At 38.4% G+C, this 576,716-nt stretch overlaps 1 protein-coding gene, 1 long non-coding RNA gene and 1 pseudogene across 3 annotated transcripts; all 3 read right to left on the bottom strand.

Annotated features, from left to right (window-relative positions):
* Positions 1–100,795: 100,795 nt before the first annotated feature.
* Positions 100,796–537,068, bottom strand: TMTC2 (transmembrane O-mannosyltransferase targeting cadherins 2). Of its 2 annotated transcripts, none has more exons than XM_069584133.1 (12): positions 536,276–537,068; positions 365,839–366,409; positions 324,552–325,380; positions 296,973–297,087; positions 260,437–260,522; positions 259,731–259,915; positions 258,549–258,627; positions 235,107–235,228; positions 208,404–208,485; positions 177,029–177,143; positions 164,581–164,644; positions 100,796–103,465 (listed from the first exon to the last, which is right to left on the bottom strand). In XM_069584133.1, exons 1-12 carry the CDS (start codon positions 536,356–536,358, stop codon positions 103,286–103,288), a joined length of 2,511 nt encoding a protein of 836 aa, XP_069440234.1. In that variant the 5' UTR covers positions 536,359–537,068; the 3' UTR covers positions 100,796–103,285. The 2 variants fall into 2 exon arrangements, with proteins under 2 accessions (XP_069440234.1, XP_069440235.1); XM_069584134.1 differs by lacking the exon at positions 100,796–103,465 and adding an exon at positions 116,852–117,060.
* On the bottom strand, positions 217,915–218,015 carry LOC138438427 (U6 spliceosomal RNA; annotated as a pseudogene).
* Positions 537,069–537,203: 135 nt separating the features above from the next.
* Positions 537,204–539,265, bottom strand: LOC138931498 (uncharacterized). Its single transcript, XR_011446586.1, has 3 exons — positions 539,096–539,265; positions 538,255–538,381; positions 537,204–537,436 (listed from the first exon to the last, which is right to left on the bottom strand). It is a non-coding gene; the product is annotated as an uncharacterized lncRNA (long non-coding RNA).
* Between the last annotated feature and the right edge of the window lie 37,451 nt (positions 539,266–576,716).

The raw sequence follows: 576,716 nt of genomic DNA, 5'->3' as shown, positions 1-576,716 counted from the left end.
TCAAACTCTGCTGCTGCTTTATAAACTAAGTTTATGTAATACGCTAGATCCTCTGGCATTTCAACAATCTTCACAGCATCTACACCAGGGGCAAATTCCATTTAGATAAACCACTTTCTTTGCAGACCCATCCATAAGAAGCACTCCCCAATGTGAATGCTTTATCACAAAGCTATAGTAATTCAGGCACATCTTTATAGTCTACTTTTAATTCTCTTGCTCTTTCTATGGCATCTGCAGTTACTTCCTCTTCCCAAGTCTTGAACCCCTCAGTTATTCATTAGAGTTGGAATCAACTCCCTTCAAACTCCTATTAATGTTGATATTTGATATTGTTTCCATAAACCATAAAAGTTATTAATGGCATCTAGAATAGTGAATACTTTCCAGAAGGTTTTAATTTACTTTGCCAGATCCATCAGAGGAGTCGCTACCTACAACAGCTACAGCCTTAGAAAATGTAATTCTTAAATAATAAAACTTGAAAGTTGAAATTAGTCCCTGATCCATGGGCTGCAGAATGCAGGCATGAAAACAACATGAATCTCATCATATATTTCCATCAGAGATCTTATGCAATGCAATCAGGTGCATTTTCAGTGAGCAGTAGAAATCTTTTCTAAACAGCAGGTCTCAATAGCGGCCTTAAAATATTCAAGAAACTGTATTATAAACAGATGTGCTACCATTCCAACTTTATTGTTCCATTTAGAGAACAATGAGTAGATTTATCAAAATTCTTAAAGGCCCTAGGATTGGGGGAATGGTGAATGAGCACTGGCCTCAACTTAAGGTCCCCAGCTGTCTTAGCCCCTAACAAAACAGTAAGCCTGTCCTTTGACGCTTTCAAGCCAGGCATTGACTTCTCCTCTCTGGCTATGAAAGTGTAGATGGCATCTTCTTCCAACATAAGTCATTTCATCTACACTGAAAGTCTGCTGTTTAGTGTAGCCACCGTCATTAATGATCGTCACTAGATCTTCTGGATAATCTGCTACAGCTTCTGCATTAGCACTTGCTGCTTCATCTTTACTTCGATGCTATGGAAACAGCTTCTTTCCTTAAACCTCATGAGTCAACCTCTGCTAGCTTCACACTTTTCTTCTGCAACTTTCTCACCTCTCTCGGCCTTCATGGAATTCAAGAGGGCTATGGCCTGGGCTCTGGATTAGGCTTTGGCTTAAGTGAATGTTGTGCTCAGTCTGATCTGCTATCCAGACCACTATAGCTCTCTCCATATCAACAACAATGCTGTTTTGTTTTCTTACTTGTGTGTTTACTGGAGTAGCACTTTTAATTTCCTTCAAGAACTTTTCCTTTGCATTCACAACTTAGCTAACTGTTTGATACAAGAGGATCAGCTTTTGGCCTGCCTCAGCTTTTGACATGCCTTCCTCATTAAGTGTAATCATTTCTAACTTTTGATTTAAAATGAGAGATGTACAACTTTCCTTTCACTTGAACACTTAGAAACCATTGTAAGGTTATCAAACTGGCCTACTATATTTATTGTATCTCAAGGAACAGAGAGAGCTGAAGAGAGGGAGAGAGATTGGGAAGGGCGAGTTGGTGAAGCAGTTGGAATTTATCAATTTATCTCACACATTTATCAATTAAGATCATCAATATATAGTATTGGAGAAGGAAATGGCAACCCACTCCAGTACTCTTGCCTGGGAAAATCCCATGGATGGAGGAGCCTGGTAGGCTGTAGTCCATGGAGTCGCTAAGGGTCGGACATGACTGAGCAACTTCACTTTCACTTTTTACTTTCCTGCATTGGAGAAGGAAATGGCAACCCACTCCAGTGTTCTTGCCTGGAGAATCCCAGGGACCAGGGAGCCTGGTGGGCTGCCGTCTATGGGGTCACACAGAGTTGAACACGACTGAAGCGACTTAGCAGCAGCAGCAGCAATATATAGCATAGTTCATGGTGCCCCAAGACAGTTACAATAACAACACAGATCAAAGATACCATAACAATATTATAATAATGAAAACGTTTGAAATAATGCAAGTCACCAAAATGTGACACAGACACAAAGTGAGCAAATGCTGTTGGAAAGCTGACACAGATAGCCTTGCTTGACGCAGAGTTGCCACAAACCTTCAGTTTGTTAAAACATGCAGCACCCATGAAGCACAGTAAAACAAAGCGCATTAAAATGAAGTATGCCTGTATCTTTGAAACATGCACACGTACCCCAATGTTCATCGCAGCACTGTTTATAATAGCCAGGACACGGAAACAACCTAGGTGTCCATCAGCAGATGAATGGATAAGAAAGCTGTGGTACATATACACAATGGAGTATTACTCAGCCATTAAAAAGAATACATTTTAATCAGTTCTAATGAGGTGGATGAAACTGGAGCCAATTATACAGAGTGAAGTAAGCCAGAAAGAAAAACTCCAATAGAGTATACTGACACATATATATGGAATTTAGAAAGATGGCAACGATGACCGTGTATGCAAGACAGCAAGAGAGACACAGATGTGTAGAACAGACTTTTGGACTCTGAGGGAGAGGGAGAGGGTGGGATGATTTGGGAGAATGGCATTGAAACATGTATACTATCATGTAAGAAACAAAGCGCCAGTCTATGTTCGATACAGGATACAGGATGCTTGGGGCTGGTGCACTGGGATGACCCAGAGAAATGATATGGGGTGGGAGGTGGGAGGGGGATTCAGGATTGGGAGCTCGTATACACCCGTGGCAGATTCATGTCAATGTATGGCAAAACCAATACAGTATTGTAAAGTAAAATAAAGTAAAAATAAAATTTAAAAAAAAACATAGATGGAAAACTATACCTTCATAAAACAGTAAATCGAACTGCCTCTTCCTGCTGAAGACCCTCAGTCCCCAGGTAGGACCCTCTGATTTCCCTGTTTCTGATCTTTGAGCCAAGACGCTCGATTTTCTAATCCAAAGTAGCTGGGTCTCAGTGCTAGGATCTGTAGTCCTAGAATCCACAGGTACTGATCTCTTAAGACTTCATAGACAAAAAGTTCCACAGAGAATAGCATGCAATGGCAGGGAGGCAGATGCCAGAAAGAAACAGAGATGGTAGTAATAAAAGCTATCAAGTGCCTCCCTGTATGGTACTATGCTGCACTCTTCACATATAGTATTTCCTGTAATCTGACAACTGTTTCCCACTTTACAAATGGGAAAGGTGAGGTTTAGAGTGAGCTCAGAACTAGCTAGACTGAGTATAATTTAGTCTGACTCTGAGACTTCTGCCCTTTCAGAATATTCCAGAAGCATAAATAGACCAGGAAAGAGAGGTTAAAAACAAAATCCAAAAAAATGTGCCTCTATGCTATTCCCCTAATGTATATCCCACGACAGCAGGAAATGAATCATTGTTGGTGTTCACAGCACCTTGCTAGGGACACTGTAGCCACTTTCTAGACAATTTTACATAAATGATAGTTTACTGGTATATTCTTCCTTCCATCTTTATATAGTGCCTTTTTGTTTATCATGGGCAAAAACCAACAAGTAAAATTAATATAAAATTATACACATACATGCAGGCTTGTACATTTATCACAATAAGAAATGTTGAACATTACAAAAGTAGATTGACTGGTTTGATTACAAAAGTAGTTTGACTGGATTGACTGGTTTGATCAAGCAAACTCCAGGAGATGGTAGAGGAGAGAGAAGCCTGGCACGCTGCAGTCCATAGGATCACAAAGAGTTGGACATAACTTAGCAAATGAACAACAACACAAAAGTAGATATAAGAAAATATGAGCTTGAACTAAATAACTATTAATTGTCCTTGGCTTCAAAATTGTCAGAGAAGGATCATGCATAAATATACAAAGAAGCAGAAAGAAACAAAGAGTGAGTGCCAATTATCTCAGATTCTACTCTTGGCTAATTTCACCAAAATCATGTACCAGTTGGGTTTATCATTTAGATAATTTTTTGCTTTAGAGAGGAATATATTTATTTTAGAAAGGGTGCTTATGACTTGCATTCTCTTCAAAAATGATCATCCCCTCATCATGTTATAATGGGGCAAAGATTATATTTAAACAGAAATCTGCACCTACTGAGGTTGAAGATGATTGTCATTTTTCCACTGGGACTACAAATTTCATTTCTTAGAACTAAACAGAACAGGTTCAAAATCCTAAGCTTTCTCATTAATGTGCACAGTAATATCAATCTCTAAGCATAAACAGGAATTGAACAACAGAATAGCAAACAATTGGTCTCTCAAACCTAAATAAAAACATCACAAAGTTGAATTATCTATATGATTTTATTGCCAAGTATGAATGGGTGTAGAAGAAAGGACATATGACAAGTAGAGAGCAGTAAAGAAAAGAAATAACTCCTCCACCCAAATATCCAGCTGTGTAGGAGGACTGCAGCAGCAACAGGTTCCTGATCCTCAGTGAAATGCCAGGGGTGCGGGCTAGTTCTTTGGCCTTCTTCTTGCTTCCTTCCTGTCTTTATCACAGGAACTTTGTTAGAGAATCTGGGCAATGTATTTAATGCTAACAAACAAACAAAAACTAAAAAACATGAAGTTCAGAAGTAATCCAACCAGGTCAATCCAGGCTCTATCACATAATACAAGTTGACTTGAGAAAAGCAATTTCTGCAAAATTCAATTTCTTATGCTCAAGATTGGAAATATCACTTGTTTACAGTTTGTTGAGAGAATTTGAAATAATGATTTTAAATGTTAAGCACTGGCATAAAGGAGATGCTTCTAAATTGATGGAAGCTGTGGCTGTGGTTTTTTTTTTTTTTTTTTTTTTAGTAATAATAACAGTGGTAGCAGTAATAGTAGTTAATAGAAGTAAACTACTTAGCCAGCAGTTTACTAGAGACTTCAGTGGTGCTGCTGAGTTAACTGTGTTCTTCTTTTTCCCAATCCTGTGTGTGGAAATTATAGCGTCAGAGCCTTTAGCTCATTTCTCTTAAACAATATCATGTTCCCTCAACATACGCTAAAAGTAATGGCCTAATCACACAGTCCAAGATCAATTCTAGTTACTCTGTCCCAGGTAATGTGATACTCAAACCAGTTTTTCCATTGGTGATAGATGTGCTGCTCCATGTTCAAACCTAGCTGGGGCCAGACTTCCCAGTAATTCATTCCTCAGCTGATAGAATGACAGTGATTATCAGTAAAATTTCAAAATCAGTTTTAATTCATAGCTTTCCTTAGACCAAGCCTCAATATTTAAATCTGCGGAAAATTAGAGCAAAAAATAAAACCAGGCATTGACAACCACTATTAAGTCTGCCCAGTTAGCTAAAGATGTAAAAATGGTAAATGATATATTGTGTTTAACAGAACCATGTGGGTGGATGGAGTAGGAAATGGCAACCCAATCTAGTATGCTTGCCTGGAAAATTCCATGGACAGAGGAACCTGATAAACTACAGTCCATGGGGTCACAAAGACTGGGACACAGCTGAGTGACTGAATGTGCACGCGCACGCACGCACACCGACACAACACACACACACACACACACAACCTGTGTGAGGAGATTTTGATTCGTTTCAACCTTCAAATTTAGAAAGGGATAGAATGAAATAAAATTCCCAATACATATTATTGCAAAAAGCTTCTTTTTTTTAACAGTTGGACAGCACATCAGGTAATTTAAAGTGTGTTCCTAACAAGCCTGTAAAGCTTGGAAACTCTTACTGGTCCTCTGTGTTTGCAAAACTGCAGTTCACAGCCCTTTCCACTAAATTAGAAACAGTTTGAATTGATGAAGCCATTATTACCTATTATTTTCTTTATAATATGTTCTTTCTGAATTAAATGATCAGATTGGAAGATCTCAAAGTCTCATCCCCCCCTACTTTCCAACTTATATAGTGAAAAATGATTATTAATAAATGTAATTGAGCTATCTTTTTTTTTTCAAAATATAAGATCAGTGGAGGAGTGAACAAGTGAAAGTGAAACTGACTACTGGTAAAGTTGATAACCACTGACATAGATCTTAGTTATCACAAGAGACTTTCATCGTACACGGAAAATAAATAGTATTTTTTCTGAAAAAATTAATATTCAAACTTTTTTTCTATGTTGAATTTCATGATAGTTTCACATAGTAGCTTATAACCTGTAGTTTCAAATTTTCTTATTTCCCTGCTCACTTTTTCACTAAATGTATGGGTCTCTTTATAGGACTTTCAAACTTGAAAGCATTTTGTCAGTTATGAGTAAGAAAATCATTTTCTTGACCCAAACGTTCACTTCTTCTATATCTCTCTTTCTTCCACTAAAGTTTTCAGGTGAAAACTCTCCTCTATCCTCCTACAGTTTGATTTTATTATTTCTCATCTACAAGAACCACGATGACCTAGGTCAACAACAATCTTTCTCTATAGTTTCCTTCCATCTCCACTTGCCATGATACATACGGCAGGCAAAGAGAAGTGAGAATGGGAAGGACCCTTGTGACCCATTTTTAACACTCACCCAAGTCCAGAAGCACTAGGCTGTTTCCAAGTTAGGATCTGTGTGATATCTTTTTGTCCCCAAAGCCTATCCTCATCCTACTCCTACTGAGACTTGGCTAAGTCTCTCTACTTTGTGTGAATTGTATTTCTGCAAAATTCTGAAATACATACTATTTTTCTTTCTGACATCCTATTCTCTAAACTATACAAGTGTTTGCTGCCTTTTAGAAGAGCAGGGTAGCCACCTCAGCCTCTTAGGAAGATGAAATTCTAGAAGGCCAGCAACTTTGGGAGACTCAGAATTAAGGTTTTTTGTTTTATTGTTTTTTAAAGATGACAACATCAAAACCACACCAATGTTGTGATTCCTAAAATTTAAAGACCTTGGGTAATAAATTTTCATTAAGTCATCTGATCAACTAGCTGAATGTAAATATGCCAGTGAGACAAGAGGGAACGGGGCAGGCACAGACTTTAAAAGAATGACAAGGCCACTGGGGAATACAACAAAAACTAGCAAGAACTCATTAGGCCTAAGACAACAGAAGATTCAACTTCCAGCAGACCTTGAGCCTCATTATATGCTTATTGTAAGACATTAGCCTATGCTAAGGGACACAACCAGAGGTGCCATGACAGTTTTGAGGCTGCCCACAAAAGGCCAAAAAGTGGGCAGTGCCCAATTTCTGGAAATCTCTGCTTCTTCTCTATAATAGTTGAAATAACCCTCCTAGTCATTAGCTTAGGAAGTCACCAGCCTATAAAAACTAATCACCCCATATTTCAGGGCCTCTTGCCTTCTAAGGTGGCCCACACTCTGTCTATGAAATCTGTTATCACCATAAATAAACCTACTTTCCCACTTAGCTCTTGGGGCAGAGCTCTCTTGCCTGCCTGTCTGTATCCTTTACGAGCATTCTATATTAATAAATCTACTTCTTGCCTATCTCTTTGCCTCACGATGAAATCCTTCTGCACTGAAACAAAGAACCTGAGTCTCATTAAGTCCCGGGACCAGGTGTGTGGTTTCTGCTGGGAGGTTGTGGGTTCAAGTCCCCTCCTAAGCCAGGGATGGTGTGTTGAAGTCCCAGTTGAGGTGTGATAGGGTTTGAGTCCCAATCCGAGTTGTGCAGTTCTGCCAGGACCCGGGGTAGGTCTAGTAAAATAAACACGATCATCTCTCAAGGGGCTCATATTCTGTTAGAGGAAACCCACAGGTAAGCCAATGTGTGCTAATACAATGTGATATATGGTATATAAGAGATAAACACAGAATGTTGTAATGTACACATATAATAAAAGCATAAAGGGACAGTAGCCAATCCTACAGGAGCTGGAAATCAGAAAGTTGGGAGAAAGGGAAACTGAAGTTGGGTCTTGAAATACTTGAGGCAGTAGTTTACCAAGCAAAGGGAAGAGTTCTCCCATTTATCCTTTCTCATTTCAAAAACAAGAACACATTAAAACTGGAAAACTTTTTTTGTAAGCAAAAGATAAAAGGAATATGCTCATAACATCTTCTATTCTATGCTATGCTAGTCCCTCAATCCCTGTGTAAGATGCAATTTACTTCCTAAGTAAATACTACGAGTGTCCTGGATCTCTCTATTTTCCGTTCAGCTCTTTATAGTCTTCCTCATTTCCTCCATTTTTTTTTCCTCTGGACCCTTTCTTGACAACTACTCTTCAATTATCCAGAGACATCTTCCTCCATTTCTAACCATGGAACTGCTGTCTCAGAATCAAGATGCCTGATTGCGTACAATTTGATCTCCAGAGTATTTTTGTCCAGAAGTCAGAGTAAATAAATTTAGTTTGGAGAAACTTTTATTCATTAGGCATTAATTCTACTTTCCTTTTAATCTAATGGGGTCCATAGAGAGGACCCAGCTTTCCAAGTGGATACTTTCTTTCTGCCTCAACACGTGACTGAGGAAATTTTCAGACAGGAGGAAGGCACAAAAGCCTTAGTCAAGACAACCTTACACTCAGAAAATAAGATTTTAAGTGAACAGCTCAGTTTAAATTTTGGTGTTTTTTTTTTTTAATAGCTCAGTTTAAATTATATTCCTTTATTCTATAAATATATTCAAAAGTCACTTGAGCTTCCTTTGAAACTTTCTGGAGTTAATCCTTTGCAGAGTCCCTCTGGTGCTTAAGTAAATAGTTAGCACTGTTTCCCACATTAGAGAAAATACTTGTCAAGGAAGAATTAACTAGATCTATAAAGTAGCTATTTTCTTATCTTGGACTCTTACCATCTCTAATTCCCACAAGGTCTTGACCCTGCTGCCTATGCAGCTGTGACATTTTTAGTATCCTTCCCTATAACACCCTCTGAAAAGAAGTTTATTTTATTTACAAATAATATATTTGTTAACTGTATTTTAGCAATAATAATCCTTTACTTTAAATATCATATGCATTTATACTATACACAAAACAAACCTAAGTTAAACTGAAATAACATATAATAGCTTCATGCTAAGTCGCTTCAGTCATGTCTGACTCTTTGCCACGCTGTGGACTATACAGCCAGCCAGGCTCCTCTGTCTATGGGATTCTCCAGGCAAAAATACTGGAATGGGTTGCCATGCCCTCCTCCAATAATAGCTTCAAAGAAATTAAAAGAATAATATATCCTAATCATGTTATCATTTTATAGATAAAGCAACTGATACCCAGAAACTTGGTAACTGATCAAAATTATATAACCTAATTGATATTAATAGCAGAATCAGTTTGAACTGGTATCAGAAACTCCTCACTTCTACTCCAATGCCTTGTCCACATTATACATTTTATAATTAACTTGTGGGTAGAGAGTAGAGATTATTAAATGATAAGATGCTTGTAAAGTCCAACACCCAAAATGTAAGAAATTATCGATAAATGTCAACATTTGTGCTTGCTATTGCTGTAGCTGTTTTTGTTGTTATTGCCACATGAATATTGTAACTACTATAATGATAGCTGCCAGAATTATTCAAGATCAAATCATTTCATCCAGCATCTTGCCAGTCAGGGATTCTTAGCTTGGGGTCAAAGAGCCTTAGGATTTCACAAAATATTTTAGGAGACTTATAAGTGTCCAGAAATTTGTGGTAAAGTTTTTGCCTGTGTATTTGGATATTTTTCCCCCCCTGGGGAGAGAAGTGATAGTTTTTATCGATTCTCAAGGTATGCTGTTGAGTGTATCAGTATTTCATTATTTTTGTTGCTGAATAATATTCTATTCCAGCTGGCATTTGAACTGCGTGGGCCCACTTAATGCAGGTATTTGTCAATAGTAAAAACTATAGCACTGAACAGTCTGTGGTTAGTTGAATCTGTGGATGCAGAGGAACCACCATATGGAGGAAAAACTGTAAGCGATACACAGATTGACTCTGCACTGCTCAAGGATCGACTATATATAGATATATCACATTATCTTCATTCATTCATCAGTTGAACATTTGGGTTTTTTGCACATTTTGCCTCTCATTTATAATACTGTGAATATTTGTGTGAATATTTGTTTGCAGCTCTTTTGGATAATTGCTGAGTCAAATGATAACTCTATGCTTAACTTTCTGAGGATTTGCCAAACTGTTTTCCAAAGGTACTACACTATTTTACATGCCCACCAAAAACGTATAAGGTTCCCATTTCTCTACATCTTTGCCAATATTTGTTATTTCCTTAAAAACAAACAAACAAACAAAACTATAGGCACCAAACCACCGGACAGTTACTCTCGTCTCCCATGCTGGTAAGGTTATGCTCAAAATCCTGCATGTGAGGCTTCAGCCTTACATGAACTGAGAATTTCCCAGACATCCGAGCTGGGTTTAAAAAAGGCAGGGGAACCAGAGATCAAATTGCCAATATTCGCTGGATCATGGAGAAAGTAAGGGAATTCCAGAAAAACATCAACCTCTGTTTCATTGACTATGCTGAAGCCTTTGACTGTGTGCATCATAACAAACTGTGGAAAACTCTGACAAAAGAGATGGGAATACCAAACCATCTTACCTGTCTCCTGAGAAACCTGTATGCTGTCAAGAAGCAGCGGTTAGAACTGAAAATGGAACAACAGGTTCAAGATTAAGAAAGAAGTACGACAAAGCTGTTTATTGTTACACTGCTATTTAACTTACACTCAAAGCTGTGCTATATGCTTTTGCTCAGTCGTGTTTGACTCTTTTCGATCACATGGACTGCAGCCTGCCAGGCTCTGTCCATGGAATATTCTAGGCAAGAATAATAGAATGAGTTGTCATGCCCTCCTCCAGGGGATCTTTCCAACCCACGGATCGAACCCAGGTCTCCCACACTGCAGGCAGCCTCTTTACCATCTAAGCCACCAGGAGATAGCTGGAGTGCATACTGGAGTGGATAGCTTATTCCTTCTCTAGGGAATCTTTCCAACCCACATCATGAGAAATGCCAAGCTGGGTGAGTTACAAGCTGGAATCAAGATTGCCAGAAATATCAACAACCTCAAATACGCCAATGATACCACTCTAATGGCAGATAGTGAAGAGGAACTAAAGAGCCTCTTGATGAGGGTGAAGAAGGAGAGTGAAAAAGCCAGCTTAAAAATAATATTTTTTAAAAAAATTAATATCACAGCATCTAGTCTCAACACTTCATGACAATAGATGAGGAAACAATGGAAACAGTGACAGACTTTATTTTCTTGGGCTCCAAAATCACTGAAGATGGTGACTGCAGCCATGAAATTAGAAAACAACTGTTTCTTGGTAGGAAAGCTATGACAAACCTAGACAGCATGTTAAAAAGCAGAGACATTACTTTGCTGACAAAGGTCTGTCTAGTCAAAACTATGATTTTCCCAGTAGTCATATATGGATGTGAGAGTCGAACCATCAAGAAAGCTGAGCACAGAAGAACTGATGCTTTTGAACTATGGTGTTCAAGAAGACTCTTGAGAGTTCCTTGGACTGCAACGACATCCAACCAGTCAATCCTAAAAGAAATCAGTCCTGAATATTCATTGGAAGGTCTGATGCTGAAGCTCCAATACTTTGGCCACCTGATGTGAAGAACTAACTCATTTGAAAAGACCCTGATGCTGGGAAAGATTGAAGGCAGGAGGAGAAGGGGATAACAGAGGATGAGATGGTTGGATGGCATCACCAATTCGATGGACATGACTTTGAGTACACTCTGGGAGTTGGTGATGGACAGGGAGGCCTGGCATGCTGCAGTCCATGGGGTTGCAAAGAGTTGGACACGACTGTTCTACTGAGCTGAACTGATGCTGAAGCTCCAATAATTTGGCTACCTGATGCAAACAGCTGACTCCCTGTAAAGACCCTGATGCTGGGAAAGACTGAAGGCGGAAGAGGGTGATAGAGGATGAGATGGTTAGATGGCACCACCAATGCAATGGACATGAACTTGGGCAAACTACTCGAGATGGGGACAGGGAGGCCTGGTGTGGTACAGTTCATGGGGTTGCAAAGAGTCAGACACAACTTGGTGACTAAACAAAACGTAACCATCTTAGTAGGTAAGAAGTGATATTTTATTGTGGTTTTGATAGACATTTCCTGGATAAGTAATGATATTGAGCATCTTTTCATATGCTTATTGGCCATTTGCATATTTTATTTTGGGGTAAAAAGGTCTATTTAGACAACTTATTTTTATTGTTTTTTTAATTTAGTAGTAAAAGTTTCAAATATTCTGAGTATAAGACTCATCAGATATGTGATTTGAAATTATTCCTCCTCATTCTGTGGGCTGTCTTTTCACTTTCTTAATGTCCCTTGAGGCACAAAAGTTTTTAATTTTTAGGAAATTTGATTTATCTATTTTTCAATTATTTATGCTTCTGCAGTCATATTTTATACTTGATCTTGGCCAGAAAGCCAAGAAGTGATTTAGCTGTATATTTTAAGAACCATTACCTAATCCAAGATGATAAAGATTTATACCTATTGCTTTACCAACAACTTTACAGTTTTTGCTTTTACACTTGAGTCTTTGCTGTTTTGAATTTATTTGTATATATATTACAAGATAGGAATTACCCTGTAGAATACTAAGGCAATATACTATGATATAGCTGAAGCAGATACCCAAATGATCTACATTATTATGTTTAAGATCTCTTCTAACCAAAGGTTTAGTATAATAACTTTCAGTTTTATATAAAGGAAAATGGAAAATATGCATATTGCAATTTTAAGTGTTAAACTTCAATTTAAAAAAAAATGATCTTAAAGGACATGTACACAGTAGAGCCACAGAGGAAGTGTCACATCATTAGCATTTCATTTAATTTGAGCAAATCACCTTTCAGATCATACAACCTAGAGCAGCTCACAGAGTATTCACAACAGAGAGAGCAGCTACAAAATAATCAAAATGAAGAAAGTAGTGAGAGAGCCAATTCCTTGGCAGCTTGATAAGAAGTCTGGGGCTCCCAAGGAGGAGAGAGAGGTCTGGGGCTCTTGAAGAGGAGACAGGGGTCTGGAATTCTCAAGGAGGAGGAAAGGACAAACATCTTTTTTTTTTTTTCCTTCTCTACATTCGTTAGTCTTAGTCACATAAAAGGTTTTTTTCTTTAAGCCCGGAACTGATGATTACACAACAAACAACCCAGTTTAAACTCTATAATCTAACGATTATATAACAACAATTTTTCCTGCTTGAGGACAGTTTCTCCTTCTTGAAAACCTCCTGACTAATCCTGTTACCTTAAAATGTAAATTGTGGAAGTGGATCTAGTAAGATCTTTACAGCCTTGAAACATTCTTCTGATTTATTGTAATAACCTGTTTAAAAAGTATATAACTCCCTTTTCTAAGACTAACAAGGGGGGCACTCTCTGTCCCCCTTCTGATGTCTACGTCAGAAGCTTTCTCTATCTCTTTTCACATTTTAATAAAACTTGGCTACACAAAAGCTCTTGAGTGATCAAGCCTAGTCCCTGGTCCCAAAGCTAAATCTTCTTCTTCAGAGATCACTAATCTGACGTCTTTTATTGTAAATTATCATCTTGGGGGCTCACCCAGGATCTTCTGGACAAGGTAAGAACACTCAAGCTCTAGCCTCTCTGCTATCACAGTATACATATTTTCTGCTTTACTTTACTAACTTTACGGTATGCTTGTGTGAATGAATGACACGCCCTGTGCGAAGCAAGTGTTGCGGTTTCAAGGCGATAATGACTGAAGGCAGCTCCCAAAAGTGGAACATTGTTGGGGGTTTATATCGACTTGCCAATGCCAAGAGACACCCAACATCCCTGCAAGGGGAGCAGCCAGAGATGGGCAAAGCGTGTGGCTGGAACTTTCCCTTCTCAGTCATCTTTTCCTGGTCTCTTTGACCATTTAATAATTGTGTGGGGAATTAGTACTACTAACCTAGTCTGTCAGATCATAGCCTTTCAAGGGAACTGTGCTCCATGCTGTTACTATGTATTTTCACTTAGACCCCAAGTATGGGAACACCTAGCCTTGCTAGGAGCTGAAATTTACAAAGTACATTTGGGAGTGAGGAGGAGCTCTAGCTCCAGGAATCTCTCTCAGGCTAGAGGTCACTCTCTTGGCTGCTTGACTCAGGGGCCAGAGTTCTAAAAGTGAGTCTTTGTCACGGCCGTGCCTCCCATCTGTGTGGACAGAAGCACTGCTGGTGACCACGAGGTTTTTGCGGACACAGATGGGGAACTGCAGGATCTGGTCAGATTGGAAGTACAGTGGGCTTCTTCCTTTGGTAGCGCTAGCTCTTAGTGGACCAGAGGAGGCTCTCATGTGGCTTTTGTCTCAACTTCCTAGATATTCCTTTTCTGGAATCTGTGGGAATGAACAGGAAGGACTAGCCCTAGCAGCTTGAGGACAAAAATCACTTTTTCCTGACTGGCCAACCCTCCACCACCTCTTCTGCTATACTGGTGTGGTGACACTCAGAAGGGACCCTGGCTGCTGTTCATCCCTTTATGACTCACATGTCTATTGCAGTCAGGACTGTACTCAGGAATGTGCTTGGGCACGCGTAAGGCGGATGCTTCCCCTAGCAGGACTAGCTTGGAAACATTCTGAAAAGCTACTCTGCTCCACCCAAGGCGGCATCAGAGAAAAGGGCAAATCAAACAAAGGTCTTGGTGGTATGGAACTAAATCAGTCTAGGATACCATCAGGTCTACCCCTTGTGAATCTGCACCCCGCCTCAGTGGTAGAACCAGGAGGGATGAGTAAGGTGCCAGTGTCAGTAAGGGACAGACTAAGTCTGACCAGGGAAGGGAAACTTTGTTGGAGAATCTGTCTACACTTCTATCTAGAACAGGGAAGGATGCTTCTGGTGGAAAGAAGCCATGGCTATGAATGCCACTTTTTTCTCCCTTACAGATGGGAGCTAGCAGTTCCAGAACCACACCTTTAAAATGTATTGGGGGGAAAAAGAGCTGGGACAAGTTTGATCCCCAGAATTTAAAAAAGACATGCCTCATCTTTTTCTGTGATATTGAATGGCCACAGTATCCTTTGGAAGATGGGGAACATTGAACTGTTATTGAAGTGAAGTCGCTCAGTCGTGTCCAACTTTGCAACCCCATGGACTGTAGCCCACAAGGCTCCTCTGTCCATGGAATTATCCAAGCAAGAATACTGGAGGGGGTTGCCATTTCCTTCTCCAGAGGATCTTCCCAACCCAGGGATTGAACCCAGGTCTCCCGCATTGTAGACAGATACTTTACCGTCTGAGCCACCAGGGAAGTCCCTATTGAAGGGTCTCGATTATAATACTGTTTCACAATTAGATTAGTCCTGTGGAAAACAAGGGAAATGGGTAGAAGTGACATATGTGTTGCTCTTTATCTCTCTGTGAGACATGCCAGACTTCTGTCCTAAGCATACAGATTTGGGTGTGAAAACTTCAGCTCTTAACTTTCTCTTACTTTGCCCCCATATCCGGGGATCCCAACTGAACAGGCTGAAAATTGGGGCACCCTTCCAGGAGGGGTTGTCTCAGTCTTGGTAGAAATTCAAACTGTCCTGATTGTGGTCAAGACTATTTTGAGGATCCAAAAAGTACATAGACGTCTTTATGGGGCTAATTTTACTTTATGATCTTACTTGGAGAGATATAATACATGTCTTGGGACAGATGGTGACTCCTGACTCGAGAGCTTAAGTTTTGGGGGAAGCTACTACTTTTGGAGATGAATGGCTTGAAGGCAGGGGAAAGAGGAAACACAAAAGAGCCCTCCTCCCTACTGGGAGCCAAGGAGTTCCTCTAGCAGAGCCACTTTGTCCAATGTATTCTTGTAGGGCTCAAGTGAGCACGTGCTAAAGACTTTAAAATTATGCTAAGTTGGCTGACATAGAACAGGGAGAGAAGGAAAGTCCTGATACACTTCTGGTAAATTCCTAGATAATTTTGGGAGGCTCCCTACAAGTTTACTGATGTTTATCTTGAAAGTTCAGAGGGAGAAATGATCTTAAAGGCTAGATTTCTTACTCAGTTGGCTCCAGATATCTGCTGAAAGTTACAAAAACAGGAGTTTGGACCAAATCAATCAATTAAAAACACTGTTGCAGCTGGCTCAGATGGTATATAATGGTAAAAAATACACAAAGGAAAATAGGAAGATAAAAGAACTTGCAAAAGACAGAAGCCCCAACAATGGCTGTTAGACCTGCTCTGAAACAGCCTGAGGGAAAAAATGCCCAGAGGAACCAAGATGAAAAGGGATGAGCTTGTTATTACTGTGGAAAGGAGGGGCATCTCAAGCAGGATTGCCTTCAGGCATCTAAGCCACCCACAGCTCCCTGTCTGGTCTGCAAAGGACCATACTGGAGAAGAGACTGGCCTCTGAGGTGTAGGCCCCAGGGGTTGGACTCTCAAGACAATCTGGACTGAAGGTGCCTGGGGGTCCCCACACAAGCTCTCATCCTAAATACACCTGAGGAAACCAGGGTATTAGTAACTGTGGGGGCCAATCAGTCAATTTTCCTTTGGACACTGGGGCAACTTTCTCTGTGCTCACTGGTCTGCTTTCCTCCAGATCCACTACCCTAATGGGACTGTCTGGACAAGCCAGATGCTGTTATTTCAGTCTTTCTTCAAGCTGAAACTGGGACTCTATGCTATTTTCTCAAGTTTCTAATTGTGCCAGAGTCTCCCTCACCCCTTCTGGGGAGAGGTATACTGAACAAGGTCCAAGCCTCTGTTTTCATAAATATGAAGACTGCTCTTTCTCTCCCATTAATTGAACAAAATATAAATCCTAAAGTGTGGGCTGATGGAAAAACTGTGAGTAGAGCACAAAATGCTGTTCCTGTCTTTATCGAACTCAAAGACCCTCACCTATTTTCACATCAAAAGCAGTATCCATTAAAGCCTGAGGTGTTAAGGAAAGGTTAAAACCTATCATTGAAAATTTAAAGGAACAGGGGCTACTAATTCCCTGTAACAGTCCATATAACACTCCTATTTTGGATGTAAAAAAGTCAAATGATAAGTGGAGACTAATTCAAGATATACAAATAAAAAGTGCCTAATCCTTATAACTTGTTGTCTGAAATTCCTGAACGAGCCAAATATTTTTCGGTCACTTATCTGAAGGTTGCTTTCTGGAATTAAACCTATATTAAATCACCTTCTACCTATGACTTTAAGACAACTGAAAGGATTCTTGAGCATTGCAGGCTATTGCTGCATTTGGATTCCAGGTTATAGGGAACTTGCCTGGCCTTTATATAAATTTATAACTGAAACTCAGCAGGCCCAAACCAACAAACTGGTTTGGTCCCCAGAGACTCAAAAGGCTTTTAAGTCTCCTCAAACTGCTCTCTTGCAGGTTCCCACTTTGAGTTTGCCCACAGGATCAGAGTTTACTTTGTTTGTTACTGAGAAAAGGCTATGGCACATTGCTTAAGGGTAATTGCTACTATTGTTTTGCTAATGCCCAAAGCTCATAAGTTTACCAGAGGACAAAATCTTACTGCATTGACTTCTCATGATGTAAGTGGGATCTTAAACTCTAAAGTTCAGAGCAACAATGGCTCCATCTTTAAAGCTGCTGTAACTCAAGGGGATCAAAAGCTCTAGGAATAGAATATCACTTACATTGTTCCTGGGGACCCCAATCTTCAGACAAAGTTAAAAGGTACATTATTAAGAGGTATCTGCATAAGATAACTCAGGAAACACAAGACTGTTGGTTTAAAGTTCTACCCACAGCTTTAATGTGGGCTTGAACTGCCCCTAAAAGGGAATGTCTCTATGACAGACTGTGCACACAGATATTGTCATAGATATTAAAGCCTTAGAACTAACTATTTGACTCAGCTTTCAGCTTTTCAACCTCCTCATCAATTGAAGGCTTCCCACGGTGGGTTTCTCCACTTCAAAAAAAGGATTCTCTTCAACTCTTAGAATACCATCACCAACAACAATCATATGTGATGCCTCTTCTTGATATGATGACATCTAGCAATCCTAAGGTGGACTGATAAAACTATGGACATAATGTAACTTTTAATTTTGATTATGTTTTTACTTGGTTTAATGACGGTTTTGCCTTACATTTGCAACTGTATAATGGGGTTTGTTCCTAACCATCTAAAATCTTTTAGGCTACAAATGGTTGTCCAGGCTCCTATGAGTGCCACAGCCTCTTCCAACTATTACTTGGGGCCCCTGGATCAGAGACCCTCAATATGAGGGTTAGGAGAATATGTTGTCTCAACAATTTAGGAACAGCCCCCTATCAAAGGAGAAGCAGCTATGGAATGAAAATGATGCCCCCTTCCCTTGGCAACATAATTCTCCTAAAAGAAAAGGGGGGAATGAGAGAGTCAATCCTAGGCAGGTTGATAAGGAGCCTGAGATTCCCAACAAAGAGAGAGGGATCTGGAATGCTCAAGGAGAAAGAAAGGACAAACTTTTTTTCATTCTCTACATAAAACATTATTTTCTTTAAGCCCAGAACTGATGATTACACAACAAACAACTCAGTTTAAATGCTATACTAAGAATTATATAGCAGCAATTTTTCCTGCTTGAGAACAGCTTCTCCTTCTTGAAAATCTCCTGACTAATCTTGTTATCTTAAAATGTAAATTGTGGGATTAGGTCTAGTAAGATCTTTACAACCTTGAAACATTCTTTTGATTTATTGTAATAACCAGTTTAAAAAGTATATAACTCCCTTTTCTAAGACTAGTGAAAGGGCACTTTCCATCCCCCTTCTGATGTCTACGTCAGAAGCTTTCTCTCTCCCTTTTCATAATTTAATAAAGCTCTGCTACACAAAAGCTCTTGAGTGATCAAGCCTAGTCCCTGGTCCCGAAGCTAAATCATCTTCTTCGGAGATCATGAATCTGACATCATTCACCTTAAGCTATCAGTAACCTCTTAAACACTTTGTTGTTGCTCAGTCGCTGAACAACATATTGTGTGAAGTGCGTCTAAGTATCAATGAAAATTAAACTTTGGGCAATTAAAATATCAAAGAAACTTTAATGTTTTTATAAGTAGTAATTCAATCTCAATTCAAGAAAGTAATATTCTAGCACAAATCAAACCAGGATACTCAAACCATCAGCAAATAGATAATTTCTCAAGAGAATGCTAGACTCATCTTCCATAATCATCTTAGTTACATCTAGATAGATACCTAGTCAGAGCAAACTCTCTCTAGACTGTTTTTTGTTACATTCTTGATTTCAGTTTAAATATTAGGCAAACAAGGTAAACAACCTCACAAAAGGCAGTTAACTGCAAGGAGGGGTGAAGACACCCACCTGTGTATGCAAAATGACCTATTGGGGTAACAGAAAAAAAAATTAAAATCTCTACTTACACTTTAAAAGAATGACAAAAAAATATTTATTGGTATTTAGCTATTAACATAATTTCATAGCGATGTCATCACTGTCTATCCAGATTCATATTTAGATAAATTCATGTTATATGGTATTGCTACACCAAAGAAACAGAAGTTCCACAATGGAAAGTTTGATATAGTGGTCCCAATCATATCTTTTTACTTTGCTGGAAAAGATTGAGGGCAGGAGGAGAAGAGGATGACAGAGGATGAGATGGTTGGATGGCATCACTGACTCAATGGGCATGAGTTTGGGTAAACTCTGGGAACTGGTGATGGACAGAGAGGCCTGGCGTGCTGCGATTCATGGGGTTGCAAAGAGTCGGACATGACTGAGTGACTGAACTGACTGTGTATGGTAAAAACATTTGAATTCTATTCTCTCAGTGACTTTCATGTATATAATATAGTATTATTAACTAGTTACCATGCTGTAGTTTAGATTCTCAGAACTTACTCATTTTATAAGTGGAAGTTCATATGCTATTTCTTCCATCTAAATGTCTTACTTCTATGATAGTTATCAAAACCAACAATCCAAATAACCTGAATTCAAAACCTGACTCTTACATCACTCTAAATAATATTTAAATCAAGATTTTCAAAAATAATAAAGCATATTAAAATATAACACATTCATTCTCTACAATATTAATAATAATGTTGGGTGAAAATAGAAAAGGATGCTTATATTAATAATAGTTAAATTATTTGAAAATATTATTACTCTACATTATTCTTTTCAATTTCTATTATGAAAATATATATACAGTACTTTAGTAAGTAATTTAAAAAAAATAATTTTAGATATTTTAAGAGTATCCTCAAAATTTTTCATTAGAGTGTATTATTGAAAAAGTTTGGAAATCACCTCCACAGAAAATGTTGCACAAATAGGTTTATCACTCTCTGAATGTGCCTAATGGTACACAATCATCTAATAAAATGGAAATAGCCCAGTATTGAGTGACCTAGATTCTAATCCCTTAAAAAGCTGTAAAACTCCAGGCAAGTCAACTTCCCTCTCGGGGACATTTTTGCCCATCTGTAAAATAAAATGGTAGGACTGGCTAATCTCTAATGACCCATCTAGCCCTGAAATTCTGCTTTCAATATGTTCTTCCTATGAGACTATGAATTTTCGGCTATGTATTATTCAATCATAATTACATGATAATTTATCATAGACTTTAATGATGACAAAGGACAAACAAAAAAGCAATGACTAATTTTGAGAAAATGAATAAAAATTCATATTAAATACTAGCTCTCAAGAGTATAATCACTCTGGTCATTTTTCAAGCACTGTTAGACATAGTGTTTTGCTTTTGGAGCGACACAAAGATAATATTATCCTTCTCAATTACATTCTACATAATACTTTATAAATAATAGCAGCACTGATAGAAAGCTCACATCTTTGGTTAATTCTCATTTTACAATGGAAATTATACCTTTTTTAAAAGTAGAGTTACAACATAATATTTAAAAGTAAGAAAATAAAACAACCTATGTAGATGATCCCAAATGCATCAGAGGGAGTTCTGGTTTCTGGGTAAAATCTAAAAGAAATTTCATATATTATTGATCTAGGCTTTGTTCCAAAATTTTCTATAACATATATATGTATATCACTTCTCAAATCATACTTTTAGTTAGAAAGAATTGTTTTTTTTTTTGGGGGGGGAGGCTCTTTAATGTTTGTAGTCTTTAATGTATACAGATGGAAAGAAGTGTCATTCAATCAAAAGATAATGTGCCTAATTTACTATAGTTTACGTATTATACTATAGTTAATTTACCGTACTATAATTTACTATATTTGTAAACTTACTCTAAAGTAAACATTAACCCCAAAATGCACATGCTTCTGACGTAGTTTTAGGGAAACAATCTTATCAGTTCAGTTCAGTTGCTCAGTCGTGTCCGACTCTCTGCGACCCCATGAACCGCAGCACGCCAGGCCTCCCTGTCCATCACAAACTCCCGGAGTTCACTCAGACTCACCTCCATCGAGTCAGTGATGCCATCCAGCCGTCTCATCCTCAGTCGTCCCCTTCTCCTCCTGTCCCCAATCCCTCCCAGGATCAGAGTCTTTTCCAATGAGTCAACTCTTCGCATGAGGTGGCCAAAGTACTGGAGTTTCAGCTTTAGCATCATTCCTCCCAAAGAAATCCCAGGGCTGATCTCCTTCAGAATGGACTGGCTGGATCTCCTTGCAGTCCAAGGGACTCTGAAGAGTCTTCTCCAACACCACAGTTCAAAAGCATCAATTCTTCAGCACTCAGCCGTCTTCACAGTCCAACTCTTATAGACATGATTGAAAAAGTCAGCTTAATATACAATAATGTTTTTTTAAAAAAATACCTGATTCACTGGAATTACCTTATTCGTTCAACAATTCAACAGATATTATCTAATGCCAACTCTGCATTGTGCATTATTGTAAATTTTGGCCATGTATTATGAACAAAACTCCTATTCGCTAGGAGTTTTCATTCTTGAGAGAGAAATAAAGTTATATGGCATTTTTGAGAAAGAAGTATTTATTTAATAAAAAAATAACTCTTAATAGTGATGAACAGGCTAAGGAAAAATATAGCTAGTTTCTAAAACTTATAGTGGCTGTAATGCTAATGAGAGAGAGAGGATTCTGATGAGGTGTTGGAAAGATTTTGTTATGGAAAAGACTGGAGAAGTTTGAAATTTCAGATGATATGAAAATCTATGGTCTGTCAACGTAATGAGTAGAAGAATATAGTTCACATGGTCTGGAGTGGAACTGCAAACTCTGAAGGCATCACATGGGTCTGGAATATTGAAATGAACCACAGGAAGGGATGAAAAGAGACATTTAAAGTTGCCCGAATTCTTGGTATATATGAGAGAATAACTGAAGTTAGAATAGAGTCTTGTTGAAAGTAGGGTTTCCAGGTGGTGCAGTGATAGGGAATCCACCTGCCAATGCAGGGGACGCAAGAGACATGGGTTCAATCCCAGGTCAGAAGATTCTCCTGGAGTAGGAAATGGCAACCCACTCCAGTATTCCTACCTGGGAAACTCCATGGACAAAGGAGTCTGGTGGGCTATAGTCTAGGGGGTCACAAAAGAGTCAGACACAACTTAGAGACTAAACAACAATAACTGAAGTTAGAAAGCTTTCATATTTAAAAGTAGGAGAGATAACTGGACTTCACTAGCCTGGAATAATGAAAGAGTTTCACAGAGAGATGAAATATGGTAATCTCTATAATTACTCAGAAAAAATTTAAAGAATGCTTAATTGATCTAAAAACCATATTAAATCTAAAAAAAAAAAACAAACAAAAAAAACAAACTGTGGGCATGTAGTAGAATGAGCATCATTTAGTTTAAATGACTATACAGACCAAGTGTCTTCAATAGACAAAGGAAATTACATCAAGAAGAAGAAAGGACATTAGAAGCATTCTGTGAGGAGGTAAGACAAGTATGAGAGCAATAGAAAGAGCTGAGAAGTCAGCAATGGAAGAATGAACCTTGGCTAGAGGAAAGCACAGACAGAATAAGAACTTAGCTACTAAAGAGGATAAGTAATGAGAGGGATTTATACTTTTACATCCTACTTTTATGGCACACATTAATGACAGAAATGTAAATAAGTAAAGAAATGCAAAAATATAAAGTCAATTCAAATTACTAGACACGGGACTTCTCTGGCGGTCTAGTGGCTAAGACTCTGCGCTCCCAAGGCAGGGTTCCTGTGTCTGATCCCTGGTCAGGGAACTATATTCCACATGCTACAACTAAAGACTTCTCACATTGCAACTAAAGATCCTGTGTGCTGCAACTAAGACCAAGTACAATCAAGTTAAAAAAAAAAAAAAAAAAACTACTAGACACTAGTAAACACATACATATAATATATAATGTAATGTATGTACTATAAAATGCAATACATGTCAGACCTATAGTAATACATACACATTTTTTCTTCATAAGATGTTTAAGAAGGCTTCACTCATTCATTGTTTTAATAACTATTTTCTGAGCATCTACATACTATTCAAAGGCATAGTCAGGAAAGGTCTGTTAAACATGAACACATAGAAACATTTGATAACCGCAGTTTTTAAGACAATTGTGCTAAAAAAATGAAGTTAGCATACATGTTAAAAACAGTAAAATGATTTGAGTTAATTCTCTAATCTGGCTCCCTTTACCACTACCTGATTCACGGAAATTTAACTATACAATTTTTCAAAGTCCTTAAGTTTAGAATCTTGGGCTTCCCAGGTGGTAGGTACAGTGGTAAAGAATCTGCCTACAATGCAGGAGAAATTGGGAAATGCAGGTTTGATCCTTGGGTTAGGAAGATCCCCTGCAGGAGGAAATGGCAACCCACTCCAATATGCTTGTCTGCACAATCCCATAGACAGAGGAGCCTGGTGGGCTAAAGTCCATGGGATCACAAAGATTTGGACATGACTTAGCACTCGTGCAAGTTTAGAATTTTATACTCATGGTAACACAAGCAGGATGGCATGTGAACTTATGTTGCAGCCAGTTCATTAACTTTACAATGATTTTCCGCCTTTTTCCATCATCTTTTTTGAGATCACAAGAATTCTTTCTGAGTGTCTGAATGGTATACAAATATAAATGATTATCCCATAGCCCAGATTAGTCACCGTGTGGCTAAAGTCTTTTAACATGGTATCTTCTATTCCCTGAGATATTCATTATTTAGCAAAATAATCTATTATTCAAAAAATTCTACGAAAGTATTTATAGCTAACATATCTTAGTAGAGGTGAAAATCAATTTGGAGCACTGGCTTCCCTGGTGGCTCAGAGGTTAAAGCGTCTGCCTGCAATGTGGGAGACCTGGGTTCAATCCCTGGGTTGGAAAGTTCCCCTGGAGAAGGAAATGGCAACCTACTCCAGTATTCTTGCCTGGAGAATCCCAAGGACAGAGGAGCCTGGTGGGCTTTAGTTCACGGGGTCCCAAAGAGTTGGACACAACTGAGCGACTATTCTTTCTTTCTTTCTTTCTTTAGAGGAGTAGACAGATTCTTATCACCAGTCCACCTAAAAATGCTTTCAAAATGATCAGGATAAAATCTGATCTATACGGAGTAAGAAAAGGCAGCAAAGAAATGCAGAAAACCAATCAGCAACAAAAACAAAAGAAAACTAGTCATTTGGTCATTTCAGCAAACAACCCATAGTGTCAGTAAAAGCATCTGAAAAGTGAAAGTCGCTCAGTCGTGTCCAACCCTTTGTGACCCCATGTACTGTAGTCCACCAGGCTCCTCTGTTCATGAAATTCTCTATACTGGAGTGGATAAACATACCCCTTTTCCATGGGATCTTCCCAACCCAGCCACCAAACCCAGGTCTCCTACATTGCAGGCAGATTCTTTACTGTATGAGATACAAGGGAAGCCCCCAAACTGTCTAACTGAGTCCATTTTTTTAGAGAGAATTCGTTTCTTTTCAGCCACTGTGACCAGAGTATCATTAACACTTTAAACCTGTGTCTATGCTAAAATTGTCTATACAATATTAGTGATAGATACTATAATGACTCCAAAAGGAAATTTCTAGATATTTAATATTTTTTATGGGGGGAGAGAGAGAGAGAAGCAGATTATTTACCACAACAAGTATTTGCCTTGTACATACTCCAGGTAAGCAGCTTAAAACTAGTTTAGTACAACAAAAGAAAAAAAGTTTTCATTCTCCTTTTTATCACTCAGTTTTCAATGAAAAATTTCCTAAGACATTCTTCAGTAAATATCTGAGTAAAATATGAACTCTTCAAGTCAACAGCATTATGCAGGCTATATAGGTTTTTGGGGTCATAAAGGAAATTTCACATCTTAAAATAATTCACTGGTAATTAAATCAATATTTAGGCTATTACTCAGGAACAAAGACAGCAAAATGGCAGAAAGACATTTCCTGACATCACTCTCTCTTCTGCAAGCAGTTTCCACCACTGTTAGCAGACATATCATTCTTTTGTTAACTGCAGATAAATTCTTGGTCTTCCTCCTTGCCTGTTTTTCACCCTTTAATTCTATCTGGAGGGCTGGGTTTGTTTTTCCTGACAGTATTTGAGATTTCTAAGCTCCCATAACGGTGCCAGCCCATACTGTGCACAGTAAGTGAAGAAGAAACAATCTGGCTGTTGCTTTAACACTTTGCAAATAGAAACTCATTTCTTCTGCTTGATTTTTGCCCCTGGATATCCCTGGATATCCGACAGAGCAATCATCAATCCACCGACTAAAAGGCAGGTTTCCCTTTCATCTTCCCCACATGTAAATTTGGCAATTTCAGATGGATATTTGCAATTCAAAGAAAAGTGTTGTTTTTTAATCAGGCATTGGCATTCTTTTATACAGTAAGAAAATCTGTTACCTTCCTCAATTTTTTTAAAACTAAATTCGAATAAATAACTCTTTAGAATTTATGCCAACTACACTACAATACCAAAGAACAAGACTGTTTTTTTTTTCTTTACATGGGTCCAAATGACAAGATTTTTCTTTAAATTAACTATGTTGCTAAACAATATAGCAAACCATCAAAGGATAAGAAAACTATTCTCACAGTTTGGGTGCGACAAAAGTACTTTGGGTGAGAAAGAGTACTTACTAAGTTTGTATATGAGAGCATAATTTACCAACAAAAAAATGTGTCTCTGTGGCATGATTAATTTAGGCTGATTATTTTTAAACAGAAAATTCAGAAACATTTCTTATTACTTCCTTCTTAACTGCCTAAAATAATTTAGATAAAAGGCCTGTTCCCAGAATAAAGCTATGACCAGAAATATCTGCGAAGAACATGGGCCAGACGTGGTGAGGGGCACTGGAGATCAGGGCACTCTCTGTCCCACTGTCTCTGCATGGCCCATCATACATTTGCTTACCAAACATTTGCTTTTTTACTTCCATGTGAATTTTCTTCCTCCCTTTTGAGTTCCCAATCCACGACCCACTCTCCTTTGCCCCTGGCTGAAGTTGGTAACTAAGGTGAGGGTTTCAGCCATTTTGACAAATTACTCAGTCTTCCTGGTCTCTCCCATGTAATTTTAAACTTTAAAGTTTTTTCTCCTGCTCATCTGTCTCGTGTCAATTTAATTCTTAAATCAGCCAGAAAGAGTTAAAAAAGCAGAGGAAAATTTCTGCCTTGCAAACAGTTGGTGTAGTTGGCAGGACTCAACTTCATAGGTTGGACACTTCCATAAGGCTGCTGCAGCAAAGTGGAGATCCCGAGACAAGTGAAGAAGCCCAATGGAAGGTAAGAATTCTTGCCATGTCAGTCTCTCTGATCTCCACCTTCAGGTTCTATTGGAAAGGAGGGTGGTAAGAATTTTTCCTGCTAAAATTAAGATTAGCAGGAGAAAATATGTATGGAAGTAATTCCTTGGACTTAACTCCAGTAAGTTTAACAGAATAACTCATGGCTTTATTGATCATTACTCTCCAAGAGATGGTAACTTTCCCTTTGTCTCTGTTGCATCTTTTGTCTTGTTCTATATCCTGAGAGTTTGACTTTATGACCAGTGAGGATATGCTTTCTGATCTCTGCCATCTGGAAGGTGTACATACTGGTGTGTATCTGGTGGTGAGTTGAATAGACTCTCTGTGACCCCATGACCCCATGGACAGAGCCTGCCAGGCCCCTCTGTCCATGAAATTCTCCAGGCAAGAATATTGAATTGAGTTGCCATTCCCTTCTCCAAGAGATCTTCCCAACCCAGGGATTGAACCCAGGTATCCTGCCTTGCAGAGAGATTCTTTACCATCTGAGCCACCAGGGAAGCCCTGAGTAGACTGGGATCAAAGAAGCTGTAGCCAGGTGATCAGAAGCAGGTAACACAGCAACTGGCGTCTATTCGTCCAGCCATGCTAGCTTCCCGGTGAGTTTGTCATAAGCGGTCCTTGTCCATAAGGGATATTTTTCATCTCAACTTTTATTGTTTTGTGACTAAACTTGTGCAACAAAGGCCTTTACTTTCTTAGAATATTCTTGGGAGGGGACTCTCTAGACCATCTGAGGACTTCGTCTTTTTGTACTCTCCTCTGGGAATGCTTCTTGCAACCACGATTAAGCCATAAAAGAACTTATCATTTGAGTCACTATTATGATTCTACTTACCAATGACCAGACAGTGAGTCCTTTAAATTGGAAAAACTTCTAAATTGGTAAATCTTTAGTGCACTTTCACAGCAAACAGTTACTTTCTTGGTACCCAGGAAGGATCAAATTAAAAGGTGGATAAACAGGAGCCTGGTAGGCTATAGTCTATGAGGTTGCGAAGCGTTGGACACGACTGAGCGAATTTATTTTCATTTTTCACTTTCATGCATTGGAGAAGGAAATGGCAACCCACTCCAGTGTTCTTGCCTTGAGAATCCCAGGGACGGGGGAGCCTGGTGGGCTGCCGTCTATGGGGTCGCACAGAGTCGGACACGACTGAAGCAACTTAGCAGCAGCAGTAGCAGCACACAGAAATAGAATAGCTAGTCTTAAGAACTCTCTTGATTAAAAAAAAAACAAAAAAACACAGCTCAAGAAGTCTCATCAAATTTGCCGGTCAGTCTCCCCCCTCCTGGGCTTTACAGATGCTACCAAAAAATTAGGTTATTTAACAAAAGAACTGGAAGAACCCAAGGGGAAACCAAGGGCCTCTTCCCAACAAGTTGGAAACTTTTGAAGGGTTTTTAAGAATTACAATTTATAAAGTGAAAGTCACTCAGTCGTGTCTGACTATTACTACAGAGCACTATTCAAAGAGCAGAAGAAAAAAGAATCAGAAAGGAAAGAATGATGGGACTCACCCCAGCAAGGTAAAAAATTTTATATGGTTATTAAGAAATGGGGTGAATAAAACCAACATTGAGGGGTTAAAACAAAAGTTTTAATATAGCACAACTGAAGAGTGAGTAGGCCAAAGGGATACCATGCTGGTCCCCTAACACTAAAGGGTCCAAAGAATCAAGTCCATTCTATTTACCTCAGTTTGGAGAAACTTAAAAATCCAGAAGGCAAAGTTTACAGTGAGAAACCTAACCAGCATTCACTTAGGGGTAGCAGTTAGGCTGATTAGTCAAATTAAAGACTGACAAAAAGGGTCCATTGGCTTGACCCCTCCTGGTGACCTAAGGCCTTTTATACAGAAGTGGGTAAAAGGGCTTGGGAATAAAAAGGAGACATTTCCTGGGATGACTTTTCTAGTTGTCCAGTGGTTAAGACTCTGCCTTCCAATGCAGGGGGTACAGGTTCAACCCCTGGTCAAATTATCAATAAATTAAAAAATTAATAAATAAAAGTTAAAAATAGAAGCTAACAGGGATCTTTGCTGTAGTTACCCCATGAGCTATGCTACCAAAATCATTGGTGGGACCCAGAAACAATTAGATTAAAAAATGCAAGGACTGATAGGATTATAAAGGCTGGAATGTTTAAATGGGTGTTATGTGAAGAGGTTATGTCAACATTATCTTAATGTATCATGGCAATGGATGCTGTGTCTGACCAGGAACATTTTCCCTACCCAGTACTGTAAGACCAAGACTTGTCAAAGGAGTCCTAGTGGAGGCAATGGTTAGAGGTATAAGAGTTCATGAAAATGAAGTGGAAGTATTTCAATGGACTTTACGTAATGTGGAGAAGGCAATGGCAACCCACTCCAGTACTCTTGCCTGGGAAATCCCATGGATGGATGAGTCGGATGACTGAGCGACTTCACTTTCACTTTTCACTTTCATGCATTGGAGAAGGAAATGGCAACCCATTCCAATGTTCTTGCCTGGAGAATCCCAGGGATCGGGGAGCCTGGTGAGCTGCCGTGTATGGGGTTGCACAGAGTTGGACACGACTGAAGCGACTTAACATAGCATAGCATGTAATGTGGCTGTCTACTTTTCGGATGACTGTGTTATAAGGATGGGTGTCCTGTCTCATCGAGGAACATTACCCCTCCCTGGTATTATAAAACAGGACATGTAAACCCCACCCCCCAACTTCAAGCATTGATAATCAAACATGCTAATGGGAGCCAGTAGGATAGTCTGAGATCACACAGTGTGAAGCAGAAGCAGTCAAGGCTTAAGAGAAGCAATGATTTTTGTCTTGCAAATCTATATGAAATCAGAAATGCAAACACAGCCCACAATCAAAAAGCTAGAAATAAAACTACCATAAGATCCAGCAATTCCACTCCTGGGTATCTACCCAGAGAAAATGAAAACACTAATTCAAAATGATACATGCAACCCAACACTAATTCAAAATGATACATGGACCTCAATATTCACAGCAGTCTTAGTTACAGTAGCCAAGATATGAAAGTCCGCCTACATATCCATAGACAGATGAACAAATAATAATATATATTAATAGTATATATATATAAAATCTTTATACATATATATCTCACACATACAGACAGTGTTGAACAATCAGTTCAGTTCAGTTCAGTCACTTAGTGATGTCCGACTCTGTGACCCCATGAATCGCAGCACGCCAGGCCTCCCTGTCCATCACAAACTCCCAGAGTTCACCCAAACTCATGTCCATAGAGTTGGTGATGCCATCCAGCCATCTCATCCTCTGTCATTGCCTTCTCCTCCTGCCCTTCCCAGCATCAGAGTCTTTTCCAATGAGTCAACTCTTCGCATCAGGTGGCCAAAGTATTAGAGTTTCAGCTTCAGCATCAGTCCTTCCAAAGAACACCCAGGACTGATCTCCTTTAGAATGGACTGGCTGGATATCCTTGCAGTCCAAGGGACTCTCAAGAGTCTTCTCCAACACCACAGTTCAAAAGCAATGATTCTTCAGCGTTCAGCTTTCTTCACAGTCCAACTCTCACATCCATACATGACCACTGGAAAAACCATAGACTTGACTAGATGGACTTTTGTTGGCAAAGTAATGTCTCTGCTTTTCAATATGCTATCTAGGTTGGTCATAGCTTTCCTTCCAAGGAGTAAGCATCTTTTAATTTCATGGCTGCAATCACCATCTGCAGTGATTTTGGAGCCCCAAAAATAAAGTCTGCCACTGTTTCCACTGTTTCCCCGTCTATTTGCCATGATCTTCATTTTCTGAATGTTGAGCTTTAAGCCAACTTTTTCACTCTCCTCTTTCACTTTCATCAAGAGGCTTTTGAGTTCCTCTTCACTTTCTGCCATAAGGGTGGTGTCATCTGCATATCTGAGGTTATTGATATTTCTCCCAGCAATCTTGATTCCAGCTGTGCTTCTTCCAGCCCAGTGTTTCTTGTGATGTACTCTACATAGAATTTAAATAAACAAGTTGACAATATACAGCCTTGATGTACTCCTTTTCCTATTTGGAACCAGTCTGTTGTTCCTTGTCCAGTTCTAACTGTTGCTTCCTGACCTGCATATAGTCAGCCATAAAAAAGAATGAAATCTTATAATTTGAAATAATATGGATGGACCTAGAGGGTACTATGCAAGTGAAATATGACAGAGAAAGACAAATACTGTATATTTTCACTTACATCTGGAATCTAAAAAAACAAATGAGCAAAACATAAAGAGACATATAGGTATAGAGAATAAACTGTTCCAAGGGGAGGAGGGGTTTGAGAGTGGGTGAAATAGGTGAATGGAATTAAGAGGAACCTACTAGCTATAAAATAATTCATAGGATATAATGTACAAAGGGAACAGAGTCAGTAATATTGAATTAACTTTCTGCGGTGTATAATCTACAAAATCATCACATCACTGTTGTATATCTGAAACTAATATAATACAACTACAATTTTTATAAAATTACATAAAAATAATCTCCAATGAATGAATACATGACAATGACTCAGGAAGTTTTCCTTGTTATATGCTTCTTAACTCTCTCAAAAGAATTTAGATAAAAGGCCTGTTCCATGTGAGGGGTGTCAGAGAGATACACACAAAATGGGTCAGGTATGGTAGGGAAATTTGATAAGGGCTAGGATCAAAGTCTACTCTGTCCCACTGTCTCTGCATGGCCCAACAAACAATTAGTTACCAAAAATTTGTTTTTCCATCTTAATATGATTTTCTCCCCTTTAAAGTCCCAAACCACTGTCCCAACATCCTCTTTAAGTTTAGCTGAAGATGGTATCTAAGGTGAGGGTTTTGGCCATTTTCAGGGGTTAGTTTTCCTAGGTCTCTCCCATGTATACATATTAAATGTTTTTCTCCTGTTAATCTGTCTCATGAAAATTTAATTTTTAGACCAGCCAGAACTTAGAAGGGAAAAAAAACATGTCTTCAGCAGTTGCAACTATACACAGGAACGGTTTAATAAGTGCTTAATAAAATAGCATCTCTGATGGAAATTGCTGATGTCAACTAGTATCAGCTCTTCAATAACGTTATGATTCTCAGTATTTGATGCATAAATTAATCACCTGATATTATTTAGAATTGGTATATTTGCATCAATACTAAAAATTTTATTTCAGTAAATATGTGATTTCAGAAACTGAATCTGTATTTGGTCACATGAGTTGAATATAGGTGACTCAAACAATTTGAAAAACACCCTCGCTACTCCCTGTTGACTTAGAACCAACTATGAGACACATAGTATTATGAAATGAATTGTTCCCCTCCTCTTCAAATTAATATGTTGAAGTCCTAACTCTCAGTATGGCTGTATTTGCAAATGGGCCCTCTGAGCAAACAATTAAGGTTAAATGAGGTCCTAAGTGTAGGGTCCTGCTCTGACAGGATTAATGTCTACAAGGAGAGACATCAGGGAATGTGCTCTCTCTCCATACATGCACTTAGGAAAGGCCATTTGGGGATATGGCTAAAAGGAGGCTGGTTGTAAGCCAGGAAGAAATTCCTCACCAAAAATTGAATCAACTGGAACCTTGATCTTGGACCTCTAGCCTCCAGAACTGAGAGACAATACATTTCTTTTTTGAAGCCATTGCCATCTACAAATTGGCACTTGCCATCTTCCTTTACAAGGATGAAATTATGAGCCTCACAGCTGCTGACCTTCAACACTCCCTTTAAGAAGTTCATGGAAGAGATCAGGAATGAGTCAAACTTGTACTCTGAGAAAAACTGGCAGAGCAGGTCTTCAGACAGATATTTTCAGGAGATGATTTTATGAATCCAATTCTTGCATCTTCTTGTATCTATATTGTTATAGCCACGTGTTCTGGGAAAGAAACTCACTCAGAAGGACAATGCAGATAGTGGAGTGAGGTGTATTACACCAGCGAGCCCAAGGCAGAGTCTCCTCTTAGCCTCCCAACCAGCATTTGTGAAAATCTTTTATACCCCATGTGTATGGGTCTGAACCCACCACTCCAAATTCCTTGAGACTTACATAAACCAAGGAAAATATAATCCCAATAACCCCATCATTCACGTGCTATGTACTCATGTGCTCAAACAGTCAAACAATTAGCCAATAATCAATAAACCTGAAGTTACACTCCGACAGATACAGAAAAATTTATGGCCTGTCTGGAGGAAGAGGTGATTAGTGTATGTTTTCTCTTAGGCGATGAGTAACCTAGATACGATCTTCAAGGTTCCCCTGTCTGGAGGGGGTCTTATCCTTCTGTTGTTTTTTTCCCATAAGCACTAAACACAGAGTTCAGAGTCCATTGGAAAGGTGGCCGAGCATGATCAGCATGAACAGGCCTAAGATGGAGTCCAGGCCCTATGAATTCCTTCTTCAATATAGGCACTAAAATCCTTCATGGTGAAATCTACTCCTTGTGACCAGCAGTAACCTTCTGCCAAAAAAAAAAAAATGCGCTTGATTGAATGAACTCCCCCTTCACCAAAATCACATATAAACTAGCCTCCCTGCTCTTTGGAACGCTACCTCTCAGAGCTACCAGATTACTGTCTCCCAGGCTACAGTCCTCATTTTGCCCCAAATAATAAAGCATACAACTCTCAAATGATACTTTTTTCTTTCAATTGACATCATCCAAGTTGTTGTAGCAAACTAATATACAGAGTTCTCGTCAGAAGTTGTTTATTCTAGATCTCAGGAAACTTCCCCACCTTCCTTCTCTTAGCTTCTCTCCTTAGACTTTCCCTGAATACTTTATTTCATCTAGGGTATCTAATACATGAGTACAGTTTTTAATACTTCAAATCTGAATAACATAATAGACAAAGCTATAGAAATACACAGAAAAAGTGGCAGAAACTACTCAAGTGCCTGAATCATTCACTCTTATTACAGCCTTCTTCCTTAAGACTTTCAAATTTGATTCAGTTGGTACTAAAATATTAGTGATTCTTAACCTGGGACCAATGCATACATTTCAAGAACAGTCAAACATTGTAAAATGTTCATAGAAATTTTTCTGGTGAAAGACTCTCAGTGGGATCCATTGACAAAGCTTCCCTCAAGATATAAAATTCTACCTATTTGAATTATAGGATCTGTTTTTCCAGATGTTAGATATATGAATAAAGAGTTTCCCTTTTCAACTTTTAACCTGGTAAAATAATCCTACTACAAAAGAAATAAGTTGCCCATAAAATGTTTAGCAGTTTGTGGCTTAGCAAAGAGAAGACAAAAGAAAAGTATAATAGATTATCTCAAGCCCTGTTGTCTCCTTGAATCTTTCCTGAACTCTCCAATTCAAGTGTAGTCATCCATTCCTCAAATCCTCTATCTTCCCCTGTCTATGCTGCCCATCTGTTGCTTACACTTTACATTCAGCTTTTGCCATTTAGCTTTCACCAGCAAACATTCCTTCACCTTCATAATAATTATAAGATGCAGGTTGGAAACCTTTTTGGAACTGTGAATAAAGTCAAAACAATGTCTAAGAGAAAACCTGCACAAGGGCCACAGAACAGGATTTCTTTTTTAAAAGCAAACATTACTTTAAACAGAAACAAGCCCCAAACTTTGCTAAGCTGACCTAGACTTACTGTAATATCCAACCCAAATTCAGTTTTAGCCTCTCCTAGGAATGGAATTTTAAGTCAGCAGTGTGGAATTTCCTGGTTGGCAATAATTAAGTAATCTGCATGATAAGATTCTTTGCGCTTCCCACTAAGGAAAGGTGACCTAGCCTGAAACAATTTTTGCTGTCCTTGTGTTGTTGTTGTTAATAATCTTGTCCCACCCTATTTCTAGAGAAGCCTTCCACGTCGTAAAACTTCCTGGAGCACCTGTCTGTTTACTATTAAAAGATGGGTTGCTATCAGATTCATGAATCATTTAATAAAGTCAATTTGATCTCAAATTTACTCAGTATAATTTGCTTAACTAATACATGTTCTCTTTTAATTGGACTGAAAGGTACTATTTATTAGCTGCAGTGTCTTATTCATGCAACAATCTATACTGTCATGGAAAGAAATAAGCAAAACAAAGGACTATTACCTGTCAAAATTCAAGACAGGAAAAATTTCAAAAAATAAAATAATTAAAAGGCAATAAAATAATTACCTTCTATAACTAAACTGACAATAGTATTGTTGCAGGAAGGGGTACCCCTTCCAGGGCCCGAAACTGGGCTCTTGTCTAACACTCAGAAATGAATTGTCTGAGGAGACACATGTGCTGACAAAGCAAGAGATTTTATTGGGAAAGGGCACCTGGGTGTAGAGCAGCAGGGTAAGGGAACCCAGGAGAACAGCTCTGCCACGTGGCTCACAGTCTCTGGTTTTATGGTGATGGTATTAGATTCCAGGTTGTCTTTGGCCAATCATTCTGACTCAGAGTCCTTCCTGGTGGTGCACGCCTTGTTCAGCCAAGATGGATGCCAGTGAGAAGGATTCTGTGAGGTGGATGGACATGTGGTGTCTCCTTTTGACCTTTCCCAAACTCTTCTGGTTGGTGGGTGGCTTATTCCATGTTACTTACCTGGACTTCCTGTCATAAAACAATTCATGCAAATAGTTACTATGGTGCCTGGCCAGGGTGGGTGGTTTCAGTCAGTGTGTTTCCCTTAACAGTATTAGAGTACACGTCGAAGGCAATAGCACCCCACTCCAGTACTCTTGCCTGGAAAATCCCATGGGCAGAGGAGCCTGGTTGGCTGCAGTCCATGGGGTCGCGAGTCAGACATGACTGAGCGACTTCACTTTCACTTTTCACTTTCATGCACTGGAGAAGGAAATGGTGACCCACTCCAGTATTCTTGCCTGGAGAATCCCAGGGACAGGGGAGCCTGATGAGCTGCCGTCTATGGGGTCGCACAGAGTCGGACACAACTGAAGCGACTTAGCAGCAGCAGCAGCATGAATTTAAGACTACAACAGGTAAGCTCAATTAAATTCATAAAATCAACTTTTCTTAGTAATTGGAAGAAAAGTGAAACATTTAAAGGAAGCAGTATAGAAAGAAAAAAATAATAATTTTGAACAAGGACTATCAACCTGTTCATTTGAAAGTCTGAAAGATAATTCGAGAAAAAGTTTGAAAAATTTTTAAGTCTACCTTATATAGTACTGATTCTACTGTTTAGCAAACATTTATGGTAGAGTTCCTGAAGTTAGTTTATAAAACCAGAAAGAAAACTGGGGCTAAAACAAATTTTTCAAATTGAAATTCTTTTAGAAATATAACAAAAACACAAGAGACTTTATCAGGACACTTTATCAAGACTAAAGCTAATTTCAATCTAAAATCCTCAGCTGAGCTCATCTGATGTTGCCTCTCAAAGTCTGCAAAAATTTTCAAAAGTAGCTTTAAACCTTTTTTTTTTTTGGAAAAGAAATTTAACACTATATGAGAATACATAGCCTTGATCAATAACAATGGAATCTAAATAAAATCAACCACGCCACAGTAACCATTTCTTTCAAAAAAATAGAAAATAATTTACAAGTAATTAAACATGACATTTGAATTAGTTCATGATCTATGACAGCTCACAATAGGATAATCTTGGATTGGACCACTTGATTCTTGATTCTTCAGTCTGTTTTTACCACAAGGGAACTTTATTTAGTTTTATTTTTTTTTAAAGGAAATGTTAATACTAACTATAAACTCAATATTTGATGTCATTTATATTAGTTTTAACTGGAATGTGGGTAATTATGAATTTACAGCTGACCCTTAAACAACATGGGCGTTAGGGATGCCAAACCTCTGAACAGTCGAAAATCTCATGATTTCTTATAGTCAGCACTGTATCCACAGTTCCTCCTTACCTTTGAATTCAACTAACTTGGGTCATATTTACTAAGAAAAAGAAAAAAAAAAATCAGCATATCAGTGGACTATGCAACTCAAACCCATGTTATTCAAGCATCAGCTTGTCTTGTGTTATCAAATTAGTTCTTCTTCCCCAGATTAAATGTCCCTGAAGGACATCTTGAAAGAACAATAATGAGAAAGATGACATAGTACTGACTAAAATGAAAACTAGATAACAGCAGTCTTTTGGAAACAATTCAAACAACTTAGTCTGGGAATAGCTTGGATTCTCACATAAAGTATAAAATTGAGAGAGGCAGTATGACTAGAAAGCAGTTATCTGGCAGCCCTAACATTTCAGATGTTTTCAAAATGAGGAAACCTCCCAGTTTCTTCTTCCATACAAGAAATCACAGTGTATGGCTATCAGTTGGGGCCAAAATAAACTAACAAAATGAGGTTGACTTTCAGTTTTAGCAATACGTCCGACTAGTTGTCCTAAGAAATCTTCCTGGTACAGAACACCTACAAAGAATGCATGAGTACTCATTAAAAACAAATAAAAACCCTTAACACAAATTCACTGATGAGCTGGCAGAAGAATAAGGGAAATTCTCTGAAGCCAGAATTGTCAAAGTACAAACCCATAAAGCACTGAAACACTAAAAATGGCATTCCCAAGGATGTGATTTTAACTGACCACAAGCCTCAGAGCCTAAGTGTTAAACAGAAAGCTTAGGTTCTCTGCAAGTTGGAAAGTCAGCATGGAGACTTTGACACAGTGCTAGACACCCGACCAGCTTTCAACATCACTGCATGAGGCAGAAACAATATTACATATTGACCATAATCCTTTCTCTTCCTGGGCACCAGAGAAGGACCACTTCCCAGCCTTCCTTGCCGCTTTTGGGGGACTGCATGACAGCATGCTGGCCAAGTAGGATGTGGGTGGGAATGATGTTCTCCATTCCCAGACCTGGCTTTCTAGAGGTAACATATTTCACATTGTAATGTTTAAAAATGTGGGAGGAAAGCTCCCTTCACATCAGACTTGGCATAAGGCATAAAATTTCATTCTGTTAAGCCATTGAAATTTGGGAGTTTATTTTTAACTACATTTAGCCTAATGATTTTGATTAAAATAATTCAACAAGAAAAAAACAAAGTTTGCTCCACAGAGACAAATAATTGGAATACCTGACCTCAATAGGATATAGCACTGAAATTAATATTCACAGGTGTTGTGGGGGAAAAAAGAAAAGTCCACGCAAAAAATTAGAATAGTCTCAAAGTTTTTGAGAGTCCCCAAGTACCTTGAGGATGAAACACAAATTCTCTCTCTACAAACAGACTTTAAATCTAGGATCAAATATTCTCAAAGATATAATTCCAGGATATTACAAGTAAAATAATAAAACATGTAAGGAGACAAACGACCATGCACAAGAGAGCAAAAACAATAAACTATAGAAGTAGAAAAGCAAAAGCTACCATTGTTAAAATTATCACGGGATAATATAAATGTTTCTGTTAAGAAAATACTATATTAAAATGAAACACTAAAATTATAATTAAACAGTAACAAAGTTTCTAAATTTGCAATGCAGATTTGGAAAGAACTCAATGTAACTTCTAGAAATAAAAATGCAATATTGAATTTAGAAACTCTGGATTAAACACTAATTACATTCTGAAGAGAGAATCAATGAATTGAAAGATATGAAACTAATATTTAGAATGTAGCTTAGGAAAAAACATATAAAATATAAAAGGGCTAAAATAAGATAGTCATGTGTTCTAAAATATGTTTATAAAATCTGACCTTAATAATTAAAAATAGTACCAGAATCTCTGGAGACTTAAATCTCTCTGAATCAATTAAACAGCAGAAACAGATATAGTTAAACAGAACTAGTAAGCTGGTAGGTAGGACAGAAGAAATTATCCCTAACAAAACTTAGGGGAAGAGATGCAAAATACAGATGAAAGTAAAAGATTTACAAGATGAAATGAAGCAATATGATAAACACTTCATTGGACTTCTAGGAGAGCTAGAGGGAAAAGGAGAAAGGGATATTCAGACATAATAATATTTTCCAGAATTGATTAAAGAATCCTAGATTCAGGAAGCTAAATACATCCTAAGCGCAATGAAATAAATAAATCTGCAGTCAGAGCCATCCAAGGAAACTGAAAAACACCATATATAAAAAGATTTAAAAGCCCAAAAGAAAAACAAAACCTGTACAAAGTGCTTACATTACACCACCAATTTATTTCTCAACAATGGAAGGCAAGAGAGAGTTGCATTGAATCTTAAAGAGAAAAAAAAAATAACATTCAGTGTATATCCAATTTAACCATATTTTAAGAATTGGGGTGAAAAAAGACACTTTTATGCAAACATTTACTAACATTATTACCATCAACAAATGCTTCTTAAAAGGAACTTCTAAAGAAAGGGCTTCAAGAAGAAAGAAACTGACCATAAAAAAAAATAACAACACTAGGTTGTAATAAATGAATCTAACTCAAATAAATCATTGAATGCTTGATCTTACCAAACCATAATATTAACAATGTATAATTAATGGAGTTAAAAACTAGTGACAAAGAGAGTTTTGTTTTAGAATAGGTCAAAACAAAAAAGCACATTTGCTTTAAAACTAGACAAAGTCAAATAAATTATAAATATAATATTTTAAAAGCATCAGGGAACTTCAGAAGCAACAGACTAAAATTCCAGAAAGAAGAAAAACTCTTTATTTTTTTTTTTTAACGAGGATTTTTCTCTTTCCCGTGCAGGCATTTTCTGATTCCAGGTGCTTATGGAGTCTCCAGCTTGGAAACTCTGGGACCAGGCTACAGAAAAGAGAAACTAGCAAAATTTCAGTGATTCTGCAGGACTAGTGTGATAAACTGGAGACCTGGGAGGTTTCAAACTCATAACCACTCTCCCCAAAGAACATTTGCTAAATTTTGTGCTAAACAGGAAGCTGAGAAACTAGATGGAAAGCTTCCTGAATGCAATGTGAAATTTCCAGATGGAAGTAACCTAACTCAATATACCACCAGTCTTACCTTCAAGGAAGAGGTCCTATTTTGAAGTAATGTAAGCAGGAAGACCAAAGAGCTGAGCTAAGGTCTCCGAAGGACATAGCTGAATTTTCTGCAGTCTTCCAAACTGGAGGAGACAGAGATATACCGACTTAGAATCAAAACTCTGCAGGCAGAGAAGGAGCACAGCAAACAGAAGCAGGGGTATTGCGGAGGTGGGCTGGGTCTACCCAAAACAGAAACCCAGCCCTGACTTTAATTAATGTCTGATTGGATTCAGGAGTTTTGATCCTCACTCTTTATCAATAAAGGAAGATAACATAATGTTAAAGCATATCGAGAGTTAAAGCACCAACATGAACTAAGAAAGTACTAGAAGTGTGAAGACAAGAAAATATGACCAACTCTCATGAGAAAAGGAGAAGTGAGCCAAATACTGGAGTTGGCAAACAAGGATTGTCAAACACCTCTGGGTAAATGTTAAAAAACATGGAGAAAAAGAGAGGCAAAGTAGATCAAAGAGTGGAGACTTTAACAGAGGATTAAAATCTATAAAAGAGAATCCAATGAACATTTCATAAATAAAAAAAAGAAAATACCTGATGCTAAGAAATTAATAGATGAGTTGAAACAGGAGACTGAAGGCAGCTGAAAAAAAGTGAAGTAGAACTAGGTGCTAGTGTTTTCAGTGAACTAGGAATGAGGTTTTTTAAAAACTGAAAACAAACCAAAAGGAATGGGAAAGTATACACATGAACATATAAAAGACCCTGGGACATTGTTTTTGTTCAGGTACCCCAGAGAAAACACTTTGAGGAAAAGATCTGCCTTCATGAGATTTAATAGTGATAGCTCTCTAGAAAAGCATTGTTAGCGAGTGAAGCATGATTGAGAGGGAGAGATTGAACTGAAATGCAATTGCAAGAGAGGGCTTTATCAATCTTGTACAAGTTCTGGAACTGGGATGGCCCTTCAGAGAGGTCCTGAATTGAGGCAAGGAAGCTGGCCACTTTTACTTCCATTCTGACCTGTCATTGAAGGCAGCTGCCTCTGAGAAGGCCCCATAAACTTAGGCAAAGCCCAGCTCTTTGGCTGACGGCCATGCCGAGATGGGCCTCAGCTGTGAGTTGTCAGGAATCAACAATCCCAGTGGCTAGGGGAATGATGCAGAACCTGGATTCGGGATGGTTCCCCACCGCCTCCACAAGCACCCACACTTGGAGCTACCCGCTTCATATAAGTTCCCCTACCTGGAAACAATTCCTCCTGGACTCCAGTTTATCTCTTCTATGTAAATTTGCCAGGGCAAAATTAGTGGACATATTACAGCCCTCACAGTTGCAACAGTTCCTAGAGATACAGTTGACATTCATTGTCTTCCCACTCTACTGACAATTCCCGACTCACTCTTGGCTACCACATCTACTGGTTTAGGTGCTTTTGGTGAGGGGTGACAAACACTTGTTCTAAGCATCATTCACTAAGCCCTCCTTCAGCTGCGGCTGCTGCTCGTATTCACTCACCATCAACACTGGGCAAAGAAATGACGAAGGACATACACCCGGATCATCCGAGCGGTAAATACATTCTTACCACCTTCAGTCTGTAGCAGAGAACTAGAGTCAATTACCCTTGCCAATATAGCGATTTCTTTTCTCATCTACTGGTCTCTTGGAATGAGGAATCCAAAGTGATTAGATGGCAACCATGGAATAAATGGAATAAATAAATTCTTAGGAATCTGTGTCCCCTGATGGAAACATGCCTTCCCTGGGAACCAGGCTCTCTATAAACTTAAGCGTTGGGGATTCAGTTAACATAAAATCTCCAAGTGGATCATGGAGAATGATGGTCTGTGAGTCCACTCCTATTTCCAGTATTTGGTTCTGGCTCCTTACACTGAGATTAATTAGGACTGAGCATTTTTCATCGTTGCTAGTTAGAGTGTATGCTGTGCCCTGGAGAAGGAGGCCTGTCCTTGCAGAGTATCATCCCTAAGATAACATTCAGGTTGCACCTTTACAATCCACTCCATTGCTCTATCAAGCCAGAAGTTTCTGAGTGGTTGCGTAGGTTATAGAAACATTGGATCTCAAGTCATGTGCTCATAGCTCCAGCTCCTTTGCATTAGAGGGATTCCTGGTATGAGGCATGTTAAATCACATATCAGTGAACCCAACAACAATAAACTCTTATAGAGGGGTGCTGGCTAAGGTTCTCTGAAGGCAAGTTAAACACGTAGGAAATATGTATCAGATCTAGACAAACACTGACTTCCAAGATGTAAGGAATCTGGTGTACTCAATTTCTTACCAATTAATTCTTTGGTCTCCTTGAGGGATGGGACCATTCTGAGGTACACCATGGGTCTCTTGCTGGCAAGCAAAACATTCCATGGTGGCAGCCCTGGTGAATGGGAGCCATGCAGACTTCATCCTGGCCACCATTGCTATTTCATGCCTGAGTCCACTGTGCTAGGAGCAGAGTGGTGGATGACAGAGGTTAGCTGGCATCAACTGACAGAGGCTTTCTGTCTCTCTTGCTAAACAGCAAAATGCCTATTGTGTCAATTTTCCTTGTATTTCCTCTCAGCTGTGAATGTCCCCTTCCGTATAGGCAGGGACAAATAGCAGTCTCGCTGAGGATTTTCTCCTTCAAAATGAGCTTGATGTGAAGCTTTCTCAGTACAGGGTGCTAAGGGAATCTTAAGGAAGGAAACAGTCCTGGGATATACAGTGTGGGCTAGGCATCAGCAGCCTGGAGGAGAGGACATCCAAAGAGCCTACCGCCATCATGGGCCTTGTGCATCTTCACTGCATAGCCTCAGAGCTATTTCAGCTGTAATATTCTCTACTGCAATCGGCCTGCAGAGAACTAGCTCACTTTCTTGTCCACCCCCCACCTCCCCACCACCCACCAGTTCACTGTCTTGTTGTCACCACACCAACCTGATCTGCTGAGCAGGATGTAACAAGCACTTTAGGAGGTTATCAGTACCAGAAGGAAATAAGCTCTGTATCATTTCTGCGGCCCAGCATCATGGTCAAATTTCTAGGGGTTAATTGGTCTATAGAGTGCCAGCAAAATCCCTTCAAAGAAAAACTGTCTGATATGGGAGAATGGCATTGAAACATATAAAATATCACATGTGAAATGAAAAAAAAAAGAAAAACACACAAAAAAAGAAAAACTGTCATACACAGCCTCACTTAGCACTGAAGAAGTCATAATATTTATCAGGCATTTTTGGATTCCAAAGGCAAAAGTCATATTTGAGTATTCTGTACTGATCCATTAAACAAGTAACTGTAAGTCTGAGAGTTATGGGGCTTAAAGTAAAAGAAAACGACATGAAGTCTAACTGTAGTGAAACTGAAACATGTTTATCAATTGGATTTTATGACCCAGCAAGTTCAAATGACACTTAAAGTGTCCAGGGCCAGAAGGGCTTTGTACAGAGCCTTTCAGTTCAGTTCAGTCGCTCAGTCGTGTCTGACTCTTTGTGACCCCATGAATCACAGCACGCCAGGTCTCCCTGTCCATCACCAACTCCCGGAATTCACTCAAACTCATATCTATGGAGTCGGTGATGCCATTCAACCATCTCATCCTCTGTCGCCCCCTTCTCCTCCTGCCCCCAATCCGTTCCAGCATCAGAGTCTTTTCCAATGAGTCAAATCTTCGCACAGAGCCTTTAGCCAAGCCAAATAGGAGAATCACACTGCTGACCCCCAAGAGATAGAAGTAAAACTGTATCCTGGTTTTACCCTTGTTACTGGGCCTAGAAAAAGATTGATTATCTGACCGGACAGCATCCAGAGATCTTGAAACATGTCATGGATTGTTTTTTTCAACTGATCTACCCAGTTTTAGTTCAGTCATGCAAAGCAGTAATTCAAAACCAAGTGAAAATGGTACAAATATGTCAAACTAAAGCAAGTCTACAAGCGCCCAAGTAAGCTGAATGAGCAGATGGTTTAAATGTCTACATAGCAGCACATCCTGCTGTATTGCCCCTGCTGCCTTAACCCACACTTACAGCCTTGTAAGATTTCTTTGTGATCAGCAGACAAAAAAAAGCATCCGCCAGATTTATAGATGATATTAAGAAGATACCACAAGATATTACAATCAACTGGTTTATGTTCATACAACAAATATTATTCAACAGTGAAACGAATAGTAACTACATGTATCAAATAGAATCATCAAGAAAATGTAATTCCATGAAATACTTTATGTAAAATAGTATATTCAGTATGGGAGAAGGAAATGGTAACCCGTTCCAGTTTTCTTGCCTAGAGAATCCTGTGGACAGAGGAGCCTAGAAGGCTGCTGTCCATGGGGTCGCACAGAGTCGGACACGACTAAAGCAACTTAGCGTGCATGCATGCATTGGAGAAGGAAATGGCAACCCATTCCAGTATTCTTGCCTGGGGAATCCCAGGGAAAGAGGAGTCTGGTGGGCTGCCATCTTTGGGGTTGCACAGTCAGACACGACTGAAGCGACTTAGCAGCACCAGTGGTATATTCAGTATGCATACATGCTAAGTCACTTTAGTCATGTCCAACTCTTTGCAACCCCATAGACTTTAGCCCACCAGGCTCCTCTGTCCAGGGATTCTCCAGGCAAGAATACTGGAGTGAGCCGCCGTGCCCTCCTCCAGGGGATGTTTCTAACCCAGTGATCAAAACCATGTCTCCTACATTGGCAGGTGGGTTCTTTACTACTAGTACCACTTGGGAAGCTTCATACTTAGTATAACTCCATTTATAAAAAGATCTAAGACCTAAAAGCTAAAAATTAAAATATTTGGAGATGCATGATAGAAAAGCAAAGAATGATTAATACAAAGTGAAGGATATATATGCCTTTGTGTATCTGGGCTGAGAAGCAGCAGTAATTCTGTTAGAGAAATGCAGAGGCCTTCAAAGGAATTGGTAATGTTATATATCCTAAGCTTGTGATGGATATATGAGTATTAATCTTATAGTCATTCTTTTGGCTAGTGGCTCTCAATCCAGGCTGTACTTTGGAATCATCTGAAGAGCTTTAAAAACCAAGAACAAGACACAAAACTTGATGCCCTGGCACTGATTGATTTATCCTGAGATGTTTGGGTTCGAATGTTTTCCAAGTGATTCTAACTTGTAATTAGATTTGAGAAACATTGTTTTACACTCTAAATATACTCTTTTGTATTTTTATACATTTGTTTTGTTTTGTTTTCTTTTTAGAAGACCAAAGACACCGGAAATGAAGCAATTTTCGACTTAGAGTTGTTGTGATATATTGACCCATTTTGCTTCTTGCTCCATGACAGCCAGGTCACATGGTAGTTTATTGGCCTTTAAGGACAAGCCACATAAACATTCTCATGAGGTAATAACTGCTCCCACCCTAACTCAGTCAACCCCATTTGCTCCTTCTCTTTAGTCACCACCTCATCCACCAATGAATTTTACCCTAACCTGGCACACTTTAGGCATCTGAAACACAGGCATTTTTCTTTGTGCTATTTATCCTCTAATTCTAATGTTTCTCTTTCTCTCTTATTATTTCACTTTTTCCTGCCCTTATGCCTTCAGGCCCTATTTTGGCTTTTTTCTTCCCTTCCTGACAATCCCATTTAGTGCTTTTCTTTCCACTACTTTTTCATCATGGAAATGTCTAAACACTGACTTAGGTCTCTTCCTAAATAAAAGAGATTATTTTATAAAGAAAAGAAGAATTAAAATGCACTAACTAAGGACCTGTCTTTTAAACTGGTAAAAGAAAAAAATAATTTAACAAGGATATTAACTCTGACAGCACTGCTTCAGGTTTTTCTCTATTTTTATAAGTTCCTAAAAATTATACAGGAGTGGAATCAAGTTCTTAAATGTCACTTCTTCAGTGTAGTGCTTTAATATCACAAAGAAACAGTATATTTTAAATATCCCTGAATCCAAATCAAAGATATCAAATGTGTAAAAATGAAAGGATGATCATTTAGGATGAAACTCAGGAAGCTGAGCCCAATAAAATCAATACTAGCTCTATTTTTATCATGTAAACAAACTATGAACATTCAAACTAATAACTAATAACACTAATTTAAGGCATGAATGTTTCAAATTCCCATTACTGAACATAAGATGCTTAAATGTTAATGGTATGCTGAGAATAAATGCATTTTTTCACCAGGACTTCCAAAAACTATACTTGGATATCTCAAACATTTTTCTTATGTAAATTATTGCAAATGAAATATTTTTCTAACACCTTTGAAGGGCCACTTTGTCATCCTAAATATTTAATAAAAATAGAAATAGAATAATTCCTTAAATAGTTCTAATTTTTCAGATTTTTTAATTTATTTTCAGACTGCAAGCATCTTGAAAAGAAGGAAATATACAAGGCTTATTCAAATGTTTATGACATTTTCCATCATATTTTCCCAAAATATTTGATAGAAACAAAGCTTAGAGATCATAGTTTTCCAAACATAGTAGCCCAAAAAGACAGATACCAGTTGCCAAGAAACTAGAATAATTACGTAAAAGTAGTTAACCTTTGAGATAAGACTGATTCATTTAAGCATATTTCAAAAGATTCCTAGCTTCCAGATAGGAAACTTGTATAGGTAAAAATAGTCCTTTTAGAAAAGAAATCAAGATTAGGCAATTAACCTTTTAACCCATTTAACAGTTCAAATTCCCTTCATTTCAAAGTTATACAGGCAACACAAAGATAATTGGTGGAGTAAAAGAGTGTTTATAAAAAAGAGAGATTATGGTGTATGTGTGTCTGAGTATAGAGGAATCTGATAATTAAAAGTGAAAAAGACAAGGCTATGTGAGCAGATGCTTATTCTATAAGGGTATTTTTTTTATGAAGTTTTAATTTGAGGTCATTCTTTTTATAACTCAATAATTTAAGGTGGTGATAAGTATTATAGCCTGGATTTTAAAAAAGATAATACATATATAACATTACACTTGGATAAACAAAAATACCTATGTAATTACCTAGTATTATCTGATCAATGCAAAGAAATAGAGGAAAACAACAGAATGGGAAAGACTAGAGATCTCTTCAAGAAAATTAGAGATACCAGGGAACATTTCATGCAAAGATGGGCTCGATAAAGGACAGAAATGGCATGGACCTAACAGAAGCAGAAGATATTAAGAAGAAGTGGCAAGAATACACGGAAGAACTGTACAAAAAAGATCTTCAAGACCAAGATACTCACGATAGTGTGATCACTCACCTAGAGCCAGACATCCTGGAATGTGAAGTCAAGTGGGCCTTAGAAAGCATCACTACGAACAAAGCTAGTGGAGGTGACAGAATACCAGTGGAGCTATTTCAAATCCTGAAAGGTGATGCTGTGAAAGTGCTGCACTCAATGTGCCAGGAAATTTGGAAAACGCAGCAGTGGCCACAGGACTAGAAATGTCAGTTTTCATTCCAATCCCAAAGAAAGCAATACCAAAGAATGCTCCAACTACCGCACATTTGCACCCATCTCTCACGCTAATAAAGTAATGCTCAAAGTTCTCCAAGCCGGGCTTCAGCAATATGTGAACCGTGAACTTCCAAATGTTCAAGCTGGTTTTAGAAAAGGCAGAGGAACCAGAGATCAAATTGCCAACAAATGCTAGATCATTGAAAAAGCAAGAGAGTTCCAGAAAAACATCTATTTCTGCTTTATTGACTATGCCAAAGCCTTTGACTGTGTGGATCACAAGAAACTTGGAAAATTCTGAAAGAGATGGGAATACCAGACCACCTGACCTGCCTCTTAAGAAACCTGTATGCAGTTCAGGAAGCAATAGTTAGAACTGGACATGGAACAGACTTGCTCCAAATAGGAAAAGGAGTACATCAAGGCTGTATATTGTCACCCTGCTTATTTAACTTATATGCAGAGTACATCATGAGGAACGCTGGGTTGGAAGAAGCACAAGCTGGAATCAAGATTGCCGGGAGAAATATCAATCACCTCAGATATGCAGATGACACCACCCTTACGGCAGAAAGTGGAGAGGAACTAAAAAGCCTCTTGATGGAAGTGAAAGAGGAGAGTAAAAAAGTTGGCTTAAAGCTCAACATTCAGAAAACGAATATCATGGCATCTGGTCCCATCACTTCATGGGGAATAGATGGGGAAACTGTGAAAACAGTGTCAGACTTTATCTTTTTGGACTCCAAAATCACTGCAGATGGTGATTGCAGCCAGGAAATTAAAAGACGCTTTCTCCTTGGAAGGAAAGTTATGACCAACCTAGATAGCATATTCAAAAGCAGAGACATTACTTTGCCGACTAAGGTCCGTCTAGTCAAGGCTATGGTTTTTCCTGTGGTTATGTATGGATGTGAGAGTTGGACTATGAAGAAAGCTGAGCGCTGAAGAATTGATGCTTTGGAACTGTGGTGTTGGAGAAGACTCTTGAGAGTCCCTTGGACTGCAAGGAGATCCAGCCAGTCCATTCTGAAGGAGATCAGCCCTGGGATTTCTTTTGAAGAAATGATGCTAAAGCTAAAACTCCAGTACTTTGGCCACCCCATGCGAAGAGTTGACTCATTGGAAAAGACTCTGATGCTGGGAGGGATTGGGGGCAGGAGGAGAAGGGGAAAACAGAGGATGATATGGCTGGATGGCATCACTGACTCAATGGACGTGAGTCTGAGTGAACTCTGGGAATTGGTGATGGACAGGGAGGCCTGGCGTGCTGCGATTTATGGGGTCACAAAGAGTCGGACATGACTGAGCGACTGAACTGAACTGAACTGATCCAGCGACTGAAGTGATACTGTAAGTATTCAAGATACTTTCAAAGATGACCTAGGGCAGAACAAAAGAACCCAGTATACTCTTGTAAGTGGATGTGAGAAGAAGGTGAATATATCAACTAGTGTCAGCCTGGAAGTACCAGGATTTGTATGCTTCTACCCAGTTGAGGTTATTTGCTTTTAGCTTAAGTAGACCTCTAACGGACTTCCCTGGTCACTCAGCAGTAAAGAGTCTGCCTGCAATGCCGGAGATGTAGGTTCAATCCCTGGGTCAGAAAGATCCCCTGGAGAAGGAAATGGCAACCTACTCTGGTATTCTTGCCTGGGAAATCCCATGGACAAGAGGAGCCTGGTGGGCTATAGTCCTTGGGGTCGGAAATAGTCAAACACAACTTCGTGACTAAATAACAACAGATGTCAAACAGGAAAATTTCAAACTAACCCAATTTTTAAATGTCCAACTTTTTCTGATAATCCAGAGGCTAAAATTAGCTTAAATAACTAGGATATTGACTATCTCACAGAACAAAGCATCCAGAGGAAAAGACTCCACATTGGTTGACTCAGCAGCTTACTTACATTTGTCAAGGACCGGTTTGGGATTCCTTTTTTCCTCAGTCTTTCTGTACTTCCATCCTTCATGTTGTCTTCATGCTGGCACATGAAATAAAGTGGCTGTGTAATTTCCAGGTCCTGGATTCAGATCCAGTAACAAGCCTACAAAGAAGGTTCTTTAAAGAGTAGAAATATCTTCACTAGAATCTTCTCGCACTTCTAACATTTCATGGAAGAGAATGGTCATATTCTTTTTGGAACAGGTCACTGACAAGGGGTAATTTAATACCATGTAGATAGACTATTCATTTGAGGTGAGAAAGTTGTGGAGAAAACTCTAGTATTAACAACATATTTCAGCTCATATGGCATTCATTATTTCATTTATTTAATAAATATTTTTAATCTTAGGTATCTATTATGTGCCACTAGACATATAGAAGGTAATGGCACCCCACTCTGGTACTCTTGCCTGGAGAATCCCATGGACGGAGAAGCCTGGTGGGCTGCAGTCCATGGGGTTGCTAAGAGTCAGACACGACTGAGCGACTTCACTTTCACTTTTCACTTTCATGCATTGGAGAAGGAAATGGCAGCCCACTCCAGTATTCTTGCCTGGAGAACCCCAAGGACAGGGGAGCCTGGTGGGCTGCCATCTGTGGGGTTGTGCAGAGTCGGACACAACTGAAGCAACTTAGCAGCAGCAGCAGACATATAGCAGTAAACAGGGCAGTCATTGGTTTTGATCTTATGCAGCTAACAGTCTATCTGGAAAGGTAGATAGTTTTTAAAATATTGGAAATAGCTCAATGACTAAATTTTTAAAAATACTATTAAATGTAATAAAATATGGATAAATCTATATATGTAAACTATCAAACTCTGATCAAAAAACTCAAAGAAGTAAATATAAATGGAGAAATATTCCATATTCTCACATAGGAAACTAAAGATGTCAGTTCTTCCCTACATGATCTATAAATGCAGTACAATACCAACCCAAATCTCAGTAAGTTATTTTGCAGGTATCAGGAAACTGATTCTAAAATATATATGGTGACATAAAAGACCTAAGTAGTCAGCACAATGTGAAAGGAGGAGAATAAATTACCTGACTTCAAGACTTACTATAGGGCTTTCCTGGTGGCTCAGTGGTAAAGAATTCACCTGCAATGCAGTAGACCTGGGTTGGATCCCTGGAAGATCTCACATGCCACATGGAGAAGGCAATGGCACCCCACTCTAGTACTCTTGCCTGGAAAATCCCATGGACGGAGGAGCCTGATAGGCTGCAGTCCATGGGGTGGCAAAGAGCTGGACACAACTGAGGCACTTCACTTTCACTTTCACTTTCATGCATTGGAGAAGGAAATGGCAACCCACTCCAGTGTTCTTGCCTGGAGAACCCCAGGGACAGGGGAGCCTGGTGGGCTGCCATCTATGGGGTCACACAGAATCGGACACAACTGAAGCGACGCAGCAGCAGCAGCAGCAGCAGGTGCCACGGAGCAACTAAACCCGTGCACCACAAATACTCAGCCTGTGCCCTAGAGCCCAGGAGGCATGACCACTGAGCCCATGTGCCACAGCGACTGAAGCCTGCGTGCCCGAGAGCCCATGCTCTGCAACAACATAGGCCACCACGATAAGAAGCCTGCAACGCAACAAGAGAGAAGCTCCCGCTCACCACAACTAGAGCAAGGCCTGCGCAGCAACGGAGACCCAGCACAGCCATAAATAAATTAATTAATTTTAAAAAGACTTACTGTAATTCTACATTAACTAAGACAGTGTGGTATTGGTGAAATAAAAGACAAATAGGTCAACGGAAGAGAATAAAAATCTCAGAAATAGATTTACATATCGTTAACTGATCTCTGACAAAGGAGCAAAGATAATACAATGGAATAAAGATTCACCTTCAACAAACGGTGCTAGAACACCGTTGACATCCCTATGCAAAAAAGTAAATTAAGACACAGACTTTATATCCTTCACAAAAATTAACTGAAAATAGGTTACTGACCTACCATAAAACACAAAACTATAAGATCCCCAGAAGATAATATAGGAGGAAATCTAGATGACCTTGAGTATGCCAATGACTTTGAGATACAACACCAAAGGTATGATCAAAGGAAGAAATAAATGATAACCTGGACTTCATTACAGTTTAAAAAAACTTTGCTCTGTAAAAGACAATTTCAAGAGAAAGAGCAGGTAAGCCACAGACTGGAAAAAATATTTTTGCAAAAGATATATCTGGTAAATGGCTATTATATAAGATATGCAAAGAATTCCTAAAGTCAGGAATAAGAAAACAAATATCCTATCTGAAAAATGCCAAAGACTTGCAGACACCTCACCAAGAAGATATGTAGAGGCAAATAAGCATTTGAAAAGATATTCCACATCATATGTCATAAGGGAAATTAAAATTAAAGCAATTAGATACCATTACACATGTATTAGAATGGCCAAATTCCAAAACACTGACAACATGAAAAACCAATGAGGATGTGGAGCAATGGGAAGTGAAATGTGAAATGAATGATACTGTAGAAGAGGGTTTGGCACTTCTTACAAAAGCTAAACATCTTACCATACAATCCAGCAATCAGGCATTTAACCAAATGAGTTGAAAACTATGTCCACACAAACACTTGAACACTGATATTTATAGCAGCTCTGCTCATAACTGCCCAAACTTGGAAGGAACCAAGATGTCCTTTAGGAGGTGAATGGATAAAGAGACCACAGTATATCCGGACAATAGAATATTATTCAGCACTAAAAACCAATGAGCTGTCAAGTCATGAAAAGACAGAGGAAACTTTATATGCATATTACTAAGTGAAAGAAGTCAATCTAAAAAGACTAGACGAAGTATGATTTCATCTATGTGACATCTGGAAAAGGTAAAACTATATACACAGTAAAAAATGAAGAAAAAGTGGTTCTAGGGGTTGTAGGAGAGGGAGGAATAAATAGTCAGAGCGCAGATGGTTTCTAAGGCAGTGAGGCTACTTTTTCCTAGATGATACTGAAATGAACTTTGGGTGAGTACAAGCAATATAGATTGTTCATAGACTATAATAAATGTACCACTCTGGTTCAAGATGTCAATGGTGGGGGAGGCTGTGCATATGCTGGGGCAGGGGGTATATGGGAACTTGCTTTAAAATTTCTCTAAAAAGTAAAGTTTATTTTCTGATCCTCTTGATTTCAATCAACTAAATCATGGATTCTATTGAATTTTGCCTCAATTCTATGCTGAATTCACTTTGCTAAAGCCCCTTCATGACTATGCATGTACCCTTGGCTTAAATATGTGAACTGTGAACTTCCAGATGTTCAAGCTGGTTTTAGAAAACACAGAGGGACCAGAGATCAAATTGCCAACATCCGCTGGATCATGGAAAAAGCAAGAGAGTTCCAGAAAAACATCTATTTCTGCTTTATTGACTATGCCAAAGCCTTTGACTGTGTGGATCACAACAAACTGTGGAAAATTCTGAAAAAGATAGGAATACCAGACCACCTGACCTGCCTACTGAGAAACCTGTATGCAGGTCAGGAAGCAACAGTTAGAACTGGACATGGAAGAACAGACTGGTTCCAAATAGGAGAAGGAGTACGTCAAGGCTGTATATTGTCACCCTCCTTATTTAACTTACATGCAGAGTACATCATGAGAAATGCTGGGCTGGAAGAAGCACAAGCTGGAATCAAGATTTATGGGAGAAATATCAATAGCCTCAGATATGCAGATTACACCATCCTTGAGCCTCTTGAGGAAAGTGAAAGAGGAAAGCGAAAGTTGGCTTAAAGCTCAACATTCAGAAAACGAAGATCATGGCATCCGGTCCCACCACTTCATTGCAAATAGAAAGTAACAGTGGAAACAGTGGTTGACTGTATTTTTCTGGGCTCCAAAATCACTGTAGATGGTGATTGCAGCCATGAAATTAAAAGACGCTTACTCCTTGGAAGGAAAGTTATGACCAACCTAGACAGCATATTAAAAAGCAGAGACATTACTTTGTCAACAAAGTTCCATCTAGTAAAAGCTACGGTTTTTCTGGTAGTCATGTATGGATGTGAGAGTTGGACTATAAAGAAAGCAGAGCACTAAAGAACTGATGCCTTTGAACTGTGGTGTTGGAGAAGACTCTTGAGAGTCCCTTGGACTGCAAGGAGATTCAACCAGTCCATCCTAAAGGAGATCAGTCCTGGGTGTTCATTGGAGGGACTGATGTTGAAGCTTAAACTCCAATACTTTGGCCACCTCATGCAAAGAGCTGACTCATTTGAAAAGACTCTGATGCTGGGAAAGATTGGGGGCAGGAGGAGAAGGGGACCACAGAGGATGAGGTGGTTGGATGGCATCACCAACTCAATGGACATGGGTTTGGGTGAACTCCAGGAGTTGGTGATGGACAGGGAGGCATGGCATGCTACGGTTCATGGGTTCGCAAAGAGTCGGACACGACTGGGCGACTGAACTGAACTGAACTGAACTTGACTTAAAACTTCTTCACTATTACTGTTCAGGGAGACACTGCTTTGGGAAAGATCCCTGGTGATCCCCTTACTTGCTGCAAGTAAGGATAAATCCTTTCTTCTCGTGAACTTTGATTTACTAGTGTCTACTGGTTCAACACCCACCAAGAATTGAGCCCAGTTTTCAGGTAAGAGCTAGGATAATGACGTCGTATCACATATGCTCAAGAAATGTTTAGAATGAATAAAATTCAAACATTATTCTACTTGCTACAAACAGAACAGTGATCAATATGAACACTACTTTCAGGGAGCTTACAATTGAGAAGGTAAATAAAAAATAGGAAGTTACCCCAAAATAAATATGGTAAGCTATATGATAAAGGGAATATAGTATGCAATGTTTTCTTTGTTTGTTTACTTTGCCAATTTTTTTCAGGAGCCAGAGAGGCAACTAGTTTCATCATTCTATGAATTAACAGTAATGACTATTGCAGTTGACTCCCAAATGTTTGAAGGTCAGTGTCATTAAATCACTTGTTGCCTTTCTTATTTGAGATTGGTCTCACCTCCACACTCTATGATGATGTTGTATAAACAACACTCAAGCCACACAAAACTTACACTTAACTTGTCTCTCCACTGGTTACATCCAGGCAATAACATTACTGCTGAGGTATTACAGAGACCAGTTATTGGAACAAAGTTAAGTCTGCGGTTGTTTCCTACATGAAGATTCAAATTCATTCAGTTGCTATTATCATTTTCATATCTTCAATTTGATTGTAAACTTATTCATCTCACTATGACTGATATATATATTAGTGGCCTAATTAATATTTGGTGAAGAGTTGGACTGAAGGTCTATTGGTACCACCCTGTAAATACCTCTCCCGGAAAGGTGAACTGGATTCACTTCTCTTCTGCTATTAAGCACTCCATCAATGAATAGTATATGCCCAAGTAGCAGAATTTGGCAAGTGTTTAATCCTACACTGTTGGCATAATACTTTGGCTGTGTTCAGCATTGTGTTCTTCAAGCAAGTTTAAAATCAATAATAGGGAGGTTGCTTCTGGAATCTTCTCAGTCCTTAAACTGAAACCAACTGATCTGTAATAAGAAAAGTCACCTTTGTCTACCTAATTATTTACCTTTTAGGACACAATGCTTGACAGTGTCTATTTCACATGTATAGTGTCTATAAAATTTACAACCAACTTTTCAAATGATAATGGTTTCTTGTAGAGCCATTCAATATTTTTCTTGCTTGCTTCTACAGAAAATCTGTACTCCAGGCTCAGGACATTTTTTTTTCTTTTTTCTCCCTTCATGACACTGTTTAGAACATGGAGGATGTTTGCAATGATAAGAGGATTCCAGCGAGGACTTGTCATAAGCAATTGCATGCAATTTTGTTGAGTATGAGGTTGTGGGTATGGATTTTGTGCTTGACATAATGTCTCTTCTAAATTACTGACAGCAGTTTGTGGTTGTTCTGACTGTTCAGGAATATCAAGCCCTGAAATATATTACACTCTTCTTTTTGATGTCTGGAGACAAACTATATACTTTCTAACGTATTCTTTCCCTTTCAGACTCATTTCCTGTCTCAAGTCATCTCTGTTACTTCCTGACTCATCTCTCTGTTTCTTATTCTCTGCCTTAGCTGTATATTCTTTCCCAAAAGAAAGGACATTTTCTAATAATAATATAAATAATAATTATAATTTATCTTTCACCTATAATTTTAACAGAAAGTATCTGATAATTAAGTAAACCTGCATAGTTTCTTTGAAATTTTAAATACAGTTTGTATCTTTCTTTGTTTAGTTTTAGGAGTAACTGGCCTTTGAACAATATTTGCATAACACTTTCCTAACTTTAGAGTCAGTTTTTGTAATATCTGCTAGAACAGTGTTTATCAAACCAAAACACACGTAAGAATTACCTGGGGATCTTGTTGAAATAGATTCTGATTCAGTAGGCTTGAGGAGGGCCTGAGATACTGGATTTATAACAAGCTTCTGGGGGATGCCTTGGAAAAGAAAGTGGCAGCCCACTCCAGTGTTCTTGCCTGGAGAATCCCAGGGACATAGGAGCCTGGTGGGCTGCCATCTATGGGGTCACACAGAGTCAGACACGACTGAAGCGACTTAGCAGCAGCCGCAGCAGCTGGGGGATTCCAGTGCTATAGTATGCCCTGCTCTTTCAATGGCAGAGTGCTAGATAGCAAAAGCTACAAAAAAGCAAAGACCTGCACATCCTTGCTCATCACTGCATCTGTTTTATCTACTGTAGTATCTATTACACACTTGGTTACAAATAAAAATTTATTAAGATAATAATTAGCTCCCTGAATCATCCATACAGCACTGTGACAGAGTACTGACAGACACTATGCTCCCACTTTGCAGAAGTTCCAAAAAGTACAGTGATTTGCCTAGGACTTCCCTCATGATCCAGTGGTTAAGAATCTGCTTCGCAGTGGAGGGTTCACCCCTGGTCGGAGAACTAAGATTCCACATGCCAAAGGGCAACTAAGCCTACGTGCTGCAATGAAGACCCAGTGCTGCCAAAATAAACATTAATTCATTAGAAAAAGAAGTACAGTGATTTGCCTGTAGATCGCAGAGTAGCAGAAACATAGCTTAATCTGATTGTCTAGTTCCTATTAACAACGGACAGTAACTGCTCAGCTTTCCAGTGTCTGCTCTCTTATTTTTCCTTAGAAGATGTCAGAGGTTTTCAGAGATTTTAGTAACTCCAAATTTGACTTCCAAGAGTAGCAGATGACTTTGTCTAGAAGGAAGCAGCTTTATCCTTGGATTGCTTTTATCTCCACTTACATGGCCATGTATAAGAGCCCTTGTAAAACTCTGTGTGAATTTTCCCAGAGACCAATTGGGCCTGTCTCTCTTTGAGTGGTAAAATTTGGGATATCATTTAGAAGGGAGGAAGATTTAGGATTCTAGTTAAAAAAATAAGAATTATTTTTGCATCACCAAATCACTCCACCTAAAAAAATTCACAAAGTAGAAAAATTCAAGGATATAATCACCTTGTTAAAACTGGAATTGCAAAAAACAATGTAATCTAGAAAGAACATGAAGCTCTCCTGTCAAGGTTGTGATTTAGAGCCTTCTATTAGTAGCTTCTGAAGTAGTGGGAGTAAATTATTTTCAAATGTTGGAAACCACTTAACTGCAATGAAATATAGTTGAATAACAATTAGTAATTCTACTTCAAAGCATAGTAATGGATGGAAAATAAACTTTCCAAAGAAGCACATTAATTGTGCAATTCTTTAAAAAAAAAACAAAAACACTTTCTCAGTTCGCTTTTGATTCAAGGTGTTCTAAACCATATTTTAGCAGGAATTCTGACAGCTGGAGAAAATCCACCTGCTGAGTTACTACCTTTTAATTACTCAATAAAGAACAAAGTAGAAAGCATGAAAACTTAAATAGAAAAAGCAGATTTAAAGTTAAGAGAGAGATTACTCAGGTATTCTAAGATTAACTTAGTTAGCCCATATACGAGAGAAGAAAACCATATTTATTATTTCCCTATGCTGTCTAAGGAGAACAGATCTTAGAGAAACTCATTTGCCCTTAGGGTGGCAAGCAAAGATAATTTTGAAGGATGCAAGGGAAACAGGAGACAAGAAGAAAAATAAACTATAGCTAAATTGCTCCAATGAAGAAAAGGAAGTGTGAATTTTATGAGAGGAAGGGTGGGGCAGCTTGAAGATTGGAGTTGTGGAAATAGGTATGACAGCTGCCAAGGACACAGAGCAGAGGTAATCCAAATGTTGAGGGGTTTTTTGGCTGTGCCATGCACCTGACGGGATCTTAGTTTCCTGACAAGGGACTGAATCCCAGCCCACAGCAGTGACAGCACTGACTTTAACCACTGGAGCACCGGGGAAGTCCCAAGATGGAATTTTAAGGAAGGCTTATAAGGTGATAGATTTATAAGCCCCTGTATCTCTCCAACCTAGGGTTTCTCAGCCTGAGCGTATTGCCATTTGGGGACCAGGTGGCTCCTCGTGGTGGGGACACTCCTATGCACTACTCAAGTGAGCAGCAGCGTTCTTCCTCTAATTGTGACAACCAACAAGTCTTCAGACATTGCTAAATGTCTCCTCGGGCAAAATCCCCCTCCACTGAGAACTTTTTGATAAAGGCCCACACAGGTTATCTGTGCTTTCGGGATTTGGCAGGCATACGTGGGTCATGTTTTATTACGTTACTGTTCTCCTTTGTTTGTTTCCCAGGATGTGCAAGTTGGTCTCAGTGCAGCCCAGCACAACAGCAGAGGTTTCCAAGTGAGTCCAGTTACATTCAGATTAACCCTTAAGTGTTTCTGTCTAGAATATTTGCCCTACAATTCAAGTACAGCTGCAACTCCGTTTGAATTATCACCTTAGAATGGAGGAAACATTGCATCCCTATAATGACTGTGACGGGCAAGTCGGCGGCTATCGAACTGACAAGAGGTATGGTGACAGACCTCATCAAATGCAGAATAAGAGGGTGGGGATCCCCCCTTAATCAAGCTTTCAGTTTTTCACAGATTAGAGAGTTAAGGAAGCATTCAAGACTGGCCCTTCCATTGAAAACATAGATGGACACAATGCTGTAAACCCTTAACTCTAATAAAATAATCCATGTACAATTCTAGACTGAAAATTTTAGATTAACCCAACCTTTCCCTATATGATATGTCTTAATAAATTACATTATTTCCTGGAAAAAAGAAAATCAAAGAAAGATCAGGTATCAGCAGATGTGTGTCCGCAAATGTGTCAACAAAAAAGAGCACTCCCAACACATTTGCCAATTTCTGTGGTATAGCTACGCCCACTGTGGCCAGCTTCAACACTGATACTGTCACTAACATAATGTCACTGAAGGCAGGGCTAGAAATTGCCTCTCTTGAGTCAATAGGTGCAGGGGTTACCACACTACTAGGTTTGAGGCAGCAATGTTTGAGCTGCTTCAGAGCCTTGCTATGCTTCACTTGCTCAAACGTGACCTCTGAAAGAGAAATGTCTGGAGGCTGTGGGGTATGTTACGAAGTAGGTTTTGAAAACACTGATCCACTAGTCGCTTTGCCATTTGAAAATATTCCCCTTTGGTGTCTCTTATCTTTCATTTTGTAGAATAAGCTGTGAGTGTGTGCATGCCCAGTAGTGTCTGACTCTGCAACTCCTATGGACTGTAGCCCGCCAGACTCCTCTGTCCATTGAATTCTCCAGGCAAGAATACTGGAGTGGGTTGCCATCTCCTCCTCCAGGGGATCTTCCCGACCCAGGGATCAAAGTGTCTCTTGAGTCTCCTGCATTGCAAGTGGATTCTTTACCACTAGCACCATCTGGGAAGCCACCCTTATGATTGAAATCTCTGGGGATATTACTTGGCACAGATTAACTAGAAACACTGGAGCATAAGGAAAAAAATTACTCGAAGCATGTAACATATTTACAGTTAGTATGTTATATGCCTAAAACACTGAAATCTGAAAATTCATGCATATGTGAGATGTTGTCTATGGAGTCATGATTAGAACATGCCTGAGTACTATACTATATATAAAGCCTCACACATAACAGAGATGACCTAGGAGTTTAGAGGACTCCAGTACTATAATTATATGAGAACTCAGTGTCTCAAAGCTCTGTGTGTGTAGAACAACATTGCACTTCATTCTAAAGAGCTTAAGAAAAGATGGAGAGATGTGTGAAGTCTTATATTTATAACCATATGTAAACATTTGAAAGAGACTTTTCCCTGAACATTTACAAAGAATGAAAAGATTCTGGTTGCAAAATTTGAAGAGTATGTGGAGGGCAGTTTAAAGAACTGGAAATGACTGGAACAAGGAAGAATCAACAATGCATCGACACATTGGCCCAGAGACTGAAAAAACTCACAGATCAGTGAAACCGAGTGAGAATGAACAGGGGAAAAGCAGACGGTGGTCACCCTGAGGAATAAGAAAGCTATGTGACACGCTTGTGCAGTGAGTTGGTGTGAGCCTTCCTGGAGGCCTGAGGTGGGCCTCTTGACCACCAAGGCCCCTGGGTAGAAAGGCTAATTTCCAACCCCAAAGGCTCCTCAGAGCCAGGCAGGGCCCTGGAATCTGCATTACATGTGGTGAAGTATGATGCAAGCAAGACCACCATGATCACCCAGGCACTGCTCACTGAGAACTGGACCGCAAGACTGGAGGGAAAAATTTGAGAAGGAACCCAATATTGCTTAACTCTTGGGAGAAGGAAATCTTCCCAGATTTCAGTGTCAAAAAGTAACTCTGCAAAAACACTATCTGATCCCTCTTAAAGACATAGGTGGAGCTAAGAGCTACAGTGGGCAGTTATTACACTCAGATCCATTGACGTTTAATACCAATGGATTTGCCTGAGTCCTTGGTCAGCCTATGCCATATATTAACTTCTCCAGAGGTTTCAATGATAAAAGGTGGCAGAGGGTGTTAGAATACTGCACTCAGTGTAAAGAAGATTAAGAAGTTGTTTTGGTTTGCTGTTTTTATTGTTGTTTTTACTAATGAGAATATGATGGAAATAAATATTTCACTGCATGTTTAAAATAAGAAATACATATTACTGCAACCTAGTACATACACACACAGAACTGTAGCAAAAGCCTTGCAAAATAAAACCTACTTGTTTTCTGATCTACTATATTAGAAGGAAAAAAGACTGATCTTACCCATTACCTTGATCTGAGGATTTGTTAATGGATAAATACCTACATTTTGGAAACTACGTTATATAAAACCTCCCATTTCAAGGTGAATTGATCCTATGGCTAAATGTTTCTACATAATAAAAGATTAGAGAGACACAAAGAGAAAGATTTTGAAAGGGCAAAGAGACTGGTGATCAACACTAGAAAGAGGCAGGAAAAAATGGTTAGAAGGAAAAGGGAGTGATGTAATATCTACCAGAATCAGAGGCATTTTGAGAAAAAAGGTGACATGATTAAAATGGACTTAAAAGAAAGTTTTACCATATTACTAGAACTTTAAAGCCATCCTTCTTCTGGAGGATAATATGAAACATTGTGTATTATTAATATGGATTAAAATTCTACATTATTCTCTGCTGGCTTTAAAAGAGGTATATTAGTAGCATAAAATCAATTTTTAGGTCTATCATCATCATTTAAAAAAACAGAATAGAAAATACCAGTGAGCACCGCATGTAATATTATTTTGTAAACATATTATTTTTAGTTATATGTGCACATCCACATTATGTGTATGTGTACTTCGTTACCATGTAAAACAATTTTTTACTGAGGGTTGGAGTCAAAACAGTTTAAAAGTCACTGCCCTTGAATATGCTTGAATATGTATCCTAAGAAACACAAACCTTGAAAGCAGCATTATTTATAACTTTAAAAATGGCAACTCTGCACATCCTTAGGCAGGAAAATGGGTAAATAGACTGTGGCATCTTTATATCATGGAATACTAGAAGCAACAAAAATGAATACACTACCACTTTACAACACAGCACCGAGATGTCTCAAAAAACATGTCAGATGAAAAAACTGTTCACAGAAGAGCATACACGGACTTACTCCACTTATATTAAGGTGCTAAAATAATCATGAAACAACAGACTGGTTCCAAATAGGAAAAGGAGTACGTCAAGGCTGTATATTGTCACCCTGCTTATTTAACTTCTATGCAGAGTACATCATGAGAAACACTGGGCTGGAAGAAGCACAAGCTGGAATCAAGATTGCCAGGAGAAATATCAATCACCTCAGATATGCAGATGACACCACCCTTATGGCAGAAAGTGAAGAGGAACTAAAAAGCCTCTTGATGAAAGTGAAAGAGGAGAGTGAAAATGTTGGCTTAAAGCTCAACATTCAGAAAACGAATATCATGGCATCTGGTCCCATCACTTCATGGGAAATAGATGGGGAAACAGTGGAAACAGTGGCAAACTTTATTTTTTGGGCTCCAAAATCACTGCAGATGATGACTGCAGCCATGAAATTCAAAGATGCTTACTCCTTGGAAGGAAAGTTATGACCAACCTAGATAGCAGATTGAAAAAAAGAGACATTACTTTGTCAACAAAGGTCCATCTAGTCAAGGATATGGTTTTTCCAGTGGTCATGTATGGATGTGAGAGTTGGACTGTGAAGAAAGCTGAGCGCCGAGGAATTGATGCTTTTGAACTGTGGTGTTGGAGAAGACTCTTGAGAGTCTCTTGGACTCCAAGGAGATCCAACCAGTCCATTCTGAAGGAGATCAGTCCTGGGTGTTCTTTGGAAGGACTGATGCTGAAGCTGAAATTCCAATACTTTGGCCACCCGATACGAAGAGTTGACTCATTGGAAAAGACCCTGATGCTGGGAGGGATTGGGGGCAGGAGGAGATGGGGACAACAGAGGATGAGATGGCTGGATGGCATCACCGACTCGATGATCACGAGTTTGAGTGAACTCCAGAAGTTAGTGATGGACAGGGAGGCCTGGTATGCTGCAATTCATGGGGTTGCAAAGAGTCAGACATGACTGAGCGACTGAACTGAACTGAAAATAATAAAAACAGAAGATACATGGCTTAGTTACCACCAAGTTCCACAGATGTGGAAAAATCATTTTTTTAAAAAGAGGAATAGTAAGTCAGAATTGTGATTACATCTTGGAGTTTGAAAGGACAGGAAGACATTCAGGGAAGTGTGCTTTTTCCATTTCTTAAGCTGATGTGGAGTGCAGATGTGTTTGCTTTTTTTTTGTTTGTTTTGTTTGCTTTGTTATACTTTTATATACAGGTTATAAGCAGGTACTCTTTTGTACATATATTTTAAAATACAAATTCCTACAATGAAATTACTGTTGCTGGAACAACATTCTTTTAGTGAATAATGGAAGAATGATTGCTTTGAATATTTTATATCTAAGATTTTAAAGAATACCTGAAAATTTTAAGAGCTTTTGTGTTAATTTTGGGTGGGATGTAGTTCTAATTGTACAGATATATCATCTACATATTATAATTCTTTTTCCTCCTTTTTGCTATACTTCTTTTTGCTATGGTTGTTTTATGTCAAATTGTTTTGTCTAGAAGTTCCAGAAAAATTAAAAGACATTTTTAATTAAAAAGTATTTTCTTTTATTCCACATGTAAAAAAACCCAATATTTCACAATAGAGTGTAAGGTAGACTATTCCTTTAGGAAAATGTTATTTATTATAAAGGATGATGTTATGAGCTAAAAAGTGTCCTTCAAAAATTCTTATGTTGAATTCTTAACCCCAAGTACTTCAGAATATGACTGTGTTTGGAAATAGGGCCTTTAAAGAGGAAATTAAGGCAAAATAAGGTTTGATTGGGCAGGCCCTAATCCAATGCGACTGGTGTTGTTAAAAGAAAAAGATATTAGAACACAGACAAGTATGCACAGAGGAAAGATCACATAAGGATACAGTGAAAAGGCAGCCCTCCGCAAGCCAAGGAGAGAGTCCTTGAAAGACACCAAACTTTGATCTTGAGCTTCCAGCCTCTAGAATTGTGAGACAATACATTTCTGTTGTTCAAGCCACCCAGTCTATGGTATTTTGTTATGGCAGCCAAACAAACCAATTCAGATTATATATCCTTATAATCAGAAAAATGGAAAAGGCAATGGCACCCCACTCCAGTACTCTTGCCTGGATAATCCCGTAGACGGAGGAGCCTGATAGGCTGCAGTCCATGGGGTCGCTAAGAGTCAGACACGACTGAGCGACTTCACTTTCACTTTTCACTTTCGTGCATTGGAGAAGGAAATGGCAACCCAATCCAGTGTTCTTGCCTGGAGAATCCCAGGGATGGCAGAGCCTGGTGGGCTGCCATCTATGGGGTCGCACAGAGTCGGACACAACTGAAGCGACTTAGCAGCAGCAGCAATTAGAAAAAAAAAAACTATGCTTAAAATCTGGTTTTAGCATAAACTAGCTATGTGACCTTGACTGCATTATTTGAAATCTCCAACTGTTTTAAGGGATGAATAATATTAATACCTACCAAAAGGGAGGTATGAGAAAATGTGCTTGAAGTATTCAAAGTAAATGTAGCTATTATTAAAAGTTGTCAAACAATTTTAATGCTATTTCCACACAACTCAAAATGCATAAAAATATCCCTATCATGAGATCCAGTCATTTTAACCAATAGGGAAAAAATGCAGACAAAGATTTACACCACAAGATATTAGTCACAGTGTGGTTTATATTATCATAGAGTGGAAATAATCCAGATATTTAAAAATAGCATGTGTGTGTTAGTTGTGTCCGATTCTTTTCGACCCCATGGACTGTAGCTCACCAAGCTCCTCTGTCCATGTAATTCTCCAGGCAAGAATACTGGATTGGGTTGCCATTTCCCTTTCCAGGGGATCTTCCTGACCCAGGAATTGAACCCAGGTCTCTCACATCACAGGCAGATTATTTACCATCTAGTAACTTAAAATATAACTACAAATTAAATATTTTGTAGTTGTTAAAAATCACTGTGATAATATTTATGCCACATTAAGTACAAACAACAAAACCTTATGTTATGGTATGACCTTAAAATATACATAGGAAAAAGACTAAAAAGAAAGAGAGCATGTTAAGATTATTAATAGTGGTTATTACATCTCCCTAAAAACACAACCTATGTGTATTCCTATCCAAAAACTAAATAAAATATAATTATAAATGACAAAAAAATTAGTGATCATCCTATCATTAAAATATACAATAGAATTCAGATCTAAATAATTCATGTGGCATAGAGCATAAGCTCTGTAGGACTTAATCTAGAAATATTTCACTTCAGGTCAACAAAATTTTATTAGGCACTTGTTAGGTGATAGGTTCTTATATACTAAGATTTCTAAAGATGTAGTGAGTCTTCAAAAGAGAGCTACAAATATTCTAGAAAATGAGAATAACACACAAAAAGAGACAATTCTGTATTAATAGATTCTAAGTAGCTTACTGTATTATCTACTATGGAAAATTAATTTCATTATAAAATTTGAACTGCCCACAGCCATATTTCTTAAATAACTTCATTTGTATCATTCACAAGTTTTTTATTAATTTCAAATGCATATAAGTTAAAAGTTACTTTATTATTTTTATATCTCCTTCTTTCTCTTTGTCAATCATTCATAAACATAAAATTATCATCACAATGTGACATTCAATCTTATGTAAAAAAAAAAAATCACAATGTAATAGGAAAGACCAAAAAAGTAAAAAAATTATTTTACACAAAAATTGCTGGCAATTTATTAGAACATTAGTACTTAGGCTTTTATGAGCGAAAATTAGTCAGAAGGGATCATATTATTTTGTTAGGAGTACAAAAGTAAAAGTTGAATGGTGTGAAAAATTGTTTGACAGTCATTAAGCACATTACTAATTAAAACTCTTCTGCAACTTGCTGTATGAATAAGTACTTAAATAGAATTGGACTTAGTTCAATTAAGAATTTATCTTTTTATGGTTCTTCATAGATGCATTGTTTCAAAAGATGAAGACTGTGATGCTACTATAAATTGCAAATTATTATTTTAATCATGTCAGTCTTTGCATAATTTGTAACTGTGAGACACATCATGGATATGTCTAATCTAAAAACATAAATATCAAATACCGTTTGTTGCCATTTCCTTGATATTTTCAAGTTGAAAAGCAGAAAAAGTCATAATTATTGGACTGATTTTTTTAAAGTAATATTTAATGATCAATACAATAAGGACTATGCTGGAGGCTAAGTGAATAGAACTGCCAAATTTCTTGCCCAAATGAAGATATCATTCTAGTGGGCAAGTTAAACAATAAACAAGGGAATAAAATTTTAATCAAATTAAATGCTGTCATAAGTGTGGTGAAAAAAAGAGCAGGTGGTAATAAAACAGAAAAAGAAGTAAGGATGTGCAATCTATTTAGATGGTAACAGAAATCATCTCTGAGGTGAAGATCTCTGCATTGAAAGCTGAAGAATGAGAGCTTGACTCAGAGTGGCTGAGCTTTCTGGTCAAGGGGTAAAAAGCCATGAGATCAGAGAAACAGAGAGGGGCAGATGATGTCAATTCTTGGATTTCATCTGAGATACAATAGGAAGTCAAAGGAGGCTCCAAGAATGAAAGTGCCATGTTTGAATATGTATTTCTAATACATTGTTTTGACTGCTTTTTGAGAATAAGTTGGAATGGGATGGGAATGGAAGTAAGGAGAGCAGTAAGGCGGTTCTTAGAGCAGTCCAGCTGAAGTATGATGGTTGCTTGGACCAGAGTGCTAGCCTTGGGAATTCAAAGTTCTGAGCATAAGTTGGTCAGGGTCTGCTGATGGGTTAGATGCAGAGATACTGAGGAAAAGTAGAAATCAGATAAGATGTTTAGATTTCTGACTTGAGCAAGCAGGTGAACGGTGATGTCATTTTACAAAAATCACAACGTGTATTTTGAGAACAGAGAGTGGGCTCAATTGTTCAGTCTGAGATGTGTGAAGTCTAAAGTGCTAAAGAGAGACAAGTAATGATACTACATAGGAGGTTAGATATACTAAGAAGAGAAGTTTGAGATGCAGACATTATCGCAGGATCACTTATCCGATTTATTCCAATAACTGCTGACATTTCCTATCATGCAATAATGTGAACTCCGGAGGACTGATACATTTCTTTTTCATAGTTGTTCGCCAAGTTTCTGGTTCTCATCATGGAATAAATGAATGAATACTATGAACTTAAATCTCAGGCTTGAATCTGTACATTTTTAATTGTACAATATAAGAATTGCGCCATATAAGGGCTTCCTTTGTAGCTCAGTTGGTAAAGCATCAGCCTGCAGTGTAAGAGACCTAGGTTCGATTCCTGGGTTGGGAAGATTCCCTGGAGAAGGAAACGGCAACCCACTTCAGTATTCTTGCCTGGAGCATCCCATGGACAGAGGAGCCTGGTAGGTTCCCAGTCCATGGGGTCACAAGAATCGGACACAACTTAGCAACTAAGCCATTACTGTTACATATAAGAATTAGAAGCATTAACAATGTTTAGCCTTTTTTACATGCTGCCTACCAGCTGTGTCAACTCCAAAGTTGAGATTAAGATCTGGAAAACATTTTAAGAATCACCTAATAAAACTCCTCCTTTCATAGGTCAAAAAGCTGGTGCTCAGACAGAGTGACTCAAGATTATATTTGTAGCAGAGTTAGAAGTGGAACCCAAGTTTTCTTATTCCACAACTGGTGATCATTCTACTCCTTTTCTGATCAAACTCATATAAAACCAATTTCCATGGCATAGAGATAACTAAAAGTTTCACAGAAGATCACAAACACTGCTTAAATTATAGACTTGCCTATGAAATAAATTTGCCTCAAAAATAAAAAAAATGTGGAATACTAACACACCACTTTTTAATTTACTTGCTCAAAGAACTTCATAAATTAAAGAGAAAAACACCCACACACACACATTAAATGACTAAATGTTCTTTGGTTTCCAAGGAATTCTCTCACCAGGCCTTAGAGTAGAGACATTTACGATGGAAGATGAAGTCACTTTTAAAAAGAAAACATTGGTTCTTTTGAATCTATGGAAAAGCAAATGAGTGTCATTATGCTGCTGACTCAATCAGACCACAGTAACCATATGAGAATATCCCACAGTGTTCCCTGACTTCTGAATATCTATGACATTTTCCCATATTAAGATGATGCCCAAATGACAACAACAAAAGTCTGCTCAATACAAACATGGCCACGCTTAAGGGGCACAGGGTTGATGAAACCTGTGCCACAGACTATGCAAATTTTTCATGAAAAATGGAAACTCTTGGTTCTCATGCTGTCATTCATAGAGAGCTTTAAATAAAACACCCAACACTTCTTTCAGGGCTTAAAATTACAATAAATTTGGAAGTGCATGAAAGCTTATGACATGCTTAGAGACGCTAAGCCTTCAAGTATTGCCTTCATATAGGGTTCTTGCGAATTTGCTGGATATAGTTTAAGAAAACAACACTGGCTCCTTGAAAGTGACCTATGCCTTATATTGACTGCAAATACATGTGTGGCACATCTGGAAGGGGAGTCTGTCTGTAGGAAGAAATGAGGAGACTCTTGTAAAAGAATTAATCCAAAGGGAGCAGAGCATAGATACATGAGCGTGGTCCAAGGACATTAGCACCACTGTGAATTCAAAATTTCCAACCTCAACTTGGAACTAAAAAGTGACAGAAACTCTCTGTTGTTTCCTGATTCAGAATCCATTCCAACCCTCCACAACAGCCACTGCAAACTCTGCTCTCCTAAAACCTGTAAATCCTACCCACTCCTTTTGCAAATGCTTTCACTTCCTGCCTCAGAGAGACAATAGAGGCAATCAGGTGTGAAAACCCTCAGCTCAACAATACCCAAATCAGGAAACCTTTTCACACCACAGCCTTTTTTTTTTTTTTTAATTTTATGATTTACAACTATTTCAGGATAAATGACATATTTTTCTCCTATTCATTTATCAATTAACTAAAGAATAAATCATTATAGAATGCTTTGAATTTCATCTTCTTTGGAGGGAAGTCACCTATTGGTTATCTTCTCTCTCTTTTTTTTAAACATCTTCCATCTCCCCCTCTTTACTGAATCCTTCCTTCCTGGCAGCATTTAAACACATTAATTTGCCTCATCTTAAAGAAATGAATGTACAAAAACAGAACAATTATTCCTTTCGCCCTAGCTTCCTACTTCCCTATTTCTTACCCATGGTTGTCCTTTCCTTCCCAGACAAAAGACTCCAACAAAGTGTCTCTACCTCTCATTTATCTCCATTTCCATTCCTCCATTTAGTTTTCAACTTACCCTAAATGGCTTTCAGCCCAACCTTCTTCCCAACGTGCTCACTGTTATACAACCAATGACTTCTATAGAGCAAAATCCAACAGATACTTCTCATCCCTTCTCTTGCTTGAAGTATCATCAGCATTCACAATTGTTGGCTGTCATCCTTTTTCTGCAAATAATTTGCTTCCTTAGCTTCTCTGATTGCATATTCTGTTCTCACCTGTTTTTTCATTGTATTTCTACGACCTGTTCCTCTTAGCCTCCAAAGACAACACTACATTTTAACACCCCTCAGAGCTCAGTCTTAGGTCATCTTTGCTTTTTTTCTGTATACTCCATCTAATCAATTCCGCCTCCTCTTACAAACTGAATGGCCTCCCAAGTATATGCTAATGACTCTCAAAGTTTATCTCCATCTCAGAATTCCCTATTGACTATCAGACCCATTTCCGATACATCCCCAACGTCTCTAGTTGAAGAAAGCAATTCACATTCATTTTGCAAACAATGTGTTTATTACCTCCACCCATTCCCAGAGCTGTCAGTACGATCCTTGCTCTTCCCTTCAGTAAACAGAAGCACAAGTGACAAGTAACTCTAGTAATTCTAGTAACACCAAGTAACTCTAGCCAGAAAACTGAAAGTCACTTGACTCCGTTTTACCCGTAACACCCTCACAGCCAAACTTGAATCCTAAAAATTATACTTTCTAATAGATCTGGAATCTATTTTTCCCCCTAATCAAAGTTTCAACTGTGGTTCAACTCCTCTATTATAGTAACTTCTTAACTGCTCTACTCTTGCGATTGCACTCTTAAATTGTAGCCAGACTGAGCTTATAAAATACAATTTCTACTATATATATCCTTGCTTAGAAGTTTCAATGCTTTTTACATTTTCACTACATATATTTGCTTCCATAAATAATATTGCTTTATTTATGTATTTAAATATTTTATACATGAACCATATATTCCTTTGGAACCAGCCTTTTTAACTAGACATCTTATTTTTTAATGTTTTCACCAACAATTCATAAGCTCCAAGGCGTTTCTTTTCAACTGATGAATCGGGTTCCACTGTATGATTAACCCAGGGTTTCTTTATTCATCCCTCTATTGAGAATGGTTATGTTAGTCCCACTTTTTCACTGCAATGAGTAATAAGTTTCTTGAAAATGTCTCTTGTTCATATATGTAAGGTCTCTTCAAAATACATACCTAGAAGACAACTTCCAAAGTCATGATGACTGTACTTTTTGAGCTTCATTAGAGACTGCCTCATTACACAGGACTGATACACTCCAACTTCAAGATAGTGGTTATCTGGAAAGAAAGGGATGGAGCAGGACCAGTGTTGGGGATTTTAGCTGAAGTGAAACATTTATTTCTTCAAAACCTGTGACGCAAATGCAAATATTAGGCTTGATGATGACTAGAGAGGTACCTAATGTATTCTTTTCACACTATTTTGTACTTTCAGACTATTTCATAATTTACATGTGTTAAACCAAGCTTTCAGTGTTTTTCATTATCTAAGAATAAAACGAAAGTCTTTTATTGTGACTTACAAGGCCCCCTTCATCTGGTTTCTTTGGTCTCTCCAGCCTCACGGAAGAAAGCACAGTGCTCTCATCCGACTGAAGATGGAGTTTGATCTCAGGAATGCAGCGTCTTAACAGACTTTCCTGATCCTAACTCACGGAGTTCACTGGATTCCCACATTTTAGCTAATTATTTTGCTTATTTAGTTAATTATTCCACTGCCAGAATATCATTTTCAAACATGGCTTGAGGTGCCACTGCTTTTCCTCCAGTTTTTCCTGCAGTCACCTACTTATTTAATTACTTCTCAGCTCTCAGGTCTCAGTCTAAATGGTATTTCCTCAAGAATCCTTCTCTGACCTTCTGAGGTTTTTTAAAATTTCCCTCATCATATCCTTTTATAACACTCTTTCCTTCCCATTTTGCCACATCCCTTACATTTGTAATCATTTCTTCAGTGTCTAAGCAATTTATTGATTTATTGATTGACTGATTGATTTACTGTCTTAAATCTATCATTCCCATTAGACTCTAAGCTCCTTTAGGAAAGAAACTGTGTCTGTCTTGTCCAAAATTCTATTTCCAGCACTCAGCATAATGCCTAGCACAAATGTGTTTAACCAATAGTCACTAAAGAATGAAAGTGTCAGAGAAACAATGCTGGGCAGAGTATGCTGGATCCTCGAGATCAGCTCCCAAAATCCAATAGAACTACAGAGATCTAGGGCAAGACCTATGAAATAAAATAAAAAATAAAAATCACATTGCACAGATTTATGAGCTACTAAGACGAAGCAGCAAGACCTTGAGCACCATATAAGTATAGGTGACTCGGGTTGATATGAACTCAACTTTCCACATCTGATGTGATAGTTGGTGTGGGGTGGATCAAGAATGGGACACACAATTGTTTGAGGCACAGGCAAGGCTAGCCAGATATGGAATTGTTAGGTAGTTAGAATAGGAAAATGGAGTTCAAAATGGTGGGAAGGGAAAAGCCTGAGAAAATAGACCAAAGGAAGGTCTGAGGACCACAGTGAGGACCTCAGATAGAACAAACAGCTCTCCTGGCTAGCCGAGTTTACACAGGGCAGGCCCAGAGGAGGAGGAGAATATATAAAAGGAGGAGGCAAAAGTGGGCCGGGAGCCTCTCTTCTCTGCGCCTTTTGGGTCACCATGCCCTCACACCTCGAGGATGCATCTTCCTTTACTTTCTAAATGAAACTGAGCTGTAACACAGAGCTGTAACACTGGTCCATCCAAGGGCTATAACACTGGTCCCTCGCTTCACATTTTTGTTGTGAGGAGACAGAATTGAACAAATTACAAACTCCCCAGATAGAATCAAACACTAGGCTTCTGAGGGACAGGAGACATCACTGAGAGAATCAGAGAAGTGACCAGAATGGCAGAATGGCATGTCTTCGTCTGAAGCTCTGCATTTACAAGCCCTTGTGAGAAGGTATCGATTTATCACAGAGTGGGTAGAGAGAGAATTATAGAAATAAAAAATTGTTACTCTTCAGTCAGTTCAGTTCAGTTGCAGAGTCATACCTGACTCTTTGCGACCCCATGGACTGCAGCATGCCAGGCCTCCTTGTCCATCACCAACTCCTGGAGTTTACTCAAACTCATGTCCACTGGGTTGGTGATGCCATCCAACCATCTCATCCTCTGTCGTTCCCTTCTTTTCCCACCTTCAATCTTTCCCAGCATCAGGGACTTTTCAAATGAGTCAGTTCTTTGTATCAGGTGGCCAAAGTACCGGAGTTTCAACTTCAGCACCAGTACTTCCAATGAATTTTCGGGACTGATTTCCTTTAGGATGGACTGGTTGGATCTCTTGCAGTCCAAGGGACTCTCAAGAGTCTTCTCCAACACCACAGTTGAAAAGTATCAATTATTTGGCACTCAGCTTTCTTTATAGTCCAACTCTCATGTACATACATGACTACTGGAAAAACCATAGCTTTGACAAAATGGACCTTTGTTGGCAATGTAATGTCTCTGCTTTTTAATATACGGTCTAGATTGGTTGTAACTTTTCTTCCAAGGAGTATCTTTTAATTTCATGGCTGCAGTCACAATCTGCAGTGATTTTGGAGCCCAAATTAATGAAGTCTGTCACTGTTTCCATTATTTACCCATCTATTTGCAGGAAGTGATGGGACCAGATGCCATGATCTTAGCTTTCTGAATGTTGAGCTTTAAGCCGACTTTTTCACTCTCCTCTTTCACTTTCATCAAGAGGCTCTTTAGTTCTTCTTCACTTTCTGCTATAAGGGTGGTGTCATCTGTATATCTGAGGTTATTGATATTTCTCCTGGAAACCTTGATTCCAGCTTGTGCTTCACCAGCCCAGCATTTCTCATGATGTACTCTGCATATAAGTTAAATAACAGCCTTGACATGCTCCTTTCCTGATTTGGAACCAATCTGTTTTTCCATGTCCAGTTCTAACTGTTGCTTCCTGACCTGCATGCATATTTCTCAAGAGGGATATTTCTCATTTAAAATACAGAAATAAAAAGTGTGCTACATCCTTAAATAAGGGCAGACTGAAGGCAAAGAGAGTTCATGTTTGCAATCTATGGCTTTCAATAAAAACGTCCACTTTCAACATTGTACCTGATCAGTTGCTGCAAATTGTTTACCTCTTAAGAAAATAGTTATGCTATGTATACACACAGGGATGAATAATGCATCCAAAAATATCTTTCCCCTCAAAAAATAATTTTTTAAAAAATGAGTTATTTTGTCTACCTGATACTAAGTCACTGAATTGACTGAATTCTCACATTTTACCTCATTGCCTTAGTTATTCTGTTAATTATTTCACTGCTAGACCATCATTTTTAACATAAACCTGGCATATATAATGAAAATATAAGCTGTCTGAAAAAGCAGCTCTTTAAATCCACCAGCTATCTCATACCTCTTACTGCTGCCTTAGTGCTGTTATAAAACATATCACTTTCCTGACCTCCAAAGACATTCGTTTGGGTCAATACTGTAGATCCCATAACTCACTCAAAAGCTAAAGCTATTGTCAAGGCAACAGTTATAGTCCGAAGAGTCTTGATAAATAATTCATTGAATACATTCTTTTCCAGAAGATCCCCCTGGTCATGAACTTGGTTCTTCTTTCTTCAAGACAGTGTAAATATTGCCTCAAAATTGCAGAGCTAGTTCAGCATGGACCAACTATAGGGCAAGCTGAGGTAGAAAGACAAATTTTAGTTTATAAACATGAAGTACATTGTAAATGCCTGTTGACTTGCAGTTATGTCGCTGTCTTCCAGAGCGGCATTTGCAACCATAGGGTAGAAGAGGCAGGGAGAGAATCCACAGACTGGGGAAAGGATAGAAATCTGTGGTTCCTACAAAGTTCCTGGTAATGGTCCAGGGAAGAAGCAAAAAACCCAGATAGCTGTGGCCTTTGGAGAGGCAAAGGTGATACAGAATCAGTATGTCACCTATTTCCTCCTCTCTGCTGCTGCCGCTGCTAAGTCACTTCAGTCGTGTCCGACTCTGTTCGACCCCATAGATGGCAGCCCACCAGGCTCCTCCGTCCCTGGGATTCTCCAGGCAAGAACACTGGAGTGGGTTGCCATTTCCTTCTCCAATGCATGAAAGTGAAAAGTGAAAGGGAAGTCGCTCAATCGTGTCCAACCCTCAGCAAACCCATGGACTGCAGCCTTCCAGGCTCCTCCGTCCATGGGATTTTCCAGGCAAGAGTACTGGAGTGGGATGCCATTGCCTTCTCCGCTAGCTAATGTGTATTCACTGTTTCTCTAGATAATCACACTAAAAGTGAAAGTAATAATCCTTGTAAACTGCCATTTAAACAAGCAGAATTGTATTCAGTTTAACATTGGTCATGTGAGACAAACTGCATCATTCTGCAAAAATAATTGTCATCTGTGTGGCTTTGGCGCACTGCCAGCATTTTCACCAGGCACTTTTGTCTTCTTGCCACTCCTGCCCATCATCTAAGCTCCAGCATTTGTCCAGCATTTGTCCTCTCTGGTCCAGAAACATAACCTGGACCAACCCATGTGGTGGTCTCTCAGAGACTTCTGCTCAGAGTCCCACTGGAATGTGGGAGCCTTTAGAAAGGTTAGGAGGCCACAATCCTAGATATTACATCCCTGGGAATGACATCCAAGGGAAATCTTTGCCTCTTTGCTGAACCTAACACAGTATCTGTCAAAAACACCTGATCAGTCATTCTTTTTCAATATTCTGTTTTTTCTATTTTGAATATATGCCACATGAGGGCAGAAATTGTATCTTTCTCGCTCACTATGTGCCTGGAACATGGTAGTGATTTAAGAAGTATTTGGTGAGTGAAGAAACGTTTAGGGGGTGAATAGATGGATGGATGGATGGATAGATGGATAAACAAATGGGTAAAGGCAAACACTTTCTTATAGGCCTTTCGGTTTTACAGAGTGCAAAATTATTGGAAATGAATCACCCTAATATCCCTACAAAATGGCATTAAAAAGAGAAAGAAAGCCTTATTAAAGACTCCACTAGGTACAATTAATGATAAAAAAGAAAAAAAAGGCCCTTTAGGACCTCTGTGTTTATTAATCTCACTAGGACTCCTAAACTGAATAATATTTTCATTGTGTGATCTTAACATTTTTAATTCTAGTAAATTAATATGTGAGCATGCTACTAGACTAGGAGAAACTATTTGCATTTTCCCTGGAATCCCCTTGTCAATCATACCTCTAAATACAACTACAATTAGTGTTTTAATCAATTTCCAGACCTCATGGTTCCACAGACTGTAAAGTGCAGTGAAGGCATTTCCTGAGTGAGACTGTTAGAAAGACTCAGAAATGATATCTTCCATGGTGGTGGGTGTATGCGTGAGGAAGGAGGGGGAGGTTCCCCTGATCTCAGGCCTTCACATTGTCAGGGGGCAGCAACACAATTAGAATGACATTTTTGAAAATCTAAAACATGAATTAGTTCTGTCCTAGGAGCCTTAATGTCCCTACTGTATTCGCTTTGTTGGCATTTGTAGGGAAAAGAACTTCTAAGGCATTTTATTTTCTGTGAACTTGGAGCCACATGTAAATACAAATTTTTTTCTTTTTTGATGAGGAGTCCCTGCTAATATTTAATAATGTGAATCTGTGCTATGAAAATAAGTTCTCTGGTTGGAGAATACAGCAGGCAACATTCCAGGGCAGGCAAGGCCAAAAAACTTATTATTATTATTATTTCACCTTCAATAATACTAGTCTGAGGCAACTAGCTTCATGAAAAATGTGTTTGGACTCAAACACATATGTTAAAACTGCCAGAAAATTGCAGAAACATTGAACATCTATTTAAGGACCAAAGAAGAAAACTGCTAGACTCATTAATAACATATCCTTTAGTGTCATTAACGACGTATCCTTGGTACTTAGGTGACCAGCTATTTCAATGTTTTGGTCTTCTTTTAATTATTAGGGGCTTTCCAGGTGGCACTAGTGGTAAAGAACCCCTCTGTCAATGCAGGAGACATAAGAGTCATGGGTTCAACCCCTGGGTTGGGAAGATCCCCTGGAGGAGGGCATGGCAACCCACTCCAGTATTCTTGCCTAGAGAATCTCATGAACAGAGAAGCCTGGTGGGCTACAGTTCATAGGGTCACAGAGTCAGACATGACTGAAGTGACTTAGTGTGCACACACACATTTATTAGAAGTTATGCTAAAGATTGTTGTGTCTGCATAGAGAAGGGCCAAGAAACCCATAAGAAACAACGAGTGATCTCACAAGACATGGTAAAAAAGAAAAATCTAGAAAACTGGTAGTTTGATGGAATTTGGTGACCATTTTTCCTAAAACGAAACAAAGAATTTTAAATGTGATGCTGCACTTTGAACTTAACCATGCCTAGAGTTTCAGTACACTCAAAAAAACTGTTCTAATTTTGATCTTCATCTTCAAGATTGCAGTAGCCTCCTAGGACTTTGTCTTATACATCAAGTTATTACCCCTTTTGTATCAGGTCTGCTATAATTGTTCATTATAATTACAGCTGCTTAATTTAGCAGATGGTTGGAACTGAACAATTCTTAGAGGAATCAAATATGGTTATGTCATTTCCCAAGTTGATTTAAAAGAAGTAATTTGAGATCAAGCAATGTTTCAGTTTCAGTGCTAGTTCAGAATCATGTTTTAGATGTTTAGTTTTAGATGTTTTCTTTTCTCCACTTCTATAATTTTGGATATCTAAAATGAACTAAGTCTATCTAGTCAAGGCTATGGTTTTTCCAGTGGTCATGTATGGATGTGAGAGTTGGACTATAAAGAAAGCTGAGTGCCACAGAATTGATGCTTTTGAACTGTGGTGTTGGAGAAGACTCTTGAGAGTCCCTTGGACTGCAAGGAGATCCAACCAGTCCATCCTAAAGGAGATCAGCTTTGGGATCTCTTTGGAAGGACTGCTGCTAAAGCTGAAACTCCAATAGCTTGGCCACCTGATGCAAAGCGCTGACTCATCTGAAAAGGCCCTGATGCTGGGAAAGATTGAAGGTGGGAGAAGATGACTGAGGATGAGATTGTTGGATGGCATCACTGACTCAATTGGCATGAGTGTGAATAAAATCCGGGAATTGGTGATGGACAGGGAGGCCTGGCATGCTGCAGTCCATGGAGTCACAAAGAGTTGGACATGACTGAACGACTAAACTGAAACTGAAAATGAACTGGGTTGGTGTTTCAATTTTTTAGGTTTCATGTTATTCAATAAAGATATAAAGATGAATAAATGATTGCACCCATATCCCACATTTTGCTTAATGATTGATTGATCCAGAGTTCCCAAAGGTATTTTCCTGTTGTGTTTGCACAGTATTGGCTCTCATCTTTTGTCAGCAAACAGAAGGTGGATAGAAATTATTTCTTACACCAAACTTCTGAAACAAGCTAATTCCACTTCCCGTGAATAGCCTGTATGGCTCTCAACATATCAGTAAAGTGAAAGTTAAATCTCTAAGGCATGTCCGACTCTTTGTCACCCCATGGACTGTAGCCTACCAGGTTTCTCCATCCATGAGAGAATTCTTTTCCAGGCAAGAATACTGGAGTGGGTTGACATTTCCCTCTCCAGGAGATCTTCCCAACCCTGGGATTGAACCCTGGGCAGACACTTTAACATCTGAGCCACCAAGGGAGTCCCAAGATATCAGTGATCAAATATAATCAGCACAAAACAGAGAGGCTTCATCTAAAAGAATAGGTCATCGTGTTTTTTGTTCAATGGATATTTAATTGGCCAAGAACTATTTAGCAGGATCACACATTTTCAAAGACAGGAAACTGAAAAGGTGTGATTGCTCATAATCCCCTATCTGTCTCTAAATAACAGGGTCCTTCTCTCCAGCCTGGTATCTCCTCCCAAAAAGGAAGTATTTTTAAACCAAGATTTCACCATTCATAAGGATTTATTCTTATATGTTATTCAATATCTTTGAATTTCCAATTTCTGTGCCCTGCAAGCCACCTACTGTTCCTGTTGATTTTTACTTTGGACACCAGAGGAAGCAAAGGAAGCTAATATTTAAGAGTGTGCGTAGATGGTAGATACAGTCAGGGGAGCTCATTACTGTGCCATTGTGTTTTGTACATAGATGCTTTCTTCTGAGGAAATAAAGGATCTTAACTTCAAATAGGAGGTCAGCTTTGCAATTCCCCTCTGAAACTGGCAAATTAAAACAAAAAGGCATCTTCTATTGAGTGTTGGGATTGTATTGGAAAGTAGTTAGGAGATCTGGGTTTGTGTTTCTGAATGCCACTTGCTATTACTTTGGATTTCAGATCTTTCTGTTTTAATATCTTCTTCATAAACACAAATTATGGCCATGAAGAATAGAATGATGTGTATGTATAATAGCATGTATGAGTATTATATATATATATTTTATGTTTATAATATTATATACATATAAAAATAATAAGAAAGCTGTGGTACATATACACAATGGAATGTTACTCAGCTATTAAAAAGAATCATTTGAATCAGTTCTAATGAGGTATATGAAACTGGAGCCTATTATACAGAGTGAAGTAAGTCAGAAAGAAAAACACCAATACAGTATATTAACGCATATATATGGAATTTAGAAAGATGGTAATGATGACCCTATATGTGAGACAGCAAAAGAGACACAGATGTAAAGAACAGGCTTTTGGACTCTGTGGGAGGAGAGGGAGGGATGATTTGAGAGAATAGCACTGAAACATGTATATTATCATATGTGAAATGGATCCCCAGTCCAGGTTCGATGCATGAGACAGGGTGCTCAGGGCTGGTGCACTGGGATGACCCTGAGGGATGGGATGCGGAGGGAAGTGGGAGGGGGGTTCAGGATGGGGGACACATGTACACCCGTGGTGGATTCATGTCATTGTATGGCAAAAACCACTACAATATTGTAAAGTAACTAGGCTCTAATTAAAATAAATTAATTTTAAAAATAATATGTACATAAATATTATATATGTTGTTATTTAGTTGCTAAGCCATGTCCAACTTTTTGTGACCTCATGGACTGCAGCACACCAGGCTCCTCTGTCCATGGGATTTCCCAGGCAAGAACACTGGAGTGGGCTGTCATTTCCTTCTCCAGGGGTTATTCCCCACCCGGAGACTGAACCCACATCTCCTGTATTGGCAGGCAGATTCTTTACCCTGAGCCACCAGGGAAGTCCTAAATTATATATGTGTGTGTGTGTGTGTGTGCGTGCGTATACACAAGTATATAAAAATGTGTATATAGTCCATATATATATATATATATATATATATATATATATAAGTTCTCTAGGAATGATAAAAATACTGTTTGTGTAACCAACCTAGATAGCATATTCAAAAGCAGAGACATTTGCCTACTAAGGTCCGTCTAGTCAAGGCTATGGTTTTTCCTGTGGTCATGTATGGATGTGAGAGTTGGACTGTGAAGAAGGCTGAGCGCTAAAGAATTGATGCTTTTGAACTGTGGCGTTGGAGAAGACTCTTGAGAGTCCCTTGGACTGCAAGGAGATCCAACCAGGCCATTCTGAAGGAGATCAGCTCTGGGATTTCTTTGGAAGGAATGATGCTAAAGCTAAAGCTCCAGTACTTTTGCCACCTCATGCGAAGAGCTGACTCATTGGAAAAGACCCTGATGCTGGGAGGGATTGGGGGCAGGAGGAGAAGGGGATGACTGAGGATGAGATGGCTGAATGGCATCACTGACTCAATGGACATGAATCTGAGTGAACTCCGGGAGATGGCGATGGACAGGGAGGCCTGGCGTGCTGCGATTCATGGGGTCGCAAAGAGTCGGACACAACTGAGTGACTGAACTGAACTGAACTGAACTGAAAGCCTTTTTTAACATTACTGTTGTCGGTAATCTCTCTGTAGAGGAGTTGAAAGGAGTGGTAAGAAGTCGTCCATGGGCATTCTTGTGCCCTGCTTCAGGCTGTTTTCACAACTGCTGCTTCGCTCCTCGGGATCCCTTCAGGAGACACCGGAACAGATGGTCACTCTTCCCTGGCTGGGTCAACTACGCACCTTGTATCCCAGTCTTGAAGATGGCAGTCACTGCAGTGGCGATAAATAGCAGTCCAGTCTGGCTGAAAACAGTCTGCCCAAGAGAAACCTTCTCTCAGCCTGGCAGAGGGGAAGCGGCCTAAGTTTTACAATCAGTCAAGTTCATTTTCTAATCATGGTTTATCACTTATCTACGAACAGTTGGATCCTGAGCAGTTACTCAATCCTAGTAAATCTTGTAATCTTGGTTTCCTCCTACTAAATTAAAAAGAGCTGAACTACCTTTTAACAATATTGTAAGGCTTAAGTGAGAAATTAAAGTGAAGCTTCTGGTACAATTTTGTTCACTTGGTAGGTCTGTAATATGTCTTCTTTATTTCATCCTCAATTCTTTTTCTGTTTTTCTGGCAGCATCCAAGGAGCTATCAAGACCATTCATTGTAGACTCCTTCTCTCTGAACCAGTACTCCTCAGCCTGTCCCCCGCAAAACCAGCACCTCCTCTAGAAAAAAAAAAAAAAAGTGTTCTGTTTTTCTTTCTACAAACCTCAATGACATCCACTGGAAAAGTTATTCTTCTGTGATAATTTCTTGTGATCCAAAGTAGCTTTCCAATTAATTCTTTACTATGATTATTTGCTGTATTTTGCAAAGCAGACATTGGGAGAAAGCACTGCAGATCTTTTATGTGCTCTTCCTCTACATCACAGCATTTTGGTTTATAAGTTTTTGTCTTATTTGAAACCAAGGAAAGCTTTTCATCTGCAGTCCGTTCTTTTATAAAGAGTTACAAACTTTTAGAGTTAGTTTTGCTGTCAGTTTGCATTTATTTCACTTGAGTTCCCTAGTGGCTATGCCAAGCATACAATCAGTTGGGTGATTCAAAGATAAATTCTTCTGGCAAACACCGATAAAACAGTAATGCTTATTAAAACCTCATATGATAAAGAGTCAGTTCAAAGAATCAAAAGATAGAACACTTTCAAATGTCATGGCATGCTCTACTAAATGTATCCCATATATTGTCTAAATTCCACATGATCTCCAGCCAATAGATGAAAATACTGAGTATCTGAAAGATTTAATAAATTTTCCAAGGTCATGTGTCAGAGAAAGATTTAGACACTTCTGATTCTTAACCATGGCTCTTTTCACTAAGCAGTTAATTATTGTTTTATGTGAGAGGGAACTGACACCAGGGGCTCTTCAGTGATTTGAAGGAGGAGACATCTTGTATCCGGAAGACCCAGGTACCTTTTCATTTTGACCTTATCACCCATTAAGATATTATGAGATGGGCCCCCTTCATATTTTTCTTGAGGGTTTTCATTTAATATTGAGGAATGAAACACAAACATGGTTCCCTGCTTTTTTACTTTGTCTCAGTTTTCCAGTTGTTTTCATGTTTTCTTTTTCATAATTCTTCACTTCTAGTTCTAATAAATGTATTATTTGTTTTCATCACATAGGGCCTTTTAAGTCATCTTCATTCCTTAAAGGATAGGTATGGAATGAATGAATGGAAGTATAAACAGCTCTGTAGAGAAGTGAAAAATGCATGATCATATGAAATAGTTTAGGGCTATAAAGTATGATGCTTTGAATATAAATGATGCTTCTTATCCTCTTTGCCCTATATTTCACTCTATTTTTTATGTTAAAACAGCATAGTCCACTGCATATCCCTAAGTATAGCCAGGCTGAAGCCCATGAGAAGTAACCAGGAACATTCTAGGAATTTTAACAATTGCAAAAACCACCTTGATTTGCCCTGTCCTTTTCACCCACCTCTTGGTTGGATCCAGGTTCTGATTTGGGGCTCTTTTCTCTGGCTTTTGACCCTCCAGTGCTTGGACTTAATGGCTATTTGAGTACATCTGACTCTGGGCTTGTATCTTCCCCGCTTTCGTAGGCCCTGCCTGAAATTCACCTCTAGAGTCTTCTGCTCCTTGCTCTTTCAGGATCCACTCCTCTCCTGACCTAGCCTCCAGGTCTCAAAATCATGCACTCTGCTTAATGGAAAACTGTTCAAGCCAAAACTGTTCTTCCCCAGCCATCATATACATTTTCCCAAGGCACTGATCAATTTATCCGTGTCTCCCCTGCCATCACATGATCTCCCCAGTGAGGTAAACATTAACACAATGCAAAAGACAGTCTTTTTAAAATCCAGGAGGTCGAGTAAATAACCCGTTACTATAAAGTAAAAGTCTTTACATAAGCGGCATATTTTTTCCTTTCTTATTCCCTTATCATGTAACATAAGATGTATTGACTTTATAGCATAGTATTTCAGGATTGTGAATTGGCATAAAAGAACTTGTTACTGGATATCAAGGAGAAGAGTTACCATCCCTCAAGGACTTCTCTTCTCTTCTGGGGAAGGGGGAAATAGTTGTATCATGTTTGGCAGAATTATGATCTTATTTCTGTCTTTATTTGGAGATTAAGTATGGTTAAGGAGATGTGAATGGGTGCCAAGCTGACAAGAGGTGGACTTGTGAGGGGTAATTTTACATGTCAGTTTGACTGGGCCATGAGGCATTCAGACATTTAGTTAAACATTATTCTGGATATGTCTGTGAGGGTGTTTCTGCATGAAATTAACATCTGAATTAGAGACTGAGTAAAACAAAGTGCTCTCCCATAGGCGAACCCCATCCCATCTGTTGAGTGTCTGAACAGAATAAAAGGCTGAATAAGGGAAAATGAGCTTTCTCTGCCTGTCTTTGAGCTGGGACATAACTCTTCGCCTGACTCTGGACACAGATTCAGACTCAAACTGGAACCTACACCTTTCACACTCATGGTTCTTGGACTTGAGCTCAGACTTGGACTGGAACTATACCCTCAGCTCACCGGGGCTCCAGCAGATCTTGGGACTTCTCAGCTTGCACACTCTTGTGAGCCAACTCTCCTCATGAGCCAATAATATACTACTCATTCTAGTTTTGTTTCTCTGGAGAACTCTTTTAATATACCTGTTCAACACTTAATCACTACTTGTCATTAAATAATTATTTATGAGATCATTTATGGTCCAACTACATATCCCCTGTGTGTGTCCATTTGCTCAGTCATGTCCAGTGCAGCCCGCCAGGCTCCTCTGTCCATGGGATTTCCCAGGCAAGAATACTGGAGTGGGTTACCATTTCCTCCTCCAGGGGATCTTCCCAACCCAGAGATAGAACCCACATTTCCTGCATTCCAGGCGGATTCCTTACTGCTGAGCCACCAGGGAATCCCACATATCCCCTGACTGTATTACAATATTAAAAACTATTGTTATTATTATAATTACAATGTAAATTACAAAACTATCCACTATAGCAACAATAATGACATCCAGTCCTTGTTTTATACTTTGAAAATGCTAGGTCCAGGTTTCAGTACTTTATATGCATTAATTCTTGCACTCTCTACAATAAGCCTGTGAGTTAGATATTATTATGATCCCAATTTGCTAATAAGAAAACTGAGACACAGAGAGATTAATTAATACACTGAAATACATCCACAGCCAGGACTAGAAACCTAGCAAGTTGGACCTAGCTCTCCATCATGCGAAATGTATCTGACATTATTTTGCTTTGGAATCCCATAATGGAGGGCAGTGGTTTTCTTCACACTGTATTCTCTACACCTAAATACATGAGAGAAGCAGCTTGAAAGTATAATAACAAGCAAGGAAGTTGTATCTTGGAGCTAGGCCCACTGGATATGAATCCCAGTCCTAACTCAATCACTGTGTGATTGGAGGCAAGTTACTTAACCTTCCTGTGCCTCAGGTTTTTCAGCAGCATTATTGTTAAGATTAAATAAATCGGTATTTGTAAAGTGCTTAGAATAGTATCTGGCATTTACTCTGGCAAGTACTCAGTAAATGCTAGCTTTTCTAACGATGCTGGTTTTACTCATTAATTTATTCCCATCGCCCATAAAAAGGCATATAGCAAGAGATTCAACAAATATCTGATAAATTAAAGAATGCATTTGTTGTAGTCCATGTTGCATTCTTTTACCTGACAGCTGGGCTGCTTATTTGCCTTCCCTTCACCCCTTCATCACCTGTAATGTATGAAGCACTGTGCTAGAGACTAGGGTGATGAAGCTGAGTAAGACACGATGTTGTTCCTGCAGCATTTGGAGCTATGCACATAGACTGACAAAAGACACAGAATATGGCATCATGAGTAGAATAACATTTTAATCTGAACATTAAGTCAGAACAGATGATGGAACATCTAACTTGGGAGTAGCAGGGAGGAGAAGGACCACAACCACCAGCAATATAGATGACCTTCTGCTGTGAGCTACCTGCAGTAACAAAGGGAAACAGACTATTCTCATAACCATTTCCCCAAATATCAAGATAATGCTGCTGACATCACTGGTTTGTTAGGAGGAGCAAACTTAGGTGTGACCTTAGCTGCAAAAAGATGAAATGGCTACCCATTTCTTATATACCAAACCTGTGCCAGAAAGGGTCTCCTGGCCCCTACAACTCTTCTTATACTACTGAGATGAAACGGGTTCTAGGCCTAAAGGAAAGAAAGAGGGCATGTCTGTGAGGAAGGTATTTTGCTTGCTAGCGTCTAAACGCCCAATGAAGACTACCTTCCAGATGGGGGTGACTTTTCTCAGGTAACAGGAAGTCTGGCAATAGGCAGGTAAGGGCCAGGAACTGAGGTTTAAGGTACTGGCTTCAGCTTTTATGTTCATCACCCCATAGTTGCAAGATAGAAGCTCTCGCCTTCAGATTTCACTTTCCTATTCAAGACCTGAAGCAGGAGGTAAGATGCCAGCCTTTTAGGAAGAATGCACAGCCTTTCCAGAACCCCCCTAGCAGACCTCTGCTTGCATTTCATCATCACATGGGCAATGCCAGCTGGACTCGGGCCTGGAAAAGCCAGAGACAAGTCTATCACAATTCACTTAAACAAAGGGTCATCTAACTTTTCTGTAACAGGCCAGATAGTAACTATTTTAGGCTTTGCAGGCCATACGGTCTGTGTAATCACTTCACCCTGCCATTCTAGCCTCCATAGACTATCTAGAAACAACCGAGTCCATAAGTATATGGACTCGGGAACTTGACATAACTCTCACAGATTATGAAATAGTATTCTTTGGATTTTTTTCAAACATACAAAACAACCTGAGGTCACAGCTGTATAAAAACAGATGGTAAGACCTGATTTGGCCTGGGAGACCATATTTTGCTGACCTCTGACTCAAACCAAGGACAATCCATCTACCGGATTGGGCCAAAAATCTATGACAAAGTTGGTGTTCTGATAGTTGATTCAGAGGGAGGAATGACTCCTGGAAAGGGAACTAACAACGCAGCAATAAAGGGTAGGTTTAATTTTCCATATGAAATAGGATATATAGAAAGCATTTAGCATATGATGAGGACACATTTTAATTCCTTTCATTTTCCTCCATTTTCATTTAAAATTCTTCTTCATAAAAGCCTTTTCTCTGCTCCATGAAAACAGCTGTTCTCCTGATTTTGATTTTTAAATATTAGGAAAGTTTTTGGGGGGAGGTATCTATCTTTCTATCAACATGGGACTAATTATTTCTTGTTGCCACATTTTAAGGGAAAGCTAAAGAGTCCTAAAATTATGAATTAGAAACGCTAAGTTTCATAAATGTTTCACAGTTTTCTTCCTGGCTTCCAATGGTGAGGGAGATGCAAATGAAAACTTAACATAGAAAAAGATACCCTGGGTTCTGCTTTGGCCCAATGTCATTCATTATACATTCTTCACTTACAAGAGAGGGAACTTAAAAAAAAAAAAAAAAAAGATTTGTAGCAAGCAGAAAATAGGCTCCCTCTTTATATATTTAATTACAAAGGCAATTTCCTTTATAGCCTACTTACAGGAATACCTCTTAACATGTTGCCAACAGTATCACAACTTGTTTATTCAAAGGTTATGCGTGAAGAAAAGCTTTTTGATATTAATCAAGTAATTTGCTAGCATTGCTGGGAAAAGGAAAATGTTAACTTTATCCTGAAAAATGAAACAGCTCATTAATCAAGTTCACTCTGTTGAAGACAATTATGGAGAGACAGAGGGCAAACAGGCCTTTCAGATAAGAAATTCCTATACTGATGATACTTTTAATAGGATTTGACATAGACTTCTGCATAGAAACTAATGAAGTAAACAACTTTAATCACCTTACAAATCTAATATATCAGGTATTTATGAATTCAAAAGTTACCATTTGTTATTAATTGAAAAAAATCCTAATGAATGAACCAAATTCAAGAGCAAAATTCTTGCACATGGATGATTTAGTCGGTGTTCATTTATTATCTCCAGTTAAAGTTAAGAGGTGAAACAGAATATGCCTGTTCTTAAACCATCTGTCTCATTTTTTGGTTCCCTCAGCAGCACACCATTGTAGGTTTGAGACTGGGTCTCCATCCATCAATATTAAATTCTGCAATAGGAGGCTTTTAAAACTATTTGTATAAATGTAGCTGAATGGATAAGGTTGCAACATAAATAAGATGAAAAATAACTCTGTTCTGAGGCAATATGGTACATTAGGAGGAGGTCTTTTTTCCTAGCATGATGAATTGCAAATATCTATTAGTCAAAAGCCAATGAAGAGTTAAGTTTTATAAGTCAGGAATATCTGAATAGTTAATAACATTAAGGCTATTGAGAGAAAAGAGGTTTCCATAATATTACCAATTATTCCCCCAATTCATTTGCAAACTTTATTGTTACTAAAATTAAAAATTTACTAAATTGTATGATGTTAGCCATTACAGAAATGCAAATTAATACCACAACGAAATACCACTTCCCATCCACTAACTAGGATTGTTACAATAATAATTTGAAAAGGAAGCTTCCCTGGTGGCTCAGGGGCAAAGAACCTGCCAGCCAATGCAGAAGACGAAGATCTGGTTCCTGATCTGTGAAGATCCCACGTGCCACAGAGCAGCTAAGCCCGTGCACCACAACTATTGAGCCTGTGCTCCAGACACCAGGCGATGCAACTGCCAAAGCCCATGCACCCTGGAGCCCACGCTCCCTAACAAAAGGAGCCCCCACAGTAAGGAGCTCAGGCGCCACAGCTAGAGAGCCGCCCCTGCTCATCGCAACCAGAGAAAGCCAGCACAAAAACAAAGACCTCGCACGGCCAAAAATAAATAAATAAAAATATTTTTAAAAAGAAAATATTAAGTGTTGGTGAGGATATGGAGATGTTAGAACTCTCATATACTGGGGATTGGAGTGTAAAATGGGGCAGGCACTGTGGAAGACAGTTTGGCAGTTGCTCAAAAAACTAAAATAGGATAATTCTATGACCCCACAATTCTACCCCTAAGTATCTATTCAAAAGAACTGAAAACAGGTGTTCACATAAGAGCCTGCAAATAAATGTTCACAGCAGCACTATTCATAATATTCCAAAAGTGGAAATAACTCATTTTTTTTAATGGTGTGACATAATTTCTAAACTAAAGAAATTATCAAATGTTTAAAAAAATTCTAGGTAAATCATCATCTTTGAACAGTTTGGGGTACATTTTTATAAGATCATGTAGTGGAGAAAAAAATATTGACAGCAGGTGTGAGAGTCACCTGGGAAGGAAAGAACTGCCTTTGATTAGAGCAGGAGTCTTGAACTCAAATGCCTCTAGAGGCCAAGCATAAGCAACGATGGTGGGGACCGTGACACACAGCAGAAAAGTCCTATCTGAAGGGAACAGCAACTGCCCGCGGAGATATGACCCCAGTTGCTAGATATTTGGTATTTCAAGGAAAGCCAGAAACCCAAGCTTTTGTTTTGTTTTTTGTTTTTAACTCTGGATTTCTAAATATTTGTTCACATTAAAAAAAAAAAATGTGCTGAGGCTAAATTCAGCCTGTAGGCTGCCAGTTTTCAAACTCTGTTTTAGGGAAAACACCTGGGTAATCAGCTTTCCTTCCAGTAGAATAGGTCTGGAGGCCTTTGCCTAAGCAGATGGCAGGAGTTTTGAGATTGGAGTGAGCACAGCAAAGAGGACTGCCTGAAAGGCGGCTGAAACCTACGGAGAGAAGCGACCAGTGAGAAACTCCACTCACCAGGGGCAGCTAGAGAAATGCAGAAAACCAGGATGTTCAATATTCAATTTTAAGGTTTTGATTAAATCCACTCCATCACTGAAATCTTTTAAACTGGCCACATACACAAATGCAAGTGGTTTTAGGGGAAACCAGAAAAGAAAGTGCTCTGAATGGCAGAGCAGTAAAAAGAAAAGGCCAGCAGAGAACAGTAAAAGCTGAGGCTGACAGCCTTGGGATTTAAGAGGATGGTATTCACGAGAACTAGGGAACAGCACTGAACTCCCCATAGAAGATGGGGAGGCCAGTCATCAGGCTGAGCTCAGCTGCCACCTGAACTGCAGGAGAAAGCTTCAGTCGGTACATTTTAATCAGAAGCAATCCATGCCAAACCCCCACTAGTGATAAGCAAAGAAAGATAATAAAGTGGTTGTGACTCAAGTATTCATACAGCTGAGTGATCCTCTCCTTTTCCTCCTACTTTCTGATCATGTATGGATGTAGTTGGAATTGGTCTTCAGTTCTGAATGAAATTCTTTCAAGCAGAAACACTCCTCAATCACATCTGATCCTCAAAGACTAAGGGGATCAGAAAGGGAAGCAGGACTCCTCTGGTGTATTGATTGTGTCTATATCCATCAATGTCTGCCCAGGATTTAAAGTCATCAGATTAGGAAAGAGAAAGATCTGCTTTTGTACTGAACATGATCTTGAACAAGTCGTATGGCCATTGTAAGATTCTGAATCCTCATCTGGAGTTTGGATATGAGGCTAATTATGATTCTCTTGTCTACTTTGCTAAATTGTTTTCAAGAAATAAGTATAAAAATCAAATGAAGCCTTTTGAAAACTGCAAAACATTTCGCATGCAAAAAGGACAATGACAACAGGAACACAATCTTGAGAGTGAAAAAATGAAATAATGTACTCTCTTTATTCAGATTTATATCTATGGGAAGGACCCCCACTGCCCTGCAATTTCAAGGAGCAAGTTGAATGCCTCTTATCCGATATAAAGTCATTGAGGGAGTTAAAGCCAATGGAGAGAGGTGATACAAGTGGGGCATTTGGGTGGTCACCTCATTTTCAGCACTGCTCAGAATTACTGTGTGTTTTGCTTCCAGTGTTAGAGAATTGTATTGCTTAATAATCTGGTTAATGTCTCCAAAATGAAATATGTTTAAAACTAAGACTTTTAAAGGTCAATTTCGCAATTTCTCTTATCCTAGAAATGGAGAGCTACAAATCTGCATTTGTTGGGTCTTCTCATTATCTAAGTGGTATTTCTTTTTTCAGAATGACAGGAAAGTACCCTAGATAAAGGAGTGATTCAGCTTGGCTGTTGACAGGCACAGAAAAGAGTGTGCAGAAATGTGCCAAGGTGTTTATAACAATATCTTAAGAAATGCCTGCTCCTATCTCCTTTTGACCCTTGATTGTCTGGATTTTAAAAAATTCACCTTTGGACAAAAGCTTTGATCTCACTTTACTTCCTCTGGTAATCAAAACATCTCAAAGTATATCTCATTCCTGATAATGACTTCCTCTCCCAGAGTATCAAATGAACGGACACTTATGTCTTGAGTCATGTTTACTTGTAGACTGTCCAGCCACATAGTGAGTTAGAGAGAGAGAGAGAGAGAGAGAGAGAGAGAGTGTGTGTGTGTGTGTGTGTGTAATGTGTGCAAGCACATGCATGTGTATTATAGAGCGGAGATGGAAAGGTTGGTTAAAGGGAATCACATAGATTAGTCAACGATCATAAGACTTGTAGCAAATCTATTTCCTGTTGCTACACTGTTGTAGAAAAATGGCATGCAATTCATATTTTATTCTCAAGTGGGACAGTGCTGAAGAATCTGCCTGTCAATGCAGGAGACACAGGTTCAGTCCCTGAGTCGGGAAGATCCCCTGAAGTAGAAAATGGCAACTCACTCTAGTATTCTTGCTGGGAAAATTCCATGGACAGAAGAGCCTGGTGCGCTACAGTCCCTGGGGTCTCAAAAGAGTCAGATACAATTGAGCAACTGAGCATGCATGCAAATTCATATTTTACAATTATTCTCTGATCTATAAAAGGCTTTCATCTAGATTACATAGTTCATCTAGCTAGTATACTCCAAAAGATTTACATAGAACAGCTTCAAGTAAAATAAAAGATAAAAAGCTAGCCAATTTCAACATGAAGGTTCATATCCAATTTGGTTATATCTACTGAAATCTTGCACATTGTGCTTGTTGAAATCACTAATGAGCTTTGGATCACAGATTCATCATGGCTAGATCAGAAGAAATAGCTGAGCAGTCATCAGATGGCAAGAACGGATCCCTGGAAATGGTTTAATCAACCCTAACACTCTTCTGTACCATTCACTCAGGTCAACTGTGTTTAGTGAGGCATGGTTGATAGATTTATACTAAAATGAAGAGTTCATGTCTTAAATCAGGGACCAACACTGAATTTAGTAATACCCTCATGTATGCCAGCCATATAAAATCCATGAGCAAACCTTCACCGGTATCAACCGTCTCCTCCAAAGAAGAAAGATGCTTCACAAACTCCAGATGGCTGGCATTGGGCCATGGAGGATGTAACCTACAGCTAGGACTCGACATTCTACCTGCTGTGTTTGATTGCTATGAATGTGTAGTCTAAGCTATGTCAATTGACTGCTCTAAGCTACAGAGAGCTACACTTTCATTTGAAAGTGCAGAGGTCAAATCTAATATTTGCTTTTGTTCCTGTTACAATTTCCATGAATATCATTTTGTGATCACTTGAGAAGTAGATAAGGCTGTGGCCCATGTGATCAGATTAGGTGGTTTTATGTGATTGAGGCTTACAGTCTGTCTGCCCTCTGATGGAGAAGGATAAGAGGCTTATGGAAGCTCCCTGATGGGAGAGACTGACTGAGGGGAAACAATAGAATGGGAAAGACTAGAGATCTCTTCAAATAAATTAGAGATACCAAGGGAACATTTCATGCAAAGATTGGCTCAATAAAGGACAGAAATGATATGGACCTAACAGAAGCAGAAGATATTAAGAGGTGGCAAGTATACACAGAAGAACTGTACAAAAAAGATCTTTACGACCTAGATAATCATGATGGTGTAATCACTCTCCTAGAGCCAGACATCCTGGAATGCGAAGTCAAGTGGGACTTAGGAAGCATCACTACAAACAAAGTTAGTGGAGGTAATAGAATTTCAGTTGAGCTATTTCAAATCCTAAAAGATGATGCTGTGAAAGTGCTGCACTCAATATGCCAGCAAATTTGGAAAACTCAGCAATGGCCACAGGATTGGAAAAGGTCAGTTTTCTTTCCATTCCCAAGAAAAGCAATACCAAAGAATGCTCAGACTACCACACAATTGCACTCATCTCACATGCTAGCAAAGTTGCTCTAAATTCTCAAAGCCAGGCTTCAACAGTACATGAACCGTGAACTTCCAATGTTCAAGTTGGATTTAGAAAAGGCAGAGGAACCAGAGATCAAATTGCCAACATCTGCTGGAACATCAAAAAAGCAAGAAAGTTCCAGAAAAACATCTATTTCTGCTTTATTGACTATGCCAACACCTTTGACTGTGTGGATCACAAAAAACTGTGGAAAATTCTGAAAGAGATGGGAATACCAGACCACCTGACCCACCTCTTGAGAAATTTGTATGCAGGTCAGGAAGCAACAGTTAGAACTGGACATGGAACAACAGACTGTTTCCAAATCAGGAAAGGAGTACATCAAGGCTGTATATTGCCACCCTGTTTAATTTATATGCAGAGTACATCATGAGAAATGCTGGGCTGGATGAAGCACAAGCTGGAATCAAGATTTCCAGGAGAAATATCAATAACCTAAGATATGCAGATGACACCACCCTTATGGCAGAAAGTGAAGAAGAACAAAAGAGCCTCTTAATGAAAGTGAAAGAGCAGAGTGAAAAAGCTGGCTTAAAACTCAGCATTCAAGAAAACTAAGATCATGGCATCTGGTCTCATCACTTCATGGCAAATAGATGAGGAAGCAATGGAAACAGTGTCAGACTTTATTTTGGGGGGCTCCAAAATCACTGCAGATGATGACACAGCATCCCATTTGATGAAATTAAAAGAAGTTTGCTCCTTGGAAGGAAAGTTATGACCAATCTAGACAGCATATTAAAAAGCAGAGACATTACATTGTCAACAAATGTCCATCTAGTCAAAGCTACGGTTTTTCCAGTAGTCATGTATGGATGTGAGAGCTGGACTATAAAGATAGCTGATCACTGAAGAATTGATGCTTTTGAACTATGGTATTCAAGAAGACTCTTGAGAGTCCCGTGGACTGCAAGGAGATCCAAGCAGTCCATCCTTAAGGAGATCAGTTCTGAATGTTCATTGAAATGACTGATGTTGAAGCTGAAACTCCAATACTTCAGCCACCTGATGTGAAGAGCTGAAAAGACCCTGATGCTGGGAAAGATTGACGGTGGGAGGAGAAGGGGATGACAGAGGATGCGATGGTTGGATGGCATCACCGACTCAAAGGGCATGAGTCTGAGTAAACTCCGGGAGTTGGTGATAGATAGGGAGGCCTGACGTGCTGCAGTCCGTGGGGTCACAAAGAGTCAGACACGACTGAGTGACTGAACTGAATTGAGAAGTAGTAGCAGGCTAACTAGTCTTCAGCATCACTCACAGAGAAAAATTTTGGAATGAATACAAGTCCAGACAAAAATTAGTGCTATAAAGAGAAGTGACAAAAACCAGATAATGTTCCTTGACCCACTTTACAGAAAGAGTGATACTTTGCCACTTTAAAACTAACATTAACAGGGTAATTAACAGGGTAATTAGGAAAATAGATCTGATGGGCTATGATGAAACCTAATATTGATGTACTCTTCCATATCATTTAATGCAAAATTATTCCATTGATGTTTATAGTAGAATACAACAGAGAAACACCTAAATCTTTGGTGATATAGGACCGATTTCTAAAAAGATACTTTAAAACATTATGATTTCATTGAAAGTTTCCCAACAGCCATCATCATAAAGTACAGGCAAAGGCACATTTACAGAATAATAGTCTATTGCAAAGGAAACATAAAATATATAAATGTGAAGTATAATTACATATTTAAAATAACACAAAAAGATTAAAAATGAAAGCCTATGGAGATTATTAATTGGCTTAATGTAATTTGACAAGTTGACGTCGAAAGAATTTAAAAGCTAATTATTGCTAGAGTCAATATGGTCATTACTTCTTAAGTGAGATCAGAAAAGGGCCTGCATTAAATCAAAGGTATTCACTTGTTTCTAATCCTCACACGTTCTGATTCTTGGTAACCGATGATCTAACACATAATACAAGGGGAGTGTCCAACTGACAAAAAGGCATTTTAATTATTTTATGACATTTTTAGTATTTTTGGAAAGCAATTAAATTGCTTGACTTCTCTCTCAATATGTTTTATAAACTTTAATTATAGTCTCTAGCTGCTCAAAGATGATGCCAAGAGAATGTTCTCAGAGGAGTTATTTCATTTTGAGTCTTCTGGGATAGAAAAGAAAGATACATGATAGAAAATTGTTTGAAAAAAGTATTTCTAGGAGTCTTGGGCTATTACTGAAATATAGAACTCTATTTTCTCCATCTGACTAGAGAGCAGCTGATAGCTTTGTCTTGAATGAGGGATATACCTGTCAAATCCAAAGGAGATAGGAGAGAAATTAAATATATTTTAGATCGGAATTGATGGAAAGTTCCAGTGGAAACTTCAAATGGGTTGAACATTTTTCCAGCCTCTTCGCTGGTTGTACTATCCAGGCTCTTCTTTGTTCAACTTTTTCTCCCCTACAATACAGTGGCTCAATCTTGGCAGCTTATTAAGCAACCAAAAAGGACAGTCTCAAACTCTTCCAATTAAATTCTCCTCCCTCTGCAACAGAAACTTAATTACTACTAATAGCAATGAACTGTTCATTCTCCACATGCCCATCCTTTCTCTTTCCAAAAAGAGAAAGGCTTTGGCTTTCTCAAAAAGGTAGATTGATGGTCAAATAGAGACACAGAGTGGTTAATGTATAACCAATAATAATAATTAATTTGTACTTGCAAAAAGTGTTGTTGATATCAGATTTACTGTGTTCAGAAAAGATGACATAGTTTTGGTCTTGTTTCATTGGTGAACTATAGCAAAGTCTTAAGATCCTAAGCCAGGCCAAATTCCCTACTTCATACTTTTTTTTTTTTTTTTTGGTAAAAACTGTCATATTCAGAAGACTCTGATTCTCTAGTTCTGATTATGAAGGAAAGCAGAACCCTATTTTGCTGAGAGACATGGGTATAGCACAATCAGGAGTGAGCTATAAGGAAATCTTGAGCTGTTGCTGAGTAGAACACAAAATACAGAAGACAAAGGTGAAAATCTGACAGATAAAACTTCAATTATCTTAAACTGTTAAAGTTAAACAGTTAAAACTGTTATATAACTTGACTATACATTGCCTTATTCCTTGACTATAGGAGAAAACTTAGCTTTAAGGATTTTATGTTATGCTAAACACCCTAAGGATGTATGAGGTTATGATCCAGCTTCAAGTTAAGGAAAGCAGGGCTCAGAGGTATGAAATAACCAGTCCATGTTCCAAAGCTAGCAGGTAGCAAGGCTGTTCCTGCCCTATGCTCACATGTCCTGTGTCACGAGAGAAGTCCGACAGTGAACCTGAGTCTGGAGGTGTTTCCTCCACCTGCTCTGGTACTTCTGGAGCTATTCCATATTCCACAAATCACATTCTCTACTTCTCTTACAACAGATGATCATGAGGATTAAAGGAGGTTGCTATGAATGTCTACATCCCACCAAAATTCACATGGTGAAAACCTAATGCCCACAGGTGATGGTATTAGGAGTTGTCTAGGTCATGAGGATAGATCCCCCAGGAATGGAACTAATACCTTTATAAAAGAGACTCAGATCTCTCTCATCCCTTCCACCATGGGCGGAGACATGAGAAGTCTGCAGCCTTCAAGAGGGCCCTCACCAACCATGCTGATACTCTAATAACAGACTTTCAGTTTTAGCTCTGTGAGAAGCAGATTTCTATTGTTTATAACAATGGTCCCCATCCCTTTTGGTATGGGGGACAGGTTTCATGGAAGACAATTTTTCCATGGACCAAGAGTGTAAGGCCCCCAAATTAAGTGATTTAACCAAGTTTCCAAAATTAGTGGCAGTTATTCCAATCCCAAAGAAAGGCAATGCCAAAGAATGCTCCAACTACCGCACAATTGCACTCATCTCACACGCTACTAAAGTAATGCTCAAAATTCTCCAAGCCAGGCTTCAGCAATATGTGAACTGTGAACTTCCAGATGTTCTAGCTGGTTTTAGAAAAGGCAGAGGAACCAGAGATCAAATTGTCAACATCTGCTGGATCATCGAAAAAGTAAGAAAGTTCCAGAAAAACATCTACTTCTGCTTTATTGACTATGCCAAAGCCTTTGACTCTGTGGATCACAATAAACCATGGAACATTCTGAAAGAGATGGGAATACCAGACCACCTGACCTGCCTCTTGAGAAATCTGTATGCAGGTGAGGAAGCAACAGTTAGAACTGGACATGAAACAACAGACTGGTTCCAAGTAGGAAAAGGAGTACATCAAGGCTGTATATTGTCACCCTGCTTATTTAACTTATATGCAGAGTACATCATGAGAAACACTGGGCTGGAAGAAGCAAAAGCTGGAATCAAGATTTCTGGAAGAAATATCAATAACCTCAGATATGCTGATGACACCACCCTTATAGCAGAAAGTGAAGAGGAACTGAAAAGCAACTTGATGAAATTGAAAGAGGAGAGTGAAAAAGTTGGCTTAAAGCTCAACATTCAGAAAACGAAGATCATGGCATCTGGTCCCATCACTTCATGGCACATAGATGGGGAAACAGTGGCTGTCTTTATTTTTCTGGGCTCCAAAATCACTGCAGATGGTGAATGTAGCCATGAAATTAAAAGAAGCTTACTCCTTGGAAGGAAAGTTATGACCAACCTAGATAGCATATTCAAAAGCAGAGACATTACTTTGCCAACAAAGGTCCATCTAGTCAAGGCTATGGTTTTTCCAGTGGTCATGTATGGATGTGAGAGTTGGACTGTGAAGAAAGCTGAGCACCAAAGAATTGTTGCTTTTGAACTGTGGTGTTGGAGAAGACTCTTGAGAGTCCCTTGGACTGCAAGGAGATCAAACCAGTCCATCCTAAAGGAGATCAGTCCTGAGAGGAATGATGCTAAAGCTGTAACTCCAGTACTTTGGCCACCTCATGCGAAGAGTTGACTCACTGGAAAAGACTTTGATGCTGGGTGGGATTGGGGGCAGGAGGAGAAGGCGATGACAGAGGATGAGATGGCTGGATGGCATCACTGACTCTATGGACGTGAGTTTGAGTGAACTCTGGGAGTTAGTGATGGACAGGGAGGCCTGGTGTGCTGCAATTCATGGGGTTGCAAAGAGTTGGACACAACTGAGTGACTGAACTGAACTGATACAACAGCTATAGAAATGTCAGATATTAAGAGGTCTTAGGATATGAAATCATTGCACAATTGACTCTATTTTAAGATAAAAGTAGTTTTAACCTGGATTGAGTAACTACGCTCTGAAACCAGTGAAGCCCATTTTTCTTTTCTGACATTGTCTTGCTAGGCTGGCACAGTGTCGAGAACATAAAATAGACCATAAATGAAAATTGCATTTATCATTTGCTCATCATCAACTTGGTATTTTTGAAAATCACTTTCTAAAAAGTTGAGATTTGGGTATCAAGTGACTTTTTATTTCATGTTTTCATCCTGCTGCTGCTGCTGCTAAGTCACTTCAGTAGTGTTCGACTCTGTGCAACCCCATAGACAGCAGCCAACCAGGCTCCTCCATCCCTGGGATTCTCCAGGCAAGAACACTGGAGTGGGTTGCCATTTCCTTCTCCAACGCATGAAAGTGAAATGTGAAAGTGAAGTCACTCACTCGTGTCCAACCCCTAGCAACACCATGGACTGCAGCCTATCAGGCTCCTCTGTCCATGGGATTTTCCAGGCAAGAGTACTGGAGTGGGTTGCCAGCGATCATACTTTTCCCAGAGTACACGTTTCCAGTACTAAGAAAGAAGAGGCATCTAAAGCTTGTTTATTCTCTTATGGGAAAAACTGGATTTCCATGGATAATTTAAGAACTGTAAAGGACTTCCTTAGAGGTCCAGTGGCTAAGTCTCTGTGCTCCCAAAACAGGGGGCCCAGGTTCAATCCCTGGTCAGGGAACTAGAGCCCACATGCTGCAACTAAGAGTTTCCATGTCACAACTAGAGTCCACATGCCACAACTAGAGTCCACATGCCACAACTAGAGTCCACATGTCACAACTAGAATCCACATGTTACAACTAGAGAGTCCACAGGCCACAACTAGAGAGTCTACATGTCACAACTAGAGTCCACATGCCACAACTAGAGTCCACATGTCACAACTGGAGTCCACAGGCCACAACTAGAGTCCACATGTCACAACTAGAGTCCACACGCCACAACTAGAGTCCACACGTCACAACTAGAGAGTCCACATGTCACAACTAGAGTCCACATGTCACAACTAGAGAGTCCACAGACCACAACTAGAGAGTCCACATGTCACAACTAGAGTCCACATGTCACAACTAGAGTCCACATGCCACAACTAGAGAGTCCACAACGAGAGTCCACATTCACAACTAGAGTCCACACGCCACAACTAGAGAGTCCACATGTCACAACTAGAGAGTCCACATGTCACAACTAGAGTCCACATGTCACAACTAGAGAGTCCACAACGAGAGTCCAGATTCACAACTAGAGTCCACACGCCACAACTAGAGTCCACATGTCACAACTAGAGAGTCCACATGCCACAACTAGAGTCCACACGCCACAACTAGAGTCCACATGTCACAACTAGAGTCCACAGACCACAACTAGAGAGTCCACATGTCACAACTAGAGTCCACATGTCACAACTAGAGTCCACATGTCACAACTAGAGAGTCCACAACGAGAGTCCACATGTCACAACTAGAGTCCACAGGTCACAACTAGAGTCCACATGTCACAACTAGAGAGTCCACATGTCACAACTAGAGTCCACATGTCACAACTAGAGAGTCCACATGTCACAACTAGAGTCCACATGCCACAACTAGAGTCCACACGCCACAACTAGAGTCCACAGACCACAACTAGAGAGTCCACATGTCACAACTAGAGTCCACATGTCACAACTAGAGAGTCCACATGCCACAACTAGAGAGTCCATAGGTCACAACTAGAGTGTCCACAGGTCACAACTAGAGTCCACGTCACAACTAGAGTCCACATGTCACAACTAGAGTCCACATGTAACAACTAGAGAGTCCACAGGTCACAACTAGAGTCCACATGTCACAACTAGAGTCCACATGCCACAACTAGAGAGTCCACATGTCACAACTAGAATCCACATGTCACAACTAGAGAGTCCACATGTCACAACTAGAGAGTCCACATGCTGCAACTAGAGAGTCCACATGTCACAACTAGAGAGTCCACATGTCACAACTAGAGTCCACATGCTGCAACTGAAGATCCCGCATGCTGCAATGAAGCTTGACGATCCTACGTGCCATCATTATAGCCTGGCACAGCCAAATAACTAAATAAAAGATACATATTTTAAAAGAATTATAATCATTTCATTTCTATGTATTTTTCACTTAAATATTATTTTCAATACCATAGAATTTGTTCCCGACTACTGAAGACTCAACTTAGCTTAATGAAGGAATATTGCTAGAAAATATTGCAGCATTGGAATTGCCACATGCTGCAAGCAGAGAAGAAAATGAAATGACAATGCAATTAGACGAACTCTGCTATGTTTAGTTTAGCAGTAGAGAAATGTGTGCATGTACCAGGGATTTAACCTTCTTGTTATGTGATTTGGGATGGTCTTCCTACAGGATGCAATCACAGAGGACTCTAAATTGGCTTTCATTCCCTCTGCCACTCCACCACACATTGACCTTTTGTTATTGTTATTCCATAGAAATTTGAGATCTATTTCTCTTTGGAGTACTGCTGAAATTTGAAGTTTCTTTTTCTTTTTTTTTGAAGTTTCTTATCCACTTGAAATTTCTGTAAAGTTTTCTCCCAAGTTTTCTAAAACATTCCTCCAACTTCTTACAACTGCTCTCTGATATTGCATTGGTTCATTGTTGGCTTCCAAAGAGTGCAGAGAAGAGCTTTTGTTTAGCAAGAAAATTTTGGATCAAATGAGAAAGTTCCAAATTAGTGACACCACTTGCTTGAGGTTATTAAAAAATAAACCTAAAGGAATCTACGCCAGTACCATACTGTCTTGATGACTGTGGCTTTGTAGTAGAGCCTGAAGTCAGGCAAGTTGATTCCTCCAGTTCCATTCTTCTTTCTCAAGATTGCTTTGGCTATTCGAGGTTTTTTGTATTTCCATACAAATCTTGAAATTATTTGTTCTAGTTCTGTGAAAAATGTGGCTGGTAGCTTGATAGGGATTGCATTGAATTTGTAAATTGCTTTGGGTAGTATACTCATTTTCACTATATTGATTCTTCCAATCCATGAACATGGTATATTTCTCCATCTATTAGTGTCCTCTTTGATTTCTTTCATCAGACAGACATATAGATCAATGGAACAAAATAGAAAGCCCAGAGATAAATCCACACACATATGGACACCTTATCTTTGACAAAGGAGGCAAGAATATACAATGGAGTAAAGACAATCTCTTTAACAAGTGGTGCTGGGAAAACTGGTCAACCACTTGTAAAAGAATGAAACTAGAACACTTTCTAACACCGCACACAAAAATAAACTCAAAATGGATTAAAGATCTAAATGTAAGATCAGAAACTATAAAACTCCTAGAGGAGAACATAGGCAAAACACTCTCCGACATAAATCACAACAGGATCCTCTATGATCCACCTCCCAGAATTCTGGAAATAAAAGCAAAAATAAACAAATGGGATCTAATTAAAATTAAAAGCTTCTGCACAACAAAGGAAAATATAAGCAAGGTGAAAAGACAGCCTTCTGAATGGGAGAAAATAATAGCAAATGAAGCAACTGACAAACAACTAATCTCAAAAATATACAAGCAACTTATGCAGCTCAACTCCAGAAAAATAAACGACCCAATCAAAAAATGGGCCAAAGAACTAAATAGACATTTCTCCAAAGAAGACATACGAATGGCTAACAAACACATGAAAAGATGCTCAACATCACTCATTATTAGCGAAATGCAAATCAAAACCACAATGAGGAACCACTTCACACCAGTCAGAATGGCTGTGATCCAAAAATCTGCAAGCAATAAATGCTGGAGAGGGTGTGGAGAAAAGGGAACCCTCCTACACTGTTGGTGGGAATGCAAACTAGTACAGCCACTATGGAGAACAGTGTGGAGATTCCTTAAAAAATTGCAAATAGAACTACCTTATGACCCAGCAATCCCACTGCTGGGCATACACACTGAGGAAACAAGAATTGAAAGAGACACATGTACCCCAATGTTCATCGCAGCACTGTTTATAATAGCCAGGACATGGAAACAACCTAGATGTCCATCAGCAGATGAATGGATAAGAAAGCTGTGGTACATATACACAATGGAGTATTACTCAGCCGTTAAAAAGAATTCATTTGAATCAGTTCTGATGAGATGGATGAAACTGGAGCCGATTATACAGAGTGAAGTAAGCCAGAAAGAAAAACACCAATACAGTATACTAACACATATATATGGAATTTAGGAAGATGGCAATGACGACCCTGTATGCAAGACAGGGAAAGAGACACAGATGTGTATAACGGACTTTTGGACTCAGAGGGAGAGGGAGAGGGTGGGATGATTTGGGAGAATGACATTCTAACATGTATACTATCATGTGAATTGAATCCCCAGTCTATGTCTGACGCAGGATGCAGCATGCTTGGGGCTGGTGCATGGGGATGACCCAGAAAGATGTTATGGGGAGGGAGGTGGGAGGGGGGTTCATGTTTGGGAATGCATGTAAGAATTAAAGATTTTAAAATTTAAAAAATAAAAAACTAAAAAAAAAAATAAAAAAAATAAAAACAAAGATAAAAAAAAAATAAAGAGCTAATTAAAAAGCAAATTCAAGAAGCCAAAAAAAAAAAAAAAAAAAGGAATCTACGAAGTTAATATTCAAAATGGTGTTTGCAAAAAGTTTCCAGAGATTCCCAAATTTTTCCTAGGTCTGTTAAAATCCAAGAGAATGTAAGTGTTACACCTGTAGAAGATTTTTAAAAAGGCTTATAAACATATTTGTTATCAATGCTTTATTGTTGAAAACAAAAATCAAAATTCTCTGGCACATAAAACAATTATTTCTACAAAAGGAAAGCCTACAAAACTTGATAATTTATACAAATAACAGTTTCTCAAAAAAATAAAATTTTAATTTAGTAAACTTGTCTTGTGCTCTATAGTTTTAGCACTGTCTGCAATAATCCACCATAAATCCCTGAGCGGAGACATTTTTTTGACCATGTTCTGTAGACCTCCCCCAACCCTCCCCCCAAGTTGGTCAGTTACTAAGTCCAGCCCTGTAGTGAAAGGTGTCAGGGACATTTAGTTATTAATGATCCATGCATTTTATGACACAGGTCCAATTATTATGCTACTTGGGAACTGGGTCAACATGAAGTGCCTCTACTGTGCAATCAGTGAAACTATCAAGAACCAAGTGTGTGAAAGGAAGAATAATAACAATTTAAAGACACAAAATGTTAAGACAAGGAAGCCATCATACGTCAATAACTATTTAAATAAATAAAAATGTTAGACATTGAATTCACCTCTATATCCTTATATTAAATTCCTTTTTTTCTTTTTCCTTTGCAATTGCCAATGCACTAGAAGATGAAAAATATACCTCAACCCATGCTTTTGGTTTGACCATGGGTTTGCTTTTGTTAAACATTAAATATCATTCTGAAAACACAGTGATTTAGTTATAATTTAACTTTTGGCCCTTCAATGAAATGCTTACCAATAAAATGTTACATATTTGGAGGGCCTTCTTTTAATGCCATTAACAAATCTCTCCCACTACATTATCTCTTTCACCAAAACACTAATGCCACAGAAGCACTACTTTAAATTCTTTACCCCACCATATTCAGATATGCAGCAAAACATACAAAATATGAAGAAACATATTATGATCTATTTGTACATGTAGCTTCCCTTAAGTGGGGATGCTGACCATATACATGTGGAGTATGAAAGGACAAGAAAAAAAGCTAACTTTAAGTTGCAAAGAACTGGTTTAATGAATCAAGTTTTGTTATTTTGCTATGGCAGAATAATAAATAAATAAATATGTAGAGTACTGTATAGCTACCTTCTCTAGGAAGAAGTGGAGAGTGGATTGCTGTTTTTACAAAGTTAATTTTTAGTAGCAAAGTTTGACTGCAAGTCAAAAAATGTTCAATAAATGTTTCTCTCTACTTCATTTATAGTCTTTTACTTGTGAAATGATCACTGAAGTGGTTACTAATAGGCAATGAAATAAAATGCCAAATTTACTAGTGAAAAATAGTTTTCAACAGTGAAAAGCACTTGGCAGGAAACCTAGAAACACGTGGACTAATGCTATAGTCTACTGCAGCTTAAAATAAGTCATTTTTTTAATGTCTTTTGGGAAGAACAAGTATGATTAAAAATAATTTCTCAAAAACTTATCAGCACTGCTGTTCGGGTACCTATTAGAAAGTGATTAACATTTCATACCAATTCTTTCCAAAATATAAAATTGTCGGTAACACGGTCACGCAGACTTGATTTTTAACCCAGCAACATCTGGAAGGCACAAAGCATCTTCCCTTTTGGACTAGCTGCTGGTTAGGTATTGGAACTAGAACACTTTTTAAAGTTCTTCTTGATTTACTTCCTTATATAAGCATGGGCATTAGCTAGGAATAGCCATTTCACAAGGCAATTTCAAAAGCCTAAGATTTAAATCAATGAATTCTCCTAGGCAGTTTTGGGAAAAGTTGGTGACGTCAAAGTAAAAAAATGCCTGCCTGGCACACATGGGCCTCTCCCCTCCCCTCCAAGGACATCAGTGAGAAACGTGGTTTGCTTTCTCTTGCACATCCATTACAGAACATGAAAAGCAAAGGATGCCCACACGACAGTGACATCTAAATCATAAAATGTTGTGTGTACCAGTCAGGAAACAAATATAGACTCTGACAGGTCCTGACACAGTATTAGAAAAAGAAAAGTTTTCTAGGTTTTGGAAACTGATAAGTAGGCTGTCCCAAAGAGGGAAGGCAGCAACGTTAAGACAAATGGCCAGCTGACCAGAATTCACACCACACTCGAATCACCGCCCATGAACTTGACCTTAATGGTTTACCATGGTTGAAAAGACACCCTTAACTTTCTCTCACAGTGTTTAAGGAACAGTATAATTTCTAAATTAGCTTTCATAAATGAACCACATTTGAAACTTACACCCCTTCCCCCTTTTAGAATGCCAAAAGATCCTGTTAAGTGCTTGGGTTTACAGTTTTATGGGTAACGATTATATCCTTCAGGAAGTTTCCAACATTCGCCCCTTTTTTGGTGTCGATGGCTGTGTCCATAGCAAAGTGGATAATCCCAGAAGTGGCGGTGGCCTCAGGGACCTCTGCTCCTGGTCTCCACGTCTGAACTAGCTCTTGTCATAGCACTGCTGGGAAGCTCTGCTCCTTCATGAGTCCGGGTTTCACGTATGGAGGAGGGTGCGGTCCAGCTTTCCTGTGTCAGGTCTTGGAAGTCTTTAGGCCTTGCTTCTCCATGATGTTCCAGAGTTTTCGGAGATTGGACTGTGTGATGATGTCATCCGGCTTGAGCTGTAGTGCCCGCAGGTAGTTGGCCTCAGCCTTCTGGAGCCGGCCATTGAGGTGCAGGATGGCTCCCAAGTTCATCAGAGCAGCCGGATACTGGAACCAGAAAGAGGAAGGAAAACGATTAACAGACCGTGGTAAGCTTTCCCCCATGGAAGACAAAAATCTTCATCCATTTATGCAAATGATTCCCTTATGTCTGGAGGCATTTTATGGAAGCAATTTAGCAATTTATACCAATAGATAAGGATACCAAGAAGAGGGAAAAAAAAAAAAGCTTTCAAACAGCTGCTGTGTACTTCGTGCTTTAAAGAGAGTAGGCAGTTAGGGAAATAGTTGTTCCTTTAATGAGAAAGTATAGGTTACATATGAAGACCTAGTAACCTAGTCAGACTGTCCTTTCATTAGAAAAAAGGTTAAAAGAGATACAATTTTTGATGGAAAGAATTGAACTTTTCAACTCAATGCCAAGAAAGAAAAAAAAAAGAACTAAGTGGGAAAAGGTGACAAATAGTGCCTTTACTGACCTTTTTAGGGTGAAAACCCTGAAAAAAATTCAAATGCAACCACTAAAATCCTTTCTAAATTTAACTCAATAGTTTAATGAGATAAAGTTTTTACCATTTAAACTCATAATGATCAATGTTTACAATAAATAGAGCAACATAGTATGTAGCATGGCTTCCCAGGTGGCGCTAGTGGTAAAGAACTCACCGGCTAATGCAGGAGACCTGAGAGACATGGGTCCCATCCCTGGGTTGGGACGATCTCCTGGAGGAGGCCATGGAAGCCCACTCCAGTATTCTTTCCTGGAGAATCCCCATGGACAGAGTAGTCTGGCAGGCTACAGTCCATAGGGTCGCAAAAAACTGGACACAGCTGAAGTGACTTAGCACGTACAGTAGTAGTACTAGTTTAATACAATGGTTGCCATACCCAAATTCTCAAACATTAGTTAATGATAAATAACAAGACCCTCTCAAAGGGGGAAAAAAAAAAACCAAACACTTTGCTTGCTTTCTATGAGTAAGTGCTTTTCTGTTCTTGTCTTGTCCCTGGAACTTTCTAGCTAACAAAGTACAGTTAGTATCTTGGCAGTTACATAAATGCATACTTCAAACATCAGACAAAACTAAAATTGTTTATGCTAAGATTATGTTTTCATGTTACAGCTGGTGTCAACTATTAATTGTCCTGGCAACTCTATGATGCAGCCTAAAATAATCACAATTATTTTTACAATTTAGTGTTTTTACAATGCAAGCATTTTTTTCAGCTGAATTCATATGACTCTGTCTACTCTTTACTGTAAATACAATTACTTCTAAATCAAAAACCATGCTGGGGGTGGGTATGGTTGAATAGCTCAGAGTAAATCAACTGGGAAAAGATGATCAGATTTGGATTTGAAGAGATCTGGATTTGAATTCTTGCCTAACCACCGGCTGTGACCTTGGTGAGGTCCCCTAACATATCTGTGCCCCAATTCTTCCATTTATGAAATACTGAAATAACATCAATTTTTTTTATGTTGTAAGAAAGATAAAGTGAGAAAATAAACATAGCATAGTACATGCACATAATAAACACTCTACAAATGTCAAGTTCACCTTTTCTTTTCTCATTTTGCTTGAGGTCTAAAGCATGCATGTTTATGATTTTTATGTTGTTACACATACTTTATAATTTCTACTTCAATGGCTGCCTAACATGTCTCTGGATGCATACCAAAGTTCTTTTAAGTCAACTTCTGGGCACTATTTTCCAACTTTTTTGTATCCTTTTTCCTTTCCAAAAATAATGTGGCAAATATAAACTATTCCTGACCTTCAAAAACCTTTTGGTCAGGATGACTCCACACTTATCAAGAAAAATACAGATGGTCAACTTCTAATTTTAAACACCAAGCCAAATAAACATAGCTCTAAATTACATGTGCAGTGAATAGCTCCACATTGGGAACCTAAAATAACACCACCTACTCTGTCTTCCTAGAAGAACTTTATCACACTATACATTATTATACTGAGTTTCTTGGTGCTGCAACACATTTCTGAATTATGTTCACTCCCATAGCTTAGCACAACTGACAATAAACAGCTAGTAAATTGATGGTGAAGAATGTTCACAGCCTGGCTTACTGGATATGCAAAGTAGATAAAATGTTTAGACTTTCTCCTATCCAGAGTGGGAAGAAAGGAAACAGGGAGGGAGAACCATGGTTGGAGGCCATTCTTAACTAACCAGAAATAGAAAAGGCGCAGTGATGGGGCTGAGAGAAACCAGATGGCTCTGTGGGGTGGTGGTTATTTCTTGAACCACTTTATTATCAGAGTCTGTACCTAACTATAATTGCAACTCAAGGGGATTATTAAAAACACTTAGAGGTTACAGAGTCACACTGCCTAGGTTCCAATGCCAATTATGCCCCTGAAGCAGAGTGAGCATGGAGACTTCAGTTTCTTCTGGAAATGGGATAACAGAACCTGCTTCATAGGCCTGTTGATATTATATGATCATGTAAAAGTGTCAATTCCTCTTTTCTGTCTACTCGTCATCTCAAACACACAAAACAGAATCTGTCAATGTGCCTAAATGACCACTGAGTCCAAACGCTGAGGATTTGTGAAATGGCTCTGCCTATACTAGGTTTGAAGCCTTTCTTAGGTTAAACCTGGAAAAGCCAGCTGGGAACACAGCTGGTGAAGTACATACTAGGTCACATAAACAGGCTCTATTATTGTTACTAAATTGTGGCCTTGGGTCCTTAGACTACTTCGAAGTAACCTTTCTGCTATCACGTGATGAAAAAAAATTAATATTTTCTAAGAAAACACAACTAGGAAGTTAAATCTGTTATCAAAATAAGTTTGGAATGTTAATTTATAATGATGTTTTGAAATAATTGTAATTTTGTATTATCCATGCTAATACTCATTAAGCAAAAGTAATAAAAGATTGACATTATGAAGTTAATGTGGGATAATCAATCTCTTGAAAGCTCACTTATACTCATTGTGTTCTCTAAAGAATAAAAATCCTAATAAACTAAAAATGTGCATACTTAAGAATATCATTGAATATTGTTAAGCAGTTATATATTTCCATGTTCAGATGAGACATTTTGGTTTAAATATGTCTACTTTAATAGAGTCTTTAAAAGTTCTCAAAAAATTTAAAAATTCTATGGTCATATATAATGCTTAAAGCATCACTACAGCTTCTTACTTGAGTAAACAGAAACTGATGAAATTTATATACTGGTGTGCTCACATGTGACGTGAGCATCACTGCTTTAGGTAACTACTTTAATAGTCAACCATTATTTTGATAAACAGGTTCATGTTTTCGTTAAAAATTTACAAATAAAAGTACATATAGACTTTCTTCTTACACAGTTGTTTTCTCTCTTCAAAGACAAGGGCTTTACCTTTTAGGCCTGTTCTATGTCCCTTCCACAGCACTGACTAGGGTAGCTTAGTGGATGTGCACTGGACTAAATGCTTTCAGGTCTTCTAGCCTTGCTACAAAAAGCACCAGCATTACCTGGGAGCTTGACAGAAACTCAGGATTTCAGGTGGCATGTACTGAATCAGAATCTAAATTTTAGCAAGATCTCCCTGATGCTTTGTATGCTTATTAAAATTGGAGAAGTACGGTTCTAGAGATCATTTCCAGATTCTAGATTATGTGCTTTTAGGTCTTCTGAGATGAAGTTTCCTATAAAAGGATGAAGTTCCTATAGAACAAAGTATGTCAGATCATATTTCTATCCTTTCATAAAGTAGGATTCTTCTCTTGGCCATGTAATTATTTTAGGGATTAAATGTTCCAAAGAGACTTTATTAACAGAAGCCATAAATGACTAAATATTGTTAGACAGAAGGAGAGGGAATGAGAAGAATTTTCATAACCAAAGAAGAGCAAGCAAGTTTTCTAAACGCTTTTAAAGAGTACCTCACTGTATAACTGAAAGGCAAGAAGTCCAGGTGACTGGATGTCTGATTACACAGTGGTGTCACTGCTCTCCGCCAGCTGTGACTCATGGGTTGGGGAACAGAAACCCAACCACAACTGCTGATGTCTTCCCTCACACACATCCTCCTTTATTAAAGACAGCCGATGAAATGTTCAGGATGTTAACCAAGGCAGTCAGGCAGCTTGCAATTCAGGAACATTGGGCTTGCACTCATCACAGCAAATGACACCAGCTCCTACTTCACAGACTAGAAAGGAGAACCAGCTCTTTCTTGTTTCCTTGAAGAGGACAGATGCTTTACATCAAAGGGGTTGACTAGGAGCCATACTGAGGCAACAAATGACGTCTTTTCCAAGTCTCTAGGGAATTATGCTTTTATCATTACTTTACTGTGGTCTTTGGCTTCTTGAGCACTGGAGAAAATAAGCAAAATTAAAATAATAGATGTATATTGGGATGGGGTAGAGCAAAGGCAAAATTATGAAAGTCTGATTCTAATCTAAAGCCCTTGAGGCTCCCAAGGAACCCAGCTGTACTCACAGGGTATCCTGATCACACAGGGATGGAAAACAAAGTCATCTTCCTTGCCTTGCCTACTACATGCTCTGGAGGGATAGTGAGATCACAAGGGGATCTAGGACTGGAAATTCATCTTTCTACTGGGAACAGGATTGAAATATAGAATTTTAAACAGAGGACAGTCTTTTCCTAGAAAAAAAGGAAAAGAAGGACTTGGTTGAAATGTTGTAGAGTTGAAAACCCACACAGTAACTGGTCTCTCTGTACTCCATTAGTCCCTGAGACCACTTCCTTTTTATGAAAATAAACCAATAGGCAAGAGAAGCTACGAAAAAGATGAAACCAGAGATAACAGTCTAGTTTTATATATCTATTTTCACTCCAAGTGTTGCTGAAATTACCCATATAGTTGTATGTTTACTGTTATAAGAATGAAATAAATTTTAAGACAAACTGCCTCAAGTTAGCCTTACCTAACTATCACTCAGTTAATACATTATACATCTTGGGAATGTTTTTTCAAGATAACCACCTTTAACCTCCTTTCTGAATTTGCAAACTTAAATGACTTAAGACTTTACACAGTCTTAAGTTTTTAATGGATTATTACTCTTTTTCAAGTATTTATACATGTCAACTTAATGAAGGTTGCCTATTGCTGTTGAACTGGATTCAGCTGAAATTGCTTACCCAGTTTAATTTACTGAAGCAGTAACTATATCACGATGCTTAAAAATTAATGCTATAAACTTTTAAGAAACATATTCATGAAAAAAGTATTTTGCATACATTAAAGGATCTCTTTATATTTACTGTGCCTTGTACATGGCAAATATTTAATAAATAATTATGGAATTTAAAGTTTTTAAGATTATCAGGCTTCTGGAAAAAAAGTGTAACATGGACTGAGACAAAAGTAGACATCTTATTCCCCTCAGTTCCAACATCAATCCTTCTTGGTCCCATCGGCATGGTTAATGGTCTAATGCCAAGCTAGAAACCTAAATGCCCGTCATTCACTGTGTTCTTCCACATGCACACATACACATTCATCTAATCGTCTTTTGGCAGCTTCATCTTCAAATCTCCCTTACACTCTCTTTTAATCATACTAGTTTCCTTTTCCCCAACTTGATTTAAGTCATGATCATTTTTTCAGATTGTTTAAATACAATTATTTTGACAGAAAAGAAGAATAAATCAATGGGTAGCTGAAAAGACCAAAGGTAAAAGATTAAATGAATGAACACAAAGGTAAAGCCATATGTAGAGTTTTTTCTTTATTATGAATTTTTTAGAGCATACAAAATTTCAGAGAATACTATAAAAACTGTTACTTGCCTAGCAAATAACTTGATAAAGACAAATGAAGAGAGGTGAAAGACTTCGACAGCTAGTCTAGGTACCGGGCCTAGGTCGCCGGGAATCAGGAGTGCGGCAGCAGTCATGACGGAGGGCATGTGTCTGCGTCAAAGAGGGGGACCCTATAAGACAGAGCCGGCCACAGACCTCATTCGCTGGTGGCTCAGCAATAAGATTGGGAGGTAGACATGGACCTGCTTTCAAGAAGATGATGATCCTGGCCAAGAGCAGTCTGGCCTGGAAGCTCACCTCTTGGGACTGGATACAAAGAGTTTCTTTAAGGACTTACCAAAAGCGCACACAGCCTGCAAGGGGGCTCTGAATGGGGTGACATTTTACGCTGCATTGCAGGCTGAGGATGGGCACTCATCAAGAAACAAAGGGAGAAAAATCAAATCAATAAAATTAGAAATGAAAATGGAGAGATCACAACAGACAACACACAAATACAAAGGATCATAAGAGACTACTATCAGCAACTATATGCCAATAAAATGGACAATGTGGAAGACATGGACAAATTCTTAGAAAAGTACAACTTTCCAAAACTGAACCAGGGAGAAATAGAAAATCCTAACAGATACATCACAAGCATGGAAATTGAAACTGTAACCAGAAATCTTCCAGCAAACAAAACCCAGGTCCAGGCGGCTTCACAGCTGAATTCTACCAAAAATTTCGAGAAGAGGTTAACACCTATCCTACTCAAACTCTTCCAGAAAATTGCAGAGGAAGGTAAACTTCCAAACTCATTCTAGGAGGCCACCATCACCCTAATACCAAAACCTGACAAAGAGGCCACAAAAAAAGAAAACTACAGGCCAATATCACTGATGAACATAGACGCAAAAATCCTTAACAAAGTTCTAGCAATCAGAATCCAACAACACATTAAAAAGATCATACACCATGACCAAGTGGGCTTTATCTCAGGGATGCAAGGATTCTTCAATATCTGCAAATCAATCAATGTAATTCACCACATTAACAAATTGAAAAATAAAAGCCATATGATTATCTCAATAGATGCAGAGAAGGCCTTTGACAAAATTCAACATCCATTTATGATAAAACTCTCCAGAAAGCAGGAATAGAAGGAACATACCTCAACATAGTAAAAGCTATATATGACAAACCTACAGCAAACATTATTCTCAATTGTGAAAAATTGAAAGCATTTTCCCTAAAGTCAGGAACAAGACAAGAGTGCCCACTTTCACCACTACTATTCCACATAGTTCTGGAAGTTTTGGCCACAGCAATCAGAGCAGAAAAAGAAATAAAAGGAATCCAAATTGGAAAAGAAGAAGTAAAACTCTCACTGTTTGCAGATGACATGATCCTCTACATAGAAAACCCTAAAGACTCCACCAGAAAATTACTAGAGCTAACCAATGAATATAGTAAAGTTGCAGGATATAAAATAAACACACAGAAATCCCTTGCATTCCTATACACTAATAATGAGAAAATAGAAAGAGAAATTAAGGAAACAATTCCATTCACCATTGCAACGAAAATAATAAAATACTTAAGAATGTATCTACCTAAAGAAACTAAAGACCTATATATAGAAAACTATAAAACACTAGTGAAAGAAATCAAAGAGGACATTAATAGATGGAGAAAAATACTGTGTTCATGGATTGGAAGAATCAGTATAGTGAAAATGAGTATACTACCCAAAGCAATCTACAGATTCAATGCAATCCCTATCAAGCTACCAGTGGTATTTTTCAAAGAGCTAGAACAAATAATTTCAAGATGTGTATGGAAATACAAAAAACCTCGAATAGCCAAAGCAATCTTGAGAAAGAAGAATGGAACTGGAGGAATCAACTTGCCTGACTTCAGGCTCTACTACAAAGCCACAGTCATCAAGACAGTATGGTACTGGCACTAAGACAGAAATATAGATCAATGGAACAAAATAGAAAGCCCAGAGATAATTCCACACACCTATGGATACCTTATCTTCGACAAAGGAGGCAAGAATATACAATGGATTAAAGACAATCTCTTTAACAAGTGGTGCTGGGAAAACTGGTCAACCACCTGTAAAAGAATGAAACTAGAACACTTTCTAACACCGCACACAAAAATAAACTCAAAATGGATTAAAGATCTAAATGTAAGACCAGAAACTATAAAACTCCTAGAGGAGAACATAGGCAAAACACTCTCTGACATAAATCACAGCAGGATCCTCTATGACCCACCGCCCAGAATATTGGAAATAAAAGTAAAAATAAACAAATGGGACCTAATTCAAAGTAAAAGCTTCTGCACAACAAAAGAAACTATAAGCAAGGTGCAAAGACAGCCTTCAGAATGGGAGAAAATAATAGCAAATGAAGCAACTGAGAAACAACTAATCTCAAAAATATACAAGCAACTCCTGTAGCTCAATTACAGAAAAATAAACGACCCAATCAAAAAAAGGGCCAAAGAACATTTCACCAAAGAAGACATACAGATGGCTAACGAACACATGAAAAGATGCTCAACATCACTCATTATCAGAGAAATGCAAATCAAAACCACAATGAGGTACCGTTTCATGCCAGTCAGAATGGCTGCGATCCAAAAGTCTACAAGCAATAAATGCTGGAGAGGGTGTGGAGAAAAGGGAACCCTCTTACACTTTTGGTGGGAATGCAAACTAGTACAGCGACTATGGAGAACAGTGTGGAGATTCCTTAAAAAACTGGAAATAGAACTGCCTGATGACCCAGCAATCCCACCGCTGGGCATACACATCAAGAAAACCAGAAGTGAAAGAGAAACGTGTACCCCAATGTTCATCGCAGCACTGTTTATAATAGCCAGGACATGGAAGCAACCAAGATGTCCATCAGCAGATGAATGGTAAGAAAGCTGTGGTACATATACACAATGGAGTATTACTCAAACATTAAAAAGAATACATTTGAATCCATTCTAATGAGGTGGATGAAACTGGAGCCTATCATACAGAGTGAAATAAGCCAGAAAGAAAAACACCAATACAGTATACTAACGCATATATAAGGAATTTAGAAAGATGGTAATGATAACCCTGTATGCGAGACAGCAAAAAAGACACAGATGTATAGAACAGTCTTTTGGACTCTGAGGAAGAGGGAAAGGGTGGGATGATTTGCACAAATGGCACTGAAACATGTATAATATCATATAAGAAATGAATCACCAGTCTAGGTTTGATGCAGGATACAGGATGCTTGGGGCTGGTGCACTGGGATGAACCAGAGGGATGGTATGGGGAACGAGGTGGGAGGGGGGTTCAGGATTGGGAACACATGTGCACCCATGGCGGATTCATGTTGATGTGTGGCAAAATCAATACAATATTGTAAAGTAAAAAAAAAAATATATATATATATGTATATATATATATATATGAAGTCGCTTCAGTCATGTCTGACTGTGTGCAACCCCATGGACAGCAGCCCACCAGGCTCCTCTATCCATGAATTCTCTAGGCAAGAGTACTGGAGTGGGTTGCCATTTCCTTCTCCTATATAAACAAGGGCTGTGTGGGTCACAATAAACTGTGGAAAATTCTGAAAGAGATGGGCATACCAGACCACATGACCTGCCTCTTGAGAAATTTGTATGCAGGTCAGGAAGCAACAGTTAGAATTGGACATGGAACGACAGACTGGTTCCAAATAGGAAAAGGAGTACGTCAAGGCTGTATATTGTCACCCTGCTTATTTAACTTATATGCAGAGTACATCATGAGAAATGCTGGACTGGAAGAAACACAAGCTGGAATCAAGATTGCCAGGAGAAATATCAATAACCTCAGATATGCAGATGGCACCACCGTTATGGCAGAAAGTGAAGAGGAACTAAAAAGCCTCTTGATGAAAGTAAAAGAGCAGAGTGAAAAAGTTGGCTTAAAGCTCAACATTCAGAAAACGAAGATCATGGCATCTGGTCCCATCACTCCATGGGAAATAGATGGAGAAACAGTGGAAACAGTGTCAGACTTTATTTTTTTGGGCTCCAAAATCACTGCAGATGGTGACTGCAGCCATGAAATTAAAAGATGCTTACTCCTTGGAAGAAAAGTTATGACCAACCTAGATAGCATGTTGAAAAGCAGAGACATGACTTTGCTGACTAAGGTCCTTCTAGTCAAGGCTATGGTTTTTCCAGTAGTCATGCATGGGTGTGAGAGTTGGACTGTGAAGAAGGCTGAGCGCCGAAGAATTGATGCTTTTGAACTGTGGTGTTGGAGAAGACTCTTGAGAGTCCCTTGGACTGCAAGGAGATCCAACCAGTCCATTCTGAAGGAGATCAACCCTGGGATTACTTTGGAAGGAATGATACTAAAGCTGAAGCTCCAGTACTTTGGCCACCTCATGCGAAGAGTTAACTCACTGGAAAAGACTCTGATACTGGGAGAGATTGGGGGCAGGAGGAGAAGGGGACGACAGAGGGTGAGATGGCTGGATGGCATCACTGACTCGATGGACGCGAGTCTGAGTGAACTCCGGGGGATGGTGATGGACAGGGAGGCCTGGCGTGCTGCGATTCATGGGGTCGCAAAGAGTCGGACATGACTGAACGACCGAACTGAACTGAACTGAACTGTATAGCACAGGGAATTGTATTCAATATCTTGTGATAAACCATAATGAAAAAGAATATGAAAAAAATGTATGTATAAGTATAACTGAGTCACTTTGCTGTACAGTAGAAATTAATATTGTCAATCAACTATCCTTCAATAAAGTAAATTAAAAAATAAAAAAGAAAGACAATTGAAGCCCCCAATATCTTTCACTGAACTCTCCCCTTCCTCCAAATAAAACCATTATCCTGAAGTTGGTATTTATTGTTCCAATGTATGTTTCACAGTTTTATTTTTTATGTGTCCATAGCAAATGTATGACCTTGTATATAAATTTTAATTTTATACATTTGTCACTATCCATCATGGGATGCCAACCTGCCAAGCACTCACTTGGAACTTGAAATTTCTGCTTTTCATTTTATCTATCTTTGTTGATACATGTGAGGTTTAGCTCTTTCACATAAATTCTGTTGAATGACTATACATTTTCTGAAGGATGGGCATATAGACTCTTTTAAAGGATGCTGCAACTATAATTTAAAAAGCTACATGCATCTCTATGTTCACAGCAGCACTATTCACAATAGTGAAGACATGGAAACAAACTAAATGCCCAACAGATGAATGAATGAAGAAGACGTGGTACACACAGACAATGGAACACTACTCAGCCAAAGACAAGAACGAAGTAATGCCATTTGCAGCAACATGGCTACAACTAGAGATTATCATACTAAGTGAAGTAAGAAAGACAAATATTATATGATCACTCATATGTGGAATTTAATATAAGACACAAATGAACCTGCCTATGAAACAGAAACAGACCCACAGACATAAAAAGCAGACTTGTGGTTGCCAAGAAGGGCGAGAGGTAAGGAAGCAATGGATTGGGGGATTTGGGTTAGCAGATGCAAACTGTTACATACAGAATGGATAAACAACAGGGTCCCACCACACAGCACAGGGAATTACATTTGATATCCTGTGATAAACCATAATAAAAAAGAATATAAAAAGAATGTGTATTTATACGAATAACTGAATCACTTTGCTGTATAGCAGGGGTTTACATAACACTGTAAATCAGCTATACTTCAATTTAAAAAAACTCTCATCTTAAAAAAAGAGGCTGCCATCAATATTCTTGTGAATATCTCTATACGAACTTATGGGAGAGTTTCTAAGAGTGGAATTGCTGGACATGGGGGATCTTCAATTTTGCCTGATGTCACCAAATTACTCTTCTGTGTGGTTGTAGCAAAATGCTTTAGCATCAGGAGCCTTTATTTCATATCCTTAATAACACTTGGTACTGTCTAGTTTTTAAATTTTTCAAATTGAGAGTTGTAAAACAGTATCTTATCCTGTGCTTAACTTTTCCCCTGATTACTAGAGAGGTTAATACTATTTTTAGAAGTTTATTAGCTTTTTACCTTTCCTTTTCAGTGATCTACCTGTTCTTTAATTTTTGGACAGAGTAAGTTCTGGTAAGATTGTCAACTACATGGTGATGTCTGAAAGGGAATTACTCAGAGCTCCCATCATCTCAAAACAGCTGGTAAATAAGACGATCTTGCTTGGTGTCTTCTTGGTCAGAGTCCCTTTCTCAAGACTGGCAACCGGATAAGCACTTTTTCTAAGGTGGAGAATCTGTTATACACAGAACAGAAAATCCTTGATAGAGGTGCACTTTCAATATGGTGAGAGGATGACGACGGAAATCTGGGCAGCAAGAGGTGTAGCCAGCAAAGTGTGCCACAGTAACCATGGGTATCACGGACCACTGTATGTGGGAGAAGGATGGCAGCGCCTAGCTGGTGCCTCCAGCACTCACACCAGACTTTGCTTTATGGCCTGCTTTTCTGTCTATTCAGATTCCTTGCTTTCTGGCTTCTTCTTAGTTCCTGTTCTCAGGTGCAACAAGGAAATTTAAGATGAACATGTTTCATATTATTCCTCTCTTTACCACCCTCCATTTCTACTGGCCCTACCTGGGTTAACATCTTATACCATTCCTAAATGCTATCAGTCCCCTAATCTCCCCAACTTCAGCTTCTTCCTTATTCCAATACCTTTGACCGGACCATTGGTCTTTCTTAAATACAATGGGGCTTTAGAGGATCAACCTGTGCTGACAGAATTCACCCTTCATATCAGTATTAAGAAACCCTTTACAACTTGGTGCCCCACAGAAGCCCTCCGTCTACATTCTGCATGAGACACATGGAACTTCTCTTTCTGCCAGGTGCTATTTGGACCATCCATTTCTCATCAAACTCCTCTTCGGACAAAGCTTTTCTTCCACTCTATTTCTGACAAACTTCTGATCATTTAAAAAATGACCATATTCCTATATGACTCCTCTAAGTTTCCATAGTACTGTCTATATACATTGATTGCAACACTTACCACAATGGATGATATCTGCTTATTGTGTCTATCTTCTATGCTGGAGGGTAAGATAGTGAATTTACTTTAATTGTTTTTATAGTGCTACTGCCAAGCTCTGGCATGTGAAAGAAGCTCTCGAAGAATGCCTTCTGAAAGAAGAAAATTTGTATGGCTTAGCAAAAAGAGGTGACCTAGGAGAGGTAAATTCTAGTCTAATCTCAGCATAGTTTAACAGACATTTATTAAGGACTTACTATATGTCAAGGTTGCTGCCAGATACTCTAAGTGATGAAAAGGAACAATATATATTTTCAGTCTGCATGTGGCCTGAGATAACTTTAATTGTACACTTGTCATTTGTTGCAAACTATTAGGAGGTGTACATTCTATTACATATCATTTATGCTCCTGAAATTTATGAGGTAGACGAAACTGATATCCATGCATCATTTTGAGAACTACAGGGGACTGAACAGAAGGTTTCACTGCTCTCAAGGATTTGCAATCCAGGGCTTGACTACATATTCTTCTATGCCAAAGGAGAATCAGACACTTCTAATGGAGATATGAAGACAGAGCTATGGGGTGAAAGGAGATTCCCTCCTCATGGGTGTGAGGCTCTTGGACAAGACAGATGATCAGGTTGTTTCAAGTTCTTTATTCTTCCAAAATGAGAATGATATATAAACCTTTGAGATGAATGTGTCATATCAAAAGCAGTTTGTTATTTTTTAAAGCAAACTGCAGAGAGCAGAGACAGCAATGGAGAGAAGCCTGTATAGAGCTGGGTTATGCAGTTCAATTAGACTGGAGATTCAGATGTCAGTAGAGACGGTCACGATGTTAAACTTTCTGAGATTAAAACAAAGTGGAAAGAAAACTGTTATTAAAAATGAATATTAATACAATTCAACTATCTTTCACAAAATTTTAGGAACCAAAAACCCCACAACCAGTGCAATGCTCCCAAGTCAGAAATAACAGTTCTTTGAAAGTCATATTTTGGCTACAGATATATTTTGAATAAAGCATCTCTGAAAAAAGATTTACCAAAGTGTACAACCAGCAAGGGGAAACAACACAGGGAGTCTAGCAATGGCAAGGCAAATTCTGACAGATAATAGAAATGATTTATTCTGATTCTCAGTTTCAACACAGTATTTGTGTTTTAGAAACAGCTTTGAATAAAACAAAACAGATATAGGTGACAAGCAAGACACCACTCTGTATTAAGGGAGTAGTTTCAATTTGTCAGTGAGATATTTTATCCTGTGTGCTCAATCCTTCTCTCTTACATCTGTCCCATCACAGCAGGTATTACAAGACTGTTCATTTAACTGTTATGATGGGTGGGATTGCCACAATGTGGGGTGCTATTCATTTCTATGGCAATCAAAATGCCAACAGCTGTGGTTTGGGGGATAACAAACAGTGACTGTAACGGAATTACTTCAAAGGTAGTGGTGATTTCTAACAGATTCTAAAGTGCATCTACTAAATTAAGGATAAGACCTCAGAAATTATTCTTCAAGGATGATTCTATTTCAGAGACAGGTTTTCCTGATGCCCTTAATTTCACAGGAAGTCTCTCACATGATCCAAATGGAAAATCTTGATCCCAGGCTACTTAGGTCTCCCTCACTGCTTTTTGCCTTAATTTTACTTCTTCTTCTTTTTTTTTTTTTTAACTTTTTAAATGGAATGATTCTTTAAATTCTATAATGCTTTACAGTTTTCAAAAGTTTCACACACATTTCATATAATCCCATAATAATCCTTTTCTCCCCCATCTCTCACTCACAGCTTTTTAAAATGCAATCAGCACACTGTTTATCTTGATTTGCAGCAAGCATGTAGCTCATCATGCATGCTTACATGCTGAGTTGCTTCAGTGCTGTTGAACTCTGTGCAACTCTATGGACTGTAGCCTGCCAGGCTTCTTTGTCCAAGGACTCTCCAGGCGAGTATCCTGGTGTGGGTAGCCATGCCCTCCTCCAGGGGATTTTCCTGTCCCAGGAATCAAACCCACGAAGATCCTTTACCACTGAGCCACGGCGGAAGCCCCACACAGCTCATCATTTCAAAGAAACTGCCAAATAAAAGTTCTACCTATGTGAGAAAATACATGACGACTTAAAGTGCATGTAATTAGAACAGTGGAAATAAGAAGAATGTATTGAAGGTTTAAAACACTGAAGGAAAGAAGTTTAGAAAAAGATCTGCACACTAAGCAAACATATATCTCAAACACCAAAAGCTGCCTTCTCTGACTAATCTAGACAGCTGCTACAAAATCCATAGCATCTTCTCCTTTTCTTTGAACCAAATTTCTTGTCTGTTTCTAGTCCAAATATGATTTAAGCGATACAATTCACTCTACACTTGACTCGTTTCTTTTCAGCATGAAGGGGAGGGAGGAGCGCGTGCCTGCTTCCTCAATCACAGCCACGTTGCACAGAAGGGTTTCCAGCTGTACAGGCCATCCAAACGTGTATGTGTGACGCATGAGCGTGAGTATGTCTAATACAATGGCTGCTCACTCCAAGGAGCTGAAACGTGTCACTGGAATAATCATGTTGTTATTAAAATGTATTTTCAGAGATATGCTGGAAGCTGAGATCTGGACTTTTACTACTTAAGAACTCAGCTGCCATGGAAGATGGAAACAGAGAGCTAATCCTTATTTTTCCCAGAGGGAGGAGGAGGGCTGGGTTTCTTTTTCCTTTTTTTTTTTTTTTTTTGCTTGTTAATTGATCTGATTTTTAAAAATGCAATAAAGCAAGAGGCATGGACATACCATCCTGACAGAGTCAAAGTTATACTTGAATAAAGGCTTGACAGATGGCATGATAATCAAATTCAGGAGATTACTTTTAACCAAAATACCTCACTTTTCTAATTGATTTCTATGTTTGCCAATGAATAGCTTTGATCTGATGGAGGTCAACTGAGAGACACTAGTTTGCATGTTGTGGAAATGATAGATTTGTTCCTGTATGGGACTAATTGAAAATATTCATTTTTTTAATGGAGATGAGCATGTCAGAGACCTGAAAACAGTGGACTGATGTGAAATTTGGGTTAGGCATACACTCTCTAACACATTTTTCCCCCTCTCATAAAGCAGGTGGGGATCCTGGTGTCAATAAGCAGGATTAATGCAAAGGTGACAACGCCATTCAGCGCAATCATACTTCAGCGTGACATTAGAAGGCAGCAACTGTCCACCCACAGAATGAATAGGAAGAAACACATACCCCTGGGAGAATGCACCAGAAACTTCATGCACACAGCAAGTGGAGAGTTTTCCAAATGCTCTGAGTTAGGATGATCAGATCAAATGTAACAAGCAGGAGCAAAGTAATTCCTCTAGAAACTATAAATCTTTCAAGGTACTAAAAATAAAATGTAAACATACTGTCTGCTGCATGGTATTCTATTTGCACTTCCCTAGGACCAAGACTCTGTTGATATATACTTGGAAAAATAATGATGCAAGGTCTGCACACATCATTTCAGAAAATATTCCATCAGGACACACTGATCAAGGTGAAACCATGCTGTACTCCAAGCCATTACACTTGCCAAAATGTCACACCTGCTGAAAATGTAAAAATAAACATGACTTTTGTGTATCAACACTCATGGCAAATCAAGGGAGGCTAAATGGCGGAAGTTTTGCAACTCATAGTCTCACATTCACGCTCAAGATCTCTGAAATGATTCAGAAACCCTCAAGATTTCTGAAATGTTCACATTCAATTGCACACTTGACCTTTATTTCTGAAATGTTCATATCTGAATGTTGTCACATTCAGACTGCTCCTTCTAACGTAAAATCTGTAGAGCCAGCATATTAGAGGAAGACATTAAAGACTGGCTTGATGACATTTTTCTGCATAGTACTTTCAAAATTGTAAATAAAACAGATTTGGTATTGCAGACTGGTTCCAAATAGGAAAAGAAGTACATCAAGGCTGTATACTGTCATCCTGCTCATTTAACTTCTATGCAGAGGACATCATGAGAAATGCTGGGCTGGAAGAAGCACAAGCTGGAATCAAGATTGCCAGGAGAAATATCAATATCCTCAGACATGCAGATGACACCACTCTTATGGCAGAAAGTGAAGAGGAAAGCCTCTTGATGAAAGTGAAAGAGGAGAGTGAAAAAGTTGACTTAAAGCTCAACATCCAGAAAACAAAAATCATGGCATCTGGTCCCATTACTTCATGGGAAATAGATGGGGAAACAGTGGAAACAGTGGCAGACTTTTATTTTTGGGGGGCTCCAAAATCACTGCAGATGGTGATTGCAGCCATGAAATTAAAAGATGCTTACTCCTTGGAAGGAAAGTTATGACCAACCTAGATAGCATATTGAAAAGAAGAGACATTTCTTTGCCAACAAAGGTCCATCTAGTCAAGGCTATGGTTTTTCCAGTGGTCGTGTATGGCTGTGAGAGTTGGACTGTGAAGAAGGCTGAGCGCTGAAGAATTGATGCTTTTGAACTGTGGTGTTGGGGAAGACTCTTGTGAGTCCCTTGGACTGCAAGGAGATCCAACCAGTTCATTCTAAAGGAGATCAGTCCTGGGTGTTCTTTGGGAGGACTGATGTTGAAGCTGAAACTCCAATACTTTGGCCACCTCATGCGAAGAGTTGACTCACTGGAAAAGACTCTGATGCTGGGAGGGATTGGGGGCAGGAGGAGATGGGAACGACAGAGGATGGGAAGGCTGGATAGCATCACTGACTCGATGGACATGAGTCTGCATGAACTCTGGGAGTTGCTGATGGACAGAGAGGCCTGGCATGCTGCAATTCATGGGGTTGCAAAGAGTCGGAATGACTGAGCGACTGAACTGAACTAACCTATTCTTATCTCTTCTCTGAGTAGCTATATTTTTGAAAATGCTATATATACACTTTTTTACCTTCCTCCTTTGGTCTACCCTATTAATATAAAACAAGCAAGCAAGCAAGCAAGCAAGTAATAAGCAATCAATGAAGCAACTGCACAGACCAAGAGTCTAAGCAACTGTGAATTTCAAATATATTTACTGAAAAGTTTTTCACCCATACTGGCAAATAACAACCAAAATAAGACTTGAAAAGGAAGGTAGAACAAAATGAATTATTCCAATGGTTAATTCTCACACGCCAACTTTGATTTCTTTTAGACTCATCTTCAACGCTGTGTTAAAGAACCATAATGATTATGTGATGCATGTCAAATATGTTTATAGAATCACAAAGTAGTATGTTTCACCCACTCAAAAAACATAACTTTGTACTGACAATGCAACAACCTTGAATAGTGATTTGATACCAGACCACAGAAAAAAATTGGCTATATTTCACCTCTACATGATTTGTATCTGAACAAGCAAAAGAGAAAGAGCTTCTTTAGAAGTACAAGGAAGGTACATCTCAATTCTTTCACCTAAGAAACTGGAAGCAAGATCCTTTTACTTCTATTACACATTGACTATTCTGAAAACAAAGTATCTTATGAATACTTCAATAAGTATCTAATTAAACTACAGGTCATTTGTCTCACAAATGTTTAATGTCCATTATATATAATAACTAAATCCAATTTCAGTATCTTGAAATGGCTCACAGATATTAAGCAATGCTCTAATGCTTATAATTTAACACTTTCATTTACTTCTGTCAAAGAAAGAACGTTGTGAAATTCTTTGGCTCATCCAAGAGAAGAAGAAATTGAGCGGTAATTATAAAGGCAATATTCTTAGAAAATTATGTCCTGGATAATAAGTGAATGTGACCACTTACAGTGGTCATATGAGAGGGCAGCCTTCAGCAGAGAAGCAAGAGGGCATGTGGTAAATGAGCAGGTCCATTCAGCTCCAGAACTTGAAGAACCTGTGAGCTAAAATGCTGTCTGCCATATCGGTAAATGAAGGATGTTGCAGTCATCAAGCCATCACATTACAGCTGCCTGCACAAAAAGCCCTAGGGAAAATGAGGATGCAGACAAAGAAGCTGCCTACTGCCAAGCCCATCTTGAAGTCAGCTGCTTCAGCCACCCCTGACAATGCACCCTGAGACAACTCAGGATGAGAAAACACAGGATACTGGCCCTAGTTAGCTAAAGTGTATATCAAAGAAATGATTTCAGTCAGCCCTGACTCTTGAATCTTTCTATACATCATGTGAGCATGCTCAGTTGCATGCGACCCTGTGGCCTACAGCCCACCAGGCTCCTCTGTCCACAGAATTCTCCACACAAGAATGCTGGAGTGGGTTGTCATTTCCTACTCCAAGGGATCTTCCTGACCCAGGGATCAAATTCACATCTCTTGCTTCTCCTGTATTGGTAGATGGATTCTTTACCATTGAGCCACTAGGGAAGTCCCTTCCTATGCATGAAAAGAAAGTGAAAGTGAAGTCACTCATTCGTATCCCACTCTTTGCGACCCCATGGACTGTAGCCTACCAGGCTCCTCCGTCCATGGGATTTTCCAGGCAAGAGTACTGGAGTGGGTTGCCATTGCCTTCTCCAGAGGATCTTCTGGACCCACGGATCGAACCTGGGTCTCCTGCATTGTAGGCAGATGCTTTACTGTCTGAACCACCAGGGGAGTCCCATGCACGGAAAAGTGCTAACTTCCTTAACTTGAAGTATCTGGTTTTGTTTTATTAACAGTAATGTTTTGATGTTCAGACTATCTGGTTTTTTGTTGAAAAAACTCAAATATATCCTGGCTACCAGCCCTGGCCTCTCTGGGAATAGTTTCTCAGCATTATCGGAGATGCTGTGTTTTGGGATTGAAATCCTCAGAATGTTCCCCAGATAAGACATAACTCTCAACTTTTAGATTGTGTAATTTTTTACAAGCCACAGCAGGACAGGAAGCAAGACCATCCCCAAAACTGGTACATCAATGTGATGTGTTTCTTACTAAATAAATGGGATTTAGGGAGGATGAAAAAAATCTATAACAATGAAATAATAAAAATTTCAAGCAGAAAGTCACTAAAGGAACATTTTGTAGGTTGCAAATGGTTAACACATGTCTTCTGTAGTTCTATGACTAGAATTTCTAAAATATTGGGTTGGCCAAAAAGTTCATCTGGGTTTTTTTGTAAGATGTTATAGAAAAAACTGAATAAACTTTTTGGTCAACTCAATAAATACATTTGCGTTCAGCAGTGATCTCATCCATTATAGCCAAATTTCTTTCCTTTCTTTTCTAATAAAATTTATTCACATTTTCATTCATCTAATTATTGAGCACCTATGTTAGGGATTTAGTAGTACACAAAACAATTCAAAACCCCAGGCCTTATGGAGCTTAAATTCTACTTGAAAGATACACATGAAAAAAATAAGTAAATATATAGCATATCGTATTGTGATATGGGCTTCCTTGGTGGCTCAGAGATAAAGAATCTGTCTGTAGTGTAGGAGACACAGAGACACAGGTTCAATCCCTGGGTCAGGAAGATCCCCTGGAGGAAGAAATGGCAACCCACTCCAGTAATCTTGCCCAGAAAATCCTATGGACAGAGGAGCCTGATGGCTTATATTTTTAAATGGTTGAAAACCCTCAAAAGAAAGAGGAATACATGAAAGTTACATGAAATTTTCAAGATACATGAAAATTACATAAAATTCAAATTTCAATGCCCATAAATAAAATGTCTTTGGAACAAAGCCACCTTCAATCATGTACTGTCTATGGCTGCTTGCATGCTACAAGGGCATGCAAAGAGCTGAGTAGTTGCAACAGACACATCATAACTGCAACGCCCAAAATATTTTCTGTCTGGTCTGCTACAACAAAAGTTTGTCAATATCAAATAGGGAGATTAGGAAAGGTCTTAAGAGAAGATGCTATCTGAGTGAAGAATTGGAAGGAGTTGAAAGAGTAAGCTTCTCAGGGAGTCACATGATCTGACTTATGCTTCAAATGCTGTGTTGAAGTCGATGAATAAAGGAGTCAACTGAAGTATTATAGGTCAGTAGTGATATTGACATCTTTGACAAGGATAGTTGCAGAGGAAGTTGGCTTATGCAGCTAGGAGAATGAAATGCTTTATTGCAGGGCGAAGGGCAATGTGAGAAAGTGTGGGAAGATCAGGAGCTCAGTTCTAGATTAGTTGCTTGAAGGGACCCCTGCAAGTGAAGATACTAATTGGGCACTAAATAGATTAGTCTGGAATCCAAAGAAGAGATACTAGTCTGAAATACAAATTTAGGAATTACTTGGGGAGTCTTTTTGTTTCTGAATTTTTGGAGGCATAAAAATGGTGATGAGAAAAATCTGTAGAGGGAAAAAAAAGTTAATATGAGAGTCAGTGATACAGAAACAGAAAAACAAGAGGGAGGGAGGAGAGATAGAGAAAGAGGGAGGGGTATCATCCTTAGTCAAGATAAAATCATTTAGCAAAGAAATGAAGGGTTTGGGTCTAGCTAGAAGTATGGACAGTTTATCCATAATAATAGGAGGAAAGGTAGCATTAAAGGCACAGATGCTAACAGATGGTTAAATTTGCTGATGGGATACTATGGAAGTTCCCTCTGATTACTTCTATGTTCTCAGTGAAAGAGGAAGCAAGGCCATCAGTTGAGTGCATGATGGAAGAAGGGCTGTGAATATTTTAGGTGAGACAGTTAAGTGTGAACAGTCATCCAGAAAAACGTCAGACAGACTAGAAAATTGTAGTAGGTTTGCCCTGAAATGGTGTCTTCTCAAGCTACATTTTGCTTCAACATGCAGACAAGGAGTCAGCCGAGATGGATTCAACCAGGTGTTGACTGGGCCCCAAAGACATGATGGGACAAAAAGAAGCAAAGGAGCTGAGATTACATGCAGGAAGTGATCATGACTGACTTTGTAAGGTAATCTCAATAAAGAGTAAAGTGAGGTTTGATGATCAAAAACGCTGAAACACTCATGATCTCCGTGGACTGGAGATTCTAGTTGTGACTGAAGCATTTGGGAAGCTGGTGCCAGAGACAGAGACGGCAGGCAAGTAGGCTGTGTGAAATGAGGTCATGGAGGCAGAGAAGAGCAACTGGTTAAGAGGGCTGTCTTGACAGAACATAGTTAATAAAACATTTCAAGAGTTGGGCAGTGAATGATGGGCAATGCAGGCAGAGGAGAGAAATACAGACTCTTAAGGGGATTAGATTCTGGGGAAGAGGTATGACTTATGAGAACTAGGTCTTCTGGGGTGATTTTTGTGAACAGGGATAGAAAACATGACTCAGATTAGTTCTGATGGCACCACAGGAAAAAATAACACAACAGTTTCATTAACAAACACTATCAAGGAGGGGTGTGAGGATAACTTTTTAGTATATTTTTCCCCCCAAGATAATCATTACTTGCTAACACCTAACTTGAAGTTCTAAAGTAGCCTCTGGAACTTTTATCAAAAAATAAGCATGGCACCAACATCATGTCTTAAGATGTTTCTAATGACTGATGAACACATTTCTTAACTGTATTATCAGATTGCTCTAGCAGTCTTCTAGTTCATGTTACTAGCCTTAATTTTCCATGTACTTCAGTAGCTAAAAATAGTATTCTCTAGGGAGGATTTGTGTCTGTCACTGCAAACAGCCAGAGAAAGCTACCAACCTCAAACCATATCTCACCTGGAGGGTCTTGACTCCATTGCAGGCTCTGCGTGGTAAATAGCACAAAGGCTCATTAATAGGAAAGCAGGGCTGTTAGTGGACTCCATGCTGAAGGGAATCCTGCTTCTCTAGGGGACTCACCACTTAGAATCTTCAACTCCAGTTTGAAGGTGTTTTACCCCTTGCCTTCAGAAGAGTGGTTCTCATCTCCCCCTTAAAAGTACAACAGCATTTCAGAAGAAAAACATGATCCTATCCTCTATCAGAAGACAGAACCTCTGTGTTCTTCTCCACTGACCAAAGTAGATGTCTCTGTGATTATAAAAGTCATTGAAATTTGAAGATGACATATTAAAGAGGAGTTAGTTAACAACAATTACGGAGCCTGCGTCTTGTGCAGAAGACCATTCAAAGTAATGGGGGAGTTAAAAGGAAAATGGACTTTGCTCTCAAAACGTTTTCAAACTCAAGGGAAGTGAAGAAGTGGCAAATATACAGATAAGCAACATAAACAAATACAAGCACACAGACAGCTAATGAAACACACTGACATCTTCCTAGAACGTTATCCACTTTTGGCAGTACTCCACTTTGTTTAGCTTACCATTGAGAACCACTACACAGCCCACAGTTCATTTATTGGCAGTTATATGATCCTTTTCCTATAATGCACATGGATTGATTTTCATTTTGACACAACCCTTCTCTTATATTTCAGTCTGATATCATGCTGTAAGCAGGGGAATAATACTTCTTGCCAAAATAAAGTCTAATTTCATCCCTATAAAAGAGAAGAAACGAATTTGCTTGTCTTCATCTATTCTCTCTCTTTATCATTAAGCAGCCAATCAGACTAGTGACCAAATATATTTGGTTCCTTTCTTCATTTACAGAAAGAGTAAAAAGTGGCATACTTTTCCTGCTGCCAGGATTGATTTTCCCAGGATGGATGAAGGATTGGTGTGTCTACTTTTATCGTTGTCTATCCAAAATCATGCTTTTCCTCATGTGGGTGCAAACTCACTTACCAGAATATCTGCACTCTAATGTCACTACGTAAGCTGGTCACACATGCACTGCTGTCACCTGCAGTATTTGAACTATCCTTATCATCTCAATTTGCTACCTGCTTTCTACACACAGTTTCCCTGGTGAAAACAACATTAGCCCGCTGTTAACCTTAAACATGACAAATCATTTTCATTCTCAGCGCAATTATTTGTTTGATAGGCATTGTATACAAAGCCCCTAGATCTTTTATAACCCTTAGTGTCTTAATGGGTCTGAAAGCCTGTCTTCCATTATTTATACTACAGGTATCTTACTTTTTTTTTTGCTATTTAAAATTTTTTCAAAGCACATACACTTATATGATCCCAGATCCTGAAGGATTAAGTTGTTCAAAGTAACAAAGCCAGTGGTCAGTATTGCTGAGTCCAAACCCAATTCTTTCCACACTATTTCCATTTCTCTTTCTACTCTATTCTTCCAACTCATTGTGATGGTAATACAGCGATTGTTTCATCATGGTAAACACTGGCAGTGATTCACAATGTTTGTCAGAAACATTTGGAGAGACTGCATTGACAATATCCTGCATCCTTAAGGGCATAAGGCTAACTGGAAGATGGAGAGAATGACAGGCAGAGGTATTGAGAGATACAGAGAATCTATCTGCGCCAACATGAATTTTCTATGATTTTTCTAAAACACTATACAAAGTATCTGGGGTTGATGAAGCTATTCTTAATTTAGCCTTTATTTCTTGCTTCATGTATTTTAAGAGTGAAAATAAATCAATAACTACTTGAAGAAACATGAAATTAATTTGTATCTTTATAATTGGTTTACTGCTTACGAACAACAGGATTAAGATTCGAATGCTTTGATATTTAAAAACAAAACACTGGTGTCCAAGATTAACCACACGAAATTTCTATTGAGGCTTTTAGTCTTTGAAGGCACACTCATGTCACAATCAATTATGCTAAATACCTGTTATTTTAATTTATTTAATAAATATATTTTTCATTTATGAAGTTCTGAGTGGAGAATGATTAAAAACATGGTTAATATTGTTTTCAGCTATCCACCACAGTATAAGGAAAACTAAGATTATAAAACATGAATTGCCAGGCAATTAAAGTAATAAAATAATTTTTAATCAATTAGAAGCATCAAGGAGGTGCTAGTAGCACACTTCTTTTCTGGAAGAAAGTTCCAGAAACTTTGTAACACTTACTTCAGTGATTATTAGGTACTAGAAGTGGAAAAATCATCTTAACTATAGCCATTCTTGCTAGTATTTGTTAATGGGAAAAAATAGTGTTCCAGATAAGCAAAATATAGAATTATCATCACATATATTATCTCAGTTAAAGAGCATTACAATGGGGGTTTCTCCAAGCTATCCGATCAACATAATTATATTTTGTTCAGACAGATCATTCCTGCCGAATAACAAAAAGACCTCAGATTTTAAAGGTGTTGATAAACTTATTCTTCAAAAAGGAGGAAATGTTTTAGACAAATATAGTGAAACAGTATATGTATGTGTATGTATGTGTGCGTGTGTGTGTATATACATGTATATACACACAAACACACACACACATATATATATATACCTCCAAAATGGCAAGTGGGAACAATTCTAGATTAACAGTAGGAAGATCCAAATTTTAATTTTTACTTTAGCATTTCCTACCTATATGACTTAGGAAAAATCATCCAACACTGTCAAATCAGTTTCTTAAATGAAAAAAAAGTAAATAAACTTACTAAAATAACCTTTGTCTTCTTCATTAGATAGTATGAGGAATAATAAAGTAGGTATACAAACATTTGGCAAATGTATAAAACACTACAGGAATGTTAGATATCATTTTACAGCATGTTACCAAAAGAAGAGCCATATTTTAGTGGTAATGTACAAACTTCCAGATGACAGTACTGTCTTAGTAGAAAAAACTATAGCAAGGGTGAAAATACATTATGTATTTCATTGGAAAAGACTCTGATGCTGGGAGGGATTGGGGGCAGGAGGAGAAGGGGACGACAGAGGATGAGATGGCTGGATGGCATCACTGACTCAATGGACGTGAGTCTGAGTGAACTGTGGGAGTTGGTGATGGACAGGGAGGCCTGGTGTGCTGCGATTCACGTGGTCGCAAAGAGTTGGACACGACTGAGCAACTGCACTGAACTGAACTGAAGGTAATCAACCCCAAAGTGAAAGAAAATTAACATTTTTCATTCTTTAATTTGTGGGGGTAAATTCTGTTTTGTAAATTCTTCAGTTGAAGAATAACAACAATAAGCCTTAGAGAATCTCCTAATCTGGCTTATTCTCAAGAGGCATCTGAAGAGACATAAATATTTGTGAAAAGAGCATAGACGCAAATGCTGGAGGGATTCTGACTCTGGCAAAAACTAAAATATATTAACAGAGCACGAGGAAATTCACAACAGCATATGGTTAAAACTTCAGCTCGGAGTCACAGGAGTATCCACTGTGAGAAGACTGAACGTTGTGCACAGAAAGAATTTTATTAGAGAAAAAAATTAAACTGAACTCATCTGGTTACCTATGGGGCTGTTGCTATTTAGTTTGGAAAATTTCATTACTGTTATAAATCTTCAACATAAATGCTAAAGACTAACACCTACCGTGCAAGAAAAAAGAACAAAATTAAGGTTTTTAATCAAGAAATTAAGAGCTCCCTGGGAAACATTCAGGGAAATGTATCATATTTCATCCTTTTGCAAAAAAAGAAAGCCTGAAAAAAAAAAATTAGACCTTTCAGCAGGAATGGGCATTAAGGACTTCTCAGATGGTGCTAGTGGTAAAGAACCCACCTGCCAATGCAAGAGACAAGAGATGTGGGTTTGATCCCTGGGTTGGGAAAATTCTTTGGAGGAAGGTATGGCAGCCCACTCCAGTGTTCTTGCCTGGAGAATCCCATGAACAGATGAGCCTGGCGGGTCACAAAGAACCAGACATGACTGAAGTAGTTTAGTGTGCACTGGTATTTAGACACTCATGATTATGGAGAAAAATCACTCAGCAATGGAAATAGATTTCTCTCTTAGTATAGCATACTCATTAAAAGTGAAAAGTGAAGTCGCTCAGCCATGTCCAACTCTTTAGGACCCCATGGACTGTAGCCTACCAGGCTCCTTCATCCATGGAATTTTCCAGGCAAGAGTACTGGAGTGGGTTGCCATTTCCTTCTCCAGGGGATCTTCCTTACCCAGGGATCAAACCCAGGTCTCCCGCATTGCAGGCAGACATTTTACCGTCTGAGCCACCAAGGAAGCAGCCTATATTCATTAAAATAATTCATTAAAAAAATATGACATACTCTTACCTAAAATCCTTAAAAGAGTGTAACATACCCTAATCTATTTACCAAGTCTTCTCAGTGGGTATTTAGCTTGTTTCTACTTTCTTTGTTGTTAGAAACAATGATGTGGAACACAGAGATGGTATTTGATACTGATTTTCAAGGATGGATTCATGGGGCCAGGGAGAAGAATAGGACAGGACGTGTGGGCAGGAGAAGGATTTCAGCAGAATAGAAGGGTAAAGTTGCATGAAATTTCACAGCACGAAGAGTTCGTGGATGGTGGTGGTGCTGGTGATCAGGAGATAGTAACAGTTAGTGCCTTGTATGGTTGCATGCACTGGGTAGGGGCACCTTTGCTCAGGTGAACTCAGCTTTTACATCTTTGGTTTCTGATAAAACTTCTGTTAGAAAAATGATTCCATTTCTGTCCATGACATGTGGGAAAATGTTATTATCAGTACTAGAAGTCAAAGACTATTTATATTTGTTATTTCAAAGAAACACGTGTGCACTGGAAGCCACTTTAGTTGGCAAAGAGTTTAGTTAAACTCTTTGCAATCCTATGGACTGTAGCCCACCAGGCTCCTCTGTCCAGGGGATTCTCAAGGCAAGAATGCTGGAGTGGGTTGCCATGCCCTCCTCCAGGGGATCTTCCCAGCACAGAGATCGGACCATGTCTCTTTAAGTCTCCTGCATTGGAGGCAGATTCTTTACCACTAGTGCCACCTGGGAATCCTAGAACAAACATGTTGAGATATAATTCTCATGGCTAAATTAGAGGATCAGATTGAGGAACCTGAGATTTGAGGCAGAGAAAGCAGTGACTTGAATTAGAATCTTGGTTCTGCCTCTAGTTAGGTATGTGACTGCAGGCAGATCACCCATCTTCTTCTGTTTATTCGACAGCTATTTGCTAAGCATTCACTATGGAAAGACAATGTGCTGGTGTATAAAAGGAACATACACTCTGCCCTCACGGAGCCTACAGTCTTGTGATGGGAATGAATATCAAATCATCACAAAACTAAACGAAGATCAACTATGATACAAACTATAAATATGAAGCAAACTATAGGAAGAAAATGCAGCTCAGAGTTTTCTCTCGATGATGATTGCCAAGTTGAGATCAGAAGGATGAGCAGAAATTCACAGAAAAGGGAGGTACAAGTTCAAATTCTGGAGTTGGGACAAAGAAGTGCATGTATAAGGCCCTGATAAAAAAAAAGTAGGCTAACAAGTGCTTGCTCAGGAAGCAAAGGAGAGACATGACTACTCACTCAAGACTCTATCAGAACTTAGTGAATGAAGGGCCCCCACACACTTCCTTTCCCAGGTAGCTTCTCCCACTGAAAACACCACACATACTTTGGTGTAAGTATTGCAAACTTCCTGAATGTGACAGAAAATTTACTATCCCAAACAGTGGCTCTAAAACTATCCCATAGACTCTTTTAGAAACACAAAGGGCATATTTGAACAATCTGTAAAGTACCTGTAAATTCAACTGAATAAAAGCAACTTGGTTTGTGTTGGCTCAAAGGGATGCATCTGCAATACTTGCAAGATTTTTCTTTCAATCATATACATGTCAAATTTTTATAGTAAGAAGAAATCATCAGATACAGAGCAGTCTTCCTCATCTGAATGTAAAATTCCATTTCTAATACTTAAGAAGAAAGAGCTTGTTAAGCAAATTAATATTGTAGAGAGGGTTTCCTGAAGACATATTTAACCTATGTGCAAGGCCAACTACTTTATAACACATGGCCAATATGCAAATGAGAAGCTACTAAATGTAAATTAGTTTGTTCATTACAATGGTCTAGTAAGGCTTAGAAACGCATTATCATTAGTGAAGTCACTGTGATAAAGTTATAAAGCTGCATTTTCTATTAAAACACCTTCATTCTCTATTCCTTTCACTCATTCACTCACTCACTCACTAAATCTGCTCCTTGGGGAGTCTTCCCTATCTCAGGATACGGCAATTCTATTCCTCTGAAAGTTTCCCAAGTAAAAAACCATGGGATCGTCTCAACTTTCTCCCTCACACCCTACATCAAATCCATCATCAAATATGTAGGTTCTGCCTGAACATACGCACACACAGACAGACACTCACATATACACCCATGATCGTCATATCTCTGCAAGAGTTTTTTCTTAGTCATCTTTGTAGTTTCACTCTTTTTTTTTCCTGCTTTTTTTTAACCACCCTCCAGCACACCCCAGATTTCACTCTTAACTGGCCCTAACATATCAATATTAGGCATCACAAAGCCTTTTGATATCTTTCCACAAACTTTGGGTTAAAAACGCTTATTCTTTGTGTTCTGTCTTTTTTTTTTAATTGCTTTACATTATTTTGCTGTTTTCTGTCAAACCTCAACATGAATCAGCCCTAGGTATACACATATCTCCTCCCTCCAAAATCTCCCTCCCATCTCCTGTCCCCTTGCACCCCTCTAGATTGACAGAGAGCCCCTGTTTGAGTTTCCTGAGCCATACAGCAAATTCCCATTGGCCATCCATTTTACACATGGTAATGTAAATTTCTATGTTACTCTTTCCATACATCTCACTCTCTCCTCCCCACTCCCCAGGTCCACAGCTCTGTTCTCTATGTCTGTTTTTCCATTGCTGCCCTGTAAATAAATTCTTCAGTACCATCTTTCTAGATTCTGCTTATATGCATTAGAATACAATATTTATCTTTCTCTTTCTGACTCACTTCACTCTGTATAATAGGTTCTAGATTCATTCACCTCATCAGAACTGACTCAAATGCGTTCCTTTTTTTTTATGACTGAGTAATATTCCGTTGTGTACACAATGACCAGAACTTCTTTATCCATTCATCTGTTGATGGACATCTAGGTTGCTTCCATGTTCTAGCTATAGTAAATAGTGCTGCAATGAACAATGGGTTACATATGTCTTTTCCAATTTTGGTTTCCTCAGGGTATATGCCTAGGAGTGGGATTGCTGGGTCATATGGTGGTTTTATTCCTAGTTTTTTTTTAGAAATCTCTATACTGTCTTCCATAGGTTTTTAAAGTAACTTCCAAACCTGCATCTCTACCTCCCCTAATTTTCAGGCTTGTATTCAGTTGTCTGATCTGCATTGAAAGACATCCAGCAGTCAACGTCAATGCGTTGTCTTGCCTATGAGAATGTTCATCTTTTAAGATTCCCTATTTAAATAACAAGTGGCAGAATTCACTTGATCACCCAAACTACAGACTCCTTCCTCTGCCTTACTTCCTTGCCCCTACTAAAGAATCACCAAATGCTGCCCATTTGATCTCCTAAGTACTTCTCAAATATGCCTCTTCTCCCTCTCCCACTTAGCACTGTCCTCGTCTAAGGGAGCTTATTAGTATTCTCTTCATTTGAGACCTCAGTTTATCTCCTCCTCTGTTCAGACAAGGGCAGGAGAAAAGGTTCCTCTGTAGAGAGGTAATAGGCACAAGCTGAGTATAAACTCATCTGCTACTATCCCTTGCTACCTTCTTAGACTCTCACAAAAACAAGCCCAACAACACGCTGACAACTTTATTTGATACACAGGAAAAAAAGTCAGAACAAGAGTTATAAAAAATATTTTACTGCCCTTTCTTCCCTGTTTTATATGATACCTTTGGGAATTCATTGGAGGTCCTTTCTCATTCACTGAGCTTGGCAGCTACAACTCTCAGACACAAAGAAAAAGGAGAAGTCTGGAGACAGTCTAGAGGGCTGTCTTTTCCTTTTTCCTTTTCTTTGCTTTTTTTGGTTAAGTTCAGTCAGGGCAGAAAATATTAAAATATGCAAAATATCACTTGACCACAAGAAATGTAGCTGTGCACCTTAAGTTTGCAAGGATTTTCTTCTCTAATGCTGCATTACTGACTATTTTGCTGAGCTACTCCGCAGGATAAGGTAAAATGGACTCTGATAGCGGAATGTGTACACACATACAGATATACACACAGGGTAACACTGTGAATAGCCAACAGATTTCCTCATATGCTGCCAAGAGACAGAACAGGGATCTCTGAAGCATAAATAGTACTTCAATACTGAATACACCATATCTTAAAAATGTTCCGTATTACCACAATTACATTTCAAACCTGTGTGCAAACAGCTGTTTACATAACTATAGGGGGAATGATGCGTTACGCTTTTCTTTAACTTTGCACGCATCTATTTCTCAAAAAAGGAGCATCTGAGCTTTGCTTGTCTCTTTTTGGTTGTAGTAAATACAACTTGATACTGCTTCATAGAGGGATCCCTGATAGGGAACCTATATTAAAAGGTTGGTTTTTAATCATGGGGATAGCAAGAACATAGATGCTATATTTATTTAACTGAACTATACAAAATAACCTATTATAAATAGAAACATGTATTTAGAAAAGTAAGGGTAAATGATGAAAATGATACAAATAATATGGTAAAGTCTGCTGATTGCTCCCCTAGTACAATCTGGTTTTCCCTTCTTCCTGAGTAAAGGGCTACCCACTAGATACAATATTCCCCACTTTGTCCTGTGGCCAGGCTTGGTCATGTAATTAAGTTCTCGCCACTGAAATGCAAGCAGAATGGATATGTGTAACTTGTGTAAAAGAAAATTCTTACCCTGAACTTCCTTTCTGTTTTCTCCAACAGATCAGGACAGAGCCATGCCTATAATCATTTATGACCATGCAGAAGAGGCTAATACTCTCTGGGGTGGCAGAATGTGAGGAGGAGTCCCTTAGATTCTCCTGGGGGCTCGGAACAGTCAGGCCTGCCTTCTGTCACATTATGTTCAGGTTTGGGGGTATCTGGGTTATATGTGATACGACTGAATGTATATATTGATCTACCAATGTTTCAATGAGGTACAGCACTGGAGGAGCTCTTGGAGTGTTGAGTGTAAGAGGAACCTAATGAGTGTGAACTTCATTAGTAAAGTATTAGGAACAGATTTACATTTTAGAAATATCACCTGGCAGCTACCGGGAAATGGATCTAAGAAGGAAACAGACGATTCATGCAATAGTAGGATCATCCTGAGGTGGGTACAAGAGTAATGTGGGAAGAGAGAGAAAGTGAGGGAAGACAGATTTGAGAAGAGAGGGAGCACCTAACAAAAGGGCAAACTTGGAGCTGTGTCTCTGTCTCTTGCTCAGTGCCAGGGCAGAGGATGGCACCATTCATAAACCCTGGGAATTCGATAAATGCTAATCTCAGAAAACCACCTTATCCAAAGAGGTTAACTTTCCGCAGACACTTGTGATATGTCAGCTGCATGACTCAATGCATAACAGTAGAAATAGAACCTTCAATATTAAATTACAGCAAATGACTTTTCTCCCTAAAGGGCATAGATGTGTCACTTTGAGCAGGATATGATGTTAGAATAAAGTACTTTCGTGATTATATTTCATTTGATTTCCCCAACTATAATTGGTTTCTTTCTTTTCTCCTTCGCTCAGCACGTAGATTTCAGTAATTTTTTTCCAAGGCAGACAAAATCTAAGAAAATACATCTATATCTAACCTTTCTCCTCTAAGGCTTCTGAAAATCAGGTATTTTAATGCCACACTTCAAACATCTAAACCGTGGTAACAATCTTACAGAATATGACTGTGCCTAGTCTTTCCAACCAACTTATTAAGAATTTGATGTGAAAAGGAAGGCATAAAAAAAATGGTAAATACGGGGACAGGAAGATGCTTTTTCTCTCCGTGTGCTCTATCACAATTAAAATTTGAGTTCATGAGCCCATATTAACTGTAATCCTAGGATATATGCATTGAATTCTGCAAAATGAAGCAAGCAGAAAGCACATGCATAGAAACACAAAAAAGACCATAAAAATCTGCCTTTTTGTTTTTACGCTATCAAGCCAATCCCTTGTTCCGCCTTTATTAAGATGCAACACTAAAAACCCCTGGAGGCAACTCTGCCTAAGAAAGAGCCTGACCTAGCAGAGGTCAGCATTTAGAGCTGAAAGGAGTTTCTTTTGCTCACTACCATGCCATACTTCAAACTGAGATTCTCACGATGAGCCTGTAAAGATTTTAAGGTTTTAAAATTTAAGGATGTTGTAGCTTATGCTTTTGTTCTTATACTTCTAACATAGGCATCATGCTGGCTAGAGAGCAGGCTATAGCAATTTGTTTGATTTAGTTTGAGAGTGCTTATTGGGCCCAAGTGATTATTTAGTTTGGTTAAATGCACATAAAAAATACAAACATGTGTGTGCTGTATTGTGAATTAGTTATCTTCTGAAACACTTCAGTTAATAATAGCAAGTACCAAAGAGTTAATTTAAAACAATAACAATTATAGTGACATTCATTGAATGCTCATGATGTGCCCTTCAATTTTTTTCAATTCTCACATCAGCCCAACACAAAAAAAGAAATTCAAGTTAATTTGAATGCAATGCAACATGTAAGTGGCTGAACCAGAATAAAAGGAGACCTTGTACTCAGTTTTATAATATAGCAAAAGCACTAGTGAGCAGATGTTCCAGAAGAGCCCAAGTTAGGAAGTATACAGAAGGAAGCAATCCAAAGCTCACTATTATCACTCTGATTTTAAAATCAGGTGATAATGCTGATGACAGCTAACCTTTGTGGTACACTTCCCTGGTGGACTGGACAGAAAGGAATCTGCTTGCCGTGCAGGAAACCCACGTTCGATCCCTGAGTCTGGACGATCCCCTGGGAGAAGGAATGGCAACCCACTCCAGTGTTCTTGCCTGGAGAATCCATGGACAGAGGAGCCTGGCAGGTTACAGTCCCCTGGGTCTCAAAGAGTTAGACATGACTGAAAGACTAACATATATCATATATACTATGTTTCAGGCACTATTTAAAATGCTTAAAATCTATGAACTTCTTTGATTCTCAAGATGATGTTATGATTTAAGTACTACTAACAATCCTTCCCTGGTGGCTCAGAGGTTAAAGCGTCTGCCTGGAATGTGGGAGACCAGGGTTCGATCCCTGGGTTGGGAAGATCCCCTGGAGAAGGCAATGGCAACCCACTCCAGTACTCTTGCCCGGAGAATCCCATGGAGGGAGGAGCCTGCTAGTCCATGGGGTCGCAAAGAGTTGGACACGACTGAGTGGCTTTGATGACCTTTGATGATGATGAATAATCCATTTAACAGAAGAGGAAATTGAAAGACCGGGGGGGGGGGGTGCGGTGGGTGGAGGGGGTTAAGGAATAAACTCAAAATCACAAAGTAAATGGTTTGGCTGAAACTGGTTGATGTGGGAAAAGCCAATCAAGAAAGAATGCTGGCTGTTAAACTGTGAATGTGTGTGTGCCAAATCGCTTCAGTCACGTCCGACTCTTTTGTGACCCTATGGACTGTAGCCCTCCAGGTTCCTCTGTCCACGGGGTTCTTCAGGCAATACTGGAGTGGGTTGCCATGTCCTCCTACAGGGGATCTTTCCGACCCAGGGATCGAACCTGCACCTTGCACATCTCCTGCATTGGCAAGCAGGTTCTGCACCACTAGCGCCACCTGAGAAGTCTAGCTGTTAAACTAGGGACCCACAGTCTCATGGCACATTAGAATCAACTGGGGAGATTTAATACCTAGGGTGATGGGTTCTGTATTTGACCAATTAAAGTCAGGGTGTCTGGTGAGACTTAGAGCTCACAGTGTTGGGAAAGCTCCCAGGTGATTCTAATACAGCTAGGGATGAGAATCACTGTACAGAACAAAGTCAAGACTACTCTTTCTATTCTTGGAAAACTAACACTTGGGCTCAATACCAATGGCAGGAGGTAGATTAAAAAGTCAGCAGTAAATAAGAGAGCTATTACTTTTGTTGTGATAGAAGATATTTTAGCATTGATTGTAAACAAAATCATTACAGATGACCTAAAACAGAATCCCAGAGTGAATGTAGGATCCTGGGCTTATTTAGCGACTATCAAAGCTGACTTTCTTATTGGTTTTAACCAGACAGTAAATTTACCCTATTGTTTCCAGAAACAGTCTAGGAAAACTAGATCTTTTCTCAAAGCCATAGTTTTATATATATATATATATATATACATACATATATATATACACATACACACACACACACACACACACATATATATATATGTGCATTCCTTGGTTTTCCACCCTTGTTCTGCTTTTCCTCAACTGATGGAACTCACAGAAGAAGTAATAGCAAGTGTAAGTTGGGGAATGGGCTCAAATTGAGTGCTCTCTTCCAATGATAAAGTGTTGATTCCACAACTCCATTAAAACCAGAACATCACCACCAAACCCCAACATAGAAGGTACAGTTAACAGTCTGGCCTCCTGCTTCCTGACCCAAAGAATCACTACCAGGCTAGACACAGTGATGGCAGGAAGAGTCTGAGGGGGAAAAACTCTCCCTGGAAAACACAAATACTAGTTTAGCCGATTTGTACCTTTTGTCTTTAAAATTCTTAACCACAATCAGGTTTCTTAAAATGTAGGCAGTTTTTCTTTCTTTCTTTTTTTTTTTATTTTTACTTTATTTTACTTTACAGTACTGTATTGGTAGAGACTATACCCTTTTGTTCATTCTTATGGTTGACATAAAACCCTAAATTCCCAGGGCTATGGCTATAGCTTGTCATATTAGGTCTTTGGCACACTTGCCCTCTCCATATAGGTGCCACACCTTTTTTTGGGGGTCATTTCCCTCTTCACTGGTGTTTTTGTCCTATTATGGCTTCAAATTTCAAAATAGGTCATTCATAGACAATAGCACAGGGAAATAAACCACAAAATCTAATCCTATTTCATTTCTACATAAAATTGACTAATGGGGAGGAAAACTTTTTGGGTTATTATTACAAATTTTTTTTCACATACTGTTATTTTTAACATTGACATATTTGTTACTAGTTTTATTATTATTTATTTTAATTGCAGGCTAATTACAATTTTGTGGTGCCTTTTGCCATACATTGACATGAATCAGCCATGGGTGTACATGTGTCCCCATCCTGAACCTCCCTCACACCTCCCCCCGCCCCATCCCATCCCTCTGGGTTGTCCCAGCACACTAGCTTGGAGTGCCCTATTTTATGCATCGAAATTGGACTGATCATCTGTTTCACATATGGTAATATACATGTTTCAATGCTAATCTCTCAAATCATTCCACCCTTGCCTTCTCCCACAGAGTCTGTGTCTCTTGTGCTGTCTCATGTAAAGGGTTGTCATTACCATCTTTCTAAATTCCATATACATGGGTTAATATACTGTGTTGATGTTTTTCTTTTTGACTTACTTCACTCTGTATAACACACTCCAGTTTCATCCACCTCACTAGAACTGATTCAAATGAGTTATTTTTAACAGCTGAGTAATACTCCATAGTGTATATATACCACATTTCTTATCCATTCGTCTGTCAATGGACATCTAGGTTGCTTCCAAGTCCTAGCTACTGTAAGCAGTGCTGCAATGAACACGAGGGTACATGTGTCTCTTTCAATTCTGCTTTCCTTGGTGCGTCACTAGTTTTTTTAAAAAAGGAAATCTAATATAGGGTAAATCACCTGTGGAGAGGGAGAAATGCCTTTTAGGGGCAATTTTTAAAAAATATTTGGCAAGTTTTCAATAAAGTCTGAATGGATTTGTAAAATCAGTGTGTACCTTATTATTTAGTTTGTGTTTTGTAGAGAAAATTGAGGTCTCTAAAGCAGTCAAACCATTGGGTTAAGCAAAGAAGTTTAAGATTTAATATCACTTTTCTAGGTAATGATAAATATACCTTATTTGGATTATATAGCTGTATAGCAGCTGGTCCTAAAGTTTACAGGTACTCATTCTAATAGATTTGTTATAACTTCTACCACAGGCTGAGTTTCAGAAACTGAATATATGAACACTTATTAAATGACCCAACAATCTGAATGATTCTGAATTTCCTGAGAGTATGAATTCATTTAAAATTTGAGAGAGCACCCAGTTCATTAGAATCACTGTCTCCTGAGAATCAGGTGAAGAGACCCAAGAGACCCAGCGTGTGTGTAGGTCAGGAGCATCAAGAAAATATTTCAATATTCTCCATTCAGTGAGAGTTAAAAGATCAACATTATTCCTGAAAATCTTTTTTAAAAACTCACTCACATGGCTCGTGATGCTTCAGTAAACTACAGTACAGCCTCTCAATGTGTTCTTGGCAGCCAGTCTCGTGTTTGATTTTATTTCCAGCATTGTAAAAGATCATCATGTTTTGTGCTGAGCAGCCCATGTTGTGGTTGGCTTGCATTTAGAGGCTGAGTTTTATTGGGGGAGGGACATGTTTAACACAACATGTTTCAAATATAAGAACTACACTCAGTGCTGCAAGATGTCCATACTAGGAAAGGACAGGAAGCCAACACAGACCGAGAGGACAGAAGCTTCCTGGGAATCCCTTCACAATATTGACCGAGCACCTACTGTAGTCCAGGCACCACTGTGTGTGCCGGGGAGAGCGAATACAGAAAACAAAGGCCTTGCCATCACGGAGCTCATGTCCTGGAGAGCGGATGCAGTTAATGCAAAGATGTAAGAAAATATGTAGACTGTATATGCTGATAAAACCAAAGAGAAAAAGTACAACAGGACAGGATAAAAGAGGAAGGTACTGGTACAGCAGTGTTTCCTGTGGGGCAGAGTGGGAAATCTTACTGACACAAGTTGCTATTAACGTTTGAGCAGAGAGTTTAGAAAGTGCCAGAGCTAGCCATGCTGCTATCTGGAGGAAAAGCATGGCAGCCAGAGGAAAGAATATGACTGTAAGTGCCTGGAGGAAGGAACATGCTTGAGTCTGAGATGGGTAACACCAATCTGTTCACTGTTTATGTAACCTGTCAAGTGGAATTGATTTCTTTATTTATGAATTATTCTATGTGAAAAATATATAGACAAATCCCTGCAATGTAAATAATTTAGCACTGGCTGTGGACCAACAAGTATTTTAAGTGCTCTCTACATACTGTTTAATTCCCATAACAAACTCTCTGAGGTAGTTATTATTACCTCCATTTACAGAGTGAGCAAATGAAGCTTAGGGATGTAAGCAACATATCCAAGATCTCAGAGTGAGAGGAGGTGAAGCCCTGTTGTACACCCAACCCATCTGATTACAGGGCCTATACTGCTAAGGTATGTTGCCTGCCAGGGCCTGTGAAAACAGCATGATTCCATTGGGAGAACACTGTAGAGACTGTTCTTCCCAAACCAGTAAAGTCATTGAAGAATGCTGTTTATAGCAGCACCCAGGAAATAGACAAAGTCTATATGGTGCCTCAGATGGTAAAGCGTCTGCCTACAATTCAGGAAACCTGGGTTCAATCCCTGGGTTGGGAAGATCCCCTGGAGAAGGAAATGGCAACCCACTCCAGTACTCTTGCCTGGAGAATCCCATGGATGGAGGAGCCTGGTAGGCTACAGTCCATGGGGTCGCAAAGAGTTGGACGTGACTGAGCGACTTCACGTCACATCACATCACATGTACTACACATGTCTGTGCACAACCCAGAAAGCAAAACCCAAAGTTTCTTTGTGAAATATCAGGTTGGAAGTATGATATTGAAAGTATGAAAAAAGTATCTTTTCATTGATGCCATATGAGTGGAATATAGTTTTCCCTAAACATTAAAAAGGTTTTGCTGCCATTAAGGCACATAAAATATGATTCATGACGAAGTGATGGACTGTGATGGATATAGATTCCTAAAAACATGTAAAAATAAAAACTTGATTTTTAAAACACATTAAAATACATCTGAAGGGGTTTCACTATATCGAGGACCATTTAGCACTATATACTGTAATTTCATGAAAACAGTTCAAAATAAGACATTAAAAACTTGCAGTAATGAACTGCCCTTTAACTTTCAAGCTTTACTGATGGTGTATATCATGTTTTATCATCATTCCTGCCTTCACTAGGAATTCTAACTTGTTCTGAGGCTACTGCCAGCACCCATCTGGCAGAACTTTGGTTATTACCAGAGCCTAGCACTGAAGTGACTTAGCAGCAGCAGCAGCATGTTCTAGTCGCAGAAGGCAGTGGCACCCCACTCCAGTACTCTTGCCTGGAAAATCCCATGGACGGAGGAGCCTGGTGGGCTGCAGTCCATGGGGTTGCACAGAGTCGGACATGACTGAAGCGACTTAGCAGCACACTTTAAGTAGCACATACATATTTGAGGAGGTAATAAGTTTCCATTAAGTCAGAGTTAAAAATTCAAGTTTTAAAAGGAGTTGAGTCATATAATACCTTCATCCTATGGTTCCTTTCAAATAAACATCTTCACCATATCCAGCAACTTCAGTTTAGACATATTAGACATATGGAGAAGAAAATGGCAACCCACTCCAGTGTTCTTGCCTGGAGAATCCCAGAGACAGAGGAGCCTAGTGGACTGCCGTCTATGGGGTCGCACAGAGTCAGACACGACTGAAGTGACTTAGCAGCAGCAGCAGCAGGACTGAATAAATTAAGGACTATAAGATCAATTCTAAATTACTCAATAAAAGCTTCTTGCTGTAATACTCAATTAATGACACTTCATTAAATAGATTAAAAATATACAATCAATTTAGCATATTTCCAAGTAGCTTTTTTTTTCCTTTCCAGGAATTTTTAAAAGGAGAATGTTAATATTACTTTATTTATATGTAGGAGAATTTTAGCTTCTTGTGTATTGAAACATTCAGTTCAGTCGCTCAGTCGTGTACAACTCTTTGTGTCTCCATGGACTGCAGCATGTCAGGCTTCCCTCTCCATCACCAACTCCCAGAGCTTGCTCAAACTCATGGCATCACCAACTTGATGGACATGAGTTTGAGCAAGCTCTGGGAGTTGATGATGGACAGGGAAGCCTGGTGTGGTGCAGTCTATGGGGTTGTACCAGAAATCAAAATAACCTTAATATATGAACATACATATTATACATCTCAAATACATCTTTTGACCATAATAAACATATGGTAGGATAAAATAAGATCTGCTATGATACATCTATATCATTCTACCATAACTTGCATTTAAAGAACACAAATTAACAGCTAAACTTTACAAAGAAACCACCAGGTAAGTAAGAGTCTACTGTCCAAATCCTAAACCAACATTTTACAACATCATTTTGCTTGCTTCAGCTTATTAAAGAAAAGGAAATAAATTGTTTCCATGAGAAAATAAGAAGCATATTTACTGTGGTTGCATAAGTCAGCCCAAGACAACCAATACATCTCAAGCAATATGAAACTAGTAATCTGTTTGCTATGTTTCTTAAAGTCCCTAAATAGTCCTTGAAGACAACATAGTGAGTTCATGCATTTTTAGGCATTGTATAAGCTGTGGAAAATGCAAACTTTCAAAACTCATAAACTACATAAACTACTCATAAAAAAAAACCCCTAAGAAACAATTAAATCCTAAGCCTGCATCAGCTATAGCTCTGATACAGCAGAAATCACATTCTTGCTTCTCATTATATCCCTGGTACTTATATTAGAACCTGACATATAACAGGCACTCTGCTTGGCTGGATCTGTATTCTGACTCTACCACTAGCTGTGAGATCCTGGAAAACTTACCCTGACTCTGTCTCTCCATCTGTAAATAAAAATGAGGTAGAATTGAACTTTTAATGTTTAACTAGTGTAGATGTTATTAGGCTGAGACTTCCTAATTAAAAAAAAAATTTTGTCTAATCCCAACATTATGTTTATTCTTCTACAAGTTATAGAGATATTGTTTGGCAATAATTCATAATACAAGCAGAAATACAGACCTATAATAGTTGTTTACCAACTTTTACGTCACTCAATATTATCACTTACATTTAGGTGAATGCTCTCTTTTATTTACCTCATTAAGTGTGCGAGAAAAAGGTTCCTAAGTTTGAAGCACGGAGACACAGTTTATACAAATGCGAATGTAAACAATGGGTTTAAAGCAATCATATGGTACTCCAGCGCTTATGGAATAACCCATCATCTGCTCGCCACACAAGTTCCTCACAAGAAGAAAGTGTCTAGAAGTTACTGTGTCAATCAGCATACCGGAAAATAAAATGATAATGATATATTACTCAATGAAAGGAAAACTGAGCACATGCGCATGTATCCAGTAAAGATTTCCAAGACTAATCAAAGTACATAATCTTCTCTGGGCAGCAAAATCATTCCCTCTTCAAGACCTGTGGAATCTAGTGCTCTCAGCGCGAGCCTAAGAATACTATAGCAAAGAGAAGATATTAAAGTGAAGAACAGTAAATAAATATAAGTGAAAAATTATAACTGCTACATAGAAATCTCTTTCTAGACAAGTGAATTCATAAGCAAACACAGTTGTCCATGTATTTGAGATTTGTTAAGAACAGCGACCTATATAGAAATGCATTTTTAAAGCCCTTTGTTCTTTCATTATTTTCATATTGACATTTTTTAAAATATGTCACAATTTTAAAATTTTTCACAATTTCTGGTATCATTTTAATAATATATCTAATCATGGATATCAATGCATAGTAAAGATATAGTTATTATAGTAGCATTCATTTGCTGACTGCCGTTAGTCACAAAGCTGTGTCTGACTATTTGCAGCCCCACTAGCCGCAGGATGCCAGATTTCCGTCATTCATTATCTCCTGGACTTTGCTTAAATTAATGTCCATTTCGTTAGTGATGCTATCTAACCATCTCATCCTCTGCCTCCCACTTCTCCTTTTGCCTTCAAACTTCTCTAGCATCAGAGTCTTTTCCAATGAGTCGGCTCTTCGCATCAGGTGGCCAAAGTACTAGAGCTTCAGCATCAGTCCTTCCAATGAATATTCAGGGGTGATTTCCTTTAGGATTGCCTGGTTTGATATCCTTGCTGCCCAAGGGACTCTCTAGAATCTTCTCCACTACTACAATCTGAAAGCATCAGTTCTTCAGTGCTCAGCCTTCATCATGGTCCAACTCTCACATCTGCACATGACTACTGGAAAGATCATAGCTTTGACTATACAAACCTTTGTCGACAAAGTGATGTCTCTGCTTCTTAACACAATGTCTAGGTTTGTCATAGTTTTTATTCCAAGGAGCAAGTGTCTCTTATTTTCATAGCTGCAGTCAATTACCATCAGCACTGATTTTGCAGCCGAAGAAAATAAAATCCATCACTGCTTCCTCTTTTTCCCCTTCTATTTGCCATAAAGTTATGGAATCAGATGCCATGATCTTAGTTTTTTGGATTCTGAGTTTTAAGCCAGCTTTTTCACTCTCCTCTCTTACCCTCATCAAGAGGTTTTTTAGTTCCTCTTCATTTTCTGTCATTAGATTTATGTAAACTAGCATACTTGTAATTATAAATAAAAGTTCAGCCAGCTGAAACAGACGAAAGCTGCTGCTGCTGCTAAGTCGTTTCAGTTGTGTCCGACTCTATGCGACCCCATAGACGGCAGCCCACCAGGCTCCTCCATCCATGGGATTTTCCAGGCAAGAGTACTGGAGTGGGGTGCCATTGTCTTCTCCAAGATGAAAGCTATGATTATAAAAATTTAACAGGGACATCCTGGGTGGTCCAGTGGGTAAGAATCCTCCTGTCAATGCAGGGGACACAGGTTTGATCACTGGTCCTGGAAGATCTCACATGCTGCAGAGCAACTAAGTCCATGCAACATGACTCCTGAGCCTGAGTGACCTGGAGCCTGTGCCCTGCACTGCATGAGAAGCCTGTGCACGACAACAAAGAGCAGCCCAGCTCGCTGCAAGCAGAGAGCGCCCGTGTGCAACAGCGGAGACCGGTGTAGCCCACCACCGCAAAAGGTACAACCACGGAGACCAGTGTAGCCCCCCACCCCAAAAGCTACAACAACGAAGACCCGATGTAGCCCACCACCACACAAGCTACAACAAGGGAGACCGGTGTAGCCCCCACCGCAAAAGGTACAACAACGGAGGCTGGTGTAGCCCCCAGCCCAAAAGCTATAACAACGAAGGCCAGTGTAGCCCCCATCCCAAAAGCTACAACAACGAAGGCCGGTGTAGCCCCCACCCCAAAAGCGACAACAACGGAGGCCGGTGTAGCCCCCACCCCAAGAGCAACAACAACGAAGACCGGTGTAGCCCCCACCCCAAAGGCGACAACAACGGATACCGGTGTAGCCCACCACAAAAGCTACAACAATGGAGACCCGTATAGCCCCCACCTCAAAAGCGACAACAACAAAGAACGGTGTAGCCCACCACAAAAGCTACAACAATGGAGACCCGTATAGCCCCCACTGCAAAAGCTACAACAACGAAGGCCGGTGTAGCCCACCACTGCAAAAGCTACAACAACGAAGACCGGTATAGCCCACCACCCCAAAAGCTACAACAACAAAGACCCGATGTAGTCCCCACCTCAAAAGCTACAACAACGAAGACCCGATGTAGTCCCCACCCCAAAAGTTATAACAGCAAAGACCCGATGTAGCCCCCACCCCAAAAGCTACAACAACGAAGACCCGATGTAGCCCCACCACAAAAGCTACAACAACGAAGACCGGTGTAGTCCCCCACTCCAGAAGTTACAACAACAAAGACCCGATGTAGCCCCCACCCCAAAGTTAACAAATAGTATCATTCTTTGGGAAAAGATAGCTGAACTTTATTAAGAAAAGAGAAAACCACCATTGCTGTCTCTAATGGTAGTGGGAAATGGATTATATATTTAAGAAAAATAATTTTTCTTGCAGGAAAACTAAATATGTGTCGAGGATTTTTATTCATTTCTTTTAGTAGCTTTTATTAGGATTCCTATTTAACAACCAATGAATATTACAAGTAGAACCAAGAAATAAATCAGTACAAATATAGATTCTTTGGGGAATATCCAGCTGTCTTTTATATGATTATACAGGTTAAGTAGATAAGAATAGAGTAACTTATATTGGAGAATAAGAAAAAAAAAAGTGTGTGAAAGCTGTAGCAGTAATGTTCTACGTCTAGCCATTCCTAAGCTTGCTGAGATCTATCATATCACACTTTCAAAAATACATTTGATTCTTTCTGCATGTAATTTAAGCAATTATTTTCTTTAGTTATAAACTGTTGGAAGTATTATGTGGATATATACATATGTATAAATATATAAATTACTTGGTAAATCATCCTAACAAATCTTTTCAAAATTACTTCTCTCTTGAACTTTTAGCATTCCTAAGCTGAAGAAGTTACTTTTAAAATAAAACAAATTCAGTGAATTGAGCATTTCAAGCTCTTGACACAAGATCTTTAACGGCAGCACATTTGCCCTCTTTAAGTTGCCACGTAGTTTTCGAGAGGGCGATGTGTCGTACTATGCTGCAGTGCGTCTTAGAGCTGCCTTCCTGAGAATTATTTCGCTAGAGATCTCATTTAATAAAGTGACATAACAACAACAACAAAACAGAGATGAAAACCTCACAGAAATAATGAGAGTAAGTCAAATATAAAAGCTCTGTGAAATTTAGTCCTCTATAGTGTTACTTTTTTGCTGCTATCGCAACACAGGTTCTGGACAACTGATAAAACTCTGGATACCACACCACAGTGGCCATTTGTTGGCACTTGGTATATGAGAAAGTAACAGTTGATTATAAGGAAAAGATTGAAAAAATCTGTAGCATACACATTCCCCCCGACCCCCCCTTTTCTTAAAGATGTCATTCTTTCCAGCTCTCTTATAGGGTCTGTCAGCAAAATCCTGAAGCAAATTCTTTTCAAGTTCATAAAGGAAACTCTTGATTCTGACCTTATCTAGTGACAAGAATTTTAACATTATAACAACTTAGCTTGGGAAAAATAATGTCATTCAGGATGACACAGATTCTCCTTGACCAAAGGAGACACTCTTCTGAATCCTCTTTTTGAGGAGGCCTCATCTCTAGGCCTTCTCTTAGGCCTGCCTAGCCCAGCTGTAAAGAATTCTGCTAAGTTAATTAAGTGAGAATCTCCTCATCCTCGCTATCTGATCATACTGGCTTGTCTTCCACAAGGATTCTGTTAAGTTGGTTTACCAAGAATCCTCTTACCCTTGAGGTCTCAGTAATTTGCCATCCACTGAACACCCCTTGCTGCTTCTGCTGTAATTGGTCTCCCCTCCTTCCATAGTCATGACACTGATCTCAGTAGTCCTGAATAAAGTCTTCCTATCTATCTTCAAAAGCACAGAAAAATCTTATTTTCTCTAGCAAACACACAGGACTTTCAAGAAGAAATTAATCCATCAGTCTATTCATTTCTCAGGATCTGCCCAACTTTTGTCTTTAGGGTAAAGTATAATACTATTTTATCTGTAGATGCAAGAGTTCAGACAGATAACAAGGAGTTAGGAGTAGTGTGAAAATAAGGAAACAAACAAAAAAGGAAGTGGAATGTTGCAGTAAAATCAGAAGACAAATGGGATAAGAACTGTATATAAACATGGCTTTTTGTTAACTTTTCAGGGTATCTCTAGAAAAACATGGCCCCATAAGACCAATAGAGGATCAGAAATATAGATGTCTGAAAGGTTAATAGAAATGAGAGAGAAAATTTATATAGAGTGGAATACTACTCAGCCATAAAAAGAAAGAAATAATGCCATTTGCAACAACATGGATGGATCTAGTGGTTATTATACTAAGTGAAGTAAGTCAGACAGAGAGAGAAAAATATCATATGATATCACTTATATGTGGAATCTAAAATATGACACAAATGAATTTACCTACAAACAGAAACAGACTCACAGATGCACAGAACAGGCTTATGGTCACCAAGGCAGAGAGTGGGTGGGGAAGGGGTGGACTGGGAGTTTGGGATTAGCAGATGCAAACTAATGACTGTGTATAGAACCGATAAACAACAAGGCACTCTGGGAACTATATTCAGTATCCTGTGATAAACTATAACAGAAGAGAATATAAAAAAGGATGCATATAGGTACGTGTCTGTGTGTAGATACATATATATGTAGACATATATATATAAGTGAATCATTTTTCTGTACAGCAGAAATTAATACAACACTGTAAATCAACTATACTGCAATTAAAAAAAAAAAAAAGACGTGGGGAAGACCAGCTGCGGAAATAACCAAAGGAAATTATGAAGAACGTAGTAACTGGGGGTGCGAGGTCACATCCTTCTGACGGTGGCAGCTACCAGTCCACCCTAGCTGATATTTCCAGGAAGGAACACGGGCCAGTGTGGTTACCTTAGCCGAGTTAAAAGCAAAGCAAATCCTGAATCTAGTTTCTCTGGAGAAGAGACTAAATGTAATTTTAGTGTGTGGTCACACAGTTCAAACACTTACAGCTATATATCCACACAAAGGATACCCCCACAAAGAAATATGAGTAAAAATAAACATGCTTGGAATCAGAGAACATAATTAAGTGGAATTCCCCAAAGGTTTTGATGTTCTTCAACCTCAAAGTACTCAAGCTGATTTTCTTTAGAACCAATCGCCACATAAGTTTCTGCTCATGCCTTACATCCCCTCAGCCTTTTCTGGTTGTGAATCTTAAACACACACACACCACATACACACATTTTCAAAAAAGTGCTCAAAAAAAATGATTGCATGTGGATTGTGATGAATAACAATACCCCAAGGATGGAAAAACTTTAAATGCAGCTTAGTTCAGCCCAAATACCTGACCCCACTCTAGGCGCAACTAGCCCACACCAATAGCTAGTAAACAAGTGGATTGTACTCAGCATACTTGTCTTCCAACCATGAAGAATTATACAAGATGATAAACAAAAGCAGTAACCACAACAGAAAATCATTTTTTTCTGGTTTATCTAACATTTCGAAACAGAAGGATAACAAAAAGTAACAACATTACAAGCAGAAAGAAATGAATGCACCAAAAACTCAACTTTGTAACTTGTTAGAAGAAAAGCAACATCCAAATAATTTGGAAAGATCTACAGTAGAAAGAGGTTTGAAGACAGATAGGGATGTGGTGGAACTAAAACTGATCCTGGCATCATTGAAGCTCTCAGGATAGAGGGCATTTATCTTGCTAAACTTAGACATGAAGAATTAGAAATTTTATTTCTCTGGCTCTGTGCATAAATGTACATAACATCAATCGGATTAAGCCTATTCATGAACTGAGGTAGAATTTAGATCTGTTGATTTAAATGGGTATGTGTGAATAACCACTGTTTTTATTTCAGTGACATCTCTGGGCCCTTTTAAGAAAACCATGTAAAGTGTAGGGTTTGGGAAACTAATGGCAATTTCTCTCTTGATGGAAATGTATTTATTCTGGGTTTGTCAACTTACTTCATTTTAAAAATCTTTTTTATTAAAAAATAAATTTTGGCCACTCTGAGCAGCATGTGGGATCTTAGCTCCCTGATGAGGGATGGAACCCAAGCCGTCTGCAATGGAAGTACAGTCTTAACCACCAGACCATCAGAGAAGTCCGTTAACTTACTCCATTTCTGTCTATAAAATATATAGATATATTTGTAACTGAAATGACTAGTCAGAGTGGGAAATACATTTGCAATATTAAAACACATTTTACTCATAAACTCAAACTGCTGATTCTAGGATCCATATATTATTAATGCCTAAAAGTCAAGAGACACATGGTATGTGATTTTCCCACATCACAGAACCTTGTGGAAAGTTTTGGAAAAGGCCATATGGTTTTTCCTCTATTTACAAGCAGAAATGTGGTTTAACTGCTTCCCAGACACATTATTATTAACTCTGTCATTTTTTTTTCCCTAAGGAGATGGCAATCTCAGTAATTTTCCCCCACCAAAATCCCCTATATGGTCAAATCTGAATCTGTCCTTCTGTCCTGCTTAACTTAATTTCATGGTCTCTTGTTCTAATTAGGGTTGAGGAATATCTTTCCACCAGAACACAACTATAACTCAGAATATCTTCTGTCTCTTCTACCAGACAGTAATTCTTCCATGAGAGTTAATTTTTAACCTTTCTTCCCCAGATTTCTTCCATGGTTATTTCTACTGCTTGGCCATCTCTCCCTTCCCTACCCCACTACCATATTTACCATTAAAGGGTAGTCCAAACTGAGTAACAGATTGCAGAATCTATGTACTAGCTCAAAACACAGCTCCACTCTCTTACAGTAAGCTCATTTCTTTGAATCTCATTTCTCATTTGATCTTTTGACATATAATCATTGCTAAAGAGCCCAAATGGATAACATCACTTTGATTTTATAGAAACACTCTGAAATAATTTATGTTCTAAGTGCCCAGGAAAGGTATAATGGATACACATAATTTTCTATTGGACAGTCCAATCCTTGGAACACATTCCCCTTTAAATCATACATAGTGAATGCACATTGGAAAAAAATTTATAAAATATTACACATATTGGAAATATAAAGGATGAATGAAACAATTATTGTAAAAGTGAGAGAACTGAATCAAAGCTAGAAGTAATCTACCAGTGATTTCAGAACTTTATTTAGAATTATCACAAAATGACAAAGGGCTTGATGTCAGCATCTCTACTGGCTTTTTTTTTTTATCATGTATAAATAGTATAAGCCTATATCAAATGTTATCTACTGCATGGCCCAGAATATCCAGCTTCCCACAAGCCTCTGACTTCATATTCTATCCCTTTTGCCACAGGATCAACAGAGAGTCAAAACAATACAACAGTATTAAGTCAAAACTTAATACCTAAGTTGGAGAAGACTCTTGAGAGTCCCTTGGACTGCAAGGAGATCCAACCAGTCCATTCTAAAGGAGATCAGTCCTGGGTGTTCATTGGAAAGACTGATGCTGAAGCTGAAACTCCAGTACTTTGGCCACTCATGCAAAGAGTTGACTCATTGGAAAAGACTCTGATGCTGGGATGGATTGGGGGCAGGAGGAGAAGGGGACGACAGAGGATGAGATGGCTGGATGGCATCACCGACTTGATGGACATGAGATCGAGTGAACTCCGGGAGTTGGTGATGGACAGGGAGGCCTGGCATGCTGCGATTCATGGGGTCGCAAAGAGTCGGACACGACTGAGCGACTGAACTAAACTGAACTGAAGCTCCCTCTATTTCTAATGTTTCCCCCCTTGTATAGTCTACTTTTTCTTCTTCAGTCACTGGGGAGGAAATACTCCTTTAGGATCTTCAATACTTTCTTTGCTCTCCCCTCTACTTGGACACATTTAAAATCTCAAATGGGGAGGGAGGTGAGAGGAGGGTTCAGGATGGGAAACACACGTACACCTGTGGCAGATTCATGTCAATGTATGGCAAAACCAATACAATATTGTAAAGTAATTAGCCTCCAATTAAAACAAATATATATTAAAAAATAAAAACTTTCACACATGCATATTCCCTTGAAAACATATTTTTAACATTTAATAAGCACACACTTAATATTTCTTTGGTATTGCCTCTTCATTTATCTCCACACTTATTTACAGATTAAATCTAAATGCTCTGCTCCCAAGTCTCCATTTTCTTCACATTAAAAAACTTCTGCTCACGTCACTGAACTCATGAATGTAACCAATGTCATCTTTTCCCCTGAAATCAAAGGACTTTCTCAGTCCTTGTTTTCCTTTATTGTTTGGCAGTAGTGGAGACTGTTCTCCAAAGTTGATATGTATGGTGGTACTTTTTCTTCCTTAGTGACCTTATCCTCCTCTTTGGTACTATCTCATTTCTGCAAATGACTCCCACATCTCTACGCCTAATGGTGGTCTTCCCACCAAGCACTTGATCAGAACATCCCATAGAAGATCAGAACATCCCATAGAAAATCAGAACATCCCACTTCTCACTTGAAATCTGCTTGGTCGAAACTTAACACTTCCTTCTTGAAATAACTCTTCTGTCCTATTTCTGTTGCTGTTGTTGTTGTTTTTAACCCAAGTTACCGAAGTTCAAAAATTTGGAATGCTCGTTGAGTCAATTTTCCTACTTATATCCTATTAAATAATCTACTTGCTTTCTCTGAATGTTCTTTCCCATTCCACAGTGTTTCTGTACTTTAGGATCTATTATGTCTGTGCCTATCCTATTCAAAGGACCTTTTATTTGGTTTTCTCAAAGCTGTATCTCTACTTTCCCAGTGCAACTCACATTCTTCATCATATCAGATAAATGTGATCACTTTCATTATGTCATCCTACTTAACACAATTCTGGAATATAAACTCCTCATTCTCAGTAAGGTATTCAATGCCTTTCACTTGGTTTTATATTATTTTTCAGTTCTATCTTCCCCTACTCTTCCTCTCTGCCCTGCCACCACTGGCAATATTAACCAGTTGCTTATTGTTCCTTTGGCAAAGCTTATGCTTTCTGAAACAGAAAATTCTAGCTAGCATTTTGAAGTGATGGACAATGGATTTCTGCTTGCTTATATAGGAAGCATTTGACAGAGAAGGGTGTCAATACTATCATATGCATCTGGTAAAACCTAAATTTTGGGTCATTTTGTCTCTGTGGCTTATACAAAAGGTGTTTGTTGAGTACTCATGGAGAAAAATCACAGACTGCCCTGGTGAGTGTACTAGGGCTTCACAGTCTCTGCAGGAGTCCCTGCAGGAGTTGTCAGGTCTGCAGAGCAATTTCTTCATTCCCCATACAGGCTATTTTAAACATTTTTACTTTCTTTCTTTAAACTTAAGAAACAAAGTATTCTCCACAGATGGTTTTCCTACTTCGTGAGAAAACAGAAGCCATGAAAAGGAGATCCCTTAAATTTCTGTTACTTGACTCATTAGTTATCTCTTCTGTATCATTTGTTCTTTCTTTTCCTTCTGTTTCAGTGGATGAGATGTCCATCATTATGTCTCAGCTTGATTCTCCAGAGTGCTTTGAATCTCTTTCTCTCCTTCCTGCTGATTAACTCTGTTTTGTCTTTTAATCTTTTTCCCCCCCTTTCTCTTAATTCTGATTCTTTCTTATCTTGCTAAACTTCTACTATCTCATCTTAGTTCAGTTCAGTTGCTCAGTCGTGTTTGACTGTGACCCCATAGATTGCAGCATGCCAGGCTTCCATCACCAACTCCTGGAGCTTGCTCAAACTCATGCCCATCGAGTTGGTGATGCCATCCAACCATCTCATCCTCTGAAGTCCCCTTCTCCTGCCTTCAATCAGAGTCTTTTCCAATGTGCTTAACATTTATTGAATACTGCCTTTTCTTGGCTTCTGTGACAGTTATTCAGAGTATCTCTTAACTCTTTCATCTCAAACTCGTTTGCTGTCTCTTCTCCCTCTCTGAATGAGAACCCTTTCCCTCTTTTAATGTATTCTTTTCTTTTTAAGCTTGTATCAGTTTTAGGACATTCTTTATCATCTGTATGTTGATGACTTTCATTTTTCCACATGAGACTTGCCTCTCGGCTTCAGCCTCACACTTCCACCCAGTTACTAGGCAGCTCCACTCGGATACCATGGACTCTTCAAGAGCTACATGTCTGCAGCTGTATTCTCTCTTGCCCTCATATGTTCATTTTCTCTACTCAGGGATCAATGACTGTTTCCACTCTCCTAGCTTGGATAAAGCCAGAAATTTGGGTGACTGCATCCTTAGTCTGACATCCAGTCAGTCACCAGGTCCTGTCAGTGTTATCTCCTACAAAGCAGCCATGTCTCTCATCCTACTGCTGCTTTCTTACTGCAAGTGGTCATGGTTTTTCTAGACTGTTATGGTATTTTCTCCCTTGGTGTTCTTCCCTCCCATGTTTCTAAGCCTTCTTTTTCTACTCTCCAGCCAACTATGTATTATAAGATGAAAGTCTAATCATATTATCCCAAATTAATTACTAAAATGACTGATTGCCCATTTATTCAGGGAAAAGTTCAAAATGCTCATTATTTCTTACTTGATTGCTATGATCTCACTTCTGCTGACTTCTTCAGCCTTATTTCTTTTCACTTACTTCTCTTCCTCCTAGATCTACCATTTCATTTGAAATGGCTTCCTTCCCATCTCCAAGGTTTTTCTCTTAAATATGCAGATACTTTTACATAGGAAAAAATGCTGACTCTGGAAATATTACTGATATGCTGCATGTGGAAACACTTCTGCGTTAGTTTGGTTTGAACTCTGATTCTAAATGGAGAGGACAAGTTTGTATTTACAGTGATATTTTTTCAGAAAGTGACCTAGTTGTGTTAATTGTTATGTACGGTTGGCTTACAGAACTCAAAAGAGAATTTCCTTAAGAGAAGTATTCCAGGTGGAGGTTGCTAATGTGAACTCATACTTCTTATGAGCATTTCTATCATAAGAAGTATATATAAAACACTGCTCATGGAAAGTGATAATAAAAATGCTGACATGAATTTCCTTTAGACTATAGAAAATAGGTGAGTGAGTTCTTGATGATAAAAACTTGAAACAGCATATTGAATAGAGGCTTTTAAAAATCGTGTATCATTAAGATTATTGTCAGCAATAATGATGATAATGTTAACTATAGTGAACAGTAATAATAGTAACAATAATATTAGCAAGACATATTTTTCCTGTGTGCCAAGTACTGTTTTGAAGTGCTTTTCTAATTTGTTAGCATTCTGTTTCATTTTTTCAGGAGCATCAAAATGACATGTTCTTTAAAAATGTTGTCTTCATAACATAAACAGATGGAGAGATGTTCCATGTTCCTGGGTAGAAAGAATCAATACTCTGAAAGTGACTGTATGACCAAATGCAGTCTACAAATTCAATGTGATCCCTATCAAATTACCAATGGCATTTTTCACAGAACTAGAACAAAAAATTTCACAATTCATATGGAAACAGAAAAGACCCCAAACAGCCAAAGCAGTCTTGTGAAAGAAGGATGGAACTGGAGGAATCAACCTTCCTGACTTCAGATTATACTACAAAGCTGCAGTCATCAAGACAGTATGGTACTGGCACAAAAACAGAAATATAGACCAATGGAACAAGGTAGAAAGCCCAGAAATAAACCCATGCACCAATGGGTACCTTATTTTTGGCAGAGGAGGCAAGAACATATAATGGGGCAAAGACAGTCTCTTCAATAAATGGTGCTGGGAAAACTGGACAGCTACATGTAAAAGAATGAAATTGGAACACTCCCTAACACCATACACAAAGGTAAAACTCAAAATGGATTAAAGACCTAAATGTAAGACCAGAAACTATAAATAAACTCTTAAAGGAAAACATAGGCAGAATACTCGATGACGTAAAGCAAGATCCTCTATGACCCACCTCCTAGAGTAATGGAAATAAAAACATAAGTGAACAAATGGGACCTGATTAACTTAAAAGCTTTTGCACAGCAAAGGAAACTTTAAGCAAGGTGAAACGACAACCCTCAGAATGGGAGAAAATAATAGCAAATGAAAATGACTGACAAAGGATTAATTTCCAAAATATACAAGTAGCTCATACAGGTCAATACCAGAAAAACAAACAACCCAATCAAAAAGTGGGAAAAGACCTAAACAGACTTTTCTCCAAAGAAGACGTACAGATGGCTGACAAACACATGAAAAGATGCTCAACATCTCTCATTATCGGAGAAATGCAAATCAAAACTACAATGAGATACTACCTCACACTCGTCAGAATGGCCATCATCAAAAAGTCTACAAAGAATAAATGCTGGAGAGGGTGTAGAGAAAAGGGAACCCTCTTGCACTGTTGGTGGGAATGGAAGATGATATGGAGATTCCTTAAAAAACTAGAAATAAAACCACCATATGACCCAGCAGTCCCACTCCTAGGCATATACCCTGAGGAAACCAAAACTGCAAAAGACACATGTACCCAATTGTTCATTGCAGCACTATTTACAATAGAACATCAAAGCAACCTAGATGTCCTTTGACAGATGAATGCATAAAGAAGTTGTGGTATGCATACACAATGGGCTATTACTCAGCCATAAAAAGGAACACTTTTGAGTCAATTCTAACGAGGTGGATGAACCTAGAGCCTATTACACAGAGTGAAGTAAGTCAGAAAGAGAAAGAGAAATATTGTAAACATGTGTGCAGAATCTAGAAAGATGGTGCCGAAGAATTTATTTGCAGGGCAGCAATGGAGAAACAGGCATAGAAAACAGACTTATGGACACGAGGAGAGTAGAGGAGAGGGTGAGATGTACAGAGAGAATGCCATGGAAACTTAGGTTACCGTATGTAAAATAGACAGCCAACGGGAATTTGCTGTATGTCTCAGGAAATTCAAACAGGGGCTCTATAACAATCTAGAGGGGTGGGATGGGGAGGGAGATGGGAGGGAGGTTCAAGAGGGAGGGAAAATATGTATACCTATGGCTGATTCATGTTGATGTTTGACAGAAAACAAAATTCTATAAAGCAATTATCCTTCAATTAAAAAATAAATTAAAAAAAAAAGAAAAAAAATGTCTTCAGGAATACTTATAAATTCAAATATGGTTTCAGATATTTCTAAAAAATTATGACCCTTCTAGGTAGAACAGAGTTAGTTGCCTACTTTTTGCAAACATAATGAAAATCTGTTACCTATCTGTATTAAAGTCAAAAAGTCAGGGTAGCATACTATCTATTAGTATAATCTCACCAGTTCTTTCAGTAAAGGTTTTACTTATTCTGTAGCTAAAAGATTTAGTGGTTTTTAGATATAATATTTACTGAGCACCTTTGTATGATGTCTCATTTGAGGTAACAATCTGTGAAATACGTGGGCAGACGATGTTATTCATATTTTCTGGAGTAGTGAGGAAGCAAATATGGAGAGGTTTACGTAATTTTAATTTGTTCAAAGAAATGCAGCTACTAAACGGTAGAGCTGGAAAAGAATCTGTTTTTAGAGTTCGGAGGTAATGTTCTTAAGTAAAACTTAAAGCTCTGTATAAGAAATTGGTAGCTGTTATTTTTAGACAAGCTGGATATCTAAAAAAATAATATTAATGTTAAATGTCTTAACATTAAAAGGATTTAAAATGTCAGAATATTTAAAAATCAGTGATGGTTAACTTACCCTAAAGTCCCCTTTGGTTTGGGTTGATCTTTTTCAAAAGAGTACTCAGTTTGGTTTTTTGTCTGTAAGTGGAGAGCACACTTAATTCTGTATGATCCACACTTCCTGGAGGGCTACAATAGGATGGATAATTCCAGAACAGTGAATTATCTAGTGATCACTTGTTATTTATACACCTTTTAAAGGTTTTCTGGAACACTTGAATATGGATATGTGTGGAATTCTGCATATTAATAAATCTTAAGATTGCAAAGGATTACTGTAAGGAGGACTACTGTTACTCTAATTGGTTTGCTGTCAGACTTCAGGGTCCTAAGTGTTGTATTTCAATTGAGATAGCCTTAAATTCTCTATTATAGATCTGACTGGGATACAGATGAAAATGGTCATGATGTTTTTAAAGGAGGTGATTGAAGTGTCTTTTATTTATGTTTGGATAGCAAAATTAAGGAGAAGTGATAATGATTAAGAAATTACAATATTTTCAAAACCTGCTAGTGTTGTTAGTGTAGATACTGTCACCTGACCATTTGATCAAGATAGGGAGGAAATGGAATGCACAGCTCAGGAGAGAGGAGAGGAGCTCTTCACAACTGTGGTATCCTATACTGATAAAATTAGCAGTTTAAAAGTTTTTTTCTATCCCATATAAGATACTGTTTCAGACACAGACCAGGTAATTCCCAAGAAGTTACAGAGTATTATTTGTGAAGATAAAGCTTATTGTCCAATGGAAAGTTAAATGATCATTTGAAGAACAGTAAATGCAATAATATAAAATAGTGCCTTACTTGCTATTTTGAACAGCAAACAGTGAACACCATGAATTTAGAAAAGGTAGCAGTCACTGGCGGAGAAGGCAATGGCAACCCACTCCAGTACTCTTGCCTGGAAAATCCCATGGACGGAGGAGCCTGGTAGGCTGAAGTCCACGGGGTCGCTAAGAGTCAGGAATGACTGAGCAACTTTACTTTCACTTTTCATTTTCATGCATTGGAGAAGGAAATGGCAACCCACTCCACTGTTCTTGCCTGGAGAATCCCAGGGACGGAGGAGCCTGGGGGGCTGCTGTCTATGGGGTCGCACAGAGTCAGACATGACTGAAGTGACTTAGCAGCAGCACGCTTTCTGAGACTATGTCCTTGTTAATATATATGCTTCTACCTGCCAGGTTTCCCCCTTTTCTGTTCATCCTCTTAAAAACTTCACCTATACATGTCCAATCATTTCAAGATTCTTCAGTTTGTCAACTCTGACTCAGTGTCTTCTAGGATCAGTCCAACTGAAAGTAACTTTTTCCTTCTGTACACTTTTCCAGCACCTAGCTTCCACAACTCACAGAACCCTTATTATGTAGCATCATTTACTGCCCTGAACTATAAGGATTTGAGTCCATGCATTCTCTCCCTCACTCTCCACCCACATTAGATAGTACATTTCTCAAAGTCAGGGTTAACTTTTCACAACTTGGAAATTCTACTGCACTTGGCATAGGGTTTTACACAATGTTGGAACTTAATTTAAAAATTAAGTTGAATGAATTCAGACCAAAAACAACTACATGCATAAAAACACAAAGTATATATAAACATAATTCCTCATCATTAGAAATTACTCTCTTCAACTCTGGAATTGACTAAAAGCCAAACAGAACTGGGTGACTTTGTACTACACAAGTTCCCCATTATTCATATTTTAAAGAAAATTTTAAAACCCATAAATTAATGCAGAATTTGGCTTACTTCCCACAGGAGGAACAAAACAGTTTCATTTTAATGTTCCCTCTGGTCCTTAAGAGTCAGCAGTTTTTGATGTGCGTAAGTGGGAGAGAAGACAGAAAAGCATTGTCTTTTTAAAGTACTCTCTACCGAAAGATCAATTTTATCTATAAAAATGAAAAACTGAAAGTGGAAAAACCTAAAATGCCAATGTTGGTAGTTTTCCCACTATGAAAACATGTTTTCATATAATAAGTTTGATTTTAGAGCAATCACTCCCAACAAAATAAAAATTAGGTATCAATTTTGTAATAGACATATTTCTTTAGTTCAATAAATGCCTATGTATTAAATACCCCTGATGAAAAAATAATATCAGAATCTAACATTTAAAATTATAGGTACCTGCTAATTTAGATTTCCTCAGTACTCTTGTCTGGAAAAATCCCATGGACAGAGGAGCATGGTAGGTTCCTACAGTCCATGGGGTCGCAAAGAATTGGACACGACTGAGTGACTTCACTCACTCACTCACTCACTATTTTAGCATTTGGATCACTGGAATTTTTTGAGTATTAATACTCCTGAAAGTCAATCAATAATTTTAAAGCAAGCTGTATAGAAAAATAAGTCTTTTGTAGAAGAGAAAACATAAAACAATTCAGCATGGAACATCATGAAGAAATGGAATAGGTATTTTACTAAGAAGGAAATCCACCCCGCAGATAATGAACAATCTTCTTATAACAAGTGGGTAGTACATGAGGGTTAAAATTAAAAATGTTACTTTGCATAGTTATGATCTGATACAAACACTCTTAGAAAATTCACAGAGTTCCCCACATACAGCTACAGATTGTTGTAGTTGAAACTAAACAGAAAAAAATGCTTTATGAAAAGTGAGAGTAAGATTAGATTACCATATAGACAAGGAAAATAGAAGAGACACTGAAAGCACTTAAATAGGAAATAAGAGTTGAGGTCTGTTTACCAAGTTCTTGTATAAACAGGTAACTGAAATTTATTAAGTACAATCTAATCACACTAGGACCACAGGGAGGCCTGGTGTGCTGCGATTCATGGGGTTGCAGAGAGTCGGACATGACTGAGCGACTGAACTGAACTGAACAAAGAATGTTTCTACAGCAAAAGGAATAAACAGCTATGAGCAAGATAGATGTCAGATGGATGTTTTAATTTAGATCACATGCTAAATGTTAATAATTCAAGGCATGGGGCAGTTGTTTACATCGGTGTCTTCATTTCAGAATAGAAACCTGTATTATTGTCAAGGTCTGTATTTTATCAGTCTTGTCTTAGTGGCATCTTACTCGATTATGTACAGGAAACCAAATACAACTTGTACAATAGATTAGAGAAAGATCACATATGTTGATCCATAAACTGTAACATCATTTACTATCGCTAAATATAAACCTCATATCCTATCCAAGTCTATAAACTACTTAATTTATTGTTACCAGATAAGGGAAATATCATTTGAATAAACGCATTTTTTTCAAAAGCAATTTGCAGCATGTTTATGAAGAAACTGTCTGGGATTTCACAAATGTGACTTTGAGTTAAATACTGATTTTATGATTTGGCCAGTCATTTAAAATAAATAATCTCATAAGTCAGGTTTAAATCATGTGGTGCCCCATGGTCTTTTTCATTTTTGAGGTATGGTCAGAGAGTTCAGATAGCCCTTTTCTCACTAACCCAGTACAACGTGCTGAAAACACCCAACCACTTAACAAAAATAAAAGTGACAGTCAAGGGACTGCAACTGGATGAATAAAGGTGGAACGTACTATCATTTAGTGCGTGTCTTGAGAGCTTGGGGCTGGTGCACTGAGACGACCCAAAAGGGTGGTACAGGGAGGGAGGAGGGAGGGGGGTTCAGGATGGGGAACACATGTATACCTGTGGTGGATTCATGTTGATGTATGGCAAAACCAATACAATATTGTAAAGTAATTAACCTCCAAATAAAATAAATAAATTTATATTACAAAAAAGAGTATTATATCATTCTATTATTGATTCTATCAATCAATCCTATTAATCAAAGAAAAGAAGGAAGTCAAAAAAATCCTGATTCCTGTCTTCAGTGCACTTATAGTAATAAGTTTAAGGTCTTAAGTCCAACCCTTTTCTTAGCAATGTTACACCAAGATGCTCAACTTGGGCATATACAAAACTGTGCCTCCTGCATATGTATGGCCCCTTGCAACTCCCAATTCCCTTTTCCTGCTCCGTTTTTCTTCAAAGCACTTACTGCTGTCAGACATATTATATACTTTATTTATCTGCTTCTGCTCTGTCTCCTCACTTGTAGACTATAAACCCCTAAGAAGCACAGACTCTTTTCAGTGTTCACTTCTGTGTATCCAGTGTCTGGCACTTAACAGGTGCTCTCTAAATATTTAATAAATAAATGAGACCATCATTTTTTTTGTTTTTCTAGATTTCTGGTGCATTTTCTAAGACACAATTGCATTTTTTTCCATCAAGCTTTGTTCTTAAACACACAGCAGCCTGGGCTACAATGTGATTCCACTTACTAGCTGTGATAATGGGTGAGTTATTCATTTCTCTGAACTTCAGCAGAACAAGGATCACAGAAGTATCTGTGGGTTGTTGCACGAGATGAATGACAGAATTCACATGATGTACTTAACTTGGTGCTTGACACACAGCAAGTGTTTACTACATTTTAGTGCTACTTGTTACAACTATTAAATTATTTTCTTCTGTTGCAAACAGCTTACTGATTCTTAAATCACCTTATACTTAATGATACTGGGGACATTTCGATTCAAGAGCTAAGGTTACATGCAGCTGAGTCTCCTGGAAAAAAGCTACTTCCTGTGTGCGCTGCTTTCAGGAAGCATTAATCCTTCTCTTGTTCCATACTGTATTTTAATTAATTTATTATGTTCAGTGTTCTCTGCTGCACTGTCTGGTTTTTTAGAGTATAAAATCTCTGTATTCTATCACAAAGCAGGCACTCTATAGATGTTTGTCCAGTGGATGAGTTACTGTAAAGAAATGATTCCATTACTTGTAGTCACATCAATCATATCACATGTGCACTATCATTACTTCTTGAAAATTACATTTCTCAATAGACGGTAGAGATCCAGAGAGCAGAGTGGAGGTTTTAGTGTTGGAGAGTGATGCAGAGCAGTGTGGATGGGAATAAAAGCAACGGCATTCAGTGATGTACTGTGAACAAAAAGTGCTCAGAAGATCAATACAAAACCAGTTCTTATGCTCTCATAAATGGTTACTCTATTTCAATAGTAACGATCTAATTTCCATCCATCTTACTTTACAGAAGTGTGACTACTCAGGGAGAAATTCTAATTTAAAAAATACTTGATAAAGTTGAAAAGAACAGTTATTTGAAATGAGGACTATGGAATAGGGACATGGCACATCAAGGCTGTATATTGTCACCCTGCTTATTTAACTTATATGTAGGGTACATGATGAGAAATGCTGGGCTGGATGAAGCACAAGCTGGAATCAAGATTTCTGGGAAAAATATTAATAATCTTAGACATTCAGAGGACACCACCCTTATGGCAGAAAGTGAAGAGGAACTAAAGAGCCTCTTGATGAATGTGAAAGCGGAGAGTGAAAAAGTTGGCTTAAAACTCAACATTCAGAAAACTAAGATCATGGCATCTGGTCCCATCACTTCATAACAAACAGATGGGGAAACAGTGGCAGACTTTATTTTACGGGGCTCCAAAATCACTGCAGACGGTGACTGCAGCCATAAAATTAAAAGACACTTGCTCCTTGGAAGAAAAGCTATGACTAACCTAGACAGCATATTATAAAGCAAAGACATCACTTTGCCAACAAAGGTCTGTCTAATCAAAGCTGTGGTTTTTCCAGTAGTCATGTATGGAAGTGAGAGCTGGATTATAAAGAAAGCTGAGCACTGAAGAACTGATGCTTTTGAACTGTGGTGTTGGAGAAGACTCTTGAGAGTCCCTTGGATTGCAAGGAGATCCAGCCAGTCCATCCTAAAGGAAATCAGTCCTGGGTGTTCATTGGAAGGACTGATGTTGAAGCTGAAACTCCAGTACTTTGGCCACCTTACACAAAGAGCTGACTGACTGGAAAAGACCCTGATGCTAGGAGATTGAAGGCGGGAGGAGAAGGAGACGACAGAGGATGAGATGGTTGAATGGCATCACCAACTCAATGGACATGAATTTGAGTAGCTCTGGGAGCTGATGATGGACAGGGAGGCCTGGCGTGCTGCAGACCATGGGGTCGCAAAGAGTCGGACACAACTGAGACTGAGCGACTGAACTGAACTGAACACAGCTTGAGGTTTGACCACATGCAAGAATCAGTGAGAGGTTAGGAAATCCAGAGGTAGGTAACATCACAGCAAAAATACTTTCAAAGAACTTATGTTAATAGTCATCTAAACGCAGAATATTTAATAGTGCTAAAACCTGTATTCAAATGATAAAAATATACAGTGCTTTACATAGGCTAGTAAACAGTGAAATGTGTACCTCTGGAAACAGAAAGAAACTTGAGACTAGCAGATTTTATGGTTAAATCAGCCATTTAGCACGTATTCAAAATAAGAGATCAGAAAGAAAATACCCCAGTATCACAAGGCTCCTATGTCTATAACTCTCACATATTGTGAGTCTGTCTCTTTGAGTAATGCTTCTCATTAGGAAGGTACTTACATTAGGCCGCAGTCTGGCTGCCAGATCATAATACTTCTCAGCTGCTTCATTGAGGCTAGCTTGTCTGTTAGAGAGAATAACATCAAACCATATTAGTTATTTCAAAATTTCAGACTGATGAACAGACTCATTATAACCCCAAATAATATTAACTTAAAAAAAAAATCACAAAGTGAAAGTGCAAGTCACTCAGTCGTGTCCGACTCTTTGTGACCCCATGGACTTTACAGTCCGGGCCAGAATACTGGTGTCGGTAGCCTTTCCTTTCTCCAGGGGATTTTCCCAACCCAGGGATCAAACCTAGGTCTCCTACATTGCAGGCAGATTCTTTACCAGCTGAGCCACAAGCCATATCAATCAAATAATAAGCTGACTAAGCACAAAAAGATAATTAAAAATTGAATGCATGCAATGTACATCTGGAGCTTCCAGGGTAGCTCAGCAGTAGAAGAATCTGCCTGCAATTCAGGAGATGCGAGTTCAATCTCTGGATTGGGAAGTTCCTTCAAGAAGGAAGTGGAAACCCACTCCAGTATTCTTTCCTGGGAAATCCCAAGGACAGAGGATCCTGAAGGGCTACAGTCCATGCGGTCACAGAAAGAGCCAGATATGACTCAGAGACAACAAATAATGTACTTTGTCATGATCTTTTTAGGCATTGTAAATAATATCTCAGTATCTCAGCCTAATCCTATTCAACAGATATTACTGTAAATCTACACATTAGAAATTAGAAATGTCTTTTATCTTTTCCAAGACAAACAAGATAATATGTTACAGGGTTGAGATTCTCCTGCTTCAATATGATGTCCCAGAAAAACTCTTACTTTTAAAAATAAATTGTCAAGATTACTATCTAGCTGTTTTTGTTTTATGAAAATTATAAATGCTTGCAGTTTTTTTTTAATCTGTATCTATCTATAAAGTTACTTTCTTTTCAATTCAGGAGAAGAAACTTTCAATATCTGTAGTCTACCAAAAAAAAAAAAAGTCAGCCTCTCCCTCTCTTTGCTCTCTGGCCACAAGGGTAGGCAAGTGATGCAGCCTCAGCTAAAGGGACATTCTTGCTTAGGACCTCGATTCCTGAGCAAATGGCTGTAAGATGAAGAAACAGTTAGAATTGCTTACAATGGTGCAGGCAACAGGGCCATGTCCTTTCAGACTCTTCCTATAAAGATTTGTTATTGGATGTCCCGCTTCTTTCCAGGAAGAGCCTGGGGCTACCTTATTTCCTGCTGATTCAGGCTTCCAGCCTGTCTTGAATTCTGCAGTTTCCACAGCCTTCAAATAGCAACAGCCAGTTTTTCTTAATTACCACAAAATACCATGACTGTCACAGTTGACTGACACAAATAAGATGTACATTAAACTTTATAGGTAAGTTGTGCATTGTCTATCCTAGCAATTCACAGCAAACTCATTGCTTCAGCCAAATGGTTAACAGAAGAAATCAAATGTCTTGAGTTTCCAGGAAGTCCAGTCAATAAGCCATCAAAACGTGGTATGTTTGGGATTTCCCTGGCAGTCCAGTGTTTAAGACTCTGCACTTCGAAGCAGGGCACATGGGTTCAATCCCTGGTACAGGGACCTAAGAGATCACATCCCACATGGTGCAGTCAAATAAATATATAAAATATTAAAAACAAACAAACAGAAAACAATATGTTTTATGATCATGCCATGCTGCTTTCAGAAAACCTTCCAGAATAGAAGATAATAAGAGTTAGAAGCCCTTGCAGGTTGCACTGCAGTCTGGTGAGCATATTTATGGGGTAGAAAAGAAACGCTATAGAAAAAAGACAAATTCAGCTTTAGATATACGTACAGCAGCTATAACATGAACAATAGTAGTTAATGCCTTGAGTCCTGCAATTAAATGGTGTTCTGTTGAAACTGTGACATGAAGAAGCTTTTGAGATAAGAAGATTGCAAAGAGGCCAGGAATAAAGAAAAGAAACAAAAATTAACCTTTTCAACTAGAAAGCTACCACTCTCTTCAAAAGAGAAGGCATACTGGGCATACCTATAAAATTGAATTTGCACTTTGGTCAGGCCACATAAAAACTATAAAGACCTATACCATGCAACCATAAAAATTATGGGAATAAGTGAGGACAACATTTCTCCAGAGAGCAGGACATATTTTTCTAATTTTTAAAGGAAAAATAATTAGAAACATTGCTATTTTTAATGGGGTTATGAGAAAGTAAAAACCCTTGACTTAAGACTCTACTGGACTCATGACATGTTACAACGTGCTGCTGCAATTTATATTCTCATAAACATTGAAGTTCAATTTCAATATGTCACGAACAGTGCTTCAGTCTGGTATGAAACTGTAAAAATTCTCTCACTAGGGTATTTAATGAAGGTACCCTCTACCAAATTATAAGATCACTTTGGTTCAGATTCATTTGGAAATTTGAACCACAATTCATTAGGTCATGCCCTGGAAAGGTTTTCTCCAGAGCAAAATAAATGGCATGGAAGTAGGAAATTAGAGTAACTTAATACTACAAAGAAAGTAGGTCACTTTGAAGCAAGATAAACCAGTGTATGTCAAATATAGAAAGTATGGCTATCATTAATATTCATCTTATGGACATTCAAAGTCATGAGGTAGATAAGGATCAAAAGAGGAACTAAGGAATTCTCTGGGTAAAATGCCTTTAAAATAATAATCAATGCAACTTAAAAAAGATTTCTCCCCCTAAAAGGGTTATCAGTCTATCAAGCCTTCCCTGTCTTCAGTCTTTTGAATTCGCAAAGGAAAAATCTAGTTTAGATGCTTAGTCTATTAAGCCAGAAGTAGAATTAATGATATTCCATTTAATAAAAAATATAAGTAGTAGAGATTATTATATTTGCTATATAATTGTGAAAATTAATTTTGACTCTTGGACTTTGCTTCTAATATTAAATGGCTTTTACTGACTACTTATCAGGCATTTATAGCAACACGTGTAAAACTGTGGGAAAAACAGCTGTATCATCTCTACCTACTCAATCTTCATGTATATGCTTGTTATACTCTCTACAAAGAAAACTCATGAGGAGCTGTCCAATGTCTACTTTATGGTGTAAGCTATACTGCATACTCCCCTCTGCAAGAAGCATCTGGGGAGTACTTAATAAATCTTAATTGCTAAATGACTGAATCATTAATCAATATTTGAAAATTGAGGAAATTAGCAATATTCTGCTAATAGCTTAGGGGATCCTAGTAAATACTGTCTAGAAACTTAACCACTGTTGTTGAAGACTGATTACAGGACTCAGGTTCCCAGGATTACTGGGATCAAACTATTTAAAGAAGCTGACAAAATATATTTTTCCTGTATACCCATATTTATTCTTTGTTCACGCTTTCTTTTCTGGGACACTAAATTCTCTATCATTTATAAAATTCCATGAATTGATTACTGCATTTGCCAGTTACATCAGTACCATGAACTGACTGCTATTATTAACCACATTTCAAAGAGGATTAAAATTAGGTTTAGAGAAGTTGTCATCCCCCAAGTTAACACAGCTGGTAAATGGCTGAGCTCGAAATCAAGGACTCTAAAGCAAAATATCTGAACCACAAGATCTGGCAGATATCTCTGTAAGCATCAGATGTATCAGAAGGACATGTGATGCATTGTTCTGTGGCCGATGACCTCACTAGTTCCCACATCAAATACTAAGAAAGGAATAAAACATGTTATTTGATTATTATGATTTAAAAGCAATGACTTAAATGTGAGAAATGAGATTCGAAACAGTGAAAATATGGAGAACATTTGCAATGACAGGTTCTACTTCCTGCGTGACCCGAGCTCTCAAATTACCAGGCCCAGCTGAGCAAAGGACAGTTTGAGAAGGGTGAAATGCATGATACGATGTTTTGCACTATGAACCTCACCCTCTCCCAAAAATGGGGGAGGCAAGGAACTAGGGAATGAGAAAAAGCAAGAACAGTGTTTGGATACTCACTTTCTTAACCCCACGATCTCCTACTTTTGGCGGCCGGGGTGTGTGAGATCACAATTAGACAGAAAACGGAACCCTAAGTTTCCCACTATGTCCAAGTAGAAGACTCAGAATGTGTAACAGGGAAAGCAGTTAGCTCTGCCAAGAGATCTCCCAGGCTGTATGCAGACAACCTTGTATTCTGGCCACAGTACATTTTGCAAGTCAGGAAGGAGATAGTGAGGAAGAAAAATTCCTCTTACCCAGAAAGTACACCAAGTCCAGATGGGTGACTGTCCTCATCTAACATGTCACCTTGAGTCAGCATTATGTCCCCTGTGCGTGGGTGCTCAGATTTGTCCAACTCTTTGTGACCCCATGGACAGCAGCCCACCAAACTCTTCTGTCCATGGAATTTTTCAGGCAAGAATACTAGAGTGAGTTGTCATTTCCTCCTCCAAGGGATATTCCCCACCCAGGGACTGAACCCCTGTCTCCTGAGTCTCCTGCATTGGCAGGTGGATTCTTTACCATCGAGCCACCAAGAAAGTACATTATGCCCCTTATCTAGAGAATAAAGAGTTAATCACTATGCCAACAATAGACATCAACTCATACAGAGGCTCCTTTCTTATTATTAACTCCTGCCCATCATATATGTAAGGCCCTCTTTCTCTGACCTGTGGTCTCTTGGGGCCAGAAAAGATAGTAGGTAGAAAAAGCCAGATGGTATTTGTAAACTTGACTATGAAGTAAACCTTTACTTTTGAAGAAATCACTGGATTGGGCTAATTGTATTTTTGGTCTTTAGATTCAGTTTTTCTGCCATCAGTGAAAAGACTTGGAGTTGAAACAGTAACAAAAGTCACAAACAAATGTCATCATTTGATTACTATGGAATTCTATTTTTGCACAAGGGACTATGAAGCTTATACGTTAAAAATAAATAAATAAATTTCATATGACTAATTCTTTTCTCTCATATTATTTTATGACATAAAAGTGTCTTTTAGAACACAGGTTTAGGACTCAATATTCTGACAAGATATGTATAAAAGAAATCTGGGGATCGATTACATTATGAAACAACAACTTGACATATACAGTAAAATGTTTGAGGAGAATCTAATTAAGGAATTATTTACAATTACCTACATTTTTATGTATTCTGTGAAAGTTAGTAAATGTAAAATGACTTCTTTGAGAATACAGAAAATAAAAACTCAAGTAGCATTTAGAAGACTCCTTTAACTACAATTATTAATGCTTGTGAATGGCCAATTTTGAATTGAAATTATTTAATGTGGATAATAATCACTCTTTGACTCATATAAAAGACAATATTTTATTAAAGTCTTGGTGATCATGTTCAAGAATAAATTATGAGCATTTTTTGTTTTAAACTAGAGAGCTGTTTGCTCCCTGTATCATGAAAGTAGAGTGAAACAGAAGCTGAGGTTTCCTGGGTTTGTGCCAACTTGCTAAACTTACATTTAGCTTTAGGTTACTCAAAGCAGAGCCACATTTTAATTCTCGTTGATCACTGTATGGTAGGAATAGATGTAGAACTGAAATAAAACAAGGATATAAAAATGTATGGAAAATCTTAAAATAGCAAAATCAGAGTCACATATATGTAAAAATAATGGAGCAGAAAAAAATCCTTGCAATGAAACTCCTGGAATTAACTGTTAATGACCATCAAGGATTCTCAAATGAAAACTCTCAGTCAAGAAACCAAAAGCGGCCTCATGGTCTGTAGGCATCCATCTCAATGCTAAACGTCAAGGAGAGAGAGGCAAAGTGGAAATGTAGCAGTAACAGAAGAAAAGACTGTTGATGTTTTAGTTTTACAAAATAATTCCTTAAAGTTAGACATTTCTTGATGTCCCATAAGAGTGTCAGCCCATTCTTTAATGGGCTCAAATCTTTCATGGCTGCTAAGGACATGTTAAGCCTGTATCTGTAAAGATTACATCATAAAAAGAGAGGAAATGAGGAAATGTGTATTGATAATGTCCACTATAACATTTCCATAGATACTTATATTTAAGGTGTAATGCTTGGGTGAAAAGACTGGGTTGAGAGGGATGACAAAAGGACAGGTAAGCTAGAACTTCCTTATAGGAGAGGTCCAAGAACCAACATCATAAGCATCTCTTGGGACTTTCTTTCTGGAAGGGTAAAACCTCAGGTGCCACCTACACATCCTAACTAGAACATGCGATCTCTGGTGATTCATGATTTACACATACTTTAATGTCTGAAAGGCAAGGAGCAGGAAGATGCCTACCTTCCTTCAACCTCATCTGCCATGCCTCTTTTAACAGTTTTTTTTTTTTTTTTTTTTCCCCTTGGCCCTATTTACTTATCACTTTTTGGCTGTGAGGCATGTGTGATCTCAGTTCCCTGATCATGGGTTGAACCTGTGAACTCTGTGATGGAAGCATGAAGTCTTAACCACTGGACCAGCAGGGCAGTCCCTGCCATGCCCCTTTACTTTAAAGGCCTTACAACCCATTACAACTTAGTTGAAACAAGCCCCTCTTGACCAAAATTGGTCAGAAAAGTACAATTTATAAATGGAAAACCCAGTAACTTTTCAAGTGGTCTTTGATAATTTGCTAAGGTATTAAAGAAGAAAGCATATGACCCAGAGGGCCTTGGAGATATTTCCAACATCCAACATATGTGTGCATGTATGTGTGCATATTTATTCATAATCTGCTCTGACAAAATAATCTGACTTTGTTCCTTTATCCCTTAAGAACTTCAATTTTATGTCACTTCCAATAAAACGATTTGAGAATGAAAACCAAAACAATTTTTTTCTCAAATATTCACCTTGCTCTCTAAAAATTAGGGAACCATTGGGAACCCGTTGGTACAGTGTAGTTCTGCTTTTCTTACTACCTTAGGAAGCAGTGACAACTTGGACCCTTAGACCTGGAAAAAAGGAAACTGCACTTATCTCAGCAGTATGACACTATCCTAAAATAAGTCTAAAAACTTAACATCTCTAAGTACAAACTTGGAGTTCACTCTCCTGTGACTATAAATCTATTTTATAAAATGTATCATAAAGGGTAATTTAATAATATTGGAAGGATCTTACTATTTAGGATTTATATATTTGAAAATCTGTTACTCCCTGTAAATCCTTTTCCATCAGTAAATTCAAGAGTCACAGCTTCTAGGTAATTGCTCAGTTATGAAGATGTAAGGGAGCCAAAGGGATAGTGAAAATAGTATTAAACCTGGCCAGAATATGCTAAGCATAAATCCCAGCTTTACCAACCGTGAGAAATAACAACTAACATTGAGCTTCAGCATCTTCATCTGTAAAACGGGAATATAAATCTTTTCTTCATACATGTGCAGTTATAATTAAGAAAGTGACACATAAACTGTAAAATAGAGTCAGGGAGACAGGAGGTATTTAAATAAATGCTACTTTTGTTCCTTCATTTCCCTATAAGTGGATTAAAAAAAAAAAAGAAAAAAACCTTTTCATCACAGCCCATGGATGCTGGGAATAAGTTAAATTTGTTTTCAGCATCTCAATACTTCCTCTCAGGTGTCAAATATCCTTGTGTGCTTTCAATCTTCTAGTTCTGGAAGAACACTGAATAAATCCATTCATACAAAATGCTTCTAACAGAATAATTAATTCAATACTTTCCTTTCACAACTCTATAGACATAGCTCTACTGAGTTTTAGTATTTTAAATTCCTTTGATATTTTCCTTTGATGATAATCAATCTGCTTTTTTTTTTTTTAATGCTCTCATCTGGAAACATCCAGTACTTTTTCCTTTTCCATTTTATTTGAAGTACTAAAAATGTCAACACATGTAGTCAATGTTCTAATATGTGAGGCCTTCAACATCTGTGACCACTCTTCCTGGAAACATATTTAGTAATTAGCCAAAATGTGGATCCTGTCTTCCCAAACAAGGCAAAAGCCAGAAATTCCCTCATCTTCCAGCTTTCTTCCAGGCAAATTATCAGCACAAAACTCAAGTTCCATCAATCAGATGCAACCTCATGAGAGTCAAACCCAATAGTAAGCATAATGGGCTGGGGGTGCGGGGGTTGGGGGAGGGCAGCTGCACCCAGAAGAATCATCTCATGAATGTGGTGCTTGCTCTTCTGGGTTCCTTGTGGGTGATGGTGACAGAGCTCTGGATTCTAAAATCTGCTGTGCTGCAAGGAAAGTTAGGTGGTAGAAATTATTTCTGGTTATGCAGAGTACTCTCAATCCTGTCAGAAGAGCCTGTGGATATAGCATTCTCTACAATAAATCCTGTTTCTGTTTAAACTGGCAAGAGTGTATTCTTTAGTGAGCAACTAAAAACAGTGACTCAAAAAAGAAGATAAGTTTAGGAGTAGATCTCTTTTCATTAATTTGACTTTTAATGTGATGATTAAAGACCTTCATCCTATCTTGGAAATATTCTCTATCTGTTGATAATTGTTTATCTGCTCTAGGTTCTCCTTCAAAAATTTTCTATTTACATTAACATCTATATAACAAATACAATTATATGTGTATATATGACATATATGGGCTTCTTTGGTCCCTCAGATGATAAAATATCTGCCTGCAATGCAGAAGCCCCAGGTTCAGTGCCTGGGGTGGAAATATCCCCTGGAGAAAGGAATGGTTATCCACTCTGGTATTTTTGACTGGAGAATTCTGTGAACCGAGGACCCTGGGGGGGCTACAATCTATGGAGCTACAAAGAGTTGGACACAACTGAGAGACTAGCACTTCACTTTTTCATGTTTGTGCCTCATATAATAGCATATAATTATATACACATATTTATATATACAGACAAATGTATCACATGTTACATGTGTACATGTATCCATATTACATGTATATAGGTAGTATATAAACACTACCTATATACATGTATATATAACCATATGTACACAGTTGTATGCTATATGTAATTACACAAATATATATATATGTATATAACTACTGCATATATATCATTCTCATTCTATCCTCCAATCTTTTATCCTTTCAGTCATCATTTTCATATCTTCAGCGTTTTTCATTAAGTTCTGGGAAAATATAATTTCTATTTAAATTATCTATGAATTTTACATTGCCTCCACTGTAGTTATAAATTCAGAGAGCCTATTAATCGCTGAGTAAATTTTTCTGATGTTATATGACCCCTCTTTTCAACGTCCTATCTTATTTTCACAGATACATTCATTTCGGACAGGTTAGATTACACTTCAATAATAGACACATCTTAAATCTCAGTGAAGGGACAAAATTTATTTTGCACTCATTCAACCTATCTAATGCAGGTGAGAAGGGAGGTTTGTCGCCCATTGATTATTTCAGGATGTATTTCCACTGACTCCTACATTGGCTTCAAAGTAACACACATCACATTCACACACTGAGTGACCCAGAAAGACCCAGGGAGGCCTTCAACTGGGAGAAGTCAGCAAAGTGCAGTCCTGTTATGTTTCTTGAAGTCAGAAGGCCAAATATATTTGGTGAGCAGCATTAATACTTCCGCACCACATAGCGCTCTTGTGAATCATCTTGACAATAGAAATTGGAGGTGGTGGTTGAGTTACTAACCTATGTCCAACTCTTGCAACCCCATGGACTGTAGCCTGCCAGGCTCCTCTGTCCATGGGATTCTCCAGGCAAGAATACTGGAGTGGGTTAATTAGAAATGTTCTAATTCCATAGAAAAAGATCTTCATCTATTATTGAGAATTAAAATGAGTCTGTTAGACATTTTGCAAATTTCTAGCCTCTTGAAGGTCTGAATAAGATAAAGATTTTCCCCTTAATGGGCTCTTCGAATCTAGTTTCTTCTGGGGGAATAATTTTTTTTTTTCTTTCTCTTTTCCTTTTTGGCTTTTGTGATGAGCAGCTTTTTGTCTATTAATAGATTCCTTGGGTCAACTTACTGGGAGTTAGCCTAGGAAAGGGAAGTTAAATGAGGATGCTTCAAATCATGTCTTGAACTCTAACATTTCTTAAATTGCTGATTTTGGATCTTAGGTCAACCATTAATTCAAGACACAGCCAGGGAGATTTCTGCCCTTTCCCTCACATCGAACTCATCACCAAACCTTGCCAATTCTGTCTCCTAAATATCTTATGAAAGAACAGTGTTCTTGAGGAAAAATTAACATCAAACTCAGTTTACCAAAATGTGGCATCACCAAGGGAAATATTAGATGCAACACTGAATAAGCAAAATCTTGACAGCTAACCATTTTGATAAGACTGCATTCAAGGGGAAACCAATAGCCTTTCTTATTATTTTTCCAAAAACCCCTAAATGTTCTTGATTAAAAAGTTGGGAAGAGGCCGGTGTTCAGCTTGTACAGTAAGCATTCAAGAAATACTTGAATTTGACAGAGCTGAAAAAATAAGCAAACACATTCACAGGAGCTGCCACCAAGTTGAACAGGATATGGGCAGGCTGTGGTGGTCATACTCAATCACGATAGGAAGGCACTGACTGAATGCAACTTGATAAGCAATGCATATTGCAGAAAGCTAGAGGGAAGGTTTTGAAAAATAAACCCTAAGAATTTTCACGCTGCCAACGTATAACAAAACTTTCCACTGGTTTCTAGCACTACATTAACTAAGGAAAAATTACAAGTGATATATTTAACAAGGACCTTTTTTGTAATTGTTCTTATAACGAACATTGGTAGACCTTGAATTTCAGATTTAATATGTAACAAAATGCCTTGTTGATAAAAGTATCTATTATGATTAAGATGAATTAGCATCTAGAAACTTGTGCATGCACATTCTTGTAAATGGTTTATTGTGATTAAAAGCATAGTGTTTTATTCATGAAGAACGAAAAGTCCCCTTCCCATCACAGCACCTGACCTTGTCATGCATATTAAACTTGTCTTTTAAAAAAATTATCTTTCCACTGAAGGTTCTTGCAAACTGGTTACAATATATTTTTAAAATATACCAATAGTTTATTGAATCCTGATTTCTCTTTGAAAGTACCTGCTTTAGGAATGCTAAGCATTAATGTGAAATGAGAGTATTCAACTGAAACCTCACAGTATTCTTTTTCCTCTCAGACTTTGAATTTCTTATTAAAAATTTATTAAAAGCCAAGGAGTAAATCACTAAGATATAGTTACATTAATAATCTCAAATTATAAATAAAATCTCAAAGTACTTTAAAAAACTTGCTTTAAATATTGGTTCCTGGTGGGTATGTGATTATAAAAGGACAGGATGCTTGTGGTGATGCAAATTGTCTGTATTTTGACTGGAATGATGGATACACAAACTGATATGTGTAATGAAAGTGCACAAAACTAAATACATGCAGATACACACAATGGTATAAGTAAAATTGGGGAAACCAGTAGATTAGTATCAATGTCAAAATACCGGTTTTGATACTGTATGGTAGTTCTATGAGATATCACCATTGGGGAAAGTAGATAAATTGTATAGGGATTGCTCTGTGTTGTTTCTTAACTGCATGCAAATCTACAATCATCTCAAAAAATTTTTATTTTTAAATGTTCCTCTATTTTTCTCAAAAGTCCATGTTTTAAAATCATCCAAATGTGGACCAATTCTCTGTTATTCTTCTTCCCAGGTAAGAGTGATCTACGTAATCAGAAACTTCCCAGAAGCCAGGCTCTCAGCCATAGCGGCAATGTTACCTAAGGAAGCATCTGCATGGAGACTTTTGGAGTGGATTTCAAGGAACCGCATGTGAGAAGGGGTGTACATATGGCTAATAGAATAAATAATGCTTTTTGAATAACTGTATAAATCATTCGAGTTTCTTAAAAACATCCTCCTTTAATGCATTCACTTTCATTTTATATTGACACAAAAAAACTGTTCATATGCCTATTAATTGTTTTGAATTATTGTAATTAGTCTTCAAAAGAATATTTCTGAAAAGAGATGCATAAATAGGTCTAAAACATACTACTTCAATATATAACAACAGTGTTAATTATAGGGTCATTTGAGAATTTGATAGGCCTTCAATATATTTATATTTGATAATCCTCTCTACTATCAAGCGTAATAATGCAGTCATGTGCCACATTCAAAATAATTAATAAAAAAATACAAATACTGAGATGCAGTTGACTAATTGACACAATGTTCTATCTTGGAGACATTTAATTAGACAATTATTCATTTCAATTTTGCAGTTTTCCTTTTGTATTTTATGAATAATAATTTTTTAATGGAAGAGTCTCAATTTTCAGAGAATCCTAAACTCTCATATACCCTATATACTGGGAACATAAATCATAATGAATTAAATAGACCCAACTGATTTTAACATGGTTAAGCAGCATAATTCATTTTGGAATGTAGTGTAAGGTGGTACTTACAAAACGGGAAATTAGCATAACTGAATAAATTATATTAATTTAATAGGTTTAAAGCTATAGTGTAGTCTTTTCAGGCACAGTAGCAGAAACTAACCTGAGCATGTGGGCGGCATTGAAGACAACATCAAACTCTGTGCTGTCCAGCTCAGCTGCTTTTTTTGCCATCTCAGCTGCTTCTATGAGGCGGGCTTCTTCCAGAAGAAACTGACCTGCAAAGCATGAAGTCAAGTGAGCAGAAACCTAGAAAATAATAATCATGTGAAACAACTAAAGCTGCTATAGAGAAAAATCTAAGAACTGTGGTAAAGGTGACACAGAGCTAAGATTTATGGGTGCTGCACATCCACATGCTGATTATTCAGGCATATTTTATATGCCTTTCCCTTAACTGCAGAATACTGCAGTGTCCCAAATCTGTTACATTAACACATTTTTTTTTTCTTAAAAATCCTCCATAGATTATTGAAGCAAGAAATAAAATGAAAAAAATTAAAGGTATGTTACAAATATGTAAATATATATATATATTTTTAAGTATAACAAAACAAAAAAATTTCTGGAGAGATTTTAGTTTTCTGATGGTCAAAGTGGGGATTAAGGCACTATGTTAGTTGTGCTAAATCTATAGCTCAGGTGCATATTTCAGTAAGCCACTTATCAACTGGTTTAAACATTAGTTGTTTCACCTATGTAAGTCACTATAATCATTATGTTGTATCACTAGTGTAAAATTTAATTATTAGCTATAAACCTCTGAGACTCTAAGGTGAGAGTTGCTTTGTAGGAAAAAAAGATATATGACAATAAGTTGAGTTGATTTTAATTATTGGTGCTTTGAAGCAGCTTTTGTCTCTGATGCGTATGCATAGTGCTACCCATATTAAGATACATTTATTTCCTTATCTAAGTAACACTAAAATTATTGAATAGAAAGAAAGGTTGGCTTAGGATTATCTTATAGATTGACTACTAAACATGCAAGAATATTCACAAATTCAGATTTTTGAGATTACTTTCAGGTCATCTCTGCAAGGTTAAAATTATTGCAGATAGAGCCACACAATTCTTCAAAACACTCTCTCAAGAACTGTTGGATGATGCTACCCCAAAATCATATTGTAAAGGTAAAGAAAGGTGAAAAAAATTGGGAGCAGTTTTAAGGCTGTAAATACGCATAGAGAGAACAGGCTGCTTTCTATAGGTAAGGATTTACTAGCAGCAAAAGTAATGATGGTAAGCCTTATCTGATACAGATAATCAAATGAAAATCAAATCAAGGGAGGACAGAGGTATACAGAAACTTCCCAGGCAATTGACAGGCTTATAGAGTTGTTTAATTTTATTATTTTTGTTTGTTTTGAGATTCCTGTTTTCTTACAGTTCAAGACTTCAACACTATGAAATATTGCTGGAAAAATGACTCACACGTCCTAAGGCATACAAAGAAATGGAAAAACTTTAAAAATGGTAAATCCTTTGTTTACTGCTTATCTAGTAAATATTACAACTTATCTTCTGACGTAAAACGCAGTTCTTAAAATACAGGGGAAACTTTCTACTTTAAGGTTTTATAATCAAACACAGCAACTTCTTGTACTTAAGAGCGGCTTCTAAACTTCAACTGGTAAAGAGTGGTGAGTAAAGCCAGGCCTAGGCTTTTAATCCTACTTTTTGACAGGAGTTGGAGGTCCTTTAGTTGTTCCTACAAAATGTTTTATATCACTTTCTTAGTTTTTCATATAACATTTGGCACCTTTCTCATCTCCCAAAACAAACATAATTTTGGGATCAGAAAATGATTAAGAAAACAGAGTTGTAAGTAGTTATGTTGATACATAGAAAAATGTGTTACTTAAGGAATTCATGCAGACATTAACTCTACAGACCTGTTGAAATGAGATTCAATTTAAAGTATATGAGGTTTTAATAAAGTAGGACAATAAATAGACAATCTGCAGCATACCGAATATTAATATCTCTGCACATATGCCTTGGTACAGGATACCAGGCTAAACTCATTTTTCAGTTAGTTATGCTTCTTACAGATTAAAAATTAGAACATAATATTAATTGCTACCTATCTTCAAGGCCTATTTACCTAGCTAAATGTATTAATAAATATACTAATTACTTATGTGATATTTAAACATACAGGAATTTATTAATTATTCTTTTACCTTTCCCAGACAGTTATTAATTCTGAAAATGTATTCTGTATTAATAGAAGGGAAATACAACAATTAATGGAGTAATGAAGGTTATTTTATTATTCCAGATGGTAAAAGGAAAAGGAGATGTATTAGTTCTGGGGGAAAAAAATGAAATCTATACTGTCCATGCAGAAACAGAGGGACAAAAGTGACAAGAAGTCTAGGTGACGAAGACAATGATACTCAATGGCCTAAAAGGACAGTTGATATGCAATGACCAGGGCAAGTCTTTCAGGTTCTACTAATGTTGAACATATCTGATGTTCATCAACAACAAAAAAAGAGTTAACTATCTAGTTGTGTAAAATCAAATAGGCAATTTTAAAATATTTAAAAACATTTCCTTACAATTTAGGTAAGCTTTGCTACAGAGCACAGACTTTGTAGCAGCTTTCAATATCCAAAACCTGCATGAAACACATAATTTTTAGTACTGTAAATGGTGATCAAAAAAAAAAAATTCCTATATGATAATTTTCTAACAGGAGGATTCATTCATCATATTAACATGCAGAAAAACAATAATACAACATATGAGTAAAGTATCTGCCTAATTCCCTCCGTTCTGTTCACAATAACTCATAGATCTCAGTAGTCCAGTTAGTGTTCTCCTATGATAAAGCTATAAAACATCAGGCAATGTGAATCATGTGGTGTTTTTAAGTGAATTTGAAAATCTGAACCAAGGTCGAAAATATTGATACATTATTATTATACCGTGTTATACAGTAATCAATTGTTTGAAATAGAGCTCACAATTGATGGAAAATAGAGCAAACCCCATTTCAAATACACAGAACCAACATAAATAAAGAAATAAAGACATGTGGGGCTTCTTCTACATAATTATCCAAAGATCCTAAATTGATTTGTTATTGGGGAATAACAAAATTTGCTCTTACTCCTAAATGACTACCTTCATTGCTCCTCTTCTACTAGCTTCCTCTATTATTGCTCTTACCATACCCTGGCTCCATACTCTGAATTATCCTGCTTCCCTTAGTGTAATCTGCTGCTTCACATCCTTATCTGGCCCTCAGCTCTTTAGCCTCTACGGTTTCTCTGCCTTGTCCTGCCCCAGTCTCCAGGCTGCCTGTCTTGCCCCCCTAGCATAATAGGACATGTTTCATTTCCTTCCTAAACACTCCTTCCTTCCTAATTACTTCCTTCTGAAACATTTCCTTTTTGGTGAAGCCTTCTTTGACCACTTTCCAGTAGTGTTAGAATTGCTTACTGTTTAAGTTCACTGTAATATAACTTACCAGTCTAAACTGCAGCATTTACAAGAGTAAAAGAGAATGGTGTTGTTAATTGTACTGGAACAGGGGCGATAAACCAGAATTTTTCCACCATGATTGCCCCACTTACAGCATATGTGACAGGGGGGCGATCTCAACCCTCTTGTCTTCATTACTATTGGGAGATGAACTGTTTTACACAATAAAGCACTGAGTCAGTGTTAGGAGAAGAGATCAATACCAGCAAGTGAGCTAGAAGTACTCTTCACTGAAGAATACAAAGGTTGACCATTGAGCCCACCAAGACTGAGCCAGATCCTGAAGCTTGGTGAGTTGGATCTGCTACTGGGGCTCTGAGATTGAGGCTTCCCTGGTGGCTCAGATGGTAAAGAATCTGCCTGCAGTGCCGGAGACCCAGGATCAAATCCCTGGGTTGGGAAGATCCTCTGGAGAAGGGAATGCTACCCACTCCAGTATTCCTGCCTGGAGAATCCCATGGACGGAGGAGCCTGGTGGGCTACAGTCCATGGACTCTCAGAGTCTGACACAACTGAACAACTAACACTTTCACTTTCATTTTGAGACAAGATTGAGTCAGGACACTGCAGGGAGTGAAGGGTGCTAGAAAGGAAAGGAAGAAAACTTGAGGAGGGCAGGCTCTCTGAGGAGTCCATCCACACTGGTAGATCTGTAAGACCTGAAAGATTGCCTTTCTCTGTGGTTCTCCAGTTTTAGGACGTATCACAATCACTTTGAGGACTTGATAAAACAGAAAGCTAAGTCCTGTTCCTAAAATTTCAGATGCAGTGGGTCTAGGGCAGAGCCTATTATTTGCATTTTTAAGGAGTTCCTACAGAAAACTGATGCTGCCAGTACATGGCCCACAGCTTAAGAGCCAGCTGTCTTATGGGAACAAGAAAATGAATGTTTTGCACCATACCCTGGACTCCTGTATGCAATTAGCTACCAGTAAGACTGGAAATCAACCGCATGTGACATGCCCTCCCTCACATCACAGGCATAATGACCAGGTTCTACATACATGTACAGCTAGAAATACATATGTATATGAATAAGAAATACTAATACAAGTTTACTCTCTCAAACTCAAAATGAGGAGATTTAAGAGTTCTATTCCTTACTAACAAGCTAGATCTCTGAGAAATCACTTCTCTTTCACATACAGTAGACAAACACATTCTTTGCATTTAATAATTGAGTAGAATTTCAAATAAAGAAACCACAAAAATTTAAGTAAAATACATTTTGTTCTCTGGGTGTACTGTGCTACCATACCTTACCATTATTTTTTTGGTTTGTAATTTGTCTTACCCAAGTTAATTACAATCATCTTATTTCCTTGTATCCAATCAAAGGGAGAAAGAAAAAAAAAAGATGAAGAGTTATAAAACAAAAAATACATTTGAGTGGGGAAAGGCAGAAGAGAAAAAGAGAATGATTTCTCTAGAGACCCAGATACAGAGCATAAGTAGCCTCACAGGGGAAAGGGGGAAAGCAGTTGAGAGTTTTGAATTCAACTATTTCAGCATTAGAGGTGCACTGCTTCTTCTCTGGACAACTGTCTCACTGAACAATTTAACTACTTGGTCAATTTTTACCAACATATCAATATGAGAAGCCTGCGAAGATCAATCTTTCATTAATTCCTGGATTTAAAAAGCTGTCTGAAAGGTAGAAACCCATAAAATTTTAAGCTGGCCTTAAGCTGTAGGTTCAAACACTGCTTTCCAGATGTTCTGCATATCAACTCCCAAGATTAGTTGGGACTGTCATTTCTCACTAAATTATTATGAAAAACTCAATCTTATGATCAATGCAACTAAATTAAGGAACTAAAACAATTAGTAGTAAGTGCTATGATAATCCAATTCTCTTGAGGAAAAATCACTTATACACAGCCTTTAAAAATGGTTAAAGGCAAATGAAAATCTTAAACTAGAACAGAGAATTTTTGTTAAAACAGTTCCCCTTAGAGAGGACATCAGGTTATCAAAATATATCTAGAACTGTCTTACCTCCGATACTACCCTGTCTCAAACCATCCTCTCCCCCTGGATAACAGCAGTAACTTCCTAATGGGTCTCTACACTTCTGCCCCTGATTCCACAGGCTACTCTCAACGTCAGGGATCCTGTCATTCTACAGTTGCCTCAGGGAAGTTGAAAGTCATTACACTGGACTATCCTGCCTGATATGACTAACACGGAGTTCTACCCTCAACCTTTACGTCAGTTCTCTGACCTCATCTCCTTTGTTTTCTACTACTCTCCCTCTTGTTCACTGAATCTATATTAGGCTCCTGCTGTTCATCTAACACACCAGAGTAACAAAGACCCCTTCACCAGGGTCTTTTTCCATTCTCTCCGCCTAGAACGCTCTACCCAAGATATTACAGTGGCTCACTATCTTAATTCCTGGCACACAGTGGGGATTTACTAAAGACATATTCAATGGCAGGACTGAATTAACCTAGTCATAGCTCTATGTGGCTAACTGCTTCATCTTCCAGACCAGGTTAGAACCTAGCTAGCCCAGGTCATCAGGCGCTTGCCTATTCATAGCCTCTCACCTCACAGTGATTTTATGCAAGGCTGCAGTGAATGGTCACATGTGCAAAATACACAAGGGTGCCATTCACAATGATGTCTCTGTGAATGTGCCTCTTGTACTTGAGCAACACAGTGGCCCTGACTTTAGACCTTTGAATTCCCCTTGCAATATAAGTGATCCAGACATCAATTACATTAATACCTTCAAAGATATTTAATTTCAGAAAGTTCAAACTATTTAAGGTGTCTAAAATTTATTATATTCTATTGCACTGTGAAATAATTCCAACCATTTGTGAAAATAACAAGCTGAAGGTTAAAGTATCCAACCCAACATATGGGGATATGAAGATAAATGCATCATTTAATTTTGGAACAATTTCCATCTAGCAGAGGAAAAGGAAGATTATGAAGATAGTTTCACTATAAAATGAATATAAATTTGAAAAGGGAGCTGTGCAAGGTACCACAAGCAAACTGCATCATTTCTGGATGGAGGTGAATTGCTTGGTGCTGTTCACCTTATAATCAAATTTAAATATACATAAAGGGCACAAGGTAGGTGTTCAGTTCAGTCGCTCAGTTGTGTCCGATTCTCTGCGACCCCATGGACCGCAACACGCCAGGCCTCCATGTCCATCACCAACTCCCAGAGTTTACTCAAGCTCATGTCCATTGAGTCAGGGATGCCACACAACCATATCATCCTCCATCATCCCCTTCTCCTTCTGCTTTCAATCTTTCCCAGCATCAGGGTCTTTTCCAATGAGTCAGTTCTTTGCATTAGGTGACCAAAGTATTAGAGCTTCAGCTTCAACATCAGTCCTTCCAATGAACACTCAGGACTGATCTCCTTTAGGATGAGCTGGTTGGATCTCCTTGAAGTCCAAGGGACTCTCAAGAGTCTTTTCCAACACCACAGTTCAAAAGCACCAATTCTATGGCACTCAGCTTTCTTTATAGTCCATACATGACTAATGAAAAAACTATAGTACACCCGTGGTGGATTAATGTCAATGTATGGCAAAACCAATACAGTATTGTAAAGTAAAATAAAGTAAAAATAAAAATTAAAAAAAAAAACAAACTATAGCATTGATTAGATGGACCTTTGTTGGCAAGGTAATGTCTCTGCTTTTTAATATGTTGCCTAGGTTGGTCATAACTTTTCTTCCAAGTAGTAAGTGTCTTTTAATTTCATGGCTGCAATCACCATCTGCAGTGATTTTGGAGCCCCCAAAAATATAGTCTGTCACTGTTTCCACTGTTTCCCCATCTATTTGCCATGAAGTGATGGGACCGGATGCCATGATCCTAAGATCATCGTGACATGATGACCAAACTCTGAATGTCGAGCTTTAAGCCAACTTTTTCACTCTCCTCTTTCACTTTCATCAAGAGGCTCTTTCCTTAGTTCTTCTTCGCTTTCTGCCAAATAAGGTTGGTGTCATCTGCATATGAGGTTATTGATATTTCTCTTGGCAATCTTGATTCCAGCTTGTGCTTCTTCCAGCCCAGGGTTTCTCATGATGTACTCTGCATAGAAGTTAAATAAGCAGGGTGACAAAATACAGCCTTGACATACTCTTTTCCCTATTTGGAACCAGTCTGTTGTTCCACGTCCAGTTCTAACTGTTGCTTCCTGACCTGCATACAGATTTCTCAAGAGTCAGGTCAGGTGGTCTGATATTCCCATCTCTTGAAGAATTTTCCAGTTTGTTGTGGTCCACACAGTCAAAAGTTTTGGCATAGTCAATAAAGCAGAAGTAGATGTTTTTCTGGAGCTCACTTGCTTTTCTGATGATCCAACGTACATTGGCAATTTGATCTCTAGTTCCTCTGCCTTTTCTAAATCCAGCTTGAACATCTGGAAGTTTATGATTCATGTACTGTTGAAGCCTAGCTTGGAGAATTTTGAGCATTACACACTACTAGTGTGTGAGATGAGTGCAACTGTGCGGTAGTGTGAGCATTCTTTGGCATTGCCTTTCTTTGGGATTGGAATGAAAATTGACCTTTTCCAGTCCTGTGGCCACTGCTGAGTTTTCCAAATTTGCTGGCATATTGAGTGCAGCACTTTCACAGCATCATCTTTTAGGATTTGAAATAGCTCCACTGGAATTCCATCACCTCCACTAGCTTTGTTCGTAGTGATGCTTCCTAAGGCCCACTTGACTTCACATTCCAGGACGTCTGGCTCTAGGTGAGTGATCACACCATCGTGATTATCTGGGTCAGGAAGATCATTTTTGTATAGTTTTTCTGTGTATTCATGTCACTTCATCTTAATATCTTCTGCTTCCACTAGGTCCATACCATTTCTGTCCTTTATTGTCTATTACTAGCATCCAGAAGCAATTATCTATACCTGAGGGCTCTTCCCAAAGAGTTTTGACTTGTAATAATGGCTATGACACCTAATTATAACAAGAAGAGTCAGTGAAATTGATCCGAGGTGAGTGATCCCTTTCTGTGCTGTTTCTCACTGGGGAGGTGAGTAGTGAAGTTCTGTTAAGATGGGTGGGTAATACCCAAATGCACAAGATTTAGACTAGCTTTTGGAAGGAGATTCTACTGAAGAGAGGCTACTTGTTGACATGTGCTCATTACGCCTGGGACGATTAAAATTAGAGAGGAGAATCTTCTCTTCTGCTTCTCTGAAGTGAGGTTTGCTAAATTTCTGAGTGAGGTTTGCTCTCAGTCTTCACACCAATCTCTCTCTCCCTTCCCTTCTAGTTTTGCTGCTTCATGTTTTTGTGCTTTGGCAGTCTGAGTTAATAAAAGCTCTGGTTTACTGAGACAGACCCAGAGTGCTGTGCCACAGTTACTGGCTAAGAAAACAGGTGGGCCAAGAAAACAAGGAAAAGGACATCCAGGAGATCAATCTGGACAGTTCAGTTTGAGGCTGGAAGGCCCTGGATGTGTTCCTACACGACCAAGAGGCCAAGAATCTGGCCTGAATTGGACAGGTGGCACAAAAGGTGTCCAGGGCAAAGGAGATTAGCAGATTAGCAGGCCAGGGCTCTGTGCTCATCCAGAGAGGAGGCCAGGAAGGCCAGGACTGCTCTACTGCACTATTTCTCCTCTGACTCTCTTCAGAAGGGCTATGAAATCAAGGGAGTTATGAGGACTATCAGATGGAGAGTGGGAATTAGAGAGGGCAAAGAAGGAAAAGAGGGGGGCCCAGGGAGGAACCAAAGAGATCAGAGAAAGGGGAGGAGTGGTATGGGGGCATAGAGTGGGGAAGCAACCCAATCCCATGAATAGATGTAAGTAATTAAGAGATTCAATAGAGATCAAGTATGCTCCATCAAGGACAAGACAACCATGATAAGACTTCAAAAAGTCTGAGTTTCATCACCTAAAGATGAGGACAAAGCCACAACTAGATGAAGGATACAACCTAATTAAAGACAGCAGGCAGTAGTCACATTTTGTTCTAGGATGTTGTGTAATCTGAGACAAGGGAGCTGTAAGGAAAGAGATGAGACAGATGCAGGACTCGAAGGCAGACACTGAAGTCGCTACAGAAAGGAACATGCCTCTGAGACTAAGTTAAGGTGGGTGGTAATGAGACTGGAGAGAGGTGGTCAGGAAGCTTACATCCTCTGCTTAAAAAGAGCTCAGTCTTTTCACTGTGCTCCACAAAATTCCTGAGGGCTTTTGGCGGATATGCACTTACAAATGCGTCCACAGGGGCACAGAGGAGTCAATGACAGGATACACAAACTTTGGGAACAACTGTTTTACGTAGTCAGAGGCAGATTGCAAACAACCTCCCAAGTACATTCAGTCACTGAATGAAATAGCTAAGACTGGAAAGACAGCCTCCCTCCCTCCTTCTCTCTCTCTCTCGTCCCCAACTCTTCTCTTGTTCCTAATTGCTTGTTACTTTTAATCCTTCTTCTTCTTACAAGCAATTATTCCCTTTCTCTCTGGTCTTTCTGGCTGCATGATGACAGGTAAGGATTTCTTCTTTTTCTTAATTCCTACATCTTTATTCTATCTCCCTTTCCCCTAATTTCTGTCCCTCATTTTTATACTTTATTCAAAAATCGTTCTATACAATTCATTCATTCTCCAGGATATTAGTATGGTTTTCACTAAAATTTTAAAATCATTATAATTGGAAGTAATAGAAGATGGCGGAGGAATAGGATGGGAAGACCACTTTCTCCCTCACAAATTCCTCAAAAGAACATTTCAACGCTGAGCAAACTCCACAAAACAACTTCTGTAGGCTGGCAGAGGACATCAGGCAACCAGAAAAGCTGACCATTGTCTTCAAAAACAGGTAGGATAAAATATAAAAGACGAAAAAGGAGACAAAGGAGGTGGGGAGGGAGCTCCGTCCCGGGAAGGGAAGCCCGTCCCGGGAAGGGAATTTTAAGAAGAGAAGTTTCCAAACACCAGGAAACACTCTCCCTGCCGAGTCTGTGGCGAGCCTTGGAAACACAGAGGGCAACATAACAGGAAGGGAAAAATAAATAAATAATCAAAACCAACAGATTACAAGCCCACCAGTAACTCCCCCAGCGGAAAAGCAGCACAGACGCCTGCATCCGCCATTGGGAAGTCGGGGCAGGGCAGGGACGCGCGGGAGGCGCGGGCTGCAGAGCTTTGCAAGAATCGGGCAGGAACGCCCCACGCGCAACCAGAACGATCTAACTGGGGCTAGCAAACCAGACTGTGGGATAGATACCACACGAAAAGCTCGAACATTAGACTCCACCAGGACCGAGCACAGAACAAAGGACGAACGGAAAAAGCCGGCTACAGACCATCCCCCGCCGGGGACAGGCAGCCAGAGCCGTAAGGGTTGGAAAGGGGCAATTGCAGACCCAGAGAGACTTTACTTACCAAACTGCAAACAGGCTTCTTTGCTAAGAATTCTGGGGGTGCTGGACAGTCATCATCTGCCTCACAAGGGGCGCCAGCTGTCCACCCAGAAAACTGAGCAGCAGAGGCAGAAAAGGCGACAAGTCGCAGTGATCGCGCTCGCCAAACTCCTGAGCTACTCGGACCTGAGAAGGGCACAAAACGCAGTCCCAACCGAATCTGTGCCTCTGAGGGCTACCGGAGCGCCGAACCTGAGCGGCTTAGACCGGGGAAGTGCACACAGCCTAGGGCCGGCCCCAGACGGTTCCCGGCTGAGCATCGTAGAGCCGGACCGGTTTGTACGCCGCGAGAAGGGACAGGTCCAGGGGGGCTGAGACACTGTGTGCACACGACAGCGCTATTTGTTTGCAGCATCCCCCCTCCCCACAGCGCGACTGAACTAGTGAGCCTAAAAAACCTAGCATAAAGAAGAAGTTAAACAGAGGGAACCGCCTTGGAAGTGACCCCACACTGCCCATAACATCAGAGAAGGGCCAGATATATTTTTACTATTTTTAAAATCATCCCTTTTATTTTTCCACTTTTTTAAAAAAAGTCTTCTATTTCTCCTCTAATTTTTATTTCCATAACCTATTATTACTATTCAAAAAAAACGACTTTTTTTTTTTTTTAAAGGCAAACACCATATATAGTCTTTGGGTGGTTATTGGTGTTTTCTTTTTTAATAATTCTTGTGGCTTTTCTTTTCTTTCCTTTTCTTTTTTTTTCTTTTTTCCTTTTTCCTTCTGCTTCTTTAATATTGTATTTTTGAATATCCAACCTCTACTCTAGATTTTTAATCTTTGCTCTTTGGTTTTTGTGGTCAATTTTGTACATTTAAAAACCCAAAGTTCACTACCCAATTTTACCTTGACAGCGAGATTACTGGCTTGACCACTGTCTCCTCCTTTGGACTCTCCTTTTTCTCCACCAGGTGGCCTCTGTCTCTTTTCTCCCCCATCTCTTCTCTGTCCAACTCTGTGAATCTCTGTGTGTTCCAGACGGTGGAGAACACCTAAGGAACTGGTTACTGGCAGGATTTGTCTCTCTCCTTCTCATTCCTCTCTCTTATCCTCCTGGCCACCTCTGTCTACTTCCTCCCTCTCCTCTTCCCTGTATAACTCCGTAAATACCTCTGAGCGGTCCAGACTATGGAACGCACATAAGGAAGTGACTACTGGCTAGCTTGCTCTCTCCTCTTTTGATCTCACCGCATCTCATTCCAGTCACCTCTAACTACCCCCTCCCTCTTCACTTCTCCTTGTAACTCAGTGAACCTCTCTGAGTGTCCCTCAATGTGGAGAAACTTTTCATCTTTAACCTAGATGTTTTATCATTGGTGCTGTATAGATGGAGAAGTCTAGAGGCTACTGTAAAAATAAAACTGAAAATCAGAAGCAGGAGGCTTAAGTCCAAAGCCTGAAAACATCAGAGAACTCCTGAATTCAGGGAACATTAAACAATAGGAGCTCATCAAATGCCTCCATACCTACACCAAAACCAAGCTCCACCCAAGGACCAACAAGTTCCAGAACAAGACATACCATGCAAATTCTCCAGCAACACAGGAACACACCCCTGAGCTTCAATATATAGGCAGCTCAAAGTTACTCCAAAACCTGTGATGTCTCAGAACCCATTACTGGTCACTCCACTGCACTCCAGAGAGAAGAAACCCAGCTCCACCCACCAGAACTCCAACACAAGCCTCCCTAACCAGGAAACCTAGACAAGCCACTGATACAACCCCACCCACAGTGAGGAAGCTCCATAATAAAGAGAACTCCACAAATTACCAGAATATAAAAGGCCACCCCAAATGCAGCAATATAATCAAGATGAAGAGACAGAGGAATACTCAGCAGGTAAAGGAACACGAGAGTTGCCCACCAAACCAAACAAAAGAGGAAGAGGTAGGGAATCTACCTGAGAAAGAATTCCGAATATTGATAGTGAAAATGATCCAAAATCTTGAAATCAAAATGGAATCACAGATAAATAGCCTAGAGACAAGGATTGAGAAGTAGCAAGAAAGGTTTAACAAGGACCTAGAAGAAATAAAAAACAGTCAATATATAATGAATAACGCAATAAATGAGATCAGAAACACTCTGGAGGCAACAAATAGCAAAATAACAGAGGCAGAAGATAGGATTAGTGAAATAGAAGATAGAATGTTAGAAATAAATGAATCAGAGAGGAAACAAGAAAAACCAATTAAAAGAAATGAGGACAATCTCAGAGACCTCCAGGACGGTATGAAACGCTCCAACATTCGAATTATAGGAGTCCCAGAAGAAGAAGAAGACAAAAAGAAAGACCATGAGAAAATCCTTGAGGAGATAATAGTTGAAAACTTCCCTAAAATGGGGGAGGAAATAATCACCCAAGTCCAAGAAACACAGAGAGTTCCAAATAGGATAAACCCAAGGCAAAACACCCCAAGACACATATTAATCAAATTAACAAAGATCAAACGCAAAGAACAAATATTAAAAGCAGCAAGGGAAAAACAACAAATAACACACAAGGGGATTCCCATAAGGATAACAGCTGATCTCTCAATAGATACTCTTCAGGCCAGGAGGGAATGGCAAGACATACTTAAAGTGATGAAAGACAATAACCTACAGCCCAGATTACTGTACCCAGCAAGGATCTCATTCAAATACGAAGGAGAAATCAAAAGCTTTACAGACAAGCAAAAGCTGAGAGAATTCAGCACCACCAAACCAGCTCTCCAACAAATGCTGAAGGATATTCTCTAGACAGGAAACACAAAAAGGGTGTATAAACCCGAACCCAAAACAATAAAGTAAATGGTAACGGGATCATACTTATCAATAATTACCTTAAACGTAAATGGGTTGAACGCCCCAACCAAAAGACAAAGACTGGCCGAATGGATACAAAAACAAGACCCCTCTATATGCTGCTTACAAGAGACCCACCTCAAAACAAGGGACACATACAGACTGAAAGTGAAGGGCTGGAAAAAGATATACCATGCAAATAGAGACCAAAAGAAAGCAGGAGTGGCAATACTCATATCCGATAAAATAGACTTTAAAACAAAGGCTGTGAAAAGAGACAAAGAAGGCCTCTAGATAATGATCAAAGGATCAATCCAAGAAGAATATATAACAATTATAAATATATATGCACCCAATATAGGAGCACCACAATATCTAAGACAAATGCTAACAAGTATGAAAGGGGAAATCAACAATAACACAATAATAGTGGGAGACTTTAATACCCCACTCACACCTATGGACAGATCAACTAAACAGAAAATCAACAAAGAAATGCAAACTTTAAATGATACATTAGACCAGTTAGACCTAATTGATATGTATAGGACATTTCACCCCAAAACAATGAATTTCACCTTTTTCTCAAGTGCTCATGGAACATTCTCCAGGATAGATCACATCCTGGGCCATAAATCTAAACTTGATAAATTCAAAAAAATCGAAATCATTCCAAGCATCGTTTCTGACCATAATGCATTAAGATTAGATCTCAATCACACAAGAAAAACTATTAAAAATTCCAACATATGGAGGTTGAACAACACATTTTTGAATAACCAGCAAGTAACAGAAGAAATCAAAAAAGAAATCAAAATATGCATAGAAACTAATGAAAATGAAAACACAACAACCCAAAACCTGTGGGACACTATAAAAGCAGTGCTAAGAGGAAAGTTCATAGCAATACAGGCATACCTCAAGAAACAAGAAAAAAGTCAAATAAATAACCTAACTCTACACCTAAAGCAACTAGAAAAGGAAGAACTGGAGAACCCCAAAGTTAGTAGAAGGAAAAAAATCTTAAAAATTAGGGCAGAAATAAATGCAAAAGAAACAAAAGAGACTGTAGCAAAAATCAACAAAGCCAAATGCTGGTTCTTTGAAGGGATAAATAAAATTGACAAACCATTAGCCAGACTCATCAAGAAACAAAGAGAGAAAAATAAAATCAATAAAATTAGAAATGAAAATGGAGAGATCACAACAGACAACACAGAAATACAAAGGCTCATAAGAGACTACTATCAGCAGTTATATGCCAATAAAATGGACAACGTGGAAGAAATGGACAAATTCTTAGAAAAGTACAATTTTCCAAAACTGAACCAGGAAGAAATAGAAAATCTTAACAGACCCATCACAAGCATGGAAATTGATACTGTAATCAGAAATCTTCCAGCAAACAAAAGCCCAGGTCCAGACAGCTTCACAGCTGAATTCTACCAAAAATTTCGAGAAGAGCTAACACCTATCCTACTCAAACTCTTGCAGAAAATTGCAGAGGAAGGTAAACTTCCAAACTCATTCGATGAGGCCAACATCACCCTAATACCAAAACCTGACAAAGACGCCACAAAAAAAGAAAACTACAGGCCAATATCACTGATGAACATAGATGCAAAAATCCTCAACAAAATTTTAGCAATCAGAATCCAATAACACATTAAAAAGATCATACACCATGACCAAGTGGGCTTTATCTCAGGGATGCAAGGATTCTTCAATATCCACAAATCAATCAATGTAATTCACCACATTAACAAATTGAAAAATAAAAACCATATGATTATCTCAATAGATGCAGAGAAGGCCTTTGACAAAATTCAACATCCATTTATGATAAAAACTCTCCAGAAAGTAGGAATAGAAGGAACATACCTCAACATAATAAAAGCTATATATGACAAACCCACAGCAAACATTATCCTCAATGGTGAAAAATTGAAAGCATTTCCCCTAAAGTCAAGAACAAGTCAAGGGTGCCCACTTTCACCGCTACTATTCAACATAGTTCTGGAAGTTTTGGCCATAGCAATCAGAGCAGAAAAAGAAATAAAAGGAATCCAAATTGGAAAAGAAGAAGTAAAACTTTCACTGTTTGCAGATGACATGATCCTCTACATGGAAAACCCTAAAGACTCCACCAGAAAATTACTAGAGCTAATCAATGAATATAGTAAAGTTGCAGGATATAAAATCAACACACAGAAATTCCTTGCATTCCTATACACTAATAATGAGAAGTAGAAAAAGAAATTAAGGAAACAATTCCATTCACCATTGCAACGAAACGAATAAAATACTTAGGAATATATCTACCTAGAGAAACTAAAGACCTATATATAGAAAACTATAAAACACTGATGAAAGAAATCAAAGAGGACACTAATAGATGGAGAAAAATAACATGTTCATGGATCGGAAGAATCAATATAGTGAAAATGAATATACCACCCATATCAATTTACAAATTCAATGCAATCCCTATTAAGCTACCAGCCATATTTTTCACAGAACTAGAACAAATAATTTCAAGATTTGTATGGAAATACAAAAAACCTCGAATAGCCAAAGCAATCTTGAGAAAGAAGAATGGAACTGGAGGAATCAACCTGCCTGACTTCAGGCTCTACTACAAAGCCACAGTCATCAAGACAGTATGGTACTGGCACAAAGACAGACATATAGATCAATGGAACAAAATAGAAAGCCCAGAGATAAATCCACACATATGGACACCTTATCTTTGACAAAGGAGGCAAGAATATACAATGGAGTAAAGACAATCTCTTTAACAAGTGGTGCTGGGAAAACTGGTCAACCACTTGTAAAAGAATGAAACTAGAACACTTTCTAACACCACACACAAAAATAAACTCAAAATGGATTAAAGATCTAAATGTAAGACCAAGAACTATAAAACTCCTAGAGGAGAACATAGGCAAAACACTCTCAGACATAAATCACAGCAGGATCCTCTATGATCCACCTCCCAGAATTCTGGAAATAAAAGCAAAAATAAACAAATGGGATCTAATTAAAATTGAAAGCATCTGCACAACAAAGGAAAATATAAGCAAAGTGAAAAGACAGCCTTCTGAATGGGAGAAAATAATAGCAAATGAAGCATCTGACAAACAACTAATCTCAAAAATTCAAGCAAACTCCTGTAGCTCAATTCGAGAAAAATGAATGACCCAATCAAAAAATGGGCCAAAGAACTAAATAGACATTTCTCCAAAGAAGACATACGGATGGCTAACAAACACATGAAAAGATGCTCAACATCACTCATTATTAGAGAAATGCAAATCAAAACCACAATGAGGTACCACTTCACACCAGTCAGAATGGCTGCGATCCTAAAATCTGCAAGCAATAAATGCTAGAGAGGGTGTGGAGAAAAGGGAACCCTCCTACACTTTTGGTGGGAATGAAAACTAGTACAGCCACTTTGGAGAACAGTGTGGAGATTCCTTTAAAAATTGCAAATAGAACTACCTTATGACCCAGCAATCCCACTTCTGGGCATACACACCGAGGAAACCAGAATTGAAAGAGACACATGTACCCCAATGTTCATTGCAGCACTGTTTATCATAGCCAGGACATGGAAACAACCTAGATGTCCATCAGCAGATGAATGGATAAGAAAGCAGTGGTACATATACACAATGGAGTATTACTCAGCTGTTAAAAAGAGTACATTTGAATCAGTTCTGATGAGATGGATGAAACCGGAGCCGATTATACAGAGTGAAGTAAGCCAGAAAGAAAAACACCAATACAGTATACTAACATATATATGGAATTTACAAAGATGGCAATGTCGACCCTGTATGCAAGACAGCAAAAAAGACACAGACGTGTATAACGGACTTTTGGACTCAGAGGGAGAGGGAGAGGGTGGGATGATTTGGGAGAATGGCATTGCAACATGTATACTATCATGTAAGAATCAAATCGCCAGTCTATGTCCGATGCAGGATACAGCATGCTTGGGGCTGGTGCACGGTGATGACCCAGAGAGATGTTATGGGGAGGGAAGTGGGGAGGGGGGTTCATGTTTGGGAACGCATGTACACCCGTGTTGGATTCATGTCAATGTATGGCAAAACCAATACAGTATTGTAAAATAAAATAAAGTAAAAATAAAAATTAAAAAAAAATAAAATAAAATCATTATAATTTACTCAGCATTTAACTTATATGCAAAATACATTATGTGAAATGCTTGGCTGGATGAAGCACAAGGTAGCATCGAGGTTGTAGGGAGAAATATTAATAATCTCAGATACGCAGACAACATCATGCTTATGGCAGAAAGCAAACAGGAACTAAAGAGCCTCTTGAAGGTGAAAGAGGAGGAAAAAGCTGACTTAAAACTCAACATTCAAAAAACTAAGATCATGGCATCTGGTCCCATCTCTTCATGGCAAATAGAAGGGGAAACAACGGAAGCAGAGACAGACTTCATTTTCTTGAGTTCCAAAATCACTGCAGATGGTGACTGAAGCCATGAAATTAAAAGAAGCTTGCTCCCTGGAAGAAAAGCTGTGACAAACCAAGACAGTGTAATAGAAAGCAGAGATACTACTTTGCTGACAAAGGTCCATGTAGTCAAATTTGTGGTCTTCCCAGCAATCATGTACGGGTGTGAAAGTTGGACCGTAAAGAAGGCTGAGTGCCAAAGAATTGATGCTTTTGAACTGTGGTGTTGGAGAAGACTTTTGAGAGACCGTTGGACAGCAAAGAGATCAAACCAGTCAATCCCAAAGGAAATCAACCCTGAATATTCATTGGAAGGACGGATGCTAAAGCTGAAACTCCAATACTTTGGCCACCTGATGGGAAGAGCTGACTGGTTGGAAAAGACCCTGATGCTAGGAAAGATTGAAGGCAGGAGGAGAAGAGGACGACAGTGGATGAGATGGTTGGATGGCATCACTGACTCAATAGACATGAGTTTGAGCAGACTCCAGGAGATGGTGAAGGACAGAGAAATCTGGTGGGCTGCAGCCCATGAGACTGCAAAGAGTTGGCTGGACATAACTGAGCAGCCAAACAACAAATGAGCATTTATTACATGCTAGTTATTTTATGAAATTATAAATGAATTCTGATTTGAGGCAGTAAAAATCATCTCCAGATTAAGAATCTGAGGGGCAAAGAGGCTAACAGAAGGCATGATTAAGGAGGTAATCTATAGTAGGGCTGGGTATGCCTCATTCCAAAATCCTTGATCCACCATCCAAAATCCAATGCACTTTCTATGTCCTAATCCAAAACTTCAGTTCTCAACTTCTTGCTTTCATGACTTTTTGAGTCATATATAAAATCTTCAAAAGAATATATGTAAATTGTTGCTATGGTCTGAAAGTCTATGCCTTCCTCCCTTTCATATGTTGAAAGCCTAACCCCTAAAGTGATGCTATGCAGAGGTACGGTCTTTAAGAGGAGCTTACATCATAAATGTGGGGTCCTCAAGAATGGGAGTAGTGCCTCATAAAGGAGACCCCAGAGAGCTCCGTTGTCCCTTGTCTCATAGGAGAACTAGACAGAACATGGCCATAAACAAGGAAGTGGGCCCCAGAAGCTGAGTGAATCTGAGTATGGTCTTGGGACTTTTGGCTCCCAGAACTGTGAGGAATAAATTTGTGTTGTTTGTAAGCACAGTATTGTGTTATAGTAGTCTTAACGTACTAAGGCATGAACTTAGTCCACTTTCTTTTAGCAAAACAAGATCTAGTCAAAAATTATTTTTAAAAAAGTAGATTCTCTCTGTTCTCTGCTAAATGACATCAGTCGTGTCTGACTCTGTGTGACCCCATAGACAGTGTGCACCAGGCTGCCCCATCCCTGGGATTCTCCAGGCAAGAATACTGGAGTGGGTTGCCATTTCCTTTTATCTCCATGCAAAAACTGGAAGCAGAGATAAGAAAAGGAAAGAATAAAACCAACAGAAACCAGTCTATCCTTCTTTCGTCATTCTTGTGTTGAAATACTGACTGGCCACCTTCTTCGTATGAGGTACTATTTTCAGTGCTGGAGAAAGGGCACCTGGTTATATTCAAGATTCTCTGGTTTTGAGTCTCGGGTTCCTCACTGTTTTAACAGGGATAATCTGTGTTATCAGAAGGAATAAATGACATAGCATGAATAAAACTGCATAGGGTCGGGGCTGGTGCCTTTCCTCCTGTCTTTTCTCTTCACTCTCCTCTACATGAGTCCCTTCCCTCCATCTGCTCCTTTCTGGCTCTTTCACTCTCTTGATGACTGAGCTGCCCTTCCTGAGGTTTTCGAGTAGGTGATTATGAGAGCTCCATGGGTATCTCCACCAAAATCTCAGCATTCTGGGTCTGTGTCACCTTTGTGGACCCAAGAGACTTACATTTAGTTAGAGCGAATTTTTTAAAGCATAAGCCCATAAACATATCATGGGCTGGAGATCAGACAAGGTTCAGACCCTTACTAGGCATAGGGCCTTTAATACATCACTTACATTCTTGATACCTTAAATTCTGCATCTGTAAAACAGGCATAATGTTATTTTTTGCCCAGTGTTAAGATTCCTGGAGTGACAAAACATACATAAAAGCACCTACAACTGGGTCAAAAATGCAAATGTTTGAGACTGAACCTCAATAATAAGAGTACTAGCATTAATGGATAGTAGCCTGGCATGTGCCTGGCTGACACCAAGTAGGTTCCTTTATGTATAGTCTCCAAACTTTGGAGTCTGGCCATGCCATAATACTTGAGTTTATTTAATTATCCTAATACTGTGAAGCATCTTATCGTCCTTGTATATCTTTTAACAGTAGTATTAATTTCCTTTTAGAAACATAATGAAATATAACACCCCTTGGGTGCAATGGTCTGAATATTGTAATCCTAACCCCCAAGGTGTTAGTAGGTAGCACCTTTGTATGGTCATTAGGTCATGAATGCTCTGAGACTTGTGTCCTCATGAAAGATGGCTCAAAGAGCTTCCTCATTTCTTCCACCAAACAATTTTACAAGGGGAGGTCTGCAACCCAGAGGAGGGCCCTCAGCAGACAACGCTGGCACCCTGATCTCAGAATCCCAGAACTGTCAGAAATTCATTTCTGTTGTTTATAAGCTACTCAGTCTGTGGTATTTTGTTATAGCAACCTGAATGGACTAAGACAGTGAGTCAGACCTGATGTCATTTTGGAATCGCAGAAATACGGTGTTAGGAGCATCTTCCATATGAGAAATGGGGGCACTGAGAGGTTTAGACATTTGCTTACAGTTGTATGACTAACAAGTGGCCATTTGTATGACAGTGAGGTCAGGCTGGGTGACATCAGATTGCTGTTAACACAATAAATTGGTTTTTAAATGTGTTTTATGAAAAAAGGCTTATAAGACTCAACTATACAATATGGAGAAGGCAATGGCACCCCACTCCAGTACTCTTGCCTGGAAAATCCCATGGACAGAGAAGCCTGGAAGGCTGCAGTCCATGGCGTCGCTGAGGGTCGGAAGCGACTGAGCGACTTCACTTTCACTTTCATGCATTGGAGAAGGAAATGGCAACCCACTCCAGTGTTCTTGCCTGGAGAATCCCAGGGATGGGGGAGCCTGGTAGGCTGCCATCTATAGAGTTGCACAGAGTTGGCCACAACTGAAGTGACTTAGCAGGATACAATGCATAAGAATCATATATTGATTATACTTAATATAATAAGAGTTTTAGTTTTAGTGTTTATATTTTAAGGAGTATTTTATATTATTTCCATAAAAAGTAATTTGAAATGACATTTAAAAGGCCAGTAAGTAGTGGATTCAAAGTGGTAAATATTGTATGTATATAACATTCTTACTTATTCTCTTTCCTCAAAAGAAATTTCAGACAGAACCAAGAATGGAATGCTGATAATAAATGTATGAATTTCATAAAGATTTCTCTCTTATTTTTAAGTCTTTTATGGCTTCAGAGTAAAAGGTAAAAAATAACAGATGAACAAAGACTGTCTCATCATTCACTGAAGCTTGGACCTTAAATAAGTTGTCCATGTTTGACAAGATAAATAGAAATAGTCTTCTCTCTCTTAATACCCCCGTAACAATAAAAGGTGAGTGATTCCCGGCTTTTAGTGTATTTGACACATGTGGAATCACCCACCAATAAAGCATCCATAGATGTAAACTATCTGTATTTATCCCTTACACTGACATAGAGATGATGACAGTGCAACGTTGTAGTCAGGTGTGTTTCAGTTCAGATGCTGCCTCTACATTAAATAGCATTGAAATCCTAGGTAATCTGCCTTATAGCCTGATGACCTCACCTTCCTCATTGCAATTGGAGACAGGTAACCTCACCACTTAGCTCTTTTATGGGTATTAAAAGAGATGCTACATGTGAATTCCTTAGGATATAAAAGCACTTAGTAAATGTTTGTACTATTATTATACTTAATGAATTCACGGAAATACAGTATTTAAGAGAAATCAGACAAGATGCCTGTCTCTACTTTTTATTCCTTTATCACATAATTTTTAATGTCTTAAACTTTATATATTGAGTTCTATTAAATTATTTTTGGATAATTATTTGGCTCTTATAATATTTTTCCTATCTTTTCTACAGACTGAGCAATAGATTAAGATGCTTATTCTTTCACATTTTGCCAAGGTATCAATTACTTCAAAAACTAATATGTTTATTAAAGAAAGCAAAATTAAAAATATTAAGCCTGCCCTCCCAAATTAACTGCAGAAGCCCAAAAAGCTAAAATTATTGACAGTTTTCCTCATTTTAATTTACTTTTTTAGATGATATATTTTGTATAATTTATGATTCTTCATGTACCATAATGTATAATAGATAGTTGCCTCTGTTATTATTATTCTTTATAAATTTAACCTAGGATTTATAATATTTCCTCAAAAGGGAATAACCATAGTTTATTTAATTATTTTTCTTTTTGGGACATTTAGATATTTAAAAATTTTTTTTCCTCTAATAGCAATGCTGTGCTCCAATTACTTTGTTGATAACCTTAAACATAGAAAAAAATTAGTATTTTTCTAAGCTATATTACCAAGAGAATAATTATGGAGAATACGTGCTAGAGCAACTGAAGGAATTCATTGTTACTTGAATTTGATTTCTAATGAAATTGTATGTTTACCTATCTTTTTAATTTAAATTTATTTATTTTAATTGGAGGCTAATTACTTTACAATATTGTATTGGTTTTGCCATACATCAACATGAATCCACCACAGGTATACACGTGTTCCCCATCCTGAACCCCCCTCCCTCTCCTCTCCCCGTACCATCCCTCTGGGTCATCCCAGTGAACCAGCCCCAAGCATCCTGTATCCTGCATTGAACCTGGATTGGTGATTCGTTTCATATATGATATTATACATGTTTCAATGCCATTCTCCCAAATCATCCCACCCTCTCCCTCTCCCACAGAGTCCAAAATACTGTTCTATTAATCTGTGTCTCTTTTGCTGTCTCGCATACAAGGTTACCGTTACCATCTTTCTAAATTCCATATATATGCGTTAGTATACTGTATTGGTGTTTTTCTTTCTGGCTTACTTCACTCTGTATAATGGGCTCCAGTTTCATCCACCTCATTAGAACGGATTCAAATGTATTCTTTTGAATGGCTGAGTAATACTCCATTGTGTATATGTACCTATCTTTTAAAACTTGTTATATTTCTTCTTTTGAGAATTATTTGTTATTCTTACTATACCCCTTAGTCTTTCTGTTCTGTTTCACTCATAGTTCTATAGAGTTTCTCACATCTTAAGTAGCCCTATCTTTCACCTTTTGCTTCTAAATAAACTATTTCCTACCATGTAACTGTCCTTTAACTGTCTTCTTTTTTTTGAAACACATAAATCACATAATTTCCCCTTTATTTTTGGTTTGTAAGCTTAGCTAATTCCTTCCTTATTTCTTCATATTTTACTCCTGGGAAAGTTTTAATTCTACAAGTCTCTGGAGAGTATCTCACATAAAATGTACACTGGTATGAAGATTAAATTATATTAAACTACTAAACATATTGCTATAAAAGTGAATTTAAAAATAAAAAAATCTTAGGCAAGAAGTAAATTGCTTGGAACAACATTTAGAAAAATCCTGTTCTAATTGCACACCTGTGAACTGCCTGTACTGTCCTTGAGCAATAAAGACACACAAAACACTGATATTTTAGCAAAATATTTTAGTCTGAAGCACTGAACATAATTGGAATCTCCATGTAATTTTTGCAAAGGCTAAAAACGTATATTCATTTTTAATCAAGAAAATACCATCATTTAGTTCCTTATTTAATTTTTAAAATTACTCATAATTTCTGAAGTGATTAAAAATGAAATGCTACAACACAACCAATTTCAGTTCACTGTCATATTCTATATTAATTATGAATAGTAAAAGCAACCACATGCCTCTCACCAATTCAACCCATTAAATAGTTTTCAGGCTTCTTTAAGTGTTCACTGATGAGAAATCAAAGCCAATGTTTTAATTACTTCTACCTTTAACTATTTAAAAAAGTGACTACTTTTTAAAATGAAATTTAATATATATAAATTATTCTGAAGAAAAATAGTCTATGATGGTAACAGTAGAAAGTTATGGACTTAAAAAGAGCTGGATTTTCAAGTTCTTCTCCCACCATGGACATATGTTGAAAATTTCTGATCTGAGAGTCACTTGAAAATTCTGAACTTCTACTGTCTTAGCCAAATGTAATTGCAATCCATTCCTACCTCACAGAGGTTAAATAATGACCAAACAAGATCAGGGTCAGAAAACACTGGGTAAGATCAGAAAATGTTAAGACAAATGTAATAAGTTCTCAGAATTCTAAATAGAATAGATTTAGAATAGATTCTAAATAGATTCTACTATTCTATTGATAGTAATGATTAAAAAAAAAAAACATAATTCTAGCCTTAAAAATACATCACACTTTTCTGTAGGCCCAAGATGAAAAACGATCCGCTCTCATAATCTGGATATACTTCAGTTTGGATGTATATTCCCTGTGTTTCTTAGCATCTAACTACGGTTCTAGTTCTATCCTTGAACTATTCCCAGACATATGCTATGCCTTCTGCCTCAAGCATTTTCTCTGGTTTAATGTTCTTCATTGCATCCTCTCTCTTCTACACTTTTGTCTAGAGAACTCCTACTCATCATTTACATGCATCAGGCATAGCTCTCCTGCACCCTAGCCACCCAGGTCAAGTCCCCCTAGTTGACAGTGTGTCTCCTTTCAAAAACTAATTGTAATTATAATTAAACCATTATTTTTATAATTTGTGCCTCCCTTTCCAGTTTTCAGTCTACAGTGGAGCCTGTCTTATTCCCCGTTGTACCTTTATGACACTGGGGAGAATCCTGCTGCCCCTCCCAACCCCCACCCAAGCACAAGGATCTCTCCATCTCCCTTGCCTCTTGTTTGTAGAAAAGTTCAAGTTTCTCAAGTTTCCTGAGTCACAAAAGAGCAAGCTCAAGTAGTTAATGATCAGGACAATAGAGTCACAGAATCTTTCCCTTTCTGATACACATTTTTGAGTTGTTTTACAGATATTATAACTAATTGCCCACTGAATTCTCCAGGCAAGAATACTGGAATGGGTAGCCATTCCCTTCTGCAAGGGATCTTCCCAACTTAGGGATTGAACCTAGGTCTCTCCTACACTGCTGGCAGATTCCTTACTGTCTGAGCCATAAGAAAAGCCCCAACTATAACTACTACCAGAGGGGAAAGCTAACTGAATGATGACCAGACCACAGCCATGGCATAGGCTGCTCTATCTTGAGCAGAACTAGCCTCGAGAGAAAGGAATTAACACTACTGTTCATAATAATTGATAACTCTGTGGGTGTCAGAATAATTGTAGCTTGCTCTGCTCATATATGTAAGCAGGCAACTAAGATTGTCAGCAAAGACATGTTATAGAGCCATGTCAACATCTCCTACTCAGAGAATATGGTGCCCTTATGTCAGCATGAAATTTCAGAAGACAGACTTCCACCCCTAATCTCATAGAGACAGAATAGTGTCTGAACACACGGGGATTTGTAAGACTCTTTTGCCCCTTTCCTGTTTGTTTATTTCTTTTCTGCTTAAACCTTATAGAAATGAGATCACTAGAACATTTAACCTAATTCCTGACTTATGCTCTACTGAATGCCCACAATACATTGCCTAACCTGTTGATTCTTTCCTAAGATTAAAAGAAGAATAAATGATTAAATAGTTAAAGAATGACTAGCTTTCTATGCCCAGCAGCCCCCTTAGCAATTCTGCAGGCAGACAACACAGGCAAGAGAACACTTGAAGAGATCATGAGGAGTCAGCTAGCCTGCACGCAATGGAAAAAGATGCAGAGCTTGACCTCTTGCCTTGATGATTCTCAGAGACCCTTTCCCCCTTTTGCCCAGAGAGGGTGGGATGATATGGGAGAATGGCATTGAAACATGTATAATATCGTATAAGAAACGATTCCTTGTGGGATACAAGATGCTCGGGGCTGGAGCATTGGGATGACCCAGAGAGATGGTATGGGGAGGGAGGTGGGGGGTGGTTCAGGAATGGGAACATGTGTACACCCGTGGCGGATTCATGTTGATGTATGGCAAAACCAATACAGTATTGTAAAGTAAAATAAAGTAAAATTTAAAAATAAATAAATAAATAAAAACTATCATAGCTAAGCAGAATCTTCTGAGCTGCCTTCAGGACATGAGTCTGCCTTCTCCCCAGATAGTCAGCCTTCTGATTAAAGCAGCTTTTCCTTTCTACCAGTACATGCCTCTGGAGTATTGGTTTTTGAGCAGCAAGCAGTCAGACCTGAGTCTGGTAACATTTATGGTGCCTGATAAATATTGAGTCGGAGGAAGAGGATCAGGATGAGTCACTATAGGGACTTCCCTAGTGGTCCCATGGCTAAGACTCTGGTCCCAACACAGGGGCCCCAGGGTTTGATCCCTGGTCAGGAAACTAGATCCCACATGCCACAACTAAGAGTTCATAAGCAGCAACTAAAGATCCCACATGCAGCAATGAAGATCAAAGGTCCTGAATGCCACAACTAAGGCCCAACACAGCCAAATAGGTAAATAAAATAAAATATTAAAATCTTAAAAAGGACTCATCATTATATAGCTGAATCCTTGGAAATGAACATCACCGAGAGAAAGGATCAATAATAAAGAAAAGGAGGCTATAGTCTTTGCTCCTAGAACATACGGTTAAGAGACAGATAGGAAAAGAAGAACCACCCAAGATCTACATAAAAAAGTACTTCTCATTAGAATTTGTCACAATCTGGTCCCTTTTAATTTTTTATGCTTTGATGCTTAATATCTAATGACTTGATATCTGTCCCAGATTTATGCATAGTAGGTACCTTAGACATACTGATTTTAGTTTTTCAGTCTACATCAAATTTACTAGTATGTATTGTAAAAAATATATATATTACAAAATATTCTTTCTGACAAAATGGTTTTCCAGTAATCCTTTAAAACACAAAACAAGACCAAGAAACAAGGAGGGACTTGTCTTGACTTTCATTCTTTCGGCAGAAGCTTCCTGTTGGAGCCAAAAGAAAATTTATGGAGAATCCCTTCACTAACAGGCACAGAAGAGACATCCAGGCACCAAATGCTCACTTATTAATAAATTAAATTCTCTAAAGACCAGATATGATTTATTTTAAGCGGACATGGAAGTTCACTGTAAGCTTGAAGAGATATGAATACATTATACTAGTACCAATAGCATAGTTTGAAACATATTTCTTTTACATTCCTTAAAATTTCTGATGAAAGACCGACCAGTGAGAAATTAAGTATATATTAGTAACAACGTGAAATATGAGTTGGCAAACACTTTGGAAGCCCATATCAATATTTCCACTTTACAGATGAATCTTAACCCCAGAGACTATACGTACCACATAGGCTACATTTAACTAACTTATTAAACCAGTTTTATAGATCTTCTTAGCTTTCTTTCCTGAAAGTCAACAAGATGAAAAAATGGCAATCTCCAATGCATATGCCTCCAATCACCCAAGGCATAAAACTAGTGGGTTCAAAACACAAATAACATTATAATAACACTTTTAAATACTGCCTTCTAATTGCCATTGCAGTCACTATAAATTCCTATAATATCCTCTGTCTAGTCCCAACTGGATAGCATACTCCAAGTCACCTGTACCATTAATAAGCTAAAAACAAACAAACAAACAAAAAAAAAAACCCGCAATCACCAGGCAGAGCAAATTTCCAGTAGAACAAAACTCACCCACTCTGGCATGTTCATTACCATTTGCAAAAGCATTAAAAGACTCAAAACAACATTTAACATTTCATTTATGTTATACAAATATTCATTTAACATTAATATTTCATTTAAACTTTTATTTTTAAGCTGAAATGTCATTATTCATTCAATCCATGGGCATAAATACCCTTAAGAATATTCATAACCAGTAAGTGGGAAAAAAAGTGATATAAAAACCATAGCATGTATTCTCTTGGACAAGGAGTAATACAAAATTTAACATAACAAATTTTCAGTCAGTTTTGGAACCTGTGTCCAAATCTAAAGTTAACTGAGCTCAGCATTTATTGTGCATTATTGTGATATGGTAATATGCTGGATATTGATGGTACAAAAATGAAAAATAGGTCCTTCCTGTTAATTACCTCAGAATTTTCTAAGGACGGTAAATACATAATTTCATTATAAATATTTACGTCCCCACAACCGCTCTCCAGCAGCCTAAGCCACCATCATTCTCGCCTATGAGACTGTAATCCAGTTCTCTTTGCGCTACTCTGATCCTTCTCTAATCCTGTCTCACCACATGGTTCCTTCTGTTGCTCTTAAAATAAAAAGTGAACTCCTTAGCTTGGTTACAAAAGCCTCCTGGGCTTGGGGGCTCTAGCTCTGCCTCCTCTCCAGTCTCATCTCCTCCCACCTTTCTATCAGGTTTAATAAGCTCTGGTCATAGTAGCCTCTTTCTTTGCTGTGAACACAAGCTTGTTCTTGCCTGTGACCTTTAAACTTTGTTTCTTTGTCTGAAATGCTCCTTTCTGACTCTTCAAAGAGTTGCAAAATTTAAAATATCAGCTTGGATTTCAAATATCACCTCCTCAAATATGTTTCACCTATTTGGTTTCAAGAATTCTTGTATTCAAGAATTCTTGGTTTCAAGAATTCTACTTCCTATCATATCACTTTCTGAAAAGGACATCATCCTATTTATTACACCTACCTAGCACAACTTCCGTTCTGAAAATAGAACAGTGCTTTGCATCTTATACAAATTAAAATTAATAAAAACTCTTCGCTAAGAATTTTAAGTTGTGATTTATATGAATTTGACATTCTAAAACTGCACAAAAGGGCTGACAAATCCAAAATACCCATCTACCTACCCAGCCACCTTGTGTCTGCCCACAATAGATGCTTAGGGTCTATCTAATTGTGTCTATTTACAATGTTGTCAAAAGAAATGGAATATGTATTATAGGAGAAAAGCAATGACAGTTATCAAGGGATGCAAAATTTAGTTCCTTACAACTAACCTGGGCAAAAACTTCATCTCTCTAGGTTTCAATCTACTGATTTGTACATCAGAGGTTACATTAGATAAATTTAAAAGAACTTTTCAGTTCTAAATTTTACTCATTTGCAGAAGACTTCTTCTAAATAAAAACTTTAATATTCCCTTAAATGTACATTTTAAAATAACTTGAGCACAGTGAGAAGGGAATATCAGGCTCTCAGTTATGGGTCCTGTCCGTTTGTAGTTATTTTGCCTTAACTACTCTTTTTTGATGCCTCATTTTTTGACTCCTTTCCATTTCCTATTCCAGAGTGGGGAAAAATACTGAAACTATCCATAAAAGCATATTTAATTATACAGTCATCCCTCCCTTAGAAAACAAATGTACTTCTAATAATGGCTATATGCCAAAAAATTTTTAAAAACCAGAGTACTAAGAAGAATTAGTTTTACACATTCATCTACAGAACATTTATCACTATTTTTCTAATAACTTACACAATAAGGAATCTATTACATTTTCTGTTAAACTAAATCAAAAAATTTCTCCTGCAAGTAATACTCCCTATTAACACTCCAGGAAAAAAAAAATCAGAATATTGAAACATACAAAATAAATTAAAAGATTAGTAGTAGGTAAAGACAGAAAAGTCTGAATAAGGGAGCTAATTCTTAAAATTAATTAATAGTATTTTTTTTTCTAGTGGCATTTCAAATGAAGCAACGATGAAGGAATTAGTTGTGAAAAATCTAAAGTATATAATAAAATTATGGGAAAGAAGCTTAGACGATGCAGTAAGTAGAATTAGTTTGAGGTACAGAAAATGCAAGCAGAAAGATAGGATTAAAAAAAAAAAAACTATTTCATAAAATGACAAGAGGTCCCTCAGCACACCAAGAAAATAATCAGGGAATTACTTTAGCTCGGTAGGGGTACCCAAAATAGTATGCATGTGAAAATCCTAATTTAAAACACTTCATATAAGATAACTTGAAAAAATAAATTCTGCAGTAAACTTAAATTAGTTGACTACCATCTTAACATGGCAATAAAATTGCATTGTGAAAGAAAGTCAGGGGTGGTGATGCAGTTAGTTGCATGAAATTACATGCTGTGCTATGCTGAAAAGATAAAGTATCATCACAACCCTACATTTATAAACATATACACACAATATAAATAAACAAATGAACTGATAGTTAATTAAGTGTATCCTCCATTTAAAATTTTTCATTTTCCACACTCATAGCCCATCACTGATTCATTTTTACTAGCTGGAAAATGGGAGAAGGAATTTAATATCATACAAATATATTAGTTTTATTTCCTCAAGATATTTCATTCCCATTCATCTTTAAGTTTACTACCTGATAATAACTTAACACATCAAAGTCAATAGTGGTAAAAAAATTCTTTTTCCAAGGGATCAGCAAAAGTAAATGCTTCTCAGCTCCTTGAAAGCTATTGTAAATGTAAATAAGGTAGAAATCAGTACATCTTACCCAACACCAAACCAGCTGTATACACTGCCTCACGGAACACATGACTCACAACTAAGGACAATGTGGAGTGTCACAGATTTGTTACATAAGCTCATTCTGGACTGGTTAAGATAAACTGAGGGTAAACCCAGTGACAGACACATCCTTTATAGTCTACAGTTTTTATCCTTGACCCCAATCTCAGGCCTTTAGAGGCTGGGGTACTTCCAAATCTTCCAGAAAGTAAGATCTTGTGGCCAAAATATAAGCCTCTAAAACTTCAAAATATTACATTCAGTGAGCAATATATTGTCATTTAGAATGAAAAGAGAACTAATATTAATATTTTAATTATATACCATGCATCAGGGAAGGAGTGAGATGATTTGCTGATGAGATCTCATTTAAACTCCAAACTGAACTGGGGGGGGGGGCGGTGGGGAGGGACTGAAAATACCTTTCACCACTGAAGTCCTATGAAAATAACTAAAACATAAGTCATAGCCCTTGTTATCATGACTGCTTTGAACAAGAAGGCAAGAATACAGCTCAAGGCTATATCTGCAATGGCGAAGTCAATGTTCTCTCAAAGTGTTCTTTACCAGTGCAACCTGAATCTCATATCAGCATTCACTGTAATTGTGGGGGACATGGAAAAAACTATCAACCACTCACCATAATGCATGTAACAGTTTCCTTTGGTGGGGTCCAGCTCAATAGCCTTCAAGAAGAACTTTTCAGCCTCACTCTTACGACCCTTGAAAAACAGAGAAAATGGATGATTCAGCAGCACATCGAGAGGGATTCTTCACCTCCTGAGCCCATATGAGGTAGACTAATGTCTACCTGGTATGCATCATCAAAAAGCAGTGCTTTGTTTTTATCTAAAAGGGATGATTGAGCAGAATGTGTTGAGAGAGAAGACTGAAGTCAGAATCCTAGAAAACGTCAAGGTCAGAAGAGACAGAGTGAGTTCATCAAAGATGTCACAGACAAGAACCAGGAGAGCAGGAGAAGAAAAAAGGGAAAAAATGGTTTCACGGAAACCAAAAGGATGAGAGAGTTTTCAGGAATGGTGGGAAACGTGTTTTCATTTTCTATTTTATTTTTTCCCTTCAATTTACATTGTCGACATTCATTCATTCATTCTTCCTCGTAAAGAATGATGATCATTTTAGCTTTTGAGATGATTTTGTCCTAATGTTTACTTTATATAGGAAGAAACTAAGTCATAATTTGTTGAATCTCAAGCAAATCCTTGCTGCTGTCAGTCAGGACTACAACATACATAAATCAGGATTTAGTCTAAAGCTAGATCTTCTCCCTAGCTACAGTTTTAAGTAAACATTAGCATCAATATCAGAAGAAAATAAGCAAAAAGTAGGAGCATAGGCTTATATGTAATAAACTGATTTTTCATGAATTAATAGCATAATCCAGGCAGATTCTAAAACTAGACATTCTTTGCTGTGTTGTAGTTTCTGAACCAAAACTGCCTACAGGGTAACAAAAAAGGGGTGACTCAAGGTAAGAGAAAAGTCCAAAGAAGACCCTTCCTAAAAAAGCCCTGCCCTGTATGGCAAGGGCAAAATGAAGATCTACGTTAACTGGGTAGAAGCAAGTCACGGGTGGTGCCCAGAAGCTGTGGGTCTAAACAAAAGACAAACCATCTCATCTGATCGTTCCTTCTAATTCATACACTGTCTACCACATTAGCTTCATGTGATGTTTTTCTTTCCTCTTCACATATTAAACCACTGTTAAGGAGATAATTATTCCAAAGATAGAGGTATATGATTAACCTAATATTCTACATTTTATGCAACTTTGACTCATGTCTCCAAAAGACCGCTCCTTTTTGTTTATTCATTTTGCTTAAAAAGCTCATTCCGTTGCTCTTTTACTCGCCCATTATTCCAGCAGCTAGTGATAACTACACGATCAGATCACTGACTTTCTCTTTCATTTTACTAGCGATCCTAATGTCAATAACTCCTCTTTAATTTATAAGAAACATTTTGCCAAATATCCAATAATTAAACATTAAAAATTCTCCTGTGATATTTCTCAGTGTTTTAACTTCAAAGGAAAGCAAAAGCAAAATACTTGCTACACATATTACCCTTTTTTGAAGTTAGTAAGAATTAGCAAGAATCTTACCAAGATAGGATCCCCTACATGATTAAATAATTGTAGTGATGTAGGCAGTCTACAATATGAGTTAAGAGCACAGATTTCAGGAGGCAGAGCAGCTCTCACACTTTTGTAGCTAAATGACCCCTGGAGAATAATTTCATCTATAACTTTCTTTATTACAAAAAAAGAAAGCAGGTAGAGCAGAGAAGATTTTTTAAGGCAATGAAACTATTCTGTATAGTACTGTAATGACAGATAACAGGTCATTCTACATTTGTCAAAAACATACAGAATACACAGCACAAAGAGTGAACCCTAATGTATACTATGGCCTTTAATTAATAATAATGTATCAGTACTGGCTCATCAGTTGTAACATGTACAAGACAAATTCAAGTTAACACAACCAGAGAAGTGTAGGAAGATAAGAGATTATATACCAATTCTACTTTTGTAAACCTAAAACTGCTCTAAAACGAGCATTTATTATTTTTTAATATGATAATAAAATCTATTTCATGTCATTACAGAATTATCTGAAAGGATACACATGAAGTATTGTTACAGTAGATAGGCATATTCTATGCTTATAATAAATGTTAACTTATTTTATTTGTAGAGTGTTGTTATTGTTCAGTTCCTAAGTTGTGTCCAATTCTGTGACCCCATGGACAGGCTTCTCTGTCCTTCACTATCTCTTGGAGTTTGCTCAAATTCATATTCATTGAGTTTGTGATGCCATCCAACCATCCCATCTTCTGTTGCCCTCTTCTCCTCCTGCCCTCAAACTTTCCCAGCATCAGGGTCTTTTCCATTGAGTTGGCTCTTTGCATCAGATTATCAAAGTATTGGAACTTAAGCTTTCACACTGGTCCTTCCATTAAATATTCAGATTTGATTTCCTTTAGGATTGACTGGTTTGATCTCCTTGCTGTCCAAGAGACTCTCAAGAGTCTTCTCCAACACCACAGTTCAAAAGCATTAGTTCTTCAGTGCTCAGCCTTCTTTAGTGTCCAATACTCACATTCATTCATGACTACTGGAAAAACAATAGCTTTGAATATATCGACCTTCATCTGCAAAAGTGATGACTCTGTTTTTCAATATGCTGTCTAGGTTTGTCATAGCTTTTCTTCCAAGGAGCAAGCATCTTTTAATTTTATAGCTGCAGTCACCATCTGCAGAGATTTTGGAGTCCAAAAAAATAAAACGTCACTGCTTCCACTTTTCCCCCTTCTATTTGCTATGAAGTGATGGGACGGGTGCCATGATCTCAGTTTTTTGAATACTGAGTTTTAAGCCAGCTTTTTCATTCTCATCAAGAGGCTCTTCAGTTCCTCTTCACTTTCTGCCATTAGAGTGGCATCATGTGCATATCTGAACCTGTTGATATTTCTCCCAGCAACCTCGACTCCAGCTCCTGATTCATCCAGCCTGCTATTTCACATGATGTACTCTGCATACACATACATACATAGTATACAATAAAATACAGAGTTCTGAATGACAAAGACTATATCTTGCTTTATTCAGAGCCTCAAAACACATGGTCAGTCCTTAAACCATCACTGGAAAATAATATACTAAGAACTTGCACAAGATAATAAAAGAAAGATACAAGATAAAAACTATCATTGGTAAAGAGCCTGGACAAATGTTTTATACAAAAATATAAAGGTGTCTGTGAACTTTATTCCACTTAAGTTTTAAGGACAGAAGAGAAGAGAGTGGCTCACTTATCACTGCCACAGTAAAGAGTGTAGTAAAATCCTTATGTGTACAATCCACTGGCAAAGCAGCAGTGGTGGTGGTTTAGTTGCTACGTCATGACCGACTCTTGTGACCCCATGGACTGTAGCTCACCAGGCTCCTCTGTCCATGGGATCTTCCAGGCAAGAATACTGGAGTGGGTTGCCATTTCCTTCTCCAGAGGATCTTCCAGAGCCAGGGACTGAACTCAGGTCTCCTGCATTGCAGGAAGATTCTTTACTGACTGAGCTAAAGCAGCAGTATATAGCTTTAAAAAATAAATCAAAACTCAACGGCTAGTCATCTCAGGTTACTCAAATGAAGCAGGTTATTAAAAGACAGTGAGCCCTACCACCTCCTAGATGCAAAACAAATATATCGAAGGCCAGAACATTCTTTTTGTGTGGGAAGTAGCAAACCACGACTGAAGCAACTTAGCAGCAGCAGCAGCAGCAGCAGCAGCAGCAAACCACCAAGTAAAAACCCATCTTTCTACTTTGATCACTATTTAGTCAAGTGACAAATTATGTGGAAAATAAAAGTCTCAGGAGAGTATATAAAATTTAAGATTCAAGCAGACGCATAAGCCAACCAAACACACATATCACTGGATCATAGGAAGGGTAGTAGGGAGGTAACACTGAGTTTAATCAAGTTTACTCTTTTCACTATTACTGTTTTAGAGGGACTTCGGTTTAAAAAGCAGAGAAGAAGAAAAAAATCATGTCTCAGCAGGTTTTTTCTTGGCATCGTTTAGGTTACATCAGCACTTCTACAAGCAAGCATTACGGAGTAGCCTCTGGTTATGCAAAACCCCTCATATCAACCATCCTTACTCATCGCGTGTATTGTTTGGGGTGTTTGAGAAAACCAAGAGAAAGGGACTGTGGTCGGTATGACAAATAAGGGAAATGTGAGTGGAGTGGCTCGGTTTCCACTGCGAGGTCTATGACTTATTGGCATATTCATTTGTTTTTTTAAGTTAAAATTTTACTGAATTCCTTGTGCTGTACTAAGTAGTACGGATACTCAACTGAACCACACAGAGTGTCCCTTCCAAGTCTGAGTTGCAGGAAGTACATAGAAAACAAGTAACCCAATAAGCAAGGGAGTCAGCTAGAGAACTGAGCGCTCACGACTTTCTCTGACTCTCACTGAGGGATCTGACCTGGAGCTGAACCAACCTCTGTTTGAATCTTGCTGCCTCTATTTATTTATCTGTGTGACTCTGAGTATCTTTTGTAACATCTCTGAACCTCTTTTACCTCACTTGGAAAAATGAACATAATACCAATTTTGAGGGGTTGCTAAAAATCGTTAAGTCAAGTGGAAATTACTGCTTTCAGCAATTTTATATAATCGTCTGAGATTTTTATTTTCCTCATAATTTGGCACTTGAGTAAACAGTGATCAAAGGAGGAAGATGGGTTTTTACTTGGTGGCATAAAAAGCTCTGACATTCTTTGATTTTTCTCCTATCTCCTCAAAAAAAAAAAAAATCATTATTTCCACCTTGAAGGCCACTATCTGGTTCCTAATTACCAAAATTCAAAAATACTTTGTAGAACTTTATGTCATGGTAGAAACTAAACTTCACAATTTTCCTATAAAATATCACCCATTCCTATCACTTTCCCCTTCCTCCAATAAAAGACTCTTCCAGCTCACATCTTTAATGTTACTATAGATTTCAGATTTCCTGACTTACTTGTCAACTTTGCAGCACTTTACTGAGTATGAAAAACACAGACTCAAGATTAGTGTCATTTAAATTCATGAAGAAAAGTATTCTCAGTCAGAACTAGTCTTGGCCAGGTCCTCTTCTGATTGGCAGCAGTGAAATATACACATTAACGTAAATATTCAGTAAAGTTTAGATAGCCTGTTCTATAGCATATGATTAGTTCGCAGCAAATTTATTTTGCTTTCTAATTAAACTGGATGCTACCTTCCCTGCTCAGAAACAGGCGCCCACCTGAGCAGGTATACAAGATAAACAGTATCTCTTTCGACAGCTGATCAATGCTTTTTCCAACTACAAAATAAAGGAATATAAAAATAGATACTTACATAGTAATATTTACACATATACAATTCCTCCCAAACCTGGAGTTAAGGACAAAGTAGGACTTCAGGAAGCACTCAGGAATATTAAACATGAGAGAACTATATATTATTAATGGCTTCAGCTTGAACTGTCTCATTTTTAAAAGTTAACCATACACCAATTTTTTTTACTTATTTTTAGTAGCAAATCACTCATTACATCTACCACCCTACACACAAGTGTGTTTTGATGCCACAGCTTAGAAGTGTTATTTTACTGAATGACCTGAAAATATCAAGATTCTACATTCTTGCATGTATATATTTGTAATGTAAGTAGCAAACTAATCTTGTCCTCTAAACTAGAATACTCCCTTAAGACTTTACTTTTTCATCTATAGCCATCCAAATATTCTATAAATATAATTATCAGTCAACAGATGAACAGGCCATCACTATTTTCTCGTACATAACTTAATAGCATATAGTAACTCTTTAGTTATTCACGTGGTCACATTTTCAGTAAACTACAGAGCTATGAATAAAGCAGTAATTTCTCCACTTTACATGTGGAAACTGTCACACGAGCCAAAGTCTGTGCTGTCCTGTGCTTAGTCGCTCAGTTGTGTCCGACTCTTTGCAACCCCATGGACTGTAGCCTGCCAGGCACCACTGTCCATGGGGATTCTCCAGGCAGGAATACTGGAGTGGGTTGCTGTGCCCTCCTCCAGGGAATCTTTCCAACTCAGGGATTGAACCCAAGCCTCCTGATAAACCATAAAAAGTGGTCCTCAGACTAGCCTGATTCTCATCCAAATATACATATCGCAATAAGGGATTACTTGTGCCTTCAGCATTGGTAGGAACACCAGTTGCAGCCATGGGTGTTCAGTCAGATCCAACTTTTTTGCAATCCCATGGACTATACAGCCTTCCAGGCTCCTCTGTCTATGGGATACTCCAGGCAAGATTAAGTGGGTTGCCATTTCCTTCTCCAAGGACCTTCCTGACCCAGGGATCAAACCCCTGTCTTCTGCATCTCCTGCATTGGCAGGCAGATTCTTTACCACTGAGTCAACTAGGCAACCCAGTAACATCAGTTGGAATAACACAAAAATTAAACCAGAGGATTTTCCTTAGGTTGCCCTACTCCTATTTAGACGCTGCTTTAAGTTTACTATAGATGAGTCTCTTTCTGCAATTGTGATCCAGCAGTCACTTTCATACATTTTGTGTTTATTTTGAGGGAATGTCTGACGATGATAATGGTTGGTCATTCATTCAAATGTGTATCTACATAGACAAGAAATAACAAAGGGAAACAGCCAATAAAATGGATCTAAAAGCTTATATGGGCTTCCCTGGTAGTAAAGAATCTGCCTGCATGGCAGAAGACCTGGGTTCTCCCCTGGAGAAGGGAACGGCAACCCACTCCAGTATTCTTGCCTGAAGAATTCCATAGCCAGAGGAATCTTTTTCTAGTGGACTATAGTCCATGGGGTCACAAAGAGTTGGACACGACTGAGCACGCAAAAGCATATATGCAACTTAGTGTGTGCATGCTCAATCCCAAGCTCCTCTGTCCATGTAATTTTCCAGGCAAGAATACTGGAGCGGGTTGCCATTTCCCAGTCCAGGGGATCTTACCCACCCAAGGATTGAACCCACGTCTCTGTGTCTCCTTCATTGTCAGGTGGATTCTTTACCACTGTGCCACCTATGAAGCCCGAAAGCTTGTATCTAGTTTGGTAAATGTGTTGTTTACAGCTGCATTATAGTTTGAGTGCAAAAGGAAAAGCAATAAAACAGCCTTGAAAAAATAATCTGTGAAGGTCCTCATTTAACAAACAGAAGAAGCATTGTTTGATAGTACATCTTAACATCAGTGTTTATATGTGAAGTGTCTTCAGGATATAAAAGGTTTTCTCCTCACATGAAATAGATCATTTTAAAAAAATCTAACAATTGAATTAAATCTTACTAAGGAAGATGATTTACATCAAACCACTTAGTTCTAAAGTCCCTCTCTAAGTCATTATGCATAATCAGTCAGAGATAACCCTAATTAAAGGCAAAGTCAAGGGGCAAGGGCAACGATAACCTTCAGGATGAAATGCTTTATTATTATACTACTGCAATATTTACCATCAAATTATCAGGGACCCAAAATTTGAGGATGACATTCATTTTTTTAGGGGCAGAATACTATTTCTTCTAAAAAAGTTTTAAAAGTAGTAGAATAATGCTACAAACAAACAAAAATGAATGTGGCTAAATAGCTTAATGGTAATAGTTTGTGTTTCTCACTGAACTGTCCCTCAAGTTTCAACTTCTATAATTGTCAGGTCTTTGGTGATCTCTTTTCCCAAACGTCCCAAAGCAGAAGCCACTTCACAGACACCTGAAATATACTGTCATTAAGCCTACAACATACGTCAAATTAAGGGCAGCCAGTGGTGACAGGGAGTGACCTCACAGTGTCCAGGGGTAGCATCCAGAACAAGTGCTGAGACCTCAGCAGGGTGGTATGGCTCTGGGGCATGCCTGGGCAAGGCTGGAGCCCAGAACCACAATTCCAAAGACCAGAAAAAAGCTTCCCTGAAACCCACCCCAGGTCCCACTGCAGAGCCATCAGATTTCAGGGTGAGGAATTAGCTCAGACCCGGTTGATTCCAGCAGCTTCCTTCCTAGCTTTTTGAATATCAATAAGCCTTCAGATTTAGGTGAACCTTTGGATGGGAGGAGGCCACAAAATTGGTTGAAATGAAATGGCAAAGTGGGATAAAAGACTTCAGCAGACTGAATTTCATTTGAAGAAGTTAAAGTCCATCAGCCGTATGAAGCTGGTATTCTGGCTTCAGTGTCAAACGTGTTACATCAGCAACAGGCACAAATCAGCAGCTTGTTAATACCAAAATATAAGGGTCAATATCCCTAAAAAAGATATGTTACATTTACTCAATATCCAATTTACCTAAAAGGTAAATTAAAACATTGAGATGTTATTATTCATCTATTAGCAATGTTGCTCGCAAATTATAGAACTCAGTATTCCTGATGGCTATTAGAAACTGCACTCAGCTAACACATAGCTAAAGTATAGAAAAAGATAGTAAGATATTCCTGGAAGTAATTTGACATGCCTCAAAACTTTTAAGTCACAGATACACTTGCTAAACAATTTTATCTCTAGTTATTTGTCCTAAGGAAATACCTGTAAATTCCAAAAGGTAGCTATTTATTTTCATTACAGCATTGTTTATACAAATTCAGTGTCTATCAGCACAGACTTGGTTAACCACACACCATTTCAAGGAAATATGTATCTATTAAAATGATTTCGTAGAAAGTATTTAAACCACCAGATATTTCATGATCCATTGCTAAATGAAATAAGCGGGTTGCAAGATGCTGCTTATGTTCTGATTAACTTTTTTTTTTAAATGAAAGAATATTTTAAAGAGGAGGCTAGCACTACCTCTATCACTGGCTCATTTCACTGCTGGATTTCAAAGGCGAATGAGAGGGTTGGTTCTCTGGTATCTTAAGACTGATGCAGAGGGAAGTACACACCTAAAGTAAACTATTAAAAAAATACTGCTGCGTTAGTGTCAAACTAAGTGTCCTGAGAACACAGAACAACTTCATCCACTGGAAAGGGAATCCTTCAGAGATGTGACATTTCACTACACAGAAATGAACTAAGCTCCTGCTGTGTACCATGCTGTGTTATAGTCCTGGTAATCAAGATGAAGCTCCTGGCCTCCTGCAGTTCACACTCTAGTGGTGGAATGGTAGGTTCACACAGGAGCAGTGACGCTGTCGGTCTAATGTAGTTTGGTAAAAAATAAATAAACAAATAACACAGGCTAATGTGAGAGAGCAACACACACTGGCGGTGGGATGGAGTTTGAGAAAGTCCTCAAGAAAAGTCTCTGCTGACGCTGGAAAAGCAACCTAAGTAAAGGAAGGGAGAGAACCATGCAAAGACATGGCATGTTTGGAATGTCAGAGCCTAACAAAAACCAATATGGCAGCAGGGGAGTAAACTCCACAAAGAATCACAGGAAATGAGTGTGAGAGACTGGAGTGATCAGGTTGTGTAGGGCAAAGTGGTCACTGTAAGGAGTCTGGAGTTAACTTTTTTTGGTAGTAGAAGTCACAGTTTCAATACTGGGTGTCACATGTTGCTTTGACTCGTAGCATTTCCTTGGTGTTAACCAGCAAAGCCACCGCACAGCCTCTGGGAACTACACAAAATATGGAACACTTCATGAATACATGTCATCCTTGTGTGAGGGCCATAATAATCCTCTCTGCATCATTTCAATGTTAGGGTATATGCTGTGGAAGCAAGCCCTGGAATTTCTCTTAACTAGAACAGAACACCATGGAGGATTTTAGATAGAAGCAAAAGATGATCTCACATATTTTTACAAAAAAAACCTGAGATCTTGACCGGAAAACTGACTGCATCAGGCACAGAAAAAAAGGAGACCACTGAGGAGGTTAATACTCCACGGCAAAGACTAGGGTAAAAGCAGTGGAGCCAGTGAGATGTGGTTAGATGTGGAGTATTTTGTAGACGTATGACTGATAAGATTGGATACAGGTATAACATACAAACAGGAGTCAAAGATGACTCCATAGCTTTGGCTTGTGGCACCTAGGTGAATGCAGGCATCATTTACATGCATGAAAAAGATTTCTTGAGAGCAAGTGTAGGTAGGAAGGTACATGTGTAGTGGAGCAATCAATTCCTATTTGATTGAGATGCTACAGCAGGAGAATATGGAGGACTAATTCAGAAAGCCTGACCAGAGAGGAAGTCACAGATCAAGCTTTGGCAAAAACACCAGCTATCTGGTAGCTCCCCTGAGAAGAAGTTAAAAGAAAACTTGCAAGAATGCCAAGAGGAAAGCAAAACCAGAAAAAAGGTAAAAAAACAAAAACAAAAGAAGCCTTTATTTAAAGCATGGTTTCAGTAAAAGAGAAGAAAAATATATTAAATTACTGTTTAAAATAAGTAGCTTGACTTTCACAAATATTTTAAATATTTTATTAGTAAAAAAATATATGGTACTTTCTATACAGCTTTGCCATTTATGAGTTAAAAAATTAAGATTTTAAGGTATTAATACAAATAGCCAATTTCTAAAATATTACATAATGAAAGATGTTTAGCTTTATTCAGATATCCTGTTATATAACAAACTTTTACTTCCTTTCTACTTCTGTTCAATTGCATATTTTCCCTTCAAGCTTAAAGACATCATCCACACATACTACAATAATATTTCAGTAGGAGATAATTAATCTGATAGGATACAACCACATTTTAAGCTCTATCTGGGCAAATTGCTTAGGGTGTTTTGCACTGCTACTCTAAACTCAGTTAAAACTCTTCTCCGTCTATAATATAAATTTATGAGAATATTTTATTATTAAAATGTCTGAGGATGTTGGGGTGAAGTAGAAATTTTCTTTAGTTTACAATTAAACTGAAGATACAGATATCCTAAAATTTTACTTTGTAATTATGAAATCATGTTTAAATATCAAAATCAGCTATTTTTAGACTTCAGAATAGTACACAGAATTTCTCTTTGACTCATAAATTCAATAGAAAAATATGTGTTTGTAATTAAAACAATAAACTTTCAGCAATCCATTAACTTTACTCATTGATTTGCTTAATCCAACAAATATTTACTGGGAGTCAGACATGACTGAAGTGACTTAGCAGCAGTAGCAGCAGCAGTGTTAAGCACTGGGATGAGAATGGTGAATTAGGGCCAACCTTCACCTTCATGAAGAGTCCAAAACTGTAGGTGTCATGCGTACAACATAATATTCTAAGTGAATTTCACTTAGAATTAGTTGAAGTACTTGGGAAAGTCTTCCAAAGGAAGTGCTGCTTGCTCTAAAAAATCTGAGAGCTGTGTGATTAACTAGTTGAAGGGAGACAAAAATACATGAAGTAGAGACACAGCAAAGGTAAAATCTCTGTGGCAAAAACACTGCATGAACCCACCGTGAGGGAGCCAGAGAGAAGGAATAGAGGTGGGCTATTCGGAAAGGTTGAAGGTAGAGCCCACCTTCAGATAGATTACATGCAGGAATTTGTCCTTATCTGTTTTGTCAATATCACTCTGAGGGTTGTGTGGATAATGGTTGTAATGGGAACAGAAGGGATGCAGGCAGATTAATCCAGGCTTTTAAAAGAGAGTGATGGGCTGATAATGGAGAGGAAGACTAGTGGACTGACAGGACGGATATTTAGGTAATACAGATAGGATTACAAGATGGATAGGAGAGGGAGAGGGTGTGAGATGGAGGTCACAAAGATGACCTCAAGGTTTCTGATCCTGAAACTGAGATAAAGTAGGTAAATAATCGAAAAAGACCAGGTTAACGGAGGAGAATCACAAGCTCAGTTCTGAGAATAATACAGTACCTTTGAGACATCTGAGCTGTCAAAGGTGTGGTTTGTTAGTCAGGCTAAATCAAGAGAACTAGGTAAAACAGTATTTCAAGAAGACACGAGTAGTCAATTACGTCAATTTCTGAAAAACTCCCAGCGGGTTTAGTGACACAGAGATCAGACACAAGTAAGTTCAGTAAGGTGTATTTTTACAGAATAATAGGTCTGGAAGCCAGAAGGAGGGGGGGGTAAGTCTGGGGAGAGGGTTGAGGAAACTGATGCCCTCAGTCAATATGTCTGGCTCTGAAGGAGAGGGGACATGATCATGTCAGTAGAAGAGAATGAGACATATTGGGTGTTTGGAAAAAGAACATAGAAAATCAAAACATAAATTGGAATTAGAAATAAAGATTAATGTGTAGATTTACTTTTTCATAGTTGAACTGAAAATTAAAAGAGAAAGCCTCAAAATTCTAGAATTCTTAGTTAACTTTCCAGTTATAACCAAGGCCAAAATAAACCAGTCTGGAATTCTTTAAACTGAGTCTTTTCCTTCTGGGTCCCCTAAGAGAACACTTGATTCCTGCTTTTGTTGTGACCCTTACCAGACCCTTACCATATAGACTCTTATTCCCACTTGTAATCTCTTCTAATCATAAACCACTGTAGGAGATTGATTTAGTCAACACTTAGCCAAAAGCTGGGCTTTCCTGCTGGCTCAGACAGCAAAAGCATCTGCCTACAATGCGGGAGACCCGGGTTCAATCCCTGGGTTGGGAAGATCCCCCAGAGAAGGAAATGGCAACCCACTCCAGTATTCTTGCCTGGAAAATCTCATGGATAGAGGAGCCTGGCAGGCTACAGTCCATGGGGTCCCAAAGAGTTGGACATGGCTGAGTGACTTCAGTTTTAGCCAAGGGCCAGATGCTGTATGCGTGAAGGCTCTTCAGTCATGTCTGACTCCTTGTGACCCGACGGACTGTGGCCCTCCAGGCTCCTCTGTCCATGGGATTCTGCAGGCAAAAATACTGGAGTGGGTTGCCATGCCCTCCTCCAGGGGATCTTCCCAACCCAGGAATTGAACCCGAAACTCTAACATTTCCTGGCTGGGCAGGTGGGTTCTTTACCACTAGCACCACCTGGAAAGCTGCCAGATGCATGGTAAGTAGTCATAATTGCATGAAAACTTTAAATATATTGGAAAAGAGAATACTGAAACACACTTCATACTGGGAAGTCCTGTTGCCTCCATGATAGTGTGTGTAGGCTTCAGTGGGTAAATCTGACAACATCATGAGGCTCGTGTGACACCCAGAATGTCACTCCTGTCATTTTTGTCAATACCTCCTCTATACAAGGGGGAAAAAAAAAGAAACCACCATTTCAATTAGCCTTCCGTGGCCCATAAGATGCCACCACAAGTTCACAGAAAACAGACACTAATAGGACACTTCAGATGGACAAAGCGGTCCATGTGATCTCTGTTTCAGGAATCAGTGTCATTGGAAAGCCCCCAGATAAGAGCTACTGCAACAACTCCAACCATCCGGCTGCACTGTTTGTGCAAATGGGTGCTTCTTGTTTGTCATGAGAAATTGCTGGATTGCTCCATCCCAAACTGTTTAGCCATGACGTGGAAAGCTGCTACGCTGATTGGTCCCCGAGAGGCAGCCTTGGCTCACAGAGCTCAGAGCTGACACTCGTGCTCAGAAGTTAAACCCCATGGGGATGGTTAGGAAAGCTGCAGTGTGAGAGCGGAGAAGCGGGAGTGCCAACAACAGCTGCATTGCAGCTGGGTCGCAAAGGAGAACAAGCGATCCCCGGACACCATAAAAGGCAGGCGATCTCTGCACCTCCATTTGCCACTGGCAGGCTGCCACAACTCTAAAATCCAAATGCTCTCACAAGAAGATAAAGCCAGATGTAAATAATTCCCTAATTTCATACCTTTTTTTGGTAGAAATCTTCAGCAGTAAGGATACAGAGGGTTATTTAATTTATTTAGATGTAAATTTCTTTGATGACTGAATCAGTGTATGGCATAAAAGCACTGGATTCAGTCACAGAAAGTGTTAGTCACTCAGTAGTGTCTGACTCTTTGTGACCCATGGACTGTAGCCCACTAGGCTCCTCTGTCCATGGAATTCTCCAGGAAAGAATACTGGAATGGGTAGCCATCTCCTTCTCCAGAGGATCTGCCCAACCCAGGGATCAAACCCAGGTCTCCTGCATTGCAGGCAAATTCTTTACCATCTGAGTGCACCAGGAACCTGACTTCTAGTCCGGTTCTGATACCAAGAAGATGAATCACCAAGGAAAACCACTAATTTGAATAGGTTTTGCTTTTCTCAATTGTCAATCAAAGGATATGGACTGATTAAACTCTACTGGCTTAAAAAATGGAGTTCAATTCAGGGAAGCCATCATTGGTTAAAAATTCAGATTAGAGAAAGTTAAGCTCTTAATTCACATCATACTCCTTTGCTTCCATTGCTTTTCAACTCATGACAGAGAAAAGGAATGCCAGTTCCTTTTCTCCTAGATCCAGCCAGCTGACACTGAGACTGGGGATAGTAGCCAAGACCTAAACTCCACTGTATTTTAATTTACTAACAAACAAAATTAAATGGAATTGGAATGAATGACCCCCTTATTTTCTTCTGAAAGGACTTTAAGGTAAAGATGCCTATCAAAGGTAAAATGTCCTGAAAGTGAAAGTGGCCCAGTAGTGTCCAACTCTTTAGGACCCCATGGACCATACAGTCCATGGAATTCTCCAGGCCAGAATACTGGAGTGGGTAGCCTATCCCTTCTCCAGTGGATCTTCCTGACCCAGGGATCAAACCATGGTCTCCTGCATTGCAGGAGGATTCTTTACCAACTGAGCTATCAGGGAGGCCAAAATGTCCTATAAAGGTTCTTATACAAACCAGACCACATGCATATTGAAATAGTCTACTGTGCTTCCTATTTTGTAAGTAATTCTCAGAAGCAATTCTGGTTTGCCTGAAACTACTCTATGTCCACTGTTAGAGGGTAAAAATAATAGCCATCCCTTCCTGGTTTGAACAAATATTCTATCATTGTGAAGTCACTCAGTCGTGTCTGACTCTTTGTGACCCCATGGACTGTAGCCCACCAGGCTCCTCCATCCATGGAATTTTCTAGGCAAGAGTACTGCAATGGGTTGCCATTTCCTTCTCCAGGAAGGAATTATTCTATAGTTACCCTAATTGTTGTTTCCCTCTCATAAGTATTCACCTAAATCAGACAAGTCAACAATTCAAATGCAACTGCAACGACACTGCACTATCAGCTGAAACCAGGAGACTCCAATAGCAGCACTGGTGAGGTCTTCCTGTGACCTCAGCTTCCTATTTCCGCCACACTCCTAACAAAGAAGACATGAACAAAGATATCCTTTCACAGCACAAGGCCATCTGATCTTTGTCAAGCGTAATTAAGTTTCCATTCATCTCTGCTTCCCCAGGACAGATTTTTCTGGGAGTCTGTTGTCCTAGCACATTGCAATTCTACTTTCTCTTTATAGGTTATATGAGAAGAACAGAAACACTCTAAGAGCAGCTTACTACGTGCCAGGTGCTATTCCAGGCACTTTCTGTGTATTGTCGTACTAAATCCTTGTATTACACCTGAGATATTATTATTATCTGTTTTACAAAATAAGAAACTGAGGGACAGTGAGATTAGTCTGTTTTGTTCAAGGCACAAAAGCTTGATTCGTCAGAACTGGGGTTCAAACAGAGACAATCTGGTTTCACAGTTAAGGTATTACCTTATTGACCTGGTCCAGAAGTGTATTACGAGGAATCATTATGCTATTTAAAGATAAGCTTTACAGATAGGTCCACCCATGCACTCATGCACCCACCCACCCCCATCCCTCAGCAGAGATTCAGAGAGTATCCACTGTATGCCAAGCACGGTGTCAGGCAATGGATTATGAGATGACTCCTGCTCTTATAGACTGAATAATGCCATGGTAACTCTGGAAATGGGCATTTACCAATTGCAAGATCATACTTAAAAGGGCTCTCATTGTACATAGTACCTAAGGAGAAAACAGAAACCAAGGAATCTGTTGTGCCTGAGCAAGTCCAGGGAAGGGAGGGCTCAAAAAGGAGGTATCATACTTCAGCTGGTTCACAGAGAAAAAGTTGGTCAAGCATCGAGACAACAGGCTACCTGCTCAGTCCAAGTGCTGGTGGCTTACAAGTTCTCTTTACAATATCCAAATTCAGGAAATTATTTAGAAAGTCAGCCTAATGGAGAAAACATTCCTTGTTTTTAACACCATTAAAAGGCCCTGAAGCTAACAAAGGTTCATTTGATCTCAACCATCTCAAAACCCATGTATCTGAAAAACTAAGGTTACTTAACAACATAAGTTACTAAATTTCTACTTAGTCTAATGATTCTTGAGTCACCTTCTGTGAATAATAAATTTCTATGACTTACAAAGAAAGAGCTATTGAAATTAAATATTAAACAATGTTTAATAAGCATTGTTTAGTAAGCAAAGCTCATTCACTTTAATTTCCAGAGTGTGAAGTGACCAGAGATAGTACATACACAATTACAGGAACATTTAATTCAGGCAAAAAGGGAAAACACGCACACAGTACATGGTCAGAGACTGGCAGATTACCAGGAGAATGAGTTTGTATGTATAAATGCGTGTGACAAGCATATCTCTAAACTGGATCCTTCCCAAGTCTCAGCAGAGTGTGCAAGGAGAAGCATACACACATGGGTATTTGGCATTATTACAGAATAATATTTTCTCTCTCTCTTAAGAGAAAATGTGTAAGATCACAGGAAAATGTGGGTCGCTAAACAGGAAAAAAAATCAAGTACAGAGGTGACACAGAGATGGAAAATAGAAGTCTGAACTTCTCTGCCTCTAGACAGACTATTTAATAGTCTTCAGTTCAGGTCTAAATTATCACTGTCAACATCTCAGGCCCTCTTGTTCTAGACTGGAAAAATATGCCATGAAGGCTTCATAGAACTCATTAGATATCAACCTCCCAAACAGTCTTCATCCAATCAGGAGCTATGAATTGATGGGTACCCTTTAAGTGGTACTTTTGATGACTTGCTGGAAGCCAACTGTGGATTAGCCTGAGAGTGAGAAACTCCTGAAGGCCAGTCTTTGGGTGGAGGGTGTGGTTTCCACTCTTTCATGGTCTTAATTTCCAAAGAAACCGATGAGGTTCTCACAGTAAAGAACAAAAAAAGATCCCCTCCTGGTGAGGGCAGGCGAAGAAGAATAATCTTTGTGAAATATACTCTATGATGAATTCAACATATCCAACATCCCACAAAAAAATTACATAGCATGACAAAAGGAAAGAAAAAAGTCCCAAAAGACAAAGTTAGCGTCAGAACCATACTAAGATACTGAAACATGAAACACGTTATAACTGTCAGAAAAGAAACTTGAAATAATAACATGTTAAATGTTCTAATGGAAAAAGCAGACAACATGCAGGAACACAGGTATAATGCACACAGAGAGAAATTCTAAGGAATAATTAGAAGAAATGCTAAATATCATAACAGAAATCAAGAATAAATTTAATGAGATCATAAGAAGACTCAACATGACCACAGAAAGAATCAATGACTTTAAAGATAAGTCAATAGAAACTTCCCATACTGAAATGTAATGAGGAAAATGAACGAAAAGTACAGAACATCCAAGAACTAGAGGAAAATCTCAAAACATGCAACAAACATACCAGTAACTGGAATATCAGATGGGAAAGAAAGACAAGAGGGCAGAAGAAATATTTAAAGTAATATCGATGCACAACTTTCCAAAATATAATAAAGGCCAAACCACAGATCTGGGAAACACAGGGAGCACTAAGCCAGATAAATCCCCAAATAATAAGCCGAGGTGTAGTACGTCCAAACTACAGAAAACTAAAGACAAAGAGAGAATCTTAAAGTCAGAGAAAAGAAAGTACCTATGGAGAAATAAGATTAAGAAATACATTAGATTTCTTGGACATCCCTGGTGGTCCAGTGGTTAGGAATCTGCCTACAGGGGACACGGGTTCTATCCCTGATCCCAGAGGATTCCACATGCCTTGGGACAAATAAGCCTGTACACCATGACTACTGAGGCCTCGCACTACAGCTACTGAAGTCCACACACCCCAGGGCCCCTGCTCTGCAAGAGAAGCCAGCACAATGAGAAGCCTACACACCGCAACAGAGAGTAGCCCCTGCTTTAATTTTTCAATGTTTTTTTTTTAATTGTGGTAGAAGTCGCACAATATAAAACATCCAGTTTTAACCATACTGTACTGTACAGTTCAGTGGCAATAAGCACCTTCACATCGCTGTGCAGCTCTCACCATCACCTATCTCGAATTCTGCACCTTCCTAAACTGAAACTCTGTCCTCATTAAACACTAAGTCCCCATTCTCCCTCCCCACTCCCAGGCTCTTTAGGCAACCCACCAGTATACTTTCGGACTCTATGAATTTGACTATTCTAGGTACCTTGTATAAGTGGAATCAAACCTAATGTATACTGAAATGCATTTTTAAGGTCAACTTAATATACGTCCTATGAAGAGATTGTCCCTTTTCTTCTCCTGGGCTATACAGTAGGCTCTCATTAGTTATCTATTTTATACATCGTAGTGTATAAATGGAGGAGGGCCTGGCAACCCACTCCAGTATTCTTGCCTAGAGAATTCCCATGGACAGAGGAGCCTGGCAGGCTACAGTCCACGGGGTCACAAAGAGTCAGACATGACTGAGCGACTGAGCACAGCACAGCAAAGCACAGCAGCAGTGCAGACACGTCAGCCCCAATCTCCCAATTCATCCCACCTTCTCTCTCCTTGGGGTCATTGTTCTCTATGTCTAGTGTCTCTATTTCTGCTTTGAAAATAGGTTCATCTGTACTATTTACTGTTTATGAGGCTTCAGAAATGAAATCTCTCACATTTTAAAACAGATGCGGCTTCATTTACATATATGCCTCTGTGTGTAGATTTGTTTGTATAAATACACACACATACACACATCCAGATGTTACAAGGGAAAAAAAGGCAACTTTCTTTCAGAAGTGTTTATCCAATCATTGAAATGAAAGACATTTGTTTTGAAAATGTATGCAGTCAGTACCACCTTTTAAAAAAGTAAAGCTAATCACTTAGTCGTGTCCAACTCTTTGCAATCCCATGGACTATAGCCTGCCCAGCTCCTTTGTCCATGGAATTCTCCAGGCAAGATACTGCAGTGGGTTGCCATTTCCTTCTCCAGGGGATCTTCCCTACCCAGGGCTCGAACCCAGGTCTCCTGCAATGCAGGCAGATTCTCTACCAACTGAGCAAAATGTAAACACAGGTTTAAATAAGCGTGCTGTTTTAATAACTAAAGATGCTTAAATTTTCTTCTATTACAAATTATCAAACTAGAAAAATATAAAATAAAAATTATAAATGAAGTTTAACTCACATTAAAATGTGCTCACGCTTTATTACGTAACAGGAGAGTCAACACGATACAGCAGGAAGAATGACAAGGTGGAAATTGGGATGTTAGGTTATGTTGCACCATGCTCAGTCACTCATTGGTACCTGACTGTTTCGTAGCCCCTATGAACTGTAGCCGCCAGGTTCCTCTGTCCATGAGATTTCCCCAGCAACAATAATGGTGTGGGTTGCTATTTCCTTCTCCAGGGAATATTCCTAACCTAAGGATCAAACCCATGTCTCCTACATTGGCAGGTAGATTCTTTACCACTGAGCTACCTCGGAAGCCCAGTATCATCTTCAGTTCAGTTCAGTTGCTCAGTCGTGTCCGACTCTGCAACCCCATGAACTGCAGCACACCAGGCCTCCCTGTCCATCACCAACACCCAGAGTTCACTCAAACTTACACCCATTGAGTCAGTGATGCCATCCACCCATCTCATCTTCTGTCATCCCCTTCTTCTTGTGCCCCCAATCCCTCCCAGCATCAGAGTCTTTTCCAACGAGTCAACTCTTCCCATGAGGTGGCCAAAGTACTGGAGTTTCAGCTTTAGCATCATTCCTTCCACAGAACACCCAGGGCTGATCTCCTTTAGAATGGACTGGTTGGATTTCCTTGCAGTCCAAGGGACTTTCAAGAGTCTTCTCCAACACCACAGTTCAAAAGCATCAATTCTTTGGCACTCAGCTTTCTTCACAGTCCAACTCTCACATCCATACATGACTACTGGAAAAACCATAGCCTTGACTAGATGGACCTTTGTTGGCAAAGTAATGTCTCTGCTTAATATGCTATCTAGGTTGTATCTAGGTAGTTAGTATCATCTTACTTACCCCTAAATAAAAAGCTAACATTTCTTTTCAAACATAGCATCATGATACTTAGATATAAAGCTAGGTATAATTATTTCACGTGACTTTCAATGCCTGAGAATTTGAGTATTTTGATTTTACTATTTCTGAGAATATCTGGCAAAAGACAATATCTCCTAACAATGACTTTCAATAACTGACATACAAAAGCAGAATAAAAGTCTGAGATACTTCAGAGGTACTTGGATTCGTAGGTCATTTGGCAGCAACAAGTAGAGTAATCGTAAGATTGATCTATAACTATACCTAAATTTTAAAAAAGATGGATTCTACATATCAAAATGCTTAAAAAGAACTATCAGATTCATTATGATTTAGACTAAAAATAATACAACGATAAGTGAATTACTGCCAGAATGCTAGTAAGTTTAGATGTGGCAACTTCATATAAAATGCTTAGCTGAACACTGCATTGAATCAAATTTTCTTCTATATTTCATTCTATGTTTCAGTAGCACAATATATGTGATACACGCCTTCTCTTTTCACAGAGTAAGTTTTGTAACATCAACTGTATATACCCATAATAATCATTCAGCGAGTCACAGGAACATTTTTTGTTTCCTGCTCCCTCCAATCTAAACATGACTGTACGGTGATTATAATAAAACAAAGGAACCTAAATGTTAGTCAACGTGCAAAGTGGGAAGAGTTTTCCTTTAGAGAAGACCAAATGGAAAAATAGTCTCAGCTCTAAACAGTAATAATCATTACAAAAGGCCCAAGGAAACACACAGTGCTGCACTTCCAGATAAACTACACTGACACCATTCTAGCCTGGGGTATGGAACTTTTCCATGGAACTTCAAGTACTTTCGTAAAGGGAGTTTTATGTAGCCCAATTAACTTTGGCTAGACACAGAAATCTGGCTCAGTACTTCCACGCAGTAGCCAAAATAAAGGTTTGCTGTATCAAGAATTACTGTCAGAGTCTCCCATATCCTTCCTTCTCTCTTACTAACCTAAATCTGGAAAATGACCTAACAGCCAAGTTCCTTTTACTACAATTTAGATCAATACTAATTTTACTGGCTCAAAAAAACTACAAAATATTTGGCTGAAATAAATTGAACAAGGACAAAAGGAGGACCAAAAAAAAAAAAAAAAAAGAAAAAGTAAGGATGTACACACAACTAAAGCACATACATGTTTTTAGAAACAACTATAAAACCATATGAAACATGGTGATAATGGAAACTTATTCCTTCCTTTCTCAGTGCTTGTCCAATTTTAAATTCATGGCATTAGTCCTAGGTAACAAAGTTCAAGTAAGGAATAAATCACAATTTCAAAGAGAACTTGTGTTTAGTATTTTAACTGGACATGACATTTGTATGAAAGCTCTATATATTCTATAGTTGGGTCACCCAGGCGCAACTATATTTAAACATGGAGGCTACCAATGACCCTAATGCAGAACTATTTTCTAGGGCACCCTGGAACATTGGTGATTGAGTAACATAGGACCTTAAAAGTGCCAATAGCCAAAAACAGAAGTCCTAAGTTCATGAGCTATAAAGCTTAATAATAAAAATGTGTTTACCCATTCAAACTAACCTAGTATTTAGAGGTAATGCCTAAAAATAAGCTATTTTCATACCTTATGGGGAGGCAGGAGCACTAGCTGACTTTTAGCATCTCTAATCAGGTATAAAAGGAAGGAAAGCATCACACAAAATTATTTAATATAGAATGGATATTAACGATGCTTAATTAAGAAGTCCTTGAGGATGTATCCGATTCTACTATTGAGTAGCTTATTTATTCTTGGGACATGTCCTAAACCTTAGAAGCTGTTTTCTCATTTATAAAAAGAAGGTAGTACTCATCATAAAGCTTCATGAAATAACACATATCAATCACAGGCATTCAGGAGATGTACACCTTCTTGTGCCTACCTCCCCTTTCAGGGTCCTGAAAATTACACTGTATCCACTCTGTATCCAATCAAGCCACTCTCATTCATTTATTCAGTATATACCACTGGGAATTAGAGTGATGCCGTAGCATGGATAATAAATCTCAATGCACATGTTGGCAAAATGAAGTAGGACTAATGAGGGCATGAGATTCAGACTAGGGAAACAAGAATATTTAAAACTCAGCTGCCTGTACACCTTTAACTTTTATATAGCTTGTTGTTGTTGTTTAGTCACTAACTCGTGTCCAAATATTTGGAACCCCTTAGACTGTAACCTGCAGGCTCCTCTATCCATGAGATTTCCCAGGCAAGAACACTGGAGTGGGTTGCCATTTCATCCTCCAGGAGATCTTCCTGACCCAAGGATCAAACCCATGTCTCTGTGTCTCCTGCACTGCCGGCGGACTCTTTACAGCTGAGCCAATGGGGAAGGCCAACTTATATAGTACTATACAGCAATTACATCTAAGCAAAACTGGGGGAAAATGGCACACGCCCAGCCCTTACATAACTTAACAAGAGAAATACAAAGGAGGGTGCAAGGACAGTGGCTAAGACTGTGAAATGCCTTATACTAAAGATATAAAAAAATAAGTAAAGACTTACTCTCTGCCCCACATTCAGGGTCAAAAGACATAGATTTATATCTGTCATTCAAGTGAAAAAGTGCCACTACAGAGACACTGAAAATCAGTAGCATGGAAGTATAGAGAAAGGAAAAAAAAAATTGCTTAAAAGATGCAGGCAAGACTTCACAGAGGGAAATAAAATTTGAACAGGCAGAGAGGGAAAAGGACATTTTTGTCAGAGGAATAAAAAAGGATTTGATCTATGGAATTTGTCAAAGCATTCTGGGAAATCCTAAATCTTTTTGAACTTTTCTAAATACTATCTATACTAAAAATTCTTAAAGAAAAATTTGTACAAAAATGTTCTAAAAGACATACCACTGGCTATAATAAAAGCACCAACATTTTTGTTTTTGTCCAAGTTGTATCAGAAAAATATAATTCTTTATATGAAATCTTAATTTACAATATAAGTCTCATTTTGTTGCAAGTCAGTTGCAAAGCACATATTGTATCTTTGGTCAGTTCTGATGGAAGAGTAAAAACACCATTTCATTTCTTTTCCTCTCTCTTCAGAGTAATAGCCAATTCCATTTTATAATATTTTATATTTGAAGCATTCAGAAGTCAAAATGTGTGGCATTTTCTACCTTGCCAATTTCATGTTAAGTCAATGGCATTTTACCAGGCTAAGAAACCCAAAATTAGACAAAGGCAATCCACTGGGATCAGAAATGTGCCAAATCTCATAATTCAAAAAGAAACTATTAAGGATGGTTTTGGACTTTTTGGCACTGTGAGTTTAAACCATTCCATAATAGGGTTTATATTTCATCTAATCAGCAAGTCGGAAACTATAAAAGTTCTGTTGGGGGCGGGGATTAGAATTTGAATTGTAATACATGTCTTTTCTTCCCTTCCTTCCATATGCTTCAGTAAACTAAAACTGCTAAATTTTGTTTTTAAAAATATCTTCTTAAAAATAAAGCAGCTTGTAAAATCATAGTTTTAGTACAGGAAACTTAAAATATTCATGCTTGAAAACAAGAAGGAAAAATAAAGGATACGTGGTTTCTATATACAAAGTTATATCACAGTCTAGGTATATTCAGAATTAGGTAAAGTTTTCAATGTTTTTCTTTTCCAAGTGATTTTATTGGAGGAAAGATAAATCAGGCATTTAAAAATTTTATTTTTGAAGGTGGCCATTTATCAATCTAATTTAAAATGTTTCTATTTTGATTCCATAAGAACATCTAAAGGCAGTAGTTGCAGCAAGAGGTATACATGAATTCTCTTCTTATTTGGAGCTGTGTGAAATACCATCCTATCAGAACAGGAAATGGAAAAGGTTTTCATAAGGTAAAACACATTTTTTCTAACTGATTAGACTAGACATGGCATGATCTTGTCAATGGCCCAAAGAGCAACTCATACCCTCCAATTCTGAGTCATGTTCTTTCCCTTTCTCTGTTCCTTATTTTTTGGGGCCCCACATTAATTTATTTTATAATTCTTTCTTTCACATATTTTATTTCATTTTTTTTGTTTGTATATGAAAACATTTCCACATCTTTATTCTCCTACCCTTCAAATGAAAATTGTTTTTCCATCACTTTTTAATTTCTAAAAGCTCTCATTTTTTCATATGTATTTTTTTAAGTCATCCTGCACTCCACAAAATGCTATATTACCATCTCAAACAATGTTTTTCTTCTGTTCCCTCATTTCCTATTGCTAATCCATTTGTTTCAGCTCCAATCTCTTACATTTGAGGGTTTCCTACATGACAGACGATCTCTGATTGCCCATTGTTATTTTACAAGTAGAGTTAATAAAAGCTGAATGAATTCCTTAGGCATAAACGTGCTTTCTAGACTGGAAAGAGTCACTTTTGTGTGTCTGGTTAGGGAGCAGGTCATTTTCAGAGATCTCCAAATGCAGGTATATGGAAATCTTTTCCCTAGAGTGATTCAGTTTTTCCAGATAAAAATGCTACCATTTCTTGGGAGGTGAGGTTTGTGTATATGTGTTGCCGGTTGGGGAGTATCAACTCTTGTTTAGTTGTGTTCTGCATGTAATAGGGGAGGGGTATTGACAGTTTGAATTCTCCACTGGAAAACATTTGATCAGTCCTCTTTTCATTCCCCTCTGCATTCCATCCTCGACTGGGCAAGCTGTTCCAGAGTTAGGGAGCTGTCTCATTCAACAGCTTCACCACTAAGAACATACCTTCCCTTGACTTGCAGTGAGTGCTTGGTTACTAGGGCTGTGCACACGGGGAGAGACAACTGATTACCCTATTTTATTCTCCTTAATACACTCTCTTCTATATCAACTACCACCAAGTCTTGAGTCTCTAGATTTCTTATTTTTATCCCATTTCCAAACCTCCTTTAGACAGTGGTTTATTCTGTTTTGATCAATCAGTTGTAACACCTTTATCTGATACCTGAGTTCCAAAAATCAACTGAAATTTCACCTCCCTTCCCATTCTGATTGTTCCTATGAGGTTATTCCCTCTCAATATTTTATTCAGTAAAAATTTATTCTGATTTACTCACACAATCACCATTTCTGTGCTCACCGTTCTTTTTAAAACCAATCTGTAAATCTCCTTCTAGATTTAAATATGTCTTTTCAAAAGACATGTTTAGTATTATCTTCAGCTAGAGTTTTCAGTGAACTGACTTTAATTTCCTGGCCTAGGAATTCCTGGCTCATTCAAGTAAAGTAAATTCAAAACCCAAACCCCAGTGAGGGGAGGACAGAGATGACAACTTCTCTGCAAAGATTTCAGATTCCACTCTGAGAAAGGCAAACTTTCATGCTGCCCTCTTTTATCAGTATGTGAACTTTTTCTACATTGTTCTTTCACAGAGGATATAAACTTTCCTACTTTATTTAGACATCTAATTCCTGGCCTTCTGTTGGTCCAACACTTCATCTCTTATTCCATCAAGAAGGAAAGACAGACAATAAGCTCTTTCCCATGGGTTGTTAGGACTAGTAAACTATCCCAAATCAACTTTAAGATCAGCCTACTGTTTACTGTTCTGGTGTTTAGTTACTGCTTTATTTCCATCCTGGGGAAATTCTCTTCCTATGCTTTGAGCTCAGCCATGCATTAAGAACATATCTGTTGCATTTTATTAAGTATACCTAGATGTGTTGGAGTGAGACATTTTCTGGTTACTTAGTCTGCCCATATAATCTCTTTAATAGCATTTTAGTGGTATGTTAGAATGGAAAGGTAATACTTGTAATTGTTTAGCTTATCATCTTCTATGGGAAATAACATTATTTTTAAACAATTTAAGATACCTTTCTATGAATTTACTTAGGAATTACTTTCCTGACCATTGTCTCCATGTTTTGCTAATATTTACTTATTTTTAGTAACACTGGAGAGAAATTAAGGGATATGACTAAAATAACATAGACATAGATTTAGATTGAGACTGAAAGCTAGTTGTACCATTTATTAGTTGGTGAGCTCAGAAAAGTTATTTCAATATTTTGAACAATCTCCTATTGTAAAAAAAAATTATTATTACTACTTGAAGCACATAAAATTACAATTTTGTAAGTCACAGTGGTTGACTATAAACAAATCCTTATGCTTCCAATATCGCTTTTATAGAAATATGACCAAGACTCATCATATAGTGGGTAGTCAAATTATGGGTGCACTTCTCTTACAGAATGACTCCCAGTTAAAAGGATTCTAGGTGACACTGATGGACACACATGCAATATCTTATATAATACTTACTTTTTGGAAAGAATCAGGTGTTATAGCCAATCTGGGGTTAACATTGGCTTACAGAACATAATCTTTATACAAATATTGCTATTTTGACAATTTCATTACATAATCTCACACATTTTGGCTTCTCCATTTATACATTTCAACTAAGTTACATGAAGGATACACATCATACTTTATCTATGGCAAACCCCATAGCCAAAGGAACTAATTTTTCTGTATTTTTTTGTATATTGTTCTAATTTAGTATGACCATCGTTACATCCTAACAGTCTGGATTAACTGGCCAGGAACAGGTGCGTCAGACCCTATCTACCTCAATCTGAACAGGAGAGCCAATTCCTGAAGGGTGAAAGAGACAGGTTACTCACTGTTAGAGCAAGCAGTTTCCCATAGGTAAGATGAGCAGGGATGTGGTCAGTCTTGGATCTCAGTGATTCCATATACCAATGCTCTGCTTCAGGGAGCATGCTTAATCGCATGTACGCTTCACCTGATAAGAGAATCAAAAGAAAAGCAATCTGACGGTACAGTTTTCCAAGAACATTTGCAACAGCATCATATCACGTTTATATTCCACATGTGTTTATATCACGTTTATACATTTTCAGATTCTGTGAGAAGTACTCTCATCCATTATCTCATTTGATTCCCCTGAAGTCATCATCACGTCAATCTCACAGATGAGAAAACTTATGTTTGGCAAAATTAAGTGAAATGCCTAATTAAAAATGTAATATGCAGAAAAGCTTTGATTTTTTTTTTAATCTAGAAATGTCTAATTCTCAATCATATGTGCTTTGTCGCCATTTCATTTTTTAAGGTTGGGTCTTTCTTATCTACAATCACTTATTCTTTTTTATTCATATTCATTCTTTCCTCTACAAACTCAAGTATTTATAGAATAACTACTAAATGGAGAGTATTATGCAGGACCTAAACAACAAAAGTTCAAGGTCCTACACACTAAAGTTGAAAACTCTGTTGAGAAAGTAATATTAAATGAAGAAGTTAAAGGGAATTCCTTGGTGATCAAGTGGTTAGGGATTCATTCTTCCACTGCAGCAGACACAGGTTCAATTCCTGCAGAAGCAATGGGGCATGGGTTTGGTCCCTGGTCTGCGCATTGAAGAGTCCATAAGAGATGTGGCTGGGGGAAAAAAAAGGAGCTAAAAATATTCGGGATGAAGCACTGGTGCTAGATGTTAGATTTTTCAGAAATTATTTGCATTTTATATATTAATAAGTAAAGTAAAATTTACCAGTTTCATTTGGAAAATCCAGTGAATACATGACAATTATTTAGCATGCCCATTACCAAGTGTAAAGCTAGTCTATGGCCTTTCAGCCATTAGCTATTATTTTCAACTTATATAAATTTTGCCCACCAAATAGCTTTTCATTAACAGCCAGGCAAGAGAAAAAAAATCAGAAATAAGCCAAAAGTGTATCAGTTCAGTCGCTCAGTCGTGTCCGACTCTTTGTGACCCCACTAATCGCAGCACGCCAGGCCTCCTAGTCCCTCACCAACTCCCAGAGTTCACTCAAACTTATGTCCATCGAGTCGGTGATGCCATCCAGCCATCTCATCCTCTGTCGTCCTCTTCTCCTCCTGCCCCCAATCCCTCCCAGCATCAGAGTCTTTTCCAATGAGTCAACTCTTCGCATGAGGTGGCCAAAGTACTGGAGTTTCAGCTTTAGCATCATTCCTTCCAAAGAAATCCCAGGGCTGATCTCCTTCAGAATGGACTAGTTGGATCTCCTTGCAGTCCAAGGGACTCTCAAGAGTCTTCTCCAACATCACAGTTCAAAAGCATCAATTCCTCAGCGCTTAGCTTTCTTCATAGTCCAACTCTCACATCCATACATGACCACAGGAAAAAGCATAGCCTTGACTAGACGGACCTTAGTCGACAAAGTAATGTCTCTGCTTTTGAATATGCTGTCTAGGTTGGTCATAACTTTCCTTCCAAGGAGTAAGTGTCTTTTAATTTCCTGGCTGCAATCACCATCTGCTGTGATTCTGGAGCCCAAAAAGATAAAGTCTGACACTATTTCCACTGTTTCCCCAACTATTCCCCATGAAGTGATGGGACCAGACGCCATGATCTTCGTTTTCTGAATGTTGAGTTTTAAGCCAACTTTTCACTCTCCTCTTTCACTTTCATCAAGAGGCTTTTTAGTTGCTCTTCACTTTTGGCCATAAGGGCGGTGTTGTCTGCATATCTGACGTTACTGATATTTCTCCCGGCAATCTTGATTCCAGTTTGTGCTTCTTCCAGCCCAGCGTTTCTCATGATGTGCTCTGAATATAAGTTAGATAAGCAGGGTGACAATATACAGCCTTGAGGTACTCCTTTTCCTATTTGAAACCAGTCTGTTGTTCCATGTCCAGTTCTAACTGTTGCTTCCTGACCTGCATATAGGTTTCTCAAGAGGCAGGTCAGGTGGTCTGGTATACCCATCTCTTTCAGAATTTTCCACAGTTTATTGTGATCCAGAAGTGTATCAGTTGCCTTCTTATACCACCCGCCTCTCCTTTCTACACTTATAGTTTGAAAGAATACTCCACTTGATAGGAAGATTAGATTGTAAGATGATTTGTGTATTTAAGTTAAATATTATAGTTATATTAAACACTTCAAATGAAGAAACTACTCAGTTTCTGAGACCAAGGAACAAACTGGTGACCTGCACTATTTTTCAAGCAGATTTTCATAATAGCTTAACTAATCATAATTGTGATGGCTCTTTCCATTTAGAGGAATAATCAGAGGATTGCCTAAATGTATCACCCACACTGGTTGTACATCTTTGCTTCAAAGAAAGAGCTAGTTTCTTTTACTTTAATCAAATTCTCTTTACATTACCACAGTGTTGTCGATACAAATATGTTTGATGAATTGATCTGCATCTCCAGGCCTTTTGAGTGCCCTTTGCTCATCCAGTTAGTAAAAAATATTGGTGACAGATTACATGTAACATAAACAAAAATGTATGCACCACTCACACATTTATGTGTTTCTAGTTCTGAAAATAGTCCTTAAACTATATTATCATAAAACTGATAGCTTGATTTTTTTTTTTTTCCTAAAGCTTAAAATGTGTTTCCATTTAAGAATTTGGTTAGACATAATCAAACACTCAGGCTGAGATGCAAGAAATACTGAAGCAAAGACTGAAGACTACAATAAAAAACACAAAATACTCATAGTTGTTAAGATTGGTAGGATTAGGTACAGATTTTTTTTCATGTTTCTGTAATAATTATATTGTCTTGTTATCATATCTCATAATAAGTAAAACACTGTCAGGCAATTTTCTTTTTACAATGTTGAACTAATAAACATTTCCAAATAAAGTAAACAAATGGTAATTTTTCGTAGGGATAGTGAACTGCTTCTTTATACTAAATACTAGATATGATTTATATAAAAAATGTAAAATCAAATATTAAAAAATTTAAAGCAATTAATGATAAACAAAATTCAACTATCTCTGAAATGGATTATAAAGCCAGTAGAAATTTCAGAGTCAGAGCTGAAAGATGGATCTGCTTTATGAGGGTCTGTTTGAAATTAACCTGAAATTCTACTTATAGTCTTCAACTGCTCATAGATCACTTTTTAGACGTTGACAATCATTGCATTTAACATGGCTTCTACTTTCAATTTATTTAAAAAAACAAAGAATTTGTAGAACAGTAAGTTATCGGCACAGAGAAAATACAGGAGAATCCTAAGTCCATGGTGCTTTTGAGATTCAAATTTTCATATTTGAGTGGTTGATGCTTGAAAATCATTTCAAAAAGCTCCTCCTTTGTTCTAAGTCAGAAATCTATCATTATTAAAACCCATTTTGAAATGAAATATTATTAATTTGCTAACTACTTAACTTGACCTATTCTGTTCAGTAAGAACTCATAAGCAACTTATTAAGTCATAAAGCTGGTGAGGTGGGAAAATATCAAAGGACCATAAATAAAAAATATAATGTAATAATGCCTCTTGGCAAGTATATAAAAAATGTAAATAACTACCTTCCTTAGGTTCTTCTATACATTACAACTTAGAAAAACTTCATGTAATCATTTGTTATATCTCAGTGATAATGATGACAACAGCATTCACTGAATGTTTATTGTGAATCAGGGTAGTAAACTACAAGGAGCAAACATCTGACTTACATGTACCCACTCCGCCCATTGTATCCCTTTGGGTGCACAGAAGGTTTTCTCACTTAGCCCCCCACGCGTCGTTAATACCTCATCCTCATTCAGCCAGTACCAACTAACTTTTAGATTATGTTTGTGAGATGAAATATATTTTCAGTCTCTATATTAGTTGCTCTGTACCTCATTTTTTTAAATTAAGCAATGTCCTTAATTAACCTGGATTTTACAGATGAGAAAATTGAAAAGCAGAGTAGCTAAATTAAACACACAAAACTATAAATGTAGAAAGCTGCAGTTCAAACACAGGATGACCTGATCTCAGTGCATTGCTAATCTGTTGGTAGGGAACAATCACTAACTTTCCAAGTCTCCAGCTCCGGTGAAAATTATACTTTGTCTCACTCACGGGAAACTGATTTCTAGCTTGTGATACACAGGCCATCAAGTTCATTTCATTTTGCCTTGAGCTTATCTATTGAATTAAAGGACTAAAAAAGAGCAATAATAATCCATGGTTGACCTTTAAAAATGTTTCTGCCTCAAACTGGATTCAATTCTTAACAGGGAAATATGTAGCATATAAAATGTACTTTAGTTCTTAAGGTTGACCTTAACACAAAAACAACCCATAAAGTGGTAATAAAGACGCAACACCAAAAATGCAAGAAAATAATCATGGATGAATTTAAATGTGTGTAAAAGGCAATTCAATAAAGGTTCAGGCAACAAACAATATAAGCCCAAGTACTCACTGTATTCCTGGCATGGCCAAAGTGGGAGCTTCAGATTTCTGATTTCTAATTCATATAAGGGGCTTTTTATGAATGAGGAAGAAGGCTCAGGAATAACAAGTGACCTGCACAGCTAACAATCCTATCTCAAAAGATCTGGGGACTTTCTTGACATGCCAGTGGTTAAGACTCCGTGCTGTCAGTGCAGGGGATGTGGATTTGACCCCTGCTTGGGGAACTAAGACCCTACATGCAATGTGGTGTGGCCCAAAAATTAAAAGAAAAAAAAGTTTGAATGTCTTGAAAGCCCATGCTTTTTGCCACTGCATCAAGCAGTTACCAACCATATAAAGTTTATTACTTATTGAATATCCACTGAAGTATTAAACATATTACCTTTATGCTTTTATATTATTCTTACACTGTTAATTAGTATTGGTCTCATTTTACAAATGAGGTGACTATGGGTTACTGAGCTTAATCAACTTGTTCAATGTTCAAAAACAAGCAAACGACACTGAAGATTCAGATTAGATTCTCTCTCTTTCTACCATACCATTTAGGCCAAATATGAAAAAAAAAAAAATTAGAGAAGAATAAAATAACTGCAAAAAGTACCATCACTGAATTCAGTATTAGGAAAGAGAATGGTGTATATGTAATCCTTCAAGCTTGATTGAAATAGTAAAATCATAAAAATTCCATAAAGGAAATGATCACAGGAAAAGAAAGTTCAGTAAATTCAATAAGGAAGAGAATGAAGAGACTTGATTGGGAATAGGGTGCAGGAAGGTGGGTTAAGTCATCTTTTGTGGTACTGTATTCTTCTTAACTTACAATAATAGAAAAAAAAAGTTTACAGTACTCAGGAGGTAAGAAGCAATATTGACTATTTTTCCTTCCTATCCTACAAAAAAAAAAAAAAAAAAGAAGCACTTTTCGTAAGAATTCAAAGATGTGCTATGTGATGATATAGTAATCAGGTTCATCACCCAGATTTATTTCTGCTTCACTCACAGACAAAGGGGATTTGGATGTCTCCAGGCTGGCTTCAGGCAGATATAAACCAGTTTCAGATGTAGAACAAATAATGTCACTCTTCCTCTCTAAAAAGCCCTGAATCTAAATAACCCAGCAAAGGCTAACTCCTTAAAGGAAAGAATGCTAGATTACTGACGATGTAAGAGTCCAGATCTCAGTGATTCTCATGTTTCAAGTTACCAGACAGCTCTGGCTTACAGATAAACAATAGAGCACATAGGAGTACATATTACTGCTACCTGCTAGTGTTATCTTTTGTTTTTCCTGCTTTTCCACAAAATAATACATTTCTATTTCTATATTTCAGTTTAGATTCCTCTTTTTCCCCCCTTTTAGATTTATTTAGATAGAAGTGGCATAAAGCACTGTAAGAGTTTAAGGTATACAACATCATGACTTGACATATATCATGAAATGATTACCACAATAAGGTCACTTGATATATTTCATACAGTATAGATATGACATAAAGCTTGTTTCCCTTGTTGTGAGAATTTTGAGGATCTACTAAGGAAGTATATCATCTAGCAGTGTTAACTATTATATGATATTGTACATTATATTGCACATTAGGCTAGTGCAAAAGCACATTGTTGAACTTTGCTGTTTGATACTGGAATACACTCTTAAACAAATGTGGCTATGCTATACATCATTTTAATGTGCACTCCTCAGTTCAATTTTTTTTTGCTGATGACATACTACTTGCTGTTCATTTTATATTTATTTTAGATTATACAAATGATGTTAGACAAGAAGCAAACTCAAGTGATTCTCTTATTCAAGTTCAAATAGGTCATGAAGCAGCAGAGACAACTCTCAACAAAAACAGTGCATTTGGCCCAGGAAATGCTAACACACGTACAGGGCAGTGGTGGTTCAAGAAGTTTTGCAAAGGAGATGAGAGCCTTGGAGATGAAGAGTATAGTCGCTGCCCATTGGAAATTAACAAAGACCAACTGGGAGCAATGATCAAAGCTGATCCTCTTACAACTACAAGTTCAGTTCAGTTTAGTTCAGTCGCTCAGTCATGCCCGACTCTTTGCAACCCCATGAAGAGCAGCATGCCAGGCCTCCCTGTCCATCACTATCTCCTGGAGTTTACCCAAATTCATGTCCATCGAGCCAGTGATGCCATTCAGCCATCTCATCCCCTGTCATCCCCTACTCTTCCTGCCCCCAATCCCTCCCAACATCAGGGTCTTTACCAATGAGTCAACTCTTCACAAGAGGTGGCCAAAGTATTGGAGTTTCAGCTTCAGCCTCAATCCTTCCAATGAACACCCAGGACTCATCTCCTTTAGGATGGACTGGTTGGATCTTCTTGCAGTCCAAGGGACTCGCAAGAGTCTTCTCCAACAACACAGTTCAAAAGCATCAATTCTTCGGCGCTCAGCTTTCTTCACAGTCCAACTTTCACATCCATACATGAACACAGGAAAAACCACAGCTTTGACTAGACGGACCTTAGTCGGCAAAGTAATGTCTCTGCTTTTGAATATGCTATCTAGGTTGGTCATAACTTTCCTTCCGAGGAGTAAGTGTCTTTTAATTTCATGGCTGCAATCAATATCTGCAGTGATTTTGGAGCCCCAAATAATAAAGTCTGACACTGTTTCCCCATCTATTTCCCATGAAGTGATGGGACCAGATGCTATGATCTTTGTTTTCTGAATGTTGAGCTTTAAGCCAACTTTTTCACTCTCCTCTTTCACTTTCATCAAGAGGCTTTTATAGTTCTTCTTCACTTTCTACCTTAAGGGTGGTGTCACCTGCATATCTGAGGTTATTGAGATTTCTCCAGCAATCTTGATTCCAGCTTGTGCTTCTTCCAGCCCAGGGTTTCTCATGATGTACTCTGCATATCAGCTAAATAAGCAGCGTGACAATATACAGCCTTGACATACTCCTTTTCCTATTTGGAACCAGTCTGTTGTTCCATATCCAGTTCTAACTGTTGCTTCCTGACCTGCATACAGATTTCTCAAGAGGCAGGTCAGGTGGTCTGGTACACCCATCTCTTTCAGAATTTTCCAGTTTATTGTGATCCACTCAGTCAAAGGTGTTGGCATAGTCAATAAAGCAGAAATAGATGTTTTTCTGGAACTCTCTTGCTTTTTTGATAATCTAGCATTTGTTGGCAATTTGATCTCTAGTTCCTCTGACTTTTCTAAAACCAGCTTGAACATCTGGAAGTTCACGGTTTACGTATTGCTGAAGCCTGGCTTGGAGAATTTGGCATTAACTCACTAGCATGTGAGAAGAGTACAATTGTGCAGTAGTTTGAGCATTCTTTGGCATTGCCTTTCTTTGGGATTGGAATGAAAACTGACCTTTTCCAGTCCTGTGGCCACTGCTGACTTTTCCAAATTTGCTGGCATATTGAGTGCAGCACTTTCACAGCATCATCTTTCAGGATTTGAAATACCTCACCTGGAATTCCATCACCTCCACTAGCTTTGTTCATAGTGATGCTTTCTAAGGCCCACTTGACTTCACATTCCAGGATGTCTAGCTCTAGATGAATGATCACACCATTGTGATTATCTGGGTCGTGAAGATCTTTTTGTACAGTTCGGTGTATTGTTGCCACCTCATCTTAATATCTTCTGCTTCTATTAGGTCCATCCCATTTCTATTCTTTATCGAGCCCATCTTTGCATGAAATGTTCCCTTGGTATCTCTAATTTTCTTGAAGAGATCTCTAGTCTTTCTCACTCTGTTGTTTTCTTCTATTTCTTTGCATTGATCGCTGAGGAAGGCTTTCTTATCTCTTTTTGCTATTCTTTCAAACTCTGCATTCAGATGCTTTTATCTTTCCTTTTCTCCTTTGCTTTTTGCTTCTCTTCTTTTCACAGCTATTTGTAAGGCCTCCCCAGACAGCCATTTTGCTTTTTTGCTTTTCTTTTCCATGGGGATGGTCTTGATCCCTGTCTCCTGTACAATGTCATGAAGCTCAGTCCATAGTTCATCAGGTACTCTATCTATCAGATCTAGGCCCTTAAATCTATTTCTCACTTCCACTGTATAATCATAAGGGATTTGATTTAGGTCATACCTGAATGGTCTACTGGTTTTCCCTACTTTCTTCAATTTAAGTCTGAATTTGGCAATAAGGAGTTCATCTTCTGAGCCACAGTCAGCTCTTGGTCTTCTTCTCTTCTGTTGCTGGAAGAGGGTGTTTACTATGACCAGTGTGTTCTCTTGGCAAAATTCTATTAGCCTTTGCCCTGCTTCATTCTGTATTCCAAGGACAAATCTGCCTGTTACTCCAGGTGTTTCTTGACTTCCTCCTTTTGCATTCCAGTCCCCTATAATGAAAAGGACATCTTTTTGGGGCATTAGTTCCAAAAGGTCTTGTAGGTCTTCATGGTACCGTTCAACTTCAGCTTCTTCAGCGTTACTGGTTGGGGCATAGACTTGGATTACTGTGATATTGAATGGTTTGCCTCTGAAACAAACAGAGATCATTGAGATTGCATCCAAGTACTGCATTTTGGACTCTTTTGTTTACTATAATGGCTACTCCATTTCTTCTAAGGGATTCCTGCCTGCAGTAGTAGATATAATGGTCATCTGAGTTAAATTCACCCATTCCAGTCCATTTTAGTTTGCTGATTCCTAGAATGTCGATGTTCACTCTGGTCATCTCCTGTTTGACCACTTCCAATTTGCCTTGATTCATGGACCTGACATTCCAGGTTCCTATGCAATATTGCTCTTTACAGCATCAGACCTTTCTTCTATCACCAGTCATATCCACAGCTGGGTATTGTTTTTGCTTTGGCTCTATCCCTTCATTCTTCCTGGGGTTATTTCTCCACTGATCTCCAGTAGCATATTGGGCACTACTGACCTGGGGAGTTCCTCTTTCAGTGTCCCATCATTTTTCCTTTTCATGCTGTTCATATGTTTCATACTTTTCATACTGTTTGCCTTAGTTTTACCATCTACAAAATGAGGAGCCAAGATTAAATAACTTTTTAATCTCCCAAATTAGATAATAATTTATAGACAATCATTGTCCAGTAATCTGTATAGCTGTTTCATAAATCAGTGGCAATACCCTAGTTTAAGGAAATGTCAAATGGATGGATTTTCTAGACAATCTACTCAAGACTGACTAGATCAAGTCCTGATTACTCATTTGAGTTTATCTTTAACATTTATACATTTATTATCTAATTATATCTACTCATTATTGAAAGTCTGAAAAGTGGTACTTTTATTAAATCAAATGAAGCCCATCAGTCATAGATACTGATTAGTAAAATTTTGTTTTTCCACAATTTATTTAAACATTAAGAAAGTAAATTATAAGTAAAACAATTTGCTAGTTTTAAATATTTAAGTTCATTCTAGCAGTTTACTGTATTAAATACAAATATGCTCTATTTTAATAATTATATGTTCTCATTCAGTATTAATTGCTTGTATATTCAAATTCCCCTCTAATATTCTTGTAGGTACTAAACCTACTTTAGCAATTATCCTTTTGTTTTTTTTTTAATATGCATCTTATTTTCTTAGAATACATACACAGCCATGAAATCCTTGAACTAATGAAAATGCACATATTGTTGTTTTGTTTTCTGGTTTCTCTTTTTGTTTTTGTTTTTTTGGCTATACTACTGGGCTTGTGGAATCTTAGTTCCTGGAGCAGGGATTGAACCCAGGCCCCTGACAGTGGAAGCAGAGAGTCCTAACCGCTGGACTGACAGGGAGTGCCCAAAAAATGCATGTTTTAACAAATTTTTTCCACAAAAACTTAACCATCAATATTTTAAAATTGTGAGTCATTGTTTAATGATTTTAAGCCAGTTTTTATTTAAGACATTTACCTTTCTCTTATGATAGGCAAAAGAGACTTAATAGCTTTTCATTTCAGACTACTTTAATTTTTACACAGGCAAATCAGGTTGACTTTTCCTGTGTAATTTTACCACTATTTATTATGCACAAAAAACTATTCTCTTCCACATGGATATATATTCACCTTTAATTATATACTTTCACTATTAAAATTAGCTATCTATTCCACATGAAATACATTCTGCCTTGTGGTGTGAGGCAGATAACTAATTTCATTCTTTCCAAACATTTAATCAATTCTCTTACACAAACTTCTATGAAAACTCCCTTCCCTCAATCATATTTAATTTCACATTCACAATCTATAAAAAAATAATAAATTTTCTCTGTTTCTAGGGGCAAGTCCTTATAGCATCAAATTTAAGAGAAATGCTTGAAGCTAGAAAGGCTGGTTTTAAAGCAAAGTGAGGAAATGCAGGGGAAAAAACCAAATATGCTGTTTCATTAAATTGAAACACTAATCATGAGGAAAGAGGTTCCACTTCAGTGAAACTTGAAAAGGTTCTTAATACCTAGTGTTACATACTGGAAACATTTGATGTACCATCAAAATTTAACTTGAAAAAGAGCCAGAAGTCTAGGTCAATATAGCTCTTTTTGCAACTGGGTTTATCAATTTCCTTTATGTATTCAAGGAAATAAATCACTAAAAATAATCAATCACCAAATGTTGGAGACAATCCCATTAAATGCTAAGAATTCCCCAAAAAAGAGAAAGTGAGACTCTGTGTGTGTGTGTGAGACCCTCTCCTTCCAAATATAATACTATCCACGATTTAAGGGACTAGTTCTGATAGACCGAGTGCCTGATGAACTATTGATGGAGGTTCGTGACACTGTACAGGAGACAGGAATCAAGACCATCCCAAAGAAAAAGAAATGCAAAAAAGTGAAACAGCTGTCTGAGGGGGCCTTACAAATAGCTGTGAGAAGACAGGAGCAAAAAGCAAAGGAGAAAAGGAAAGATACAACCATTTAAATGCAGAGTTCCAAAGAACAGCAAGAGAGATAAGAAAGCCTTCCTCACTGATCAATGCAAAGAAATAGAGGAAAGCAATAGAATGGAAAAGACTAGAGATCTCGTCAAGAAAATTAGAGAGACCAAGGGAATATTTCATGCAAAGATGGGCTCGACAAAGGACAGAAATGGTATGGACCTAACAGAAGCAGAAGATATTAAGAAGAGGTAGCAAGAATACACAGAAGAACTGTACAAAAAAGATCTTCATGACCCAGATAATCATGACGGTGTGATCACTCACCTAGAGCCAAACATCCTAGAATGTGAAGTAAAGTGGGACTTAGGAAACATCACTACAAACAAAGCTAGTAGAGGTGATGAAATTCCAGTGGAGCTATTTCAAATCCTGAAAGATGATGCTGTGAAAGTGCTGCACTCAATATGCCAGCACATTTGGAAAACTCAGCAGTGGCCACAGGACTGGAAAAGGTCAGTTTTCATTCTGATCCCAAAGAAAGGATGCCAAAAAATGCTCAAACTACCACACAATTGCACTCATCTCACACGCTGGTAAAGTAATCTTCAAAATTCTCCAAGCCAGGCTTCAGCAATACGTGAAACATGAACTTCCAGATGTTCAAGCTGGTTTTAGAGAAGGTAGAGGAACCAGAGATCAAATTGCCACCATCCGCTGGATCATTGAAAAAGCAAGAGATTTCCAGAAAAATATCTACTTCTGCTTTATTGACTAGGCCAAAGCCTTTGACTACGTGGATCACAATAAACTGTGGAAAATTCTGAAAGAGGTGGGAATACCAGACCACCTGACCTGCCTCTTGAGAAACGTATATGTGGGTCAGAAAGCAACAGTTAGAACTGGACATGGAACAACAGACTGGTTCCAAATAGGAAAAGGAGTACGTCAAAGCTGTATGTATACTGTCACCCTGCTTATTTAACTGATATGCAGAGTACATCGTGAGAAACGCTGGGCTGCATGAAGCACAAGCTGGAATCAAGATGGCCGGGAAAAATCTCAATAACCTCAGATATGCAGATGACACCACCCTTATGGCAGAAAGTGAAGAAGAACTAAAGAGCCTCCTGATGAAAGTGAAAAAGGAGAGTGAAAAAGTTGGCTTAAAGCTCAACATTCAGAAAACAAAGATCATGGCATCTAGTCCCATCACTTCATGGCAGATAGATAGGGAAACAGTGGAAACAGTGGCCAACTTTCTTTGTCTAGGTTCCAAAATCACTGCAGATAGTGACTGCAGCCATGAAATTAAAAGACGCTTACTCCTTGGAAGTTATGACCAACCTAGATAGCATATTCAAAAGCAGAGACATTACTTTGCCAACAAAGGTCCATCTAGTCAAGGCTATGGTTTTTCCAGTGGTCACGTATGGATGTGAGAGTTGGACTGTGAAGAAAGCTGAGTGCCGAAGAATTGATGCTTTTGAACTGTGGTGTTGGAGAAGACTCTTGAGAGTCGCTTGGACTGCAAGGAGATCCAACCGGTCCATCGTAAAGGAGATCAGTCCTGGGTGTTCACTGAAGGGACTATATTGAGGCTGAAACTCCAATATTTTGGCCACCTCATGTGAAGACCTGACTCATTCGAAAAGAGCCTTATGCTGGGAAAGATTGAGGGCAGGAGGAAAAGGGGACGACAGAGGATGAGATGGTTGGATGACATCATCGACTTGATGGACATGAGTTTAGGTAAACTCCGGGAGTTGGTGATGGACAGGGAGACCTGATGTGCTGTGGTTCATGGGGTCACAAAGAGTTGGACACCACTGAGCGACTGAACTGACTGAACAAGATAATCACAATCAAATAAAATAGCTTAATAGAACTGAAATATTTAGAGACTACTAGAAATATATGCAAGGAAGTTATAAACTGTGTTGAGAAAAACCCAAAGTTTACTCCAGAGAGAAGAAAAAAGAATGAGTAAATGTAGTACTAGTTTGGGAAGCATTAATGAAAATAATAGTATTCAGAAAAATAAGATATAAACAATGCGGGAAACCATCAAAAAAGTATCATAAAAGCATTTTTTATTTTACAGACATCTTAGTAATACACTTCATATGTATGGATTAAGCAACATGACTCTATAATATGTAATGAATAATGTATTTTATACTATAAAATTTTTTATGAATGTTAATCACTAAGAGAGATCAGAGATTTAAAACTTCATCCTATTTTCAATGAATACTTAAAGTAAGGTTCTACTAATAGCTCATAGAACCTCATGCTCATAATTACATATTTGGAGAAAAAAAAAAGACTTGCAATTTGGAAGAAAACCCTTCATGTTCTATTTCAATGCTTTGTTCAGTCTGAATATGACAATAACTTTTATCATTATAAATAAAATCACAACTATGTAACAGCTCATAGGGAAGTTAGATGAGATTTTCTTGTGGAAAACAGTATCTCCCTACTTATTAGAAAAAACAGATATAAATATATACACAGCAAAGGACATACAATTAGTAATGTATTTAATTTTTAACTTCATTTGTATTACTGGTATATTCTAAATATGTGCAACAAATAATCATTTTCTCGACACTGATTTTTAAGACTTTGTTTTTCATATATGGTTTTCTCCTTCATGATTATGTCTATTTCATCTCAATGTCATCAAAAGTGGCATCTTTTAAGAATGCCAGTATTTGAAATTTAGTTAATTTTCCAAGTATGGCATAACAATACATTAATTTTCTAAGAACAATCCCACTGATATTTATTAGCCAAGTAGAAGATTCATTCCATGGAAGGTATCCAATGAAAGAGCAAATTATACATGTTTTTTCTCATTTATTTCTATTGAAGCCTCGGAAAACATATTTTTAAAGTAGAATATATTGAAACTATTTGGGAATCAGATAATAAGGGTATAATTAAGTATTAATTTGAGTATATTAATTTCTTTATAACTCCCATTTTAAAATAAAATTTTTAAGCTTCAGTCTTTTCCTTTGCCACTAAACTGGCAAAAGTATGAATTAATGTAACAGGTGGGCTTGTGTGGTTTTAATAGCAGTGAAATATAATCAACTGTCTCATATTTCCAGGAAGGTATGCAACATCTAGACCTAAGCATGATCCTTCAGCAACCCTAGTACTAGCATGAAAATGTTCAAACTCCCCATAGGGACCATATATCTTCTGGTCCTGGGTTTAATTGAAACTTTAAACAAAATATATTACCTATTTAATGCAGCTGAACTGGAGGCTGGCCTTTGTAGTGTATAGACTACTGCCTAGCAAATTAATGTCTGTAACTATAGTATGAAATGTAGAATTTAAATCAAGCGTGAATGGTAAAAAGAGGGGAAAAAAACACTACAGTTTTATACTAAGAAATGAACTTTTAGGAGCAAACTGTGTACATACATTTTATATATTTATTCTTTTTGATACACAGCCAAAAACTCATGATTTCCTTATATTATTGGCTCCACAGCTTACAAAGTGAATTTCTAAAATGTCCTGGTATTGGTGTTGTCCTTTCTCCTGGTCTTGTCTCTTCTGATGATGCAGAAATAAAAGTTCAATGAACAGATTTAGCTTAAAAATTCAAAGTTAATATTCTTTCTGGAGGTAAACAAATCAATAGCTAATCCAGTTATATAGTCATATCGATCATATTTGAAAGGCTGACTCATAGAGTTTTAAGAGTGCCAATGGAAGGAATCATAAGAAAATCACCAGAACTCGAAATAGGGGAAGCAGGCGGCATAAAAAGCTTAACACTACTGGAGTGTTAATGCTTCCACACTTGAAAGATGTGAGGTTCAAATCTCACACAGTAAGAAACCATCTTTTCACAGTCAGCATGCTAAACGACTTGAGCATTCCACTTAAGAACCACCAGTCATAGAAGAAAGATTAAGCATGTGAACCATCCTGTAAGAAATTTACTCTGAATATTTCTAAATATACTCTGAAAAAAGTGACGTAAACATATACACATACATAGATACACACACTGGAATAATCCAACAAAAGGAAATCAATCAGCTGAAAAGCCAGCCGTACAGAGGCTGCGAGAAAAACAGACTTCTTTGACAGCCAACCTACTAACTGAACTCAGCACAGAGTTTACATCCTTCAAGTGAGTTAGGATAAATTTACAAGTGAGAATTTTGGTGTTTTGTTTTCAGGAGGTGCATTTGACATCTTTGTCACTTCTCCTCACCAAAACAAGAGTAAGGAACCTAAAGTTCCCTGATAGCCATTTATGACACAACTTTCTCATCCCACAAGTTTACTTCTCAGAAATACAAATTTTAAAATTTGTGTAAGCTTTTTACTCTAAAAAATGCCCCCCAAAATTCATTGTGGCGTCTGTTTATTGGTTCTTTCATTATTCTCACCAACTGGCTCAAAGTGGGGAAATTTCACAAAACTGAAATTTAGGTCACAAAATTTCTTCTTTTTATGAAACAATGTGAGAAGAAAGCATCTATGTAAGTAAAAGACTTGTAAGTTGCAGGCTAATGGAGGAAAATATATTTTCCAGTACTGAGCTATGATTTTATAAGTAACAGGGGTATGTAGAAAAAGAGTTCTAGGAATTATCAGAAGTAAGAGAATCAAAACAGTATTTTCCTAGAAGATCAAAATAAAGGCTAATTAAGTTAATAAATAGCAATGATTATTATCATGCATTTTCTTTGGAAGAATGCAATCACTCCCTACAGTATAAGCATGTTACCCAACACAGACATTCATTTTTTTTATAAAAATAACAAAAATATATACGCATATTGGGATAATAGTATCACATTAGCAAAAAAGAAAGCTTGAGATTTTCATTGGTTTGCTTTGGTTTTCTTGTCAAGTCAACATAACATAGCCTACATAGTTATAAATAACATATTCTTGCTGCTGCTACTGCTAAGTCACTTTAGTCATGTCCGACTCTGTGCGACCCCACAGACGGCAGCCCACCAGGCTCTGCCGCCCCTGGGATTCTCCAGGCAAGAACACTGGAGTGGGTTGCCATTTCCTTCTCCAGTGCATGAAAGTGAAAAGTGAAAGTGAAGTCGCTCAGTCCTGTCTGACTCTTCACGACCCCATGGACTGCAGCCTACCAGGCTCCTCCGTCCATGGGATTTTCCAGGCAAGAGTACTGGAGTGGGTTGCCATTGCCTTCTCTGACAAAGAGCCCTCACCAGGCACCAAAGCTGCTGGCACCTTGGTCTTGGCCTCCCCAGCCTCCAGAGTGAATAGTGTTAGTCACTCAGTCGTGTCCAACTCTTTGCAAGCCCATGGACTCCTCTGTCCATGGAATTCTCCAGGCAAGAATACTGGAGTGGGTTGCCATTTCCTTCTCCACGCAGACTCCATAACTGTTAGAAATAAACATTGTTTACCCACCCAGTCTATGGTATTTTGTTATGGCAGCCCAAGCTGTCTAAGATAGATGACCTTTTAAAATAAAGGAAGATTTAAATTTGCTGAAGTCACTGGTGAAGAACTTGGGCGCTGCCGTTAGACAAACGTGGCTTTAAATGCGTTTGCCCACTTAACAGCTCTAGTAATTTAACTTGTCTAAGACTTAGTTTTCTCATCTGTACCACAGGGATAACAAGGATGCCTCCTTCATGGGACTGCTTGAACAATAATATGAAACTAACAGAGGGCACGGGTATGCAATGTTTCATAACCCTCTCCAATCTCAGCTCCAGAAAGGCTGCAATAAAGCTCATGAAAAAGTCAATAAGAACATATAAACTCATAAGAACATGTAAACCAAGGTTGGGACGGAGAGAGACAGGTAATCGGCCAGCAAATAATGGAGACCTGACTGTATATCTATGAGCTGGAGTTTCTGTAAGAACACAGGCCATATATCTGCTTAGCAGCCAGTTCCACGCACACAAATTACCAGGCTTTTAAAGGCTTCCCCTCAAATCCTGGCACTTGGGGTGGAGGGAGAAAAAAGGAGGGAACCTCCAGATCAGATATTTTAGACTCCAGGAAAGGAAACAGGAAGCTTTATTTATCTTGGCTCCCCAGCTTGCTAATTAACTTAGGACTGGAAACTGTTCTCACGTATCAATGCCTGTACATCTTCTCATTATTAGAAAAACATGTGCTCATTATCCCCACAGTTTCCAAACAGGAGAGAGGGTGAGAGTTGCCATTCTGGATGCAAATGTGTGATGTCAAAGCTGCCTTGGGCACTGTTGGTCTGAGCAGAGTGAAGGCTTCGGGGAGATTAGAACAGGTATCGGTTTTTCTAAATAAAACAGGAAGAAGACTTTCATCTTGGACGCTTCAGAGGGATTGTGAGCAGAAAGACACCTGTGTATAGTCCTGAGGTCTGCTGTTTGATTGGTCAAGAGAAAGCTCTTACCCTAAACTTTGCCTCTTCTCCACATATAGCCCAGGCTTCAATCACTGGGTACTTATTTATAGAGGACCCACTGTGTGCTGTGTTAAGGGCTTCCCTGGTGGCTCAGACAGTAAAGAAGCTACAGTAATACAATTAGCCATTTGATTTATAGCCATTTACTTATTAATGACCACGTAACAAAGGTCCGCCTAGTCAAGGCTATGGTTTTTCCTGCGGTCATGTATGGATGTGAGAGTTGGACTGTGAAGAAGGCTGAGTGCTAAAGAATTGATGCTTTTGAACTGTGGTGTTGGAGAAGACTCTTGAGAGTCCCTTGGACTGCAAGGAGATCCAACTAGTCCATTCTGAAGGAGATCAGCCCTGGGATTTCTTTGGAAGGACTGATGCTAAAGCTGAAACTCCAGTACTTTGGCCACCTCATGCGAAGAGTTGACTCATTGGAAAAGACTCTGATGCTGGGAGGGATTGGGGGCAGGAGAAGAAGGGGACGACCGAGGATGAGATGGCTGGATGGCATCACTCGATGGACGTGAGTCTGAGTGAACTCTGGGAGATGGTGATGGACAGGGAGGCCTGGCATGCTGCGGTTCAAGGGGTCGCAAAGAGTCGGACACGACTGAGTGACTGAACTGAACTTATTAATGAAAGACACTAGAGTTTTAGACTAATTGTAAAATCATTTAGAAAGTTCTATGAGAGCAGAAACCATATGGACTATTTCAATTTCATCCCACCACCACCTCTATATCCTCTCCCTGACTTAGGACTTGTATCGTTAAGATTTTTTTTTCTTTTTGCATACAGATTTTTTTTTTTTAAATAGTGATTGCAGACTGCAACAACAAGGCATTAACTCTAAACTCTCACTCCATGAATACATCACGCCCTTTTGTTCTCAAGGCAAAACCAATACAATATTGTAAAGTAATTAGCCTCTGATTAAAATAAATAAATTTATTAAAAAAAGATATATTACCAAGATGAAATGGCTGAAATTGCTTACATAATTAAACCCAACAATCACTTTGCATTGAGAAAGCCAAGTAATTTTCAACAGTAAATAGGCTTAAAAATGATCTTTGTGATTGGAAAGATTCATACTGATAAAATTAAAACTTACAGCCTTATTTAGTTTCCCACAATCTCTTAGGATTATTCAAAAACAATGCTTAAGTATACACAATAAGGGAAATAAAGAGAAAGAAGAGAAAAAAATGAAGGTGATTAAAAGTTATCCTACATATAAAAATTTTTACTATCTTGAATATTTTATACATATGTGATGAAACAATTTTGTAGGTGTTTCCTTTTTTTTAAGATGAAAGGGTTTTTAATATATATTTGATAGGGAATGATATCTATATCCCTATATCTATATAGATATATCTGTATGTAAATATAGATATTGTTATTGTTCAGTCACTCAATCGTGTCCAAGTCTTTGCGACCCCATGGTCTAAAGCATGCCAGCCTTCCCTGCCTTTACCATCTCCATATGATAGTTTTTAAATGGGTAAAGATAAGTTATATTGACATAGTAAAAAACGCCAGTTTTGGCAAGACTGCTGAATAGGAAAAGCATTTAAGTTTAAATCAGGAAACTACACTTCTGTTTCTAATACAAACAGTGCAATCCCAAACAGATCAACCCAACTCTTTGGGTGTGAATTTCCAGCATATAAAATAAAAGATTATGTTAGGAGGATTTTTAAAATATCAATCTTCTATCTCTAACATTCTATGATTCTAAAAATCATTTACAATTTGAGAAGGAGAAATTGAGAATCAATAAAGGCCTACAATGGGTGTCAAAATAAAAATTAATTTCAGAATAAAGAATAATTTTGACTAAGTCTAGGGGGAAAATATGTAATGACAGGAAAAGGAGAAAAAACTCTAAATATGATTTCAATTTAGAGGGAATACTATATTAATGGAATTAAATTAATTGGACACTAACTAAGTAGCTGTTTCAGTTTTGGCAGATACATTTAATGATAAAAGAAGGATTTTGACTGTGGTTGTTGAAAGATAAGGAAAAATGGGCTTCAGAGAAAATACAGCACTTATAGATAGGACAGAACTAAATAGAATCCACGTTGGTGACTCTAGAGCCATCACTATCTCAAAATTGTATCTATATAGAAATCAGATTTACATTGTTAATACAGAAAGAACTACCAGAGAATACAATTACTGACTTTTGGAGTTTAAAGCCCACAGAAATGATAATGACTACAAAGGAAGGTAACATTATGAACCACTGACTAGGTTGGGCATTTGGTCCAATATTCTTTACCTTCATTACGTCAATCAATCAAACAGACACTACCATTACAGGCACCATATGGATGGGGAAACTGAGGCTTCAGTTAAGTAATCTGTCCAACTTCACTCAGCTACAAAGTGCTAAAGCCATAAGTTGAACCTGGGGTCTCTGAATCCAACCCTCATTCTCTGAAGAGGAAATACAGAAATGAAGTTGCACAACCAGCTAGGAGCAATTTTTTTTGTATGATTTTGGCCTCTTAATAATTCATGTATTTTCATACCTTACTAATTATAACTGCTGCCTAAGTAAAAGTTTAATTTTTGTTTATAAAAATGATATATAGTATCTTTTAAAACATGATTTGTACATGCTTATAAATTTGCTTAATTTTAGATGAGACACAATCCTCAATTATTGAGACTTAATCATCTTGACGCTATGAAATCAAAGAGAATAATGAAAATGTCTATGCAAGTAGATTTTTAATTTTACTTATATGCTGCCACAATAAAAATTAACAGTCTTATAATAAAACATGGAAAATGTTAAGTTGGGATAGCAAGCTGATCAATCTTGTTATTTTCTATTAATACACAGATTCAAAAAATAGGCTCATTTGATATCCAGGGTAAGTCAACTACTAGCATGTAGCAGGGAGTGATGTTTTTCATAAAATGTTCAAGGGAAGGGGAAATACAAAGGACCAGAGTGTGTGTTTTCTTTAAGCAGCTGCAATGAACTGTGTTATTAAACAAATAATAGTATTAAAGTATAACTGTATTTTTCACACATATTCCTTTTTTTCTCCTAACCTCTCAACATAAAAGAAAAAAATATTTGCATATATACATACAAGTGCTTGGTGCTAATGATCTTCAAGGGGTAAATGAATGAGCCATGAGAAAAATGAATACTTGCAGGCTAAATCCAGTCAGACATTAAAATCCATCACTGATCCCTAAAGGGCACCAATATTATGCAAATATGAGAATTAGAAAACATATTCGAGGCTGTTGATAAACTTGATAGGATAATCAGCACACGCTGACAGACTAATGAAACTGATGAACCGATAGGGCAGTTTATCTCCTGGGCCACTTTTTTTCTTGTCAAATGGAGGCTAATCAAAATGTATTAGGAGTTAAAGCCAACACTCAGAGGATATCACCCATTTGATTAGAAGGTGAACTTACTCTCAGAGAAAATTATAGTTTCATGAACAACTGAAACTGCAAAACCTAGTCAGCTGACAGACCTTCACATAAAATTAAACAGAAGGCAGCCACTATAATTATGGAAGAAATCTGGAATTTTAAATTATATTGAGATTCTCCCCTCGCAAACTGTTAGAGGGCTTTGCAGAGTCTGGGCAAAGCGGTTCCCTCCTTCTATGATGGAAAATAAGACAAAGGACTAAGCGATCACCCCAGGGACACACTTATCTTTTGCTGCCTATGAGTGCTCAGCATCTGTGTAACCATATGAGACACAGATCCCAAGGTAACAGCTGAATTTTCAAGCAAATGTATTTACATAAAATAATTGAATGAATTTTTGAAATTGTTAACTATAGTGAATACCACACTTCCTATTAACAATGAAGATGTCATATGTAGCCTATTGTCAAAGAGCTGAGTCCTTTCCTAATTTAAAGAAAAAGATCTTCATTGATAATTGAGGAAAATTAGGAAATAGTCCTTTCTAAGCATTAGTGTTAAAAACGAAATTATAAACTAAAACCAATATGCCCTAGAGAAAACTAGAGAACACAGTTCTTTCAATATTCACTGTGAAATTAATAACTATCCAGCACTAACACAGAAAAGCTCATTCAACTGATATATCTACATATTCTCAGTACACACATTATGGACATGGACATTTCACCTGGGTGGACAGAATGATAATAAAATGTCAAACAGTAAAAGGCGTGAATTTACCTCACAAGATGGTAAGGGCAAAAGTACATTGAAGGAAGCAGATTTTACCTTTTAGTGATCATATCCAAGAGAAAAATAACAGCAACTAAAAATACTTCAGTGTCCTCTTTAACAGGAGCATTAAATCACCCTGCTGCTGTCCAGGGTAACTAGGGGCAGGATTCAAGAGACAGATGAATTTATCAACCTCTTCCAAATCTTTTTTTTTTTTTTTTTTTGCGTTTTTGCCTTTTCTTTTGTGTGCCTTGTTTGAGCTCTAAAACATTTCTAAATTTTCTTTTGTTTAAAAAAAAGAGTAGAAGTGAGTGTCCTTGCCAGGCATATATTTTCTAGTTAGGGAAGGCATGAGATTTTTTATGTGTACTCAAAAGTCATACAGCTAAGATCAGATTTCTCAAATCACAGGATACAGAAGTATAAAATAATCCTAGAAATGATGTAGTCACATATAGTTTATATACATGAGGAAGGCCTAGTAATGTTTTTGAAAAACTTAGCCAGGTTTAATGAAAGGAAAATTTGGGGTTTAATCTGTACTTTGGAGGAAAAGAAATATTTGATTTGAAGACAAAAACAGCCCTCTCACTTCTCTCCCCTATCTAGAAACAGCAATGTTAATCAACAGGACATCTTAAACTTCAGGGATTCTTTTCAAGAGTCACATACTGAATAGACAGTCTTTAGGTGTGTCCGTGATCAAACAGCTGTGGTAACAATTTGCTATGAGACTGTCATGGACCAATCACAGGTTATAGGCAGATTTATTAGTAACTCCAGTTCTTGGCCCCTTGCACCTAGAAAAATCTATGCCCTCACTTGAATACTTTCTAGAAAATTGAGCTAATTACTCAGTGTAGAAAAAGGAACAATTGTACTAGAACATTTATACTCTTCACAGTATTGCTTTTACTCTAAAATAATACTCTGTAGGAAAAAAAAAAACAAAAACCCCTCTTGCAATCCAAACCTTTATCAATGCAAACAACACAAGTTGACTCATTCTCATCTATTGTAAGCATCAAAATCAGGAATCTCTAAATCACAGCATGTTTACTTTTGAGAATATTCTGATTAAGAAAATAAGATGATCAAAAATTGTCAGAAATTTGATAAACTCATCAAAATCTATATGTACTTTATTCATCATTTGCAATCTCAAGAGTCTAGCTAATATTTGATACCCACTTTGGTTTATGAGCCCCTTTTCAATAACTCTGGGATCCAGCCAATTTGTTGAGAATCACAATATTTATTTGCTCTTAGAATAGGTGTGCTTTGTGAAAATTTAAATGTGACATCCAATTGTGAATATGGTTTTTTTTTTTAGTGAGGATTAAAACATGACTTAATAGAGATCCATTTAAAACAAGTATAGGTTTTAATTGTGCCATATATCCCTGAAATATCAATTAAAATATTACTATTTTACTTACCCATCATGTTGTACAAGCTCTGTGGGGCAAATTGCCTAGGCATTTTCTGAATTGCTTCCTTGTATACACTAAGGGCATCCTAATTTAAGAAATAGAAAAAGAAATAAAGTACAAGGCTATTCACTGAAACAAAATAACAACATCTTTCCAAAATTAAACTATTCCATTGCTCTTTCTAAATGGTTCATTAGAGGAAAATTCAACTGAGCTATTCTTTGATATCAAATTACCTCAATTTCATGAATAAAACCGTTCAACTCACCCCATGAAGGTTATATAAAATCTCAGTTTAACAAGGAGTCAAATGTTACCAATACTCTTTAAATTTCTCAATTCAGATACATTATGTAATAAAAACAACTAGAAAAATTTATATTTTGGAGTCACCCATAGTCCTCTAAAATTTGTCATTATTTCAAGTCAAGCAATTAAGTATAATATAAATAAAATATCAATGAATCAATCTTCTAGCAACTGAGACATACTGAGATCATGAAATGCAATTATTTTTAAAGTTGCATCCTTATCCTCGGATTGCAGTCTTAGAATATCATGTAAGAGTCTCTGGGGGAGTTGTTTGAGAAAGTGGGTTGCGGTATCGAATGGAAGAAACAAAACCCATAGAGGCAGGCTTCGTGTGAGAGATAGGAAACACAGGACTAAGTAATCCTCCTAACTTCCTGTACAAGATCCTGTATCCACCACTTTCCCCCTCTTCCCAATTCAGAAAACAATAAAATTAGTTTTCATTGCATTATTGTGTTTAAAAGAATAAAAAGAAACAAGTAGGATTTATACCAAATCACTTAACATGCAGAGTATTAAAAAAATGTATTTTTTAACATCAAACAGTGAATACAGATAACAATAATATGTCTTAAATTATAAAATCAAAGAAATGGTGAGCAAACAACTTGGGCAGTAATGCATGTTGTTTCCCTTTCATAAGGAGTCATATTACTCTGAGAAAATCATAGTGAAAAAATCTGTTTTAACAGAAATTTTTCCCAGAAGAATTTCCCCATAAAACTCTTTTATTAAAATATCAGTTCTTAAATTATTACTGTGTTAAAATATCAGTTCTTAAATTATCAGTGTTCCTACAATGAGATCACAGGTAGAAGTCATTGAGACCAGATCAGAACAAGGGGGAGGAACAGGGCAGAGAGGTTCTGGCCTGACCTCATAGTGTCCCTGCTCATGATAGAGTTTCCCCAGGTTGTACAGACAGCTGGTGACTGAGCTCTTGTGGGCATGAGGGTCCTTTAGGTTTTCATCAGGGATCTCAGAACACTTCAGGAATGTGCGTCGCGCTTCTTCTGTCTTTCCTTGGTTCATTAGAATAATACCTGTGTTTAAATATGCAGCTGAAGGGTGAAAAAGTGGAGATATAAATGAGAGGAGATGATGTACACTGTGGAAACAATAAAGCTATTTTTACTTCAACTTCATCTTTATGCATTATTTCTGATTTTAAAAGAAAACCAAGAAATGAACCTCCAGGGAACAAATATACAAAAGAACAATAATGTAGTACAAAGTACAGGTATCACATATATATATACATGGTACCACTAATATATAAATGTATTAGGTATCATTAATATATATACATATATATGTATATATATAAAGTAGTCTCTGCCTTCAAAGTATCAGAATATTTTGAGCTTAGAAACTAGATGAATAAAAGCTACATGTTTCTTAATGTATCAAAATGATAATCAGACAACAAAACATTAAAATTGAGAGATGTACTTGTTAAAGGCTCTTAATTTGATTGGAAAGTATTCAGAAATAGAAGTATCATGTTTTTTAACCCGTGAGGCTTTAGGTCACCATTTTCATGGAGAAAGACATACTTTAAAAGGACTTGAATATCACTTACAAGCCAGTGTAGGCCTGCTCCCAATCGCCAATTTATAATAATGTAGTGCTTCTGCAAACCTGCTGTTCTCTTGTAGAAGTAACCCTCTGTATGAGGAAAATAGAAATTTGGAGACAAGACAGTATTAGTATACATAAAACCACAAATTTTCATTTTATATTTCAAAAATAAAAATGGTTAATAGAGTCATAAAAATGACCTGGTACTGTAAAAATAAATTCTGAATAGAAGGAAATGATTCCTCAGCAAAGAAAATGTTTAGAGAGGTATCAGTTGCATTTATGTTGCATTAGAAAGTATTAAGAAGTATTTTTTAAAAGCCCTTTAGCCCTCACTGAACTTTCCCATTCCCAGCAGTCTTTTCTCTCCCACTAGAATTACCAACCACTTGCATTTCTCCTCGGAACATGCACAATTTTCCATCATTTTAGACAGGAAACTTGTCTAAAGCTCTAAGCTGAAGCTCCAATACTTCGGCCAGCTGATGCATAGAGCCAACTCACTGGAGAAGACCCTGCTGCTAGGAAAGATTGAAGGCAGAAGGAGAAGAGGGCAGCAGAGGATAAAATGGCTGGATAATATCATCGACTCAATGGACATGAACTTAGGCAAACTGCAGGAGATAGTAAGGGACAGGGAGACCTGGTATGCTGCTGTCCACGGGGCTGCTTAGAGTCCGGATACAACTGAGCAACTGAACTATATATATATTTAAAACTGAACTATATATATATAAACACACGCACACATTTAAACCTAAGATGGCTCTCCCATTGGTCCTATTGTTTGGGAAATACTGCCCCACAATTGCCCGAAAAGCAACAGGTAACCTGGGTCAACAGGATGGAGTCAGAATCTAATCAGATTCCATCAGAGAACACAGACTGAAGGCCATACACCTAGTTACTTCTTTATTATTTGGCTTTGGCCAAATAAGCCTGAACTTCAGAGCAGTGAGCAAACTTCAGCTCACCACTGTGAGACGTGCTTCTGTCTACACACCCTCAGAGTCTATGCACCTCCCTAGGAGGCTGCTTCGGCAGTGACTAGCCACATGGATTATCCCGGCGTTTCCAGACCCTGCCCTCATGACCGAAGTGAGGATCAATTACTACGTCTGTGAAAATACAGTGTCAGGGACCTGGAACTAAGCTCTGAAAGTTCTCACAAAGGGCTCTGTGACCTGTCTTTGCTCTCTTAAAATCAGCAAGTGTCTTACAGACATTTGGCACCTCTCTTGGACCTGAGTACTACTGTCATCAGCCTTAAACTGCAGATTCCACTTGCCAGCTCCTGAGGTCTTCAAAAGGCAGTAAAATGGAGGTTTGAAAAATGAGAAGCCTACTGGTAAAACCTTATCATTTTGTAGGGTATTTTTAAATACTCAGCTTATTATTTAATGGGCATGATTGAAAAATAATGAAGTAAATCATTTTGAAATTAAAGTTGGTTCACTTGTTTTATTAGCATAGATTAACCTTATTATTTCTATTGTTAAAAGAGCCTTGTGAATAGATGAGACCACTTCAAATCATATTAAGGATAACATATTCACAGTAATGTACATATCTATTAAAACTTTAGAGCAACAATTTGATTACAAAATTGACATGCTTTGCTGTTAAGTACACTTTGCTGCTGCCGGGTACAAGGGAAAACAAAGCTTCCTGCAGTATTCAAGAGCCTGTGAAAATGTTCAGTTGTCTTTAAAAGCAAGCAAAATTGATAAAGAGAAAGAGCACTCATATACTTTCCACAAAAAACAATATCCTTTATAAAAATAATTTAGACAAAATGTTTTCCAATTAACTAAGCTCATATATATTATCTCATTTCAGAAACTTATTTACCATCTTAAGTGTCTTTCCTTTGAGGTTCAGATAAAGAGGCACTTCTCTGATAAAAAGCTAATGTCATCAGAGGAGAAATTTATCTTAACCCAAGTCTTCCTACTTTCCTTAGGAATTCAAGTTCTCCCATGAGCCCCTCCTTATACAGTATCTTCAATCTTTTCCCCACTGCAATTTCCTTTCCCTCAAGACTACAAAAACGTTTGTTTGCCTCTTAGCAGAGGGAAGATAAAACCTTACCACCTTATCATTCTTGCATCCAGCTCTTTACTTCTTACTGTCCTGCCTCCCTCCAAAGTCAGATTTTTCTTTCATAATGGTCTGTGGTGTGTATGTCTAATGACTCAAATCCCATTTACCCCTAAATCCAATCTAGGCTCTTTCCTAGGATTCAGCTAAAATGTCATAATCAAATTTCCACTAACAATTAAACTCCCCAAAGATTTTGCCTATATGAACGTCCTACTCAACTGTAGCATCTGTGACTATTAAACCCATTTTCCTTCCTGAAACTCTGTGTTTCCTTAGCTTCTGGAAAGCTGGTCTTCCTTAGTTTTATATTGCTAAAACTATACTTCAGAGTATAAAGAAAAGCACATCTTTATTCATATATTCTTTTAAAAGAGGTTGATAATTCACAGATTGTTGTCTTTTTCTCCTTTTCTTGAGAAGCACAGTCTGCATGACGACATGCATACATCCAGCTCATATGCTGACTGTTCTCAATTCTAAAATAGTGATTTCTCTACTGACAGCCAGATCTGTTGAAAATCCAGCACCTTACTCAGCCACGTCAATCTAGGTGCTTGCTGGAATTTCAAAACCAATATATCCAAAACTCAAAAGCAATATCTCCGACTTAAAATTATATAGAGAGATAAATGAGATAGATAAAAGAAGAAAAAATCTTCCCTCAGCAATCAGCACCATCATTCACGCCACTGCCTAAAATCAGGAACCTGGCTATCACTCTTGACTTTTCACTCACTCTCACAAGCCCAAGTTTAAAGCAGTCTCCAAGGCCTACCAGTCCTTATTTTCTAAGGCTCTTCACTGTGACCCCTCAAGGTTCACTTTTATGGATCTAGCAGAGCCCTTTTTATCTTTCCTGTCACCTAAATAACTGCAATTGCCCACTAATTAGTCTGCATATAATTACATTTCTAAAGGGCAAATATGCTGTTAGGCTAGACGGAAAGAACATGAGGTGATGAGCACATATCTTTGAAAATGTGCCTAAAGCCCATAAACCTTGAAAATGATGTATTCAAGCCTCATGAGCTCCCTGATGCTGATGTATTACGGTCGTGTCATTTTCCAACTCATAAAATACTACATGATAACCACTCCTAGACAATCCTGTCCAGCCTGCCTCATTCTTTGGAGAAAACTAGTCACACACAGTGATGTAGTAGCAAGTCACCAGGATTATATATAAAGTAGCTCTTTGAATTAGAGAGCAGCACCCTCTGAATAAAGTTGGCAATGGAGTGAGTCCAAGTTAGACATCTATAGTGTCCAGTTTCTTATGGCTAAGGATTTAGTTGAGCATCAACTCTACCCCAGTACACCTGCTGCAAATATGAACAAGGCAAACGCACTTGCCTGTGGATGTACTCTCTATTCAGGGAGACAGATAAGAAAACAAATGGTGTGGGAAATGACTGTGATGGAGGACAGAGGAGTAACCCCACTCTAGTTCAGGAATGGACAAGGGAAGACTCAGGAGCCCAAGTGCCATTGGCAGAGAATTGAAAGTAAGCAGTAGTTAGCCAGCAATATCATCATCGTCAGCCCCATGTTACACAGGAAAAGAGGTCCACAGAGAATTTGCCAACTAAACTTTAGGTTTTTTGTCTGGTTAATAAGAGGCAAAGGCAGGACCGGAACATAGTTTCTCTGACAACAAATCCCACGCTCTTTCTGAAAGTAAAAAAGGAGAGAGAGAAGATAATTCAATTTTAGATGCATGGGTTCTGGATTATGGTTTCATTTGCTCTAAAATTCTCCAGATTTTGTATAATGTGAACTTGAACTGATGCTCTGAAAATGACTCAAACTGCCATTTTTTAAATTCAGGATGAATCTGGGTCAGTTGTAGCACTGAAACAATGATGCTTCTGTTCCTGCTGTTTTCCACATTTACTGAATCCATTTCTTATTTTATTGAAGACTGGACAGGAGGAGAGAAATCCTTCACATCATATAAGTCATGGTAAAAGAAAAAGCTAAACTTACTTGGCACTTATAATGTTACCTTACATTTACATATATTAACATAATTATTACTCATCAATAATATTGTGAGACAGGATATTATACTAGCCTCATTTTACAGATGATGGACTTGGGGTAAGAAAAATTTAGCAACATAATAAAGGACACACCACTAGCAAGAAGTGTTCTACAATTCAAGCCCAGCTGTCAGATTATAAAGAAGGATCTGTATTTTAATACAGCATTCACAGCAAAGGCTTTTCCACAGCTATTTAAAATAGATGACACAGTTTGTTTACATGCAGATCATGTCAATAAAGTCTTTAAGTTTCTACGTAGTACATCAAAAACAACAATACATTTTAATATACCATCGAACCAGAATCTAGTAAGAAATAGTTTTACTTATATCAAGTTGCTTAGCAATTAAGGAAACTGGCCCATGCTATACATTAATGTAAACTTAAAGTGTCTTTTGGGTGAGAAATCGAAAAAATGTTGCTGACCTCTAATAAGTAGTGGCACATACCTTTATGTGTAAGTGGATATATCATAGTGTATTTTAATAGGTTGAAATATATTACTTCTCATATTTTCCCCCAAATGACTTATCTTTCGGAACCACAGTCACTGGAATAAAGCAGTCAGTTAAGAATACAAACTGGAGAAAGAGGGAGAACAGATACAGTCACAGTTGAAGGAAAAAACATAACTGGATATATGAAGTACTATTCACTCTAATACTTAGACTAAAGACCACTTTATTTAAAGGAAAAAAACAACAAAATGCCCTGTCTTAAAATGTTTCAGCATTTTGTTAACCTGATTCTGATCATGTTCTAGGAATCACCATTGAGTGTGGAGACTTTCTTTTTCTTGTGAAAGTTTTGCCCATCATTACCCTAGTCTCCCCAACAACCCCGTCTTGTCTAAATATCCTTTTCTAAAAAATCACAAGACCCTAGACATTTGATAAATGAAAACCAGTCATATCCATGGTAACAGTGGATTGGACATAGTTGAAAACAAACTGAGTATAAATAGGCATACGATCTCTGGCTGATTCCACATATTGACAGAGACAGAAGGGGAACACTTTTTTTTTTTTTAGCACAGTGTTTCTCACTCAGGGATGACTGTTACCCAGGGGACACTGGGCAACGTCTGGAAACGTGCATGTCTGTCACAACTGGTGGATGCTATTAGCATCTCATGGGTAGAGGTCAGGTATGCTATTAAAAATGTAAACATGTTAGAAGACACAAGACAGTCACCTCAAAGCAAAGACATCTCTGGCCCCAAATGTCAATAGTGCTTAGGTTAAGAAATTACATTTAGTATTTCATATGTACTAACTGCAATGCATTTCTTTAGAACATGAGTCTTTAGAACTCATGTATTTGATAATCACATACATGAACTACATAAAGAACATAGATTGTAAAAAGGCAAAATACAGGGAATAAATTATTTTTTAAGTAAAAACTTCACCATCATTTCTACTGACTTTTCATATAAAAATACAGAATACATTTTCTCACTTTTTTTAAAGCATGCCATTCCCCACCACTGTAAGTACAGTCAAACAAAATGTCAGTGGCTCTTGGTATTAACAGAAAGTTGCCCTCAATATAGAACTGTCAAAATATAGAAATCTTCAAGTAAAGCTACATTTTGCCTCAGGTTCAAACAAAGGTCTTTAAAATGGTTGAAATCTGGCGTCTTCAAAGCTGGTATTAATAAAGCACATTAGCAGAAGAAAAGCATACTTTTCAAGAATATGTATTGCATGCAGTGAAGCGGACACTTAACATAGACCATGGGTGAAACGGGATGTGGTTTACATAGTGTCATGAACTGTTAAGACCAGGGAAATACGAAAAAGCAGTAAAATGGAAAATTCTTAAAGAGTTGGGAATACCAGATCACCTTATCTGCATCCTGACAAACCTGTATGCAAGACAAGAAGCAACAGTTAGAACCAGACATGGAACAATGGACTGGTTCAAATTTGGGAAAGGAGTACGACAAGGCTGTTGATTGTCACCCTGCTCATTTAACTTACATGCGCATAATGTGAAATGCCAGAATGGATGAATCACAAGCTAGAGTCAAGAATGCCGGGAGAAATATCAACAACCTGAGATATACAGAAGATTCCACTCTAATGGCAGAAAGTAAAGATGAACTAAAGAGCCTCTTGAAGAGGGTGAAAGAGGAGAGTAAAAAAGCTGGCTTAAAACTCATCATTCAGAAAACTAAGATCTTGGCATCTGGTTCCATTCAGTTCAGTTCAGTTCAGTAGCTCAGTCGTCCGACTCTTCGCGACCCCATGAATCGCAGCACGCCAGGCCTCCCTGTCCATCACCAACTCCCGGCGTTCACTCAGACTCACGTCCATTGAGTCTGTGATGCCACCCAGCCATCTCATCCTCTGTCGTCCCCTTCTCTTGCCCCCAATCCCTCCCAGCATCAGAGTCTTTTCCAATGAGTCAACTCTTTGCATGAGGTGGCCAAAGTACTGGAGTTTCAGCTTTAGCATCATTCCTTCCAAAGAAATCCCAGGGCTGATCTCCTTCAGAATGGACTGGTTGGATCTCCTTGCAGTCCAAGGGACTCTCAGGAGTCTTCTCCAACACCACAGTTCAAAAGCATCAATTCTTCGGCACTCAGCTTTCTTCACAGTCCAACTCTCACATCCATACATGACCACAGGAAAAACCAGAGCCTTGACTAGACTGACCTTAGTCGGTAAAGTAATGTCTCTGCTTTTGAATATGCTATCTAGGTTGGTCATAGCTTTCCTTCCAAGGAGTAAGCATCTTTTAATTTCATGGCTGCAGTCACCATCTGCAGTGATTTTGGAGCCCAAAAAGATAAAGTCTGACACTGTTTCCCCATCTATTTGCCATGAAGTGATGGGACCGGATGCCATATCTTCATTTTCTGAATGTTGAGCTTTAAGCCAACTTTTTCACTCTCCTCTTTCACTTTCATCAAGAAGCTTTTCAGTTCCTCTTCACTGTCTGCCATAAGGGTGGTGTCATCTGCATATCTGAGGTTATTGATATTTCTCCCGGCAATCTTGATTCCAGCTTGTGTTTCTTCCAGTCCAGCATTTCTCATGATGTACTCTGCATATAAGTTAAATAAGCAGGGTGACAATATACAGCCTTGAGGTACTCCTTTTCCTATTTGGAACCAGTCTGTTGTTCCATGTCCAGTTCTAACTGTTGCTTCCTGACCTGCATACAGATTTCTCAAGAGGCAGGTCAGGTGGTCTGGTTCCATTACGTGATGGCAAATAGATGGGGAATTAGTGGAAACAGTGACAGAATTTATTTTCTTGGGCTCCAAAATCACTGTGGATAGTGAATGCAGCCACAAAATTAACAGATGCTTGCTCCTTGAAAGAAAAGCTATGACAAACCTAGACAGCATATTAAAAAGCAGAGATACCACTTAGTTGACAAAGATCCACCTAGTCAAAGCTATTTTTTTTCCAGTAGTCATGTACGCATGTAAGAGTTGGACCATAAAGAAGTCTAAGCACAAAAGAACTGATGCTTTCAAACTGTAGTGTTGGTGAAGGCTCTTGAGAGTCCCTTGAACTGCAAGATCAAGCCAGTCAATCGTAAAGGAAATCAACCCTGAATATTCATTGGAAGGATTGATGCTGAAGCTGAAACTCAAATACTTTGGCCACTGATGCAAAGAACCAACTCATTGGAAAAGACTCTGATGCTTAGAAAGATTAAGGGCAGGAGAAAAGGATGACAGAGGATGAGATGATTGGATGGCATCACCGACTCAATGGACATGAGTTTAAGCAAACTCCTGGAAACAGCAAATGACATGGAAACCTGGTGTGCTGCAGTCCATGGGCTTGCAAACAGTTGGAGACAACTTAGTGAATGAAAAACAACAACAAAGAACAGCAGCTTTCTTTTTTCAGTTTCATTACAACATAATTTATGGCACTCCTACAACATACTAAATATTGAGAATAAGATTACCAAACATAGACCAATATTTTTTGAATGAGCTATTTCATGGTAAAGTCATATGAACAAACACTCACAATACAGTGTAAATGAAATGTATAGTATTCTGGAAACCCACAAAATGGATACCTTTCCATGATGACAGGCCAGATAAAATATCTACAGAAAGCAAGTGTGCAGGGAATGGAGTTCCAGACAGATCAAGCCCACTATGCTTATAAAAACTAGAGTTACAGAGGGTGGCATTTTCATCTACCAGCAGCAGTAATGGCAAGTTTCATGGAAATTAAATGACTATCTATGTAGGAAACTTTCTGGAAACTGAAAAGCTAAGGCAATTTAAAAGTAACATCATATTATTGAAAATATTTCAGTAATAAGTTGTTTGCTACTCCCTGGGTAAGAATTCTTAGTCATCAAAATAGATAGCTTACATCGAACACTGCTCAATGTTCTGTGGCAGCCTAGATGGGAGGCGAGTTTGAGGGAGAATGGATACATGTATGTATATGGCTATAAGTCCCTTCTTTTTTCATCTGAAACTACCACAACATTGTTAATCAAACTAAAAAGTTAAAAAAAATAAGAAGCCAAAAAATAAATACATACAGCAGATAGCTTAAGGTTTATAGCAATGGTTGACAAAATAATTTATAATCCCTAAAATATCAATAACCTCAGATATGCAGATGACACCACCCTTATGGCAGAAAGTGAAGAGGAACTAAAAAGCCTTTTGATGAAAGTGAAAGAGGAGAGTGAAAAAAGTTGACTTAAAGCTCAATATTCAGAAACCTAAGATCATGGCATCTGGTCCCATCACTTCATGGCAAATAGATAGGGAAACAGTGGAAACAGTGTCAGACTTTATTTTGGGGAGCTCCAAAATCACTGCAGATGGTGACTGCAGCCAGGAAATTAAAAGACGCTTCCTCCTTGGAAGAAAACTATGACCAACCTAGACAGCATATTCAAGAGCAGAGACATTACTTTGCCAACAAAGGTCCGTCTAGTCAAGGCTCTGGTTTTTCCTGTGGTCATGTATGGATGTGAAAGTTGGACTATGAAGAAAGCTGAGCGCCAAAGAATTGATGCTTTTGAACTGTGGTGTTGGAGAAGACTCTTGAGAGTCCCTTGGACTGCAAGGAGGTCCAACCAGTCCATCCTAAGGGAGATCAGTTCTGGGTGTTCATTGTAAGGACTGATGTTGAAGCTGAAACTCCAATACTTTGGCCACCTGATGCGAAGAGTTGACTCATTGGAAAAGACTCTGATGCTGGGAGGGATCGGGGGCAGGAGGAGAAGGGGACGACAGAGGATGAGATGGTGGGATGGCATCACCAACTCGATGGACATGGGTTTGGATGAACTCCAAGAGGTGGTGATGGACAGGGAGGCCTGGTGTGCTGCAATTCATGGGGTCGCAAAGAGTCGGACAGGACTGAGTGAGTGACTGAACTGAACTGAACTGAAGGTCAAATTACTAACAAAAACATTATGTTCATCTTCAATTGAGCCTTTTCTTCTGAATTTTATTTTATTTTATTAGACTTTAACACATGTAGGTACTTTGTAACTAAGATTTCTTTCCTAAGATATAGACATATATGTTTCTGATGTTCAATATTTTCCTAAAGCATTCGTGCCTTTGAAATTTCCCAACTGAAGTTAATTAGCATTGGCTTGGCATCACAGTCAAACTTTGCATTAATCCAAATTACCTAATCGAATTTCCTAAGTTAGCTAATGACTCAAAGAATGAGATTTCATATAATTTAATTGTGAAATGATATTACAGTTGCATTTCTTCTGTTATTCCAAGATTAATGTCTAGTTTTAGGCTATGTTCAAATAAGATATTTGGAAAAGTAAATTGTTAATCCCTATTAACAGACAGAAGTGATAATTAATAGCCTGTTAAACTCATAACACACAAATGCTCCCAAATCTTGCTTGATAAAATAGACATCAGGCAAAAATCTCAAGTGACTATCCCAGCAGTAAATGGAATGAAACTCAAAAGTCCTTTTTAAAAACAGAAGCTGTAAATAAAGTAAGTTACTACAGCTTGAATTAACTGCAGTAATGCCAAGGTTTAGAATCATACAAGAGTTAGAAGTTAAGCACCTAGTATGCACAAGCCACTAAATATACACAAAGAATCAGAATCAATTGGTACAGTAGCCTTGGTCATGTGACTGAATTCTGTCCAATAAAGTAAAAGCTCAGTGGCCTGAGCACCTCTAGGAAAAGTTCTTAAAGAAGAGGGAGCATGTCCTGCCTTATCCTTCCTCTGTCTTGTTGAGAACAGGTGGAGGCCCTGTTCTGAGGACAGTAGACAGGAAGTTGAAAGGAGTCCAGGAAACTGAGCTCTTTATGAAAATTTCCTACAACCACAGGACTGCACACCTCTGGACTTCTCTAAACTGAAAATACAATTTTAGCTAGTTTAAGCTAATGTTCGGGGAAGGTAATGGCACCCCACTCCAGTACTCTTGCCTGGAAAATCCCATGGACGGAGGAGCCTGGTGGGCTACAGTCCATGGGGTCGCTGAGAGTTGGACACAACTCAGTGACTTCACTTTCCCTTTTCACTTTCATGCATTGGAGAAGGAAATGGCAACCCACTCCAGTGTTCTTGCCTGGAGAATTCCAGGGACGGGGGAGCCTGGTGGGCTGCCATCTATGGGGTCGCACAGTGTTGGACACGACTGAAGTGACTTAGCAGCAAGCTAATGTTATTTGGGATTTCTTATCACTAACTTTCTTATCTGTTCTCTACTGATAAAAGAAGCACATGTATTGTTTCATTATGTTTTCTTTTTTTCTATTCATAAAATATTTAATATCTAGTATGGCTCTCATAGAAAAATTTAAGGAAAACTTATTTTAATTACATTTGAATGAATACAAAGCATGGGTTGTCTGGTTTTGAGTGATAACCAGATGAGGCAACTGCCAAGTATGAAATTTGCAATTAAAATATTCAATTAAACTTAAATAATTCAAGAGCATAACAGGTGCATGAAATAGGAACTCTTAAATTAAATGCCCAGACATCAGAGTGATAAGAGTTATCACTCTTTGCCCAAAAGAGTAATGCATTAGTAGCATTTTTATATAAAAACATTTTAATTAATCCTTTCAATCCCCAAATAACTAAAAAGAAGGGAACTCATGGGAATTATCAAGTGAAATGAAAATAGGTAGAATTTTCTTTTCAGAAGATTCAGTGAGATATAAGTGACTGAATCTGTGTTCCATGGCAGATTTCAGAGGCAAAGTTATATAATTTTCTGGTCTCACATGGCATGTCTACGGCTTTCAGGTCACCCTAGGATAACAGACTTTCTATTGAGGACCAAGCAAAAGATTTCTCTCTACTCATATTTTTTTTTTCCTCAAAAAAAAAAACAACAAACTTTCCTTCTCTCCTTTCCTTTCTTTTCTAAATTAAACTGTTTCAATATAATAGGTAAAAATAACATTTTTACAAAGAGAATTTTGGATAGAAAAGTACCAAGAGAGAAAGGACATATAAAAAGTTAACTTTTTACTTAAAACATACAATTTCAATTTATTAGAATAGTAATATGTGTGCTAAAAAAGCACAGTTTAATTGGATACTTATTTTAAACTATTGCTAAGTTATTATACATGATTATTATATGTCCTCTGAGCAAAATCAAAAGATGTCACGTCTTGGAAAGGTTAAATTCCACTAAAGAGGCTAATGAGCATATCGTTTCCGTGCTCTGTATTTTTATTACATGAAGAAGAATGGAAATGGAGATGGAGAAAAAGACAACAACCATGTGATGTGAACTAGACAGATACGCACACACAGCGCTATGACATGCCTCCCCAGAGCTGAACCTTGTTCACTGGATATCCCTTCCGAGTATCACAGAACTGCCAGCCAATCCAGTTTCAGTGAATACAGTTAAGCCTCCTCTCTGGCATCTTTCTTTTGACAGAGATCTGTGTATTTGTTCTAAATTTGATTTTATATAAACTTTGCCAACTGAATAAAGTATAATAATGACATCCTATTTCCTAAAGATAATTATTTTTTATTCTAACCTATCAAATATGGGGCAGTAAGCATGCACAAAAAAAAATGTTTTTATTTTTCCAATGTATTACTAAAACCCCCATTAATTAATATTAGGAAAATGAATAAGCTGTAGCTTTTACCTTTTTTATTTTAAAATTAACCTTTTGCCTAGGGTCTAAAGAAAGCGAAATGTAGCCTTACTATAGCAATATGTCTGAAAAACAGATGAAGACTCAGGTAAATGGAGCATTCATTACAAAGATACGTCTGATTTAAAACTTGGACTGTGAAGCATTTACCCATATAAGTCCATTTCTATTCTGTAACAGGTCCTGAACAAAATGCTTCACAATTATTATCTTGTGTAATTCTCTTAATAAACCGGTAAGGGTATAATCCCCATTTTACAAATAAGGAACCACCAAATCAGAGTGACTGAAGTGAGTGAAGTCGCTCAGTCATGCCCGACTCTTTGCGACCCCGTGGACTGTAGCCTACCAGGCTTCTCTGTCCGTGGGATTTTCCAGGCAAGGGTACTGGAGTGGGTTGCCATTAATTGTTACTCAAATCTACTTAGTTAATTATTGTTGGATATAGGATTTGCAGACTATATTGTATGTTAATATATGCATAATTCACGTTATACCTGTCTTTTGAATATGTAATTAAGGCTATATTTTCCTCTACCTGTCATACAATAATAATAGGTGTAAATATACTTTCCTAGTTAAAAAAAACCTACTTAATAGGAAGTAAGAAAGAGAATTATGCTGGATGGCTTTATGATAGTGTTTTCCATATTATTTCTTTTCATACTTAAAATCAGCAACTGAAACTATTATTACTCATTTCACTTTAGAGATGTGAAAACATCAGAGGAAAAGTTAAACAGCTTGCCCATGGTAATATAATTGCAAAGCCTCAAGATGAGACTTAAGTTCAAAACTGCCAGGCTTCAAATCACACTGTCTTTCCATGACTCCACAGTGGTAGACTGGGAATACATACCTGTTCTTAGTTTAAGCATGAATAATTGCCCTCTCTCTCCTGCTCATATACCCGGTGCTTTTTTCTTTTCTATATCAACAAATTTCTCTTCTTTCTGTATTTGTACATGCCAACCCCAATATATAAACATCTCAGACTTGCCTCAAAGGTGGATAAACTATAGCCTCCAATACCAAATCAACTTCACCAAGAAGTGCATTATAACCAATACACTTGTGATAGTCAATTTCATGTGTCAATTTCATAGGGAGCTCAGAAATCTGGTTACACTTTTTTTTTTTTAATGTTTATGTCTTTGGCTATGTCAGGTCTTAGCTGTAATATGTGGGATCTAGTTCCCTGACCAGGGATGGAACCCAAGCCTGCGACAATGGGAGTGTTGAGTCTTAGCCACAGGATCACCAGGGAAGGTCCCGAAACATTATTTCTGAGTGCATCTGTGAGGATGTCTCAGGAAGATCAGCGATGTATCCAGCGGATGAAGTAAGGCAGATTGCCTTTCCCATTGTGGGTGGGCATTATTTAATCTACTGAAGGCCTACTACTACTACTATTAAGTTGCTTCAGTCGTGTCCGACTCTGTGCGACCCCACAGATGGCAGCCCACCAGGCAAGAACACTGGAGTGGGCTGCCATTTCCTTCTCCAATGCATGAAAGTGAAAAGTGAAAGTGAAGTCGCTCAGTCGTCTCCGACTCTTAGCGACCCCATGGACTGTAGCCCACCAGGCTCCTCCGTCCATGGGATTTTCCAGGCAAGAGTACTGGAGTGGGGTGCCATTGCCTTCTCCAGCAAGGTCTGACTAGAACCAAAAAGAGAAGGGGGAGATCTTTTTCCTCTCTCCCTAGGCTGGGACAGGGATCTGCCCTGAGCACCCCTGGTGTTCAGGCTTACAGACTCAGACTAGAATTTACACCAGGCTCTCTAAAGCAAGGTATTTCAACCACACCACCAACCTGCCTGGGTCTCCAGCTTACAGAGGACAGATTGTGGGAATTCAACCCCTATAATCGCATGTGTCAAGCCTTACAATATATGTCTTTCCTATAGCACATACACAATCAGTTCTGTTTCTCTGGAGACTTTGATCTATGTAACTTATCTTGGGCTTAAGACCCATTCCTCTTAATTCAAATGCTTGTCAGTGAGTGTAAGTAACATCCTCCACAAAAGCAGAGCTGTGTACAGTTAGAAATAGGATAAAACCAACAGCTAACAAACTCTGTAGCATTCATTATTATACAATTACATCGAGTTTCCAGGCACTTCATTTAATCCTTACAACACCAGGTGATATCAGAACCTCATTTTACAGATGAAGAATAAGAATTAACCAATTTGACCAAGCATAAGACCAATAAATGGGCAACTTGAATCCTAATCTGTTTAATGCCAAAACCCCTGCCCTTAGTATTTCACAAATCTACCTCCATGATGCAAAGGCGAGTGTTCAACTTTTTAAAAATCAAAACTTTTCCCTCTTTTCTACTCCTCTTCTCCCCACAAAAACAAATATCCCTCTTTTCTCTCCTTTTCTCCCCACAAAACCAATACTATTCAAATAGGTCTATTTTCTGGGATCTTAGTCAAATCTCTTTCAAATATTCCCTCATCCTCTTAAGAGAATTTTGTGATTTAAAACAAGCAAAATTAAGAATTAAAAACGCAAATTAAAAGTGGTAACTACCAAGGATGGAACTTTAACCTGTATACAGACTGGCTTTTACTCTCTGCTATTTACAGGGGCTATGCAACATGGATGACTAATTATAATGTCACTTTTTGAAGGAGAGACATTTATCAGTTGGATGGTGCACAATCATTGCTGAGGAACCCCAAGCTGGGATATACCTACATGCCAAAGGCTGACCTACGCGGTAAAAGTTGAGGTAATGAGATTCTTGATTTGTTCATTCATTCATTCAAAATAGAGCTTGAAAGGGCCATTATAGAGATTTTAATGACTGGAAGGGAAGAGAGATAATTTAAAAAGCAGTAACAAAGTTGTGTACAGGGTACCATGATGCCGTCTGATGCACGGTGGAAGTTCAGAACAAGGAAATCTAACTCAAACTAGTTTGTTAAGGCACTGGAAAAAAATAATAATGAACATTCATTAATTCTACAGGAATCAACACACTCAAAAAAAATATTACCAAAATAGAAAATAATCAGGCCCGGATTCCATCATAGATGTGGTTATAATGTGGGATAGAGATGCTCCCACAGGCACACAGAGATTTAGTACAATGCACTCACTTTAAACATAAATGTTCAACGAAGTGGGTGTTTTCTTTGTCCCTTAACAGCAGGGCTCTAACAAAAGTCTGCTGTTGAAGTAATAAATTATGAAAGGGGAAAAGGTATCATGTATCTCACAGACCAGCAGGAATTGGTGTTAGGTCAGCAGCAGTTAGAGCAGTTACAGTAGCAGTTACTAACTTAAGAATAAGCAAGAGGAGTTCCAAAAATGAAAGTTTTAGCCTATCTCCTTTGGCCTCGGAATATATTTTACAACCTAGAAACAATTCATTCAGGGGGCTTATCCTGAAGTACTTGAGGAATTAAAACAAAACACCATTTATAACAATGTTCCTAAAACTAACCTTTCAGGTTTACTTTTGGTGATGAGAAGACATATGCCTTCACTCAACTCAATGGGCAAGGGAGCAAGGATCTGTTTGTGGCAGGAGTCACTGGTTACAGGTTCTAGCAATGGGAGCTAGAAGCAAATTTGTGGCTGGAGATACGGAAAAAGAACTGGTGGGGAAGCATAAGATTTGTTGGAATGATGGAAGGTTGGGGATTGAGGTGTTCAATGAAGAGAAGATGGGTGAATACTTTAAGCACCACTTGCTTTTTATTCTCGTCTTTTCTGTTTACTCCACCCTCATATTTTATAAAGGTACTGGCCCTGCCCAGAGAAACTTCTCATCTCTGAATGCTTCCCATTACTTTTTTTTTAGAGCAGAGTCTAGAAATTGGCCATCTTGCTCATCTTTCTTTGATATCAGTTGTTGCTTATAATTACAGTTCCACTCTCTTCTCCAATTCTAAGTTTCAGGAGACTGAGGACTCATTTTACATCTCAGGTTTGCTTTGACTCCAAAATCTGATCTTTGAAGATTTAGAGAACTTCCTGAGAATTTTAACATCAATTAGGCACAGATACAGGGGATACACACACACACACACACACACAATCGTTAAAACAAATGAACCAAAGGCAATCCATAGAATTTAAATGGCATTAAAAACTGGATACCTTTAGATTTCAGGGTAGCTCAGATGAATCCCCTAACCTGAAATTTCCATTCTTTAACAAAATGCTTGCCTGTCATTTTCTGAGTCTGGAGATGAGATGTGGTTACACTGACCAGGCTAGATCTGGGTCTTCTTCTCTAGATGACTGGTGGGTATTTCTTCCTTCTATTCTCTGTATTATCAGAACAGCAAGATCGGAACACGCCTCCTTCTTGCCTTTCATCCAACCCCCTATCTAGTCATTTCCACAAACAAGGGTGCCTGGGGAAAGTCAATGCAGGGGCACTGTAATTGAAAGTGATGGAGGAGTAAAGAAAAAGGGCATCTTTTGGTACTCATTCTTCTTCTAGAGGTAAACAGGGATGAAGGAAGAAAGAAAAAGCAGGGAGGCAAGGCCCTAAAATAATCCATGACACACCCTTCACACACAAAGAGTTTAAGGAAAATGGATGTACCGAAATCATGGACAGCACATATAAATATGCATCCAACACATATTTATCAAGCTTGTGCTATGAGCTAACCACTATACCAGGCACTTAGGCTATATATAAGCTCTGTCTTCAAGGAGATTACATAAAGCCTACATATACAAAATGAACTAACAGTTGTACTTATTTAAATACCACTATATTCAGCTAAATAGGAATTTATAAAGTTCACTAGAAGGTAATAAATGTTAAAAAAAAGAATTAAGTAAAAGAGAATAGGAGTATGAGAGCAGTCCAGGGGCTGCAGTTTAAATAGGGCAGCTGGGGAGCCTCATGCAATTCTTTGGAGCAAAGAATTGAAAGAAGTGAGTGATATGAGATATACTTTAGTCACAGTAATCATTTACTACACTATTTATATGAATAGCATGCAAGATGAAAATAAGCAGCAGATGACAAGACATTAATTTTTAAAATTCATCATCTTAATATACAGATGGTCTCCCTCAAAACTTCAATTATACTTTAAGAAACTTCTCCAACATATGAAGCAACTTCTCCCAAAATGAAGGCCAAATTAGTTAAGTTTTGCGTAAGAGAAAAAAATAAAATGGAAGACAAGATTACTGTATTTCCTGGTGTGTCTAGGAAATAATTCTCAAGTCACGGTAATTGTAAATCTGCAGAGGACTGACTGGAACTATACAAATAACAAATTCACATCTGTTCATTTTTCTACAAGAGTAGAGGAAGATGCTTTTTTTTTTCCCCCATGATGTAAAACCTCCTTCTGAGAAAACTAAAATTAATTTATTTGAAATCCTGCTGCCTATCAGCCAGCACTGCCCACATGAATATAATTTTAGGAACTACAACAACAAAAATGCTTCTGGCCATTTGAGCAACTTTCAATCAGTTTTAAAGTTAAATCAAACACGAGGCACTAAAAAACAGGATGCAGTTATGAATCTCTTAATAAACCTCATTTCTAGGCTTTCTAATACATGTCGTCAAATGCACCTACAGTGCACTGGATAAACAATGATTATAAAATTAAAGGCTGTTTTAACGAGATTTCTGAAAAATGTCTTTCATCGTTTTTCCAACATGGAAAATAGTTTAACTCTCTCTGCACAGTTAATTTTGAATGAACATTTCTACATGCAAAAGCATGACCCACACTGTGCCATTTTAAAACTATATTCGTAATAGAAAACCTATAATACAAACAAGCAGAGGAAGGATTTAATCTCCTCCTTTCTGTTGCCAGGCTCCTATTTTTAAAACGATTCTGATTTCTCTCAATTTTACTTTAGGTTGCAATGGGGAGGGCAACATTTAACAACATTTAGCAACATTCTTTGCTTCCAGCAAGCAATCCTAGACATCAACATCACCATGTGTAGTATCCATCACTATAATGAAATGAGTGTAAAATAATAAGTGGTTTAATTCAGTCCTATCCAAAAGCACTTGTTAGTACCAAGGAGGTGTCAAGGACTTCACTAAGTGCTGGAAACAAAGACGTAAATAAATTATGTCCCCAGCTCCTAAGGAATCCCTAGCGTGAATTTCAATTCTTTGGTCATTGTGTCCATGCATTTTGTAGGAAAAAAATTATTATTACTTCTCCATTTTTTGCAGACAAAATGTTATCCTCTACTACATTCAGAAGTGCATAATATTTCCCAGTTTCTAGACCCATGATTAATGTCAATATTTTGCCCCTATAGGGACACAAAATCCTCATAGAAATACTTCTCCACAGTACACGATCTTTGGCCATTTTCTCCCTTCTTTCTGTCCTATACATCAGCTTCTACGGCATCACATACCCTAGGTTTCTTTCTTTTTCTTTGAGCACACTTTATGGTTCCACTTTCAATACCAGCCTTCTTTAATACTGGTGTTACCCAGGATGCCATCTATGGTCCTTCTTTCCTTTATCTACATATATACACACATTACACACACACACACACACACACACACACCCTCCACAATTATTTATAGTTCGTTTCAACTCACACACTTGTATAATTACTCCTAAACCTACATCCTCTACTGCAGAATACTCTCATGAGTAGTAGAAACACCATTCTAGCTGCCTAGTGGAAGCCCAATAGGCATCTGAAACTTGCGCAGTCAATTCTGTACAATTTTCCTCCTAAATGAACTTGTTCGTTTGTCTTTCTAGTTTGACTCCTCTTGTCTTTCTCTTTATTATTCTTCCTTTTGCTCCAAGCTGAGCTAAGTTTTTACCTTTTCATAATAATACAGGCATCTCTTGCTTAGAAGAGATGTTGCTTTATTAACATATTTTTAAATCCAAACTTCAAGCTACTTGAGGACAGAAACTATACTCTGTCGGTTTATTCTCACCATCCACCATCTATCACTCTGAGGGCTCTAATATTTGTTGAATGAATGACTGAACTCTTATTTCCAATAAACAAATTGCATATGTGTTCATACCTATTTGCTGTTGTTGTTCAGTTGCTAAGTGAATGTTGCTCAGTTGTGTCCAACTATTTGCGACCCTATGGGCTATACAGTCAGTGGAATTTTCCAGACCAGAATACTGGAGTGGGTAATCTTTCCATTCTCCAGGAGATCTTCCCAAGCCAGGGGGTCTAACTCAGGTTTCCCACATTGCAAGTGTATTCTTTACCAGCTGAGCCACAAGGAAAGCTCAAGAATACTGGAGTGGGTAGGCTATCCCTTCTCCAGCGGATCTTCCTGACTGAGGAATTGAACCAGGGTCCCTTGCATTGCAGGCGGATTCTTCACCAACTGAGCTACCAGGGAAGCCCTTCAGGCACTAAGCCGTGTTCAACTCTTTGCAACCCCATGGACTGCAGCACAGCAAGCTTCCCTGTCCTTCACTATCTCCCTGAGTTTGCTCAGACTCATGCTCATTGAGTCAGTGATGCCATCCAACCATCTCATCCTCTGTCACCCCCTTCTTCTCATGCTCTCAATCTTTCGCAGCGTCAGGGTCTTTTCCAACGAGTCAGTTCTTCACAGTTCAGTTCAGTTTAGTCGCTCAGCCGTGTCCGACTCTTTGTGACCCCATGAATCGCAGCACGCCAGGCCTCTCTGTCCATCACCAACTTCCGCAGTTCACTCAGACGCCATGGAGTCAGTGATGTCATCCAGCCATCTCATCCTCTGCCATCCTCTTCTCCTCCTGCCCCTAGTCCCTGCCAGCATGAGTCTTTTCCAATGAGTCAACTCTTCGCATGAGGTGGCCAAAGTACTGGAGTTTCAGCTTCAGTATCATTCCTTCCAAAGAAATCTGATCTCCTTCAGAATGGACTGGTTGGATCTCCTTGCAGTCCAAGGGACTCTCAAGAATCTTCTCCAATACCACAGTTCAAAGGCATCAATCCTTCAGTGCTGAGCCTTCTTCACAGTCCAACTCTCACATCCATACATGACCACAGGAAAAACCATAGCCTTGACTAGACTGACCTTAGTCGGCAAAGTAATATCTCTGCTTTTGAATATGATATCTAGGTTGGTCATAACTTTCCTTCTGAGGAGTAAGTGTCTTTTAATTCCATGGCTGCAGTCACCATCTGCAGTGATTTTAGAGCCCCAAAAGATAAAGTCTGACACTGTTTCCCCATCTATTTGCCATGAAGTGATGGGACCAGATGCCATGATCTTCGTTTTCTGAATGTTGAGCTTTAAGCCAACTTTTTCACCCTCCACTTTCACTTTCATCAAGAGGCTTTTTAGTTCCTCTTCACTTTCTGCCATAAGAGTGCTGTCATCTGTATATCTGAGGTTATTGATATTTCTCCCGGCAATCTGGATCCCAGCTTGTGCTTCTTCCAGCCCAGCGTTTCTCATGATGGACTCTGCATAGAAGTTAAATAAGCAGGGTGACAATATACAGCCTTGACATACTCCTTTTCCTATTTGGAACCAGTCTGTTATTCCATGTCCAGTTCTAACTGCTGCTTCCTGACCTGCATACAGATTTCTCAAGAGGCAGATCAGGTGGTCTGGTATTCCCATCTCTTTCAGAATTTTCCACAGTTTCTTGTGATCCACACAGTCAAAGGTGTTGGCATAGTCAATAAAGCAGAAATAGATGTTTTTCTGGAGCTCTGTTGCTTTTTCCATGATCCAGCGGATGTTGGCAATTTGATCTCTGGTTCCTCTGACTTTTCTAAAACCAGCTTGAACATCAGGAAGTTCACAGTTCATGTATTGCTGAAGCCTGGCTTGGAGAATTTTGAGCATTACTTTAATAGCATGTGAGATGAGTGCAATTGTGCGGTAGTTTGAGCATTCTTTGGCATTGCCTTTCTTTGGAATTGGAATGAAAACTCACCTTTTCCAGTCCTGTGGCCACTGCTGAGTTTTCCAAATTTGCTGGCATATTGAGTGCTATACTTTCACAGCATCATCTTTCAGGATTTGAAATAGCTCGACTGGAATGCCATCACCTCCACTAGCTTTGTTCGTAGTGATGCTTTCCAAGGCCCACTTGACATCACATTCCAGGATGTCTGGCTCTAGATTAGTGATCACACCATCATGATTATCTGGGTCATGAAGATCTTTTTTGTACAGTTCTTCTGTGTATTCTTGCCACCTCTTCTTAATATGACCAAATGGAGCTTCGGCTTCAGCATCCAGTAATTTCATTGAATATTCAACGTTGATTTTCTTTAGGATTGACTGGTTTGATCTCCTTGCTGTCCAAGGGACTCTCAAGCATCTTCTCCAGCATCACAGTTCAAAAGCAACAATTCTTCAGTGCTCAGCCTTCTTTATGGTCCTGCTTTCACATCTGTACATGACCACTGAAAAACTCATAGCTTTGACTAGAAGGACCTTTGTAGGTAAAGTGATGTCTCTGCTCTTTAATACATTGTCTAGGTTTGTGATAGCTTTTCTTCCAGCGAGTAAATATCTTTTAATTCTGTGGCCACAGTCACCATCTACATGATTTTGGAGCCCAAGAAAATAAAATCTGTCATTGTTTCCACTTTCCCCGCATTTATTTGCCATGAAGTGAAGGGACCAGACACCACCATCTTCATTTTTTGAATGCTGAGTTTTAAGCCAGCTTTTTACTCTCCTCTTTCACCTTCATCAGGAGGTTCTTTAGCTCCTCTAGGCTTTCCTGATAGCTCAGTTGGTAAAGAATCCTCCTGCACAGCAGGAGACTCCGGTTTGATTCCTGGGTTGGGAAGATCCCCTGGAGAAGGGAAAAGCTACCCACTCCATTATTCTTGGGCTTAGCTGGTAAATAATCCACCTGCAATGTGGGAGACCTTGGTTTGATCCCTGGGTTAGGAAGATCCCCTGGAGAAGGAAAAGGTTACCCACTCCAATATTCTTGCCTGGAGAATTCCATGGAAAGAGGAGCCTAAGGGGCTACAGTTCATGGTGTCTCAAAGAATCGGACACGACTGAGCGACTCAGTCTTTCTAGTTCCTGTGACAATATAGTGGGGGAAATCTCACCAAACACTACTTCTACAGGATAACCCTGTCAATCTTCTCTGTGTTTTTATTACACAAGTAGGTTTCTCTGGGACTGATCACCCCAGGCAACTAAGAACCCCAGGCACCTGACCTGATAGCTTCTTCCTGCAAACCACTTACAAAAACTCACTAAATACTTTGAAAGCTGTAAAGTGAGCTTTTATGTTGCCTATAATATGTACTTTGAATAATCACATATGATGGTTTATACTATAAAACCTGCAATGAAAACTTTTTCATTATGTGTCTTTTTTAATCAATCTGTATGTATTACAATTTAGCTTCTCCATTAAATTATTTCTGACTTCTTCTTTACCATCCCACAGATGTCTAGGTCATCATATATTAATTTTCTTGCCTTAATCTATCCTGGCATCTTGACAAGACAGAAGGCTTGGACAAATTTCTTGAATGTAGTATATAGCATTCTACATCCTATAGCATATAGTATAGCATCCAAAACTCGAGTGGATAATTTAATGCTAAAATATACTCAAGAATTTACATGCACAAATACATATAAATGGTTGATGAAATCATCAAGCATGGTTAACCTGCCCTAATTTCAAATAATTACTAATTTCTACTTTTGAAAATATTTTCAATAAAGGCTACACTTATATCCTTAGTTGATCCACTTTACCTGTAGGGATGGTTAATCTTATAGGAAGTCTACAGATTACAATTGAAAACTACTGTAAGATACATTTAAACAATGTATTTCTATAAATAAAAATCAATTATATAGCCACTTACACATGTCAAGTAGGATTTTAAACAGATTATTTCTATTTTAGGAACCATGAAACATCATCACAGTTTTAATAAATCAGAATAGAAGTAAATGCTTTATTATTTACTATTTGAGTTTTTCTGATTAACCAAGATATCAGAATTTGTTGTGCTGAAATATCCCTTAGCTGGTTATCCAATTATATAACATAATTATTTTCTCTTATCAATTAAAAAAAATTTTTTTTCAATATGTTTGTCATAAAGAAAATATTTTGGGTTTGGTGGGAGAAAGGAAATGAGAAGTCAGATCTTGACATCAGATGATATATTCCAGAATCTTTATCCCACCTCAGTATGTATACAATAACCATGTTACCTGTGAGGTAATTTTACTACTCTTACATCTTCTGGACATGGTTTTTTCATAGGTATACATAATGGAAAAAGTAGTGGAATAAATCAATACAAAGAGTCAAATGGGAACATGACTAATAACATGAGTTGGAAAATAAGAGAATTGACTAGATATACTTAGCAAACCGGAGACTGTTTTCTAGCAAACGTGCATTTTGTTAAGTTTATTTTCACTTAGTGAAATCACTCAGAGAAGGCGATGGCACCCACTCCAGCACTCTTGCCTGGAAAATCCCATGGACAGAGGAGCCTGGTAGGCTGCAGTCCATGGGGTCGCTAAGAGTCGGACACGACTGAGCGACTTCACTTTCACTTTTCACTTTCATGCATTGGAGAAGGCAATGGCACCCCACTCCAGCACTCTTGCCTGGAAAATCCCATGGACAGAGGAGCCTGGTAGGCTGCAGTCCATGGGGTCGCTACTAGTTGGACACGACTGAGTGACTTCACTTTCACTTTTCACTTTCATGCATTGGAGAAGGAAATGGCAACCCACTCCAGTGTTCTTGCCTGGAGAATCCCAGGGACGGGGGAGCCTGGTGGGCTGCCGTCCATGGGGTCGCACAGAGTTGGACATGACTGAAGCGACTTAGCAGTAGCAGTGAAATCACTAATCAATTTATTTAATAATTTATCAACTCATTAATTAATCCATATATACATAGTTTAAATCATTCATTAGATTCTTAATCACCATGGATTAGTGCACAGTTTAAAGCTCATGTGCTTAGCATGGTGCGTGGTACTGGGGATGGAATGGTACCTAAACATCCCCTGGCCTTATAGAGATTGCACTGTAACTAACAAAAACATGGTGTCATGTATCTGAATGCGTGTGTGTGCATGCTAAGTTGCTTCAATCATATCCGATTCTTTGCAACCCTATGCGCTGTAGTCTGCTAGGCTCCTCTGTCCACGAGATTCTCCAGCTAAGAATATTTGAATGGTGTGCCATTTCCTCCTCCAGGGGATCTTTTTGCATTGGAAGGTGAGATCTTTACCACTAGTACCACCTAGGAAGCCCAATATGTAAATATGATCCATACTAAAAAGAAACAAGTGTTAGTTGCTATGGTAACATCTGGGACCAACTATTCATATTCCTATTCTGGTATTAAGAAAGGTATCAAGAAATATTCGCAGAGAAGTATACAGGTATGTAAAAGTATGAGGCCAGGCAAAAACAATGAGGAGTAGGGTATAAAGAGGTCATAAGAGGCGACAACAGAGAATGTTGCAGGCAAAACAAATAGTATGTGCAAAGGCCTCCCAGCAAATAAGAATATAACATTTGGGAAAAATCCAAGAAAGAACTTTCAACTAAAACCCAGACACATGATAGAGCAACAACAAAATTTGGAATCAGTTATCTTTAGAAAAAAGTAAAACCTAAATAATCCGAACAACCAGTTTAAACTGTAATGAGTGGGAATAAAAGAATCTAATTCACATTAGCAGAAATACTTTTTTGAAAACAAATAGAATAAATCATCAACAAACATGTGAGACTTTCCCAAACACAATACTTTAAATATGGGAAATTTAAAATTTGAAATAAATACAGAAATACATTTATCTGGAAGGGATATTTCAAGAGTAGAACAATGTCGGTTTACCTCCCTTGAACATATAGTCACTGAAAAATCAAATAAAAGCCCAAATGGACTTTTCTAATACAATTTAACAAGGCTGTGTTAAGTTCATATTAAAAACAAAACACAGAAGAATAATCAAGAAGTGCTTGAAAATAAATAACAAGAATGGGAAACTTATATTTTAAAATGTAAAATATACCAGAAGTTATATTAAATAAAACAATTTGTTCTTGGTGTAGGTTATCAAAAGACCAAAATAAAGCCCATAACAACCTTTGGTTTACATATAATTTAGCCTATGTGAGAAGCAGTTAATAAATTATTACGGGGACATTATGTTTCATTTTGGGGGAAAAAAATCAACTTAATATAAAACATATATTCAGGGTAGATTAAGTAGCTGAAGAAAAAAATAATTCTAAAAACATTTAAAAAATGGACAATAACTTTTTAAAATAAATGCAGAGGCTTAAAGGAAAGGGTCTACGGATTTTATATATATAGAGAGAGACTCAAGTTATATACAATAGAGTATCATAAGAAAATTAAAAATACAAGCAAAAACTAGGAGAAAATACCTGCAGAACAAATGTTTGTGTTATACATATAAGTGCAGCAGAGGGGCCTATTTTTACCTTAAGTCTTATAAATCAACAAGAAAAACGTCTCAGTAAAGAACTAGGTAAAATGGCTGAGAATTCGGTATGCTTGAGCCCCTTGTTATTCACCTTAAACTACCACAACATTTTTAATCAGCTATACTCCAATACAAAATGCTTTTGATGTTAAAAAAAAAGAACTAGGTAAGAAACCTGAATAATTAATTTCTAGAAAAATTACTAACAGTTAATAAACAAAACAAACTCCACGGGTAATTAGGGGAAATGAATCAAGCAACACAGTCTTGAAACCCTCCTACTGGACATTTATTCATGCTGTCTATGTAATAGACCCAATTGAAACAATATAATCAGAGGTAGTAATGAAAATTATGACATATGTGTACATACACTCGGGAGTGAAAAATCACTGGTTATGCACATACGCAGGGGAGAAGTTAAAACTATGCTTGTATAACTACATGTTATAACTACATATAGAAAAAAGTAAAAAGATATGTATTAGAGGAGGGGATAAGATGTGTAAGGAATGCAATAATAACTTTTATATTTTACTCATATTTTTCAGTAGTGTTCCAGTGTTCTACAACAGTACTGTAATATAAGCAAGGTGAAAAGACAGCCTTCGGAATGGGAGAAAATAATAGCAAATGAAGCAACTGACAAACAACTAATCTCAAAAATATACAACCAACTTATGCAGCTCAACTCCAGAAAAATAAATGACCCAATCAAAAAATGGGCCAAAGAACTAAATAGACATTTCTCCAAAGAAGACATACGAATGGCTAACAAACACATGAAAAGATGCTCAACATCACTCATTATTAGAGAAATGCAAATCAAAACCACAATGAGGTACCACTTCACACCAGTCAGAATGGCTGCGATCCAAAAATCTGCAAGCAATAAATGCTGGAGAGGGTGTGGAGAAAAGGGAACCCTCCTACACTGTTGGTGGGAATGCAAACTAGTACAGCCACTATGGAGAACAGTGTGGAGATTCCTTAAAAAATTGCAAATAGAACTCCCTTATGACCCAGCAATCCCACTTCTGGGCATACACACCGAGGAAACCAGAATTGAAAGAGACACATGTACCCCAATGTTCATCGCAGCACTGTTTATAATAGCCAGGACATGGAAACAACCTAGATGTCCATCAGCAGATGAATGGATAAGAAAGCTGTGGTACATATACACAATGGAGTATTACTCAGCCGTTAAAAAGAATTCATTTGAATCAGTTCTGATGAGATGGATGAAACTGGAGCCAATTATACAGAGTGAAGTAAGCCAGAAAGAAAAACACCAATACAGTATACTAACACATATATATGTAATTTAGGAAGATGGCAATGACGACCCTGTATGCAAGTCAGGAAAAAAGACACAGATGGGTATAACGGACTTTTGGTCTCAGAGGGAGAGGGAGAGGGTGGGATGATTTGGGAGAATGGGAATTCTAACATGTATACTATCATGTAAGAAGTGAATCGCCAGTCCATGTCTGACGTAGGGTGCAGCATGCTTGGGGCTGGTACATGGGGATGACCCAGAGAGATGTTGTGGGGAGGGAGGTGGGAGGGGGGGTCATGTTTGGGAACGCATGTAAGAATTAAAGATTTTAAAATTAAAAAAAAATAAATAAAAAAAATAATAATAAATCAAAAAAAAAAAAAATAAAATAAAATCTTCAATCCAAAAAAAAAAAAAAAAAGTACAAATGAAGTGGTAAAATGATCAATTAAAACAAAATCAAAGTATATAATAAGTGTTAGGTTTTGTTCTTGCCATGTGAACAAGTAGGTAGGTACCTGCAAGCTGTTTCACCTTCTTCCAGGAATCACTAAAGAGCCTGACGAGTCATGTATCCAGAGCTCTGATGACTCCAAGCCACTGGAATATGACCAAAGTCTCTCAGCCCCATTCATCTGATACGAGATATGGCAAGCGCTTCCTGGCATTCCTGTTTGATAGCCTCTTGAATTCTCTGTTTTGAGAGACCTGTTGACTTCCCTGGTATCTTCTGCGCACCCCCCCTCCATTCCTTACATGCACATATCCATGCAAATTGGCAGGAAACCTTGTCCTGAACTCTAGCCATCTGGCCAAGTGTTATGTCCCCCCTCATTTCTACAGATCTCACTTTCATAGGCTTCTCATGCCTTATTTTCAGTGAGGATTCATGGAATGGCTCAGCCCCATTATCAGGTAGTCCCACCAGCATAGCTCAGCTGGTAAAGAATTGTCCTGCAATGCAGGAGCCCCTGGTCCAATGCCTGGCTCAGGAAGGTCCCTGGAGAAGGGACAGGCTACCCACTCCAGTATTCTTGGGCTTCCCTAGTCAATCAGCTGGTAAAGAATCCGCCTGCAATGTGGGAGACCTGGGTTCAATCCCTGGATTGGGAAGATCCCCTGGAGAAGGGAACGGCTACCCACTCCAGTATTCTGGCCTGGAGAATCCCATGGACTGTATAATCCGTGAGGTTGCAAAGAGACATGACTAAGCAACTTTCACTTTTTCACTTTACTCCCCGCCTCATGTCTACACATCTCACTTTCATAGCCTTCTCACGCCTTATTTTCAATGAGGATTCAAGGAATGGCTCAACCCCATTATCAGGTAGTCTCACCACTTTCGTTTTGTAATCTCTTATCTTTCTAACCTCTCAAGGGCCCTCAAAACCTGACCCTGAACAAACAAACAAATCTCTCATTAGAACGGTATCTATGGTGACAACTCTGCACTCGACATTTCCCTCATTGCTCTATCCTCCTAAATTAATTCCTCTGAAGACAGAGCTCTTGGCATCATGAGATATATAAATGTGTTCTATGTAAATTTTTAGATTTGTTAAGGAGTCTTTCCCTTAACCCCTCTCTCCCATTAAAAACTCATGTGCTTGGCATTGTGCTTGACACTGGGAATAGAATCTATCACTCTGCCTCAAAATAAAGCTCCCAACAGGCAGCTATTGTGGGTTGAATTATATCTCTCCTAAAAACGATGTGTTGAAGTTGTAACTTTCAATACCTTATTTGGAGAAAGGGTCACTGCAGATGAGATGTGATAACAAGAGTGAGCCCCTAATCTGCCTGGGATCCTTATGAGCGGATGCAAAGGCAAAGTCACACAGGGAGATTGTCATGTGACGACAAAGGCAGAGACTGGAGTCATGCAGCTGTGGGCCAAGCAACTCCAAAGAATCCCAGCAAATCCCAGGAAAGAGGGAAGAAAGGATTCCCCTAATGGCTTCAGAGGGACCATGCCCTGTGGACACCTTCACTTTGTACTGCTAGCCTCCAGAACTGGGCCACAATAAATTTCTATTATTTTAAACCACTTAATTTGCAGTACTTCATTATGGTAGCCCTGGGAAACTAACACAGGAATCAACCCTAACATAAATGTATTTGTTTCTGAAACTTGAAGAAAATACAACTCTAGATACCTTATTCAAGAAGGCTCTTGTTGTCCAGAATTGTTCAGCGACAATGATCAAAACAATCATTGAAAGAACCACAAATGTGGCTATCCAATATCCATTGCTAACCTTATCGCTTCTAGTAATAAATGTAACCTCCTCTGCTCTGATATGAATTTCATAAATCATTTGTAAAATCAACAAATACAGTTCGAACTTCTGTAGATATGGAGAGATATAATGATCAATAAGAAACTGCCACTACCTCAAGAAGCTGAATTTGAATCATAATGACCACTGTATTTCAATATAAAATATGGTATTTCTATAACTTTAAACAGATAATCATTATGTTGCAGAAGTATTTATTTATTCCTAGTCTATCTCTTGTTCACTGAGGCAGATGTTGATCAAAAGCTTTCCTAGCACTTCTAGAGATGATCATAATTTTTTGCCTCTTCTGACTTTTTAAATTTAAAGAGCATAGCAATTGAATTGTGGTATTGAATACTCCACCATAAATCGTACAATAAACCCCATGTGAAAGTGGTGTTATAATCTTTAATATGCCACTGCATCCATATGTTAATTTTAAGGTATGTTTACATGTATATTGTACTGATGTGCTCAGTCATGACTGACTCTTTGCAACCCCATGGACTACAGCCCACCAGGCTCCTCTGTCCATGGAATTTTCCGGGCAAGAATACTGGAGTAGGTTGCCATTTACATGTATATTCATAAGTCTAAGTAGCCTGTTGTGATTTTGTTATTTGTTCTTGCTTGTTTGCTTTCTGTTTTTGAGTTTCATTGTCATTATTCTCTTCTGTTTTTTGGTTTTTAATTACATCAGACTTTTTACTATCCATTTTATCTAGTTTCACAAAAATAACTGAGAAGTCTAACTAGTGCAACAAATACTGTTTGATTAAAGATCTGATAGAACTTACTCATGAAATGCCTTGATTTCTTGGGGGAGAAAATTCTTCCAAGGTTTTGATTCAGATTGTCTACTTCTTCTTGGGCTAATGTTAATCATTTATATTCTCCCAGAACAGTATCCATATTACTAAGATTTTAATATATATAACTAATATTGTTATTTTAAGCTTCCATATATCTGAATCCAGGCCCATTCTCATTCTCAACATTGCATATTTGAGATTTTGCATTTTGTCCATGATCTTTGCCATAAATTGTTGATCCTTTAATAGAATAAGCTCTTACACTTATTCATTACTTCCCATTGTTTCTCCACATTCTACTTTATTAGCATTTTCTATTTTTAGTTCTCTTAAATTTATTAGTTTATTGTATTACTCCTTTCCTAGCTTTTCAGATTAGATGATTACTTACATTTTTATAGAATAAAAATGACAGCTAATTTATGGTGGCAAAATCTCTATTATGCACAGAAATAATCCCCTCTGTTATGTAAGATAATCAAAAAATTCATTAAAACACATTAAGTTTATTATCTGCATTCTGAAATCTGGTGTCTAATGAAATATTCAGTGTTCTATTGAATTCCCTGTTTAGGTAGCAATTGGAAGAGACTGGCTGGGATAAATCCATAACAATGAAAGAACACTGAGTATTTTTCAGACGAGAAATCAATTATATTTCTGATAGCAGTGGGCAGTGTAGTTAAAAGGTTGAAAGTCGGCTGCGCATTTATAAGATCTGACAGTGTAAATCACTGAGCAATGGTCCATCTGACTTATCCCTGAAAATTTATTATACCTGAAAAGATTAATGAGTATCGTAAGGCAGATCTGTTAAACTGGCCTTAAACAACTTGTGGGAACTGCTGAATTTTAGTAAATTTGACAATATGAATAAAAGACTAAATACATGCTATGCAATAAATGTAATACATCTATTGCTATTAACAGTAGAATTGTTAGAAGTAGGCAAAATGGTTAAGGGGGTCAAAAGGTGTAAATGTGAGTTATAAGATAAGTAAGTCCTAGAGACACAATGAACACATGGCAAAGTGACTAGTTAATAACATTACATCATATATTTAAAAGTTGCTAAGAGAGAGATGCTAAATAAAAGTTCTCATCACAGGAAAAAAAAATTTGTAACAGTGTACGGTGACAGATGTTAACTCAATTTCCTATAGTAGTCATTTTGCAATATAAATAAATACTGAATCATTGTACATCTGAAACTAAGAAAATCTTACATGTAAATTATACCTCAACACAAAAAGGTACAACTAAGTACTGTTTTAAATTTCACATTATATGACTATAATCTGTAACATGGATTGAAGTGATATTAAAATGTGATAATGTTTAGGCAATTAAAAACAGTGTCTATAGTACTTTCTCAAAGGCAACTTAGCTCAGATGTACAAAACCACGATGTTTTTCACAAAATAGTACAGCCTGAGTTTAATAAACTAAGGAACTATCATAAAAAATTTAACTTATACTTTTTGTTAGATGTAATTCCCAGTATTTTATTTCTACATGAAAGGTGTTTTGAAGTAACTATTTTCTTGAATTTGAAAGTTGTATACTGAGATTTTTTTTTCCCCTCAAAATCTTGGTTTATTTTTGCCAGCTTGGGTAGAAATACTATTGTTGCAGCTTTGTAGCGTCAGAACATCTTAAGTTCAAATATTGGCCCCTCTACTGTGTGTGCAATCTTACACAAATTATCTGAGTTTCATTTTCTTTTTTGTGCAGACATCAAGTGAAGATAAACTGTCATAACATATATAAGCAACTAACAAGAGTAGTTAGGACACAAATATAATTCAAGTAACTATTCCCAAAGAAAAAATTTAAAATTATTCTATCATGAGAGCTGCATTATAAAGAAAACTGAATGCTGAAGAATTGATGGTTTTGAACTGTGGTGTTGGAGAAGACTCTTGAGAGTCCCTTGGACTACAAGGAGATCCTACCAGTCCATTCTGAAGGAAATCAAACCTGAATATTCATTGAAAGGACAGATGCTGAAGTGGAAATGTGATGCAAAGAACTGACTCATCTTAAAAGACCCTGATGCTGGGAAAGATTGAAGGCGGGAGGAGAAGGGGATGACAGAGGATGAGATGGTTGTATGGCATCAGCGACTCAATGGACATGAGTTTGAGTAAGCTCCAGGAGTTGGGATGGACAGGGAGGCCTGGCGTGCTGCAGTCCATGGGGGCTGCAAAGTGTTGGAGACGAATGAGTGACTGAACTGACAGCTATATATATGCACTGCTTGGATATAACTTGGTATTAATTAATCTTGTATAAAAGAAGTCCTCAAAGCTTTAAAATCTTTTAATGCAATGCTTCCTAAACTTGAGATATAACCATTTATCATTTGTACTATTTCTTACTTAATAGTTTTCCAAATCATTCTTTTTTTCTCTTTTCTCTCCTAGAACAGTATTTGGTTGTGCTAGTTATATTTTTTAAATATAAACATAAAAATAAAACTATAGGAATTAATTTAAAGACTATCTCTGGCTTCTTAGAATCATCCTGAGTCTGGTCAGTGGTGGCATACCTGTCTTTAGGAATTATTGTTTTGAAGTTACAAAATGAAGTGTGTTTCCAAGTTATATTCCAAATAAAAATTTCCAGCAATATGATTTTTTTCTACAATTTACAAAGGAGATAGATTTATGAACACTGAATATGGTTTTTAAAAAATCTAGGTTACTTGTTTAAAGCAAAGTAGAGGACCTAATAGGAGCTTATGATTCTCAACAGCTTTTATGGCTCAGTGATAGAGAATCTCAGTGGTAGAGAATCTGCCTTGCAAGGCAAGAGACAGAGGCTTGATTCCTCGTCTGGGAGGATCCCATATATCTCAGAGCAACTAAGCCTGTGCACCACAACTACTGAGCCGGTGCTCTAGAGTCCAGAAGCCACAACTATTGAAGCCCGTGAGACCTAGAGTCCATGCTCCCCAACAAGAGAAGCCACTGCAAGGAGAAGCCCTGGCTTTGCAACTGGAGAGTAGTCCTCACTCGCCTCAACCAGAGAAAAGCCTGTGCAGCAATGAAGACCCAGCACAAAAATGAATAAATAATACTATAAAATGCATCGATAAATACGAGCATTTCATGTTAACTACTATAACAGCTTCATTAGTTTCAGGTTTTGGTCATAAAGCATCTTTAAGAGACTTAACTGATAATATGAAATGTGATTAACAACTGCTGCTACCACAAAGGAATGTTATTGGGCTAAAGTGAGCAAAGCAAACTCCTTTACTTTCAGGATTTGCAATAGAACAAGGAATAATTTCTGTATATTAGAGAAAGTTACGTGATATAGCATATATATCTCAAAAAATGTTTTTTTTATTTGTGAAATAGTCCTTAAATTGTCCATGAGAAAACCTTGCTTAACTACATAAAAAAACAGAAAAAAAAAAAAAAAAGATTGCTCCTAGGTATACATGATACCAAGCATATTTATGATATTATGGGTTACAAAACATCTATCAGTGTATTTTATTACTATTTAATTAAAATCATTGAAGGATTCACCTATTTTGAAACATAATTATGTAGCAGAATTCTGTGAACCACATGGGTTATATAACACAATACATCAAAAATCACTGCCACCTTTTCTTGTGGAATTACCTGTTCATCTGAGGTAACAGTTAAGTGTTGTTAAAGAAACTTGCCATATTAAAAACATTACTTTGACACTATTTATGCCATATCTCATTTCCTACAAATGGTGAGGTGGAGGGACCCAATCTTATTAACAACCACTCCTCCAGCAGCAATTTTCATTAGGGTTCAGGGAGGTTTATCTATGTGTTTTCACAGTTTATATATGTATCCACAGAGTGAGCTATAAAATGCAGTTCTTAAATTATATCTGAAGTATATTCATCTAATTGAGTAAATTTCTCAAAGAATAAGTGTGGGTAGACATTTTCTTTTTCTTTCAACCCTTGCCCAACAAACATCATCAAAAGATAGTTAACTTTTTAACCAATGGCTGCAGATGAGAAAAACAAGTTCAGAGACGAGATGCTAGTTGTCCAGCTTTTCCTCCCGAAAATGTATAGAAAATAGGCACAAGAAGCAAAGAGGCCATATGTGACCCCAGAAGGTCCCTCTGACAATATTATTTTCAGAGGCAAAATTAAACAAACATTTGTATATTTCATGAAATAATAAAGTATGAAATTATAATTTATTATTTATTATGAATAATAAACTATGAAATTAAAAGATGCTTACTCCTTGGAAGGAAAGTTAAGACCAACCTAGACAGCATATTAAAAAGGAGAGACATTACTTTGTCAACAAAGGTCCATCTAGTCAAGGCTATGGTTTTTCCAGTAGTCATGTATGCATGTGAGAGTTGGACTATAAAGAAAGCTGAGCACTGAAGAACTGATGCTTTTGAACTTGGTGTTGGAGAAGACTCGTGAACGTCACTTGGACTATAAGGAGATCCAACCAGTCCATCCTAAAAGAAATCAATCCTGGGTGTTCATTGGAAGGACTGATGTTGAAGCTGAAACTCTAATATTTTGGCCACCAGAGCTGACACGTTTGAAAAGATCCTGATGCTGGGAAAGACTGAGGGCAGGAGGAAAAGGGAATGACAGAGGACGAGATGGCTGGATGGCATCACCTACCCAATGGACATGAGTCTGAGCGAACTCTGGGAGTTGGTGATGGACAGGGAGGCCTGGCGTGCTGCGGTTCATGGAGTCACAAAGAATCGGACACGACTGAGCAACTGAACTGAACTGAAACTATGAATCAGTAATATGGTATCATCATATTATTTAGATAAAGAAGACATGGGGGGGGTAGCTTCGCTAGAGAATCTAGATATATTCATTCAAGAAAAGAAAAAGATGCAATCTCAAATTATTTCAAGGAAATGATGGTTATACACACACACACATATATTTATTATGTATATGATAAAGTATAAAACATCAAAGATCTCGTAAATATCAGGGGCTGTATAAACTGGAGAGGGAGTGCTCCACCTGAAGGCACAAGTTAAAAAGAGAAAATTGAACTCTGCAGGTCAACACAAAACACACATTGATCTAATGTAGATTTCAGGCCAAAAGACTGAGATCCCAGGTTTAAAGTCTGGGAGGTTAAAGCCAAGGTAAACGTACAAATAGGAAGTTAAACTGAGCTCATTGTGTCTGCTTTCCCTGAAAATATCTTGATTTTGGTTTGTTTTTCTCTTCCTGAATATTTTAAAAAATGTATGTGCTTGAGATTTAACCATATTAAAAATGAAGTTGAAAAATTAATTTAATACTATGGATATTGCATTGCAGTCATTAAACACAAGCAGTAGACATCTTATGACGCCTGTTCCCTTTCTACAGTGAATGGTCCTCCGCCCTTCTATTCCAATCCTGGAGGCACTGTCAATGGAGATCTGTTTCAAGAATGCATGACCTTAGGAAGACTATTCAGGACCTTTTTCAGGATTAACAGACACATCAAGACAGCTCCTTCAGAGCCTGAGAACCCTCTATATGCATAGAGGTGTAGGAGTCATCTCATTAACATAGACAGAGTACCAGAAAAAGCAGTGAACCCTGAGGAAACCAAAAATACAAAATAGAGACAAATACTCAAAACATAATAAAGCACCTGGGTCTATTTATGCCTTCATCTAGTCAACCCCAGGAAATTTTAAATTATGGGGGCTAATAAATTCTCTTTTGTGTTTAAGCAAGTTTAGACTAAGGTTCTATTACTTATAAACAAAGAAGTATCCAATGCAAGAGACAGCAAAGGATTTCAGTTTAACTTGCATTTATCCACTCACATCTAACTGCACCTCCTCGACTTTCCATTCAAAGAACAGAAGAGCATTTTCCTCCAGTGATTTTTCTAACCTAACATACACAGGCATTCCAAATTATCCCATTATTCCAAACTAATCATCACTACTTTTGGAGGACAGGGTGGAAAAAGAAAAATATTATCTTATTAACTTCCCAGTTTCAGTACATACTTTCTATACATACTTTGACAGCAGCGATTCTTTAACAGAGGATAAAATCTACCATTAAAAAATCAAGATATCAATTATATAGAGCATCATGCATAGCAGTCTTATTTTATGAACCCAAGTTCTAAGGTACAAACTTAAAAAAAAAAAAACTAAACTAAAAGCAGTTAAACACTTTTTGTATGTTATATGGCATACTACTTCAAAAATTTCAGCCATATTATGTCAATACACATGAATATCAGTGATGTGACCCAAAACAAAGAGTTGTAATACAAATACCATCTATTTGCTCACCTCAGAAGCATGATTCATGAAAAGACTTTCAGGATATTAGCTATCATCATATCCATTTCCAGCAGTGAAAGCAATAGCCTTGCTCATCACATGTTTCAAAGATACCAAACCAGGGAAAGCAACGCATACTCACAAATTATAAAGCATGTCAGCCATGTTGCTTCGGTAATACAAAGCATTTCTATAGGCGCTTTCAGCTTCAGAAATTTTGCTCTGACTCTTGAGAACATTTCCAAGGTTACCCCACGCTGCCAAAAAAAGAAAGAAGTATTCAGACTAGTGTCATTCTGATTATATATGATATACTATCAAGCTGTCAGGAAGTACCACAAGGAGAGAAAAAAAATCTCATAGAACATCTTTAAGAAAGAAGATTTATTTCCTTCAAACTCAAACTGAGGGGTTACATGTGAAAGCCTAAAGGATGATGATTATGTCTCAAAGCAAATATATACACATATAATTTATCATAAGGCCAAGAATGATGTTACCTTAAGATAACCTACAGATTTGAAGCTCTTTCCAATTTCAGTAGAGTTCTTCACGAACTGAAATTGTTGTATACCTACTAAACCAGAAACTGTAAGAAATGACCTTAAAATAAACAAAGGTTTCATTCAAAAACAAAAACACTGATAAATAACAGAAGAATTGGGAATCAAAAAGAAGATAACTAAGATCAAAGATATAAAGAGGCTTAATAATCATCAGATATATCAGCAAAACATTATGCTCCTTAAAATAGTTAAGTATATATGTTTTACTCAGATATAATGCTTTTATATCTTTCCTGCTAATAAATTCACAAGTGGGAAAATCAATAAGTTTGTGTTTTCACACATAATCACACTTAAAAATTTACATTTTCACTATACCCTTTATTTTTCACTCCAAACAATCATGATTTCTCAATATTATAAGATACCCCATCACCAGCTGCCCACAAAGCAAGGCGCTCAAGCAGACCTATCCCTCAAACTTGGATGCTTCCCTTGTCCTTTTTCCTTCCCACAAGGAGATGGGTTGCTGGGCCCTTAAACCAGAGTCCCTCCCAACTAGAAGATGAGGATGAGAAGGCTCATGTGTGTCAAGATCTATTTATCTGGAGAATTCCTAGTTCTATATGGAGAATGGAGGGGTTTGAGATACCAATTTTTAACACATAAAAATGCATAGAATCGTTTGATCCCAAATTTGCTTGTGTACCCTGTAATTTAACACACTGAGCCTTCATTTACTAATCTGCAACATGGGAGAAAATAATATCTCCTGGGTTTTTTGACAAGGACTAAATGAGTTAGCATATGGAGAGTGTTTAAGATAGTGCCAGCCATGTGGCAAACACTCCATAAACATTTGCTATTATCATTAATATCACTGTAATGGATGCTCTGCACAATTTACAGTGTCAAGCACTGCTTACAAAAACAGGATCGAATATAATGCACTTTACATACTTAGTAATATCTACAGAGAATAATAATCTTTCATATTTGGAAAGTCATATACCTTCTTTGGCTTCTGATGGAGAACAGAGGAGAAGCATATACTTACCATTATGCAGTACCCAATCATGCCACATACCACACCATATACTTGAAAAATATTGTCTCACTGAGCTCTCAACATAGTACTGTATATTAAAACCCTGTCCACTGCATGAATAAGGAAACAGACTCAGAGACACTCAAGAACTTGCCAAGTTAATACAGAAGTACGAAAGCAGAGATTTCAGTCCAAGGCTTGTTGTTTAGTTGCTAAGTCGTGTCTGACTCCTTTGCAACCCCATGGCTATAGCCCATGAGACTACTTTGTCCATGGGGTTCTCTAGGCAAGAATACTGGAGTGGGTTGCCATTCCCTTCCCCAGGGGATCTTCCCAATCCACGGATCGAACCGGAGTTTCTGGTTTGGAAAGACATTTAAGAGGATGTTTAATACAAGTCTCTTAGTGTTGGCTGATAGTAGAAAGTAATCAACTTATCCATCATGGGAGTATCATGTGAAACTTTATGGATTACTATACAGCAGTGAGAATCAACAAGTTCTGTGTAAATATTTTAAGAAGAATAGACCTTGAAAAGCCAAACAATATTTAAAATACCTAATGCATTCTGTCACAACATTACTTAAAAATATTAAAAACTCATTCCTATCCAAAGTATCATTATATACTTTACAAGGATACATTATAAATCTAAGGACAGAAATCAATTACATTAGGACAGTTGCCTATGATGCAAAGGGATATTTAAGCTAGGAACAGAGGTAAAAGGGAATAATACATGAATAAAAGAGAAATTTGTAGGGATCATCCTGAAAACTAGCCAGGAACTAAGGAATGTAATTGATCTAACTTCTGCAGCTGGGAGAAGAAAAGGGGGACAGAAGGGAGGTGAGGGTAAGAGAAAAGGGGAAAAGGAAAATTAAGGTCATGCCACACATTCTTTTAAAATAGGGATGGAGTTATCCTATATCCTATTTAAGGAATAAAGGGTTTTAACATTCATTAAACTTTTTCTTGTGTTGATGTTACGATGATTCAAAATGGATGCTTGAGGTTACCTTCAAATTTGCACTTGGTAAATTTTATTTGGGACCAATAGAACATAAAGATCTTATATTTTTACAAATATTTAATGTCATTTTACATTTTTAAGCTCATATATGTTACTAATTCATTCATTTCATGCAGAAATCTTTAAAACCCTTCAGTTTTATTGGAATAAAATCCCTGGAATTGTTACAAGAAATTGTGATTAAAGTCCAAAAAAGTAAAGTGTCCAGTTTTTCAAAGTTTGTATTTTAATAGACAGGGTGCCCAGATGAATTCAATTCTCACATTAAAACACTGGAGATAATAAAGTACTTATTTGAAATTTTAAAAAACTGTATTTAGTTTATGCTAAAAACTTCATGTGATTTTTGAAAGTTTTTCCCAACAGCATTTCAAAATATTTAGAGTACTAATTTTATTCCTGTTGTTTGACAATGTGAATACTGTAAGAAGCTGCTCTTGTTGAGGGACTACCGTTTGATCTCATGGGCTTAGTTTGAACAACTGCAAACCTAGGTGGACAAAATGAGGAGGAAAGGGTAAAGGGAGAAGGAGAGGTGGTAAAGAAATAAAAACATATGTATGCTGGGATAAAAATAATAGTGCTTTCACTTATTTAAAGTTTACTATATGCTTGCCAGTGTCCAGAATTTATATAACATAATAATAAACTTTGAGGTCCATCACTATACCCATTTCATTGATGTATAAACTAAAGTTAACTCCTTAAACTGCAAAGTTAATGATAAGAGAAAACCAAATCCGTTTCCAGATGTCAAAATCTCACCATCTCAATACTGAGTCTAACTACAAAGTCAAATCACATATCATAGTACTCAATATTTGCACATATTTAATTGAGGGACTAAAGTATAAAATGGAGCCAAAATTAATTATCCAAATGAGTCATTCCCTCAGAATTGGTAGGGACAAAATACTCCAGAGACAACAAACTTTAGTACTCATGGTACCAACAAACTTTAGCTACATGGTACCCATCTTTCATAATGTATTTTCCACACCACAGAAAAATTAATGCCAAACAATATATTTAGTACTTCATATTTCTTTGGCAATGAGATTTTAAATGTCACATTTTCTAGAAAATGCAATGGAAAGAGAATAGAGTTATATCTATGTAAATAAATGTTTGTTGCTCAAAGATACTGGAGATTACGTACATTTATCAAGGACTCCTAAGTACCCTAAAGGTGCCTTATATGTGATGGAGATTTAAAAGCATTGTTTAACAAGCACATGACTTATTTCTTAGGAAAGTGGAAAGTGAAAGTTGCTCAGTCATGTCTGACTCTTTGTGACCCCATGGACTTGTACATTCCCTTCTCCAAGGGATCTTCCCAATCCAGGGATCAAATCCAGGTCTCTTGCATTGCAGGCAGATTCTTAAGCCACCAGGGAACTTCAAGAATACTGGAATGGGTAGCCTATCCCTTTTCCAGGGGATCTTCCCCACCCAGGAACTGAACCAGGAGTAAGAATTCTGGAAAATTATTTACCAGCTGAGCTACCAGAGAAGCCTTTATTTCTTAGGACTAAGCATATATGATGATTATATTAAGGAAAGGTGAACCGAAGATTCAAGGTATCACTGGATAAGTTTCAGGAAATCTCATCTGTGAAGTTATTTTATTTTCAAAAGGAAAACAAAATTTTTCTTCAGAACAAAATCAGGAAGCAAAGAATCAAGAACAACTCTTATATCTCAAGGGCCCTTCATACTGGCATTTAACTACACCTAAAAGATATCCACTTACTAAAAAATGACCTTAATTCACAAGGAAAGCTACTCAAAGGTCACAAACTGCCACAGTTTATGTTATTTGAAAGGCAGAATAACAATTAAATATTTCCATCTTGCAAAGCTTCTTCTAAAGAGGAAAATCAAATGTTAGCTCCTTCTGGAAATGTTAAGTGATCTACAATGAATCACTCCAAAACTTTTTCAAAGACCTCATTCAAATATAGCAGTTCTAAGTTCACAGAGTAAGTTTAAACTTACTCTAAAGTATCAACTATTGTAATTTCATAGTGCTTGATATATTTTATAAAAATCAATGCAGGCAGATTTGAGCAATTTTTTCCAGGATAATTAAAAACTGGAAGATATTTATATTCATTGATTATAAAAAAGTTGTTTATATTATGATTATGGCATGCATTGCTCTTTCAAAAATTAGCTAATAAGATGAAATAATCTCTTAATATTTAAGTTTTAACTACTTAACATTCACACAAGCAATCATTCTTCAGGGTTCAGTTCAGTCGCTCAGTCGTGTCCGACTCTTTGCAACCCCATGAATCACAGCACGCCAGGCCTCCCTGTCCATCACCAACTCCTGGAGTTCACTCAGACTCACGTCCATCGAGTCAGTGATACCATCCAGCCATCTCATCCTCTGTCATACCACTATTTCTGTTACACTGATCCTCTGAACACAGCCACCAAAATCAACAAGGGCTCTCACTTTTTATTTCCACCTTTAGTTGTAATTTATCTTAGAACTTTAATACATGTCTTTAGTCCCTGTATCAATACCAAGTTCTACGTAAAGATCTTGCAAAATTGAAACATTGAAAAATGCTTTAACTATCATGATAAATTCTAAATTTTGCTTCCTCTAATTCTGAATAACTTGTTTGAAATCAGAATGATACCACAAAAAGGGGTTACACGTTGAAATCTTGCCAGTTATATAAGCCAGATCAGCTGCAAAGGAAAATAAATACAGGAGTGCCTAGTGTACCTTATAAATGTTTTCCTTCAGATTTTAGCCCTATTTTTACACTTCTATCTATATGAACTCTTTCAGTCCTCCTAACAAAGATTATCATCCAGTTAGTACTTGACAAGGAAACTGTGCCTTAGAGAAAGGGTCACTTAAAAGCTAACAGAGATAAAAGTTGTGTCTGTTAGGTTCTGAAGCCCTTGTTTTAACCACTATGAAACACCTGGACTTCAGATGTGTTCCAAAAACAGTGTTCACATAGATGTAAGCTAAATAAGCGTCATTTTAAAATATGAGGAATTGTTATGTTAAAATTTCTAATCTCAACGAAAACGGTAAAAAAGAAGCAAGCAAGCAGAAGAAGGAAAAAAGGGCCATGTAACTGCATGAAACTTAAGATAAGCGTGAATGTGTTTCGTTTTGTTAATGCTTTCTCACTCTCTCCATTAACAAACATTGTAAGGGGATCAACTTTTGTAGCCTGGGTTTATACTGATTTCATGATAGTCACTTCACATGATCCAAGGAAATCACAGCGCTTATAAGCCTATAAGGATTTATATTTCCTAAGGTAATTATACCTTGGATTATTACAGAAAGAAACATAATGTTAAGTGGATAACAAAGGTCTGGTTAAAATGTTAAGTGGAAAAAATAGAAATAATTTAAAGATTATGATTCATACAATACCAGAATACATATACTATATCGTTTATGTAATTCTAATTAAAGCAACTTTATAATATGCAATTATCTCTCTTGTTTATCTTTGGTTACTTCAGATACAACTGAAAATCAGTATATTCCTATAAGGGAAAAAGTATTAAAAATGAAAAAATAAAATTTAGTACTCCAATGATTTGGTAACACTGTCTTCATAGCACTGTTAATTAGTCTAACATCTATGTGCATATTGAAATATCCATATATACAGTTCAGGGCAGGTTTTTTGGTTTTAACAAATCTAGGATTATTCCTTCGCATTTTACCATGTGCAGTCTCTATTCTGACTTTGACTGCAAGCCACCCCCACATCCACAGTTCAGTGTCTGCTAAAGAATTCTCAAGGATCACAGCTGTGTGCTGGCAAAAGGGCTTGCATAACTCGATGAAGCTAAGAGCCACGCTGTGCAGAGCCACCCAAGACGGATGGGTCACAGTGAAAAGTTCTGAAAAAACAAGGTCCCCTGCGGGAGGAAACAGGAACCCACTCCAGTATTCTTGCCTCGGAACCCTGTAAACAGTGAGGAAAGGCAAAAAGATACAACACTGGGAGATAAGCCCCTTCCCAGATCAGAATTTGAGCAAACTCCAGGAGACAGTAAAGGACAGAGAAGCCTGTATGCTACAGTCTGTGGGGTTGCAAAAAGTTGGACAGGACTGAGCGATTGAACAACAGGTCAGAAGGTGTCCTATATGCTACTGGGGAAGAGCTGGAACAATTACAAATAGCTCCAGGAAGAATGAAGCAGTGAAGTCAAGGCAGAAATGATGCTCAGTTGTGGATGTGTCTGGTGGTGAAAGCAAAGTCCGATGCAGTAAAGAATAATATTGCATAGAAACCTGGAATGTTAGGTCCATGAATCCAGGGAAATTGGATATGGTCAAGCAGGAGATGGCAAGAGTGAACATCAACATGTTAGCACTCAGTGAACTAAAATGGACAGGAACGGGTGAATTAAATGGACAGGAATGGTTGAATTTAATTTAGATGACTATTATATTTACTACTGTGGATAAGACTCCCTCAGAATAAATGGAGTAGCTCTTACACTCCAAAAAAGGGTCCAGAATGCAGTACTGGGGTGCAGCCTCAAAAACAACAGAATGATCCTGGTTCGTTTCCAAGGCAAACCATTCAACCTCAGTAATCTGAGCCTATGCCCCAGCCACTGATGCCGAGGAAGGTGAAATTGACCAGTTCTTTGAAGACACATAACATCTTTTAGAATTAACACCAAATAGAGATGTCCTTTTCATCATAGGGGCTTGGGATGGAAAAATAGGAAGTTTAGAGATACCCAGAATAGCAGGCAAGTTTGACCCTGGAGTACAAAATGAAGCAGAGGAAGTCTAATAGAGTTTTATCAAGAGAATGTGTTGTTCAAAGCATACAACCTTTTCCAAGAACCCAAGAGACAACTATACAAAAGGACATCACCAGATTGTCAATACAGAAATCAGATTGTTTTTTGCAGCCAAAGATAGAGAAGCTCTATACAGTCAGCAAAAAGAAATTCTGGAGATGACTGTGGCTCAGATCATGAGCTCCATGCTGCAAAATTCAGGCTGAAATTGAAGAAAGTAGGAAAAACCACTACCCTCATGGCTCAGCGGGTAAAGAGTCCGCCCTCAATGTGGGAGACCTGGGTTCGATCCCTGGCTTGGGACGATCCCCTGGAGAAGGGAATGGCTACCCACACCAGTATTCTGGCCTGGAGAATTCCATGGACTATACAGTCCAGGAGATCACAAAGAGTTGGGCACAACTGAGTGACTTTCACTTCACTTCAGGAAAAACCACTAGGCCACTCAAGTACGATCTAAATCAAATCCCTTGTGATCATACAGTGGAGGTGACAAATAGATTCAAGGGATTAGATCTGGTAGATCGAGTGAGTGAAGAACTAGGGACGGAGGTTTGTAACTACAGGAGGCAGTGACCAAAACCATTCCAAAGAAAATAAATGCAAGAAGACAAAGTGGTTGTTTGAGAAAGCTTTACGAATAGCTGAGAAAGGAAGAGAAGAGGAAGAGAAGGGACAAAGGGAAAGACATACCCAACTGAATGCAGAGTTCCGAGAATAGCAAGGAAAGATAAGAAGGCCTTCTTAAATGAACAATGCAAAGAAATAGAGGAAAACAATAGAATATGAAAGACTAGCGATCTCTTAAATAAAACTGGAGTGATCAAGAGAACATTGCATACAAGGATGGGCATGATAAAAGTCAGAAACAGTAAGGAACAAAGAGAAGCAGAAGAGATTAAGAAGTGGCAAGAATACACAGAAGAACTATACAAAAAAGGTCCTAAAGACCCAGATAATAATGATGGTGTGATCACTCACCTTGAGTCAGACATCCTGGAGTGTGAAATCAAGTGGGCCTTAGTAAGTATTATTATGAACAAAGCTAGTGGAGATGACGGAATTCCAGCTGAGCTGTTTCAAATCCTAACAGATGATGCTGTTAAAGTGCCGCACTCACTATGTCAAGAAATTTGGAAAACTCAGTAGTGGCCACAGGACTGGAAAAGGTCCATTTTCATTCCAATACCAAAGGATAACACCAAAGAATGTTCAAACTGCCATACAACTGTGCTCATTTCATGTGCTAGCAAGGTTATGCTCAAAATTCTTCAAACTGGTTTAGTTGTACATGAACCAAGAACTTCTAGATGTACAAGCTGGGTTTTGAAGAAGCAGAAGAACCAGAGATCAGATTCACTGGATCATGGAGAAAGCAAGGGAATTCCAGAAAAACAGCTACCTCTGCTTCATTGATTATGCTAAAGCCTTTGACTGTTTGGATTACAACAAATTGTGGAAAATTTTTAAAGAGATGGGAGTACCAGACCACCTTACCTGTCTTCTGAGATACCTCTATGTGGGTCAAGAAGCTATAGTTAGAACCACACATGGAACAACTGGCTGGCTCCAAGTTGGAAAAGGAGTACAAGGCTATATGTTGTCATCCTGCTTGCTTAACTTACATGCAGAGTACATCATGCCAAATGCCAGGTTGGATGAATTACAAGCTAGGATCAAGATTGCCAGGAGAAAGATCAACAACATCAAATATACAGATGACTCCACTCTAATGGCAGAAAACGAAGAGGAACTAAAGAGTCTCTTAATGAGAGTGAAAGAGGAGAGTGAAAAGTGGTCTTAAAACTCAACATTCAAAAAACTAAGATAATGGCATCCAGTCCCAAGACTTCATGCAAATAGTAGGGAAAAAAGTGGAAGCAGTGACAGATTTTATTTTCTTTGGCTCCAAAATTACCATGAATGGTGACTGCAGCCATGAAATTAAAAGATGCTTGCTCTTTGGAATAAAAGCTATTGACAAACCTAGACAGTGTATTAAAAAGCAGAGACATCACTTTGCTAGCAAAGGTCCATCTAGTCAAAAGTACAGTTTTTCCAGTAGTCAGGTATGGATATAAGGGTTGGACCATAAAGAATGCTGAACACTAAAGAATTGATGCTTTTGAACTGTGGTGCTGGAGAAGGCCCTTGAGAGTCCCTTGGACTGCAAGGAGATTAAACAAGTCAATCTTAAAGAAAATCAATCCGAAATATTCATTGGAAGGATTGATGCTGAAGCTCCAATACTCTGCTGAAGTGGGCAGCAGAGGATGAGATGGCTAGATAGCATCACCAACTCAATGGACATGAATCTGAGCAAACTCTGGGAGATAGTGGAGGAGAAAGGAGCCTGGCATACTGTGTTCTATCGGTCACAAAGAGTCAGATAGGACTTAGCGACTGAAAACAACAACAATCAGAACCACGCATGGTCTGTGAAGCTGAGTCTTCTCTGTAAAGGCCTTCACTCTAATTTCCCAACTAGGCTCAGAATGTTTCTCACTGCATCTTAATCCAAACAAAACAAAACAAAAAATATACTTCATGTTCCTCTCTGACAGCAAGGTATTCTCTGTGAAGTTTCTGGTTAACTAACCCACAGGATTATATAAATAAATGAAGATAGGAAGGTATTTGCAAATATAATGACTGGACAAGGAGGGAGAATTTGGAAACACCTGACTTTGGGACTTTCTTCAAATCTTACCAGATCCTTTTTCTAAGAAGCCTATTACACTGTTGAAAGCAGTCAATCTGAAGGAGTTAGTGAATAATAACTGGCATGCCACAAAGAGTGACCCTGTTTATATGCAGTGTTAGCCACCTCATATAGTCAGTTGTGTCTGACTCTTTGTGGCCCCATGAACTGTAGTCTGCCAGGCTCCTTTGTCCAGGCAAGAATACTAGAGTGGGTAAGCCATGCCTTCCTCCAGCGGATCTTCCTGACCCACGGATCGATTCCAGGTCTCCTGCATTGCAGGTAGATTCTTTACCATCTGAGCAACCAGGGAAGCCCATTTGTATGAAAGACACACCAATTTGGTAAAGGCCCATAAGAAATTCCTCACATTTGGCTGATTTCTTAGCCCATGTAGCCGTTCAACCGTTACACATAGATTGATAGCAAAATATACGGAGTTGTTTCTGATTTCATAGTCAGAATATAATTGACCCAAAGCATCTCTTACAGCTTGCCTCCATCATAATTATAATCATTTGAGTATGGTTCAGCTCTAAACGATGAAGAACCTTTAGAAAAGGCGAGAATTCTAAACAACTCCAGTGAGGGTGGGGAGGAAGAGAAGTGATTAAGAAAAAAAAAATCTCCCTTTTGTTCTTTTACAATCCAATCTCATAAGCTACTTTATCTCACAATGAATCCTGTCATCATTAAATGGGTTCCTGCCATTTAATAGCCCCAGGTTATGGCACCCCACTCCAGTACTCTTGCTTGGAAAATCCCATGGACGGGGGAGCCTGGTGGGCTGCAGTCCATGGGGTCGCTAAGAGTCAGACACGACTGAGAGACTTCACTTTCACTTTTCACTTTCATGCACTGGAGAAGGAAATGACAACCCACTCCAGTGTTTTTGCCTGGAGAACCCCAGGGATGGGGGAGCCTGGTGGGCTGCCGTCTATGGGGTCGCACAGAGTCGGACATGATGGAAGCGACATAGAAGTAGCAGCAGCAGACTCCAAATATGTATCACTAAAAGGAAATTTGATGCAGAAACCTAAATCAAAAAGATCCCAAACCTAAGTTTTTAGTTTTATTTCTGTTACCAATTAGATCTAGGTCCACTAAAGTAAATTACTGGACTCTCCCATTTCTTATTAGCAGTAGTAAGTAAACATGTAATATGGGCCAATCTCTGGGCTAAGGGTGCTATACACACTTGGTCCCACACAGTGCTATTGCTGTGCTTGTTATACAGATCAGCCACCTAGAAGCTCAGAGAGGTTGTAACAACGCTGTAAAGACGAGCATAACAGCTCCTCGTGTCCTGACTTCCAGTGGCTCAGTTGGTAAAGAACACACCTGCAATGCAGGAGATCGCCTGCAAGCAGGAGACCCAAGTTCGATCCCTGTCTGGGTTGGGAAGATCCTCTGGAAGAGGAAATGACAACCCACTCCAGTTGCCTGGGAGATTCCAAGGACCAGAGGAGATTGGCTTAGGGACTAACCCACCAAGACCACCCTATCTACCTTACTGTAAATCTGACCAACTTACCATGCCTTTTCTCCCTAAGCATTCTGCCTCTCAGTTGCTCACCAGTAAAACAGATGTAACAATCCCTGCCTAAGTTCAACTCCAGCATCACTGAGGTAATTAAATAAGATAATAGATGTGTAACTCTATAAAGTACATTTCTATGGAACAGGAATGATATATCATTAATAGATCATCATCCATAAAAAACATAACCAGGTAGGTATACCCTTTAATAGTGTATCTCCTATATTCAGTCATGCTATTGAGAATTTCACTGCCAAACACATCAAGGCCAAGAAAAGAAAACTCAAAGCAACATTAAATACGCCCGAGGCCAGTTTTCTTGTGATTTTCCTTTGAGAATATCATTAAAAAACAATTCTTTGGGCGTGTTCCCTGATCAGGGACCCAGCCCATGGCCCCTGCAGCCCAAGTGCAACGTCCTAACCACTGGACTGCCGAGGAAGTCCACAAAGCCAGTTCTAAAATAAGAGAAATTAAAATAAATAAATAAATAAATAGAGACTACATTTTATTTTAAAACAGCTGTTCCTAAGATAAAATGCAGTATATATCAAATATAGTGTATCATGACACTATGTTATAACCTATATTAACTTCAACATACTAATTTTTGACAGTAGCTTTTAACTCAGCAGGTAGTGATGAACATGGAAAAAGTAGAGTTAGTAATAGAGAAAAGGGCATTTTAAAAGTAAGAAATGTTCAGGAAAAGCATAAATATGAAGAATAAAATATTTAGGTGGGTAGAAAAATATTCTTGAATGCTAATAAAATTAGCTATTAAATAAAATAAATTTCTAAAAATGTCAATTACCTTTCCTATACGCTTAAATCTTGGGCAACTATCATTTTAATGTATATTTTCAGCTACTATGAACAACAGAAAAAAAGAGGGAGGTTAATTTCCTTTGCCTTTTTTGCTGCTTTGGGCAAACAAATAAGGGCTCTTCAAAGGCTGTGCAGCCAGTACTTGTATGAGGTATTTGTGCATTACTTGAAAAACATGATATTGATATAATGGATGATGCTATTCATTTTACAGCCTTAAGCATACAACTCAGAAAGTTCTACTTCCAAACAGCAAAAGGAAGCTAGTACACAGAGGGGAAAATTAAATAGGAAAAACCACGAGTGAAGGCACTCCAGTGACATTCTCACATCAGTTGAGTGCTGTGAGAAAGAGAAGGGCTGGGCCATTTTCCCAAAGCTCTACCAGAGAATTTTCAGTGTCCATTAAACTCTCTCTTACACAAAACACATCTACTGGAAACATACTAATTTTAATAAATATTACCAACTAGACATTATGGCTAGATATGTGGTTTTAGAGGCATAAACCCATATAATGCATTCTAAATGGTATTGACATTCAGAGGATTTACATGTTAAGTTGATTAAAATCCATAAAGAAGCAGTATTCTCCTAGGCAGTCATCAGGACTGGGGTTAGGGTATAGTTCTTTAAGTCTAAACTCCTACTTAAAAGCCTCGAAAGTAAATATCTACTCTAGGGTCCATTTGGAAAAGCCACAATCAGAACATGGCAGATCTCTGACCAAGTGTCACTTAAGCCTCCTATTTCTAGAATTGTACCACAAAACCCAAAGATATGACACAGAAAGAACCTTACTGAGTATTATCTGCCAAAAAAAAAAAGAAAAAAAAAACCATCTTTCTCAAAATCATTGTCCTAAACTATAAGAGCAAAAGAGATTTTTTAAAATCTTGTGCCATTGTTTCCTAATAATACAATTCCAACAGCAGAAGTAATTTTAAATATATTGTGATTGGAGATAAGAAAAAGGCACAACACAGATTTGTATGGTATCACTAATTAATATGCTCATGTTTTCTTTATGTAAACCCAGAAACGTATCTCTACTTGAAAATTGTTTTCAACACTCACATGAATACAGACAACAGCATTCAGTTTTAACCACTAGAGTGAAAACGACTTGAAGCCATCCTTGGAAAATATTCAGATTATATGAAAACAGACTAAGCAGAGAAATGAGGTATTCTATACCAGTATTGCAAATCTCCAAAGCTTATTTGTAAAAACTCAAAGAGAATAAGCCAAGTGATAAAGTAAGACCAAATATTATCAAAATACCTCCGACCTCCTGGTCCCTCCTGGTAGCCATGCGATATATATTTTGAGAAATTTATTTTTTTACAAGGAAAAAGAAGACAGAAAGAGAAGAAGAAATGTTTACTACGTTTCTTTAGTAAACAAACTCCCAGCTGTAAAACACAGAGCCCCACACACTGTAAGACTAAGTTCCTTCCGCCATCCAGGGAAAGAACTGTGCTCACCAAGAAGTTTCTTGACACCTCAGTTCTCTGTTCTAGTTAAAATTTGACAATCATCTTGTATTAACCTTCTTCCTAAAACTTACAATTCCTAGAAAATTCTCCTAATTAAAATGTATGCCTATATTACTCTTGGAAAAATATTAACACTGATATTTTAAAATAATATCCCATAATGTTTTACATGAAGGAATTGAATTATGCTCTTTAAAGTGACTGAATAAATGTTCAGAGTGGCAGCTAGTATTATCGAGATTTAGACACCTAAATACAAGACTCAACAAAGGACCTAATATAGTTCTACTCTCCAGAAGGGTTTCGTTTGTGTTTGTTTGTTTCTACTATTTAAGTTATATTGTAGTGTCTTACTTGGAAACAATATTATCATTTTTAAATAGAAACTTTTAGCCCTTGGCTCTTATTTAATTCTTTAGCAAGCATCTATGTGTGTTTTCTACTAGATTTCCTAGATAGTAATATTTAGATTTTGTAATTAATACTGATATGTAAGACTAAAAAGAGAGATTTCTAATTTAACACTCCTATGCATAAAAAAGGGCTCACACTTTGTTTTCCCATTGAATTATACATATAAAGTCTCCTAAACCCAAGTGTTTTTTTCATAATCATATGATTTGAACATCTCAGATTTTTCCATAATCCCTTAAGACTTAACTGGAATTTTCCTTTACTTCCATGGGAACAAGTACAGGTGTGTGTGATTAATAAGGATAAAACTGAAAAATGTGCCTTACTGAAAATCTGCTATATTTGTGACATTATCTGTAAGTATATTACAACAGAAAATGAACATATTTTAGCTGTTCAGCCTTCTGTGTTTTATAAGAGTCAAATACCTGAAATTTGATTTTGCCTAAAACATTGCTCTAATACATTTTTTGACTGACTTTAGCAGTTTTGTTCTCTTTTGTTGAAGGAGAACTTAAAATTTCAAAAATATTAGCTATGTCTTAAACTCTATTCTCAAAAATAATTTCTAACATAGCTAACCTATTCCTTAATAGAAGCCAGATTTATGTTTATTTCTTAGGCGTTTCTCTTTCTAGTAGTGCGGTAAAACTCTGTGCAGAGATTCTCTCCTTATATAGAACACATAAAAATGCAATCCCAAAGAAACATAATGCCAAAGAATATTCAAACTACTGCACAACTCCACTCATCTCACACACTAGCAAAGTAATGCTAAAAATTATCCAAGGTAGGCTTGAACAATACATGAACCAAGAACTTCCAGTGATTCAGCTGAATTTAGAAAAGGCAGAGGAACCAGAGATCAAAATGCCAACACCCACTGGATCATAGAAAAAGTAAGAGAATTCCAAAAGACCATTTACTTCTGCTTCATTGACTACTCCAAAGCCTTTGATTGTGTGGATCACAACAAACTGTGGAAAATTCTTCAAGAGATGGGAATATCAGACCACCTGACCCACCTCTTGAGAAATCTGCATGCAGGTCAAGAAGCAACAGTTAGAATCAGACACGGAACAACAGACTGATTCAAAATTGGGAAAAGAGTATATCAAGACGGTACATTGCCACCCTGTTTATTCAACTTCTATGCAAAGCATATCATGCGAAATGCAGGACTGGATGAAGCACAAGCTGGAATCAAGATTGCCAGGAGAAATATCAGTTACTTCAGATATACAGATAACACCAGCCTCATCGCAAGATAGCAAAGAGGAACTTGAAACAGCCTCTTGATGAGAGAGAAACAGGAGAGTGGAAATGCTGGAATAAACTCAATATTCAAAATACAAAGATCATGGAATCTGGTCCCATCACTTCATGATAAATAGATGGGGAAACAATGGAAACAGTGAAAGATTTTATTTTCTTGGGCTAGAAAATCACTGCAGATGTTGACTGCAGCCATGAAACTATCAGACACTTATTCCCTGGAAGAAAAGCTATGGCAAACCTAGACAGCATATTAAAAAGCAGAGACATTACTGTGCCAACAAAGGTCTGTCTCATCAAAGCAATGGTTTTCCCAGGAGCCATGTATGGATGTGAGAGTTGGACCATAAAAAAAACCTGAGCCTCAAAGAACTGATGCTTTTGAACTGTAGGTTTGGAGAAGATTCTTGAGAGTTCCTTGGACAGCAAGGAGATCAAACCAGTCAATCCTAAAAGAAATCAGTCCTGAATATTCATTGAAAGGATTGATGCTGAGGCTGAAGCTCCAATACTTTGGTCACCTGATGTGAAGAGCTGACTCACTGGAAAAGACTCTGATGCCAGGAAAAGAGGAGAAGGGGACAACAGAGGATGAGATGTTGGATGGCATCACCTACTCGATGGATATAAGTTTGAGCAATCTTCTGGAGCTGGTGATGGATAGGGAAGCCTGGTGTGATGCAGTCCATGGGGTCACAAAGAGCCAGACATGACTGAGTGACTGAACTGAACTGAAAAATGCTAGATAGAAAATGTATTTGTCAATGGATGTCTTAATCGATGGGCTTCTCTTGTGGCTCTGCTGGTAAAGAATCCAACTGCAATGTGGGAGACCTGGGTTCGATCCCTGGGTTAGGAAGATGCCCTAGAGAAGGGAACGGCTACCCACTCTGGTATTCTGGCCTGGAGAATTCCATGGACTATATAGTTCATGGAGTCACAAAGAGTTGGAACGACTAAGCAACTTTCACTTAGTATTAATTGATGGGACAGTAAGGGGAATCCTCAAACCTAGAAATGCTCAAAACCATGAGTCCAGAAGGTTAATAGGTTCTGAAGATGGCATTCACGCCGTGTAAATTTGCAGAACTAAGAGGAATCAGGGCTTGGGATTTAATTGGCTTCGAAAGAGAGGTTGGATAAGAGAAGCCACACAAACTCAAGCCTTGGGAAGAGAAGCACTGGTCTCACTCAGGAACATGGGTGAAAAATTCAGAAGAATATAAATTGTATAATACATAGTTAGTAATTCTTGGACATATTCCAGGAATGCAAAGTAAGTTCAACATTAGAAAATCTATTAATATAAATCATTAACATAAATAGATTAAGTGGGGAAAATGCCTATCATTATCAATATTAACTCATAGAAAGAAAACTTAGACTAGAAATAAGAGGAAAACTCTGATAAAAGTTGTCTACTGAAAAATATAAAATGCACATAATTAATGGTGAAACATTTAAAACATTCTTTCTTAAAAGAGAATGAAATAAAAATCCACTGTCATCACTTCTGTTTGACATTGTAATGGAGGTTCTAGCATAAAATAAGAGAACACAAGAGAAAGCAATAAAACTGAAATAAGAAGATGTATGGGGGGGTCATCAGTGATTCTGGTAATAGCTTATTCTCAATATGCAAAATGTGTTATTTGTTTTAGTTGTTTCCTTTAAGTGGTTCAAATACAAGGTATGTGGATATATTTCTCAATGAATGAAATATTTCATATATATTTAACAAAAGAGAAGCAAAGAAATGCTAGAACATTTTAAGAATGAAATACGAAAACTAATATGGAAATCAGAAGAATATAACTTCATACTTCTTTTAATTATATGAGTGTGTTTCTTTGAAATATAACCACTAGTAAATATATTCAATCTAAGGCAACACTAATTTTAGGGTTAAAGGCTTTCAAACACCCATAAAGATTCTGTAAGTTTTGTTATGGTAATCCCAAAGACACAGCGATATGTCGCCTACTTTATTGTTAATACACAATAAGACCATTTTTACTGAATCCGTTGTGTTGTCTGTTTTTCTTCCCTGAAAAACTGTACTTGCAGTCATTAGAACTGGAACCAAATTAGATATTTACGTACTACTCTGTTCTTAGAGGAAACGATATGCTTTTGAACTACTGTGATTTACTCCATGTCAATGAGAAACCACAGTTAACTTACTCAAGAATCAAATATTTAAAAGGTGCCTTAACAATTTACGATTTTACTTTTTCAAAATCCTTTGGTTGAGATTTTCATTTCAATGAGACATTTTCATTTCATTCTTGTCAACCCCCTTATTTTTCTTTTTTCTACTCAGAAGAGACAAATTAAGAAGAAGAAACACAGGATTTCCAGTTCAAGATGGCAGCGTAGAAGAATGTGTGCTCACCTCCTCCTGCAAGAGCACCAGAATTGCTCCTATCTGTTGAACAATCATTGACTTGAGGACACTGGAACCCACCAAAACAAGATACTCTATGTCTAATGACAAAGAAGCCATAACAAGATAGTAGGAGGGGCACAATCACAATAAAATCAAATCTCATACCTGCCAGGTGGGTGATCTACAAACTGGAGAACAATAATACGGAAGAAGTTCCCCCACTGTTGTGGAGGTTCTGAGCCCCATAGCAGGCTTCCCAGACTGGGGATCCAACAAAAGGACTGGGAATTCCCAAGGAATCTGACTTTGAAGGCCAGCAGGATCTGATTACAGGACTTCCACAAGACTGGGAGAAATAGACTCCATCCTTGGAAGGTGCAAACAAAATCTCACATGCACTAAGACCCAGGAGAAAGGAGCAGTGACCCCACAAAAGACTGAACCAAACTACTTGCTAGAATTGGAGGACCTCTCATGGAGGCATGGGTCAGCAGGCTTCCCACACAATTGGGGAGCTGGCAGTAGCAGTCCTGGAAGGGGCCCCATGGCATAAGTCCCCTTGGAGGTTGCCACTAACCCTACCATGGACCCCATAGACCCCAGGCCTGGGTCACTTCAGGCTAAACAACTAACAGGGAGGGAGCACAACCCCAATCATAAGCAGACAACTGGATTAAAGCTTTACTAAGCACAGCCCTGCCCTCTAGAGCAAGACCTAGTTTATCTCACCACTAGCCCCTCCCATCAGGAAGGGTACACAAGTCTCTCAGTCTCCTCCATCAGAAAGCAGACAGAAGCAGCAAAGAGAAGCACAATCTCACAGTGGCTAGAACAAAAAATCACATAAATCACAATGAAAAAGCAGAAAGTTATGTCGCAGATGAAAAGACAAGATAAAAGCCCTGGGGTGGGGGAGTGAGTGGAAATGACGTGGAGATAGTGAACATTCCAGAAAAAGAATTCAGAATAATGATAGTGAAGATGATCCAGGATCTCAGGAAAACAATGGAGCAGATTCAAGAAATGTTTACAAAGACCTAAAAGAGCTAAGCTTCCCTGGTAGCTTAGATGGTAAAGAATTTGTCTGCACCCAGGTTTGATCCCTGGGTAAGGAAAGATGCCCTGGAGAAGGAAATGGCAACCTACTCCAGTGTTCTTGCCTAGAGAATTCCATGGAGAGAGGAGCCTTGTGGGCTACATTGCATGGGGTCACAAAGAACTGGATACAACTGAGCACCTAAGCATACACACACGCAAAAGAACTAAAGAATAAACAAACAGAGATGAATAAATACACTAGAAGGAATCAAGAGCAGAATAAATGAAGCAGAAGAACGGATAAATGAGCTGGAGAATGGAATGGTGGAAATCTCTGCCACAGAACATTGAAAAAAAAATGAAGACACCCTAACAGACCTCCAGAACAACATTAAACACACCAACATTCACATTATCGTGCTCCCAGAAGGAGAAGAGGGAAAGAAAGGGCCTGAAAAAATAAGTGAAGAGATAATAGCTGAAAACATTACTAACATGGGAAAGGAAATAGTCAACCAAGTCCAAGAAGCACAGAGAATCCCTGGCAGGAATACACTGAAATACATAATAATCAAACTGACAAAATTTAAAGACAAAGATAAATATTAAAAGCAACAGGGGAAGATGACAAAGAACATACAAGGGATATCTCCCAAAAGGTTATCAGCTGATTTCTCAACAAAAACTCTACCAGTCAGAAGGGAATGGCATGATATATTTAAAGTGATAAAAGAGAAGAAACTACAACAAAGAATACTCCTCCCAGCAAAATTCTCGTTCAGATTTGATGGAGAAATCAGAAGTTTTACAGACAAGCGAAAGTTAAAGAGAATTCAGCACCACCAAGCCAGCTTTACAACAAACACTAAAGGAACTTCTCTAGGCAGGTAACACAAGAGAAGGGAAAGATCTCCACAAAATAAACCCAAAACAATTAAGAAAATGGTAATAGGATCATACATATCGATAATTACCTTAAATGTAAATGGATTAAATGCAGGAGCCAAAGACTTCAACTGGTTGGGCAGATGAAAGTCTGTGCATGCAGGCACTTCCACTTCCCACATCATTCTACTTAACCCCTCACACTGTGTGTATTTTGTATTGCTAGGTAATCATGTTCTCATTATGGCTTGCAATTTTAATGATCTTTTATTTTTTGTCTGGCTATTGATTGCGAAAACTGATAAACATCTTCTACTATTGTGATTTTTGATTAGTACAATAATTGTATCACGACTGCTCAACAGAAAATAACAGAATCCTACATCACTTAAAAAAAGCAGCAGCAGAAGAAGAAACACAGAATTTCTTTACCCTATGGGAACCTTATTCCACTTTGTATTGTTTTTCTCTCAATCAGCCTTTTAGGGAACTTTTTGCTAGCTATCTCCTACCACATCTCTGTCAAAAATGAAAATTTATATTTTATAGCTTTTTAACTCAAGACAGTCAATCTTATAAAATATTATACTGGTTTTCCTTCTTGACTTAACTGCTAAATTTTATTTTTCATAAAAATCTAAACCTCTGAAATTTTCTCATCTTACCTCAGAAGTATTGTAACTTGACAAATAATCTAAGAAATATAGTAAGTCATTAAACAATCTCAAAGTTAGCTGGTTAATCGCAACATACCACAGTTAAGAAGACAGTCAATTAGAAGTAATCAAAAACTTAGACCATAAAATCCACAATGAATTAGTCAAGTTTCACATGACTTGGTGGTTTAGATTTCACTTAAATTATGAATTTTTTCCTACATAAAATGATATTCCTTGCACATACTTGTTTCTTGAAATCTGCAACCATGTGAAGCTGACATAGAATTATCAATTTCACAGAAATCTAGGAAAAAAGAAAAATTGTCAAATGTTGCACAGCTGAAACAACTATTTAATTTGTTTTTCTATATCTAAACGTTCAATATTTGTTATCTGCATAAGGAGGGACTGAATATAGGAAATATAGGTGGGCTGCCGTCTATGGGGTCGCACAGAATCGAACATGACTGAAGCGACTTAGCAGCAGCAGCAGTAGGATGTGTGAATAATCACCTTTATAATTTCAAATATGTGGTCATTTTACATTATTTTACATACTTACATCAGAAAAGAGCATTAAAATAAATGTCATCATGCTAAATTTTCCTTGGATGAACCCTGCTTCATTAATCCTAAATATTTTCAGAAATTGTTTCCAAACAAAAAAATCACAATCATGTTTTGTAAGGCAAATTGCTATAGAGTTAATAAACCAACCATTCTAAAGAGCTGATTTAATTTTTAATTTATAACTTGAAAAACTGTAAATGCCTTTTAGCACACTAACTATGCTGCCCTTATGCTATCATTATCATCCTTTTTTATGCATATGAGTTCACTGATCTGTTTATCCATAACTTTGTTAGTCTCTGCTTATGACCATAATTAATAAGGAAGTCAGCAAATAGGTGGTTTAGGGAAAACTGGAGATGCGTTTGAGACGCAGACAAACCACCGAGGTGGAGAAGTCCTACAGTCACGGGGAAAGTAACTTGGAAATTCAATGACACATTTATTGACTCCATACTAATATATCCCAAGTAGTGTTCTGGATTCTATACAGAAATGAAAATGAAGGCACACTTTGGATAGAACCTTGCAGAATGAATAAATTTTAAGAGGAGGCAAAACCATACATGAGACAGCTGTGGAAATGAGAGAAGGAGAGTCAAACTGTGTAGTGTGCCTTGAAAGCCCTAGTAGCAGAAATCAATGGTGCCAAATTCCGTAAGAGCCAAAGACACATGGGAATTTAGATAAGGCCAGAGGCCAAGAAAGAAAAGTCATACATTTAACCACTTTGTAATGAATTAAGAAATGCTTTTTCCAAGCAAATACTTATCAATATAGTATATAAAACACAGTGCTTTAAACACACACTAAAAAAAAAACCCAACTTTTAAATATTATATTTAAATAATATAAATATATTGACTTGTTCATTAAATAATGAGCTTGCTTATTAAAGCAAAGAAAATTTCCTCCTTCCTAAGCACAAAAATGCAAAGAGTCATTGTAAATGAGCAAACTACAGCAATCAACTATGTCTAGTATTTTCCTGACATTATCAACCACATAATGACATAGGACTTGTGGTTTACATAGTCCAAATCAGCTATCATTTCTCTACTATCCAGATTTAAACCATAAATTAGCAGCACACTCACTATATGACAGGCTCTACTCATCATCATTTGCATCCAATCAGTTAATGACTGGCAGCTGTCTGTATGACCCATTACTGAAGGCAGCAGCTTTCATGTATAATGCTTCATGAGGCTTAAAATCTTATTCTGTGGAAGTAATAGTAGACTGAAGCACTCCAAAATTTGCAAAGGCTTTCAAAGGCAGGAAAAAAAAAAAAACTAACTCAATGAAATAACTGTAATCTCAAACACAGTTACATAAGACTGGCTTTAAAGCATTTCTAATCTTTGGCTAGGCTCAAATAACATCACAGACTAAGAAAAACCTCTTAAAGAAGATGACTACCAGTCTCATAATTGCTAAGGAACTCACTGGAGCCAGAATATTTATTAGCATGCTATAAATAGAAAAAGTTCAGGAACCTGGATTTTAAAAGTTTTACCTCGTATCAAATGGAAGCCTCTGTCACAGAAGGGACTCAAAGGGACTCAAGGAGTCCCAAACTAACTCCACTCCCAATTCTATCCCTCTTATAACGAAACATGCTTTAGTATGGAATAGGAAGGGTTAATTTTAAATTTACACTAGATTTGCTTCTGTGACTTCAACCCTTTGTTTGTTATTATAAACATACATAATGGCCTGCCTCAGGGAGATAACCTGAGTCAACCACCTGTGAAGGACGTTTTTAAGGACTGAATAGTCTTTTTACTTCGTTTCCTCACCTCCCCTCCACCTCTGATCTATGAGAAAACCTGGCAACCAGGCCCTGAAAAGATGATTATTTTGAGGTGCTAGCCTGCTATCTTCTAGGTCAGCTGGCTCCCCGATTACAGTCTCTTCCTTGCCTCAACACCTCCTCTCTCGGATTTACTGGCCTGTTGTGTGGTGAGCAGAGCGAGCGTGGACTTGGTAACAAGGGTGTGGTACATCAAAACATATTTTACACTTTCATTTCCCTTAATAAATAAACATCTTATCTCAAATTAGTTCTAAAATTTTTTAAGGAAGAGGATTACGACTAACATTTATTCATCAGTGTATTCACTCAAAAAAACCCCTCTCTCTTCTAGGCACTATCCTAGTAGCTAAGTACATAGCATTAAAAAAAAAAAAAAAAAAACGCAAAACTCCTTGTCTTCGTCATGCATTATACTTTACACTGAACAACACATTCAAACAATTAACACAGAAATAAGGAAAATATAGTCTGTCAAATGGTCCTAAATGTCATGGGAAAAACAAAGTATGGAAAGAGGACGGGGAATGCTAGACAAAGCAGAAGCAGAAGGGTAGCTGTAATGTTACAAAGAGCAGACAATTTGACATTCAGCACCTTACTGATAATGCAACGTTGCACCGAAGACCTAAAGGAGTTGAGGGAGACTATCTCAGGAAACACATTCCAAGAAAAAGCAGTAACAAGTGCCAAAGGTCTGAGGCCAGGGTTTCCCTGGCACAGAGAAGGCACACCATATGCGCCAGTAGGGCTGGAGTGAAGCAAGCGAAGGCAAGGCTGGGAGACTACAGTGTCCAGTCTCTGCCTGTGTGCTTTTGAGTTGGAGAGAAATGGGTGCCAGTGGAGCATTGGGAGCAGTGAACACCACAGTCCAGTTTATGTTTCAAAAGAATCATTAGGGCTGCTGATGAAAGGTCGATGCTAAGGATGGAAAAATGGAAGCAGGGGTTCAACTCCGACGTATAAAAAGCTTGGAACTCCCCACTCCCATTCTTACAAGAAGAATGTGCTAAACAAATGGCGAACTCAAGGAAAACCAGTTGCAAAGAGATGAGATTACCTGGAGGAGAAACTGATAGGAATAAGCAACTGGCAATAACCTGCTGAAGGCTGGTTAACCTTCAGTAACCTGCTGAAGGCTGAATGTGGTGGAGCTTAAGTGAGAGTAAGAAACCTCTGGAGCCCCTAATCTCAGAGGCATCTAGCATCCAACTCTTTTGTGGGTTTTAGTTCAGGGCCCAGGGACTCCCAGGTTCTTGCATTGAAAAGCCAAGAAACAGGCCTTCCTGGCTCTGCGGAGGAGGAGAAAAAGAACTTTTATGAAATGATCTTCCTTCATAACAAAGGTCTCCCCTCCAGGAAAGCAGCTTTACCACAGCTGTTTCCCAGGGCTGTGGGGGACAGGCACTCCTCTCCCTCCCATCCCCTCTGGCTTTCCTGTCCCAACAAGGAGAGAGAAGGAAAGTTAAGAAACTCTCATAAAGGTGACAGCCCAGAGACACTAAGGTTTAATCACCAAAAAAGAGGACACATTCCTTCTCCTACATTTAACCAACATACCAGCAGGGCTCCAGTATAAATATGGTTAATTTACAGGAGAAAGAGATGCAAAATACAGACTCCAAGTTTGGGCTAAAACCCAAAGACTATAGAAGAGAAAAGGAAACCAGGGAAATACAATGCCTCCATCTACAGCAAACATTCAACTCAAGCCCAACTCAGGGTCAGATTAACATTAAAACTCACACTAAGCCTTTTTTACCTAAATTCCTATTATTAATACCTGATAACATCACGTCTGACCCTCACAAAAACATGCTAAAAGGCAAGGAAATGGAAGCAGGGAGCTTTCGCTATAGACTTTTAGTAATAATCTCATAAAAGATGGTGGTGACTTGGGGCATGATGGTAGCAGTGGAGATGGTAATACATGGTCAAGTTCTGGATATATTTTTGAAGACAGAACAAAGGGGATTTGCTGATGAAATGGATGCAGGGTAGAAAATAAAAAGAGCAGATATAGATGATTCCTAACGCTGGGCAAAGCTTTTGAGAAAATGCAGTTGCTATCAACTGAGATGGTAAAGCACTTGGCTGGAGTACAGGTTCAGAAAGGGATTGTTCAGGAATTCAATTTTTGATGTCTCAGAGGATTTATACTACTGGTCAGCTGTACAGTCATTTAACTAATAATATTTGGAGTATCTAGATACCATCCAGAGAAGGCAATGGCACCCCACTCCAGTACTCTTGCCTGGAAAATCCCATGGATGGAGGAGCCTGGTAGGCTGCAGTCCATGGGGTCGCTAGGAGTCGGACATGACTGAGCGACTTCACTTTCACTTTTCACTTTCATGCATTGGAGAAGGAAATGGCAACCCACTCCAGTGTTCTTGCCTGGAGAATCCCAGGGACGGGGGAGCGTGGTGGGCTGCCATCTCTGGGGTTGCACAGAGTTGGACACGACTGAAGTGACTTAGCAGCAGCAGCAGCAGATACTATCATACTTCTTAAGCAGTAGGAGACACGAAAATATATCAGACATGCTTAATAACTGTTTTACTGCATGAACAGATGGATGAAGAAATGACCAATCATTTTAACTATGTCACCAAAATAATTTCAACAAAGTCGGGATCATAACTGTCAACAGTATAGTAGCTAATGCTGGAAAATATTCGGGAATTTTTTCACCTACCCTGGGACAGAGACTGCTACTTATAGTAGCATCTCAGGATTGGCCCTACTCTTATTCAAAAGCAATACAGTGTGGCAGGGTGCTTGGATTCCCAGAATAAAGATAATATCTCCCAGCCTTCTTTGTAGTGAGGTGTGGCCCAGAGTCTGGGAAAGAGCATGGGATGGCAATTTCTATGATATGCTCTTAAAGAGAATGGGAACACCCACCATTTGTCCCTTCTGTCCCTCTTCCTGTTAGCTGAAGTGTTGAAGTGACACTGAGCCATCTTGGACCACTTGGACAGGGTTACCCCACTGAGATGGCAAGGGAACAAAAGCAAAGGCGTACAGATCCAGAAGACCCATGGCGCCATCTTATCAGCTCTGGGCTACACAGGCTTAGACTGTTATGAAACAATAATGATTCTATCTTCTTTCAGCCACTGTTATCTTGCCTCTTTGTTACTAGCTTAACCTGAAACTTAACCAACACATTTAATAAATCCTTCAAACAACCCTGTGATGAAATATGCTGGGGTTTTCTTTTAATTCCTTACAGTGTATCTCTTTTAAACAGCAGGAAAATAAACTGGCAACCTAGCCATGTTTTATATATTCTCATGTACCAGTGAAGAAAAACTAGCTGAAAAGCATTCTATAAGAACGGATTGCAAAAATTTTTACAGCAAGATTCAGGCGCAGACATTCAATACATTGTGCAGTGCTCACTACGTAAAAAGCCACAAGGTAAAGAGTTTTCCATGAGAACTGAAGAATTCTATGCTATGTATCAGCTCAATTTTAATGTTTCTGGTCCAATTAAAGTCTCTGCAATCTATTAAACATTTTAAGTAACAACAATTAGTCCCTTGTCTTAAAGAAATGAGTATTTGTTCAAGAACTCTAAATTGGTAATCAGATAGAAGTGCCAGAGTTGTTTGTGGGACATCCAGATATTCGGATAAATATCCTGATATGTATCAGCAGGCCATTCCATTCATTAGGAACAGTCTCACACACATTCTGTATTTGAATACTGGTACAGAAATGTGCTAAAAAAAAAAGTAGAAAAGCCCTGTTCAAACACTATGCAAGCTGCCATAATTTAAAGGATAAATCACACACAAAAAATAGCTTATGAAGAATAAGACTCTGGCACTGTTTACTATGATATATTTTTGTACTTAAAATGTACACTTATTTTCATTCAACTGCTCTCTAGCTTTTGTCATCATTTCCTTGCCTAAACCAGAGAAATCACTGAATTAACAGCTTTCGACTCTTCATTTACTCTTTAAAGGCTACTTTCTACTCTAGCAATAGATTTTGAGATTTGCTAAATAATTTTCTAAATCAAAAGCAATCATGAAAAATATGCTCAATCTTCTCATTGTACAGTAAAAAGTGTATTTCCTTAAGCGACTTAAGCACTTACTTCCAAATGAGAATGCGCAAACTGCTTGGCAACATCCAGATAATTTAGCCTCTGCAAAACTAAGGATGACTCAACGCTTACACACACACACACTGACACCTACAGACACGATGCCAAGATTCAGAGGTAGCCTTATCTCCAAATCTTTTAAAAATGTCAATATAAGCCTTGTGGTATTTCCTCAGGCGATGCTTGGAAAACAGAAGAACTAAACTGTATTTAAGTGAGATAACCTGACTTTTATTACATGATGAAAAGAGATGATGTCCATATCACTATTTTAAAATGTGGAAATCAAGCATTTTTCTAAATTCTGACGACAGTCAATATTTTTACACAATAGGAGCTCTAACTCCTCTGGACAAGTATAGTCAGGAACTTAGGAAAACACTTCCCTATTCCAGATATGGAACAATGGTAGTCTCTAAAATGGTCACATTGCTCATCTCTTAAAAGAAAAAAAAAAAAAAGAAAACGTTCAAGAAGGTATTACAAGAACCTCTTCTTTCTTAACTCTGTTAAAATCAAGAAGGAAAGATAGAAAAAGGCAGAAAGAGTAAACCATCCAGGTAAAAGCATAAAATAAAATATTACCTTTAGCTGGGTTTACTTTTATCCCTGACCTATACAGCATTTCCTCATTCTGCCAGTCTCCGTTCCTGACTGCCGTCTTGAGTCCATAGAAAACAATTAATGCAGCTGTAGCGTAAAAAATCAAGCTCTTGAGAAACCTCTTTTGGACTTTGACATAAAGGGCTCTGGCACCCACTGTAATGAGGAGGCAAAAGCCCATACTCGGAATATACAATACTCGCTCTGCAATTACAAAGCCGACATAGAAAAACAGGTTCGTGGCAGGAACAAAGGGTATTATTAACAAAGATAAAGACAGAACAACTATGTTCTCCGTAGAAGGAAGCTGTGTTCTCTGCGATGCATTGTTTCTAATGCCATTTTCTACTTTGGATGCAAAGCTGGGTTTAATCTCTGAGTTCCCGTACTCCACCTCTGAATGGCAGCTATGTCCATTTGCATTCTGCTTGCCATTTGTTACAAATTTCCCGTTGCATTCTCTTTCTATGCTTGGGCTCTTCAAACCATAGTAGGCAAGGAGGAGGAGTCCAGTATAGAAGGCCACAGTGTGTAAGTTTCTCCAATCAGAAATTGTTTTGAGCAGAGGCACGGCGTCCATTGACCAATCAAAACTGAGGGTATCTGGGCATAGCAACAGCCAAAGGTTCTTGGTTGGCAAGTAGAAGAAGGTGAGCGTGCGAGCCAGGAGGCTGTCCGAATCAGCAGCTGGGTTGTCAGAGTTGGAAAAGCTTGGTGGTTTGTTTCCCATCCAGTATAAACGGGCACCCAAAAGGGAAGTTCCCCAGAAAGTTAACAAACTAATGCTGAGAAAAAGAGACAAGTTCTTCCCCTGAAACCAAAAGAGAGGGGGAAAAAATTAAGATCATCATCAATATGGCACAGGAACAGATCATTTAAAAATGAAAAGTATCTTTAAATGGACAACCAAAAACAGAGAATTAGGTTTCAAATACATGACTTTGTTTCTATCTCCTTTAAACATGCTTAAGGCTCCTATAAGCTTAAAAAAATTGACTATGGAATACAATTCTGTATACAATTTTTCATGAGTATCTTTTCCTCTTGTTTCTCTCTAAATACCAGTAACCAGAGCTTCAATTTCTTGACTTATATAAAATGGGTTGAAAATATTTCCCTCCCCAAACTGGTATTAGGTCAAAATGAGACCACAATAAAAGTACTCAGCACTGTATATGGAATATAGTAGACATCTAATAAATGTCTTCTTTCATTTTATAGTTTAGATTCTGGAGAAAACAAAGAGCAGGCATGCCAAAAAAACATGAAGTTGACAGGATTCTGCATGGCTCAAAGGAAAAAGAGAATTTAGCTACAAGTATACCCTGATTTTCAAATGTTCACTTAATGCCACTTTGCTTTTACAAAAGACCTAAATTAGTACCTATTCTCATTAGCAACAACAACAAAAATACAAAGAGGATTTTCACTTTTGCAAAAAAAGGTGAAAAGTGAAGACAGTTTCAGCATTTGTTTTTGCAGGGAGCCATCTAGAGAGGCAGTGCATACCCCGAACAGTGAGAGTGGAATCACCAAGCGTTTTCCCCAGGAACTACCCTCAGCCTCAAGCTGCCAGGGCTTTAAACTGTTTCAGGGACCATCTGCACCTCATCTCCATTTATTTTGTACATCTGCTACCAAGATGTTTCCTAAGGTAATGTAGCTTATTTGCTTTATGCTATTTCAGCTTACAAAAGGTTTCACAGGAACAAATACTTTCATATAATAAGGGGAACTGTGGTATGTCTGTGCCAGTCCCTGTTTAACTATCTTGATCTCTTTGCAGAATTTATACACTGGGCTTTCATCTGCTATCTGGTGCTCTCAGCGACATCAGTGATAATAAACATCTAATAAGACTCCTCACGAATCCTAAAATTTTCATGTCAATGATAGCTTTTTAAAAGTAAAATGACTTTAATAAAAAGACAAAACTGAGGGAGGAAGGCCAAAGGGCATCACTGTTAATAAGAAATTTCTGGCAAACTCTTTCAACCCAAATAAGAATTTAGTGACCTCAATTTAAGTTCCGAAAAGGCAGTGGGAAAGGGAGAAGAGCCGACACCATTTCCCAACTGTAATGATTCACTGCTAATGGGATCTCTTACTGAGATCCCACACAATGAGTGCACACATTCTGGCACTAGATAACACTGTCTTCCTCAAAGACATTCAGAAAGGTGCCTGGAACCATACAAAGAATATGCCAAATATTTAGCTTAAAAAACAGCCTATAAAAGGTAACAAAAGCAAAAATAAACAAGTGGACTATATCAAATTAAAAAGCTTCTGCACAGCAAAGGAAACCATCAAACAAAAAGGCAAACCACTAAAAATGTGAGATAATATTTGCAAGTCATGTATCTGGTAAGGGGTTAATACACAAAATATATAAAGAACTCACATAACTTAAGAGAAAAAAGCAACAATCTTTTAAAAATGGACAGAAGATCTGAACAGACATTTTTCCAGGGAAGATTTATGGATGACCAACAGGTATAGGAGAAGGTGCTCAATATCACTTATCCTCAGGGAAATGCAAATCAAAATCACAATGAGATATCACTTCACAACTGTAAGAATGGCTATTATCAACAAGGCAAGAAATAGCAAGTGTTGGTGAGAAAGTGAAGAAAAAGGAACACTTCTGCAATTTGATGGGGATGCAGAGTGGCGCAGTCACTACAGAAAACACTGCAGAGGCCTCTCACAAAATTAAAAATAGAACTACCATAAGATTCAGTAATTCCACTTCTGGACATCTGTCCAAAGGAAATGAAATCTCTATCTAGAAGAGATCCTACACACCCATAATCACTATTCACTGCGACATTATTTACAACAGCCAAGACATGGAAACAACCTAAGTGTCCATCAGTGAATGAATGGATAAAGCAAATGTGCTATCTATGTACAATGGAGTATTACTCAACCATTAAACTGTAAGTTCTGTCAACAGCAACAAGAGACCCTGAAGGCATTATGCTAAGTGAAATAAGTCAGACAGAGAAGAACAAACACTGTATGACCTCACTAGTAGGTGGAATATTTAAAAAAAAAAAACCAAAAACTGAACTTGTAGATAAAGACAGACTGGGATTGCCAGATGCAGGGGGTTGGGAGGACAGCCAAAATGGGTGAAGGGGTAAAGATAGTCAAAAGGTTAAAAAAAAAAATGTCCAGTTACAAGATAAATAAGTTCTGGAGATGTAATATATAGCATGGAGATGGTAGTTAAAAACATTGTATTGCATATTTGAAAGTTGCTAAGAGAATACATCTTAAATGTTGTTAGCACAAGAAAAAAACAGAAATTTGTGTGTTTGTGGTGATGGATGTTAGCTGAGGTATTCATTTTGCAATATATACATATATCAGATCATCATGTAGTATACTTAAAACTAATTCGATGTTAAATGTCAATTACATCCCTCCTCAAAAAAGGAAAAAATCCTAGTCTACAAAGCAATGTATTTTGAGCATGTACAAGTTCTATGAAAATAGTGTCTTATCATATGATGCACCCATCACTGAACTCTCCTCCTCTGACTGTCTCTTATTCACCCTGGCTCTACTTGCTAGAAGCCACAGAACTCATCTGGGATCATCTGCTCCATCTCTACTCTGAACCTATGTCAGCAAGGATCATGATATTACCAATTGTTATTAAATACTACTGACATCATCCTAACTTTTCTTCATCTTCATAGTCATTTACCCAACTGCCTACAGGGCACAGTCAGAGATACATTAGGTACCTCAAACTCAAACTCCCCAAAGTAGAAAGTTTTCATTAATGTCAGATCATTCCCTGGTGGCTCAGTCAGTAAAGAATCTGTCTACAATGCAGGAGACCCAGGTTCAATCCCTGGGTGTGGAAGATCCCATGGAGAAAAAAATGGCAACCCACTCCAGTATTCTTGTCGGGAAATCCCATGAGTAGAGGAGTCTGGTGCACTACAGTCTACGGGGTTGCAAAGAGTCAGACATGACTGAGCGACTAACATACACACACATTAATGCTAAATTCACAGAATTAACTGCCTAAAATTAACTGTTTAACAAGTGTTAAAACATTTGTGGCAGATTCCTGCTCAAAATTAATTTATGTAATGCTAAATAGAATTTTTAATGATGGGGGAGTAATGTGTTCATTAGCCACCAGTCTTTCCATTTCAGGTCTGTCCTAGCAAAAGCCAATGTTTGAAGACACACTTTTATCTAAGGATAACTTCTACAAACTATTCCTTTGCTCCTCTAAAATTCCATCCAGTAAAAGTTCTAAAATTTCTGGATTTTAAGGGAGAAAAGTCACAAAACTATAAAAGTTGTAATAATTTGTTAGATCAATCACATAATTGAGTATTCTTAGATTACACAAAGGAGAAACATATTATTTGGCAAAGGCAAATGAGGCAAGGTACCCATTTATCATAAAGAAGACAGATTTGGGACAATAATTCAACTTGGAATTTGTACCAAAAGTCCATTTTGTAACTGAGTATTAACCAAGTCCTCTAAGTATAACTAGGGCCATTCTACTACAGTGTCTTCTGGTGGGGGTAAGCAGAGAAGATGAGGAGAAGAAGAAGGCATCACAAAAACAGCTATATTCAGGCAAGAAAAGTAAGGGAGTAAGAGAATTACATGGGGAGGAAATGTAACCAGGTTTCTTTGCTGGTCATGACTCCAGAATAAGTTGGTTCAGTCCTCAGTCACGTCCTGCTCTTTTTGAGCCCATGGACTACAGCACGCCATGTTTTCCTGTCCATCACCAACTCCCAGAGCTTGTTCAAACTCGTGTCCATTGAGTCAGTGATGCCTCTAACCATCTCATCCTTCATCGTCCCCTTCTACTCCTGTCTTTAATATTTCCAGCATCAGGGTCTTTTCAAATGAGTCAGACCTTTGCATCACATGACCAAAGTAATGGAGCTTCAACTTCAGCATAAATTAGCCTTAAAGATTACATAATTATGATTATAATTATATAATCATAAATTAGCTTTAATGATTATATAATTTGATTCTTATAGAAATGTCATAAGGCAAAACTATCATTAATTTTTAATAAAAGCATCATTATATTAAATTTTAATAAAATATTATAAAAATAAAACATTAAGAATTAAGATATGATTAAGTGATTCTAGTCTTAATTATGATGGAAGAAAATATCAATATACTCAACTACAAAATAAAGATGTGAATAATGAAGACAATTCAATGATAAATATTATATAAGAAGGTTGCATGCATGCTCAGTCTCATTTGACTCTTTGCGCCCCCATGGATGGTAGCCCACCAAGCTTCTCTGTCCACGGAATTATCCCGGCAAGAATACTGGAGAGGGTTGCCATTTTCTTCTCCATGGGATCTTCCCCAACCAGGGATCAAACTCGCATCTCCTGTGTCCCCTGCATTGGCAAGCAGATTCTTTACCACTGAACTACCTGGGAACCCATAAGTCTAAGTGCTGAGAAAATGAGAAAAATGAAAAAGCCTGAAAAATAAAATGTGCGTTAAGATATTATACATTTTAAAACATTTTCGTGTACAGTCTCTAATCTAAACAACTGACATAATAACCAGGATCAAGAGACCCAAAGATTCTGAAGGGAGACATTCCATACGTTCATTCTCCCATAATGGCGAAATCTACATGGGCTAAATAAATGACACTATGGAAGGAAAACGGAGCTAACAGGTTAGAGACAATCAAGGCTAAAATTTTTAAAGTGGAAGAATTTCTAAAGCCTTGAGGTAGGTTCATACTTTAAAAAGTGGTAGCCAAAGATTGAAATTGTGACTTTCAATCTCTTTAATGCCTTCCCATAGAATTTTGTTTAAATTATCATTTATAAGAATGGAACTCTGATAAAAACCCAATCTCTCTTCTAACCTCATATTCACTAATCCTGTGGAGACGGAAAGCTTTTATTTCTTGATTTTGGTCACTAAAATCTGATTTATGGATTAAGTTAACAGTTTTGATTGAGCTACAACTAGGAGCCTCAGCACCTCTGCACTGTTTTGTTCTCCAAGTGGGGCCACAAAATGATTCAACACAGGTATTCCCAAGATAAGGCATGAGAATTCTGATGAGCTGCCACCTTAGACCTGAAAGTCAAAACTGGTAAACCACCACATACAGAAGATGAGATTCTAAATTCTGGGAAATTTAAACATGATCTGGGTATAACCTATGATTGAAAGCATTGTAAAATGATTGCAATTTAACAAAAAAAAAAAGGCTAACTGGTTCATTCAAGACTTTAATAAGGCTTCTTTACGTGACAGACACTCTTCTTTTATGTGCGGGATATACACCTGTAAGAAGAAATGAGAGCCCATGTATTCTTGGAGCTTCACATATTCTACTTTGTCTAGAAAAATACTTTGGAAGGAGAAGGATCATAGAGACTTCAATGATAGTTTTCAAACCTAAAGGATGATCAATATCAGCTGTGAGCTTTTAAAAATACTGATGCTGTAGTATAAAATCTCCACCAGAGATTATAACATAGGCAAGGTTGAGAATCATCGAATATTTGCTCAAGTCTAATACTTATTATTATCACTGAAAATACTGTTGGACTCTAGCTTTCATTTCACAAAGTCTAAGGCATATTTTCCTCACATGCTAAATGAAGGAACCATAATGAAATGTAAATAATGCTTCCTTTCAGGCTCTGGGACAAATTGAATTCCTAGTGTAATAAATGAGTGCCATGAAGGTCAGGCTACAAAGAAATTGAGATCTTTGGAATAAGTAGAATTCAGGGTTGAAATATTCAAGTTTTGTTGCAACATACAGAAGACAAAGGGCTTGTTCTCAGAAAAAAGAAAAAAAAGAGTCTTCTAAGTATATACCACAAAAAAGCAAATAATTCAATAGTAAATACAGGTGTGAAACTACAGACATGAAATTCAGAGAAAAGAGATCAATAAATATTTGAAAAGATGCTCAATCTCAATAATCAGTAAAAGCTGAAGTGAAAAGAACATATTTCAAATAAACTTAAGCAAAAAAAAAACAACTGGATATTAAAGTCTCTGAAATTGGGCTGAAATGAGAACTACCACACACTGGGGAAAAAACATAAACTGTGTATACTGGGTGAAATTTGGAAGTGTTTAGGGAAATTAATAATTTGTATCCCCTAACATTTGGTCATCTGAATTTAGTTACATACTCTTTAATAAAACCTCTTATGTATGACTACAATGTCATCTAATGAAGCATTGTTAATAAAAGCAAAAATAAGGAAAGAACTAAAAACTTCATTACATCAATATGAAAATAAATTATGGTAATGATCATATGATCTAATCTATAATGTAATTAAAAGGAAAAGCATATATATAATCTCTATATATAGTATATAGCTACAGAGGTGCTGGGTTCAGCAGGAGCAGGCGAGGGCCGGGCCCCAACGCTCCCTGTGGTCTAGTGGTTAGGATTCGGTGCTTTCACCGCTGTGACCCAGGTTCGATTCCCAGTCAGGGAAGCCTTTCTTCTCGGGGCTTCCCTGGTCGCCCAGAGGTTAAAGCGTCTGCCTGGAATGTAGGAGACCCCGGTTCGATCCCTGGGTAAGGAAGATCCCCTGGAGAAGGAAATGGCACCCCACTCCAGTACTCTTGCCTGGAGAATCCCATGGAGGGAGGAGCCTGGTAGGCTACAGTCCATGGAGTTGCAAAGAGTCAGACACGACTGAGCAACTTCACTTTCACTTCACATATTATATAAATATATACCAACATGAAAAATACTATATAGCAATCAAGGCAAACAAATAATTTTATAGTAACATAGCTAGTGAAAAATCATTGTGTAAAATGTGCATATTATAAAATCATATTAGCCATTCAGGAAATAATACTGTTTTTTCACAAATGCATACATACGTTTCTAAAGGTTTTTTGTTGGTTTATTTTTTCCAAGTCTAGAAACAATTAAACCAAACATAAGATGATGAAATATCTGGGACAGGATACAGCAGGGAGATGGACTGATGAGTAAGAAAAAAAGGTAGCTTCAAATTTCTGAGTAGTTGCTATTTATTCATAGTCCCTCAAAATTTATTACAATAAACAAAAGGTCTAAAGATCTGTTATGCCTAAACTTATGCTTGAGTTTAAAAGAGAATTTTTCTGCTTTGAAATATACAAATAATGTTAACAAATCTAAATTCTGGTTACAGGCACTTAAGTATCTAATGTGTTAGTACTATAATTTTCTATATTCAATAACTATGGTAGCTATTTTAATTTCCTTAATTAAAAGCTCTTTTCCATGTCCCTAATCTATCTATAATTATTTTGTAATCTTTACCCTAATTTTCCTAGAAAATCTCTTAATTTCACAATACACCCTAGCTGGCATACAAAATTATGATAATGTTACCCGACTCTTTTCTATCTGGGGTAAAATAACTGACACATCTTTGAATTCCCAGAAGTTAATATACACTGACGTTTGTAGGTATTCAAATAAATTATTCTTAAACTAACTCTGACCCTCAAACCGAAAGTCTATTTAAACCTATCATCTCACACATTTTGAATCTTGTTATGCTAAATCCTCATTCCTAAGCCCTTATGAAGGGCTATAAATTAAACAATATTGCACAACTCCAAGGCTATTTAAAAATAGCTTGGTTATCGTCATATACAGAAAGTCGGCCTTGTCACCTCTATATCATAACATTTTTTGCCTGTCTCAATCTCTCTCCATGAAGAACAAAAAAGCAATGACATATGTTCTGGAGGAACACTGTTCTGACTACAATTTCATTCCAAAAGTAGAATTATAAATGGGAAAATGACTAGATCCCTAAAAAAAATTCTCAGCAAACATATTTTATGTCAATTATTGAATGGACAGGTTTCCTTCATGGTTTAATTCACTATCTACTTACAGAATGATATAAATCTGCTTCATGAAAGCCTAATTTCTCTACAAATTCAAATATGTTCTTTTTTTTAAAATTCTCCTTTAACATAAAAAGAGAAACCAGATCTAATCTCCATTTCATTTTAAAGAATTATGTATTTCTAATCACAAAATTTTAGAGATTTTTCTGGAATTGTGAAATAGGAAATCACAGAATGGAAATCAGGTAAGAATATAAAATTCATAGCTGACAATTTTATCTCTCGTCTTTGGATACTAATGGAATAAAAGGATGTAGCTAGAGCTTAACCAAATAATGAGAAATTTATCATAAAATATCAAAGTCTTTCCCACACATCACCTGAAATATGAAGGCAAAGCTGATGAGAAGACCCTGCCACATAAATTAGTGGTGATGTCTTTATAGAAGCCATACAGTGATTCCCCTCCACCCCCATGGGAGTCTTTGATAATGAAATAATATAAGAGAAAAGCAAAAATCAATTACAACAGCTCCCCTCTATATTGTTCAAGGAAAACTACCATTCATGATGGCAGCTCCAATACTGCCTTCTGCTCTCACATTTTGTGAGACAAAAAGGAAACTGAAAAGAATTGTTTCAGACTCAATGAAAGAAAAATGTAAACATTTCGCTTTAGAGTATTAAAACCATCATGAGACTCACTTTTTGGCAAAGTAATGAAAATAAATTACTTAAGCATAAGGCTCATTTAATTCCAAATTAAGCCCTTGGCAATGATAGTAGCGCGGTAATAATAAAGTAGATAAAAATCAGTATCTGAAAGTTATAAGAATAACTGAGAGAAAAGACTATACAGACATAACAAAAGTTGAGCATCCTCTATTTTGAATCCACCATTCATCACTGAAGTCATAAGCTTTTGCTATATCAACAATACAGGATTTCTCCTCCCTGTTCTCCTTTCTGAAATAGTTCTCACTAGAGACTCACCCCAAAACATTAATATAAAAATAGATTTTTCTGAATACATGACAAGAAGGAATGTATGGCTAAAAGTATAACTGGAATTTTTTTTCTAGAATATATTCTGAGATTAATCAGAATTGATTTTGCCATAATCAAGTTGTCAGGGTAGTTCTGTTTCCCTTCAAAGAGAAAACTGTTTTCCTTATTAATAATTACCCTATATACAACATCAGAAACTTTTTTCTATATCAACTGACAAGATAAAATAATTTTAATATTTGATATTTCAAAATTATAAAGAGGCTCAATGGGTGAGTTCATCCAGTTTTTGTGAGGAAAGAATTTAAAAACTGAGAGAATTTTAAAAAATGTTAGTACATTAAAAAAAAAACATGTTAGCAAGATACTTAACACTTTATTTTATAAGGAATTTTTTCATTTATTTAATCTGACTCTATAATATACCATAATACTTTGTTAAGCTTGGCCATGTATTAGAAAATATTCCTTATATCCAGGCAAATATTGAGCAGCTTCATAAAATCAGGTAAAGATTAAAATTCACTGATGAAAACATACAGACTTTTTAGACAAGATTACAACTTATCGAACAAGATTTTCATGAAGGGAAGAGTATGGCCATATAAAAATCCAAAGAGTTTTAAAGCATATTCATGTATGTGGTACACTGAATAATGCAGGATATTTATCCAAAGTTTAAAATCAAATATATTTGGATTAATTTGGTAATAAAAAGCAACCAGAAACAATAGGATTTTTTAAATTTCAATCACAACTACTAGTTTATTTGAAATTTTCTCTTCATGTGATGTCTTCATGTGATACTAGCTAACATTGGAGAAAATGGATATTAAAAATTATTTTTAAATGTGATGTAAAGAGAAAAAAATCTAAGATGATCATCTATTGTTCTTTCATTTAAACATAGTTGAAAACTCCTTAATTTTACTTAAAATTTTGTTTTAGTTATTGCTTAAAAGGTGTTACCTAGTGTTCACATCTTGATTTCATATACCATTTTCTAATACGCAGAACCAAGGTTCTTTGGAGAAATGTACTGATTTTCAGCCTGGGCCGGGAAATATAGAAGGTGAGCCCAGAGAATCTTCTAGTGCTAGAAACTAAGAAAGTGCTCAACAAACACAAACACACACACACACACACACACCCCCCCCAGGATACAGCAAAGGGTCAAAGGGACACAGGAGCATGCTTAAAGAGCTCCCCTGGCCAAAGCCAGACAATTTGAGCAAGAAAAGAAGTAAAGTAGTATTAGGTTATAATCTAAAGTATAAAATATCCATGAGTCTATACTGACAAGTGAAATAATAAAATGATATGAGAAAATGGGAACAAGAGGGAATATAACTTTACAAGAGAAACTTGAAAAACACTATCTCAGCCAAATGATCAAGGTCAACCTGAAGAGTAATAAATCACGTTGATAGAATGTACCCTTCATTTCTGATATTCTGTGATGAAAATGCCACTCTACGTGTGTGCTTCCTTTCAAAACCAAAAAATCCAGTCTAATCATATGAACAACATCAAGCCAATCCCAATGGAGAACATTTTACCAACTACCTGACTGCTGCTAAGTCACTTCAGTAGTGTCCAACTCTGTGCGACCCCATAGACGGCAGCCCACCAGGCTCCCACGTCCCTGGGATTCTCCAGGCAAGAACACTGGAGTGGGTTGCCATTTCCTTCTCCAAACGACCTGACTAGGAATCCTCAAAACTGTCAAGTTTATCAAAAGTAAAGTTTTGCAAAACTGTCAAAACCAAGAGGAGCTGATGAAGACATGACAAATAAATGTAATGAGCTATCCTAAATGGCATCCTGAAAAAGAAAAAAAAAGGGCATAAGGAACAAATGAAGGAAATCTGAATAAACTATGAACTTTACAGCATATATCACCATTGGTTAATTAATTGTAACACATATAATATACTAGTGTAAGCTGTCAATAACAGGCAAAACTATATTCTAACAAAGTCTATTCTAAAGAATGGTTGTTTCTAGAGTAAGAGTTGCTAGAAACCAAATGAAATTAAGTAGATGGCCTCTGATGGGTCAATATCTAGGAGCCAAGAAATATTAACTGAAAAATTAACAAAAACATAAATGTCTGTTAACATTTTACATGTCTTCAAAATTAAAAGGACAGTATAAAAGAATGAAGTAAATGACCACTGAATTCGGGTTAAATATTCACAGCTGATTATATGGACTGTATGAGAGATGATATACTGATTTCAAATCCTGTTTTGTGTTTCGTCTGGCATTCCACATATTTTGTTTTACTAGAAACCTCCAAAAGAGAAGCAAATATCCTGGGAAGGACGCTTCTAAACCCATGGCTAGGGTGTTTTGGTTGGCATGGTGACCCATTCTTCCTCATTAAGCTAACATGGGGAAATTAAGCAGTTAGCAATTCCTTGCGCACCCATGGCGAGCTGCTTCCAGAGCTAACTATTGGAAACTGAAGTACCCAAAGAGTTCAATTACTCAAACTGCACGGGTGTGCCACAGCCCCTAAACCATTACACTAAAAGCTACCCCCTTAATGCCAGCCTTCAGAGTAATCTTGTTTAGCTTAAAATAAGAGGTTTAACGCTTCCCACCAGGCAGTGTGCTATGGTCAAATCAGGTTAGCCATGAAACAATCCAGCTTTTATGAAGAAAATATGTGAAGAAAATAGCCTCGTGACCTAAGAAACAAAAAATGCTTTAAACCAAAGAAGACACCTCTCTGACTATCAAAACACTTTGGGATCTTACTAAACTACTTTCCCTATATTTTAAGATGATACACAATAGGGGGAGAAATCAAAAAGAAAATAAAAGTGTCAAAATTAACAGAATTAGGAAAAGGAACTCTTTTTCTATCGATCTCTCAAGTGGGCAACAGTACTGCAAATGCATTTCCTGTGCCAATGGATTAAAGGGCAACATTCTTTTAACTCTGTGTGGCTTTAGTGCTACAAACCAGCCATTATGAGATGCGTTCCAGTCTCATTAATGAGGTAAGCATGTGAGCCAGCATTCTGGAAACATAAAGAGACAAATTATAATGAGACTTCACTCAGTGGGGAGGCCAAGATACAGCAGTCTTCTCTCAAAGAGAATAGACAAGCTATTTAATGTGTGTGGGAGTTTTCCTACGAAGATACAAAAGACACCAATAAGAAAATAAAGATTTTATATGTATATAAACAAAAAACACACATACCTTTCTAGGTAGGTTTTCATTAATAAGCATAATTTTAATGCTTAATGTCTTGGCATGGAAATGTGTTCCCATTCTATAATTACACTCATCTTCTGCTAGATACAAAGAGTAAATTCAATGTCTAAATGAACAAGTGATCATTTACTCATTCTCAAGGTTAAAAATGTAGCCTACAGTCCTCAGGTGGACTTTGTCTATATTCTCAAAATGCTCACTGATATAAAATAATATTCTTTTCTTGATTGGGAAATATGTAGAGTAATTAGAGTCTTTGAAAGAAGATTTTCACCTGGGAAAACATCCATCAATTTTTCATATTCTCTCAATATGTGGTGATTACAACCATTCAGAAATTCCCAGACAACACTCTGGCACAAACGTAGACATAATAATTATTAGTCATTCAGAACAGAATTAAACAGAACTGGAATCTTCAATAAGAACACTTGAGTAGAACACTCTGGGCTTACTAAGCAAGAACAGGCGTCATCATCTCTCCTCCCCTTTACCTCTGCCTAAAGACAAACAGAATAAGCAAACACCCATGCCAGATTTTCAAGTGATCAGAGTAGGAAGCAAAGTTATGGTTATTAGACTCTATTATAGGACAAAACAACTCTACTTTCAAATCTTTTTTGGGTGGACAATTTGGTTTCTTCCATTGACTACAGAAAGATATGAGGAGCAGCAAAGTAGTGATGTCAGCGGTAACCTAAGGCTAGTTGTTCGAAAATACCTTAAACCAAAAATTGAGTCTAAGAATGAGTGATGTGAGCAAAAACAAAAACTATACCTTGGGTTCTCAAAATCACTGCAGATGGTGATTGCAGCCATGAAATTAAAAGACACTTACTCCTTGGAAGGAAAGTTATGACCAACCTAGACAGCATATTAAAAACCAGAGATATTACTTTGCCAACAAAGGTCCGTCTAGTCAAGGCTATGGTTTTTCCTGTGGTCATGTATGGATGTGAGAGTTGGACTATAAAGAAAGGTGAGTGCTGAAGAATTGATGCTTTTGAACTATGGTATTGGACAAGACTCTTGAAAGTCCCTTGGACTGCAAGGAGATCCAACCATTCCATCCTAAAAGAAATCAGTCCTGAATGTTCTTTGGAAGGGCTGATGTTGAAGCTGAAACTCCAGTACTTTGGCCTCCTGATGCGAAGAACTGACTCACTGGAAAGGACCCTGATGCTGGGAAAGATTGAGGGCAGGAGGAGAAGGGGATGACAGAGGATGAGATGGTTGGATGGCATCACTAATCAATGGACATGGGGGTTTGGGTAAACTCTGGGAGTTGGTGACAGACAGGGCGGCCTGGTGTGCTGCGGTTCATGGGGTCGCAAAGAGTCAGACACGACTGAGCCACTGAACTAGAGTCATCTCTCACATCTATGCATCTTATTATTCTAAAAAAGAATTTCTTCTGGAAATAGTAAACCTAGATGGTAAAACTCATTATAAATAAAGAGGATGGCTTTTCTAAGAGTACCAATATTGGTACTATCAAAAAAGCATTTTTAAATGAATGCCTTTATTAGCTGAAATTAATCATCAAAAGGGCTACCCTCGAACTATACTTACTTTATGAATAATAAACTAGTTGCATGTTTCATATTATTCGACACAGAAATGATTGATATAGATGCCAAGTGGCCATGAGCCAGATGTTTGGGAACAGATGAAAATACAAGCAAGTTTTTCAGTTCAAGTTCTGTTCTGATGGCCTCTCCAAGTATGTCTTCTTGCCAGAAGCAACTTGGCAAAATGCAATTTTGGGAGCCTTTTGGTAGCAGCTACCAATCTAAACAGACGAAATCTTTGTGTAAATGCTATCCATCTAATTTCTTTTTTTTTTCCTTCTTTTAATGTGAGATTTGAAATTAAATTTTAATCATACACTGATTTTTAAACATTATATACGTGAACTGAGGATGTTCAGAAAGTTCATAGCCAACTTCATGAGATTTGGAGACAGACAAGAATTGTCTTCCACTTGAATAAGACTTTAATACAACCCAAAACTATGATCTGACTTTAAGTTAGTTTGAAAAAAAAAATCTGCATTTATTAAATACCTATTTTGAGGACCATTAAAACTCTCCCCATTAATCTTCCCTTTTTAGCATGTCCAGCTTTTGTAGCTATCATTGAAGAATGATATTGCTAACCATTTCAAACTGGGTTAAAATCTAGTATTTTTTAAGATGCAGATCTTTGATTTTAGTAATATCAATTTTAATAACTCCTATATTTAAGTAAGAATTACTGCAAAAATCTCTCATGAGTCTTCAAAACATATTTTGGATAATTCTTTCAGCCAAACACAACTCCAATTAGCACTAATCAATGCCATGCCCTAATTATTTAAAATTAAATAAATTGAAGTTACATGTGCAAACATTTTGCAATTCACCCTGCATCCACTTCTCTTTTCAAGTTAACTCATAAGATAAGACAACTTGTTTTAATAGATTATTATCACTGGATTACATCCAAAAAAGCATTTGTCTTATGGGAATTCTGTCTGCTTTAATAGTTGTGGTTTAGTGGATGCTCCTGGGTTAAACTGTCAATCATTTTGATTGGCTCCTGGCCCCGAGAACCCTACTGGGAATCAAGCAAGAAGTTTTTTCCAGGTATGTGACTGGCACTCAGTAAGCCGAGATGAAGCAAAGGGGAAGGGGAAGGAAGTGATTGGTTAAAATATCTGACTGGAATGCTCTGGCTTGTTATTCCATATTTAACCAGCTCTTGTTTAAAAGCACCAGTCCATTCCCTCATAATGTGATGTGTTAGGCACCTTCAACACAGCAATAGACACCAGCAATACTTAGAAGTGTAGAAAACTCAAGCAACCATTGCCATGGGCAAGTCAAATATTAACAAAACCCAAAGATGAAAAATCGTAACACTGTGCTATAAATTTTGATAGCTAGAAAATAATAAAAATTACAGGATACAGTTGAGTCTTTATTTAGCCTCCGTGACTCAAATATTCCCTTTTAAGGAGTACCAGGAAAGTCCATTCTCGAATAGGTTCCGTAAGAACTCCTAAATATCCCAGCACTTTTACAGTGAGGATCAAATTTCTCAAAAAATCATTTCTGTTCTACTCTGGGCCATATCTCAAATCTACCCACGTATCTTGTTCCTTCAATAATCGAAACAAATTCAGGTCATCCAAATGATATGCTAACATGACTACAAATTAAGCTCCATTCTATTTTTTCTGTGAGAGACCAGATATTACGAGGAAAGAGAATTGTGTGTGATTGCCTAATGAATTCAAACACCTGTTAAGTCATTTTATCCCTCCCAGATGAGGTCCCAGCATCTAGCAAAGAGAGCAATGCCTAGAAAACAACATTCTAGTCTGTCATTATATTTCACTGGAGTGTGGGAGTAATCATTTATTAGGAGGAGTAACACTAATTATGAAGGTTTAGTAAACATTATACAGAATGTTTTTACATATATTATCTCAAGGAATTCTTTCCAAAACCTTGTTTGTAAACTTGGTGAATTTGTGTTTTATGAAAGGGTTGGTGAAACTCAGATGAAATAGGTTGCCCAGAATCTCAGAGCTAATGGATAGAAGGACAAAGACTCCAAGTCATGTCCTTTAAAAGTCCAGGGTGCCATGTCCTAACCCCGGCCCCCACCAAACCACACAGTTCCCATTTTGCAACGTCTACCTCCAGGCCTTCACCACCAGGTTCTTTAACCTGCTCTCACCCTCTCCAACCTCTAAGTAATATCCAACATGAAAGGCCATTCAATTCCACAAGAGAAGCTCAGAAAGCCACAGATGGGCAAATGCTACAACAGGCCTAGAGATCAGAGATACCTATTTGTAAAATCTCAGAACTCCAGAGATTTATCTCAATGTTTACTTCTGCAGTGAGGAAATGGATGCCCATTGAGTTTAAATGTGCTCACCAAGAACACAGAGCTATCTGATCAAGTTTGGGATCAGAAATTTCATGTCTTTGTGTTTGTGACATGGAAGTGATCCCTCTGCTTCACTCTTCAACAAGAATCTACAATAATTCAGGAATAGACTCCAGTGTTTTTGACCTAGTATTCAAAGCTATCCAAAATCTGGCCCACCTTTACTACATAAACTTCAAAATTATCCAGAGTTATCAGCCTCATTACTCAATATATGAAGCAACTTTGTATCCATCTACCTAATGGTACCACTATCCTAAAAGTTCTATTTCACCTTCTGCTTAAATTCCACAAGATATTCCCAACTTCTCCAGGTTACATTAATCCCTGCCTTCTCAAAGCTCTTCAGTTTAATAAATTTGTACCATATATGAAAGATTGTAAAGGTCAAGTCTGAAGTTGCTAAGGCCCACAGTGACACTAAACACATATAATCTTAATGATGATCAGAAATAAGTCTCACTGCTCCCACAGAAATATAAGCTTCTAGAGGGTAGGGTGTGTCTGTTTACTTCACTAAAGTAAACATATCCATAGTAACTGGACCTACACTTGACAGGAGGCAGGCACTCGACACTAGATAGATGAGCAGGCACATGAATGATCGAGCAAATGAATGAAAAATGAACAAAGGAATAAGGAACCAAGACAGCAGGCTAGAAGGGAGCTGGAGGGCAGATATGACGGTGGTTTTAGATACAGCAGAATCTTGATACAGTGATCAAACTTTCCAATCGGATCTCTCTAGTCTATATACCTATAAAAGACAATATAGAGAGGGGGTCTTTTACCCTAATGGCACCCCACTCCAGTACTCTTGCCTGGAAAATCCCATGGACAGAGGAGCCTGGTAGGCTGTAGTCCATGGGGTCGCGAAGAGTCAGGCACGACTGAGCAACTTCACTTTCACTTTTCACTTTCATGCATTGGAGAAGGAAATGGCAACCCACTCCAGTGTTCTTGCCTGGAGAATCCCAGGGACAGGGGAGCCTGGTGGGCTGCCATCTATGGAGTCGCACAGAGTCAGACATGACTAATGTGACTTAGCAGCAGCAGCCTTTCAGTTCAGTTCAATTCAGTCGCTCAGTTGTGTTCGACTCTTTGTGACCCCATGAATTGCAGCACGCCAGGCCTCCCTGTCCATTACCAACTCCCAGAGTTCACTCAGACTTGCGTCCATTGAGTCAGTGATGCCATCCAGCCATCTCATCCTCTGTCGTCCCCTTCTCCTCCTGCCCCCAATCCCTCCCAGCATCAAAGTCTTTTCCAACGAGTCAGCTCTTTGCATGAGGTAGCCAAAGTACTGGAGTTTCAGCTTCAGCATCATTCCTTCCAAAGAAATCCCAGGGTTGATCTCCTTCAGAATGGACTGGTTGGATCTCCTTGCAGTCCAAGGGACTCTCAAGAGTCTTCTCCAACACCACAGTTCAAAAGCATCAATTCTTCGGTACTCAGCTTTCTTCACAGTCCAACTCTCACATCCATACATGACCACTGGAAAAACTTTAGCCTTGACTAGACGGACCTTTGTTGGCAAAGTAATGTCTTTGCTTTTGAATATGCTATCTAGGTTGCTCATAACTTTTCTTCCAAGGAGTACGCGTCTTTTAATTTCATGGCAGTAATCACCATCTGCAGCAGCAGCCTTTACCCTAAAATTTTTTGAAGTCCACGTAGCTAGGTGATGATACAGCCCCTCATTTCTTTAACTTACATAGTTTATGTCACTGTCCAAACCTTCTTTAACAAATCATTTACTTTTCCTGGAGGGTGCTGTATTGACTTAGGAGTTAGAACAATGATATAGCATTTAAAAGTCCCTGTAGCTAATAAAACTTACCTTGCTTACTGAGGAAAAAAGTTCAAATATATTTTTTAAATATACTTGAAACATGAAACCAGGTCAGTTCCTAATCTTTAGGGCTCTTTGTAATCAATGAAGAATGGGAGAAGAATATAGTATCTTAAAGAAAAGAAAAAAAGGAGAGGGAGAGACAGAGAGAAAAGGAGTCAGGAAGACGTTTAACCATTAGGCGTGCAAGTTCACCTGAACAAGAGGACAGTAATCAGATGACAGGAAACCTCTGGGCATCACCAGATCTAAATGAAGAGCCTTCAAAAGCCCACTTCCCTTCCCAGGGTCTTCAGGAGGTGATCTGAGGTGCTAGAAAAGTTTGTAAAAAAGTTATAACACTGAACAAATGTAAGACATTACAGATATGAAAGATGGACATTCATGAAACAGCTACATTAGTTCCTTCAAAAGGATGTATTGTGAGATGTGAGAAACTTCTATGTAACTGCATACCTCCCAGTAACTGGATACTATCGTCCTAAGGAGAAAGTTGTTTTTAATCTCATTTCTGAACATCCTTGTTAAAAAAAAAAAAAATGCAGTCACTTCCTAGTTTAGTGTTGTACAAAGTGAAAATTTTAATGATTAACAAATATAAAAATGGACTAATCTTTGCAATGTTAGATAACTATCAGAATATTCAAACTTACTGAAATTCTCTAATGAACTCTGACTTCTAAAAAATATATAAAATAAGAGGAACAACCATTCATATGATATTTATGGCACGTATTTTAAAATTGGCTAATTTTCAGAGAAGAGTAACCATCTTAAAATGGATAAAAAAATAAAACCAGTGCACATTAATGGAGCATTTAGCATGTACTAGGCATTCAGAAATTTCTACATATGAACTCACCGAATCTTCAAAAAACCCTCAATTTGAGGTGTCCTGAGACACAAAGAGGCAAAATCAGAATTCCCAGATCAGGCCACCATTTAAAACAGCAGGCTTTATTTACTCATTCCTTCATGCAACCAGTTGCCTCATTAAGACAAGGAAGAAACTATTACAAATCATTGCCAAAAAATCTGAAATAACTTTAAAAATGGCCAAATGTAAAATTGCACTTTAAAAAAATCCTTAAAACAACACTTACTAACTAATGTGTAATATTTATACAACATTCAAGACTGAAGATAGTGGCTTGATGAGTTTGAAAGAAAGGGAAAGAGATGCCAAATTCACATGGATCCTTACAGATTTAGTTATCCTGGAAAACTCAATCAATACTTCTAGTGATGTTTGATTACCAAGTGCTCTTCATTCAAACAAGACTTTCCCAGCGGCACTCGTGGTAAAGAACACACCTGTCAATGTAAGAGATGTAAGAGTTGCAGGTTCAACCCCTGGGTCAGGAAGATCCCCTGGAGAAGGAAACAGCATTCCAGTAGTCTGGAGGATTGTCTGGAGAATTCCCTGGACAGAGGAGCCTGGTGGGTTACAACCATGGTGCTGCAGAAGAGTTGGATACGACTGAAGCGACTTAACACAGCAGGCCTCATTCAAACAGAAGGAAATGGCCAATTTTCAAAAAGACAGGATGAAAGTTATAACACGGTAATATTGTCAAACTTTCCACTACCCCCCAACTGGCATTTACTTCTCAGTTGTTTTTTTTTTTTTTTCAGTGACAGCTCCCCTTCATAATAAAAATGCCTGGCCTTTGTATAAAGAAGAATTAATAAATATCCTTAGCATCTCTTTCTTAATAATTTGAAAAAAAAATCAAGGAAGATGAAGAAAAAATCAAGTATCCTTCTATTACAAGCTAAATTTGTACTGGAGATATATTTTTACAGCTGTGATGAACTTCTAGAGCTGGTTATTCTTGGAAACTGCTTTCTGCTCACTCGGGCTTCCTTTGCGGGGAATTGTTCCCAACGTTTACTTTGCATGATTATTTTGAATGAATCTGGTATCCAGAGAATAGCACAAGTGCTAAATTTGGACTTGAATTTACTCTCAAATTTTAGGGTAAAGGAGAGTCGACTAATACAGAGGAGGATTGGAGATACCTGCATGGTGAGCCCACTGGGACTCAGATAAAATACAAAGCAGGAAACGAGAGGAAAGGACTTGTGTTCTCAGGTTCACCTTAGGCAAATTCCACCACTCTATAGATTTCCACCACTGTAACAGAAGAATATTCATATCCTCTTGACAGAAGTATTAAAGATTCAGATAAAAATGAGTGTGAAGGTCCTTTGTAAAATACATATAGGAAACTGAATGAATGATACTACTGTAAAGATATTATCCCAAACTTAGCCTCTATGGAGAGCATGTATGACTTAATTCACATGGATGTGTAGATCAACTAAGGTACTAAATAAAGTCAGCAAGCTAAAAAGTCAGCAAACTGGCCAAATCTAGTGCCCACCTGTTTCTCAGATAAAGTTTTACTAGAACACAGAACATGTAGTTGTTTTCAGTAATCCCACAGAGTCAAACCGTTGTCATGGAATCCACATGACAGAAAATGTTTACTATCTGACCCTTTATACTGTTTGTAAAGGGTCAATATGAGCCTTTACAGAGGCTCTGAGACAGAGGATTCAATACAGAGAGTTCTCAGTCCAAACTACAGTTTGACATTTGACAATATTATTTTGTTTAGGCTTTTTTTTTTTTCCTTTTCCAATTCCCCTACAGAGAATGGCAAGTTCAATTTGGTATTTCAAGAAAACATGCTATTTTTCTTGCGTGGAAAAAGGATCAAAGTCAACTTCTAATTACATGCCTAAAATGACAGCACAGCTCATGTAAAATGACATAAGGAAACAATTATGTAGGCTAGAATAGGGAATTAAGAAATAGAAAATATAATGGACTCCTGGGAGAATCCATTGAAGAAAATCAAGTATTTGGGTTTAGAAGATAATGAAAAAGATAACTTCAAACCATCATGATCAAAGGCAGATATGAAGATAATTTAAAGCAGATTTCTCGGAAAGGTGAAAGAAAACATAGAGCCCACTTCGGTTTGCAATAAATACTCGGTCCTCAAAAAATATTATTCTAAGTACTTGAGGATCTACTCTTCTGTTCTGGGAATGAATGAACTACTTCATATTGGCATAATGATTCCATCTTTCCAATCAGATTATTTCAAAGACAAAAAAGTTTATGATCTTACTTTTTAAAAGATTTGTAATGAAATTAATTTTTAATTATGATTAAAAATAACATGATATAATTTGGTTTTTGAAGCATCCCCAGAAACTTCCATATTTGGAAAGTAAACCCTGGAGAGGTTAAATTACTTGTCCACAATTATACAAGCAGGTAGTGGCAGAAACTGTGAGAACCCAGGCCTCCTGATTAGAACTGCAGGATTTATGTCATTATGCCACATGGCCATACTTTTCACAGCATGTTCCCTTTATCTCTGAAACCACAACTTCTCTCAAATGTCTAACATTTTTCAGAGGCTTGAATGCAATTAACCTAGAAAAAGGCCACCAGCTGCATGCAAAGGTGTAGCTTCAAACAACCTTTATATAAATCTGATGTAAATCAGCAAATGTCTTAATGGCATATTAAATTTTTATAGAATCTTTCTCCCATAATTAACTATGTTATTGCTCTTTTAAAACTGCTCAAAAGTAAATCTACCTCTAGGGAATAAGCCGGGACATATTTTAAAGATGGCAATTTCTTTAAAGGGGTAAAGAAAGACTCCAAATTCTTTTCCAAATTTAAATATGTTAAGTTTGTCTAAAAATATGGTTCCTTTTTTTTAAAAAGTTAAGGGATGGAATTTGAGTCTTAGATTTTAAAAGCACCTTTACACTTTGAAAAAAATCCTTGGACACAGCTAAATGTAAGTCAACAATATGTACTTAAACACAACACAATTACTTCTGCATGTGTAAGACATCTGTAATACACAACAAGAGGTAAATATATGAAAAACACTACAAAGTACTCAGATTCCTATTTATACTATAAGCAATTGTTACTCATTCAAGAACCAAGAGCTGCAGGTACTAAACACACAGCCAAGAAAGCTATCAAATACTGATGTCAGATTCTTACTGCAGAAAATTACATTTGTGTAGGGACCTACAATTTATCATAATTTTGGGGAAAAAAACACAAAATAAGGATCCAAGCATTCTGACCCAAACATAACCCCAAAGAAGATACCCTGATTACCCAAACACCACAACCAATTTGTTAAACAGTAAATAAGACAGACAAGTATATTAAAGACACCAGTGAAAAGATGCAGGAATCTCTGTAAGACTTAACCAACCACATGGATTGAGGTCAGAACTTTTTTTCTACAGATCTTGTTAAACATGGAAAATCAAAAAGAAAAAAGAAGTTAAAACAACACTACCTCTATGAAAACCAATAACTTTAGATCCAAACTCCCTCGCTCTTAATTTCAAAATATGGAATTAAGATTATGATAATAGTTGCAAAACTTGGTGAACACATTCAAAAGCAACATGAAAAATAAACTGATTTTATGATATGCAAATGATACCTCAATAAAACTGTTAAAAAATACAAAAAAAGCCCAACCTGACATGTGGCTATTAACAGTCTTTATTCCATTTATTGTAAATATTCAGATATTTCCCTTCAGAAATACTAAAAGTTTCTTAGTCTGGAATGCTGCCATGTTGGTGGTGTTACATGATACAGAGTTTATGCACACTGTTATCTCCAAAATAATTTTTAAAAATCAGAATTACATCTGGCCTCAAAGGTTATGAGTACTGAATCAGGGAACCTAGAGCTCTTTTTTTACATAAATAGAGGGACTCTCAGATTCTAAAAGACACCCTTTACAATCCACATTCAATAAGGCCTGACACATCCTGTGCAGGGGAAGACCTCCAAAAGACACACAGGCACTGGACATCACAACACTGCTAGTCATTCTAAGCTGTATCATATTTCTAATGAAATTTATAGGAAAAGGTTTTTAATCTGAACTATAAAGCAAACTCTTTAGCACAGACTTATCTTTTCCCTTATAAAGCCATTAGGAATGCATTCCCTATACACATAAATTAATAAGGTTGATTAGCAATGATGCAGCAATATGAACTCAGAGTCAAACCAAATGCTTCAATGTGACCTGACTCCAGAAAATTCAATTTTGCATGCTTTGGGGAAGCACCATGCATTATAGAAGAGGTAGAGAAAATCATAAGGAGCCTCAGAAGCAAATCTAACCCAGCCCAACCTCAAAGGATGTATATACAAGGCCCCTCTTTTAAATCTGTTCAGTTCAGTCTCTCAGTCGTGTATGACTCTTTGAGACCCCATGAACCACAGCACGCCAGGCCTCCCTGTTCATCACCACCTCCCAGAGTTCACCCAAATCCATGTCCATCAAGTCAATGATGTCATCCAACCATCTCATCCTCTGTCATCCCCGTCTCCTCCTGCTCTCAATCTTTCCCAGCGTCAGTGTCCTTTCCAATGAGTCAGCTCTTTGCAGCAGGTGGCCAGAGTATTGGAGTTTCAGCTTCAACATCAGTCCCTACAATGAACACCCAGGACTGATCTCCTTCAGGATGGACTGGCTAGATCTCCTTACAGTCCAAGGGACTCTCAAGAGTCTTCTCCAACAGCACAATTCAAAAGCATCAATTCTTCAGCACTCACCTTTCTTTATAGTCCAACTCTCACATCCATATATAACCACTGGAAAAACCATAGCCTTGACTAGACAGACCTTTGTTGGCAAAGTAATATCTCTGGTTTTTAATATGCTGTCTAGGTTGGTCATAATTTTCCTTCCAAGGAGTAAGCGTCTTTTAATTTCATGGCTGCAATCACCATCCGCAGTGATTCTGGAGCCCCAAAAATAAAGGCAGCCACTGTTCCCACTGTTTCCCCATCTAACTGCCATGAAGTGATGGGACTGGATGCCATGATCTTGGTTTTCTGAATGTTGAGCTTTAAGCCAACTTTTTCACTCTCCTCTTTCACTTTCATCAAGAGGCTCTTTACTTCTTCACTTTCTGCAATTAGGGTGGTGTTATCTGCCTATCTGAGGTTATTGATATTTCTCCCAGCAATCTTGATTCCAGCTTGTACTTCTTCTAGACCAGCGTTTCTCAAGATGTACTCTGCATATAAGTTAAATAAGCAGGGTGACAATATACAGCCTTGACGTACTCCTTTTCCTATTGGACAAACCCATGGTGGACATGCTATGCCCTTGCAGGCCAATGTGATGCTGATGACCAAGCTCAGAGTATCAGTATCTCAATGCCTGTTACTCTTCTGTGATAGGAAGATGAAAAAGAAAAAGAGTATCCAGTATTTCTTCTCAAGGAAGCTTCTAAACCATTTACACACACACACACACACACACACACACACACACACACAATCAGTACTATTCATATAATACCTTAAATAATCAGGCTATATTTTACTTGAAGGAATACAAACACAACAATCTGTACTGAAAATGATCACTGCATTTAGAATTAGCATTGCCTTTGAAATCCAACTTCACTGCATGCTAATAAATTCAGGGGGATTCACTTGGTCTCTTGTAAAATGGGTACAAACAATGACCCCACAGGGTCACTGTGACAGTTAAATTAGAAAGCAAATGTAAAATTCCTGGGGGCTCAGTGGGTTAAGAATCTGCCAGCCAGTACAGTTGATGCAAGAGACATGGATTTGATCCTTGGGTTAGAAGATCCCCTAGAGGAGGAAATGGCAACACACTTGAGTATTCTTGCCCGGAGAATTCCATGGACACAGGAGCCTGGCAGGCAGGCTATAGTCCATAGGGTCACAAAGAGTCAGACATGATGGAATGCCTGGGCACACATGAATTCCAAGAGAACAGTTTTGTCTGTTTTCTTCATTATTTTATCCTTGACACCTAAAAAGGCGCCTCATATTTAGAAGACATTTGGTACCTATTTTTCAAAAAATGAAAAGATAAGAAAGCGTCTAGCAAATTTGTCACATGACAGGCACTGAGGGAGAAAAAAATGGAAATTGAATCCAAATTAAATGCACAAGCATGAAATGGTTTTCAGTTCAGTTGCTCAGTTGTGTCTGACTCTTTGAGACCCCATGGACTGCAGCACGCCAGGCTTCCCTGTCCAACACCAACTCCTGGAGCTTGCTCAAACTCATGTCCATCGAGTCGGTGATGCCACCCAGCCATCTCATCCTCTGTCATCCCCTTCTACTTCCGCCTTCAATCTTTCCCAGCATCAGGGTTTTTTCAAATAAGTCAGTTCTTCACATAAGGTGGCCAAAGTACTGGAGTTTCAGGTTCAGCATCAGTCTTTCCAATGAATATTCAGGACTGATTTCCTTTAGGATGGACTGGTTGGATCTCCTTGCAGTCCAAGGGACTCTCAAGAGTCTTCTCCAACACCACAGTTCAAAAGCATCAATTCTTTGGTGCTCAGCTTTCTTTGTAGTCCAACTCTCACATCTATACATGACTACTGGAAAAACCATAGCTTTGACTAGACAGACCTTTGTTGGCTCAGAGTCTTCAAAAGTTAAAAACAAAATTCTGGATCATCTGAGCTACTTAGTTGTCACTGTTAGAAATTTCTTTCACTCAAGACTCTCCCCTACCCAAAGGAACTGGGATAATATATTATCCATCTTTGTATTATTAGCAGCCATAAAATGCATAATTGCATGTAGAAGCATCACTTGTATTTAACACTATTGTAGGTAAACAACACTGTTCACAAGACTAAATAATATGAGAATGACTGATTCTTTCATCTTATTTGGATTTTCCATTTTAACCAAACCAGGAGCTTTGGTGTTAACTATGGAAAGAGATCCCTTCTTCCCTTGCTAGGCACTCTCTGAAATCCTTGGGCAAATGACTTCACTTCTATAAACCTCACTCCTATAAGTTTCCTTATCTGTAAATAATATCTACTCTCATAGAATCCAACAAAGAAATGCATAGAAGACACTTTGCTAGCACACAGTAAGCCTTGATCAATGGTGGTTGTTATCATAATTACCACCAGCTTTGTGTATATGCAAATGAAGGCTAATGAATTTAAATGGGGTATTTCTCTTCCTCTTTAAACAGTATGGAAGTCAGCAGGGCTGCAGAGAAGATTACACTGCAGAATGCAAGGGAATCAAAGACTGCAAATTATCCTGTCCAAGAACCAGAAACTTTCAGCTGCTGCTTTGACAGCTTAAATTCAGCCCCTTTCTCACTTAGCCTGCCCATTTTTCAATTGGCATCTCTGCATCTTCTCCTTTCTGGCAATTTTACCTCTGAAGTACCTTCATTTTTAGAACCATCTTCTCTTTTGACATTAGGGTTGTTACTCATTTGAATATTCATCCAACAGAAAGAAACTAAAGTCATATTGTATGATCACAAGAAACTTTCAGCATCTTTAAGAAATGAGTGGCATCCTACAACATTCCTGGAATTGTGAGTATCAGGGTGAACAATGATACACCAAGCTGATGAGTCTACTGCTTAACCTAAAATTTTTCTTGCTCCAAGTTTGCACAGTGGTGCCTTGGAGAGCTGGAACAGGGTGTCAAAGAACAGCCAAGCCAGTATTCAACTTCTCCACCTCTAAACCAATCCCAGACTCAAGTATCCTCAAACAGAAGACCCCTCTATTGAGGGGTAATCTATTCCAAACATAATATCCCATTAGTAAAGGAAATTAATCAAATTAGGAAGAAAAAATACACAGTGATTTTAGTTTCTTTGTGTTAAGCTTCTGTTAGCTACAAAAGTATATGTTCCATTTGAGGGAATTCCCTGGCCGTCCAGTGGTTAAGATTCCACATTTCCACTGAAGAGGACATGAGTTCCATCCCTGGTTGGAGGAATAAGATTCTCTAAGGCTATGTGGAGTGGCCAAAAAAAGAAGAGTATGTTCCATTTGAAGGGCTTATATCAAGCTGGAGCCTTAAATCCTGGAATTACTAACATAGCTAAAGAGAAAGTATCTAGGGGGAAATAAGAAGGCAGCCTTATTCATGACACACCTGAGGGATGGTACGTGGTGGTGGTCCATTACAAGTTTAAAGTGGCAAATTCAAAATTATCTTCATAATCACAAGTTTTTGTTTTTTTCTATAACTTAAAGGCATGAAGCGATGTGCACAGTGGTAAAAGCACTGGATCTAGCGGAAGAGGTACTGTTAACTGCACACCCAACTGATTTCTGTGGACCCCAATTTCTGCAAAAAGAGATGGGTTAGCATACAGGTGGATAATTTCTAATATCCCTTCCAGACCACAAAATCTTGTGTCTGTATGAAAATCTTACAATGTTTCGTAATATTGTACGGGGTATCAGACTCTCAATGTACGTCAGTGGGTGCCAGACCCAGCTACTCATCAAAATTACAGGAAAAGCAGCTCTTTTACCCCTTTCCTTTTTACCCACTTCTGCTGCCCTCTAACCTCTAACCTTAAAAGAACATAATTATAGGAATGAGATCACTGAGCAATTGGAACTAACCCCTGATTTATGGTCTCCTGAATGCACATCCTGCTTTGTCTAACCTGTTGATTTTTTTCCTAGATAAAGATAGAATGAAGAACTAAGCTGTTAAAAAATGACTAACTCTCTACCTGGAACAGCCACCCTCCCAAGCCTTTCTAGCAATCCTGCAGGCAGATCACAGCGGGGTAAAATAACATCTGGAGAGAGAGTCAGATAGTCTGCACACAAGGAGGAATGATGCAAAACCAGCCTCTCTCCACTACCGCACTAGTTCCCTTTAAAATTTGTCATGGCTGAGCAGAATCTACAGAGTTGGCCTCTGAACAGGAGTCCATCTTCTCCCCAGATTGCCAGCTTTTCTGATTAAAGCACTTTTCCTTTCTACTGACACTTGATTCTTGAATTATTGGCTTATGAGTGGCAAGGAGATGAAGCTAGATTTGATAACAACAGCGGGAATTTTTTAAAAAGTAGATCTCAGAACTAAGATCCCACAAGCCGCGCATAGTAAACTGTGAGAGGAGGACATAAGTAAATAGTAGTTTTTCCTTCTCCTTCTCCACCAGCTCCTCCCTAACACTTCAAAAAATAATAATAATAATAAGCAGAGCAAAATATCCTTATTCAGTAGTGTCCAGTTTGGAGCTACAATCTCCAATTTAAAAGTTTATCCATGAGAGGTTAACAATCATTCCAGTTTGGAAACCTATACCAAACCCGAATCCTTAAACAGTCTCCATTCCCTACCCACCCTAGTTATTACGTGTCACTTAAACCATATTCTTAAATATTGGGTTTTTCAGACTCAAAACCCATCTTGTGCATGTGTGCTTAGCTGTGTTCATCTCTTTGTGACCTCATGGACTGTAGCCTGTCAGGCTCCTCGGTCCATGGAATTTTCTAGACAAGTATACTGGAGCAGATTGCCTACTCCAGGGGATCTTCTCAACCCAGGGACCCAACCCACGTCTCCTGCGGTCCCTTGCACTGTCAGGCAGATTCTTTACCACGGGCAAGTATAATCTTACCTATAAAACAAAAACCACTTTCAGCTATAGACTTTTCTCAGCAAGCCCAAGTTACCAGGAAGTGAGTTCCTGAAAAATAATTTGGTCTGAATGTTGTTAAGGCATTTGAAATATTTTATAAAATCTCTAGCAGCCAGAAAACAGCATTGCTTGAACAACAAAAATGCTGCCGTCTCTGCTCTCCTTAGGAGGTAAGGAAATAAACTAAACTGTGGAACAACAGCAGTAACAATGAAAAGCAGCCTCAATGCTTCCCTGAAAAGGTCTGTTACAAGAGATCCTAGAATCAGCTGCCACAGTGTTGCCTGCCAGGCTAGGGAAGAACAAGAGGAGGCAAGAGATGCACATTCACCCCTAGGTGGTAACAGCGCTTCCTCTTTCCCCGAAGACTGAGATGGACGCTGCAAGCTACTGCAGCCACTGCACTAATCTTCCTTACTATAAACCTTACGAAAGCAAATATACAGGAAACAGGGTGTTGTGGGGAGCAGACCAGAAAAAGCTTGGATCCCCTCCACTTCCAGATACATGAGCAACAGCACCATCCTGAGCCTGAAGGAGAAAAATCAGCCTATAAAATTATGAAAGACGGTAAGATATTATCAATGGAGAAAAATGAAAGAATGAGCATGTGTACTTATTTTCAAACAAGATAAATGATCGAATCAGTTGTTCAGAAGAATTTTCCTTGAAAAGGGCCTTTTTCTCAATATTCTTTAAACTGTCGGCACTGTCGAATAGGATAGCAAACACTTTGATCGACATTTCACCCAGCGTCCCATTAGAAAAGTCAGAGCTAAGTCAACTGACTGCTCTTTAAGACAACAGACAGAAAGTTCACTTTTACAGAAACGCTAAGGAAATGTAACAAAATGCTGTCGAGGATGGTGATATCCACTACAGAAAACCCACCTGACTGAGAATGTACATTTACTATATTCATATCTGGTAATAATTTGTCAAGGCAAATATTATATTCCATCATCTCTACAGACCCTGTAACTGACTTTCAGTGCATTTAATAATTTATCCAAAGTCACAACATTTAAATATAAATCTTCAGGATCCAATCTAAAGGCCTTTCTAAAATATTCTTACCTGGATCTATACATGAGAAGATTAGCCAATCACCAAGTGCTACTTCAAAGTAAACATCATTTGCTTTCCTAGTATTAGGTGTACTTAACTTTTTTATCACGCTGTTATGAGATTTTAAGAAACGTCACTCAATGGAACAGGTAAATTTTTGCCTGAATCTTCACATTAGGAGAAATAATTCTATGTAATTTGGAGTTTTCCATTTCATAAAAATTATAGAAATATACTCAAACCATTCGTATCTAGCTTTGATATCATCCGACAACATTATCTAAACATGTAGTCCTGCAGTTTATTCTGGTGGAACACACCAGAACATGCACGTGCATAATACACACTTTTATAAGGGGAAGGGACTCAGGGTCTCATGCATTAAAAACTAAGATAATGCCCTCAAAAGGCTGGGTTGGTACTGCTAGCAAGTATAATGACTCAAAATTTACAAAATTAAAATGCTGAGGGTATTTTTTTTGTTTGTTTTTGTTGCTTTTAAATATATAAAATGTAATTACTTCTAAGCTGTCACAACTGATGTTGTATATTAAGCAATGACTACTAAATGTACTTGGTATGTGGTTATCTTTAATAATACAATAACGGAAGTTGTGGATCTATTTTTCATTTTCTTCACATACTAAAAACTAAGTCATTTATTTGTTTTTAAATGTGCTTCATTTTTCTCATGTTGTCCTTGGTGTTTTCCTTGAATCTTACATTAATTATAAGCAAAATGACAACCACACACCCAAATGCAGGCGCTGCAGATTCCCTTATTACAACAAAGAGAAGTATTATGATCTCAGCATTCTATTTGATTTCCTGAAATGAAATGAATACACATGTGGAGAAAGAAAGAAAGTGTCCTCTGGAACAGAAACACTGACTTCACTAATGAAGGCCATAATTACTGAGGAAACATGTATTAAATTCTGAATTCATGCTATTCCACTTGATGCAAGAGTTGTAATCAGATCAACAGAGCATACAGGAGCCATCTGGGTGATGCAAAGTTGTAAAGACAAACCCTGAGAGCAAGGGCACACCGACCTTCCTAGTACCAAATCATCGTAGACTTCTGTATTAGAAAGTGCTGTTCTTCCCTTTTCATTTCCTATTTTCCTTCTGACGAAAGGAATACTGTGATCAATAGGTATGAAGCTGGATATTAAAAAACAACTCATCATACCATGCAACCTTTACCCTATTATCAATGATCAATGAATTTAACATTGAGTTTTATCCACCCCACCTCCCACCCTGCTCACACCTTTTAAGGATTCTCTAATGCACTCCAGAAATCTGGCTTTCTATAGCTTATATTTCACTTGAGAAATCAATCCTAAAGTACCATTCCCATTGTTGCAGGCATTGAAGACAGGAATCTGACTTCTAGGCAATGACAATGGGTTTCAAATTTGTGCAAGCCACATCATTTTCCATGAAATTGACAGAACCCAGCTGAATATGAGTAACCTGACAATCACGAGATCCCCGTCAGTCAATTTGATTCCTCTGAGGCAGCAGGTTATCGAAAATTGAACCAAGTGATGTAATACGCATCCCAGCCAGTGTTATGAGAACAGCAGAGATGAGTTCAATGAGACTCATTATTTATTCATCACAAGGTCCAATTTGCGTGTCATTTTCACTGACGGTGTACTCAGTTAACTGGTTGAAATTCAGTGCTGATAGAGTGTTTTATTCCATACTGTAAAAAGGACCCTTTTAATTTTTTTTTCTGTCTTCCTGTATGAGAGTACAAAACAAAGAGGGATTTTGTGTTTGTGGCCATTCATGGTAATATCTGAACACCATTTAGCAAAGCTGGAAGAGCAGACATTGGAGAAAGCCCTTAAGGACTCCCTGTTTTTCTCATTAGGAGTGCATAATAACATATCAAATATTACAGAGTAAAAAGTAAAACAATATTATTATTCAGAAAATAACTACTTTTCCTTTAAATGCTACAGAGCGAGATAAACACTGATAGGAAACACACTCACAGAATGGGATATAACCTCCACTCCTGAGGCGGACCTTCCCTAAGGCTCGGGGAAAGAACAGGAAAGAAAGCTCTCCCAAGAGGCAAGAAAGAGCTGGCCTGTGCCTTCTCGCGCTTTTCCTATCGACCAGTCCAAGGGCTAGCACATTTGAAAACCAGGCACCATCTCTCATCAATGTTGGGGTCACATCGTATCTTAAAAGGCCCTGACATTAGACACAGCAGCTGTCTCAGTTCACCTTGCCTAATTCATTTTACCAAGTTCCTGTGCTTTATGTACCTGCTGAAAGGACTGCTCAGTGCCCCTCAGTAACTTTCTGTGAGTTTCCCTCAAGGCAATGCTCACCCACCACGTTCCACTTTTCCCCACCTCTCTAATTATAAATACCTACATCCAAACAATCCTTCAGGGCCCTGCGGACACACCCTGCCCCAGAAGGTGCTTCCCATCCCCTCAGCTGAAAGTCACCTCCCCGTCCTCTCAGCTGCCTTCGGGCTCCAAGTGCCTGACAACCCTCACCACTGTCCAGCTTGAATTCCAGTTCTACACCTACACGTGCTACTCTCAACTTCCTACTACTCTCAAATGTCCTTAAGAACAGAATTTTATTGATTCATCTTAGACTCCTCACATCACCCACCACAGTGCCTTGCACAAAGATGAACCTTTAAAAAAATAATCGTAATTTGTGATAAGATCGCTATCCCAGGTATTAACACTCTAATGCAAGCATCACAGAAACTTGCAAGAATAGTCAGTTTCCCAAATTTAAATGACTTGACTTGAACCTAAACAGCAAGCAAGCAGAATACAGAATCATCTCAAATCAGCTGAGCGAGGAAGCCAACCTGCAGGAATAAAATACCCTATTAATCTTTGACTTTTAGAATTGAAAAATATTTCTGAACCTCGACTTTATTTGTGGTATTATCTGGTTAGCGGTCTTGGCAGCTGTTCAAAGTTTTAAAGTACTACAGGTCATGAATATTAAACGCTACAACAAGTTTACTGGGAGGAAATCCAAATTCATTTGTAAGTGCATGACAAACAGTCACCCCTCCAGTTTCAATAATGCAAGGAAATACTGTGATCAGAACCAGTATTATATAACCAGTCCCTTGCTATATCTAGATTCTCACAAAGCCAAGTGTAAGACAAATGAAGGTAAAGACAGTTTTCAGAAAGCAAGAACACTACTTGAAGCAGAGTGGCACAGATGGTGCTTAAAGACAATCAGAATCAGCAAATATATCCTATTTCATTCAAGGCAATGGATATGAGGGTCACATCTTGAGTAAAACCACAAATCTGGTCTAAAAGGGACGAAGCCATAAATGATAACAGATTCTGCTAATGCCATCCAAACAGCTAATCAAGTTAAAAAAGCACATGTGGATCCAATGTGCAAATACCTGCAGGCTATACACTGGTTCTTCTGTACGTGGGGAGCCACACAACATAGTCTGATGTACAAAAGCACCACATTCAATGTCTTCAGTGTTCAGACAGCGATGAGCCCAAAACCTTCAACAGAATGTAAGCCCCGACCCTGGGAAACCATTTTCAAAATACACCCAGTAAATGGGTTGGAAATATGCGACTGTTTGTTAGTGTGGGTCTGATGACTGCATCCCATTATAGAGCCCAGCTTACTTAACACCCAAGATAAAGGTAAACTTGCTCACCACATGCAACTTCCATCAATCATATCTGGCTTTGCATTAAAATAAAGTTTTGCTAGATAGAGGTGACTTGTTTTTCAAAAGTGGCAATGCCTCCCATGTCCCTCTCTAGTAATATAGTGTCTTTATCCTGTTTATATGACATAAAGCCACAAGATTTCATTTGAAAAAAAAAAAAAGGTGGCTATCCAGACAATACATATCTTGAAGGCAACTACGGTAAAATAAATGCAGTCATCTGTAGAGAAAGTCTTACTATCAAACTCAAAGGGCTTCCTTTTTCCAAATTATTTTGGGCTATAATTAGAATTGTTACCCTTCCTTTCAGATTTCCTTTCCTGTTTAATTTTTTTCCACCTGTAACTGAATAAGTGATTATGAGGCTAATAAAGGGGAAAAAAAGATATTTCCACATTAAAACAGTTAACAGATGTTAAACAAGCACAGAAAATGGCCACTAGGCAAGCAATGACTGATGTTGGGTAAGTAAGAAAAATGTTGCCTTTACTGATTTTATTACCCATGTACCTCCTGGGATCATGGGAGACTTGTAAAATATTTTGTGGGCAGATAAAAGTCTAGCATTTATTTGCAAGGCTAGTTTAAGTGTCTTTCAAGGGTTCCCCATCCCCCTTATTTTTTGACAACATAAAGCTAAGTAAGTGAAAACCATCTAAGAAAGGCTAAAGTAGTCATTTGTTGAGAGGTCAAGAAAACTTATTTTTCAACATTTTTCTAACATGCATCTCTTCCAGTCCCACCTTCCAGACCTCCCTAATCAGGAATGAAATCCTCACTGTAAAAAGGAGAAGGTATAAGATTTCACCTTGCCACTGCAGGCACATCCGTTTCAAAAGTCAGCCTTTAAGTGTGAATTCAGTAATTCACTGGGGAAGCCCACGTATTTAATCTCTTACAAATCCTCCAATTTTTTCCCCAAGTATTGAAAACTGTATTATTTCATGTTATAATCAACCATATTATTTCAAAAGTCATATTATTCTCTTATAAGCATTTACTAACTAAGCTAAATGTGCTAATATTTTTGGCATATTCAGAACAGTGTGCAGGAGATATAAACACTGTACATGGTTGTGTGTGTTTGTGTGCGTTTAGTCATGTCTGAGTCTTTGCAACCTCATGGACTGTAGCCCACCAGACTTCTCTGTCCATGGGATTTCCTAGGCAAGAATACTGGAGTGGGTTTCCATTTCCTCTCCAGAAGATCTTCCCCACCCAGGGATCAAACCCATGTCTCCTGCACTGCAGGTGGATTCTTTATCACTAAGCCACCTGGGAATCCCATACATGGTTACTAAATACTAAAAATATCTACAATATTCTGGGTACTTACTATTTCCTTATTTCCTCTGCAGAACTACAGAAATTTTACATGTCATATGGACACAGGCATCATTTGCTTGAACCTGAGCAGTCAAAAAATGGCAGCCAAGAATTCTGGCCAAATTCAGTCATCCCAAGAAGGCTGTCTGGCCCAAACAGGGCATGTTTGTTCATAAGTAATCAATATTAAATAACAGGAGATGTCACAGAAAATCCAGATGGAAGTCTTAGAAAAATCTTAACCTCTCCCAAACAGAACCCTGTACTTTCTCATTGCAATGATGGGATAGAGAGAAGTCCCAGGGAGCAGATGTAACTCCTGTCCCTACAGTTCCTTCTTCCTGATCCCAGTAAACGTTGACTTTAGGACCTGACAAGAAGTACAGAATCAAAACATCTGACATTGCTAAAGAAACGTGAAGCAAGAAGCTGAGTGTGATTGCTATGAGAAAAACATTACTGACAAAACTATAAAAATGGAGAGACTGCCCCTCTAGTTTTAGTCATTTCCAACTTGAGGAGGACCACCATTTTTAGATTTTCGAGCATTTGGCTAGTTCTTTGGTTTGCATAATAGAGCTAAACATTTGTGCACTGGGTTTTTCTGTTTACATATAAATTCTGTTTTAATAAGGCAGGGAAGTTTATTTCATCTGGCAAACTATGATAACTCTGATGTAGAGTTAATTAGTAAGACATTCAAGATGTATTCGTTTAAGATTGAAAAGTCTTTTAATCCACTTCCTTCAGAGTCTCTTCTAACTCACCCCAGGCATAGAAATCTATATATTTTAAAGACAGAATATGAAATTTTTCTATAACTTCCATATGTAATCTATGCCAGTGTTTACAAGCTCTATAGTCATGAAATTCTAAATGGAAGTTTTTGCTTAAATATTCATGCTTCAGCTTCAGTTGATTCCTAATTCATATGCTTTGAAACCACTGGAAAAAGTTTGGCTATCTCTTTCTTCAAATAAAGAATTATAATTTCCATTGATGTTTCTTCTTTCCCTTCAACTAATATGCATTAAGTGCCTTCCAAATACTGGGTATCCAGTTCACAACAACGGAGAAGGCAATGGCACCCCACTCCAGTATTCCTGCCTGGAAAATCCCATGGATGGAGGAGCCTGGTGGGCTGCAGCCCATGGGGTCACTAAGAGTTGGACATGACTGAGCGACTTCACTTTCCCTTTTTACTTTCATGCATTGGAGAAGGAAATGGCAACCCACTCCAGTGTTCTTGCCTGGAGAATCCCAGGGCCGGGAAGCCTGGTGGGCTGCTGTCTATGGAGTCACACAGAGTCAGACACAACTAAAGCGACTTAGCAAAGACAGTATGGTACTGGCACAAAGACAGACATATAGATCAATGGAACAAAATAGAAAGCCCAGAGATAAATCCACACACATATGGACACCTTATCTTTGACAAAGGAGGCAAGAATATACAATGGAGTAAAGACAATCTCTTTAACAAGTGGTGCTGGGAAAACTGGTCAACCACTTGTAAAAGAATGAAACTAGATCACTTTCTAACACCGCACACAAAAATAAACTCAAAATGGATTAAAGATCTAAATGTAAGATCAGAAACTATAAAACTCCTAGAGGAGAACATAGGCAAAACACTCTCAGACATAAATCACAGCAGGATCCTCTATGATCCACCTCCCAGAATACTGGAAATAAAAGCAAAAATAAACAAATGGGATCTAATTAAAGTTAAAAGCTTCTGCACAACAAAGGAAAATATAAGCAAGGTGAAAAGACAGCCTTCTGAATGGGAGAAAATAATAGCAAATGAAGCAACTGACAAACAACTAATCTCAAAAATATACAAGCAACTTATGCAGCTCAACTCCAGAAAAATAAACGACCCAATCAAAAAATGGGCCAAAGAACTAAATAGACATTTCTCCAAAGAAGACATACGGATGGCTAACAAACACATGAAAAGATGCTCAACATCACTCATTATTAGAGAAATGCAAATCAAAACCACAATGAGGTACCACTTCACACCAGTCAGAATGGCTGCGATCCAAAAATCTGCAAGCAATAAATGCTGGAGAGGGTGTGGAGAAAAGGGAACCCTCCTACACTGTTGGTGGGAATGCAAACTAGTACAGCCACTATGGAGAACAGTGTGGAGATTCCTTAAAAAATTGCAAATAGAACTACCTTATGACCCAGCAATCCCACTTCTGGGCATACACACCGAGGAAACCAGAATTGAAAGAGACACATGTACCCCAATGTTCATCGCAGCACTGTTTATAATAGCCAGGACATGGAAACAACCTAGATGTCCATCAGCAGATGAATGGATAAGAAAGCTGTGGTACATATACACAATGGAATATTACTCAGCCGTTAAAAAGAATTCATTTGAATCAGTTCTGATGAGATGGATGAAACTGGAGCCGATTATACAGAGTGAAGTAAGCCAGAAAGAAAAACAGCAATACAGTATACTAACACATATATATGGAATTTAGGAAGATGACAATGACGACCCTGTATGCAAGACAGGGAAAGAGACACAGATGTGTATAACGGACTTTTGGACTCAGAGGGAGAGGGAGAGGGTGGGATGATTTGGGAGAATGACATTCTAACATGTATACTATCATATGAATTGAATCGCCAGTCTATGTCTGACGCAGGATGCAGCATGCTTGGGGCTGGTGCATGGGGATGACCCAGAACTATGTTATGGGGAGGGAGGTGGGAGGGGGGTTCATGTTTGGGAATGCATGTAAGAATTAAAGATTTTAAAACTTAAAAAATAAAAAACTAAAAAAAAAATAAATAAATAAAAATAAATAAATAAAGCGACTTAGCAGCAGCAGCAGTTCACAACAAACACCATACAATTTTATATAATCTTCCCAGCTACTCCAGGGGAGAACATGATCTCTATTCTGACATAAAGAAACAGGTCATTGAACTAGTTTAAGGTGACTCACTCAGTGCAAGTTAAGATTCAATACATATTATTTCCTTCTCTACTGTGGAGTCATCTCTTTATTCATCTTCATACCCTTACAATGTAAGATCACTAGACAGTCACAAATATGTCTTCTAGTTCTAGGGATTCCATTTTCTGGGTGACCCTCCCATCTCTGGTTCTCTACACCTCAGCTGGAGACAAGGGGCCAGGCATAGATCCTCTCCAGGTTTCTCACAAGTCTATAAAATCTATTATCCAAATGCCCTCATTAAACCCACAAGGCCAAACCTAGAAAAAAGGAATAAGCTAAGCTGAGATAGCAACTATCAGATGAAGGGTATTGCTGCCATGACTAACTTCCTTGACCACAAGCAGTGGTTACCAGACAGCCTGGGTAAGTTTCCATTTGAGAACTTCTCAAGACACTGAACATTCAAAGCATTAAGTCCTTTCCCATAGGATGGGAATCTTTGTGCCCGACTCTTTGAGATCCCATGGACTGCAGCCCACCAGGCTCCTCTGTCCATGGGATTTTCCAGGTAAGTATACTGGAGTCGTTTGCCATTTCCCTCTCCAGGGGATCTTCCCGACCCAGGGATCGAACCCAGGTCTCCTGCACTGCAGGCAAATTCTGTTAATCTGTCCTATGGCAATTTAATTATTAGTGCAACCAAAGAACTTAGATAGAAAGAAAAGTTGTCTTTCCTTGCACTAGTTAGTGGCAGTTCTCATTTTCTTAAGCAGCAGCATGAGTAAGGCTGCCAAATAAAACACAGGATGCCCAGTTGTACTGTACTTTCAGATAAACAAAAAATAATTTTCTATTATAAATATGTCCCAAATATTACATAAGACAAGTTTATAGTAAGGGGCTCTATCAGCAACTTTATCCTTGAAAATAAGCTTGCTGCTGCTGCGAAGTCGCTTCAGTCGTGTCTGACTCTGTGCGATCCCATAGACAGCAGCCCAGGAGGCTCCCCCGGCCCTGGGATTCTCCAGGCAAGGACACTGGAGTGGGTTGCCATTTCCTTCTCCAATGCATGAAAGTGAAAAGGGAAAGTGAAGTCGCTCAGTCGTGTCCAACTCTTAGCGACCCCATGGACTGCAGCCCACCAGGCTCCTCCATCCATGGGATTTTCCAGGCAAGAGTACTGGAGTGGGTTGCCATTGCCTTCTCTGAAAAATAAGCTTAGAGAACCAAAAATTTCTCAGAAGAGAACTTCAAAAATCCTAAAAGCAAGTCCTAAACTGACATATCAAAATAATTTCCTAATTTATGAAATGGTAAGATGAAAATTCTGCAGAAAAAACACAGTGCTTCACAGGCTATCAAGGTCTTAAAACACCCAATCTGCATCCCCAAATAGCTCTCACCCTGCAAAGGACAAGGACCATGACTTATTCTGTTTGTTTTTCCAGTACAAGACAACTTGCTATTGTTGATGATGTGGTTTTAAAAAGAAAAAGATTGTTCTCCCTAAATTTCTTTGAATGAATATTTAAAATTGATTTGAAATTAAGAGCTTGGCTTTCAAACCCATGTTGTTTTTCAAAGCGCCAAATCTAATGAGGGTTCTCAAGTTTCAGCAGTTAATGGAAATCACAAAAGAACTTCATTAAGCACTTGATACTTGAGTTCTAAGGAAACACATTGTTTCCCCACAGAGCAGAAGCACCTCAGTAATTACTCTTCCTAAGTTTTAAAAAAAAAAGTCATTTCAAAATAAATGTTTTATTTCCCGTCATTTTGTTCTTCAATTCCTTCCCGATTCGATTTTAAGTAGAATTAAGAACTGAGAGGAAAAAAGTAGTAAAAACTACAACATTTGACAGTTTTCTCAGGGTCAGTATCCTAAACCATTATACTCCTTGCTGAAGAGTATCCAAAAGGATAAAGGAGCTGGTCTGAATCATGTCTGAGGTTGCAGGCACTGGCCAAGTTCAGTCTCTTACTTGAAGGCAAGGCAAGGATGAGCTTATTGTGAGGGAGGGAGGATGTGGAGATGGGAAGCGGGCAGTTTCTCAAGATGCACTAGTCCACTCAAGGCATTCCCTTAACACACCAGCAGGAAACTGCTCAGTTTTCTTCAAGTACTTGGGATCCAAAAGTGCTTCCGTGACCTTCAAACAACACTGCATTTGAAACCACAGAGGGAATTCGGAAGAACACATATTAAGCCCTGAGGCAAAGGTCTTAATTGGCCTCAGGGCAGAACTTATAATAACCAATTTCTGTTTTGACTCTTCTATTCTTCTACACTACAACAAGGAAAAGGTGAATATGACTCATTATTTAAGAATGTGACTTCCCAGAGCACAGCAGAGAGGTTTGTTTTCCAAAGTCAGCTTAGGAAAAGTAATATTAACAAATGGCAGAGGATTTCCTCTTTCCAGAGTCGAGCATCCAGCTCACTGATCAGCTGTGTTATTTTTTCAAACACCTATTACAGGCAATTTATTGGATTACAGGACTTGGACTGAAATAAAGGAGTAAATGATAAATAAAGATGCATATTCTTTACAAGGCAGAACTGTCCTTCTACCCTCTTGGGGATTTCCTCTTGGAAATCATGAAACTAAGAAACCCGAGAAATAAAATAATCAGAGACTGACACCCAGGTTAGTAGGGAAAGGTCAGAGAGGACACTTCCACCTCCCGAAGATCAAAAAGTAACTTACTTTAAATTCTCTCTGAAAAGGAATAATTTGTTTTAAATTGGGAAAAGGGATCAAGCAGGGAGAGAACTCAGTAACCCAATGCTCATGCCCAACAATCACTTACTTTGTAGATGGTGGGTAAGATCTGTTTCATTTTCAGTCTGTGAAAGACAAAGACATCATAAACGGCGGAAACTGCCAGGACCGTGACTCCTTGCTCCTTCCATAACATGCTGCATCCGGCGCACATTCCGGTCCCCAGGAACCAGCCCCAGGTCCTGGCCGAGGAGCCTCTTGTAGAACAGTGTTTCATGTAGCAGAGCAAGGAGAGGAGGAAGAAGAAACTGGCCCCCACATCAGCCCGGCCCACGATTCCTGCCACGGCCTCCGTGTGGATGGGATGAGAGGCGAACATTAAGCCAGCCATGAAGGTCCAGTACCCGTCCCCAAGGAGGATCTTCGAGAAGTTTGTGAAGAGACCAGTGACCGCGGCGTGCAACAGCACGTTGACCAGATGGTAGCTCCAGGGATTCAGCCCTCCGATGGCATGGTTCAGGCGGAAAGAAAGAGTGCAGAGGGGCCGGTAGGACTTGTGGCTGCCGCTGTGGGTTAGCAGGGTCCCCCAAAAGTCATTGTAGAAAATGTGGGTCCAGGGGGTTTCTGGGAGAAGGTCCTGGTTCGTCTTGATAGCACGGCTAAAAAACAAAGAAAAGAAATCAAATGTAAAAGACAGAAAGGAAAAAAAAGAAAACACATTGCTAAAATACACTGCTGAAACATCGCCTTCCCGCGTAGCTTTCTCTTCACGTGGTTTTAGATGGGCTTCCAGGTGTACGTGATTAATGCAGAAAAGCCTTAGAGCGGCTTCACAGGGAGAGTGAATTCAGAGCCTCCCCTTCACACTTACTAGGTGCCACAATTAGGGTTGTATTTCTTCTCCGCAAGTTTTTCTTCTTTGTTTGAATGCAAATACCTTTGGAGAATGAATGCAGTTTCCATCCCTTTAGTTCAGTTCAGTTGCTCAGTCATGTCCGACTCTGCGACCCCATGAATCGCAGCAGCCAGGCCTCCCTGTCCATCACCAACACCCGGAGTTCACTCAGACTCACGTCCATCGAGTCCGTGATGCCATCCAGCCATCTCATCCTCTGTCATCCCCTTTTCCTCCTGCCCCCAATCCCTCCCAGCATCAGAGTCTTTAGTAAAAGCTTAATAAAGCAGTTGTCAAACAACTGCCCTTCTGTGGCATGATGGCTAAAAATGCAGATCTCAGGCATTAGGCTAATATAAGGCCTAAGAATAGGCATTTTTTAAGAAGCAAAGTCTCAGGTAATACTGATGTAGGGGATAGACTTAGAGGAAGGACTAGCTCTGTTAGTAGAAATCAATTTTAGATAGAATCTCTGCCCAGGGAAATGATTCCCATACATGACGATCACCTGGGGATTTCTTAACAGGCAGGCAAAGGTTCTAATTCAGTAGGTCAAGGAGGAGCCCAAGATGCCACATTTCTAACTCTTGTAATTGTTCATTTATCTTCTACGCAGAAAAGCAAAGGACACTGCTTTGCAGATTCACGCATGTTCTGGAAACCTAGTGCAAGGAACATCTTGTCCCTGTTGGCTGTTACTATTACTGTTCTGCTGCTGCTGCTAAGTCGCTTTAGTCGTGTTCGACTCTTTGCGACCCCATAGACGGCAGCCCACCAAGCTCCCCTCTCCCTGGGATCATCCAGGCAAGAATACTGGAGTGGGTTGCCATTTCCTTCTTCAATGCATGAAAGTGAAAAGGGAAAGTGAAGTGACTCAGTCGTGTCTAACTCTTGGTGACTCCATGGACTGCAGCCTACCAGGCTCCTCCGTCCATGGGATTTTCCAGGCAAGAGTACTGGAGTGGGGTGCCATTGCCTTCTCCGATTACTATCCTACAAAGACTGTATTCTAATCTACAGAAAGTCCCTTATTAAATTCAGCTTGACCAACAACTTTTGAAATCAGGTGCACCTGGGGAGTAGAATGAACCAATTACCACTGATGGATATCTATGCCTGTTTTATCTACTCTGCCAAACACCATTCTAGTCCTTCTTTATATATTATCTACTTATGAGAACTAGCTGACTTTTCTAGATATTCAATAAAAGGCAGAAGATCTGTTAAAATCATGTTTTAAGAAGTACTCAAGGTGACAGACAGTTCTCCAATGTGTATCCTCCCCTTTTCCCACACTTACAACATCTTTAGTTTTTAGCTGGGTCTTCTGGGGGGGAAAAAAAAAGATCATTTCCTATCTTCCTTGGCTGTTAAATATGGTCACATGACTAATATTTGCCACTGACTAATATTTGGCCAGTGGAACACAGAGAGAAAACTACTTCTTTTGGGAAAAAGTATCCTTAAAAAGAAAAAGCTTAGTATTCTTCCGTCCTCTACCCCTCTACCTCCTTTCTGCTGGAGCACAGATGTAATAGCTGGAGTTCCAGCAGCCATCCTGACCCATAAGATGTCCTTAGGAATAGAAATCACGCCCAACAGAGCATAAGACTGAAGGAAACGCAGGCCCTGTCATAGTAGACCATACCAGCTCTGGACAAACTACATGAGTATGAGAAATAAATTGCTATCTTGTTTAAGGTGCAATATTTAGGGTGTTGTACTTCCCTTGTGGCTCAGATGGTAAAGTGTCTGCCTGCAACGTGGGAGACCCAGGTTCGATCCCTGGGTCAGGAAGATCCCCTGGAGAAGAAAATGGCAGCCCACTCCAGTAATCTTGCCTGCAAAATTCCATGGACAGAGGAGCCTGGTAGGCTACAGTCCATGGGGACACGATTGAGTGACTTCACTTTCTTTCTCCTTTATTTAGGGTATTAGCAAGTGGCAGCTGAATCTACTCATCAGTGAAATCCTTTGTTAACCGAAGACCTACTATATCATGGTGGTTTGATTTTCCAATTTGATTTGATTTTTACAAGGCTCTGTGTACTGACTGTGTATAAATGAATTTCCATATAAATTGGCTTTTAAAATATTAGAAACAGATGTTATTCTGGATCCATTAAATTAAAACACCTTGTTATGACATTCATCAAGAGCCTACCCCAGAAGTAATTGCTTAAGACTTGATGGGTTATAATTAAAATTTTAAAGAAATATGAAAAACTGCCAAACAGTGTTGTCAGAGAAAGCTGATTTCAAGCCATTGAGAATAAAAAGCCAACTGGCCTCCATTAAACATTAACTAAATACTGATGTGAATTTCTCTAATATCAATGCAGAAATACATATTCAAAGTCGGGACAGCAGAAAGCTCAACAGCAGAACACTGTGGGATAAGACTTGGCTGATTTAGCAAGGAAAGCTGAGAAGCACGTTTTGTTTAGGACAATACTTTACCCTTTCAGGGGCAGACCCATACAGGATGCAGCCATGTTCCCTAAACCAGGTTTTCTACATGCTATTAGTTCAGTTCCACAACAAGCTTTCCTTTTCAAGTGAAAGAAAAAGAAAAAAAAAAAATACTTAAAAAAAATTGGTTCAAAGTCGCCAGGATTTCTTATGTCCAAAGCAATAAATCTAGTAATCCGCAGCAGCCAACAAGATATAAGACTAACTCCAATGAAACAAGAATTTCCAAACAAAAGACAAAACTAACAAATCTCATAATTTCACGGTGAGAAAAAAGACTGAGGTACAGCCCTAAATTTTCTGCACTGTAGGAAAAAAATTTAAAGGGCAAACAGCATCAATAAAACAAAAATGTAAGAGCAAAGGAACATTACACCCATGTTCAAAATATACTCCACTAGTGGAGACATAAGTCTGATAAAATTATCTGATGGGTGTTATCTTATTAGGTAGGTTTTTATTTACTCAATGGATGTTATGGCATAAGAACATGAAATAAGACTAAATTATACTGGGCTTTAGAACAAAAGTCATCACACACATTCAAGTCAGTGGTAAGAGATGAAATATACATCCCTTTCATCATATTAAGGAAGAAATGGACCGAAAGGGACTTAATAGAACCTAAACAATCTGCCAGCAAAATGAGAAGCAAAGGTAGTCATTCAACACTAAACAAAATAGGTTCTCATCTGTTTGAATTTTCTTACCTGAGTCCAAAACTGAAAGAGGGAAACCTCTTCTGCTATTTCTCAGCTAATAGAAAGGCTTAAGTCAAAACAAAATTTCATGCTATTATAATCTGAAGTTACTTCTGTGAGTGGGTATTGACAATTCAAAAGACACTAAGGAATTAGGAAATTTTCACTCCAGGAAAGATGAAGAATGTTGAAGTAGCAGATGTGGAAAAAAAAAAAAATGTAGGCAGAATTCTCCAGAGAACACAGGACTAGGAGACTGTCTTTCGGAACAAAAACATCTATTCTCTCAAGTCTTCAAGAGGGGTTTAACCTATTTTCAGTTTTGTTCATTTGTGGCTCTTTGGTTTTTGCTGCCTTATGATTTTTCCTTTAAAAAATGTTGACAAAGGCCAACACTGTTATAAAGCTGATGAATGATGTGACACCACCATCCCAACTGTCCTTGTGTGTGTTTCTCTGCTATTTTTTTCCTGTCCATTGACCTTTTCAGTCACAAGCACCCACATAAATGATGACCGTTAGTCCTTCAGAGCAGGAATGATGCTTACATTTTCCAAACATCAAATGGCACACTCTCCCCCAAGTGCTTTCAACTGTTCTACTAAAAAGCCAAACTTAAAAAAAGCAAAAAAAAAAAAAATTTTTTTTAGGTGATGGATTGAAATTTGTTCTGCAGGATAAAAAAGAAAGAGCATATATCCTTTGTTAATCTGCCCTGCTTCTGTGCTACCCAAGCACACCTATCTATCTCCAGGAAAGGCAGTGAGATGCAATAGTTACAAAAGGTGATTCTGGAACCAACTGGACCAATTACTGCACCTCTCTGTACCTCAGTTTTCTTATCTGCAAGATAAGGATAACAATTGTACTTGCTTTACAGGACCATTTTGAGGAGTTAATGAGTTAGTAAGCAAAACGCACAGTGTTACATGTAATATATGTAACACACTACCTGCTATCATTATTAGTATTATTATCACCATTAACTATGGTTTTTCCAGTGGTCATGTATGGATGTGAGAGTTGCACTGTGAAGAAAGCTGAGCACCAAAGAATAGATGCTTTTGAACTGTGGTGTTGGAGAAGACTCTTGAGAGTCCCTTGGACTACAAGAAGATCCAACCAGTCCATTCTGAAGGAGATCAGCCCTGGGATTTCTTTGGAGAGAATGATGCTAAAGCTGAAGCTCCAGTACTTTGGCCACCTCATGCGAAGAGTTGACTCATTGGAAAAGACTCTGATGCTGGGAGGGATTGGGGGCAGGAGGAGAAGAGGACAACAGAGGATGAGATGGCTGGATGGCATCACAGACTCGATGGACGTGAGTCTGAGTGAACTCCGGGAGTTGGTGATGGACAGGGAGGCCTGGCATGCTGCAATTTATGGGGTCGCAAAGAGTCGGACACGACTGAGCTACTGAACTGAACTGAACTGATCACCATTAATACAAAACACTTATTGCTCCAGTCATCTATGAAAACACAGTGCTCTTTCTTCATGTTTACAGCTGTCAACATCTATGCATTGTGGTCATAACTGTTTCACTTAAAAATCCTTTAAGATTTAATGACACTCTCAGAACAAAATAATAAACATTTACAACATTTTACTTTTAGTCTTTTCCTATTCTTCTCTTTTCTTTCCCCCCACATAATAGTCTTTTAATAGACTTGATAATAAAAAAGTAACGTAATTGCATACAAGCAAACTTCTATCTTCTTTGACTTCCTCTTTCCAGCCCTCCTTGGCTACCATCTCCTTCAGACTTTTCTCACAATTGCAGACATTTCTTCCCAGTTCTGTCTCCTGACCTTTGCTCACTCTATACTTTTCACCTTGGTGGTCATCATCTCTAATGCCTGCAACCAGGGGACACTTTCTCATTGACAGCTTCAGCCTGGGTGGTGCTCATGAGTCTACATGTCTACTGGCCCAGGTGATAGCTGTACCTGAATGATGAAATTGTGATTCTTCTACTGACACTAAATGGACAGTTATCCTCTCTAGAGCACAGCTTCTTTACCAAGTTGGTGGATGAACTTCTCACAAATTGTTGTGCTGAAGTTCAAATGGGGCAATGTTAAAATGTGTGAAATCTACTTTGCCTGGTGTCATGGACTGGTTTTTCCAAACATCTTCTTCTAGTTAACAGTGTCCTGTTTTTCCTTTTGAGAGCAGGCCAAATCCACTCTCCATTCATGTGAACAGAGTGAAGCTGTTGTCCTCAGCTCCTGAGGAAAGCTATCTTATGATTTGGCAAGTCAGTGTACTATATCCGTCATGCTCATTCCCAGCCACAAGACCTGACTTAGCAGCCAGCCAGGTCAATCGCAGTCAAAGCAGCACCAATAATCTCCTGGGAAAGGACATCTTAGGGGAATGAGATCAGCCCTAGGGGTGCTAAAGGCCCTGAAGACAGAGCCTAAGGATGAGGCCAGCACAAACGAAAGGGAACCCAGATCAAGGAGACAGAGAGGCAGTTAATTCCTAGTGCAGCTGGAACCTGTCTTCTCTCTTTGCTCCTACATCTACTTTCAACTTGGTTAAGGATAATTTGACACTGGTCAAGACCTCAGAGAAAAGTTCAACATGCAAATTTCCCTTCAATCTCCTCTAACTTCTCTTTCTCTTCCCCTCATTCAGGTTTCCTTCACTTCTGACTTCTCCTGCTTAGGAGATTTACTAAAAGTGACCGTTGATTATTTTGTTTCCTTCACTAGGCTCTAAGTCCCCTTATGGAAAGAAAATATTTTCTCCAATGTGAAATATATATTAGGCACATAACAAATATTTGTTAAACCGAACTAACTAGTCATCTCTGCCTGCTTTCATTTCCCTTTTGATCTATTATGCATGCTGTGGATAGAGAAACTTCCTGAAATTTAACTCCTGAAGTATAACCCTAACACCATCACTCTGCTTCACAAGACTCCCTCATCACGCCCTATTTCTTACCATAATAAACACCCCTCTAAGCCCAGAGTTCACAGCCAATCCCATTATGACTTCTAGGCCAACCTCCCATTGCTTTTCCACATGCATCCTAATGTCAACTTGAATTCCCCAGCTCTCAGGCCTTTGCTCAGACCATTTTTCCCCCTTTTCTGCCTGAACTGCTGTTCTTCAACCAGAGTTTGTATGTATGCGAGGACTCAGTTGTGTCTGACTCTTTGTCACCCCATGAACTGGGGCCCACTTGGCTCTTCTGTCCATGGGATTATCCCGGCAAGAATACTGGCATGGTTTGCCATTTCCTCCCCCAGGGAATCTTCCAGACCCTGCGATTGTGTCTCCTGTGGCTCCTACATTGGCAGGCAGATCCTCTTCCACTTGAACCAGCTGGGCAGTCCATTCAGCCAGTTTATATCTGTCCAAATGTGCTTCCATCACCAATGCTCGTTTGTGATGCCACAGTCTCCCCCAAAGTATTTACTAGTTATTGTTGCAAATCTACTAGATTTGACATTGCACACTGCCACATTCCCATTGAGAACACTGACTTCCTACTACCGTCATCAGGGATCTTAAATGGAATGATATGTGGAAGGCATTTCAGCAGAGTAGAAGGAAACACATGCTGAAATCAGGACACAGGAGATTTTAATAGTCCCCTCCTCTACCCTATTGAAAATCACAGCTCAACAAAACGGATTGATTCTGTCTGAAGAAAATTATTCACCCACTCATTTCTTCATTCATTTCATGTTGAGCTAAGGCAATGGCACTCCCACTCCAGTATTCTTGCCTGTAAAATTCCATGGACGGAGGAGCCTGGTAGCCTGCAGTGCATGGGATCGCTGAGGGTCGAACATGACTGAGCGACTTCACTTTCCCTTTTCACTTTCATGCATTGGAGAAGGAAATGGCAACCCACTCCAGTGTTCTTGCCTGGAGAATCCCAGGGACAGGGGAGCCTGGTGGGCTGCTGTCTATGGCGTTGCATAAAGTTGGACACGACTGAAGCAACTTAGCAGCAGCAGCAAATACTATAAAGGGCAAGCAAAATAGATGCACTGACTTCAAGAAACAGTCTAGGAGAAGAGGCAAAGATGTGTACAAGCAATCTCACTGCAGCACGATAAATACTACTCTAGCACGAAATCGTGATTGCTGTGGGAGAATAGAAGAGACTCCTGAAAGTCTTAGCGGATCAAGAGATTGCTGCGGGGAAAGCATGTCTACATACATGGAAGGAGTTAAAAGGAGTTGAATTGGGAGAATACCAGACTAATGGGCAATATTTTCAAAGACCATGAGGCAGGAGAGAAGGTGGTGAGCTTGGGTTCTGAAAAAAAAAAAAAAAAAGGGCAATAGGTTGGTTGGGCTGGAGTATAGTTTGAAGAATAGCGCGGCAGGGAGCACTGGCATTTACTCTGTGTTACTACTTTCCATCATGAGATGGAGAGCAATGTTGCTAGACATCAAGCTCACCCATGGTCGTCAGGTCCAACTCAGCTATTGTCTTGTTAGAACTTGCATTACTTCCCCAATGCACTGTTAATACCTAAGAAACAGAACAGCTTCTTATTTATCTTTCGGAGCCCTGCACATAGGAGGCATTCAATATGTATTGTTGAACTGAATTCTAACTAGAAACGATTGGTATTGATGAACTGCATTCATCTTTTAGAAAAAAACTACATTATTTTAAGTATAGAGAGAATTATCACTTTCATCTAAAAGCAGTTCATTCACTCAGTAATAATTAACTGAGAAAAACCATCAGGGTAATCAGCTTACCCAAAAGTCTTTGGCACACATTTGCCACTTAACTTTCATTAGAGTCCTTCTTTAGGGATAAGTCATTATATTTAGAAAGCTCAAGTTAATAGCAAATACTTAGCTACCAGGCTAGGGAAGTGAAATACACACTCTAACATCTGAGGGTTGGTCTTAGCCTGGGGAGAAGAAATGCATTTCAAATTCCTGGAGGAAGGTCTACAGGTAGAGCAAGTAAAGTATGGTGCAGAGACCTGTTCTGGTTCTGGGACATACTAGTTTTCTCTCAGGTCCTGCAGAAATGGAAGGCACTAGGGCAGAAATAGTATGGACCTAACAGAAGCAGAAGATATTAAGAAGAGATGGCAAGAATACACAGAAGAACTGCAAAAAAAAAAAAAAAATCTTCATGACCAATATAATCACAATGGTGTGATCATTCACCTAGGGCCAGACATCCTAGAATGTGAAGTCAAGTGGGCCTTAGAAAGCATCACTCAAACAAAGCTAGTGGAGGTGATGGAATTCCAGTTGAGATATTTCAAATCCTGAAACATGATGCTGTGAAAGTGCTGCACGCAATATGCCAGCAAATTTGGAAAACTTAGCAGTGGCCAGAGGACTGGAAAAGGTCAGTTTTCATTCCAATCCCAAAGAAAGGCAATGCCAAAGAATGCTCAAACTACTGCACAATGGCACTCATCTCACATGCTAGTAAAGTAATGCTCAAAATTCTCCACACCAGGCTTCAGCAGTACATGAACCATGAACTTCCAGATGTTCAAGCTGGTTTTAGAAAAGGCAGAGGGCCTTATGACCCAGCCATCCCACTGCTGGGCATACACACTGAGGAAACCAGAATTGAAAGAGACACGTGTACCCCGATGTTCATCGCAGCACTGTTTATAATAGCCAGGTCATGGAAGCAACCTAGATGTCCATCAGCAGATTAATGGATAAGAAAGCTGTGGTACATATACACTATGGAGTATTACTCAGCCATTACAAAGAATACATTTGAATCAGTTCTAACGAGGTGGATGAAACTGGAGCTGATTATACAGAGTGAAGTAAGCCAGAAAGAAAAACACCAATACAGTATACTAACACATATATATGGAATTTAGAAAGATGGTAATGATAACCCTGTATGCGAGACAGCAAAAGAGACACAGATGTAAAGAACAGACTTTTGGGCTCTGTGGGAGAGGGAGAGGGTGGGACAATTTGGGAGAATGGCATTGAAACATGTATATTATCATGTAAGAAATGAATCACTAGTCTAGGTTCAATACAGGATACAGGATGCTTGGGGCTGGTGCACTGGGATGACCCAGAGAGATGATATGGGGAGGGTGGTGGGAGGGGGGTTTACGGTTGGGAACTCATGTACACCTGTGGTGGATTCATGTCAATGTATGGCAAAACCAATACAGTATTGTAAAGTAAAAAAATAAAATTTAAATAAAAAAAAGAAAAGGCAGAGGAACCAGAGATCAAATTGCCACCATCCGCTGGATAATGGAAAAAGAAAGAGAAAAACATCTATTTCTGCTTTATTGACTATGCCAAAGCCTTTGACTGTGTGGATCACAAGAAACTGTGGAAAATTCTGAAAGAAATGGAAATACCAGACCACTTAACCTGCCTCTTGAGAAACCTATATGCAGGTCAGGAAGCAACAGTTAGAACTGGACATGGAACAACAGACTGGTTCCAAATAGGAAAAGGAGTACATCAAGGCTGTATATTGTCACCCTGCTTATTTAACTTATATGCAGACTATATCATGAGAAATGCGGGGCTGGAAGAAGCACAAGCTGGAATCATGATTTCCAGGAGAAATATCAATCACCTCAGATATGCAAATGACACCACCCTTATGGCAGAAAGTGAAGAGGAACTAAAACGCCTCTTGATGAAAGTGAAAGAGGAGAGTGAAAAAGTTGGCTTAAAGCTCAATATTCAGAAAACGAAGATCATGGCATCTGGTCCCATCACTTCATGGGAAATAGATGGGGAAACAGTGGAAATAGTGTCAGACTTCATGTTTTTGGGCTCCAAAATCACTGCAGATGGTGACTGCAGCCATGAAATGAAAAGACACTTACTCCTTCAAAGGAAAGTTATGACCAAACTAGATAGCATATTCAAAAGCAAAGACATTACTTTGCCAACAAAGGACCGTCTAGTCAAGGCTATGGTTTTTCCAGTGGCCATGTATGGATGTGAGAGTTGGACTGTGAAGAAAGCTGAGCGCCGAAGAACTGATGCTTTTGAACTGTGGTGTTGGAAGACTCTTGAAAGTCCCTTGGACTGCAAGGAGATCCAACCAATCCATTCTAAAGGAGATCAGGCCTGGGTGTTCATTGGAAGGACTGACGCTGAAGCTGAAACTCTAATACTTTGGCCACCTCATGCAAAGAGCTGACTCATTGGAAAAGACTGATGCTGGGAGGGATTCGGGGCAGGAGGAAAAGGGGATGACAGAGGATGAGATGGCTGGATAGCATCACCAACTCAATGGACATGAGTTTGAGTAAACTCCAGGAGTTGGTGATAGACAGGTAGGCCAGGTGTGCTGTGATTCACGGGGTCGCAGAGTCGGACACGACTAAGCGACTGAACTGAACTGATGCTTTAGATGAATTTATCATTAACAACATAACACATTCCATCTCCTCCTACTAGATTGTAAACCCTTCAATGGCAGAGATTGAAGAAACTCCTAAGAAACTAGCCTTTAAAAAAAAAAAAAGTAAATCGAGCTGTCTTGATGTTGGATGAAAAGAGGCCACAGGCGTAACAAAGTGCCTGTTGTCAAACATCTAAGGGACACGGTCCCCAAGTAACTGCTAGCTTTGCAAGAAGGTTAAGTCTGAGAATGCTCAGCCTTGTAACTAAAGAATATTCTTAGTGGTCCCCTCTTCCATCCCTTTAGGAGTTTTTCCTATAAGCAATAAAGGAGTTTTATGAGCTATATGTAAACAGCAACCCTCTCCAGTCCCCCACCCCCAAAACAAAGAGAGTAAGGATCTGATTAAACATGGCCCCAGAAGCAGCTAAACTGAGCCCCAGAGCTGTCGCAGATTCAGATTCACTCTCTAAAGCTTCCCAAGACTAGAGTTTTCCCAGACGCTCTCTTGTCTTGGTGGGAGAAAATGAAAAGGATGAACCTTGACTAAGTAAGTGTCTTTAGTTCCACAAATAAATCAATGCTTCCATGTTCAGAGTTTCTACAGGAAATGGTCAAGAAAAAACTCAATAATCCATGTAAAAGAAAGCTGCTGATTTAAAATGAAAACTTCTGGGACCTCTCTGGCAGCCCAGAGGCTAGCACTCCGCACTTCCACTGCAGTGGGACACGGGGAACTAACAACCTGCAGATGATGGCATGCCATGTGGTGCAGCCAATAAAAACGTAAGTAAAGTAACTTTTTTTTTAAATTATAAAATTAAAACTTCTGTCACCTAAAAATGTTTATTCAAGTATTAACATGAAAAGCATTTTGCAAGATTAAAGCAAAATCTAATACCATGGGATCATCATGAAAACCATACTCCAAGCATTTAATTTCACTGATTAAAACAGTCCTCTACCATAATATTAGCTTCTTAACAACTTAAAAGTTTTTCATTGCCTTGCAAATTGCATGATAAAAAATACTTTCCACACATTTACTTGTTCACTCTATCCACATGATGCCACCATAACATAAAATATTATACTTACAACTCACCTCCTTCACATTGGCATTAAGTTCAATCAGTCTCAAAAGCATAATGAAAATATCTTTATTCCTAATTTTCCAGACTTTAAATTAGCAACATCTAGATGAGGTTTGGGGCTTCCCTGATATGAAGAGACTTGGGATTGATCCCCTGGAGAAGGAAATGGCAAACCACTCCAGTATTCTTGCCTAGAAAATTCCATGGACAGAGGAGCCAGGTGGGCTACAGTCTATGGGGTTGCAAAGTCAGACATGACTGAGCAAACACACACAACAATAACAAGAGGCGGTGCCATGAAGCTTTTTCACTTTCAAAAGTTAACTCCAAGTTTATGAACCACTTCAGTATACTACTTTGTATATGTTATGAATTTCAGTTTCACAGGTTTTCATAAATTCATAGTTCTATTAAAAGGTAATTACATTTTGATTTTCTTACATTTCATACTATGTTTTCCTTACAATTGGCTCTGTGCATTAAAGTGTGACTGGTTCCTTATAATTTTTCCACTTTAAAATATTACAGCACTTCCCTGGTGGTCCCGTGATTAAAATTCTGGACTTTCACTGCAGTGGGTTCGGGTTTGAGCCCTGGTCAGAGAACTAAGATCCTATGCGTCATGCAGCCAAACAAACAAACAAAAAGTTACAAATGTTTGTCTTTTCTAAGAGCAGAAATTAATATGAGATTATAGATTTTAATATAATTCGAAGCTTTCAAAAGAAACAGGACTCTATCAGACACTAGAATCCAAGAAAGAACACAAGCATGACCATGCGATTCCACGAACACCTATTTTGTGTGTAGTCTTCTTCTGTGTGCTTTTACAGAATAAAAGATGATGATGTACCTTTGTGCTTAAGAATTTGATTATCCAGATGCATTCTAAATAGGTAAGCATGGCAATCTTAGAATATACCTTTCCAGTTAAAACATTTGCCTATGTACATAAACATGCTGTACACATTTCAGAATAGATATGCTAATGTACATGGAAGTTTTTCCAACTAGTCAAGTATTACCTAAAAAAAAAAAAAATCATATCCTTGAGAAGGGATCGTAAAATCGTCACTTAAAGTAAATAGGAAAACTGCCTTCCGGCTAAGACCACTGCTTGAGAACCCACTGAGAGCTCTTGCTGCCAGATCCTGGAAAGCAGGGGAAATCTTTTTCCAACCAAGAAACTAACAGGCTTTAAGAAAACAGGCACTGGGAGATGGGACGATCTTCACACTACATCATCCAGATGTCTGGCTTATCTGTAAGCCTAACTCCTGTCTTCTCTGAATTAAGTCTTAACCAAATCACAGTTCTTTATCCATGCACCTCCTTCAGCCAAAGAGATGAGCCAAGTAGCTTCTTTTAGCCAAATGTTTGCAATGATCTTTTGTCTCTTCTACTTAAAAATTTCCACATGCTGCCAATGTATCCCTCACAGGTACTTTTGTTATAATACTACCTTGCATTTATATCATGACTTTACATTTTACAAAATGTGCTCATGTTCACGGCTATCTTGAATCCTTGTCACCACCCCCATGAGTAAGCAGATGTGGACATGCCAAGTTAGCAGTCTTGCCAGAGACAAGTGCACTGGTAAAGATCAGAGCCACTCACACTGGAATCCAAACCTCGTTTCCTTGTCTGCTGCTGACCCGATATTATGGGCTCAACTGTGGGCTCCTAAAATCCATATGTTGAATCTTTAAGTGCCTCAGAATGTGACTACACTTGGAAATCAGGCTTTAAAGAGGTAACGAAGTTAAAATGAGGCCATTAGGCTGGGCCCTAATGCAATCTAATAACTGGTGTCATCAACAAAATTTGGACACACAGAGAAACAGGAGAGGCATATGGGCACAGAAAAACAATAAATAAATAAATAAACGTGCAGATCAACAAAAAGGTGGACATCTGCAAGCCAAGAAGAGGCCTCAGGGGAAACCAAACCTTCCTACACCTTGTTCTCTGGCTTCAACCCTCCAGAACTGTGAGAAAATACATTTCTGTTGTTTAAGCAACCTTTTCTGTGGGATTTTGGTGTTGCTGTCCACATACACCCTACTAGACCACAGAGACGATCATACATAATTACATACACTCTCCTGTTTATCCTTCAGAGTTTCAGAGCAACTAGATTTCACACCAAAGCTGTATCTGTCCAACACTATGTCTGGTGCTCTGTTTTTGATGACAGGGGTTGAACTGCTTTGTAAGCTTAAATAGGACGTTCAGAGGTATCTTATTCTTAGTTCTGCCAGGATTATGTCTACATGCTTTATCAGAGAGGGGGAAATGTTCTGTTCATGCCAATGAAGCATTAACTCTAACTAAACACACATAATAAAACAAGTGCTACTTCATATTTACACTGAGATCACAAAGCTTACAAAGCACGCATACACATTATCTCCTTTTAGTCTCACAATACTGCTTTAAAATAGAAAAGTAAGCTGGATGGGTTAAGTTAATTAAAGAAGAACATATACTTAATAAGAGGCAGAGAAAGACCTTGAAGACTGTTCTCTAAACTACTCCATTTAACCTTCAAAGCAGCTCTGTTCCTCCACATGGACAATAAATCTCCCACAAGAAGTGTTTGTAAGATGATTTGAAAGTAAAATCCTAGTGTATTATTGCATTTTGTCTGGAATCCATATATCTGCCCTCAAGACTCAATAAGGCTACGAAATGCTCTTGTGCCATGTTCTTTTAATTTCTACATTCTGGAAAGAAAGTCTTCTTTTAACACTAAGGAGTCTTGGAAAACGTGAGTCAAAGGAAGGTGTTACTTGTCTCTCAGTGACGGGTGAAAAAGGCAGCTTTATAAAAACCAAAAACTAACCTATAATTTCATATTACAAAATATAATAGAAAACATATTCTGGCAGAAATTGTGCTGTCTGCATCCCTTTTCAGCCATAAAATAGTTATACACACACATATACATCTGAGAAAGATCAGACTTTAAACATATTGTAGCAACACACACACAACATGGGACGTTTCACCAGGACTGCCTGTGATGACAGGAGACACAGACATCCCTACAGTTAAACCAGCCTCACAGCTGAAGTAGAGAGTCTTTTTGGACACAAGAATAGATGAGCTCTGATGAAAAACAGATAGGCAAGGGGAAAACGCTCTAATTTAAAACTAACACAGATGAGCCTACACAAAGTACCCAAACATTTGGTCCACAAACCACCAGCAAGTCTCTAATTTGACATGGAAGGCAAGAGATATTTCATCCCAGAACGAGGAAAGAAAGACATTAACTCTACCATTCAAATACATCAGCATTCCCAAACAGAGTAATTTCTAATATATATTAGATGCTATTCCCTGACCAAGCTTTAATTATCAGGAAATAAATCAAACTTCAGGAAGCCCCGACACTTTTTACTCTGTGGCCCTTTAAATAAATCACATGGTAGGCATTTAAAATACTTATGCTGAACAATGAAAACTATCATCTTTCTCAGATCTCATGTTATAAACAGGACAAATTGTGAAGCACCAACATGCCCCTTTAAGACTCTTCAGGATGGTATATTTTACCTTTTTTCTGGCCCCTGAATCCTCAGACTTGGAAGAGCTGGATATAAGAAGGGTCTGTTTTACCCTTTGTATCTAAGACTACTAGATCCTCCACAAAACTAGAAATCTCAATACAGACCACAAGATCATTTTTGCTCTGTATTAACCATCACTGCTGGAGAAAGGCAATGGCACCCCACGCCAGTACTCTTGCCTGGAAAATCCCATGGATGGAAGAGCCTGGTGGGCTGCAGACCATGGGGTCGCTGAATCAGACACAACTGAGCGACTTCACTGACTTTTCACTTTCATGCATTGGAGAAGGAAATGGCAACCCACTCCAGTGTTCTTGCCTAGAGAATCCCAGGGATGGGGGAGGCTGGTGGGCTGCCATCTATAGGGTCACACAGAGTCGGACACGACTGAAGCGACTTAGCAGTAGCAGCAACCATCACTGCCTTCATTAAACATAGTTTCTGTCACCCTGTCCATTGCCAATAAAAGAAAAATTTTTTTAACATAACTATCCATGCTAATTAAATAAATTCACAAGTAATGAAACAAATAAGCAGAACCTTTCTGTAAGAAATGGGAGATAGTATTTAATCAGAGGAATCTAAACATAACAGATCCAATTTTTCACTCCAATCTATAAGAAAATAATCTACATCTTTTATCTGAAGCAACTCCTAAAAGCCATGTTAAGTGTAAAACACACACACACACACATATATATACAGAGTACACACTCTAGAGTTAGCCAAATCTCAATTCAAATGTTTCCTCTTGAATATACTAACTGGATGAGTCAGTATTCTCATCTATAAACTGCTGTTCCTGGGGGAAGATAAAGTAAGATAATAATGAAATAAGGTTAACTCCTGACACACAGTAGTTGCTTAGCAAATGGCTGTTCTCACAGTGAATCACCTCCCTTGCCTTCCTGGAGCCTGCAGTATACCACTCTACAACATCGAATTCCATCGAGCATTTAGTTCCTGGCATTGTTTATCTTTTCTCTTAGCATATTCTTCAGATCCTTTTGTTCCTCTCTCCCTCACCACACCCACTTGAAATGGTGCCTGTATTCATCATTAATTAATCCCATTAGCCTAACTTAAGAGAGTAAGAATGATGTTCCCAGAGGTCTAACTCATCTGGGATAATGGATGACAGTAAGGTTAAGTGAAGGAACCAAAAAGGGTAACAGAAAGGAGAAAAAGTCACAGGACTGATGTCATAGAGCAGTCTAATTAGGATATTCTGGGAAGCGGCCTCATGGGATGCCCAACAGTTGTATATCATCAAAGAAGCTAGGCTTGGGTATTTCTTTTTGACAAAAGATCATCAAGTCTAATAAAATATAATGTTCTCTGCACACTGTTTTTTTTGAGCTTCCTAGGGCCTATTTTTTCTTGCACAAAGTAGGAAAAGGATTACTCCAGGAATTTCTTCTCTCTCTCTCTCTCTCTCTCTCACACACACACACACACACACACACACACACACAGAGTTCATTATTTTCAAAGATACCAACTTCTAAAGAGCAGGCCAGTACATACTAAACCTTTTAAATCTTGGCTAACAAAACGTAAAAGTCAACATAGTATTTGAAAGAGTCCTCTATACATTGTTCATGCAAGCCAATCCTAGGCAGGTGGGCTGTAAACTGGGTATAATTTGTGATGGCCCAGAAGACAATCTAGAAGAGTTTAAGATCAGAAATGTGATCATCTTGTAAGAAAAGGCAATGTCATACACTCTATCATGGTCATTCCACTCAGAGCAGATGGATTTTCACATTGAAAAACTAACATTAAAAGTTGCCTTGGGGAGGAGAACATAACAGACATCCCCAAATGCTATATCGCTCTGCCTTCTAATGGTTTCTTTTCTGGGGGCATCCTGGAGAGAAGTTCAATCTTTCTAATGGGAATATAACTGTAGGACAACCCTCCAAGGGCATTTAACATCTAAAACGAAACTCCAAACTCTGCCGTCTTTAAAAAGCAGGAGGTCACTGGGAAAAGTCATTTTTCAAAGCTCCAGTGAACTAGCACTCTGCTTTTAGCCAGCCACAGAGATAAGGCGTGCAGTCTCAGTAACAGAATCACCTCACTTTAATTTTTAATACTTGTCCATTCCAGGGCTTTCAAGAGGAATCAATGACTTAGAGCATCATCAATGGCTTGGACTATGTGTATGCCTATGTTTGTTAAAGCAGAAAGGAAAATCATCTATCAGCAATTCATTTTGGATGAGTTATTTGATACAGGTTATAAAGGGAAACCTAAAGGGATCTTCTTCTCCATCCCCCCAATAAAGGAAAAAAAATTTAATAATCTCATCATGGTCACCTCTCAGAATTTAAGTGAAAAAAAAGTTTCTAGAGGGGAAGGCATGTGTTTTTTATTTCCCATTCTGAAAGCACACACAGGTATCAGTTTAAATGGCAGTGAATTCATCTGGAATTTGAAAGACCATGGGGTTCACACGTATAAAGATCAACAGTTGTTTTAGAAATTAACTACACCACATCTTAAACTTCTACATCAGTTTTAAACTGATCCAGGTGCTATCATCAGGGCAGAAACAGATGCAGTGTTAGCACATTAAACTGTGAATCCAGTTCCAACACCACTTAATGGGCTCCATATGCTGAAAAGGATCATCATGGTAGGAAGTGCACTCCACCAAAAGCCCAACTTTCAAACCGAACAAGAGTTTCATTCTCTACATTAGGCTCACGAGCAACTACCCTGGAACTAATACTCTTTTTATACTGGTCATGGTGCATTAGCAGTATTGAGGGTAGAAATGGTATTAGGAGAGTAAAGCAATGACAGAGAAACAAAGCCACACTTGTCACAGACATGTGGACGGCATGACACTCATGCTGTCACCACACTAAAGGCAACACTGGTCACACCAGTCTGTCTTGGCTGTGACTCTCTCTGGATCCCCTAAGTAGCTAACGGAGGACAGAAGAATGATGAGGAACTTTATATCAAAATCACCATGACTTAACATATACATAGAACTTTCTAGTTTTCAAAGTATTTTTATATGCATCACATGATGTCACAAAAGCTTTTCCTACTTTTTTAGAGAGGAAAATAAATGCTTTCATCCAAGATCACATAGTGAGGAAGGAGGAGGATTAAGGGAAAAAAAAAATCAGATCTTTAGATTGCTGTTCAAATGCTATTTCTGCTAATCCAATGTCTCCAGTCTTGAAATTTCTGCACTGGGAAAGCCCTTGCCCCATTTAATTTACAATTACACACACACATGCATACACACACACACACAATCAATTTTTTTTTTAAAGTTATTCTTGAAGAATAATAACATACAATAAAGCAGCACAACTGTATTTTAGTCAATCCCCTTTGGTCAATACTGTTTCTTTTGAAACTCACAGCATGGTCTAAAAGGTCTAAATGATACAAAATTAGTGCAACAAACTGGAAAGCTGTCTGGAACAGACGGATTTCACCACAGAGTGTTCTACATTTATTGACTTTTCTATTGATCACAAAGTCGTCTAGTCTTTAAATAACAACTTCAAAAACAGACTATTCAAATCTTGCCAGATTATTCTTTATAGTTTTCCCAATTTCAGAGTTCAACTTTGATACAAATTAATTGACTATTTAAACTCCATCGAGAAGTCACTATTCTACATTTCTTGAGTCAAGCCATTTACTTTTTAAATTCCTCTTACTTCCTGAGCTTCAGCCTTAGTACTTATTTTCATCAAGCAGACCTCTGTAGTTGGTTTATCCTGAGTCAAGCCATCTTTCAAGTGTAACTCACATTAAGAATCAAAGCTTCTGTTATGACAAGGTGCATGTCACATTCCAAGCGGTGTTGGGGGTAGGGGGAAAGGGAGGGCAGAAACAGGTATTAGTTTATGTGAAAAGATCCTTCTGAAAATTAGACTTCCATCTTTATTTTCCATCTAACAGGGTCTTATTTTTTGTTCTTTTTTTGGCTGTTGTATATATTACACAGATTAGAGACTAAGCAATCAGAAGAGACAAAAAGAAAGAAAAAAACCATGATGGTAGAATAGAAGAGAATTTTGAGTAAATTTGTGACAGAGAATACCAACCACACAAATCCCCAACCTTTCTGTCTCCACAATGACCGAGGGAGGCAGTCCAGACAGTTTTGTTTCTTCTGTCCTCTGGCTTGTCCTTACCAGTATAAGAACTGCAACCAGATAACTCTAATTAGTGGCCCAAAAAAAGGTGATAGTGGTGTTTGCATTATTTTCCTATTGTTACTATATACTTAATAGCAAAAAATCACAAATTTATCAGCTCTCAGTTCCAAAGGCCTTAAGTCCAAAAGGGGTTTTACTGGATGGAAGTCAACGTCAGGACTGTTCTCCTTCTGGAGGCTCTGGAAGAGGATCCAGTTCCTTTTCCAGCTGACAGCAGCCATTTGCCGGCTCATGGACTCTTTCCTCCTCCTCAGAACCAGCAACAAATTTCATCACACAACCTCTCCTTTCATCCTCTCTTCTCTGACCCGCGTGCTTCTCTCTTTCCACTACAAGAACCACTGTGACTGTACCAAACCCACCCAGATAACACAGGATAATCTCCCATTTTAAATCTCTAAAGACAGCATATTCACAAGTTCTGAGGATAAGGATGTGGCTATATTTGGGAGGCCATTACTTTGCCCACCATAGTGTCCCACTTTGCTAGGGTTGTCCCAGCATATTAACAAGGTGATCAAAACCATTTCCTGACTAAAGTATACACAGGACTCCTTTTCCACAGGCTCATAGGAGCAAGAGTCAACAATCTTTGTGAACATACAAAGAATACCACTGTTTCTTACTTTCTACACTAACGAAAGGAAAACCTGATGCAAAAGGCTGGAGCTACGCTCTGATAAGACAAAGTAAAGTGGAAAATCAGTTGATAGGTAGAACAAACAAAGTCCCAAACCTTTTCCTGATTTGAATGAGAGGAACAATTTTCACAGTAAAGTTCCACATAGCTTTCATCACTGAAAACTCCCTCTAAAATCCCTCCTGCCTCAAATACAATCTGGAGGACTAGACCTTGTAATTAAGGTAAGTGGCAGTTGTTGGCTGTGGATTTCACATACATTATGTTATAATCAGGTCTGATATTTAAAACATTAGCAACTGACAGAGAATTGGCAGTGCTGAAACAGGGTTTTCTAGAGCCTCTACTACATTCAGCATTAAACTTTAAGTAGCTGGTCCCTGGGGAGGTCCAGCTCATCTCAGATGAGAGAACAAGATGGTAAAGAAAGAGAAGAGCCTCAGAAGGAATGGGAGGCTATAGCTATTTATCAACTGCAATTGTCAAACCAATGAAAACTGACTAAATATTAGTGTTCCAACAGAACTGATTTAGTTGGCCAATGATTGCTCAATGAGTATGCATTCCATTTCTAATCAGGGAAATAAAGTCAGATGCTTGATTAAAAAAAAATAAAAAGAATGTATATTGATACTATTTTAAGTGGGGGGAATGATTAGATTAACAGAATTCAGTACCCAAACATATCCTGATAGAATGGAATGACCAATTGAAGTAAACCAATTGAGGTTTAATAGGGATAAGGATTAAACTCCAAGACCTAAAACTGTGCTCAAAGCTAGGAGCTACAGGATGAGAGATCATGAGTCAGCTACAAATGAATGGAAAAATACTTGAAGATTTCAGAAAAAAGGAAAATGCAGTAAGTCAGCACGACGTGGCCACCAAACAGAAAAAAAATTAAATGCAAACTCAGACTGCAATAAAAACAAACACAATACATAATCAAAGCTACAGTATCTATAACAAGGATAAAACAAGCTCAAAATATCTCAGTATTGTTATGTATTATTGTAAGCTATTATCACTGTTACTACTGCCTGTTGTTATTACACATACTAACCATAAAAAAGAGTGATGAGAAAGATTTTCTAATTCATTTTTGTTATACTCTGTAACAGAAGAATTCAAATTCACCATCTACTTTACAGGGTGGTAACATTCAAGCTAATATCCTCATTTTCAGAATGATTAAGTCCAAGGTTACCTAACTTTAGGGAACCATTTGAGAAGAGACTTTAAAACTGGAATATATTCAAAGAAGCAAACAAAATGACATGTGAATCTTGGAAGCATGTCACTTGGGGAACTTTTGAAGAAAAGAGGTTTATTTATCCAAGTAAAAGGTTAACTTAGAAGAACAAAAATACATTTCTCCAAATTATCGCCACGTCAAATTTAGACTTGATCTAAACTTACCATGAAGACAGAGATCATGGAATTACTTACTCACAGTTTGATACTGAGCTACATGGAAGAACTTGAATGTCTGATGAGTTCTCCAAAACAGAGGCAAGATGGTCATGATGAATAAGATCAGACGAGAGCTACACTAGATATATTTCAAGTACACTCCACATTTGGGGATTCAATGATGCTCTATCTCTGTAGAATACCACATCTAAAACCGAGATTCAGAACACAATATTTCTCATTCCTTAAGTGATTTATACAGAATCTTCATGATTTCCATCACACAAATATACTAATTGTACTACTAATTTTCTTAATGCTTAAGTTGATTCAGTCACGTCTGACTCTTCGAGACACTATGGACTGTAGCCCACCAGGCTCCTCTGTCCATGGGATTCTCCAGGCAAGAATACTGGAGTGGGTTGTCATGCCCTCCTCTGGGGGATCTTCCTGGAGATAATTTACTTAATATCTTTCTTTAAATTGCCTTCCTTTATTTTCCTTATATTTTGCCTGGTTCTTAGCAATAATATCCATGGACAAAAACCCCTTAAAATACATGGGCTTCCCTCATGGTTCAGCTGGTAAAGAATCCACCTGCAATTTGGGAGACCTAGGTTCCATCCCTGGGTTGGGAAGATACCCTGGAGGAGGGAAAGGCTATCCACTCCAGTATTCTGGCCTGGAGTATTCCATGGATTGTATATCCAATGTCTACACAAATACCTCCTGAAATCGTAACACACATACCACACTTAAACACACTATTGTAACTTCTCATTTACAAATTATATGTTTTTCTACTTACATATTTTCCTCCTATCTCTAAATCTTGAAAATCATCTTTAACACACCTGATAGGCAATTATCACATTTTTATACAGTTGTGGTATTATTGCTGTGTTTGTTTGCTTTATTTAAGACTGGGCAGTGAAAAAGCTTTTCCCAGGCTTCCTCCTTACTTGGCCATATTTGCTTCACACTTTGAAAACCAATTATTCATATAATGGACAACAGCCTTAAGTGTCAAGACAGAGCTCTGGTCACCATTAACTCTTCTTAAAGTTGAGGTCAAAAGTCTTAAACACATTATTAAATTTGTCAATATTCCAATTAACTAACAAATTAACAGCTGTATATTTCCCATATTTGTTCAGGATTTCCATTTTCCATATAGACTTATTTGGCAACATACCATACATGAGAGTGAAACAATTCAATGAAGCATTTTGAGGAAAAGGAGTATGATTTGTCTAATTGCTTTTCCTCCACAACTACCTTAAGAAAGATTCTAAACAAAGAGCACAGACTTCTCACTGTCTAAACTACTTACATTTTAAAACACAGAGGCTTCTAGTAGACTTATTTTAGTTGACACTGCTTTGTAGCCTCACTAGCAATTTTGCAAATATCTGCTATAAACTAAAAGAAAGGCTCTTCACACATGATCAAGGTTCGAATGGGGATTCTCACCCAGCTTTAGCACCTACTTTAGTTGATAAATGTTTATTCAGCTGGTTTTCCTCCCTTATTATGTTGTGGTAAAATAAAACATTTTCCACCTTGCTACCTTAAAAAATAAACAACTCTGTCATTAAAAAACACTTCAGAAAATATTGCAGTATTATATGTTCTGCTCCATAATGTTTATTGACATCTTAGAAAAGAAGACAAAAAGGAAAGAAGAAAATACCCACTAAAGAAAGCAACCAGGTCTAACTACAATTAGACAGAATATTGTGCTAGACTGAAGCCATCTTGGATAGTCCTTGCTGCTGTTGCTGCTAAGTCGCTTCAGTCGTGTCCGACTCTGTGTGACCCCATAGACAGCAGCCCACCAGGTTCCCCGGTCCCTGGAATTCTTTAGGCAAGAACACTGGAGTGGGTTACCATTTCCTTCTCCAATGTGTGAAAGCGAAAAGTGAAAGTGAAGTCGCTGAGTCATGCCTGACTCTTAGCAACCTCATGGACTGTAGCCTAGCAGGGTCCTCCGTCCATGGGATTTTCCAGGCAAGAGTACTGGAGTGGGCTGCCATTGCCTTCTCCATGGACAGTCCTTAGATAGTATTAAATCTTTTGGACACTGTCTTCCTTGACCATGACCCAAAGTTTACATTCAATTTGCAGCAGGGGTAGAAGCAGCAGGGAACAACGGGGAATGCAAATCCAGAACTAAAACATTTGCTTCCTAAGACAGATCTATTCCATCTCCTTCTGTTCACCATTCCTCTCTCATCCTTTTAAAGCTGTTTCATTTCTTTGGATGACAAGTTAAGTTAAAGTTATAATTCAGAGAATTTGAAAACTTTCTACTAGGATTCAAAAGCTGCTTTGAATTAGTAATTGCCATTGGCATGCAATTTATTTGTAGTGAAGACTTGTACTTTTCAGTAGATTTTTTTTTTTTTTTTGGCTAACCTTATAAATTAATAAGAGCTTAATAAAACTTCACCACTGCTTTGCAATAGAAATGTTGTTGTAATTACAAAAGAAATACCCCAGGCAATAATATAGGACAAATTAACACTCCGGACAAAACACAGAGGTACTTTAAGCCACTTAGGAAGACAACATCTGTGATAAAAATAACTGCTGAAACAGCCCACAGTAGTATATTATTTATTCAGTCTGAAAATGTGGAGTACAAGTTCCACTTACAAAAGAATTACACACATAATTAAAAACAGCAACTGTATCTCAAGTAAAATGTCTGGCTAGGGCGAGAAAAGAAGAAATGACGCAGCAAGTTTGACAAGACATTTTGCTGTGTGTGACATTCAGCTTTCAAAGTTGTACTTTAGGATTTTTTTTTTTAACGTCACACTTGAAGTGAATTTGGCTAGATGACCAGTAGAAAAAAATTAAGACACCAAGCATGTCTAATTTCATGGGAATAAGTGGTTATTGACCCGGTTATCCAACCTGAGAAGCTCACCGAGATCTTCAAGTCACTTCAAAAAATGGTAATAGTTGGGTATTTCACACATAAAATATTCTCTATTTGACCCTGATAATCAATAAGAGCTTTGGTAAAAAAAAATAATAATAATAATAACCACTTCCTATCTATGATGAATGCAACACTGAGCTATGAGCACAACTTTAGTCAAGTGATGACACAATAATAGTAAAGAATGCAAAGAGGACTTCTATATATCTCAAAACTTTTCTTAACACATCTTTCAGACACAACAAAAAGTTCTTAGCATGATCCTTTAGGAGATTCACAGCACCAACTACATTCTTTGAGCGTACACAGAGAAAGAGAGAGACAGAGGAAGAGACAGAAATGAGAGAAAGACAGAGCATACTGGAAAAGACATTAAGGGCTAGAAGTTTCAGTGTTAGTATTTATCACAATCTTTTGAATATCTATCTATTCCTTCATCTAGGGGGAAAAAAAAGTTTGAGACCCATGATCTCTAACAGCTCCCTTTTAGCTCACTAGGAAAAAAAAAAAATACTAAGGACATTTCTATACTAAGCATTTCAGGACAAAAGTATGTAATCAATAAAGACTTTGACTTGAAGGTAAAGATCACATACAAATCCAAACCCCACAGAATTACTGTGACAATCCCACTGCTCTTTTATTAAATATAAAGCCATTCAACGAAAATTTATTAAGCACCTACAAACTAGCAGGCTCTGTCTTATGAGAGGACTTGGCCTAAGTTCTGGTCAATGAGACATAATAAAAAATCTGGGGATTATTTTCTCACTGACAAGTTAGAAAACCACCCCTCATCCCTTCCCCTTCCCAGACTGGTGACTTCCTATGAGAACCTGATATGTTGAGCTGCAGCAACCTTAAAAATAGGTGAGGTCATGAACTCTTGGTATCCTGGTTAATTAAGTCAGGAAACCATCTCTGAGACCATCTTCCTCCTGATTTCTTCATAAAGCAGAAATAACCTTATTATAGTTTAAGCCACTTTTATCTGCTGTTAAGGTTACCAAAGTTAAAGCAACTGACAATAGCCTTATATATCTATTTGCTGATAGCCCAGTTGGTAAAGAATGTGCTTAGAATGCAGGAGACCTCGGTTCAATTTCTAGGTCAGGAAGATCCACTGGAGAAGGGATAAGCTACCCACTCCTATATTCTTCAGCTTCCCTTGTGCTGAGCTAGTAAAGAATCTGCCTGCAATGCAGGAGACCTGGGTTCTGTCCCTGGGTTTAGAAGATCCCCTGGAAAACGGAAAGGCTACCCACTCCAGTATTCTGGCCTGGAGAATTCCATGGACAGGACAGTCCATGGGTCACAAAGAGTCGGACACAACTAAGCGACTTTCACTTTCACTTCTGTTTGCTATTTCATATATCTTTCTCTTACCATCTAGAACCAACTATATTCCCCTTTTGTATTATGTATTTCAATTAGGCATCTTTTAGAACCAAAATATATAATTGGTGTTGTTGCTGCTGTTCAGTCGCTTAGTTGTGTACAACTCTTTGTGACCCCATCGACTGCAGCACGCCAGGCTTCCCTGCCTTTCACTATCCCCTGGAGTTTGCTCAAACTCATGTCCGCTGAGTCGGTGATGCTGTCCAACCACCTTGGGTTTACTTACGAACCTATGTGCTAAAGCACTTCAGTCACATCCAATTCTTTGCCACCTCATAGACTCCTGGCCCGTCAGGCTCCTCTAGTCCACCAGGCTCCTCTGTTCATGGGATTCTCTAGGTAAGAATACTGGAGTGGGTTGCCATTTCTGCCTCCAGGGCATCTTCCCAAGCCAGAGATGGAACCCTCATTTCTTAAGTCTCCTGCATTGGCAGGTGGATTCTTTACACTAGCACCACCTGGGAATGCCATTTTTTAAACTACCTCTATCCTATTCTTTACCTTCCCTTTCAGAAATTACCACCATCTTGAAGTTGGTCTGATTCTTCACCCTGTGTCTTTATACTTTTACCATTTAAATATGTGCCATGTAGAACAGATAGCATTGTTCTGCATGCATTTAAAACTTACTGAAATATATTCTAGGCTTCCCTGGTGGCTCAGACAGTAAAGACTCTGTCTGCAAGGCAGAAAACCCAAGTTCAGTCCCTGGGTTGGGAAGATGCCCTGGAGACAGGAATGGCTAAACACTCCAGTACTCTTGCCTGGAAAATGCCATGGACAGAGGAGCCTAGCAGGCTAAACTAAGCTTCATTCTGCAACTTACAATTTCACCCAACCGGTGTTAGATTTACCCATTCCTATACAACTTCTTCACTGTAACTATGTTAGACTAGCTCAATGAATGAAGATTCTGCCACACAGGAGTACAGGCAGATGTTTATACTGTTTCCAATTTTTTGTTTGGCATGATTTTTTAACACATAAAACTCAAAGCTATTGCTTAGTCTTCCAATTATGCGCTAAATACAGGAAAAAAATAAACCCGAAAGACACACAGTACATACCCTGGGAGACTATTATGGCATGGTAAGAAAAAAAGGGCTACTGGACATACTGTTTTATAGGAAAGCACCACCGTTATCCAATGATGTTCTACTAATATTATCTCTAAGCTATTTTATAAATTATTGTCAATATCACCAAAACACTGTTCTCAACACTAAAGGACAAGATATAATGTACAGCAATGAGGCCCTAAACAGCCAGTTCACCTACACTGCAGACATTTATATTGGCTAAGGGAAGTCTAGATCAATAAACACTTTAAGGCCAGTGTGCTAGGCAGAGACACAAAGGTGCAATTATAAAAACACAATAGAATTCAGTTTGAGACGATACAGGTTAGTTTGTAAAAATGCTAGTTCAAACCTTCCAATCTTGCACTCATTGTTTAGAAACCAAACAGATTCCCTTCAGAAAGAAAACAAACAAAAAAAAGCTGTCAGATTGCTTTTGCGGTAGGTCTGCAAACCTCATCTGTAACTCCATAACTCCATGCTTTTTAAGTGCATCCCATTGCTCTAGGGATAAAAAAGAAAACCTTTAATATTGTATATGTAGTGCAGGATTACACAGCCTCTGCTCACCTTTTCAGCCACTTTCATTCATACCAGACTTTTATCGCTTGTCTTACAGAGCTCTTAACACTTTCAGCATCCTTCTAAAGACTCTCTAAAGTTTTTCCTCCCATTTTAACCCCATCCACCTTTACCCTGCAAACTTCTACTCATCCTTCAAAGTTCAGCTTCGAAGTTAATTACAGAAACCCTCCCAACATTTCTGAGTCAACGAGGTCTCTCTGCTTTACCTTTATAACATCCAGCGTAATGATAATTATTTGCTTAGTGATTCTCTCTCCCACTAGACCAAAAAGGCTGCAAGGGCAGAGATTATACTCCATTTTTCTACCAGTATATTCCTAGATCCTGGATAAAGCATAAGCTAGAATCAAGATTGCCGGAAGAAATATCAATAGCCTCAGATATGCAGATGACACCATCCTTATGACAGAAAGCAAAAAAGAACTAAAGAGCCTCTTGATGAAAGTGAAAGAGGAGAGTGAAAAAGTTGGCTTAAAACTCAATATTCGGAAAACTAAGATCATGGCATCTGGTCCCATCACTTCAAATAGATGGGGAAACAGTGGAAACAGGGGCAGACTTTATTTTGGAGTGCTCCAAAATCGCTGCAGATGGTTACTGCGGCCATGAAATTAAAAGACATTTGCTTGCTCCTTGGAAGGAAAGTTATGACCAACCTAAAGTGAAGTGAAGTTGCTCAGTCATGTCCGACTCTTCACGACCCCATGGACTGGAGCCTACCAGGTTCCACTGTCCATGGGATTTTCCAGGCAAGAATACTGGAGTGCGTTGCCAACGACCAACCCAGACAGCATATTAAAAAGCAGAGACATTACTTTGTCAACAAAGGTCTATCTAGTCAAGGCTATGGTTTTTCTAGTGGTCATGTATGGATGTGAGAATTGGACTATAAAGAAAGGTGAGCACTGAAGAATTGATGCTTTTGAACTGTGGTGTTGGAAAAGACTCATGAGAGTCACTTGGACTGCAAGGAGATCAACCAGTCCATCCTAAAGGAAATCAGTCCTGAATATTCATTGGAAGAACTGATGTTGAAGCCGAAACTCCAATACTTTGGCCACCTGATGTGAAGAACTAACTCATTTGAAAAGACCCTGGTGCTGGGAAAGATTGAAGGTGGGTGGAGAAGGGGATGACAGAGGACGAGATGGTTGGATGGCATCACCGACTCAATGGATATGAGTTTGAGTAAACTCCAGGAGTTGGTGATGGACAGGGAGGCCTGGCATGCTGCAGTCCAGGGGGTGGCAAAAAGTCGGACACGACTGAATGACTGAACTGAATTGAGATCCTGGAAGAGTGTCTGGGCAAATTAGGTACTCAAATAACTTCTCAAAACCAATAAAAATACTGCAAGGGAAATTGTCATAGGCTTTGACACATAGGCGTAGACAGGCTATAAATGCTGCCTGAATAAACAAATCTAACAATACCAAACGCCAAGTAGCACACAACCTGAAATCTAAATGCAGGATTAGCACCTCTGTAGACAAAATACTGTAGGACACATTCTGGTTTTTCTCCCCCAGAAACATGAATATAACATTATGACAATCATTATCATTAAATAAAATGACTCTTATATAAACAGTCTCATTCACAGACCTGAATGGCCTATAATTACTCTGTCCTGATAACGTGCAGAGTTTATATTTCTACTGACATTTAATTTTACTGTTTGCAAATGAAATAGATTGAATTTAAATAAATTAGGCCAGATAAAGGTTAAGGATAACTACGTGCATTATAAAAGATCAACCATTACACTTTTTGACACTAAATTACACTTTTCAATCCTGCAATTCAGAATATTGAGATTTAAAACTTTTTCTATCTTCTCTTCCTAAAGAACTAGTAAGCATGGATCATGTATCACCATCTATCATACACTTAACATGTATCTATTTATTTAGAGGTAACATATGATATGACATTAGTTTCAGGTATACAACATAATGGTTTGATGTTTGTATATATTGCAAAATGATCACCACAATAAGTCTAGTTAACATCAACAATTACTTATTTAACAAAGACTTTCACATCCCATGTGCCATGCACTATTCTACCTTACAAATAAGAACTCATGTAATCTTAAGGTTTAAGAGATTGAATAACCAATAATAATCATACTTATATATAAGCAGCACTAAGTTGTCTATGTATAACTTTTTTAAACTATATTAGTTTAAATTCAATTAGGGATCAATTGGAGTGGTGTTTGACAAAATTAGCTAAAATGACATATTTATTACTACTAATTTATATCATCAAGCTAGGATTACTTTGATTCCTCTTTCTTAAAGTCAATAATCTCTTTACTTGCAAAATATTTTTTTAAACACTCACAAAACCCAGAAGCTTGGTGGATGCAAATTTTCTTTTAAATGCCATTCATTAAGCAAAATTCAAAAAAAAAAAAAAAAAAGATAATCCCTGATTTGCTACTTATAAGTTGTGCAGAAAAAGGCCTTATATTTACATAAATGAAGGATCAAAATAACTCATTTTGAGTCTCCTTCAAAAGCTAGTACTCTATGTTTCGACAATATTACCATGAAAATAACTCAGACAACATGAAGTAGGTTTGGTCCTGACTGTGGATTTATGTGAGGATATTGAAAAGCTGTCTGAATCAGGTCTCTGGTTTCTCATTTGTACACAAAACAACAAAAACTAAAGAAGATTGAGGAAACCATAGGGCAGCCAGGAAATTAAATGTTTCAGACATACTGCCTTACACAGAGAATCCTAACAACACCTAAATAACATTACTGTCAAAATAACATAAACCCTTGGAATGGACTTTAAACGCTTTACTCATCAAAGCACTCACATTACTATAATTTGGTTCTATAATAAGTTCTGATTTGTTTTCCCAGTTTTGTTTTCATGAAGATTATTGAGAACACTACTGCTTTTCAATAAATGATAATACTTCTGCATGTATTTTAATCACTATATCAGGCAGTATTAATACATAACTTCCCAAATGATTGTTCCTGAAAATAGCACCTTTCTGAATTTGTCTCTTGATTATTTTATCTTAATATCTAATTTTTTTTTTTAAGCTGAAACACCTACTATTGTGATGTGCACCATTAGCTAATCTAGCAACTCTTTGGGAGCTACAAGTACGATCCAAGAGTTTTAAGGGTGCTAACAGTATATCCCAACTAAACTTCATGGCAAATAGACGGGGGAAAATGGAAACAGTGACATATTTTATTTTGGGGGGCTGCAAAATACTGTGGACGATGACTGCATCCACAAAATTAAAAGACGCTTGGTTTTTGGAGGAAAAGCTATGACAAACATAGACAACATATTAAAAAGGAGAGACATCACTTTGCTGACAAAGGTGCATATAGTCAAAGTTATAGTTTTTCCAGTAGTCATGTATGGATGTGAGAGTTGGACTGAGCACTGAAGAATTGCTGCTTTCAAACTGTGGTGCTAGAGAAGACTCTTGAGAGTCCCTTGGACTACAAGGAGACCAAACCAGTCAATCCTAAAGGAAATCTGAATATTCCCTAGAAGGACTCATGCTGAAGCTGAAGCTCCAATAATTTGGCCACCTGATGCTAAGAGCCGACTCATTGGAAAAGACCCTTATGCTGGGAAAGATTGAAGGTAGGAGGAGAAGGGGATGACAGAGGATGAGATGGCTGGATGGCATCACTGACCCAATGGACATGAATTTGAGCAAACTCCAGGAGATAGTGAAGGACAGGGAAGCTAGGTGTGTTGCAGTCCGTGGGATCACGAAGAGTCAGACACAACTTAGTGACTAAACAACAGCAGCAATTAAACTGTAAACATTTTCAGGACAGAAAAAAATCTTTTTTGATGTTTCTTTTTTTCTCTAAACAACCTAATAAAGTCTATCACTCATATTAAATGTTTGCTATTTTAAGAAGAATATTTCTGTCTAGAGTATATCAAGGCCCTGCAAAGCTGAAAGCATTTAAGATGTGTATCCTTGCACTGCAACAAGCAAAGGCACAGTTTCTAGTTGAACTGCTCCCATAATAAACTTCCCCCTCTTCTCATATAACTTTAGATCTCTGATCTATTCTCCAATAATACAGTAAGATAAAATTTAAACTGGATTATTCAAATTAAATTTTATTTTCAAACTTCACAAAAGTTGCCTACATATTTCCTTCCTATATTTAAAGGCAGTATTATCTGATGCAAGGAACAATAAAAGTTTGATTGCCAGCAAGCATGAGACGTCTCTCAGCTTGGTCCCTTACTAAGGCCATTTCCTTAGTTCACTGAGACCCGCTTCCTCAACAGCTTGACAAACGATAAGTGGTCAGTTAATATGACTTACCTTTTTGCTCTCCTCCCTCCAGAAGAGAGAAAAGAAGTAGATATTACATCTTTACAAACCAGCTTAATATGATTCCTTAAGATATAGCGGTTAGCTAACTTTCAATGTCTATAATGTTTTACATCTTACCATTAATATTCCTTTAGACCATTTATTTATATTAATAGACCTAGCTATAATTTCACCACATAATAAAACAACAGAGTGTGAGATTCAAGTCATAATATCAGCAATTTTAAGAATTACTTCATGCAAATAATTTACATTGTTACACTCCAATCTTTGCATCAGTAAACCAAGGGACTTAGGAATTTCTAAACTCTTATTTAGCTCTAAAAGGGATATACCTCAGTTGAGGGTGAGATATGTTGATCTAATTACTTTGCCAATAAAGGTCCATCTAGTCAAGGCTATGGTTTTTCCAGTGGTCATATATGGATGTGAGAGTTGGACTGTGAAGAAAGCTGAGCGCCAAAGAATTGATGCTTTTGAACTGTGGTGTTGGAGAAGACTCTTGAGAGTCCCTTGGACTGCAAGGAGATCCAACCAGTCCATCCTAAAGGAGATCAGTCCTGGGTGTTCATTGGAAGGACTGATGCTGAAGCTGAAACTCCAATATTTTGGCCACCTCATGTTAAGAGTTGACTCACTGAAAAAGACCCTGATGCTGGGAAGGAGTGGAGGCAGGAGGAGAAAGGGACGAAAAAGGATGAGATGGCTGGATGGTATCACTGACTCGGACATGAGTTTGGGTAAACTCCGGGATTTGGTGATGGACAGGGAGGCCTGGTGTGCTGCGATTTATGGGGTTGCAGAGAGTTGGACACGACTGAGCAACTGAACTGAACTGAATAATAAGTACATTTTCAGATAAAAAGAGATCAAATTCAGGTATTTAATACTTTACAGATAGGGCTTTAGGCATTAAGCTTGAAATCTTTCTACAGGTTTGGTCACCAAAAGAGACATTCTAATATCCAGTAAACAAGATTGTGTTTTATATGGCCATGTAAGAGAGAATTTCAAACAGCTCAGCAAGAAGGCCACATATATTCAACCAGAGGAAAAAAATCAATCCATCCAGTAATTAAGAAATACTTTCTATTCCCACCAAAGATGTGCAATGATTTGAAGCAAATGTTGCTGTATAATTACATATGAACATAATTGAGGCTCTCCATCTCTGCAAGTCCTTTTATGTAAGTAAGTGATTTGAAATGGAATGCAAAATTTAAAATATCTTTTTATGCTGACCATTAAAATTATACTTCAGGCTCTAAAACTTAGCAGGGAACAAGAACTCTTTAGAGATGTGGAGTAAAAAGATAAAAAGTTAGTACAAACTTAAAAAGCAGAATATTACATATTTAGTAAAGCCATTATTGGGACAACATTAGCATGGTCATCAAGGGGTCTAACTACGGAAGCAGAAAGCATGTCAGTAATTCACACTGACCCTTCCTTCATAATTACCCTTTTAGTCTACAGTCTTCCTGAGAAGGATGGTTACACCAGTATATCTTATGAGTACAAGATACACAGCACTGTAATCAAAGTTCAAACCACAATGAAGCATGTACTCATTTGCCAGTTTCTTTCATGGGATGCAATGATATTCAAATTATATTTTAGGATAGATTAATGAATTTGCTTAAACATTTTATTTAAAATGACGTTTGGCGATCAACTTGATATGTATAAAAGCAGAGTCACTTGCCTCTTCCTCTCAACTTACTATATATAATACAACCATCAATCTGAAATACATTTTTTGAACCCATGGTAAAATTTTCAATTACTTTTTATTTATGTGTACTCTCTCACTAATATTGAAGAAACTCGGTTTTCTCCAGCAACCTGGTGAGTTTTTTTTGTTTGTTTGTTTGTTTTTTAATTACAGAGTGAACACACTGGAAGACATATTAAGGAAAGTTAAATTTAAAGACTCAGGATAAACAAAATGTCTTAGTATAGTAAAATTTCCATTTCTGAAGTCTTCCCCAGAGTATCCCGGTGATTAATTGAGTAAACTATGTTTACACAGCATATGCAAAGATATACACCTATTTGGTAGAGTTCTCTTGTGGTGGTGGTTGTTTTTAAAATACATAATAGGAGTCCTTCATCCTACCAGGTTGGAGAGATAGTTAGACACTTGGAAGACAAAGGCTTAGAAAAAGAGGCAATTAGGTATAAAATGCTTGAAAAGCAGAAAAGGAAGCACCAGTGAGAAGAGAAACTAACAGTGAAGCGCTGAAAATGCTTAGTTGAAATGAGAAATTCAAATTATTTTTAAAACACAGTATTGTTCCCCTATGTCTTGGTTCTCCACTGACTGCAAGTCTCTACTTCCATGGCGGACAAATCTGGGAGTCCTGCCTGCCCACCCCATTCAAGTTCAGCAGGAAAATAAGAAAAGAGGACCACGCACCTCACATATCCAGTTGTTTTTGTCTCATTATAAATACCTTCCATTTTTAGTGCTATTAATAACTCCAAAAGTTTTTCAAATAAAACTACTTCAGAAGACAACTTTGAATCAATGTAAAAATCTGTTTTTGTAGTTTCCTGTCTCTTCTGTCAAAGGAAGGGCTGAATTATAATGAAACATCTAAATTACCTGTATATTTTAATAGATTATTTCCTGAAAACAATTTCACCAATTATTAGCTTACCTCTCATTTAGCACAAAAACTCAAATGAAAATTTCAATGATCACAAATCATAGAATCTATGTCATTCATTTCTAACATTCTAGTGAATAGTGACTTTTCAGGCCATTTAATGTGACTAAATTTTCACAGGCATGAAATTCCTATGGATTTCTTTGTAACCCATTCTATATCTTTTCATTATATAAAGTGTTGACAGCATTCCCTTTCTGCAGACAATGATAGATGTGATAGAAACTGATTTTCACTCAAATATCTAACCAGCATTTCACTGCTACTCATTCACACATTTTTACTGAGTGCTTGCTATGTGCTAGACACTTTGATTTAATAGGTGAGTTACAGAACAATCTTTGAGCCAAATTATTATAATTAGTAATGTATATCTTTAGTGTATCAAGGTCACAAGTTGACCTAGTCTGGCCACCAAATCTCACTAGTCTTGGACTCTGCTCACGAACCTAGCCTGTTGCATAATTATTAGGCATTCCCTCTTTAAAGGTCAAGTCTCTGCAATATAAATTATAAGATCCAGATAGAACATCTGTTATTTCAGAAATGGAGTAACGACCAGCACTAAGACCAGGACTTAATATTTACAATTACTCTTTTCTCACTCTGTTTTTTTGGGATAAGACAGGGAGAACAGAGAAACAGAGGGGAGGGCAAGGCAACTACAAGAAGAGACTCAAGACTGGAACACAGGCAAACATTTAGACTTAGTAACTAAACAACAACAATTTCTTTGGTTCAAGATACTCGGACTAGAACATCAGAGCAAAGAAATGGCTGCTCATTCCCCTTCTCAGGAGCTGGGCTACATGGGTCTTCTCTGTGGAAATAATGAAGGGGAGTCAACACGAGAACTATCAAAGGTCCAAATCCTCAAATAACTGTACATTCTCCCACTGTAGATTTTTATCCATTTCTCTTTGAGCCAAGGAAAATATCTATGCTAATGACTATCCATTCACTCTTTAAAAAAAATGAAATACTTTTATTTTTCATTCCATAGCAAATTGGTTTTAACAGATCAGGAAATGTGGAAAGCCTGCTATAGTACTCATATGAAGAGCAAGAAGTAACAGCTGGATGTGTAATTATGAAGGAAAAAATATTAAAGATTTCTTTTTTAAATACTGAAGTCACACTAAGCGTCTGGGGTCATTTTATGTAGTGAAAAATTTTCCTAAACATATAACGAATTCCTGAATGTGTCTACATAATACAACAAAAAACAATACTCAATGATTACATGATGGTGATATTACTCATGACTTCATTACGGTATTGAGTCATGGGCAAGGATAAATCCAATATACTTCAATTATGAAGGTAAGTACAGAATATATTTTATAAAGATTCTCTATCAATTTGCTAATGTTTCAGAATATAAAACCCTAATATTACACTAATAAGAGAATTAATTTATGGAATATGTCATTTTCCAAAATCAACAATGTGGGAGAAGATAAACTCTTACAGGTTAATTTCAGTTCCATAAAAGAACACCGAAGAGTTAAAAATGCTCAGAATACTCTAGACTTTCTTTTACCATAATCCCAAAGAAGGTTTTTAGGATGCCCCCTCCATTCTCTTTTTCTAGCATTTTCTCCCACACCCGCCTCCACACTGTGGCTCACTCCCAGGCTGTGTAAGGATTATGAAGCTAATTTGCTTGGTCACTGCTAGATCGCCACATGGAGAATGAAACCATGCCACACTGTAATGTGCTCTGCTGTGCTAAGGACACCAGAGTGACATCACAGTAGGAAAGTCACAAGCGTTTCAATAAAACTGCTTCAGAAAAACATGGCACCTATTTTTAGTAACACTGTCAAATTTTCCACTTGCTACTGGGAATCTGAAGGAAATGTTCACTGGAAATCACAGAATTACCCAGGAACATTTACTTGGTACCATGGGCTGATGATAGAGTTTGACTTGGATACCCAATGGATACACAGAGCTGCACTTGAGTTTTAGCTTGACATTTTATAAATCCTTCATGATCTTGGTAGGTCCTCTCCCAAGAAACGAGAGACATATAGGTTATTTATTATTTTTTACAGTGGTTTCAACTTGACAAAAAAATTGAGCAGAAAATACAGTGTTCCCATATACCACTACTGCCCCCACACCCAACCTCCCCTACCATCAACATCCTGCACCAGAGTGGGACACGTGTTACAATCCAAGAACCTACGCTGACACATGATTACCACCAGGGTTCACTGTTAGAGTATTAACACTTCTATGGGTTTGACAAATATAAAATGACATGTATCCAGCATTACAGCATAAAGAATAGTTTCACTGTTTTAAAAATCTTTTGTGCTATGTCTACTCATCTCTTCTTCCTCCTTAGCCTCTGGCAACCACTGATCTTTTAATGGTCTCCATAGTTCCGCCGTTTTCAGAATGTCATATTCTTGGACTCCTACAGCATTTTCAGATTAAATTCTTTCATTTATGTGTTTAAGGTTTTTCTATATCTCTTCATGGCTTGACAGCTCACTTCTTTTTAGCACTGAATAATATTCCATTGTAATATAGCACTTCTGATGAAAATTTTACAGCACCTTGTAAGGGGTACAAGGCAGAGGCCACACACATTATTAAACTTCCATGTCCCTATCACATAACAGGGACACAGTAAATGACTTGATGCATGAATATATTATTGATTTATAAATGATACATCATTTTCACTTCCTGTAAAATGAGGCAAATATCTCATAATGCTATGTGAGAACTAGAATATATTTAAAGAGTTATTATCAAAACAAGTATTATTATTAATTTACTTAACTAAAACAATATTTTCAGTTTGGGGTCATAAATCTTTCAGTTCCAGGAAAATAAAATAGTGAAGGAAAGAGGAAATCAAGGCCAGAGATCGGGTAAGATACCTAAAAGGCACAAAATTTAAGAAGGCACTCATTCTCCTGTTTGCTGTGTCAAGATCCAAAACGTTTCCAACAGACTAATAGGAAACCAAAACAAGCAACATGATATTTAACGTCCTTGAATAGAAAAGCCTAGAATCCAGATCCACAAATTAACTATGCCAGTAAAGGTCAAGGGAGGGCTGGTTTAATAGCAAAAAACGTGAGTGTTTTAAAATTACTCCCAAGGTTATTAAGAATCTACATTAAGAAAGTGAAAGTCTCTCAGTCGTGTCCAACTCGTTATGACCCCATGGACAGTCCATGGAATATAATGTTTGTAAAACCAATTGAGATAAACATAAGGTGAATTACTAAAAATATACAGTAATATTACTATATAAAATATTGTAACAGTGAAAGTCACTCAATTGTGTCTGACTCTTTGCAACCCCAAGGACTATACAGTTCATGGAATTCTCCAGGCCAGAATACTGGAGTGGGTAGCCATTTCCTTCTCCAGGGGATCTTCCTAACCCAGGGATCAAACCCAGGTCTCCCACACTGCAGGCAGATTCTTTACCAGCTGAGCCACCAGGGAAGCAACAAATGCAATAAAAATATATATCATGTAAAATAATATTTCTTAGCAAGTAATATGAGGTCATCAACAGTGTCTAGTTCTGAATACTTCACTTCAAAGTGAATGATGATGTAGGTTACCAAAATATCAAATCACTTTGTTATGTACCAGATGCTCATATAGTGTTAGAGATAAATTATACTTATGAAAATAAATTCATAGAAAATCAGATTTATAGTTACCAGAGGAGGGGCGATAGAGGGAAAATCAGATGAAGGAAGCCAAATGGTATAAACTTCCAGATATACAGGTACTATGAGTATAACATACAACATGGTCAATATAATTAACACTGCTCTGTTAATACATGAAATTTCAGGAAATCCTAAGAGTTCTCATCACAAGGAAAATAACTTTTTTCTATTTCTTTAATTTCATATCTATATGACATGATGGATGTTTGCAAACTTATTGTGGTAATCAATCACTTCATGAGGCATGTAAGTCAAACCATTATCCTATACACCTTAAACTTAACCAGTGCTATATGTCAATTATATCTCAATAAAACTGGAAAAAAAGAAATGAGGAAAACTTTACTGAGAGAGCTGTTAAAGACAAGAATTATTAAAGGAGGTTTCAATAACTACTTTTCTGAGGGGTGCTAAACACCAGGCTCCTCTGTCCATGGGACTCTCCAGACAAGAACACTGGAGTGGGTTGCCATACCCTTCTCTAGGGAATCTTCCCGACCCAGAGATCGAACCCTCATCGCTTATATCTCCTGCATTGGCAGATGGGCTCTTTACAGCTAGTGCTACCTGGGAAGCCCTCATCTTCTATAATCTCTGCAAAATTCCATTAGGAAACTAGAGACAAACATTGAATAAAACTAGTTAAATTTTAGCCACTATTAAGAGTAATATAGCATATGAATGTTTATAAAAAGAAAAATTCAAATACGAACGAGAAAAAAAAAGTATCTTAAAGGCCAATAATGTTACTAAGATGACAAAAAAAAAAGAATTATAGAGAAGTTACCAATAAAATGGAGAAAAGAACTGAGGTTACCCAGTGTTTTTTACAACCTTAGAAACAGTGTAAGTTAAACATAAACAAATGAATAGCACACATACATACTCATATACCCACTCAATTGGTTCGTTTAATAAATGCAAGGAAAAAAGGAATGATGATAACTGGAGAGTAACTAAAATAATACCAGAAGAGTAAAGTGTCTAGGAACCAAGTTAACTGAACGGTTAGAAAATGAGAAGTCAGTCTCATAAAAAAGCTACCATGTCATATAAGAAATTAATGTTGAAAGTAATGAGGAAGAAAAATAACTTTGAACTGAAATAAAAACCTTTAATAATGTGAGTTGTTAAGTAGTAATCTTCCTTTCTTCCTTTTAAAGAAAGCATTGAAATAGGGGCTAGATGACCATCTCTTACTGAAGATGTTGTAATTCTAGCACTTTTCTTACATTTAGAATGAACTATAAGTAACCCTACATACTACGTGAAACACTCATTAAATAATAGAGGATGACAACTAGACTAATTCTTAGAAATTACTTAGAAAAAGTTAGATCTTAACTTGACTCTTAATGTGAATTTGGCCTGTAAGTTTCTTTTTATATAGCACAATGAAAAATAATAAAAATGCATGCTAGTGGCCAGAAATCTTATCTACTACAACTATTTCAGATTTGAGATGAAGTCTATGGCTGCACATTTAGCCATCAAATGATCTGCTTTTTATTTTCCTGTTAAATTAGATTAGCTTGCAGTTCATGTGGTTCAAAACAGATCTCTTTTCAGGACAAGCTCTCATCATCATAAAATTCAAACAGGCTGAACATGAGAGAGTAAATAAATGATGGTAAAAATACTAGAACACTATTTGACATTACTGAGTATTCATTAAGCAGCTATTAATGAGAACTGCCATACTAAGTATTATAAAGATTTAAAGAACCCTAAAAATGCTGACAGTCAAACCAGAGGAGGCCTTTCTCTTGATACACTTACATATGAAATAAACACAAATACATCACCTACATCCATGCTCACTGTTAGCAATGACCTAGAGAACCCTGCAATTAACCTTTCTATGGGATCATGGTCTGTGGCATGTGGCCAAGCACATGGGAAGAGTTAGGCAAAATTTTGTTACATGTTTGAAAAGAATGGAAGCATTAAAGTTAAGCCATCCATCATTCTTTTAGACCTCCCATAATTAAGAAACAATTTAACTTGCAAAGATTTACTATGGAAAACTTATGTTGAGAAGAAAAGACCACAAGATGAACAAGCACAGAAGAAATAACTTTTCTATAATATCCATCATCTGGAAGTATTTAAGAGTTCTACTGTCCTTCATTGATTAACATATATGAAAAAAGGCCAGTCAGCAGTTCTGTGACAATTACTAGAATAAAGTACAAAATTAAAACTTAGGGTCTTGCAAGTCCAAAAGTTAAGACTCTGTCTAAGAAATGTTAAATTATTTTCAGAAGTGAGCAGAACAAAAGATTAGATAAAGTAATGAATGATGAGACACAAGGGAAAATTAACAATTTTACTTCTATCTTAAAAATCTTAAAAATCTTCTATCTTAAAAATCTCAGTTCCAGTTCATTTCTTCCTTTAAGGTGTAAATGTAAGTAAAATGTGATGCCTAATACAATATAGAAAATGCTACCAAAGATAGAGAAGAAAATTAGAGTCTTAAAATTTTCCATTATCACAAAGGTCAACCTACACACCCAGGAATGCCTGGCATGTGCCATCAAGCTTAAACTTACCAGTGAAGAGACTGATACTTCAGTTCTGTATAATACAGACAACTCGACTACCAAATGAGCCCCATGGATTGGGTGATCCTATTTAAACTCCACAATCTGTTGCCTTTTTGCCTCTCTGCATTTTCCCACTGGAAGGTTTAAGCCCAATGGCACATGCCAGTAGTTTTTGGATGTGTACACTGACCTTTGCGATAATGGAAAATTTTAGACTCTAATTTCTATCTTCTCTGTTGCAGAAAGGCAAAAGACAACTAACTGGGAGTATAAAAAGTTAACAGTATCAGGGTCATCTAATCAACTTGGTTCATCTGGAAATGAGAGTCCTTATTAGGAGGCGGGCTTCCCTCCTAGGTCAGCTGGTAAAGAATCCACCTGCAATGCAGGAAACCTGGGTTTGATCCTTGGGTTGGGAAGATCCCCCGGAGAAGGGAAAGACTACCCACTCCAGTATTCTGGCCTGGAAAATTCCATGCGATGTACAGCCCATGGGGTCACAAAGAGTTGGACACGACTGAGTGACTCACTTTCACTATTATGGCGCAACTTAAGGGCCATTTTCTTCTCATATGACCTCACTGTGTGCACTCTCATTGAGGGAATAAGACAAAGTTTAATGATTAAAGACACAAATGACCTAATAAATAAGGGTGAGTAATTTGATTCAAACAAGTCACTGGTAGTAAACACTCATACACACACATAGTGGTTCTTTTTTCCCTTGCCAATGGCAATAGATTGTAACACCACAAATGGCCTTTTGTCACTCCACATACAGAGACTAACATTGAAGAATTATTTCATGACATAGTCCAAACGGTATTTTACAGAATTATTGAACTACAGGCTCAATTCCCAAAAGAATATTACATAACAGTGAAATAAACACAAGATGGTTTTAGGGAAAGGAAAAATACTTCTAATATGCCAGGTAAAATGTACAAAATTGACTTTCATAGAAGAAAGAAAAATTCTTGTTTCTTCTAACTTGTATTCTCATGTTTATATCCTATGCTTTGTCTATCTCAACAATTCAACCCAAAATATTTCTAGAGTATGGACTGGAATACAGAATAAAAGTTCTATTTGCCTAGACAAATATGCAATCTTTCTTCCAAGAGAAGATTCCAGTTAGAATCTTCTCTAATTTTTCCTATCTCTACTAAATAGTTCCAGTATAGTACTCAGAAATTTACTAACTAGTAAGACTCCCCTTTTCATTCTTAGAAACAACAAAAGGTCAAAACAGTTCTTCTCATCTGTAGAAATAAATTTATACGCCCAAGATGGAGTCATGCCTGCCCAGAATGTGTGTTATCAAACCAAAACTTAGATAACTTTTACGTTCCTATAAATGCTTTGCTTAGCTGGGAATTTAGTTGTCCAGTCAGCCATCCCCAAATGCCAGGCCAGTTTTGGGCCTTCTCACTCCAAACTAGGTTGACTATGTGACCCCAGGCATTGGATATCTCCTATGCTTTCCTTTTTTTTTTTTTTTTTTTTATTTATCCCATAAAAGCTACCTAATTTCTGCCCCATTTTGCAGTTCTATGAAAGGAGACTGTCTACTTCATAACGTGTTAAAGCTTGTATAACCTAAATAGGCTTCTTTAATCTTTTTTTGTTTTAACATCTTAACTTCAGTTTAATGTTATTTGAAGCAAAAACAGCAGATTCTTGGTGGTCCTGAGGTAATGGAACCACTCTCTACACACACGCAGGAGGTTGAAATTCTACTGTCCTGGACATACACACTAACTTGTTACAAATAGGTCCCGGAGGCCACAACATTTTAGAACCATCACCAGAGCACCATTTAATCAAGAGGGTTTTTGTTCATTGGTTTGTGGTTTTTTTTCCTTGAGATTTTCTCGTAGTCTCTTAAAAACACTGTGGCGGACTTCCTCGGTAGTATAGCAGACAGGAATATGCCTGACAATGAAGACGGCAAGAGTTCAATCCCTGGTCCAAGAAGATTCCACATGCCACAGAGCATCCAAAGCCCAGGGGCCAAAACTACTGAGCCTGCACCCTGCAACTACTGAAACCCACATGCCTAGAGCCTGGGTTCCACAACAAGAGAAGCAACTGCAACGAGAAGCCCACGTACCATGGTGAAGAGCAGCCCCCACTCGCTGCAACTAGAGAAAGACTGTCCAGCAAGGAAGACCCCCGCACAGAAAAGGCAACAAAATATTTATCTACAGCAGAATACTTGCCCACATCAATACAACCTGGAAGAGATTTTCCACAATGGAGACTGACTATCATGATCTCTTTAAAATACAAGCATAATAGAAAATTTAATTCCTGATTCTACATGTCAGAGGAGAACATTTTCCCCTCCAATGTTAAATGTTAGGTCAGATCAATTCCTTAAGGGATTTCTTACTTGTTTCTTTTAAAATTTAGTAAAAGTAAAAACATAGCATTTAAAAGAGTATGGTTTTAAATATTTTCCAATACAATAATTTTACCATTAGTTGGTATAAATTTGATTGGCTGCCAGAAGCATGTTAAGCCACGGGTTTCTAAGACTCTGAAGACCACACAAGAAACCCCAAAGAACCCATTACCAAACAATATAAATCAAGCTACATTTTGCCAAATGGATAAACTAAATGTTTCACAGCAACTTCAGTGAGATCAGCAGATTCAGATGGTTAAACATGCATAGGACTGTGGGCTACAAGATGCTAACAAGAAAGGAAATATTAGGAATATTGAATCAGAAGAAACAATAGAATTTATCGGTTACAAAAGTTAAAGAGTTCAGAGAAATAACCATGACGAATTTAAGCCCAGTGATGAAAGGAATGAAAATAAGGCAAGGATCTGGTTGTTAATTTTAAAGTAAAATCTGAAACTTTGGCAAAGATAATGGAATTAGCATCTGGTCTTTGTAATGAAGTGTTTGAGGTTGACCCACTCATGGAATGAAGCATAAAAATCAGGAAATGCATGAATGAAGAGTTTAAATTGAAATTACATACAAAGTCCTTAAGAAAATGCCCAAGCTGTTATCTGTCATATACTACTTTCAGAAAGTCCCAGTGGTCGTCTCAAGCTTAGGAGCACCTAACCATGTCTTCCCCCTCTTTCATGGCCTCGTACATTGTTTCACACCCGCCGCTTTACATTAAAAGTGGTTTACATGTTCAAAAAAAAAAATAACAAGCCCCAAATGAAGCCCCAAATGAGCCACAGATCAACAAATCAAGACAATATCTAATCTAATTCCAGTTTCAGTCTATCCAAAAATGCAACCTTTAACCAGTCAATCTGGAATTAAGTGATTGGCGCTAGTGAAGTAATCTGCCTGACAGATCCAAGTCTTTCCCCCAAAGCAAAGTGACCTTGCCTGAAACAATTCACTTTTTGCTGGAAACTTTCCTTTTCTGCCTCCTTCTGTCTGTCTCTAAAAGCTTTCCATTTTGTACGTTTCCTAGGACCAACTTTCTGCTTGCTAAATGAGATGCTGTCCAACTCATGAATCACTGAATAAAGTCAATTGGCTCATTAAATTTGTTCAGTTGAATTTTTTGTTAACAACATCTCCACTTTTATCTTTTCTTCCATTTCACTGATTCTCAAATTGCCTATTAAATCTTTCCATCTGGATTTCAAGCAGTACTTCAAACGCAACATTTTTTAAAGGTCAACTACTCCTCATATTCCTCAACCATATATGACTAGTTCTGTGAACAGCATCTTCATTTTCATTTCTTACTAACTCAAATATTCATTTGGTTTCAAAATCAAACAATTCAAGAAATGCCCTGTCTTCTGTATCTGCTCTTTATGTTCCTTTCAGTAATAACTGCTAATTATGGCTCTCATTACCTCTTAGTTTGATTACTGAAATAGCCCTAATTTGTTTCTCATCTGATTGCTTTCTATATGCTTCCTTTCTAATCCTCCCTAAATACTACATCAAGATTATACTGTCAGCACATGAGATGACTGTGGAACATCCTTGTTGAAAAATCATCCAAAATTTCCTTTTACTTACCAACACAACATATTTATTTTGGCTAGACATGAAGGGTTCCCAACAACTGGTCTTCTCTAGTTTGTTTTTTCTATCTTATTTTCCACAACATGCCCATCCATAAGTCACATTATAACCAAACTAGGCAAAGAGGACACAATTGAACTGACAGTACAAGCATACACATACAAGCAGGATTTCACCTCAATGCTTGTACTTTCCCACCTTAGTAGCTCTACCCGGTAATAACTTTCTAGGTTACAACATCTCCCTCAAAAGTTAATCTCCTCACAGAAGCCTTGGCCATTCATGATGAAAAGCAAAGTCTTCCCCTTACTTAAATTGCTAAGACAGAAGTTACAGAATAGTGGTTAAGAAAATGGATTTGGCATGCCAATTATCTGAATTCTAAAGCTAGCTCTGCCAATCACTAGATGATCCTCAACAAGTTGCTTTCTCTATAAAACCACACTCTTTTTAACTTGTAAAATGGGAATAATAATAATAACTGTGTTTTAAGGACTGTTGTGAGACCTAATTGTATCAGCACCAGGTAAGTAGCCATAATTACCAATCATCAAAATCTTCATCATTATCATTTTCTGTTCCCTCTTGTAGTATAATCACCATTATATCATATACCACAATGTAATGTGACACCAGAAAAAATACAGTTGGCACTACATCTTGCACCTTCATAAATGAATGAGTCTACAGATATGAAATTAATAAGGCACACTTGAAAATAACTCTTAAAAAGATGGCAAAAATACAGCTGCACACAGAAAAGATAATAGAAGGAAATATAGCTTGAAAGAGCAGGGCTGTAAGGAAAAAATTTTACCAAGCCCAGGAGTATAAACTGGTTGCCAGAAAAGCTTATGAAACTGCAAATGCATAGCTGACTGATCAAGGAAGCTGTAATTTCATGGAAGTGCTCAGTGTAGGACTACATATTAAATGTAGTACTGATTAAATAGAAGATGTCAAAGTAAAGGTGACTAGAAAGGCTAAGGATTTAAAAATAAAGCCAAATGAGAAGTTTCCAAACAAAAGAAATGGTACAATTAAGTTGAAAGCGAAAAGCTTAAGTACAGATAGGACCATTGCCTTGAAATATTTGAAAGACTGTCACATGTAAAAGGGAATAGCTGTTTTCTGTGTGGCTTCATGGAGGAAAGCTTAATACAGGAAAAAATGTAATGGAAAGAAACTTTCGCTCAGTAAAAACAGAGCAACTATTAGTGATACCAAGGAATATATCGGCCTACTATTATATAGTGAGTGCTCCATAAACGTAAGCATTCAAGCAGAAACTAGACAACACTGCCAGAGAGGTTAGGAAATTAGTATATAATACTTTTATCCTAAGTACTATGTAGTTAAGTTCCCACACATTTTAAGGAAAAATATTATCATTATATTGCACTGAGGCTAGGGAATAAATGAATGTATTGGTTTGATATGTCTGTTAAAATTTGGGTTCCCACAGAATGATAAAATTGGGTATCTAATGGGATCTCAATCAAGTAAATCACATATTTTGGATTTAAATATAATAATTAAAAATAAAAACTTTTTCTAAGGATAGAAGCTATAAGTGATATTGTTTCTTAAAATTTGTCTCTAATTATAAAAAATGTTCTAAATCAGTCACATTTCTTGCATAAAAGAAACACCTAATTCTCAATATTTTTCTACAGGTTTGTAAGATATGTACAAAAGAAACAAGGAAGAATAAAAGAAAAAAAAAAAAAGAAGAAAACAGACCAAGCCAGTCAAGGATTTATCATCTTATGTGCTCACTGATTTCAACAAGCCTAGTAACAACCTTTATCACATACAAAAGACAGCCTCCAAAATTTTATCATACCTGTCTTTGACAAAGCTATTCAACATGATCCAGAAAAAAATATCCAACAGATTAAGTTAACAAAATTCCATTTGATTTTAGTTCTATCTGTATTTCACATCGATTTGATGTCACTTTAAATACCTCTTCCATTCAAAAGAATTAGTTAAGCCTGTTGACGTTTTCCAGTAAATGGACAAGCTGTAATACATGCAGATTTTCAGTTTGGCCAATAGGTTAAAGTAATTCCTTACTTCCTATGGAATCTTTCTTTAATTTCCAAGAAACTTAAGGATTCATGAATCAATGCTCACCATACAATCAGAATTACAGAAAGATGCAGGTAAAATAACACCCAACAACAGCTAGTCTAAGCCAACTACAATAACTGATTTTGTTTCCAATGTGTTTCAGTGAGATGTAGCAGCCACTGAGAAAGAAAAATTAAGACATCAACAATCTCCTTAAATTTCAGATATGTTTAAATAGCTTAGGAAGCAGAACATGCTATAGAAAACTTCAAACAAACCTTGCAAAACATACTCAGTAATTTTGCTACAGCAAGGATCCAGTATCATGTTATAAAGGGTACATTCAGATAAATGTATATAAGATCTTACCCTGAAAATTTTTTTAATGTATTTTGAGTTTCTAAGTAATTTGCAACTTCAGATCTGCCCTGTTCGAAATAACTTAAACAATGTTTTCCCAGAGTATTCCTTGTAAAATATCCATTTATATTTATTTTTCCTATTTGTATTGCTTCTAAGAGTGATGATAAACTATACATAATAAAAGCTTAAAAATATGTATGGTATGCAGCCAAATTATAAACCCTCAGTAATTCATTGGAATATAATTTCTGTACAGGCAGATTTTTCTTTACCACAATGTTTAGAAGTACTCACCTAGAAGTAGCACCTAGAAGTACTCAGTTCAGTTCAGTTGCTCAGTCGTGTCCCACTCTTTGAGACTGCAAGCATCGCAGCACACCAGGCCTCCCTGTCCATCACCAACTCCTGGAGTTCACTCAGATTCACGTCCATCGAGTCAGTGATGCCATCCAGCCATCTCATCCTCTGTCGTCCCCTTCTCTTCCTGCCCTCAATCCCTCCCAGCATCAGAGTCTTTTCCAATGAGTCAACTCTTCGCATGAGGTGGCCAAAGTACTGGAGTTTCAGCTTTAGCATCATTCCTTCCAAAGAAATCCCTCAGTAGGTGCTAAACAAGTATTTCCTACATTAACTGAGTGAAAAACATTTGATTTCTGTTTTATAACAATCTGATTGAAAAATATAAAATTTCTCATCCTTTAAAGAAGATTTTGGGCTTCCCTGGTGGATCAGACAGTAAGGAGTCTGCCTGCAATGCAGGAGACCCAGGTGGAAGATCCCCTGGAGAAGGAAATGGCAACCCACTCCAGTATTCTTGCCTAGCAAATCCCATGCATGGGGGAGCCTGGTGGGCTATAGTCCACAGGGCCACAAAGAGTCTGACACAACTGAGCAACTTCACTCACTTAAAAGATTTTATGGACTTAATTTGAGGATCAAAATGTTATGTGTGAAATGTTTTTTTTTCCTCCCCTAACAGTTCTGTTATTAGTGTAAATTACAGTTAATTTCTATGTTCCTGAAAACTAAAACAGCTTTTAATGTAGAACTCATATAAACATGGTACCCTTGCCTTTTACATGAGAGACAAAATCTCATCCACAATAAGGAAAATCAAAATCTTCGAATAATTGATAGGAATCAGTATAAGCTTCCTTTAATCACAGCAAAGGGAAAAAAACATCCATTTTTACTTTTTTAAAGGAAATGGTGTGAAAGAATGCAACTGAAGCACAAAGACGTCCGCCTGAGACACAAGGAGACCAACAAGACAAAAACGACAAGAATCTGGAACAGAGAAAGGTCTATTTGAAGCGTGGGTCATGCATTAGAAATCTCAAAACTCCCCAAAAGCCCTTTTGTAGGAAAGGTGAGGGAGAAGCGGGCTTAGTTGTTGCAAACTTCCTTGTATCAGGCACTTTGTTCTTGAGGTCAGGTCATGGTCAGGAGGTTCCTCCTGAGGTAAACCTCCACCCAAAGAATGTTATTCCCTGTTCTGACAAAAAAAGAGCAAGGCACAACTTTCCACCTCTGACATCCAGGTCCTGGCTAAGAGGAGGCAAGTTTCAGCTGGCAGTTCCCTCAGGGTCAGGTTCTCAGACCCTGCTCAGCTGTTACCGTGAAGGATCTAGGTGCCCAGGACGCAACTGGCCCCCAGGCGGCCTAAGTGGCGGGGGCAGGTCCCCCAGATGGCATGATGGCATCCTATGGAGACTGCTGCTGCCATTAGGTCACAGAGGCAGGGGTGGCTAAGGGTCACCAGCAAGGCCTGGGCCTTCCCTGTGGGTGGCCATGGCGAGGGTCCCGGAACCCTGCAGGACAAAGTCCTCAGCTTGTTCCCTGGGCCTCCCGGCTGACTTGCTTGCCCAAGATGAGGTGACCTGCAGAGCCCCAGGGAAAAGGCTAGAATTCGCCTCTTACCTCTCTCCACCTGAGGATCTGCACTCTGTCAAACTTGACTTGAATGTGTCCACGAACAGTTGCTCGTGGACAGTTGCTTGCTTGGGGGTGGGGCACACAGGGCCCTGACCAATGGCTGGGCAGGGCGACTGATGGTCACTCATTAACAGTCCCTCACTTGGGGGAGGGGCACACGGGGCCCTGACCAATGGCTGAGGAGACCATTAGTGGTCTCTGACAGTTGCTGGTAATGGTATAGCAAGGTATGGCCTGCAGTGAAGGCCCATGCGAAGGGCAGCACATGGCTGCGCTCTATTATAAGAACACTGATTATACTTCCCTTGTCTCTCATTACACAGGTATAGATTTTGATTATGAACAACATTTTCTCTTTGTATACAAAACAAAAGTTAATAGCATTACATAAAAAGCTGGCTTAAAATTCAATAAAAAACAAAGATCATGGGATCCAGTCCCATCACTTCATGGCACACACACACTAAACAGTGGAAACAGTGGCAGATTTTATTTTCTTGGATTCCAAAATCACTGCAGATGGTGACTGCAGCCACAAAATTAAGACTTGCTTGCTCCTTGGAAGAAAAGCTATGACAAACTGAGACAGCATATTAAAAAGCAGAGAAACCACTTTGCTGACAAAATTACATCTAGTCAAAGCTATGGTTTTTCCAGTTGTCATGTATGGATATGAGAATTGGACCATAAAGAAGACTGAGCACCAAAGAATTAATGCTTTCGAATTCTGGTGCTGGAGAAGACTCTTGAGAGTCCCTTGGACTGCAAGGAGATCAAATCACTCAATCCTAAAGGAAATCATCCCTGAATATTCATTGGAAGGACTGACGTTGAAACTGAAGCACCAATACTTTGGCCATCTGATACTAAGAGCCGACTCACTGGAAAAAACCCTGATGATGGGAAAGACTGAGGGCATGAGGAGAAGGGGATAACAGACGATGAGACTGGATTGATGGCACCATCAACTCAATGAACATGAGTTTGAGCAAACTTCAGGAGATAGTGAAGAACAAGGAAGCCTGGCATGCTCCAGTCCATGGGGTCGCAAGAGTCGGACACAACTAAGCAACTGAACAGCAAAGCTTTCCAAGTTTCTTCAGAAAGAGACTCTTCATATAAATTCTCAGAGTTTTAGCTCCTCCAGAATGGAAAGAGATTAAGGTAAAATACATGGAAAGGACTAGCCTAATTTAGAAAATACATAAGTTATACAAATCCATTCCACAAACTTTTCTATGAAAGATAAAAGATAGCCAAAAGACATACTATATATCCCGAGCATGGGATTTCTATGCTTTTTCCTCAGTCACCAATCCAGAGGAAAATAATATGAAAAGATTATTTTTTATCTATCACTCACCCCAGAGATGTATCCCCAACTCACTCTCACGTTCCAGTCCCCAAATCACTAGGCTCCTGGCAACTGACAGGACTGATTACATGTACAAAATCCACTCCTACCTACAACCCCTATCTGTGCCCAGAGACTGTAGGTTCATAAAGCAAGAAAAAATGGAAATGAGTAAATGTTTGTGAGAAGGTCTAAATGCAATAAAACATCTTTTAAAAATCTATTTCTAGCTTCATTTATATCCTGTATGTTTATATCATTTCTGTGTTGGCTGTTTTTTTCCCCCCATTCTGTGGCACCAACTCAACACCCATTTCCCCTACAGAAATCACCTCCTTGAAAATGAGTTTCAGTGTCACCTTCTCCTTAAACCCACCAAAACCACACCATGACGATTGAAGCATTCTTTCTTCTGTGAAGTCAAAAAGCTATCAGCACTGATTTTACTCTCCTCTGCAGTATGAGCTGTATAATGCGTAATGAATCTCTTCCCAACTAGGTTATGATGACACTGAAAGCAAGATCTGAGGCTTCTGAGGCTTGTTTTAAAAAATCTTATAAAACACCTAACATGATACAGAGTAGACATTCAAGAAAAATTTACTGAACTGGATTTGGAATTTTCTTCCAATGTATATTAATTATGCCACTGTGCGCTACTGGCAACTAGCTGTTAATATTCTTTATTTCTCACCATAGATGCTTTCATTTACTATTTCTAAATATTAGCAGTTTTAAAAGTAAATAATTTCAGAGTCAATCATTTTCTTTCAGGGTAGAAAGTCAACTGAGATACCTTTCTTTTTTCATTAAAATAAATTGGTGAGTAATGGATTAAAGAGAATAAGAAATCTTGAAAGCAGTGGCTAATACCAAGTGGAGAGAGAGATTATATAAAAGCTTAGGAGTAATTTAATATAGTAATAGGAAAAACTTTTGGCTTATACAAATTCACATTTTGGAAAAAGAAAGTTGACTATAGAAAACCTATACACAAAAATGTTAAGAGAAAAAAAAATGTATCTAATACAAAATAAATTGAAACTAATTAGAAACTCTACTTGATAAAAAGGCTCATTATAACATCTGAACAAAACAGACAAGAAGGGATTACTTATATAGTAATTTTTGATTGCATTTGAGATGCAGCAAATAGCAGCAGAAAGAATACTAGACTAAATAAAAGACTTAGTACAAGCTTTGCCTCCAGTAGTTATAGAGGGCCTCCTGATATTATAGAGGGTGATTAGTCAATATCTGAACAATAAACAAACAAATGAAAAAACTGAGAGTGTATAATGCTTGATGATTAATGTATTTGATCTTCCAGTCCAGTTTCCATAGCTACAAACCAACAACAATAATTCCTTCCTTATCTAGGAATTTTAGAGATTAAATAAGATTTTAAACATGAAAGAGCTTTTAAAACTGCAAAGCAATGTACAAATAAAAGTCATTTTATTGTAATTAATTTATTACCATACAATACATAGAAATAAAATTATATTGTCAACTATTTTCCAAACAAGAATAATAGCAAAAATTCTGGAAAAAATTTTAAAAGATACATGTACATGTATCAAATTACCATCCACTTCTTTTTCAGAAGCATTTCAAAAACCTTCATGTTGTTTTAGGTAATTAATCATCTGAGTTTTCTAGAATTTTAACAAAATTTTATTTCAATTTATATTAATAGATTCTATTGTTTTTTAATCTCCAGAGAAGCCACAATCCATTTCTTAAAGACTAACTCTAGAGATGTCAATTTCTACATCCAATTAAAATTTATTCAAAATAAAATTTGACATTTCTTAGAGCCCATCATAAGTTAAGAATGGGCTACTCAATTTCAGATAGCTACTCATATGAACTGGGTAATTCTGCTTTTAATTTTTCATCTATATTTTAAATAGTTTTACCCACAAATATTCACATGAATTCAGACAATTGCTTTCTACCTAAATCTCAATCTAAACCTGTGAATTAGGGTGACTCCAATACTTTTATGCCAATATTCTGCCACTAGTTTATTTATGACATATTTATGACATTCTAGAATAAGATCCCTGCATTGGAAAGATCTCCTGGAGAAGGGAACAGCTACACACTCCAGTATTCTGGCCTGGAGAATTCCATGGACTGTATAGTCCATGGAGTTGCAAAGAGTTAGACACAACTGAGTGACTTTCACTTTCAGAATAAGTTTAGTCTGGATATTTTGTGTTTGTTAGTTACTCCAGGGAAGGTGAATTTTGCCTCATAGGATGCTGCTCCATGTACCTTCATTCAATTTCACTACACATTCAGAGGTCATGTATTATTTATCTAAGGTCCAAGAATAGATATATAGAATATTAATTACATACAGTAACAAAAATATACATCACCTCACAGATTAACCTTCTGGTGCACTGAAATTTCAGTTCAGTTCAGTGGCTCAATCATGTCCAATTCTTTGTGACCCCATGAACTGCAGCACACCAGCCCACCCTGTCCATCACCAACTCCCGAAGTCCACCCAAACCCATGTCCATTGAGTCGGTGATGCCATCCAACCATCTCATCCTCTGTCGTCCCTTTCTCCTCCTGCCTCAATCTTTCCCAGCATCAGGGTCTTTTCCAATGAGTCAGCTCTCTGCATCAGGTGGCCAAAGTATTGGAGTTTCAGCTTCAGCATCAGTCCTTCCAATGAACACCCAGGACTGATCTCCTTTAGGATGGACTGGCTGGATCTCCTTGCAGTCCAAGGGACTCTCAAGAATCTTCTCCCAACACCACAGGTCAAAAGCATCAATTCTTCAGTGCACAGCTTTCTTCACAGTCCAACTCTCACATCCACACATGACCACTGGAAAAACCATAGCCTTGACTAGATGGACCTTTGTTGACAAAGTAATGTCCCTGCTTTTCAATATGCTGTCTAGGTTGGTCATAACTTTTCTTCCAAGGAGTAAGCGTCTTTTAATTTCATGGCTGCAATCACCATCTAAGTTTACACTTGGTGTATACGTCACAGATGAAACTTAAACTGCACTATATCTACTTTACCTCACAGAGGTAGCACTCACACATGATACGAAAAGGAAATGATATTTTCCCACCAATCAACACTGAACCAAAGGGAACTTTTTTTTTTCTGCTCCATATGAACAATACAATTTAGGGGCTGTTCCTAGGAACACTCTGCTTTAAGCTTCTCTGCACCTCCAGTCGTCTGTCCAGAAGTTAATGGTCTGGAAACTAATAGTTAAATGCACTGGGTAAACTACCTAATTAAAGAAACCCTGGGTGAATCCTTCCATAAAGAGAAAAAGCATTTGCCAGTGAACACAATCACGTCCTTACATGGTATTTCATAGGTTTAAAAACTGTTATGTTGAGTCATGCATCACATTGTATTCTAGACTATTTCTGTTAATTATTTAGAATTTGAAGGTCAACCTTCCCATTCATGTTTACTTCAACCAACCTTGCTTCAGTTGGTCCTACATATTAAGAGTTTGTTTTGAACTGAAAGAGGTTTTGTGCTATCATAAAGTCATGGGTAGATCTTTTAGGAATGGATTAAACATATACAGAATCCATGGATTTAAGAAAGGTGTGGGTATATATCCATGTGTGTATATATACATGTGTGTCTATACATACATATACATATTCACATTTTCAATTCTTCTCTCCAAAGGAAATAAAATAAGTAGAAATGCCAAATACTGAGGATAAAATAAATAGAAATGTGAAATACTATCATCTGAATACTGATTTGCCCTTCTGGGCAAGGTGAAGAGCACTTTAAACTGTAGTTGCTAAGGAAAATCACAGACATCTCTCTTAAGTACTAGACTTAAGTAATTTTTAAGCATTGCTTGTGTGACTAATTGAGTCACTTCTTACATTAAAAAAAAATGCTACTGATAGAAATAAAGGAATGGACTTTTCTGTATCTTTGATCATTTGTGAACCACTCAGAGTGCTGCTATCTGACAACATTTAATACAACTGCACAAATAAAAGACTTCCTTCCAGTTTTCCTGGTTCTTCCCTCCCCCTGCCCTCCTCCCACAGCACTTGGTTTATATTATATGACGGGTGAATCTTCACGTGTCTGCTTCTCTGTCTCCCTCAATAGACTGCATGTGCCTCAAGGAGAGGAGCCACATTATTCATCTATCTCTATTGTCCCAGAAGTAGCACAAAATAATCCCTCAGTAAACGGCTAATGTGTTTTAACTTCAAAGAGCATCACTGAAGGCAGCATCCAAAGACAGAGCTTAGGGGGAAAAAAAAGGGAAACCAAATATATAAGGGCCACCTGCTGTATTTACACTGAGTCCCTTGTCAAGTCATAGATCTGGTCAGCCTAATACAAGCCTATCGTTCTGGAGAATGCCAACTTTGTGGCTTCAAATGCAGAATTCATCATGAAAACCAAGTTTCACTTAAAGAAACTTCTGGAAAACAAAGTCTACTGTAGTATCCACTTCTGAAATTTAAGACTTCAATTTAAATTTATATCATCTGATCAAGTCATAAATGAGCCCTTACTTTTTATATTAATAAAAGAATAAGGCAAGGCAAAAGAGGAATGGTTAAACAAATGGTTATTTAACCTATTATATCCCAGATAATGCCTGCCCTTTGTTATTAAAGTGAAAATTTAATCATCAATGATTTATAAATTTCTCTGGGGCAAAGAAGTACACATTCTTTCACTATAAACTTCCATATTTGTCTTTCAGAAATGTAGGTTCCAAGTAACAAAAATATCAAGGTTTGTCAAACAAAGAAATCCTCGAAAATTTTAGGGAAAAAGTCGTTATGAGCAGTTTTCACTTTTTTATCATTTACAGACTCCTTAACTCTGTTTACTTTGATCTGGAACCCCCTCCTCTTGGCCAAAAATGGTTTCTGAAAAGCAGCCAATCTTAATCTCATAAAAACATTTAATGCTATTGACCAATGCAATTCCTTCTAAAATTCTCTCCTCTACTATTCTGTAAAGCTCTACTCCTCTTTCTGCTCTTAGAAGCTCATTTTCTCTTCTATTTTCACTTCCTCCTTAAATCAGAAACCTTTTAACTATATTGTTTTCTTTGATTTACCATCCCATAGAACTCAACTGTCTTAGCTTGTCAACAAGAATGAGTCCAGTATTTGTTCCACCAAAAGAGTCTCTTTCATATTTCCAGTTGTCCTATTAGCTATATCTATCTGGATGCAACGATGTCATACCACCCACTCAAACTCAACATATCCAAAATTTAACATCTCTTTTCTTGTATATCTTACTTGTGCTAATGGCATCTACTCTTCCTGGACACCCTGGATCTAAAACACTCTCATATTTTACCCTGCATAAAGTCCTGTTGATAATACTTTTATAGTATTTCACACCTCTTTTCATTTCCTCTATGTTCCAGCTTCCATTAACAACATTCAGGCCCACATGGCTATAAACCAGAAATACCTTGGAAGCTCTTTAAAGCTCCCCATCACCATACCATTTTAAGAATCCTACACTGTTGGACGATCCCTCCTACAGCAGATTCCCTTGAAGGAGTTGTTCCTTACCATAAGGTCTAAAACCCTTAGCTGCCATTCTTAACCTTCCACAATCCATGCTCATTCTGCCTCTCCAGCATCATCTCTAAACTTTATCCATCAAACCAGGCAATTCACTTTTCTATACCTCATGCCTTTTCATTCCACATTCTTTGTCAAAATCAGTTTCATCCTTCAAGCAGAAAATTTTACAAGTTTCTTTGAATTCCTCACTTGGGACTCAGTTCTTCTCCTTTAAGTGCCTTCAGACTACTGCCTGATGTCCCTTATTACATCGGAAACTATCCTCATCCTCGCCCTTCACATACAAGGTTCTTAAAACTCATGGTCAAATATTTTGAAAGTTGCCCAAACTGTTGCCTCCCCTTTAAAAGTTTTAAAAATAAATACCATTGATACAAAACTACATAAGATTTACAAAAATATAGCCTGGTACCTAGCACTTCCATGCACATGTTTTCTAGGCATGCCAACGTGTGTTTCTGATTTAACCCCCTCTTTGTTGTTTAAAAATGATCTACAACCAACAGGGACAGCTCTAAGCCACACACAAACACATTCCATATTTCCCAGTAAATGCTAACAGGAAAAATGTGTTTGTATAGGATTCGACTCTACCAATCAAAAATCAACAAGGACAAACCCTGTATTCTCCCTACCCCTCCAAAAAGTGTGGACGTGACATTTTCATTATCTCATCAATGAGAATAAATCATGCATCTCCAAGTTCTGAAGTGTGGGAACACTACAACTACTAAAATTGGAGGGGTGGTGTTAACAAGTACTGATTATTTTAAGAGCTGATGTAAATTCTGACGTTTATACCTTTCCTCCAATGTAACAACAAAATTATGAGCCCTGAACGTGCAACAAAAAAAAACAACTTGAAAGAAAAGGAAGCCTGATGTTCAGCAGGGTGCCCAGTGCTGAGATCAAGTGCCCAGAGACACAGCTGAAGAGAGCAAAGACCATGCAGAGTGGGAGTTGTGAGCAACTCTGCGAGGTAAAAAGCCAGATGTTTCCTCCCACTTGGGACATGCCTGCTCCCCAGTATCCACAAGGGTCGCAGGCCCCTTTGTTTGCCTTCTTATCAACTATGCTCTAGTGTGCTCCTACCAGGGATCAAGCACTGCACCTAGAGTTCAAGAGCATCATCTGATTCAATCGGCAAGCAGTCCTCAGTGAGGAAGACACTGTTGCTATCTACAGATGAAGGAACTGATGCTAGAGCGGTTAACAGCTTGCCCAAGGGCACACACAGCTAATACTTGCCATGTGCAATTTTCAACCTCTCTACTTCATCCCTACATAGATTATATTAACTTTTATTTGTTTGCATTTATTTACTTTTTTATTTACCATTATTATTACTTACTCCTCTGTGTGTCTCATAAAAAGCCAAAGAACATGACTCAACCTGCGACTCTTGACAACTAAACAAGCCTGACTGAATGCTTCGCCATGATGCTCCTTCAGGCTCCTTTGTGATACAATCCCTCAGGCAAGGAACTCTGAGGGCTTCACCAGTCAGACCTGTTGAACTGTATTCTCCCACAAAAGATGTGCTGGAGTTCAAACCTCTATTGTCTCAGAATGTGACCTAGTCTGAAGATAGATAGGGTCTCTACAGAAGTAATCAAGTTAAATGAGGTCATTGGGGGGGGGGCCCTAATACAATATGACTGGTGTTCTTATACAAAGGGGGCAAATCTGGACACAGGACCACTCCACCCCCAACACACATAATCATGTGATGATAAAGACAGAGATCAGAGTGATGCTTCTGCAAGCTAAGGGATGCCAGACCCTGCCAGCAAATCCCCATAAGCTGGAGGAGAGGCATGGAACAGATCCTTCTGTCACAGTGCTCAGAAGAAACCCCCTCTGCAGACACCCTGATTTCAGTCTTCAAGCTCCAGAACCAGGAAACAATAAATGTATTTTTCCTGTATCACCCAGCTTGTGGTACTGTGCTATGGCAGCTCTAAGAAACTAATACACCACCCTACTGCCTTAAAAGACATGTGGCCACAGCAGTGGCAAGTAAGAGGCCATATTTCTATTCTACCTCTTCATGTATTTCCTAGGAAATGTCTCTTAGTATATTAAGCTCACTTCTCACCTCTGGGAAACAGCAGGGCACAACCTCTCTTCCTGTAATAAGTGGCTTGGAAGGGAGAGCCAAGTGATTCCTGATCAAGGCAGGCTTTGCATCATCAGTCTGCACTAACCTGCTCCCCGGTTTGCAGAACTGAGTTCATTTTTCACCACTTAGTGTATTTCTCATCAGTGTTATCAAGACTGTAATAAGTCTATGTAAGTTTCAAATTTATAGATAGCTACTACAGATAAGTTAATTACCTAGTAGCAATTCTCCCACGGAAATATTTTTTAAGCTTGAATATCAGCTACACTGATGCAAAGGCTGGCAGAAGGGAGTGACCTTATGCTGTCTAGGGAGGGAATGGTATTTTTGGCTGGAGTTATAAACACTACATGAGCTTTTCTGAGTGCATCAACCAGAGCATCAACCATTGCTCTTCAAAGCAAAAGTTGGCCTGCATATATCATTGCTTGGATTTGTTTCAAAGGTACATTTTCTTTACTTCTAGCTATTAGTCAGTCACAATTTCTGTAAGTAGCAAACCTTATATCTTTTTATAATAAAAATTAGACAGGTTACATCACAAAGAATACTCTTGAAAATATGCTCTGTAAACAGAAATTTAGAGATAACCAATAACCATAGTACCTAGGGGGCTTTCCAGGTGGCACTAGTGGTAAAGAACCCACCTGCCAGTGCAGGAGACATAAGAGACATGGGTTCAATCCCTGGGTCAGAAAGATCCCCTGGAGAAGGGCATAGCAACCCACTCCAGTGTTCTTGCCTGTCCATTCTATCCCATGGACAGAGGAGCCTGGCGGGCTACAGTCTATGGGGTTGCAGAGAGCTGGACACAACTGAAACAACTTAGCATACAGAGCACCTAGGAACTATAAGTGTCAGTATTTTATATGAATCATATGATCCAATCTTCTCACTGAACCTAAAATGACTTAATATTGTCCTGGTTGTCTATATAAAACCTTCAAAAACATGCATTAAACGTGAATATAACAGTAAGCCACTGTCAGATAATTCAAAGGCTGATGAACTACAGCCTGATATCTTAGAAAGTGAATTTACTATACAATTCACAGAGGTAGAAAACAGAGCTACTGAGATATGTTTTCACGTAAGTTGTTTTTTTTTTACTTTTTATTTTTACTTTATTTTACTTTACAATACTGTATTGGTTTTGCCATATATTGACATGAATCCACCACAGGTGTACATGCGTTCCCAAATATGAACCCCCCTCCCAGCTCCCTCCCCATAACATCTCTCTGGGTCATCCCTGTGCACCAGCCCCAAGCATGCTGTATCCTGCATCGGACATAGACTGGCGATTCGATTCTTACATGATAGTATACATGTTTCAATGCCATTCTCCCAAATCATCCCACCCTCTCCCTCTCCCTCTGAGTCCAAAAGTCTGCTATACACATCTGTGTCTTTTTTGCTGTCTTGCATACAGGGTCATCATTGCCATCTTTCTAAATTCTATGAGGTACCACTTCACACCAGTCAGAATGTCTGCGATCCAAAAATCTGCAAGCAATAAATGCTGGAGAGGGTGTGGAGAAAAGGGAACCCTCTTACACTGTTGGTGGGAATGCAAACTAGTACAGCCACTATGGAGAACAGTGTGGAGATTCCTTAAAAAATTGCAAATAGAACTGCCTTATGACCCAGCAATCCCACTGCTGGGCATACACACTGAGGAAACCAGAATTGAAAGAGACACATGTACCCCAATGTTCATCGCAGCACTGTTTATAATAGCCAGGACATGGAAACAACCTAGATGTCCATCAGCAGATGAATGGATAAGAAAGCTGTGGTACATATACACAGTGGAGTATTACTCAGCCATTAAAAAGAATACGTTTGAATCAGTTCTGATGAGATGGATGAAACTGGAGCTGATTACACAGAGTGAAGTAAGCCAGAAAGAAAAACACCAATACAGTATACTATCACGTAAGTTTTTGACATGACTTTTCTTTGTCTCCCTAGACTTTATTTCACACAGCAACCGATACATATATGATGGCATTTGAAGAACACAGTGATTCCAAAACAACCACATATCAGCATACTACATGGTCATGTCTATGAGAAATTCAGCCAGCCCAGTCTCTTTGACAATCTATTAAGGAGGTTAGTTAGGGACAGGTTAACCTGTCTGGTGAAGAAGGCCTATTTCTCTGAGGTCCATGAGTGACTATCTCATTTGTTATACTATAAAATAAGGACTGCCTTCATGAATTAAACAATGAATGAAAAGACAGCCTCCACCCCCCTCTCTTAAAATGACAATTAGCAGCACATAACATCACAGAAGCATCTAGGCTTTACAGGAAATAATATTTCATAAAATTATTTTCCAAGTGTATAAATAAAAAATGCATAATAACTTGCAGAACGTCTGTAATGTTATGAAAAATAGCAATCAGCACTGCAGGAAACAAGGCAGGAAAGATAATACCAATATATGAAGAGTATAGTGTAAATAGTTTGAGTTTGAAAGGCAACTAAAAATGATTGTTTCAGAAACTGTTGATCTAAAGCACTGCATGAACAAACCATGTAGCCTTTTTATAACACAGACATATCTTAAATTATAATTATTATTGTAGCTAACTTTTATTTTGGTCTGATTATATCTAACCAGATAATGACTTTAAAAGAATTTCACAGAATGTTGAAATAGAAACGTTCATATCCCCATTTTATAGGTGAGGAAGCTGAGGCTTAGCAGAACTGAGTAACCTGCCCAAGGTCATAATCAGTAGCTGGCAAGTTGCAGAACCTGCACTTATAACCCAGGCTTCCAAGGTAACTTCCTCTGGATTTTCAGGGCACTCTGATTCTTAATAGAACTGGACTGGAAAGAAAAGGACTTGGGAAGAAGCTTCAGCCAAGGTTTAGACAAAGACCCTGCTAAGGAGGATACTTACCACCTCACATTAGGTCTCCAAAGGAAATGCTGAAACTGATCCAGGGTGGCCTTTCTGGATTCAGTATGGCTTTGAGTAGCTAGCACCCCCAGATGGAGCCACATCCTCAGTGGGTACAGGAATCATCCTAGGGTCAGCCAGGGAAACCTCAACCACAGGGCAGAGAGGAGAGGACCACAGGGCAGCAGTCCTCCCTGGACTCCAAAGGTGTTTTTCTTTATTTGGTAATAAAAATCTCTGGCGATCAGGTGGAAAGTATTTTCTTGATTAATACAAGTATTTATTAATAACTATCTTAGAGTGTGGAGAAGCGGTCCTGGAGGGACAGGAAAAAGAAAGAGACTAAATAAATTCAAGGTATATCAGTTAGATGCTAAATATTGAGCAAAGTGTTCACAAATACACTATCTATGTGCTGCCAAACTGAGCACTGTTTTGTTGCTGTTGGCTGGTGATTTCCTTGTGCCAGGTACTCTGATGGACAGTGAACAAACAAGAACACTGAGGTTTTCAGAGGTTAATCATATTCCTTGAGGTCACAGAGCTACAAAGAAGCACAGAATCTAAATCCAGGTCTGGACTTCATTACACCCTTGTGCCATACACCAAGAGAACACAATGATTACACGGGGCGTGAAATGGTTCTGGACCACAATGAGATTTCAATTAACCCCTTATGCCCCATCACCTTAGCTCTAACTCATAAAATGGCCTTATTTTTCAAGTAACACTGCATTATTCAAATATACTATATTAGCATGGTCTCAGTAAAGAAAGATAATGAAAGCTAAACCATGCATCTAACGTATCCTCAGAACTAAACACAAATAGAACTGCCACTTTTCCCTCACAAAATTACGTTTGCCTTATCAACTAAATGCATATTACTTTTCTAAAATTCTTTGCCACCTACATTTTTTAAAAGTTGAGGTATAGTTGGTTTACAATGTTGTGTTAATTTCTGCTCTCCAGCAAAGTGATCCAGTTACATAGATGCATTCTTTTTTATTAGTTTCCATTATGAGCGAAGAGTTGACTCATTGGAAGACTCTGATGCTGGGAGGGATTGGGGGCAGGAGGAAAAGGGGAGGACAGAGGATGAGATGGCTGGATGGTATCACCGACTCGATGGATGTGAGTTTGAGTGAACTCTGGGAGTTGGTGATGGACAGGGAGGTCTGGCATGCTGCGATTCATGGGGTCACAAAGAGTCAGACACAACTGAACGACTGAACTGAACTGATGATTTAATCATAAGATATTGAATACAGTTCCCTGTACTATACAGTAGGCCCTTGATGTTTTGGCACCTTTTAAAAATTCTATTTCCCAGTGGTTACATAGATTACAAACATCACTTCTTAAAATACTGCTTTTTAAGCTATATAGAAGTATGCCTAACTTCAGAAAGACATTAAATTTAACATGTCTGTCACTTAGTACCACTTTATTAAATCTGCCATGCAGAATACATTTTTTCCACAAACTAACCACTCTAACAAAGTTATTCTTAGACCAACTACTTAAATTGTTAGAATAGGCTGAAGTTACCTTGATCAATTTTTTCACCAAAAGATAAAGCAAGTTGTTGAGTAACTTAAAATATATGTAAAGGATCTGAAATAATTGGTCATTGCATGCATTAAAGTAAATTTCTCTAACTTTCCCTGAAATTTTTTCAGTAGTAAAATCAGAAGCCAAATGGTTCAATTTACCACCAGCCCCTCCAGCTGGTATCAGTCTATTATAAAACTTCTTTTTTTATACTAAATAAAATCATTCTTCAGCCTTGTTTCAAGATACCTTAGTAACCAGCTCTATTTAGTAAGCATTACCCTTCCATTGTGCTCATTACTTTCATGGAAATACTGGCAAAGAAGCTGGCCAGGTCACCTTGGCTACAGACAACCTCTCCTTCCAACAAACCACCCTCTTCAGTCTTATCTTATTAAAATCCAACAACTCAAAAGACTCATAAGAGCCTCTCATTTCAGATACACACACTTGATGTCTTCTATGAGACTGGCACTGTTCTGGTGCTCAGAACACTCTGGTATTCCAGCACATCACCCTACATCTGAAAGGCCAAAATCACTGATGGCACATAAACCTGTATCTACAACAGAGGAAGATCAGGGGACATTATTTAATCATGCTCTCCAACTATAAACCTGAGGAAACCAGCGTTCATGTAAGGCAACTCAATCCTGATCCTGCAGATACAAACACTAGGCTGAACACAGGACCAGGATATCAAGACATGGGTGAGTTGTAGAGAGAATTTATGGAATGAACAGGCTGCCTTACCATATAATTTTCTCAGCTACTTCCATTTCAAGAGATTCATTAATGAAATATTCCATGTGGTCTTTGGTGTCTTATGATTCTAGACTCCTTTTCCTTATTTTTCCCAAAGATTTCTATCGGTATCAGTGCTGCCTTTTCTGACATACTTACTACAAGGCAGAGACTGTTACAGTAATTTTATATGAATATTCACAAGGATCCCATGATTACTGTCTTTTTGTGTTTTTGTTTGTTGCAGATGGAGAAACTAAAACTTAGAGTAGTTAAGTATTGAGTCTAAAGTCAGCCCATCAGTTACTAGGGATCTGTCTTCCAGGTCTAATCTCTTAACAAATATACTGTCAAGAGGTGGTTAGATTTGCCTTCTCAAATTGGAATATCATATATTACAGTAACTGAAGTATCATTTTCATATGTTTATAATAGAATCCTTTATACAAAGTAGGAATACATTTAATTCTTTTGACATAACACACACAAAAAAACTGTAGATCCTTTTTCTTAAAATCTAAAACAGCTAAATTCACAGGAGGTACAGTCTTCCGTTAGTTTGCGGAATTAACATTCTCTAGGTAAGCAAGGCAGGGCTTGGGCTGTTTGTGAAATGTCACGAACAATATACCTCAATTTATTTCCACCAACAGAAACCCTTTTTGTGTGTCAGTGGATAGATGTAGAGGGAGAGGGGAAACGTGCATCATTTATACCTTTCAAGAACAAAGCTCAATGACAAGCAGTCAAAGGAGAGAGGACAAAGGCTAAAGGGAGGAGTCAGAAAGAAGGCGCGCGCCCCAGGAGCCGGCACTAGCTGAACAAATTGCAGGGCTGTGCCCTGTCCCACGCGCTGGCCCAGGGCACAGAGTTGCCCCAGGACCAAGTCACATGTGCCTTCTTCTCACGCATCAGCAGACCCTGTGCAAATAAGTGAACAGCTGCAAGTGGGTGACCATGGCACCCTGGAGCCACCGGATTGTAAAGAGGTTTTCTATCAGGAAGCTGGAAATCAAAGACGTGAAGTTTACATTGTGGGTACGAAGCAGCTGATGCTGAAAAACTTCCCTACAGATCAAGCAAGCATAAAAGTTAAGTCATTTTCCCAAGTTTCATATACAGTAGATAAGCCTATTAAGAACATTGTAAGTGATGCTAATTGGCTCATGGGTTATATATCTCTTTTGTTTGTTCCAACTGAACCTTCACACACTGCAGTGAATTGGGAAGAAAGACAGTGTAATAAATCTATCTGAAACAAAACAGCATTAGGGTTTGAAAGATGCTAATGAGCTCCAGTGTTCCAACATAAAAACCTTCCATCCCTGCCCCCACACAAGATTACTAACTCCTAAGTCATTTCTAACGGGCATAGGAAGAAGGTGTGTAAAAATTCAAATCCTCATGCTGTTAATTCCTAAATTCCTTTAATATTTTTAAAGGGAAATCAAGTGTCATTTGAGATGGTAACACTAATTTAGCTATTTAGAATTGAAAGAGTGCTCTTCTGCATATAAAATATTAAGAATAAATTGAATTTATATCATTTCACTGGAAAACTCCATCACCATTAATTAAATAAGGCATTTTAGAAGTTATTATTTTCACAGTAAATCTGTGCCTAAATTCAGAACTAAAGATGTGTTTTAATTAAAAAAAAAAACTGAGTCAATCACTTTATTATCCTGAGATAATATCAGTGAGACATGTAAAGGAAAGAACTACATAAAATGCAAAGTCTTAAATGCTAACTATTATTTTGAGAGCTTAAGAACCCAAGACCTGGAAGGTAAAAGTGAGGGGAATCCTAAAAAAGAAAATAATACATCCTTTAATCCTTTACATACCAATAATCAGATTTGTGTAAATACCTAGTGGAAACTATTCAGAATTATTAACCCATACAGCTATCATGCAGCGAAACAATGACATGGTTGTATGTATATATGTATGCGTGCATCTAGTCAAGAAGGAAAGATAAATCACACTTCTGGAAATCACAAAGGAATTATAAAGACACAAAAGAATTATAAAACAGACAATGCTTTTTGGTCTGACTCAGATACTCAGCACATTTTAATTTATTATGTAAATAATTAATTGAATTTAACTTGAAGGAGGGAAGGATTTAGTAACTCCATCAGAGGACAACTTTCCTAGGACTGTGCCTTCTCTCTACGCTAGAGGCACATGTATTGCCCTGAAAGTGCTTCCTAATCAGAAAAATCTAATAGTGTGTTAGCTTCTTTCACTGAATGTTGCTGAAACCAGGAAAGAATAATATTGTGTTATTCAGGCTTAAAATATATATTCTTGAGTTGGCTTCCCTCCTCAGAGCAGAAGCAAAACACACTCCAGATGACTTGTTTATTGGACTGAATATACAGAGTGCCTTCAGAGAGGAGTATCTATGTGGTCCTATAACATGGAAGACCAAAGGTGATGCCTACCCTCCACCCATGTCATTTGAGTACTATGGATGATTTCGTGTAACCAGCTCCCCTAAACAGAGGTTATGGCACCCCAGCAATTATTAAGATTTGTTACAAAGAAAGAAGGAAGACAGACAAAGAAGGAAGGACAAGAAGGAATTTTTTCAAATACACTGAAATTTAGTCTAGTAATTTACTTCTTTTAAGCAAAGCCAGCATTTATTTCTTCTAAAGAGAATCCATGAAAAATAGTGTTATCAATTGACAATTCCAAATCAAAGCAAAACAAACTACTAATATTAAAGAAATTTCAAATCTGGAGTCTTTCAAATAGGAACAGGAATCCATAGCCAGAGAGAAGACCAACTCCCAGCAGCCCAATCTATTGCTGCACAATTGTGACAATGTCCTGGGCTCAGTATCAGAAACCGTTTTAGTCTGGCCCAGACAGCATGACCTTGGGTAATCCACTGATGTTTCTGAGCAGTTTCCTCCTCTGTAAAGTGAACAATAATATCAATACTTGCCTTGCCTACTCCACAGGTTAAACGTAAGAAACCAATACAACACAGAAAGCAAATTGAAAGCATAATCAATCACAAAGTCTTACGCATTCCTATCATGAGTCCTGTCCAACTCTGTGCAACTGTAGCCTGCCAGGCTCCTCTGTCCATGGAATTCTCCAGGTAAGAATACTGGAGTGGGTTGCCATGCCCTCCTCTAGGGGATCTTCCTGACCCAGGGATCGAACCTCCATCTCCTGTGGCTCCTTTGGCCACTCCTGTGGTTTCCTTACCGCTGAGCCCCTGGGGAAGCGCTTTAATACACCGTTGTGATATTTACAGAATCCACATGTGTCTATTTCTTTCTTATTTCAAATGTTTCTTAACTATAATAGTATACTTAAACCTACTGGACCTTCCCTCTTTATTAACAACTTCTGGAATTCAGCATACACATAATTAGAGCCTATAGGATGCAATTCTCTTCCCAGAGTGTTCTAGAACCTCTCACCCTTCTGGCAAAGCCTCACTTCTCACACTTGCCATTCAGAGATTTAAAAAAAAAATGCTTATATTTGTTTATTCCATGTTTCAGTAACTAGTTTCAACAACAAACAACAAACAAAAGGAATGAACCAAGAGGCTTTAAGAAGCCATTTGGCACAAGGAAACGCTTTATCACCTGAAAGGCGCATCTGTCAGTGAGTTAGGAACAGCTGGTGACAGAAACAGGAAAGGAGCTTTCCTGCGAAAGCCAACTCAGAGTTCCTTGGCTCTGCAAGTGAAGAGACAGAAAAGCCACAGGGGTTTGGGACTTCAGAATGCTAGAAAAAGTAGACACAGAATAGGCCAAGAACCCAAGAACAGTTAAGTCTCACGGTGAGTGCAATGTGAGATGTGAAAGACATAATATACATTTTTCAGAGCCACTGAAGTGCCAGCTGGAAAAGATGGGGACAGTCGCTCTTGCACATGAAAATGCTCTGGGAGCTGCGAGGGAGAGAAAGGAAAGCACACTGAGCAAACAGTTACTAAGGAAAGGAACAGTTTTGCTCATCATACTAGGAAGATTGCAACTGGACAAATTGTAAAAAAGGAAAAAGACACTGGCAAAACACAAAGGAGCATGTACTAAGGGGAACTGGTGGTGGGAGGAGCTGGGGAGGGCGGCAGTGGGGAAAGGGGACATATTTACTGTCCCAGCCTTTTCAACCCCCATCCTGGTGACCCCACTATGCATACTGCTGCAGTTCGGAGCCTACCAAACTGCTGCTAAAAACATATCATGTAACCAAGAGAACTGAGTCCTCAGTGAATATATGCCGTGCTAGGAGCTACAGGTACCTGCAAGAATGGAAGAATTTTGACTATTTCCACTGAATCTGTGGGGAAAATATTTACTTTTCTTATTCCACATACTTATATAAAGGGTCAGAAGAAGTCCTGTCATGTCATTGCTGTACCTGGATAATACCGCTATAATTAACTTCCAAAATAAAAAGTACTTTACCCAAAAGATGTTTCTAAAATATTACATAATAATATAATAATGGAAGCTTTTTTATCAAGTCATATTTAAAATACAGAAGCAGATCTGACTTTTTTTCTTTTTTAAGGAAACTCATGACTTTTTGTAAAGAAATCACTGGAACACTGTTGGGACACTGGAAAGTCTATTCTTACACCAAAATGCCATTTTAGGAAAGCGCATATTATTCTCTTAAAATAGGAAACATGCTTTATCAGGATGGGGAAAGGAAAGAAAAGTTCAGCCCACTGTTGCTCTAGGGACATTTGATGTTCAGTATCTGCTTTTAATCGCTAAGAGAATTATATATATACAAACCTGTGCTGACATGATAAAATAAATTAAGTCAAAGATAACTGTAAAAGATAAAGACCTTAAGAAACAAATCTAGCAAACAACAGTCCAGGCAGACGCAGCAAATGCTAACACTACAGGGAGAAATAAAAATCATTTATGTACAGATGAGTTCTGTGCAAACCCTGTAAAAGTCTAAACATCATTACAGGCAATTCCTTAATAGCATCTCCTTCCCAATTCAGAAATAGTTAAATAGCAAAAAAAAAGCTTTTACACATAAGTGAAAATTCAGAAAAAAAGTCCTATGACATTTCATAAATAATATCCCTTAACCCTCCCATCCTATTCAGACCATCTAAAATTAACTGTGGAAGGAAAAAATAAGGAAATACAGAAAATGATAAAAACTGCTTTACTTGGTCAATAGTGAAAATATAAACAGGAAAAAAGATTTTTACCAGTTTTCATTGGATATAATCATCCAACCAAAACATAACATGTGTTTAAAAGAAACAGCCTGATGAAGACCATTGAGCAAACGAAACAGCATCACAGCTGAACAGAAACTGTGTTGTTATACAGATACAGAACAATGCAAAGAAAACAACTGAAGCACTTTTCATTGTTGCTGACTTATATAATAAGAAAACAGGTAAGCGTGAGGGATTCATTTCAAATGCTACAGACACGATCAACTACAGCATAACTGAAAAATAAACATGTTCTTAGAATGAAACAGCTACAGGATCCCTGGGAGCTGGGGGTGTTCCCTCTCCGGGGTCCTTGCAGAGGCTGGGGAAAGTCAGGAAGAGCTCTAGGGGCCTGAGATGTCTTATTAAAAGATGACGGAATCAGTCACTGCTGGAGACAAAAAGCAGCAACAACATTCTACTCAAGCAATCCCCAGTAAGCGAGAGTCAGCAAAGCCCACATTTCAACACTCGTTATTGGCGCTACTTCAAAATAATGACAGAGACTCGTTTCTCCCCTCCCCCAAAATTAACCAAATTCTGTTTCTCTACCAGAAATACCAGCTAGTGAAAATAACTTTCAAAGTACAAACTGAAGGAAATTAATTCAGTACCACTGATCTCAGTGTCACAGCGTCAACATGAATAAAATGATTGCAATAGAAGAAACAAAATAATCCCCACTTCTGAGCTGTGGGGCTTTCCTGACTCTCAACTGTGAGGGCCACTAGCATATGTCAGGTCATATCTAACGCCTCTCCATTATTAAGTAACACTGCAATTAAAAGTGGGGTGGAGCAGATCATTAACCTTCCAGGTGTGTATGTCATAACTTCTCAGCTAGACTGTAATTCCTTTGAAGGGAAGTAGAAATTTATATGCTTACTTGTCTTTTTTTTCTAACTCGGCACACATGGACAATCTGATCTATTGCTTCTTAATGACAGGAGACTTCAGCAAACTGAACACAAGGAAGTCGGAAGATATCAGCAAAACAACAATCAGGTTATCGGGGAAGCTTAATTTTCTATATTGTTTTACAGGCAAAAAAATTAGAAACACCTTAGAGATGGTCTCTGCACTGACCAAAACTTGGAAAGAAATCTAAAAACAAATAGGATACAATATAAAGTAGTTGTGCCTTATAATACAATTATACAATTTACTGTTATAATATTTATTGTATTATAATATTTACTGAAATTGTACATTGAAACAGAGACATAAACTCCTAGCCAGGCCCTTCCACCTTTCAGAGAGTGAACAAATGTCTGCAGAAATGAACCAGCTCCTCCAAGGGTCAGGGGTCAGCTCTGAGTCATGGTCTCTAGAATCATGAAGACTAGAGAATCCTAAAGTAACAAGGAAAATCCAGCTTTAGGCTTTCAAGTCAGATTTGAGAGACTATATTTTTTCCTTCAATTTCACTTCAATTTTCTTTAGGACATTTGGGATATTAGAATGAATGTGGTAATAAACATTCCTTCTGTTGCTGCCTTGTCTTGTAAAGTTTGCTTACATTACTCAGTTCAATAATAAACAGACAGACAGAATTGTATATAAGCATGCATATACATACACACATATAATACATATATATGTAGGTACATATGCATATCAACAACTAAAAGTATATCTCTTAATACAAACTTAAATTCTGCCAACTTCCCCAGTCTGAAAAACAAATGAGGGGGGTTGGGGAGACAGAAGGAACAGTCTCTATGGCAATTTTATCCATCAAAAAAAATAAGTTTTCTCTAGTTACAAATTTATAGGCAAAATTGATAACTGGTTTTTAAAATTCCATTGATGGACAAGTCATACAGGAAATAATGTTGATAAGGACAAACTAAATAGCTTTTCTTAGTAAAATAACTAATAAAACATAAGCAGGAATATTTCAAAAGACTGGAAAGAGTTCTTCACAATATTTTTCATATAATTTAATCATGTGGGGTTAAAAAACACCTCTCCAGCCAAATACTCTTTTTTTTTGCAAAATGGATTTTCCAATTGGAAACAAAGAGCTTTACTCCTAGTGACTTGCTAAACCAACTAATATTGACATGACACAAAGAAAAGAAAAAGTTAATTTCTTACATATCAGTGCAGAAGAACATGCTGTGATTTATTTGGGGGTGTTTTTAGTTTTCTGTTTTAGATGAAAAATTAAGGGACGTCCCTGGTGGTTCACTGGTTAACAGTCTGCCTTGCAATACAGGAGACATGGGTTCAATCCCTGGTTGGGGAACTAAGAACTCACATGCCACAGAACAACTAAGCCCAGGGGCCACAGCTAGAGTCTTCACACAGCAGCGACAGATCTTGCACACCGCAGCTTAAGACACTACACAGCCAAATAATTAAATCAATAAATATTTTTTAAAATAACAGTTAATAAATAAAAATTAAAATAGCTGATACCAAGCGAAAGAGGAAGAGGGCTCAAGATTAACCACAAGGCAGGGAAATTCCTTTTCCAATAGAACGTCCCAATTCTGACAAAAATCAAAACAAAACAGAGTTTGCTCTCTACATCTTTGTTGTCTATTGTTTTGGGGCTCAAGAAATTCCCTAGCAGCTTCACGCATTAAGGAGAGCTTGCAAAGTAAAAATGAGTCCTTTCCCATTGAACAATATCCTGATGAATCCTCCATTGCTGTAGGCTTAAGAGAAAACACACGTGCACACACACACATAGGAAGGTAAGGCAAATCTTTTCCCTTCTGTGACAAGTAACAGCCTTCAACTGTTCACTCTTTATCATTCCCAAATAGAAATGGAAAATAAAGAAGACATAGCAATTATAACCTAGGCTATTTTCTGAAAAATCTAATGTGACTAGAACACACTCACACACCGAGGAGATAAATCGATGACACACAGAAAGCTCCAGGGCAGAATTCTGCAATAAAGCTGATGCTCTCCACTAAGGAAATTAATATGCTGTTAAGTCCAGCTGAATATTTGTTGGGAAAATTAAAAACCAAAACCAAAAAATATGAAGCATGAACTTGCCCTGAACAAAGCACTAACCCTGCATTTCCTAACCACTTCTGAACTTCCAGATAGAAGCCAAAGGGGAGTCGACCTTGGTCTACAACTGGAGAAAGAAAGAACTGATGTGGGCTTAAGATACCTGAGAGAGAGAAGGCTAAAGTGCCGCTTCCTTACAACATCCACCAATTCAGCCAGGCCACTGGTGGTGAAATAGGACACCATGACAATGAATTGCGCCCCCCTGTTAATTTCTGATAGGGCAGGAGGAAACATGAATTTTATCAAGTCACAGGAGCACAGCAATTACATCAGACATAACGCCCAACTCCACCTAGAAAATTTACTTAAAAAATAACATACCATGTCAATTTCATTCCACTTTCTAAATATGCAGGTCCTCCTAAACACTGCTTTTAAAGAGGGTTTTCAGACTCCCCAAAAGGAAAAGTGGTGCAAGATAATCACTGGGGTATAGGAGAAATATACTGAAGCTTTTATCTGCATCTGTTTATTTTCGTTTCCATTTTTGTAGACCTGTCATATATAAAATATCATATTACAGTATTATATGTACATAATGTATTTTTCAAATATTAATGTTTTGCTTAGTCATGTCTGACTCTTTTGAGAACCCATGGACTGTAGCCCACCAGCCCCCTCTGTCCACAGGATTTCCCAAGCAAGAACACTAGAGTGAGTTGCCATTTCCTTATACAGGGGATCTTCCAGACCAGAGATCGAACCTGCATCTCCTCCATTGGCTACAGTACTATACTGCTACAGTATTATATGTATATAATGTATTTTCCAAGTATTCATACTGTACATTCCCCAATATTTTTGGAATGGTAGAGCAAATTGGTCAAAACCAGGGAAGAACAACTACCAGCAAACAGACAGGCCTCTCGATATATTCCTGTTGGCAGAGGGTAATTAGTGTCAAATATGGTAGTACCCATAATTCTTCTCATCTTTATGTATCCGATTCTAAAGCTTCCAGAGGATGGTTATAAATAGAATCACATTACAGCTGCTCACAACCCTGTTACACAGCATTTAGCATTTCTCTGTAACAGCCGAGAAAGGCAAACACTGGCAAGGGCCATCTGGGGTTATTCTGTCCTCTTCCCCAGCCTGCTCCTCCACTAAAAGTTTGTATCCTTGGACAAAAATCACTCCCATGAGGATTCTTCAAGTGTTGGAAAAATAACAGTAAGATATACTCTTTCTAAAATGACTACTTGGTAGTGTTGGTAGTGAACTTCTCCCCAAGTTTTCACAATATAACCACTCTTCCAGTCAGATTAAAAATCATGAGTCCCTCATTGATGAGAATGTGAATTAAGGACAGAGAAAAACCAGTGAACTACTAAAGAAAATGCACAATCAGCATTCCATAGACAAGACACACTTCCTTCCACCCGCTGGGCTAAAATATCCCAGTGTCAGGTCAAGGCCAATGAAATAGAAAGTCTGTCTCCATCTACCTGCTTCATGTTTGTATTTGAGGAGGAAACAAAAGTTAAGGGGCAAGAGCCAAGGGGGGAAATCTTTGAACTTGCCTTTGGATCACTCAAGAGTGTCCATCTCTCTCTCTCCCTCTCTCCTTTACTTTCTCTGTCTCTTGCACACACATGCATACACACACAGACACACTTATACACCCAACTTCTTACAGAAAGAGCGACCAAAAAACTACTTAAAAGCCAAAACCCTGCCCAACAACCAGAAAACAGGTTTGTCTTTTCATGCCATGAGTTGTCAAAGGACAGACTGATTTGCATGACCTTTCTTCCTTACTTTTTAGTGCCCATCTTGAGAGTCCCTGGGACTGCAAGGAGATCCAACCAGTCCATTCTGAAGGAGATCAGCCCTGGGTGTTCTTTGGAGGGAGTGATGCTAAAGCTGAAACTCCAGTACTTTGGCCACCTCATGCGAAGAGTTGACTCATTGGAAAAGACTCTGATGCTGGGAGGGATTGGGGGCAGGAAGAGAAGGGGATGACAGAGGATGAGATGGCTGGATGGCATCACTGACTCGATGGACGTGAGTCTGAGTGAACTCCGGGAGATGGTGATGGACAGGGAGGTCTGGCGTGCTGCGATTCATGGGGTCGCAAAGAGTCGGACATGACTGAGCAACTGAACTTGAACTGAACCAAAGTTTCACCTCAATCCAGGAAGTTATTCAAACCCATTCAGCATCTAACCTCATTTGCCCTTAACTGAAGCATTTCTAATCAAAAATTCTAAATGTACTCAATTTTCATTGTAAAAGAAACTGCATAAACAAGTTATCAAGTCAAGCAGCCTGTCATCATGTGATATATCATGCCCATGAAAGAACAGATGGAAGCACCCTCCCCAAACTCCACATATTCATTCTGTCTATATAAAGGAACAGTCAGTAATTTTTGTTAATTTCATTGCAATAAATTTGCCATATTATCAAAATTGGAAATAAAGAGACTACTCAGAAGTAACTCAAAGGTACTGTGTATCACACAAGCCTTTGGATCCTACCCCCTAAACAGCCATCTACATTGTACTTCACCTGGAAAGGATAAAGAATATCCATGGCCACAGGTCATAGGTTTCTCTCCATTGTCTTCTTTTCAGAGACAGTGTGCTTCAGTGACTATGCCAAACACTGATCTCAAAGGTTCTGTTTCATACCCAGCTCCTCAAAGTGATGGCAGAAGAGGTCTTTGACTTGCCCTGGCTTCAGTTAAACAGGTCCATAAGGCAAGAATGGCAGAAGGCAGTGTTGGTCAAAGAGGTCTGTGAGGCATTTCTGATCCTTCATTAGACAAGCATCAGGAGGACCCACAGAACTCTCAGCTGAAATGCAGATTCAATGTTTCAGATGAAGCCAGTAATAAATTCCAGGGCCCATGTTTACCAAGGTCAAACACATGCCAAGCATAAGGTCCACAGAAGTCTGTCTTTCTGTTCAATCAGTTTTATGGAACAGTAAATAACCAAATTGTAAATATTTCCTAAACCTGAGGTCACTGAACCTGCTCTCTCTTTTTCAGCACTCTCATCATACCTCTAGCCAGTGTTCACAGTCCTCAAGATTAATGTGGGGACTGAGATCATGAACTGAGATTATCTGTTTTTTTAGGACCCCAGAGTTAAGGATTAAGGATTAAAGCAGCTTCCTAAGGAGCATCTGTCTATCATTAAGAAGCATTGAGGCCAAAAATTCAGTGCTTCATTGCTTGTTTATTTATGTTAATCATGTGATTGTTACATATTTCTAAATAAATAGAAATGTTAAGAGGCTTTTCTCCATGGGTGGGGGCCTTCAATCCTAGTAATTTAGTTTAAGACCACCAATGTGGCCTTTGGAGAGGGCCTTGCTTTCTAAAGCACACAGTTGTAAACGGCAACTGGTTGAAGGCCTAATTAGCATTAAACAGGCCTCAGGAATGAACAGCAAGATGACAAGGGTCACTGAACTGAAGAAGGGGTCAAGCTACCCCAGTCTCACAGGACAATGCCCAAGGTACCCATGCAAATTAGGGAAGCAGCACAGGCATGTAGGGGATGAGCAGTTGGGACTCAAACCTCCAATCCGCCTTTCACTTTGGCTCCAAAATAGAAAAAATATAAAAGAAAACCAAATGGCCCACTTCTTGGGTGCAGCATGCTATGTAATTAGTAATCACTTCTGTCTGGGAGAAACAACAAATGAAAGGAAGCTAAGAATATCGCAATGGCAACCAGGAGGAATTACAGGACACAATTAGCATCTGTGTTAAGATGGGCAATGGTTTTCTCCCACAACATCCCAGTATTTCCACCACAAAGAGGAGATCTGTACAACGAACTGACAGCTTGTTATTTCTTTTTTCCTGTTGAAAAAATAATAAAGAACAAACTCCACACACATACTCTATTCAAATGTGACAAAGAACCCTTTTTTTCAAAATGTACTATAGGCCTGTGGGTTTTTTCATTCTCTAAGCAATAAAAACCCGTCCTTTTTCGAATTACTGGAAGATAACTACAGAAATTTGATTTGGGCAAGTTTGAGAGTTATTTTCAGCATTTGTGCTCTATTAACTTTGATCTGATCATCAACCATAATCCCCTGCCCTGTTTTGATTTGTTGTGTGTTTTTTTTTTAATCCTACTTTTGTTCATAGCCAACCTGGGGTAAATTTTAGCTACTCTGAATGAGAATAGACTTTATATCAGTGATCAAGTTATTTAAGGTCAGAAAATATTTGTAATTCCAAAGGCAAAATTTTTCCAAGATAACACAAAAAAGAAACAGAAGCTCAGAAAACTCAAAATAAAATGTACATTCATTATTCATTCATTATTCTAGCCCTACTTTCTAAAATAGAAAGTTATTTTTGTAACAAAAATGAGAGCTGTAACCCTACTAAGAAACTTTTCCTCTAACTATACAGCAACTTCAGAATAAGCATTTGCAGCCAGAAAGCCCATTAAGTCTATTTTAAAAAGTGGAAAAAAAAAAACAGATATGTTGAAAAATCAACAATAAAAAAGGAAGATGAGATAGAACATTTTTATTCAAATATGTAAGTACATTTTGTGTCCCATGTATTTTTTAAGATTTACCTTTGAGATGTAAATACATTCTTACCACAAAACAGAAAAGTATTAGTTCAAACTTCTCTTGGGGAAAACACAATATTTTTGGTTTATATTTCTACAAGACTTTTTTTTTTTAAGCACATTTCCTACTTGTTCTTGGTCATTACATTTGACTGTGAAGGAAAACTAACTTTACAAACTTCTTACACAATGCTGCTGCTGCTGCTGCTGCTGCTGCGTCACTTCAGTCATGTCTGACTCTGTGCGACCCCATAGACGGCAGCCCACCAGGCTCCCCCATCCCTGGGATTCTCTAGGCAAGAACACTGGAGTGGGTTGCCATTTCCTTCTCCAATGCATGAAAGTGAAAAGTGAAAGGAAGTCGCTCAGTCATGTCCGACTCTTAGCGACCCCATGGACGGCAGCCCACTAGGATCCTCTGCCCATGGGATTTTCCAGGCAAGAGTACTGGAGTGGGGTGCCATTGCCTTCTCCCTACACAATGCTACTTATGCTTATTTTTTGACCACTCCACATGGCATGTGGATCACAGTTTCCCATGCACCCTTGCAGTGGAAGCACAGAGCCCTAACCCCTAGACCAGCAAGGATTTCCCTATTTAAGTTTTTTATATATATTCATATCACAAGGTATCAGTACAACACAGAATTTATATCATATACTCAGTGCTATCAGTATTATATGAACATTCAATAAAAGAGGTGAGGATTGCTGTCAAAAAAAAAAACACTGAATCTGATGTTTTAGGGAACTTACATTGAAGCCATCTAATCTATATTTCTTAGAACAGGGAAAAATGAAATAAAGTAATTTTATTGCTCTTTGAGGGACTAGCTTCCCAGGTAGCTCCATAGTAAAGAATCCATCTGCCAATGCAGGAGACTTGAGTTCAATCCCTGGGTCAGGAAGATTCCCTGAAGAAGGATATGGCAACCACTTCTGTATTCTTGCCTCGAGAATCCCATGGATTCTCCATGGGATAAATTTATAAATTTATAATTTTGTTAATTTATAAAAATTAATAAAATATTCTCCTTCACTCTAACATTATCCAAGGTACACAAGTAAGCAGCCATTTTGCATTAAATATTTAAAGGTTTAAAAAGCAGACATTGGCAAACATTTATATTGTGCTTTGCTCAATTTATCAATGATCATACAGAGGGTGTGGGTTTGCTAAAAGGGAAATAGAAAAGACAGAGAGCAGAAAATTAGTCAAAATGATCTTTCCTGTAATGAAATATTTACAAATAAGTGGTACAGAAAGGAACTTATGAAACATTCATCTTTCAAGGAATAACCCTTCCTGGAGGAAGAAAGGAGAAATTTAATGGATGAGACTCCATTAATGCTAGAACTAAGGCATATAACAGACTCTAAGAATGTGGCTATTTCGCTTCATTGCTATGTTAAGTGACAGTGCTAAAAGGTCCAATCTATTATCACATCTTCACTATTCTTGATCACAGTACGACCCATACTTGCTAGTACAGGATAGGCAAGAGACGTGGATTCGATCCCAGGGTCAAGAAAATCCCCTGGAGTAGAAAATGGCAACTTGATCCAGTCTTCTTACCTGGAAAATCCCATGGACAGAGGAGCCTGGCAGGCTATAGTCCATGGGGTGACAAAGAGTCTGACATGACTGAGTGACTGAGGACAAGCAAGCGCTTTCTGAATAACATAAATATTAATCATAAACCTATCTTGGCAGGTTTTACCATGTACAGCTATGCCTTGAATGTTAAGTTTCTCAATTATAATAAATATGAGTTACATCTGAAAGGATTATCACGTGAAATAGTCTTATTTGCTATCTTCTGTGAGTGATTACATTAAAATGCTCAATTCAATAGATCCTATTTGATATTTGACATCCCATGCCTAAATCCTTGAACATCTCCCCATCAGCAAAGTTACCGTAAGCCCATCCAGCATATAGTCATTAACAATCTTTCCCACTTTAGTTCCCATCACTACCAACATCATTACCAGCAGCACTGCAACCATTTCTAATTTCCTTACACTTTCCACTTGACATTAGGATTCTTTCCCTCCTTGTGTTATGCTCTCTGTCTGGAAGGTCCTCAGTCACATTGCTTGTCCAGAGAGCCACTCAGCCTTGACACGCCAGGCTGTGCAAGAAAGGAATTCTCTAGCTTAATACTTAGCAAGCCTTATTTCAGACTTCTTCAGAAGGATGAAGCTGGAGAGAAGACTTGGACAGACCTAGAATGCTCAATACTTAATAATGTGCCCATTATAGCTCTCTAGGCAGGGCTGGCACATAATGAAACACTGTAAGATATTGCAAGATATCACCTCTGCTTTAACTATGTACAATATCATGGGGGCAGTAAGACTCTTTAACATATAATAATTAGCAGAAACTAACAAATTCAACCAGAAAACAAGGGATGGGAATAAGAACCATATGAATATTTATATAGTATTTTGCAGTCGAAAAAGTAATTTACATGTATTACCAAATTTAATCCTTGAAATTGAATGGAGTGATGTTATATTACACCCAATTTACTGAAAGTAACACTGATTCACAAGATTATACAACTCTTTTTAAGATGGATCTGAGACATGATTCTAGGGCATAACTCTTTCTCACTTCACTTTCTCAATGGTACAAAGAGGAAAGGGACCCTGATATAAGGGACTCTGGAGAATGGGAAGGAGCTGGAAAGAGAGAAAATGGGTTTCTTCCACTGAAAAACAATGAAGATAGTATGAACATCAACAATTTTGGAGACAGTGAAGAGAGGAATCTGCGAGAGAGAAGCATTCAGCTGGGGAGCCAGTACCTAAAGAGATGCAAAGCCAAGAAAAGGCATTCGGAATGAAACAGTATGTAAATCTGCAACTGGCAGTTTGTGAGCAAGTCAACATCAGATTAAAAGAATTTAAGAAAGACATTTTAAATTGTCTCCAGAACATTTTATTGGGAAAAACCTCACCAGGATTCAATATAAACTTAACAGGTTAGCAGCTGGAGAAACTTGGACTTAGACACATAAAGAAGGGAATGTTGTGCATCCTTGCTAAATCTGGCCACAAAACAAAAACATAAAGCCACCCTTTAAAGATTTCTTTTGGAAATTACACAGTATGGAAAAAGGAAACGATTCTTAGGGTATTTCACTTTGATTCATTTGTTTCACCGCCTTATTACATCAACAGAAATGTTTCAAACAGAAAAACCTATTCAACTTATTTTAATAACCAATCAAGTAGTATACTGATGGTTACAAGGAGAAGAAACATAAGTGCCCACTTTTCTAGGGAAATCTGAGTATGTGTGTGTTTTTCTGCTGTAGTTACTAGTTATATCCCCTTTCACTCTCAAAATCTGGCTTAGACAATAAATGATAAAGTCTTTTCAGTGAGAATATACCAATACTACAATGAACACAGCGATTTCACAACCCTAAGGGTCACCATTCACACTAAAATCTATGAACAGGCACCCCCGGAGCTGTGTAACACAGAAGAGGAGCAAACCATGAAATCAAAGCATGCTGGCAGGCTCTCACCTTCAGAGTGATTAAGGTATACTTTTCAAAACACACCCAGAGTGGAAATGGGGCATGGTACCAGTACTCTCTAGGGACTCGCGTCAGACCCATACCTTCTGATAATGCCCAGGAACCACCAGCAAGGCCTACACTGGCCCTTTCCTCTCTTTGCTCCAAGCTAGCGCTTCCCAGGTGGCGCAGTGGTAAAGAATCCGTCAGTCAATGCAGAAGCTACAGGAGACACAGGTTCGGTCCCTGGGTGAGGAAGATCCCCTGAAGGAGGAAATGACAACCCACTCCAGTATTCTTGCTTGGAAAAAGTCCCATGGACAGAGGAGCCTGGTGGGCTACAGTCCTTGGGGTTGCAAAGAGTTGGACATGACTGAGCAACTGTGCACACACATGGGTCATGCTATGGTTAGCGTATTTATGTTTTAAAAGAAAGATCTAAATATAAAGCAGGCATTATTAGAAAGGCGACCATGAATAAACCAAGACACTCCTAACATACATGAGCTAATACTGATATTTACATACGTATCACTAGAAACGCCATAAAAGTTGGTTCAATTCAATGAGATACTCTATTTGTACACACGCTTGATTTTCTTGGTAAAACCAGAAATGAGGTTTTATGCACACACAGACAACCCATTTACAGTTTTTTCCTAAATTATGTTTCCTCTTAAAATGAAATAATACAATCCTCTCAAAACTCTGCCAAGCCCTCAACTACAGACTAAAGAAACTGATAGATTATAAATGTGTCAGAGAAAAATCAAATCAAGCATAAAAGGAAAACGGGCTGAGTTTTGTCTCCTTCCACTCGATACGACTTGGTACATTTACATTCCCTACCACAGTGCTATTGAAAAAGGAAGAAATATGAGCATCATTATATATCACAGGCTTTTACTGCTGCTAGAGACTAAGGCTGGCCTCAAGCAGAACATTTTTATTCTCCAGGAAAAATATTTTTCTTTTTCAGATTGCAAAAAAGTTTAGTGACCATTATTAGCTACCCAGAACTCCATGTACTTCATGAGACCTAAAATCAGCCACAATCATGGCTCAAATTATCTTTTAACTTTTCTTCATTTGCACCTCTCTCAAAGTTTACTCTCCTGGGCCCTCACTCATGGCTCCTAAGTATGGGAATCCTGTTTGTATCTATTCATGCAGGCTCTAAAAACTAGCCAGCCCTGCTCTAATTCTTCCTTATGATTAAATTAGTATTTTTATTAATAGAAAAATCAACCCTAAAATAAAATCCTACTTACTGATGGCATTTTGGGGTCAATCTAATCAATGGGAATTTCCACAGTTTATTTGGAAGTTGACTGGAACACATGGGTTTGTGGCAGAAGCACCACACTGTTGCTGATATATTTCCCATTATTGTTTTACAATGAAACACCGGATTGGGGCCAAGGACACGAAGACTCAAACACTGTCTCGGCCTCCCTGGTAGCTATGTCCCTGTTAGGGGAAACACTGGCTGAAACCACTCATCCTGGCCAGACACCATAGTAACTATTTGCATGAGTTATTTTACAACAGGAGATCCTGGAAAGGAACATGGAACTAACAAGACACCACCAACTGGGAGAATTTGAGAAAGGTCAAAAGGAGACCCCAGTCCCTATGTACTACCAACCTCCCAGAAATCCTCCTCGCTGGAATCTATCTTGGCTGAGTGTTGTGTGTGCCATCAGGAAGGACGCTGATTCAGAATGAAATGCCAAAGAAAACCCGAAAACAAATCCTATCATCATAAAACCCAAGACTGAGAGCCACGTGGCAAAGCAGTTCTCCTGGGTTCCCTTATCCTCCTCCTTCACCTGGGCGCCCCTTCCCAATACAGTCTCTTGCTTTATCAGCACATGTGTTACCTCGGACAATTTATTTCTGTGTGTTAGACAAGAGCCCATCCATTCTCAGGCCCTAGAAGGGGTCGCTTTTCCTGTAGTATGACCATGTGATCAAATTCTAGCAAAGGGGGCCCAGGAGAGTTGATAAGGACAATTTGCAGGTCCTGCCTGTGGAGGAAAGTGGTACCACCCCCTTTCTCTTCCCAGGGACTTCCGTGAGTGGAGACACAGTGCTGGGAGGCATGGCAGCCACTAAGAAATGAGATAAAAGCCCAATCTTGAGGATGGATTGAAGGAGTTCTATCAGCCCTCGAGGGGAATTTTTATGTGAGAGCAAAATAAATTTCTGTCACTCTGAGATCACTGCTATTTTGGCTTATTTTTTATACAACAGCTTCACTCTAAAAATTGATGACCAAATCAATTCTTCTCCTCATGTCTCTTCATTGGTCTTCATTTTCCAGGTAGAATAATAGAAAAGGTAAAGATATCCTGGTTGAAAGAAACATTCTCCCTAACCACTGGCAGAGCAACAACTATTCTCACAAAAATGTCCAATTCTCACACTTGAAAAATATATTTACATACTAATGCCACAAAGAGGGGTCACTCTTCATTCTGAAAGAGAAATATCTTTCCTAAAATTCTCATCTCTGAAATGCCTGTGAAAAAGAAAAGGTAACATCTGCTCTAAGGAAACAGAAAAAGAAAAAAAACATCCCCAGGGGCCACTTAGGGCTCAAGCATTAATATCCTGGCTTAAAAAAAAAAAAAAAACCCTTCTCAATTTTCTGTGGATAAATTACACGCTAGAAAAGTTTTATTTCATCCTTAGCACATAAACAATTACCTAGGAAACTCCAACAGTTCGAACAATATTAATTATTTATCACAAATCAACAGATATTTTATCACAAACTGTAATACAATCAAAAGAACCTTAGGTTGAACAGTAACAAATCACTGCCAAGCTTTTGACTGCATATAATTTGAAACAAGACTCTAAAACTGCCAAAAAGACATAGAAGCTGGTAGTCCCTGGTGACAAGCAATGTAACTAACTCAGGAATAACTGTGAGGGGACGAGCGTGGGGAGCAGTTCAGGAGCAGCCAGGCAACATATAACATTTTCACTCGGGCTCAATTTTTGCATCAAAAAAACAACGTGGCATATAAATTATATGAAAATAAACCATACAACTGCATATACATCAAAATACCAAACCTTACCAAACAATAACAAAGCTTGTTTAAAGCTAAATGAACAAACACCTTCCCTAAAACCTATGTCAATAAAGAAGTCCAAGGATAATTTTCTAAAATAATCAGTAATATTCTCTTTTCCACTTAGAAAAAAGATATCCTCATCCATCCCAACATCACGTTCACCAGCTGAATAATTCCACAAATGATTAATGAAAACAGGGACCCAGTAGAGAATGTGAACATTTGTAAAATTCCACAATTTCTTGGGTAATTAGCATTATTTGGCTTAGCTTTTGTGTCCAGAGGGAAAAAGAATTGTATTTATTTGAGGGTAGCGAGAGTGGGGACAGGAAATACTCTAAATTAATTCTTCACTCTTCATCTTAACAGAGGTCAAAATTTGCTACCTCCTGCAATGATGTAAAGCACTTCCTTCCTACGTGAAGCATCAGTAGGCAGCAGAACCATCAGCAGAACAGTCTACCGTAACGGAAATGTTCTGTACTATACAAGCCACTAATCAAGAGAGTTTACTGAGCTCTGGAAATGTGGCTAGTGCAATGAGGACTGAAGTCCTTATTTCTTGAATTACTTTTCATTGGAACATCTGGCCAGTGGCTACCATATTGGAAACATGAGTCTAGATGGAGCTCCATTTCCACCATCTTTCAAGTCTCCACTCAAATGCTATCTTCTCTACGAAATATTTCCAGATCCTGCAGCCTCAAAGTTAGACCTCTTTCTTCTGGTAGAGAACAGCAACTTAAACAGAAAGAAGTTGCAAGGAGTTAGGTGAGCAAAACAGTCAGTTAAACATCAAATAAATACAGTGGCATATTTATATTTACGGGCCATGATGTAAGAACAATTCTTATTTAAATATCCAATGGACAGCAGTAGAGAAAGAGAGACAATGTGAATGAAACCAAAGGTGAGAATCACAGATATTCTGGTGCAAACATAAACTGAAGGCAGTAGGGGGAACCCACGCAATAGCACCTCTTTCCCTTTCCTCATCTACCACTGCTCCCCTTTTCAAGCTCACCTACCTTTCTTCCTTAACTACCTACTTCTTTTCCGGTTTCCTCTCTCTTCTCCAACCACCTTAGATATATGAATTCTTATATACATATATATATACACACACATATATATACACACACAAATACCTATGCAAATTAAATGCAGGTATGATGGTATAGTAATAGTGTTAGTCACTCGGTTGTGTTCAACTCTTTGGACTCTAGCCTGCCAGGCTCTGCTTTCCATGGAATTCTGCAGGCAAGAATACTGGAGTGGGTTCTCCCATTCCCTTCTCCAGGAGATCATCCCAACCCAGGGATCAAACGCAGGTCTCCTGCCCTGCAGGCATATTCTTTACCATCTGAGCCACCAGGGAAGACCAGGTATGATGGAGTTCCACTAAAATGGTGCTTATCACCTTCTATTATTCATTAATTACTTATGTATAACCTCTCTGTCCTACTCATTTACCATTGTTTTCCCCATGTCAATATAATTTGTATTGTTGTCAAAGGCAAAGGCATTTCATTTAAGCCACACCATTATTTGTTCTTATTTATAATGAAATTAAGGACTGGCTTGAAAGTGAGGGTACTAAACTCTTAAACCTTTGGTGGTCACAAAGGCTTAAGAAAAAATAAAAGTGTCCTGTCTAACGTGTGACAGCAGTTACCCAGTCCTGCTGGTGATGCCACATGGTGCTGTGAGGCCAGGCTTGCCAGCTCCTTCAAGTTTTCCAGAGAAGCCAGAAACTCAGGTGTTTATTAAAACCCAATTTATAAATGCTATCTTAGTCAATTAAAAGAGGGGAAAAAAAAAGATACTGAATGTATCAAACAAATGTCTTCTGGCAAGATCCTGCAGGCCACAGATTTCTGATCTCTGCTCTAGGCAAATCCACTTTTTTGCATTCAACAGACTCTTCTGGGCACCCAGCCAGGAACACTTTGATGAGCAGGACAATTTAGGTTTTGATAGAGCAGAAAGATAATATAAGCAAGAAAACAAATGAATAAGGCTATTCTAGATCACCATAAAGGTTTCACCAAGAGTGATTAAAAGAATGATGGGCTTGTTTGGATTCAGTGCTTCAGTTCAGTTCAGTTTAGTCTCTCAGTCGTGTCTGATTCTTTGTGACCCCATGGACTGCAGCAAGCCAGGCTTCCCTGTCCATCACCAACTCCCGGAGCTTACTCAAATTCATGTCCACTGAGTCAGTGATGCCATCTAACCATCTCATCCTCTGTCGCCCCCTTCTCCTCCAGCCTTCAATCTTTCCCAGCATCAGCATCTTTTCCAATGAGTCAGTTCTTCGCATGAGGTGGCCAAAACAGACTTTCAGCTTCAGAATCAGTCCTTCCAATGAATATTCAGGACTGATTTCCTTTAGGATGCACTGGTTGGATCTCCTTGCAGTCCAAGGGACTCTCAAGAGCCTTCACCAACACCATAGTTCAAAAGCATCAGTTCTTTGGTGCTCAGCTTTCTTGATAGTCCAACTCTCACATCCATACATGACCACTGGAAAAACCAAACCTTTGACTAGAGACCTTTGTTGGCAAAGTAACATCTCTGCTTTTTAATGTGTTGTCTAGGTTGGTCATAATTTTTCTTCCAAGGAGCAGGTGTCTTTTAATTTCATGGCTGCAGTCACCATCTGCTGTGATTTTGGAGCCCAGAAAAATAAAGTCAGCCACTGCTCCCCTATCTATTTGCCATGAAGTGATGGGACCAGATGCCGTGATCTTAGTTTTCTGAATGTTGAGTTTTAAGCTAACTTTTTCACTCTCCTCTTTCACTGTCATCAAGAGGCTTATAGGACAAATCAATCTCCCCCTTGGCTATTCTTGTACAAATGAAAAAATTATCTCAAGGGAAGGCTCAGGGGCAGCGATTCTAAAGGTCAGTGGTTGTGTTTATTTACCTTGCTTTGAGGATTAACACATTCTCTTTTGTAGGTTATACCCTATGGAAGACAGCTATCAAAGCCTCAGACAGAAAAATCTTGCTGAACTAAAACAGAGCATTCAGTTCTTCCAACATCCTACAAATACAGTAACACATTATAGGTATCTGAAAATCTGAAACCATAATACCTCTTTCAGATACCCTTGTAAACAATGGGCCAAGAGCTACGAGATGCAAATCAACTCATCAAATACACATGTTTAAGAAGTTTAATTGCTGATCATTTACTACAGTCATAATGTATTAAATAGGATACTAAATTTTACAGACTGGACGGTTTATTATTTCCTAAGCAAACTCAAGTAAAAGTCAGAATCTGACTTGCAGCTATGCATTTTACTAAGGATATAATAATAAATTACTCAAGGATACTTAAATTCTAATGAAATTCAGACCCACACACAAAATTAAACTCCAGTAGTAGAATTTTATACTTGGGGTAACACAGATAATTTTCACTAATAAGTCAGAATAAAGGCACATTGGTTCAGATTTTGAAAGGACTATGTTAAAAGAAAACAAAATTCAGCCCATGAAAAATAAATATTCTCACATCACTTCTCAGTTTTATGCTTCAGAAATATCTAGGGAAGATGATGGCTTAGCCACATGTAACTACTAGGCCATCATCATAATTGTTCAGTTGTTGTTGGTGTTCATTCACTAAGTTGTGTCCAACTCTTTGCAACCCCATGGACTGCAACACGCCAGGCTTCCCTGCCCTTCACTATCTCCTGGAGTTTGCTCAAACTCATTGAGTCAGTAATGCCATCCACCATCTCATCCTCTGTCATCCCCTTCTCCTCCTGCCCTCAATCCTTCCCAGCAACAGGGTCTTTTCCAATGTTTCAGCTCTTCACATCAAGTGGCCAAAGTATTGGAGCTTTAGCTTTAGCATCAATCCTTCCAATGAAAATTCAGGTTTGATTTCTTTTAGGACTGACAGGCTTATCTCCTTGCTGTCCTTTGGACTTTCAAGAGACTTCTCCAGAACCACAGTTCAAAAACATGTGTTCTTCAGCACTCAGCCTTCTTCATGGTCCAACATTCACATTCATACATGACTACTGGAAAAATCATAGCTTTGACTATATGGATCTTCGTTGGCAACATGAAGTCTCTGTTTTTTAATATGCTGTCTAGGTTTGTCATAGCTTTTCTTCCAAAGAGCAAGCGTCTTTTAATTTCGTGGAGGCAGCCACTGTCTGGCAATTTTGGAGCCCAAGAGAATAAAATCTGTCACTGTTTCTACTTTTTCCCCACCTATTTGCCATGAAGTGATGGTGATTGTTCAGAAGCTGCACTTAACCTCTACATCTCATGCTGCTATTGGAGTAATTCTGTCAGACTTTCATGAACCCTCAACTGGTCCTTCTTAGAGAAATGGAGAGACTCGATGGATGGGTGAGCTGTGGATGGAGCTGGGCGTGGGTGGCTCAGACCCTCCTCGACATTCTTTGGGATTTACCTACCTGCAGAGATTATATATTTAGGTATGTTTCCTAAGCCACCCAGAAGCTAGGCAGATTCTGTCCCTGGAAGAGAAGGGCTCGAATGCCCCTGCCGCTCATGGCAAGGTGTGCAAGCCTTGTTAAGGAAAAAAGGACTCGTACTTCTGACTGTCACAATTATGCCACATTAAAACATCTTATCTAGAATCAAACACAGTGAGATCTTAACCTGACTCCTATACTCTTTCAATTGGTTCTGATTCTAGGCAAAAACAAAAAACTTTATGTTCTCAGAACCTTAACTGAAATGACCCATAAATATAAATTAAGGAAGCACCCCTATCAAGATGTCAGTAACTTTGAGGAATTTCTCCTGGATATATGGAACCTAATTAAAAAGACATTAAAGGCTTAAAATATGGCCACACCACCAGAAAACCACCCAGTGCTGTAGGAAGTACACAAAGTCTGTTTGGGAGAATTCCATAGATGCATCCCACTTTGCAGGGCTGTGAGCGGAAGTGTGGACAGGCCCTGGGAGATGGGCACATACTGTTCAGCATAACGCAGAGCAGCTGTGCTGGGAGGCCCACGGTTCACACAGCCAAACAATTGTTCGAGGGCCTTTCCTTCTGTAAAGAGCTGAAGTACCAAAAGGGAGGTAAGACACAGCCATAGTGCAAACGGGGCACTGAGGGCAAAGCACACAGGCAGATGAAAGTGCCACACTACAGCCGCAGCAAGCAGCAGACTGAAAGAAGCAGACAAAACACTCCTCTGCGGGTCTCTGCAGAGCTCCACCTTCCTCTCTGTCTCTCCTTTGATTTCTAGAACCTTCATCCTGTCATGCTGAGTTTTACCCCCTTGCTCTCGAGCGCAAGTTCTCAGGGAAAAGGCCTCATGGAAATTCTGCAGGACAGCAAGGCAAACTATGATTCTGAACAGACTTCTCCATTTGCAAAGACAGTGTAGGAGGAAAACAATTTACACAAAGGAACTTTAAAACAAAATATACTACACTACTAGGGGTAACACAGATTGCTAGTGGGAAGCTGCTCTATAGAACAGGAAGCTCAGCTTGGTTCTCTGCGATGACCTGGGAGGGGGGTTAGGGAGGGAGTTCAGAGTGTGTGTGTGTGTGTGTGTGTGTGTGCGCGCGCGTGCGTGTGTGTGTGTGTGTGTGTGCGTGTGTGTATCAGATTCACTTCGTTATATAGCAGAAAGTAATACAGTATTGCGATTCATGGGGTCGCAAAGAGTCGGACACGACTGAGCAACTGAACTGAACGCGATTATACTCCATAATAATATAGGATGGATTTGGCATCAGAAAAATAAATAAATAAAACATAAAATACAAAGAAAAATTTATTTCTAAAACTGAATTACTTCAGATGACAAATTCTTAATACTCAATCTTTCCAATACAATCTGAGAAAACATGGTCTCTATGAACCAGATCTGAGAAGCCAGAACAAGATTTTGTATAGAATTGGTTGATAAAGCAGCAGGATTTTAAGGTGGTAGGGTTTCTTTAGGAAGTTTACCAAAAACAAAAACTCAATAGCAGAATTTAAATACTCACAGAACAAAATAAACAGCAAAATCAATCAGTGGAAAACAAACTTCCTCCATCCCAAGGAAAAGACAAACAAATATCAGACGAATAAAAAGGGGAAGCCAGGTAGAGCGCAGAAAGAACAGAAACCAACCTACAGGTAACCTCGGAAACAAAGACCAAGGAAAAGGAAGAAAACATCAAACGTTTGTGAAAGAAACTTTCAGAGGCTGATACAGAGGTGAAGGACTCAGGACAAGGTAGTGATCGACACCAGAAAAACTAGTGAAAACTGATCAAAGTAGCTATATCCTAGTTCATTTTTGAGATGTAAGAACTAAAAAAGAATCCTAAAAGCATCGACAGAAAAATGTTTATACTACAAAGAATCAGACTGACTTCAAGCTTTCCCAGAAACCAAGGAAGCAATACTGTTACTCAAGATTAACATACAGAAGTTGTTCATTTTTGATTGAAAGAAAAATAGTGACAGATATGCAAAGACCCTTACATATCTGTATATAAAGATGGTATTAATACACATACAGATCCAAAAGAAAGATGAAAAATCAGATATTATAAATACTGTCATAAAAAAGAATGCAAAGCCACAAAAAATTTAAAGAAAATATAAATACATGATAATATTAAAAGGATACTAATATGCCAAAAAGAAATAGAGGACAAGTGTGATGAAAATAAATTTGAGTGAATATTGTCAATTTTAAAAGAGGATATCAATGTATCTTTTCTTACACTAATAATATAAAACTTTATGTTCACGCTTTAAAACTTAAGGTAGATACTACTGGAACTAAAAATGACTCATTCCTCTCAAGTAAGTTAAAAAACAATTCATCAAGAGCATCAAAGAGAAAAAGATACAAATACTCAGTCCAGGATGTGACCCTCATGGACTGTAGCCTGCCAGGCTCCTTTGTCCAAGGGATTCTTCCGGCAAGAATACTGAAGTTGGTTGCCATCTCCTTCTCCAGGAGATCTTTCCAACCCAGGAACTGAACCCAGCTCTTCCACATTGCAGGCAGGTTCTTTATCATCTGAGCTACCAGGGAAGCACTATGTGACTACATTTAAAGAGAGTTTCTTAGAATGAAAAGACAAAATACAAGTGAATATACATATACACACAGATAGATAAATAGGGGTGTATGAACACAGACAGGAGAAGACAGGAAGGAGGAAGGGAAATATATACACATATATAAATTCTTCCATTGAATAAATAATGACTGACAAGAATGTCTACATAGGACACCTAAGCAAGACTAAAATCTGTACAGTTGGCAGTACCCCTAAGTTGTGAATGAAAAACCTACAAATCAGAGAGCTTTCACACAGTAAAAAATAGTGTATCAAAAATATATCATAAAAGAAAATATATATAGAAATAAAACAGAGTAGGAAAAATTAAGGACCCTCATTCTCTTTCCATTTACACAGGCAAAAGAACTGGACATACAGAGAATCTGAATATTACAACTGGTAAGGTTGCTTGAACAAACATATATTAAGTTCTAAACAGTATAAAAGGTTCGCCTTCAGTTGTTATAGAGTACTTTTAAAACTAATCCTGTATTATAACAGAAAAAAAGAAATCAGCACATTTGAAAAAGGAAGCCTTTCCATTATCACAATTAACTGAAACTAGAAATCATCTTAAGATGTAAAAATTAAAAATCTGCAAATTAATACTACCTTAATAAAAATAGAAAACTTTCAAAAAGAATAATGAAATTAACACCTATGCTTTGTTGCCAGGTAGTAATGAAAAGCAATTTTACAAGAAAAACTTCCATTGCTAAACACTTTGAAGTAGAAAAAGGTAATAAGCATTCAATGACAAGTTAGAAATATAGCAAGGGAAAAAACTAATGAAGTCAGAGATTCATTAAAATACTAAAAAAAAAATTGTAGAACTAATTAGTATATCCACAAGTATTATGAAATAAAAGTACATGAAAAACAAAACCTCTAGATCAATAGTTCTCAAAACTTACTACACCTACAGATCATTTGGAGAAATTATTAAAAATATGTAGACTCAAAAGCAAGGGCTAGTGTTCAGGACTTTCCACTTCAAATTAACACCTTAGTGGTTCTTACAATTGTGGTCTTAGGACAACTCTTTGAGGATATAAAAAAAATGTTTTAGATTCAGTGTTCATGTCTCCCAAAGATATATAAATAATAAAATAACTCAATAAGAATAACAGATAAAAATACAACAAGGATATTTCAAGTTATAAGAAAACACTATTTGTCACCCTATCCTAAAAAATTTTAAACAAAGACATAAATTACCCTCCCGAAAAAAAGAAAAGATGAGTAATGATAGTAGGAATCTAAAACTGAACCGATCAATAGCCATAAAAGCAGTAAAATCAGTGAAATAGCTTCCGAAGAGCACCAGGCCAAGATGGTTCCATAGATGAACGCATATGAACCCAAGGGACACATACTCATGTTATAGAAAACGTTTCAGAGAACATAAAAACTTTCCAAATGATTTTATGATGCTAGCATAATCCTGATAAATACAGTTAAAAAAAAAAAAGAAAGAAAAAATCACAGGCCAATCTCGCTCACAAAAACAAGTACAAAACACTATCAGCACAGACTCCAGCAATGTATTAGTATATCACTACCTTGTACTTACATTGATTTTAGTCTCTGGTGCAATATTCATTTAGTTGCATGAAAATTATTAGTACTGCCTGTATATCAACATGTGATGGTAGAAAAACAGACGTATTTTTTCAATAGGGGCTGTTTGTTAAGGAAAACAAAGTGAAAACACGTTATTTATCTCTTCTCTCTCAAGAAACCCCAGGGAAACATCAGTAAAGGACAATTTGTTGACTCAAGGACAATTTGTTGACAAAGACAACACCTTGCCCATATATTCAGGGAACCTTTTTGTATCACAGTATTTAATCACTCATTAAATATGTATTAAAATTTAGTCTGTGTCAGATAGTATGTATGGTGTTCGTAAATTTTCTCCTTCCTGTAGGTAGATCATTAGCTTTCCTAAAGCAAGCACCCTTTATCATAGTCACCATTTTCTCATCCCAGTCATATCTGCAGGGCTCAAAAAGTATTTGTCAAAAATAAAAAAAAAGATTGAAACAAAAGAAAGAACTCAAAAACGAGATTATCAAACAAAATCTTTGAATGAAAACAGTTTAAAATGTTCAAGAACTCTGGATGTCAACATCACTTAGCTCTTACTAGACAGGGATTCTTTGTGGGGAGGCTTCCTTCAGATGGAGACTGGCACTGTTCAGTTCAGTTCAGTTGCTCAGTCGTGTCCGACTCTTTGCGACCCCATGAATCGCAGCACGCCAGGCCTCCCTGTCCATCACCAACTCCCGGAGTTCACTCAAGCTCACTGTAAGCCAAGCTAAAAGAGCTTCAGGTCTCAACCCAGGCTCTGCCAGCCTAGGACTCTCAGACAGCTTAAGAGTTAAAAGCCTTTTGCTGCTTTGGATCATGAAGGCTGAGAAGTTTCTCTGTGTCTGGGAAATCAGTACTCCAGACTTCCACCAATTTCCAACATCACAGAGCTGAGGAGGCTTCATATGTTTGCTGGCCCCCTCCTTCGGCTTTCAGGCCGCACACTTTACGTTGTAGGCTTCCTGGAACATCCTGACACATGTGTATTCTTATCTGTGAGGACACACTCCCTTGGCTGGGAAGGATCCCAACACACAAAGTTTCTATGCCTCTCACAGCTTCCTGTTTTTCAACAAATAAAAGCCTCAAAAGAAAAAAAAAAACCTGTACACTCAGTGCCTCCTCCTGTGACGATCCTTATTTGAGTAAGGAAGAGCAGACAAACATCTGCTGGGTGCCTGATCACTCATTATGTTGCTCTGACTTAGTTCCTACACTTCCTTTCAACCTTACAGAAACCACAATTAACAGCAAATAAGTTTTGTTGTTATCTGCCATTCCACAGCTGCAGTTTTTTCACCTAGCTTCTTATTAAGGACACAGGGATCTCAGCTCCAGTGCTCCTGATCAGCTAGAGAGAGAGGTGATAGTATTAGAGAGGTGATAGCATGGGTGATGTCCCATCCATCCCCATCATGGTCCAAGACGGAGAGGATATACGGATACATATGTCTCAAAGAGTCTGACACTGCCACCAAACTAAAAAACTTGGATATATATAGCTGATTCAATTCCTTGTAGAGCAGAAACTAACACAACATTGTAAAGCAATTTATTCCAATAAAAAAACAGATAATTATGTATTCTAAATCTAGACTGATGAAAATATCAAATATGACAGAATCCCTGAATATTCAGATTACTGTCCTCTATATCACCATGTCAGTTTCCTTGACCACTTATCTATTTGCATTGCAGGCAATACTATTCCTGTCATCTAGAAACTCTGGACTTAACACTTTCTTCTTCATCCCTTATATTCAATCTCTCAAGTCTTACAAAGGAAACAAAGAGGTTATGTGGCCACAGCATTCCTTTCAGAAAGGTAAGGAATTAGGGTAAGGCTGGTATTACACATGCAGTGAAGACCAGGACACACTGGCACAAAACATTTCAACAGCTCTACAGCAGCCCTGCACAAGCATTTGGGAGAACAAGGATGAGTTAGGTAAACAAGAAAGAGAAAATGGTCAGCAGTCGGGTAGACAGCCAGTCCCTGAGCACAGAGGCAAAAGAAGCAATGAATGAGCATTTCCCCAAGCAGTTATCACTGAGGAGCTTTTAAAGACTGAAATCTCTAAGGGTCCATTTTAAGTTGTTGCTGTATTATACTGGAAACTCCCTCACTTACATCAAACCTGCATTTAAGTCTGGGTTCACAGCAGTGACATCAGCAGGACCCTGGGAAGTATAAAGACCACTTCAGCTTGTGGGGGTTCCTAGGGGGATAGAAAAGAGACCAACAAGTAGGAGGCACAAGGTGTGATGAGATCCAGATCTCAATAAAAGCAGAAACTTAGAGATGGCAACAACTACGAAAATGTTAGCCTTCTATGAACCCCTCCAGATGATAAGGCCACAGGGAATTCCAACCTATGTGGGACAGGGATTCAAGCTAAGACTTACTTCAGTCTTCGAAGACAAGGTGGTCACAGCACATGTCTCCCTGTTGGGCCATCAGCCAACACCAAACTTGTCCCAACCCTCACGGCTCAGCAATTGCTCCTACCAGATCAGGTGCACACCTCGTGGACCATTACCAAGCATCATGATGTGCCAGGCAGACAGGCAAGCACTTTCTATCAGCATTTCCTTTAATACTTAGTACAGTGAAAAATACACTCCATTTTGTCAGAAGTGAGAAAATGGAGACTGAGAGAAGTTACCAATCTTTATCAAGATCCCACTGCAGTTTAAGTGGCAAGGAAAAAAATCTGAACTCATCTTCCCAAGACCAAGATTCCATGCTTCTCACTGTTCTCTGTACTGTATTCACAAGCTAAGAAGCTTTTTTCTATAGGTGAATCCTGAATTTCTAACAGCCAATTTGCCATTGAAAGTCCTCTGAACAAACCTGGGGCAGTAAAGAATAATTTTAGTAGAAGATTTAATATCCTTCTAAAGCTAGTGGAGGTGATGGAATTCCAGTTGAGCTATTTCAAATCCTGAAACATGATGCTGTGAAAGTGCTGCACTCAATATGCCAGCAAATTTGGAAAACTCAGCAGTGGCCACCCAAAGAAAGGCAATGCCAAAGAATGCTCAAACTACCACACAATTGCACTCATCTCACACGCTAGTAAAGTAATGCTCAAAATTCTCCAAGCCAGGCTTCAGCAGTATGTGAACCGTGAACTTTCAGATGTTCAAGCTGGTTTTAGAAAAGGCAGAGGAAGCAGAGGTCAAATTGCCAACATCTGCTGGATCATTGAAAAAGCAAGAGAGTTCCAGAAAAACATCTATTTCTGCTTTATTGACTATAGCAAAGCCTTTGACTGTGTGGATCACAAGAAACTGTGGAAAATTCTGAAAGAGATGGGAATACCAGACCACCTGACCTGCCCTTTGAGAAACCTATATGCAGGTTAGGAAGCAACAGTAAGAACTGGACATGGAACAACAGACTGGTTCCAAATTAGGAAAGGAGTACGTCAAGGCTATATATTGTCACCCTGCTTATTTAACTTATAAGCAGAGTACATCATGAGAAACGCTGGTCTAGAAGAAGCACAAGCTGGAATCAAGATTGCCGGGAGAAATATCAATAACCTCAGATATGCAGATGACACCACCCTTATGGCAGAAAGTGAAGAGGAACTAAAAAGCCTCTTGATGAAAGTGAAAGAGGAGAGTGAAAAAGTTGGCTTAAAGCTCAACATTCAGAAAACAAAGATCATGGCATCTGGTCCCATCACTTCATGGGAAATAGATGGGGAAACAGTGGAAACAGTGTCAGACTTTATCTTTTTGGGCTCCAAAATCTCTGCAGATGGTGACTGCAGCCATGAAATTAAAAGACGCTTACTCCTTGGAAGGAAAGTTATGACCAACCTAGACAGCATATTCAAAAGCAGAGACATTACTTTGCAAACAAAGGTCCGTTTAGTCAAGGCTATGGTTTATCCAGTGGTCATGTATGGATGCGAGAGTTGGACTGTGAAGAAAGCTGAGCGCCAAAGAATTGATGCTTTTGAACTGTGGTGTTGGAGAAGACTCTTGAGAGTCCCTTGGACTGCAAGCAGATCAGATTTGGATTTTAAGAGAAAATCCTCTAACAGAAAGTGAAATAGATTGGAGGAGAACCCTGTTGCAGGTAGAGAGAACAGACGGGAAAAAAGAATGAAAAAAGAATGAGAGTTTTAACTGAAGCTAAGAGTGGACTCATTGGAAAAGACTCTGATGCTGGGAGGGATTGGCAGCAGGAGGAGAAGGGGACGACAGAGGATGAGATGGCTGGATGGCATCACTACTCGATGGACATGAGTTTCAGTGAACTCTGGGAGATGGTGATGGACAGGGAGGCCTGGCGTGCTGCAATTCATGGGGTCACAAAGAGTCGGACACAACTGAGTGACTGAACTGAACTGAACTAAAGCTAAGAAAATACAATCATTCAATGAAAATCTGAGAATATGCATTTGCGTGGTTTTTTATACTGTTTGTAAATGGAAAAGTAATGCCAAATGATTTCAGAAGTCATGCTTGAAGATACTATAGACATCTGTGAAGAGATTCAGCTAAATGAGAGCTCCTCAAATACACTGATGACACATTTTAAAATAACTAAAAAGGACTTCCTGGTGGTCTAGTAGTTAAGGATCCACCCCAGTGCAGGAGACAGAGGTTCGATCCTTGGTCTGGGAAGATTCCACATGCCATCTAAGCCCAAGAGACACAACTGCTGAAACCTGCGTGCCTAGAGCCCGCGTTCTGCAACAAGAAATACCCCTGCAGTGAGAAGCCTGGGCATTGCAACTAGAGCGCAGTCCCTCCCCTTCACAAAGAACAGTGAAAGTGAAGTCGCTCAGTCGTGTCTGACTCTTTGCGAGCCCATGGACTGTAGCCTATCAGGCTCCTCCGTCCATGGGATTTTCCAGGCAAGAGTGCTGGAGTGGATTGCCATTTCCTGCTCCAGGGGATCTTCCCGACCCAGGAATCGAACCCAGGTCTCCTGCATTGCAGGCAGACGCTTTACTGTCTGAGCCACCAGGGAAACCCCCTTCACAAGTGCAGCCAAAAATAAAGAAATGAGATTTATAAAGAAACAAAAATCAAATAACTAGAAAACTTGGGGATTTTTAAAAAAGTATAAATTAGCTATGTCCCAAATTTACTTGGTTAATAATTTGTTTTTCTCATTCTGAAACTTGACTTTAGACAAAAGTGACAGAATGGTTTGAATAATGAAGAAACTAGAGTGAGTAAAGGACAAAACACGAGAGATAATCCAGTCACCATTCACCAGAGACATTTTAGATAGAATCCTCTAAAAATTAGGTTACTGAGGTATCCCAGAATCTATTAAAATAATACTGTTTGCATTTAGCTTAGCAGAGCACCAAAGGTTTAAGCACCCTTACATTTAACCAAAGAGTTTTATCCATCAACTCCCAGGTTTCCAACTCACAGGTATTTCTTCATCCAGGCATTAACTGGAGTTGATATTTACAAGTCATTTAGAGTTTACGAACTAGTATGGGGGTACAAACTAGTTTGTCATCTATAAAAGGACATAACTTTTATTATTTAGCTTAGAAAATTTGTCAATTTGTTTAACTTTTTATAGTTCCAGCTTTTCACATATCAAGTTTTAAAATTATTATTAACAAAGTTTATAATATAGTCACTCAGGTACTAGTGAATTTTGCCAGTATTTAGCTAGACCTCAGTATTTAGCTAGACCTCAGTGCTTATATAGGAGAAGGCAATGGCAACCCACTCCAGTACTCTTGCCAGGAAGATCCCATGGATGGAGGAGCCTGGTAGGCTGCAGTCCATGGGATCGCTAGGAGTTGGACACGACTTCCCTTTCACTTTTCACTTTCATGCATAGGAGAGGGAAATGGCAACCCACTCCAGTGTTCTTGCCTGGAGAATCCCAGGGACGGGGGAGCCGGGTGGGCTGCCGTCTCTGGGGCCGCACAGAGTTGGACACGACTGAAGCAACTTAGCAGCAGCAGCAGCAGTGCTTATATACTAATCATGTCAGGATAAAAGCTTCAATATTATAGCGTATTTTCATCATATAGGAGAGTTTTTGTTTCATTCTAGGATTTTTTTCCACAAAGAGCAAAGAAAAATATTCAATCTTTACAACAGAATCTTATCTCTCTTTTAAGATAAGTTTTAAAGAAGCCATATAAGGAGAAAATGTTACTTTAAATTCTTCAGACAGCTTCTTGTTCATTTTATGTAACAAAATATAGAGAAGATCTGGTATTAAGCAGGGTTCAAAACATCCTTTAAACAAGTCTGTTTCAATATACATCAGGCCACTAGACACATTCTCCTGATATAAATGTTCAAAAAGACATGATCTGGATTTGCTTCCAAAGCAGGGTTCTTCAAACAACAGTGATGGTAACAATAGAAAACAGTGTACACTGTACTTTATCACTAGAGGCATTTTCCCATATTGTTTCATTTAATTGACACATAGCCATGGAAGTAAGTCTGACACCAGCACCTCTATTTTACCAATGATGAAACTAATGTTAAGAGGTTAATATCAATTGAGACTTGAGAGGTGGAGCAATTGTGTAGAGTCCAATTCTTGACACCCAATCCAGGATTTGTTCTTTACGGCTATGTTGCCTTCTACAGTGACATACAAGGGTTTGACTTTCTCAAATCAAGTTCATGTAAATATTTACAAGATGGGAAGCTCTATTACATATATATTTACATCAGATAATGCAAAATTAACCAAAATTATCTTAATCTTCAGTGTTTTTCTTGGGCTTCTCTGATAGCTTTGTTGGTAAAGAATCTGCCTGCAATGCAAGAGACCACAGTTCAATTACTGGGTTGGGAAGATCCGCTGGAGAAGGGATAGATTACCCACTCCAGTATTCTTGGGCTTCCCTTATGGCTTAGCTGGTAAAGAATCTGCCTGCAATGCAGGAGACTTGGGTTCAATTCCTGGGTTTGGAAGACCCCTGGAGAAGGTAAAGGCTACCACTCCAGTATCCTGGCCTGGAGAATTCGATGGATTATATAGTCCATAGGGTCACAAAGAGTCGGACACCAATGAGCAACTTTCACTTTCTTTCATTGTTTTTATTATTGTCAAAATCTATTTTTACTATAAGGGATAATATGCTTTGAATTTAAACTGGTGTTTGAATAGAAAGTAATTATTCCACAGCTGTATTTTCACATTAATGATATTAGTTATAAGTCACACACCTAACCTTGTATACTACACTTATGAAATGAACACTGTCATGGATAATTCCATAACAATTATAATTCAAGTTTATCTTTCTAGATCTGAAATCTATATCTAGGAAAGAAACTATAAAATAACTTAATAAGTCAATGCTAAACTGTTTTTCAAAATGTTATACCATTTACACTCACATTTGTAATATCTAAGAATTCCCACAGATCCATACCAACTCTTGGTCTTGTCGGGAATATTGCAGAATATACAGTAGTATAAATCAGTAAGAGAGTTACATGTCACAGCAAGGATGAATTTTTAAATATTACATTGTTTTTAAAAAGCAAATGATCAAAGGCTTTATAGACCTCAATATCATTTTCATAAAGCTCAAAATGAGAAAAATGTAAATAGATATATATACATGTATGATAAAACTACTTTTAAAAAGATAGCACATCCCACTGCTGGGCATACACACCGAGGAAATCAGAATTGAAAGAGACACATGTACCCCAATGTTCATCGCAGCACTGTTTATAATAGCCAGGACATGGAAACAACCTAGATGTCCATCAGCAGATGAATGGATAAGAAAGCTGTGGTACATATACACAATGGAGTATTACTCAGCCGTTAAAAAGAATTCATTTGAATCAGTTCTGATGAGATGGATGAAACTGGAGCCAATTATACAGAGTGAAGTAAGCCAGAAAGAAAAACACCAATACAGTATACTAACACATACATATGGAATTTAGGAAAATGGCAATGACGACCCTGTATGCAAGACAGGAAAAAAGACACAGATGTGTATAATGGACTTTTGGACTCAGAGGGAGAGGGAGAGGGAGAGGGTGGGATGATTTGGGAGAATGGCATTCTAACATGTATACTATCATGTAAGAATCGAATCGCCAGTCTATGTCTGACGCAGGATACAGCATGCTTGGGGCTGGTGCATGGGGATGACCCACAGAGATGTTATGGGGAGGGAGGTGGGAGGGGGGTTCATGTTTGGGAACGCATGTAAGAATTAAAGATTTTAAAATTTAAAAAAATAAATAAACTGAAAAAAAAACTCTAGATGGATTTTTTTTCCTGGTGAAAGCAGAAATATGGGATTTGGATAATGTAGCTAAGAATTTATATTGTACTATATTCTCTCATAAGTAGAAAAATCATATAAATTTGCATTTTTATTGTAATATATTTGATTTATTATATTGCACTAATTTCAGGTGTACAGCATATTGATTCAGTACTTTTACAGATTGTGGGTTATTACAAGACAATGGCTGTAATTCCCTGTGCTATACAGTATAACGCTGTTACTTACTTAATAAAATTTCTGTTTTAAGTGACAAGCGTACCATACATATCTTTCTTCACATTACAGTAAAATCTTAAAAACACTATTTCTGTCAAAATAGTCAAAAATTCAAATCAATCATACTTTTTTGAAGGGCTTCTCTTGTAATTATCCATAATTATAACTGCCTGATCCAAACTCATCATACTCTCATTTATCTATGGGATTACACCTTAACCCGGATATTACTGAGCCACTTTCACTGACTTCATGAAACCCCACGCATCCTTTGCAAAAGGTCCAAAATTTGTGTGCATTTTGCATTGCCCTGGCATGTGATTTTGAGATGTTCACAGAAGATAGTAAAAGACTTATTGACTTGATGCCAAAGAGCAGAGATGCAGGTAGGATTAAGTGGGGAGAGAGGGACTCATGAATAAGGAGTCCTTTGATAAATCATTAATAGATATTTTCTTTGTTTAGATATGGTAACTATGATAATAAGCACTGTACCAGTTGGATTCCTAGCACTCAGTACATGTCTTAACCTATGTAGAATCTCAGAATGGTCTTCAATGAACTGACTGACAGCAACATTAATAAACTACTGGCCCCTCAACACTGCTATAAGGGAGGCAAGGCAATTTATATGAAAAACTTTGTAAACACTCAAGCACATCTAATCAAATATAAATATTTTTAAAGAGATTTGTATTCATGAGCAAACTGTCAAGAGAAGGCAATTACATAAATGAAGCAACCTTTATTTCAACTTAGAACCAAATGAACAAAGCACATCACAACAAATAACAGAGGAATAAAATCAGCCCTCCATATCTGCGGGTTCTGCATCTGTGGATTTGACCAACTACCGATTGAAAATATTAAAAAAAAAATCCAGAAAGTTTCAAAAAGCAAAACTTGATTTTGTCCCACACTGGCAACTACTGATGTAGACTTTATATCATATTAGTTATTATAAGTAATCTAGAGATGATTTATAGTGTAAGGAAAAATCAGGTAGGGCATATGCAAATATTACACCATTTTATATAAGAGACTTGAGCATCTGGGATCCTAAAACCAATCCCTAGAGGATTCCCAGAGACAATTACTGCTAAGTATGTTCCAACGATTTCTAGAGGAGGCTCCCATGGGCTTCCGAACAGAGTCCCAGTAAAATTATTGAAACTTCAAGCTCTTCAACCATGTGGAAAATGGGACTGACTAATTTTCAACTTTGCAGGAACATATCTACATTAAATAAAGTCATCTACATACTGTAAGCCAGGCCAAAACTGAGAATATTTGGGGTTTGTCATGCATTTTCTTTTTATTCTTGGAAATCCAGGAAAAGAACCTGGATTATAAAACACAAGAGATATTAAAGAAAATAAAACTTCTAAAACAGCAATATTTTTATCATCACTGCTAACACAACGATTCAATTTTCCTCACAGGAAGGAAAAGGCCCTTGCGGCAAGGGGCTCATATAGCGCCATTTGCGTGCAGCCTCCTGTAACAGTGTGATATTTGGATTGGTGGTTGCCCATCTGTGTGTACAAGTAGCAGGGCCATCACTTCCACAATGTGGCTGACTCCCTTCAATAAAAAGCAAATGTTGTTAGGCCAAAGGAAAATGCTGTCAAGATGCACAAATGCCTCCACAGTCAACAGAGCTGGTGATTCAGCTAAATAATTCCCCAAAGCCAAATCTCTCCAGGTTCTCTATCCTCTTGCTTTGTTTATATCCCATCACTGTTCAGGATACTACGCTGACGCTAATTATTCAAAGGCAGGAAGGAGGTCTGTATATTCCTTTGTCCCATGCTGTGACAGAATCTGGAAGCAGTAATACCTGCCAAAGCAGCGACGCCACATCAGTAAGGTGAAATCCTCATGCAGCTTTTCTGGCAGGATGAATGCTCCCAAGCATACTCAACTTCTTTTATAGAGAAAATGCATGTGTTCCCCTTAACTTTTTGACAGAGACTAAAAAACTGACTATTCTGTTAATCAATGACTTCTCTATCCTTGGGAGTGTTTCTTATACCTCAAAACCCTGAAACTGTCAATTATTATAGATGGGAGGCACATAGGGCCTGGGTTGTTCAATTTTCTTTAGAATCTTACATACTTTTATTGGTAAACAGAGAAAATAAGCCCAGCATCCAAGCTAAGAAGTTAAAAAAAAAAAAAAAGACAGAAAAGGCCCGAAGAAAATACAGGGTAATGATAAAACCATGGACAGAGGAATCTGGTAGGCTACAGACCATGGGGTCGCAAAGAGTCGGACACAACCTAAGGACTAAACCACCACAGAGATAATTTAGAGATAATTTGCTACTGTAACCCTGTTGCTCAAACTAGACAAAGGCCATTTATGTCACTTATGAGCCTGAATGTAACAGTTTTGGCTTTTTCTATTATGCCATTTTATCTTTAGAAGGTATTTACTTTTCATATTGTAATTAAAACCTTTGAATTTTTTAAGAAACATGAAATCACTGATGAAAAAAAGGAAAAAGCAATGAATACTGCAGACAAAAATGTTGCCTGTCATTCCAGTAAACAAAGAATGTGTCCTGCCATCAGGCCATCAGCCACTATAACTTTCCCTGAGATACCCGGAGACGAACTCAGGATGGATCAAAACAGGATACTGGCCCTAGAGAGTTAAGATGCATATCTAAGGAATAATTTCAATGAGCCCAGACTCCTGCATTCATGGAAAAACATGAAAAGCATTCACTTGAGATGTTTGTTTTTGTGATTAGCAGTAATCTTTTGATATTCAACTACATGTTTTTTTGTTGTTATTTTATTTTGGTGTTTTTCGTTTTCCTGCACATCCTGTGTGCTCAGTTGCTTCCGTCATATCCAACTCTTTGTGACCCTATGGACTGTACCACACAGGGCTCCTCTGTCCATTGGGATTCTCCAGGCAAGAATTCTAGAGCGGGCTACCATTTCCTGCTCCAGGGGATCTTTCCAACCCAGGGACTAAACCTGCATCTCTTATGTGTCCTGCACTGGGAGGTGGGTTCTTTACCACGAGTGCTACCTGGGAAGTCCCTGTATAGCCTGGCTTCTCCCTTCCCTCTTTGGGACAGTTCTGCAGAGCTCTCTGAGAGGCTGTCTCCCAGGCTATAGTCCTCAGCAAGGTTCCGAACAAAACACAACTTCCAACTCTTACATTATGTGTTTTTCTTCAGTTGGGACAGTACATACAGTCAGTTAATTTTGAGGATGAGGTGGATCCAACATAAAATTACCAAGAGTGTATAGTTTAGGTCTCTTCAGTCACAAGTGAGAGAAGCCCAGCTCTTATTTGTCTACCAAAAAAAAAAAAAAAAAAGAGAGAGAGAGAGAGAATTCACTGGATCACAAAACTGATAAGATATTCAGACTGGGCTGTCAGGATTCTGAATTTTCAGCTCAAACTTTGCCTTCCCCTCAGGAGTGATGTGAGCTCCCACCCACATCAGACATTCTGCTTACTGCTGCTGATTGGTTTAGTGGTAAAGTCATGTCCTTTTGCAACCCTATGGACTATAGCCTGCCAGATTCCTCTGTCCATGGGATTTTCCAGGCAAGAATACTGGAGTGGGTTGCCATTTCCTTGTCCAGGGGATCTTCCTGACCCAGGGATCAAACCTGTGTCTCCTGCAAAGCAGGCTGTCTCCTGCACTGCAGGAGGATTCTTTACCACTGAGCCACGAGGGAAGTCCAGCAGCAAGACTATCTTGCTTACTACTACATGCTATGAAATTCCAGGGGGGAGAAATTAACAAGTTTCCTTTCCAATAATTTCAACAAAAAATTCAAGAATTGAGTCTCCCTTGATCAAAATGGCTACTTACTCCCTGTGGGCAGGAGATGCTCCCTTGCTCATTACAGCAAGGAGAGGGATGAAGGCAGCCCCTCCTGAGCTATACTGAATATAGGAGGATAGGTTTCCCAAATGAAATTCCAGATACTGTAAGAGAAGAAAAGGGAAACTGATACTAATGCTGGAGAAGCACAATGGTATATTGCCACCACAACCAACCACTGCTCCATATCTTTAAAAAAAAAAAAAAAAGCAAATGAAAAAGAGAAGTACTGAGCAGCTGACCCTAACTAAAAAGCCTCTTGATGAAAGTGAAAGAGGAGAGTGAAAAAGTTGGCTAAAAGCTCAACATTCAGAAAATGAAGATCATGGCATCTGGTCCCATCACTTCATGGCAAATTGATGGGGAAACAGTGGAAACAGTGTCAGACTTTATTTTTTTGGGCTCCAAAATCACTGCAGATGGTGACTGCAGCAGTGAAATTAAAAGACGCTTACTCCTTGGAAGGAAAGTTATGACCAACCTAGATAGCATATTCAAAAGCAGAGACATTACTTTGCCAACAAAGGTCCATCTAGTCAAGGCTGTGGTTTTTCCAGTAGTCACGTATGAGTGTGAGAGTTGGACTGTGAAGAAAGCTGAGCGCCAAAGAATTGATGCTTTTAAACTGTGTGTTGGAGAAGACTCTTGAGAGTCCCTTGGACTGCAAGGATATCCAATCAGTCCATCCTAAAGGAGATCAGTCCTGGGTGTTCACTGGAAGGACTGATGCTAAAGCTGAAACTCCAATACTTTGGCCACCTCATGCGAAGAGTTGACTCACTCATGTGTGAGTCATGCTGGGAGGGATTGGGGGGGAGAAGGAAAAGGGGATGACAGAGGATGAGATGGCTGGATGGCATCACCAACTCAATGGACATGAGTATGGGTAAACTCTGGGAGTTGGTGATGGACAGGGAGGCCTGGCGTGCTGCAATTCATGGGGTCTCAAAGAGTTGGACACAACTGAGTGACTGAACTGAACTGAGCAGCTCAACTTACCTGCCCAATTCATCTCTTTTATCAGAGTTTAAGTTACATTTGCTTACAACACTAATGAATCTGAAGAATCTTCCCCTCAAAGTGACTGCAAATTAGAATGTTGGCAGGCACTCCAAATACCACTACTACTGCTACTGCTAAGTCACTTAAGTCATGTCCGACTCTGTGTGACCCAATAGACGGCAGCCCACCAGGCTCCCCCATCCCTGGGATTCTCCAGGCAAGATGTGTCCGACTCTTCATGACCCCATGGACTGCAGCCTACCAGGCTCCTCTGTCCATGGGATTTTCCAGGCAAGAGTTCTGGAGTGGGGTGCCATTGCCTTCTCCACTAGTATACTATATATACTATATATATATATATATATATATATATGCTGCTGCTAAGTCGCTTCAATTGTGTCCAACTCTGTGCGACCCCATAGACGGTAGCCCACCAGGCTCTGCCGTCCCTGGGATTCTCCAGGCAAGAACACTGGAGTGGGGTGCCATTTCCTTCTCCACTCCAAATACAATAGTATACAAATGAACTTTGATTGTAATCGCTATTTCAAGGAAACTTTGATTTGTGAAAGCTGCTCACATATAGTACTTAGAAAATAATTATATCTCACATGGCACTTTTTTCTGAGGTGCTTTCTACAGCTCATTTAACCCATCCTCAAACATTTCTGTTCACAAGGAGTTGAGTGCAATTACACTGTACTCTGAGAAAATCAAATATAAGAAAACCCAGTTTCCAGGCCATGTAAATTCAGGAGTGCTTTTTGCATTCCAAAATGATACAACATTGCATGAACTGACTCAGCTGAAATACTTTTTTGAAGTACCTCTTTTAAAATCCAAATACTTGATTTACAAAGTTTTGCTTCACAAATAAATTAGCAGAGCCTATGTATTATTTTTATCGAGGGCCATCCACTTCTTATAATACAAAGTCACTAAGCCTGACACCCCATGGGTTTTTGATTTATAATCATTTTCTGAACTCAGTGAATTAAACTACTGATGAGAAAAATCAATAACAAAATATTTGTTTCTAAAAGACACTGAGTAATAAATATATTTGAAACAATGCATTTATTTTGTATTTTTACTGTCTATGAAATACCTTAATTTATCAATATTCTCTCAATTTATTTCTGAGGAACAAAAGGCAGAATAATGGAAACATGAGAAGATGTCATTCCCTAGGGGAATCTCCTGGAAAAACAGGTGGACTCCCAGACATAACTCTCAATCTCCTGATTCTGGTGACATCTCCATTTGTCCCTTTCACAGATGTGACTACAGGATTCCAGAATGTTCCAATGCTTGGCAAAACTTGACCTACTAAGACACCTAGAGAATTTGCTCAATAATAGCTCTAACTTTGTTAGGGGACACACACTGATTGAAACCACCTACCCTGGCCAGGTACCATAGTAACCATTTGCATGAGTTGTTTTATGACAGGAGATCCTGATAAGGAATATGGAACTAATAAGCCACCACCAACTGGAAGAGTTTGGGAAAGGTCTAAAGGAGACACCACATGTCCATCCACTTCCCAGAATCCCTCTTGCTAGCATCCATCTTGGCTGAGTGATGCGTGCACCACCAGGAAAGACTCTGAATTAGAATGATTGGCCAAAGACCACATGGAAACTAATCCCATCACCATAAAACCCAAGACTGCAAGCCACAGCAGAGCAGTTCTCCTGGGTTCCCTTACCCTACTGCTCTCCATCCCAGTGCCCTTTCCCAATAAAGTCTCTTGCTTTGTCAGCACATGAGTCTCCTCAGACAATTCATTTCTGAGTGTTAGACAAGAGCCCAGTTTCGGGCCCTGGAAGGGGTCCTCCTTCCTGCAACAATTCCATCAAGCTTTTCTAATTCATGTAGTACAGTTTACTTTTACCTATATTTTCCTAGGAAAGCCAACCAGTTTCATGGACATAAGACACAGGCTGACATTTAAACCAACTAACTTTTGCATCAAAAAACTAGAAATGCATTTTAGAAGACCTTTGAAAATTTGAACAGCTTTACACATTCATCAACTGGGTCTCCCAGAAAATGTATTATGCCTTTGGCTATCTCACAAGAGAGACCTAAATCTCAGAAGTTACATGTAAAGTTTCCAAACCTTCTTTAAAAGAAATGAACTCAAAGTTTTCTCTTTTTACAGATTCTTCTCAAGTCAGCAAACAGAAATGAACAACTGTTTTCTTAATCAGTTTCCTCCAGTTAAAATTACTAAGCCACTCAATATATAAAAGAGGCCAATACATAAAACTAATCCTAAACACTTGTTATGATAACATCATGTTGACTTTTAAACTTTAACCTTACACTCAGTAAAGCCACAAATGAGGAAATCATTTAAAAAATATTTACACATGGTTGGTCTGTTTTCAGAAAACTCCTTCTTTCTTTTTTTTAATTTTTATTTTTTGGCCTAGTCACATAGCTTGTAGGATCTTAGTTTCTCGACCAGGAATCGAACCCAAATCCACAGCAATGAAAGCACAGAGTTCTAACCAGTGGACCAGCAGGGAATTTTCTTCTTTCCTTCATTAAAAAATTAAAGAAACAAAGCCCAATTGTAGTGCTTATTTTCTTTAAAGTTCTACACACTAGATGTTTACTCGTGTTAACTAAGGTATATGATGATGTTATAGATATATATTTATATCCTTGATACAGAGTTAATTTTCTAAGGGTGGTGGCTGGTCTTTATGAGTTTTTTAAATTAACTGTATACTGAAAGAATGTCTAGCTGTTCCCGAGTTTATGCTTGAAAAAATATAAATAGCTCATCTATCAGTAATTTAGGATAACCCCCGCCATGAGACTGTTATAACCAACTAGACAGTTTTTAAAAAGAAAGAAAGAAAGGGGGATTACCAATAAGTGAAAAAAATTGACAGTCTATAAGGAAGTATATTTAGTTAATAACCATTTGGAAAAAATATTTAACTTTATCAAAAATACAGACTGCAAATTAAAATGGAATGCTGTTTTCTCCCCTATGAAAACTGCAATAATTTTGAAAACCAATAGCCAATAATTCCATATTGGTTTGAATAAAGCATATGTTCACAATATTCTAGAGACAGTGGAAATTGGCACAATCTTTTGGGAAATGCCTTGGAATTCTGTTGGCCCCTTTCAAACAAAACTATCTGTCTAGAAATGCCCTAAATATATGGGTTTCCCTGATGGTTCAGCGGGTGAAGAATCCGCCTGTAATGCACGAGACACTGGAGACCCTAGACAGATCCCTTGGTCCAAAGAGCCACTGGATAAGGAAACGGCAAGCTACTCCAGTATCCGTGCCTGGGAAATCCCACGGAGAGAGGACCCTGACAGGCTACAGTCCAAAGGACTGCAAAGAGTCGGAGACAACTGAGTGACTGAGCAATATTTAAGTATCAAAAACCATATTCCACACTCCATACAATGTAGGTGTTCATAATTTCAGATATTTTTTTCTAGAAGAGAAAAAGAAGCATTAGGAATTAGTAATGATAGAAGCTAAAATCAGTAAGTTTTGAAAATTCATATTTTAATTATGCATATTTTATGAAGTAGTAAACCTCATAAAACTTCATGCTAAAACATACTTCCAATTTTCCTTTTTTAAATGCACTAAAAATGTCGCTGAGTGTGTCACAATATTTTCCTATATTTATGTATATTCACATATATATGATATTTCTTATATAGATTCATATTTTCCCAAAACACATTTTTCATTCCTTCAAGATTAGCCTTCTAAGCCCATGGCTTTCCCATTAAGAGATGATTTACAAGTTTCAAAATAAATTTTTGCACAGTTTCCAAAATAACATTATATTCTTTTTATTTCAGAAACCTAAAATTATACAACATATTTTGTATGTTGCCTCAGAATTTAACACTGTTCCAGAAATTTATTAACAAAAAAATCACTCTCATACCACATAGGTAAAGATCACAAGCTCTGAAGTCATACTTAACCTGAGTGTGAATTCTAGCTTTACCACTTGCCCTGGGGCAAGTTATTTACCATTTCTTTAACAGTTTCCTTATCCAAAAACTAAAAATTGTCTATTCGATAGCTATTCACTGAGTTTCTAACAGGCAACAGGCACTATAATAGCTGCTGTTCCAGGATTTAGCCTAGAAGAAGAAAACAGTCATTGACCTCATGGAGCTTATACATCGATGGGATAATAACTCAGAAAGCTGTGGTGAGGAACTAGAAAAATAAAACTACAGATGAAGCACCTTGTGCAGTGCTTTATAAGCATACACTCAAAAGACAAGGGCTCCAAAGTCACAGGATTGATAATAGTTATTATCTCACGGGATTGATGATACTACAATTATCTCACAGGATTGTTGCGAAAATTGAATGCGCTAATTCATACAAAGCACTTAGCCTTAGGTTAAAAAATCTCTACATATATCAGCTGTTACTATAAAATAATTAACATCATTATTATTTCTAACGCAGTCTCTATTCACTGGAGATAGTGGGTGGGAGAACAAAGTGACAATTAACAGGGAAGTCTTGTAAGTCCCTTTAAGAAATGGCAAATGGCACGCTGTGTCAGGTCACCTCTCAAAAACATGAGGAAGAGATGTCAAAATGTATTTCATTCTTTCATCTCCACCATGCATGCTGCTCCCTAACAGAAGTCTGTCTGACTGGGTCAGTACTACAGGAAGCATGTAACTTCAATCATACTTCGTTTAGAAAATAGTTTCAACTTTTAGAGCTCAGGGATATAAAACTTCAGAAGCACTTCATAACTTGAACCACATATGATTAAAGGGAAGGGAAACAAAAACTACAAATAAGTGTATGGTGTGACATCACATAAGCTTTGGAATTGGCCAAAAGAAATAGAGACACAGTTTTCCATGCTGAGGCCAGACCTCAAAGTCAGGAATTCAGCAGCTACACATATACACAGACACTCACACACACACACACACACACACACACACACACACACACAAAAGCATCACGGGCACAAGGGGGAGTTGTGCCCACGTTTTCAGACTCAGGTGAGCAAGGCTGAGCAGGGAGGTGGTGATAAGAAACAGTTTCTCTCTGTCTCTCTCACTGGAATGTAAGTTAAGGAGGACAACAAATGAATGCGTATCAGTGTCTAAAGTGGAAGCAAGTCCAAGTTGAGAGTTTGGTAAATCTTTATTTTTCCCAACATTAGAAGAAATGATAATGATGGGACGTGACAGAAGCATTAGCTGCTGCTACAACGGCCATCATATTGCACTATGACATCAAATCAGTATGCTGTAAATCTTAAACTTACACAATGCAGCAAGTTAAATACAGCTCAATTAAAAAAAAAAAAGAGTTTGGCACACTGAGGTGATGCCAGAGTGATCCCACAGTAGCATGCGTCCTTTGGAAAAGAGGGAAAACATGGTTATGAAAACAGAGAAAGGCTCAGCCTACCTCCTATGGTAAGCAGACACCCCCCCAGGGTGCCACCAAAAGGGTCTACATAGATTTGGTACAAAATTAGCAAAGAATGGAATTCACAGGGGAATTCCATTTGTTCGGTTCAAGTAAAACAGGAAGCTACTCTTATTCATCAAAACTGAACATCTACTTTACCGCTAAAAGTAACATTCTGAAAACCAAACTAGGCTTCAGCACAAACTATGGATACGGTTTATATGTAAGAGTTTTGCAAGACTAATACTATTTAATCCATTCATTTCATTCTTTCATTGAGCATCTCCTATGTGACAGGCATAGAGAAAATGCTACTGTCTCCATTTTACATATTAAAAAATCAGGATTTGTAGAGACTAACTCTCCCAGGATCCTACAACTAAAAAGTTATCAAAGTCAGGATTCCACTCTTTCCAAAGCACATGCTCGATTTAACTACCTACCAGAAGCAATGGGTATTTACTCTAGTCATGCAAATATTGTTCCAAATAACTTCTAAGCTTTCTTTAAAACAATAATCTATTTCTAAACTTTCTTTAAAACTATGGTCTGGTACATTAAAAAATGAATAGAAAAGCCCACTTTAATACATGATAGCAGTATTTTCTTTTTATATCACCCAGACCAATTTTCTTATATATTATTCAGAATGATTTTTGTTATTAATAGATTATTCAGACTAATTTCCAAATATGACTTGTCATATTACAACCATCCAAAAGCTATTTGGAAACAATATCAAATAAACCCTCAAGGGTAAAAGAGCTGCCATCACTTGAGGATGCTCAAACAAAAGTGCTAAATGTGTTTAAAGCAAAAAAAAAAAAAAAAAACCCTCAAATAACACCAGGATCGTTGAATAGCTCAGTCATGGGTCACCTGGAAGGAAAAAACACTGCACTGAGTGTGTCAGCGTTTTTATGTTGTGATTCATATATGAATGAATCACAACAAAGCACATACTTTTTTATTCCTTCTTTAAGAGAAAAATAATAATGCTCTCCTGAAATTACCTTTTGTCCTATTACTCTCCTTCCTTACATCTGGCATAATGACAGAGTAATTGCTATTATTGGGCTTTGCACTTTGGTTCCAACTTAAAGCTAGAATTCATTACACACCGTATAGAGATATAATGGAAACAACATTGAACCTTCAATCAGGATACAAGCTCATTCCCAGCTCTGTCACTAGCTAGCTCTAAAACCTTAGACAAAATCATCACGTCTCTGGACTTCTATTTTCTTATAAATACAATTAGAATATTGATGGTAAATCTAAAATTCTGATAATGTCATCCAATTCTTTTTTTTTTTTTTTTGGTGTCCTGAAAACTGAAACTAACTCGGCATCTCTAACATCTCCTGCCATAGAGGAGAGGATCACCCTGTCTGTCTGTATGTGTGTGTTAATTTTGTATTTTTGCATAAATTACCACAAACGCAGAGGCTTATAAGAAGGCCAATATATTAGCTCACAGTTCTATAGGTCAGCAGTTGAGCATGACTCAGCTAGGTCTTCTGCCTAAGTGAAAGTGAAGTCGCTCAGTCATGTCCAACTCTTGCGACCCCACGGACTGTAGCCCACCAGGCTCCTCAGTCCATGGAATTTTCCAGGCAAGAGTACTGGAGTGGGTTGCCATTTCCTTCTCCAGGAGATCTTCCTGACCCAGGGATTGAACCCGGGTCTCCCGTGTTACAGGCAGACACTTTACCCTCTGAGCCACCAGGGAAGCTCTGCCTAAGAAGAGTCTCTCACACAAAACCAAAACCAAGGTGATAGCTCCAACGACCTCTTGGCTGGAGGTTCTAGGTAAGAAACCACGTCTGTGCTCATCCAGGTTGTTAGCCAGATTCTGTTTCCTGACAAGTTCCTTGGTGGCTGTCAGCTGGGAGCTCCGCTCAACTTCTAGAGGTTGTCCACACCTCTTCTCACAAGGTGCTTCCACCTTCAAGCCAGCAACGGCCAGATGAACAGAGTCCCTCCCAGGCTTTGAAGCTCTCTTCCTTCGTCCTCTGCCACCGCCCGGGAAAATTTCTGCTTTTAAATGGCTTACCTTTTAGGGTTAGGCCCATCTGGGCAATCTCCATATCTTAAGGTCAACTGATGTGGGACTTTGATTACATCTGCAAAATCCCTTCATAACAGTGCCTTAGATTCATGTTTTATTAAAGAGTCAGGATGAGAACCTGGAAGGGCTACCGTTAGAACACAATGCATGTGTGTTCACGTGTGTGTGTGTGAGACCGTTCACAAAGTTAGAAACCACAGTCACTTCTGTATCTCCACAATACACACAAAGCGCTGAAATACAGTGCATCACATAAACATCTGCTAAATTCAGCAAAACCCTCTCAATAGACGGAAACTTGCATGGGGTCCAATACTGCCATGAACTGAACCCTGGCATTCACGATGCAATAGCAACGTGATGTACTCACCTCAAAGCAGACACTTTATTAGGCAGATGGATAAAATGCTGATGGTGCATTAGTTGTTTCAATAGAAAAATGCCAGATATACATCAAAAGCTAAATAACTGAGCAAGTGAAGAAAAAGAACTTTTAAAAGACATATACAGTTCCTGGTTATTTCAAAAACTCCAGTGTCCCATACCTTTTCCTAATTTTATAACAAAACTCTTTGTATCACTATAAGAAATGTCTAATGTAAAAGAACAACCTCGCTATAAAAATTCTTCAATGTATTACATAATGCTTTGAGTAGCACAGTAAGACAGGCAAGCAATGACCTTTCCACTCAGGGCCAGAAAGTATGACAATTTAGGATCAGCACCTTGAATAGAGCCAACAAGCAAACAGTTGGCCCATGTAAAGAGCAGGACAAAAGAAAAATCATTTGGCCAGAGTCCCTAAATCAGAAGGCTGAAGCAGCATTTCTTAAATTTAAAATGGGGTAGAGGGTAAAAAAATATGCACATTTTATTCCCAGATGCTCTGAATAAACCACAGAATCCATACCAACTCAAATAATTTATTCTTGAGCAACTATTTGCCTGCTTTGCATCTTCATGGAAACAAAATGCTATTTTTTTCCAAAGCATAAATAATCCTGTTCTTTCACAGACTGATGTGTATCTGCATAAAGATAATTAATTCCCATCTTCCGCTATCATCTATTTGTCCATTACCAAAGGGTAAGTGGTGTTTTCCCCAGGCTCTTGTGTGCTAATGCACAATGTTTACTGGAAATAAGCACTTCGAGCTATTGAAGAGCAGCTTCAAAAGGACATGAAATTAGCTAAACCTACATCACAACACTGCGGTATTTACAACAGGTTCCCGTGGATAATGGAACTTCACTTAGGACACTCGATTTCTGTTCAGTCAACACATATCAAATATTACTAAATGGATTGATACCTGCAAAGGACCTCAGCTGATCTAATTTAACTTTATCTTGGAACACAGGGGAGTTGGAGCGTTCTTTGTGACAGTCGTCTTTTCAGATTCTACAAAAGGTTTTTCTGCAACAACTGTTATCTGTCCATCTTCAGGACAGCCAGATCAGATTTAATCATCATGTGTGACGTGGCATGAATTGCTTTAATTTGGGGTTGCCTGAGCTCTGCTGAAGGAATGAAAAAATTAAAGGGCACACACACAAACAGAAGAGAAAATAAATCCCTGTTGTGTCTTTCAAGAAGCTCACTGATACCTTGTTCTTTATTTTTTTCCCTTCTAGCAATAAAACTGGATTTATATTCTGAATATTTCTCAATCCAAACTGAGATTGCAATATCTTTTGTAGACAGGCTTTGACAACAAAAAGAAAGCCAACAAACATGAGAATTCCCCAACCTCAAAAAAAAAAGTAAAAACACCCCTTCAGAAAGTTAAATTACGGGGACTACCCTGGTGGTCCAGTGGTTAAGAATTCGCCTCCCAATGCAGGGGATGCAGGTGCTATCTCTGGTCAGAGAACCAAGACCCCACATGCCACGGGGCAACAAAGCTCACACACTGAAAACTAGAAAAGTCCACATTCTGTAACAAAGACCTAGGATAGTACCCTTCCAACAAAACAAAAGTTAAATTAGTAGTTTCATTAGCCTAAAAAGTTATTTTTTCTAAGAGGTATCTATTAGAGGGCACTTTCAAAATAGGGCTTTAGTTGGGAGATCACTACTTAAGTGGTGCTTTAATATTTGGGGGGAATACGGCTGGTGCCTGCCCCAAGCCCCATCAGCCCCTTGCTCTCAGTCACTCTCCAGAGAAGGATCACCAGGGGCATCCATGCAAGGAGATATAAGTAGAGGTTTGCAGGTGGAACTTCCATAAAAGTTTGTGTCACCTCTATAAAAGAAAAAAAAAACAAAACACCAAGCAGATGTGCCCTTTCCTATACTTTGCTCCCTCCACTTCTCTCTGCCCAGAACATGGACCTGGCCATGGATGTGGTGAAGATCCAAGGCAACGTGCCAAGAACGGCAGAGGAGAGAGCCTGGCCCGGGGCGGGGCGGGGGGGGGGAGGGGCGGGGCATGGAGCAGCCCCAGGTGCTGGCCTCTGAATCTCCTGTCACCTGAGACAGACAAACTCCTACCAGAGACAGGTTTCCTATCATTTTCAAACAAAAGCCTTTCAAACCAAAACCCTCTGCTGTGTGCTCAGTTACTCAGTTGTGTCCGACTCTAAGACCCCATGGACTGTAACCCACCAGGCTCCTCTATCCATGGGGATTCTCCAGGCAAGACTACTGGAGCAGGTGGGCCATGCCCTCCACAGGGGATCTTCCCAACCCAGGGATCAAACCCAGGACTCCAGCATTACGGGCAGATTCTTTACCAGCTGAGCTACCAGGGAAGCCCTAACCAAAACCATACTTGACCCTTATGACCTTTGATGAGAGTACTAAAAGTTCACATTTCAGAAGGTCACCATAATATTTGCTAATACTTCCCTCAAACATGCAAATACTAATTTGATACTCCACAAAGACAGTTACAGAAGTCTAATACATGTCATTTAACAGTTATTGCTGGTCAACAGTAAACAAAGTCAAAATTTCCAAAAAAAATTATGAAACACTTGGTTATCAAGCACTTAATATATGATTGCTTAATTACAAAAAAGCACAGAAAGACAACAAAACTTTTCTCTCCAGAAGCATACTAACAGCTAAAGAAAACAATAGAAAACAATGAGGAAAAAATACAAAATATACACATGAAATACGTAAGTCACAATGCATTGTGACTAAAGAGTCTTATTTCTATGGTGCTGCAAAAGTCATGTTTTCTATAGTGTTAAGGTGGTTAAAAGAAAGGACAGATTCGTGGGAAATAAACCTATCAGAAAAGCACCTGTAAAACAAATAAGGCTCACAAGGATTTCTGACAGTCAAAATGGGACACAGAAAGTTTGAGAGACTAATACTACCACTCTGGCTGAAAGGGAAGGCTTGTGCTGGGAAATAATGAAAAGGAATAATAAAAGCTACCACTAATTGAGTGCCTGGTGGTCCTTACCTGACATGGTAGTAAAGGCTATATATCTGCTCTTTCATTTCGCAATCACAGTAATTGGATGAAGCCAGTATTATTATCCTTATTCACCAATGGGTAAATGAAGGCTCAGAAAAGAATTAACCAGACAAATGCCCACAGCAACTATTGTAAATGCAAGACCAGTTCCATGATAAAGATGGTGAAAGGGTATAGAAACAGTCTAAATCATCACAGAAAGGTAACTGTGTACAGATGGAACAGGCACAGTGTACTAGAGGGTAAATACTAGAGGTAAGGTGGTCACATGGTCTGGGAACGAAAGATGCGTGGGTGGTAATAAAAAACAAACAGGATCTGGGGAATGAAGGCTGTACAGGCCATAGTGGAAAATCACCCTCTTTAGAAGTCAGCTCTTTCTAAACTCGTTTCTTCTCGTTAGACTATCCAGCTGCTTTGTGTTCCAATCTACCATATAGTGAAGGCATATAATATAAATTTTATAGATATTACAATAGTTTTGAAAGACATCTTTATCTCATTTAGGCTTAGCCTTGTGTCATTTAAGGCTTAGTCATGAGGCTGAAGACATAAAGAAAGATGACATGACAGAGGGGGAGGTCTCCAGAAGGAAATAAATGAAAGCCTGCTTCTATCTTAAAGGATTTTGGTCATGAGGATACAGAGTACAGAAGAGTTAATGAAAGGCAAGGACAGTGGTCCTAGACTCAAGGTGAAAGGGATGTGCTCCAGGGGGAGCCCCGAAACACTTAGGGGGCTGACAATCCTCTTTGGCCACACCAGGTTCATGATGACCTCCACAGAGTATGAGGACTATAGCCGTGGACTCAGAAGAGTATGCACCCCAGGAAGGGAAGGGCAAATGCTAAGAAATATATGCATGCTGGAAGAACAGTAGGGATTTGTCCACAGTCTCTCAATAGAAAGACAGATCCACTTACATCTTAGTAATCACTTATCCTGATCACAGAAACAGATGAGAATTCCAAGGGCTCCATACAGATCCAAGGACCATACAGATTTCCATACAGATCTCTACCAAATGTCTCACTTTCTCTCCCCTATTCCCACATGGCTTCCTGAATGGGAGCAAAGAGATAGGAAGGCAAATCCTAGAGCCTCCCATTTTACCTAAAGATATGACTTAACTGCATTGGACTAAGTTTCTTCTACTTGACCATTTAGCAGTTCCCTTTCTTACTATCCAGGAAGCAAGGAAGGCCAGATCAGTTAAGAGAGTAGAAAAAGTTTTCAGTTTCTCTACACATCTGAACTGAGATTGAGTCTTTTAACCATGCACTGAAATTTTTTAAAAAATTTAAAAATCAACACTGCCCCTAGGAAAGCCCTCTTGAGAGGGCATACAAATAAACAATTTTTGAAAAGCATGTATAAGTGGATATAAGCTTTGGTTGAGGCCCCAGATGACAAATATCAGATACATAGGGAGGTGCAAACTAAAACGCAAATTTCAAAGTAGGCATCACAAAAGTATCTGCTCACTGATGTATTGGGAACAAGTGTCAGGTCATAGAGACAAGAAGAAGGGGAATGTGCTACCTCCTTCAGCTCAAGAAAGAGGAAACTCAAGGGCACATCCTAAGCTTGTTATGTTGTCTCAGGGCTGGAAGTCAACATTTAGTGGTGTCTCTAACCTGGGAAATATCAGGTGGCCTGGGGCAGCATGACAACACGGTACCTGGGAAGTACTGAAGCTTTTCCTTTCCAAGAGTAGGTCAACGATGGGCAAGTGTTCCCTGTGGATCAGCAGTGGGTCTGGCAAAAGGAACAGCCAGCGTGGAGCCATTCTGAATTCTTCCTAAGAAGGCCACAGGAACTTCCTAAGAAGTCTCACCAAGAGAAACTGTGACACAGACCATCAAAAAACAAGGGCCGAGGGGAAAGGGTCAGCCAGAGGCAAACACAAAACACTCCAGGGGAGCCATGGTCAGAGGTTCCCAGCAGGGAAGGCACCGAAAGATTCAGAGACACTCCCGTAAGAAAATGATTCAGCTCCCAGTATCCCTTCTAGGTCTTAAGTATGCAAAGCCTGCATGAATCCACAATACACAGAAAAAGAACTTTCTTGTGGACCTTTTATACAGTTCTTATATTTCAGAAGAATCTTTGACAGAAGATAGGAGAAGAAACAGAAAGAAGAAACAAGGATCCTGCAAGAAGCAGTGGTTCCTCTCTGCTTCAGCACTTGCCCAGGCTAGGCTTACCAGATGCAATGAATGAATGTCAATTACAACCCACTGTCAAGAATACAGATTCCTCTTCTACAGCAAAGTCCACCAGAAGCAGAGGATTAATTTTCCAAATGAGACTGTCATTGCAAGTAAAGGGATTATAAGGCTTTCTAGCACCAGAAAAGTCAGAAGACTTGCTAGAGTTTTGATTAACAGGGGATAAACTTCACCCTCTGAGTACATTTTAAATGGATAGTAGGAAGCACAATTTAAATGTGCCTTGTAATTTCATTCCATAACTTGTACATGTTCGGTGTACTAATTACCTAGGAAACGGTTTACAAAGCAACTTACCACACATGTTCCATTTCATCCTCGTATCAATCCATCACATTAACATAGTTTAAAGAACTAAGGCTCTATGAACAGTAAGTAGCAGTACTGGTTCTACCAAATACATCTTGTAAAGCCCACTCTAGAACTCTTTCCAGTACACTTTCCTGTTCTCCTGTAAGTTTTCCTGAGTCAGCCTTCCTCAATTCCTGTTTAGCATCTCCTATCCACATAAAGCTAGATAACCCTGGACTCTTGCCTTAATTACACCCCAGCTATTCCTAAACAGATAGCCCTTTCACCCATTATTCCATTCACTTAGCCTACTTGGCCTCCTGACTAATGATTGAGAAATTTGTCTCACTAGATTTAACACAGGGTAAGTTCAGCAAAAATAAATAGAAATTCCAAAGTAATAGTGATGCACACAAGATGGGATATCATTCCATCTACATAATATACAGTCCAGTGCTAGAAATGGCAGGTCCCTGATAACAGGGGACCTAGACGAATCCTGTATTGACTTTTAACATCTGGTTTTGGCCCATCTCGGTCCTACTATCTCACCTACATTCCAGCCAGCAGCAAACAGGAAAAGAAACGACTATCAAGTTACATACCTCTCTTCTGGTTACATCCCACTGGGCAGGATGAAATCTTGTGGCCACACCTACTTGCAAAGAGGCTGGAGAACCTGAGCTCTTACAGAGCATGGATGTATCTTATTCACATGTTCAACACATAACTGACACTGTTTAAGACACTGGTCACTCAATCAACTCAAGATGTATATATTTCAACTCATTATGCTCTATGCCTTAAACTTACACAGTGCTGATATGTCAATTATAGCTCAATAAAATTGAAAAAAAAAAAGAAAGAAAACTCTGAAGAAAACCAAAGAAGTGACACTAGAAAATCCAGGATGCTGATCACCTTTGTGAAAGAATATAGGAAGTAATGACCAGAAGTGAACTTTGGAGTACCGGAAACATTCTATTTGACCTGTGTGCTGGTTATACAATCATTTTATAATAATTCATTGAACTGTGTGTATTTGTTACATATTTTATTTTCTCTATGTGTATTTTATTTTTTAATGTCTTAAATTATAAAAAAGCTGAAAAAAAGAGATACTGGCCACTATGATTGTTACAATCACTGCTACAGTTATTCACAAGACAAGCATTCATTAAGCAATTCTCTATGTATCATTTTTAATTAACTAAAGAGAAGACTTACTAGAGATCATTTTATTAATTTTTTTTTTCATCACTGGTCAAACAGCTACCACTGACATTAAAAGAACTAACAATACCTGTTGGTTCTGCTCTGCCACAGTAGCCTCAAAATGTTTAAATATTTGGTGGTAAATGATGTGCAATTCTTACTCCATATAAATGAGAACATATTCAACTTTTATATTTTCCTACTAGGTCAACAAATAATTTATTCCACGTCAGAGGAAAATGTTCCCAAGCCTTAAATAAAACTCATCACACGGCAGTGAAACTTGAAAGACACTATGAAACTGAAAGGGACCGAGGAGCCCACCTGTTGCTTGGATCTACTGGAGAGAACACAAGAAACTATTAACAATGATTAGTGCCTTGACCTGGAACGCAAATGTGTGTCATTCAGTAAGTGATCGCAGAATTTAAAAGGCAACAGATCACTCTTCTTAATCAAAATCACAAGAAATACTCTCATAAGACAACTGAAAGGCAGAACGTCTGATAAAGCAGCTAAAATCATACGATAAAAGTAAGTTCCTCCCGGACATCAACTTACCACTGTGAAGGATGTAGTTTTATGAATAAAGAAGACACTCCCATTTATCCACTAAAGATAATATAGGTTTGTCCCTGGCATACTAATTTAAGGGAACACAATCATTTTTGCCATTAGCCATTTGCCCTTTGCAAACTTGCAAATGAATACAAAAGAAAGAAAAGTACTTAATTATATTAAATCAAAAGACTTACACTATTTTATTTAAGTTGGAACTATTAGAAATTTTTAGAGAGGCAAAATGAAAAATACCAGAATTCAATGTCTCCTATAAATTACTATCAGGAAAGTTGAGAATTGAAAGCTAACTTTTCACACCAATGGACTCTCTTCCCTTCTCCCAACATATATTTATTATTCCACATCATTGCCTAAAATACTTTCTTTGGAATGTGATCTTTTGAAGGACGTCAGGGAATTGTCTCCTTTTGGGTACTGGTATTGAAAGTAATATGTTCCCTCTTTAAAATGCATATAACAAAACTCAATAGAGTGGTTGTGGCTTGAGCATCACTGATTTAAACCAGCCTCAAATTTCTTTACAATCAATCAAATCTGTAGTTGGAAAGTTCTGCGTTTGTTTTAATCTTTAACTTCTGACTATTTATTCATTTATTCCTGAACGATTTGCAATATGTATATAAACAAAACCTAGACACAAGCCTGTTCTGTTGCTTACCCTGGCATTCACTTCCTGCTCCCTTCCTGGGGTAGGCAGAGCTGCCTGCCATTTTAAATAAATATACTAATCATGTGGCTATTTTTAAAAGTTTCCCACAGAGTGGCTGCTCTAAAGCAGTAAACACAAGTGTCTAGTCTCTCAGTGTGGGCGCTTTGAGTGTAGGTTCAAATTCATTTCTAAACAGAGCTGCACATAACAATTTCAATCATTAACATGATTCCCCCAGTAGTGTCATTTCAGACCCGATATTTTTAAAAAGTACACGTTAGACTGTTCAGTTGTACATAACAAATGAAGAAATTATTTGGCTAAATTAGTGTTATATTTATTGCTATTCAACTTTATCGTTAAATCAATGTTAATTTTCTCAAAAGGATGGAGATTAAACAATATCATACTTTTACAATTCCTAGTCAAAATTTTATTAAGGAAAATCTCACAGCATTAGTCATTCAAAGTTTATAACCATTCAGCACAATTTCTAAATGGATCAATCAATATTACCTCGCCTTGGACATTTTAACAGTCATAAATGCTAACTAATCTTTAGTTGCTTACATTTCATATTATTTAAGAAGGCCTCAAATCACAGATATATTAGTGCATAAAAGTACAGCATTTGTTCATCTGTAAGGTAAAAGGGAGATTAATAAATCTCCCTACAATATCTTAAAAGCTGTGTAGCTGGAACGTTCATTAAAGATCTCAGCTTGGATTTGTTGAAAGCAATCAACATTTTCCTTTTTCAACTGTCTATTCTTAGGTAAAGCCTATTGTTTGGAACACATTCAAAATAGCAAGTGGCAATCTTGGTTTGTACTTCTCAGAAATGTTAAAATGCTACCAATAATATAGTAATCATGGGACTAAATATCCATCATGGGAATAATGCCCAGACCATAGAAAATGTTAGCTTTTTCAGACAAGACTGTAGAAAGAAAACACAATGGAGTAAAGATTTAAAATAAAAAAGTTATTCTGATACTATGTTGCATTTACCCTCACCATTTATATTGGAAAAGCATACAGAATAGAATGAAATAGCTTCAAAACAACAATGATTATAAAGCCACTGAAATGAAAGAGGAATTAAACAAAGAAGTTAAAACTGGCAGGCTTTTTATTACACGAACACTCTAATGGTACTTTATTGATACTGAAAGATTTTTAAAGCAATTCTAAGACAGAAAGAAATTCTGTTCTTTATGCACAGGACATGTTTGTCAAAAAATAAGTTAATCATTTTGACAGTGATTGATAAATATTTTAATAAATGAGGAAATGGAAGAGCTATTGAGAATGCCAGGATACTAACCTAAAATAATACTGAAATGAAGTCAAAATAGTATTCAAAATGAAATTTAACTCTGATTAAATTTTCCATACTATTTACTCACCATTTAAATATGTTCTATCACTTACTTCCAAGGTACCTCAAAAACAAAAGACTTAAACCAAGTGAGAGGAGCCTCGGCTAGAGTTAGGTAAGAAAGGTTTTCACCTTAGGTACAAAACTAAAAACTCAGTAATGAAGACAATAAAGTAAAATAATCTTTTTAGAAATCAAGTTAATGCAAAAAATGTTTAAATAAACACAGGATCAGTAAAATGACCAAACGGGACCTTTCAGGACAGACACCTCTCCCAGCGTCTCTTGTTTGCCTAAAGCTAGTCTCCCAGGCCTTTCCTGAGTCACAAAAGCCTGCTTCAAGAATCAGTGATTTAAAAGATGTGAATACAAGCATCAGAAGTAGCAGTTAGGCCAGGAAAACTGATAACACTTTAAATAGCAAATTAGCCACATGGCAATCACAGAATCTTTAGTTCCTCCCTGAAGTACACAGATAATAGTATTTGATACAGATTCTGAGTTGTTTTACAGATACTGAAACCTCTACCAAATGGACTACATGATGACAGTGAGCATGTAACGCCCAGCCCAGCTGGAGCCTAAGAATTGATCGTGTTAACCCTTGTGGCACTCACTGCTACCCTACTACCAGCCAGCCAGAGAAATGAGCACAAGCTGATCACACCCCCTGCAATGCCCCTCCCCCACCATGCCTTTAAAAATCCTTCCCTGAAACTTACCTGGGAGTTCAGGTCTTTCCAGCATCGGCTACCGGACTCATTTGGTGCCTTAAAATAAAAGCCACACCTTCATTCACCACACCCCGTGTCAATAGATTGGCTTTACTGCACCTGTGTGAGTGAGTAGAGCTAAGTTTGGTTTAGTAGCAGTATTACCAACTTTTCCTTTTGCCTCAGACAAGTGGTGCATGGCTCAGCACAAGTGGTTACTGCGTCTGCCTTCATGTGAATATTTGATTCATCATTTTGATTTGGCCTTAATTTTATTTTTTTAATATTGCATTAGCATATAATTTATCTTATTACTGAGTTTTCAGCACTACTTTCTCCCTAAAATTTTATGCTCAAGGCAAGTATCTCCCTCACTTCCTCCTAGTCTCAGCTTGCTGTTTAGTAGTCAATAAATACCTATTAAATGAAAGACAGAATGTGTGAATTAACTTATGTCAATATCTCCTTGCCACCTGCAACAAATCTCAGACTCCAATATATTCTCCTGATAGCTCCATTTATGAGCACTTCTCTTGTCAGGTATTTTATTTATATTATTTCTAATTCTCCCAAGAACCCTTCAAGGTAAATATAACTCTTCAGATTTTATGACTAAGGAAAACGAGTCTCTGAGAATGACTTGCTCCTAACACAGGCCCTCAGTAAATACTGGTTGGATAATGACAAAGCCAATAAAGAGAGACCTAGACTTTAAGCCAGGTGCATGTTCCGCCGGCTTAGCAATCGTCAACCCTACACTGCCATTGTTAAACTTCTCTCATTGCATTTTGCAGTTCCTCTCCTATTTCCAGTAACAAGGGTGGTAGGCAGACTATTATGGTGACCCTCATGATCTTTGTCGCCTGTGGTCACTGCTATGATTAGGGCAAAAGGGTGATCATATGAGTGGGACCATCACATGAGCCCTTCCTGCAAAAGCAATGAGTTCTCTCTGGCAGGTGAAAGAAGGGGATGTCAGAGAAATTCATAATACAAGGACTTGACACACCACTGCTGGCTTTGAAGAACACTGTCCCCAGCTGACAGCCAGCAAGGTAATGGGAACCTCAGACCCACACACACAAGACACTGGATTCAGCCAACAATCTGAACTGAGCTTAGAAGCAGCTCTTTCCCGGAGCCTCCAAATGAAAGCCCAGCTGATATCTACGCTTTACCTTGTTAGACTCTAAAAAGATAACATAGTTGGCCCTACTTAAACTTACAATAGTTCTTTTATCCAGCAAGAGAAAAATATATCAATCCCTGCATAACTTTTTCTTATATTACAAAGCATGATAATTATGTATCTGTTCACCTGAGCTCCTTATTACCAAGGCCTAGAGATTTACTCACACACCCTGGTGTGATTTCCCAAGGCCAGATACATGAGAGTCACACAGCTGATGTTGAAGAAATGAATGAATTCATGCGTTAGTTCTTTAATAAAGGTTTAAGGTGTTGACAGTAATGATGTAACAGAAGCAACTTCAGTCTAACACGGTCCCTCAATCAGTATTTGTGAGCTAAACTTTGTCATTCTATACCTTGTCATGTAACTCAAAGAATACACATTTCAAAGCCCAGTGCCACAGCTATGTAAACTTCGGATATCTACTTAGCATAACTTCAGCTTTATTTTATAGTCTACAAAAAACTATACAAGTTTAGGTATAGAATGGCTTTCGCACTGTGTCCCCTGCAAAGAAGACAAGACAAAATACCCCTAATGTCACCACATTCCTTATTTCTCTTCACTCCAACTGCTCTGCCTTCCAGCTTCATCACTGCCATTAGGGTGACACCCAAAATTACAATGTCTGAAAAAACTTCCCTCATAGTTACTTCTAACTTCCCCTTGTGCACTGTTGGTAAGGGTGAAAATTGGTGCAGCTACTATAAAAACAGAATAGCTATATGAGTCAGCAACTTCATTTTGGGGAATTCATCTGAAAAATACAAAAACACTAATTCAAAAAGAGTTACGCACGCTATGCAAAATATGTTCACTGTGGCAACATTTACAATAGTCAAGATATGGAAACAACCTTAGCATCCACCTATAGATGAATGAATACAGAAGATGTTATTTATATGTACACATACCTATATACACACACACTCACACACCCAATGGAATATTACTCAGCCATGAAAAAGAATGAAATCTTGCCGTTTTTGACAACATGGGTGGACCCAGAGGGTAGTATGTTAAGTAAAATAAGTTAGACAGAGAAAGACAAATACCATATGATCTCACATATATGTGAAATCTGAAAAATCAAACAGAAGAAACAAAAGGATTCATAGATAGAGCAAACTGGAGCCTGCCAGGGAGGAGAGTGTGGGAGGCAAAATAAGTGAAGGTGATTAAGAGATACAAACATCTAGTGAAAAAATGCATAAGTCATGTGGATGTAAGATACAACAGAAGGAATATGGTCAATAATACTGTGAAAAATTTGTACGGGGACAGAAGGTTACTGGACTTATTGTGGTGGTCATTTTTTGAAATGTATTTAAATGTTGAATATGTGGTACAACTGAAATTAATACAATATTGTACATTAACTTTACTTCAATTAAGTAAAAAAGGTAGTATATTCAAAGGCATGTCATTTACAAGGAAAAAAAAAAAAGTAAAACTAGTTACTTTGACTGTCCATAAGCAGTTCTTAGAAAGATACACCCACACACACACAAAGAAAAAGTCAAAACACTGAACTAGCTGTTTAATGTTGACTGCCATCCATAATGTTAAATTCTACACAAAGGAGGGAGCTGGCATGTACACTGTGTATTTATTCATCTTTTGATCACTAACACTTATCATGATACCTAGTAACACAGTAGGTACTCATTACATGCTTTTTTTAATGTATGCAATATAATTTACTCTTTTACAATTTTTAAAGGTTACACTCTAGTTATTTTAACAATGGCTATAGTCCTTGTGTTGTACATCTTTGTAACATACCTTAAACCCAAAAGTCTATATCTCCCACTTCGCAACCTACTGCCTGACCTCATAACCACCAGTTTGTTCCATCTGTGAGTCTATTTTTTTATTATATTTTTTAGATTCCACTTATAAGTGATATCATAAAGTATTTTTATCTAACTTATTTCACTTAGCATAATGCCCTCAAAGTCCATCAATGTTGCTGCAAATTGCAAAATTTCATTCATTTTTATGGCTGAGAAGTATTCCATTATATGTATGTATGTATGTGTACATACACATCACATATTCTTTATCCATTCCTCTGTTGATGGACACAGGTTGCTTCCAAATTTTGTTAACTATACATGATGCTGCTATGAACAGTGGGGTACATGTAACTTTTTTAATTTAGTGGAGTGTTTGGGCATTTTTTAGACATATACCCAGGAGTGGAATTGCTGTTGATACACATTTATTGAACTGAAAGGGCACTGAAATCTGTGATGATTTTTGGTATCCATAAACGTATATGCTACCTCACCTTACAGCAGTGAATTCTCTATGAATCAGCAGGCTTAAAATAAATTATATTTCCCAATATTCACTGTTTCCTAACTGCATTTCTGTTATTCAATTTGCTTTCTTAATTGTATTTACATACACTAATAAATGTGCTTCCCTGGTGGCTCAGACAGTAAAGAATCTGCCTGCAATGCAGGAGACCTGGGTTTGATTCCTGGGTCAAGAAGATCCCCTGCAGAAAGGAATGGCACCCCACTCCAGTATTCTTGCCTGGAGAATCCCCATAGACAGAGGAGCCTGGTGGGCTACTGTTCACAGAGTCACAAAGAGTCGGACACAACTGAGTGACTAAGGTTTTCACTTTTTTATACTAATGAATCAGAGAAGGCAATGGTACCCCATTCCAGTACTCTTGCCTGGAAAATCCCATGGACAGAGAAGCCTGGTGGGCTGCAGTCCATGGGGTCACTAAGAGCTGGACATGACTGAGCGACTTCACTTTCACTTTTCACTTTCATGCATTGGAGAAGGAAATGGCAACCCACTCCAGTGTTCTTGCCTGGAGAATCCCAGGGATCGGGGAGCCTGGTGGGCTGGCGTCTATGGGGTCACACAGAGTCAGACACAATTGAAGCGACTTAGCAGAATACTAATGAATAGGGAAAGTCCTTCACCAATGGAAAGTATCATGAAGAAAATTTTTAAAAGTTAGAAAAATAAAAATAATTTCTACGATTTTTAAAATATATTAGTCAAAGCCTTTAATTTCTGTAATTATGTAAATACAGCTCACTATCATGATGCTGATTATCCATGCTTTGAAATTCCCTTACAAGGTCCTCTTAGGGCAATTAACCTTATCTGGATGATACCCAAGAGGAGCCTAAGTTTCATCATATCCTAAGCTCCAGCTAGCAGTGTTTTAGGTAGGTGCTGGAATATTCCAAATGAGAACTATAAAGTTACTTGTGTGACCTACAAAAATTCAGATAAACCATGCTTCTATACAGCTGGAAACCTAAATTAGTCCTCATCTATTCATTTGTGAATAACTATCACATTCAACTGTTCATTGAGACTTTAAGATCAAGAGAACCAAAATGCAAAGAGGTTACCGCTGTCCTCAATAAAACAGTAGCCAGAATAAAATTGTTTTCAAAAGCCCACTGAGACATTTACTCTGATAAAAATCTGTATAAAAATTGATAGTAAAGCATGATAGAGAATTTTAAACTTCCAGAACTAGTATTACACAGCCAGCATCAACTTGAAATCATCTTTGGTAAAGGCTGAATAATCTTTCAAATACAGTAAAAAAAAAAAATCCTGAAATTTAGCATCAGCAAAACACTTTAACAAATCTTAGCTCCCCAAAACACCAGCAACAATTGCTCCCAAACAAATTTCCAACCGCTCTCTCACCCCAATTTTTCCAAGCATTACCTCCTAGTGGACAGGAAAATAAGAAGGGAAAGGGGTGAGACAATAAACAAAGAGTAAAAAGAGAAAGCTCTCATGACTTACAAATTAGGTAAACTTACTGTTAATCAGGAATTGGCTCTGTGTTGTTTTTGCATATATTATCATGATCCAAGAACTAAGGCCAAGCCATTTAGTCATTTATTACACACACTATTCCTCATAAAACAGAACCTTGCCAGCTAAACACTTAACTTGGTTTACTAGTTCCTGAATACATAGCAGTCTAATTGCAGTACACACACATAACTAATCTGTATAGCTAAGATATTACTTTTGCTAAATCCCACATTTGTTCTTTCCCTTGGCAGGGCCAAAAATAAAGCCTATTATTTATAGTTCAAGCCTGAAAGTTTCAACAAATTGATAAGTAAACAAATTAACATGCATATCAAGTATTTAAATAGAGGCTTCTGATGCCTACAGTTTTAAGAGCACACAACTATAAATTTTTAGCCCCAAATCCCCACTGTTCTAAAATTTGTATATGACCTACTAAATACTTCTCACAAATTATGTCCTGACAGCATGTTATTTCTCCTTACTGAAAATATTACTGTACTCACTAACATATAATTTTCTTCCTTTAAAAGATGAGAAAAAACCCTGAACTCCTACATGCCAAGTCTTACCACCACAGGGCCAGACACTCTGGAGCCCCACGCTGGCAACGTACAAAGTCGTATTCGCTCAGTTCGGCGATAAGCCTGTTAGGTTGCCCAGGACAATTTTCTGTGCTACACATTACACAGCAAATTTAAGTGGTGACAACTATCAAGTACTGTGCTTGGCAAACTCTTAAACAATGCACATTTGTAAAGGTAGCAGCCAATATTCAATAGGTTTTTTCATTTGTTGAATATATAAACACAGATAACACTGGCACTTGATTCTAAATTTGCCAACTGTAATGACAAACACATGTGCACATTACATAGCTACAGATGCACTTAAAATAATTACCTTATTGACGATGTCTGCTTCTCCACAAGCTACCAGAAATAGCTGCAGAGCTCCTCTGAATGTAATAGCTTTCCATGTCCAAACACATTAATCAGAACAACTTAGATACTTGGAAAGGCAATATCGATATCTGTATACCATTCTTCTTCATTTTTTCCCTCTCTAAATATTTTATCCCACAGTTTCTAAGTAGATCTCACTTTGCATGTGTGCTCATTAGAATTCTAAAGAAGGCAGCTATAATAACAGAGGACACTGAGGTATAGCCACAGCTTCCTCTTCGGGATGGCCCCATTCCATTTTTCTCATCCCGTTGTCTCTGATTCTGAGATTTCTTAACCAGCTCACTCTTAAACTAGTGGCTTCACTGAAGAATATTTATGTAATACACATAAAACTGTACAAACAAATATCGTAAGATTGTTAATCTCTGTAGAGGACATGAAGAGAATGGGCAACAGTCAAGAGCATTTATTGGAAACGGGAAAATCTGTTGCTGCTAACTGAATGTTGTTGAAAATGGACAGAGTTGTGGGCTGGGTACTCAGCATTGTTCCTTTCCTAGGACATATAACTGATAAATGGCCCCGGGCCACCCTCTTATTTTTCCGAAACACAGATACTCATTCAGGAGAAGAGCTCAGAGAGATGAAAGTGGTTGCTTGAGGGTAGCACAACTCTAAGACAGGGAGTGGCTCTGGTTTTCATTAACCGTCTTACAGTATCTTTGACTTTTCAAATTAGAAGGATTACTTCAATAAAAACAAACTTCTTATAAAAATTAAGAAAGTTAAATAATCTCAAAACAAGTTTTAAGTAATAATGGTCCTACTGTTTAACAGGCTCCAGGCATACACAAAATAAGAAATCAAATAGGACCTTCATATCTATTAGCAAACTTCTCACAATCAGAGGGCCAGCACAGGAGCAGGTACTCCAGTTAGGTAAGTGATACCAGGGGCCTTGAAGGGACAAAAGGCCTGGTATTTCCAGCTCTTCTGAGGCGTGTGTTCCAAATGCTGGAGACTTCCTGGTACCACCAGGAGTCAAAAGAAAATGAAGACCAGATCCTTAGTTGTGGCTCTGCCATTTGTGAGGCACTTTACATTCCTGCTTTAGGCTCTCAAAACTCAACCTCATTAAAAGGAGATGGCAAAATAACAATCATGAAAGTGCTTAACAGCTGTAACCGGTATGGCAATATAATATTCTGTTATGCCACTTTGATTTTTCTCTCCTTTTCTCCCTCTCTTTTCTTTTCCCCCTATTCTTCTCTCTTTTTTCCTTTTTGCCTTGTTGGAATACTCTGACACTGGTGTGCTTTCAAGCAGAGCTGCATTATGGAGTGATCTCTACCCCCACCCCTCAGATTTCTGGGTAAAGGCTTGAATTAAAACTAGATTTTTTTTTAAGTTGTATATCCCTTATGTTGAGAATCAGACTGGCATCTCTGGAGACAATTCATTCACACTCATAAAAAAGAGTCAAATTGGAAGATTCAAAGGCCCAACAAACAGAATGCAAATGCCTCTGAATAAGTAGTGTAATTTAATCTCAGTAGAAGAAATAAATTAATACATACACAGAAAGGACTAGAAGAAAATATAACAAAGGGTCAAGAATAATGATAGGGTTGAGGTGGTAGAAATACTGTTTAATTCCTCTTTTTTTCCCATAATGAGCATTTATGACTGGGGAAAAAATGTTATAAGTGTTTTCTTTTTTAATTGTTTTAAGAAAGCCAACATAAAAGATCAGAGTAAGAGGGCAAACAAAGAAAACATCAACCCTTCCCTATTTAACCCTTCCCTATTTGAGTAACCAGCAAACAAAGAAGACATCAACCCTTCCCTATTTAACCCTTCCCTATTTGAGTAACCAGGTCACTCAAATGTGTATCAGTTAAGAAAAGAACTTTCCTAGGAATGTACAGCAATTCAAAGGTGGTGTGGGATAACTGGTTAAAAGTCTACTGCGCTGTGCTTAGTCGCTCAGTCGTGTCTGACTCTTTGCGACCCCATGGACCGTAGCCTGCCAGGCTCCTCTCTAGGCAAAAATACTGGAGAGGGTTGCCACGCTCTCCTCCAGGGGATCTTCCCCTACCCAGGGACTAAACCCAGGTCTCCTGCATTGCAGGCAGATTCTCTACCATCCGGGCCACAGGGGAAGTCCAAAAGTATACTATCTGAGCCCAAACCGTGCCGTTGCAACTTTCTAGCTGTGTGATCTTGGGGAAAATACATTATGTCTAGGATCCTCAGTTTCCTGTCAGGGTCACTAGGAGATCTTCATGAAGTGCCTAAACCCATACCTGGCACATATGAAAAACCCAATTTTTTCACTAGGAAAAAGAATTACAGGGTCATCACCATCTCATTATCAGCATCTGATTGGTCAGCGTCACACATACTATTCAATCATCTAAGGTTTTCCCTGTGTTTGTAATCTCAATCTGTGTATACAATTAACAACTGGGGACCACTTTCTTTCAGTTAACGGCAAAGAGACCCAAAACTATGCTTGCTGACCACTCTTGTGAACGACTCATCACAAAAATGGAATCCATAAATCATAATAAGTCCAGTTTGTTAAAGCAATCTGTTCAAGAGAAAATTAATATTCAGAACACATACATTCACACTTAATGGGAACACTTCCAGGTATTACGAAGCTGACAGAAAATAAAAGAGCAAGTCTAGGAAAGTGACTAGTAAAAAGAAAACTGACTTTGAATATACAGAATAGCGAGTTCTTTTGAAAAAATAATCCCCCTTAACTCTATTTCCAAATCTGGATGTCATCCAAAAGTATTTTCTACTGATTTTTAAAGACATTTTATTAACATTTCTTTAAAAAAGAAAAATGCCTCTTGCTCCAAATCTAGTTTGTAACTTCCCTTCCTGCTCTCTTACCTCTAGAAAGGAATATTCTGAAATTTTGGACAATTAATAAGAAGAGGTCTCAAAAATTTGAAGCTGTTATATTTGCCTTTTCTGACACTCAGGGCTTCCCTGATAGCTCAGTTGGTAAAGAATCCACCTGCAATGCTGGAGACCCTCCTTTGATTCCTGGGTCAGGAAGATCCTCTGGAGAAGGGATAAATAAGCTAACCACTCCAGTATTCTTGGAATTCCCTTGTGGCTCAGCTGGTGAAGAATCCATCTGCAATGCAGGAGACCTGGGTTCGATTTCTGGGTTGGAAAGATTCCCTGGAGAAGGGAAAGACTACTCACTCCAGTATTCTGACCAGAGAATTCCATGGATTGTATAGTCTGTGGGGTCAAAAAGAGTCTGACACAACTGAGCGAGTTTCACTTTCACTTTCTGACCCTCTACGGTCTGCACGTATCATCTCCTCATCACCAAGAGCAGAGAGATGTTTACTGTACAAGAATACTGTCAGAAGTCATGAAGTCACTCAGTTTTTTCTAGGAAAGTATAAATGGATACTGCTATCTACAAAAAAAAACAAAATATGAGACAACAATGTCACTCAATAATGGCCACATGTTCTCAGAGAGTCATCCCAGTTATACCTCTAAAAGATTCATGATGGAATATACACCTGACAATTGACTATCAGTCTCTTTTCCAAGTCTCCACCCAACTGTTTTATTTCCTTCAAGTTTAACAAGTAGCATGATTGTAATGTCCCTCCTATTTAAGACTGACAGATGAGAGGCTCTGACTCAATAGCCGAGTCTTCACTTCTCACTAAAAATCTCATAGATTTTTAATACACACTATGGCATCTAAGGTCTGTCTACTCAAGGCTATGGTTTTTCCTGTGGTCATGTATGGATGTGAGAGTTAGACTGTGAAGAAGGCTGAGCGCTGAAGAATTGATGCTTTTGAACTGTGGTGTTGGAGAAGACTCTTGAGAGTCCCTTGGACTACAAGGAGATCCAACCAGTCCATTCTGAAGGAGATCAGCCCTGGGTGCTCTTTGGAAGGAATCATGCTAAAGCTGAAACTCCAGTACTTTGGCCATCTCACGCGAAGAGCTGACTCATTGGAAAAGCCTCTGATGCTGGGAGGGATCAGGGGCAGGAGAAGAAGGGGACGACAGAGGATGAGATAGCTGGATGGCATCACGGACTCAATGGACATGAGTCTGAGTGAACTCCGGGAGTTGGTGATGGACAGGGAGGCCTGGCGTGCAGCGATTCATGGGGTCACAAAGAGTTGGACACAACTGAGCGGCTGAACTGAACTGAACTGACGGCATCTAAATCAAATCCCTTGTGATTATACAGTGAAAGTGAAAAATAGATTTAAGGGCCTAGATCTGATAGACAGAGTGCCTGATGAACTATGGAATGAGGTTCGTGACGTACAGGAGACGGGGATCAAGACCATCCCCATGGAAAAGAAATGCAAAAAAGTAAAATGGCTGTCTGGGGAGGCCTGACAAATAGCTGTGAAAAGAAGAGAAGTGAAAAGCAAAGGAGAAAAGGAAAGATATATACATCTAAATGCAGAGTTCCGAACAATAGGAAGGAAAGATAAGAAAGCCTTCCTCAGCAATCAATGCAAAGAAATAGAGGAAAACAACAGAATGGGAAAGACTAGAGATCTCTTCAAGAAAATTAGAGATACCCAGGGAACATTTCATGCAAAGATGGGCTCGATAAAGGACAGAAATGGTATGGACATAACAGAACCAGAAGATATTAAGAAGAGGTGGCAAGAATACTCAGAACAGTACAAAAAAGATCTTGATGACTAATAAAATCACGATGGGGTGATCACTCACCTAGAGCCAGACATCCTGGAAATCCTGGAATGTGAAGTCAAGTGGGCCTTAGAAAACATCACTACAAACAAAGCTAGTAGAGGTGATAGAATTCCAGTTGAGCTATTTCAAATCCTGAAAGATGATGCTGTGAAAGCGCTGCACTCAATATGCCAGCAAATTTGGAAAACTCAGCAGTGGACACAGGACTGGAAAAGGTCAGTTTTCATTCCAATCCCAAAGAAAGGCAATGCCAAAGAATGCTCAAACTACCGCACAATTGCACTCAGCTTACACACTAGTAAACTAATGCTCAAAATTCTCCACACCAGGCTTCAGCAGTACATGAACTGTGAACTTCCAGATGTTCAAGCTGGTTTTAGAAGAGGCAGAGGAACCAGAGATCAAATTGCCAACATCTGCTGGATCACTGAAAAAGCAAGAGAGTTCCAGAAAAACATCTATTTCTGATTTATTGACTACACCAAAACCTTTGACTGTGTGGATCACAATAAACTGTGGAAAAAAGAGATGGGAATACCAGACCACCTGACTTGCCTCTGGAGAAACCTATATGCAGGTCAGGAAGCAACAGTTAGAACTGGACATGGAATAACAAACTGGTTGCAAATAGGAAAAGGAGTACATCAAGGCTGTATATTGTCACCCTGCTTATTTAATTTATATGCACAGCACATCATGAGAAACGCTGGGCTGGAAGAAGCACAAGGTGGAATCAAGATTGGCAGGAGAAATATCAATAACCTCAGATATGCAGATGACACCACCCTTATGGCAGAAAGTGAAGAGGGGAAAAAAAAGCCTCTTGAGGAAAGTTAAAGAGGAGAGTGAAAAAGTTGTTTTAAAGCTCAACATTCAGAAAACTAAGATCATGGCATCTGGTCCCATCACTTCATGGGAAATAAGTGGGGAAACAGTGTCAGACTTTATTTTTGGGGGTTCCAAAATCACTGCAGATGGTGATTGCAGCCATGAAGTTAAAAGTCGCTTATTCCTTGGAAGGAAAGTTATCTGCAACCTCAGCAGCATATTGAAAAGTATGCTTTTACTTTGCCGACAAAGATCTGTCTAAGTCAAGGCTATTGTTTTTCCAGTGGTCATGTACGGAAGTGAGAGTTGGTCTGTGAAGAAAGCTGAACACCGAAGAATTGATGCTTTTGAACTGTGGTATTGGAGAAGACTCTTGAGAGTCACTTGGACTGCAAGGAGATCCAAACAGTCCATCCTAAAGGAATTCAGTCCTGCGTGTTCACTGGAAGGACTGATGCTGAAGCTGAAACTCCAATACTTTGGCCACCTCATGTGAAGAGCTGACTCATTGGAAAATACCTTGATGCTGGGAGGGATTGGGGGCAGATGGAAAAGGGGACGACAGAGGATGAGATGGCTGGATGGCATCACCGACTCGATGGACGTGAGTTTGAGTGAACTCCGGGAGTTGGTAATGGACAGGGAGGCCTGGCGTGCTGTGATTCATGGGATCACAAAGAGTCGGACACGACTGAGCGACTGAACTGAACTGATGGCACTTTCATTGGCCTCCAAAATTAATAAATGATTGCTTCTGAATTTCCAGCCTAGCTTGCACATCTCAATGCTCAAACTTGAGCTGTATCAGAAGGAAACTGGGCAAGATTTTCCTTCTAACAAATTATAAGAACAATTGTTTCTTATAACAAACCCAGAGGCTCTTTGTATCCTCATTTTACTGATGAGGAAATCAAACCTCAGAGAAACTGAGTGATATATCTCAGGCTATAAGTGACAAAGGCTGGCACTCAAATGGTTACTTGGTAAGAAAGCCTATTCTCCACCTTTCAGTACACTGAGCAGGTAGCGTGTGTTTTCAGAAGTCATAGAATGCCCTGTAATGTACTCCAGACCGTCCCTTGGTTTGGTAATGCACAAAAAGCTGTATTGGGTCCCATCTCCCAGAAGGCCTTCACAACCACAGCTAATAGGGAGGAGAAAACTGCAATGGGAGTTCCTAAACTGAAACAAATGGAAACCTCCACACCACAAGCTTTCCCCTCACAAGCAGCATCCCACTTGTGAGTGGGTTAAGTGGACCAGTTATTCTCAGCTTCAAAAACCCCTTCTTGTGTACCAAGTTACAAGACTTGAGGTCTCATAATTACTATAGTCGTAAATTTCTCTTCAATTCTATGGCTATCATCCTCCTTCACATCAGATGATGAACGACTGAATCCTAATTCATCCAGTCTGTATTTAATGAGTGCCTACAACATGTCAGGCTCTGCGGTAGGTACCATGAAGATTCAATGAGTTAGCATTTGTCATGGAAAACCTGCAGTCTTACAGATGGAGCACACTTCAGTCAAATAATTATAACAAGAGGCAGAAAATGAGGGTTGTTTGTCAAACCTTGCTTTGTTTCTTAGAATAGATTTTATTGACACTCCATGAAATCTGGGGAAAGAACTAGAATAGAAATTTTTAATGCCACTGAAGCTAATTTCTCTTGAAACTACCTCCGTTCCACAGCTTAGCAAATCACATCTTTTTCAGGTGGCAACATTACAGAAAGCTTCATATTGGTATTTAAATCATTCTTTCACAAACCATTTTAGAGGAATAGAAAAGCATGTAAGAAGGAGTATGTTTCCATGTGAGAATACTACTTAAACCCAAGTCCTTTGATTTTTCTTTTTTAAATCAAATGCTGATGCATAATTCATTAGGAAAGTCTTTATAATGGCAGAAATGGGAGAGCTAGTGAACAATTTACAAAATACACAAAGGAAAAAAAAACCTTATATTTCCTCCAGCAGCAATCCAGCAAGAATGAAAACTGCCACAGAATGTGTCAGAAAAAGCAGTAATGATCTCAGAGAACCCAGTTTCTAAACTTCAATCTGTGGATAACCAGACAGATCTGGGTAGGTCATTACCATCTTGAGACCTCAATTTCTTCTACAAAGTGAGGTTAAAACTTCTTGGCCTATTTACACCACATAGTTCTCATGAGCAGTCAAACACAATAGTGGATGGGAAAGCACTTTGAAAAAAAATTACCTCCTACATAAATGGTCACACGTATCATCACAGAAATCTCAGAAATGTAGTCAGAGCAAGGCACTGACTTTTCCATAAGTCTTTAAATAGCTTGCATATTTTAATCTCTATTTCTGTCTTCTCTCACCAAAATTAACTTGGATTTTTTTTTTCAAGGAGTTTGCTGAAATCAATCAGTTGTCCTCTTAACTATTTTTAGAAACTACCTCATCATCAACTGTTGGATGCAAAGAGTCATTTTTGGACAATAGGTTCATCACATAATTGTGAACATGGTCCCTATTCAGTAGTAAACTATAATAAAGAAGTCATTTCTCAGTTCTTTAAATGTTAACACTGAAAGTACCAAAACAGAATTTTTGGAATTCAGAAAAAAAAAAAAAAAACAGAAAATAAAAAACACAATTCAAGCTATTATGAGGACAAAAGCAAACAGAAATCTTTTTTTTACTTTCAAAACCCTTGGTTTAAACGCTGATGTTTTCTGGTCCAGATGAAAACTGAACAAGCCTGAGTTTCATCTCTTACTGGGTGGCATCCACTGCTGATGCCCCCCAGCAGCTGCCATTTACAGAAAGCATGGGAAACAAGGAAGAAAAAGGCTCTTCTGAACAGTAACTTTTATTTACCAGAAACTGGAGTGGGGGAGGAGAGATTTTTAGCTATTTACTGGAAGGTACACAGATTAAACCCAATGACTTGTGTGTCCTTTCAAATTACTTCCATTTAGAAAACCTCTCATTAAATGTAATCTAATTTAAATGCGTATCGGAACCACTTATATTTGTAACTCTCTCTTGATGAGCAATTAGTTCTATTCTTGCTTTCCTTTCCTCATCTACTTACAGCTAAAAAACAGTAGAGGTGAGAAACTTTTATTAAATCATCTTTTGCTGAGTTTCCTAGATCCAAATAAATCTTTCTCCCCATCCAACCCTCACTTCAGCCATTAGGAACTGGACAAGATAAATAATACAAAAATTGGATTTTTGCTCTAATTAAATGAAAAGGAAACATAAAAACATGCTCAGCAGCACTAGTCATCAAGAAAAGATAAGTCAAACCCACAACAAGATAACCATTACATACCCTCTACAATGACAAGAATGAAAAAGACGGTAACAGGTGCTGATGAGGATGTGGAGAAAATGAAACACGGACTACTAGCGGGAGGGTAAAGTAATGAGACCACTTCGGAAAATAGTCTAGCAGTTCCTCAACTGGTTAAACATAGAGTTATCACATTACCAGCAACTCTACTCCTAGGAAAATGTCTAAAACAACTGAAAATCGGTTTTCAAACAGAAGCTGTTAAAGGCAAGTTCACAGAAGCACTACTCATGATAACCAAAAGGCAGAAACAATCCAACAGTACACCAACTGATGTGCTGCTAAATACATTTGGTGCATCCACACGATGGAATCCACGGTGAACTACAGGTGGCCGTAAAAGAGGAACCAAGTACTGGTGCATGCGACAACATGTTAAACCCTGAAAATATTTCGCTAAGAAGTCAGCCACAGAAGCTTACCTATTATGTGATTCCATTTATATAACTAATCCAGAACTGGCAAATCTATATAACAAAGATTAATGGTTGCATAGGACAAGGACGGAGGAGCCTGGAAGGCTGCTGTCCAAGGGGTCGCTGAGGGTCGGACACAACTGAGCGACTTCATTTTCACTTTTCACTTTCCTGCATTGGAGAAGGACATGGCAACCCACTCCAGTGTTCTTGCCTGGAGAATCCCAGGGACAGGGGAGCCTGGTGGGCTGCCGTCTATGGGGTCACACAGAGTCGGACGTGACTGAAGCAACTTAGCAGCAGCAGCAGGACAAAGAAGGATGAAGGCATAGAGGTGACAGGAATTTCTTTTTGAAGGGATTAAAGCATTTTAGCCACTGTGGTAACTGTTGCACGATCTGTGAATGTACTAAAAACCCTAGGCATATACCCAAGAAAATGAACTCAGGATCTCAAAGAGATGTCTGTATTCCCATGTTCACTGCAGCATTATTCACAAAAGCCAAAATATGGACACAAATCAAATGCCCTGCCACAAATGAATGTGTAAAGGAAAATAGATATGCCTATATAAAATGAAACATTATTCAGCCATGAGAAAGGAGGAGACCCTGTTTTTCATGGTGGCATGGATAGACCTTGAGAATATTATGCTAATCAAATAAGCCAGATTGAGAAAACAAATACTAAACGATCTTGCTTTTATTGGAATCTAAAAATAAGGAAAAAAATCAAACCACCAAAACAGGAAGTAGAATAGTGGTTACCAGGGGTCACGGTAGTGGGGAAAGTGGGGAGATACTGGATAAATGGTACAAAGCTGCAGTTATGCAGGACAAGCAAGTGCGGATAACAAAGCACAGGCCTGACAACTGTCCTTAATACTGTACTGAACACTGGAAACATGCTGAGAGTAGAGTTCAAATGCCCTCATCACACATAATAATGGTAATTAGAGGAGATACATTAGTGGGCTTGACAACAGTAATCATTTCACTAGGTATATGTACACCTAGTCATATTATACACCTAAAATATACACAATTTTTACTAAAAATAAATAAATGGAATTTCTCTATAGCACGGAGAACTCTACTCAATACCCTATTATGGCCTATCTGGGAAAAGAATCTAACAAAGAGCAGATATAGGTATGTGTATAACAGATTTGCTTCGCTGTACACCTGAAACTAATGCAACACTGTCAATCAATTATACCCCAATACAACTTTCTTTTAATTTTTAAAATATAAATGTAAAAATACTTAAATTGTACAACTGAATCCAGCTTGTGCTTCATCCAGCCAGGTTTAAATTGTACAATTAAAATGGGTGAACTGTATGAAATGTGAGTTATATCTCAATAAAGCTATTGTCAAAAGAGAAAAAATGAAGGAAGAGCACAAAGTATACAATTTTAGAGATCAAATAATCATTATACTTCAAAATTCAAATCTCTTTAACTGTAAAAATTTCATCATAAAAATCTTTTCAACAAACAAAAAATAATAAAAATTACCATTTATCCGGCATACATTTGTAGGAACCTTACAAAAGTCATCTCAAACTTTCTTAACATTCAGATGTTACTATTTCCATAAGAATATGAGTTAAATGAGAATCTAAGAGAAAGCATAAGTTGTGGTCACACAGTTGGAAAACCAATGGCACCAGAATATGTACCCAAGGTTAGCTGACACCAAAACTGTGTTCTTTCTCATATGTTATGAGATCCTGATTAAAGGAGACAGAATCATGTTTTCCCTATCAGACCCAAAGAAAATTACTACATAAATAATTTAGGTATAAAGAAGGAAAAGGCATTAACCCAGCAACTGTTGCATATTGCCACCCTGCTTCTTTAACTTATATGCAGAGCACATCATGTGAAATGCCAGGCTGGATGAAGCACAAGCTGGATTTAAGACTGCCGATATCAATAACCTCAGATATCAATAACCTCAGATATGCAGAAACATGGAGAAATATCAATAACCTCAGATATGCAGATGATACCACCCTTATAGCAGAAAGTGAAGATGAACTAAAAAGGCTTTTTTAAATTTTCTTCTTTTTTATATTTTTATTTTATTTTATTTCTACTTTACAATACTGTATTGGTTTTGCCATACATTGACATGAGTCCACCACAGGTGTACATGAGTTCCCAATCCTGAACCCGCCTCCCACACCCTGCCCATATCATCTCTCTGGGTCATCCCAGTGCACCAGCCCCAAGCATCCTGTATCCTGTATGGAACCTAGACTGGTGATTGGTTTCTTACATGATAGTATACATGTTTCAATGCCATTCTCCCAAATCATCCCACCCTCTCCCTCTCCCACAGAATCCAAAAGTCTGTTCTATACATCTGTGTCTCTTTTGCTGTCTCGCATACAGGGTTATCATTACCATCTTTCTAAATTCCATATATATGTGTTAGTATACTGTATTGGTGTTTTTCTTTCTGGCTTACTTCACTCTGTATAATCAGCTCCAGTTTCATCCACCTCATTAGAACTGATTCAGATGTATTCTTTTTAATGGCTGAATAATACTCCATCGTGTAGATGTACCACTGCTTTCTTATCCATTCATCTGCTGATGGACATCTAGGTTGCTTCCATGAACTGGCTATTATAAACAGTGCTGTGATGAACATCGGGGTACATGTGTCTCTTTCAATTCTGGTTTCCTCAGTATGTATGCCCAACAGTGGAATTGCTGGGTCATAAGGCAGTTCTATTTCCAGTTTTTTAAGGAATCTCTACACTGCTCTCCATAGTGGTTGTACTAGTTTGCATTCCCACCAACAGTGTAAGAGGGTTCCTTTCCTCCACACCTTCTCCAGCATTTATTGCTTGTAGACTTCTGGATCACAGCCATTCTGATTGATGTGAAATGGTACCTCATTGTGGTCTTGATTTGCATTTCTCTGATAATGAGTGATGTTGAGCATCTTTTCATGTGTTTGTTAGCCATCCGTATGTCTTCTTTGGAGAAATGTCTATTTAGTTCTTTGGCCCATTTTTTGATTGGGTCGTTTATTTTTCTGGAATTGAGCTGCATAAGTTGCTTGTATATTTTTGAGATTAGTTGTTTGTCAGTTGCTTCATTTGCTATTATTTTTCTCCCATTCTGAAGGCTATCTTTTCACCTTGCTTATAGTTTCCTTTGTTGTGCAGAAGCTTTTAATTTTAATTAGACCCCATTTGTTTATTTTTGCTTTTATCTCCAGCATTCTGGGAGGTGGCTCATAGAGGATCCTGCTGTGATTTATGTTGGAGAGTGTTTTGCCTATGTTCTCCTCTAGGAGTTTTATAGTTTCTGGTCTTACATTTAGATCTTTAATCCATTTTGAGTTTATTTTTGTGTACAGTGTTAGAAAGTGTTCTAGTTTCATTCTTTTACAAGTGGTTGACCAGTTTTCCCAGCACCACTTGTTAAAGAGATTGTCTTTACTCCATTGTATATTCTTGCCTCCTTTGTAAAGATAAGGTGTCTATAGGTGTGTGGATTTATCTCTGGGCTTTCTATTTTGTTCCATTGATCTATATTTCTGTCTTTGTGCCAGTACCATACTGTCTTGATGACTGTGGCTTTGTAGTAGAGCCTGAGGTCAGGCAGGTTGATTCCTCCAGTTCCATTCTTCTTTCTCAAGATTGCTTTGGCTATTCGAGGTTTTTTGCATTTCCATACAAATTGTGAAATTATTTGTTCTAGCTCTGTGAAAAATACCACTGGTAGCTAGATAGGGATTGCATTGAATCTGTAGATTGCTTTGGGTAGTATACTCATTTTCACTATATTGATTCTTCCAATCCATGAACACGGTATATTTCTCCATCTATTAGTGTCCTCTTTGATTTCTTTCATCAGTGTTTTATAGTTTTCTATATATAGGTCTTTAGTTTCTTTAGGTAGATATATTCCTAAGTATTTTATTCTTTTCGTTGCAATGGTGAATGGAATTGTTTCCTTAATTTCTTTTTCTACTTTCTCATTATTCGTGTATAGGAACGCAAGGGATTTCTGTGTGATTTTATATCCTGAAACTTTACTATATTCATTGATTAGCTCTAGTGATTTTCTGGTGGAGTCTTTAGGGTTTTCTATGTAGAGGTAAAACTCTCACTGTTTGCATATGACATGATCCTCTACATAAAGAGGTTCTTGATGAAGGTGAAAGAAGAGAGTGAAAGTGTAGGTTTAAAATTCAGCATTCAAAAATGAACATCATGGCATCTAGTCCCATCACTTCATGGCAAACAGATGGAGAAACAATGGAAACAGTGACAGACTTTATTTTCTTGGGTTCCAAAATCACTGCAGATGGTGACTGCAACCACAAAATTAAAAGACACTTGCTTCTTGGAAGAAAAGCTATGATAAACCTAGACAGCATATTAAAAAGAAGAGCCATTACTTTGCTGATAAAGGTCCAAAGAGTCAAAACTATGGTTTTTCCAGTAGTCATGTATGGATGTGAGAGCTGGACCATAAAGAAAGCTGAATGCCAAAGAATTCATGCTTTTCAACTGTGGTGTTGGAGAAGACTCTTGAGAGTCCCTTGGACAGCAAGGAGATCAAACCAGTCCATCCTAAAGGAAATCTATCCTAAATATTCATTAGAAGGACTGATGCTGAAATTGAAGCTCCAATACTTTGGCCACCTGATGCGAAGAGCAGACTCACTAGAAAAGACCCTGGTGCTGGGAAAGACTGAAGGCAGGAGAAGGGGACAACAGAGGATGAGATGGTTGGATGGCATCACTGACTCAATGGACGTGAGTCTGAGCAAAGCTCTGGAAGATGGTGAAGGACACTGGCATGCCACAGTCTATGGGGTGGCAAAGAGTCAGACACAACTGAGCGACTGAACAACAACAACAACAGACCTGCTCAAAACTTCCTATTTCCAATTTCCTATGAAAGGTTAAATCTCTGTAAACATAAAGGAAAACACATCAAAACTAATGATAAATAGATCTCTATACATAGTCACTGAATCAAATGAAATTGCTGAACTTGACCACTGATATGGTTTATCCTACACTTAAGAATTACATATTTTCTGACTTAATATAAAGTTCAGACTTTATATTCAAACTGTTGGCCAACTCTTGATCTTCACTGTGTTACAAGAGCTCCAGCACCAGAGCCCAGGGACCAGGGTTCTAATCCAACACGGTGGCTTAGTAGACTTATGATTGAGCAAAGTATGCCCAAGGTTTCCCACTGTGAAACCTGTGAATTAAAACTCCTGCCTGGATTTATGGGTGTATTGCTGGGATATACTGGAAAAACTCAGATTTCACAGATTAAAAAGCAGTGCCACATGTAAGGAATGTTAGTTTCTATCTCGCTTTGCTTTGCAACTTCAAGTGTACTCTGCAGCATTAAGAGGAGAAGCTTTTTTGGTTTTTAATTGGATTAGATGAAGTTTGAAATATAACTCCACAATAACCTATTTTGTGTCCTCGGGGATGCTGCCTAACACTGTTCCTTAAATTGTCTCATCTATAAAACCGGTAATGAGGGGGCAGCCACTCTTTTGCTCCTGCTAATTGGTTCCATGCAGGAATATGAGCCCACGGTTGTCAAATTCTTAATTTTCCTTTAAAATTAAGAAAGCTGTAAATATGAACCAGGGAGTAGGGTGTTCTAATTTTTACAGGCTGGCTACCTACTCATTTTTGTTTTGTTCTATTTTCCTTCGCTTTTTATTTTTTTGTAACACAATTCAGAATAAACAAAAAACTAGGCTGCCAATTTACAACTTCAAAAATTTACAAAATGCCTGATACACTGTCAGTGCCAAACAATTTCCTGAATGAATGCCCTCTGGATAATTAATAGAAAATTTCAAAGTGTTTTGTGACGTTCAATTCCTCCTTTCGATTTGCCAATTGTTTCCAATTTTTTGAAGAGCTTATTTTTATTTGCTCAATTTAAGTGCCTAAAATAAGCCTCTTAAAGTACACAATATAAAAATTACCCTTCACCTATTTCTCTTACTAGTAAAATCAGCAGATAATAAATTTGTCTTGGGAGCAGGTTCACAATGTGGTAAAGAATTTTAGCACTGAATTGCTTGAAGGTCCTCAACTTCCTGGCACACCAGGGAAGAGGTGATAAATTTCTCACGGATATGAACATCCCAATATTCTAAATCACCCTCTCATCTTCCACCCTTAGACTTGTGATGCTTTATACATGAAGATGTTTATTTCTCTATAAATTGTGTAAAGAATGCTTGTATATAAGAACCAGAAAAGGCTCATTTCAATAACTAAGTCTTGGTTTTATGTACCAACCTCCTTATTTTCTACATAATGAATGGTGTATCATAAGGTACTATTGGACATAGCCTTAAAGACATTCTACTTGATTTGGTGATAAATCCAGGCACCTGACATATGTCGGCTCCCACTTTTAATTGGCACTCACAGAAACAATTTACCAAATATTCCAAAGCACTCAAATGTGAATGAACCACTAACATCTGACAAAGTGAAAGTGAAAGTGTCAGTCGCTCAGTTAGTTGCCTCTGACTCTGTGCGACCCCATGGACTGTAGCCCGCCAGGCTCCTTTGTCCACGGGATTCTCCAGGCAAGAATACTGGAGTGGTTACCATGTCCTTCTCCAGGGGATCTTTCCACACCTGGGACTGAACCCAGGTCCCCTACATTGGCAGGCAGGGTCTACCACGAGCACCACCTGGGAAGCCCCACTTGACAAGTGTCCACTAATTCTGATAAAAGCACCATGGTCATTTTTAATTCTACCAACAATTTGTGTCATTTTCGGATGGCACAAATAAGAATAGATGAATTAAAGTAAAAACTTTTTCCTCAGAACACAATATTTACATTTCATGTCATAAAATATAATGAAAAATGGGCATTTTGCCCAAAAATGTACCAGATTTGCCAAAGATTTACCAGAAAAGTCTGCTGCATTCAAAATCAGATTCATTTGACCAAAAAAAAAAAAAAGAAAAATGATTTACATACCAAGTTTTCCAAAAGAAATAAAGTAAAAGAACCAAAACAGCTATTGTGCCTCTTGTATTCAATCATACATAATATTAGATAATTTAAGTTTCACTATTTCATAATGACAAAAATAAAATGAAATGATGATCATGTGACAGGATTTGGAAGCTAGTGAGAGTGGGAGAGAGAAGGAAGTATTGCTTTTTTGGGTCATTATCTGGCTTCTGGAGGTTATCTTTGCCAATACAGTCACAGGGAACCCTTTTCATTGACTGTAACAAATTGTGAACTCTCTAACCAAGGTTGTACCCTACTTATAATCAAATCCCACGAACCAAGAAATAAACCAAGAGCCATAAACAGAGAAGGAATTCTATAAAGATTCCTTCCTGGTCTGTGTAAGGGAAGACTCAGAGGCCCACTGAGTCATTTATAATATTAATTTTAGACTACCAGTTATGAGAATGCTTTGTCGTCTTCTTCTTTTTTTTTTTCCTTTGAATTTCTAGTCCCTCACACAGTTCCTGAATATAGAAGGAGGGAGTGAGCAAATGAGAACCTGAGGGAGCAGGAGCAAGTTTAGTCACCTAGCTGCTGCTGCTGCTGCTGCTGCTAAGTTGCTTCAGTCATGTCTGACTCTGTGAAACTCCACAAACGGCAGCCCACCAGGCTCCCCGGTCCCTGGGATTCTCCAGGCAAGAACACTGGAGTGGGTTGCCATTTCCTTCTTCAATGCATGAAAGTGAAAAGTGAAAGTGCTCAGTCGTGTCCGACTCTTAGCAACCCCATGGACTGCAGCCTACCAGGCTCCTCCGTCCATGGGATTCTCCAGGCAAGAAAACACTTTTCTTACAACTTTATTGAGTTTTACTTTACACCACAAGATTCAGCCATGTCAAGTGTACAATTCAATGATTTTTAGAAAATTTACTTAGTAGGGCATCACAATAAATCACTTTTAGAATATTTTCACAGCCTTATTAAGATCGCTGATGTTTATTTGCATTAATTCCATGCTCACTCCCAGGAAACCAGTACCTTACTTTCTCTCTTCTACAGACATTTGCCTTTTCTAGGCATTGTATATAGACGAAATCATATGCTAATATTCTATCACTTTCTAAATATGTAAAGTCACTTAACTTTGCTATGCCTTGTTTTCTTCACAATAATCATTCCTAACTTCGCAGAACTATTACAAGGAATAAATGGAATAATCCATGTAAAATGCTTAGAACTCTGCTGGCACACGTCAAGGACACAATACACTAACTGTAAAGTAGTTAATACCCAACTATAGTTTGCTTGTAACTCTACTAGTTTCTGTATCAGCGGAGAGCCTCAAATTCAACATGTCCAAAGATGAATTCTGTACTCTCCCTTTAAAACTGGTTTCCTTCTAAGTTTCATCATACAGAGGACATTCTGAGTATCCAACAAGTTATCAGAAACTTTCACAAATTGCTGTACTCTTTCTTACCCATTCTCACATCCAATCAGCCAGTTCTAGAGTCCTCCTTACCCCTAGAATTTGCCTTTCTCTTCAATCCCTTCAGTTCAGTTCAGTTCAGTTCAGTCACTCAATCGTGTCCAACTCTTTGCAACCCCATGAATTGTAGCACACCAGGCCTCCCTGTCCATCACCAACTCCCGGAGTTCACTCAGATTCACATCCATCGGGTCAGTGATGCCATCCAGCCATCTCATCCTCTGTCGTCCCCTTCTCTTCCTGCCCTCAATCCCTCCCAGAATCAGAGTCTTTTCCAATGAGTCAACACTTAGCTTCAGTTAAAACTCTCATTCTTTTTGCCTATCTGTCCTCTCTACCTTCAACAGGGTTCTCCTCCAATTTATTTCACTTCTGTTGGACAATTCTCTCTTAAAATCCAAATCTGATCATTTCTTTCTCCTTCCAGGGCCACCTTAATTTTGCTCCTTACCTTGGTACCCAGGCCTCATGACGAACTGATTTCTACCTACTTCTGTATTTCAGTTCCTGGCCAGTCTCCTAAATACACCCTTGGTACCTGTCGTTCTGAACAACCTGCTGTTTTTCAATGCGTGAGCCAGTCTTAGTACTTCAGGCAAGCCAATCAGTTCATAGCACCCCTAAGATGGCCATCTGCCTTTCCTAAAGCTCAGCTCAAGTAGCACTTTGTTTATCAAATCCCCAGGCATGAGTTACCACCAAGCATGATTGGGAGGCAACTTCTCTGTCCAGAGCTGAATGAGGTCATAGTCAAAAAGGAGCTCTCACAGTGCCAGGAACTCGATGAAGTGGCTCTTCTTGAGCCCAAGAGCGACATCACTTAACCTCTGTGGAGGGTGGAGGTGGGAAAGCATGGAGGAGGGAGGGCGGTGTAGAGGTATGAAGCATAAGCAGAGAGAGGAAACAGGAACTGGAAAGAGAGAGAGGATATGAAAGAATCGGAAGGGAGGAGGGAAAATTGGAAGATAATAAAGTAAAAGCTGCTCACTGAGGACAAAGGATATCGGAGGAGAAAGAGGAAGAAGGGGTCAGGCCCACATCTCTGAGGGGAAGCTTTTCTTTTAGGTATGAGACTTTCATAACAATGGGAACCCTTTCTTTTCCTCCTACCTGTGATGATAATCATACTGCTTTTCTTGCTATTTTTCTGATTCTGAAACATCACCACTCACAGTGATTCTAGCTCTAAAGTGGAAGGAAAATTTACACACTTCCATCTGTTGGAGACAACATTTCATTTCCTTTCTAAAGCATTCTCCACATTTACTGTCAATCAACCAAGAGTTACTTTTCAGGTTCTCCATCTGTTTTCATTTTTTTTCTTTTCTTTCATCAGAATCCATGGAAAACTAGACTTATTTCAATACGCCATAAACATCAAGGATATTTGGGTGAAAGATTCAACAGTTAAAAGAGGTATTAAAAGATTATCCATATCAGCAGTTTCCAGTATTTTCTCCACAGACCCCTTTAAGCATATCCACCTGCATTCGACCCAAAGCCTGCTATCTAACAGCTTCAATGTCTAACTCTGTCTTTTCACAATGTATTTTCCAACTAATTATTAATCAAAAGTCAAGGCTAACAGTTAGATTTTCTGACTAATATAAGCTACTCAGTGCTAAGATCCCTGAATTTATAAAATTATTAATCAAATCCCAAGACAGAAACAAAATGTCAACATTTTGTTAGCCTATATAATCCTATATTGGTTCACTATAGCCTGGGGGTTTTAATGGAAGTTGGTGGTGGATTCTGATGATGAATCAGATGGACAAAGGGTTCCATGATACAGAAAAATCTGATTTGAAAGCAAAATTCATTCAAATACGACTCTGTATGCTCTGCAGTAACAAGGTGGGGTATGACAAAGTAAGTACGCCTTTGAGTAAATTGTGTAATCTCACAGTTACTGTGAAAAAAAAACAAGATTCAATTTAGATCTCCAGAACTCTCATGTATACCAATGGTTTCATAGAGGGAATCAGGCAGTTGAGCTCCGACATGTGAGTTCAAATCTGATTCATCATTTAATGGCCAATGACCTCAGGCAAGTTACTTAACTTCACAGAGCCTGTTTCCATGTTCATAATAACTACGTTATTGAGTTGAAAGGATTAACTGCAATGAAATATGTAAAGAACTTACTATGATATTTTGCATATAATTTAACAACTTAAAAGATATAATAATCTACTTCATGGCTACATATTTTTATGGAGTTTCTCAAATACTGTCAATATTCCATATAGCTGTACCATTCTCTAAAACTTCATCATTGCCAGTATGATGCCATTTTTCACATAACCCTCAAAATCAGAGCCTACTTTCCTCTCAAACAAATGGATGGTACCAGAAGACTTGAAGCTAGCAGCTGCAGTAACACAGCCTCAACCCTAGTTTCCATCTTCAGACTATTGATAAGTCCACCTTTGAACTCCACATTAAGCCACATTACCCACTCTTGCCCTCATTATCTGCTAGGCCAAGAATCATCATTGCAGGCAGATTTTTTTTTTTCCATCTACCATTATCCATGCTGAGGATACACGCAAAACTCTGCAGTCACAGTTTTGAGGTTTCCATCCTAACAATCTGATATTTCCTCTATAAATCCACATGATTCACCATTTGCATGCCATTCCACTAACAGAGTACCTAAAGGACTAGACAGAAAATTAAAGTGTAAGAAGCTGAATTGGATTTCATGCTCATAACAACCCTATGAAAGCAGGAATTACTGTCCTCTCCATAAAAGAGCAAACCCAGGTTCAGACAAGTCACTGACTTGCCCACTGTCACACTGCTAGAGAGGAAAAAATTGAAGAATAAACTCCAGGATTCCTATTAGTCAATGATCCATCATAGTTGATTTTTATTCTATTAACAAGAAATAATGAGCCCATTTTCTCAAGTTTTTATTTCCCTGGAGAATTAACATACACAACTTCTAAATATTTCCCTTTGTAATGCATTATTCAGGTATCATGTTCATAATGATCATGATTCATTCAAATCTTGATTTAAGAACACAATAGGTAGGCTGGAAATGACTTGAGATGGAAATATTGGGCTGCCCAGAAGAAAAAGAAGCATCCTACAAAAGCAAGAATCCCAGCCAAGAAAACAAAAAGAACCCAAGCTTTAACAGCTGGAACAAAAGAGGAGCAACTAAAAGGGAAACTATAATGTATTGAATACTTTGAACTTCATGGGAGAGAACAGGGTGCCCATGTTGGAAGTCACACACCCCTTGACCATAGCTCAAAGTGATCAATGTGATTAGAGCAGAGCCAATAAGATGTTAGGTTCAGACGTGAACCCCTGCCAGAGGGAAACTATGTCTCAATTCATCACACAGCATCAAGCCAAACCCGTAAATCTGAAATGTGAATTGGGAGGGTAACTTCAATATAAACACTGATTTTATAGATATGATTTCAACAGTACACATTTTCCTATTACTTCCATAAAGTATTTCACTGATATCAAAATACCTCCCAGCCTTACATAATGTAAGTACTGCTTGGACACGTTCACAAATCACCAGATCTTTGGCTCAGAGCAACATTAGCAATTCACCACTTGCATATTGAAAAAACTACAGAATTACAATAGGCCTAGAACTGTTGCCAACAAATTTACTGCCTCTGTTGTTATTTGTAAATTGATTGTTTCTCCTCTAGCTTATGGCAAGTAGACAATTGCTAAAAACTTATATATATTACATATCTACTCATAAAATTGAACATTAGAATTGAACTTTCCCCAAACTCATACTATTATGATACCCTTTAAACAATATTACAATATGTGTTTGATTCAATGAGTTTCTTCCAGCTTAATTTTTAAAATTGATTTCACTAGCTCCAGATTAAAGCCTTCCTATCTAAATGTCTCCTTCCACAGAAACTGTTTACTACCTGGCATATCCATTAAGAATTTTTAATAGGCCCTTATTGAAAATCAAATGAATGGGTTTTTTGGTGGTGTTTTTAAGCAGAACTGGTAGCTTCTGGCTAAAATGTATTCCATGCATTTATCAGGCCTCTCAAGTTCATTTCACAGGCAAACATAATTAGTTAGTCTTCAAATTAACTACTGAAAATAATATCAAAGGCAGCATTTTCCACTCAGGAAGGATTAGTCTATTGTTTTAAATCTGCAAACCAAACTTTGAGAAACAAATTTTGAAAAGCCAGGTACAATCGCTTTGTAAAACTTATACTTCTCGCCTGGCAAGTTAACAAGACTTCCAGAAAGTGCAAGAATCAGATACAATCCTGCAGGAGGCAGTCCTGGTTTTGACATCTATTTTTCTACCTGAGGAAAACCACATCCAAACCACAACCATTGAACATGTGAGATTCTAAAAAAGTGTGGACGAAGGCAATCCAGTTCAAAGCAGAAACATACTGTGTTTTTCCTTGCCAATAAGGGGGAAAAAAAAAAAAAAAGAAACAGTGCATTACTGAACACATTTTATCGAGGGTGCCTCCTGGGAAGCCCAGAGAACAAAAAAGCATCAAGAGGAGGCTGTCAACAACCAAGTTGTGATGCAGAATCACTTCGCAGGTGTCAAAACCTCGATCACAGAAAATCAGGACTAGTGGGTGACCCCGTGAGAAAATAGACACCAGAAGAATACCAAACAGCTGCTTAGGGCTGAGCTCAAACCAGGCCTGAACCCAGGAGGAGGTCAAGCAAAACACTTGGAGAACATGGGTTGAAGCACAGCCTTTGAAACAGTGTAACAAAGCAGCAGACAGCTGGGCAACAACTGCTGGGAGACCCCAGCCTGCAGCTCCAGAGGCGGGGGGCCAGGCTCACAAACAGCTCCAGCAGCAACCCCCAGGCAGCTGCTCTCAGATGAAGCACAGGGTGCTTCCTGCAGGCCCAAAGGGAGAGCCAGACCACATGGCAGGGGATGGAGCACCAGCTCACAAAGATTCACTGTTGCCCTCAAAAGCCCCTGCTCACCAACACACTCGGGATCCAGAGACAAGTTAGGACAAAACCCATAAAGGACGGCCACCTAGTCCCTGACTGCTATTCTAGACACACCGGCTCTGGGTTTGCCAAGTTCTACCAAAAAATCACCTGCGAGGGCTCACTGTCATACTGGTCCCAGGGAAAAAGAAGTCAGTAACATTTTACATCTGTAAGTCTGACCTCTGAGCTTTCACTCCTAACCAAGTATATCTCAAACCTGTGTTTCCCATCAAATGTCAGGGGGCCCCTGAGAGGGCACAGATGTGCTCTTGAGGACCAGAAAGATCCTCAGGGCAAGAGTTTATTTCAGACTTTACAACCCCCAAGGTCCCCGTTGGAACTACTTAACTCTGCCATTGTAGACAGCAGCCAGAGACAGCAGGTCCACAGATAGATGTGGATATTTAAAAAGAAAAAAAAAAAAGGCTATAGGGTAGATCTGGCTAACAGGCTATAGTGTCCACTCCAACATTTGGATGATAATCCAAGGTACACACACACACACACACACACACACACACACGCACAGACATCCTATTTGAAAGTTCTACCTCATATATCTGACCACCTTATAATGCACATGACTTCTGAGACTGCATTTATGATCGAGCTGGAACCAAAGAGTACTACTCAAATGACCACAGGCATTAATAGACTGGAAGCGGACACCCTGGGCTGCATGGACACCTGCGGTCCGCCCCCTTCCCAGAATCGCTGTCCCTTCTAACAGATGCCCTCTTTCCTACACGTGGCATGGGCTAAGCAAACCTGTCTCCTCTTCAATCCAACACCTGTTTAGAGGTGCCTTCACCCTAAAGCTTGTCATTTAAGTCAGGAAAATGAGGGTTCCCCCCTTGCCAGGAGCACTTCTGGGAGAGCCTGGGACGGGACCTGAGGTTGCCACTGTCCACAGTGACCACCACGATGCCCAGACCAAGAGAAGGGGCGAGAAATAAAGCCCTCATGGCCTCCTCAGGGCACTACGTTCAGACAAGCAAGAGGCTCTGTAGTTCTTCAACTGGGTTTGGGGCACTTAAAATCGTATTACCAAAATGTACAACATGCTAGCAAAAATAAACGGCCGATGACAAGGTCTCAGCAGCAATTCAGAGCCGTGGTACAGGCAGGCCTGACTGCACGGCCCTCCCCACATCCACCTTGTAACCGCTGCTCTTGCTCACTAAGGAGACCCCGCAGATCCCGCCGCCTGTTCCCCGCAAACCGAGCTCGTGTCTATTCCTTATTTACCCACTTGTTCAAACGCAGAAACCCGAGAAGAGTCCCTCTCCTAAAACCCTCCACATTCGTCAACTTTTCTTCATCTTTTCCTAACATACTCAATTTTTTTTTTTTTTTAAACCTCTGTTCCTACCTTACTTTTAGGCCTCATCACTCCCAGGAACACAAATCCTCCAATATAATCCTATTACAGACATCTTTCTGGTCGCTCTGCTTCAGCGTTCACCCTGTTTCAGACAGTTCTCCAAATTTTATCAGGGGTCACAAGACCGTCAATGAGCTGGCTTTTGCCTCCCTTGCCAATTCATCTTTTTTTCCCTCCCGCTCCCTAACTTCTGCTCTAGCTTTGTGCCCTGCGATTTGGACACCATAACTTTCTCTTCCTGCATATCTTTCCCCTCCTCCTCCCCCCCCTCATATTTATTAAGTTATTTCTTATTCTTCAGGAATCAGTTCTCACAAGAGCTCCTTACCTACTCCCTCCTAGCCTGGGTCAAGTGCCCCTCTTAGGTACTTACCCACAATCATCAGCATGTCTTCCTGTTAGAGAAACATCTATTTACTTGGTCTCCCCTCTGGATTCTAAAATCCTTGAGATTATGGACTACATCTTCTTCAGAGTCTGTGCGCCTCCCCATATTAAACACAGTTCCTGACACAGTTAAGCACTTAGAAATGCTTGCTTAAAAAAACAGGAATGACAGGAGCTGAAAGCATCCCACACTGATGCTTTCTTGAGAGAGAGAACACTTCTATATAAGAATGACTTAACACTTTTAAATCAAAGGCCAATGTCTATTTGAGTGGATTTCCTGAATTTAAAATAAACCACATTCAAATCTTTCTCACAATCTTTGAATAGAATTACCATTTTTTATACTATAATTTGCACAAGTCAGGCTACTTAAATGGTAAACATACCTATACGTTTTCTTTCTTTCCATCACTTTTACTAACAACGGTTGTTTGCAGCCTCTGAGATAAGTGACCAGAAAACACAAAACAATTTACAATGTTATAAGTAAATATCTTTAAATCTTTTGATACAGGTGTAAGGAAATTATCTCCTTATTAGTTCTGTTGCTTGCTTACTTTCTATTCGTCGCTTTCTTTTTTTCTAAAACCAATGCAGATAGAAGTCAGCAGCAACTGATGTGATTTTCTTGGGAAAACATGCTTAAAATACAAATAATCTCCTTTAAGTGAAGGTAAAGTGATAATATTTCACAAATGAAATCACTCTTTAGCTTTCATTTACTCAAGATTAAGACAGAGAATACCATTCCAGTTTTCAATAAAGTTATAGCTATAAAGTGCTTCTTTGACCTCTTTCACCAATTTCAGTCGATTCTGGTAAATTCTTTCTGAACACACAAATAGCTTGCAGACATATACAAAAGATTTTTTCCAAATGCAGTAGGTAAGCAGCATACAAAGCATTGACTCTATTTTGATATAGAGTCCCAGTGATGCTCAAAGGAAAAACATTCGGGCTAAGTTCTGGCTTGCGTTTAAGTTTTTATTCAGGTTTAGAGAAAACTTTTAAAGTAAATAATGTTCTTTTCATAACTTAGGTTTTACAGAAAATGTTTGAACTTCTTTGTCAACCAGTTTTCACAAATAATGCTGACACAAAATAGAAGTCAAAATTTCAACTCTAGATTATTCTTAGCATTTACAACAATTTTAACTTTAAAATATCATTTATGGTCTACCTTAAATCTGAAGGTTGAGTATATGAATAAAGTCTCCAATTTAACATTAAATTTGCTAATTATTTCAGGCTTTAGTTAGAAAAATAAACGCAACCCTCTCCCAAAACAATAAATCCTCAGAATTCAAATTCCAAGTACACAAAGATAAACATCTGGGTACTTTTTATGATAACTGCCTTTTTCAAAAAAAAAAAAAATACAAATATGCTGCTGTCTTATAACACACACCCCAAATTCAGCATGCAATCAAAATCTGTCATAGAATTTAAGATACCAAAGAACCACTTTCCAACAAATGGAGTTGAATTCAGAGGATTCCATTCTAACCTGTCTTGATTTAACCTCAAGAAGCTGACAATCATTTGCTGCCCTGGTTCCAATCTACAGAAGTACTCAATCAAAATGACCCATCTTCCATTGCAGTGCCTCTGTCTCCCATCCTGATTTCTCCATAATGATCCCTCCTCTAAATCATAAGAGGAAAACATTGTATCATAAACAAGAAAGGGGCAAAATCCTCTTCAAGTCACCTCCTCCCAATTTCACCAAAATTCATTTATTTATTCATCAAATCTAAGCTTCTCCTTCATAGTAGATAACCCCTCTTCCCATCCAATCCCTCACCCTGGAGAAATCTGGGTGTTGGACTTTTCTTTAGCCTTAGAAATCAACTGCTGAGGCATGTTTAATAAGGTCCTGAATTATTGGCTTCTTGTACTCATTTAAATTACTCCCAGAGAGTTGAGAGCCATCGTGCAGAAACCATTTGTCGTTTCCCTTTAATAAATTAAAACAGTACGACAAAAATGGTTTTAACCCATCAGTAACAGAATCTGGTTTATTAAAATACTGGGTGAATTTTCACCTGAATATTCTAAAAATGTTCCAAGGAACAGATGTGCATTAGAGAAAACTAGGCTGCTATCCAACAAGAAGGAAAAGTGCTCTCCTTTTTAAGAGTTTGCCACTTGCTGTTAGAATTTAGTTATCAATAGGAACAGAGTAAACATTCCAACTGAGAAGAAGGTAACACATAAGAATGAAAATGATGATTATGGCTGAGGTAAAAACATCTTCGGTTCATATGGTTGGTGGTATTAGTGCCTAATTTTCCACTGTATACACAGCAAAATGCACAATGTTTTACTGAAAACATTATCAATGGCCCCCCAGTGGCCAATTTCAGATTTATTTTTTAGACAAATGGACCCAAATCCCAAACCCTAAAATTGTGGCCTGCTTTAAGCTGGGAGGAACCTTGGAAAATCATTAGAGCCACACCTAGACTTTAAAGAGGAAATCGTCTAATCAGTTCCATAAACCTTCACCATCCTAAGCTTACTTGCACTTTGAGAAGGAAAGTATTTCTTGTTTGGAGGGGACGAGGGCAGGAAGCAGGGAAGGAAGCCAGAAATGTTAGTGTCAAGTGATAAGTAAACATGTGAAAGATCTATTGAATCGAAAGGGAGATCAATATTCTTAAAGGCAGAACTACTGTAAATAAATTAATATGAGTCATAGGTCCTGATCAAAGAGCAAGTCAGTGAGAGAGTAACAAGTTTCCCGGAAAAGGCTTCAAAGAACAGAGCTTCTATACCCGATAGATTCACTGTAAAATGAAAGATATATAAAAAGTAGTCCTGGGGTGTCCCCCGAGAGGGATGGGGTGTGGAGGGAGGTGGGAGGGGGATTCAGGATGGGGGGACACCTGTATACCCATGGTTGATTCATGTCAATGTATGGCGAAAACCACCACAATATTGTAAAGTAATTAGCCTCCAATTAAAATACATTAATTTTTTAAAAAGTATTCCTGGAATCTGGACTCTTAATTCAACGTAACATTTTGCAACAATATTCAAAATAACTTCATATTTTCATGAAGATTTTTTTCTCATTAATATTAATAAGGAATATCTTAATATTAAGATAAGTCTTTAAATAATGATTTTCCTTAAAAATCTAAGATATACATCAGAGAGCAAAACAACTCTTACAAGATGCTAAGAAATCATAATTTTCCATGTGCTCCTACACACAGTATCTATCATCTAATCTAAAGAAGAAAATTACTTTGCCGTGAAGATGTCAGGGAGACATCTGAATTCTGGTTTTTGTATATACTTTTTTTTAATTGATTGCCAATGAATTTTTTAAAATAATTTAATTCTATTGGAGTATAGTTTATTTACAAGGTTATATTAGTTTCAACAAAGTGAATTAGTATACAACAAAGTGAATCAGTTATACATGTAATTGAGTATATACCACAAACATTTTACTGGCAAAATCTGGTGTGTATACATATATCCATATGTGTGTGTATAATGGTTAAATTTCAAAATCATTTGTCCAAGCCTATCACCCAAAGTGAAAACTGAATTTTACAATTAGTAATTACTTAATATAGCTCACTGAATCCTCTCAGTGACACTAATTCTATCTGAAATACCAAGTGAAAAATTATCAGAAATAAGTTTAAATTTTGAATATTGGCTTTAAAGAAAAACTCCTAAATATTCTACAATATTTTTAGATGTTATTAAATAATTATCTTTAAGTATCAGCTATAGAATTAATGAATATTTTCTTGATTAAGAGAAGTACTTGTTAAGATCCTAGCACTGTACTTTATAAAACTTACTAAATTCTCCCAACAACACTATATAGTAGGTATTACTATCCTCATTCTATAGAAGAGGGAACAGAGGCTAGAAAAATTTTAGTAACAATCAAAATTACATAATTAGCAAGTAATAGTCCTGGGATTAGACCCCTAGGCTATCTGATTTCAAAATTCTTGTGGTCTCTCTTAATTTCTGCCACTCTGTTGCTTGGAAAGTTCTAAAAGAAAAAAAAAAATTTGTAATTAGTTACAAAATTGTATCACCAGGCTTAGATATTAGATGTCACCCTCCAGTACATGTGCTAAGCATACTTATTGGAAATTCTCAATACACCACTGATTAACACAAACACTTCAATGCAGGAAAAACGTCAGCTTATCTGACATATGTCTTTCCTAACCACTGGGCTGCCAGTACTGCTCTGACTCTGAACATACTCCCAAAAGAAAAAAGGTTTTATTGAACAGAGAGACCATGAGTACCCAGTAACAGTACGCCCTAGAAGCAGAACCAGAGTACCAAAGATTATTCACACCCGAGGCACTATAATTGGTCCTTTTACCTTGCAGAAGGAAAAAAAGTACCCAGATTGGACAGAATATCTATCCAAAAGAAGCACAGAGACCAGCAACATAGGGAAAGCAACAGAAAAGGAATCATTGCTATTCAGCTGCAAAGCTGTGTCGGACTCTGCGACCCCATGGACTACAACTACACTATACCAGGCTTCCCTGTCCCTCACCATCTCCCAGAGTTTGCTCAAACTCATGTCCATGGCATCGAAGATGCCATCCAGCCATCTCATCCTCTGTTGCCACCTTCTCCTCCCACCCTCAATCTTTCCCAGCATCAGAGTCTTTGCCAATGAGTTGGCTCTTCACATCAGGTGGCCAAACTATTGGAGAAAAGGTATGCTGCTGCTGCTGCTGCTAAGTCACTTCAGTCGTGTCCGACTCTGTGCGACCCCATAGACGGCAGCCCACCAGGCTCCCCAGTGCCTGGGATTCTCCAGGCAAGAACACTGGAGTGGGTTGCCATTTCCTTCTCCAAAGCATGAAAGTGCAAAGTGAAAGTGAAGGCACTCAGTTGTGTCCGACCCTCAGCGACCCCATGGACTGAAGCCTACCAGGCTCCTCCGCCCATGGGATTTTCCAGGCAAGAGTACTGGAGTGGGGTGCCATTGCCTTCTCCGGAGAAAAGGTATAGATGAGAACAAAACCTGCTTTCCATGGTGAGACCAGGGACAACTGATCAAAGGGTGAACAGAGATTAGAAGCAGAGACGGGGTGTGGCAGGGTGGGGGATCAGAAGCTGGGACAGCAGGAGTTCAACCACTGACTCCAAATGAAAAAGTGAGCAAGGACATGATGGAGAACACAGCTCTGTTTTCAGGTGAGAAGACAGTGAGCTGCCAACCACTCAGGGACAACCGAGTCATTCATCCTCTGGTCCAGCACCCTCTAACTGTATCTTCCTGCATCTCTTTAAACACACAGAAAACATTCATCAGACTATTTCATTTGATCTTCACTCTGTGGTTGGCAGTTGTTATCATTATTTGCACTTCCTGATCAATTAGAAGAGCACGTTTTAGAGGCTTAGCACCTCAAGTACTAGTTAATAAAGTGTTAATTCCGAGACTAAAATGCTACTCTCTTCTGTTGGCCTACTTTCTTTCAGCACTGTAGACAGAGTGCAGTATTTCAAAAAGAAAGAAATAATTATAACTTACTTTAGAATAAATTCTTTAAAACGATTTCTACTAAGTAGGCATGTAAACCTTCAGATATATAAGGAGTTCACCTATTCAGAAAAACTCCAAAGGTTAAGATATAGTGTACCAAGTTAAAAAAAAAAAAATCATAGGGGCCCAAGCATTTCTAACACATTTAAAAAGGTAGATATACCTTCATCCAGTAGTATCACTCAGTGCCTGAATATCATTAATAAATCTCTTTGCTATTTTCAGCTGCCTCATTGTCTATATTTTGCTGCCTGCCTGACATAGAGACTCTTCATGCAATGTAAGCCAAGTTTCCTTACAAGGGATTGCTCAATAAAAGTACCACTCATCAAGGCACTGACTACAGTCTCGTTTAGACATCAGTTTCTGGACAGCATCACTGATGCAATGAACATGAACTTGGGCAAGCTCCGGGAGATGGTGAGGGACAGGGAGGCCTGGCGTGCTGCAATCCATGGGGTCGCAAAGAACCAGACACGACTGGGCGACTGAACAACAACAAATCTGTTCAAGTCATAAGCCTAAGGCAACTGCCTATCAGTTTGTCAAAATCAGAACCCAACATCTGTCTCCACAGCAATGCTACAAAGAAGATGACATTTTAATACAAGACAGTGACAGATATTTCAGTAGAGATCATCTAGATTTTAGCAGGCTCTCTACATTTTCAAAATATATATAATATCTCAAATGCTTATGATCAATTTAAAGATGTCATGATTAAGCAAATATGAGAACAAAACAAAGAGATTAAATAAAAAGGCAAAACTCATATGCTTTTGAGATATAAAAGATTATGCTAAATCTTTTTTAATCCAGGAATTTAGGCAGTCTTTTCCAAATGTCTGTAAAACACACAAAGCTAACGTGTACATTACATGAATCAGCAGCACTGATCACACTTAAGAATGACAGAAATGCAGACTCTTAGACAGGAGCCAGGCAGAATCTGCATTTTCACAAGCCCAGGTGCTAAGCAGGTAGACTGAAGTTTGGAAAGCAATGATCTAGAAATAAATACATATACACATACATAGATGGAAAGAGATCCAACAAGAACCTCAGCTTGAAAATGTGCTTTTAAGAGAGGTATAAAGACCTTCATGTGGTTCAAAGAAACTGAAAATTTAAAAAGCATTTGAGAAGAATTTTTAAAAGATAATCATCCATATCAAAGGATGAAGGTGGGGTATGGAGGGGGAAGTAGTTATGAGAGAGGACCGGGTCTAAGCCCGCTTGCCTGCCACAGGCATCCTCAACGTCATACCAGGTCTGAACTTAAAAGCAGCTGCACAGACCTAAAGAACAGAAACACTGGGGGAGGAGGGAGGAAGGGTGAATTCGGAGATTGGGATTGACATACATAGGTCACCATGTGTAAAACAGACAGCTAGTGAGAGGCTGCTGTATAGCTTAGGGAGCTCAGCTCAGTGCTCTGTGATGACTGAGAGGGGTGGATGGGAGCAAGAAGGTCCACAAGGGAGGGGATATATGGATCCCCGGCTGCCGTCTATGGGGTCCCACAGAGTCGGATGTGACTGATGTGACTTAGCAGCAGCAGCAGCAGCTGACGCACTTCACTGTACAGCAGAAACTAACAAACTATTGTAAAGCAACTATATCCCAATTGTTTTTTTAAGTAGGTACTAGTCTCTGAAGCGACTTAGCAGCAGCAGCAGTCTCTCATAGAAATGGTTTACTTTATGTTGATGACATATTCATCAGTAACAGTGAAATTTCATTTTCTGTTCAACATGGAATACTATTAGCAAAAAATACTATTGTTTTTAAAAGAAAAATGCAAAGATTTTTAAAAATATAGAGGTGGAGGAAGCAACCTAAAAGACATCATTTCAATGGATATTTTAAATAGAAGATACCTATGGCAAACTACGGAGAAGGCAATGGCACCCCACTCCAGCACTCGTGCCTGGAAAATCCCATGGACGGAGGAGCCTGGTAGCCTGCGGTCCATGGGGTCGCTAAGAGTCGGACACGACTGAGCAACTTCACTTTCTTTTTTCACTTTCATGCATTGGAGAAGGCAATGGCAACCTACTCCAGCGCTCTTACCTGGAGAATCCCAGGGACAGCAGAGCCTGGTGGGCTGCCATCTATGGGTTTGCACAGAGTTGGACACAATTGAAGCAACTTAGCAGCAGCATGGCAAACTACAGTTGATAATTTCAGTCTGGACACTAAAGTCTTTATAACAGATTTCTTCTCAAATCTCAAATTCATTTTCTTTGGTTAAGTCAGTACATATCCCTATAAGAGTGGGTTCAAGTGTAAAACCTTATTTCTTTAACATAAATTCAATGATACAACAGCACCATTTTTTCCCTTTCAATAGAATAACAAGAATAACCTTCCTATTTTAAATGAGGTTTACCAAATGAAATCAGGTATACTAGTTTTTCACATCAGCTATAAGTAATTACCTCCCTCTAAAGGGCCTATTTCTGCAAATAAAAATGTCTTTTTGCCTGATTAAACTTCTTCATCATCGGAGAACTTTTCCTCTGCAAATTTGTAGTTGGGAAATTTGTCATTAGAAGCTTGCTTTGTCAAAATGAGCTCTTTTCAATTGTGCTTTGGGAAAGCAGTCCTGCAGTTAATTACTTGGAGGAGGAGAGAAACACCCTATTCTAAAAGAAGTACACTTGACAAAATATTTGGACCCAAGTATTCTACCTTAAGATATCTTTTACAATCCAAGGCAGGAGGCTCAGTATTTATAACACCTTTAAAAACCTGAAGATAGGAGGGCTGAGATGGACAAAAGATAGTGTAGAAAACAATGAGAAAGGTCCCCAAGGGGAACAGCACAGCTGTCAGCTTACCCCCCCTTTCCCAAATGGCTCTATAATGACAAGTGTCCCCTCCAAACTGTGAAAAGCAGTCAAGCCTAAAATGTAATCTCTACAGTCACCACCCAAGGCACCCCTGTGGAGGCCACAATTTGCAGGAATGTCACTTCAACATGCACTGATATTGTAAAGAGTCAGACTACTGACTTTTTAATCCAAAAGATATCCCAAAGAGAAAAGAAAGCATGGTAGATATGAGACAAGTCAGAAATTAACAAAGACAAGGTGTTTACTTACCCCCAAGTGTTTTCATTTATCTGCCTCGCTCAAAAACTACTTTTATGATCTTGGATTTATAATAAATACTGAATAACAATATGCATTATAATAATATTCTGAATATAGGCATATAACCCAGCTGAGAAAGCAAAGCGAAAACAAAAAACAAGGCTATGGCCTGCATCTTTTCAGTCCCTTTATAGAATACTTATAAGCAACTGAAAAAAAGAACACAAAATTCCAAAAGACCCAGCTGTAAAAATTTCACTAGCCTTATTCATCTTTCTTTAAAAAACAAAAACAAAAAAAAAAAGAAAGAAAGAAACACTGCATTTTGTAAAAAGCAAACTTGTGAACTGCATTTAAAATGAATACCCAAAGAATTCCAAATATGCAGGGTTCTATGGGCTGCCATTTTTTCCCACTGGATTTTTAAACAATGTTGAATCATGACTGTTTGAAATACTTCAGTGCCATCATTTAACAATGTTCAAAATGTCAAGAGCCATATTTTGCCCCAGTGGCCACTTTTCAGCAAATAACACATCCTTTGAAGTCAAAATACTCCTAAATGATGCCAAGTGAGAATTTCTAGGCTAGAACAGTCGAATTTTTCTACTTTTAAAGAAATCAATAATCCTTGGAATGACAAGTAGGAAAACAACACTTTCATCATCGAAAGTTGTGAATTTTTCAGTTTCAAATGTCAGTAAATTCCTTTACCCCACGGCAATATTTTTACACATTGTTTCCTAGTTAAACCATAATCATAAGCCTATAGTGAACTTTTTTTTTAACTTGATGCTCCTGAGGAATAATCACACATGGATCATAATAAATTCCACAGAAATAAAGGGCAATCATCCAAGACAAAGGGAAAGAAATACTTTATTTGGCCTCAACACCTACCACACAGCTGCTATTCCAAGGGCACTGATGTGTGTTTCATTTGACAAATATGTAATTTATCCAGTTTTCTTGACTAGAACTATATGCTGAGCCATGCTTCAGATCCGGCCTCACTCTGATATCACAAAATGCCCTGGCAAAGAAATCATAAAACAAAAGCTTAAACCAAATAATCAAAAGCAAATAGCATCTCCTCTGCGATGTTCTAAGGTACTTTTAAAACAAATACGTCAGCATCGCCCTCAAGCAATGGGATAAGTGTATACAGCCTTGGAATAAGTAAATGTATATAAAATTTCACTTATTTCCACAATAAAATGGAATCTAAAGGTGGAATTAGAATTTTCAATTCTATCTCTTTTCCAAATTAATCCTTTAGACATGAGCAAGTTCAAAATCTCTCTCCATCTCATCTCTAAAATAATCATTTCTAGTTACTCAAATTAACTGTATTTGATGAAATGCCCATAGGTAAGATAAACTACTTTTAAAACATGATAAAAACTTTTAATGTCGAATCTGGAAAATAAATCATTTCAGTGTTCCTACTTTCTTCAAATTTCTCCAGAGTAGATGGGCTTACTCAATTCTTTCCCACTTAACTATAAAGAAGAAAGGTCATGGATGAACCCAAAATGGTAATCCCAAAAAATCTCTAAAAGATTTAAACAAACAACTATACCTTTTATTCTAAGAAACCTTGAGTACCAGAGAAACTGACAAATACAATTGAAAAGTTAAATTGTCAGAGAGGAGAAGATCAATAGAAATTTGATAGTGCTGCATCTTGTTAGAATTAACTACCTGGAAAATACAGCCCAAATAATATCTGACACAAAAGTCTTCAATCCCTATGACTAGCCAGGCAAAATCCAGTTAATTCAAAGAGTTCAGCCGATGCAGACCTTCAAGGAAAACAACTGACATGGGCAACAGGAAGGAGCCATGTGGCAAAAGCATTCTAAAGCTTCCACGGGTACAAATAAGGTGCCAGTGAGCACTGAATCAAGAATAAATCCAGTTCAAACCATCTACCATGGATCCTCAGCACAGATGCTCTGGGAAAGAAGCCAACAGAAGCCCAGTGAAAGTTTAAAACGGTGAGTATCCATCAAAATAAATATGAGCCAATGCAATTGCAACTGTGCTAAAGGACAAGCTATCAGCATTTTTTTATGTCTATCATCAGACTCCCAGATTCAAACACTATACAAGCACCTGGAAAAGTACAGGAAAGGAAAGGACAGGCGGGTAGGGACGCTTACTGACAAGGGAAAACAGCTGTTGTTTGTCCCACGCACCATATACACGGGAAGCCCATGTCTAGTGGTGTTTATAATCAGTGAATTAATGAATGTAGCCCTTTATTGCTCAAAAACACGTACAGATCAAATCTTTAAAGAAACCATCAAGCGTTGTGCATAAGTCCACCTGTAATGATTCAAAATATTACGCCTTTCTCATCCCATGAAAAGCAGACGGATGTAGCTTCTGGGGATGGGCTCTCTACTCTTTTTCAGCTAGACTCTTAATGAAGACAGCTATTCATAGAGGGAAGGTCATTACATTCAGTAACCCACTTGTCCTTTCCATCAAGGCTGCCACACTCGTCAATTTTGTGAAGCCATTTAAGGAAGGACTCCAAGTTCATATAAGATTTAGCTTCCAACAGAGAATCAAAAACTTAAGAGATGAATATTAGTGTGTTAAAAGCATGTTGGGTGAGAATAATGAGGTTATAAGAAAGTAGGTTTGTCAGACACACATTTACCAGAGCACCTTAAGGGTAAACTTTGTCCTTTCCCAGTATTTTGAAGGTGCCGGGTTTAAACAAAACATACCCTTCACCTCTGATAAAGAGCTGCACCATCAAGGGCATTTTAAATAGGTGCTTTTAGCATGCTAAACAGCAACAAAGAGATTAGCAAGCCAAACTGCTCTTAACTCATGTTGGAATCCAAAAGGCTGAAGCTCTTTCAGAATTATAGCAGCAGGGAATTCAGTGTTACTACAGAGGTACATTAGCTTTGAAAAACTAAGTGCAGATGACAAGATGATGTAAACTGATAATATGCAATAATACAGGCAGCTCACCCCCCGCCTCTGCCAATACAGTACATTTATATGTGAAAGCAACTAAGAGACAGATGGCTGGCAAGAAATTTCCCTATGGCATTTGTGCGTGTCCGTTCAGTGCTTGTATTTGGGTCATTTGCTAGGATAAACCCCATGTGACAAGCTCAACAGAGGTAAGGCAAAGCAATCCATACAGGCTTCACTTAATTTTAATATACTGTTAAGAGATGTACTTGTTCAAACAGCAAAATGACTTTTTCCACATAGACGTGATTAAACAGTCAAAACTTAGCTAGAAAATAAAATGTCCTATAAAATATTTTATAAACTGTAAATTGTATCCACTGGCCTTTTTTTTTTTTTCAATACATTTTCAACTGGGAAAGAAATGAGAATGAAAAAACACTCTTGTACACACTGGCTTCTTCCAGTAAAGACCTGAAAAGACAACCTTAGATGCAAAGCAAACTTCTTTCTTATTTACTTTGATTTTATAGTAATTCTTTCTAAACATTCATTTACTAAATATCAGACACATCTTCAATGGTTGAACATACTACAATTTTAAGATAACAAACCCAGATTGGTCCAAGGCAAATTTACTAGAGAGAACATTTTACAGAGAAGTTAGAGGAACGGGTCATTTCACAAGAAATTCTTATACCCAGTCAAAAGCCCAAACTGATAATAACATTAAAAGATCAAGTAGAAAATCCAGTTTAATATCTTTAGAAAAAGAAATACATATATTAAAAAAAAAACTTGTGTGTATACTTTAAATCCTCTGTTTCTTCATTTAAATACTGTTAATGAAACTATGACATTCAGGAAAAAAATGAGTACTTTTAAACTGAGATTTACATTTACATCTAGATGAATAACTAAACTAGGAATGTGCTATTGAGAATTTGGGGTGGTTTTGATTTCAAGAGTAGAAATTCCTGTTGTAGAGTTGCTTCACCAAGTTTTACACAATTACTGCACACCAGTAACTAAGAAACCCAAAGACAATGTTAATGATCATGGTTGAGTTTAACAACTGCAGAATGAGCAATAAGAAAAATTTTTTTCAAAGCGGCCACATAGCCCATTTCCTACTTTCAGAAACTCAAAATTGTCTTTTTAAACTAATATGTTATTTTAGTCACATTAGAATAAAAAGATGAATTTGTGGCATTAACTTATTTACTTGTTATCTACTATAAAAAGCATGCCATCAATTAGAAGACATGTGCAAAATGAAATGAGAGTAGGAAACAGCAGTTATAGTTTTACTTTTGTTGCTTTGAAGTAAACTGACACCTCTGTTGGTGTTATCTTATGCAAAACATAACAGGACTTTTAAAGAGGATGAAGGGAAAGTGATGCAATGTTATCCTCAACAAATATGTCAGAGAGCAGAGAAATTTGGGTCAGCAAGTTTTCCCCACTAGCCTAAAATTAAATTTCTCCAGAAAATGAAACGGTCCTTCAAGAATTCACATGCAACATGACTTAAAATTTAGCAATGACTGTATATTTATAATTCCAATTATACTCTAACCACAAATTAAGATTCAATACAGTTATTACTAGATTGAAGGCAAGGGGAGAGGGGGAAGAAGCTGAAACCATATATGCTTTTTCATCAGATATGGTGAATTCCACTCTTCTACTATTTGTTTCATCACATTAGAGACATATTCTTAACTTTAGCACAGAAACACTTGTAAAATATTAAATTTTACCATAGGGAAATTGATTTTGCTAAAAGAAGGTTTCAGATTACCACTTAATTTCAACCAAGCTACATCAAACACTGAATGTAATTACATATATAGTTTATAAAGTAAACTTGATCACTATATTTAAAAGAAATGATAACTTGGAGAAGTACCACAGCAATAATGTTTAAGCTGAAGCAATAGAAAGCCCTCCTACAGTAAATGCCAGATTCGTCAGCTAAAATGCAGAGTCTTGATTTCACTAACCAAGTCGAGCATAAAAGTCATCTCTCCTTGAGCTGCTCTCTCACTCCCAGTACGGCTCTCTCCTTTGAAACCATATTTCACTACAGTTTTGGGGAGGGCTGGGAAAGCAGGGAAGCAGCAGAAACCACAGATGTAGTTTAAACAAGTTTCACACCTGAGTCCTTGTAGTCTGAAATGGAGTGGTGGAAATAAACACATTACCATCCTCCTACAATTTCCACTTGCCACTCCCAGCTTTGTTCCCCTTCTCACACCAGTGAGTTAGAGCAGTGGTCAGAAAGTCTACATGGAAAGTCACAATCTACAGCTCACCTTGGTACTGAACTACCTGAACATGCTATGCAGACACCGAGTAAGTTTCACGCTCCTAGTCATACGTACTTCATAATTTCTAGGATTCATAAAAACCAAGGGATACTGGTTAAGACTTCATACTCGGAAAAATATGTAATCACACACACAGTTCTGCTACTAGGAAAACTAGAGTCAAATACACTTTTCAAATTGTAGCTAACTATAATTTATATTTACAGGCCTTCAATATCATATTGGTATATATTATCTATATATCATCTATTGGGCATGCATCAACTACATGATATGGGCAAACTATCACATTGAATTCATCTATGTAGCTAGGTATGTCAGGAATTTTGACACTCCATTCAATCTATAGCAGGTAAAGAACTTACAACAATTGCCAACTATCAAAGCACAACTAATTTATCATCATACTTACACTCTGTCCAAGTTACAACACTAACACTTCTGACTCAGGAGTCAAGAACACAAAATAAACTTTAAGTCTACAGAGAAAAGTATATTCAAATGTAGTTGAGTTCCAGCCTTAATCTTTGTTGGATAGATTCTTCTGACTACTTTTTAAAGAACTGGACAGCAATAAAGAGTAACCACGCCAGTGATGCTTGATTTATCAGTGTTCTACAATAGTTACAGTATTACAGTGTTACTTCCTTATATAAGCTCTTAATTATTGGCTTAAATACTTACTCTTCAAACTGTCCCCAACAGTACCAATAACAGCCCAGATTCTCCCCTGAGCTCACTTTACTGAAAAGTCACCCAACTCTGGAAAGCAAGAGTTTTCTCTGCCAGTACCCTAGAAATAGCAGGTGCATAGTAACACAAAGTTGGAGGGAACAGAAGCAGCTCATATCACTCTTACACACAGACCATTTGTTTCTCAGAGCTTGCAGCATAATTGCCAAAGCCCGCATGCACATTGCTTGAAAGTTAAGGAAAAGTTTATGTCTACCAGAGGCTTTCTATCAACTAGTATCTGATAGACACTCACATAAAAGGCACTGAGAAGGGTCTGCTGGATGTTCTTGCATCTATTACCAGGGGATTTCGTAACAGACCAGGGTGTGAACCAAGATTTGGTGACTTAACGCTTACAACCAGGAACACGCTTTTAAGTGGGAGAGGGGGCACAGCAGAGGATATAGAATCAGGCTAATCACCATCTAGAGAAGATTCTACCTTCCTCTTCCCTGTCAACCACTTTGCTTAAGTTCACTCCCTGCCTCGCCCTGACCCTGGGGATCCATTCTCTTTCCATAACCCAGAGAGGCTGCTGAAAAGCTGTCAAAGTAAATCTGTGCTCACTTTTTGGATGGTTTAATTTCAATGGAGCATGAAACACCCCAGGACGGTTAATAAGTTTAGCCAGGCGTGCTGTTCTCCCCAATATATTTTAATTATGCATCTGTTTTCATTGTAACCAGATTAAGTCACCGGAAAGACACAAATTGGAATTTCCCCTAATGGAGCTTTTCATCAGTTTCTAAACACTAACAACGTTTAAAAAAATAGGTAGAGACACGAGGACAACTGTGACATTTCCCAGAAATCGATGCAGTTTCTTTGACAACACAGTTCAGGTCTCATTAGCCACCCAAACTAACCCAAATGCAGAAGACAACCTCAGTCTCTAGGGGCGTCTTCTTCCCCCAATTAGCACAAAAGAATCGCTAACTTCGAAAGTAAAACTCCCAAACAGAAATGAAGGCCCAGGCTTTTTATAAAGTAATACTCCATTGATTTGTGCGAGAGGCGGGGGCGCAGCACTGCCATGGCGCAAAGTAATGTACACCACGCGTCAAAAGGGAAAGTTGGAACAGTGCGATCTCTCCACTATTTGGGCAACTGTCAAATGTGTTTCAACCTCGGGAAATAAAAGTGTCCCATCAATAAAAGGAAACGTTACAGGGAAGATCAATCAGAGGGCAGGGAGCAGCTTCCTTCCAGCCCAGACGTAAAATCGCTCAATGTGCTTTTGTTGCACCAAGGAATACCTAAGAATTGTTTTTTAATGCGTTCATTAAACAGTTTCCCAAATTGCTGAGACTTCCGCTAAGAAACTTAAGCGTCTGCCAACAGTCTAGAAGCAAGGGAGAGGAACCTGCTGCAAAGTAAGAACCCAAACTCCCCCAGCCCGCCCTGTGCGCCCGCATCCCGAATGTTTGCTTTAGGTTCGGATGTTTACGCGTCTCCTAAGCCGTCAGGTGCAGGAATAGTCCCTCCAAGATGCACTTCCAGCCTTAAAGCGGGAAGCTTCAAAGCCACCACGGAGTCCCCAGGCAGCCCGTCACCCCTTCCTCTTACCCCTTACCTGTCATCATAGCAAAAATCCGCACTCAGGGTGTTGAGATACAAGGCGAGCCCCAGAGCGCTGCTCACCAACTCTGCAATCATCTCTCCACCGCCTTCCCTCCGGCTCGGCTCCCAGCGCGAGGGCAGCAGCGGCAACAAAAAACAGAAGCATCAATCCCCACCTTCTGCCGCTTTCTCCTCCCAGCTTCACTTTTCCCTCGCTTCCCCACCCTTCCTTCCTCTCTCGGGTCCTTCCAATCCACCGCTCTCCTCCTCCTCCTCGCCCGGCTCCGCAGCTCCTGCGTCCTCCCCGGGTGCGGGCTCACACCGCGCTCCCCATGCCCTGCGCCGGCGAGCGGCAAGCAGCGTTCGGGCTCCGCGTCCCCCGGCGGATGCACAAGGCTGGTCCTTCGCGCGGCTCGTAGCCGCCACCCTAACCCATGGCAGTGCGGGACGCCCTAGGTGCGGAGTGGGACTCGGAGAAGGTGGGAGAGTGCGGGGTAGGGGCAGAGGGACCGGACCGAGCCGGGCTCTGGGACCAGCTGGAGGAAGAGAGAGAGAGAGAAGGGCGGCTGGGAGGGACAAGGCAAACCGCCTCCCCTCGCCGCCTCGCGGGCGCACGGCTCCTATGCCGCTCGGGCAGACTCCGGCCGCCACAGCGGCTTGCAGCTCATTCACTCTTTATTAGCTCCCCTCCCGGCCCTAGCCCCTTATCCAGTGAAGTGAGAAGCGGTGGCTGGAGCCTCCAGAAGCTCCCGCGTGGGGTTCTCGGCGCTGTCCCCCCGCGCCTGCGTGGCCAACCCTCCATCCCCGGATCGCCCCGCCCCTTTCCCCACCCAGACCCACCCCCTAAGGTTCCGCCCACGTTACCCCCTAGGCTAGAGGCTCCTCCCACTCTCTCCCCGGGCGGGAGGCTCCGCCTTCCCACCTCCCGCCCTCCCCCCGTTTCGCTCACCTTCGATTTCAGTCTGGGAAGCCGCGGGGACCCAGGGGCGACGGCTGGAAAACAGCCCAAAGAGGTAGCTGGAGTGCGCCCTGGGCGCGGGAGAAATGAGACCGGGAGGACGCGGTCGCTAGCTCCGCTGCTGCCTGGCGGCGCCTGGCACCAGCAGGATCTCAACCCCGGGCGCTGCGTGTGCCAAGCGATGCCAGGCGTAAGTCCGGTCAGCTGGAGAGACTTCTGGGGACCGGGAGAGGAAGAACAGGTTTGGCTAGTGTTGCAGACTTGGTCGCCACGAACACACACGCAACGCGTCAGACACCCTCACTGTGCAGGAGCCGAAATGGGGTGGGTAGTGGGGGTTGGCGAGTTTGAGGGGGCATCTTAGGAGGGAGAGATTTCAGCTCCGAGCCGACCTTTGTCCCGAATGTCAATGGAGAGACGGGTGGGGAGGGAAATAGTCCCTCAGTTAGCTTAAAAAGAAAGGACCCCAACAGAGGACAAAAAGATTAGCACGCACCCAGGCGTACCCGCAGCTGCGGCGGCTTTTCGTGGTTTCAAGGGAACTGTCAGTCGGACTGGGAGAACGAACACAGAGAAGAGACGTCTTAACGACCCAGCACAGCGCTATGCTTAAACCTAGAAAGACTGGAAGCTAATGCCCTTTCCTTTCCGCCCGGATGCAGGACTGGATGGAAGGCATCCAACATGATGAAATATTGTGTAGAAGAATGGTCTGTGGAGAACGAGGTCTGGGTACTAAAGTTGCAGGACCGAAGAGGACCGTGGGCTGCCTGCCACACCTCTTCTCGACTTGGCCTTTCCGGCTGGATGAGCGGCTCCCTTGGACCACGAAGTACACTGCTGCAGCGCCCCCTGCTGCTTAGCAGCCGCAAAGCATAAAAAACTGACCCGGGGAGGCCGACTTCCCCTCTCCCCCGCCTCTCAAACCTAACCAGCACCTAACCAGCAAGTTCTCCAAAACGGCCTGGAGAAATTGACCACCCCCCACCACCCACATCCCCAGGATGTCTAACAGTGGCCTGAAAATCAAGTACCGTGGTTTGGGTGTCTGCAAAACAAAGCTCCATCTTTTCCTGAGTTCACGAGGAAATCGATGTAGACATAGATGAAACCATGAATATTCATTATATTGTGCCATGCTCGATGGTTCCATTTTTGTGCCTTGGGAAAAAAGTAAATGCACATAAGAGGGAATTGTATCTGTAAAGGTAGGGGCTGATCTTTACCTTTTTTTTTCTTTCTTTTTAACCTCATAACCTCTGCCCACTGTCAAAAAGTTTGACCCATCAAAGGCCCTCTCTGTCTCTCCATTGCACTTACCTGTTGATACTGGATCCTAGGACACTGGAAGAAGATCAAGCTTCTCTAGAATCAGATGCCTGAGTGTGAGTCCCTATTCTAGTGCTTCCCATCTGGGTGACCTTTAGCCAGTCACTTAACCTCTTTGTTCCTCAGTTTTCTCACCTATAAAACAGTGATGATAGTAATACCTCTCTCTGGGCACATAATTATGAAGATGAAAGTAGTCAACATATGTAAAGCCCTTATTACCTAAATTAAATATAAGTGGTAACTATTATTTATTATTATTATTACTCTCTCCAGGGTTCCCTGGTAGCTTATATGGTAAAAAATCTGCCTTCAGTGTAGAAGACCTGGGTTCCATCCCTGGGTCAGGAAGATTCCCTGGAGAAGGGAATGGCTACTCACTGCAGTATTCTTGCCTGGAGAACTCCATGGGCTAGAGGAGCCTGGCAGGCTACAGCTCATAGACTTGCAAAGAGTTGGACACCACTGAGTGACTAACACTTTCATTTTCATTCTCTCCAACTTCCTCTTATCCTTCAGGCTATCAACTACAACCCATACGTTTACCTGCGAAACACATCTCATCACAACCACACTGCTGCAGTCCTCATCCAAGCTACCCACGTTCCCATCGTGGACTAATGCAGAAGCTTTCCAAGCGGTCTCCTTGCTTCTGTAATTTCCACCGCTCCTCAGTTATAACTTCAGGTAATAAAGGATTCTTTTGAAACCCTATGAACTCCCTGCTTAGGGGAGAAAAAAAAATATTCAGTGACTTCTTGTTATACATGGAATAAAACCCCAATCCTTACCACAACCAGCCAAGCCTCCATCTGGCCCGGTGACTCTCCCCATCTCACTGTGCTCCAGTGCCCCAGCCACACAGACATCCTGTTCCTCTGGAATTTACACTTTACTTTCTCCCACATGGAATGCCTTCTACCCAGACCTTCTCCAGTTCCTTCTCAGCATTCAAGTCTTGGTTCAAATGTCATTGCCTAGAAAGGCTTTTCCAGCCCACACTTTAGGAAGTAGCCTCTCCACCAGCGATCCCTATCCCATCTGCCTGCATTAATTTCTTCATCGTAGGTGTATCTAGAATCAACACCAGAAGAGCAGCTCCAAGAAACCAGGGACCTTATCAGTCTTGTTTCCCATGTGATGCCTAGCACCTATAAATATCTGGACAATTAAAATGAAAAAAAAAATGACAAGAAATAAACAAGTAAATATGTTCAGCAGAAACTATAACAACTGAAAATACACAAACTTTAATCTTGAGAGAATAGGGCAAGCTGATTTGTTCTCAATGTTAGAGATAGTGAAAAATTAACAAAGGAGAGAGGGAGGAAGTAGGTTAAACCTTCTTAAGAATGCATCGACTCTGCAGGAAAGTGGGAGAGGTAGGAAGTCACAGACAGCCCTGTTCGATAATTAAGAGGACTCAGAGGAATGAGAGTATAAGAGCTTTGGGTTCAGCCTGCTAAAAGCTTGTAAGCATTTCCCAGAGCTGTCTCCATTTTCAAGACTCCAACAGTTTTAAAGGAACATTTGCTATACTCCTCCCTTGCCCCCTCCTTTTCTCCTCTCCCCATCTCCAGCTCCTCCGAATTAGAAGCACAGGACACTGTGAGAGATGCCACAGAGTGCCACATCTTGCCATCCCTGATGAATGAAAGGCTGGAAATCCAGCCGCTTTTAACACATTTTCCTTCTATAATTTAACGTGGGTCTCAGTATTCTTCCAGTGCATTAAGCCTTGGTCTCTTTCACCGCTTTCCAAGGGCTCAGAAGCAGCCGATGCTTGCATTTTCAACCTTCCTTAAACAACTTTGGGGAGAAATCAGATTAAAGATGTAAAGATGTCATCACTCTCCTTGGAGATCATTTCCAACCTGAGGACATTCCTTTTTAATTTATTAAGGTGTACTTACCCATTTTGAGATTGCTGCCTGAGTTCTGAAATATATATATATATATATATATATATATATATATATATATATTCTATTTAAAGTTGCTATTGCTCTTCACAGATGAAAGAAATTAAGCTGGCTGCCTTGAGTTTTCTACCTTAGATACAAGACTGGCCAAAAAAGTGCTAAGCCCTTATTTTCCCCAAGTAGTTTCCACACATCTGCTACCTCACCACTTCCTCAATGAATAATTTTTTATAGTTGCCCCGACCTACCCTGCGTTTGTTCTGTATTCCCAGTCCTTTGTTGTATAATTCATACCTCTGCAGTGCCAGTTCCCTGGGGTAAAGATTTCCTTATTTGCCTAAGACAGTTCTGGTTTATTGCGCAATACCATCTTCCCTTTGGGTGTTGCATAAATATTAACTAAAAATCCACATCTGGTCTTGGTCGTCATTTCTATTTGTCCTAATACAACTTCCCTTTGAACAATTCATTTGGAAGGTGTGCCAAGGGTGAAATGTGGCACATAAATTCTCCCGCTGCCTGGGATGCCTTTTAAAGCACCCACAGATTTGGTTATTTATGAACAGAAGATTTGCACCTCGTCCTTGCTCTCTCAATTCTAAAATTGTACCAGGCCAAAGTAATTACAATCTCCCATATGTTTTGTGAAAAGGTATCCAAGAATCTCCTGCTAAAATCTTAACAGATTGACTAGGAAGCAGAAAGGCACTAGCCCAGCAGGTGAAACTGCCTATTAAGGGAGGTCAGAACAGGGCTTTCTGCTGAGGGACTCCTAAGCTCTGGGCTTTACTCAGGAAATAACCCTGCGGGAGAAAAACAGCAAAGCGTGGGTGAAATGTGGGTCAGGGAGCTGAAAGAGGCACCCGGGCTGTTTGGGTAACTAATGACAGTCAATGCATTCGCTACACGTTACCTTTCCACGTTTCCAAGCATACCTTAAAATGCTACCCTGTAGATGCTACCAGTGTAACCACACTTTATCCCCACGCTTGCCATCTATTAGGAATGTAATTAGGAAGAAGCAGCAGTGGACAGAGATCCTGTCCCCCTCTGTCCCCAAGGGCAGTTAAGGACCAGCTGCTGCTAAAAGAATGATCACTTTAAGAATCTCCCAGTCTCCCAGCTTCCAGTTCAGAGACGTGGAGGTGGAGGAGGAGTGTAGAAATAACATGCTAATAACCAGATAGGGATAATTGCAGAGATGTTGAGGCTAATGATAGAATTCAAAAACTCAATCAAACAAACCAAGGACGGCCTCCTTCATAGAATCTCTCTGAAAGCTATTACATGCACTGGTATAAACAGTGATCAAAAATATTCTAACAGCTTGAAAATGGCACAGAATTTTGGGTAACAGTTTTGAAAAGACTCAGATTCCATATAATAAAAAAAAAAAAAAAGTAGAAAGAAGATTAGTTTTGATGTGGACCTTAGGTAAATTAACCAGTTATTCATGAATATTGCCTTGATGCTTAGCCCAACCTGAATGGACTCTTTAGAGCCAGTATCATCCAGTAAAACTTTGTACAAAGGTGGTTTAATACCTATGCTCCTCAATGTGGTAGCCATCAGCTATGTGTGGCTACTGAGCATATAAAGTACAGTGACTAAGGCATTAAACTTTAAGTTTTATTTAATTTTAATTAATTCAAATGTACACAGCAACATTGTCTAGTGGCTACTACGCTGGACAACACAATGATTTCCCTTAAAAGCTAGTTGCCTACTCCTCACAGTGGTCAAAGCTTTATTTAGCCTGACTCCTCTTGCTCTAATATCTCTACAGGCATGTGTGACCCGCTTTTATGAAACAGCTACGGGCCCTGAACACTTTTTAGGTATTAGGCATTTTGTGGAGCACAGTCTATGTTGTGATCTCATTTAATCCTCTCAAGAGCCCTGGGAGATAGGTACCTTTACCACCATATTTTACAGATAAGGAAATGAAGGTTGAGAAATTGTCCATAGTCTGACAGCCTCTAAGTGATGAATCTGACATTTGAAATGTATGTCTTTTAACTCCAAAATCTATTTGTTAACTCAGTGTAGTCTCTCATTAAAAAGGCCATATCTTTATTAGGATCTATTTCAGGAAAGGGAATTCCTGGCTATAGCCAAGGTGTTTTGATTAAATCCATATTTTCCCTCCTCTACTATCCCTCAAAAGATTCAGGATAAAACACTGTGGAAGTCTTTCCTTGTCTATCATTTTTGCTTGATTTTTCCCAAATCTGATATAGACACCTGCAAAGACCACACTCTAACGTGTGATAGAAACTCCCCCATAAAACGTACATGCATACCATATATTTTTAAGAATAAATGTATTCAAGCATGCATAGACTTTTTCCTAACATAATCCATACCATCTATGAGGAATAATTAAGATAAGCATAACCCAAAATTCAATACAATAATAAAAGTATTAATGAAAATAAAAATTTGGAAAACCAACTAAAGTATTTATCAAGTGACTTAATATTATTAATGTATTATAGCAATATATAATTACTATATAATGTTATGTTATTTTAATATAATTAATTTCATCAATATTGTATTATTGTATGATATTATATGAAATCACTCAGTCGTGTCTGACTCTTTGCAACCCCATGCACTATAGTCCCAGGCTCCTCCATCCATGGGATTTTCCAGGCAAGAGTACTGGAGTGGGTTGCATTTCCTTCTCCAATAATATTATATATCATATATAATTAATGTTATATAATAATATTAAGCCACTTGTATAAATGCTTTAGTTGGTTTTCCAAATGTTAAAGACGCTTTATTATGTTAAGAACACCACTATATATTTGCATGTCATAAAGCCTGTTAAATCCACTTATTATTCCTATTAAAATGATTAGATTCCTATTAAATAAGTGACAAAAATCAATTCATTTAAAACTTTTGCAATAAATTTAATTAAAGTTTATAACTTATTTAATAATTACCAGTGAATTCTACATTTATGGCCTTACGTATAGTCTTCCACTATCCTGTACTTTTCTTTCCAATACTCTTTATTCTTTTATCATTTTTTTCTTGTTCTTTTCATTCTGTTCTTTCATTTTTACATGTTTTGCTCCAAGAAAAGGATTGAAATTTCAATGCACAAAACAACAAATATCTTCACCCTCACATGTGTGAAGATCTTGCCCTGTGATATACAAACTAATCAGAAAAGAGGTTGTCTGCAATGGTAGATGTGAAGCTAAGGCATTTATTTTCTTGGCAATCAGTTCCAGAGAGTCAGTCCTTGGATTGAAATGAACAAATGATGTCAACATTAAATTCATCAGTTCCAAGCTGAACACCGATGGGAACCTGGATCAAGAGCCTCTCATTCCTCTGTACCACCTCCCTGAGTTAATCACATGCCAGTGCTGGGCTGGAAGGTTGTGATCCATTACCTTTGATAATTTTGGCCAAGTGTCTCCCCTGATTTATACTGCAAAGTGACACAGGCAGCTACTGAATCTGCTTCCTCTCAGGAGAGATGGGTTTTCATTTTCCAGAATTTTACATAAATGGAAGCTCAATGGAAATAACACTATGCACTTTTTCAGGGGTGAGAGTTGCCTTCTTTCACTGAGCATAATTATTTTGAAATTCTTCTATGTTTATGCATATTAATAGTTCATTTCTTTTCATCTCTTTCTCTGAGTAATATTCTATTTGTATGGCTATATTACCATGTGTTTTTTCATTGATCTGTTGATGAACAGAATTTGAATTGTTTCCAGTTTACAAACAAAGCTGCAGTCAACACTTATGAGAAAGCTCTATTTGAACATAAACTTTCATATATCTTGTTTAAATACTTAGGAGTGGGGTGGCTGAGTCATTTGGTAGTGTTTAATATTTTAAGAAACTGCCAGACTTATTCCAAGGTAGTTATAATATTTAACATTCCCATAAGCAGCTTATGAGAGTTCCAGTTATTCCACATCCTTGCCACATTTGAGGATCAGTCTTAATTTTAGACATCTAAGTGTATAGTAGTATCTCATTATATTTTTAATTTCCATTTCCGTAATACTAATGATGTTGAACATGTTTTCATATGCTTATTTTCAACCCATACATCTTTGGTGCTATATCTGTTCAAATCATTTCCCCCTCTTCCCCTCATCTCCCTTCTCCCCTGACTCCTCTTCCTCCCTCTCTTCTTCTACATTGTTGTTAGCTGCTTGAGCAACACCAGTTTATTAGCTTACAGTTTTGTAGTCCTAAGTCCAACATGGCTCAACTGCATTCTCAGTTCAAGATCTCATATGATGGAAATTTAGGGGTTTTAGATGCTTCCCTGGTGGCTCAACGGTAAAGAATCCTCTTGCCAATGCAAAAGATGAAGATTCGATCCCCCTGGAGAAGGAAATGGCAACCCACTCCAGGATTCTTGCCTGGAAAATCCCATGGACAGAGGGGCCTGGTGGGCTACAGTCCATGTGGTCACAGAGTTGGACACCACTCAGCAGCTAAACAACAAAGGGGTTTAGAGAGCTGGGCTCTCACCTGGAGGCTCTAGAGAATTCAACTTCCGAACTCATTCAGTTGTTGGCAGAATTCAGTTCTTTGCAGTTGTAGAACTGAGGTTTCCATTTCTTTGCCCCTTCAGTTTTGTTTGTTTGTTTTTGCTGTACCACGTGGCATGTGGTATCTTAGTTCCCCAACCAGGGATCAAATCTATGCACCCTGCAGTGAAAGTGTGGATACCTAACCACTGAACAACCAGGAAATTCTCTGCCTCTTAGCTTCTGGAGGCTGTCCTTTTCCTTCTCACAAGGACCCCTATGTTTGCCAACCATCAGCTATGTTTGAAGGCTTCCCTGGTGGCTCAGCAGCAAAGAATCTGCCTACAATGCAGGGGAGTTGGGTTGAATTCCTGGATCAGGGTGATCCCCTGGAGAAGAAGATGGCAACCCACTTCAGTATCCTTGCCAGGGAAATCCCATGGACAGAGAAGCCAGTTGGGCTACAACAACAAACGTTTTGGGTTTTGGGTTTGGGGTTGTTTTTTTGTTGTTGTTGTTGTTGTTTTCCCCTTTAAAACAATTGCATTGCTGTTTTCTTATTGGATTTTGAGAGTTCTTTATTTAAAACTAAAGTCCTGTGTAAGATAAGTAATTTGCAAACATTTCTCTCAGTTTGTGGCTTGTCAGTATTTTTCAAAGATCAGAAATTCTTAATTTTTATTAAATTCATCTTTTTCTTTGTTTTTTGACCTCATTTTTGACCCAAGAAATGTTTGCCTATTTTAAGGTCACAAAGATTTCTCCTGTTTTTCTCTGTAAGTATTATCATTCAGGGTTTTAGAATTAGGTCAATGATTCATTTTTACTTAATTTTTATATATGGATGAGGTATGACTCAAAGTTTGCTTCTGTTGGAGTTGGTTGGTTGGTTTTTTGTGTGTTTGTTTGCTTTTGGTCCTTGGATGTTCAGTTGTTCCAGCACAGTTTGTTAGACTTCCCTGGTGGCTCAGATGGTAAAGCGTCTGTCTACAATGTGGGAGACCTGGGTTCGATCCCTGGGTTGGGAAGATTCCCTAGAGAAGGAAATGGCAACCCACTCCAGTACTGTTGCCTTGAAAATCCCATGGACGGAGGAGCTTGGTGCAGGCTACTATCCATGGGGTCACAAAGAGTCAGGCACGACTGAGCGATTTCACTTTCACTTTCAGTTTGTTAAAAAGTCTGTTTCCCCACTGAATTGCCTTTGTATATTTGTTAACTGTTACATACTTGTTTAGTCGCTAAGTAGTGGCCAACTCTTCCGTGACCCCATAGACTGTAGCCCACCAGACTCCTTTGTCCATGGGATTTCCCAGGCAAGAATACTGGAGCAGGTTGCCATTTCCTTCTCCAGGGGATCTTCCCAACCCAGGGATTGAACCCCTGTCTTCTGCATTACAGGCAGATTCTCCACCACAGAACCACCCAGGGAAGCCCTAATTGAGGTATGGGTAGGTCTTTTTCTGGGTATATATTCTGTCCATTGATCCTTTTGTCTATTTTTATGCCAGTATCAAATTGCCTTGATTACTGAAGCTTTATAAGTCTTGAAATCGGGTAGTATAAAACAAATCTGTTCTTTTTTTTTTTTTTTAATAATTCCCTCAGTCAGTTCAGTTCAGTCACTCAGTCATGTCCTACTCTTTGTGACCCCATGAATTGCAGCACGTCAGGCCTCCCTGTCCATCACCAACTCCAGGAGTTCACCCAAACCCACATCCATCGAGTCGGTGATGCCATCCAGCCATCCCATCCTCTGTCGTCCCCTTCTGTTTAATTATAATAGTTTAAGCTGTATTTCTCTTTGCTATTTATTATAAGCCCTTATAATCTGGCTCTTATTTGCTTCTTCTTGATTTATTTATTAAGTATATTTATATGTAAGTATGTGAGTAGGTACATGCGGCATTTAGGTATTTAAATGTAATTGTATCTGTTTCCTGAGTGTATGAGAAGCAGAGTGAACAGTTATGACCTACAATAATAGTAGTAGAATGGGCAGTCACTATTAAGACATGCAGGTATCACTCCTCCTAACCAATATCCTTAAAATATTTGTTCAACGGGTATTTTTCTCTATGTTCAAAATGACAAACCTATTATATGCTTGGAAAATGACACAATACTATAACCTAGGTGGGATTATCACTCACATCTATACTGTCATTGGATTGCACTAATCACCAACATTCTGCCCTGGTGGCTGAGTGGTAAAGAGGTCGCCTGCAAAGCAGAAGACACAAGAGATGCATGTTTGATCCCTGGATCAGGAAGATCCCCTGGAGAAGAAAATGGCAACCCCCTCCAGTATTCTTGCCTAGGAAATCCCATGGACACCATAGGCAGAGGAGCCTGGTGGGCTGCCGTCCATGAAGTCTCAAAAGAGTCCAGCACAACTAAACAACGACAAAACAATTTAATGGATGTGGTTAAAAGGGTTTTTTTTTTGTTGTTGTTGTTGTTGTTTTCTTTTTAGCATTTAAATTCCCTGCCTCCTCTCATGCATTCATAGCAGCAAAACATTTCCCAATTTCCTGTGGTTCCTGTTCTAGCATCCGTTTTACTTTTTTGAGGCTTCAGAACAAGCACCTAAACTGTAGTTGTAAATCATTGGTTCTCAGCAAATAGCATAGATCATGTTCTATAGTCAGTTTTATCCCTCAGCTGATGGGAACTACAGACTTAAGTCTCAGGGTTATTGCATAGGCCCCCTACTTGCATGAGCAGGCTACAAAACTACTCAGTGGAGATGGGCTGATCCTGACCCAATGGGATTTCTGAGTTGCAATTCAAGGGAGTAATCATCTTTTTAGCTTGCCAGTTATGAAAGGAGTCAAACATGCACTCTATTTCCAATTTGTTTCAGTTGTAATTTTGTATCCCTAATGGATCAGAGTAGTGGGCAACTGCCTGGCTGACCCATCTTCTAACCTGGCTCTGGGTATGGGTGCCAATTCCATTGCTGACAATACACTACAAAAAGCCAGACATGGTAGCTGCCTACAGGTACACTTCTACCTTGTATGAATACTTTGTTTTCCCTTATCCCTCCTCCCCATCCCCTTTACTGTCTCTCTTACCTACTGCCAAATTAAACTGGGGTTCTGATGTAGGAACACAGAAGGGAAAAAAGGCGTTTATTTTGTGGTGTCTGTGCTTAGTCACAACCAACTCTTTGCGACCATATGGACTTTAGCCCACCAGGCTCCTCTGTCCAGGGAATTATCCAAGCAAGAATATGAGACAGGTTGCCATTTCCTCCTCCAGGGTATCTTCCTGACTCAGGGATCAAACATGGGTCTCCTGTGTCTCCTGCACTGCAGGTGGGTTCTTTACCTGCTGAGCCATTCTACCAGCACTATGCCAGCTATTTTAAGTACGCTATGTAACTGAATTCCCTGTCTCACCAGATGGGTGTTGTTAGTGTCTTTTCACAATCCACAAAACTGAGGGTCAATGATATGAAGTAACTTGTGCTAGATGGTACAACTAGTAAATGATGACGCAGAATTCTATGGTACACCCGTCTTGTTTCAAAAGCTTTTTTTTGTATTCTAAATCACATACGATGTCTAGCTTATTCACAATATTGAGAACTATCTTCAGTATGAAGTTATCATCTTTTGATGTGTGTAAGACGAATCATCAGGCTGTACACCTTAAACTTACACAGTGCCATGTGTCATTTATATCTCAAAAAACCTAGAAGAAAACACTTTTTTTTTGGCCGTACCACTTGGCTTATAGGATCTTACTTTACCCAGGGCCTTGGCAGATAAAGCACCAAGTCCTAACCAGTGGACTGCCAGGGAATTGCCAAATATTTTTTAAAGAAGAAGCTAAGATTCAGGCAGAGAAGGGATTAATTCCCACTGTTGGAAGTTTTATACTTCAATTTAGTATTGAGAGCCAAGTGAAGGAGTTGCCACTCTACACAGATAGACATAAAGGAATACTTTTTAAAAACTATTTTATAGATAGAGAAAAATCAGTCTTTTACCTTGAGGCCAGATAAAGAGATTATAGAATGCAATGTATTCACAAAGACCTACTAATTACATTTCCTATTTTTCATCTGATTAAAATTGCCTCTAAAAATTTTTTTTTATAACAGAAACATCAGATAACAAAGAAGTAAAAATTGGCTATCCATCCTTGGAAAGCATTCAGACGTTCTGGAAACAATTATTTGGTAAAAGCATTTCCAAACAACAACAAAAATTCCTTAAGAATATGTATAGATACTTTTGGAAAATTCTAGAACTGTATAATATTAAGTCAAGGATCATTCCTTAAGACTGATGTTGGGAATGGTTGCCAGGGGCTGGTGGAGGGGCAATGCAGAGCTCCTGTTCAGTGGTATAGAGTTTCAGTCAAGTTGAAAACATCATAAAGATCTGCCGTCCTATATTTGGCATATAGTCAACAACACTACACTGTACACTTAAGGATTATCAAGACGGTAAATTTTATGTTATGCGTTCTTTACCACGGGTAAAAAAGAGATGCTGGTAAATCAACTTTAAGTGATAATTAATGAAACTTGCAGAGTACCTCTTTTAAGACCATTTCAAGTTGTCAGATAATTTTTAATTAAGAATTACTATTTATTTGTATCATTTTTTAAGTTATCCTACTAAATATATTTTAAAAATATACATTACAGCATATCTCTGTAATACCAACACATTTCAATAAGCTGACAGTTGGCAGAATTATTTCAGCAAAATAGACCATGTATTTAAAGGAAGATTAATTTGTTTGCTATTTTTCTAATGCATTTAGCTGAAAATGATATAAAATGAGTTAAACTCAAAGTGTTTGTCTGAATGTCCGTAAAATAAGGCTTCTACCAAAGTGGTCTTCAGTTCAGTTCAGTCGCTCAGTTGTGTCCGACTCTTTGCGACCCCATGAATCGCAGCACATCAGGCCTCCCTGTCCATCACCAACTCCTGGAGTTCACTCAAATTCATGTGCATCAAGTCGGTGCATCTCATCCTCTGTCGTCCCTACTCCTCCTGCCCTCAATCTTTCCCAGCATCAGGGTCTTTTCCAATGAGTCAACTCTTTGCATGAGGTGGCCAAAGTATTGGAGTTTCAGCCTCAATATCAGTCCTTCCAATGAACACCCAGGACTGATCTCCTTTAGGATGGACTGATTGGATCTCCTTGCAGTCCAAGGGACTCTCAAAAGTCTTCTCCAGCACCACAGTTCAAAAGCATCAATTCTTTGGTGCTCAGCTTTCTTCACAGTCCAAGTCTCATATCCATACATGACCACTGGAAAAACCATAGCCTTGACTAGACAGAACTTTGTTGGCAAAGTAATGTCTCTGCTTTTGAATATGCTGTCTAGGTTGGTCATAACCTTCCTTCCAAGGAGTAAGCATCTTTTAATTTCATGGCTGCAATCACCATCTGCAATGATTTTGGAGCCCCCAAAAATAAAGTCTGACACTGTTTCCACTGTTTCCCCATCTATTTGCCATGAAGTGATGGGACCAGATGCCATGATCTTAGTTTTCTGAATGTTGAGCTTAAAGTGGTCTTAGAAGAGGTCATTTCCTGTCTCAGATCAGTCATTAGACCTAAAATATTATTTAAGATAGAAACTTTTTAGGAAAAACATCAACAAAAATAGATTCCGTTTCCTATGATTCATTAATTACTGCTGCTGCTAAGTCGCTTCAGTCGTGTCGACTCTGTGCGACCCCATAGACGGCAGCCTACCAGGCTCCTCCATCCATGGGATTTTCCAGGCAAGAGTACTGGAGTGGGGTGCCATCACTAATTGCTACTTATTAGTAAAGCGTACAGCCCCCAAATATAAGTGACTACTTGGTTCCTTAATTATACTTCTCCTGGCTCATATAAAAACAAAAAAGCCTTTGCAATGTAAAGTCAGTGAGAACAGGAAAATACTTCACTATCCTCACCAGTCCCTTGAAATCCAAGTTCCTAATCCAAAGCCCTTTTCTTTGAAATCTCATGCAACAGCAGTATTACTGACAACATTGAAAGTCATCTTTAGAATGTAAAGTAATTTCGAATTACTTTTCAGAACTTTAAAACATAACTTGTCTTTCTTTTAAGATCATGTGTTCAGAAATTTGCATTTTCATGGGTAGAGCTGATCCATGGATTAGCTTAGTTTCATAACGGAGATATGTTTTTATGAAAGTGAAAGTGTTAGTTGCAGTTGTGTCCTATCCTTTGTGACCCTGTGAACTGTAGCCTGTCCATGGAATTCTCCAGGCAAGAATACTGGAGTGGGTTGCCATTTCCTCCTCCTGGGGAACTTCTGGACCCAGGGATCGAACCCACATCTCCTGCATTTGCAGGCTGATTCTGTACCACTGAGCCACCTGGGAAGCCCAACAATCCCATATATGCATTTAAAAACATATATATCCCAACCCATGGCACTATTTTTAAATTGCTCAGTTCATGTCTTCTTAGTGCCACTCAACAGTAATCACAAATGCCCTTTTCATTCGAGTTCAAATCTCAACCAAAGTCTGAAATGATTCTCACCATGGCAGAAAATACATCTGCACCCTTCGCAAGAGGACAGGACCTGGGGTCCATGTGCTTCCTGTTTTCCCTCACAGTTTGCTTACTGAACGAATAGTTTCCCCTTAGCCCAGTTGTGTTGGTTAAATCTATGTATATATCCAGACATCTGTTTTGGTTTTCTCTCATCACTTCAAACTCCATATGGATGCAGAGCTTTTCCCTGCACCCAAGCCCACATGGCTGGGCCCTGACATTCTGTCTAACTTTGACAGGCTTATCCATGGAGACTGAGCTCTTTTACCTGGACCCTCTCGCTGCTCAAGGAGGTTCTGCTATATATCATTTAAAACCACAGCTCCATCCGTCTCTTGACTTCTAGTCTAGGCTGATGCCTATGGGCTCCTTTGGCTATATTCCCATTCTGCAGACTGAGTCTCCTTGGATAGCCATACCTGCTGGAATCAAGCCCAAATTCATCAAACATCTTTGGACTCTACAGTTGGACAAGAGAGTCCCTTCATGAAGTCACCCAACATCTGGGGAGTTTTTTATTTCACAGTAACAGTTTTTTCACCACCTTCAGTCTTGTGCTGATTAGGTCCCAGTGCAAATCGCTTCTATATATATTTCCATTTACCATTCTGTCCATTCTCACAAATTTAGTGTGAGACTTTCAGTTCTGGCACATGGCAGCTGAAGAATGCTGTGGAATAGTAAACAACTCATTTCTTTTACATTTATATTTGAAGACTAGCAATAAAATGTGATACTAACTCTTTACACTGGCAGACACAGGAACCTTGAATAGTGAGATTATTAATTGATTTTTATAAAATTATTTAATGAGACTTATTTAAATTGCTTTGATTAAAGTATTTATACTTACTAATTATAAATTGTAGTTTTCTGTATGAATATTTTAGAAGAAACATCATTTACTTTGAAAACAAAATAATTTTTTTATATTTTTTACATATATTCATAGTTTTGATGAAAATACATGTTGTACACTTTGGATATAATAGTATGTTTAGTTCATTAGATCATTACTGTTATCAGAAAACAAACTAGGTAAAAATCTTGATTTCACAACATAATGAGTTTGCTGAGTTGAAACATGAATGCAAGAAAATAATTTTATAGAAAAAATAATATATATATTACAGTTGTTTATTTTATTATTTATCAAGACATCACTAGCCTATCAACCAAATGCCCAACATGAGCAAAAGTAATTAAATTCATTCAACTTTGATATTTTGCCAAATGTCAGTCATATGAAAAATCATAACTTTACACATTTTCAGATTTTGTTATAGAAGTATATTTATCACAGTAGAAAAGCTATTTGATTTACAAGGTAGATGGTATGTTTATACTCCATTTACACTCTTGCCTTGAGCTCAGCAAATGTTAGGGGCAGGCATAACTTCCATTTCATATCAGAAGAAAAACTGAAAAATAATATGTACTTAAAATAGAGTAACAGAACTTTGCCCCTAATTTCTCTTTGCTTCAGTTGTTATTTGTCTGTTTTTGTTGGCGGAGGTGAAAGTGGGATTCTACTTTCTAGAGAAGTGTTTATGTGAACCTCTAAGTACCAATGTTAAAGGATATTTTGAGCTGCTTTCTAAAGAAAGTCACAAAAATACTCATTTGCTTTACTTGATTCTTCTACAGAATACAGTGTTTCACGTAAGAAGATGATCTCGCTTCACAAGTAGGTCTCCCGTACTTGAATCAAAGACACATGATGACTTGTCAGGATGCCTTGCAGGTGGAGGGGTTACGTGCGTGTCATAATCTGCGTAGCCTCATTCTTTGGCAGCTTTGTTGTCCAGTAGAGGGAAAACATAAGGAGCAGCTGAAATCTGTTTCTTATCATTGTGCTTTCCAGAGAATGGAGCTAGTCCTCTTGTCATCTGCTGGCTCGGTATCTGTCTCTGCCATTTGTTCTGTGTGATTTCCCCTGAGGTCAAAATGTTGAAAGACAGCTTCATTCCTTCTGTGCTCCAGTCCTTTGCGTAACACCTGCTCCGAAAATGCTCATCACTCCAGTGTGGTTAGAAGTCATCCAATTGTCAAGTGACCTGGTTTCAAATTTTAATTTATAAAATAAAAATATTTTATTTCATCTTTTCAACATATTATAACCCAACTATTTCATCTGTTCTGTTATTTCTCTTTCCCGGTGTATCCTGTACACACCTGGTTTTATAAACTATGAAAATGGCTGCATGCAAAACATGCATTTTCAGGAGATGGCGTTCAGATATCATGCTGGGCACTTTGAACTGTCCTAAGCCGGGGCCAGTCACTATGAGAAGAGACTGGAAGAAGTCCTAGGAGGGAAGGACTTCAGTTGAGTTGATGGTGGCTGTGTGCAGTGACGTATCCCTTTCTCCAAAGAGAAATGTTACCTGCAATATTCTGGCCACTTGCCCAGTTGGTCACTTGGGATGCTGTCTCTCCAAATCTGCAGCTTCAGTTACATCCACTGTCTTAACGCACTTCCTGTCAGGAATGGTTGTGTAGACGTGCCAGTTCAAATAGCTGTTATATCTGATACATGAGAAGCTGAGAGCAGGAGAGCAAAGAAATTCTCCTGTGTGATGCCAGTGCAGAAGTCAGAGATGTGCCAAATAAACAAATATATATAAGAAAGTTGTTTTGAAGTATTCCCAACTGCTCATTTATTTAAATATATTTCTTCATGCAACCTCAGCTTGCGTATTGATTTTTGGAAGACATCCTGCTTATCCTTATTTTGAGCTTTGGAGGTTTCTCAGAAATTTTAATCAGAATAGTCAGACTGATGGCTCTCGGTGATTACACTATCGACTGATTGCCTCTGTCAGCTGTGTTAGGTAAATAAAAATAGCACCACAAAAGCCGTATATTAAACACTTTTTGTTAGCATGATGTGGTTTTACTTAATACATGGTTCCTGACTTTAGGAATACCCCAAATTTTGTTTTCAAATAGATATTTTGACCACAAAATAATGTTTAGGGTTTTTTTTCTGTAAATAATAAAATTATTTGTCTATTTTTCCCATTTCCAGGCAGAGAAAAAATAAAACCATGCTTGGACCATGGTTAAGTATGCGTATTGTTAGACCTTTTCCTCCACTTTTCCATTGAGCATAAATATTTTTAAAAATTCGAACAACCAGGAAAGATCCAAGTAAATTGAAAAAAAAAATCACAGAAATTTGCTTCTCTTATCGTGTTAAAGGCAACTTCCCCAAATTTTGCTGGCACCCAGTGGTTGCATAGTAATTGCTTGCTGGACTAGATTATTCAACCCTTTCCTTGCATTTACCCATACAAGAGGCAGTTTAAAATAAAATATCAACTTAAGCATGGATTTTTTTTGCTAAAAAATCTTGGCTTCTATTATAAATTCCAACTTAATAGCATATGTTAAATTATTATCTCTAACAAAGTGATGAGTACCAACAGTGGAGAGAAATATGCTACAGTTACTTATTTATACACACTATTCCTATTTTTGTATTTTTTTCAGTTACTAAAATGGAACCATAAACCAGAGGGCAATGCATTCCTTTTCTCTACCACCAGATGCACATAAAAGAACTATGGCTTACAGGGAGGATGCTTCTTGTTTTGTGTGGAATCATCAAGAAACAGATGGAGGGTGATTACGTGGCCTATGTCCTGCTGACTGTTTTAAAGTGAATAAACATTAACTTGTATTCTTTGAGTTTGGTTAGTAAACAGTGATCATGTAGGATGAGGAAAACACAATTTCATATGATCACAGATAATAAAAATATAGTGGGAGTTTTGAGCCATTGAGGTCTGCTACACAAATCCAAAGAATCTGCCTGCAATGCAGGAGATTTGGGTTCCATCCTTAGTTCAGGAAGATCCCCTGGAGAAGGAAATGGCAACGCACTCCAGTGTTCTTGCCTGGAAAATCCCATGAACAGAGGAGCCTGGTAGGCTACAGTCCATGGGGGTCTCAAGAGTTGGACACAACTTAGCAACTAAACCACCACCACCACACAAATCCTGGACCACTGTTTAATGTATAGTGAAATATCTGGGCTGGATAAAGCACAAGCTGGAATCAAGATTGCAAGGAGAAATATATAACCTCAGATATGCAGATGACACCACCCTTATGGCAGAAAGGGAAGAATTAAAGAGCCTCTTGATGAAAGTGAAAGAGGAGAGTGAAGAAGTTGGCTTAAAGCTCAACATTCAGAAAACAAAGATCATGGCATCTGGTCCCATCACTTCATGGCAAATAGATGGAGAAACAGTGGAAACAGTGACAGACTATTTTGTGGGCTCCAAAATCACTGCAGATGATGACTGCAGCCATGAAATTAAGATACTTACTCATTGGAAGAAAAGGTATGACCAACCTAGACAACATATTAAAAATCAGAGACATTACTTTGCCAACAAAGGTCTGTCTAGTCAAACCTACGGTTTTTCCAGTAGTCATGCATGGATGTGAGAGTTGGACTATAAAGAAAGCTGAGCACCAAAGAATTGATGCTTTTGAACTGTGGTGTTGGAGAAGACTCTTGAGAGTCCCTTGAACTGAAAGGAGATCCAACTAGTCAATCCTAAAGGAAATCAGTCCTGAATATTCATTGGAAGGACTGATGCTGAAGCTGAAACTCCAATACTTTGGCCATCTGATGTGAAGAACTGACTCATTGGAAAAGACCCTGATGCTGGGAAAGATTGAAGGTGGGAGGAGAAGGGGATGACAGAGGATGAGATGGTTGGATGGCATCGCCAACTTAATGTGCATGAGTTTAAGTAAATTCCAGGAATTGGTGATGGACAGGGAGGCCTGGGTGCTGCAGTCCACGGGGTTGCAAAGAGTCAGACATGACTGAGCGACTGAACTGAACTGAACCGTCTGTAGGAGACAGTCCAGAGTTCTTGTGCAAAGTGGAATTCATTACATGATTCAGCCCATCATGTGTTTAGGGAAGTTTTGAGTACATTCTTTTACATGATGCTAGAGGTATAAAGATGAGTTTGGTGTAGCATAGTTCCTATCATCAAGGAATGAAGAAATGAGGTGGCTATCATTGCCCCTCTGGTAATTTGCCCTTGATGCCACTGCTTAAGCCAAGCTTCTAAGAACGTAGGCACTTGGTCAGTAGTTGTCCAGTAGGTGACTATTATGCAGAAGCTATAGTAGCCCCTCGCCTCGGGATGGTTAAAAAAGGTTAATGGGAACTCATGACTTCTACCCATTAGCATTTAAGCCCTCAAGTCCTTTTGCTCTTCAGTCATATTTGGGCATTCTCTCTTTCTCTCAGGTGCAGACTTTGTTTTTCTTCCAACGGTCAATCACATTTGGCATAAACCTCTCTTTCCTCCTCCCTTTCCCTCTAATGCTGATTTGGTGGTTGAAACTCTTAGTCCCCCAAATAAAGTGTGCAAGGACCATCACCTTCTTTAATTCCTTTGAATAAAATAGAAACCTAACTGGAGCCCTGCTGTGTGGGGTTGTTTGCGATTAAAACAGTTATTTGTGGACAACTGCTTTCTTTTCCTGGGCAATCTGAGGAGTCCCAGGGCTGATGAAATGGAAGGAGAACCCTTCATGTTCAACCCTCATGGTTACTGCAGGTAATTCTCACTGTCTAAGCCCAGGGGAGGCCTTGAAGCTCAGTAGCCTTTCTGCCACATTTGGGGCCTAAGAATCTCATTGATGTCCAAATCTCAGAGCCAAATGTTCAAACTTCCAGAATCTACAATGCCTTTTTTAAGATTCTGTTGCTTCCTTCAGGCACCACTAGGGAGTGGGTTGAAAATGGCTGAGAATCCCCACTAATCCTGTAAGACTTTAATCTTAGCAAAGTCTTTATTTTAACTTACCAGTTTAGACAGGAAGTGGGTGTCATCTTCAGATACTTTTGTTTTAGCCCCACAAACTCCTCTTAAGACAAGGGAGCCCAAAGTTCCTGGATAACTTCTTAGATGGAAGGGATGGGAAATTATAAAGAACAAAATACAATCACTCATAATCATTATGTTTCTCTCTAAGGACTTAACCTGTCTGCTTCTTCAGTTTTCTTTTTCTTTCTTTTAATGCAATGATTGAATGCTTGCTAGGGGCCAACCTCACAGAAATTCTTAGGGATCAATATCACTAATCCCATCTGAGAGTTGAAGAAACTAGAGGGCAGAAAAGATGAATAAAATAACAGAGCTGATATTTGACTTTGCATCTGTTTACCAATTTCAAGAGAAGTGTATTTAAGTGGGAAGAAATGTCTAATATGAGACTAGGACTCCTGCAAAACAGCCCAAACTTCTGCAAAGTGGGTGATCTTGACAAAGTTGCTTAACCTCCTAGATCCACAGTGTGCTTATCCAGAAACTGAGGTACCTACTCACAGAGTTTATTTGGTTATTAAATGAGCGCATATATGATCTACTACTTTGTAAAGTACTTTGTAAAGCTGGAGGCACTGTACAAATGTAAGACACTAAGCTCTTTCTATAACATTATGACTCTACAAATTACACTTTCAGATACACATACATATATATATTCATATATATATATGAAGCATGCAGGCCTGTATAGATACATATATATATGAATCACTTTTCTATACACCAGAAACTAATACAACATTGTAAGTCAACTATTCTTCAATAAAAAAAGGAAAAACTTCACGATCATGTTCAGTGATCCCCAACTACTAAAGATGCAAGAGACAGTCTACAAGCAGAGCTGAACATCAATTAAGAAATAAACAGAAACCAAGTGACGAGCCATCTGTGAAGAATCTATGCACACTAAATTCACATTTAAAAATCTAAGCATTCTGACGGAGCAAGTTATAGACTACAAATGAGAGCAGGATGACAGTATGTGTTATGACTACAGACAAAAAGAAACACCAACAAAAAATTAAGGCCCCAAATTGAAGATACAAACCAGAAAACTTGTAATGTTTTCCATTTTTATCATGTCTAGCATGTACCAGGAACAGGCCAGGTATACTTGAAGGTAAGTGTCAGATAATCAGTGATGTGATTATTCCTCTTGCATTCAGTCTCATTGAGAAATGACAGACAGATGTCAGAGAGAAACAATATTTTTTTACTAGTAATAACAATTGTTCATTTGGTATTGAGCATTTGCTAAGTGCTTTACAGGGATTAATTAATTGCCTAATAATGCGCTGATTATTTTATCCCCATTTCACAGAAAAGGAACTGGAAAGACAGAGAGAGACAAAGGAAGAAAGAGGGACATCTAGTATTAAGTAGCAGACCAATATTTGAACCCCAGAACTCTGGCTTCAGGAGAGGGCATTTAACAAGTATGTTGTGAAGCTGGATTGAAGAACCTAACTTAGCCCTGAAGCCAGAAGAGCCCTCCTCATATAGCAGCCCAGATATATATCTCTGCACACACACTTTGTGAATTTGGGCTTCCAGAACACCCCAGGGAATTATTACCTGCCTCGAACCCCCCAAGCACACAGAGGCTAAAAATCCCCACACTTGAGAGACTAATGGATTTTTATCTAAGTCTCTGAGGTGTGCCAATCCGAACCAAGGCTTCTAAGATGGGGTTTTGTCCCTCCTCATTATCTTTCCCTTTCTTCAAGTAACTGCAAGGCTAGAAAACGGTAGAGCCACAGATGAAAGTACTCTCAGTCTCTGGATCATGTGTTGGAAATGTATCCCTCTCCCCCTACCCCCCGGGGCTTCCCTCATAGCTCAGTGGGTAAAGAATCTGCCTGCAATGCAGAAGATCCCGGACTGATTCCTGGGTTGGAAAGATCCACTGGAGAATGGATAGGCTACCCACTCCAGTGTTCTTGGGCTTCCCTGGTGGCTCAGCTGGTGAAGAATCTGCCTGCAATGCGGGACACCTGGGTTTAATCCCTGAGTTAGGAAGATCCCCTGCAGAAGGGAAAGGCTACCCACTTCAGTGTTCTGACCTGGAGAATTCCATGGACTGCATAGTCCATGGGGTCACAAAGAGTCAGACACGACTGAGTGACTTTCACTCACTCACACTCACTCACCCTACCTCCTGCAGCCAGAATTATCTTCCTCTGATGATTAAGAGAAATAAACCTTTGTTGTAAATGAGCCACAACACACATTAGGGGTGTATTTGTTATTACAACTATTACTGCCTGCCAATGCAGGAAACATAAGAGACACGGGTTCTATCCCTGGGTTGGGAAGATCCCCTGGAGAAGGGAATGGCAACCACTCCCGCACTCTTGCCTGGAAAATTCCATGGACAGAGGAGCTTGGCAGGCTACAGTCCCTGGGGTTGCTTGGAGTCTGACAGGACTGAGCACACACATTTACCCTAACCAAAATAAAGGAGCAGGGAGAGAAAGGCCGTGCTTACATCAAACTTTAACATATTATCCCTGCCCAGCAGAGCAACACGGATTGATTAATGGATCCCAGAAACTCTTCACTCCACCAATTATATAAATTACTCCTTTTCCTGTGGGGACAAGCTAATGAGAAAGGTGAAAGGAAGAGCAGAAAGCGTTACGCCAATATCTCTCAGAAGAAGTTTCTACATGGAGGCAGAAATGTGAGGACAGTAAGAACACTGGGAGAAAATTGTTTTCCCCATTCTGCAGATATTATTATCCTTCTATGAGATGAGACAATTGAGATACAAAGAGGTTAAGTAGCTTGTCTACATTTCCTTATACTTCTACTTTTATTTGTAAGATATAATTTGATTATATGACAGCAAAACAAAAGGTCTAAAAGCAATATATGTCAAATGTGAACACAATTATGGAGCCGTGAACATACATTCATGCTCTAAAGACCAAAATTAGGGAAGAGACTTTTTAAACAAAATGCCTTTGACAAGAAAAGCTTAAACCAAAATACAATAGATTTGCCCATTATACTTTCCTACTGCAAATCTCTGTTAAATATTTAACAATGAACTGTTCTCCTCTCAAAAAGAACATCCAGAGAACACAATAAGGAATCAAGGCTGTGTCCTTGGTTTTGAGGAGGAAAATTGTATAAAAGTGCAATGCAGTTTTCTGACAAATTCAGAATCTCTACTTTAAACTGGGTCTTTGCATGTGTGTGTGTGTGTGTGTGTGTGTGTGTGTGTGTGTGTGTGTGTGTGTGTGCTAAGTCGGTTCAGTCATGTCCAGCTCTTTGCAACCCCATGGACTATAGCCCACCAGGCTCCTCTGTCCATTCTCCAGGCAAGAATACTGAAGTGGGTTGCCATGCCTTCCTCCAGGGGATCTTCCTGAACCAGTGATCAAATCTTCATCTCTTAAAAGTCTCCTATAATGGCAAGCGTGTTCTTTACCACCAGCAAACCACTTTACCACTAAAGCCCAAACTGGGTCTTTACTGCCAGATAATCACCTTCCATACTTTATGTTGATTCCTTCAACTTCACATAATACTCATCCCCAGTCATTTCCATCTTCCTCAAGGTCTAGGCCTCTAAAGAATCTCACTTGCAGTTCCGCAGACACTGCAAGTTGGGATGTGAAAATAATTCTGCTTTATGGGAGCTGAAAGTGGGGTCTATAAGACAGAGAGCTGTGTTGGATACGTCCTCTGAAAGTGTCCAAGGTTCTGAGACTCTCCTATGGGTTCTGAGAGAATGCCACCGTATCTGAAATGCAGGAGTATAAGATAGCATCAGGAGCACTAACTTACTAATCTAAAATACAAAATAGGAGACTTCCCTGGTGGTCCAGTGGTTAGGAATCCACCTTCCAATGCAGCGGATGTGGATTCATCCCTGGTTAGAGAACTAAGGTCCCACACGCTGCAGGATCTAAGGGGTGAGGAAGCCTTCACACCGCAGCCACGGAGCCCGTGTACTGCAGCTAGAAAGAGGCCCGCCAGCCACAGTGACGAGCTCACATGCCACAAGGAAAGATCTCAGGTGCCACAACTAAGACCCGAAGCAGCCAAAAATAAATAAATAAACATTTTAAAAAATACGCACTATAACTGCCTCATTCACACGATCTGCACATTCTCCCTTTGTGTGCACCCTATGTTAGAATCTACATCATTCTCTGGGACAACATGTGAAGGGCTGGCACGGGAATGAGACCGCTTGATCTCCCCAGGATGAAGGCCTTCTCTCTCTGGACTCAGCTCACCTGAATCTGCAGGTTGCTTGGAAGGCCAGGAACCAGAGATTGGGGCTTGGAATAAATGTTGAACTTTCTCCAGCTTCCCTCCTTGGCCCTCTTCTCTTTCTATATCTGTTCCCCAGGCTATCTCACCCACACACGTAACTTATATCATGTAATAGAGTCAGATGACTCACAAACATGTATCTCCCAGCCTTAACCTCTTCTCTGAGTTCCAATCCATCCACCAGTCTCGACATTTCCACTTGAAAGTCTCAAGGGCATCTCAAAATAAGCACATCCCTGAAATCAGCTCATGAAGTTCCCACTCAAGACCGCCTCTCCTGGTGTGCTGTCTCAGTAGAATGGCACTAACTTTACTTGGCTGCATAGGAAGAATAGCAGGAGCCATCCTTGATAAGATCCTCTCCCTTACCACCTTCATAGTTGATTCTTTCCTGAGTCTTGTTGATTCTAGCCTTTAAAAAAGTCTCACCAATATTTACACTTCAATCCATCACAATCAACAAAATTATCTTTCAATTACCCTCAACTCTCACCTGGGCAATTACAGTAGCCTAGCTGATCTCCAGGCTTCCATTTTCCAACTTACCCTTCATATTATAATTATAATGATTCATCAATATTTAAAACATTTATCAGTATCCCATGCCTCCTCCAGCAATCATTTCCCACTGCTGTTGGGATAGATAATACAAATCTTCTAAATGCCATTTGAGGTTCTGCCTGGCCTCAGTGCATCTCTCCAACTTCATCTTCCTTCACACTCCACCGCCCCCTCAACACAGCTCTGAACACCCTGGTGTTTCAGGGTCTTGTATTTGCTGTAGCTCCCCCAGCCCCAGCAGCACGGCACTTGCTATTCCTCCTCTCAAGCACCCACATGTACCCATCCCTTCTTCAGAGAGTTACTGCTGCATATTTTTTTCAGATTTTGATTCAGATAGGACATCCTCAAAAATTGCTCCCTGGCCTCACTGACTCGAACAAACTTCCCTGGTCTAGGCGCTCCAAGGCCCATGTTCCTCCTTCATAGCATTCGTCATCATTGCCATTTTATATCTGTAAGCTCCGAAGGAAAGAATTGTGTCCGTTTTTACTCATGACTTTGTATCCCAATGTTTTGCACAAATTTTGCCCATAAAAGGTGTTGAATATTAGTTTGGCAAATGATAAATAAAAAAGCAGAAATAGAACTACTGTATGACCCAACAATTCCACTCCTAGATATATATTTATAAAAAAATTCTTCAAAACACTAATTCAGAAAGACACATGCACCCCAGGGCTCACAGCAGCACTATTTACAACAGCCAAGATATGGATGAATGGATAAAGATGTGGTATATAGAGAACATATATTCACAGTAGTATATGGAATGCTACTTAGCCATAAAAATGAATGAAGTTTTCCCATTTAAAGTGACAAGGATGGATCTGGAGGGTACTATGGTACATGAAATGTCAGACAGAGGAAGACAAATGCTGTATGATATCACATATGTAGAATCTCTAAACAATAACAAACTAGTGAATAAAACAAAAAAGAAGCAGACTCCCAGATATAGAGAACAAACTAACGGTTACCAATGGGGAGGGGGGCAGAGGGGAGAAAGGAGAGACAATATTGGGATAGGAAGGAAAAAAGTTATTATGAGATTATATGAAATCCTGTATGTGAAACTCTCAAAAGCTGTTAAGCACTACACACATTCAGGTCTCAGCACATGTTAGTTATTATTAATATTATAGGTTTTTCTCTTTTTCTGTACTTCTTTTTCTTTTTTTCCCTGTACTTTTAAGTCTTATCAGTGGCTCCATAATCTGACTGACTAGGTCTTTTTGTAATCACATTAGTATATAAACTCAGTATTCCCTGTCCTTTGAGAGAGGGAAGTTGGATCTGGTTTAATGTAAAAGGATAGGCCCATTCCCACACACCCAAAATGCAGAACCAGGCTTCACACATGCAGGAGAACTTACTTGTGATCTATGTAATTTACAGTCTGATCCTTCTTACTATCTCTCCTCTGAAGCAACAGTCCTCTTGCAGAAGGATGTGATGGCATCCCAAGTCTCTTCTTCAATGGCACAACCCCAGTTATTACCCACAAAACACCATTTCTAAAATCCTCATAATCATGGTTCAACTACACTCCCTCTCATGGATGATGTACCCAGAATTGAGTATAATGCTTGGAATGTGGTTTAATGAAGTGCCCTGCTCACCACTGGACAGTAATAAGCAACTTATGACTAAGTTTATGGGATTCCCAGGTGGCTCTGTGATAAAGAATCTGCCTGCCAATGCATGAAACAAAGATGTGAGTTTGCTTCCTGGGTTGGAAAGATCCCCTGGAATAGTAAATGGCAACATACTCTAGTATTCTTGCCTGGGAAATTTAATAGACAGAGAAGCCTGGGGGGCTATAGTCCAGATATGACTCAGAAACTGAGCACACACACCCACAACTAAGTTTATAGATTTTTGTTGCTTATTGTTTATTCACTAAGTCATGTCCAACTCTTTTGTGACCCCATGGACTGTAGCTTGCCAGGCTCCTCTGTCCATGGGATGTCCCACACAAGATTATTGGAATGGATTGCCATTTCCTTCTCCAAGGGATCTTCTGGGATTGAAATCAAGTCTCCTACAGTGGCAGGCAGATTCTTTACCACTTAGTCACCAGAGAAATTTATAGACACACTTCCAAAACTATAGTGAAGCCTATTTTAAATTGAGAATGAAGGGGAGTGTATTGGATTGAACAGTATCCCCTTCCCCTCTCAATTCACGTCCTTCCCAGAACCTTAGAATGGGACCTCATTTGGAAATGTCATCGCAGATATAATTAGTTAGATGAGGTCCTGCTGGAGTAGGATGGACCCTTTATCCAATATAATTAGTGTCCTTATAAAAGAGACAGGGAGACAGATAAAGATAGGGGAATGCCCTGTAATGACACAGATGCGCAAAAGAAAGACCACCAGGTAATGACAGGAGACTGGAATTCTGCAGCAATGTCAAGGATTGCCGGCAGCCACCCCAAGATGCAAGAGAGGCATGGAAAAGATGTCCCCTCTCAGCCCTTCAAAAGGAACCAATCCTGCTAATCCTTGAGCTTGAATTTGTAGCCTTTAGAATGGTGAGTTCAGAAAACTAAGATCATGGCATCTGGTCCCATCACTTCATGGCAAATAGATGGGGAAACAGTGGAAACAGTGTCAGACTTTATTTTTGGGGGCTCCAAAATCACTGCAGATGGTGATTGTAGCCACAAAATTAAAAGACGCTTACTCTTTGGAAGAAAAGTTATGACCAACCTAGAGAGCATATTCAAAAGCAGAGACATTACGTTGCCGACTAAGGTCCATCTAGTCAAGGCTATGGTTTTTCCTGTGGTCATGTGTGGATGTGAGAGTTGGACTGTGAAGAAAGCTGAGCACCGAAGAATTGATGCTTTTGAACTGTGGTGTTGGAGAAAACTCTTGAGAGTCCATTGGACTGAAAGGAGATCCAACCAGTCCATTCTAAAGGAGTGTTCTTTGGAAGGACTGATGCTGAAGCTGAAACTCCAGTACTTTGGCCACCTCATGCGAAGAGTTGACTCATTGGAAAAGACTCTGATGCTGGGAGGGATTGGGGGCAGGAGAAAAAGGGGACGACAGAAGATGAGATGGCTGGATGGCATCACTGACTCGATGGACATGAGTTTGAGTGAACTCCGGGAGATGGTGATGGACAGGGAGGCCTGGCGTGCTGCGATTCATGGGGTCGCAAAGAGTGGGACATGACTGAACGACTGAACTGAACTGAGAATGGTGAGAACATTAATTTCTGTTTTAATCCTCGACAAAATTTTTTTTGTGTGCTAAATGCTTTATTGTTTTATTTTATTTTATTTTAGTTTTTTATTTTTTTAAATTTTAAAATCTTTAATTCTTACATGCGTTCCCAAACATGAACCCCCCTCCCACCTCCCTCCCCATAACATCTCTCTGGGTCATCCCCATGCACCAGCCCCAAGCATGCTGTATCCTGCGTCAGACAGACTGGCGATTCAATTCTTACATGATAGTATACATGTTAGAATGTCATTCTCCCAAATCATCCCACCCTCTCCCTCTCCCTCTGAGTCCAAAAGTCTGTTATACACATCTGTGTCTCTTTCCCTGTCTTGCATACAGGGTCGTCATTGCCATCTTCCTAAATTCCATATATATGTGTTAGTATACTGTATTGGTGTTTTTCTTTCTGGCTTACTTCACTCTGTATAATCGAGAGAAAGTCACTGTTTTCTGTAGGTATCACCCTCTCCTTCCTCCCCATCCTCCTCATGAACCTTGAAGCAGAGGGGTGCTTTAGGGGACCTTGCCCATCTATGCATGGATCTACTATGTGTTGGTCTCAAAAGTCCTCCATATTCAAATTCTTGGGACCACCTTGCCACAGCTCTCAGAGCTAACCAAAGAAAACAATGTTGCTGGATTTATATTGGATTCTTACTACAGGCATTTGCATTAATGCTGCACTTATCTTGAACAATCTAAAGGCTTTCAAAAAAATGAAACAACTTTGTTTATGCTCCTCTTGTATTATTTCCAAAACATGTATTTAAGCAAAACTGGACAGGTTTTCAGTCTCTGTTTGGGTTATCATATTTAGGTAAGAAAATTAAACATTGGCAACGTTCCTTGCATTTGGTCAAGAGCACCATTTCCAGCTTGTTCTACTTTCTCTCTCGCCCTGTGAATCTCTGTTTGCATTGCTGTTCTCTCAAGGCCTCTGTTTGTCAACTCTAATACCCCTCCCCTCCCTTTTGCATAGATTGACCCTGGGGAATCTTGTGGTTTTCATTTTCATATCAAACACAAGTCTGTCTCTCCTAAGGAAATGTTTTAATAAAGCAAGCCAGTCTCACCAACCTGATGCTTCTCTGAGTGCCCTCTTCCCATTGCAAGAGAGCAGGGCCGCTGCTGTGATTCTGAGTTAGATATTCTACCGTCACGAAGTCACACTTGGCTTGGTGAGTGGCAGCAATTACTTAGTGAGGATTTGCTGTGCGCCAGACGGAGGTCATGGTAATAGAATCCTCCTTTATTCAGGGTCCTGGGACCAATGACCAGAACAGGTCTAGCCCTGAATAAAGCATTTCTGACGAGATGCTTATCTTGAAGAATCTTCTGCATCGACTATAACACTGCAGTTAGAGAGCCAACATATATTCAATAGCTATAAAATGGGACGCAAAGAGCTAAAAACCACAATAAAATCTAGTGGTTTTGCAGTCTCAGCAAGCGACTCTCAGAATGAAGAAATGTTGCTATTAAAAAATTATTTGAAAAGCAGAGACATCAATTTTGCATGTCTTATATTACTCTGTTTACAGTCTGTTGTTTTAGATAAAGGTCTAGAAAAGATTTCTCATACTTTGTGGGCGGCTTAGTTTCAATGTACTCCTCCAGGGGAAAAGAATAAGGAAAAATCAAATAAATATGTTTGTGCATAAGGAACAAATAATTTGGTTGCCAAAGGGAAAATTCATTAGGCTGAAAATTATTCTCTAGAGATAGATATTGTGAAATCAAGGTTTGCTTTTTTTCTTCTTCAAAATTTCTTTGATATTCCATCTTGTTATTTGTGGAGAAGCTCAGTGGCATGAAGAGTCTCAAAATATATTATCATTAAAAGCTATGGGTTCTTAAACAAAACTTATGTAAAATATTAGGGATTCAAGTCCTTAGAAAAATACCTAATGTATCCAAAATCAAAGTAGTCTGTTTTATCTTTAAAGTTAAAGCAAGAAGAGCAAAACACTCCATCTATGTTCCTTTAGAGAAGGAGGGCTTAATCTCCCATGTCTAGGGAATCTATGTTGGATGATGGATTTCAGGGGATCCCTGAGCCTCATGGTTACAAAATTGCAAAGGTGGGATTATTCACTTTCTTCTGAGACAAGGGTCTATCATTTTATCAGATTTTCAAAAGTCTATGACATCTCAAAATTAAGATGCATTGCAAAGAAAACTCTGTTTGAAAGCTTTAAAATAAAACTGTGGGTTATCATTACTAAAGTAATGACTAAATATTAGAAAATTGAAATGCTTAGTTTCTTTTGAATATAAGACAAGAATTAAGATTTTTGATTAATTTTCCTTCTATCAGGAAATGGAGCAGAAAAGGGGAACTAGAGTATTTCCTTTTTAGAATAGGGTAGTATAGCTACAACTTAGGTAAAAAAATTGAGGTAGAGAAAAGGCCTCCCTGGTCTCAGAGGGAAAGAATCCACTGGACAATGCAGGGGACACGGGTTTAATCCCTGATCCAGGAAGATCCACATGCCTCAGGGCAACAAAGTCCATGGGCTACAACTCTGAGCCCGCACCCCAGCAGTGCCCTGCAACAAAAGAAGCCACTCATGCACCACAAATGGAGAGTAGCCCTGCTCACCACAACTAAAGAAAGCCTTCACGCAGCAACAAACACACAGCACAGCCAAAAATAAAAGATAAATAAACTAAAAAAAAAAAAAAAGTATCGAGAGGAAGAGTCAAGGAATCCTAAAACCTTCAATAAATTTTCCTAGAGAATATGACACATTTCATTCAATACCTCCTGGATTAAATGCAATGTCCACTTTTGCTAAATGCTACATTAAAAAAAAATCATCTTCAAAGCTCATTCTATTTTCTCCCCTCCTTATTCAGCAAGACCACCACTCTGTTCTCTAAAGATCCTTATATTTCCTATGCTTAGATCTCTCTTCAAAGAGGCAGAACTTCCTACATCTCTACTTTGTGACTCAATTGTCTGGGTGTCTATTCTAAAAGTCATATCATTTTTTGGGGAAGTGGATATCCGGTTTTCCCAACACCATTTGACTGTGTACCATTCTATATCATTTCTCCATATGTATGCTTGGCTTCCATGTTGAAGATGAGCTGGCTGTATATACATAGGCTTATTTCTGGGCTCTCTCTTCTGTTCCATGGTCCTGTTATATCTGTTTTTACATCAGTACCATACTATTTTCAATTACTGCAGCTTGGTAATGTATCTTGAAATAGGATGTGATACTCCCAACTTTGTTCTTCTTTTTCAGGATTACTTTAGCTATTCATGATCTTTTATGGTTTCATATGAATTTCAGGATTTGTTTTTTTCTTTTTCTGCCCAACTTAGTGTATATAGTTAATGACACTGCATACTTTAAAATATATTAAAAGGGTAGGCTCCATCTTAAGTGGTCTTACCCCACAGGGAAAAAAAGTGCAATAAAATAAAATTCATACTGAAGAGGCCTGTCAAATGATACATATGCCATTCCTTTCTCTAAACTCGGACACTCTGCCGATAACTCTTGTCTCATGAAAAGCCTCATACTGTTGCACAATGGGACTTCCCGGGTGGCTCAGTGGTTAAGAATTCGCCTGCTAATGCAGGGGACATAGGTTCAATCCCTGGCCTGGGAACTAAGATCCCACATGCCAAGGGGGCAACTAAGCCCCTATGCCATAACCACTGAAGCCCAAATGTCCTAGAGCCAATGCTTTGCAACAAAAGAAGCCTCTGCAATAAGCCTGCACCCCATAACTAGACAGTAGCCCTGGCTCACTGCAACCAGAGCGCCTGTGCACACACAGCAACTAAGCCTGTGCACCGCAATGAAGACCCGGTGCAGACAAAAACTTAATTTAAAAAAATGGTGTTGTTTCTTTTCAACTAAGATCATGGCATCTGGTCCCCTCACTTCATGGCAAATAGATGGGGAAACAGTGACAGACTTTATTTTGTGGGGCTCCAAAATCACTGCAGATGGTGATGGCAGCCATGAAATTAAAAGATGCTTGCTCCTTGGAAGAAAAGCTATGACCAACCTAGATGGCATATTAAAAAGCAGAGACACTACTTTACCAATAAAGGTCCATCTAGTCAAAGCTATGGTTTTTCCAGGAGTCATGTATGGATGTGAGAGTTGGACTATAAAGAAAGCTGAGCACTGAAGAATTGATGCTTTTGAACTGTGATGTTGGAGAAGACTCTTGAGAGTTCCTTGGACTGCAAGGAGATCCAAGCAGTACATCCTAAAGGAAATCAGTCCTGAATACTCATTTGAAGGACTGATGCTGAAGCTGAAACTCCAGTACTCTGGCCACCTGATGTGAAGAACTGATTCATTTGAAAAGACTCTGATGCTGGGAAAGACTGAAGGTGGGAGGAGAAGGGGATGACAGAGGACGAGATGGTTGGATGGCGTCACCGATGCGATGGACATGAGTTTGAGCAGGCTCCAGGAGTTGGTGATGGACGGAGAAGCCTGGTGTGCTGCAGTCCATGGGGTCACAAAGAGTCGGACACGACTGAGAGACTGAATTGAACTATAGTTCTTTCATAAAGGCTTTGACCTAATAATCACATTTGTGAAAGAACATTTGAAGACCCATTCTGGACACTTTCCTCTCCCTTATCCTCACATTCTATTTTTCACAAATTCCTGCCGGTTTTACACATCTCTCAAATTTATCCCTCTTTCTCTCTATATATATCTCCATCTTGGTTCAGATTACCACCATTGCTTGCCTGGATAAGAAACAGTCTATCTCGCTAGCTTAGTATCTGTTGCCTTTTTACAAGCCATTCTTTCTGTGGCAGCCAGAGTTATTCAGAAGCATAAATCTTGTCATCATGATCTGTATAAAACCATTCAATAGCTTCTAACAGCTCTTGAGATTATGTCCAAAATGTTTAACATGGATGCAAAATCCTAGCCAGTGTGACCTTTAGCTTATTCCTCATGTAAGCTTTTACTATTCTTCTTGGTCTCCACAATCTACTTTCACTGGTTACTATTAAAAGATCTCTCAAAACTGTTAAGTTCTGTGTCTGCTCAAGGCCTTTGTTCTTTTCTTCTTTGCTTGAGATGGCTCAGCTGATAAAGAATCCGCCTGCAATGCAGGAGACCTGGGTTCGATGCCTGGGTTGGGAAGATCCCCTGGAGAAGGGAAAGGCTACCCACTCCAGTATTCTGGCCTGGAGAATTCCATGGACTCTTTGGTCCATGGGGTTGCAAAAAGTCGGACACGACTGAACGACTCTCATGTCAACTCATTTGAGACTATCATACAAGCATGCTGCATGCTTTACCGTTTCCCAGTTCTGCTCTGAGTTACTAATCCGCTCCTTCAAACCTTAGCATACACATCGCTCCACGTGGAAGCGTCCACTGGCCTCCTTCCAAGGTCAGTATCATCCCCTACTTCCATACCCGGTGTCGCCTATTTTTCTTTTATATCAAGTAGCAGTCTGCAATTTTATATTAATATTTGTGTCATTATTTGAGGACTGTCTCCCTCCATCTCCCCCTATTAGCCATAAGACCTAGCATTATCTGTTTCACACCACAATTTTATTCCAAATAAATACTGAATAATGAATGAATGGGTAGTTCTGATCTCTATAAGGAAACTGTACACTATAAGAGCGAGAGTCAAAACGCATAAAGAGGGAGAGTGCAGAAAGCCCTGCTGGCTATCTCCTTTCCTTTCTTCGCGACCGCTTTTATATATCATCAAAGCAGAACTTCAACTCCATTGAGCTGAAGATCTATTTGTCTTACCATTAACAAAAGACAAAAATGCACTTTAAAAAATTTGCCTGGGGATATTGTGTCAGAGTTGCAGCGGAAAACAGGACTCAGTTCAAAGGAAGAAATTTGTTGAAAAACTTCTCATTGAAGTACATACGGGTAAATGAAGGAAACAAATGAGATGGTGACGCTCCAGAGACCAGTATCAGCAGGAGAACATTACTGCCCTTCATACCAAAGGGAAAAGAGGAAAGATGGACTAAGGGCCTCCCAATGGCAGTTATAGTTGAGAGGCAGGCAGAATCAGCCCTCTGTAAGTTTAGTGCCAAATTTGGGATGGTACAGGGGAAAAACATGCTCTCTCTTTCTGCCCTTGTCTCCCACTCATTGAACCATCTAGAAGCCAGATGTAAGCAAGCCTGGGACTGGTGGTCCACAGGGGCCAGCCTCTTCTGCAAATAATGCATGACAGACAAGAGGAAGACTGAGTCTGGAGCTGAATACGGATTTAGGCACATACATCCCTATTAGGAATGGAAAGCTTCAATTTACTACAAGAATCCCATGGACAGGGAGCCTGGCAGGCTACAGTCCATGGGGTTGCAAGAGACAGACACAACTTAGCCACTAAACCACCACAAGAAAGAGATGCCTAGAGAAATGTGCTTGACATTATCTGTGCACTTATCCAATTTGGGTCACAAAGACAGGTTAGCTCCATAGGAAGACTACAGTAAAAATTCAAACTCTTTTAAAACCAAAACCAACAGATTTATCTTAGTGAAAAGAGAAGAATGAATTTAATTAGCAATGAAGAGCTAAAAGATAGGTAGTAAAGATATAACTACAGTTATAAAATGAATCTAAACACTGATAGCGCCAACTCATCATTCATAAACCTCAGTTTCTTTGATAGGCAGAGTAATGCTTGCCAACCCCCTCTTCCCCACCAAAGATATCCAAGTCTGAATCCTTGGAACCTGTGAATATGTTAGGTTACAAGACAAAGGATAATTAAATTTGCAGGTGGAAATAATGTTGCTAATTAGTTGGCCTTAAAATAGGAAGATTATCCTGGATGATCAATGTAGGCACTACTAGCATCATAAGGTTTCTTAAAAGCGGACAAGGGAGGCAGGAAAGGAAGTTAGAATGACTCTGTATAAGAAGGACTTCAAAGTTACTGTTACTGGCTTTGAAAATGGAGGAAAAGATTGATGAGCAAGGAATGTGAGCAGCCTCTAGAAGCTGGAAAAGGGAAGGAACTGGATTCTCTCTTGGAGGCTTTAGAAAGGAATGCCAGCCTGTAGACACCTTGAATTAGTCCAATGAAACCCATGTCAGAGGTACGACTTACAGAACTGCAAAATCATAAATTTCTGCTGTTTTAAGCCACTAAGTATGTGGCCTTTTTTTTTTTGTTTACAGCACAAACAGAAAATGAATAGTGTCCTCATTTGTGAAATGGGGGCTAAAAATACTGCTCTTGAGAAGAAATTTAAAATATGATGGAGCTCCTCCCCCAAAATAAATATTTTAAGGGTCAGACTCGACACTTATGAAATGGTAGGCTGCTTCATAAAGGCATGTCTTCATTTCTGCAGCAGAAAATGTCTTGAAAAGCCTACCTGGCTGAATCACAGAGAAGTCTGTTAAAAAGATTTTTTCTCTGTTTGTGGAATACAACTGCTCTAAATCAATCAGTCAGCCAGACATGATCCTATTTATTTTAATTAACTAACTAAATATGTTATATATATTGCCAATGACAAGAAAAAAATGCATGTTTATAAAAATTAATTTTAAAATACAATGTAAAATCTAAAATGTGTACAATTATTTGGTATAGAGTAGCCTATAATTCCAAACAGATTTTGAAATCTCATGTTATAGTTCAGCACAGCTGCTCAAGTAGCCAGGGTGACTCTCCTCTGGGCTCTTTCTTTCTCTGGCCCACCTTCCTATATGTCTTGTCAATGTATCCATCCAGCCAATGGAAGACGAAAGAGCAGCCCACAGAGCAGGGAAGTCTGTGAGTAGGATCTAGAAAGTGCACATATACCTTACCATGTGTTCAAACTTAATCACTTAGCAACACATTACAACAAAAATACTGAGAAATGTAGTCTAGCTGCATGTAAATCCACAAAGAGAGACTAGATCTGGTGAATAGCCAGAGGTCTTCACTTCATGCATAATGTAACAAAAGCTAAAAACCTGGAATTGCCTATATTTAAAAACTCATGTCCCATTGGTTTAGGTCTGAGACTTCAACAATGATTAGTGAAGCTATTGTTTGACTATCAATTATCAGTGGAAACCTGTTGCTTTCTAGTTTCTAAGGCCTAATAGAGATACCAAGGGAACATTCCATGCAAAGATGGGCTTGATAAAGGACAGAAATGGCATGGACCTAACAGAAGCAGAAGATATTAAGAAGAGGTGGCAAGAATACACAGAAGAACTGTACAAAATAGATCTTCATGACCAAGATAGTCACAATGGTGTGATCATTCACCCAGAGCCAGACATCCTGGAATGTGAAGTCGAGTGGGCCTTAGAAAGCATCACTATGAACATAACTAGTGGAGGTGATAGAATTCCAGTTGAGCTATTTCAAATCCTGAAAGATGATGCTGTGAAAGTGCTGCATTCAGTATGCCTGAAAATTTGGAAAACTCAGCAGTGGCCACAGGACTGGAAAAGGTCAGTTTTCATTTTAAACCCAAAGAAAAGCAACGCCAAAGAATGCTCAAACTACCACACAATTGCACTCATCTCACATGCTAGTAAAGTAATGCTCAAAATTCTCCAAGCCTGGCTTCAGCAATACATGAACTGTGAACTTCCAGATGTTCGAGTTGGTTTAAGAAAAGGCAGAAGAACCAGAGATCAAATTGCCAACATCCTCTGGATCATGGAAAAAGCAAGAGAGTTCCAGAAAAACATCTATTTCTGTTTTTTGACTATGCCAAAGCCTTTGACTGTGTGGATCACAATAAACTGTGGAAAATTCTGAAAGAGATGGGAATCAGACCACCTGACCTGCCTCTTGAGAAACCTATATGCAGGTCAGGGAGCAACAGTTAGAACTGGACATGGAACAACAGATAGACTGGTTCCAAATAGGAAAAGGAGTACCTCAAGGCTGTATATTGTCACCCTGTTTATTTAACTTATGCAGAGTACATCATGAGAGATGCTGGGCTGGAAGAAGCACAAGCTGGAATCAAGATTGCTGGGAGAAATATCAATCACCTCAGATATGCAGATGACAACACCCTTATGGCAGAAAGTGAAGAGGAACTAAAAAGCCTCTTGATGAAAGTGAAAGAGGAGAGTGGAAAAAGTTGGCTTAAAGCTCAACATTCATAAAACAAAGATCATGGAACCTGGTCCTATCACTTCATGGGAAATAGGTGGGGAAACAGTGGAAACAGTGTCAGACTTTATTTTGGGGGGCTCCAAAATCACTGCAGATGGTGATTACAGCCACAAAATTAAAAGATGCTTACTCCTTGGAAGGAAAGTTATGACCAACCTAGATAGCATATTGAAAAGCAGAGACATTACTTTGCCAACAAAGATCCATGTAGTCAAGGCTATGGTTTTTCCAGTGGTCATGTATGGATGTGAGAGTTGGACTGTGAAGAAAGCTGAGCGCCAAAGAATTGATGCTTTTGAACTGTGGTGTTGGAGAAGACTCTTGAGAGTCCCTTGGACTGCAAGGAGATCCAACCAGTCCATCCTAAACAAGATCAGTCCTGGGTGTTCATTGGAAGGACTGATGTTGAGGCTGAAACTCCAGTACTTTGGCTACCTCATGCGAAGAGTTGACTCATTGGAAAAAACCCTGATGCTGGGAGGGATTGGGGGAAGGGAGAAAAGGGGACGACAGAGGATGAGATGGCTGGATGGCATCACCAACTCGATGGACATGAGTTTGGGTAAACTCTGGGAGTTGCTGATAGACACGGAGGCCTGGCGTAGAGCGATTCATGGGGTTGCAAAGAGTCGGACACGACTGAGCAACTGAACTGAACTGAACTGAACTGAAGGCCTATCACACAGCCGTTTGAGAATTAAAAGTGGTTACATACATGTCACTTATCATAAAGTTTGGCACCTAATAAGCACTCCATATAAATTAGATCTAATATATTATCGAAATTATCACCACAGTTAAAATTGTCACTATGTAATTTGTGATAGAAAAGAGAATAAAACTAATAAATTGAGATCAAAAGCAATAACACAGTAAGAGTAAGGAACTTTAGCAACCTATATCAATGGATAAATCATCCAGGCAGAACGACAGAAAATCAGTAAGGAAACACTGGGCTTGAGTGACATTTTAGAGCAAATGGACATTCATATACATATATATACACATATAAATATATAAATACACACACACATATATATGTAACATTCCATTTAAAAGCAGCAGAATACAATTCTTTTCAGAAAGTGTATATGAAACATTCTCCAGGACAGTTCACATGGTAGGCCACAAAACAAGTCTCAGTAAATGTTTAAGAAATTAGGATTCTATCAAGCATCTTTTCTTACCACAATGCTATGAGACTAGAATTCAACTACAAGAAGAAAAAAATAAAATAAAAGCAAAAACTCAACATATGTAGGCTAAACAATATGCTACTAAACAACAAATGGATCACTTAAGGAATCAAGAAATATCTGGAGACAAATGAAAATGAAAACACACAATTCAAAATCTATGGGATGCTACAAAAGCAATTCTAAGAGAGAAATTTATAGAGATCTGAGCCTATCTCAAGAAATAAGAAAAACCTCAAATAAAACACCCAAGTTTACATTTAAAGAAACTAGAACAATAACAACAACAACAAAAGGATAAAACCCAAAGTCAGTAAATGGAAAGAAACCTTAAAGATTAGAACAAAAATAAATAAAATAATAAAATAGAGATTTAAAAAATACTAGAAAAGATTAATGAAATTAAGAGCTGGTTCATTTAAAATATAGATAAAATTGATAAACCCTTAGCCAGACACATCATGGAAAAAAAGAGAGGCTCCAAATCAATGTCAGAAATGAAAAAGAAGAAGTTTATACCTGACATCACAGAAATACAAAGGATTATAAGAGATGACTATGAACAATTATATACCAATAAAATGGACAACCTAGAAGAAATAAACAAATTCCTAGAAATGTAAAATGTCCCAAGACTGAGCCAGGAAGAAATAGAAAACATGAATAGACCTATTACCAGTGATGAAATTTAATCATTAATGAAACAGTTCCCAAAAAACCAAAGTCCAGGGCTAGATGACATCACATGTAAATTCTACCATACATTTAAGAAGCTGGGCTGCTGATGCTAAGTTGCTTCAGTCGTGTCGGACTCCATGTAACCCCATAGATGGCAGCCCACCAGGCTCCCCTGTCCCTGGGATTCTCCAGGCAAGAACACTGGAGTGGGTTGCCATT

The sequence above is a fragment of the Ovis canadensis genome, chromosome 3, assembly GCF_042477335.2.
Source record: "Ovis canadensis isolate MfBH-ARS-UI-01 breed Bighorn chromosome 3, ARS-UI_OviCan_v2, whole genome shotgun sequence".
In the NCBI taxonomy this organism is placed as follows: domain Eukaryota; kingdom Metazoa; phylum Chordata; class Mammalia; order Artiodactyla; family Bovidae; genus Ovis; species Ovis canadensis.
Note: the sequence above shows the minus strand (reverse complement) of the source record. Positions and strands in the feature narration are given on the sequence as shown.

What these genes read in the sequence shown, in the direction of transcription:
- TMTC2 (XM_069584133.1), bottom strand. Translation starts at nt 536,358, where the DNA reads ATGATTGCAGAGTTGGTGAGCAGCGCTCTGGGGCTCGCCTTGTATCTC. An exon ending in GATTTTTGCTATGATGACAG is followed by an intron (nt 366,410 to 536,275) that starts GTAAGGGGTAAG and finishes TTTGTTTTTTAG; the next exon opens with CCGTGCTATCAAGACGAACC. An exon ending in GAGCAGGCCTACACTGGCTT is followed by an intron (nt 259,916 to 260,436) that starts GTAAGTGATATT and finishes TTCACCCTTCAG; the next exon opens with CTGCATATTTAAACACAGGT.